The 487,587-nt window shown below is 42.0% G+C and overlaps 1 protein-coding gene and 1 pseudogene across 1 annotated transcript; one reads left to right on the top strand and one right to left on the bottom strand.

The window, feature by feature from the left end:
• Positions 1 to 711: 711 nt before the first annotated feature.
• On the top strand, positions 712 to 439,787 carry LOC106801185 (neurexin-3-like). Its single transcript, XM_087447773.1, has 8 exons — positions 712 to 1,431; positions 33,718 to 33,735; positions 50,556 to 50,585; positions 53,438 to 53,449; positions 369,159 to 369,460; positions 375,003 to 375,164; positions 434,716 to 435,154; positions 439,162 to 439,787. The coding sequence occupies exons 1-8, from the start codon at positions 720 to 722 to the stop codon at positions 439,785 to 439,787; spliced, it is 2,301 nt and encodes a 766-aa protein (XP_087303899.1). The 5' UTR covers positions 712 to 719.
• Positions 290,503 to 291,165, bottom strand: LOC106801222 (alpha-1,3-mannosyl-glycoprotein 4-beta-N-acetylglucosaminyltransferase B pseudogene; annotated as a pseudogene).
• Positions 439,788 to 487,587: the final 47,800 nt, after the last annotated feature.

Raw genomic sequence — 487,587 nt, 5'->3', positions numbered from 1 at the left:
TTCACCCCCACCCTTCCCGCAGGTCTTCTCTCTGGAGTCCCGGGAGGCAGGTTATGGGCAGGACTGCCTCTGGCTGGCACCATGAAGCCTGAGTCTGCTTCCACTCTGCCCCGGGCCCTGCTCTGCCTGAGCACTCAGCTTCCGGCTGCCCCCCTCCCCGCGGCCCCCTGTTGCTAGGAGGTAGACCTTCAGGACTGGTCCTTGGCCTGTTTCTACCTTTCACCTGGTTCACCTCACTGCTCATTGCTCCTCCATCACGGCATCCCTGAGCCCAGCCCTCTCCCCAGCCTCCCTGGCTGGGGCGTTTGGGGGTCCCTTGGGAGGAGCACATTGCTGAAGGCTCCCAGCGCCACGCACCCTCTCCTCTACGAATCAAGGCCTCCGGATCCTCATGGATAGCTGAGATCTTTTCTTGGAGAAAGACACTTTGCTCCTCACTCCAGGCCCTCACTTCCCCACCTGATCTTCCTCCTCTTCTGCTGCCCGGTCTTCTCCCTCTGCCTCTTGATTGAATTCTTCCTCGTGTGTCCACTGGGGCTGTCTTGTTCACTTTCCTCTTCCTCACCCTCTCGATATTTGTGTGTTTGCCTCCTTCCTCTCGTGTGCTCTCTGTGTCCCCACCTGTCTCCTCTTCCTCTCTCCCTTCCGCTGCAAAGGGGGATCGTCCCCTGAGGGCTGTTCCCTTCCTGTCTACTCCTCCGGGATCCGTCCCGGCAGCCATGATGAGCTACACCATGCACTCGGTTTTCTTCACCCTGAAGGTGAGCATCCTGCTGGGGTCTCTGCTGGGGCTCTGCCTGGGCCTGGAGTTCATGGGCCTCCCCAACCAGTGGGCCCGCTACCTCCGCTGGGATGCCAGCACACGCAGCGACCTCAGTTTCCAGTTCAAGACCAACGTCTCCACGGGGCTGCTCCTCTACCTGGATGATGGCGGCGTCTGCGACTTCCTCTGTCTCTCCCTGGTGGATGGCCGTGTGCAGCTCCGCTTTAGCATGGACTGTGCCGAGACCCACGTGCTGTCTAACAAACAGGTGAACGACAGCAGCTGGCACTTCCTCATGGTGAGCCGCGACCGCCTGCGTACGGTGCTGGTGCTTGATGGCGAGGGCCAGTCCGGGGAGCTGCAGCCCCAGCGGCCCTACATGGATGTGGTCAGTGATTTGTTCCTCGGCGGAGTCCCCACGGACATCCGACCTTCTGCCCTGACCCTCGACGGAGTACAGGCCATGCCTGGCTTCAAGGGATTAATCCTGGATCTCAAGTATGGCAACTCAGAGCCTCAGCTTCTGGGGAGCCAGGGCGTCCAGTTGGATGCTGAGGGACCCTGCGGTGAGGGTCCCTGCGAAAATGGTGGAATCTGCTTTCTCCTGGATGGCCACCCCACCTGTGACTGTTCTACCACTGGCTATGGTGGCAGGCTCTGCTCAGAAGGTAAGGCCCTCTTCCCTATCCCTCTATTGCTAGAGACCCACCTCCTGGGTTGGGTGAGGGCTAAGACCCCTGATAGAAACCAGCTCCATCATTGAAGTGTACCATTAGCTGCATGTTAGGTAACTGGGTTCCTTTCCCTTAGGAGGTGGTGGAAATCCTTTGCTTGCTCTCAATGGAAAATCCATCAGATCTCAGTAGGAAGAGAATCCTGCCTACTCAACCATGAGCTCCTTACTCAAATGTTTGGCTGTACTCAAAGGGCTAGGTGGAGTAGATGGCAGAATCTGCCCCGACTCACTGCCTTCTACCGTAGCACAGCTTAGCAGGATCAGCACAGGGCAAGAAATCAGATAGAAATGGGCAAAGTGGCTATCTCTGTCCCTCCTGATCCCTTGAGAATTGGACCTTTGGGGATAGATGGGAAACTCTCCATCACTACCTCTTTATAATCCCCAACATAAGGAATGCTTGTGCAAAGAAGCATGAGGGTGGATAGATTGTAGGTCCATGCTTGGCCCCTCTGTAAACCCAGCCCTGCAGCTGTTCCCCTCCTTCCACAGTCCCATGGTCTTCTGGGAGGCGTCTAAAGGGTGGACGAGGCATCTGGGAATGGGCCTTCTCATGTCCTTGTTCTAGCACTAGGATTTTTCATATGAAGTTCCTCTTTCCTGTCCTCTCCTCTCCATGCACTGAGAATGGTACAGGAAGGCACAGAGACTGACAGGAGCCTCGTCTAGCCAAGCCCCCGAGGGAGCAGGCAACACTCAGCATAGCCTTGGAGAACCTCCCAAGTTCAACTCCAACTTCCCAGGGAGAGGGAAGGAGGGACCCTAGGGCTTAGGCTGTCCTCACCTTATTCACCAAATTCTGACGGTTTGGGATTAGATCTGAAAGAAGTGGCCCAGACTATACTTTGAAAAATACTTAAAATCCAGATTCCTGGACTCCCGGGCTTCCTAAAGGCCTAGATTCAGTAGGAGGAACTATTGAAGTGACCAAGTGTGTGAGAACTGGCATTACGGGTATGTGTGCTGGGAGGTTGGGATGAGGATGAGGAAGAGGCAAGGAAGTTACATTCCCTCCTATCCTTTTTGAGGTAAGCCCTGGTTTCTTTTAGAGATGTTTGTGCTGCCATCCCATGCTGGTCTCTTCATGGAGGTGGTGGGAATGGTATGGGCACAATAGTGGTTCTCAGCCTTGGCTGCACATTAGGCTCCCCTGGGGGAATTAAAATACTATCAGACCACACCCCAGACCAATTCAATCAGAATCTCTGGGGGTGGGGTCCAAGCATCTGTATAGTTTAAAGCTCCCCAGGTGATTCCATTGTGCAGCCAAGATTGAGAACCAACAGGTAGAGGGAGGTCAGGTAGGTGGGGCCAGGTAAATGTCTTAGCACCGACTCCCAGGATCTCTTCATTCAGGTGAGGCCCCACTGCCTTGAGATTTGTAATTCCAAATAGTATCTGCAGGTGTTCCTCAAAATTTCCCAGAACAGCCCATCCCCTAAAGCAGGTTGTAGTTGACATAAAGGTTAGCTACTAGGAGCTGTTTAAAAAAAGTTTCTTTTAAATCAAAACAAAGTTTATTTCACAGGTGATACCTGCTGGAGACTAGGACACTTTGGGGTCTTGTTGGAGGCCTCCTTGCAAGTCACGTACGGGCTACTGGGTTGGGATGGCATCTCCCTTCCTGTAGGTGGGCTGCAGGAGAGCGCGATGCCAGACATGCATGTTGTCCTTTTCTGGTTTCTATTTTTCCCCACTGAACCCATTGGAAAAAGGGATGGGGAAGCAGGGCAGAGGCCACCCCAACCAACAAAGCCACTTTGGAAGTGTGGTTTGAAATGCCACTCACCAGCAGGTGCTTTCTGGAGCTGACTGCTGTTCCGATGCTTCTTGGCTTTGGAGAAAGTTCTGCCTGAAGACGCTGACATGATCGCTTGTTTTCTCATTTGCCCAAAGGATCTGTTCTGTTCTCAGACCTTGCATTGAAAGCTGGCATTCTTCCTTTCGAGGGACCAGGGTGTTTGCAAGTGTGTTGTTAACTTGCTGATTATTCCTGATTGCATTTTTTGTGTTTAAAAAGAACTCATTTCCTCTGGGCAGGTCTGGATCAGCACTTTTCGGCAGGAAGAATCTCTATACTGTATGTGTATACAATTTGTCTTTTCTCTCCCCTTTTTTTTTTTTTGGTTGTGTTTTGTGTGTGTGTTTCAGGTCGCCAGCAGAATTTCTTTGGAGCAGATTATAGATGGTCAATGTTTTTTAATAATTAAATGCAATATGTATATTTTAATAATAATTCTTTCTACAGGGTTCAAATCATCTCATGGTGATGGATTGATACCTCTATCTGTAGAAGGCAAACACACAGCGTAGCTCATTTATTCTCCTCATGAGTAAATAGAGTAAATAAGCTCTGTAGTAACAGTGACACCTGGTTGGATGGGAACAGAGCAGCGCAAAGGCTGAGGTGAGGGCGGATGTTCCGGGAGGTCTCAGAATTTACCATTGGTAACTTGGAGCCTATTGATCCTGGTAATTGTCATCATGTCTACTCAATCACAAAAATGCATCGCAGGCTTTTGGAAAATGTGTATTCTCTCCACACATAGTTAATTTTTAGAAAGTAAGCAGGAAAAACTCACCTGTAAAATAATAGGGGGGAAAACATCACAGCAGCTGCTAAGTGTCAAGCAGATCCACATAAAACAAGATAAACAGCTTAAACAAATGCCTACCCATTTTCCTAAAGATAATGTGGTGAAGTGGGTAGTGAGGAGGCATCCATTCCCTCCTCCCTCCCCTGCTTTAAATTGCACATGTAAACGAAGGGAATTATTCACAGCAGTTGGTCCTGTGTACCAGGCATCTGATTGTCCCAATTTGCAGGATGGGCCCTGTCACTTGGCTGTGTGAGGGCTTGCACATGGTGTGGAAGATCCATTTTGTACTTCATGCTTTAGCAGTTCAAGAGCAGGAAGAGCTGGGAAGGCTCCTGCAGCTTCAGATGGATGTGGTCAGGGTCTGTTAGAAGCACTCTCTACAGTCCATTAGCTTCTAGCATGCTGGTGGTGTTGATGTTTGCTTGGCTTGTCTGACTTCCCATGCTTTGGTGGCTCCAAAATGTCTCCATGCTGCACCCCAGGAAGAATGCACAGATGGGCCCATCTCTTATTTGCTTTGGGCTATTTTGATACCCCGGTGGGTATCATCTCTAGGTAAGACCCAGAAGACACCAGAGATAGTTGCTATGGGAGAGCTGGGCCTAGGGGTAAGAGTTATGTACGTAGCATCTTCTCTTTCATGGGGTGAAAGGCTAGTAGCTCTGGCTGCAGACTGAACTCCGCACAACCTACATGGGAGAACTTCATCTCAAGACTTCCAGCCCAATTAATGGTCACATTGAACATTCTGGCACATGATGGAGGGAGAAGAGGTCCCAGATTTTTACTTCTAGGTGTGGTGTTTATAAATAAAATGTTTTGGTGCTCAACTTCAGACTTGTTCATGTTGACATTTAATCTTGACTTTTCAATCATAGTCTTGGAGGACAGAAGAAGTGCAGATAATTCAAAATGATTTTACAGTTATGCATGTCTGGTTTGGAATATAGTCAAGCTACAGCACAGCATATCCACCTGGCTTTCTGTTAAGCCCAGTCTGTCCTGCTATGGGCAGCCTTAAGCTCACTGGGCAGTGAGGAGGTGTCCTGAGCTCCCTCTAGAGAGCAGTCCCCTCATGGGTCATTGAGAGTTTGTCATTACCTTGAAACGAGTTTAAACTTGATTGTTTATTTTTAAACCATTCTTAGTTATGAATGTGCATGTACTGAATATCTTAATAATCTTATGATCATATGGAAGAATTGATTGTCTCTCAAGGTGTATAAATTTCAGTACAGTCTCCCTGAAGAGTTCATTTAGGATGAAGTCAGCCTGTTTCAGGTGGGGTGGGGCCAGGGAAAGATGGAGAAGTCTTCATAGATTGATCTCTACTCCCAAATCTCATTACATGAGATCTCCTACCTATGTCACATATCATTTGTGTCCACGTTTTTAGGTTAATTTAGTGAAGAGGCATCAGGTCCTATTCAGTCGGCAAAAAAAAAAAAAAAGAAAGTTGGTCTGTTGTCTGCTATCTTTTCCTGCTGACTTGGGCAGGTACCCAGACTGGAAGCTGCTTGTCTTGAGTCTTAGGTCTTGGGATCCTACAGTGAAGTACAGTGTTGGGTGTTGGTGACAGAGGCCAGAGCTTGATTACAAGCACACTGTTGTGTGGTACCCACTAGCCTCCTGTTCCCCATCCCTCCTGCTGTCGGAAGCTGACATCCTACTCAGGTGGATTTGATTGATGGTTCAACACATCTGTGTGGCCTTGGGATGCCTTCCTGAAAGTGAATTTCAATTACTTTTCTTTTTATTGAGAATTCTGTGACTCTTCCCCCATATCTCAAAGCCAGAACTAGGATGGAACTAGGACTCCAAGAGGAGGTGCTTACTCCTGAGCATTTACCAAGGGCCAAAGACAAAGATGCTGTAGTTAATTACCAGTGATTCCCCGACTGGATCCTCCTGTTTTGGGCACGTGTGTAAAAGCACAATCAACTCCCATCCCCCTCCCCAATGTGCATCCTGCTGGAATTGTAACTGTGGCTTTGTTCCTGGTCTGGGTCAACCCCTGAATGGGGCTGCAAGGGAGTGATGAGTAATCTGAGAGTAAAGGCTAACTCCTTGCAGAATCCCTCTCCCTGGTATGGAGACCCTAGCACAGAAGCAAGGCCTTAAAACGTGCGCAGAGGAGGACCCCTGCTTCTGAGACTTGATTCCCCGCCAGGGTACCACCAACCCTGCTCTCCATCAGCCTAGCCAGCCAGCCAGCAGGGGCTGTCGCTAAACGGAGCCTGAATAGGGGTCTGATTGCTCCTTTTTCCTCCTCTCCTCCTGATTACCAAGTGAGATTTCCTGGGTATGCTGTATGCTAAATGGCAGAGCAGCCGCCTGCCACTTGCTCCAATTATCCCTCTTTTAACTGCCGAGGGAAGAGCAATTCTACCCCCCCCCCATAGCATCTCTGCCTCCTTTAAAGAAATAAGACCCTTCTTCCTTGTTCCCCATTCCGTGGAGTGGGAGCAGCCTTCTCCCTTCGCAGAGCCTGCATGCCAGCTGTAGGCTGCAAAGGGGGTGGGCCTTGAGTAATGCTTTGGTCCAAATTCAGCAGGGTTGGGGGTCGTGCAGGCATTTTGCCAGGAGCCTTGAGTGGCACGTGAACTTGCATTTGCATTTGGTAATGAGACACCACAGGCCCAGCGCTGGGGGCTAATTATCTTCAAGTCCCCTGTCTCCCTTTGCAGGCTGCCCCAGAAAGATGGTTTCCAGTTCCTGGGGCAACTGCCCGTCAGCTGGGTCCTCTCCCTCCTTCACGGGACAGAAGAGGTGGGGTGTGGGCTGAGCTTGGGGGATGGGACTATCGTGCCCTCCCTGACAACTCCTGTTGCCTTGCTGCCACGGGTCCCGCAGTGCGAGACCAGAGCAGGGAGGCCCCAGAGGTGGAACTAGAGTGAGAGAGGCTTTGGGGCAGGGCTCTGAAGGTCAAGTTCCCTTCCTTGGACAAAAATAATAATGATGTTGTTGTTGCTATTATTGAACACCACCATGTGCCTGACATCAGAAATGCTTGATATGCATTGTCTCGTCTACTCCTCACAACGCTCCTATGTGATTGATATCATTAACTAGCCCATTTTACAGACGAGGGAACTGAGAAGCGAGAAATTTGGAGCTTGAACAAGGTTTAGTGTAGTGGTTAAGAGCATGGCTTCTGGAGTGAAAAAGATGTGGACTTAAATCTGGGCGTGTCCACTTACAAGTTGTGTGTCTTTGGAGAAGGTTTTGGAAGCTTCAGGATCCTCATAAATTATAATAATAATTATAGCAGCAGCTAACCATCAGAGAGCACTCTCTCCATGCCTGCGCTGTATTAACTGCTTTGCATGTATCAGCTCTTATAACCCTCACAACCACTCTTGACACACTATTATGATTCTCATTTTGTAGATAAGGGAGCTGAGGGACAAGAGGTTGAATAACTTATCCAGGGTCACACAGCTGATAAGAGGCAAAGCTGGGTTTGTATCTAGGCAGTCTGGCTTAAAAGCCCACACTCATAACCACTGTGCTATCCTTCCTTGCAGCAAAGCAGGTATAAGAAATCATACGTTATGGAGTTGTTGAGAGCATGGAATGAGATGAAATGTGTAAAGTCATCAGTGTCATCTCTGGGAAAGGTCAAGTTCTGACTCTGGGCAGCTGGTTTCCTGGTGCACATAAGAAGGAACTGTGCGTCAATTTGGTTTCACAGAAGGTTGGAAATCTTCCCTTTGAGATACCCCCACCTCCGCCGTTTTCCTTCATCTGATTTGAGCGGTGGCAGAGATAAAAGGAGGGGTTTTCAGGAGGGTATAGAATCTAATTTCTTTGACATTTTGCCCCTGCCTAAGAGCATGGGGTCACTGACAATGGTTGCTTCCACTGGACCGTGTTTGGAGCTCTTTGTCTGCCAACTTATGGTGTTCTGGCCCCCGTAGCAACCCAATGAGGCAGGTAGGGCAGGCCTTACCATCCCACTGAGTAGGTGAGGAGACGGAGACCCAAGGTGCCATTGAACTTGTCATAGGGAGATGGTGTGAGGGCAAGCTTGGATGCTGCCCCTTTGGCGGGTGTCTCTGGGACCTGAGAGCCCAGGTTCCCAACATGGCATTTTATTTCCACTCCTGGGCTCCCTTCATTAACGCAAATGGCCTGTGTCTCCATCATGAAATGGAGCATTGCCTCCCTGGATGCCAGAGATAAGCAAAATGTCAAACTCCTGGTGCAGGAGGTTATCAGCTTGGCCAGTCCCAGGAGGCTTGCTCCTCCCAGTCAGAAAGAACATGAGAGAATGAAATGAATGAATCTGAGTGTTCAATTCCCACCCTCAAGACCCTCATTTGGCATGAAGTCCCTGGGGATGGGACCCATGGGACCCAAGGCAGATGGAGCACAGCTACACCACATGGAGCATCGCCGGACAGCGTGACCTCTTCAGACTTACCTTTGGTTTCCAGGTACCGGGAAGTGCTCAGCACCCCACCCAGGCTTGGCGGTAAAAGATGGGGCCCCTGGATTACTCTGTCCGACTCCTTCTTGCTCTCCTGCTGCCTTCTGACTCTCTGTGCAGATAACAAAACCAAACGCCCTTTCTCTGTGTTTATTCTTCTCTTTTCCTTTGTGTGTGTGAAGGAGGGGGATTATTACAGAGGTGGATTTACCACGAAACTAAACCTTTCATTTATCCTCATTTGCATGGGCTCCTTCCAAGGCCCCATAACTAATTTTGTATTTGTAATTTTTCCTCTTAAGAAATCCCCAATATCATCAGCTGCCAGCCGCACCTCTGTGGATCCATCTCTGTTAAGAAGACTTGTTGCTGTCTCGTGACAGCAATGTCACTCTGGGTGTATGAGTGATTCCCCGATGACATACGACCCTTCATCACAGATGCATTTTCCTTCACTTCATAACCAACAGGGCAGGAAGAGCCATGGAGAGGGAGAGTGGGAGGATGAAGGACATATGAGAATGTTGTTTGGGAAGGCATAGTGGAAGGGGGAGACACCTAGGATATCCAGTGGGTAAAGCGAGGAAATGTTTAGAAATGTTTGCTGTATATTTAGAGGAACAAGCTGATATTTAAACAGAGGGAGCACCCGGTCCCCCTCCTGAGATTTTCCCAGCTGAAGTTGGGATGTTCCGTTTGCCGCGGCTCACTGGGGGGCTGTGGTACAGGTGACAGGCTGTGGCTGACAGAGGAGAGGGACAAAGCGTGGCTCTGCAGGCCTGTCTCCGTGATCTATTTGAGAACTGACAGTGCCAGTGGGTTGTCATTACTGCTGTTGTTTTCCAGAAATCAATGTCTTTGGGTGACCTGTTTAAAAGCAATATGGGGCCCCCTTTAAAAGTGTCATCATCTGTATCTGCTCTCAAACCTCCACTGCTGGCCACAACGTTCCTAAATAACGCATTTTCCCAAGTTAAAAAAAATTTTTTTTTTAAATACCTAGGAACCGGAACCACAATTTTTAAAAACAAATTGATCTCGGGGCTGGCCTGGTGGCGTACCAGTGAAGTTTGCGTGCTCTGCTTTGGCGGCCTGGAGTTTGCAGGTTCGGATCCCGGGTGCACACCGATGCACCGCTTATCAAGCCATGCTGTGGTGGCGTCCCATATAAAGTAGAGGAAGATGGGCACGGATGTTAGCCCAGGGCCGATCTTCCTCAGCAAAAAGAGGAGAGTTGGCAACGGATGTTAGCTCAGGGCTAATCTTCCTCACAAAAAAACCCAAAACAACAGCAAAAAACAACAAAAAAACCAAATTGATCTCGTCACTATCCAGCCGAACTACCCAGCTTTACTCTGTGATGAAACTTACTTTGCATGTGGTCTAGAAACTGTGAGACCTTTCAGCTCTTTCAAGGGGAAAACGCTGTGCTTTGTAAGGTATGCAAGCCCCTAAAGAGGTGCAGTTATGAAGGAAAGGCAGGGACATGAGCTGTAGGCAATGGGAAGCTCCAGGTTTAAGATGTGAAAGTCATTTGGGATCCTTTCGGTTTTACCTATGCTCTTATTTAAGTACGGTATCTCTGCAGTGAAGAAAATGACTCTGGGGAGGTTTTCCTTCTAGTTTCTCCATGAGACTCCACCTCTCTCCTGACGTTTTTGCTTCTAACCTGCTGGTCTGGTTCTCCTGAAATGGTTCTGTTGGCTTGTGTCAAGTCCTTCGAGAACATAGTCTCAATAGTCCTGTGGTGGTTGGCAACGTTAGGGCTGGTGTCTCCACTCTAGCAGGCAGTGAGTTCCAGACAATACCATAACCCCTCCTCCAGGTATGATTGGAAATGTGTTGCCTGTAGCCCCTGGAGAGTAAAAAAAAGTGCAATGAGAGAGTGTACAGCTTATTTACTTAAGAAGTTGCTTTCAAATAAAAACAAGTACCCCACTTGCAAAAAGGGGCAAGCAAGGCTGAAATCACTTATCTGTGATCCAAACAGTGGGCAAGGGCTGGCGAGGCTGGGAGGTCGCCAGACACCCACCATCTCTTCCTTCCTCCTCACTCTCAGGCTTATTTTCTCTTCGGAAGGGGTTCTGTCTCCAGCGTGGTTAGCCTTGGATGGCTAAGGAAATGGGGAAGAGTGGATTTGAAGAGTATTAAGCCTCTCACCCATGAGATTCCTGAAAAACTATGCATCACACAGTATATTTGCTTGTTCTAGGTCAGGAAAGACAAGGCTGGAGTTTAGGCTGAGACAATGTGCTGTCAGGCCCTTCTTAATTTTAGGGAGATACACTGAAATTTGGGGGGACTGTGGTGCACAGGAGAACTCTCTTGTGAGGGTTGAAGTACAGATCCCATGACCCATGTAGAGGACAGTAAGACATTTATATTGTCTTCTAATCGTGGCTTTGCCCAGTGTAATGCACTGGAAACCAAGGCACATTGTGAAGAATCATGGGATAATAAGTTTGGAGGGGATTTTAAAGGTCATTGGGTCTAACTACTCGTTTCTCATCCTCTTCTCCACTGTATAAGACATTCCTTCTCTTTCCCCTCCCCAAAACGCTCTATTAAACTGCAATGATGAGGGCTCAGCACTTTTTAAGGCAGCCTAATATATTTCTGATCACTGCTATCAGGGAGCTAGTCCTATGTCAGGCCAAACTCGGCTTCCTGGCCACTTCTTCACTGGTCCTCATTCAAATTAAAGCAATCTGACCTTTGCAGTGAGCCTTGTGGGTGAGGGGGATGGGTGGGTTATAACATTTCTGGATGATGCTTTGCAGGAATTAACCCACGTGTCAAGGTAAAATTCATGAGAGATTCTCCAATATAGCACTAGCAGTATACGCACGGCTGAGTAATTTAGAATTAACTGCTTGTGATTAATCTTAAACAATGTGGGAGGGAGTGATGTGGGAGGAGATTCTGATGTAAGCAGGTGACTCATACTCCAGTCATTTTGTTCCTGGGGAGCTTACACTCTGAAAGATTCACGGTTAGCCCCATCTCTGGCTCTATTATCTGTGCTTCATTTCATCTCCCTGAAATGTCCATCTTCCTCCATACCCAGCTAGCTTTTCAGTATCTCGGAATTTCCAAGGAGCCCTCTGGAAATCTCTAATGGCTCAGCAATAAGATGAGAAGTTCTAGAATGCTATGGAGTAGAGGAAAATGGAATTGGATTGGACTTGCTTGACAAGGCCATCCTGGCAGCCAAGGTCAGACACCCCAACAGACATCAGGATTTTGCTAAAAAGCCTAACAGGAACCAGTATTGAGTAGCTGCTCCTGGAAACTCGCCTTGGAAGCAAATGCCCTATCCGAAATCTTTCCTACTCTACCAGGTTGCCCTGGGTATCCCGTGTTTTTGGCACTGTTGGGCAGAAGTCTCCTAGGAAGAGGGATTAGGCAGGGCTAGAAGATGTTGCTCCCACGTTGGCATAGACTGGAAACCTGCCAAGTAAGTTCCCTCCCGCACCCTAGAGAGCCTGGGGCTAGTCTTGGCTCTTGGCCACCTCCCCATTGACAGTCATTTTCCTGACACGGCAGCAAAGAAAGGAGAACTCATCTCATAATTTTGTGGTTTAAAATAGTTTACTTTTAAGGGCAAAGCCCACAGACATCATTTGGAGTCCAAGCATTGAAATGTACCCAGAGTCACCGACTTCCACTCTGTAGTCCCATTGTGCAGCCAGGCTCCCGGGACCCCATGCATGTGCTGGGAAATGGGCGTGACCATCTCACACAGTCACGTGGGAAGAAGATGGTTGGGTTTTAGTCGCTGTAGAAACTTTGCTGTTTTTTCATCCTGATATTGAGTTTTCAGCCTTGTGTTAATGCAGATTGGGGCTATTTTTTTTCCCCGTGTAGAATATATAACCAGTGGCTATGTTTTAATGTGTCTCTTGGCTCCCTTTGGCTTTCACATCCTTAATGCAAGTTGCAATAGCTCAGCTGGCTTTCCTGATTCCTATTGCAGGAGTGTATGTGAGGAGATGCTCGCTTTGAGAACTATAAGACATGAAACCAAGGTGGGACTCTGTTTCCCTTTGTTAATTACTGCACATACAGGCTTGGGTGCTAAATGCCTCATCTCTGATATCTAACAAAAAGCAGGTGCTCAATAAATGTTTATTGCTGTAATAAAGCACACTGTGTCTGTATGTGAGTGCATTCATGTTTTGTATGCATACACGGGTCTGTGTTCATGTATGTGTGTGCATGTGCTCACTAACGTGTGGTGGATGGATGCAGGTTCCAAGGAATGTGAGCACAATAATGTCTGCTTAATCATTTAATCAATGAAGTCAGATATGACTTGGACCACAGTGGCATGGGCCACCCCTGGAAGTGCCTTTTCTCTTTTAATGGGAAAAGTGGTGTCTTAACTGTGGGGAAGTTTTCATTGAATCTGTCAAGCCCATACACGTTCCACTTGGTTTGATCTAGTTGAGGATGGACTGGAAAGACTTTTTCTGTTGTTTACAAACCAATGGTTTCCTGTAACAATTATAGCCAGCAGCCAGCCTGGGACCATGAAAATGCTTGTGGAATGGCTGTTTGAGACAGGCATGTTGTTGTCACTGGAGATGGAGAGCCCGCATTAGCTTGTGTGGATTCCCTGGAGAAGACAAGGCTCGCTGGGAACAGGATTATTGTCCTCGGATATCGGAAGAGCTGCCATGTAGAGGAGGGAGTGGATACTGGGCAGGACACTTGAAGGGATCAGAGCTACAGACGAAGAATTCTGATGCTTAGAGCTGTTGGACCATGGAATACGTAGCTTTGCTGAGCCCTGTCACTGGAAGGGGCGCACCAGGTGCTGGAGTGGCACTTGTCACGAGTGTGCGCTGATGTGTATGTGCCTTCAAACCAAGGACTCCATGGTTCTGGGGATCTCAGCAGCCTTACTGCTGGTTTGGTCATGTACATCCTCTGCCTTTCGTGGGGGTGGGAAGATCAAATGTCCTTCAAAAGGGGACACACGCAAGGCCATTCTTTGGGGACATAGGAAGGAAACAATAAAACATATGGTTAACTTATACGCAAATTATTTATAAATATACATCTATTGGGAGAACATAGTAAAATTATTTTCTCTAATGGGGAGTTTGGTCAGAAGAGTTTGGAGGCCACTCAAGTCTACATTTATCTCTCTTTAATTATGGTAACTCTGGGCTTCCTGTTACAATTTCTCACCCCTGGGGCTTGTGGCTTTCAGGTGGAGGCTGATGCCAAAATTGTTCCTGATGCCAGTGGTCTCTGTGTTGAGTTCCTCTCCTCTGTCCTCACCCTGTGTGTGGTGGTCTTGGTTGACCTGGCCAGGTGGTTTTGGAGGGCCCCATGGGAAGGTGCTCTGGTCGCACCTCCCTCCTTTGGAGGCCTCACTGTTTGGAATTAGTATCTCAGGCTTCTTTCAGAATAAAAATCATGGTATTTGCTGGGGGAGCTTGGGATTATGTAAGAGAACAAAGTCTTTGAAGTATCTTCAAGCATTTGCAAAGCAGTCCTTGCTGTATAATCATCTATTTGTTGGCATAGGCCATCTGTTTATTGGAATAAGTTGATTCTTCTGACATTCACAGAGCGAGTGCTTGTCCTGTACCAATGTGGTCCCTGCCCTTGAGGAGCCTGTGATCTAGTTGGGAAGCCTCTCAGGCAAAGAGGTGTAATACACATTAGAGCTGTTAAAATATTAGGTAGAATGTTTGTAGAGTAGCTCAAAAGGGAGTGTTCCACCCTGCTTGGGCTGGGGGTCAGGTTGGAGGAAATTTCACAGTGGAAACTCTTGGGCCGGACTTGGAAGCTTTATTTGGTAGACTGGGAGGAAGGGGCATTCAGGGCAGCCCTCTGAAACAGCAGGATGCTGTTTCCAGTAGTTTTCAGTAGTTATTGTGGCTGGAAGGAAGGATTGAGGCCCATGGGGGTTAAGAAGAGAAGGAGTTAGGCAGGGTGGATCTTAAATGCTATGTAAGGATTTTGGACATTATTTTTTCCAGCAATTGGGAGCCATTGGAAGTTTTTCAGTTGAGTAGTGACTGTCAGATTTGAATTTTAGAAAGATGGCTCCAGGGGCAGTTTGCATGATGGATTCACTGGTGACTAGAAGGCTTAAAGCAGGGAAGCCAGGTAGAGGCTATTGTGTGATCTCTATGAGAGAAAGGGGAACAGTGACGGAAGAAGGGCTGACTGCAGAGATGTTAAGGAGAGAAACTTAGTAATTGGAAAGGCCATGACCTTTAGTGGTTTTGGACTCAGGCTGCCTGCTCTGACACGCACAGCTGTGCAAACTTGGGCAAAGGACTTAACTTCTCTGTGTTTCAATTTCATCATGTTAATAGTGCCCACCATTTAGGGCTGCTGTGAGGTTTAAATGAGACAGTGTATGTAGCGTGTTTAGAACGATGCTTGGCACATAGTAAGCATTCAGTGAATGTTAGCCGTTATTACTATTATTGATTATCCATTGAAAAGGGGAAGGAGGAGTTTTGATAACATGCTGTTCTGGTTGTAGGTATAACGGGGACAGGAAAGTCAGTGGGAGGACCAGATTTGGAGTGAAGGCGAGAGAGGGGTACTAATAAATTTTGATGTGTCCATATCCTGTGTCCTTTTCAGAACCTGTAGGACATCTGCTCCCAGAGGCAGATGGGCGCAAAGGTTGTGCTAGGAAGGAGAACAGGGCTGGGCACAGTTATCAGGGTTGTTTTTGTAGGGGGTGAGGGAAGGCTTGCCATGGATGAGGTTGTCCAGGCAAGGAGTGAGGTTGTCCAGGCAGATGAGAGGCAAAGAAGGCTAACCTCATTACTTTTGAGAACCTTACTATTTAGGATAGAAGAGGAAAAGGAATCCATGAGATAGTTTAAAGCAGATGACCAGAGATGTAGAAGGAAACTAGGAACAAAGAAAAATTCCTTAAAATTCTTCACTGGTCAATAAATGAAAGAGTACGCCTCCTTAACCTGGTTGAAGTTGGGGCATGCATTAGAAAGTAGTAAAATGCCATTGAAAAATTATGTAGTTTAGTTTCAAAAACTGTTCACATTGGTGTTTCTTCTACCTTCAATTTAGTGAGGTCTGACCATTTGAGAAAATTTCTACAAATTAGTATATCGATGATGAACTTAAGTCTTATATATCGATGATGAACCTGAGGGTTTTGGATGTTCTGCTCATGACGGAGTTTCTGGATCCTAGAACATCAGAATCCCATGGGAATCAAGGACCCAAAGATCTGAAAGAAACAAATGCAGAGAAATGAAGTGACTTGCCCAAGATCAGCAAGGTGGCGTTCTGATCTGTACTCTGCTTTTCTTTGAGACCATGTGAGTTAAACGTGAAGTGCCTTGGCTACGTTTTCCTTGGAGTTGGGCCTGGAACTCTCAGGGGTACCAGCACTGATGCTCAGCTCAAAGCCATACACCTTCTCCTGGGATTGGGGGAGAGATTCCTCTCACTCTGGTCCCTGTGAGCTGAAAGAGCAAGGTCCCCCACCCTGGGGACGCTGGAAGCCCCTGGCTCAGCAGCCAGTGATGTCAGTGCTGGTAATTAATTACTTGTGGTTTCTCTATTTCTGCCTAGGGGTGGGGTGCTTGGAAAGGCAGCCAAATACTTTCTTAAGTAAATTGAGGCTCAGTCCCGGTTGCTTGCTTGCTACCTTCCTCCTATCTCCAACTCTCCAGACCTGGGAGTGGGGGCTGTGTCCGTGCTCCGAATGCTTTGCTGTGCATCACAGTTTTCCAGGAATTTCAGGACACAGGAATTTTCTCCCAGCTGTGTTGTGTATTGCTGTTCAGCAATCTGAAGTTGCTTATCCAGCATAAGTCAGAATGGGGAGCCTAGGGAGGAGGGGGAACGTCTTTGAACATTTTTCTAAGCAGAAGAAATTGAGGTGTTAGGGGCCCAGCTGGCGTGTGATGGGAACCAAGAAATGGAGCCTACGTGAGCATGCATGCTCGTGGGAATTCTATTACTGAAACCTGATGATGTTATTCGAAAGGTACCTCTTTCCACCTCCTACAACAGCAAACACATACTGAGGGCCCACTGTGTGTCGGGAGAAGCACTGGGGGTAGAGAGTGAACAGACAGGCGTGCTTTCATGCTGCTCAGTTAACCAAGCAGTCATCAAGTGATGGATGCTTTGAAAAGCCATGCAGAGCATAACAGCTGTCTCTGTGGTCCAGGGGTCCCTCTTCACTCCTGGCAGAGAAAAGACTCTGAAGTTTAGGAGTGTGATTAAGACACTCCAAGGAATCACAGGAGGTCCAGGGCTTTTTCTGGACCCACTTCTCATGCTGGTTCTCCTAGCCTGAGTCTGCTGCTCACGGGTCACATGTGGAGCCAGTGGACTTAGGGCTGAGTTTAGCTTGGTGCCGGTTCGAGTCATGCTACTGAGTATGGCCTCAATGATGCTATTTTAAGTTTTTGGAAATCTTAAGATTTATCACCTGTGTATTTTGATTGGCTAAATTTAATAATGAGGATGATGATGAGCTAATTCTCATGCAGCACTTTCTACACATCAGGCACTGGGCTCAGTGCTTTCAAATGTGACTTCCTTTAATTCTCTCAACCACCCCTACCAGGGAGGTTCTCTTGTTTTCCTGATTTTATAGGTGAGGGAACCGGGGTTGAAGAGAGAAAGCAATCTATCTTCCTAAGAAACAAGCCTGTGAGATTGATCTGGAGTTTGAAATCTTGCTCACCTCACTCTGTCCCCTCTTCAGTCTAGCATGGAACAGTGGCTCCTGAGGCCATTGATGACCCCACCCTGTTGTCTGCTGGCCCGACTGGGTGTCTCTAGCATGCAGGGCCCCACTTGTCTTTTCTTCACTGACCTGTTCTCTGACCTTCTCCCTCTCCTTCACATGAGTGATTTTGCTCTGCTCTGCTCCTGATTCAGACACATGTTCTACAAAGAGAAACATTCAAGCTATCCTGCACCCCCCACTTATTGTTCTTAGTGTCTTATTCTATCCCCTGGGCCATAATTGAAATCACTCTGGAACCATGGACTGCTTGAGCTGGAATTCATATTTTCTCAATCTTTTTTAACCCATGACCCCCAAGTAGTTTTGTTGTTGGTGGTGGTCTGTTGCCAGCATAGTCCCACTATCCAATAGGCTTTTTGTCAAGCTTTGGTGGCAATCTTTTGCTTGTATTAAATTGTAAAATAAATATGGTTTCAATTTACATATCGGTTCCCCCAATACATATATTTCATTACCCCTCCGCCCTCTCGAGCATCACAGTCCAACCTCTTCCTTTTATGAAACTGTGACCTAGAGAGACAAGGTGACTTACAATAGGCCACTCAGCTAGCAAGAGGCTGGGGGACTAGGAGTGGAGCCCAGGGATTCTAACTCCCAGTCTAGCATCCATTCCCCTATATCATGCTGAGAAAAGATATGCAGCTTGAGAGAATGGATTGATTCAAAAGAACATTGATTGCCAAGCACAATCTGTGGTGGTCAAAACAGCTGTGATGCCTGTCTTCCTGGATCTTACAAATTAGAGGAAAATGTAGCTATGGAAAACATAGACCAATAAGTGTATAATTATAATAGTGATGAGTGCTACAGATGGAAAGAACAGGGTGAGGGGAGATCCAATGAGAAAAAGATTGGTCAGGGAGACCCCTCTGAGGAGGTGACATCTAAAGATGAGAAAGAGCAGGGAGAAAGCAATGGAGAGGGGGCTGCACATGTTCATTGTCACTTGCTTGGCCTAAGAACAAGATTGATTAGTCTAATATCCTTGGCAGGAACCTTGTCTTTTACTTCTATGTATTTGCTTGGAATATGGTTGATGGATGGATCCAATATGGATGGATGGATGGTGGATGGATGGATGGATGGATGGATGGATGGATGGATGGATGGATGGAGGAAGGACTGTCTGGGGATGGGGAAAGAGAAGCCATCAGTGTGATAGAATGAGGACAGCTGATCTTGTCTGGTAAGTGTGCATACACATGGACATCTCCATCCAGAGTTTACAATCCTAGAGGTGAGGATTTGGGAGTAGAATTTCTGTCTAAAGGAAGTTCTTTTGTGGAGAAAGTAAAGATGAAAGGCTGCTGGAACAAGAAAGCCACATTGAGTGTCATTTCTGCCAGCCTAAAGAGACTTGTTCCTCAAATAGTCACACTGCATGAGTCCCAACCACAGCCCAGAGATCAGCTTGAGCACTTCCAACTAGCTACCCTTTCTTCCCAGAGCTTACATTCTCGGTCCTGCCCTCCCAGTTCCTCCCACCTGCCACGTGTGTTTTCCTGGTACATGAAGAGGAAGAGGGGGTTGCCCTGATCAGTCCACGCTTTTCAGCTATTGTTACCAGGGCCATTTATATTCCAGAATGTCTTAAAGAAGTCTCAGCATGGAGGAGTAGGGGTACAATCTGAGGCCGGGAATCAGCTTGATCCTAAATGGCCTATGCTTCCTAGGTTTCAGGTGAACATTTATTGAACATTTACTATGCTACCTTTTATCTCCATTGTACGGATGAGGAGACTGAAGCACAGAGAGACTCTCCATCTACCCTCCACCTGGCAGAACAGCAGACACATTACAAAGGGGCTAGAATGAAGCTTTACCATTCTTCAAGAAAACAAAACAAAACAAAAAACATAATGTAGAAAGTTTACTGTAAAGTCACATTCAATTTTTTTATTTTTATTTTTTTGCTGAGGAAGATTTGCCCTGAGCTAACATCTGTGCCAATCTTCCTCTATTTTGTATGTAGGTCACCACCACAGCATGGCCGCCGACAAGTGGTGTAGGTCCACGCCTGGGAACTAAACCTGAGCCGCCAAAGTGGAGGGTGCCAAACTTAACCACTAGGCCATGGGGCGGCCCCCAATTTTTTTTTTTTTTTTAATTCTGAGATTATGCCCTTTTATTTTTCGAGTGTTAAAATGCCTTTTCTTTTTAAGAAAATAAGATAATACAAAGTGTCAGTTTTGAGTTTTTGTTCTTTCTTGTCAAAATAAAAATATGATTATCCTATATTAGTTTCCAAAATTGCTTTAAATATGTTATAGGTAAATAAGCGCTATTAGTCTGAGAACCATTGTTGCAGGCAATAGCTGGTTACCATGCTATCTTCTTCCTAAGAGTAAACTATTTGTATGATTTTATTCACTTTCTATTCTGATCTTTTATCAGAAAAAAAAATTGCAACTGGACAGGACCTCTGAGATCATATAATTTATTTTTCTTTAGCATTTATCAAATGCTTTGATTACACAGTTAGACCCTGAGACCTTTTAACTCTATGTTGGTATAATCAGGATTATACCAACACTGAAACATTTTTATCAAGGGAGTATTTTTTAGAATCAAATGATGTGGGGCTCTTATTATTCCTCAATCAATTTTCTCTTCAACATAGTTAAATCATTTCTGATTTTTCCAATTCATTTTTATTTTACTCAATTATTTTTAACAAGATCAATTCTGCTGCATGTGTCTTCTACAATGGAGATTTGATTCATCGATCGGTTATTTTTTTGTGTGCCTATCAAGTTTTTTGTGTCTGTATAGTTTCTACCATTGTGAACGTCCTTTTGTGGTCATTATTTCTACCACATTCAATTTTCTCACGTCAGATTTGCTGGTCTAAATTTTGTCAAGAATGTTTGATTCTTCCTTCAATTTTTCAGTCAATAACATATTTTACCATGTGCATTTTTAGCTGCTGTCGGTTCCATTCTGTGTTGATTTTTTTCTGACAGGTCTAATGTTTTTCCAGGTCAATTTTTGTACTTCAAAGAGCCATGTCTTCTTTCCACAACTAAATTCAGCCTCTTTCCTGATGTTTAAAAATTTTTTTTAGCAGGCAAGACATCCTGGAGGAGTCAAAATGTCAGGGTCAAAATGTCCTATGTCGATTATAGAGACCAGTGACCCAAAAGGATTGAGAGACCTACCCAAGCTCATACGTCAAGTTCATGGCAGAGTTCTGTTGGGTGATTTTAGAATATACAGCTCCTCCAGTTCAGTGAAGGGCAGAGTAAGAATGTAAAATTGGGACGACCTTGATGGTATGCTTTCTTCCTTCTACCCTCCACCTCCCAGTGCCTCTTTTGAACCTAACAGAATTTCCGCTGACCCCACCTCTCTAAGAAATGGCAGCTGGGGCCACAGTTTGAAGCTTCTCAGCTTCTCCCTGCTTCCTAACTAGGCTCTCCTTAAGCTGTGTGTGCACGAGGGTGGCGTGATTTACAAACAAGCAGGACTAAAAAGGCAAAATCCTCTCTCGTGGAGAATTAGGTCAGTGGCAGAGTTGGGGAGGGGAGGGAATCCAGGCCTTGCTCTCCCATCCTTCAGTTCACCCCCCTGGCCTGGGGCGATCAGGGCAGAAGCCCATGATGCTCTTGGGAACAGACATCTGGGGATGGGGGTGGGGCAGTGCCTATGAGCGTGTTCTTGTGCGGATGCCCGCGAACATCAAAGCGGTCTGTTTTCCAGCCATTCAGGACTCCCCCTTCTCTCAGTGTATTTGTCTGGATTACTCTAAGGGGATATTAGTGTTGTCTAATAACGGCCTCAGATTTATCAAGGGATTTGTGTGATTAATTCCCAAGCAAAGTACAGCAGATAGATTAGAGCTCAGCCTGGGTGGTGGGTCTACATCCCCCATTCTCTGCCCTCACTAATTGATTTTGAGTGAGGATCTCCTCTCTCCTCCTTGTTGTCCTGACAATCTAAGGCTCTAGCGTTTAGGCCCCCACCCTAGTGTAGCTGAAACAGTTTTCACCGCTACAATGCATGAGGGAGTGTCTGGGGAGACAGTGAAATCTCCAAGCTCACGCTCTTGCTCCTTTGTGAAAGCTGCAGAGATGTGGCCACTTGCCTTTCTCTCCCCATTGTCACTACCATACTCTTAGTGCTGGATAATTCTCCCAGACCTCCTGTCCATGCCCTGGTGCCCCTGCTGTGGCACAGTGGGAACAGCAGTGAACTGGGGTGCAGATGCCCTGAATTCTGGTTTCAGCCTCAACATTGTCCAGCTGGATGGACAGTGTCAATTGCCCTGTCTTGGGTCTGTTTCCCTCATCTGAGCCTCAAAGGATCCTGCGCAACTTCATGGCTCTGATCACAATTAGAATTAAATAATTAATTGTCTGGTTATTTGTGGCCCATCTCTCCAGCTAGACTTTATGCTCCAAGAGTGCCAGACCCGTGTCTGTCTTGTTCATCTGCCATCACCCCAGTGCCGAGCACAGTCCCTTGGACATGGATATGTGTAACAAATATGGGTTGATGGAATGAACCTGTAAAACAAAAGGGATGCATTTGCTTGACATCCTAGAACTCTTCCACTTCTAAATTCTCTGCGTCTCCTCTATTCTGTTCTCTCTGAAACAATCACATAAATAATCCCCCCATTTTAATGTTTTTACTATTTTTCAACTGTAGTGCCACAGAAATTATAAGATAAAAATGGTGATTAATAATAATTAGAACTCAAAAAGCATATTATCAATTTGTAAAACGTGAAGTTCCTTCTAGGGCTCCCCCTCTGCTTGCTTGATCGCTATGGTTCCTGGCAGTGGAATGCCTCCCTGCCAGGGTTTCTGAGTTCCCTCTGGAAGGGCCTGCAGAGTCCTGTTGAGCCCTTAAGAATGGGACTTGTACTAATTAATAGGCTACATGCCTGGTTCTCAGACTCAAAAAAGATTCTTTTATGTCCACAGCAGATACTGTACTAATTTCACATCACTACACACTCTGTTTCATAAAGGGAAGGAATCACCCTTGCTCGTTTTCTGAAAATGAAAGAAAGGGAGGGGTAAGGCAAAGTGGAAAAGCTGACAGGTGCTTAGTCGTGAGAAAGCCTGTTAGGGTGCTACTTGCTTTCTTCTGAGGTTCCCCCAGGTCACTAGAAACTCCTTTTCTCGGAGCAAAGACACTTGGGGAAGCATTCAGTTGAAAGTTCCCAGCTAACGTGAGCCACTATGTGACCCCTTCCTTCTCAAGCCCATGGCAGACACTGCTGATCAATCATGACCCTCTTTTCTTTCTAAGTCCATTTGCAGCCTCAGACTCTTTCTTAGCACATGACTCCAGGATGTTACCAATCAAAGAAAATGGAACTAATGTGCACTAAACATGGTGCCAGGCAGGTCATTAGGCATTTTATATGCATTTGCCTCTTGATTTTCTTGACAACCCTGAAATTGATGTAATGATCCCCAATGTAATTATCCGAGGTCACATAATAAATAGCAAATTTGGTATTTAAGCTCAAAGCTTATGGTCTTTCTGGTGCATACATGCCTTCTAGGGAGCCCAACCCTCAGGGGTATCAATCTGACCACCGGTCAGATATACTGACGTGTTCTTACGAGATTTCTTTCCACTTAGTTGTTGCTGTCCATCCTCTGGGGGCCACTTCAGGGTTTCTCCAGTAAAAGATTTGAAGCATTCTCTGTCAAGCCTGAATCCCCTATTAGTGCTAAGTGCCATAATGGATGGCCATATACAGCCACCCTATCATGTTAATGTACTCTCTTGGTTTATTAGATTTACTATTAACCGCATCCAGGGCCGTTTTTTTGGGTCTCCGGTGCCTAAATCAGTGTCTGGCATGTAGTAAGTGGTCAATAAATGTTAGCTATTTCAAAATGAACCAGGCACAAAGACTCACTGTGGGGACAAAAAGACTGAGGATAAAGGCATATGATAAATTGAAAGTCTTCCCAGCTTTTCTGAGAGCCTCAAAGCCAGGCTTTCTCGAACTGTGTTCTGTGAGATATTACTAGGTGTTTATGTAGAGAAAAGTATCTAATGTTCCAGAAACATGGGGAAAACTGCACACTCTCTCCCCTCTTGGACTTCACAATGTATCTTAGTGTAGGGAGGCTTTCTGAAGTCTTGCCATAGAGAGACAGGATTACGTTTGTTTAACTCACTGTTTTCTAAGTTTATTTGACCACAGATTTTTTTTTTGGTAAGAAACTCCTATACACATCTTGCCGGATGTTGTATTTTTTATGGAATTCAGTTTTGGATCTGTTGCCCCAACTTATAATCTTTTCTCTGAAATATGAGTCCTGAGATCCTGCCCAGTGGCCGATGTTGTGGACGCTCGAAAGCACTTAATGACCATCAATTCTTTCCATCAGTTTTCCACACCAATTTCTTGAAATTTGCCCCCATGTCCCATAGGGTGATAGAATTGGGTGGTTAGACCAGTGAGGGAAAAAATAATAGGGGATGGATGGATGGATGGTACTGTGGGAAGGAAAAGGGCTTTGGATTCAGAGAAATCTGAGTTTAAATCCCGGCCACTACTTGTGAGCTGAGTGGACTTGGGGATATTAACTTCCCTGAGCCTTGGTTTTCTTCTCTGTTAAGTGGGAATAACAACAGTATCTATGTCCGGATTAAATGAGGTCATATAGATATATAATGCTTCCCCAGGTGATTGACACACAGGAGGCCTTCAGTAAATAGCAGAGACTATAATGCACAATGATCCCTGCACTTGTCTTCTGGGTCATATATTTTTATTTCTTTTATAATATTATTGTGAATAGGGACCCCGCTTAATCTTTTTTTTTTGGTACTAGGATCTAGCATAGTGGCTAATAAGGAATTGCCACTTTATTATTATTTCTGGAGTGTTAGATGAATGACATAGCAGTTAATTGTGTACAAAGTATTTCCCCTTTTATTGTCTCATTTAAACCTCACTGCAACCTGGTCATGTAATTAGTGTCATTATTCCCACTAGTTATGGATGTGAAAACTGAGGCTCAGAGAGACTGGGTGAGTTGCCCAAGATCACACCGCTGGTACTAGTGTGGAAAGTCAGGGTTCAAAACCAGGGCTTCTGTAAGCAAAACGTGGCACATACATACCTTTAAGTGGAAGGAAATTCTGACACATGCTACAATATGGATGAACCTTGAGGACATTGTGCTAAGTGAAATAAGCCAGGCACAAAAGGACAAATAATGTATGATTCCACTCATATGAGGTTCTAGGGAAGTTCCTAGGTGGTTGCCAGGGGCTAGGGATAGGAAATTTGGGGAGTTATTGTTTAAATGGGTACACTTTCAGTTTTGTCAAATGAAAAGAGTTCTGGAGGGGCCGGCCTGGTGGCATAGCGGTTAAGTTCATGCGCTCCGCTTTGGTGGCCCGGGGTTTGCAAGTTCGGATCCCAGGCGCGGACCTACGCACTGCTTATCAAGTCACACTGTGGCAGTGTCCCACATATAAAGTAGAGGAAGATGGGCACGGATGTTAGCTCAGGGCTAATCTTCCTCACCAAAAAAAAAAAAAAAAAAGAGTTCTGGAGATGCATGGTTGCACAACAATATGAAGATACTTAATAAGACTGAACTGTACACTTAAAAATGATTAAGATAGTAAATTTTATGTCATGTGTATTTTACCACAATAGAAAATATTTAGGAAAACAAAATAAAAAACCAGGACTTCTGGTTCCAAACCCAGAGCTCTTTCCCACACTCCATAACAGCACCCCCTACAGAGGAGCTGCAGTGGGCCTCCCCTTCCAAGGCTCTTCTTGTACTGAATTGCACTATTTGCAGAACTCGCCTCCACTGAAACCCTGGGAAACCCACTTGCTTCTCCCAGACCTTTCTTCCAATTGGCATAAGTCTTGAGGAGTTAGTCTTTTCAGAGAGCAAGGAATTCTTGGAAAGAGGGCAGATCCTCTGTCTCAAGGAATTCACTCGAGTCAAGTAATGCAATAATTATGATTTGCCCTCGTTGATTACCGCTTCCTCTGTGCCAGACACCCTCTCAGTGCTTTTGCATGCATTAGCTCCTTAAAACCCTCGCATCAGTCCTACAAGATAAGTAGGTTTTCCCCATTTTACAGATTGGGAAGTTAGGGCTCAATGAGGTTAGTTAATGTGCCTGAGCTCATATACAGAGTGTCTGGAAGGGCCAGGATTTTTACTCAAGTCTTCCTGGCTCCAGAGCCTGCTTCTTCTGGGGTGCCTGTGCTCTCTGCTGGAGGCAGAGAAGTTGAAGATGTCTGCTCTGGGCTGTTTTCCAACATGAAGATTGACTTATTTCTTCCCCTCCTGTGATGCACTCCTCTCTATCCCAGCAGATGATGGGACATCCTCTCATTTGGGTCAGTTTCTCGTAGTATTTCCTGGTGTTTTCTGAGATGCAGGTGTGTACTCTTCTTCCTGGTTGGTCATGCCCATTTGGGGAGGACAGCATCCACTTCTTGACCTAGGAGGTTGGCATTTGGGCCATGTCCCCACGGCAGTGCCCATCTGCTATGAGAACTTTGCTAAAGCCCTCATCCTGTTGGATGGGAGCCTGTTGCAGGTGCAACCTCATGGCCTAAGGCTGGGAAGTATTATTTAGCTAGAGATGCCTTTTGTTTGCAAGGCTTAAACTGCTGGATGGAAACTCAACTTGGCACTTTCAGTTTACAAGGGATGTGTCAACACGCCAGCGGAGACATTAATAATAACAATTTCCATAAGTGTTTATTGAATGTTTACTCTGTGCCTGGTGTTGTGCTCAGCACTTTATATGGATCATCTCATTTGATCCTCCTGACAGTCATATAAATTAGGTACAGTCAGTTCTGCTATAATGCTTGTTTTGAAAATGCAAATTTGTTCCAATGTGATTGATATATTAGGGAACAATTTGAGCATAATAATTTTGCTTTTGATTATGCATGATTTTGTCCATGAGAAGCACTAGGTGAAGGCAGAAAGCTGCAGTCAGCTGAACCAGGCTTTGTAGGAATACACAAAGTGCACACGCTTCACACACGTGCCAGCGACTTCTGTTACCATGTATGCTCTGAGCCACACCATCCACACCTGGTGTCACAACTTTTCATCCAATTTCAGTTGACCTCTCACTAGTTCACAACTCACAAGCTTCCCACTTCTGGAAGCAAACTTCAGGTCTTTCTCAAGTGCTATACTTATTGTAGTATTTATGTATTTCTTAACCATTTAACACATGTGAAGTGGGTTCTTTCATTATGTGTCGTGGATGAAGTTTTGGAGTGCTGTGCCCCAACCCCGTTTTCCCTATCAGCCCTGTGGTTTTTCCTGGGCGATATTGCATAGTGGGGTGACTTTTAGGAATGAATGTGTTGGTGCTGCTGGCAGAACTGACTCTACTGCCATTATTCCCATGTAGCTGAAGAGGAAAGTGAAGCTAAGAAATTTGACAAAAATATTTTTAATAACAAGGAGCAAAGCCGGAATTCCAACCCCAGATTGCCTTACTCCCATGTCTGTGTTTAAAACCCCTAAAGCATTAAAAAAAAAAAATAATCCAAATTGCTGTCTGCACTGATCGCCGATTGTCTCTGTAACAAGTAGAGTGCCTCTTGCCCCATCTGTCAGTCAAGCTCTGGTTCCCCAAGCCAGACCACTACAAGTATGTGAGCGCCCTCAGGTATTTGGGCCCAGCAGTGACCTGGCCCACCGGAGCGCCGTCCCGGTTCCCTCCTGCTTTTCGTCCTGCTCCTCTCCCTCCTGCTGCCTTCCAGGCTGGCCCGCACCTGACCCAGCAGCTACCTCTCTGCTCCAGCTTGCAATCTGGAGTTATCAGCATCAAAGAACAAAAGCAAACAGCACTGGGGCTTGGGGGCTTGGTCTTCTACAAAGGCGGATAAATGGGCTCTGTGTCGGGGCTGAAGCTAACACCACCTGGCCTTTTGTGGAGAGACAACTCTTCCTGTGTTTGAAGAGCTCAGACACGAGAGCTGGAAAGAGCCCCAGAACGCAGGAAACCCAGCCTCTTCGCTGCTGGAAGTTTGCTTTACCTCGCAACTAAAAAAACAGTTTCTGTATTTGTTCCTGAAGGAGAGGGAAGAACCTTGTTCTCATTCTCCCCAGGGGCAGAAAGGATAGGCCGCTGGGAGATACAGTCTCTGCCGTTTTTTTTTCCTCCTAATGTTCTAGTCAGGTGAATCCTCAGTGGAAAGCCTGCGCTGTTATCTGTGGGGCTGCGGCAAGAACGTCCATGGAGGCCCGGGGGCAGCCTCCCTTCTCTCTTCCTCTAGCACCACGAAGGCCCTCGTGCACATTTGTGTGGACACCCCAGCCCCAGATCCTGCAAACAGCTTCCCCTTGGCCATTTCTTGACACTGGAGTACACACATTAGTGGTTGGTCTGCTTCTGGGAGAATGGACCCGGTGAAGGGGTCCATGTGGATCTGGGGCAATTTGGACAAGAGATTCCGAGTACAGAGTGTACTCTACAAGGGGGAATTGTCGGTGTTGCTGGTTCTGGGTGAGACATCCATTTGGCCCTGTGGACTCCTCAGTTCTTGGGGTGGGATATGGCTGCAGAAGGGTGAGAGCAGGCCCCTCTAAAGCAGATAGCCCAGGGCAGTGGCTCCAGTTGTCCAGGCCTATGGTCAGACTGCATTTGACCCCTTCCCTCGGCCCTCGGCTGTGACTTTTTCTCACTTCTGTGAGATGCCCAGTATTCTTATCCCTAATTTGTAGCTTGATGGGTTAGATGGTACCTGCCCTGGTTTATTCTTTTATTCAGAAATAGAGCTTGACCCTTATCTGATGTGCTACTCTGACTACGAGAGGTATTAATGATGATAGAGCATCCTCTCTGGGACTTAGTTTCCTTATCTGTAAAATGGGTTGAACACTGTTCCTGCCTGTTAGGGTTGTGGTGAAAATTAAATAAGAAGATGTATACAAAGCACTTGGCAGCAGTGCCTAGCACGCAGATTATGCTCCATACGTGTGAGCTCTATCAGGACTAGTATTGCTTTGTGCTAGGGACATATAGACATTATCTCATTTCATCTGAGTGTTCAACTCTTTGACATGTGATGCCAGACACTGTAATTGGCTCAGGAACAGACATGTATCCTAAGCCAAACCAATGAGAGCCTTCCCAGGAAATTTTGCTAGAATTACCAGGAAATAGAATGCTTTCTTTTCTCTAGAGCTGCCAGATTCTATCTTTGTTATCATATGGATATAGACTACCTGATTAGGAGGCCAATGCAGAAGAAAACAGGGTTTCTAATATAGTAAGAGGGTTAAGAGAGACCCAGAGTCCGATCCCAGCTCTGCCTCTCTGTCCATAGGCACCTGCCTTAACTTTTCTGAGCCTCAATTTTCTCAGGTGTAAATGGAGCTACTAATAGTATCTATCTCAGTGAATCGTATCAATTGAGATGATGTACTCACCGTTCAATACATATTGCTGATCACCTGTCGTAGGCCAGACCCTGCTCAAACACTGTGCATACAAGCAGTGAATGAAACAGACACTACTCTGGCTCTCATGGGGGGATTTAATGGGGGATAGAAACAATAACATAGATCCATCATATAATGTCAAATAGGGATTAGTGCCATGAAGAAAGGAAAAGCAGAATAAGTGGCAGAGGAGGGTCCTTGTTTTAGAGAAGGTGGTTAAAGTAGTCCTTTCTGCAGAAGTCGTATTTGAGCTGGTACCTGAAGTGAGGAACAGCCTTCCACGTGCCTGACAAAGACTGTGCAGGCAGAGGGAGAGCAAATGCACAGGTTCTAGGCAGGACCTGCTCAGTTAGTATTGGTTTCTTCTACTGTTGTGACAGGAGGGCTGAGGACTGGCCCGTATAACCTGGCACCTTCCCTCTCCCGTCCTCCTAGCTCTGGCACTCACACTAACCTCAGTGGATAGCAGGTCCTCGAGAAATACTTGGGGGGAAAAGTCCTGGTGAAAACAAATTCTGGCTTCGTCTGCAGCCACTTCTGTTAGGAACGCCATGCTCAAACCAGGGATGGGGGAGCAAACCAGAGGAGGAAGGATTTGAAAGCTGCCGCCACCCTTCACCCACTCTCTTCAGCATCACAACCAGGGAAGAAGTAAACTAGGGCATTCCCACCTCCACTCAGTACCCCATGGACACTTATTGTGTATTCAACAACAACTTTGGCTGCAAGTGCATACATTCAGCATGGTTATTTTAAAGTTCAAAGGAAACAATTTCCTGCAGTTTGGGGAGATCTGGTTCTTCTAACCATGGGGGAAAAGAAAGGACCCTCCATCTGCCGCTGTGCACTTGCAGAGGATAACCCAGCTTGGAGAACCCTCCCACCTCACCCTTCACTGGGACTAGATCTTCTCAAGCGGCAGGAGCCCAAGATTCCCCCACTTTCTACCTCCATACCCGTCCTCATGCCCCTGGAGGAGCTTTGGGGATCGTGGGGCGGGCTGCACACGCACAGCCAGCCTCCTGGAGGCGAGGCCCAGCCAAACCTTCCGGGACCCCACCTGGTGAACTCTGCCTTGGATCTGACCTATTTTCTAGGAGAGAAAATAGAATATAGATTTAAATGCAGTGGCGCTCTGGAAAACTACAGGCCCAGCAGTGTGAGAAAATAAAACAGCAGGAGGGAGCTGAGGAAGTGCTGGCATGGGTGAGGATGTCACCTCTCCGGGATCAATCGCATCTGGTTGTCAACTGCCCTTTCTTCTGCAATTTGCCTCCACTTTTTATCTATTAATAAAATTGACATATATATGCACATTTACATATGTATGTTTCCTCTGGCCAGTCCTGGGGCCCAGTGCTGCTCCCCCATACACAGCCTCCAGGCTGGACACCAGTAGCAACCACAGACAGAGTGAGCTCTGGGGATGATTGCCTTGGAAGTGGGGAGGCAGCAAGACGTGGAGTCAGAAACAACCGCAACCACATCCCAGGTCAGCCTTCCTTGTTGTGTGACCATGGGAAACGTTGAGGTTTTTTTTGATACCCTTGTCCTCTCATATATGAAGGTAATAAAATTACCAGCTAACATTGACTGAGGGCTTTCTATGTGCTAGGTACTGTTGTAAGCTCCTCACAGCAACGCTAGGAGGTAGGAACTATTATCACACCCATTTTACAGATAAGAAAACTGAAACACAGGAAGGTTAGGTAACTGGCACAAAGTCTACACAGTCTATTGATCCAGAGCCTGAATCCCCGACAATCTAGCCATGGATGCCCATGACCTGGCCTGAGTCATATGCCTACCCTTGGAGCTAAGGTGGGGGTGACGGTCACCTCTACCAAGCCACATGGATTAAGGTGGGAAAAGGGGTTCCCAAGAAGACAGCTGGGACTTGTTACAGAAAGAAGGGGGAAAGGGGGCCGGCCCGGTGGCTCAAGCGGTTGGGTGCGTGTGCTCCGCTGCGGCGGCCTGGGGTTCACCGGTTAGGATCCCGGGCGCGCACCGACGCACCACTTGTCAGGCCATGCTGTGGTGGCGTCCCATATAAAGTAGAGGAAGATGGGCATGGATGTTAGCCCAGGGCCAGTCTTCCTCAGCAAAAAAAGAGGAGGATTGGCAGATGTTAGCTTAGGGTTGATCTTCCTCACAAAAAAAAAAAAAAGAAAGAAGGGGGAAAGTGCAGCAGAGGGTGCTGTGAGGTTCTGATCCCACCCTCTGCCCATCCCCCTCCACCACCCCCTCCCACCTTTGCCATTTCGTTCTGTTGATCAGAACTGAATGCAGAGATTCAGGTCACTGGCTGCCTCTTGGGACAGGGACCAGGTGATACAGTGTCTCTCTACTCCTCAGGTTGTACATAATGCTCAGAATTGTCTCCAGGTTGGTGCCAGAGCTGGGGACTGAGCTTGGACCCTGACCCCTGGCTAAAGGGGATTTTTCTTGGTGGCCTGTTGTTCCTCTTTGGCAAGAAGAGATGCTGTATTTTTTTTATGCACAGAACTAGAATTGGGCCAAATGAAGGCTTCAGGAGGGAAAACACAAGAAATAAGAATGGAATTTGTTTTGACCTCTGCTTCTGCTCACCCAGAACCCTTTCAGTCTCCCTTGCCCCACCTCCCACTGAGGACTCCGGGGGTGGGGGAGGGAAGGGAAGATGACTGGGGGCGGGGATGGGGGGCGTTGGTGGGCTGGAGCAGAGGAGCAGACGTCTTCATTCACAAATAGAAGAGTTGAACCCAAATCACCAAAAAAACTCCATAGCTTAATTCCTGTGGTCTCTTGGCATTTACAGGGAGCCATCTGGTCAACATTTTTTGGTAATTCTGTCTGGGGTAATTCAAAATGATAACAATCAGCGCAACCAACATTTATGCAGTGTTTGCCTTGTACTGAGTTAAATGCTTTACAAGTATTTAATCTCATTTAATTTTCATAATGGTGCCAAGAGGGAGGCTCTGTTATCTTCCCATCTTATAGCTGAGGAGAACGACCCTTAGAGAGAAGTTCAGTGATTGACCCAAGACCATCAAGCAGGCTGGGATTTGAACCCAGACCTGTCTGTCTCCAGAATTTAGGCTTGTAACCACGAGGCCCAAATGGGCAACTTAGCATCAAAAGAACTTTGGGGTTCCAAGGTATCCTGTCTCCCTTGGGCCTTGGTGCCCTCAAAAAGTGTGTTTCTATGAACAATGGTGTTGACACTCCCACCGCTGAACTCCAACAGGTGTAAATAGTTTGATATCCTGTTTAATGAAGGGGTATTTTAAGGACCATTATTCTAGGCAATCCATCAATCACGGTTAATGGCCCAGCCTAGTTATTTATGCACCATGTTTTCCCTTCCCACCTCTTCTATTTTGCTTCTTTTCTCCCTCACTCCTGCCACTCCACCCCTAAATCTAACAACTCGCCAGAAAACCTGAAAGGGGGTGTGGCTGAGGAATGATTCAGAGCTGCCTAGAAGTCTCTTTGGGCAGATACATCTTCTAGGGAATACAGGGTGTGGCTGGAGAAATGCTCAGCTGTTGCTATGGGTATGCCCCTCTCAGACACTGGGGCACAGCCCTGTTCAGTTAGCACCTGGATTTTCCTGGGGCAAGAGCCCTAAGGAACTCACTGGACATGTACAAATCTGATTGCAGCAAATTAGAGGCACAGAGGATAACCTATCACCTACTCACAGGGTAGCTGGAAGGCTCTCACCCAGCTCTCGCTTGGCTTCAGGGTCTCACTTTAGACTGCAAACTGAATTCAGGTCCCATACACCCTTGAGGGACCTGAGTTTTGGTTGAATGAATGTTGAACTGGGTGGGATTCAAAAGATCTAGAGTCTTTCCTAGGCTCTGTCCCTGAACTAGCTGTGTAAATGTGGGCAAGTCTCTCAAACTCTTTCGTCCTCCATTGTAATGAAAAAGAATTAAACTAGATAATGTCTGTGGATATCCCAGACCCACCATTCGGTGATTCTAAGTGAGTCACCTAGGTTTGCCTGGATGGCCAGTTATTTCCTGAAGCAGCCCCCGTTCCTTCTCCTCAGCTGTGGTGTATCCTATCGGGTCAGGGGTAGGAGTTTTAACAAGGCTTTGGGCTGCTCTTGGGTAGACTTCTCCAGCATGATTCTAGTTTACATTTGAGGGTAGGAGGAGATTGGGTTCATGAAGATGATGAAAGTGAACTATTCTTCATTTTTTGAAAGTTCATTGGCTTAATTCAAATGTCAGCCGTCCCAGGCCCGCATGTTTATTTGTAGTTGTCAAAAGTGATTTCAAATGGCGATTCCTGTCCTTAATGATGGGGTAAACAGCAAGGAGAAAAATTAAGGGAGCAGACAATTTCAATTTGTATGGCAAATGATCTAGTCACACACAATCTCATGCACACACTGTGCTGTCTGTGATGAAGAATGGTCCCTGGGAATATTAGGGAGGGAGGGAATTATAAATGTTTTGTGATCTTCTGTCCTTCAGTCCTACATGGTGGATCATGCTGCAACTTGCTCTTAATTCTTATGCCTCTTTTTCTTTGTTCCTCAAGGGAGTGGTTTATTACTATTTTTTCTTTCTGCTGGGAAACCTTGCTTGACTTCATGTCCAGTGTTCTCTATCTGGAGGAAAGGAGGATTTGCTTGGGTGTCGGTCTGCAGAAATCAATCAGAATATTTTAACCAATATTCTTGCAGAATTCCAGTCTGCTTGGTTCTTTGGAGCCCTATCTGATTCCAGGATGATGTCTTTCCGGACAGATGTGAAGCTCACCTCTCTTGCTACATGCACAGTGGAAAGGGAGCTTGGCCCCTCGGCTTGCATGGGTGGTTTTGGGGTGAAGGTAGAACTGAGTGCTCAGAAGCTGAGCACCTTTGGGGTCTTGCATGAACTTGGTAGTCATGCAAGGGCGCATTGCATTGTGTGTGTGTGCTGCTAACGCTCTTCTTCGTTTTTCTCCCCCTCCTCTCTCCTTTTCCCTCCCTTTGAAAATGCTGCCACAGATGTCAGTCAAGGCCCAGGTGAGTCTTTGTGTTTGCACAGCTGCCATGGAAATTTCCCGTCTGCCAGATTGCGCATGTTTTGACTCTGAGTGAGACCTTTTCTAGGGACTCTAAACAGAAGAGAAATCTGAGTACATTGCATTTTCATTGATTTAGGGTTAGAAGAAATGCCTTGAATTGATGGATTGGTATTGGTTTTGAAGAACCATTTTAAAACCAAAGGAATGTGACTCCCATGCTTATACAATCACTTCCTTCTGATTAATATTTCTGGGTGAATCAAAGAAGTGGAAAATGAGCATTTAAAAAAATATTTTTAAAAGGTGTTCTTAAGACATGTATTCTCCAATTAATGAGCATTTTTGCCTCATCTTCCATAAATTAACTTATCTTCTATAGCTTCATGTGGTTGAAAATTGAAGATGTGACATACTTAGTATGGAAAATATGATGTGAATGAAAGAAGGTTTCTTTCTTTTTATTCGAAGAAATGGCCTTTCTTTTCCAATGAAATTAGCAATATTATTTTTTTTCTGGTTATGTAACTAATACATGCTCACTGTGAAAAAAAAAGAAAGCAAAAAGAAAAAGAAGAGGCATATTTTTTGTCAATGAACAAATGGAAGAACCGTCCTTATGATAATTATGCGTCTCTCTTTTAAGAGTGCATACTCATCCAGAGTCCTAATTTTAAGCACTGAATGTGTGTATAGACACATGTATATGTACACACACAAACACACACACATAGACTCATAGGAGAGGATACAACCAGTTGTAGATAAGAAGTGTCAGTGATTGAGAATGGTTTGGAGGCCGTTCTAAACTTGCTAGAACTTTGAGTTAAGAAGAACAATTAACCCTACCAAATGAGAAGGGAATATCATCTCTCTTAGGTGTTTTGACATATGTTTTCTTATTTAGATCTTATCACATTTAATTCTTATAGAATCAGTGCAAGACAGGTATTGTTCTATCCATTTTAATGTGAGGGAAATTTAGGGCCCAACATGTTAAGCAGTTTGCCCAAGGTCATAGGGGTCATCAGTGGTAGCCCTGGGATATGAACTAAGGACTTTTGGACTCCAAAGCCCATGCATGCTCCATTGGAACATACTGGGTCCCATCACTGAAAATTCTCTGCAATTGAAGAAGACTGTGTAAGTATTTCCTAGTGGGACTATTGTTTATTTTTGCATATAAGTAATGTGACATTTTCGTTATTAGCAACCCTCTTTCCAAAAATGAATTTATCCTTTATTGTTTTTGAGTATCTAAAATAATCAACCAGACTTAATAGGGTTTCTGATCACTGATCTATATGGGATATGACACAATATAAGAGAATCATAGTTATCCCTAGCTAATACACAGACCCTTCCCTACCTTTCAAAGGGTTTCCCCATCTCTGTTTTCTTCTGCCCACCCCCAATCTTTGAAAATTATTGGTGTTTGAACCAAAGCACGGGACAGCATTTCATAGGAAGATACCATGAAATTCATTCTTTCTATTTAGTAATATTTTAGTTCAATCAGTCACTCAACACATATTTATTAAGAATCTACTATGAACCAGGCACTGTTCTAGGTTCTAGGGATAAACAGTGAGCAAAACAGAAGACAATTCCTGTCCTCGTGGATCTTTTATTCTAGATTGGGACAGACAATGAACTAAAAAACCATATATACACACACACATATACACATATTATATATAACATGCTGTTTTATAGAGGGTGGTCAGGGAAGGCTTCTCTGCGAGGATGATGCCTTCTTCAAGGAGGTGAGGGAGTAAGGCCAACATCTCAAGCTTTGTTGATCTCAAGTTTTGAAGATTAATGAGCTGATCTCAACTCTTCCTCTTCCTGTTTCCAGGCAGAGATGTGACCCATGTCCCCACTTAGACTTGTGCCTGTCATGCATAGTGGCTCCCAGCTCAGGGAATAAGTGGGGGCTGAAATCCAGCCTGAGTTCCTCTTGCCAAGCCTGCACCCATGGGGCTGCCTCTGACCAGGGGGCACCTTTTTTTAATTCTCAAAAGCTGCCATATTGGTCCTGGGTGAAACAGTATGGTAGGGTGAAACGCAGTGGACCCATAGGCTCCCTCTGTCTCTTCAAAGGGGTGGAGGTCAGTGGGTGACCCTTCCCTAGATAACGGCAACTATCACTAGCCCAACACAGCACCATTCAGATTTCGTGGCCATTATCTCATTTTTCTCTTAATAACCCCCTGAAGTGTGTCGCCTGAGCCCCATTTTTCTGCTCAGGAAGTTGAGACCAGGAGGTTAAGTAATGTGCTGAGGTCACCCAGCCCTTGAGCAGCAGGGCCAAGAGGGGATTCCAGCCTAGGTCCACATCTTGGGCTTTTTGTTCTGCCCTTCAGGTGTCAAGAGCTGATTGCCAATGCTGTCACCCACTGACCCCTTGCTTTTTTATGGTTTCTGAGCCTGAAGCAAATCAGCAGTTCAGAACCTTCCCTTGTGGCCCTGGACGTGGCAGGAGGCAGCCTGAGCTGCCCAGCCCTGGCTGAGGTCAACGGGGCGGCCTCCCGTCTCTCTGAGCCCCTGGCCAGGCAATCTGGAGCCAGCAGCGCTGTGGCTCCGAAGCAAGAAGCCTTTAGTGGTTCTCTGATGTTTTTTTCCTTCCCCTCAGGAAGACAAATTGGGGATTTTATGAGCTAATGTAACTATTTACCCAGAGGCCGCTGGAAGACTATAAAGGGACGATTGATTAATTGATGAATTTTACATGTTGAGGAGATTGGTTAGAAGTAACCCTACTGTAAAATGCAGTCAGAGATGGGGACTGGCAGACAACATCTTTCCCAAGGCCCAGGAGTTGGGCAGGGGACTAGGAGATAGTGTCCTGGACACCCAGGAGAAAAGGGGCAGGCGATATTTCACTGGACTCTGTGTGGGAAAATCCATAGCCCCTGCTCCTAGTCTTTGGGAAGGAGGTTCAGAATAACAAAGTGGAAATGGGCATTTGTGGTGTGCTGACCTGAAGGAGGTGAGGGATGCTCCACTCAGATTTCACTCCTCCACTCCTCGCATCAACCCCTCCAGGCAGGTGTTACCATCCTCTCTACAGGTGAGGCGAAGGAGCCTCAGAGAGGTTCAGTGACTGCCACAGTTGCCAGCTGCTAGTACAAGACCAAGAACTCAGATCTGCTGCCCCCAAAGCTTGTGCTCTTTCTCTTCTAAACCCTGGCATTTCCAAGGCAGAGCTGTAGTCAGGGGTGCGTCTTAGCCATGTCTGCATTCCCAACTCTTCACGTGGTTCATGGCACATAGTAGGACCTCAAAAATATTTAGTGAGCGGAGAGTGTGGCCACCAGCACCAGGGGCATTGTGAGTCTGTAGGGTCCTGAGACATGTTGGAACTCAAAGGGTATGCTGTCCAAGGTGGGCAACTCTCTTACCTTTCAAAGGAGGAAACTGAGGCCCAGGGAGGGGGAGGGACATCTCCCAGGCCACATCACTCATTTGTAGCCTGGAAGGGACCCCTGTCAGGTGCTTATCCCACGCTTCTGGCCCATTGGGATTTGTCATTGGTCTCCCTGGGCTGCCTGTGGGGCAGGAGTGGGCAGTCCCAGCCCTGCCATACCATGCTGTGCTCTCAGCCCTCTCCTCACCTTCCTGTGTGTTCCAGAACCCTCTGCCATAGGGAAAGGAAGCTTTTGGGAGGTGAAGAAGAGGGCAGGGTAGAGCAAGGATCTAGGAGGGAGAGAACAGTGCTGGGGCCTGTGGCTGTGAGACCCCATCTTTCCCCTCCCGCAGGCTTCTTCCTCCAGCCAGGAGGGGCTGTTTACGGTGCTCCAGTGACGGCCTCTCTCCTCAGAAGGGATAATTTCTCCAGCTCTGCCTGCTGATTAGAGCTGGAATTTAAATGAATAACTGTGACCTTGTGGAAGTGCCCTAGTTATTCAGAGCCCCGATGAGGAAATAGGCTTCTGGCTTAGGTCTGTCAGAGCCCAGGCAGACGCGGGAGGAGGGGCTCCTATCTGCCTGGGCCCCGAGGGTCTGCCGTTGCCGGAAGCAAATGATGGCCTTTTCTGGAGCCTCTCTCACCTGCTCTTGATCTCTGCCCCTGGGTTTGAGTCCTCTCAGGGCAGTCCTGGGGGAGGGGACCTGCTTATCTGTCCTGGACCCTGCCCTGTCTCCAGGGAGCTGTTCAGTCCAGCCTGAGGGACACTGTCCTGAACCTAAAGTCAGGAGGCAGCGCCTGACCTGATTTGTGTTTGTGGACACACAGGGTTTGCCTTAGAAGCTTCCTGCTCAGAGGTGACCCACAGAACCACAGGATCGGCATCACCCAGCTGCTTGTTGGAAAAGCAGAATCTCAGGCCTCACCCCGGACCAGCTGATAAGAACCTGCTTTTCATCAAGACTTGCAGGTGTATGCGCATTAACGCATGAGACACACTGACCTAGAGTTCCCAGTCCCCCCTGCCCTTGGGGCCAACAGGGCTGTGTTTACTGAGGAAGATGAAGTTCACCTTGCTGAAGCCCTATTCCTCGTCTCTTCTGCTGGGCACAGCGTGAAATAGCAGCTCTCTGGGTTGCTAGGAGTAAAGAAAGAGAAAGAGATTAGGGAAGGGAAAGGAAATGGACATTTACTGACCACTTAGTCTGTGCTGGTCGCTGTTCAGGCACTTTCTATATAAAAGTTCACATGCCGAGAGGCATGGTAGCTTACGATAGAGCAGGGTTCTGCAAACTGGCTTTGTATGGCCTACAAGCTAAGAATGGATTTTCCCGTTTTAAATAGTTGAAAGCTGTCAAAAGAAGAATAATTTGTGATACAAAAATTTTATGAAATTTGGATTTCAGTGTTCATAAATAAAGTTTCATTGGAACACAGGCACGCTCGTTCATTTCTGTATTGTCTATGGCTGCTTTGCAAAGGCAGAGTGTTAGCTGTGACAGAGACTCCACAGCCTGCACAGCCTAAAAGATTTACCATCTGGCCCTTTACAGAAAAAGTTTGCACCCCTGGGTTAGAGCACAGACTTGGAGCCAGATGCCTGGGTCAACATCTTGGCTCTATCCCAGCAAGATGACCTGTTCAACTTACTTTACCTTTGTGGGTTCTACTTTCCTCATCTGTGAAATGGGGATAATAAGTACCTACCTCCTGGGGCTGCTGTGAAGATTAATGAGCTCATATGTGTCAAGTCTTTAGCACAGTGCCTGGCACAGGGTAAGCAATGTATAAATTAGCTATTATTATAAGTTATCTCGTTTGATCCTTTCCACATGTGTTTTCATTTTACAGATGAAGACACTTAGGTTCAGAGAGGTTTAAAAACAAAACAAAACATTCTTTTGCCTGTATCTTGGTCCCCCTAACTCTTCAGAGGCATGCTCTCAGTGCTGTGCTGTAGGCCCCTCTAAACACACCTGCTATTCTCTCCTTGTCACACATTGTCTCCCATTGGCCCTGATCTTTATGCTTTCAGTGAAGAGGTCCCTCAAACTTAGGTCCTGGCCACCACTGCTCTCAAGCAAGGCTCAGGAGTCCCGGTAAGAGGGGGAAAGGGGACCGCTATTTATAGAAGAACCATCGTGTGCCAGGCACCTACCACTGCACGGACAAAGAACCTTGGGCTCTGAGACGTTATATCCTTTGCCCAAGGTCAGAAGCAGGTACCGTAGGTATCAGGATTTAAATGAAGATCTGGGATTTCTGCTCTGTCATTCTACCTCCTTCTGGCTCTGCCACTTTCCCCAGGAGCTGTGTGGCCTGGGGTAAGTCATGTAACCCCTCTGAGCATCGGGCTTCTTTTCTTTAATGTGAAAGGTTTGAATCAGATGATCTCTCACACTTCTCCCATTCTGAGGATCTGTGATTAGGCCTTCTGACTGATATACCTTGGGGACTAGCAGTCATGAAAATCCCTTCTCCGTTACCAAAGACTGACAGCTCCTAACTCCAGTGGTACCTATAACATATTTTATCTTTTCTTTCGTATTCTTTTGGGCAATAGTCCCACTTGCTTTTCTCCCCTGTTTATTAGGAACAACATCTGACATTTATTGAGCTTGTATTTTGAGCCAAGCACTGAAATATGAAGTTTTTGCATGCATCATTTAATTCTTTTGACATCCCCAGGAGGTACATTCTGTTGTTAGACCCGTTTCACCCGTGACCAAACTGAGGCTCAAAGATGATAAGTCACCAATCCCACTTAGTAAAAAGTGGAGGAGCAGGATGCAAACCCTGGTATGTCTGGCCCTGGAGATGGCTCAGAGGGAGTTCCAAATGTACACTCCATGAAGGTCTACTCCTGTTCATTACTGCATCCTCTAGGTGTAGAACAGTGCCAATAGGTTGTGGGCACAGAATAAATAGTTGCTGAATGAATAAATAGTCCTCAGGACTCAGCTCTTAGTTTTACTCCAAACCCCTCTGAAAGTCTGCACCCTGAGACAGAAGATAATTGAACCAGTCTTTATTTAGTGCCCATCTTGGGCTCAGCTCAGGGGTGGATGCAGGCTGCAGGGAAATCCACCAGTGCTGTGCGTAATTGGATTGGAAGGGGGCCCTCGGCTGGGCTAACAGTGCTCAGTTTCCAGCCAATTGCCCGGCTGGGGCCTGGGAAGACCCCCTTGGCTCTCGTAGCTGTTCTTGATGAGTAAGTGTGAGTAAGGAGCTACTTCCCAGCCTGCCTCTAGCTTTGGCTAACTCAAGGAAGCAGATGACTGAGCCTTGGTGCCTTTTTCTAGAGCCTTTTAAAATCACCTCCTTTACTGTCTTGGCGAGGCAGACTCACTGGGTGTCGGTTATCGCCCCAGTTTGTTTCTCAGCTCTGGAGGGCAAGGTCAGAATTAGGCTGGAAAAATCATTAGAGAGATCTTGCAGTCTCAGTGGGACAGTACTGCCTCTACCTCTGACCCTGCCAAATGTGTGGGATGCATATTTGTTGCTCCAGTGATGAGGGGGCATTGGTGGCATTTAGGAGGAAGGGGCAATGAATGCTAAGTGTGCTATAACGTGTGGGAGAGTCTCATTCAAAGATTTGTATGGCTCAAAATGCCATTGGTGAGACCAAAGAGAAGCTATTCTAGACCAATTCCTTCCTTGTACAGGAGGAGAAACTGAGGCCAAGGAACTTCTGTGTAACTCAGTGAAGTCACGCAACTTGTTTATGGCAGCCTTGGAGACCCTCCCAGTCTGCCTAGGGAGGTCTGGAAAGGACCTGGGCTGACCTAGTCAGTTATCAGGGCTAGGCCTCATGAGGAGTAAGGAGATGGAATGCAACCAAGAGTTGAGGACAGTGGGTCCCCTTTGGGACAGCTGAGCTGACTGTGCCCATGGAGGGAGGCATCTGAGGACACCTGGGCAGGCAGTCTGCTAGTGCTGCCAGCTTACTAGAGAAATGGTATTGGCAAGAGATGCGGGAGGGGTGGAGAGAGGGCCAAGATATACCAGTCTCCTGAATAATGACAGCAATGACTACAAGCTTTCGAGCCTTTCCCGTGTGCCATGAACTGTGCTAAGTGCTTTCCATACATGGTTGCTCATGATTGTCATAGTGATCCTGGGAAGATACTTTAGAAATGGGAGGCAGATATTTCACAGGAAAGAGGCACAGGAGACGTAACTTGCTTAAAATCCCACAGTTAGTAGGAGGTAAAACCGGATTTGAACCCAGGCTTTGGATTATTTAGAGCCTTAGTTTGCAAACTCAAACTCTGATAAGCATCGAAATCACCTGGATAGCTAAGGAATGCTATCCAGGCTCATTAAATTAAGACATTTCCCCCAGGTGATACTGACATGACCTAAGTTTGAGAACCACTGTTTTAAAGGAAAGTGCTCTGGAAGGTAAAGGGACTTGAAAGCTTCAGTATTAACCACTACTTTATGCCCTACATACTTGGAGGGAGGGTGGGAGGATGCGACAAATGATCCTCCCTTGTCTGAGCTCCCGTGGCACCTTAGATCATGGGGCCAGTAGAGTCATCATCATAATACACTATACAGGTGTCCCCCACCCCCTATCCAAAAGTAGAGCGTTCCTCTGAAACTCTTCCTAAGCCGAAGTGGCCATAAAGCAAAGAACCAATTACCATTAATTTATATGGGAAAAAATTTTGAGCATTCCCAGACCCAGAAAATAACCTACCAAAATAAATCAAGATAAAGCACAAGACACTCAGACGTAGTTCAAAGCTATGGAGGCTTGATGCTGCTTGTAGTTCCTGGGGAAGGAGCGTGGTGGCGCCACTGTCACTACTCGGGATGCGCGCTGCCTCTATAACAGCTCACTGCAAAACAAACACTGAACACTATTTTCATTTTTTACTTTTTTTCGTAAAAGCGAAAATCATCCTCGGATTTCTTTCGGTTAGTGAAAACAGGTACTAATATAGGTCTTTCGTAAAAGCGAAGTGGCGTAAAGCGAACTTTCGGATAGCGGGGGAAACCTGTAGTCAGCTGTGTCTTGTCCCCCACATGCCCCTCGTTGGTTACCGTGGGCTCTTGAAAGACGGAGAGTGTCTTACTTTTTGAGAACAGAGACTTATCCGTGTTTGCATCCCCACTACCTGCCATATGGTATGTGCTCATACAACTTTGTTGTTAGAATCATTATTTCAAAGATGGAAAGGACACAAAATGTTGTCAAGCTTCTCTGTGCACCTAATTTTTGAGTCCTCTGTAAGAATTTATTCAGACTTGTCTTAAAGCCCTACAGTGATGAGCGACTCATTGCTCCATTCTAACAGCACAGAATGTCCACAAGCTCTCCCTTATTCTGAGTCCCTGTAAGCTTTCACCACCTGTATTGCTTCCAGCCCTTGGAGACACACAGAATAGGTCTAATTACACTCCTAGTGTTTGAAGACAAAGCTTTTGTCTTGAAGGATTTTCTTTTCTAAAGGCCAAAACATCTCCAGTTTCTTTGGGTATTCTCATAGAAGGGTTTCAAGTTCTTTCGTCCAGGTCATTGTTCTCTGAAAAAAGACATTTTTTTTGCATCCTTTCCAAAGAAGGATGCCTATACCACATACAGTATTATAGACATGTCCCAACCAGTTCATTATAGAGTGGTCCCATTGCTTCTCTTTTTCTGGACTCCGTACTTCTATTAATGGCAGCACCAAATACCTTAGCTTTGAAAAAAACAAACAAACAACTATAGTATTAAGTTAGTCACTGAAATTCTTTACTGTTTTGTGTGTACTGCTGCTAAGCCATTTCTCTCGCCTTCCTGCACTGTGCAATGGTTTATTTGACTTAGACTTGGAGCCATTCTTTGATTTTGTTCCATTCAGCCCTGGTTTTTTTTAAATACAGCACACCACAATCTAGTAGGGTACAGTTCCTTCATCTAGCACATCAGCTGCGCCCTCCAGCTTCATGTCATTCATGAATGAAGAGCTATTTTAGAGAAGTTCATGACAGTTGGAGAGCAAAGATTTCCTCTTCTTCAGGAAGTTTTTTCTAAAAGCTGTAATTGCTGATCTTTTACCCCTTAGAGTGACAAGCATGACTGCCCTCATCTCTCTCCCCTCCATGGTGTTCATGCACGAGGAAACCCCACCCCTCCTTCCCTTCTAAAGAGGTGGAACAGATTGGGAAGGTGCTGCAGACATTCGTCCCTCTTCCCTGTGGTTTATGCCATACAGAAGCTGTTGGTGATTCATGGGTGACATTGGAAGAAATACTTTCTGTTCAATCCAGCCACTAGGCTGTAAGAACAAAGTTGGTCTAGAGGCAAACAGTGAGTGGGCTGGTATAGTTACATCCTACAAAGGGCTTTGTGGTGAGGATGGAACATGGTGACCTTGATTCTAATATCTAACAAATTGGCTGCTCCTTTCAGCTTTAGTTCATCACAACATCCAGACAGCCAGCCATGAATGTTCTCAGCCAAGTCATTCATCAAAACGTTGAGCAGGCCTAGGCTCTGCTGTAAGCCACTGGTGAATCCCTGGTAGAACAAGGAAACTAAAGTTCATAATGAAGGTCAGGGAATTGCCCAGGGAAGGGCTGGTCTGAGGCACAATTGTGGGAGTAGGTGGAGGTTTTCTTTGGACCCCACCTCTCCCTATAAGCATTCTTCTCCTCAGTCCCACCCCGTCCCCTGTGCGCTCCCTCCTACCCACAGTGGCAGACTTCCTCAACCTGTGACTGCATGCCTCTGTCCTTCCTTTACTCCCACGTCCCTGTGCCACCCCTGTCTTTGAAGAAAGATCCTTAGCTTTGCTTCCTGATAATCTCATGCACAGGACAGTGTCAATGACTGAGCACCCTAAGTGTGTCTTACACTGAGATTTGCATTTTAATGAGGGAAATGGCTTAGTAACCCCAAGAAACGACCTGGGAAGGGAAAAGCTTCATGTTTTAGTAGAATCTGGGAATGGGGATTGAGGAGAGGGAGAAGGTGGCCATTTAAAATGGCTCCCCTGGTGCTCCTTATATCCTGCTGGACCAGGGTCATAAATGAAGTTGAATGAATATGCAGGCATTGTTTTCTGCTCCTGAATTCTCCAGGACATGTCTCCTACCTTCTCTACCAGCGCTGAATTAGACAGGGTAGCTAGCGTCATGGTTACCATCACAGCCTGGGGAGTCCATCTGCTGGCTTAGAATCCTCACTTCACCCCTTCCTAAGTAGTGTGACTTTGGTTCTAGGCCTTAGTTTCCTTACCTGTAAAATCAAAATTATAGCAATGCCTTTCCCATAGGCTTGTACTGAATGAGATGATACATAGCCATGCCTTGTCTATAGTAAACAGTCAACAAATATTAGCTACTGTTATAATTCTCTCTTTTTACCAAGTTGCCTAAATTCCTTCTCTAAGTGCTTAAAATGTTAAGATGTATATTTCTTCTTTCCCCTTCTCTGTTTTCCAAATTCCCCGTCACCCTACAGACATGGTCACTTGTGACTTCTCTCCTTGTCAGACCCCCAGCCCCCATCACCTTCACTATCTCCCTAGTTCCTCCAGAAATATCAGGTGAATGTTTCCATTTCCTCCTGATTTTATGTAATTACTCTTTAAAAACTCCTTGTGGCTTCATAAGAATTCACCGTTGGCACTTGGCACTTGCAGCAATTAGTGACATTTAATTTCTCTACTGCACTATGGAAAAGAGATGATATATGTGGATTTTACACTGGGATAAAAGTTACCCTGAAAGTGAATGAAAGAAAAGTCTTGGCAGAGAGAACTTGCTTTTTTTTCTTTCCTGAATCTTTTTTTTTTTTTTTTTTTCGTGAGTGACTTCCTTCCTCCCCTGAAATATTTTCCCCCATTACCCAGCCACAGGGAAGGAAGGAAGGATGGATTGAAAACCATCTGAGGTGGGTGGGATGTTGTAGGTTTGAAGGGGAGACAGTATTAGCTTAAATGATGGAGGCCTTCAACTTCTGGCCTGGTTCTTGAACATTGCATCTTCCTCTTGCCTGTTTCAGTAAATGGCTCCTATTCTCTCTATTAGTCATTCTCGTGACGGGCTTCATGGTGGCCACAGCCGCTTACAAATGACTTTGCTTTCATAGCCATTTCCATTCTCCGGAGCTGCAAAAGCAGCTATCTCCATGGGGATTTTCCCAAAGGGTGTAACATAGTTTAGAGGGCCATACATATATTTTGCATGTAATTTACATATGATTTTCAGTCTGTTCTAAGGCAATTTCAACTTTGTATGTCTTACCTACTGGCAATCTTTTTCTCCTCTTATTCTTGTATGTACCCTGAGAGCCTGTGCATCACAGACAGACAGGCACAAGAAGGGTAAACTAGAGCAGTAGAAAGAGTGAGAGGAGGGGTCAAAAATAGCAGACATCTTCTTGGGATCCAGAAGGGTCCCTGGATCCAGCTGGGGTATCACTTTGTCAGGGTGTGACATCTAGATAGGAGACCCTTCAGTTGCTTTCTAGTTTTTTGTAATTATTTTTAAAAAGGCATTGTGGCTGCATAAGAATTCTGTGTTGGCAATTCCCAATAGCCTGCCTATCAAAGGCTCATCCAAGCCCATCTCCTGTTCCCTACCCACCAGTAGGTGAGCTGGCTTTTGAGTCTTAGTTGAGGATCTATTCAAAGTCAGACCCCATGGTGAGATTGTTTTGGAAAGATCACCTGTGCTTCCCTGAGCCCCCTGTTCCAGCCCATGTCTTGTCGTTCAGCAGCCCTTGAACATCAGGTCCAGAATAAATACCCAACTCCAAACCCAGCCTGGTGCTAGTCCCAGGGCCAGCTGTGTGGCCTGGGGGGCTGCAGCTGCCCTTCTGTTTCTGAGGTTGATGAGAAGGACGATCTTCATTTTTCCCCCTTCCTCATCAACCACACCATAACACACACTCAGCATAGATTCCTTTTCCTTCCTTACTAATTATATCCTTCTCAGTTAAGATTTTTTGAGCATTATATTCTGTATCTATATTGGAAAGCCTTATAGTTCCTTTTTTTTTGAATGTAGAATTTTATTTTAATGTTGAATATGCTTGAAAAAAATGAACCCCCAAGATATCTTAATATCTCCCATCCCTCCCAAGTTAAGACTCAGTGTTCCAGCCCCTTTTTCTGTGAAGAGTCATTCACACACATGGGTACAGACCCTCTCTTCCATGAAAGGGAGGTAATCCACCCTCATATATGTCCTGACTTGCTTGCAGACATTAGACATACATTGTTAGACGCACCCTAGACATTTTTGCTTAGTGATTCTTCTGTTTCTTCAACTCAGCATGCCTTAAACAGGACTCATTATTGCCCTCACTCCAAATCCATCTCCTAACCCCATCCCACCTTCTTGTTTCTGACAATGCTTCACTCAGTCTCTCATCCGCTCCTCCCCTGAAACATCTCATCGGTCACCCAAAGCCTGTTGAATCCTCTTTTACCTTTTTCCTTCCCTCTGCCATGATACTAATTTAGGCCCTTTGCAGATGACTGATCTTTCTGCCTCTGTCTCTTTTTGCTTTAATCCATGCTGTTCGCACCATTGCCAAAGCAATCTTCTCCAGATCATTTTCCCTGGATCATTCTCCTGCCCATGAACCCTCAATGTCTCCCATCAGCTGCAAGATCAAGTCCATTTTCCTTACCCTTGAAACTCAAGGCCTTCATACAGTGGTTCTGTACTCTTATCCTTAAGATCACCTTTCACTTCTTCTTTATATGAGCTATTTACATGTGTTAGTTATTATTTGTACAGCATGTATTTCATACCTACCACATGCCTGGCAGTGTCCCGGGTGCTTCTGGAAAGTTGAACAGGAAAATCCTTACAAATGCACTTTGTGGTCTTGGGAGCTGGTAGTGTTACCTGGAATGTCTTCTACCTCTTTCAATCCTAAACCATCTTCCAAGGCCTATTTCAAATCTCACTTTCCTCCAGAAACCTTTTCTGTGCACCCAGAGCCCTCCTCACAGTCCTACAGTCCTTATGGTCTGAATTCATCGTTTGACACTTAGCAATTACCCATTCATTCATCCCTCATTCAATCACCAAACACATACTGGGCACTTCCTGTGAGTCAGGCACTGTGCTAGGTGTGGCCTCACGCATCAGTATATTTTTATAGCATAATAAAAATAACAGCAATAACCCTTATATAGCCCTTGCCATGTGCAGGCACAGTTTTACATATGTTCCTTTATTTAATCCTCAAAACAATTATGAATTCGGCATTATTATTATCCAAATTTTACAGATAGGGAAATCAAGGAACAGAGGTATTTAGCAATTTTATTGGGTCACAATCTAGAAAGTAACAAAAGTGGGATTCAAATCTGGCTCTGAAGTTCTTGATCTTAAGCCCTATACTTTACTGTCAGGTACCAGTGTATATATCATATGTATGTTTGTGTAAATATAAACACATACCACCTTCCCAGTTAGACTCTAAACTCCTAGAGGTCAGTGACCATCTACCATACTTGTTTGTATCTCCACTACCTTTTTCAGTCTTTGCATATGGTAGAGACTTGAATCATTTTCTTGATTGATTGTTGGTTCTTCCATTCACTTTTGAGGGTCCTGAGATTTTTAGCAGCAAGTAGGAATGTTTTGGGGTACAGCAGGGAGAAGCAGAATTTCAGAATAGACCGGGACACTGGAATTCTTGGTTTCCAGTTCTTAACTGCAAGCTTTGAGGATAGGTTTGTACAAGACAAGATACTGATGTAAAACTCTTGAAAGTGGAATAAAATGCCCTTCTCAAAAAGCAAAATAAAACTCAAACCATATTATGGTTACTTTCCTGTTACACTTATTTATGTCCATTTTGCTTCATCGCCTGCAAAACCAAAGTTTTGACATCAGGATCCCAGATCTGCCTTCTTGGCCTAGTATTTCTATTTAAGATTTTTATAAGCTGAAGAATACGAACATTTTATTTGAGTTGCAATACTGCAACTATGTACGTAGCTTAATAAAAACTGATAAGTACATATTTGAATTTTAAAAACACAGGTGGTGGGTTATTTGCATTTTAAAAGGATTCTTCCTTTTACAGAAGGATTCACTGCAGGGTTCCGTTAAATATCCAGTTCCTCTTAGTGCCTTTATCATACAATTTAATTTACCAAAATTTGATTTATATGCCCCTCTGAAAGGGTAGCTCTCAAGTTCTAGAGAACATGGAATCAGTTGGGCAACTTGTTTAAAGTTCAGATCTTTCCCCCAGCTCCTCCCCAAGATTCTGGTTAATTAGGTCTGGGGTGGGGCCCAGGATCTTCATTGTTAATAAGCATCCCCCCGGTGGTTGATGTAGGCTGTCAGTGAAATACACTTTGGAAACACTGCTTTAAAGAAACATGTAGCACATAGATGAGCCCACCTGTGGGGGCTTCTCCAGGGCTTTGAATACCCTCTGACTGCCAAGTGTCCCTCTTACTCTTCATTTGGCAAATTTTTGAAATATATGTTTGGGTCAAATAAAGATTATTCCACCTCTCTGGTACTCCTTCCAGCTGCCAAAAATCTTTAATCACAGGTGTAAAATGTTTCTCCTTTCATTTTTAAATTAAAAAAAATTTAAAATTTTTTCTCCCAGCTTTACTGAGATATAATTGACATATAACATTGTGCAAATTTAAGGTGTACAGTGTGTTGATTTCATACATTTATATATTGCAAAATGATTAGCACCATAGCATGAGCTAACACCTCCATCCTGTCATATAATTACCATTTCTTTTTCGTGACAACATTTAAGATCTACTCTCTTAGCAACTTTCAGCTATGTAATATAGTATTATTGTCCTCTCACTTTTAACTCCCTAGTTTACTCAGGTATCTCCTCGGATCTTCCTTATTCTCATTTCTTAATGCTGACAGCCCTCCTGTGAATAATTGCCTTCTGAATTCACATGCCTATTCTGTTCCTGTTCTCCCTTCCACTCCCCACCTGCCTGCCCCATACCCTCCCCCTTAGTGCTCTTGACCTGTAAGCTGAAGGCTATGGCTTGGTTCAGAAATATCAGGCATTTTAGGAATAGTTACTTCTGCCGAGGTTTCCCTTAGCCAAATCCAGGGGCCTCTGTTCTTTCTACCTCCTATCCCCTCCAAAAAAAGACCAAAAATTAATTTTTTTAAACAAAACAAATCATAGAATGACTTGCTTTGTCATGATTCTATTCCTCCATGAGTATTAATCCAAGGCCTTGAGAAATGAATGCAAGAAATGTGCATTTAAAATACAATTATGGTTTAATGAAATTCATTTAAAGAGTAGACTCCTTGACATTTATGGCACATGGATCTATGTATTTAATATATCATTGATCTTTTAAAAGAGAGTTGCTTGACCCATATTTTGCCTCTGATTACTTTCCTAAATCTCTAGTAATCTCTAAAAACATTTAGAGATTTCCATACTTTAGAGATTTTTCTCCTTTGTTAATCCCTTATATCCCTGAATTTCACTCCGGGTAAAGGTTCTCTGGAGTGATCTGGATTTTGTCAAATATCTCCAGTAATAATAAAAGCAATGGAAGGGCAAATAACAGGCACCATTGGTTACCAATTGGAAATCTTTTCTTTTAATAGATTTATCAGGGCTTATGCTTCCTTTGAAGTAATGAGCTCTTAATAGCATTGTTGGGCTTCCATAAGAACATACTCAGACATTATGTTATTTGTGTATTGGGACTTTGTGTACCTTCTTTAACCCATTCAATACTGGGCTAGGCCTCCCTGATCAAGGGCGAGGGACTTTCTAGGAAAAGATGGTGGTGGAGAAGCAATGGAGGGGAGGGCTGTGGTGCTCACTGGGCTAAGATGAGGGGAAATAGTTTCAGGTTGTCTAAACAACTCTTGCAAGTAGGAACTCATTTGGTGTGTTCAGTATGATTCAATTTTTATGGAAAAGAATACTGTATCTAGAAAAAAAGTTTGGATGGTAACTTCTGGATGGTGGGATTACAACTGATTTTTTTTTCTTTTCTGAATTTTCCAAAGTTTCTACAGTGACCATGTATTACTATTAAAAGTAATTTAAAAGAAAGAAACCTACTTTGCCTGGCATCTTGAGTCTCTTTCCCAAGGGACCTAATCTTTAATAGATTTATCTCAAATCCTACCAATTGCATAGAACAATGGTGAAAGGAAAATTCTCGTGATGAGGCCCATGGTAGTTCAGCAAACAAGACTGTCCTTACACTGGGGAGCCAGCCTCTCTGCCTGCAGCAGGAAGGCTGGCGTGTCAGTGCTCGGTGCATGCTCCTGAGTCTGTGTGTATGCCCCTGCCATTCCTCCTTCCACTCAAGTATTAAGAGAAGATTGCGTTGCATTTGAGATTTTAACTTTGTCTTCTTTCTTTTTTCCTTTCCTTTCCCCCCTCCTCCTCCCCTTTTCTCCTCCTTTCCTTCCTCAAGGCCTCTCCCACCTCATGATGAGTGAACAAGGTAGGTGCTTTCTGCTTGTGGTGCTGCAGCTGCCCGAATTGCTTGCCTTCGTGCCTCTGGCTGGTCGCTCAGAGCCTCATCATCACTGGCAGGCCGTTGCTGCCTGGCCCTCCTGCCGTGGGCCAGGCTGGCAGCAGGGCCGCCCTGCGGTGGGGGGCACCTTTCCCCATGCATCATGGTTTCCCACCCCCGCCATCCCCATGGCTTCTCCATCCTGCACCGCCATTTGTCATCTCGGGCGCTGGTCCTGCCAGGCTGCCTCAAGAGGGAAGCATGAAACAAGGCATGACGGCGGCGATAATGGGGGTGAATGAAGCTAATTTCAGAGCAACAGAGCGGTTAACTTCCTCCTGCTCCTCCCCAGGCCCCACGCTGGGGCCCCTGAGGTGGGGGAGAGGAGCTGCGGTCTCCCTGAGTTTCTCTGAGTAAAGGTTTGCTTTTTGTTTTCCTCCAGCCCACTGCCCATTGTAATGATTTTCAGCCCCTCATGGTCAAAGGAAGCCCTTGGGGGTTTAACTGTTTTCAGTTCTGTATAAAAGCGAAAACCACCTAAAGAACATGCTAATGTCCTCATGGCAGGATTCTAACTCATTATACACCCTGAAGAAAACTGCATATAAAGATCTGTAAATTCAGCATCTGCAACCTAAAATATTCAGATATGCAGGGAATGAACTGTGCAGGAAATTCAGCTCAGCTAAGCACAGGGTGGGCTGTGAATGAAGCCTTTTTCTCCTAAATAAAAATTTTCCACATTATCAGCCTAAATCAGGATTCGAGAACTAAGCCTACTTAAAATTGTCTTTTCCTTCACTGTTCAATTGCTACTATTGTGTTTCTTCTGAGCCTTGGGATGATTGCAGATTGGCCTACCTGCCTTGCCCTGACACCAAAAGACTGTACTTTAATTTCTCTTGTCTGTTTCTTTTCAAAATATACACGAGACTCAGTGCCTGTTTTGGAGGACCAAAGAAAAGGGGAAGGAGGGGGAACTTCCATGTTCTCTTGTTTTTCTTGATCTTTTGAGGAGGGTGGGGCAGCGTTGAAGGGCCACTCCCCCTTCCCTACTGCCTTATGTTGGATCCATCCGTGTTGCCATAAAAAGGAATATAGTCAGATCTAGGAGCCACTCAGGGCTGAGAGAAGTTTGTTTATGGTGTCCGGGTAGCTGCAGAGCTGGGCAGTTGAGGGTATCCTGACTTGATAAGGTAGGGTAAGGAGGAAGCACACTTTCCAATAGAAGTGTATCCTGAGCCAAGACCCATGATGTGGACTCTGGACATTTCAATGAAGACATGGTCCAGTGTTCATATCAAAGAACAGAGCTGGAGAGAGGAGGTCAGCTGAGTTCTCCAGGGTTAGATGGTGCTCTAGAAGAGGCTGGGATGAAGAATAATGAGGGAAGTTATCTGCCACCAGCAGGTAACTGTGAAGTGGATATGAGTAGGGGATGCACTAGATGTCGACCTGGTTTCCAGGTAGTTTGAGAGAGGTAAGCACATCTCCACGAAGTAGGAGGACCCGAGCTCTATGAATTGCTGGAATTTGATGGCCCAACTTTGATAACAAGTTACACCAGGAAAAGCAGGTCCTCAGAGTCCTGATAACAAGACTCCATCTCCATTCTTTCGCCTATGCCCCCAGCTGCCCTTAATGAATCCTCCCAGCTTTTATAGTGTGTGGAGATCTGAGTGCTTCATTTGGCTGATGTCATAGGATAGAGTCCAGGCAGATGGGCTAGGATGGGGGGGAATCCTTTAATCTTGATTTGGCTTATTTCAGACTCACTGATGCAGCACAGGTATTTTGGAGGGCTCAATCCCAACATGCTTTGGAGGCCTAAATCTCCAAGCATTTGGAGAACCTGTATTGTATACCTTACCCACTTTCCCATCCATTACTCAACTTCTCTTGGGCACCCAGCATTGATATGTACATGAGTAGAAAATTCAGACACACCCATGTCCATGTGCTCTGGGTATAAGTCAGATATCTTCTAGAAAAAGAGTCTTTAGGCAATGAAATAATGACAGGCACAGATATTGTGAATTCCTCTTTAGGGCGGTTTTCAAGAAAGGATGCAGAATTCTTCTGGGTGATCAGTGCCACCAAGGTTTTGAGTTGCAACTTGCAGTTTAATCTATTTTTAAGAAGGTCCTTTGCATTCTGCTTCCTCTCATTCTTTCCTATTTCCCACCCCCTTGTCCATTCTTGCCCTGGTGATGATTACCTAAAAAACCATCTCTACTTCCCACCAATTCTCCATGTTCCTTCAACATGAAAGAAAAAGACTCCTGTCTGGTTCACACTGAATCTCCAGAATTCGTTTTGATGTGTGGAAATACTTATGTATGTTGTGTGTGTACCACCTATACATGTATGTTACATTCTTGGCCCTCATGACTCATGTTAATGTTGGGAAAATACAAGAGAACTCAGCTTCTCTGAGACTTTCCCTAACCGATTTTAGATTGGTTAAGTGCATGCTATTTCACATACATGTTGCTGTGCTGTGCTTTTGCATGCAGATGTGGTTATGTTTCCAAGGATGGGACTGAGAAGAAACTAATGGGCAAAAGCTTAAATATGAAATTGATGGAAGCAGCCTTGCTGGTCACACTGTTTACGGCTTGTTTAAGCTTCACATGGTGCATTTGTTTTGTGCGGCCTTGTCAAGATGCTGTAGTGCTGTTGCTGTTACTGTTGTGGGTTTTTGTTATGTGTGTTACATTTCTTTGTGTGTCTATACTGTGCTGATGTTTTATTCTCCCTGTTCTCTCTCTCTCTTGCCGCCTCCATGGTGGACACCATGCTTCCTCTACTTAATTGGACCTTCCACTTCATTTCTGTAGGTAGAAGTAAAGGTAGAGGTCATTTTATTTTTATTGTTTTAACTATCAATCTGCCTTCTGAAATATTCATGTGTCCAAGGGGAATTGTTGATTCTGATGAATACAGTCTAGATTATAACTAAGTGCTTTGAACAACAACTAAAAATATGTAAATAAAAAGCCAGTGCTATGGTTTCCCTTCAATGCATTTCATGTTCAGTGGTTGGGGATTGTTCCTACTTGGCCTGCCTGCCTCTAAATCCAGGATGAGACTTATCCATTGTGGCGTGCTGTTTCTAGCAGGAACAGGGGTCTACGAAAGTGGTTATGCAGTGTGGGGAAGATATATTTTACTTAAATGCGGGGTATTCTTAGATCCCCTCCTAGTAAATGTATTGAGGGAACAGGGGAGACATGAAATGATGTACTATTGTTTGTATTACTTGGGAATAACTGAATTCAGGGATAATATCTATGAGGGAAGGATGATAGATGAGAAATGGGAGAGGATTGGTGAATTGCTTGAAATTTTATTTAATGTGAAATTTGGGGGATATTTATTTATTGCTCCTTTATCTTCTGGGTTATATTTCCTGTTGTTTTGGAGTGGAAATTTTCTGACTGAGGGTGATGGGCTAAGAATGATGGGACTACAGGTGTGGAAGAACATAGGAATGACAATGTGTTACATCGCAAGGAGAAAGTGGAGAAAGAGATAACACTAGATTTTAACTTACAAAGTCAACCTTTTGCCAGGTAGGCAGGGAAAATGGGAGGTGCAGAGCGGGTGGGCTTGCTCCAATGCTCTGACATGCCTTTCAGTGCTTCACACCTTTGGGTAGCACAGCTCGCTCATCCATTCCTAATCAAAGCTGTCAGAGACCAGTGCCCAGAGAACCAGGCTCGCCATCTCAAATTGGATTAACTGTTCAGGAGTGAAAAGAGAGGTTAATTGATAAATTATAAATATGTATCTGCATCTGGTTCTCCCCTTTTCCCTCCTAACTCTTCCAGCCCCTGTGAAGCTGTATGCTGCTCCTTCCTGCAGAGATTGGCAAACCACAGGAGTAGGAAATGTGAATTCTGGTGTGAGGATGTTGAAGAAAGAAGGGGTTGACAAGTTATTGAGAATGCTGATTTGATGACTAGTCTATGAACTGGCCATCTCTCATTTGAGTTTCCTGCTTTTCTGGATTTTAAAATGTTATGCATGGTTATGTTGGAAGCAGTTCGGTTCTTTCCACTTTGGGGATGCTTGATTGCCTATTCCTTTTGTGCTAATCACAGGTGGGTGGGTTCATTCTCCAAATTCTGTCGTGAGGGGCCCTTACCCAATTATGAGCTTGGTACCTTTTGAAAGGAAGTGGGAAAAGGGGAAGAGGAGGAGGAATAATGATGGAAAGGGTACATCTGGCTGCCCCCTCCACTTCTCTACTTACTCTATTCGACCAGAGGCTGCCGAGTGATCTCCTCATAGGCACTGTGTCACTTGTCCCTCCTCTTACCAGCTTCCGTGAGAATACATTAGAGTCAGTCTTCCTGTCTTCCTACTCCCCCCACCTTTTTCTTTCCCCAATGTCCTAAAACTTCCCGTAAGATAGATGTTTTTAGGTTTTGCATGTGGGTATCTTATTTTCTCTCTCTGGCCACTGCTGCTAACACTGATGGAGGGCTTTCTATTTGCCAGCAGCCATTCTGTCACAAGCTTTATACACCTTATCACACTTAATCCTCACAACTGTTTTATGAGGTGGGTGATGGCATTATCCTTGCTTTATGGATATGCAGAACAAGGCTCAGAGAGTTAAATAACTTAAGTCAGATGGCTACTAAGTGGAAATGAAAGCCAGAATCTGCCTTAACCACTACTCTGTACTGCCTTTCTTGGATCCAAGGATGACCTCCAGGTTCCTGGCACTGACCTGTCTCAAATTCCAGCCTGCCAGTTTGCATTCTCTATAACACATGTCCATATAAATGTCCCACCAGTACTGTCACCTCAGTATGTCCGGAGTCAACCTTCACACCATCTGGCCACAAACCAGCTTCCCTTTGTAACATCCCTATTTTTGTTAATGGTGTCCCTATCCTCCTCATTCTCTGGGCTTGAAACCCAGGAATTACTTTCTATCCTTCTTCCTGAACTTTTCTATTCCCAGGTAAACAGTTGAGAGAGCTTGTTGGGATTCTCCCCTGCATGTCTCTTGCATCTCTACTGTCAACACCCTAGTTCAGTTCCCAGTTAGCCCTTGTTAGATTATTGCCCTAGCCTAATTGGTCTCCCTGCCTCTATTCTTTTCTAGTCTGTCCCGTAATTGAGAAGTACTTAAGCTCTGCTGTCCACCAAATGGAGCGCAGGATTAGGTATCTCACTTTCAAAGCCGTCCCTAATATGACCCTGTTTACTTTAACCTTCTCCTCTGTTAATCGTAGAAGCAAAATTGCTGCCAAATGGGATAGCAGATAACGTTACTGGACCTTTCTTTATCTCCTAGCTTTACTTATTCTGTTTCTCTCCCCTATGACAGCTCCTCCCCATTGAAATCATACATTGATTTCTTTTCCTAGTTGATGCTATTCTTGAATGTTCCATTCAGAGATGAGCTCTCCTTCCATGTATCTCTCTAATATTTTATATTAAAAGTATTTGGGAATTGGGCCACTCCGCTCTATGAGATTGCAAGTATATTGAAGACAGACATATTTATTTGTTAATGTCCAGATGTGTCTAGCATAGTAGGTTGCATGTGGAAGGGGCTCAAAACCTCTAATCCTTCTTATCCTGCTGTCAGTCATCTTCCTAAAAGTGAAATTAAGCAAAATTAAAATTAAATCAGATTGTGTAGCTCGTCTGTTCAAAGGCTTTTGATGGATTCTGATCGTACAGTGTCAACAAGCCTTCTCAGCTTTATTTTCTACAATATTGCAGCCCACTCCCCACTGTCACCCCTGCCAACCCCCATGTCTCCTAAAGTCAACAACTCTCTCTGCTGGAGTCCACATTGTGGTTTTCTGCCTTCGGGCTTTTGCTCAAGCTCTACCCTCTTTCTTGAATGCCCTTATAACACCCTTCTCTCACTTTTCATCCTTTAAGGCCCAAGCCTCCTGGATCCGCCAGACATTGCACTTCTGCTATGAAGTGCCTATGCCAAACTGCCTTGAATCAGATTTACTCGTGTGTTTCAGTCACCTCTTTCCCTAAAGGACAGAGGCAGTGTTTTGGCCATTTCTGTCACCCACACTGCACTTAGCTCAGTATTTTGTCCAGCGTCATACATCAACCTGTGCCCCTTATCACCAAGCTCATTACTCCAACCAACCGAGCAAAGGAGCCCAATGGGTCATGGAGTGAGGCCAGATGTTCTGGCTCCAGTTCCCTCCTCATCTAGGCCTTCTCTTGGCCCTATGTGTGCGAGTGACAGTGGGAAATGGTCATAGATTACACCAGAATAAAAGTGGGAAAGGTCTTTGGATTTATTCTTAGGAGCTTGTCAGAGAAAAGAATGCCTCGAGTTTTGTCATTCTGTTAAAGCTGAGTGACGAAGCAGCAAACCCATAGTGGAAAGAATTGTGAAGTTAAATCTACAAAATTGAGCAGGATGTTTAGGGTATAATGATAACCAGCACATCCAGGAGGCCATTAGGCTGCATTGGACCAAAAGCTAACGTGACTTTACCCAGAAGTGGCTGACCAAAGGAGTTTTTCAGCAATCAGCCGTGGTCAGCTTTTTTTTTTTTTTGCTGAGGAAGATTCTCCCTGAGCTAACATCTGTTGCCAATCCTCCTCTTTTTGCTTGAGGAAGATTTGCTCTTAGCTAACATCTGTTGCAAATCTTCCTCTGTTTTGTATGTGGGCTGCCACCACAGCATGGCCACCAACCAGTGGTGTAGGTCTGTGCCCAGGAATTGAACCCGGGCTGCTGAAGCAGAGTGCGCTGAACTTAACCACTAGGCCACAGGGGCTGGCCTCTTGGTCAGCTTTTTTGACTTGATTTTGACAGCCTTTGTGTAAGTGTTTAGAGTGTTTTGACTCCCTTCCCTTTTTTCTTGTCATCTTGGGGATTGCCCATTCTGGGTTAGATTACCAAGTACTTTCCCTTGAAACTGAACTTGGAGTAGGTGTTGCAGACTCAGATGCCCCACGGGCATTTGATAGGTATCATCAAGGAGCAGATCTCATAGTAGGAAAAATCCTAGTGTAAGATCAACAATGGAGAGTGGTGGGGACTGTGGCAAACTGAAGAGCACAAATCTTGCCAAGGGTAGAGCCTCTACTCTGCTCTAGCTGATTGCTGCCATGCAAGAATGCATGCCCAGTGTCACCACATCCTCAAGATAAGCCAGAAATAGATTTTATAAAAATGTCAGCTCATGGCATCTTTCTCTGTATGTATGTATGCATACACACACACTCACACACACACAGATGCCAAATAATTCAGCCCATGAGCCACAGGTTTTTGACCTTGGCTTGAGAAAGGAGAAGTAAAATATTTCTTCAAGATTTCTTGCTGAATGTCAATAGTGGGAGGGAGTTGCTGGCAACATGCTTGATTAATTTTTTCTTTACCTATAGCAGTGGTCAGGGCACAAGGAATCCTTCCTACTCTTGGCATTACTGCTGGGGAGCCTGATCCGTGTGTTGGATGAAGTTGGTTTTGTAGAATGGGGTGGACATGTGCGGGAAGGGTATGGAGACTGCTGAGAATCACCAGGAAGAGAGGTAACTGACATCTTCAACAATTGCCAAGAACTGGTGCAATTTTTAAATAGTAAAGATGGCTGGGGGTTTAATTCCTTTTTCCTTTTGCTCTACAGAGCTCTTTATCTACTGGACTAGATAGTGTTGACCATCAGATTTACTTGAATCCATCAGAATTTAGAGACCGTTTCCAGTTTATTTATACATATTTTTCCCATGTAGATTTGATCACTGGCCTTCTAATGCTGAACTGATCAACATTGGCCAAACAGGAAAGACTAATCAAGCTACATGAACTTGAACACGATTTCACGTAGATTGTATTTTGTTGGTAATAACGTTAAGAAAGCTGATTTGAGGAGTTGAGCCCCCTCTTGTCCCTACTAGGTCTTGAAAGCCCTGCAAATAAGTTACTGCTTTGATAGCCAACTGTTTATGCAAATTAGTAAATGCAATGCCAGCTACTAATTATGAAAATAAACTCATCTGTGCTCTATAAATATCTAATTATAATAAAATAGGGGCAATATTACATTTCCATATCTTGCCTCATCTGTTTCTCATCCACCACTGATTTGTCCTCTTGACAATGAATAAAATCACTTTGTTTTTTAAAGAAGCCTGTTTCTCATGTTTTTTTCCTTCTAATGTTTTGAAAGTCTGTGGGGGGAAAATAGATTTATTTTAAACATAAAAAGTAAAATTGCCTGATTTTAACAACTCGGTGTTTTTGACAATGATGTCTTTAAAATGGCACTTTTAAAAATATGAAAAGTATCTTTTTTCCCTTTCCTTGTTTAGAAATTTTCATTGGATACTGAAGACATTTTTTTAGAACAGTTGTTTCTTGGAGCATTTAAAAAAATGTGTAAATGTGAACAGTAGATTGATTAGTAAAATGTACGATGGATCAATGGGATGTTTCAATTAAATTCCAATTGACAATATATAAAGGAAAATATTTCTCAGATTTCTAAGCAATTATTTCCTTCTTCTCACTTATCAGTTTGGATTTATTGATTATGCAAAGATTTTTGTATCTGTGTATATATATTGTGAACACTTTCTCCTCGAAGGTCAATAGTGATCTACTTGCATAGACTTTTGCTTATTAAGGCAAATTGGTTTATCTTAGAGGATGTATAATTTTCAACTGTAGATCTATATGTAAACACATATAAACCTGACTTTGATAACATCTACAGGTAAAGAGTGTTTTGAATTAGATTGTGTTATCTTTATGACATGTCTCATCTATAGAGAATTCAAAAGAGCAGTGTGATGGAAAGATATTTAATAAAAGAACAAGCAAAGTGCATTTCCTTATGTGCTTAGGCTTGTATACACCATGGTCTGTTTCTCAGGTGTGCAAGACAGTGTATGTGTATCTGAGTATGGGTACAATTTGTCCAAATACATATGAATAGGTTTATACTGGTTTAGTATGTTATCACATGTAGCTTCCATTTGCAGTGTCCTGAAAATAATACATTCCAGCGTGATATGCATCTGAATTTACCAGACTGCCTACTTTAACATTCAAAAAGCAATGTTTATTCAGCATTCAACAAATATTGACAGAGAGCCAACGAAGGGCCAGGCCAGGTGCTAGATGTTGAGTACACAGGGCTGACCACGGAAATATGGGCCCTGCTCTCTGACGTCTCGCCGACACTCAATAGGAATTTGAAAATGGCTTTCAAATGTAACAACCACCTCTCCTCCTATAGACTTAAATAAATCTGTATTCAACCTGTTAATGTATATACAGTTTTTAAATTAATTTTGTTTATTTGTCTTAAAGAGAAAGTGTCAGGTAATAATTCAGTTAGTCAAATCACCTACCTTTTAACTTCTCAGAATCAGAATAGAGAGTGTACTTAGTATGTGAACACGTAGGGAATTTTTCATTTATTTTTTATCTTTATTGAAGGATAGTATAAATATTGTAAAGTATATGAAATCCACACTCTTAAGTATATGGCTTAAATATTTTTAACCTATATACAGCTATGTAAATACTATCCAGATCGAGATATAGAATGTGCCCATCACCCCATAAGGTTCTGTTGTTCTACTTTCTGCCATTTATTTTTAATAAATACATTTATTCTCCCTACCCCCTCCAAAACTGTGTGTATGCATGTAGTAATCAGCAGGCAGGCTCTAGAGTACTTTAATTTTCATTAGGAAGGATTAACCTTGTGAGAGAAGGAGGCATTGTGGTTTTCACTGTGTGTAAATAGAGGCAAAAATGTTGCCTTCTGATGAGGTGTAGCTTTGCCCTGTTTTTGATGATGCTCAGGTTTCCCTCTGCACAAAGAGAATATCTAATTGATATCATTGGCTTTTTCTCTTTTTTCTTAAGGCATTTAGTGGCGAGTGGAACAGCAGAGGTAGAAAAGACCATATGCTTTGTAAAAAGCCAGACTAATAACACTTTTTGATGGATGCCTGATTTTAAAAGTGCCGCATCTTTCATTAAAATTTACATGTAAAGTAAGGGCAGGCGCAGTGACATGAAAGCTAATGCAACTTGCACATCTTGACATAATAACAATCAGAAGAAACTGGAGATCCCAGCTGGCAGCTTGGCCTCTGCCATCCTTTTAATAAGCTACTAACTGCTAATTATTTCACTCTTTTGGGCAAGTTAATTTACTGTTGACTCTTAAAGAGATACTGCTCTTTTTTCCCCCACGCCACACAAAACAGAGCCCTTTCACCCGGAGCTGAGACAAGTGCTTCCGTGCAGGTTGGAAGCTTTCCAGCCAGTTGTAACAGTAACGGCAAGTATTGGGGTGGAAGACGTTGCTTAATAAACAATATTTCCTTGGATTCTTTGAATAGAGAACATTTAAAAAAATTCATTTGGCTAAGGATCCATTGTGTGTGCATGCGTGTGTGTGTGTGTGTGTGTGTAAGAGCAATAGATCAAGCAGCCAATACAGGGAGAGGATCTGAAATTTGGAGCCTATTTAAGAGTGAAAGAACAGCTGCCTTTTAAATGGTTGCTAATTCTGACAGTTAATGCTGTTTTGTGAGTGTGTGATTTTCTGTGATGGCGGTTAGGAGGAATGATGGTGTGTAATAGCGCATTTCCTAAGCTTTATGGTAATGTAGCCGAGTGAAGACCAGGGAACTGGAAGAGGACCAGGTCCCACATGTTCTGGAGCCCTTTTAAATGAAAAGTCTGCAAAACATGCTTGCTTTTGCACTTTGACTTCCTTGGGATGATTTTATATTTTAGCACAGACTCAGATTATTTAATGAGTCGATGTGCAAGGGAGCTTGGATGCATCAGGAGCGAGTGTTTGGAACAGAACCTTGTTTGCAATGAGCTGTCTGAAAATCAAAATATTTACTTAAAGATAAGCTAATGACTGTGCCTTGCAAATGCCTGCAGATCCATTATTGAAATGAGAGTCAGTACTTTGGCTTGGTACCATCCAAAAATAAATTGCAAACCTCAAATACTATTGTGTTTGTGTGTGTGTGTGTGTGTGTGTGTGTGTCTTACACTTCTCCCAAAACAAAATAAATGTGTATCAAACAATAAACAAAGGTAGAAAAATCTCTCAACCCATTTCCTTGAAATATTTAGACTGAACTTAGTGTGTTACTATGATCAGTTGCTCTTTGTTGTTGCTGTTAAGAATTGCTAAATGGCTTAAAATATGCATTGAAAAACGACATTCTTCCATTATTGGTGATATCTCTGAACATGAACTTGATAATGTGAGTTTTGTAGTCCATTATCATAACTATAGTGACTTGGGTGTCATGCAGTTGATGGGAGGATTATGAAACTCAATCAAATACTAACCATGTGCTTATTGTTTAAGTCTAGAGGAACTGGAGATGTTTTAAACATTGTATTTTTCAAAAATTAATGCATCACCTGGTTTCAAGATAGCCCCAAGGAAAAATATAAGTGCATGTGAATTTGGGGAAATTTTGTCATCTTTGAGAACCTGATATTAGCATGTTCAGCCAGATCACCATCTTTCAAAAGAATTTTGAGAAATGCTAATAATGTTTCAGAAAAAAAAAGTACTAGGAAAAATAAGTTCTCAAAACAAAGGTTTAAAACAAAATTCAACAGTTTTTTTGACTGTGGGACTTCTCAGAGCCTTTGTTATGTGCAAATTGTGAATCTCTAAGAAAGAAAATGTAGTTTTCAAAGTTACCCGAATTTATTTGATGTGAAATCTTTTTTTGTGATTTACATTTTGGATGAGAATAGCTAGAATTAAAACTAGTTTTCAGTTGAAAAACTTTGGACAGGATAATTCTGAAGTCTTTTCCAAGTCTAGTAATATAAGTTGAAATGTCTCTAGAATTTGAAAGAGGGTTTTGGATTGGCTTCACTCAAGAATCCTTTTAACTACATTTTCTGTTTTGATTGGGAATAGTTTTTTGGATGGGTTAGTTTCAATAGGGAAATTACTGCTTCCTGGTAAAATGCATAACACAGATGTTAAAACAACTGCAGTTTTAAAGACATCAGTCTTGTTAAAACACTTCCAGTTTGTACTACCTAAGTACGCAAATGAATATCCATATAGTGTGTGTAAACAGCGTTTCTGATAATGGCCTGCTTAACTCTAGGAAGAGCTGATCTCAGCATAAGATGAGAAGATTACTAAGAACTTTATTTGTCTTACTTGCTTCGAAATTTGGAGCAGTTTAACAGTCACTGTGGTTATTTCTTCATGGTATATCTAAGGTCATTTATACTTTCTCTCTGAGAGTTTGGCTATCAATGGCTTTTTTTCCAGACAGTGAACATGTAGGTGGAAGAAATTCTTCCTGGTAAGAATTATTTGTACTTTGTTTAGAAATCATTGGCTCAGCTAAGGATTTTGTGGGCTCTCTCGTTGCAAGGCTGAGGACTTTGTCCTATTTATGTGCTGTCCGTTCAGTATGAAGTGGCTGCCATTCATCCATCTGTAGTAGACCATTTGCCTGGGGCTGTTAATCTGATCACAGAGATGTAGTTTGCTGAGCCAGCCACACTCTCCCTTATTTCCCCAAGTGACCAATAATAGCATTTCCAAATGTCTTGGCCAAAATTGTTATGGGTGAGATTCCCAGTTCCAAACTAATTGATCTAGGAGGCAATTGAGTCTGGAACACCAGACATGCAGGTGTGAATAATTCTAATGCAGGGTCAGCACTTGGTGTGAAAAGAGCACTGAGGTAAATGTTGGAGGACCTAGTTCAGGGTACTGGGGAAGAAACATGGTAAATTAGAGCACTGACATTAGTGTTTGACACTTACAAGTTATATAACTTTGGTTAAGCCTCATTATCCTAATAAGTAAAATGGGAACAATAATACTACCCACTTAACAGGGCTACTGGGAGCCATTGAGACATTGTATATAAAAGGCTTATATTAGAGCTTGGATCTAACATAAAAAAAATTTGGTTATCATAAACATTAACAATAAGCATTAGTAATCATCATAGTAAATACATCTTGTCAATATCACCATAGAGCTGGGAACTTCGAACAAATCAATCAATCTTTTTGCCCTTCCATGTCTTTATCTGTAAAATGCCTCCTTGGTAGATTTGTTCTGGGTAATAAATTGGTATCACGCAGGTGAAAGTGCTGTTCAAATTAAAATGGCACTGCACAATGTTAAGGAATTAGTAGTCCATGAGAATATAAGTTCCAAAATCAGGGGCAATATCTGTGTGGTTCCTCATGGTGTATCCGGTGCCTGCTGCATAGTGGAAACAACTCAGTAAACACTTGTTGAATGGGCACTGGGAGTCACTCAGATTTAACGCTTAGCAGAGTTCAGCACCATGGACAGACCCAAGCTTCCCTGTGATCCCATTATCCTTTCAGTAGAAGGTCTTTGGGCACCTCCATTGCAAGAGTGAACCACTGGCCTCTTCCTTTAGAGCCTCCCATAATAAAAAAGATAATTCTGATAAAGCCTGTTTGTTCTTTAGATCTTTGGTGGATGTGTTTGCTCTTTTTGTGTGCACAAAGAGCTATGGGATTTCCTTACATTACTTGAGGAAACTATATGAGCCATGAAGAGAACAGAAACATTTAGCTAAGAGTTACTTAAAAAAAAAATGCTGATTTGCCTCCCCAAATCTTAGGAGCATATAATTTCAGAGCTCAAAGGGAACTCCTTTAGAATTCCTTTAGTTCATCCCACTGTAATTTTGCGGATGACATAACATATGCTGAGAGAGCATAAGTACTGTGTTTGTCACTACAGTGATAATACATAGTGTTGTTGGGTTTGGCCCTCCTGACTCTAGATGCTATTTTCTTTCCCCTCCCACCAAGTTGCCTCTAAGATGCAACCAAGTTGTCATAGTCACCTCCACTGCATGAGTGGCATTTGTTATAGATCATCCACATGCTGCTGAGATCATTATTGATATGACATGTAAGAAAGATTCTGGAAATATGAGTGGGAGCATTCTAAACAAAGTTATCTCTCAAATTACTTGACTACCCTGAGAATGGTGCAACCCCAGCTTTTGAAGTTGTCAGTGAATTACTCTGACTTTTGTGATTTTATAATGCTTTGTACCGCTTATGAACTTGCCGTGTTGACCTCTTTGTCTTGGCTGGAGTAAGATGGTGATACCAGTTGACTTAAAAAAGCTTTTACACCCATTTTTATTTTCTTTTTACTGTCCCATGTTGATAGTTTATAACAGAGTGGATGCCTGTGAGGAAATTCACTTGGGACTAATTTTCAAACTGTTACTTAATTGTTTTTCCACTTCCTTTCTTCCTTTAAGAATAGTTCAGTAATTTTATTTACATTTTTTTAACTAACTGGGAAAATTTATTTTTCCACAAGTAAGAATGTATTTTATCTTTAAGCCAGTATCATTTGTTTGTTTTCTATTAAAAATAATTTTCTCCTTCAGGGTTTGCCGTGGGTCTGATGGGTTAAGTTAAGTGCCTTTCCATGAGGCAACTTTAGGGGATGTTGATCAGCACATGAAATCACTTCTTAAATTGTTGCAAAATTGCCTTCCTTCAGACTGTTTTGATCACAAGGGCTCTCAAGTGTCAAAGTCATTTGGAGAACTAGATAGATAAAATGCATGAGCACTAAGCTTTTTTTCCAGGGTAGAATAAATAAATGTGTTTTCCACTACATGCTCAGCTTTGATAGTGATTTGTTAAAAGGAAAAAAGAAAGGCAATGATATTAAATATTTACAGGAGTGATTTAGCTGTATTATCTTGTGCTTTGCATTTCTGTTTAATAGTGAAATCACCTACTGTTGAAATAAATGCCATTAAACCAATGGTAGTGTGAAGGTCACTGCCTAGGCAAGGTTAAAGTAATTTGTGGACAATAATGATTTTTGTCAACTTTCCAGATCCCTTCCTGTTTTTGCCGGCTTCCCTCCAAAAATAATAGGAAAAAAATACATTTGAGGATTCACAGGCTCAATTTCTCTCTTGCATTCTTTATGTCCTTTCTGGCCAACCCGGTAGCTGGAAGGCTTTTATGCATTTTTTGCTTCATGCATTTAGTGGACAGAGACAGGACTGTTCTCCCTAGAGATGAGCAGTTGCATTTCTGTTTACCGGCTCTTCTGTCGTTCTTTGCCTGACAGTTTGTTTTAGAGGTGAGGACCAGTGCCTCTTTGTTTTTTGGAAATTTTTTATCTTGTCTGAAATGATTCTTCAGTTTCTCTATCAGTTCTCCCTCTACCTAAAACAAAGATTTTTTTTTTTTTTACTTTATTTCCCATATCCCTTTAAAGAATCTCTGAATGATTGCATGGCATTATCCCCATTTTCACAGACAAGAAAACAGAAATCTAAGGTTACAAAATCAAAGACAGAACTAGTAGCAGAACCAAGATAATCTTAGTTTTGCCTGACCCCAAAGCCTAAGCTGATTCCACATCCCATACTATCACTTCAGTTCATTTTATTGAATCTCGGCTTTCTCTTCTGTAAAATGGGGATAATAATACACTATTATAATATATTCTTAATAAGGCATATAAATAATATTACATATAAAATTTTATAAATAATACATTATTTTACTTTTGGTAAAATTGAGAAGTAAATGGGCTAACAAATGTTAAGTTCATAACAAGATGTCTGGCTCCTGCTACAATTTTAATAAATAATATGTTCCCTTCACTCTGGACAGGAACAATAAAGTATAATTAAATTTAATAAGCATTGAGCACAAGGGATACACAAAATGAATAAAAATTAGTCAATGTTCTTAAGTAGCTCACAATATAATAGGAGGAAAACACCTATATAATGAATTCCAAAACCTACTCCTATTTTTTTCCTCTTGTCTTGGGCTTTTTCTGTATCAAATGCTATTTAAGACATGAGAGGCTTTTCTGGGGCAAGTAGTTTCCTGTGAGGTTGAGATATTATAATCATACTGCTGTGGCAGCTACTAGTGGCTTGCTTCCTAACTAGTCTGTGTTTACTTGATCTGAAGTCCAGACAGTGGGTTGGGAACAGGATAAAACAGAGAGGTACAGGGAAGTAGTGGTGTGTATGAGGGTAGGCTGACTGCTATAACAAACTGTTCCCAAGTCCCAGTGGCTTCATACTAACAAGAGTTTCTCACTCACACCACAGTTTGCAGTGAAGATTGGTGGGTGGTGAAGGAGGGACCTCTGCTCCACACAGTCATTCAGGCACCTTCCATCCTGTGGCTCTGCTGTTTTCTAGAACCTCGTCCTTCACTGCCTTCAACTGGCAGATGAAGAGAGAGAGAGAGAACAAGAGCTTGGAGGATATTTTTTAAAGGGTCAATCCTGGACGTAGTGTGTGCCACTTATTATTGGCCAGAACTCAATCATGTGATCCCATCTAATTGCAAAGGAGCTTGGGTAGTGTAATTTAGTTGTGTGCCCAGGAGGAAAGGGAAAGGGGTTTGGTGGATACAACGGCAGTCTCTGCCTCAATGGGTGAGTTGTGTTCTATTTTTGCATCATCTTGCGTTACGCCTGTGAATTTTCTTCAGCTGACCTTTGTTCAAACAAACAAAAATGCCTTCATGGTTTCTGTGAGATAGAGGATCTCTGCCTGTTTCTTTTTCTATAATATACATTTACATGTATTTCTTTCTAAATAAGACTATAGAGTTACAGTACTGTTTCTCAAAGTCGTAAGAGTAACCCAGGGAATTTGCGAAACTAAAGACTTTTAGTTCCCGCCTTAGAACCACAGAATCTCCAGGTCCAAGTGATTCTTATGATCAGGCAAGTTTGAAACACCCAGTGTTATATAGCAAATTCCAAGGAATAAAGCAAACCAAAAAGGAAATGTATGAGACTCTACTAAAAGTATTTTGCTGTATTTTATATAGTTTAAAACAAGTTTTGCATTTATCTTAGCATATAAATCTATTTGTTATACATGAATTTTTGTTGTAATTTTTGTTTTAAGGGACTTAATTTTGATCTTGCACCCAGAAACCAAAAGCTAGAAGTGTGGTTGCGATCTTAGCCTGAGTTGATGGAGTGGGGCCAATGCCTGATTCAGTAGGATTTTGTTTTATTCTGATCACTAGATAAGAACCTCTCAGCATCATTTTTCCCTCATCATCACCTAACAAGGGACATCCTTGATTAAAGGACTTCTTGTTGCATTAAGACAAAAAATAGTTGATGTTTGATAAGCCTGTTTATTATTCGTGCCTGACTTGTGAATAGTTAAATGATGGCAATCCATTTTAGTTTTTAGATTTGTATTATATTACTCTAGTGTATGTATAGGAAACATTAAAATCAAGACATTTTGAAATGTACCTCCTTCCTATAAAGCTGTGCTTTTATTTATCCCTCGTAGAGAGCAGTTGGCCGTGTTATACTTCTGGAATGGATGTCAGAGTGTGGATAATTCTGGGCTTGTGATTTTTTTTCTTTCTCCTATTTCATCTGCCTCTTTTGGTGTCTTTGTGTGCAAGTCTATGATTACTATTGAGTTTTTTCCTAAATGCCAGCAATTATATCACAGGTGGTGGGATTAGGAAAGAGCCGAGAGAATGGCACTGGGATTAGAATAAAGGCTCCGTCCACCCACTTTAAATATAGTGAAGGAGGGAGTGGAGACTTGGAGGGGGTAGGCAGAACTGGGGAGGGGGTGGATAATTTGCTTCTGATATTTAAATCTCTAGATGGAGTGAAGGAAGAAACTCCTGAAGAAAGAAAGAGGAATTGAAATCCTAAACTGGAGTGGGGTTATTGTTGCAGAAAGCTGAGGATGCAGAAAGGCAGGGCAGCCACTTTCCTGTTCCTCTGCGGCTTGTTTAACCAGCCTCTTCATCTGAGAGCTTTGTTTTTTTCTTTTTCAGTTTGACAATGTATTTTGGGGCAAGGAGGGAGCCAGGAGGGTCTAAAATACATGCCCAGGCCAAGAGCAATTTGGTGAGACATTCCCAGCTTAGAATGATTTATTTACCTGATATGTCAGTTAGGATCCTTTCAGCTGCAAATAACAGAACTTTCAGCTCAACTGCCTTAAACAACAAAGGGAATTTATGGGCTCAGTCCTTGAAAAGTCTAGTAACTCAAACAATATGACCAAGACCTAGTGTCTCACTTCATCCATTTTTTGGCTTCACTTTCTTGGTGTTGGCTTCATTCTTGGCAGGCTACCTCCCTTGTGATCCCGAGATGGCTGATGGCCATTCCCAGGGTGATTTGCTTTTTGGTTCTTATAAATGAAGAAGAGTAACTCCATTCCCCAGAAACTCAAGAAAAATCCTGGGGCTTCAAACTAATTGGACCAACTTAAGTCACATATTTATCTCTGAATGAATCATTGCAATCAGAGGGATGGGTTTCGCCGGTATCATCTTATGCCTGACATATGCTCAAATCCCAGAATTAAGAGCAAGAGTTGGATTTTCCTGTAGCACATGGGATTTGGGAGGAGGCTGGATATTTGACCCAAAATTTTCAGAATCAGGGAAGGGATATTGGGTAGCAGAAGCTAACTGCACCTGAGTAGAAGAATTTCAAAAATTTGAAGCCAAACCCAACTAAGTCCTTACTGAGGAATCAGGAAACTTTGGGTGTGTATCTTTCAACCTTACCATCTGGCTGTCAAGTGGTCCTATTTCATAAGGAGGGGATGTGAATGGGGGAGTGTGGGTACCAGCAGAGGCTCCATTTGCCAGCAGAGAGCTGGGAGGGGAAGGCCACTGTTATCCTGGTATCTGTGTAAACAAGGAGTCAGCATCTTGGGATCGCGGTTCATTGATGTGAAAACAGGCAGGGAAAATGTCCATGGGAATGGAGCGAATGCCAGGCCCAACTTGCTATAGGTGAAAACTGCTCTGATGGAGTCTTTTCCTCCTGCCTTGATCTCAGGCCTCTGCTTAGGTGACCTGACATGGATTGCTATTGATGGGTAGCTGAGTTAGGCAGCCCTCTAGTCTCAAGTGTGTTTTTAACAGAGTGACATTCAGTAAATATCTCTTTCTCAAATGCCTTGCCTCATTCATGGAGTCTTTCTCTCTAGCTGCTGCTTAATCAGCTGCTGCCCCTTAGCACACTGACCTAATTCTCAGCCACATATTTCGTCTAGGCTTTTGAGGTGGTACCTCCCCAGTGTCACTGCTGATGTTAGCTCCACCCTGATCTGTGGCCCCTAGTCTCATCACCTGCCTTCCACCCCAGTGCAGCAGGGTCCTTTGGCCAAAGGGGCAGACAGTGTGGCAGGGAGAACAGAATGAGTCTTAAGGGGCAGTAGCTGGAAGGATGTGGTTATTATGGCCTCAAAACCCAGCTCCATGAGTGCAAAGTCCCATCTTTAATGGGCTGCTGCCCCTTAGCAAGAAGGCTGCATTTGACCTTTCTCAAACCATTTTCTAGGCCAGCGCTTCTCACAATTTAATGTGCATATGCATCATCTGGACATCTTGTTAAACTGCAGGTTCTGATTGGGGAGGGTTGGGTGGAGCCTGAGATGATGCATTTCTCACAAGCTCCCCAGGGATGCCCAGGATGCTGCTGGTTTGCAGACCATACTTTGGAGGAGCAAGTCTTTAAGGCCGTCACCTTGAATGATCTTGCAAGGGAAGCCATCTGGTTCTTTAATAAGTCAGGATGCCAAGGAGAAGAGCAGCACTCCTTTGGAAGCAGATGGGGGAGCTGGGACTCAGATTCATAGGAATCATTTGTTACCTTCAGGCAACCAAATAGGTGCCTGGCGAAACTCAAGCCTTCTCATCCTCCTTGGATGGTAGAGGTGGGGTGATAATCTTTGCCTGTCTCCATGTCTGATGGGTACAAAAGTGCTGTTTCATCATTCCCACAAGGGGAGAAACAAGCAGGATAGTCTATAATTTTGTCTTCACCAGACTCTACTTCATGCTCCTAAAAAAGCCTGTTTCTGTAACAAATCACCACCGGGCTGCATTTCTCGGGGTCTACATGGCTCACAAACTCCCATTCTATGCTGATTGTAATTATCAACAGGTAAGAACCTCTTGTGTCCCAGCCCCAAGTCCCATCCCCTTGCCCAAATTCCCAAGAGCTTCTCCTTACATGCCAGTGGTTGCTGTGGGTCCAGGAGACCCACAGTGGTGATGACAGTACACATTCTTGCCATCATGGGGCTGAGGCCACAACCCGGCACTTGGGCCGTCCTCTGGGTATGACCTCAATCAAGTTTGTTCCACAAATGCAGTGTTGGTCTGGCCCTTCCCGTGTTCTGTTCAGCCTTATTTGATCTCACTCTCCCTGCTCCCTATTTCCTGTCTGTATAATCTCCCAGTAGGAATCAGATCTAAACAAAAACATAAAGGAGAAAATGCTTAAGAAATATAATCTGACGATATAACAAAGCAGGATATTTAACTGTCTGGTTGACTCCATTGTTTTGTTTGGACTAGAGGGAGGAAAAAAAAAAGGTTGGGACGGCTGCTGGAGGAACAAAAGTGAACTGGCGGCTCTTATTTCACAATTGGGTGCCTGTGTCTGTGTTGGCTAATGAATTTACAAGAAACTTGGCTCTGATTTCCAGCTGGCAGTTGCCTGGGTTCAGGTGTTTACCTGGTGTCTTCAGGGATGCTGCATAAACAGCTGTAGGTAGAGCTAGTTATTCACTCCACTCCAAGGAAGGTTAAAGTGTGGGTCTTGGGGCTTCCCTGGGGACTAATTCAGTAGCAGGAGAGTCAGAGAACACATACCATTTGGGAGCGGGAGCCCTCGCCAGGATTTCGGTTGTTATTATAGTTACAAATGGAAGTGTTTGAACTTAAATCTGAATTTACGCAACAAGAGAAACATGGATGGAAATGAATTGTTTATTCCATCACTGGGGGTCTAGAAGCGTGGAGTGGGCGTTAATCTCCTTCACCCAGGAGCCTCTGAGTGGGCTTGAGGTCCTCTGGGCGAGATCTGACCTTATCTGCTCCTGGCCAGACATCTCGGCTTTGACTAATTTGCCTCGAGAATAATTCAAATAAGACCGTTTACCTTGCTGTTCATAAGAAGATGTGAATATTTACCTAGCATGTGGTCAGAGGAAGTGAAAGTGCTTGTGTCTGTGATTTCTTTTAATCCCATAATTTCCCACTAGATCTGGAGGGAGAGGGAAAAGCAGGCAAGAACTGACTCACGCTGATGGTCTACTGGGTCTCAGGGACGTGGTGTGGATTTCCCGTGTAACAGGCTTAAGCTGAATGTGCACCAGCCATTGAGTCTGCACAGTAATCCAGTGAGGGAGCTTCTAGTGTTCCCATTTCACTGATGGGGAAGTTGAGGTTTAAAGAGATTTAACATCTCGCCTAAAGTCACCTTGCTCTGAATTATCCTTGCTGGGATTCAAGTTTGGGGTTCTATCACATCCCCATCTTGCACTCTTTCCATTGCCCCAAGGTAGCAGATACAATAAAAAAATTTAAAAACTTTCCCAAGGCTAGGAAGAGATAAGTAGATAGTTCAGGGGGTTGCAACCAACAATAAAGGCAGAACAAAATCCATTCCCCTTAAAGAACCACTCTGTCCCCTTTCACTCCCTCCTGTCTTGTCTGTTTCTGGGTTCATAAATATTTGTGTGTGTAACCTCTATTTCCCTCTCTTTCTCCTCCTGTCACCTGCTCTTTAGAGAACACAATGAGTTTTATTAAAAGTTTCCCTCAAGGCTCTCTGTTAGATTTAGCTTATTTTTCTTGCTAAAACATTTCTGAGACAGTTGCCTAAAGCAAGGCCTGGCAGGTCCAGGTGCTTTGTACATTTCTGTCTTAGCCATTAAGGCAGGTCTCTGGTTCCATGGTAGAGAGAGGGGAGGAGGGGCTGGGCGTGCGTCCTCCCTGCATAGCTGTGAAGTTTCAAGGTCCCTGCACCAATGTAGACAGAGGTACATGTTTGATGGTGCTTTGTGCCTTCATGGTTTCCATGGACTTCAAACCATCACTGGTTCCTCCTTCTAAATCCATTTGTTGAGTGTCTGTCATGTGCTGGGTGTGAGAGATTTGGAGATCATGTAACCCTTTAGGTAGGTGACAGGAGTTACCTACTACCTAAAGGGTTCCTGAGCACATGTGAGGGAGGAGTCTGAGGGCATATCTGGTGGAGACTTCTGGTATACACTTTCTACTTTTGACTGTTTACCTTCAATGAATTTAAAATCAAACTCCTGTTTCTTCCACACTTCTCATTCCTTTCTCCCACACTACCTCAATCCGTAGAGCAGCCTTGCTGTTTTTTCAGTTGGCTTCCGAATTTCACTTTAATGCAAACTGAAAACTTTATTGAGCCTTTATGGGTTATTAGGGGCTGAGTGTGTAGCATAAACAAGATAGGCCCGGCCCTTCTCAACGCTTACAATCCTTTAGGGAAGACGCCTGTCAAATGTGTAATTGTGAAAGCTGGGATGTTAGGAAAGAGCAGCACAAAGTTCACTAGGGAAGTGGAGAGGGGATTGCCCTCCCTGGCTATCTGGAGAGGAGTGATCATTTCTCCTAGATTCCAGCTCTGTCTGGACACACATCCCTCATATCCTCCCCCTTGCTCTGTGAAAATGCACCCTGGAGTCCATGGGCTTTAACAGCTGGATTGTGTTAAGTTGTGTAGCCTTATTAAATTTCTCTTTGTTCTCTGATTGTCTCTGTCATATTGCCTGCCTTGATATACTATCTTCTTTAGGACTGCAGACAAATAAATCTTTCCTAAACTCTGTACTCCATATGTCAGTCTCTGATGCCCCCCCCTTATAGGATATCCTTACAGGATAATATCCGAGCTCCTCAGCATGGCATTCAGTATGCTACAGTTTGGCCCAACCTCAGCTCCCATCCCATTTAATGAAACCCTTTGCCAGAACCAGGTCCCGCTAACACGTGATGCTCCATATCCCAGGTGCAATCTTATGTGCTCATCCTACTCCCTTGTCTTCGGTATCTTCTCCCCAGTTCTAGCTGTCTACTGAAGTTTGAGTCAAGTTACACTGCCTCTGGTACACTCTGCCTGACCATCTCAGCTCTTCAGAATGCCATAGTGCTTTCTAGTACTCACTGGCCACTCACCCTGAATGTCCCCTTCTAAAGTCTATATCTCTCCCTTCATGTCTCCCCAACAAGTCTGTCCACTCTTAGAGGTTAGGCACCTCACTTCTCTACTCCTTTTGATGTGACCACCATGATACCTCTACAGATAGATGCTTGATGGTTATAGGATGGTAGATTGGGTGTATCTGATTAACCAGTGTTGCCAGAGTTTCTCATAGTACCAGGCATAAATACATAACCAAAGCATGGGGGATAAACAGGAAAATAAATTGAGGAATTAAACATGAATTTAAAATCTTATGTGTCTTTCCAAATCTAAACTTACGAACATAAAGTAGTAGTTTTATTTTTGTGGAGGATGAGGTGGGGTGGTATTGTGAATACTGAACTTGAGAGTGGGAGTAAAAGAGAAGAATAAAATAGAAGGAGGTGAGTTGGAAAGGAATGAAGGGAGAGTCCAAATTGAAGAACCCTGCATGTGGACTGAGGATCCCTGGATTTAAGTCCTGACTCTGTTTCTGACTGTGTAGCTTGGATAAGTCACAGCACACTTGGAGCATCGTCTGTTGGGGGGGAATCAGGACCCTGCCTTGTCTGCCCCTGGTCTGTTGGCAGATCAAATGAAAGCAATTTGTAAACTGATTAAAGTACACTGTGAATGGAAAGGAGTGTTGTTGCTATAAACAGCATCATCATCATTTATTAACTGAGTCCTCCCAAAGCCACACTGTGGCAGGGGATAGATCGATGAATAGGTCTGTTGTGACAGGAGGCAAGAGACTAGACTGGAAGGAGCCTGTGGTCAGATCCTGCAGGCCCCGCAGTTGTTCTGCATCTGTGCGATGTTCTCGTGTTGGGGAAGGGCCTCCCCAGGTCTGGTGAAGATGAAGAAGGGTAAGTAAGGTGTGTGGGCCCTGACCTTGCCTGTGACAGGTACAAGTGGGAGGCCAGTCCTAGGATGCTAACAGGTCCCAGTTACCATGGTTACTGTGGATGGGTAGTGGGGTGTCAGTACGAGCATTGGAACTAGCGGAAGACCTGCATTGTGTCCCTGCTCTGTACTTGCCAGCCGTGAACTTTTCTAGAAATGTAGTATAAGCCTATCAAGTGCCAGAGACTGAGTGCTTTATGTCAATGATCTCACTTCATCCTTGCAGCAGCACGAGGGGCTGTGTACTACTGTTACTTTCCTACTACAGATGAGGGAACAGGTTCAGGGGTGTTAACAGTTAGCTCAAGGTAACCAACTAGTGAGAAACAGGAGCTGGGATTGAAACTCAGGCCTCTCTGCCAGTCCTGAGCTTGTAACCACTATGCTCTGCTGCCTTCAACCTCTCGGAACCTCAGTCTCCTCATCTGTACCATGAGGATAATGATATCTACTCTGCTCACCACATGGGGTGTGAAGATCTGGTGAGAGAATGAATATGGAAGGACTGTATGCACTACGAAGTGTATATGGTATGTCCAGATATACGCTGAGCACCACTCCATGCCCGGGATTGCTCTGGGTGCTGGGATACAGTGGGAGATAGGACAGCCAAGGCACCTGCTCACACTGAGTTACAGTCTAGTCATAATCTGTTAACAGAGGGAGCTGTCAGAAAGTGGAAAGGGAAGAAAAAAATGTGGCGATCTAAGAACAACTGTGTTTTCAGAAAGGAAGAAGTCATGTTAATGGGCAGCCATTGCCCTTTAAATTCACCTTCATTCCCAAGTATAAAAACAAAACCAAATTAAGAGATTAAGCAATGTGGGAAATTTGCAAAGACAGTTAAACCAAGAAAAGCAAAAAGAGTGCATTTATAAAAGAACAAATCATGTCAGGACATTTTGATCAGTACAAAAAAGAAAACCACAGTTCTAGGAAGTGAGAAGTATGCAGTGGATGTAATATATCTAGATTTTAGTAAAATCATTTGAAGGAGAAATGGCCTGAAATCTTGCCTGAGAAATTAATTCAAATTGGCCAGGGTGGAAGCGTTGCCACTCAGAGCGAGAACTGTCTGGAAGATGGGAGCGAAGGGTGTGATGACAAATGACCATAGCTCTCTGGGTGTGATGGGGTCAGGTGAGAAGACCCAATTTAGCCATCATCACTTAACGATCTGGAAGAACGACTAAGCTCCTGGTAATGATGTTCATACATGGTGCTAAATTGGGAGGTGTCACCGTGAGGGCTCGTGGAAGGAAGCTCGGAATAAGAGGACGACAGTCAAGGTCAGGAGGCTGTGGCCACATAGGCAGGAAGAATGGGGGAGGGTGCAGGCAAGGACAAAGGGAGAGAGTTTCCTTGAGGACAAATCGAAAACATTAAAAAAAAAATGTATATATCTAGTAGTATCAGGACAAGAATGAGAGACAGAGGTCCAAAGATTTCTTCTTCCATGATTTGAGCTGAAAATGAGGAGTGACCAGGAGGTATGTTTTGGGGAGCAGGATGGCACCTGAGCCATGGTGCGTATTTTAACAGCCATCGTCCTGTCAGATTGAGTCCCTTCCTCTCTCTTTAATGTGATGGTCTCAGAGGCAGAACTACTCTGACTTTCAGAGTGTCATTGACCTGCTTGACAGCAGGGGTTCTTGTAACACACTGTGCACATTTGTATCCTGGCTCTATCACTTAATCTGCAAAATGGGAAAGTAGTAGTACTTACTTAGAGGTTTTATGAGGATTAGATAAATGGAATGGGCTAGCACCATGCCTGGTAGGTAGTAAGTGCTTGATAAATATTACCTATTATTATCATTATTATTTTCATCATTATCATTATTACCCTGTGTGCATAGTCTACACCTGTGTGCAATATACCAACTTAAACAGATAATGGCCTTTCCGGTTCAAGTGGGGGGAGAGACATCCAGAGAACAGTTTGAAAACTACTGGCAGAGTGAAAAGAGCATAAGGTCAATGGATCCATTTCCCAAGCTCTGTTATAGGTGACCTTGAATGAGTCGCTTTACCTCTTTTCTCCTGTTTCCACATCTACAAACATCTGGTGGCGAACCTGATCATTTCTGAGGTCCTTTCTATCTCAAAAAGTTCATAAGTCTATACAAAAATACAAAGGGAGTTGGGCTTTGTATTATTTAAGTTGTCAGCTTTGGAGCATATCTCCTAGCACGTATCATTCTATAGACCTATTCTCTACCAGCAATTGCCACCCATGAGTAAGTTGACATACACTTTTCGCACTGGAAGTCTTGCATCCCAGGAATGCCCGTTAGCCCTGGGAAAACTAGGACAGTTGGTCAGCCTGCCTATGGGGTAACTGCCAGACTGTGGGAGTGTTGCATGGCAGTCCAAATACACATCAGCAAGAACTGTGTAGTTCTATTGAGCTCATGGGAACCATCCTTAGGAAGCCACCCAACATTTTCCATGGGGAGTTATCTTAGTCATCTTGGGCTGCTATCATAAAATGCCATAGGCTGGGTGGCTTAAACAATAGAAATTTATTTCTGACATTCTGGAGGCTAGGAAATCCAAGAGCAAAGTGCAGTTCGATTCAGCTCCTGGTGAGGACTCTCTTACTGGGTTGCAGATAGCTGCCTTCTTGCTGTGTCCTCACGTGGTGGAGAGAGAGATCATTTCTCTTGTCTCTTCTTATAGTGGCTCTACCCTCATGATCTAATTACCTCCCAAAGGCCCCACCTCCAAATACCCTCACGTTGGGAGTTAGGGCTTCAATATATGATTTTGGTGGGGGCGGGAGGTGTGGGGGGTAAAGACATAAACATTCAGTCCATAGCAGGAGTGGGCTGTTCAAACTTGTGTTGTCAGGGGAAGTGTGGCAATGGAGCTACCAAAGGGTTCTAGTGGCCACTTCTCATATCTGCGTTGACCCAGTTCCACTTAATGCTTTTATTCAGGGTTCTTCTTGGTGGCTTCTAGACTTGACGTATGTGCTGAAAGGAGAGTAGTAAGTCTTAGAAGGACACCACTTCACAGGCTCAATAAATGTGATGCTCCTCTGGGGAAATAGTGAACTGAAAAGAGGAGTCAGTCTTGTTTTCCAGAGCTCTATCTGGAATAACATGTTCACTTATGGATTCTTCAGGGACCAGAAAGGTGACAGATTGAAGGGTGCTGTGAGGGAGTCATCCAAATGATTGACAAGCTAGAGGAAGTAATTGATAAGAAGAAATAAAAGAACAAAAGACCATGCAGCAGGCGGGGTGCACGTGTGTGCATACAGGGCAAGAGAGGGTAACTAGGGCAGCCAGGAGGAGAGAGTGGGATGAGGCAAGGCATCTAAAGAGAAATGTGGATGGAGGCAAAACTGCTCTCAAGTCACACATTTAATTCAGCAGATATTTATTTAGCATCTACTTTGTGTCATGATCTGTTGTAGGTGTGGCGAGCACACAAAGATGATTATCATTGCATCTTTGTTCTAGTGGAGGAGACGGGCAGTATGTGTATTTGTGAAGAGCGTGGGTTTACTTACTAGCTGTGTTGTCTTGGGCAAGTTACAAAACCTTTCTGTACTTCAGTTTCCTTATCTGTAGAATGGGCATATATTGTGTGTTTGAAGAACATCAAGGATACCAGTAAGGCTGGAGTACCAAATGAGTGAGGGGAGGGAAGTAGGTGATGATACCAGAGAGGAAGCAGGGTCTACCAGTCAGGGTTCAACCGGGGAAGCAGAACCACTAGGAGATGGAGATGATGGATACATGGATTTGTTACAGGGATTTTGCCAGTTGCAGGTTCAATGCTGCTTCACACCATTCAGCTGGAACAGCAGATCAGCAACACTGGGTGCGGGCTGCAAAATGGCTACTGCTTTTCTTCCACCCCACAAATCTTCCAAGAATCTCCCTTGGGGCCCACCCCAAGTAGAAGCATACAAGAAAGGGAATTCTGGGAAACCTAGTTCAGCCTAGCAAAGCTGACACATTATAAAGCCACCACCTGAGAGGGGTGGGTGGAGGTCCTAGGAAATCCAGAAAAAAGTCCTCATGAGTCTTTCTTGACCATTTGCCCAATAGACAATGACTTTTCCGTTAAAGCTATTTCTCAGGCTGAGGTACTTTTGGTTTTCCAGCAGGTCCCCAAGTGCCCAGAAGGTAACTAATAGGGAGGAGATTTGATTCATGTTTCCTGGGGTGGAAGACTTTAGTTGCATCAACTATCATTAACCACAGCATCATATTCAGCTATTTGATGCAATAGAATTTGGTTGACATAATTATTCCATGTAATAGAAATAAAAATTAAACAAGAGCTGGCTCTGGGGAATAAAAACAAAAAGTTAATGCAAGTGTGGCGATAACTATCCAGCTAAATATGATCATTCATTTGTTTAGTCATTCGTTCCACAAATATTTGTGCTAAGCACAGGCACAATAATGGGCTAGGTATGGAGGTGATGCATAAATTTTGTAAGGGTTAATTGAACTTTCTCTGTCCTAAACACCAGGCATACAGAGATGGACTTTGATATCAAGAATTTTCCAGATATGTTATTATAATCCAATATAAGTAGAAGTATGCACAGGGATGGAGATGCCACCAGTGGGAAGTGTGTAAGTTTCTCTGGGCAAAGCAGAAAAGCTTTGAGGCAGCGTAATTTCTTACCTGTGTAGTAAGATGATGTCCTTATCTCAAATTGCTTATGGTCTAGTTGACAAGTTGACATGTATATGAGGCAAGGTGTTATCTTATAACTGCAAACCTGGGCTACAGAGAAAGGCAGCAGGCAATTGGGATGGGGATCAGGAGAAGATTCCACCACATGGCCCAGTCACAGCATTGACAACCAGGGCTCTTTTTATGTTCATCCCAGAAGGTGCGCAGCTTCTAGAAACTTGTCTTTTCACAGGAAATGTCTTACTCAGAAATACTATGTTTGGTTTAGGCCTATTCTCCTGCAATCTTTGCCTTTGTCTATAGTGTGTTAAAATAAGAGAACTTCTGATTCAGAGAAGTTATAAAAATAATATAGTAATTACAAAGTTCACTTTTGTGACTCACTTTGCTTTAGAGCCTGGCGCTCTATGGGGAGCCCTTCTCAGAGTTAAAATCCCGCTTGCTGTTGGTATTTTGAAAGTGTCAATGGATCCAAAATTTTGAGGTTGAATCATTTGGTGATGTAGAGTCTGGGGGAGGGGGTGGGTGACAGGATGGTGACAGCTTTCAATGTTTGCATATGTCTCTTTAAAAAAGTAGGAAATAAATTGGCCGATTTGTCATGATTTCATCATGTGTAATGCTTGATCACAGAGTACCTTGTTTTGGATTTGTATTTATTTTTCTCCCACCCGCTCCTGTTTAATTGCCCTCTCCAGAATGGAAGCTTCCACTGCCTTTTGGCTTCATTAACGGCTTTCATTTTCATTAAGGGCTTTGCGCTAATGGACTATTATAAAATGCACAGTTGTTTCTTGCAGTCACAGCCAAATGACTCTCATCCTACTGACAGTTTTGTGCATTAGGCCAAAAAGAAGGGAGGGGAAAGCCAGTGGGAAAGAGTGAGAAGTATCCAAACAGAAGATCTACCTTGATCATCCTTGAGGTTCTTGGGAAGTTGGGATCAGCACCTGGAATTCTATGTGTGTTTTCTATCTACTCTCTTTTAAAGGCCTCTTGGTTGGCAAAGCCAAGTGAAGGAAGAGAATAAAAAGCTCATTTTTCTCCTAATATTATAGAATTTGAGATTTGTTGGGAATAAGACTTGCAGAGGCCTCACAAGAAGGAACACTGATAGTAAGATTTCATCAACCTTGTTCCACGTATACACACATTGGTTGTTATTGTTGTTATGCACATCAAAAAGATTGATGCTCATTGGTGCTGTCCACCATATGCAATAGAAGGCCCAATTTTGATGAATGGTAGCAGAATTTGATTTCTTTATAAAGTAGGTTGATCTCTGTGCTCCTAGTATCACAGCTAAACAGACACTGTTTTGAAAATCTCAGAGCTTTAAGTAAATGTAGAGATAATTAATTTAACCTCCTCTCCCATTTTCATGAAGCTGAGAGATGTTAAGTAACTGTAAGTGTAATGGAGATGTTAGCTGGGGCCCCTCTGACCCTAGGAGGTTTGGTTAAGCTTGACAGGAGTCCCCAAAACATGGCCTCATGAGAAATAGACTCTCGATTCCCACCCCCATCCTCTTTCTTGTTCTCACTTTCTGATCCTTCCTTCTCCAAAATATCAAGAAAATTCTTCTTCTCATGTCACATGGAATGAGCCTCCCCCCAATTTTAGGTGGCCTTGTTAAACTCTTCTACACCAGCTCCTTTTCTAAACAAATTTAAATCTTTCTCAGACGTATTACGGTGAACAAAATTTTCTCCATCATATTACATTAGTCTCAGAGCTGGTCTAAAACTCAGGTGTTTAATTTTCAAATCTCTGCTCTTTCCACAGCATAATTTAGCTGCTTAAAATAAGATATTCTGTGCGAGTAAAGCCATCATCACGTAATGATATACAGTACTTGTGTTTTGTTTGAATTTGTCACATCTGTTGCACTTCACAGGTGGGAGCAGAGATCAGCCAACATTTTAATGGGCTGATACCTAGAATCAAAGCTAAAGTCTTTATATTAACTAATTATTAAAATCTTTTCAATAAGATATTTTTATTATGTACTTAATATAGATGTTAGTATTGTCTAATATCTTTGCAAATGGAATGATAACATACACAAATTTGCTAGCAAGTCTTCCTTCCTCACTTAGTATATACCCTTTTCCCCTTATTAAATAAGAGATATCAGTAAATTTCCTAACATTCCTCAGTTGTATGTTCTCATATATTTTAAACATTGGAGCCAGCATCTGTTTGCTTTTGTGTTTGAGCATGCAAATTCTGAAGGGTCAGGGCTCTGGCTCTTAGATTTTATGCAGGATATTTGGCTCGTCATGAGCCTATAATGTCAAATAATAACCACAAGGATTTACAAAGCCCAGTTTGAGAAAGGTCACCAAAATGTATAAGTTGACTTTGAGAGTGGATACTGTGGGCTTGAAATGAGGATGATTAAATCTTAAACCTTCACTAAAGTTTGGAAAGGCTGGCTGGATTTGAGTTTTAAAGGCCTAGGGATGATGAGCCGCCTTTTCCCAACTTGCCCTTAAATGTATTTCCCACTTCAACTACTGAGTACTGTCTTTAAAATTACTGTTCTTAAAGAAAAAGTTTGACCTCGTCAGTATTTTAAACATGTATAATGGGATGGAAGAAAGATACGTAAAATGAAAAGACAAATTTGAAAATGTTCCCAGATTCCAAGATGCAAAGCATCCTGGAAGCAGAGAGAGCAGGCTGCCTGTGGTACCCCTGATCTCAGCTACAAAAAAGGCAGAATGTTTACCAAATCCTTGAAAAAGCTTTATTCCCAGAAAGGACCAATTATAGTTGATTGCAATCCAGAAAATTATGCTTGAAGGCTACTTCCTGGAACAGGAAGTGCAGGGTTCCAGGGTGTATAGACTGAAGAGGTAGTGCTGTTCATTTCCAGAGAAATGACTGGAGAGTTGACGGCACCTGAAGGGCGGTGATTGGCGTGCTGGAGATGGGAGGGTAGGCGGAGGGTGAGCTGTGATCATATGATGAATCTGAACATGAGTGCTTAATTACTCCGTATTAAAATAACTGTATCTTTAGATCCAGAATTTCACTGTGCTGCCCATCCGTCAGTATACAGTACTACAGCCTTCTTTAAAACAAGAGCTACTTAGTTATTGCCAGCAAGGCCAATTAGAGGGAGAACCATGAGATAGCTGAGTGTTATCTATCTCTGGAATTTGATGTTGAGAGTGACCATGAACTTTGGAGCTAAGCCGACCTGAAGTCAGAACCCTGACTCTATCATCAGCTGTGTGACTGGGCAAGTCATTTAACCTCTCTGAGCCTCAGTTACCTCTTCTAAAATGGGGGTAATAATGGGAACCTCACCACAGTGTTTTAGAATTAGATTAGTTAGTGTATATAAAGCAGGTATCAGAAAACCTGGCACAAGTCAGGCCCTCAATAAACATTTTTTCCTTTATTTTCCTTCAATTCCTTGCCTCCTCCATTACTGTTTTCCTCTCCGCCTCTGGCGTCTAGCCTATGCCACATTCTCTCAGAACTGTGCTCTCAATTTGCTGTCACACAACCCCTTCCATGGGGCTGGCTGACAAAGGCTTTTAGTCTCATCTAACCCAAGCGTAATACCTACAACCTTTTAGTGGCAACTTTGGAGGACTGAAAACTAATTGTGACCTAAAAGAATGATCTCTAATGGTGAAATTTCTGGTTCTTGGCTTGCTGATATGAGAGTCAGTTTTGTCTGGGGCCAGTCCCTTCTTGGTATCACAAGTTATAAATTTCTGAACACTGCCCCCCTTTTCTTCACGTGGCCTTTGTGTGCCTACCTGTAAAGCCAAGCTGGCTTTGAAATGGCAAGCTCCCCAGGACTGCTTTAATCAGAATTAAGAATAACTTACAGTTATTGTGCCAGTGGCCTATGTGCCAATGAGATTGTGCTTGGCTTCACTAGTACATTTAGTGTGCTGGGCCTTTCCAGAGATTATGCTTCTTGATTTGGTCCCTGGATAAATTTGCAAGTGCTAATCTAGTTGTTGCTGGAGAGCATCCAACTCTAAGGCAAGACTATTTCTTCCTGGATTGTTAGGCATTAGATTGGCAGGGTCTTGGACTCTGATAAGTTCTGTAGGCCTGGAGGGAAGCCGGTAATCCAGCCAGGTGCAGGAGGAAGGAATTGTTGGGGATCATGTGGTAGGGGAGGCCTATGAGGTCAGTGCCTTGAGAGATTTGCACTGTGGCTTCCAAGTCCAAGTTCAATAGCAACTTATTGAGTGCCTACTGTGTGCACCATTCTAGGCATTGGGAATATGTCAGAGAATAAGACCAACAAAAACATTCCTGCCCATTGTGGGTCTTACATTCTAATGGGGGAGGAGAGTACAACAAAGAATAATCACAAATACGTTAGATAGATACATAGATAGATGGCTGATAGATAATGGGTTAGAAGGTGATATGTGCTATAGGAAAGAAAAATAGACAAGGGAAAGGTGGATTGGGAGTGTGGGCGAGGGATGGAACATAATTTTATGTAAGGTGGTTAGAGAGACCTCACTGAGAATGTGATATTTGAATGAAGACTATGTAGGGGTGAACATACAGCTCAGGAGTTGGGGTGGAGAGTGGCCATGGTAGGGAGAATAATTTGGCAAAGGCTCTGAGGTGAAAGCCCTCCTAACATGTTTAGGAACAGCTGGGAGGCCCGCATGCCTGAAGCAGAGTAAATAAGAGGGAGGGAAGTAGGAGATAACTCAGGAGGTAGAGGGGGCTCATATCTTATAGGCCTTGATCGCCATTCTGAGGACTTTGGCTTCTACTCTGAGAGAGATGGGGGAGTCAATGGAAGGTTTTGAGCAGAGAGTCTCACTTATATTTTAATAGGATCCTTTGGGCTGCTGTATGGAAAATCTGTAGGGGGTAGGGTGGAAACAAGTAGACCATTTAGGAGGCTCCCAGATGAGAGGTGAGGATGGTTTGACCCCGGGAGGTGAGAGTGGTCATATTCTGGGTTTATTTGGAAGGTAGAGCCAACGCGTTTGCTCTTGGACTGGATGTGGAGTGTGAGAAGAGAGGGATCGGTGACCATTCCAAGGAGATTGTCCTGAGGAACAGGAAGGAATGCATAGCCCTTGACCAAGATGGGAAGACTGGAGGAGGAGACAATTTAGGAGGAAAGAGCAGGAGCCTAGTAGAATCATGTTAAGTCTGAGATGCCCAAATTTAGATTTAACATCCAAGGGGAGATATCAAGGAGGCAGTTGGGTTTGAGGCCGCAATTCAGGGAAGACAGTTGGGCTGGAGACATAAATTTGAGAGTCATCAGCATACAGATGGCAGTTCAAGGCAGGAAACTTTCCAGAATCATTTCTTTTCAGTAAGATTTTTCTGCCTTTGCAGAACTCATATTCCCTCCTGGTAGATTTGAGTGTAGCCTCTAGCCATAGCTGATTTCTAATTTGTCTCCCTATCTGAGGTTTATACCTGGTTGGATTTGGGTGTCTTCAGAGTGGAGGGCCTGCTCCCCAAGGAGGATGGGAGATGATCCACTGGGATGTTAGGAAGAACATGCTAGAATTTCTATTTATCTTTGATCTTATCTTAAAATTTTTCTGTTTTGTGTGTGTTTATTTATGATATGCTTACTATGTGGTTATAATTTATAAAATAAGTTAACATTTATTGAGAATACATGTTTAAAAACTTCTAACTAACAAGGTGGTGGATTTAGGAAGTTTACAGACCACTGGAAGGAGAGAGGGAACGTTTGCTAATTCAGGGCTTCTAGGGGCACAGATAGGAATCTGGGAGTCCTGTTTCTTTGTCCCTGTTGGAGTGACATGGACACCCAGCTTGCCTATCATAGAAGAGATCCCTTTTTTAAGGGGATATTCAGATTTCACCAACACTTGTTGAAACACCTTCTAGGGCCAGAGAGAGCAATGGGCATTTTCACCAACATTATATCCTCAGAGCAACCTTGGGAGGTTGAACCAGAGAATCATTTCCCATGAAGGGAACAGAAAAGGGGAGGTGAGTTGATTGTTGGCAGAGGGTGGAAGGCTTCTCAGGATCCCCAGTGGCCCCAGATAACCCTTACTCAAATAAGCAAGGTTGGTTTCCTTCCAGGTTCCCACCTCAAGACCACTGTTTTCTAGACCACCATGGCCCCATGGAAATCCTGATTTGAAATGCTCAATTTCTTTGTCTTCAAATTCCTTTTGAGTTTCAGAAAACACTCTTCTAATCTCAAGTCTACACTTGAAATGATAAAAATAATTGGGCAATGCCAAGTGGTGGACAATAGCTCCCTTGGGAAGGAACAAGGCTGTTGCATTTTTTTTCTCCTTTTCTCTCTCTTTTAGGCTTTTATAGGAAAACCTCAAGGTTCACCCATTGTCTATGGTCCTTTGGCACTTTATCAGCTCTTTTACATCATTAGTTATCTTTTCATATGTTGATATCTTATTTATCAAGCTAGATTGTAAAAACTTTGAGGGTAAAAGCTCTGCCTAAACTACTTCAGGCCTCCTTTCTATCACTCTCACCTTTTAGAGCCTTGCACCTGGTGGGTGTTTAATAATGACTTATTGATTGATTACTGATATAGTTAGTTCAAAAGCCTCAACTCACCAATGAAGTAAAATGAGAGCATTAATTAAACAGTTTACATTAGCCAGGAGCCCAAAAGAAGGCAGCCATAGCCTACTTACCTCCTTTCCCACCCCTACCACCTTTAGTTTGCTAAGTATAAAGCGGAAGCATTGCATGAGGCTCTTGGGGTCTACAGGTCTCTGGATCGTGACAGAAATGATTTCAGAGACTGAAGCTTCTCTCCACAGAAAGCCCTATCTCCAGTTCCATGAAATGTAAATCTGGGAACCATTGGGGAAGGCACAGGCAATCAGGTGAGGCTAATGGGCCTAGAGAGAGTGTCGCTAAGGTAACCAGAACCCCAACTCTGAAGGTTTTGCCTGGGTTCACAAAAGCCTTCCAGCTTTCCATTTTAAAAAGGGACTCCACAAAGTAGACTCAGGAGAATGTGCTTTGGAGCTATGGTCTTCAAAATCCAGAGCTCCTCACAATCACTGGGGTAGCAAGTTAAATTCAGATTCCTGGGCCCCCTCTCCCAGAGTCTGGTTCAGCAGGTCTGGTGTGAGGGCCCAGATATCTGCATTTAATGCAGCACTTTTATTTATTTGTTTTATATAAATAAACAAAGTGTGGGTGGTTCTAGAGACCAAACGCTTTTACTTGGAGCTGTGGGCGAGGCTTGGGTCTGGGTTCTTTGAATTGGTCTGATTGTCCTTAATGTGTTAATTATCCCTTTGCCAGTAGCTGCCTTTTCTCATACATCCTTGGTCCTTAGTTGACTTTAAGCTGTGCCTGCTTTCCCAGGCCTAAGTTTGAGCTGGTATTTTAGAAGGCAGAACAGAGACTTAAATTTGTTCGTTTATTTAGTAAGTCTTTACTCAGCATCTGCTTTGCTCCAGGTGCTGTTCTAGGCACTTGGAGTAAACATGGGTGAGTAAGACCAAGACCCTGATCTTCTGAAGCTTCTGTTCTAGGAGGCTTCTGGGTCTATATTTATGGTCACAGAAGGAATCCTGTCTCTGAAGTTCTAAGACAGTTCCAGGCTTCAAGTTAGCAAGTGTAGGCTTGGCACTTGTGCAGAGTTCTTCCACTTCTCTATAGATGAGGAAGAAAGGAAGAGCCTGTTGAGATTGAGTGACTTATCTGAGGTGACTCTTAGTAATAGAGGTGCAACAGGTAGGGTGTCCTTCAGTTCCTGGCCATCCTAAACACTTTAATTAATGTTCTAAGGGGTAAATATCCACATACGACCACCCCAGGGCTCCCTCTTATCTGCCCTGCTGTGAGAACACTTTTTGGGGAGATAGCCAAGGGGACAGCATCCTATTGGATACAACGCATTGTACTAGGACAATGGCTTTCTGCCAGGGTTAAGGCAAGTCATTCAACCCTACGTGCCTCCATCTCCCCATGTACACATTTCAGTGGTATTTGGGTCATATATATGTTTATAGCCAAGTGCTGCTCCAATTTTCTAGAATTTCTAATTTCTGAGAATTTTCTGGAATTCAGTCCAAGCCCTGACTTTTGTTCATCTGGTGTCTGCCTCAGTGGTGTCTTGAGATGTGAAGTGCTAGCTTGCTGTAATTTTCACTTCTGGGGACAGGTATGAAATATGATGTCATTACAATGGCCATACATGGGAATGGAGAGCAAAGAATCAAATGGAAGAGGGAGATGGGGGGTTCCTTGATTGTACAGAGGGAAGTGCATGACCTCTGTCTTTGACCTTGAGCTCAGGGATACCACCCGTTTTCATACCCTCTAAATTCTGGTGTCCTAGAGCAAAGCACTGGTCACTCAACCTAGTTATGGATCTTGTTGGGTATAAGTACCAATGATACTTAGTGAAGATGTGATGGGGGTTATGAGAGAAAGGGAGGGCAATGGGGAGAGCAGGGGCAGAGGGAAGGCAAAGCAGCTGGGGATGATAAAGTAAATGCTGACCCAGGCTTAGGGACAGCTTCCTGCTTCCATCACTGGGAGGGAGCCAGGCAGTCTTTAATTGACTGGTGGCTGTGTGCCCACGCACAGGGCCTGCCTGGGGTTGCAAAGGCTGTTCAGCCCTGTGTCTTAGGTAGAGCACTAGAGATTTTCTCTAAAGACTCAAGGTCTAAACAAAATTTCTCTCTCTCAAGCATCCTAATTTATTCTATGCTCCTGGAGCCCTACAAAGACTACGGTGTGTAGTATTGACATTATTCTCCCAGGAGGTTGAATTCTTTATTTTTTAATTTCCTTTGGTCAGAGCGTCGAGAGTTAAATAGATGAATAAGGAATGTTTGGGGCAATGAAGTATGTAGGAAGATGGGCTCACAGTCAAAGTCTAAGATCCTGAGGGTCACTTCTGACCCAGCTTCGGCTCTCCTGGAGCTTGGTGACCTCAGAGTACCCAGTGGGAGGTGAATGGATGGGTGAGTACCTGGGGGGTGGGTAAATGGAGAGAGGGAGCCGGTATTGTATATTTCTCTCCTCCCCTTAGTGATTAGGTTGTTATTGCTAAGAGGGAGCCAGACCTTTCTGCCCCCAAAGAATAAATCATTCCCAGCAGAGTAAATGTCGTCTGCAGACATGTCTGTGACTCCCACCAGCTCTGCCCTTTAAGCTGCTTCTCTGTAACATTTCGCTTAAAGCTGCACCATCCAATACAGTAGTCACTAGCCAATACAGAAGTCAATAGCCACAGGGCTATTTATGAAAGAAAATTTAAATTTCAGTTCCCCAGTCTTACTAGTCATGTTTCAGGTGCTTATAGCCACATGCAGCTAGCGGCTAATGAAATGGACAGTGAGGAACTGTAGAACATTTCCATCATTGTAGACATTCCTATTTGACAGGGCTGCCTTGAAGTCCTTTGGGGACTAGAACCCCCTTCTTTGGGCCTTTGTTTGCAGGTGGGGAAATGGGGACCTTCCTTCTCAATGGACCCAGAAGTTGCCACACACCCGGGGCCACCTGATGGCCAGTGCAGGACTGGAAATGACAGACTTAGAGAGCACAGGGTGGCATGGAACTTGTTGGAGCTCCAAAAAGGGCTGAAATAAGCTACAGCGGAAGTGCAGGGACTAATCAACTCAGGGGTGAATTAGATTTAAAAAGAAATGGGAGGGGGCCGGCTCCGTGGCTTAGCGGTTAAGTGTGCACACTCCACCACTGGCGGCCCGGGTTCGGATCCCAGGCGCGCACCGTCGCACCGCTTCTTCGGCCATGCTGAGGCCGCGTCCCACATACAGCAACTAGAAGGATGCGCAGCTATGACATACAACTATCTACTGGGGCTTTTGGGGGGAAAAAAAGGAGGAGGATTGGCAATAGATGTTAGCTCAGAGCCAGTCTTCCTCAGCAAAAAGAGGAGGATTAGCATGGATGTTAGCTCAGGGCTGATCTTCCTCACAAAAACAAAAAAGAAATGGGAGCAGAATCCAGGCCTAGGAAAATACAGTCATTGAGACTTTTAGGTTAAAAATTTTAGGTTAATATCTTTGACTTCACAGTTAAACACTTGAAGGGCCCTTTGTGGTGGTTTTATTTCCCTTATTTTAGAGATGAAGAAATTCCATTTTTGAGAGGTTGAGGAATTTGTGCAAGGTGGTGAAAGTGTTAGGTGGAGCCTGGGACCTAGAGCTCCTGACTTTGTATTCTTTGCTTTTTGTGTTGGACCACACTGCCTCTCAAAGAAAGGAAAGAAGATGGCCTGATTGGCCATAACGAGTTGCTTTTCTCATCCAACAAGGACTCCTATCAGGGGAAATAGACTAATTGTCTGGTGGTCTTTGGTCCCACTGATTCTTGTGACACCCTAGTTGTAGAAGTTGAAGGGGATAGGGAAATATTATTTTTGAATCTTTACACATGCTAGGCACTGTGCCAATAAAATATATTGTCCCATGAGAGTCAGACATTGTTTTCCCTAAAATGGGATAGAGAAACCGAGGCTCAGAGAAATTTAGAATCTTGCCCAAAGTTTCAAAGCTATTAAGCAAATGGGATACAAATTTAGGCCCCTGCTATTCTGAGGCCTGGTCTTTGAACCATTCCACAGTGCCGTAACAAGCAGACCCAGTTAGTGGTATCAAGGAAGAGACCTGGGACCCTCGAGATGAGGTGCACATATGGCATTGCCTGTGTCTGAGGATGTGAGGTTGGGAAGAGTGTCAGCAGATCTTGAGTCACCCTTTCTTAGACAGAGGATTCTTCCAGCCATGTATGTGAGGAGAAAAAACGTAGCTTTGGGATGGGGCAGACAAATGGGGCTGCCAATTTCTTTGGCGTCGAGAAGGGATTGCCTCTTAAATTGTTAGCAGGGAGGAGTGCCCAGCTGATCCCTGCTCTGCACACATGTGGGTCCTTAAGATAAGTTGCCTGGATGCTGAGATTCTAGATAAAAGTAAATATCTTTATGAAGCCATGTTGGCTCCAGATATTAGTTCCAGGGATTTGCCTAATGAGGATGCTAAGGGGCAGGTTTTCTGGAGTTTCTGAAAAAGAGAAATGTAGATGGAAAGCAGTGAGATGAAGTGCCCACAAAGGGAAGTGGGAACAGAGATTTTAGACTCCTCCTTTTAACCCAGAATCTGCAGTAACTAAGAAGACAACAGATTGTATCCCGTCAACGGCTTAAATTTATGGAGACAGAGGATGAAGAGATGGAAGCAAAATATGCTGTTCATAGCTTAGAAGGCAGGTTTCCTCCAATGGATTGTACTGGTTCCTGAGAGAGAAGCATGCCTTGGAAATATTAGCTCATCAGCTTAGTTTGCAGCTGCAAGCCCAAAGGGGAACTGAGAAAACCAGCCACCAACTTGGCAGACAACAGAATTGCATCTTGCAAGATGGCGAGTGGAGGAAAGAAAGGCCATCTTGACCCAAATGGATGGGTCCACTCCTTCTTAGGCCTTTAGATTTGAAGATGGCTATTTCCTTTACCAGATACAGCCTTACAGGAAGGGACTATTGGGAGTAAAGCCAAGTGTCTAATTCAGGGCAGGTGAAGTGTATCAGTTATTTATTGCTGTGTAACAAAAAGATTGCTCTTAACAATGATTTGTTATTTCTTGTGATTTTTTCGGTTGACCCAACAGTTCTTCCCCAAGTACTGTTGCTGGGGTTACTTGTACGGCTGCATTCATCTGGCAGAGAGGCTGGACTAGAAGATCAAGAAGGTCTCTCTCACACATCTGATCTCATTTGTCCTCCATGAAGCTTCTTATCTTCTCTCTAGCAGGATATTCTGGACTTCCTTATAGAATGGTGGTTGGGTTCCAAGAGAATAAAAGTAGAAATTGTCAGGCTTCTTAAGGGCTAGGCCTGTAATTGTCATGGTATCATTTATGCCACTTCCTATTGGTCAAAGTAAGTCTCAAGTCCAGCCCAGATTCATGGGGAGGGGAAATAGACTGTATCTCTTGATGGGAAATGTGGCATGTACACGTAGGGATGGGACAAATGGTAGGCAAATTGCCATAGAAAGTGTGATACTGTGATATAAGAAATCACCATAAGAAATATATATTTGTCTTCATCCCCAGTTCCTGGCACTAGAGCTCTAAAACCCTTGGAATTTCCTGAAGAACATGGGTGAGAGGAGCATCTTTTGTTATTAGTAACAAGCCCCTTTCAACATATCTGAGTTTATGCTAATAAGATGACTTTGAAGGGCCACTAGATAGCTTCAGGGTGGGTGCTGCTTGCCAGAAGAATCAACCATGTGATTAGATGGTTGGAACTTTTAACCCCACTTCCCAACCTCCAAGAAGGAGAGAGGGGATGTAGATTGAGTTAATTACCAATAGCCAATGATTTAATCAATTATGCCTATGTGATGGAGCCTCCATAAAAACCGTAAATGACAAGGTTGGAGAGCTCCTGGGTTGGTAAACACATTAAGGTGCTGGGAGGGTGGTAGGCCCCTCTGTTCATACCTTGCCCTCTGCATCTCTTTCATTTGGCTACTCCTCAGTTGTATCCTTTGTAATAAACCAATAATAGTAAGTAGAGTGTTTTCCTGAGTCCTGTGAGCTGTTTTAGCAAATTATTGAAACCCCAATTTATAGGTTGCAATATTTAGCACATAAAAATATAGGATGCCCAGTTAAATTTGAATTTCAGATAAACAATGAGTCTTTTTTTATTATAAGTATATCCCACAGATAATTTGGTAAATATTTACACTAAAAAATATTCATTGTTTTTTAGAGATTCAAATTTAACTGGACAGTTTATATTTTGTCTCACAACCCTACCCTGTGGTAATAGTGGCTTTCCAAGGAAGACGTACTCATGGGGCATGGGTAGGGGCTACAGGAGTGAATTGGTGTCCAGAATCTGTAGTCTAAGGCATGGATTTTTTGAAAAGTCCCCTAGGTCAGTGCTTCTCCAACTTTAATGTACACACGAATCACCTGGGCATTTTGTTAAAAATGCAGATTCGATTTAGAAGGTTTGGGGTAGGACCTCTGCCTTTCTAACAAGCTCCCAGGGGATGTGCGTGCCCATCCATGGACTACACTTTGAATAGCAAGAAGCTTGGTCTGTAAAGGGCCAGATAGAAAATATTTTTGGCTTTGCAGATCACAGGTTTTCTGTTGCAACTACTCAACTCTGGTGTTGTATCAGGAAAGCAGCCATAGACAATATGTAAACACAGGAGCATGGCTGTGGTCCAATAAAACTTTATTTGGGGCTGGCTGGTGGCATAGAGGTTAAGTTTGCACATTCTGCTTTGGCTGCTGGGGGTTTGCAGACTGGATCCTGAGCATGGACCTACTCACTGCTCATCAAGCCATGCTGAGATGGCGTCCTACATAGAAGAGCTACAACTCTAATCTATGATATACTGCTGTGGACTAGGGCTTTGGGGAGAAAAAAGAAAAACAGGAAGATTGGCAATAGATGTTAGCTCAGGGCCAATCTTCCTCAAAAAATAAAAAAACAAAAAACAAAAAAAAGATGGTGGACAGGATTTGGCCTGCCCCCGGCTGTAATTTGCAGACCCTGGAGCATGATGATTCTGATGTGCTCCCTTCTCTAATAAGACTCCATGGTGCGAGGAAGGGAAGACTTGTATCCTTTGTACTTGAAGTTTATGATTTCGAGGGTTCAGAAACGATTGCCCTAAATCCCTCACCCTCCAGTACAAAACTTTCTACGATCATGATTATCAAGTCTTGAGCTAATATTTGGTTCTCTATTGAAGCACAAATTCTCTGAACTAGGAATCCTTTTAGGCTGATAAACAGTCTTTACATCCCTGAATAAGTGTATTTAGGGTTTCTCTGGAAGGGGAATAGGAGGAGAGGACCCTGGAACAGGAAAGTTGAGGCTATAACACATTTATACTTTTAGCTAGGGTAGGAGAGCTGGTCTTTACCTTGCTCTCCACCTTTAAAGTATGCTTGCCAATGTTGATAATTAAAATATTCATCTCATTAAAGAATATTCAAGTGTGTGAAAGAGAGGTAGCTTGATCAATCGTCCTGTTTGCCTGGGACAGAGAGATTTCCTGGGATGTGGGACTTTCAGTGCTAAAACCGGAACAGTCCCAGGCAAACCAGGATAGAGAGAGTGAGGGAGAAAGTCAATGAGCTCTCAGATGATCAATTCCCACCATAGTGATTTGGTGACAACACAACATATCTCCACTGAACTCAAAGGCTGTTAGAAGAGTCTCAAAGGAATATCCATTTTATTTTACTTGAACTTGAGATAGCTATAAGTGACACAAGCATAAAGCACTGCCTTGCACAGGTGGGGGAATGCTTGTTAGGGCCACATTTCATGGCACTCTACACAATTAGGCACTCAGTTGGCACTTGTGAGGGTGACAGTGGTTAGGATGGTGTTAGAAGTAACAATAATGAACAGCTAGCATTTATTAGGTGCTTAAAACATGTCAAGTAAATTATGTGTTTCATATTCAGTATCTTATTAAATGCTCTCACAGCAATCCTGTGAGCCAGGTACTATTATTTTCTCAGTTTTACAGATAATTAAATTGTGGTTTAGAGAGTTATGTTGACTTGTCCGAAGTCACATGGCCAATGTACTGAGGTTCAAACCCTCTAGAGCCCGGGTTCTTAATTATTCATGAGTCCACGGCACCAAAGCCTTTCCTGGTATTTTTTCTAGCTTTTAGAAGCCATTTCCTGGCTCTCTTCCCTAACTTAGTGGGACACGTGTCTTTGAAAGGATATTTTACTTCACTGGGTCTGTTTCCTTATATACTTAAAAAAAGGGCGACAGTTAATAACACTTAAGATTGTTTGTTTCTTTCTCCATTTCCTCCTTCCCCCCTTTTTTTTGCCACAGCCATGGCTGTTTCATTCTGCAGGGCAATTCTCTACCACCAAAGACAGTTTGGTGTAGTTCAGTGGTTCTCAAAATGTGGTCACTGGACCAGCAGCATCACCTGGGAACTGTTAGAACTGCAAATTTCCAGAGCCCCACCCTAGACCTACTGAATCAGAAATTCTGGGGGTGGGGTCCAACAATCGGTTGCTCAGTCAAGTTTGAGAACCATTGGTATAATGAAAAAACTTTGGGTCTCAAATCAGCAGAACCAAGTTGAATTTTGCTTCTGCTGTTTGGGTGATGCTCTCATCAACCCCCCACCGTGAACTTTCTGAGCCTTGGTTTTCTCTTCTCTAAGATGGGCTCATAATCCCACAGTTCTGTCTAGGGTGACGGCAAATTAAAGAAGGGTGGAAAAATGCATTTTCAACATTAAAGCATCATTGTCATTATTATCTATCCATGGGGCCCTCTTCCTCATAGCACATGCTCTCCCTTTCTGCTGAAATATAAACCCTGTAGAAGCTGATTTTGGGCTAAGAAAGGGTAAAGCAATATTTATGTAGCAGGTCACTATTTTCAGAGTACATTCAAATGATTTATTTAATTCTTACGCCAGTTCTGTGAGATAGACTCATAAGGAAGCTGAGGTTCGGGGTGTTAATGACTTGCCCAGGTTGCCACAGCAAGTTGGTGACAAAGCTCAGGCTTACATTCAGTCTCTTGATTCAAAATCCAGTGCTTCCCACCAGGTCGCTCTGGCTAAAACCAGCAGCAAAGGACAGGCAGCTGTCAGTGAGAAACCTCTTCCAGCCACCACTCCTCCACCGTGGCTGCTGCACAGTGCAAACACCTGGGAGATTTTAAAAGTCCCCAGACCAAGGACTCTGAATCTCTGGGTGGGCGACCCCAGCATCAATATATTGTAAAGCTCCCCAGGAGATTTGATTGCAAAGAAGCTTGAGCACACAGCTTTAAACTCCCTGGAAGTTCTATTAGGCGGGGATGCTTGACTCTAGCTGCTCATTCGAATCATCTGAGGAACACTGAAAAAACACCCGGGGCCAGCCCCATCCCAGATCACAGAGTTGGGATCTCTAGGGTTGGTGGTTACTGTTATTATTTAATTCCTCAGATAATTCCACTACATAGCCAGGGTTGAGAACCACAGCATTATACCATCTCTTTGGCTCCAAGCAGGCTTGCTCTCCATCATGGTGGGTCCCACCTGTCTCTCCTTCCAGCCTCATCACTGGGCAAAGAAGCACTTGTTAAAAACGTCGATACGTGCTGCGTAGTTTACTGCTTGTCCAGCTTGCGTTCTTTTCATTATTCACAACCAGCAGCAGCTGGTGGGCGAGGATAATCCTGGGAACCACACCCAACATTCCCACCTCGGGGGATATTGGAGTCTCTCGACCAACATGTGTCAAGTATACCAATCAGCATTTACCTCCAGCTACTGCATTTAGGATTCTCTCACATGGCAAAGTTCCTTAAATAGGGAGCCAAAGCCAGAGGAAGAGTTGCTGACTTTATTAAAATTCCTTTGGGCGCGTCTGCTGACTGACAGCACATGTTCCTTAATTTAACCGAGCAAGCATCCTCCCTTCCTCCTGCACATGCGGCACATACCTAGAAGCCAGGATAGCGGAAGCTGCTGCTTTGACTTGGCTGCTTTGATCTGAGGCCTTTGGGTGCTCTTGGGTAACCAAACCTTCTGAAATGGAGACTTGAGTCAGCCTGGCCTGTTCTGAAGTCCACTCTTCACTCGATGGTGGTGCAGGGATTGGGCCCTGCTTGTCATCTTGCCCGCTGCGTCCCTGCTAATACAGCGTTCACTGACGTCTGGCCCCTTGGACCTCCTGTGGGGTTGGAGCTGGGAATCTGAATCCTTAGCAAGCTCCCCAGGTGTTTCCTGTGCCTTCTGAAGCATGAGAGCCAGTGCACCAAGGACTTGGCATGGTTTAGAAAACCTGGATCCGCCAGTTCCCAGGAACAAACAAATGAGACCCTTGGATTGCAGAGCGCTGGGTTGGGAGGGAAGTCAAAAGAAAAGGGAATTGTGGCAGCCTCTAGGGAACATGATACGGGGGGCATGTGCATGTGTGTGCCTGTGGCCCAGCCTTAGGGGGCAGCTGTCGTATTTGCTGCTTAGGTATTCATAGCCAATTGCTTTCATCGTTCCTCACTTTATTAGCTTTCGCCGAGTAGTTCAGCTTTTACTAAGGGCACCCGGGTTTATGGCAGCAATATTTCTCACAGTGTCAGAGATAAAATATCAAGCTAATAACAGACTCCCTGCTAATGTAAATCGCACAAGGAAGGCAATCTCTTTCATTCGGGAGGGAGTCCTACCAGAGAAAGCTAAGTCTTAGGATTTTGAGAAAGCAGTCGGTGGGATTGGATACACTCTGCGCTTGCTAAGAAGATGAAATAAATGATTTGTGCTAAGTGGTAGCAGCTGCAGAAAAGAGCATTTTCCTACACCTGCCTCTTCCTAAGGGACTAGGGACTCCCTGGGGTTCAGGCAAAGGGCCAGAGGCTTAACAGTGGGATTTAGAGAGAGACTTCTCCACTCCTGCCTCTCCCTGGCCTTTTATTGCCACTTCTCAACCTTGATGGGTGAAGGAAACCAGTTGGTTTCCCCCACGTGTGATAAAGAGGAACCCATTAGGAGATGATGGGGGACCTGGGAGTTTTCTTGGCAATCTCGGAGATTTCCCTTCCCACTTCTCAGTTACATTCAGGCACCTGCTGGGCAAACCTACTGCCGCCACTTGTTGCAGGGAATTTTAACAAGACGGGAGGTGGGGGGGAGGTTACTGGGCGGGGGCGGTACTGAGGGGGGCGAGACTTGAAAGAACCTCGAGGAGCAAAGATGCTGCTTTTCTGTGCCATCAGATCCTTGGGGACAGGCCCTGAGTGTCGTGCTTATTCTGTAACTCTGCAGGGCCTGGCATGGGCTGTGAACACAGGAACTTCTGAGAAGGTGGGGTGTTTTCATATGGGAGAGCCGTTGAAGGCTGTGACTCCATCCTTCAGCAAGTCTGGGACCTTGAGAGGTGATGCTCAGGAGAGGAGAGGCCATTGGTGCTGGCTTAGTAACAAGGTTCTGAAACTGCTGACGCACACTGAGATCTGCAGCAGGGGCACTGGGGAAAAGGGACATCATCAGATGTGTCATTGCCCCAGTGCCAAGAAGGCCACAAAGGCCACTGGTTGGTCCCAGTGGCCAAGGTTGCAGCCTTGACCTCTGCTTTTGTCATCTTGGGGTCACCAGAACCAGATGCCCATCTGCCCAATACCAAACTATTGGACTAATTCTAATATCATTTTTATCTGCTCCTATAAGATGGGTCCCATCTTCATGACCTCCACCCCCACCTGGTTCTCTGGTCCCAGGCCTACCTTGAGAACTCACATGATAACTTGCTCTTTCCATTGGGGAAAAATTGGAGGGAAATTTCAGATTCTGTGTGGGTCGAAGTGAGCCTCAGAAATAATCGCATTCACTCCCTTAAACAGTTACAGTGGTCCTGTGGGATACGGAGCGCAGGTATCACGGCATCCATTTTCTAGGTGAGAAACAGGCTCAGAGAGGTTAAGTGGCTTACCCACGTTCACACGTAGAGTTCACAATACAGCTGGGATGAGATGAGGTCTTCTGACTTTTGCATCTGTGATCCATCCAATAGCCCACCTTACCCAGGAGAGCCTTGCACTCTTACTGCACTGTCTGTGCATGCTCAGATAACTCTACCAAAACCACCTAAGCCTACCAACCCCTGCCACGAGACACATGGTTGGGACACGGATAGCCCTGAGATTAAATGCCTGCCACCGAGTGGGCAGGAGGCAGGGGGATCCTCCAACTAGGACGCTAGCGTGGGAGAGGGTGGTATGCGGGCCAGGGCTTGTCCACTGGATGTGAGAAACACGTTTTTGTGTGCCGGGCAGGAAGGAGGACTTGGCTGACAGCTGGGGTGATGGATGGTGTTGGAGACTGCGTGGGGCGTGAGCAGTAATGTGATAGAGGGTGCACATTACCGGCAATTACAATTTGAATAAGTTATCAATGGAAGGAAGTAGAGGAGGAGAAAGCTGTTTTATTAACCCCCTGAAGTTACGTTCACAGCATTTTGAAAAAGTTTATGAATTGCTGTGAATTATGAGCTCGGTGACAAATGCCGATGCCAGGAGAATCCCTGATTGCAGCTTCTGTAGCAGGCGATGTTTTATGGGGACGATTTAAAACAACAGTCTTATGTATTTTAAAACATCAAAGGAAGAAGAAAAAGAAAGAACTCAGGGAGCCTAGTGAATTTACCTGCCTGTGAGAACTTGGCCATAAATCTTCCCTGTGATTTTTCAGTTTTATCTGTTTTTTCTCTTTTGATATTGTACATTTCTCCAGGCGCGCTGCCTGGGGCTGAGATGTGTCCTGTGTGTTATCCCAAGGAGTGTTTTACCAAGTCACTCCCTGGATGAGAACAGAGCTCCAAATGGAGACAAGATGATGTATAACTCCTTTCTAAGCTGTTGCCAAAATCTACCCGTGCCCATGCCCCTTCCCCCCAATATTTCTATATCCAGATAACAGAAGGTCAGGTGAGTATGAGCCACTCATTTCTTCTTTAGGACTCCAGCAGAGCTCTGCTGATTCTGTGTGTGGTGACTGTCTGTGTTTTGTCCCTACCACCAAACTGGAACTGCTGAGGCCGCAGTCCCTAGGCCTTGGGGACAGCATTCACCTTGGAATCAGGAGCCCCTGGCGGGATTTGAGACCTGCCGCGGGCTGGTTATGGACTTAGTCTATCAAAAGCCCGTGATTTCCTCATTGGTAAAACATGTAAAAATGTCAGACCTCCCTCTCTCCTACGCTCGGGTGGTAGGAGATGAGAGGAGATATCAGAGGAGGGTGGAGTAGCTGAGGGTTTTGTGGAGGGCGCAAGAGCGTGCTGGGATGCTAAGTGGTTTCCATATAGTATTTATCTCATAATTCTATGGGGTAGGTGTTATCCCCATTTTAGAGATGCGGGAACAGGGTCTGAGAAATTAAGTAAATCACTCTAGGAAAAACACATTGGAAATTATTTGAACCTTGGTGCCTTTGGCTCCAAAGCTCACGTTTTCCACCACACCAGGTCCTCTGTGTTTACAGAGCTGCTCAGTGTCAGCATCACCTGGAAACAGGTTAGAAATGCTGCTTCTTGGTGCATCGTAGACCTAGCATTCAGAGGCTGCAGTTAACTAGATTCCCGGGTGATTCCCATGCACATTTAGAAGTTGAGAAGCACTGTGGACGCAAAGCAATGGAGGGGCTTGTGTGCTCAGTGTATGGTGAGAGAAGAGTTTCTGATGAGTCGTGAAGGGAGGAGAGTAGATACTGGCCTAGGCTCTGGGAATCTGCATTGTCAGTATGCTTGGGTGAAGGAGCCTCCCCACCTTGCATCACGTAGTGGTCAGGGGAGTCCAGGGAGTGAGGGAGAAAAGGTTCTGGGCGAGGAATGGGGTGACACAACTTATTCTCTGGTCATGTGGTCAGTGCCCTGTTGTGGATGAAACATGGGACTTAGGCATAGAATCCTTGTTTGAATCTGACCCCTCTATGTATTGGCCAGGCTGACACTGGACAAGCATGCACCTCAGTTTCCTCTTTTATCAAATGTGATGGGAGTACCTCCTTCACGGGGTTGTGGTGAGGACTAATCAGGATGTGGAAAAGGTGAGCACAGCATCTAGGTTAACACACATTCTGTGAAGCCTACTGCCCGTTTCGCTAGGTGTGGCCTGGAAGTTTGCTCAGGGAACATGGGAGAAACTAAAGTCTTTTCCTCAATCTTTGTTTCCCCTATGCAGTTGTTGCTGATGGGGAAGGTGTTAGCTTGGAGTCGGGGGCTGAATGTCATAGTGTCATCCTTTAGCACATTGCTTCTCAAAATGTGGTCCCCAGACCACAGCATCTGCACCACCTGGGAACCTGCTGGAAATACAGAATCTCAGGCCCCCACCCTAGACCTGCTGAATCAGAAACTCTAGGGCGAGACCCACCATTCTATGTTTCCCAAGCTCTCTGGGTGGCTTGACAACCATCAGTTGAGGGGCTTGCAGATCAGACATCTGAAAAGTACCTGGTGGTGGTGGGATATTTACATGTACTTGACTCTGGAGCATGTCCTTTGTGGCAGACCCCAAGTGCTCCAGTGGGCACTAAGGCCATGTTACAATTAAATGACCACTTAGAGGCGGTCACTGTGCAGAGGGCACACAGGCAGCCAATTCATTAACCAAGAGCAACTTCTCGCAAATTAAAAAATGTTAATGATTAGTTTTGAAGCATTGAGAGCCTATCAGGGACCACATGCCTGGAATGAGCATTTACCATATGGTGCCTTTGGAGGCTAATATTGATTCTCATTATTTTAAACGATTACAAACATTGCAGGTGTTTTGTAATAATCTCCATTGTCTAATTAGAACATGCGTGAAACGAGCTCCTTCCGCCTGCTAACAAATATTGATTTGAACAGCAGAGCCCTGGTGCAGGGGAAGGATTGGGGCTGTCTGGCCAAGTTGCCTCCAGTGCCAGCCCCTTTCTCCAGAAATTATTAATCCTGGGGATACAGGGCATTTTGACAGGCAGGCATCCATGTGGGCCCTAACCTGATTTGGGGATGCTCCAGCCTTCAGTGTCTGCTCCCGTCAGGGCAGTAAGCTGGGAAATTTGCAATGAGCATCAGCACTTTTGTGGCCTTTTCTTCCTTTCTCTTCTTTCCCAATTTGTACCTCTTGTTCATTTTTAACAACTCCATATCTAAATGTTTTAAGGGAAATCTGCTGGTATTGGGCATTACTCATGTTAGGTTTCAGTTACATGCTATCTAGTTATAGGCTTCAGGTTGCTTTATCTCTTAATATTATCTCTCCTACAAATCTGGAAGCTTCTTGAAGACAAGGCTTATGTCCTGTCCTTACTCGTGTTCCCCATTAAGGCCTAGCAAGTTCATCATAAACACTCAACAAGGAGGGCTGGTATTGTTAGTGTTGTTCCTTGTCATTGTCGAATGAATGAATGAAGCAACTCTTAAGATACTTTGTGCTCAGTGGGTGTTTTATGTATTCATGCATATTTTAATTTATTAACCTGACAAAATTTACTGAGCACTAATTACGGCACAAGGGAAGGAGCTTTATGAGTCTGGTTCCTGCAGTCTCCCTGGGGAGAGGTGGTTAGAATGTGGTATGCTAACTGCTGAAATGGTTTGAACAGGGCTCTCTGGGAAGCTGGAGAAAGAGCCCCGAATGTAGGCAAGAGGTGATACCTGAGCCCAGTGTTGAAGGGCAAACTGTAATTAAGCAGAGAGATCAATGGGGGAGGCACTGTGCCACACAAAGGCATGTAGGAGTTGGGGCTCTGGGACAGGAGTGTGGCCAGAGCATAGGGAGTGCTTGTGACAAGGGGCAGGGACTGTGGCATTTAGGGCCAGATAAGGAAGCAGAGGCTGGGTTATGGAGGACTTTATCTACCATGCAAAAAGCTAGGATTTTATTCTGAAGGTGAAGGGTCTGTATTAAGAGAGTTAGATTTGCATTTTGTTTTATAATTTTTTAAGATTTGTGTTTCAGAAAAATTACGCTGGTAACACTATAGAAGTAGAAACTGGAGGCAGGGAGATCAGTAATGGCCTTTTGAGAAGAGATGAGATTCTGAGCTAAGGCAGGGAGAGGGAAGGAACAGAATGTAGATATATTTAGGGTGTGAGGGTTTACATTTATGTAAGAACATTATTTGCTTTTCTTTCCTTAGTTATGAACCAATTAAAATAGAAAAATCTGGAGAATAATATTATAAACAACTGTGTGCCCATTACCCTGAATGAACAAACTTACATTTTGTCATATTTGCTTCAGGTCTATTTTTTATCATAACAATAAAAAAAATTACAGATAAAGTTTCTCTGCTTAATTCCATCCACTACACCACTGCCAGAGGCAACCACTGTTAAGAATCTACTATGTATCCTTCTAGTCCAGGCTTTTCTATGTTAGTTTCATATTTATGTATTCATAAACACAATGTAGTATTTACGGAAATGGTTACCAGAGTTTTCTGCAAATTGTTTTACTTAGTGTTGATACATTTAGCTCTAGTTTATCCATTTTGTCTGATGTATATTGTTCTATCATGTGAATATGTTATATTTATCCATTCCCCTATTAGTGGACATTTAGAGTATTTACAGTCATTAGCTTTAGCAAACATTTCAGCTAGCATGAACACTTTGCACTCTTCTCCTATCAACATGTATGAAGGTCTTTCTAGGATACATAGTAGAAATGAGATTGCTGGTCTTAAGCAATACACATTTTCAAATTTAGCACATATTGCTAAAGACTCTCTGATGTGATCATATCAATTTAAACTCCTACCGACAGTGGATGGTCTGTTTCTTTAGGTCTTCTCCAACACTTGCTATTATGGGCCTTATACAGTTTTGCCACGCTGATGTGAGTGGTTTTTCTTTGCATTTCTTTGATTACCAGAGATATTGAGTAACTTTTCATATATGTGTTGGCCTGGAGGTTGCCTTTTCTGTGGGTTACTTGTTCACACCCTTTGCTCATCTTCTTTTATGATTTTTTTTATTGATTTCTTAGAGTTCTTTAGTAGTCTGGATACCAATCCTTTCTCGTATATACATATACATACATACATGCACATATGTATATAAAATATAAAATACATATATATGTATATATACAAATATATGTGTGTATATATATGTATAAATAATAACTTCTCCCATTTTATCTCTTGTTTTTTAACTTTTTTATGGTATCTTTTGTCAAAAAGAGGTTTTCAAAAATTGATATCAAATTTATTAATTTGACTCTCCATGAGTTGTATTTTTTTATGCCTTGTCTAAAAAATCTTTTCCTATTTCAGTGTTATAAAGTTAGTAGGCATTACCCTATCTTTTCTTCTAATAGTCTTAAAGTTTTGCTTCTGATCTTTGGGTCTCTAATACCACAGGAATTTTTTTTTTTTTGTGTGTGTGTAGTACAAGACACAGGGAATATAATTCTATTTATTTATTTTCTTCCTTTAAAAGCCAATTACCTCACAACATTTATTGAATATTCCATCCTTTACTCACAGACTTATAGTGCTCCCTTCATTGTATACCCAGATCCTTTATAGATTCTAGTCTCTTTGAGGGCTTTCTTTTCTGTCCATTGGTCTACATGTTTACCCCTGAGTAGACACTACAGTGTTTTAAAAATAACACCACTTTAACCCCTGCAACCCCATCCCCACCCAGCACCATCAGTTTTCTTCTCCTGGTGGTTCTAGAGACTACCATGACCAGTGAGACTAGGTCTCCTGGCTGGGCTCCTTAGGAGCGTTTACCATCTGTCAATAGGCTTTGTGTGAAAATCGGAGCACAAAAAGCCAAACCCTGGCTTTCCCACCACCTTAGAAATGCTCTGGAGATAAAAGAAGAGAGATTTGCATTTGGCCGAGAGAGTGAGTGAGGACATAATTGGAAAAAGTCTCAGATTTGGCAGGCCTCTGTGACACCTCAGACCTACATGAAGCAGAGAGCACACAGCAGGCAGCTAGTCTGGGGTCCCTGGAGAGTTTGCTGTCATCAAGAAGGCTCTAGGAAGCTAGGGAAGTCAGGCATCATCTTTCTCTAACTCAGAGAGAGAAGAAATTTTGGCCTCCTCAAACCTGCGTGTGACTACACACACCGTCTTGGTTTGCACTGACCAAAACTTCCTGGACTGGCTGCTCCTTCCTCTAAGAGGGCTGGGTATCACTGGCTGAAGTCGTGCCTTTTCCCCTGGCCACCTGTTGCTCTCAATACAGCCGACCAAGTGCTTGGGCCATTGGAAGGAGGATGTGATCTGGCTGGAAGTTTCTGACTCTTCCTCAAGGTCGTGACGAGGGAGGACAGACCCCACCCTCTGTCAAAAGTGTCAAACCCTAGATTTTTAGGACCTACTAGATGATCTCGTTCCTTACGTTTTTGTGTGTTTGTAGATGAGGAAACTGAGGTGGTGAGAGGTTCAGTGGCTCCTCTAGGTTAGTGCTAGGGAAAAGCGGGGAAAGCAAGAGAACCCAGTCTCTGCATCCCACTCAAGTTCACTTTTCACTCCGCTACTCTCTTTGACTGGAGGAAAAAAATATCTGTAAAACCCTTCTTATGTGTGTCCCTTCCCCGGGTGGTCTTGAGAGTGTGGAGAAGTCTATGCTGTAGGACTACGGGAGAGATTGTGTTTCCAGAGACATTTGTACCTGTAAATAGACAATTTCTATATCCCCAGAGATGGGCCCCAGGGGAGGTGTAGATTGATATTCAGAGGGGAATAAAATAAACCTGTGACAATCTTGAACTTCTGGTTTCTCATACAAAAAAGTATTTGGAGTCTATTGGGGGAGTTTATGGAGGTGAATTCACTTCACTCAATAGTTACATTCCTTAAAATGAGTATTTGTAAATCAGACCTTAAAAAATAAAGTCCTTTATTCCCATGGACCTGTGCTATTATTGGAAAAGTCTTCTAGCTTCATTTATAATTGATATTAACTTGTTAGTGATGGTTCACACTATAGCTTTAGGTTCTTTTACTTCAGCAGATGCCATGTACTGGTTATACCCATAAGGAAAATCTAGAAAACTTGTGTGAAGTGGGAAGCATCATTTGATAGAAGAATAATCATCTAACTTAATTGTGTCTATATCTTCAAAAGGGGGAAGGCTCTGTAGACTTCTGGAGTTTGGAAGAGAAACTAGCACAGCAACATATACATTGTATCGTCTCGTATCGTATCATATCCTGTTGGTCAAAGCAGCCACAGAACCCAGAGTAGAGGGCAGGGAACGTTGACTGCTTCTTGATGAGAGAAACATCAAAGACTATGTGGTTGCCACACTTGCTTTCCACCTCTTTCCATCTGAAACTCACTGTTGCCCCAGCCTCTCTAGTCCTCCAATCTATTGCAACCAAATCACCCATCTTTGAGAGAAGTCTTCCAGGCCTCTTTCTGACCCCACTCAGCTGTGTGCTCAGAACTCCATCAAGACAGTTGACTGATCACTGGGACCATTTTTATAGAAATTGTTGCTCAGCAGTTGCAGGCCTTTTGGACACATGAAGGGTTCTAGGAGCAGGTTTCCCTGTTTCTAGCACAGCTTACCTTTTGGCATCCAGTGTAAGAAAGAAGGATTTTTTTGTTTTGTTTGTTTTTTCAGTCTCACCGTGCCTCAAAGATGTGTTTACTGAACACTCTCTCTTTACTGCACGTGACTGTTGTGAGATAAATATTTAACGACCAGTAACAAGGTTTATGTGCTTTCTGAGGGAACAAGGACTAGAAAATCTCTAGAGAGTTTCAGGTTTTAATTGAGTGAGATGTCAGTGCAAAGATGACAAAGGTGGCGGCTACCGAGGGGCAGAGGGAATCCGCTCTCATGATGAGACATTACCGGTCAGCACACGAGTCCCAGGGGTGATGCCGAACAAGGTGACGAGACCAACCAGGAGACCTTACCTGGACCAGGGGAAGCAGTAAGAGGGCTGCAGCCCCCACTCCTGGAGGGCTCTTCTCCCCTATTGAAAAGTATCCACCAAACCAATATTGTCTCTTGTCTCCTAATTGACAATAGCCTGCTAATGGGTTTCCTCATGTCCCTAACTAAATTAATATTTTCAAAGTAAAATTTTGTGATGTTACCTCTACTTTTCTCCCCTGCTAATAGGTTCCAAAACTCTTAGGATAAAAACAAAACCACTCGCATGGCCACTAACAAGGTTTGCATGATCCGGCTCCTGCCTATCTCACTGCCCCCACCCCCCACCCCCCACCTCCCATCTCTCAGTATACTCCCCTTGCTTTCAGGCCTCTAACCACGTTGGCGTTTTCTCCAGGCCTCATATGAACCTACTTCCTTCATCCCCAGAGCCTTTGCATATGCTGTTCCCTTTGCCTGCAGTGCTTTTCCCTTTCTCCTTCTCTAAGATCCCACGAATTCATCGTTCATCACTCATCAATGCATGATTGGTGAGGAGGGATGAGCCCTTTGGAGAATCATACACTCCTAATAGGAAAGGGACTGGCAAGGTGATCTCCTCCAGCTGCTCCCAGCACTAGGCAACGCTGGAGCACCTTCATCCCCATGTGGCATTCAGATTTGCTCCCTTTGAGGTGGAAATTGGCCAAATCTAGTGGTAACCTTTCTCCTATAGGCAACCTTGGAAACAGGTGGTAGAAAATCTGAACTTAGTCCTGGAGAGTATGCTTGAGACAGGCGAGGAGAATTAGAAACTATGAATGCCAAGGCAAAGGACAATTGTTAACACAGGAGTTCTCTCTCACTTTGTCATGGGCTGAGTCAGCCCTCTCTCTTAAATGGTCTTAGCTTTCAAGCCTTAGAAAATCACTTAATCCTAACTCCCTTGGTATTACCTAGATTTGATTTATCCAGGGTCACCCAAGGAATTAATAACAGAGATGGGACTAGAATTCAAGCCTCTTGACAACCAGTCCAATTTTCCTGATAAGGAACGTGGGCAAGCCAGGAGTAGATGGAATAGTTCAACTCTTGGCCTCACCTTAAAAGTCCTCAAGGCACCAAATTTACATATTACTTTTCTCCATCTCAGAAAGGAGAAGCTAGGGACCCCTCCCAGGTTTTTAGTGACTTCCATTCCCCTTTAGTCCCTACCTCCCCCTCCAAATTCTCTGCTTTTGCATTCACCCAGTCTCCCTCCAAGTGGAAACTCATTCTTCGGGGTAATCAATGTCCCTCTCAGCCAGAACCCTGTTACCAGGGAAACCATTCCAGGCAGCTGACTTAGCCTCATTGAGATGCAGCTGCAGAGCCCAGGGCCCACATAGGGGCAACTGCTATCAGAGTGGGCAGTTTTTGGCAACTCTGGGGTGTATTGTACCAAGTGGGACATGGTAATTATGTATTTGTGGCCTTCATCATGTGCCAGTTTAATTGTCACGGATTCATTGTTGTTTTTTTTCCTAGACCACTCAGCAGAAGAGGGAAATTGATGCCATAGGGCAGGTTTCTTTCTGGAAGAGACACTCACTTGGGTAGAAAAATAAATCTGATGACTTAATGCCATTTGATTGGTCAGGAAGTTTCCCCTAAATGGTAGAGGTACAACCCCAACGTGGCTGCCAGTGGGCCCTCACCAAGGGCCTAGAACTGTGTCAATACGGATATCAGCAATACAAGATGAGTTGGGTTTGGCATGGTGGTATACAATTTCTCTTGAAGAGAGGGACCTTAAAGCTTCGTTTTCATATTGGCCCATCTCCAGCTGTGGGACTGCAGGTTTTTGAAGTTGGACTTCTTTTCTAAAATTACATCTTTGCCTTGTCCCTTAGTTATGACAGTCGGAAGTATGGCTTCTACTATTCTAACCATAGCCAACACTGAAGACTCCCAATGTGTACATGGGATAATTTAAGTGGGGTGATTTTAATCCTTTTATCAGAGAGAAATCTGTTTTTACCTAAAAGTTGGGCGTTAGATTTCTTAAGATAGCCAGCTCTTCAAGTCAGTCTCCAATATGGTGGATATGGTCAATTTACATGCATTTTTCTTGCTAGTTCATAACTATATGATAACAGTGGCAATAATAACAATCACTAATATGGATTGAGTGCTCATGATATGACAGACTGCTCGCCCCAGCTTTACCTACATCATTTCCTTTAATCCTCACTTCGAGCAAGTTGTGGTTATGCTGCCTACTACACCAGAAGGGCTGCAGAGAGGGCCTCTGCTCAGCTCTCAGGTTAGGTGAGATGAGGATGTTGAGAATATAAGACGGAAAATGTGAGTTCCAGTCCTGGCTCTGCTCTCACTGGCTTGTGGAACCTGCAGGCAATCACTTAAGCTCTTTGAACACTGGTTTCATTTTGAGGAAAGTGGGAGAGAAGTGAGTCATGTGTGTTTTGTGAAGCACTTGGTGGTGGTGGTAATGATGATGGTAGCTAAGCTAACATTTACTGAGTGTTTACCATGTATTAAGTACTGTTCTAAGCATCATACCTGGATTATCTCATTTAATCTTCACGGCACTTCTACGGTACTTTATTAGCTCCGTTTCTTTGGTGAGGAAACTGAGGAACAGAGAGGTCACACAGCTACTAAGTGGTGGAGCCAGTATTCTAACCCATGAAATCTACCTCCAAAGCATTCGCTGTCACTCTGATAGGGATAGGATCAGGATGAAAGACCTTAGTCCTTGCTGTTATCCTAAGTGAGCACCGCTGGAGGTCTTTGCAATTTGCCTCAGCCTGTACTGCTTGTCTAAAGACCACTATAAAGGAATTGTCTTCCCTAATGCATTTTGGGTCTTAGATTCCTATGGGAGGCCCACCTCTCCTCTCTTCACTACATCAGCTCTTCTCCTTAGGTGGCTGGGCTTGTGGCTAAGAACCCTTGGGTAGCTAAGCATCCGGCTGGGAGCTGCCCAGCTATGCTGCTTGGATGATCATCCTCATTTGATCCTGTCTCTTGGGATAAATCTCAAGCTTTGGATTTGGTAAGGTCAGATTCTCCTGCCTTAACTGAGCATTCCATCCAAAGCTCACCGTTGCTTGGAAGGACCTTGTGTCATGCATTATTCAGAAATGTGCATGAGTTCTGGACCAGTGCCCAGACCCTAGATGAAATTATCTGGTAGAGCCAAGAAAATTTAGTCAGGGGCCTTAAAGGAATTTAGCTTGTTCTCCATTGTTCAAGTCATCTCTTATTTTTGGTTTGAATGGTAATACATGTATTTATTATAGGGAGAGATTTGCATTCTTTTATACTAATAATTTGAGCCAGTTTATAGGAATGGGTAGGTTGAGAAATGTGATTCACTAGTGGGTAAGTAAGGCTATAGTTCATTTTGTAGGACCATTATATTTTTTCCCAGATAGAATATCTTTTTTAAAGAAAATGATTTCCAAAGCTGGTATTAAGTCAGATTCTGTGACAAGTAAGCAGTGGTTCTCAACCTTGGCTGCACATTGGAATCAATGGGGAGCTGTAAAAAATTCTGATGTGTGGTTCTCACCCCCAGAAGTTCTTGTTTTAATTGGTCTCAGGCATGGCCTGGGCACTGGAATTTTTAAAGGCTCCCCAGGTGATTCTAATGTGCAACCAGGCAGGGTTAGCTTCATGGGTAGGCAAACTCTGCAGTCACACAGGGCTCCATGCTTAGAGGGGCCCCACACTAGGTTTAATGCTCTGCTACTGCCGTCTTGGAATTCTTCATAATTTTTGAACAAGGGATTCCACATTTTCATTTTGCACTGAGTCCCATAAATCATGTAGCCAGTTCTGCAGCCAGGGTTGAGAGCCCCAGGACTAGAGTAACATCCTATACAAAAGAGAATTCCACATGCACCAGCTCATGGTCCTCCTAGGAGCAACATGTCAATCAAGCATAGCACTAGTACCCACGAGGGTTCAGACATGCGTGGTAAGTTGTATCTTATGGTACATTTTTTGTTTTCAAGAGACTTTGAAAAACTGTTCCTAAGATAGTTATTAACCTTGCTATCCAGTACTGGTTGAGAAGTACACAGTACTGCTAGACACAGTGTACTGCTAGACACAGTGTACTGCTAGACACAGTGCCAAGAGGCCTGGTGTGAGCCCATTTTTCTAGGAGGCCTCTCTTTCAATGGAGACTTTGGCAGGTGGACTCGCTGTAGTTGCTGTGCATCCTCTGCCTCCTCTAGATTCCTTTCCATCATCAATTTCCCCTTGTCTTTCTTGAATTTTTAATCTCTCCTTTTCTTCTGGCACTTTCTCTTCTCCTAAAAATAACTTTCCTCAAAGTACTACCCTCCACCATGAAGCTTTTCGGAAGAAGAGCTATCCCTCAAGGGCTCCACATCCTCATAACCATTCCTTAACTCTTCGTAGCTTAGCTTCTACCAGCTCGGCTGCCCGAAGGGACTTCTGCAAGGGAACTCTGCAAGTTCCCTCCTAATTGCTGAAATTGCTTTATCTTGGTTCCCATCCTGAACTTCTCTGGTGAACTAGATGTATCAAAAGCTGTTTCTACCTTGTTATAAATGCAAGTTCATGGGCCCTACCCCTACTACTGAATTAGAATCTCTAGGGAAAGGGGCCCAACATTTGTTTTAAAAATCTCTTCTGGTGATTTCTATGCATGCTGATGTTTGAAACCACTGCTTCATAGATATTTATTGAAGAAATGGCATCCTAGCATTTGTAAGACCATGTGCCACCTTTGGTTTCTAACTTCAGGTGTTTGCTTTATGTCAAAATTATCCAGTGCTGAAAGATGATTGAGATTAATGATTAAGAGCATGGGCTCTGGAGCCACTCTACCTAAGTTGGAATTTCAACTCTGACCCTTACTACCTGTGTGACCCTGGGTGCCTCCGTTTCTACATCTCTACAGTGGGATAATAATAGCACCCACCTCACAGAGTTGTGGTGAGATTAGGTGAGTTAATAAATGTAAGGCAGTTAGAACTGTGCCTACATATGGTAAGGATTCAACAAAAGTTAGCTTTTAGATCGTATATGTGTACTTTTTTGTATTTATATTTAAATTTTATTTCCTCCCGAAGCCAAGGTTAAGGTGATCAACAGAGGAACTCCAAATGGGATGGGTTTCTATCTTTGGCAGCCCTCCATGCGGTTAATTGCTCCTGGAGGTAATTACTGGGAAAATTATCCTATCCCTCTTAGTTTAAAGCCGTAGTCCTCAACCATTTTTTTCTTCTCAGGTGCCCCAATCCACCTGAGGTATGTCATGCTCCCATCAGCAATAATGATTTCGTGTGGCAGGGGTTCTCAGCTGGTGCTCCTCAGCCAGCTGGGATTCACTGATTTATTGTCATCTATGATCCTACTCCTAGTTTGGTAGTATTGAGTTAATTTTAATATGGTCAATAAGAAAGCATTCAAAAGCTGGAGAAGGAATAAGACTGTTGAAGTTGTAAAGAACTTGTTCTCAACCTTTCCTGAACATTAGAATCACTTGGGTATTAAAAAAAAAAAAGTACCAATAGTGCCTGAGTCCTACCCCAGATCAATTAAATGATCGTATCTGGGCATGAGGCCTGGCATTGGTGTATTTCAAAAGCTCCCTGGGTGAATCTAATGTGCTAGCAGAGTTGAGAATTATTGATGGAGATTAAGACACGGGACTCAGTATTGGGAGGTGGGGTAGGGACTAGTTTCTTGGGGAAAGGAATAAGCCCTCATGTCTGTTGACCTCCACAATTTACTTGGATCAAGTGGCTCAAATATATTGAAAGAGAACAGTCTACAAGGGGCCAAGAGGGAGATGGAGATGGACTAGATGATTTAATGGGTTATCTCCCCTGTAGTTAATTTCTCTAGATCTCTTGCACCGTATTGATTTTGTAAATCGCTATTGTCACATCTGCCCCTTCTGCTGTGGGAACTGGTGGGTCTTAAAAATTGAATTGGAGGGGTGTAGATTAATCAATATCAAGATTTATTGACTTGGGACATTTATATTAACTGTAGTGAAGTCAGGTTTAATTTGAACCTTTTCAATACTTGATTAAGTGGCATAGTTTGTATTACCTACTGGGTATTTTGCAAATATTATACTTCATGGATTTGGTACAGCTCTCACCTCCACATCCTGATGTGACTCCCCTTCTTTGTGAAGCTATTAGGATTTATATTATAATAGTGACCAAATCAAGATACTTTTTAAAGGCCAACTCACAATTGTAGGAAGGAACTCTAGTCTCTGCCTGCATATTACTTCTTTCAGGTTCTTCCCTTGAAACATATTTTTTTTTTCACTCTGGGGTTAAATTTTCAGCTACTTTATTTTCAGGAACAGGAACTAGAGATACACGTATTTTTAAAATTCTGTTCTTTATGAAACTTCTCCTGTTGCTTTTAAAAAGTCAACAACTACTTTGTTTAATTAAATAATTAATGCCTCTCCTTTTACCAAGAAGGATTTACTCTACCTTTTTCAAAGGGCATACATGAGAACACTTCAAACAAAACCTGTTCTTAAAGGGAATGTTTTTCATATCATTATGCATGAACGGGGCTTACCGTTAAGAAGGAAAGAATTTTGAGTTGTCTAGTCCTGGTTAGGAGGATGCACTGGCTCATCCACTTAACCTCTCTCTCGGTGCTCTTGTGAAAAAAAATTAAATGTGTCTGTAAAAATTATGGCCTTGTTCTGTGGGGTATAAGGTGGATCAAAGCTCGTGATTCTCCCCTGGGATCTGTACACATGACTTTGGACTTGATGCACAGCTTATAAGACCCTCCAGAATGATGAAAAAATGTTATATTCACTTGGGCAATTGTGGCAGTGGGCAACACTGTTGAGGGAGGCCTTCTGGCTGTTTCTCTAAGGACAGAGTTTAGTGAAACGTGAGCTATAGAGAGCCAGGTTGCTCGGGCATGGCTTGAGGACACAGCTGTTGCACAAGAAAAGTTAGATTGGTTCTACTGACTTGGACTGAGTGGATCCTCTTTCTTGGTAAAGAAGTGAGATCCTCTTGTCAAATCTTCCAGGCCTTCTGTCTTTCTCTTTGCTCTTATCCACTTCATTTAGGGTATCCCTGAGTGGGGAAGGTCATTCCTGCTGCTGGCTGCCAGCTGCCTACCCGCTGCCCCTCCTCCAGCCTGGCCAGGGTTTGTTGCTTTGTTTTCACTGCTCATCACCTGTGACTTCTTGGCAAGGTCTTGCAGGGCATGAGCATCCACTCTGCATGACCCACCACTAAGCACTTCTCTAACCTCTGGTGTTGATAAGTGCTTGCCAAGCCTAACTCTTAAGTACTTGGCAAATGTTAGCTACGCCTCATCTGTTTCCTTTTAAAGATGGGCTAAGCAAGAGCAAGAAGAGTGAATGATAATGATGGTGAAAAAGATAACTATTTATTGAGAACCTATTATACGCCAAGTTCTAGATTCTATCATGCGTAGCTGCTATCTTATTAAATATTCATAAACATGATACAAAGTAGGTATGATTGTTCCTACTTTACCTATGATTAAACTGAACCACATACAGGTTGGTTAAATTACCCAAAGCTAGTCAGTGTCAGAGCCTCAACTTGAACTCAGCCCTGACTTTAAAGCCCACTGCGATGCTCTGCCCAGATCCTGACTATTCAGCCCCTGGCTAGGTGCTCTCTGCCTGGTTGGAGACTCTGCTGTGTGTTCTGCACTTTGCATGCCCCGGGAGTCTTGCTCTTTCCTTTATCCACTGTGCGCTTATCTTGATTAAAGGAATAAAAATCTAAAATCTTTTAGGGCTTTTCTTGTCCTGTGTTGTCCTAAGTTGCTCTCAAGTTTTCCTGGAAGACAGCATCGGATAACAGGCTTATCGTTTTTGAGAACCTCCCTTCTCAAATTCTTGCCAAATTTCCCTCTGTGGAGCCCTCATACAGCCCACTCTAGCCAGGGCTATAAGGAGCCTCTTCCTTATAGCCTCTTTGGCTCTTTATAGCCTCTTTTTATACTCCTTTCACAGTCCCTGGGAAGTAGGGCAGGCATTACTGTGCCTGTCCCATAGATAAGGAGACTGAGACGCAAAGGGCCATGTTGACTTCATTGAAGAGACAGTCAGGAGGAACCTGGCTATTATAACTCATAGCCCGGGGGGCTTGTCACCATATCACGTTGCCTGTCAGTTACCTTCTTTAGCCATATTTATTTGAATGGCTAAGATAGGATTTTGTTTCTTTTACAATTTGTCTTAGGGCAAATCGAAAAGAGCTTAGTTAATATCTAGCAGTGTCACTAGGAAAAGAGACCAGGGCTTGTAGCTCATCTTAAGAGGGAGAATTCTGACCTTGGGGTAGGGTAGGGGGCTACAGTGGGAGAGAATTTAGGTGGACTGACACCAGTCTTAGTCTATGCATAGCTGGGAGGCAGATTATGGACTTCAAAAATTGAGAGCACTAGGATTTGGATCTCCAAGACACCTGACAGAACAGTGGCCTCTAAAGTAGAGTGTCCCTTGCAGGGTTCATAAGGGATAAAGTGTAATTTATTTTATAGTGAAAAAGGGAAATTTTAAGTTTAACATATTTCTAATATGTGGATTGAGGCAAGCATCCTCAAATGATCTGATGTCAGATGACTACATGTATTGCACAGTATTTACATATCCTGAAGGAAGGGCAGGTCTTCCGCACACATATCTTAAAGGAAGAGAAAGTTTGACGTTGGTACTTTTATGTTCATTTATCCTCAGTTAACTGGGACATATCACATTTAGTTGTGCCTTGTAAAGTGAATTTATGGATTGTGTGATCTAGTTTTTATGAAACCAACCTTCACAAAATAGACAAGTGGCTTATACAGACTCCTTTAAGGAGACCTTGGATTGAAAATAATACCAATATCATAAGTGAGCAACAATAAAATGGCAGAGCTGTCGCCTCTACTCCTAATTTAAGCTCTTTGTCAACCGTGTTATGATGTGAAAACAAGAAAAGTATAATCAGGATTGAAACAAAGTCAGCCACCAAAAAAATCATCAAGAAGACCATTTAAAATATAGATTTTTTTCTATTATTGTTAATGACAAACCTTTCCCTAAGCCCCAATGTGCCTTGAAGTGTTGCCTAGTAATGCAGTGGAATCATCATGATTAGCAAGAAATTTAAAAATATTTTTATTTCATCTGTATCTCATTCTTTTCAAATTTTATATTTTGATCTAGGTTTTATAATTTGTGTAATGTTATAGGTCTTGTACATAATTTATCGATTTATATATATACGTGTATATATATATAATACATATATACATATATATGTACACATATATATGTATATGATGCATGCTCAAACAATTTTTAACTGATATGGTTGTGTATTAGTCAGGGAAGAGTAACTGCTGTAACAAACAACTCCAAGATCTACTGGCTTGATAAAATAAGGGTTTATTTCTTGCTTATGTCTAGGCCCAATGTAGGTCAGCTGAGCAGAGCAAGGCTGTGCTCCATGCAGACGTTCAGAAACCCTGGCATCTTCCATCTACCGCCTCTGTCATGCATGCAGCTGGCAAATGAAAGAAGAGAGTATGGAAGATTAGGTTTTTACAGGTCAGGTTTGGAAGTGGCCACATTACTTCTACTCGTACTTCATTGGCTAGAACTCAGTCATAAGCCACTGCCAGCTGCAGGGGAAGCTAGGAAATGTTGTCTGGGTGAGTCCAGTAGGTAAAGGAAAACTGTTTGGAGAACAGTAGAACTAATAGCCAGTAGAACTATGATCATCTTGATCATAATAGAAGATTAAAAAAGTGTGGAGACTACTTTGCTCGCAGGAGTTGGACAACTGCAAAGATGGAATATAGTGGTCAGAATTTGATGTATTAGAGTTTATTCATCAATCCCACAAATGTTTATTGAGTGTCTGTTATGTGCCAGGCACTATTCTTAGCTCTGGAGACATAACAAACAGACAAAAATTTCTTCTGTCCAGAAGCTTGCATTTCAGAGGGTACCTTGAACAAGAGAGGCTCAAGCGAGTGCAGGAGCAATGAAATGCAGAGTGAAGAAGAGGGTAAGAGGTGATGTTTTAGCAAGTTGCTTTGATTTTTACCAAGTGGTGTAGAACCGTGGACTCAGACAGATCTGTCTTTATATCTCGGTCTTGATAGTCACCTACTTGCCACGTGTTCTTTAGCAAGTTACCTAACTTCTCAATCCTTAGTTTCTTCCTCTGTATATGAGGATAAGAGAGTGCCTAGTATGTAAGGATGTTCTGATAATTAAGAGAAGAAACATAAAGCCCTTAGCATAGTACCCTAACACAGAGTAAGCTCTTAAAAAATGGTAGCCATGATAATACCACCAATAAAATAATAACAACTTTCAGGAAGGGCGATACCACTACCCGTGCAGGTTACCTGGGCTAATGATTTGCCAGAACAAGTTAGCTTCAAGAGAACTATCTCTCATTCTGCTGCCCAGCTGGTTATCAGGTTGTTGTGCTTGGGTCCCAGAGTTTACTAACCTCTATGGGCTACATAAAACGAAACATTCTCGTTTAATGTTTTTTAATTAAAGTGCATATTTAACCAAAAATTATTTATTTAAAATTAATGCCTACCTGTTGTCAAAACTATTGGAAAGCATAAAGAAAAATGGTAATTACCCGTAATCCTACTATGCAGACACAACCACTTTTATCATGTTGGTGTATTTCCTTCTTGTCTTTTTCCTTCATGGGCTCAAGCTTAGGAAGACACAGAGTGAGGTCCTCCACTTGGCACCAGTTATTCAAGGTTAACAATTAAAGTTGTCTCTTGCCCCTCAATGGTCCTTTAGATAAGAGGTTCTCTGTAGCAGCAGTGACAGCTCTTCAGGTAACCCAATGGGCTCTTTGACATTGATTCTCATTTCTCATGCTCTCACTGTACAATTTCAGCTCCTTTATTTGATATTTGCTGGAAACTTCTGTTCCGTGAATACTAACCAACATTTTTCTTTATATTGCTGCTCTATACTTCTGGGCAGTTGTGGAACCAGGTGTACTTATAAAAAGATGCATATCTCAAAAGACAGAAGTGGTTTCTTAGCTTTTTCTTGCTTACTGTGTGGTAGTCTAAGACCTGCCTTGGCTCCTGGAAGTTACTAACTTCCATGGGCTACATAAAACCAATCAATCACTCTCCATCCTTTGAGGAATGAAGAGGCCCAGTACTTATGATGTTTTGGTAGTCACCTCATTCTCATCCTCCAGTAATACAGATTGTATGCCTACAATTCACAATCAACAGTTATTTATTTGGGTATCAACTACTCTGTGCTGACCCTGTGTGAGGTCCTTTCATGTATATGCCGTTATCTATTAAGAGAAACAGAGACCAAAGGATAGAGGACTTGGTTCAGTTGATACCAAATTTGCCTTAGGGAAAGGTTTTTGTGGAATAAGAAAGAAATGAGCTAGCAACCGTGCATTTGGAACTTCTTGGCCTTTTTCTGAATCTGGTCCTGATTTCATTTGGATTTTCCCTGTTTACTTTTGCCTCTCAAAGGCTTTCTTCCAAGGTCTAGATAATGCAAATTTATAATGTAAACAAAGCTGTGGGGGAAAGTTGGGGAAGTTATTGCAATACTAAAGACAAATATTTCCTTGATTCCTACCACTAAGTATGTTTACAACAAAAGTCAGGGAAATGACTTGAAAAGGTCTTGTAAGTACCTCTTGCTTATAAACAATTGATATGCTAGTTATAAACCTCTCCTATCTTTGCATTGAAGCTAGTACTCCAAAAATTTTACTAGGTAGCAAGTGCTTTGGAAGTTTTAGCTATGGGAAAGTAAGAAAATTACCGTTTAAAATGCCATTATTTGGTCCTTATCCCTTATCTCATTAAGGTTTCTTAAGGATTTTATAATTGGACATGCAAAATGAAACATGTTTTACACAGGGAAAGACTGAAGAGCACTCGCAAAACAATGTAGAAAACACCACCAGTTAGAAAGCTACAGAGCATGAGAAAGCTGAAGCCCAGCCCCAGTTTGTGACCAGAGGTGTCTGGAGTTAAAGCTGGTGCCCTGGTGGGACTGTGTTTCTGTGCCATTCACATGCTTCCTAAAATGGGATGTAAAAAAATTGGAGATGTAAAAATGCCATGAGTGTGGCCATCTGCTAAGAATTTAGACAATATTGAACTGTTATGAGTTCAAGCCCCTAAGAATAGATTTCTGAGGTTTTAGGAGGTCCTAAGAAAGGCTTGCCAGCCCTGATGGTCTAATGCTTAAGATCCAGTGCTTTCACCATGGAGGCCCAGCTTTGTTCCTGGTCAGGGAGCCACACCACCCATCTGTTGATTGTCATACTATGGCAGCTGCGTGTTGCTGTGATGCTGAAAGCTATGCCACTGGTATTTCAAATACCAGCAGGGTCACCCATGGTGGACAGGTTTCAGTGGAGCTTCCAGACTAGACAGTCTAGGAAGAAGGACCCAGCCACACACTTCCAAAAAATTGGCCATGAAAACCCTATGAATAGCAAGCGAGCATTGTCTGATATAGCACCAGAAGGTGAGAAGACGGCACAAAAAAGACCAGGCGGGGTTCCACTCTGCTGTACACAGGGTCACTTGGAGTTGGAATCGACTCCACGGCAAAAACAACAAAGACAGACTTATGAGACGGTCATGAGAGGTTACATCTTACCACTGGAGCTCCTAGTTGAGCTTGGCAACAACCCTCCTAGTAAACTATGGCAGGGTGCAGAGTGAACACAATTTGTCTGTGTTCTACAAATTACCCCTTACCTGGAATTACATGCTGATCTCCCAGGTTGGACCAGCACTACAGGGGAGTGGAAACACTCACTGAATTGGGAGTGAGAGGACCCTCGCTCCAGTCTGAGTTCTGCAGGTTCTGGGATCCTTGGATCAATCACTTAATCTTCTGTGCATCTAAATTTATCCACCTGTGAAATGGAATTGATAAAGTTCACTCTTCATCCCTACTTTATAGATGAAAACATTGAGGCTCAGGGAGGTTAAATCGTGTGTCCAACATCACACAGCTATTAAGTGGCAGAACTACCAGATGCAATAGTGCTTTGTAGATAAAGGAAAATGCTATTATTATATGTTTGAAAGCTGTCTTCAGAATCCCAGCTAGGCTAGACTTCTTATATGTGGCCTCCATTTCCCACTATTGGAGTTTTGATTCCCTTCGTCCCAGTGCCTGGTGTCTGATTGCTGTTCAATCCTTTTACTTTCCTTCATCCCACTCCCTTACCCGAGAGGTCTTACCGAGAGAGGTCTTGGATCTGCTCCTTTGGGCAGTTTTTGGTTTCTAATTATGTCAGTGAACTCATTCTATATGTTCCTTCAAAATGTGTCCTCGCCTGTTCTCTGCTTTTCTGATACTTTATTTAAATAAGTTAGTGTATGAATAGCCCATGGTGGGTCATTTGCATTTTAACAGGTGTTTATTGGCAATGGTTTTATCCAGAGTCCAGACAGAGCTGTGTGTGTTTGGGAAGCCAAGATTTTTTTTGGCTCCAGTCAAAGTTTATGAGCTGGTATAGCTTCTGGTAGAGATGATGGCCTCACTTTGCTGTAGGGTTTAGTTAAGTGTAATGGATGATGTTATGGGACTGGTTCAATGAAGAAAGATGTGTAAGCCAAAGCCAAAGACACTGAGGAAAAGGGTGAGGCTCAACAATCCCATTTAGCAAATTTTAAGCACTAGGTCGAGAGGGGTTCTGTGTACTCCTGAGCCTGGTTTAAAAAAAAGTTTACCCTGAATCTGCTCATGTTAAATATGTCACGGAGAAAAGCAAATTAGGGTATTTGGGGTCATCTTTTTTCCCCCTCGCCACTCATTTGCCACCAGTCCAGCCAATACTACTTTCTGAGGAGCTCTTGTAGCCATTCCCACCTCTCCATCCACAATGCCAAGGCTGAGATTATGCCGTTATCCTGCCCAGCTCTCCTGGTCTTCTGACCAATTTCCTTGACTTCAATCCCTCCTTGCTCCAGTCATTCCAGCGTGGTGATCTGGACTCCAAACCTAGCTTTCCCGTCTCAACTCTTGACATCCACCCAATGTAGCCCATGTTCCAGCCACAGAGAACTTACTGATTTTACTAGTACACTTTTTTGTGTACTGCACATAATGTTCCCTCTTCCTTTACCCTTCTGTTTTGCAGATACTTCCTCATACTTCCAGATGTTGCTCAAATGTTACCTCCTTGGAATACTTTCCCTGAAATAGTTAAGTGGCTTTTACAACTTTTATTCTATTTGTTATAGCGCTTATCACATTGTATTGTAATTATTTGCTTTACTTATCTTTACCCACCTCTTGACTCTAAGTTTTCCCTAATACCTATCACAATGCCTAATAAAAAAAAGCAGTGTCTTATGAATGAATGAATAAATGAGCAAACGAATGAGTGATGAACAAATCTCAATTTTACACCAGCCTCAAACTTTGAGCAACGTCAATTGCCATACTAACTTTCAAGTCTATAATCTCTATGTACAAGAAGAGGAAAGTAATGGGAAGAGTGAGAATCACTATTCTACCATGATTATTTATAGATGTCTAAGATTGGACTTAACTGTAAACTTTGGAAACAATGCTTACAAGCCTGAAGGTTAAGGTCTTGATGAATGAAGCACCTTCTACACTGTGTTGTAAACAATGGAAAGGGCATCAGTCAGTAAAAGAATTAATCCAGCAAACTACCTACTTCTGATGCCAGTGTGAATACAAAAAAGTAGATTACCCTGATTTTCAAAGAGTTTATACTCCATCTGGGAAGCAAGATTTACAAAAATGACTAATACTTATATAGTGCTTAGTATGTGTCAGGTACTGTTCTAAGCTATAATTATGTTAATGTATTTTATTCTCACTGAAACCGTAGAAAATAGGCACTGGTATTATCCCCTATTTTATAGGAGATGCAGGCATAGTGAGTGACTGGTCTCAAGTCATGGGTAGTGATGACTAGGCATTCTGGCTTCAGAGTCTGTCTCCTAATCAATACTGTGACATACATACAGTGACGTAATTATACTCTACAGAACTGTAGAGCAGTAGGAGAGAGCATGGTGTAGGGAAAGCTTATTTTCTATGGAGTCAGATAGTCCTGGATTTGATTTCTGGTTTTATCACTTGCAAGATATGGTGCTGGGCGTGTTATTAGAGTTCTTTGAGATCATCTAAAGATTAAGGATATGATAAAGTATGTTGAAAACATTGTGCACAGCTACTCATACACAGTAGGTGTTCAAATATTTCTAGTTTTTTTCAATAAACAGTTCTCCTTCCTCTTGAATAAAATTAGGTAAAATATGTGTGTTATGAAAAATAAACAACAGTGTGTCATAATGCAAAAGACATTAGAAGAGGCCAGTTGGAATGATTAGGGCAGGAAGCTTAGGTAGAATGATGAATCAGTTCTGGGTTAACGCACCAAAAGCTCTATCAAATATTCATGGCATCACCATGGCTCTGGGCTTCCTGAGAAGGAATTATCTAAACGTGTGTGCACTCTCAAGACCCGGATAACCTTGTCCTGTTTAAACCCTGAACTTGAATAGCTGAAGTATCTCGAGTATATTAAACATTAGAGGTCATGGATACCAAGTCAAAGGAAAAGGGAGACTTTCCCAGTGGAGATGTGTGTTCCGCTGTGGTCAGGGGGGGCAGTGGTTGTCCGTAGGTTGGGGGCAGGAGGGCTGAGGTGAGGCAGATGCTGTTGAGAATGTGGCAACCTTCGGCGGTTAGCAGTGAACCAGGGGCCACAGAGGAAGCTCATGAGCTACAGCAGCAGCCCGCAGAAACTATCTTTTGCTGGGCTCTTAATGTCTTCTTTTTGAGCTAATGAGCAGATATTCCACCTGTGTGGAGATAGCTTAATGCAAAACAGCTGTGTTTGAAATATATAAACACTTACCGGAAATCTGTAAACCAGGGACGCAGCCATGTGGTTGTGGATCCTTTCTGCGGTGCCTGTGAATTACAGCTGTTCGCGGAGACAGCACTTGTGTTATGTGTGTCTTCTGGATGGAACAGAGATAAAAAGTGCCCATTCTTCCTTCCATGTGGTGATTCAACAGCAAAGGAAGGACAGCTGGGTGTGTGTCGGGGGGGAGTGGGAGGAGGAAAGAGTTGTGTGATGGAAAGGCAAGGCAAAAGGGGATAGTTGGCGCCATCTGCAAATGAGAGGGAGCCCTCCTGAATTCCTGGCAGAGCCACAGAGATGGAATTGATAGGGAAGGTGGGAGACTCATCACCCACCTGTACTGTATTATCTCTGTGAGAAGAAAAGGACCTGCATGGTGTAGGCTTTTAGCTTGGATCTGAAGGACATTGCTAATTGGAACTGCCGGAATAATATTTGCTGTATTCTTTTTTCAAATTTTGGCTTTGCATTTGTGTTTTTATTCAGACAACTCACATTGTTGTGAGTTGTCGAGCTTTTGTGGTTTGTTTGAAAAATAGAGGCTGGACAGTTTGAACCCGTGTAAGCATGAAGATGGGGTGGTAAAAAATAGATCCCTAGTAGGTCCTAAGGCTTCCCACATGCTGATGCATGTTTACTTACAGTGGGCATTAGAGTTACAAAATAATACTGTAAATATTAGATATCGAGATCTTGGATTCTTTGATCACATTCCAGGTTCGAGAAACAACTTCTAAAGTGCTGTAGGTTGAGCCAGAAGTGTTTATGCACATGAGAGGACTTTGACTCCAAGGAAATCTTTAGTATGAGTTTTATTGTTGTTTACTGCTTAAAATAAGAAGCTTTATTAATCAATGGTTGTTAAAAGTCAGAGTTAGTGACAGCATATCAAATTATACCTAGAAGTTTGTGGTTCTTTAAACCTTGTCTATATTGTTCTTTTAAATATGTCATGTGACACAGTTCGTAATTCTTTTTAATGCTTTAAAAAAATCCATGTTGACTAAAAAACATAATTTCGGTAAAAATTGTGCTACAACCAGTATAATAAGATACTTGAGATATGTTCTATAATCATAGTCACCACCAATTAATAGTTGTCCAAATCGAAGTCATAGTATCTGTGAGGAAATAGCCTTAAACACACTAATCATTTAAAACTCAAAGCCATATTGGGAAAATATCTTTATTAATTATAAAATGTTTCCCATCCTGGTTTCTAAAGAGACCTTACTGTCCTTGAGTTGCAATTGTACCACACTGTTAAGTAAAAATCAATTATTTCATATTTCATACTAGCAGGGACTTAAACCTTTTGATAGATTTACCTCTCTTAAGTTCCCTGTAATTAACCTTCCTAAACTAAGCCACTACTTCAGTGATACTGTCTATGTTGTCTTCCAGAGCTGTAAAAAATTAAAGCCCAGCTCTGTCTTTCTTAAAATATGTTAGAATTGTGGGGTTGAAAGGGCCTTTGGAAATTACCCAGCCCAAATTCCCAGAGTTGGGATTCCTTTTACAACTGACCCTTAAGATGCTTATCTAGTTCAGCTTAACCAGCTTCAGTGATTGGGAACTCACTGTCTTGCACTGTTGACGAATTTCTAGTTATTAGAAAATTCTTCTTCACAGTGGGGGCAAATTTGTCTCTTTGCAAGTTTACTATAGAAGTGCCATTTGGAACAACATAGCACATATTTATCTACTCTCTCTCCAATAAACAAAACTTAAAATATTTGAAGAGACTGAGCATCCCACCTTTTAATATCTTCAATCTCAGATCCCTCAGTTTTTGAGCATTTTTATGATTATAAATGTTTCACCATCCTATCCCGAACACTTTCTAATTTATTAGTGTTCTTATTAAGATGTTTCAGGACATGATTCATCCATTCATTACATGCCTATTAAGCTGCTATTATGTGCCAGGAACTGGGGATACAATGGTGAATGAGACAGACAAGGTCTCCATCCTCAAAGGTGTGGGAAATAAACAAGTAAACAAATAAATATATAACGTGTTTTCAGGTAATGTTAAATGCTGTAAAGAAAAATACGGTAGAGTAAAGGATGGAAAGCATTGGCAATAGAGGAGGGCTATATTAGATAGGTAGGTATTTTAGATAGATAGCATAGTCAGAGAAGATCTCATTGAGTAAGTGGCATTTGACCTGAGACTTGAGTGCAATGCCGTGTATGTGCCGCAGTCGGGAGGAAGGAAGTTCCAGATTGGGGAACAGCAATTGCAAAGGCCCTGAGGTGGGAGTGATGTGACAGAAGTTACTAATGGATGGGTGTTCATAGCTTTTCCCCTTCCCATGTCTGACAAGGAACCCTTTAAAGTTAAATCTTCATGGTTCCATCTCAATGCAAGTTCTCCTTTCTGCCTGTTCAACTGCTCCCCTCCTCCTTGACACATAGTTGTGTGCATGTGCATACCCATTCACATACTCACACATTCTCCAAAAGATAATATCATCTCTGCTAGATCAGTTCTTGGAGTCTTGTGATATGGAATTGAAAGACCGAAGAGAGAGAGAGAGAAATAAGAGTGGCAGGAGGAAAATGGGTGTGCTTAGCCAGGGAGACATCATTGGAAGTTGTAAACTCAAATTCTTACAGAGGCTAAGGGTAACATAAATGAGTGATGGAGGTTGGGTGTAATGCAATGGAGAGTCATGGCTCCGATTGTGGCATACCCCATATAAACAGGTCAGCTCCTATTCAGCTAGAGAATATTGTTGGAATGCATAATGCAAACCCAGTATTGCCATATGTCCCAATTTTTCAAGAACAGTCACAGATCTGTTTTTCATATGAGATTTTCCAACTTTGAAAACACTGCCATAGAAACTTCCACTTCCAGGAAGACGATGTAGACATACTGGTTCCTATTCTATCCATTCAGTATAACTAAAAACCCTAGACAGTATATGTAAAATATAAGAAGACTCTGAAAGGTGGCGAGAAAAGGGCAAACCATCAAAGGATCTTGGGACCTAAGGAAATATACTATGGTGAGCTACCTTGATTTTTCTATTTGCCTCCTATATTCCAGACTTGGAGCTATAGAAGCTGAAAAGCTGGAAACACTGATGGGCACAGACAAAAAAGCTCCAAGAGAGCGTATTTTCTCTAGCCCTCAAATAGGAAAGAAGAAGCCTAGCAAGACAGAAAAATCTTAGAAATAACTGCTCGATTCCAACCAAATTGCACAGAAATATTTAAGACAATTACATAATAAACAGAGGAGGGTAAAGGAAGGGAATGTTTCTATACTTCACTTGAACTGGTAAAATAATGACACTAGTAGATTATGATAAATGATGTACGTATAACATGATACCTAGAGCAACCACTTAAAAAAGCTGTACGAAGAGATATACTCTAAAACGCTATAGGTAAATCAAAATGTAATTCTAAAAAATTGTTCAAGTAATCAACAGGAAGGCAGGAAAAAGAAAACAGAGAAAAGAAAAACAGAGAGAATGAACAATAAAATGATAGACTTAAGCCCTAGCATATCATTAATTACATTAAATGTAAATGAATGTTAAGTGGTCTAAATACACCAATTAAAGGACTGAGTCTAGCAGGATGGATTAAAAACAGGATCCAACTATATGCTATCTATAAGAAACTCACTTCCAATATAATAATACAGGCAAGATGAAAGTAAAACGATAGGAAAAGATATATCATGCCAACATTAATTGAAAGAAAGTAGGAGTGGTTATATTAATATCAGATGAACTAAACTTTAGAGCAAAGGCTATTCCCGAAGACAAACAGGGACATTATTTAATGATAAAAGAGTTAATGCACCAAGAAGATATACCAATCCTAAATGTGTATGCACCAAACTACAGAGCTGCAAAATATGTGAAGCAAAAACTGATAGAAATGAAAGGAGAAATACATAAATCCACAGTTATAGTTGAGACTTCACACTCTTCTCAACAAGTTGATAGACCAACTAAACAGGAAATCAGCAAGGATCTATGTATTAATCTGCTTGGGCTGCCGTGACCAAATGCCACAGACAGGGTGCCTTAACCAATAGAAACTTACTTTCCTACAGTTCTGGAGGCTGGAAGCCAAAGATCAGGGTGTGAGCAGATTTGGTTTCTCCTGAGGTCCCTCTCCTTGGCTTGCAGATGGCTGCCTTCCCATTGTGTCCTCACAGGGCCTTTTCTCTGTGTGTACGCACATGACTGGTGTCTCTTCCTCTTCTTATAAGGATACTGATCCTCTTGGATTAGGGCCCCACCCTTACGACCTCTCTTAATCATAATTACCTCTTTAAAGGCCTTGTTTCCAAATATAGTCACACTGAGAGTTATGGCTTCAACATAGACATTTAGGGCCCCACCCTAAGACGTGATGAGATCATCCTGGATTGTCAAGGTGGTTGTAAATCCAATGACAAGTATTTTTATAAGAGACATGCAGAGGAGAACACAGACACAGAGAAGGCAATGTGAAGATGGAGCAGAGATAGATGCAGCCACAAGCCCAGGAATGCCACTGGTGCCAGAAGCTGGAAAAGTCAAGGAAGGATTCTCCCCTAGAGCATCCAGAGGGAGTGCTAACCTGCTGCTACCTTGATTTCAGACTCCTCATCTCCGGAACTGTGAGAGAATAAATTTCTGTTGTTTTAAGCCACCAAGGTTGTGGTGATGTGTTATAGCAGCCACAGAAACTAATACACAATTTTGACGCAATTCCTATCAAAATCTCAGCAAGATTTTTTATAGATATAGACAAGATTATTGTAAAACTTATATGGAAAAGAAAAACAACTAGAATGGCCAAAATGATTTTGAAAAAGAAGAATAAAATGGGAGGAATGAACCTACTCAACTTTAAGACTTATTATGTAGATACAAGAATTAAGACTCTGTGGTGGTGTTGGAGGAATAGATCAATGCAACAGGATAGGGAACCCAGAAACAGAGCCACACAAATATGTCCAATTGATTATCAAAAAAAGTACAAAAACAATTCAATGGAGAAAAGATAGTCTTTTCTACAAATGGTGCTGGAGCAATTGGATGTCCAGAGGAAAATAAAAGTGAACCTTAACCTGTCTCACAATTAATACAAAAAATAGCTCAAAATGGATCATAAGAATAATGTAAAACATAAAACTTTTAGAAAAAAATAGGAAATTTTCTTTAGAATCTAGGACTAGGTAAAGAGGTTTTTTTTTTTTTTTTTTTTTTTTTCTGAGGAAGATTAGCCCTGAGCTAACATCCACTGCTAATCTTTCTCTTTTTGCTCTTTTTGTATGTGAGCCACCATCACAGCATAGCCACTGACAGACGAGTGGTGCAGGTCCATGCCTGGGAACTGAACCCAGGCCGCCAAAGTGGAGCGTGCTGAACTTAATCACTAGGCCACTGGGGCTGGCTCAAAGAGTTCTTAAACTTGATACCAAAAGCACAATCCTTAAAGGCAAAAAATTAATAAATTAAATTTTATGAAAATTAAAATATTATTGCTCTGTGTGAAATCCTGTTAAGAGGATGAAAACACAAGATATGGAGTGGGGAAAATATTTGCAAACCACATAACTGGCAAAGGATTAGTATCTAGAATATATAAAGGACTCTCAAAACTCAACAATAAAAAAACAAAAAATGCACAAACACAACGGGCAAAAGACGTAGAAAGGCATTTCCTTGGGATATACAAATAGCAAATAAACATATGAAGAGGTGTTTAACATCGTTAACTATTAGGGAAATGTAAATTTAAACCACAAGGAGATGTCACTATGCATCTAACAGAATAGCTAAATTGAAAAAAGAGTGACATATCAAATGCTGGCAAAGATGTGAATAAACCGGATCACTTATATATTACTGGTGGTAATGTGCAATGATACAGCCACTTTAGAAAACAGTTTGCTCGTTTCTTTAAAAAAAACTAAACATGCAATTACCATATGGTCCAGCAATTGCAGTCCTGGCCATTTACCCCAGCAAAATGAAGACATGTTTACACAAAAACCTGTGTAAGAATATTTATAGGAGATTTTATTGTAATAGCCAAAAACTGGGGATAACCCAGATGTCCTTCAATGAATGAATGATTAAACAAACCATGGTACATCCATACCATGGAATATTTTCCAGTAATAAAAAGGAACAAACTATTGATACGTGCAACAATCTGGATGTGTCTCCACCTAAAATGTTGCAAACTTTATGATTCCGTTTATATAACATTCTTTAAATGATAAAATTATAGAAATGGTGAACAGATTAGTAGTTTCCAACAGCCAGGGATAGGGGGAGGGAAGAGTGGATGTGGCTATGAAAGGATTCTTGTGGTGATGGAAATGTCCTGTATCTTGACTGTATCAATGTCAATATTTTGGTTATGATATTGTACTATAGGTTTTGCAAGATGTTACCATTGGGGGAAACTGGGTAAGGGATACTTGGAATCTCTCTGTTTTATGTCTTACAACATGCATGTAAGTGTATAATTAGCTCAAAATAAAAATTTAATAAAATGACTGCCAGCGAATCAGAACATGTGTTTAGTCCAGATATCACCTGTTCACTACTACTTTGCACCCCTTGATCTACATAACAAAAATACAGTGAGGGCAGAGAGAGGGGTGAAGAGAAATGTTGGGTAAGCTGAAGTGAGAGAGGAGATTTGTAGACTGATGGATAGAACAGCCATGGGGCATGTGAAAGTAGATAGAAAAAGAAGGATTTTTGTTAGTGATACATTTTGCTGTGCATTGGGGGACCTTTCTTGTTTTTGAGAACTTCAGGGAAAGAAATTAACCAATGTAGTTCTTTAACTGTGATATTGCAATGAGACTGAGCCATGTAAGATCTTGCTTTATAAGGGTTACAAGTCAGTGTTAGAAAATCTTGTGGTTACAGCTAATCCTGGGAGGAGCCTGAAGTATGTGTAAATAGATAGGAAAGTCAAGGAGAAATGGCCAAATGTACATATACTAAAAATGGTGGACATTGCTTGCCTTGCAGACCCTTGCTATCTATCTTCTATTGGCATGTAGTCATGGTTCTTGGTACCTTTTCCTAGTAAGGAGAAACATGGTTCTGAGGAGGCCCCCATGCCCCCTGCTTGTTTCCAGTTTGTACCTAGAATTCTAAGGTAACAGTGCTTAGGATACATTTGGAGGCATTGTCTCCTGGGGCCACTAAGGCTGGATGGAGAGATTTGATGAGATGCTGCAAGGTCTGGATGATTTTTCTGACCTAAGAGCACACTGCAGAAAGGGGATGGGTGACTCTATCTCCATCTGCTTATCATGGTCAATCTGGGTGTTCAAGTGCCATTTAAGCCACTGACTGCTGGTTCTGGGCAGAGGGTGAATGAGCTCAGGTGCATGGAATTGAAAGGTAATGGGGATGATTAATCAAATTTCTTCCAGTAAGGGCGCCATGTGCCAGACTCTGTCCTGGATAACCCTCCTACATGTGAATCAGGGGCCAGGCTCTGCCCTCAGGTGTCTGTAGTCTGAGAGTAGACATCTGTGCTTGGAGCCAACTGGGAGTGACTGGAGGCCACTTTTGGCCTGGTGTCTTTGCTTCATCAAGCTGCTCTGCCAAGGTTTGTTCACAGTCTCCTCTGGCCATGCTCATTCAGTTATGGAAAACAAGGTAAACATGAGTGTTGGGAAATGCAGTTAGTTGTTGGGGCAAGATGACCCCAGTGGTAAGCTTCCTGCTTCCATAACAGTGGAAAGCACCACGTGGTAACTAAAAGAGCCCCATGTGGTTTAAAACTTGTCTAGAGAAATACCTGGGAAATAAATCATTCTGTTGTTGGCGTATTTATTTATCTAATTATGTCTATCTATTTATCATATTTTATCTAATCTAATTTTAGATAAACAGGAATGAGTTGATCTTAGAAGACCTGAGTATTGAACTTTTGGGATTCCTTGATAAGATCTCTACTGTAGATGTAATAATCTCTTTTAGGGGACAGCTTTTAATCTACAGTATAAAATAAAATCCAGTAAGACATGAATTTAAATCTCTTCACTTTGAGGTCAGTAGTTTTTGAGTTCTGTTCCTGACTGTGCAACTAATGAATTAGTCACTCTCTGGAGATAATTTTCCTTAGCAGCAAAATAAGGATTATAATGTCTACCTGCCAGAGGCAGATTGGGTGGTGTGTAGTAGGTGGTGCACAGTAGGTGCTCAGCAAAAGTTAATCTTCACCTTTACCCAATTTCCCACATAGAAAAAATTTAACATCTTGACCTTATAAAATTCTCTGATAAGGAATCTCTCCCAGTGGGGGTACATTTTTTCCCCTAGGGTAATGCTTTGATCTACATGAGATCTACATTTAAAAAGCCAATTGGCTTAATAGAGAGGCCTTGTGGTACAGAGGAAAGAGAAGTGGATTAGCAGTAAGGAGCACCGGGTCTTAACATACATTGTAACAAAACATTGATTTATTGGAAGAGGACAGAATCACCGGGAACCTAGAGGAGCAGGCATTGAAAACAGGTAGGAACAAGGGGGCTTTAGGGGCCTAGGAAGCAGGAACAACCTGGCTGGGCCTCTGCCACTCAATATATTTGAGAGTCATTTGCTCTAGACTCAGAATTGGGTGAAGAGCATCCAAATTTGTTGAGCCTATATCATGCATCCATGCCTTGGCTGTTTGGAAAGGGATTACCCCCAGTTCTGCTTTCGTAGCATTGCCACAGACAGTAGAGATTTCCTCCAAGATGGAAAGGAGATGGAATGTTGGATAATCATCTCCCCCAAATGACAAATATCCACTATGCTCTGATATTAATTAGCTGTGTGACTGTGGAAAGTCATTTAACATTCCTGATGCTCAGTTTATTAATCTGTAACATGAAAGATCTGGACCATTCCAGCTGTTTTCAACTTTTATTTCTTAAACAGTTGATCAGTTTTATCAAATGCAATCTTATTTAGATACCCAAGATGTAAAACATGCAAAAGTAGACCTGCTCTGGTTGGAGGAAGAGGAGAGGTTGAAAGGAGAGAACTTTGTTCAACCTCCCCATTTCCCATCCTCTATCCCCCCAATCCCACCACCGCCCTCTCAAGCCTTGGAGGCTCCTGGGGTACTTTAAGGATCCTCCAGTGTTCCACAGAGCACAGTTTGAAAACCACTGGGTTCTGCAATTGCTCAGGTCTCTTTCAAATGTAACATTTGGTGACTCAATAACTCCAGGATTTAAAATGCTGCTGATTTTACCTGTGTTTGTCAGTACACACTTGGAGAGGTAGGTTAAGACTTTGGTTATCTTGGTTCAGCATTTAGCAAATTAGGCAGTTTGATTAAACTTGATTTTCTTTCATTTTCAAAAAATTTAAAGCAGGGAAATAAAGCATTGTGGAAGCCCCAACATTTTCTCTGTTTACTAGCCACTGTTTATTAGCCGATGGTTATCCCGTATGCAAACTGACCAGACAAATCTGCTAAAGAACTGAGGAGACATTTGGCTCAAGTCAAACAAGGACTTATCCCCTAAAAAACACCATACTTTACTTACACCTATAGTTTCACTCACACATAGAAAAAAAACAATGGAAGGAAAGGAAAGAAAGCAAAATGCTAATAGAGAATACTTTTGGGTAATGGGTTTATGGGCAATTTTTATTTTTTTTTTACTACTCTCTATTTTCTGAACTTTAAGCAACACACATATAACTTTCCTAATCAAAAAAAAGTTATTCAAAATGAACACATTTTCATCCAAAAGTAATTAAGTTAATTAAAAAGATTATTAAGTCAGCACAAAAATTGAAATTAATAGTGTTAAGAAGGAGCATTTTATTGACTTTAAACTCAATGAGCCAGCACAGTTATAAATTTAAGAATCCACATTTCCTGAACTTATAAAGGAGGCCCTCTTACCCCTTCATATGGTGAATGCGCCTTTTTCTTTCAGGGACAGAAGACCAGTGATTGGAAAATATTCTGTGTATGAGGTGGCTGGTGGCCATTCTTAGGGTCACCAACAAAGGAAAGGATTCACTTTTTTGGATACTAATGTCTGGCTCAGTGCCGATGTTTAGCTTGGTGGCAGATTCAACTTAGACATCTAAAAATCAATCTCCTTATTTCCTGGTACCATATCCTAGACTGTCTTGTAAGACCTAGAAGGTAGGACACTCTTTATCCCTTCCATTCACTGCATTCTTGGCGTAATGACACAAACAAGGAAGCACGTGATAAATGCTTTCAGATCCCACGGTCAAGGAAAAGCCTTCAGGACTATCTGTGACAATCATTAACACACATCTTGACCTTTAATTCCTGTGAAAATCAAGGAGGGGGAAGAACAACTCTCCTCTATAAGGAACTCTAAGATAATTAGGTTTAACTTCACCAGCAAAATAAAAAGAAAAAAAAACTCTCATTTTCACTATCTGACTCTCTCCTTAAAGAGAGATGGGAAGATAGTAAATGGACAGATAGATATGGGCAGACAGAAGTGGGTATAGTAGTCAGACAGATCTATATTCAGTTTATTATGTTTGATTTTCGGAGTTAATTGAGTATTTTGCCTTAAAGTTGCCTTTTTCTTCCTCTTCCTCTTTTTGCTGTAATTTAAAAGGAGATAGATAAAGGCAAAAAAAAAAAAAATCAATTTTAAAGTTTGCTTTCCAAAGTTGTTCCATGATCTAAGAGGTCTTCTTGGTGCTTCAAACCCAGCACCAAGTAGTCACATGCAACTGAGTTCATTGTGGCCCCTGAGACGAAGGTTCTTGTGACAGTAGGTAGAGGGAAGCATAGGAAGGTGGGAGAGTAGAGCATCTCACCTAGGGAACTAGAAGTCACTTTATAGTTTTCCATGGGCCTTAGTTTAACATCAGATCCCATGTTTCTGCCTAGCATAACAATGCCTTACATTTGTTTACAGAACACGTTTGTGCCTGTCTTATGTAATTTTCACTTTCCTTCGAGGTGGAAATGGTTATTCTCATTTTATGGATGAACACACTAAAGGCTAGAATATATAAGGAACTAATATCACAAAGCTACCAAGTGGCAGAGCCAGAACTTGAGTCCTGGACTTGGATTCTAAAAACACTGCTATGTGTGCTATACCCCTTTGCCATGATGACCAGATTATACCTTATCTCGTTTTTGAGATTCGCTGCCATGCTCACCCCCAGCTCTTGGTGCCAGTGCAGTGCTTTATGTATAATAAATGTCAATAAAATGGCATTTTCTTCTTTAAGTCCTTTCTAACTTAGTGCTGAGGGAAATTATGATTTACTTAAGTTTGGAGAATGTCTTTCATCTTCATCAAAAAAGATGTAAAAGATTATTTGATACTATTTGGGTTAGCTCCCATGAACTCCTTTTTAAGTTATGCTAGGAATGAGATTATGGGGGAGAAGATGATCTTGACTATCTTGTAGGAAAAACATTCAGCTAGAAGACCCCATGTGACCTTAAGTAAATGACCTGGCCTCTTGGAATCTCTTCTCCTTTCCCTAAAGGTATTGGTAATACCTGCCCTTCATTCCTCATAGGGTTGTTTGGAGTATCTCAAGTTGTGGAAGTGATTGACCCACTGTAAAGCTTTGGTTGCACGTGCAGTGTGATTGCTTACAGGGACTGGGGCTTCCAGCTGAGATGTGGCTGAAGTGGCTTCTCTCCTGGGAATGAAGGCAATCAGTCTATGAACAAGGAGTTCCTGGGCAATACTTTGACAAACTAGTATCTCTTTCCATCTTTCATCCACATCCATCCCTTCTCCCTACTCTCAGAACATCTCTGAACTGATAAGGACTCTGAAACAGTGATGTGGAGAGTGCTGGTGAGCTGCTGCCTACTTTCCTATGGTGTTAACATTTATAATATATTCCTATGTATTTTGTTGCTGATAGAAATTATTTGGCCTTTTGAGTAAAAAGCGGTCATGTCATGGATATCATAGCCAGAGCTGCATTCTTAGGTCACTTGATAGTTACATGATTTGGGTGGAGTAGAAGGTTCCTAGGACTTTTCTAACCTATGTCTGTGACATCCTTTCTCATCAAAACAGAGCTCACTCTAGTACCTTTCAAAGGAAAATGCTACTGATTTCTAATGATGCCTTATATGGATCAGTCCAGGGCCAGATACTCTCACATATGACCTCATTGAATAATTGATCAGGTGGGACAGATATTGCAATTGTTATTTTACAGGTGAAGAAACTGAAGTTCTGGGTAAATACTGTACCTGGTATCCCCTGGCTAGTAAGTGGTTGAGCCAAGATTTGAACTTTGGGTTTCTGACTCCCAGTGTAGGGCTCTTTTGACTATACTTAGGCTTATTGGATGTACACTAGCCACAATGAAACAGAGCCCACAGTGCTGTTGTGAATCACTGCACTGGTCACAAGTGAGAAACCAATTTGTAACCAACATTGTACCAATGATCCTGCAATTTGGGGGTGAGGGGGAAGAGAACAGAGAGTTCTGATAAGAGTATAGTAAATATAATCTATTAAAAATCAATTTAATAAAGATAACATTTCTTTTTTTTATTATAAAAAGTAATTTGTGCTCATATAGAACAGGGATGGCCACACTGAGACTTGTGGGCAAAATTTGGCCTACTGCCTGTTTTTATAAATAAATTTTTGTTGGAACACAGCCGTGCCCATTTGTTTCCATCTTGTTTCTGCTTTCTTTTTTTTTAATTGGGATGTAATTGACATAACATTATATTAGTGTTCAGGTGTATAATGTAGTGATTAAATATTTGTATATTGCAAAATGATCACCTCGATAAGTTCAGTTAACATCTGTCGTCATACATAGTTACGAATGTTTTTTCTCTTGTGATGAGAACTTTCAAGATCCACTCTGCTGCATTTGTTTCTAGCTGCTTTTGCTGTACATGGGCGGAGTTGAGTAGTTTTGGTAGAGACCACATGGCTCACAAAGCCTGAAATATTTACTGGCTGACCCTTTACAGGAAGACTTTGCTGACTTCTGATATAAAACTTAGAAAATGTAGAGGAGTATAAAAGAAGTGAAAATGGCCCCTAACCGCTCAACCCAGAAATAACTCCTGCTATGTTTTGCTGTCTTTATTTTTTAAATTTTTTTACCCCCAGTCATTAAATTTTTGGAAAATGTAATTTTAATGGTGGAATAACATATTTTAGTATTAATTTCCCGTACTTTAATTAGTCCGTTTTTTCATAGACATTCACCTTATTTCTATTTTTTTCTATTATAAATAATTCTATGATGTACATCTGGTTATGTAAATCTTTGGCCTTACTCCTAGGTCCTAGGAGTAAGATCATTGGCTTGAATGATATAAAAATGTTTAAGCTTCTTGATACATGTAGAATCAATTCCGTTCTTAATTCACCTGTAGAGCATGGGGCCAATGCTAGCCTCAGTAAGCCTTCATCAGTATTGAGGAATATGATATTATCTTTGAGATTCTTATTATTAGTGACTTGAACATTTTCCCCTTTTTATTTACTGTTGTATTAAATGTTTGTGTCATAGACCTATTGTTTTTCTATTGAAGATTTAAGTTTTTCCCTTATTATTTCGAGGGGATTTTTGTTGATTAATATTATTATAACTTGGTGTTATAAATACATACTTGTGGCAAACACATTTTCAATTTTACTTCTTAATTTTCTGATGTTCTTGAGGAGCAGAAACATTTGTTTTTTCTGTAGTAAAAACTGTTGATTTTTTTCCTTTTATGATTTCTCCAATTGCTTTTTCTGTGTTCAGAAAGACTTGCCCCATTCAGAGATGAGATAAATATTCATTTGCATTTTCTTATTTTTTTAATTTAACTTTTTAATTTTTATGAAATTTATTTTTGACATAGAGTACTAAACTGAATTACTTCTTTTTGTTTTTCAATTTGCAAACTTTCCTAACACGATTTATTAAGTAATTCATCTTATCCCTTACTGATTTGTGGATTCTTGTATTACACAAATTTTTGTATATACTAGGCTGTCTACTGTGCTCAGTAATCTTTCAGCGATGCTTGTACCAATTTTACACTATTTTAGTTGTTATAGCTTTACAGTACAGACTAATACTTGGTAGGGCAAATACTCCTTTATTATTCTTTATTTTTATGCATACTTTTAAAAAATGTAGGTGCTTTTGGGCTTTACCAATAAGCATCTAGAGCAGGAGTTATTAAACTATGGCCCACAATCCTAATGTGGCCCACCACCTGTTTTTATGAATAAAGTTTTATTGGAACACAACCACACTTATTTGTGTACATATTGTCTGTTGCATCCCTTGCACTACAACGGCAGAGTTGAGTAGTTTTGACAGAGATTTTATGAACCACAAAGCCTAAAATATATACTATCTGGCCCTTTACAGAAAGTTTGCTCACCTTGGTTTAGAAGATTTGGGGTAGGAATTCAAGTAGACGGGAAACCAAATGCCACAATGTTTAAATCCTACTTCTCAGGACATACCACAGGTTCCAAGTAGGACTCTGGCTATTTGCTCCAGCTTATTGCCTTTCTGCCTTTATTTCCTTGGTAAGGAGGAAGTTAAGATAGAGCTAACACTCTCTTATCTGCAGTTGGTCTTTCCCTTAGCTACATTGCTCTTTTGACAGCACGCGTTTCTTCCCAATCTGTCCTCTCTCTACAACTCTGAACACTTCTTTTGGGGGATATTAATATCCAATGTTAAGCTAAACCAAATAAACACTGCCATGTAAATTGATGGCTTGAAAGATCATTTCATAGCCAGTGAAGTGAGTATTTTAGATAATCCACTGCCTTGATGATCTCATCACTGTTCCTCTCCATTTGATCAGGCGTGCAGAAGTTGGCTCTGTGTCTGGATTAGCTGAGGGCTCAAGATAGGGGAGTCTGAGGCGCTTTGATTGGAGGAGCAAGAGATATGAGCTCATGAAAGGCAACAAGGGTCACTTAGAAGGTTAATTCTTCAAGTGTGTGGCCATATCTAAAAGATCCTGCATGACCCTTCTCTGTGGCAAGAGTGGGCCATGTGCTCATGGAGTGCTTGAGGGATACTAAAGTGGGACTTCTGTGGCTTTTAAAAAATTGAATAGTGATATCTCTACAAGGGCAGACCATACCCCACAGAGAATACACTAGCCTCTGTTTGGTTCTTTATTTTTATGATAGTTTTGAAACTCGGGCTTGTCTCAGTGGGAAGTGCTAGGCTTCTCTGTGTGGTCTGGAATGGACTTCTATGCACTCAGCAGTGTGTTAGGAAGGATTGTTGTAACTGGTCAGAGCTCCATGAAAGGCTGACAGGAACGCCTAAAAAGTTGTGTGTGTGTGCACATGCACGCACACACACACACAGAAGAGGAGAAAAAATTGAAAAGAAAAAGGAAGTTTTTTTAAAGGTCACATGTATTTTCTGGTACCATCTCAGAATGATGTCAGGAAAAAATGTATCGGTGCAGGTTCATGCAGAAATAACTATTTTCACAAGAACCAAGAAGTAAAAAAAGACTTTTTAAATATTATTTTTCATCTTCTTAGAATGGAAGGATGGAGTGTGGTTTCTCCAGCCTCAAGACATTTTCTTCCTTCAAAACTGTACAAGAACTGATTAAATAGGGTTGTGACAGCTCCTCTACTGGAGGGTAGAAATTGAGGAGATGGGGAGGTCAAGAGGAAGGGAAGCCTGAATGCAAACCAAAGGGAAAAGAGAGACCAAGGAGAAAGAGAAAAAGAAGGAAAGCGTTGCAGAGACCCACTAATGAGAAATGTGGTTTGATGATAATGTTTCAAGAGAAGTTTGGTCTTAGAGAAAGTCACTGGCTGAAAAATATGTTGAGATATGCAACAGAGCCTGGGTGTGGTTTACCTACCACCCAGGGCTCCACTGGGAGTGTTGACAGATGGTACATTTGGCATTGTTGACTATCTGCGCTCAATGATATACATGTACTCTTAACTCTGCCATTGACTGTTATTGTAATGCATGTGCACTCCTCAGAGATCAGAAACCCTGAGAGTTTGATAAGAGTTCATAGAGACTAACCTCCTACCCAGTGTAGAAAATCCATTTTTTGATATTTCTGACAGAATGGAATTATTGAATTCTTAGATCTTGAAAGAAGTTAAACCCTAGAGTAGTGCCTAAGAGTGTGGGCTTTAGGGTGAGAGGGTCTAGATTTGAATCTGTGCTACCCTATGTCCTGGCTGTGTCCTTGGGAAGTTTAGGTCAACCTTCTAGGCCTAAATGAACCTATAAAACGATGACAACAGCATCTACCATTTTGGAATGTGGTGAGAATTAAGTGAGATGATATAAATCCCTTAACATAGTGCTCCACACATGGTAAGTGCTTGGTAAATGTTATCTAGTATTAATTTATTATTATTTTCTTTTGTATTTTTTGGATTATCTATTATTATTACCTCTTGTAGTCTTTTCATTTTACAAACGACAATCAGTCTGGAGAAAGTAGTCACCTCCATTAGTGGATTGCGACAAGAAAGCCTTGAATCTAGAGAAGTCCAATACAAGTGTTTAATGCCGACAGCTCTTTGAAGTTGTGTGGGTATATTTTAGATACTATCTCCTTCTTCCAAAAGTGCATCATATAGGATAAAAGAATAATATTTTTCTAAATATGGTACCCCAGGCTTTGAACTAAAAAAGAAGGGGTGATTTACTTTTGGGAAGAATGACGCTAAATATTAAAGCAACTTTATTTACTGAAATAATAATTATAATTCCTAGAGTATTGTAATGTGGGTAAAAGGAGGGGAGATTCAATTAGCTTTGTCTTGACAATCTGAGGCCTGGGGGTGAGTTAGATGAGAGGAAGTTCTGCTTCTCAGAGCCCTAGATTTTTCATTAATCTACTGAAAAAGAGAAGACCATTCCTTGGTAACTATGCCTTGTAAATAGGGGCAATGCTCATTTTTCATCCAGAGAGTTCCAGGGAAAAAACTCAAGCAGTGAAATAATCAGAGAATATATGTGAACCTTTTTTTCCACATTAAAATTAAACTTTTAGTTTCAAGGTAATTGTATATTCACATGCAATTGTAAGAAATAATACGGAGAGATCTTGAATACCCTTTACAAAGTTTCCCCCTATGGTAACATCTTGCACAACTGTTGTACAATATCACAACCAGGATGCTGACTTTGCTAGAATCAAGATATAGAATATTTCCATCAGCACAAGGACTTTACATATTACCTTTTCATAGCCAAACCCACTTCCCTCACCCCTCACCTCCCCCTAAACCCTGGCAACTAATCTCTAATGGAGACCTAATCTGTTCTCCATGTGTATACTTTTGCCATTTCAAGAATGTTATATAAATGGAATAATGTATTATGCAATCTTTGGGATTAGCTTTATTCATTCAGCAAAATATATGCCACAGTTTGTTTAACCATTTACCTGTTGAAGGATGTCTGGATTGTTTCTAGATCTGGCTATTATGAAAAAAGCTGCTATAAATATTTGTGTACAGACTTTTGTGTGAACATACATTTTCATTTTGTTGGAGTAATACTCAGTTGTGCATTTACTAGGTAGTTGCATGTTTAGGTTTTTATGAAACAGCGGAAATATTTTCCAGAGTGGCTGCATGATTTACCTCCCCACTAGCAATGAATGTATGATCCGTTTTCTCCACATCCTTGCCAGCATGATGTTGTCACTCTTTTTTAGTTTAGCCACTCTGACAGGTGTGTAGTGACATCTCATTGTGCTTTTAATTTGCATTTTCCTAATCACTAATGATGTTGAACATCTTTTCATATGCTTGTTTGTCATCTGTATGTCCTCTTTGATGAAATATCTCTTCAAGTCTTTTGCCCATTTTCTAAATGGATTTTCTTTTTTAATCTTTCTCTTTTTTGAGATTTCTTTACATATTCTAGATGCTATTTGTTTGTTAGATACGTAGTTTGCAAATATTTTCTCTCACTCTGTAGCTTGTCTTTTCATCCTCTTTATGTGGTCTTTCACCAATCGAGTGTTTATAATTTTGATGAAGACCAATTTATGAAGTTTTCCTTTTATGAACTGTACTTTTGGTGACAAGTCTAGGAACTCTTTGCAAAGCCCTATATCCTGAAGATTTTCTCTTATGTTTTCTCTAAAATATTTTATCCTTTTACATTTTGCTTTTTACTTTTTTTACATTTTACTTTTAAGTCTGTGATCCATTCTGAGATAATTTTTGTATAATGTATGAGACTTAAGTTGAGGTTCAGTTTTTGCCTGAACATATGGATGTACAATTGTTCCAGCAGCATTTGTTGAAAAGGCTGTTTTTCCTCCACTGAATTGCTTTTGCACTTTTGTCAAAAATCAGTTGAGCGTATTTGTGTAGGTCTATTTATAGGTTCTCTATTCTGTTCCATTGGTCCGTGTTTATCCCTCCACCAATACCATATAGTCTTGATTACTGTAGCTATGTAAGTTTTGAAATTGGGTAGACTGATTTCTCCTAGTTCATTCTTCTTTTTCAATACACTTTTAGCTATTCTAGTTCCTTTTCCTTTCTGTATAAATTTAAAAATAGTCTTGGTTATATCTACAAAAAAAAATCTTGCTAGGATTTTGACATAAATCATATCAATTTGGGAGGATTGAAATCTTTACTATGTTAGGTTTTCCAATCCATGAACATAGTATATCTTTTAATTCATTAAGAACTTATTTGATTTTTTTCATCAGCATTGTATAGTTTTCAGCATACAAGTCCTGCTAGATTTATACCTAGGTAGTTAATTTTTTTGAGCAATTGTAAATGGTATTATCTTTGTAATTTTCATATCCACATGTTCATTGTTAGTATACAGAAATACCACAGAATTTTATACGTTCATCGTGTGTTCTGTGACTTTGCTGAACTCACAGATTAGTTCTAGATTTGTGTGTGAGTGTGTGTGTGTGAGGAGTATGTGTCTGTGTATGTGTGTGTAGATTCCTTGGGTTCTTCTGCATAGAAAATCATGTCATCTGCAAATAGGGAAAATTTTATTTCTTCTTTCAATTCTGTATGCTTTTTATTTTATTTTCTTGCCTTATTTCACTGGCAAGAATTTCCAACACCATGTTGAATAGGAATGGTGACACATCCTTCCTTGTTCCTGATCTTAAGGGAAAGCATTCAGTCATCCACTAATGTTAGCTGTAGGGTTTTGTAGATGTTCCCTGTCAAGATAAGGAAGTTTTCCTCTATTCCAATTTTTCTGAGAGTTGTTGTTGTTGTTTTTTAAATCATGAATGAGTGTTAAATTTTGTCAAAAGCTTTTTCTGCATTGGTTGATATGATCATGTGATTTTTCTTTGTTCACCTGGAAATATGGTGGATTACACTGATACATTTTTGAATATTGAACCAAACTTGTATCCTTGGAAGAAACCCCAGTTGGTCATGGTGTACAGTTCTTTGTATATGTTGGTAAATTGTATCTGCTAATATTTTGTTAAGGATTTTTGTGTCTATATTCATGAAGGATATTGACTTATAGTTTTATTTTTTTGTACTGTCTTTGTCTCATTTTGTATCACACTAGCTATATAAAATGAATTGGAGTGTCCCCTCCTCCTCTGTTTCAGGAAGGTATTCTATAGAATTAGTGTTAATTCTTTAAATATTTGGCAGAATTCTCTAGTGCAAGCATCTGGGCCTGGAGATTTCATTTTGGGGCATATTTTAATTATTGATTCAATTTTCTTAATAGTTAAGTGACTATTCAAATTATTTATTTCTATACTGGGTGATTGATGATATCTAGTGTTTTTTGAGGAATTGGTCCATTTCATTTAAATTGCCAAATTTCTGTATGTAGAATTGTTTCTAGTATTCCTTTATTATTCTTTTGATGTCTGCAGGGTCTCCAGTGATATCTTGTGTTTCATTCCTGATATTGAAAGTTTGTGTCTTCTCTCTTTTTCTCTGTTAGTCTTGGCAGGAAGTTTTTCCAATTTTATTGATCTTTTTAAGGAACTATCTCTGTTTCATTAATTTTCTACATTGTTTTTGTGTTTTCATTTTCATTAGTTGTTACTCTTCTCTTTGTTCTTTCTTCTTTCCTCTCCTTGCTTTGGATTTATTTTGCTTTTTATAGGTTCTTGAGATGTGAGCTTAGGTGATTAATTTGAGAGTTTTCCTCTTTTCTAGTATATGCAGTTAGGGCTGTAAATTTCCCTCTCAGCACTGCTTTAGCTCTGTCCCACAAATTTTGATATGTTATATTTTTATTTTCCTTCAGTTTAATGTATTATTTGATTTTCTTCAGATTTACTTTTTGATTTATGTATTATTTAGAAGTGTCCTGTTTAGTTTATGACTGTTCAGAGAAATCCTGTGTTTTTTTTCTTATTTCTTTCTAATTTGATTCAATTTTGGTTGGCAAATGCACTCTGTGTGATTTCAGTTCTTTTAATTTTGTTGAGGTTTGTTTTATGGCCCAGGATGTGGGCTATTTTGAATGTGGGCTTTCCATGGACACTTGAAGATAGTGTGTATTCGTCTGCTGTTGGGTGGAGTATTTTGTAAATGTCAATTAGATCCTGTTGGTTGATGCTGTCATTGATTTCTTCTGTATCCTTATGACTTTCTATTTACTTGTTCTATCAGTTGTTGAGAGAGGAGTGTGTAGTTTCCAACTATAAATGGATTGGTCTAGTTCTTCTTTTGGTTTTAAGTTTTTGCTTCACATATTTTGCAGCTCTGTTGTTTGATGCATTCAGACTTGGGATTATGTCTTCTTGATGGATTGATCCTTTTTCATTATGTAATAATCCTCTCTGTATATGGTAATATTTTTTCTCTGAAGTCTAACTTATTTGATATTAATAAAGCCACTCCTACTTTCTTTTGATTAATGTTTGCACGATGTGTGTTTTCCCATCCTTTTACTTTCATCCCGTCTATATCATTATATTGGAAGTGAGTTTCTTGTAGACAGCATTTAGTGGGGTCATGTTTTTAATCCATCCTGCCATTCTCTTTTAGTTCATATATTAGACCTTTTACATTTAATGTCATTATTTATAGGTTAGGCCTTACATTTACCATTTTATTGTTTTTCTTTCTGTTTTTTCTCTGTTTTTCATTTCTCTTTTTCCTGCCTTTCTGTTGGTTACTAGAACAATGTTTAGATTTAGTGTTTTGGTTTATCTATAGTGTTTGAAGTATATTTCCTTGTATGGCTTTTTTTTAGTGGTTGCTCTATGTATCTCACACACACACACACACATACAAACTCCTAGTCTACTAGTGTCATCATTTTAACAGTTCATGTGAAATGTAGAAACCTCATGTAAACCTCCCTTTATGTCACTTTGCTCTCCCTCTTTTATGATATAACATTAAATATTTTGTCTACATGCGTTTAGAACCACATCAGACAGTGTTATAGTTTTTACTTCAATTGTCAGGAATAATTTGGAAGAATCATGAGGAGACAAAAAGTCTACCTTATTTACCCATATTTTTGCCTACTGTGTTGTTCCTTCCTTTCTGATGTTTTAAGATTCTTCCTTTTATCATGTCCTTTGTTTAGAGAACTTCCATTAGCCTTTGTTTTAAGGTAGGTGAGCTGGCAACAAATTCTATCATTTTTTTTTTCATCTGAAAGTATCTTGATTTCCCCTAATTTCTGAAGGACACTTTCACTAAATAAAGATTCTAATTGGAGAGTTGTTTTCTTTCAGCCTTTAAAAAATGTTGTGCCACTTCCTTCTGGCTACTATGGTTTCTGATGAGAAATCCACTGTCATTTAAATTATTTTTCCATTATTGGTAAGGTGCTATTTTTCTATGGGTGTTTTCAAGATTTTTTTATTTGTTTTTAATTTTAGGAGTTTGACTTTGATGTGTTGTTTTAGTCAGCTTGGGCTGCCATAACAAAATACCATAGACTAGGTGGCTTAAACAACAGAAATTAATTTTGTCACAGTTCTGGAGACTAGAAGTCTGAGATCAAGGTGCCAGCATGACTGGGTTCTGGTGAGGGTCCCCTTCCTGCCTTGCAAGTGGTCACCTTCTTGCTATATCCTCACATGGCAGAGACAGAGAGAGACCTTTCTCTCTCCCTCTTCTTTTAAGGCCACTAATCCTATTGGATTAGGACCCCACCTATATGAGCTCACTTAACCTTAATTACCTCCTGAAAGACTATCTCCAAATACAGTCCCATTGTGGGGTTAGGCCTTCAACCTAGGAATTTTGAGGGACACAGTCTAGTCTATCACATATGTCATGGTGTGGATATTTTTGGATTTAATCTGCTTCTGGTTCACTCATCTTCTTTTATCTGTAGGTTGATATTTCTTACTGAATTTGGGAAGTTTTAAGTCGTTACTTCTTTACCTTCTTTTTCAGCCATGCCTCCTTTCTATTCTCCTTCTGGGACTTCAGTAAGATAAATGTTACATCTTTTGTTATAGTCCACTGGTCTCTGTGGCTCTTTTCCTTTTTTTCTATCTTGATTGTCCAAATTAGGTAATTTCTATTGTTCTATCTTCCAGTTCACTGATTTTTTTCCCTTTGTGTCCTCCATTCTGCTGTTGTGCCCATCCACTGAGCTTTTCATTTTGATTATTGTGTTTTTCAGTTCTAAAATGTCCATTTTGTTCTTATGTACACTGTCTGTTTATTTGCTGATATTTTTATTTCTTTGCTGAGACCCTTTATTTTTCATTTGTTTTAAGTGTGTTCATAATTGTTCATTGAAGCAATTTTATGATGGTCGTTTTAAAATCTTTGTCATAATTCTAACATCTGTCATCTCACTGTTGGTATCTACTGATGTCTCTTTTCATTCTGTTTGAGACTGTCTTGGTTCTTGCTATGACTTGTGATCTTGAATTGAAATCTGAACGTTTTGGTTAGTATGTTATGAGACTCTGGATCTTGTTTAAACTTCTGTTTTACCTGACACTGCTCTGTCAGGGAAAGGTGGGGGAGCCACCTTCTTACTGCCCAGTCCAGGTAGAAGTCTAGGTTACCACTCACCAATAATACCTGAGCATGAGGCTTGTTACTCCTGAGAAGGGTTTGGAGAACTGGCTCTCCACTAGGCCTCCACTCATGCCTCCCTGCCTGGAAGTGATAGGGATGCCTTCTTACTGCTCCTCAGGTGGCTTCTACTGATACTGTAATGGTAGTGGAGGAGTTGCCTCATTACTGATAGAGGGTGGTAAAAGACTTCCTCTGATACAAACTGAGAGGGGATGGAGATTTGTGCCTTGCTACTGCCAGGTGGGAATAAAAAAATCCAGGCTTCCCGTGTGGTCTCAATTGACACCATTACAACTGGGGGGTTTTGTTGCATGGCAGAGATAAAAGTCCTGGCTCCCACTTGGCCTTCTCTGACACCACACAGATGGGCAAGTTGGGATACCTATTATAGCCTGGCAAGGGTGGAGGTTTAGGTTCCCCACCAGGTCTTTGCTGGTCTGGGTGGAGATGGACCACACTTTTTTTCTATGGTGTTTGACTGGAGTACGGCAATTACTTTGTACAAGTTTTGTGGCTTCCTAGACCTTTCCTGGTTCTTTGGCTTGGTGTGGCTTTTTTCATTTGCACCCTATGGTGTTTGTATGTCCAATTTCTCCAGTATCTAGTCTGAGATACATGAGACAAGAAGAAAACTCAGGGAACTCACTGCTATGTCATTCTTTAGGTCCCAACATCCCTAGGTAGTCTGATTTCTCTCCACCTTTCAGAGTCTTTTTATGTTTGTCTTATATATAATGTCTAGTGTTTTTAGTTGTACTTAATAGAAGGAATAGGAACAGGTATGTCTACTCCATCTTCCCTGAAGCAGAAGTCTGTGCATTTGTTTTGAAAACATCAAAGCACTTGATAAATGTATGATAACTGATGGATCATTTGATGGTCAATTGTACGTTGACTTGAGGGACTCTAAATTTCTCAGGGAGCTATCCAAGGTACTGGACTCTTAACGTTCTCTGGCTCAGCAAATGAGAATTTTCCATTTCTTTTACTGCTTCTAATGGTCTTGAACCTTTCTTCTATTTTCACTTATTTTGGTACCAGCCTCCAACTACTCTGCCCTAACCTATCACACTCAACTTTTAACTGATGCCTTGTGAACCCATGCTTAACTAAGCCTTAATTACTGGTTATGCATTGGCTATTTTTAACAGTAATTTGTATTTGCTTTCAGTCTAGCCATGTGCTAGTCTGACTGGATCCTTGGAAAGTCCACGGCACTGGCATGGTCTTCAATTCCTTGTTTCAGTGTTACCTCTAGCCATTTAATTGCTCTGTTTGTGGAAGAGTAGAACAAGTCCTCTGGAAAAATGCAAAGCAGAAGAGAGGCCCTTCCCTCAAGATGCTAATAGTTTCAGAGGGAAACTAGAATTAATTATAACTAGGGGAAATTTTCTGGGATCTTTCATCTCTGCTGCATTCATTGTTATTTACTTTTAAGGTGTAAGGAATAGAAGATAAAATAAATAATTGGCTATTTTGAGTTTTGTTCTTTTCCTTTTCCCTCAATTTTGAGTATTTGCAGAGAAATAACTGCAAAGCATTTTACTTTATTCTACTAGGAATAGTGAAAGGGGATGATGCAACCACAGCAGAAAAAGACATTTTTTTCTCCTTTAAGAGAAAAATTTTCTCAGAAATATAAAAAATATAGCAGTCTCCTATTATGAGTTGACCTTGGAGCCAAGAAGTAATAGTTATTCTCTCCATCCATTCCATTTCTAATGCAATAGGTAAAAGGCAGAAAGATTAAGTCTGAAAATTTCAGTGACCTCTAAAGAAAGTTTGAGCTGTCTTCCTTTATCCGAGAGTATTTTTACTGGTTGTATTTTTAGGACTTAACATCCCACCCTGCCATAGGCAACAGTTTTCCCTTATTGAGTTTTATGGGAATCTTTTATAGAAATTTTACCTAGCTGTCAGTCTGTTAACTCTCAAGTATTTAGTTTGTTTCATGAGATTACCGACATTGGAAAAGGCATTACAAAAATACATGGACCTAAGAATACTTAAAGGGCTTGGATTCCAGTGAGGTAGTGAAGGGTCTTGAAAGCATTTCACCTACTCATTCCCTGGACCGTGCATGATATCTTAAAGGCATTATTTAATTAAACCTCAAGATTCCCTAAATTATGGATCTAGTGCGTAAATGTTGGTCTCTGTCTTCAAAGTGGAGATACTCTCTTCACTATAGCCTCTTTCAAATTTTTGTGATTAAAGGCAGACATTATATCCCTTTGCTTGCACAAATATCTGGTGTCTGGCAATGGACTACTTTCTAACTTATATGAAGCCAACTGGCCCACATGAGGATTAAATCTATACTTACACTTAACTTCTTGATCTAACTAGCTGAACTAATTAGCACAGTCCATAAGGTAATATCTGACAGAGGAACATATTCATTAGTTTATAAGTAGTTCGTTTTGGTAATTTTTAATGCCTTGACCAGATCAAACTAGTAAGTTGCAGAGCCTGGATTTGATCCCAGGTTTACTGGATTCCAAAGTCACACAACTTTAAAGAGTGAGTTATTGTACTCTTTAAAATGGTGTTTCAGTCTCACTGCACATAGTGAGTGATGAATCACTGATGAACTCTTCTGAACGATGAGGTTTATTATACACTGTACATTGCATGCTGTGCGCCACTGACCTGCTTAAGGCGTATGCATCTTCTTCTGAATATTGAGAAGATGGGGGAAATGGTACTTTTTATCTGTCCTGGGGATATTATGGGTATTAATAAGCTAACATCTACGAAGAAAAGGTCTACAAGCATACCTTTGTCATTTGATAACAAGAAAAGTCTGAATTAGTGAAAAATCAGGATAAGCGATTACTTATAATTTTAAAAAATCACATTCAAGAACATTCAGTCATGAAAACAATGATTTGTTAAGTGGATTTATGAGTATTTTTATTGAATATATAATAATTCTTAGGAAATTTATATTTACATGAATTATAAGCAAGTTGGTGCTGTGCAAGTGCTTAAAAGCAATTTGTTCTGTTAAGAAACTTAGTCATTCTTTCTGAGATCTTGAATCTATGATGACATTCCTTAACAAACCCTTTTACATAGCAGAAGAGTAATCTGAAGGTGAGTTACACATATATGGTCACAGATTTCAAATATGAACAATATAAATGATTTAGGGTTTACTCTGAATGCCAACTCAATGTGGTAGAACAGAGCGGTTCAAGTCACTTGTTCCAAAGTTAGATGGGTCTGGATTCCAATCCTGAATCCACCCTTAATCATGTGACCACGAGCAGGTTACTAGGCATCTCCAACACCAGATATCCCCGTTTCTAAAATAGGGAGAATCACACATATTTCATAAAACTGTTGAGATATTGAATGAGATAATGCATAAAAAGTGTGATGAACAGTATTTGTAACTGCTTTTATTATGATGATTATTGTTAACACTATTATTAAAAAGTAATAAAAAATTATGCTCATTCTCTATAAGAGGTTTGAGTAATAACTCAGGCTATATTTGTTAGAATCACAAGATGACAAATCCATATATGGCATCCTACCCTCTAATTTCTGCTTTTTGTCTAAGGTAGGAGCAAAGAAATGACAGACTCAGTCCAAAATATCCTTGGGTGGCTCAGCTAACCCCGGGATTAGGTTAGAGATTTTGGACTGCTGTGCCATAGGACTGAAACAAGGGGATTTTAAGACCCTTGCACTTATTCCAGAGTATTTCAAATGTGTGCTGCCTTCAAACTCTGAACCAGCCAATAGGAAGAAGGGGCCCCAGGGAACGGTTTGCTGTAGAAAGAATGCTGGCTTCTGCTCACTGCAATAGCAACTCAGCTTCATAATGTCCTCTCTAGTCATGCATTCTGATCAAAGCACTTATTTAAAGGCTGTGGCTAATGGGAGAGTAGATACCCCCGGTATTTCCCAGAACAGAGCTCGCATTCTGGGATTCTTGGGTCCATGTGACTTCCTGAGTCGGTGAATCACAGTGAGCAAGGAGGAAGGTTTGGCATGACACGATCTGCAGATTCAAGTAAATCCCCTGGGAGAGGATGAGGCTGCTGAGAGTCCCCTTTGCTGGCTGCAGTTCCCAATGTATGCACAAAACACCCCGTCCCAGGCCCCAGATGTGTGCAGGTTTCTAATTGCCAGTGCTGCACTAAGATTTGAAGGGTGAGAGAGTTGCAAAATCACGAGCACCGAGGGCGGTGTTAGGAAGGCAGCTTCCTGCACACTGTTGTAGGTGTTAGTGAGATTATCAATTGCTCCGGGAGAGACACAGGACTGGAGGGCTTAGGGATCGTGGGGGTCCCTCTCTTCACTGTTTCTGCTCCCTGAGGTTGTGCTTTACCAGAGATATGCATCCTGCACTTCCATTTCTGCAGTGAAATTAACTCCAGCTTGGCAGGTAAGTCTTTCAGGTCACCTTTAAAAAAAACGCTTTGTGAGCTATAGTGGGATGGGCTGGACCCCATTCTCTTACATCGGACATATTTTATTGGTGCAAAAGCGGTATTTGGAAGCTTAAAACTGGAGCAGAGGTTTGAAGCAGCCAGATGAACTACATGGCCGTGGGGGGAGAGATGGGGCGTAAACAAAAGGAGGGGAAGGGTCTCAGGCATCTTCTCCCTAATAAATCTCCCATTATTCTTGGAAATTTTTCCTCTAGGCTAGTGCCTAGCTCTGAACACTGGGTCTTTGACATGAGTTATAGCTGTGATCTTTCCTATTTTCCCTTTTTTTTTTTTTGGCTTTTTTAGTTACCACTGCACGGGGGCAGGCAGACAGAAGCAGAGTTGCACGTTGTCAATACAGGCTGCAGAAGTCAATAAGCAGGCAGATAGGGAGTGAAATTGGAGGAGGCAGCTATAGATTTCTTAGGTTATTTCTTGTGAGTTTTTCAGAACTCGTGTGATTCAGGCTTGTCAGATACTATTTTGAGCTGGGCTGAGACAAACACATTCCCCTGGTGCACCAGATGTTGTCTGCAGCCTCCCAATTTCCAGAGGCACCTGGGTTGGCTTTCTTGGGGGCCAAGGAATGTCCAGGCAAGGGATGGGAGTGAGGGAATAGGAAATTACAATGGGGAAAGTAAATGGTCTGCTGCTCTGGAGTTTGGTAGAAATCATACTATAACCCCGGAGATAATTATTAGGATGGCAGTGGTTGGTTTGAGGGAATGAGGTACTGTGCCTCATTCAATTCAGTGCGTGGATCAGAGTAGATACTCAATAAGTGCGTGTTGATTGACTATTGGTACCAAAACGTGTACTTTTTGGGTGAGCTCAGATTGATAGTCTGGGTTCTGCTTAGAATGGGAAGATGGAGTAATAGGAGAGGCTAATTCTGATTGGTGGGTAAATTATGAAAAGATGAGTTGTGTTGAATAGTAGAATATTATCCTCAAGTGGAATCATCGGCCAGGGACATACAAACGCAGAGCCTGCCCATCTATCTGTCTATCTCTCTATCCCCGCCTCTGCCTCTCTCGTTTATTAACCACCTTGTTCCAGAAGAATTTCAGGCAGCTTATGAGACAGACAATGCAAGTTAGCATCATTAGAGATAAAAATGACAAAAGATAAGCCTTCGTCCAAAGGTCCACCTTCTGTGGTTCTGCAGTGACGTGGCCTACAGATACCTGAAACGTAAGGGTAGCTGTAAATTTTAATTTAAGCATTTACTTCAACTTCTTCCACCAACCTCATGCCTGATACTGCAAACATGGAGGAATGCAGACAGATGCTCTAGGCCTGCTCTCCCGCAGTCCCAGGAGGTAAAACTAGCAACGGGCAGGTAAGAGCTGAGCAGGTGAATGAGTGATGCCTAGAGGGCTGGTTGACCATTTTACCCTGGGGAGGTGGTGAAGCAGATAACCGGGTGGTCCTTCTTGGTCCTTTAGGCTGGCCTGCTCTTTTATAGCCACAGGGTACTTCATTTACTTTTTCTTCCCCTCTTTGAAACTGAAACAGGAAGAGCGTGGTCTCCCTTCCCATCCTGCTTAATAAAATATTCTGTTATTTTCTCGACTACTAAAATATTCTATTATCGCTGATCACTTCCTCCTCGGCTCAGTGTGTTTGTCACTGGCCGCAGTTTACATAAACACGACACACACACACGTTGCCTGGAGCTCGAATTGCCTTTAGAGTGGGTGCTGGGGACGGGGAGGGGGATTCCGGGCATGCTGATGAATTTCTGCAACCGCTGGGGCTGGGAGCCTGGCTGGGAGCCAAGCGGATTGTGGACAGATGCTTTACGTGCTGAGTTGACTTGGCTCAGCTAATATTCCCAGGTTCTAACCTGGAGCTGGGAGAGGGACACGTTCATTCACTCAGCCCAAGCACAAATATTGACTTAACGTCTGCTACGTGTAGGGCATAGAGGTCTTGGCGTACTTGGGAGTCAACCACTGGGGTCCTTTACCCCCGAGAAGTCCTGCTACCCACATAGCAAGTGCAGTTCCATTGTCTCTTTTATTTCTCTTGGGAGGGAAGAGTTTTATCCCATTTCACGGATGAGGAAACTGAGTCTCATGTTTTAAGCACCTTGCTTAAGATTGCACAGCTAATGAGTAGATAAATCATGACTGAAATTCTGTTTACTTCGAAGTATAGTCTTGTTCCAACAACACTAAACATTGTAAGGAAAGATACATTCAGAAAAGACTCTTTCATAAGACATCTTAAGGGCTGGAATGTTTGCTTCCAGAAGGCTCATGGGCAAGTAGAAATTAAGGTGGGCCTTGAAGGATAAGCAGATGACAAAGAAGCCCAACTCAGACAGGCTTTAACAATATGAAGGGTTTATTGGTTCATGTAATTGAGAAGATCGAATAATGTCACCAAGGTCTGGATTTTTCTCAGTCTGTCTGTTCTTGTCTCCTGCTGTGTCAGGATCTGCCCATTGCCCTCTGTACCCTCCCACCCAGCAGCTGCAGGCCCTCCCCTCCTGGCAGTGGGGCCACTGTGGGAGTTTCAGGCCCCCACAGAGTCCCTGAGCTCACTCGTTCTCATTGCACCCAATTGTGACGGGAGGAAGACAGGAGATAACAGGCCATTCCGTACCCTGTCACCCAGAGTGCGTGGATAAAACTAGCAGAGAAGCAAATTCTGCAGAGGAAAATCAGGGTGGGAGAAGGGGGAATGGATGCTTGGCAGCCCACTAGCATCTCCTAGCAGAGGATTTAGAGAGGCAAGGGGAGCAGAAATACTCAAAGCATGAGCAGTGGTCGCACCTGGGGGTAGATGGGTCTGGATCAGGAGTCAAGATGCCAGCCCGGCAACTCTGCTTTTGCCAGCTTTGGCCACTTCTTACCAGAGCCTTCTGATCCCTGGGACCACAGCGCTGCAGCTTAATGGATCCCTCCTGGACTCCAGCAGGGCATCTTAGAGTAATGCGGCGGAAGTGAGTACAGCTAGTAGGATGGGATAATATTAGTGGAAATGAGTGGTGGTCCTTCCCCTGGTTGCACCCAAGATTCCCCATGTCTTCTCTGAGGCTACATAAACCCTGCACCCTAAATGACCCAATGATGTTGGCTCTAGCCCCCCCTCCAGTATAAGTGGAGTCTTAAAGGTCACCAGCCACTCAGGGATAAAGCAGGGTGCAAGGAGGTAGAGACAGGGTCTCAGTGATTGGAAGCCTGTTGAATGGTCCTAGGAGGGTACAACATTTGTTGTTTCACTAACCCTCCACTAACCAATGCCTGGGTTTGCTCAAGGGGCTTATACATCTGGGGCATATGAAGTCACGGGTAGGAAGCTTGGTGTTTGGCCCATCAAATCATAGAGCTCATGTGTCTTTCTTAGAGAAGCAGCATGGAGCCTTCTTTCATGAGAAAGAATACCATCCTAGGAGGAATCAGGAGACATGAGTTTGGTGTGGGCTCTGCACCTACTGTTTCTCATTTGACTTCTTTTTTTACAAGATACTTTAATTTCTGAGCCCCAATCTTATCTGTAAAATGGGGGTAAGAATTCCTTCCAGGTTTGTGAGGATCAAATAAGAAAAGAGGCAACAGCGTGCCTGACCGCTAGTAAGCCTCCAACAGAGTTTTTCTTCTCTTCCTTTCTCAGATAGAATTATTTTACATTCAAGCTTTGTTATTCTAGGAGAGAAACCCAGGGTTATGCTTTGGAGGGCCATTTCTGCCTGTGTTTGAGACAAATTGGATTTAGCAGGTGCAAAGGGCTGCAGAAGTGACTTGACGGCTGATAGAATTTCAGCCAGGTTTTGGAGGGGCGATGAAAGTCCTGAGTGTTGACTCTTTGAGCCCCACACTGCAGTCACCGTTCCAGCTTTCCTCTACCCGTGCTCTGTTCCTCTGTGGGTAATGCCACACGACACGCAGTTACGCTGGGAATTATCTTAGCATCCATGTCTTTGACTCTCTTTTTTCTGCTGCTCAGCCTCTCCGTGTTGCCTTTACACATCCCATCAATCAACAAAGTCCTATTGATTTTATAACCAAATCTCTTTTAAACCCACACTATCCTGTTCATCCCCAATGTTCCGATGCTGCCTCATCCCTCACTGGACACTTATAATTGCTGCTTTGCTGTGCCTGTCATAAAGAGGTACTCCACAAATGGTTGTTGAACAAACGAGGAATGAGATAAGGAGATAGGTCAAATTTAGTGAAACATTTAGGCCCCGAGTTCCCAAACCTCTCCTGTCTGTAAGATAGGCATGGGTTAGTATTTCTAGTAATATTTGTGAGAAAGAATTAGGACTTTTGGCTCCAATGTATCATGTGTCTAAAGTCACCTATTTCCATTTTATGGAAATGTTTAACAAGTGCATGTTGACCAAGGTGCTCATTTCCACAGGGAAGACCCTCCCCAAATCTTCCTACATGCTGAGGGACATGCTATACCCGTCCCTGCTTCTTTGAGGGTTAATTTCACCATCCTCAATTAGCTAGCCTCTGGGAAACCTGATCTAAGCCTGTGTAATGCTAGAAGTGCCCACTTAACAGCTTGGCAGGGAGGAGAGGCCATTTACTTACCCCATTGAATTACCTGTTTACACTTCTGATCTCGCAAGCATATGTCAGAACAAGAAGATAATGGAAGAAATTGTTAACACTGCATGGGACTAGTGAATCCACATGCATGAAAATGCTTTCTTTCTTTTGTGGTGAATCTCTTTCTCCATCAGAACTACCTTCCTCCCCTCATTTGCCTTGCAACATATTTTCTTTTACAGTATCTTTTCTCAAAGTTCTTTCCCTCTAAAAACAGAAACACCTAGCTGACAGCGCACAACTCTCCACTGATTTGATGGCAGCCTAGGGACTGAAGCACAAGTCTGTTCTCTAAGTGCCTCCAAGGAGCTGACTTTAGGATGCTGCAAGACAAGTATCTGCTCAGAAAATTCTCATGAGTGTGACAGTTCTCAAGGCAAGAAGGGGAGAGAATTCCTGTGGGTGTCCCCTCTGCATACTGGAGGAATGAAGACACATAGTAAGCCAAAGTCATAAGTCAGGTTGAGGATGGAGGTTTCTGGTAGAGTGGGATAGAGATTCCATCTCAGGTGGAGAGCTGTTCTTGAGACTTGAAAACAAGTCTCACCCAACTTGTTTATTTCTCGGCTATTAATAGAAGCTATCAAAGTGAGATGCGTGACTTGCCCAAGGATCTCATCCACAAAGCTATGCTTCAGGGCTTGAAACTCCCGTATTAGAGATCCATTCACAATGCCATGGGATGAAACATACATACATGAATCTCTTTACAGCACCCCTGCCAAGGGCCATTCAAGAGCTGGGCACTGGGCTGGTTGCTATAAATATAAAGAAAAGTAAGTCATATCATCTACTGCCCAGGACTGTACAATCTGAATGTTAATGTCCATCCTAAGAATAATGAGACCAGGCACTAACATAGATAGTGCTTACTCTATGCCAGGTACTGTTCTATGTGCTCTACATCCTTGAGTCGTTGTATCCTCACAATAACTCTGTGAGACTCTTATCCTTATTTTACAGGGGAGGAAACTGGGACACTGGGTCGTTAAGTGTCTTGCCTAAAGTCACAGAGCTAATGTGTACAAGACACCATGAAAGCAGAGAGAAAAGAACATCAGGGATTTTCACTCACCTGAACATCTCTACTCGTTGTAGACTCACCCTCTCCCTGAAAGGCCCTTTGCCCTTCCTTTGAATTGAACATCGTCCTCTCCCTCTTATCAAATTTAGCTATTCCTGTGAAGGGACAAAATCCCTAACAACTTGATAAGAATTTAGCATTCAAAAATTTGGCCCCTGAGATGGGAAAAGGCAGAGCCTGAGGAGGAAGAGGGCATTCAAGGTTATTTGGGCTTGCTTCTTGATTTTCCCAGAGCCAGTTCTGGTCAAGAGGATAAAAGGCATAGTCAACAAAATGGTACACAGATGGAGGGAGATTGTAGGAAAGTAGACCTTAGTCTCCACTATTTCCACTAGACATTGGGATCTTGAGACCTTTTTTACTTATGAAACTCTCTCAGGACTATTTGGATGGTAAGTGACTAGAAATCCAACTGGGAATTTTAGTGGAGTCCCTAAGGAGAAAGTCTAAGGGTTGTTCTTGATTGAAGTACAGGTTGATGCAGAATCTCATGTGATGTTACCAGGTTTCATGTTCTCATCTTTCTCGCCTCATGATCACAGGATTAATGCAGCAGCTCCAAACCTCACTCTGCTTACTTTCTGTCCAGGGGAGGAGGGGCGGGTGATGTAAGAGCTCCTTTCCTGAATAACCAGTAAAAGAATCTAGGGCTTTTCTTTTATTGACCCTACTAAGTTGCCTCCTTATTCCTGGAGCAGTCACTGTGCCCAGGAAAATAATTTATACTGATTAGCATAGGCCGGTTTGTATAAGGATGGAATGAGAGTGGGGAACCAGTAGGTCCCCCAGTAAATTCAGTTTTTCCTGGAGAAAGCTGATGACATCCTTTACTGCAAACTTCTCAAGTGATGACATATCACAGCTCCTTCGGACAGTATTTTCTTTCCAGGGCTGGTGGCATCCACAAGACCCACACCTCCTGATTCTCCTTCTTACCAATCAATATGTGTACTCGCTTCTCAGCAGTGTGCCCAGGTGGCTCAATGGCATGAAGAATAGGAAGGAATGACTAAATAGACTATAAGGCCTAAGCTGGCTTTTTCAACAGCTCTGTAGTTCCTTTACTCCTGAGTCAGGGTTCTTATTCAGAGCAGAGGAACCCAGAACATCTTCAGTCCTACAGATGGTGTTGGTTGGGTGTCAGCATATGGGGAGATATGTGGGTGGGAGCAGCTGATGTCAGGAGGGCTGAGTTGGAACATTGGATTCGAATCAAGAGAAAAGTCTTAAGGCTTCAGTTGATGAAAAGAAACCTCCTTAACGGAAAGATGTGAAATTCTGGCAGCCTGTCTGTAAGGATGATGAAAAAGAGGCCTAACTGTGAAATGATTAAAACTCCACTGGACAGTCTTGAGGGATACTATATGGGGGCTACCAGAATGGGAGTCAGAGCCTCCTGCCATAAGTACTTCTTGTCACTGATTTCCTTCCAAGGGAAGGGTAGCTGGGTAGAGAAAGATCACACTACTTACCTGTGTGACTTTGGATAATTCACTTAATCTTGTCCATTCTAGATTTCCTAATCTGTAAATGGGGATAATAGAAATATTTACTTCATCAAGAAATTATAAAAATTAAATGAAATAATGTTATGTAAAAACTAGCACAAGCTTGGCCCACAGTAGACAATTTAATCAATATCAGTTTCAGCTTTTTTCTCTCTGTCCGTAAGCTCTAGCCTAGATACTCAACAACTTGGAGATTTTTCTCTCAACTCCGCACATGACTTCATGACACTAAGCATGTCGATGATGAGTAGCTGAAATTAACTTGTCATTAATGCATTTTTGGGGGATTTAATATTTTTTGAGCAGTGGCACCGGACCACAGAATAATGGAGGTGTCTGGTTAAGTGGACCCTTCCCTTGCTGCAGCACAGTCACCGGATCAGAGCAACTTATGTTGGAATCCCTGCTCTGCCACTACTAGCCATATCATCTTGGGAAGTGAATTAAATCTTTAACCTCAGGATCTTGATCGGTAAAATGGGGATAATACTTGCCCACAAAGTTACTGTGAGGATTTGAGACCATTCATGTAAAGCGTGGCCCTGTTATGATTCTGTACTTTGTTAGCCCCACTGTGGGGTTCTACAATTTAAAACATCACTTCCGTGCATGGCAGTCCCTGGAAGGGCACAGGCCTGGAGCACTTCATCTGGTGTTGGGGGAGCCCCCTGTATTGGCCTTACATATATGTGTAAAATCGAAGTCCACCAGTTCTAGGATTCCCCTGTCCAAGCCTGGGGCCAGGGTGGCTGCCAGGTTGCTTTTTCTAAGGGACAACCCTGTTATCATGGTTCTGTGATTCACTTATAGAAGAGATAGCCACATTGGAAGAGAAGTTGGATTTCACACACCTCAAATGTCCTTTTCCAACTCTGAGATTCTGTGTGCCTATGATTTCACTTCCATTTGGGAAATAACCCTTATAATTGCTAGTGGTGTGGCCTTACGCAAGTTACTTAACTCCTCTATTCCTCAACTTTCTAATTTTAGAATGGGGCTAATTCTAATCCCCACATCCTAGGATGGAGTGAGATTTAAATGGAAAATGTATGTAATTGCTGAGCACAGTGTGGTAGGATATTAGAGCTGCTCGCACATATCCATTTCTCTTCTCATTGGGGACACAGTAGGGTGACACTTCCTGGCTCCCTTGGTGTTGGATGGGGCCATGTGACTAAGTCCAGCAAATGAGTTGTGGGCCAAAATGAGGTCTGTAACTTCTGGATCAGAGCATTCAATTGCTGATATGTGACTTTTGGCACAGTCATATTAACATTAGGGGTGGTGGCTGTTCACTATGCCTGACCGCCTTACCCCTGGCCAACAAATCAACATACAATGGATATGGAGTATGATGAAGAATAACTTTTGGTTTATTGAGGCACTGAGATTTTGGAGTTGTTTTTGCTGTTGCATGACCTAGCCTATGCTGATGGATACACACAGTCTTGGTCCCAAGATAAGAGCTAGTATTACTTGTGTACCTATGTGCCAGGCATGTTAGTTCCCACTTTATAACAATAGTCCAGAAAGATATACATTATTATCCTCATATTTAAATGGGGAAACTAAGGTCAGAAATGTTAAGTCACTTGCCCAAGGTCACCCAGCTCTTAAGTGGTGGAGCGAGGATTTAAACCCGCATTGTCTGACTTCAGACCTTGTGTTCTTAATCACTATTCTGCAGACTCCATAGAGCAAGCCTGTGGTTTCCTGGTATGATCAGCCTTCCCTTTCTCTGGAACTGCATGCCTTGGAGTTTCATTTGGAAGTGATTTCCTCTGTTGGCTGTTACTCTTCAGAGTGGTGGTGAGGTTGGGAAATCAGCAGAGTGGCCTGCTGTGGTTATCTGACTCTCAAGTTGTCACAAGAAGTCTCATCTTCTTTGCTTTGCTTGACCACTTTTTGGGTTTTAACCTATTATTTAAACCAAAATTTTTGATATGGGGACAAGAAACCTTATAGGAGTATGGAGGGCTTTTTTTTTTTTTTTCTACGTTTGCTTGAAGACATCAAAATGATTGTCTTGAGTCAGGCTTCTTAGAGGCAGAGCCTGAAATGGAGATTCCTGTGTATGTGACTTACTGAGGGAATGCTCTTGGGAGAAACCTGTAAGGACATGAGGGAGGGGAAGAAGCTGAGCAAGCATGTGGTTTAGCCAAAGCCTAGCCTCAGCCTGGTCCCATGTGATTTGTACCACAGAGCTTGTCCTGCCTTGAGGCAAGGAGACTGAGATTTTATTATCATGAATCTGTGGGCCTTGGTTGTAAGCTCCCAGGCATCTCCGGGGGTGGTTCCCATTGGCTAAAGACAATCCTCCAGAGAAGGATGCAGGTGTGAGCCAGTTAGCAGCCAACACCTGCAGCAGTTGGGGGATGGGTGCACCTGCCAGATAAGGGGATCAGGAAGATGCACCACTAGCATCTGCTACAGTGTTTGAGGTCAGTGGCTCATCCTTTTCAGATTTGTGCTTCTTCTGGGAGTGATGGGATCAAGCTAAGGGAAGGCAGCTAAGTGTGTAACACAGTTGTGGAATGTGACCTCGGTGAGGCCTCATTACATGCTTTTTGTTGACATCCAAGTGTTGTGTGTGTGTGACTCTGTGTGACTATATGAGGGCATAGAGCTCTGTCCTGACCTTTGGATCCGGAATTGATACATTTTGTCTGGTCACCTGGAAAATTTTCTCTTTACTTTCTATCTTTTTATTTATTTTTTTATTTTATTTTTTGGTGAGCAATATTAGCCCTGAGCTAACATCTGTTGCCAATCCTCCTCTTTTTGCTGAGGAAGACTGGCCCTGGGCTAACATCTGTGCTCATCTTCCTCTACTTTATATGTGGGACGCCTGCCACAGCATGGCTTGATGAACAGTGTAGGTCCAAGCCCGGGATTTGAACCTGAGAACCCCAGGCCGCCAAAGCGGAGCGTGCAAACTTAACCACTACGCCACCAGGCCAGCCCCAACTTTCTACCTTTTTAAATGGCAAGGTGGCTGCCAAAAATGTTTTGGCAATTCATGGGATGTTTTCCTTTCTAGTGAAATAGGCAGCTTCAAACTGGTAGGCCCAGAATCAGCAACTCAGCCTAATAATGTTAACACTAACACCAACACCAAGCAATTTATTAAGTGCCTACTATGCGCCAGGGCTTTAGTTGTATTACTATTTGATCTCATCTTCCCCATGACCCTGCAAGTTAGGAATCATAGGATCCATTTTATGGTCCAGAACAATAAATATCAGGAAAGGTCAGCAATTGTCCAAGGACACACTATTAAAACAGTTTGCATAAAAGTAGTAAAGAAAACAGATCACAGCATCAAAGAATGGAAGATTAGGAGAAAATGATGAAAAACCCTTTGATCACCAAAGAGTAGAAAATATATCATACTGTAGAATAGAGTAGTTCCACTCTTTTGATTAATATCAAAATCTTGCCATGTTGAGGGTAGGGGAGGAGAGCAAGGCAAGGCTCACGTGCTGGGGGCGGGATTTGGTTCCAGTGCTCTCTGACTCTGAAGTTGAGGCCTCTTACTTTGCCACGCTGTTTTAATAAACACATGACTTTAAAATGTCTACCCACTTAGTTCTGAACCATGAATTCCAGTATGGTTAAACACCCAGGCCTTGGGGACAGACAGAGTGGATACTGGCTCTATGACTTGGGGCAAGTTACTTAACCTCTCTAAGCCTCAGTTTTCCATTTGTCAAATGGGGATAATAATGGTTAGCTTGCATGACTCTCATGTGGATTAGATGACATCATGTATATAAAATGTTCATCATGCAAAAATCATGTGTTATTATAATATATCCATGAGGAGATTTTAGTCTAGTTGGGGAGAAAAGACAGTTCCAGTTCTCTATTGTTTAATAATAAACTACTACGAAATTTGGTGGTATAAAACAACAATGATTTGTTATTTCTCATGGTTTTATGGGTTGACTGGGTGAACCACCCGGTTATGTTTCAGGTCACTCATGTGATTGCATTTAGCTGAGAGCTTAGCTGAGCTCCAATGAGGGATGTCCAAGAAGGCTGTGGTCCTCCTTCACATGCCTTGTATCACTCAGTAATCTAGCCTGAGCTTCTTATATGGCGACTGGATTCCAAGAGCCCCAAAGAAGTGGAAGCATCCCTGCCTTTTTAAGGCTTAGGTCTAGAGTTGGCACACTGTCACTTCTATAGGTAAAGCAAGTCACATGGCCCTCAGATTCGAGGGGAGGGGAATCAGACTCCAAGCCTTCTGGGGTAGAGTGGCATGTGTGTACTGGAAGGGGAGGAATTATTGGCAGCTGTATTAGTCAGGGTTCTCCAGAGAGACAGAACCAATAGGATATATACAGATATATACTAAAACGAGATTTCTTGCTCCCGTGGTTGTGAAAGCCAAGTCCCACAATCTGCCATCTGCAAGCTGGAGAACCAGGAAAATTGGTCATATGATTCAGTCTGAGTCTGAAGTCCTGAGAATTGGGGGTGAGGTGGGGCTGATGGTGTAAGTCCCAACCTGAGTCTGAATGCCCTAGAACCAATGTTGGAGGACAGGAGAAGATGGATGTCTTAGCTGAAGCAGAGAGTGTGAATTCACCCTTTCACGTTCTTTTTGTGGTATTCAGGCCCTCAGTGGATTGAATGAGGTCCACTCACATTGGTGAGGGTGGTTCTCTTTGCTCAGTCTACTGAATCAAATGCTAATCTTTGCTGGAAACACCCTCATAGACACACTCAGAAATAATGTTTTACCAGCTCTCTGTGCATCCCTTAGCTCAGTAAAGTTGACACCTTAAATTAACCATCACAGCAGCCATATTTGGAGACTGTCTCTCATGGATACATTCATTCTAGACCTTATTGTTCTGACAGAGTACTTCATTTTGGCTACAGATATTTACCATGAATGCTGGTACTCTGTAGAGTGGGTTAGTGTTTTTAGAGATGACTTCACAGAGGACTTGGGGCTTCAACTGGACCCTGAATGAAGGATGGGATTGCTATGGAAGGAAAGAAGGGGGTCTATCTACTGTTTTGATTTTTCACCCACATGAACCAGGACAAACACTGTATGATTTGGGGAGGGAAGGAGGGGACCCTGATTTTAACTGTCACATTGATCTAGAGTTGTCAGGTGGGATAATTTAACCCTCAAATGAGGGTGATTTATCCTGTGTATTGTAATCGGATAGTCGTCTAAGTCGCTCCCCATGAGCTCTGGTAAATCACTTTTAGTACGTATTGAAAGTGACAATATTGTATTTTATCACCGAATTGCCGTCTTACAGTAATAACTAATGCATGTCATTGGCTTTGGCTCCAGTGCTGAATTACACTCACTTGGAGGCGCATAGATCCAGAGAGGAGCTGTCACTTCCATTTGCTTGTCCACGGCCAGAACCAAGAGGCTGGTGGGAAAACTGTGCTGTTGCAACCTTTGTGAATTATCCCATTCAGAGACACCCACAGTCTTGTAAAGTGTGAAACTTTTCTTCCATGGAGTTTGGGTCAGTATGAGCTAGGATGGGTCTAGTAATTCTATTAGGTGAATAATAAGTACTTTGGTGACTAAAGGCAAGGATCTTATTTAAACAGAGAAATAAGGATGGTCAGGAGTCAGGCTCAAATGATTTCTTACCTAGGTTCCCGCTACAGCCTTGTAATTGGTCTTACCACCAGCCACCTCAAAACCATGCTGCCCAGGAGCCCCCAGAGTGATTTTTGTGGGATGCAAAGACCACCATGCCAACCCCTTGCTTGAGACCATCATGTCCTACCATTGCCTGTGGGATCTTGTCCATGTTCCTTAGCTTAGCTTACAAGGCTTTCCATGGTCTGGCTTCTGCCCACCTGTCCCGCCTCATCTTGCTCCACTCCCCATCTTGAACTTTCTTCTCTATGCACACACACCATGCTCTGCTTCTCCACACCATTGTTCACGTCCTTTTCTTTGCTTGGAATGTGCGCTCTCTCTGCTGCCCCAAACTGAACCCCTTTGCCTAACCAACTCCCCGGTCAAAGATGCACCGCCAACATCCCCCCGGAAGCATTCACACATGCTCTCAGGCTGTGCTCATGATGTGCTGGGCGTCTCACTCCCTTCGTTGTTTCACTTGTCTCATTGCATTATCATTACTTATCTATGCCTCTAGTTCTACCACTAGACAAACTACAAGCTCCTTGAAGGTAGGAACTTGTTTTAATAATGTTGGTATCCCAACCAACCAGCACATGACTCATTGGCCCAGGGGAGATGCTCAATAAATGTTTGTGGAATTAATGGATTTGTGAAAATATCTCTTTGGATTGTCATAGAAACACATAAGCAGTAAAGACTTAGAGTTTTCACCCTGAATCTGAGTTTTGCTTTAGCTAAGGGGTTTCCTGTTTTGATGTTACCTATCTGGGTGGAATTAGTGTGAGTATTCACTGCAAAGGTGAAATTTATAAGGCTCTGGGACGAAAGCCTGGGCAAGGGCACAGAGATATATTAGTCTCGTAGGGCTTGGAGGTGTTTCTACATTTAGCGTTAGGTGAGAAATTAAGCAAGTCTTTACACCTATAAATTTGAGTTCTGCTGTTTTTCTGGATGCCTTCTTATGTTAGAAATAATGTTGGATGATCATTTCATTCATGGTGGTGAATTTGGGGATGCCAAATCTCACTGACGGTCCCAAACCATTTGCCTTCAGGTCCGTGTACCCCATCATGCCCTTAGAAAAAAGGAATCTACGAGTAAGTTCCAAGAGTAGTAGGAGAAGGGAGAATGCATTCCCACTTTTCTAGCCAAAGCACATAAGGTCCTTGGAGAGAAGTGAAAGATCTCTGAGCCCAGGAAGTGCATCTCCCCTTTCATACTGCAATCTGTAGGCAGATTGGGCAAGAAACTCAGTGCAGGCTTGGAGACAGATGTCAGTGTGTGTCTTACAAGGAAACAAGGCAAGTGCAGGAGGAACAAGGTGGTAGGGGTCTTCAAAAAGAAGCCTTCATCTACATCCTTTTATTCCAGGTGCACATCTTATGAAAGTCATTCTGGTAGTAATGATAATAGTACTATTACTACTACTACTAATGATTTATATATATTGAAAGTTTTCTATATGCTAGGCACCTTGCCAAGCTTTTTACTTGGCCTGCTTGATTTCAACTCACAACTTTATGTGGCAGATAAATTTCATTTCCATGTTACTGATGAGGCACAGAGAGACAAAGAAACTTGCCCAAGGTTGCACAGCTAATAAATGGAGGAGCTGGGATTTGAACCTAGGCAGTCTAACACAGCACTATGGTCTTAACTTTGGCACTATATTACTTTCCAAATAATAATGATAATAGTAACAACTGCAGCTAATGGTTATTGGGTGCTATCTCTGTGCTGGACACATTGGCAAGCTCTTCAGCACAACCTTTGGGGTGGGTTACTATTATTATCCTCATTTCAAAGATGGAGTAACTGAGACTCAGAGAGAGATTCAGTAACATGTCCAAGATCACACAGCTAGTTCACAGTGGAGTCTGGATTCATTCTCAGGCTCTCTATCTCCTGAGACTCCAGTCCCATTTTTTAGTTTGGTTCAGAAAGTGTCCTCTACCCCATCGATCTAGATTTCCCTTTCAGCAGCCAGTTCTTATCTCCTAGCTGAGGATAGGACACAAGGAGAATTTCTATCTTCTTCAGAGGCAAAGGCCATATGGCAATGAAGAGCATGGTGGATTCCTTTGAGGAGCGTGGGCTCCAAAAACTAGAGTAGTGTAAAGAACAATGAAGAGAGTTTATCAGAGGGGACAGTTCTAGAGATTGAGTGAATGGGAACCTGTTTCATTCCACTGTGTTTGAAGCCAGAACACCATGTCATGACACTGACCTACATTAGGGACTTTATATTGATGACCAAGGGAAACTGGCCCTCTGTAGGCTTTTAGCACCATTGTACTCAGGTTTTCATGTGTAAAGTCCTGACTACCATTGGTACCAAAACACAGTTTTTTAGGGTAGGAGGGGTACTTGTTGTGTTCAGAGCACTCAACTCATGCTTTTGGGCAGGGGAGATTAAAAAAAGAGATGAAATGGTGCCATTTGCCCTAAGCTGACCTGGAAGTCTAAGCAGAGAGATAAAGCAAATGAGTACGTAGACAACATTTTCATAGATTAGCTTGGTTAATTAGCGGATTTTCAAACTTTTTGAAATTATAAAACCTACACATATTTTTTAAAAACTATAGAACCTTCATGAAACAGGAAAATTCTCATAATCTTTATACAGGAAAGGTAACAGTGCAAGTTTATACCAGTTTGCAACTAGTGATTTGTGTGTTTATATGTGACTGTGACTTTTGAAATATTATAAATAAAGTTAAGAGGATATTATTGGGAGGGATGCAATAAAATTCATCTATCCTTTTCATCATTTCTTTATCTGGGTCACCACAAAACTAACGTGATCATTCTCCACCTCCAGGTAAAACACTTACACTGCTCACCTTGTGGTGACGTCATTTGTTGCACTTGGGACAGGTGCAACAAAACCTCATCTGCTTCAGGTGAGGATGGCAGAATAATATGTAGGCAAGGGAAGAGCTAGGAACTAGATTAAGAATGGATATTATCACCTAAAAGCTATGAATTTCAAGATCACACATAAGGTCCATGTCAATTTAAGGAACACCCCGTGGATCTGAAAAATGATAGTCGAAACATCCTGGACCGACTAGAGAAGCATTGAGAGCCTAAGTGCTGAGGAGCCCCAGGCCAAGGTTTCAGCTTTCATGTGATCTGGTGACCCTGACTTTGGTCCACGGCTGTGGGCAGAACCTCTAGGTCTTGGCTCAGGACCTTCCAAATGGGTTCTCGAAAGTGGATCCTGGTGATGGAGAGTGGGGGCATCAGGAGAATGCAAGTTTTGTCTTCGTGGGGCAAAGACTCACTGTGTGTGGCTGATGATGAGAGGTGGAAAGGGACCGCAGCATGGGAACCTAGCACTCCCACCTTTAGACATTTTCCTTAGGAAATGTGATCACATTTTAGATGCTAGAGAATTATTACTGTATCTTTCAAAATACTGACCAATTAAAAACATCCTGGGGGCAGCCCAGTAGTGTAGTGGTTAAGGTCACACGCTCCCCTTTGGTGGCCTGGGGTTCGCAGGTTCGGATCCTGGGTGCGGACCTATGCACTGCTCATTAAGCCATGCTGGAAGATGGGCACAGATGTTAGCTCAGGGCCAATCTTCCTCACCAAAAGCAAACAAACAAACAAAAATATCCTACTGGCTCAACAAGAAGGCCATGAATAGTTAAATTATGATGTCTAATATCAGGAACATTTTTCAGCCATTGAAAACCATGTTTTTGAGGAGTATTGGGTAACATGGATTTAGTTAGATAAATATAGATAGATATAGATATATTTAGGTATAAAACTGCAGAATATTTCTTTCCATAAAGCATGATCTTGGTTTTTAAAAGTATCTGTATCCTTGGGGCCGGCCCGGTGGCGCAGGCGGTTAGGTGCGCGCGCTCCGCTGCGGCGGCCCGGGGTTCGCTGGTTCGGATCCCGGGCGCGCACCGACGCACTGCTTGGCAAGCCATGCTGTGGCGGCGTCCCATATAAAGTGGAGGAAGATGGGCACAGATGTTAGCCCAGGGCCAGTCTTCCTCAGCAAAAAAAGAGGAGGATTGGCGGATGTTAGCACAGGGCTGATCTCCTCACAAAAAAAAAGTGTCTGTATCCATCCCTAGAAAAATTCTCTAAAGAAGCATACAATCTCCAGTGGCTGTCTCTGGATACCAGATGATTTTATTTTTTGTATTTGAACCTTTCCGGCCAAGTTTTTTCTACAATCATGTATTAACTTAACAACCATAAAACAGCAACAAACACCAGATGTTTCTATGGTGGCATGTTAATCCCATGCAGGATGCAATGGGGGCAGGACAGAGGACCTTGGTCCTGGATGCTCCATTTATTAGTTCCGTCATGGAGGGTAAGCCTTAGTTTCTGAATCCGGGGTAAACAAGAGGCCCTGCCTTCCTTATGGGTCATTGGAGGATGGGAGGTGTGACTCATGCTGTCCAAAAATGAAGGTCTGTAGCCAAAGCCATCGTTCTGCCTGTGCTCCTTCCTCTTCCCCTGGGTTACCTCTGGGCATCCTCCAGGGCTTGGTTCACCTGGTGCTTTCCCACGTAATCTTCCCTAGACTGGGGGTCCAGGTTTCCCTTTCAAATGTCCTTGTAGAACTTCAGATCTGTTACCATCACTGAAATTTTATTTCCATTCTTGGGGTTTTTAGATGAATGTGTGGTACCTCCTCTGAACTGGGTGTTTTGTCATTTTTGACTATCCTCTGTTAGTCTCTCACCAATGTTTGTTAAATGAATAAATAAACTCTTCAGTGCAAAGCTTTGAATCAGCTAATGGGAAGACAAGTGTAATATTTTTATTGTTTTATTTTTTTTGGTGAGAAAGATTGGCCCTGAGCTAACATCTGTGCCCATCTTCCTCTACTTTGCACGTTGGATGCTGCCACAGCATGGCTTGATGAGCGGTGTGTAGGTTCGCGCCTGGGATCTGAACCTGAGAACCCTGGGCCGCCGAAGAGGAGCACAAACTTAACCACTACACCACTGGACTGGTCCTACAAATCTAATATTTTGAGGTGGATTGGAGGCACGATAGTGTTAATCGAGAGATAACTTCCTAGCAGTCACTATGACTTTTTTTTTTTTTCTGGGAAAGAGTATGTGATTCAACACACCAGAGAGCTAACGTTCTGCATTCTAATATGGGCCAATAAATCAAGAAATCAATCAACACCTATTTATCCAGTGCCGACCATGTGCCCAGCACAGGGCTGGAGGCACTAAGACTTTTGGGAAGTAGCTTTGCCTCTTTTCTTCAGCTCATGAAATGGAGTTATTAAGACTTGAAGAACTCAGGAGGAGAGGAGGGCCAGGCGTAGGAGCAGGGGCGGGTAAACTGGTCAATGATTGTAATGACTGGAAAAGGGCTGTGAAAAGCCAATGGCATTTGAGTTCCAGCATTTTCACTGTGGGGTCCAACATCCTGAAACCCAGAGTTAATCTTCCCCGAGAAAGATGTGGATAGGAAAATGCCTCTGATAATTATTGCAAAGGTGTCATCTTTAAAACAAACAAGAAGCACAAGACAGCTACCCAAACTTGGAAGCGTGAGATAAAAAAGCAGACTATTCCCAAGTGGAATAATGGTGGAGTTAGTGGCTCTGAATTGTGTTGGTTTTGCAGGTTTCTGCCTTTTAGGGGTGGGGAAGTGGGGGAAGTTTGGTCTAGCTTAATTAGCCTTTCCCGCTAGAGGTGTGACATAATAGCTACCTCGAAATATTGCTCTCTAAAAATGCAAAAGGAGAATTCCTCCTCAGTCACATTTATATGGAAACCAAAGACAGGAAGAGAAGAAAGACACTGGCTTTTAGGGGAAAGAGTATGTGGGCTTCAGATACATTCAGACGCCAAAACCCACGCTCATTTTCAGCCTCTGGCCTAATCTTTTTTCTCCTCCTGGAATCTGTGATGGAAGTTCATATCTGGGGGCAGAACGAATCAGCCCACACTCATAGCCTACTAGGAGCCCCCCACCCCACACATTGTTTGGGAAGTTTGAGCAAAGTTGTCTTCAGAATGACAGGGCCTTATCAATGTAGAATTTGTAATAATATGGTCCTTGGGTGGGCTAGAGTTTGCCCACATAATGGAGGTAGGGAATTGGGAGAAGAGGACAAGATTGTTAATTAAGACTAAAGGCCTACAAACTGTTGGCCTGGTTACCAGCAGCCTGGTTACAGCTGATTCTTGTCTCCTGGTGTAAACATTTATAGGTTTGCCCAGACCTCTTGCTTGCTCCCTGCCTCCACATAGTCATTTTCTGTGCTAGACAGCAATAAGTCTGCATTTATTCTCAAATGTCTTTTAATGCCCATTTCATTAGAGCAGTCCAGTTAGGGCCTGTTAGCAAGGTTTTCGTGTATTATGGTTGGAGAAAAAGGAGTACTAGCAGTGAGAGGAAGATTTTCTGCTTAAGGAAATATTTTCCCCCTAGGGCATGCATACATGAACAAGCATACACAAAAACTTCAGGCTAGGGAGCAGAGCATCCTAAGTGAATTCCGGGAAAGGTGATTGATAGTCTAGGTTCAAGAGAGGAATGCATCCCATGGGGGCTCTTGAACAGAACTAAAGGCCCCTCTTCGGATGAGGGGATCCCGTGCTGTATTGTTGGGGATGGAGCTTTCTTCTCCTCCCGCATTTTGTCTCCTGCATTTTTGCTACCATCTAGTTGTTTTGCTACCATGTTGTCATTGTATCTGTCCTGCAGGGGACACTCTCAAGAAGTCTATCTAGATGTCTCCTTTCCTTGTCAGTCTTCATGTCTATCTGTTCTGAATTTGGGTTCAGTGCCTACCCTTGGACCCTGGCCTTTTCCCTGTACATGTCCAGTGTGAAAGCTCTTCAGCAATGGAGTCTGTGCTCCTCTTTTCATCCTCGTGGGCCCTCAGGGGAATCAGGGAGTGCCTGGACAGACCACCGGAACATAGTTCCTGTTGTCCTCCCACTGTGGCTTTTGATGGTTTCTTTCAGTAACCAGTTCAGTTTAATTATTTATGCAGGGACATTCATAGTGCGAGAGGAAATGTCCTGTAGGGCATTTATCAAGGAATCAGTGTTCATAATCTGAGATGTCCCCAGAGCAAAAACAGAGGATCGGGGCTGATGATTCAGGTGTTACCTTTGGGGAGAAGCAGGATGAGACATCTAGAGGTGGTGGGGTTTGAATCACTGCAGTTGACTCAATAGATGAGCCTAGCATCTGGGGGAGGCACAAACATAATGAGGTGTTCACTGCTATTATCATCATTATACAATGGGGAAACTGAGGCACAGAGAAATAAACTGCCTTGCTCAAAGTTTCTAAAATAGAAAGTAGAGTAGAGTCTAGATTTGGAAAGAGGCAGTCGAATGCCATAGCTGTGATCTTAACACTCCGGAATCCTGTCGTGTATAGGCTGGTCCCTTGGTTGTTCACTGTCCCTTGTCCCTGGCTTATCTGATCATCTCCAGCTTCCTAGAGCTGGATCTACTGATTGGCCTGAGCGGCAGACTCAGGAGTTTATCAGGAGTCTCATCGTGATGATTTGGTGGCACTGGAAGAAGGTGTCTTTAGCAAATAGACCCAGTATCTAATGTGCCTAGAATGAGCCAGCCTGCTTCTGCCGCTTCCTACATCTTTAACTTAGCCAAGCCACTTAATTTTTGAAAGTCTTGGTTGTCTCATTTGTAGGATAACAGTAGCTTCTACCTCGAACTGTGTTGTGGGGATTGAAGAGAAGAAGGAATAAACGGAAGGTACTTAGTAAACAGTTAAGAGTTTTAGAAATGTCTTTAAATTTTAGCCAAGGCCATTTGGACCCTTATAGTATGGCCCAGAAGTCCCAGTTACCCTGGGGCAATGTTTCCCAAACTCTAGTATCCACAGGGATGACCTGGGGGGAGGTGTTAAAAGTGCAGCTTCCCAGATTCCACCCCAAACGATTCAGGTTGGAGCAGGAGACGCTGATGCAAAGGTCCAGAGACCACCACTGAGAAACACTGGCTCAGAGGCCAGCAGAGCCCCATTCCACCCCCTGACTAGACCCTCCACATTCTTTCAGTCTCTTCTTACCCCGAGAGGCAAGTGTTAGAAACATTGTCATTAATGCCGTCTCCTAAAGCCTTTATGAGGTTAACAGTTAACAATTAATAATTTCATTGTTACAGACGCAGCCCTCAGAATAGTGTATTTTCTCCCCCTCCCCCATGTCCCAGCTTGGCTGCCTGCCCCTCCTCCTTCATCCAGCTTCTATTTGCAGTACAGTCCATTGCATTTTTGAGCTTTGGGGCTCCTGTCTGGCTCATTGTTCATTTAGCTGAGGAACTGCAGCACCTAATTAATAGGAAATTAGCTGTGAATGTAACATTTGGCCCGTCATCAAGGCCCAAGAAGTTATAAATATACACCATAGGAGTGGCCTGGGCACCTGATTCCCGGCAGCTCCAGAAGTGGTACTTCCTGTGCTGTTCCAGGAAGTGAAGTCATAGGTCAAGGGCAGCTGGGAGCCGGGGGGGTCACTTGCCCTGAGGGCCGAGGGGACCATCCTGGGAGCAGAAAGGCTCAATCCCCAAACATCACATTTACTTTCCTCAAGTTCAATGTCTCTTCAAAAGCCAGGCCCCAGAGGAAGCAGAAAGGAAATTGGAACAGGGGCAGGAGAGGAGTGGGAGGAGGGCTGTGGGGTCCCTTCTTTACAGGGTGTCTCAAGCATTGTTCCCCCAAAGATACTGCAGGTCTGCTGTTGTTCCAGACACTTCCATTTGGCTTCTTCCAGAGGCACGTGAGTTCCAGCTTCATGTAATCTCCTGGTAGTAGGGACTTTGTGTGTTGAAGGCCATGCCACCACCAGCTGCAGCCTGCAGATCATGGAACTGAGGCCCAGAAGGTTAAAAATCTTGTCTAACTAGCGAGGGGCAGAGCTGGGATTGGAAATACAAATTGCTAGCCCCCCAAGTCGGATGCTTTTTGCAGGACCTCAGAGCTGCCTAACTACTTCAGAGAGTCAGCCTGGGAGGAGAAAACTGTTTTTAAAAGTACCAATGAGGAAAGCATTGAGGGAAAAGGGAAGAGCATGAGGGTCAAGGGCAAGGTGAGGGCGTCTGGGGGTGTTGTAGGGAGGCGGAAGTGCCCCCATGGAGGAGGAAGTGTTACCCAGGGATCAGAACTGAAGCTGTTGTCTCTAGATCCCTCTTTTAGTTATCTCACTTTTCTTTTATTTTAACTTCCCCAGCAGGGAAATAGGAATTGAGCAACCTATCTTTTCCCTCCTGAGAGTTAAAAATCTGCTGATAAAAGGACCTGTTCAAATTCTGTCTGTTTATTACGAGCCAAACCTTGGGGGATGAGAGAAGGGAGATGCTGGGTTCCTTGGCAAAGCAGGCGGGGCCAGGAGGGAAAGCCGGTCTGACTACATCAGGGGACAGAAAGCCCAGAGTGTGTGCAAGATTTTGCCAGCTTTATTTAAGAGATCGATGAAGCCTCTTTAACACGGGCTGCTACCTGATAGTGATATAATGAATCCGGCATTTATGTGTCTCGGGAAGGAGGCTTCTGAAAGAGGAGAAACATATAAAAGAAATTGCATCTTTGGGTAGATCCCAGAAGGGGCTGCTCTGAAGGAGGGAAATAACTCACTGATGATGTCACAGAGCAGAAGGGAGACAGGAAGGCTGCATGTTGCTTAGGCTGAGGGAGGACAGAGTCTCCCCAGAAGGAAAGTGTGCCTCCAGCCTTGCTCAGAGAAGGGGGTTATAAATCAGAGCCCAGGACAAGAACACAGGTGTCACTTCTGCCCTAAAAGAAAGATAATACATCTTCCTTTTCCCACCTCTACCCACTAGCCAGGGGCATTTCTTTTTTTTTTTTTTTTTAATAATTTTATTTATTTATTTTTCCCCCAAAGCCCCAGTGGATAGTTGTATGTCATAGCTGCACATCCTTCTAGTTGCTGTATGTGGGACACGGCCCCAGCATGGCCGGAGAAGCGGTGTGTCGGTGCGCACCCGGGATCCGAACCCCGGGCCGCCAGTAGCGGAGCGCGCGCACTTAACCACTAAGCCACGGGGTCGGCCCGCCAGGGGCATTTCTTGACCCTCCACAGGAAGATATTGGTCCCTTCTGGTTTCTTGTCCTCTGGGAGATGTTACCAATTGTTTACCATCCCAGTAAGTGCTTTGGCACAAAATAGCTTTGGAGTCATTTTGCAAAGAGTTGAGTTCTAACATAATGTCCTCCACTTATGGGTTTGGACTGTTTCCTTATCTCTATATGCCCTCAGTTTCTTATTTTGTTAAAAATATGGAGTAATGTCTATTTCACTGGGTTTTTAAGAGCATGAAATGAGATAATAGTTAAAACAACTAATTTAGCATGTGACACACAGTTGAATCTTAAGAACGATTATTGCCATTATGGTAATGTAAATACAAAAGTCAAGAATAACATTTGGTACTTGATAGTCACTCAATAATCAGTTTCTTTTCTCTTTTTCAAGGTCATATCAGCAATAATAACATTAGGAAAAGATGTTTGATATTTTGTCTCCCTCATTAACTTTCACCCTCCCCCAACCAATCCTAAGCCACGACTGAGGCCAAAGTCAACCCCAACCCTATGCCCAGATCTATTTTCAATCCCTAATCCCAACCCCAACCCTATGCTAAACTGTTACCCCAACTCTGTTCCCAACCTTATTCCAACTGCATTAGTCAGGATTCTCCAGAGAAACAGAACCAATATAGAAAGACACTTGTTATAAGGAATTGGCTTGTGCAATTATGGAGGCTGGCAAGTCCCAAGATCTGCATGGTGAGTTGGCAAGCTAGGGGCCTAGGAAAGCTAATGGTGTAGTTACAATCTGAGTCTGAAGGCCTGAGATCCAGGAAAGCTGGTGGTGTGGTTGTAGTCTGAAGGTTGGCAGACTTGATAACCAGGAAAAGCTGACGTTTCAGTTAGAGTTTGAAGACAGGAAAAAAGCCAATGTTCTAGTTCAAAGGCCACCAGACAGGAAGGATTCTCTCTTACTGGGAGGAGGGTCAGCCTTTCTATTCTACTTAGGCCTTCAACTGATTGGATGAGACCCACCTACATTAGAGAGGGCAATTTGCTTTACATAGTCTATTGATATAAGTGTTAATCTCATCCAAAATCACCCTCACAGAAATACCCAGAATAATCTTTGACCAAATATCTGGATACCATATGACCCAGTCAAGCTGACACATAAAATTAACCATTGCACCAATCTTATCCCTAACCCTATTCCCAACCCTTCCCCCAGGCCAAACCCAACTCTACCCTAATAACTACTATTAAATATTGCTAGGCACTGTTAGTGCCTCAGTTTTCTTATTTGTAGTGGGGATACAAATCCTATACTAGCTGCCCAAACTTGCTAATCAGTGTGATGAATTCACACCATAAAGAAACTGAACTTGACAATGTATCTCTGGAATGTGGAATTGAGAAGGAAAAGAAATTGGAAAATAGATTTTCACTCAGATAGTAACCCAATATGATTAGTATCTGCCTTTGGCATGAGGAGCTGCTCAGACACACAGAGAGACTTCCATTTGTTGATGCTGACTCCTGCCCCATTCTCTTGGCTAACCCCTAGTTTAATAGGGTCTGTGTGAAGTTGGGATGGCCAGGGACAGAGGCATGGGTACAATGTTCTGGAGATGTCTGACTGCAAAGAATATAGGTTTGTAGACCAATGTGAGATGAAAAATATGTTGTCAGTATTTCCACTCACATAGGTTTCTGCCAGATTCTTCTCTCAGATTTATACCACATGATGAAAAAGGAAGCTTCCTGGTTTCTAGAAAGATTCCTATAGAATCAAAGAGTGTTAGAACTGAAAGGGATGATCATCTAGCCCAGTGGTTCTCAACTTTAAAAACACTGACACCTGGATCTCATCCTATACCAACTGATCCATCTTTGGGGATGAGCCCTGGACAGTGGTGTTTTTAGAAGTATGCTTCTAGCACTACCATTGCCAAGTGGTTCCACCAATCTAGCCCAAACCCCTCATTGTACAGATGGAAAAAGTGAGACTCAGAGAAGCTAAGTAACTTTCATAATATCAGTATCTAGGGGCAAAGCCAGCACCCAAAGTCCCATGACTCCTATTCCAGTGCTTTTGTCAGAACACCACATCATTGCTCATCTTGCTTCCTCAGATTTATAACCAAAGAACAATAGGACCATCTAGGACCCATCTTCGGACCCTCATGGCAAGTGGTACTCCAGTTCAGCCCATGTGCAACTCTTCTTGCCCCACCAGCATAAAGGCTTTCATTCCTCTGCACCCGATAGCTCTCATTCAGAGAGGTGGGTGTGCAGTGTGGTAGAAACAATTCTCTACTAACCCATTTGGAACAATAAAGAAATAAATCCTAATCCCCCAACCTTGACCAGACAGCCGAAGGTTGTGCTCACTTGGCACTGACCTTGTAAAGATGGATTGCAACTTTGGGGAGCCGATTTTGTTGTTGATGTTGGTTTTTTCCTTCTGGGCACTTAGAGTTCACGTTCATCAAGGAGAGTTCTGAGAATTGTAGGTCTAATGCTGTTAGCATCTGCTTCATCCCCCTGCCTTTGTGTTCAACTCTCTTCTTTTCTAATTTTTAACTTTGTTTTTTGTGAGGAAGATCAGCCCTGAGCTAACATCTGTGCTAATCCTCCTCTTTTTGCTGAGGAAGACTGGCTCTGAGCTAACATCTATTGCCAATCCTCCTCCGTTTTTTTTTTCCCCCAAAGCCCCAGTAGATAGTTGTTTGTCATAGTTGCACATCCTTCTAGTTGCTGTATGTGGGATGCGGCCTCAGCATGGCCGGAGAAGCAGTGCGTTGGTGTGTGCCCAGGATCCGAACCCGGGCTGCCAGTAGCAGAGCACGCGCACTTAACTGCTAAGCCACCAGGCCGGCCCCTCTTCTTTTCTAATTTTTAAAAGGTTTTTAGATTTTTAGTGCACTTATACTAAATGAATTGTTATTTTAAAATAGGTAGCTGAAATCTACCATAAGCCCTGGTTTGACATATTTAGAAAACATCGAAGCCTCTGAAACAGACCAGCAAGACAGCATGTGCATTTCTCCCCAGTAATGGTTCTTTATTACCCAGAGGGTGCAAAGGGGATTCTGCATTCATTTAGTCATTCATTCAGATAATGTTTATAGATTCCTCTAGGTCCAGGGAAATTGATTGGCACTAAGGGAAGATTAAGGTGAATCAGACTCAGCGCTTGACCTCAAGAAGCTTAAATCTAATGGGCAGGGAAGATGAGTACCCTCAAAAATTCATACTATAAGCAGTGTGATATTCCTTCAAAGAACTACAATAGGCGTTTAGGGTTTAGTCAAATTACTTCTAGTTGAGGGATGAGGGAGGTTCCATTGAGATGTGACACTTCAGCTGAGCCTTGGAAAATTGATGGAATTTACACAGAAATAGTGTAAATTGTGTAGTCAAGGGAACAGCATGAGCAAAGAGAGGCAAAGGAGAGGGAAAGGATGTATATGGGGGTATGTTTGTTTTTAATATGGTAGGCAAGGGAGAACCATCTGAAAAATTTTAAGTGTAGACCTCTTAAGAGTTGAAATGGGCTTTAGAGATTACCTGGTCTTCTTCTTTATTTTATACATTAGAAAATAATAATAATAGCAGCACTATTTGAGCTCACCCCCATTACATGCTTTCTATAGGAAGTTAGTGAGCTACATGTTCTACATGGATTTTCTCCTTTACATAGATTTACATTGTTTCCTCGCAGTATCTCTTGGAGATAAGTGTTATTATTATGCCCACTTTACAGATGAAGAAACTAAGGCTCAGAAGTCAGTAAGCCAGTAAGAGGCAGAGCTGGGATTTGAACCCAAGGCTATATTCTTTCCACTTCCAGGATTCTACTGTGGGTGTTCAGAGAGAGTGGTGGTGCCATTATGGGTGAGGAAGAGATGATGTGTTCATTTTGGATGTGTTGAGTTTGAGGCATTCATGAGACCTCCAGGAGGAGAGGTGAGTTTGGAGCTTGGGAAAAAAGTAACATGAAAGAAAAGGAATTTGTTTCTGGAAGTTGCATCCTAACGTTGGCATATTCAGAACACCAGTCAAGTTGACTCGCCCTGTGGAATTTCCAGATGGGAATTCTAGCAGCTCATCTGCAAGGCTGCTCCTTAGTGTGTGTACGGTTTGCCAGTCTTCAAAAGCTGCACTCAGGGTTTTCTTGTTTTTGACGTGTCTCAGATCTTCTCTCCTCCATGTGTGCTTGCAGTGCTGTCTCCATTTTTCTGAAGGGACTTTGCAACTTGCCATCCCATTACTGGCTGCCAAGATCTGCTCTGGGAGGTATCAAGCTGTTCAGCATTGGCTGGAACAAGCACTCCTGGCCCTGTGACCCCAATAGTGAAAAAAACCTTAGTGATGGTGGGAGCTGAAGATGGTGAGCATCTGCGTGGAGAAGGAAATTATTTCTTTCCAGCCAGTGGGAAGACCAGAGGGAAGCAGGGATCTTTGGTAGCCTGGGAAAGTTCTCGTACCTCAGGTTAAAGAAAGAAGTTCAGTGAAAGTCTTACTACCTCCAAGTCCCTTGTCATTTCCTGACTTCAACTAGCAGTGCTGTAATTGTTGGAACCAGGAATGTCTGACCAGTGGGGAAACTGAGGCAGGAAGAAGCGGAGAAGACTTAGTCAACGCTTTGCAGTCTATGGCTAGGAGCCCAGAATTCACATTATCCTGTAAGAAAAACCCTCAGGGAAGAGGTCAGAGGGCTGGAGTCTGAATTAGTCTTCTATTGTTACTGTAACAAATGACCACAATCTTAGTGGCTTAAAGCAACACCCACTGACTAACTCACAGTTCTGTAGGTCAGACATGCAGGCAGGTTTAGACAGGTCCTCTGCTTAGGGTCACACAAGGCTGAAATCAAGGTGTTGACAGGATGGACTCTTGTCTGCAAATTCTGGGAAGAACCTACTTCCAACCTCATGCCCACTGTTGGCCAAATTTAGTTCCTCGAACTTGTTGGATTGAAGTCCCCATTTCTTTGCTTGCTGTCAGCCTAGGGTCACTCTCGGCACCTAAAGGCTGTCCACCTTCCTTGTCCAGAGGCCTACTCCATCTTCAAGGCCAGCAATGGAGCATCAAATCCTACCTTTGCTTCAAACCTCTGATTTCCTCTTTGTTACCAGCTGGAGAAAACTCTGTTTTTAAAGGGCTCATGGGATTAGATTGGGCCTATCTGGGTAATTTCCTTTGGCCATATGCCATATGTACTGGTTTGCTATGGGTTGCCATAACAAAGTACCACAAACTGGGTGGCTTAAATGAAAAAATTTTATTATCTCACAGTTATGGAGGCTAGAAGTGTGAAATCAAGGCATTGGCAGGGTTGATTCCTTCGAGGGCTGTGAGGGAAGGAACTGTTCCAGACTCTCTCCTTGGCTTGTAGATGACTATCTTCATGTCCACATGGTGTTTTCCCTGTATATGTGCCTGTGTCCAAATTTCCCCTTTTATCAGGATACCAGTCATATTGGATTTGGGCCCACAGGGAAGACCTCATCATAATTAATTACATCGGCAGCAATCTTATTTACAAATAAGGTCACATTCTGAGGTACTGGGGGTTAGGACTTCAACATATGTATTTGGGGGGACACAGTTCAACCTACAGCACCATCTAACATAACATAGTCATGACAGTGATACCTCATCCTATTCACGGGTTCCTCCCACACTCAAAGGGGAGGGGATTAGACAAGGGTGAGGGTCATTCCTAGGATTTCCTTGTCGCCAAGTCCCTAAACAAAGGCAGCCACTCAGCAGTGAGGACAGCCATGATGATAAAAAGGATGCCACTGCTGGCCGTGGTGAGAGCAGCTTCAATGGAGTGGAGAGAGGGGAGGTCATATCAAGGAGGTGAGTGAACAGGAAGTGAAGAAAAGGCAGAGGCTGCTTCCCTGGAGAAGCTGCTGTGACCAAGAGGAGGCCAAACCGTGAGAAGAGAGGAAAACGGCGTTGAATAACAGTTTCATTCAAACGCAAGAGACCCGGGCTCGCTTGTTTGCTGTCTGGAAGTAACTGATAGAGGGACTTGCAGCTGGCTAAAGCCTCCAGCTGTTTCTGGTTGTCCACATAACCCCCCTTCTATGGAAACTCGACTTATTAGCCTGAGGGGATTTTGTGGAACTCCACATATTATTAAATGGCCTTTGCAAATAGACCTGTGTGCAGTCTGGCTGAGTTATAGTTACTTTGGAGACCCATGTTTGCTTACCTGTGGCCCTGTAAATCTCGGTGTTAATATCACAGGAATGCATTTCTATTTGGTCTCCACTTTCCTGATTCTTTAAAAATTTTACGTGATTTTCTTGGAAGGATAGGTTTGATAGAACTTAGTAATAGTACAAGCTGCCATTGCTTGAGGGTCTACCATATGACAGGCCTGTGAGAAGAGTGCTCGGACGTTATTCCTCATCCTCCTTCTACGAGGTGACTGTTGCCTCCATTTCACATGTGGAGAAACTGAGTCTCAGAAGGGCTTCGGGGTCATGGCCAAGGTTACAGAACTAGTAAATGGTGATGCTCTGTCTCCCACGTCACTTGGGTTTAGCCACTACATTCACGTCAAACCTTCTCTCTTCTAAAGTTTGGCAAGTTTCTTCTTTTTGAAAAAGTTCACTATTTCTCTAGAATGCACCTAGAGCAGCAAATGTTCTGTGAAAACAAAACTGTAGTGCTCACCTTTTATTCCCCTCCCACTCCCGGACACCTGGGCTTCCCAGCTCAGCTATTTAAGAAATTACGCTATGAAAAATTCTCATCTTCACCCAGAATAATTCATTGCTGAGCACAGAACAATACAGAGACATTTCAGCCTGTGTGACTTTTTCCAAAGGTCATGCACACTGGTGCCCAGGGCTTTGTGATGGACACGATGTCCAAGGCACCACATCACATTTGCTTCTCTTTCTGGATGCATTTCATCAGCAAAGGGTTTGCAAGGCTCCATCTGCTGACATACAGTCATCTGTCCCCCAAAATGGGGCCCTGTTCTCATTTCCAAGGAGAATTGTGCATCTTAGAAGGTATTTCAGAGGAACACAACAAGAGTAAGAACCTAGAGCAATCGGAATTCAGGGTGGTGGCGTGGAGAAACAGCAGGCACGGCCACCGGACTTTCCAGGCTTGAGAAGCAATGAATTGTTCCAGGGGTGGGGGTGCTTTGGGGAAAGCTATAGAGAGAAAATCAGGAGTTGACTGGGCTTTGGAGGAAGCACAGGAGTTTGTCAAGTGAGTGGGAGGTAGAAGGTGGGAGAGAAGGCATCTCAGGTATAGGCAAGAGACCAAGATTTAAATGTTAATGCTTGTTGTGTCAAGTGGCTCAAGTATAAATGATAATATTAATTGTGAAACCACAACCCTCATAATAACAAATGCAAGCACTAATATGTTACCTACTGTGTGCCAGGGTACATTAATTATATTCTAAGTACATTAATTGTATCAACTCATATATTCCTCAAAGCAGCCGTATGAGGTGGATACTATTATTATCCTTGTTTTACAGATGAGGCAACTGAGGCACAGGGAGGCAAGTTATCATTCCAAAGAACCCTCAGCTAACAGAGTCAGGATTTTATTCCAGCAGTCTACCTTTAGAGAAATGCTGTCCAGTAGAACTGTCTATAGTGATGGAAATGTTCTAAATCTGCACTTCCAGGATAGTAGCCACTAAGCATGTGGCTGTTGCGTTCTTGAAACGGAGCTAGTGTGACTGAGGAACTGAATTTTACATTTTATTTAATTTTGATTATTATATTTAAGTTTTAAATAGGTACAAGTGGCTAGTGACTGCTGTATTGGATAAGGCAGCTTGCTAGAGTCAGCTTAACCGCAACACTCTGCTGCTTCTCCAACAGGGGAGTATAGAGTTGATTCTGTAATGATGGTACTAGTACTAATAATCACCACAGGATAATCGCTGCCATTTATTTAGGTCTTACTACGGGCAGGGCCACATACTAAGTGCTTCCCCTAGGTTATGTCATGTAATCTCCATGACAACCTTGGGAGTGATGGCTATGAGCACAGATGCTGGATCCAAATTGCCTGCATTCAAAATGCAGCTCTGCCACTTGTTAGCCCTGTGACCTTAGGCAAGTTACTTATCCTCTCTGTGCCTCAGTTTCCTCATTTGGGAAATGGAGTAAATAATAGCATCTACTTCATATGTTTGTTATGATGAATGCAAGAGTTTATGCATTTAAAGTATGTAAGATGTGCCCGACATGTGATAAGCATTCAATACATGGTTGGTATTGTTGTTATTACCTTATACATTAGAAGAAGAAACCAAGGCCCAGAGAGTAAGCTTCGTGCTGAAAGGCACAGCTAACTGCCGAAGAGTTGGAATTCAACCCGCAGGTAGCCTGATTTCAAAATTCAGGTTTTAACAACTATGCTGTGGTTTCTGATCAGAGTTTCTAAAAGTGTGATTTGTGGACAACTGGTATTGAAATCCTCCAGGGTGCTTGTTAACATATATAGTGCAGGAGAGGAAGACATACCCTCCACCCACTCTGGGTCCTTTCTGGCTGGGCTACAAATTAAACTGACATGAGACTGAATAGCAGGAGAAAATCAAACAAAGCTTTATAACATGTATATATGGGAGAGACCCAGGAAAAACTGGCTAACTCAACAAATGGCGGAGGTTGTCGTCTTAAATAGCATATCCAGGTAAAGACAAAGAAGGATGTTGGGGGTGGGGGGAGTCAGGTATGAGAGATTACCAGAAAAGCACAGTAAAAAATAGTATGCAGATTTAAGTCCTCATCTTCCACATTGATAAGAGTTTCTAGAGATAAGGTCATCCCTCCTTCTTCCCAGTACAGAGAGGGAGATACCTTTACAAATGGAGATTTCCCTTATGAATGTAAATATCTCTTACAAAGGATAACATCTGCTTTTATTTGGTTTTCAGAGCTTTGATAAAAATGGGCTTAGCAAGGACCCTCCCAGTCTATCCATACCCAGAGTTATCTATAGTGATGAGCTGTCCTGGGGACAGTCCTTCTATCTTAAATTCTTTTAGGCAGTTAGTGGGGGGGAGGTCGAAGTTTTTTTCTGAGTCTTCTGAGCCTTTATTGTCTTCATCTTGAAATACTCCGCATACCACATCTTGGGGCGGCCTGCCCTGAACCCCATCAATAGTCTCCTGGACTCACTGAGAACTCTTGCTTTAGACTGTTTAGGGTGAAGCCCTGGGAATCTGTATTTTAACAAGTTCTCCAGGTGATTTTCAAGTACACTTTAACCAATGAGAAACCACTGAAAAATTTTAATGGGGATGGCAGTAGGAGACGACAGGTTTTGAGATGTAGAAAGTGTGTGAAGGTTGAAGTAATTCTGCAAACAGATCTGTTTTTAGAAAGATCTTTCTGGTGGTCAATGTTGAAGATGGACTTGATAAAAGAGAGCCCTGGGGAATGGGGGAGCGATGGGACCCACTAGGACAGTGGCATGGTGGTCAGGGAGAGAGGGAGGGAAAATACTCTTTGGATATTTTTCAGGTAAGATTGACAGGACATGGAGCTCACTAGAAATAGGGGAGCAGGAGAGTTAGTTGGGAGTCAAGGATGATCTTGAGGTTTCTGTTGACAGCATGAGGGTGGGTAGTGACATCGTTAACCAAGATGGAAAAGGCATTATTGGGAGAAAATTCTGGTACACTTGAGGACTTCTTAGGACATCTAGGTGGAGAGGTCCATTAAACAGCTGGAAATTTGGTTTTGAGTTCAAAAGAGGAACATATAGCAGAAATAAAGTTTGGGGTTCCATGAGCACTAGAGGTGGTGCTTGCTCCGTGCAGCGGGTGAGACTGTCCCAGACTGGTCATGAGGCTCACCAACTCAAATATCTACCAAGTTGGGGAGTTGACATACATGTGTGAAGTGGCCTGATGGAAGACAACAGGGGTTAAGCTGCTTTTGTTACAAGCAGTCTACCACCTGCCTAGTCACACAGCCTTTGAAAACACTCTTATCAGCCAAACAAAACGGCCCCAAGCCCTTATCCTTAGCACACCTTGGGTTGTGACCCTACTGAGGGCACTGGGGCACTTGGTGTATGCAGCAGACACAGAAAAGAAGGGCACCAAGGCGCATCCCCTGGGGGACAACGTTTAAGAGCCAGGATGAGGAATAATGAAAGAGGTGGAGAGGGGAAGTAGACAGAGGAGACAGGAAAACAGAGCAGAGCAGCATCCAGGGGCGAAGAGAAGAGAGGATTTCAGCAAGGGGGTTGTCAGCAACGCCACACGCCACCAAGAACTCAAGCTTAAGCCTAGAGAGAGGTCCTGGGACGGACTTGACAAGTTGGATGTGTTGGGTGCCTTTGGCCATCGGTAGCGTCATGGGGGCTGGAAGCCGGGAGAGTGCATGAAAGTTGCAAGGCAGACGCAAGGAATACAGATTACTTTCTTCAGACGGAAAAGGAAGAGGAAGGATGTTGGCTTGGGGGAAGACATGGTTGACAGAGAATTGTTTGTAGGTTGAGTGAGGCTTGAACATGTTTGTAGGAAGAGGGGACCCAGAGCCAATGGAATAGAAGGATCTGAAGACAGCAAAAAGATGAGATGATTTTTGGGTCAAAACCTCAGAGGAGGGAAGAGAGCATCATATCTTGGAAAAAATTGGGGTACTTCTTTCTTTGGGATAGGAGGAAAAAATAGAGAAAAGCTTAGAGATAGGAGCAAGAATTCATATCTGGAATTCTTGGAAGTGTAAATATAGGCTGTCTGTTCAAAATGAGGGCATTGGTGAGGAATAAGGGTGTACATGGCAGCATCTACGGCACTTTGAAGTCCTCTGACCAGGCATTGTTTAGCGCTCTTCGGGAATGACCTTTTTTAAGCCTAAGAGGTAAATGTAGTTGGCATGCCCATTTTATGACCTACAAAGAGAAGTTAATTGCCTGTGGTCACGCACTAAGTAGTGCAGCTTGGACTTGACCTCAGGAGGACTGAGCTCAGAGTCTGATCTCTTGACCACTAGACAGTGTGATAAAAAGGCAGCAACAGTGACGACCTGCATTCTCATAGTACTTCTTAAAAAAAACCTTCTCCCCATTTTACAGGTGTGGAAACTAAGGTAGAATTTGCCCAACTTGTCCCATGTCTAGGTAGGGTCAGGGCTCTGGCTACCATTGGAGTCTCTTGATTTCTGTTCTCTTCTCCTTCCCAGGGAGTGAACACCTACACCTAGTTCCTGAGTAAATTGTGTTGCATTTCTGAGCAATCTCGTTCCTTCTCTCTCTCCTTCTATTCTAACATCCCCCTTCACCCCTACTCCCACCTTAACCCCAGCCATGAAATGCCAGGAAGGTAGTCCCACACCTGCTCCCTCCTTCAGGCTGCAATCCTTGCCCTGGCCAGATGCCCCTGCCCTGCTCTAGCACGAAGGGCCCCATGCAGGCAGGCAGTGGTTGGAAGGCCACGTTTGTTTTGCTTTTATTGTTAAATAATATAAATCTCTTGGCTGCACCACCCGCCGGGACGTGAGTTGTGTGTCTTCCTGCACAGTCGCTAATGAGACAGTTAATCATTTGTGTATTCTGTATAAAGAGAGGTGGCAGCCGTATCTCTCAAACCAGACATGGGGCTCAGGACCCTCGGGGATGCTGCCCGCCCCTGGCACATAAGTCGTCCACAGTCCTGGCACAATCCCGCCCTGCAGATCCCCATACCTCCTTCCCCAAGGCCTTGGCCAGGATGCAGGCATCAGCTGATGATGATTATTATTACTGTTGTTGCAGCTATTATTTTTTTAAAATACTTCCTTCCCTGAGAAGCACACACATACACACACAAGTAATTTGCAAAGATGCTTTGTTGAGAGATAAGTAGGTTTCCTCTTGGGCACAGGGGTTTATCTTGCTTGTGCAGAGGTTCCTAGAGGTCGTGCAACTCACTAGATAAAGCTCTGGGATGCTCCCTGGGGAAGGCCGGAGTCAGCGTTCCGCTGTTTTCCTAGTTCCAGGGTTAAAGAGGTGAAATTAGCTATGTTCCTCCCACAGGCTCCCTGGGACTGAGGCCGCTTTTGTTAGAGCAGATCAGGCCTGTCCAGGTGCCTCAGGATGGGGGAGGAGAGAGCCAGGAGGAGGTGAGGAAGGGGTTAGGGTGGGGGGTGTGCTAGGGTGCATGCTGTCTGCACCTGGACTGCCCAGTCTCAATGATTGTCTTAGAGGGCTCCCATGTCATCTATCTGCATGCTGTTAGCATCCTCCTGCTAGTTTCTTGGTGTTTGGATAGATCCTATTGCCTGAAGCTTATAATTCAATTAACTGGGTCCAACTGTCTGTGTCCTGAGGCACAGGGAATGGGCTGGGATAGCTGTGTTTTCTGCTGTGCCATTGCATCATTGACAGTCTGTCTGTCTGTCTGTCTTCAGTCAGCTCCCATCCTTAAGGCTGTGCCTCTCTGCAGAACTGTTTGCGTCCCAGGTCGGGGCAGAATTACCCAGGGCAGGAATTAACGTTTTAGGAGTAGTTTGGACTGGCAGAACAGCTATTCTTTTAGACCACTGGAGCAGGGAGCAAGAGTGTGCGGGTCTTCGATGGAAACAGTGAAGCAAGTCGGAGGGGGCAGTGGAGTGGAATCAGCCCCTTACCACAGTCAATTTCTAGCTTTCTCTCTGCTTCACCCGGGGGCCCTGGGCGAGGTACTTCTACCTCTAGTCTCCTGCCTAGATCTAGTCTTCGTCATCGCATCCTTTCTCCTCCCTGTTTTCTTCCCCCAAATACCCCTTCTCACCCTCTGCATCTTTGCTCTTGCTGTTTCTTCCACCAGAATTCCCTTCCCTTTTCTTCTCTCACCACTCGTTACAAAAACCCATCCTTCAAGGCTCAGTTCAAATGTCACCCCCTCCAGGAAGCCTTCCCGTTGTCCTCCCCAGGCAGAATTAACCTTGCTTTCTGTGCTTCAGATTTATCAGATCTCACACCTCTCCCTTCTTTGGGTCAGGGCTAGCATCTCATTCTGTGTGTCGCACAATACAGTGTCACACAGTTCAGATGGTTTTGTGTTTGAATTTGTCCTGGTTTGGTTTTGTAGTAGGTTCAATGGTGACCCCCCCAACCCCAAAGATATGGTATGTCCTAATTTCTGGAACCTATGAATTTTACCTTATTGGGAAAAATGGTCATTATAGATGTAATTAAGTTAAGGATCTTGAGATGAAGGGATCGTCCTGGATTATTCAGGTGGGCCCTAAATCCAGTGACAAGTGTCTTTGTAAGAGATGCACAGGGAAGATATGACAGACAGAAGAGGAGACGGTGATGTGAAGATGGGGGCAGAGATTGCAGTAATGTGGTCACAAGCTAAGGGATTCAAGGAATTCCAGCCATCAGAAGCTGGAAGAGGCAAGGAAGGATTCTCCCCAAGAGCCTCCAGAGGGAGCGCCCCTGCCAACACCTTAATTTCAGACTTCTGGCCTCTAGAACTGTGAGAGAATAAATTGCTGTTATTTCAAGCTGCCCAGTTTGTGGTACTTTGTTACAGCTGGCCTAGGCATCTGATAGCGGGCTGATGGACCTCCTCCGAAAGGGAAGATGGGAGGATGAGGCAGGAAGAACACAAAAATATCAGGGTGAGGAATCTGGACCCTTCCTCCCAGACGGTTGTTTATGACCACCCTGGCTCCTTCTGCTTCTATTTCATACAATCCAAGCCCTGTTACTCCTGCTCCAGGCCTCGTGTGGTTCAGAACAGGGCCTTGCTGTAGTTGGAGCATCGATACTGAGCAAATAATCATAATTATAATACCAGTGAGAGCAACTGGCATTGTCTGGCCTCTACAGCTTACAGGGTACTTTGCTTCACCTCATTCCATTCTGTCTTTACAATAACACTGTGAGGTGGGTGCTGGGATCCCCATTTTCTTGTGAGGACGCGGACAGTGGGAGGCATAAAGGGACTTGGGTGTACCATATAACTGGTGTGGTCGAGCCAAGACTTCAAAACGCTTGCCTTCTGGCTCCAAATCCATTTCTTTTTAACTGTGTACATGATGTTCTTTGAATATAACACCCTGTGGGTCAAACCTGCTTTTTATTCTTTCCAACACAGGAATATCTTTTGCTTGAGGTAGGGATTCCTGCTTTTCTTTCTTTCCCACGGGGTGTGCTCCAACTCAGCGGGCTTCGGCAGGAGTGGAAAAGCTGAGAGGAAGTCCTGTTTATTCAAGGGTCTTTGTTTTAAAAGGGATCTCTGTGTGTGTTAATCCTCTGTTATTGTTTGGGTAGGCTACTGGGGAGATTGTGTGTGTGTGTGTGTGTGTTTGCACGCGTGCATGAGCACGTACTCTGCACTCTGCCAGCTGTTGTCCCCCTCTGGTGGTCACTGGCATAAATCCATTGCCTGATCATCTATAATCCTAATGAGAGGAAGATCTGTCACTAACCCAGGAGGGCCCAGGGAGGGTCAACACATTTAGCATGGCTTATGTTTGTGCATTCTCTCCTTAAGAGTCTAGTGGATGATCCTGCTCCCCAAATGGGGCACCTCTCTCCAAGGAAAATAAGAGTGTTGCACAAATGGAAACCTGTATTGGTTTGAGTGATTTCACCTTGCCAATCCACATCTGTCAAATGGAATAATAACAGATGCCCTCCTCCCAGGGGTGTTAGAAGGGTTATGTGAAATAATGTGCTACAATTGCCTGGTACCTAGTAGGTACTTAGTCATTGTTTATTTTCTCCCTCTTACCCACACATAATTAATTCTACTGTTGCAAGTGTTTCTATTGTAAATCATACTTTTATCCAGGGAACACTGAGTAGTTCTCTCACATTTTCTCTGGAAAATAGGAAGATGTCCTTTTTGCCAAGGGGAACTTAAAAGACTTGAAGAGAGGAAATGAATGTTCAGATTTCAGTCGAATCAGAGTCAGGGCTTAAACAGAAATCAGGATGCTCGTTTCCCCCTCCTTTAATGGAAAGAGAAGTAAACTAATGTTTATTGGGCTCCCTAAGATAAGCCAGGTCCTTTACTCAAATGTTTTATTTAATTCTCACAATACTCTGCTGAAGTTTGTAGGTATTCCCATTTTACAGATGAGGCAAGTGCAGACGTGGAGAATTCTACTTGCTATAGGTCACATAGCATAGAAACCACATTCCTACCTAGGCTGCTCAACTCCTGTGTCAATGCTCTTGTGCTCTACCACGCTGCTTCCCCAGGAGCCCAGGGAAAATACAGCTCATGAAAAGCCCATGTGTAAGGATTAATCAACAGGAGCATCGTTGTCATCCCCAGTTGCCAAAGAACATGATATGCAGTTCTGGCGAGCTGGTTTCCTCCCAGTCATTCAGCTCTGAGGGATGGAGGAGTTTGCACAGAACCCGACCAGTAATGTAATGCTGGACCCAAGAGGTTCCCCCTCTGTCCTGCTGTTTATGGACTTGATGCCCATTATCATTTTTAGGAGTGTTTGAGAAAGGCTACCCAAGATATTAATATAGTGCAGGTTATTTGAGTGAGTACAGATAGAGGAAAGTATACCAGTTCTCCTTGAATTAAAACCCAGAGCTGTGTCTTGCTAACCAATTAACTAATGCTTCAGGTCATCTTGGTAGGCTTTGCAGAGCAGTGGAGGGACTTGTGGGGAAATGGGTTTACAAAGGAGACAGAATTGTAAACGTATAAGATAGGACAACATTTGTAACATAACACATTTTCCTGCATGGTTGTTGGGAGACCTGTGTCCTAGTTCTTGATCCACTAGCTTTGCAACCTAGGGGAAGTCATCATCTCTCTGGGAGCTGAGTTTGTAAAATAAAAAGGTCAGACAAGATGATATCTAGGGTTCTTTTCAGATATAAACACATGTTGTTTTTTGAGTCTTAGTGCAGCCAGAGGGTCTGGGAAGTGAGAGGAGGGAGAAAGCCTGATCAGACTGAACAAGCAGAGTTTCAGCTGGGTGTGGAAGGAGCTTCCACATATATATATTTGTATATATGCAATGAGCCAAGAAATATTCCTGGATGGGGCTGAGCAGTGTGATTGGCATTAGGCTTGCCCCATCCCCATCCACACTGCCTTGGGCTCATCTTTATTAAAGCATTCACCAGGTTCTTGTGTCAATGAACAACACGTCCCTCCTTGATGGAGGAGACTATTTCTCGTGCTGATCAGAGAGTTACGGGTAGAAAGAATGAATGCATCGACCAAGCTCCTTTAGATTCCAGTTTCTCTAGAGACATTCTTCTGCATCAATTTTGTTTTTTGGACCTCTTCTCCTCAATGGGACAATAGATTCTAAAGCTCATATTAGGAAGGGTAGGTGAGGGTGAGTTGATGTTTGCAGTTATAGGTGAATATTGGAAGTTGTGCCTGTGGTTCTGGTCAAAAAGTCTGCTCACTTTTAGCCCCTTGCCCACTTAGCTGGTGAAGCTACCCTGCAAATGACGTGAGTGGGAGGCAAGGCCAGGAATGATGTTCATTGGCTCACAGCCTTGTCACAGGCCCTATTCCCATTGCCCTCCTGTGCCCTTCTGGGACCGTCATTAGAGGCATTGTCATTTTTTAACTCAGTACAAGTCCTATTCTCTCTAGATTTGTGAGCTGATTCTCATTTAGCTTACTCCCTCCCCTTCTCAAAATTTTATTTTTATCTTGATATCAAGTCAATGAGTTGGAGGTGGATTCTGGGGAAGGATGCTGAAGGGAGACCAAAGATACACATGCAAGATGCGGGGAGGAGGGGGCCTTATACAATAGCTCCATTGACCACCCACCGTGTGCTTATCATTGTGCTCTGGGCTCTATGTGCATCTTTGTAGCCTCCTGAACAACCCTATGAAGAAAGCATGATTCTCCAATTTTACATACACAGAGACCGAGGCTCAGGGCAGTTAAATAAGTGTCCAAGATCACACAGCTAGTGGGTGGCAGATGTGGGTAGAGCAGGACTGTGTGACTCCAGACTCAGTACATCTTTTCAATATAGCATCATTGTTTTCCCAAATACTTTCCTCACTGCCTCTCTATCTTATATGTGTTTCACACCTGCCACTAAAAGAATCACATGATGACAGCATTTAGGTGCCTAGCCCGGGCCCTGACACAAAGCAAGAACTCAGCAGACAGTAGTTGATGTTGCTGTTATTTTCACATTTGATAGCCTGGAGTTTTTCACAGTATTCTGGGATGTAAAAGGGGAAAACAAGGTTGGTTAGTTGGAGACAGTCAGCATTTGGATACTAGGATAAATATGACTGACCATTAACTCATTCCAGGCTTTACCTGGTAAAGAATGAGTAACCGCCCTGCTTAAAGGTTGCATTTGCCTCATCCTGGGTCAGGCTGGTGAAGATGTCCGTTCCAGCCTCTGACTTGTTTCTAAGTGATTGATTATTGCCGTCACTTCTAGGCACCCGTGCAATGTTCCTATGGTGCATGACATAGTTCAGTGTTCCAGAATTCAGTTTGTGAGCTTTACTTTGGAAACTAACATTGTATGCCATTAAAGAATGGCGTTGGGCCCGGTGCCTCTGTTCATGGTGCTGAACTCAGAGTTCCTGGGATACAGAAGCAGATGGTTCTACATGGTCCTTCTCATCTCCACAGCCTTGCTGAGAGACTGGACTACTGTGAAAAGAAGGCTGGCTTGGAAGTTAAGACATCTGGTTAAAGTTCCAATAACTTGCTGTGTGTCCCCAGGCGAACCACCTAACCTCTCTGTTTCAGCGTCCCCATAGGTAAAATTGGATCGCTTCATTCTGTCATTCCCATTTTAGAGTGCTGCTGATTTTGTGTGAGTAAATGAGATAACAGATGCTAAAGCGGGATGTGAATGCTCAGTATGATTATGCTGTTATTATTGCTGCTCAGTCTTTTAATCATACTTTTTGACTATATCATTTTAATTCGCTGAGGCACCCTGAGGCCTAATAACATGTAATGCAGTGAGCAGGAAATCAAATAAACAGATGAATGCACTGGGGAAAAAGAGAAATAACTTTCCTGTGTTGTTTGTAAACTCGTGCATGGCTGTATAGCTCAGAGTGTGTCTCTAAGAAGAAGAAAGGTGTGACCAGTGAGGAGTCAGCCCCTGTCTGGAAGGAGAGAAGACAAAGAAGATCACATCTGGTCACCTCCTCAGCCCCCCACTCTACCGTCACAGGACCTGAAGTCTCACCATCAGCCTGATATTTTAGCTTGTTATTCCTTACCTTCCACAGAATGGTTGTGATGTCCCTTTTTGAGTTAATCATACTTGCTACGGCCTGGGATTTGGAGATAGAATCCTGGGATCTAAGTTCTTCTTTCTCTTGCTATAGAGTCTTCATAAAGCAAGTAATTTAACCTCTTCTAGACTCAGTCTCTCCATCTGTAAAATGGGCTCAATAGTAATAACATCTACCTTATGGGATGATTGAGACGATAAAATTTTAAAGAGGTTTTATAAAATTATGTGAATATTCGTTGTCATTATTCTCTGATGTGCTCTGGTGGAAGAATTCCGTGAGCAGGTATTGCCTTTTCCCTGTTCCGAGCTTTGTGTTCTATTCCTCTCACCAGGTACACCTTCTCCTCCATCTCCTCCTGTTAAAATCTTCAAACATCAGGTCAAACATCACCTTCTCTGACCACCCCAACCATAAGTGACTTTTTTCCTTTTCAGAATTCCTAGGGAATCTATTGTCTTTACTATTCATCTGAGCCCATTACCCATTTGAATGAATGTATAGGATGGGTATTATCAGTGCCCATTTAAAAGTATTGCTGGGGAAGGTGACCCCGTATGTCATGAGTACATATATATGAATTAAGGGCATTGGCCAAATGGGGATAAAAGGGAAAAGCAGGAGAGAACAAGTTGAATAAGAAAATGGGAACTGCTAAAGACACATTTCATCACTGTAACAGTTTTTCCCGGCCTGGTCTTGGTCTTGGAGATGCTATGGAACCGGCATGTTAACTTGGAAAGATACCTTATGAGCTCTAACCAGCGACACGCATTAGAATTCACGGACACAGGAAATTGCGCAATATCCAGGCCCACCAGAAGGTGGCGCACTGTCACTAATTCAACCTTCTGGCAGCTTGGCTTCTGGGGATCCCCCAAATTGATGTGGGATTCTCATGGGTAGTTCTCCTCTGCATTTTATGTGGTTCAGTGCTGCCTCCTCCTTTTCCCCTCCTCTGTCTCCATCTACTCTGCTTCTTCACGATGTAAAAAGATGAAACCGACTCCAGTCTGCAGGCTGGAGAGTGCCTCCCATTGGACTTTCGCCCTCTGGAAGGTTCCGGCTGAGATGAGACAGAGGTACCTCAGCTTCCTCTTAACCCCTGCTAAGGTGCAGAACCAAACTCAAGTCACACCCTCTGCGTTTGGATCTCCCATCTGGATTCTTAATGGGTGAGCCGTCAGTGCCTTTTCAGACAAAGGAGGTGAAGGGAGGAGAATCAGTTTCTTTTGTTTTATTTAATTCCTTACCTCCTCTGCACCCACTCCATTATTCTAGATTTCTTATCTGAATTGCAGGAACAGCACCTCTTTTGTCCCTGGATCACCTCATCTCACTCCTATACCGTGTTTTATTCTTTTTATAGTACTATCACATTTATCATCTCTTTGTATTTTCACAAGATAGGTATCACAGGTATTTTTCTCCATTTTTTAATTATAATGATAGCTTTCATTTTTATAGTTCTTTACAGTTATCAACACCATTTTGCATTCACCTTTTAATTTGACCCTCACAACAGCTATGAGAGGTTTCGGAAGATGGTATTAATATCCCCATTGTACAGATAAAAATACTCATATACAGGGAGAGTAAGTGATTTTCCCAGAAAATATAAGAAGTATAAGAACCCATTCATCGAGCTCCTGATGTATTCTACCATAATGTTTCTTATTGGTTGATGCAAGGAAGGCCCCAAAAGGAGTATATGACGCACCCAAGGTCCTACAGTCAATAATGGTAGAAATGGGGCTGCAATGAGCATCTCCTGATTCTCGGTTTAGTGCTCTTTTTATCCCACCAGAGTCCTTCTCCATAATCCAACAAGCCATTGGCTATCTATCCAGCCAATCAATTTACCATCCAGCCTCTTAAAACTCTTGAGTGTGCATCAGTCAACATCTTGACAGAAGGTCTCAGCAGTGAATGCCTGAGGCATTCTGGAAAGCTCATCAGGAATAGTTTTTTTAGAGCTAAAAATGGATAAAAACGAAGACTGAAAAGGAATCCATCAAAATGTTAACAATGACTGTGTTTGAGCGATGGGATTGTGGGCAATTTATTTTCATTTCTTTGTGTTTCTGTATTTTCAGAATTTTTCTCAGTGAGTTTTTATTACTTTTATAATGGAAAAGAAACATTAAAAAATAGAAAAAAGAAAGGATTTTGGCACAAGTATTGCATGTGTTTTTGTGGTTGTGTGTGTGGTGGCTGTAATTGCATTGCGTTAGATTAGACTGAGGTTGGGTAAGGTGGGAACTAGTCTCTGATCTTCTAGGGGGGCCTCTCTGGTTCCCATTTCTCCCCTGAAGACCCAGCTGATGGTTTTGTCAGGCCTCGCTCAGACCTTGCTCCCTCCCTGTATCCCCGGTTGATTTCACAAAGCCATAGCACAGGACGGGTAGGCTGGGGCAGGTGGGACAGAGCCCCAGGAGGCGGTGGGGGGGGAACCAGTGCCTCCCCCTCTCTTGGCAGAGCTGTGGGCTCCTGGGCTTCTCACTCTGCCTGCTGTGGACTTATGTAACACATTCACAAGACTTCATTTTCCAGCAGATTGAAAGCAAAGCCACTGTTGATTTTCTCCAAAAAGATCTATTTGGAAGTGCAATTGCCTGGAATTACACGGTGGCGTGAGAGGCCAGACCTTGCTGTAAATAACCTTCCTCTCAGCCACACAGAGGCCCGGCTGGCAGTGGAGTCCATGCTTCAGAGGACAGTGCTTGATGTGCAGTGTGTGTGTGTGTGTGTGTGTGTGCACTCGCGTGTGTGTGAAAACAGGTGTGCACAGTCTTGGGGCTTTTGCTCACCTGTTGCCACTGCTTCTACCTCTGGAGCTTTGCATCTGAATGAGCAGTGAGGGCAGAGTGGGGGAAGGACTGGGGCTCTGCTTCTGGGCTCTCTCTCGTAAGCCGGTTTATCTGGCCTCTCTCTGGTTACATCTCCCACCCTGCCACTGAGGGAGGGGTCCTGGGGCTGTGTGAGGTTGAGTGCCTTGTGCATGCAGTGTGGGGTGGCACGGAGAACAAGCTTTAGAATTGGATACATCTGGGTTCTAGTCCCAGAAGTGCCGATTGCAGTTTATGGGATCTTAGCAAATGATTTATATCTCTCACCTTTCTTTATCCATTAAAAACAACAAATCAATGGGGCTGGCCTGGTGGTGCAAGCGGTTAAGTGTGTGCGCTCTGCTGCGGCAGCACGGGGTTCACCGGTTCGGATCCTGGCCGTGCACCAACGCACTGCTTGGCAAGCCATGCTGTGGCAGCGTCCCATATAAAGTGGAGGAGGATGGGCATGGATGTTAGCCCAGGGCCAGTCTTCCTCAGCAAAAAGAGGTGGATTGGCAGATGTTAGCTCAGGGCCGATCTTCCTCACAAAAAACAAACAAACAAAAAAAACCCCAACAAAACTGGCGGTGGGTGTGGGAGTTGAGGATATCTGCATTTCACTATTGTTGTGAGGGGTCAAGGGAGGAATCCTGGAGAAGTCACAGTGCACAGTGCCTGGCACTTGATCTGTGCCCTATAAGATCAGCTCCATTCCATGCCCTGCGTTGGCATCCATGGCAGGTTGAAATAAGAACAAAATCAATGGGCTCAGAACCAGGATGGCCCAAGCCCAAGTTGTGAAACGTGAAGTTGGGGATGTTTTACCTCTTCTTTCCGTACTCTCTTCCCCTATAGATCTATAGCTCACATACATGATTCTCCCAAAAAAAGACTGGAATAAACTGACTTACACTGTGGCAGATGGGACTTCATGCATGTCTTCTCCTCGTGGGCATTTGTATTTTGAGTCCTGCTGGGCAAGGAGAGGGTGATTCTTAAACCAAGATGGCAGCATTTTATGCACAGTAGCATCTTGGTGGCGGAGCTCTTTTTAGATTAGAAAGTCTTATCACTTAACTCTGGCTATTCTTAAGACCAGCCTTATCTTGCAGGCTTCAGAATGGGATTGCACTTAGCTAACCGGACATTTTTCTCTAAACTCATGTGGTATTGTCCTTTTCACATTTCTCCGTTAAGTGCGGGAAACAGTGAAATCTAGGAAACCATGGACCGCGTCCTCAGGAAAAGACCTCCAGACAACCCTGAGGAGGCCATCCAGGTACCCACCTACCCAACATTTATTGAAGTCCTATTCCACGATATAATAATAACAGCCAACATTTATTAAATATTTGGCCAAATTCTTGTGTGCATTATCTCATTTAATCCTCATTACTTCTGGTGATATAGTTTACTGTTATTATTATGCATAGTGGTTAAGAGAAAAGAAGCTGGAGCCAGATTACCTGGTTTAAATTTCTGTTCTCTAGTCACTAGTAGCGTGAACTCTGGCAAACTAATTCTCTTGCCTCAATCTCCTTATATTTAAAGTAAGAATATAACAATACTCCTTCATAGGACGGTTTGGAGCATTAAGTAATTCAATGCATGTGAAGTGTTGAGAAGAGTGCCTGGCTACTATTATCCCCATTTAGCCTCTGAGAACACTGAAGATGAGAGGAGGGGAAGAGATTTTCCCAAGGACACCTGGCTGGTGACAGATCCAGGGCAAGAATCCACGTCTTGTGACTCCCCGTCCAGTGCTTTTTCTTTGCTATGAGGAAAATGTGCAGGATCCTTTCTCTCCCCCACGTTATCATCTCCCGTGACAGCTGTCAGTCATAAGTAGCAGTGTTTCTGGATGGCTGAAAACGTCGGTGAGAACAGTTGAAGAGTTGAGAGGTGGTTTAATTAAACTCTAGTCCCTGAAAACATGTAAAAAAAGAGTTTCCTCACACATTGGGGTCAGTTTTTTGCCCACCCCAGGTGGGCAGGTGTGGCTTAAGCAGCAGTGAGTGGGCTAAATGAGTGGCCCTGGGGCCAACGCCCAGGCTAAGACCATATCAAGCACTGGCTGCCACCAGGCCAGGTCCAGAGAGGCTTTGCTACTGGCTGTGACTCCAAGAAAAGAATTAGCTCATGAGGTGAGCGTAGGTCAAACTCTGAGTTTCCATTAGGAAAAAAAATAACGGCTACTTCACCGAGTATGGTAACTAACCATTGATGGCATCAAGACAGAATGAGGAGTGGAAGTTATACTTTCTAAAGAGTTTTTCTCTTTTCTAGAGTGACATAGAACAAACCTTCACGAGGCCAAGTCCAATAAGGCCTCGTGTGTTTCAGATCAACAGGCTGGGTCAGATGGGGAGAAGGTCACCAAGGAGTCCTCTTCTGCCTTCCTCTGGTCTTGCCTGACAAAATGCCTACATTTCTACTCTTAGGGATTTATTCGTTTGGGCATTGCTAGTGGGTTTTTTTTTTTCCATGAGTATTCATTTAAGTTTCCAATATCCCCAAGAGGGCAATAAGTTACACTAAAACATGTAGTATCTTATTTGGAAGTCTATTCCTCCCTGTTCAGATGCAGCACATAGCTAGACAGCTAAAGCCAATTTAGAAATGGAATATAGGCAAGGTGCCTTGGGAGGAGAGAGGGCGGACGATCTTTGCTAATTCACCATTTTGCCTGGGCCAGCCTACTTTGTGCATTTTCCTTTAGCAAAGAGATGCTGGAAGAAGTTCTTGTTGAAGTTAAGTTAGAACAGAGAGCTGTGATTCAGCATAAGAAAGCATCCCGCTCAACCAAGGTAATTAAGCTTGTCCTCCCTTCTTTCCTTCTTCCAGCATAAGAAAGAGCCTCCTACTTGTTACGGGTTGAATTGTGTCCTCCCAGAAGATGCTGAAGTGCTAACCCCCTGTGCCTGTGAATGTGACCTTATTTGGCAATAGGGTCTTTGCAGATGATAGAGTTAAGATGAGGTCATTAGGGTGGGTCCTACTCTGGAATGACTAGTGTCCTTATAAAAAGGGGATGTTAGGATACAGAGACAGACATGCACACAGGGAGAACTCCATGTGAAGCTGAAGGCAGAGATAAATGTGATGTACCTACTAGCCATGGAATGCCAACGATTGCCAGCAAATCACTGGATGTTAGGAGAGAGAGATGGAACAGATTCTCCCTTACAGCCCTCAGAAGGAACAAACCCTGGTAACACCTTGATCTTGGGCTTCTAGCTTCCAGAACTGTGGGACAATAAATTTCTGTTGTATAAACTACCTAGTTTGTGGTACTTTGTTATGGCAGCCTTAGCACACTAATACATCACTGAACCAAGATAAGAGTTTGTCCTTTCTTCCTTCTGTAAATATTTAGTGATTACCTACTGTATGCCAGGCACAATGCCAAATACTGAAAACAAAATCTTAGACAAGATCTTTGCTTTTAAGGAGTTCATAGACTACCAGGGATGTAGGTAAGTAAATAGGCCATTCTCAGCAGTAGGATAAGTATTTAATGTCTATTCTTCCTTCTAGACCATTGGCTCTCAACCAGGGCCATACACTAGAATATCTTTGAGACTTTAAAAAAATACCTATGTCTAGGCCCCACTCCCAGACATTTTGATCTAATTGGCCTGGGATAGGAACACAAGGCATCAGTATTTTATAAATCTTCCTAAGTAATTCCAAAGAGTGCCATTGTTGAGAACCACTGTTTTAAAATATACCCATTATCAGGACCCCACTCCAGACTAATTAAATTGAAATGGTAATAGTATTTTTAAAAAGCTTCCCAAGTGATTCTAATGTGTAGCTAGGTTTGATAACCATTCTCTCCTGTGAGATAGAAATTGTGTCTGTCTTGTTTAATGTCATCTCCTCTCCACAGCGCCTAGCTCAGAGAAGGCAAGCAATAAACAATTGTTGAGTCAGGATCTATGATCAGGAAAGTTAAGGTGCCATGAGTACATAGATGATGAGTACTCAGTGCAGTTGTGGGGGAGCTGAGACCCAAAAGTCGATTTAGTCAGGCAAGGAGGGAAAAGAAGAATGTCTCTGGCAGAGCAAAGAGCATGTACATACAGTGAAGGAGGTGGACATGGCTCAGCATGGGTGGAGAGTCATCTGTGGGTAGTGAGAGGTAAGGCTGGAAAGGTAAGCAAGGGCTGGGTCATGAAGAGCCTTGTAAGCTGCGATGAGGAGTTTGGGTTCTGCCAGAGGCTTATTTCGGTTGCCTCGAAGGCATAGCCACGTGCTCTCAAGGCTGATTTATGATATCTTGGTGTTCACACAGGTCCAGGTGTGGGCTCAGAATCTTGCACTTTTTGAAGACAGATGCCCAGAGAGGGTGTGGTATCTTGGAACCCAATGGATGCAGGCCCAACTCATGAGAGGAGCATCATTAACCTCCCTGAGACCAAGTAATTTAACTGCATCACACTCCCTAACTGTGACCCGCCATCACTAAGATGTTCCCAATGCTCTTTCCACATTGTTCACGTCTTGGGTGGATACCGGGACAGCTTTCACATCCCTCTTTTCCCATCCTTCCCAAGGTTCATTTTAATTCCATTTTACCTGGATAAACATGGCAGCGGGGGGAGGGGAGCGAAGGCTAAGTGTGCTTTCCCCCAGATTGTCTCTGGCTCCCATAAGAGGGGCCTTTAGCAGGGTGGGTTGATAGCTGAGGGCGGGACCACACCTGGGGGCCTGGAGGTTTGTTCGTGGTGCATAGCATCCTTTGGGTGTTTGCTTGTCCGAGCCCGCTGTTGCCAGCAGTGCCCAATTTAGTACTCTCTGCAGATTTCATCAATATCCTGCCTGCTCCACTCTGAGTCCTTAATGAAGATGTTAAATAAAATTTGACGTTATTATTGCCATTTGTACAGCGCTTTATATCTACCAAGTGCCTTCAGAACATTTTTATTCTTTTCCAGCCAATAGCCCCACGAAGTCGCTGTCCCCATTCTACAGAGAAGGCCCTTGGGAGTTCATTGATTCGTTGAGAGCCATGCAGCCAACCACCTCCTGTCCCAAGGGGAGATTAGTCTCCCTCCTTTTGCCCAAAACCCAACTCATGGACTTGCACTAGCTCCTCAGGGGCCCGCCTGACCCCTCACGCCCTCCCTCCAAGTTCCAGGCTTCACTCTCTGAATATTGTTCCTCATCTCCTGTCTTATGGTTTTGTGTTTTTAGTTCAGGAAAGCCTTAGTCTTCTTTTAGTCAATTTGAATGAATTTGCAAGTACAATTTCTTGATGGGCGTCAAATGTCTAGCTGACCGTCTAAACACGCGGTGTTCTGCGGGGCCGCTGCTGTCTGTCCTGCCTCTTCTCGTAGGCCTGTCAGCAGTGCTGTGGATGTGTCTGGCATGATCTGTCCTTTGTAAACATTGCAGGGCAAACAGCACTGTTGTCTTTTGCATGTGACAAGCCCCCCACCCTCATACTGTAGGAGACTTCAAATCAGAGGCTCCCATGACAACATCTCTGTAAGAACTGGGAAAGAAAATAAACTTCATAAAGAAAGGCACAGAAAGCTGCTGAGGTTTGCTTCCCTGAGGCTTGTCAGAGCAGTTGAATAAGGCATATTAGTAGGTTTGTTTAGCTCTCTGTGCCTTGGTTTTCTCATATGTTAAATGGGGACATTAATGAAAATGTGAGTATGTAAAGAGTTTTCTGCTTTAATGACTCAAGCATTTGGGGAGGGTCTTTTTACAACACTGTTTTTGACTTCATACTTTTAAAATCTTACTAATTTTCTCTCTCTACTATACTATTCTATCTTCATGTTGCCTTCTCTGTTCATACTCCATTTCTATCTCATTCTATCTCACCTGGCTGACTTTCTCTTCCTTGCTTACCATCTCTCTCATTTTCATTCATTTTTTCCTTCTTCTGCTGCATTGAATGTCATCACCCTCTTGTTCTGCTCCTCAAGTCAGCACTGAGGGGTACAGAAAGGGTCAAAACAGAGTTTGGCAATACACTGCAGTGAGTGGAAAGACTGTTGAACTGAGAATTAGGACTGTTAAGGTGAGAAACTGAAGAGTCTAAGACCTTGCACGCTTATAAGCTACCAAGTTAGTCTGCCGGTTATATATATATATATATATATATATTTGCAATTATATACACGTGCGATTAATATATGTAGGTGTGTATATATCCATATATCATATATCTACACGCGTGTATACATATATACACGTGTGACAAATATATGTGTATATATTCATATGTATAGTATATATACACATGTGTATGTATTTGCATGTATATATGTGCATATATATGTATATACACACACAGTACTGTCAGTATATATACTGACTAAAGACACAAGATCTGGGTCAGAGACAAAAACATTGGTTACTTATGGCAAAAGCAGCAACCAGAGTAATCTTGTGCATCAGTTCTCTGAGTCCCAATCCCCACAGGGTGGTGAAGGCCAGATGGTACCTGTGTGGGATGTATCAAGGAGAGGACCCCCTTAAGTCAGGAAACTCTGATTTTATCTAGTGCTGCTAGTGATCTGCTCATCCTCCCCTCTGGAGAGAACTTTATCTTTACTCTGAATGTAAGCCAATCTTCTTGGAGAGAGGAAGGAGACCTTACTCTCCTGGAATGGCTCTGGGGAGGGAGATGTTCTCTATCTTTGTTTATTGGTCGGGAAACAGATCTGCCTTCTGACCTGGAGAGAGACACTATCTTTAGCTTCCAAGGATGTTTTACTACACAAACACCCTCGAAAAGATTGTCAGTGCCCTTTGCCCAGCCTATGCAGAAAGGTGAGATATTCATGGAGAATTGTCTCCTAAGGAAGACCCTTAGATATAAAATGAGGGACTTAGACAGTATTAGAGACATGGAAAATGTGGGATGTGTGTACCACCATTCTCTAAATCTATGCCCAAGACAGACATCACTATTCAATTGTGGTTTTCTGGTGCAAAACCCTGGGCATTCTCTACTGTGCTGATTAGTTCCAAATTACTCGAGCTATGTAAAATCGTATTCTTCATATTTCCTCCTTGTGTTCTATTTGTCTCCTCATGTGAATCTGTGTATGTATTTATCTCTCTCTATGTGGGGGGAGAACATGTCTTTTGAGGTAATTTTGAGGTTTGAGATTTTCATACGACGCAAGTTCCTAATCCTACCAAAGAGCATTCGCAGTTTAATCGTGAGAACGTTAGCTACTAATCTAGAGATGCTTCCCTTCCACAAAGGGATTATGAGAAGAACGGTTGTCCATTGTAATGTCTCTGTCTTACCATTGGCTATGAAGGGATTGATTCCCCAAATTCCACCTGTGTGCTGTGTTGGAACCCTCTGACTAAGCAAAAGACTCTCAAAGAAATATGTCACAGGGGAACATGTGCTTGGAGAAGGGAATCCTGCATCAGTATAGATGCAGTCTGAGACTTCTTCCAACTCTGAAATTGGGCCAATGATGCTCCCTGGATGTTTGGAAGATGTCCCTTTCCCCTTTAAGTCAATCTGGATTCTACTCCCAGCACGGGTATTCTCCCCTCTTCTTGTGTCCTGTGCTTCAACTTTTCCATTTATTCAGTGGGTAGATACAGAGGTGTGTGGCTAGTGTAGTGGAGTTTCTGCTGGAGGTCTGGTTATATCTTATTGTTGCTGAAATGAAAGGAATCACGAGGATAATGAGAAAAATATATGAACTTTGCACAGGGCATCAAAAGATGGGGGCTGCTGATTAGCTATTGTGACTTTGGACAAGTTACCTAACCTCTTTGTGCCTCGGGTATCCTTTCTTGAAAATGAAGAAGATAATGACTGCTTGGCTGTCTATCTCTTGGGGATATTGGCAGAGCAAATGAGTTTGTGTTCAGTGTATGAGGTGCTCAAAGGAAAGATGCTTGTTGAATGTAAAGTTTGCTTTCGCTGCACTAAATCTCATCACCCTTTTGTTCTGCTCCTCATCTCAGCCCATGGAAGGGCCTCTGCTGCTTCTGATGGGGTTGTCCCACAGGATTCTGCCTTTCCTCCCTAGCCCTTGCAGGATTACTTCCTGTAAGTGCCTGATGGAGGATTTGTGGTACAATGTAAGACATCTAGAGAGTGGGGGTGATGGTGAAAAGATCCAACACCCCCCTACATTGTTATTGGGTGATGGGGGTTGTGGGGTGTGGTGAGGTTGTGAATAGCAGAGGGGATTGTGCATTTTTTGACTCAGGGAGCTACTTTCTGGGCAGGTGGCACTGAGGGGTACAGAAAGGGTCAAAATAGGGCTGGCTATGCACACAGATCAAGTGTAATGAGAGGGCCGTGGACTGGATCTGAGATTCTGTTCCTCTTGGGTCACTAATTATTTGGTATGTGGCTAATGTACCAGGAAGATGCCTAGTGATCTGTGATGTTGGGAATTTTTTTTCTTTTTTCTTCCTGTGGACATCTGAAGATAATTCCAAAGTTTACCAGTGGACTAGCCAGCCAGCCAGCCTGCCTGCTCCTTTTCTTTCTAACTCCCTTCTTCCTTCCCTCCACAAATATTTATTTATACCTCATTTGTAACTGAAGATAAGCATCTCTGAAATCAGGCCTGTTGGCACGTGTCTAAACACTCTTTAACTGAGAGACAGATATTCACAGAAACATTTTTAAATGTCCACAAAGTAACACATCGATTGTCAAATTCTAATCACAAAGTTCAAATCGGGATTCTGATACTAATGTTTTAGAATGTTCTAATGTCGATCAGCATTTTTCCTGGTACAACCCTCATGAATTTTGTGTGTGTGCGTGTGTGTGTATAGCTATGGGACACGCTCTGTTACTTAACATTGCTAAGCTAGACACACAGGGAAAAGGTACTGGAGAATTATATATCATTATTATACGATTGTTTAGAAACACGATCAAGTAAAACTTGTATTGAAAGCTCTGGACGCTTTTCTAGAGCCATGTTGCCAATCTCAAGTCCACTCCAGACATAGGGGTTTTGCTCTGAGTGTCCTGGTGGCCACTTGGATATTCCTTTATTTCCTTCTCTTAGTGCAGAAAGGTGCTTCACATGAATGATTCTGCTGCCGTGGCCAATATACAACTCATTCCGCATGAATGTTCTCTCGCACGCTAACCTGGTTTGTGTTCAGGTAATTCTGGTAATGGGACATTTGCCTCTCCCCTAGGGGACCATTTCCAGCATCTCTCCATCCAACCAGTTAGTGAGATAACTGAGCCCTGATTTAAGGAGGGAAAGAAGTATTCGTAGAAGGGTGGGAAAAAGAGAACTATGGATATGACACACTGACCTGTTTTAAGAAGGCAGGGTATCTTCAAGGCTTTTGAATTTGTTTCCCCATCTGTCAGGGATAACTGTGAGCTGTGAGAACAGCTGAGACCCAAATCCTAAGATTATTTTTTCATCTCAGAAAATTTGATTAGCAAATCAGAATAATTGAAGCGTGCATTTCCAGATCAATTCCTAAATAAATTACATATGTGTGTGAAGGCAGACCTGATCTAAGATCAGCTTTTCTTCCATGGAGCAGGCAGTACTTTGGGGCTGGAGAGAACTGGTTTGCACTTAACAGCTGTGTGGTCTTTAAATTTCCTTCTAATAAAATGAGGAGAGTAATACTTTCCCCACAGCCTTGCATGAGAGATAAATGAGATAAAGCCCCAAGCATGGTCCTGTTGCATGGGGCTCAGCACATGGTCATTTGCTTTCCCTTTCTAGGAAGGAGGCTCTGCTCCCTGGTCCTCTGTTAAGCCACTGCTGAATTCCCACTGATGCCTTTGGATGCCTTGATGATTCATGGACACCCTCTGGGCTGGGTGTGATGCTGTCAGTTTCCAAAGCAGCCACTTGCCTTCCTTCCTCTTGCAGAGACCAGGCACATAGAGAGGCAGAGGGACAGATCTCCTGGAGTGGCTGTCACCAGGTGCCACATCATTTGTGTTTATAGGCTCATATCACTCTGAAAAGCAGATGGGGGGCTTGTCTACTTTTTAAAATTCAACACATTCAAGTTCAACATATGAGACAATAGTAGTAATCGTACTATAAACTGACACAAACTGCAATGAGAGAAGACCTCCTCTGTTTCCCCTGCCTGGGATTGCACATCAGGATGTGCTAATTAAAGCATCTGTCTCTCTCCAGCTCCCATTATCAGACATCTTAATTTATTTACTTATTAAAAAATAAAAGGAGAATTTGTGTTTTGTTGTTTTTCCCCTTTATTTTACCTTCATCATAATGCATTTAGTGATCTCTTGGCAAAATGAGTAAATAAAATGACTATAATGAGATATGGTTCTTATTTGGTATGGTGCTTTCCTCCCCCAGCATTGGCAGTTCTGCTAATGACAATGACCTTGTAATTTAAAACATATCCTAGGAGTGTCAGTTCTTGATTTTGAACTGCTTTGAATACACACTGGTTGACCAATGGCAATAATGAGGGTGAGAATTGGTGGCAGCTGATCCAAGTTTTCTCCCAGGTTAAAGAGCAAGATGCTTTTCCCAAGATTAGGCCTCATGGCCTCAGAATATATCATTTGTTATAGACCTTCTCCTTTCAGTAATAATCTGGAGTGAACACGTTGCTTCTGTTCCAAATGGCATCGGGAGTCCCAAACTTATCCATCCAGAATTTGGCGCTGATTTGATTCAATGCATTGTTCAATGCAGTGATAGTCATTCACTTACTAATTCATTCAACAAATGAGTAGAATGAATGAATTAAGGCTCTGAGAGATACAGCAATGAACTAGAAAGAGGCTGGAATGGGCCTCGATTGGGTGAGGGTCATTGGGGTCACTGGTCAGATTGGAGGGTTTGTTTGGAGAGAGGGTGGGGAATAAAGTTGGGTAGGTAAACTCCCCAAACTACAGGCATATGTTACCATCTACATATATATATTTCCCTCTTGGGACAAGGTCATCCTATTGAATAAAGGGCAGGAGGTAAAAAGGCCTTGGCTTTGAGTACACTTGACCTCGGGACCCTATATGACGGGGAACCAAATATCTTACTTTTCTTCCACCCTTGGAACAATACCTAATTGCCCCTGGAACTCTATCCCTAAGCTGGCTCTTACTATTCACCTTCTCCACCTGTTCTGCCCACTTCCCAACAACAGTTGGTTTGGAACATGATAAAAAAAAAAAAAAAAACCCTCACTTTTTTAACCTATCCCACTGAAGGGTCAACGTACGTCATTTCCATCATATCCCAGGGCCCCTTTAACATCTCTGGTGTAACTCTGTGGATGTTGTTTTGTAGTAATTTAAGAATAACCTAATGATGTTCTCTACCTCAGTGACAGAAATGGAGTTGGTTTGGTGCCTCAGACGTAGAAGCCGTTTTCCTGAGGCCTTGAAAATGTGTTCCTGTGGCCTACCTCACCCTTTTGTATGAATGATGGTCTAAAAATGGAATAATTTGGGGCTTCTCTTCTAGTGGATTCTCTGTCCTGTTATTTCTTTAAGCAACGACAAACACACACATGTCCAATGGTTATCACTTATGTCTGTCGCATGGTAGTTGCTCAATAAATTAACTTTTTTTTCCCTTTCTTCCAAGGTGGTGGGCACATAGTAGGTGCTCAAGGTACTCTGATGTATTAATTATATTAAAGGCACAGATGCATGCTAGATGCAGCACAGAAGAAAGGTGCCTCATTTCTGTCTCATGGATATGGGAGATGAGACAACAGGGATCACAGGATTGTCTTCCTTCCTGATAATCACTGTGGCCATGATGGGGGTTCTTCTGGAAGCAGCAGGTACTCAGTAAATTTTGGCTTAGAACCGTGGGACGTTTGCCTCCTCTAGCCAGCCTTTACATGTTATTTTGTATAGATCATTATGCAAAACAGAGGTATTCAAGGGGCAGGCGCCGTGACGTAGTGGTTGAGTTAGGCACCCTCCGCTTTGGTGGCCCGGGTTTGGTTCCCGGGTGTGGATCTACACAACTCATTGGTGGGCATGGTATGGTGGCAACCTACATACAAAATAGGGGAAGACTGGCATGGATGTTAGCTCAGGGCGAATCTTCCTCAATCAAAAAACAGAGATATTCAGTATTGCCCCTTTATAAGATATCCCTTGACCTTTATCTGTGGAGATTGACTGTTATTGTTATTTCCCATTCTTTTCATGATGTCTATTTATTCATGTATTTATTATTAATTTTTTTATTTAAGAAGGAGAATTTTTGATGAAGTACAACTTGTGACTGGGGAGTTGGGGGGGCAAGAATGATGGGATGACTGAAAGGAAATTAAGGGTGTCTTGTAATCTTAGAATCATGTAGGAAAGAATTCCTAAGTTGTTGATCTATACCTACTGAAGGGATTCTTCAAATTAGACAGTCTGCTTAATCTCTCTCTCTCTCTCAAAGTTGTTGTTAGTGCCACCGAGTTGATTCCCACTCCTAGCAACCCCGTGGACAGCAGAGTGGAACTGTGCCTGGTCTTTTTTGCTCCATCCTCTCATCTTCTGGTGCTGTGTCAGACAATGCTCCACTGCTATTCATAGGGTTTTAATGGCCAATGTTTTCATAAGTGGGTGACCAGGTCCTTCTTCCTAGTCTGTTTTAACCTGGAAGCTCCACTGAAACCTGTCCACCATGGGTGACCCTGTTGGTATTTGAAATACTGGTGGCATAGCTTTCAGCATCACAGCAACATGCAGCCATCCCAGTATGACAACCAGTGGTGTGGTTCCCTGATTGGAAAACGAACCTGGGCCAGGTGGTGAGAGCTCTGAATCTTAACCACTAGACCACAAGGGTTGGCTCTCCTGGAAGCCATAAGTTTAATTATATTTTTGTCCTTAATACTTTTAAAGTTAAAATTATATAAGCAAAAATAAATAAAAGCAAAATTTGTAAAAGCAATTTGTATACATTGTAAAAATATTTAAGTATTTACAGAAGCCCCAGAAAAGTAAAATTTTCTCTCCTGTGGCCGATTCTCTAATGGTAAAACTAAAATGTTTCTGCTCAACCACCAGGATTCTAATGGCCTTTCTTGATTTATGAAATGTGGAAAGTGTCTTTTGACTCCTTGCTATGAGGGATTTAGAACTACATCCCTAAATGCTGTTTTCCACTCATCACTCATTCTCCAGAATTCTGTCAGTCATACTATACTTATCCATTATCAGGGATAGAAACATATCTGCTCTCTAAATGTAATTATGTTTTCCATGCCTTGTAGTTGAATCTAAAAAGTTTGTTTGGATTAAGTACCTACTATTCATTTTTTCATTCATTCATTTGCTTATTCATTCAACAAATGCTAATTGAGTGCCTATTTGGTGCCAGGCATGGACCTGTGTGCCAAGTACGGGCGAGTGTTCACAGTATTGTGTGCAAGACAGTTGAATAAGTTTTGGACAGGAAGAGACACAAAATGCATACCTCAATTCTGTTTCTAAAAACTGATGTAAAAGAAAAATCAAATGAAAAGATTTACATACAAGGATGTCATCATAGTATTATTTAGGGAAAAAGGTAGCCTGGAAATTGTTTAGATGCCTAAAGATTGACAAACATTAAATAAAGTATGGAACCCATATGTGATGGAATTAGAACCATTAAAAATCAAATTTTTGAGAAATATTAAATGATATGATAAAATGTTGATGTAATAATTTAATAAAAAAGAAACAATATAAAACTGGATCTATAGCATTATCTCAGTTGAGTAATATTTTAAAAAGATGATAGATATGAGAAGAAAATATCACCAAGTGATGGTGATTTAAAGTTTCTTTTTTTAATATCTACTTCCTGGTATTGTCTAAGTTTTCTACAATGAGCAACCATTGTCTTCATACTGTAAGAAACCTACTCTATCATCTTCATGAAAATAAAAAGTAACCATAATCACTGCCCTCAAGGAGCAGATTCTCAATCTGTTGGAGGAGACATATTTAAACAAGTCATGATAATGTAAGATGGAAGAAAATCAGGTCTCCAGAGTTTGTATAGTGGTGATGGGATCTGGGCATCAGAAAAGATTCCACAGGTAACGTTAAGCTGGGCCATGAAGACCCATAAGTTTTCCAAAGGCGAAGGAGAGCATTCCTAGGCACGAAGGCGTGGAGTTGAAGGGTGAGAGGTGAGCTGCCTGAAGTTGCTGAAGGAGTGTGGACTGAAAGATGCAGAAAGGAACCAGGCCGACAAAGTGGTTTAATGGCTTGGAGGACCTTGGATGCTTTGCTGAGGAACTAGAATTTAATTTAAACGTAATAGGGAGCTGTGGAGAAGTTTTTAAAGAGAGAGGTGGACTTGACCCATAACATGAAGATGCAATCTTTGGACTCCAACAGACCTGGAATCAGAATCCCAGCTCTGCCAGTTTCTAGGGATATGTGCTTGGGCAAGTCACTTAACCTTTCTCATCATCCACTTTCTCACCCATTACTTGGGGGCAATGATATCATCTTTAGAGTGTGCACACGAGGATTAAACAACCTGATACAGAGTTTCTCAAACATCAATGATGAATAGATCTTTTTTAAAGGTAAAAAATGTTGGCAGCACCCCATCCGCCAATTTGTGTTAAATTATTTTTACGATAATGTTACTTGAATATTTACAAAAGTAAAATTTCTTATAAATTTCTTAAGTTTCATGCTCTGCTACAGGTGTAAAACCAAAGCAAGTTTATACATTACAAATAACAATACAAAAAAAAAATAAATTAAGCAATATTAGTTTCATGTGACCAGTTTGTGATTTATATGAAAATAAATCTCCATGAATGATGTGAACAGGTACTGTCTGCTACAGCCCATGTCACTCACAGTTCAGCCTTTCCCATGCTGTCTGCTGTGTATTCACTCAATTCTCTGCCTCACTTTTCCCTACTCTCACCCCCAGGGAATACTGTTTGTATAGTGCACAGTGGGCTATGGCCTTTGCTTAGTGTTATTACATCTTCTATGTATTGGGTCCACCTCTGTTCTTTCTACTGGCCCATCACTATTAATATCCTACTACTGGCACCAGAGCAGTTGTAGACCCGTATGAGTGTGAGTGCTGAAATTGCATAGTAGTCCTCAATTATGAGGTGATCATCTAGATGTTTTTTTAGATATTATCATCAGTGTGAAAATTTAGACCACACACACACACACACACCCACCCACCCAGACTGTTCTCACCCCTCCTGTGGCTCTATATCTCCTCTTTGTAAGAATATATGTGTACATATCTTCTAGAAGTCTTATTACTATTGTTAATGGTAGCTTTATTATGGCTAAAGGTTTTTATCAGGCAAACATATCAGTTGACTATTGTTGTGTAACAAACCATCCCAAAACTTAGTGGTTTAAAGCCACCAGCCATTTATTATCTCTCATGATCTTGGGTTGGCTGGACAGATCTGCTGACCTGCTCTAGAGGCACAATGGCTAACTCATGCATCTGCGGTCAGCTGCAGATAGACTAGTTGGTTTGCTGATCTTAGTTGGGCTCTCTTACAGCTTTGGTACCTTAGCTGAGTGGCTTCGCTTTGCTCAGTGTGGTCTCTCATCCTCTAGTAGGTTAGCCTAGGCTTGTTTTTAGAGTCGCCTGGACACCTTCTTATGGCAGTCACAGAGAAGCAAGGAAAAGAATGGACAAATCCAAGGCTTCTTGAGGCCTAGGCTTGGAGCTGGCACACCATTACTTCTTCTGCATTCTATTGATTGAAGCAAGTCACAAGGCCAACCCAGATTCATAGGTTGGGGAAATACACTCCTCAGCCTGTTTCTAGGTGAGAGGAACTGCAAACTCACACTTCTGAGGGTGTGGTTATAGGTAGGTGTGAAAAATTTGAGCCATTATTGCAATCAATCTGCCCCAGTAGATAAGAGGTTGGGGTATGGAGATCTATTAGGAGGTTATACTAACCTTCTTGGTGAGAGAAGGATACTGCCTTAGGAAGGAATGGATATGTAAGACGTTCTGCCAATTCTTTGGTGTGGGAATGAGGAAGAGGGTAGAGAGGATGACTTCAAGGATCCCTAGCCTGGGTGACGGAGAAGATTGTGAAGCTGCTAACTGAGATAGGACATTTAGCAGGAAAAGCAGGGTTCATACTGGGGGGCATAAGCATGGGAGAGGTCAAAGGTGGAGGGAGATAATAGGTTTAGAGTTTGACATGCTGGAGCTCTTCCCATAAGGAGAGTTCTCCTCCATCTGGTTGCACATTAAAATCATCTAAGCAGCTTTTAAAAAATACTGATAATTGAGTCTCATCTCAGACCAATTAAATTTAAATTTCTGGGAATGGGGCCTGGTATTATTTTTAAAAAATATTCCAAAGAAATTCTAATGTACCAAAGAAATTCTAATGTACAGCCAAAGTTGGAAACATTATCTATATCAATATTCTTCTGCCCATACATTAGAATCCTTGGAAACCTTATAACAAATACTGATGCCTGGGCCCTACTACCAGACAGTCTATTTAATTGGTCTGGGATAGGGACTAGGCAACTGTATTAAAAAAAAAAAAATCTTTCTGGGTAAATTTAATGTGTAGCTAGAGTTGAGAACCACTGACCTAGATAGTTAATTTTCACTGTGAATAATCAATGTTTTCAGGTTGCAAACCATGGCAGAGGGGCACTATGACAGAGTCTCTTTAAGCTCTGGGCGGGCTCAGAATTAGCATGAAATTGCTGGGTGCCAGCCAGGGCATGGGGACAGGAGCAGTTGGAGGATGAGACCAGAAACTTTGAGGACCTAACCTGGATCACCACCTGGCACTTGAAGCACAAGGGCATATCAGGGTTAATCCTGTTTCAAGGAGAGATGTTGGGAAACCTCCCTGAAAAGGTTTGGAATTTAAAATGTCATAATGCCACCTGACTCCCCTGTCCTCCACTTCAAATTTAGTTTTCTCTCTAGTAGCACCCAGATAAGGCAATTTCCATCATTTTCTTTGCAGAGGTGAATTCACAATGTCTTAGATCTCAGTATGTGAGTGTTTTCCTTGATTGCAGACCTAAAACTGCCTCTTCCTTGATTTCATCCCGTTAGTCTGAGATTTGACCTTGTCAAATCTTAGATAATTCCTGGACCTTCTTATTGTTAATGTCTTATAAATATTTGTAGACCAATTATCTGTCTATAGGCAGTCACTGAGTCAACAACAGAAGATTTGTTTTTTTTTTTTTTTCCCGTGTTCATAAATCATTCTTGGCAGAGCTTTAATCATTTGGGTTTTTGGCTGCCTCTCTGACTTTCCTCCAATTTATTTTTGGCCTCCATAAGCCTCATCTATTTTGGGGAAATATTTAATTGCGTAATATGAGTCGACTCCTACTAGGCATGCCATTGACAATGTCTCGGCTTCAGGGTTCCTTAAAGTGGGCATCAGGATCCCCTTGGAGTGGGGGAAGGCTCATGAAAAGGGCACATTTCTGAGTGCCGCCCCAAATCTCTGAGGATGAGGCTCAGGCATCTGCACTTTTCACATGTTTTTTGGGTGATTCTTGTACATGCAATGGCTATTACCATAGTTATTACCTCAATATTGTGCTTAGAGGAGAAGTCATACAAGTTGTTTGTTTGTTTTGGTGGGAGAGGCTTTGCTCCACAAACCTCATTTACAATCAAGACACAGACCCTTACTTAATGAGTTACCAAAAATGTTCTTCATTAGGAGTCACCATTTCACTTTAGTCTTGACTGTCAGTGAGATTGGTCAATACACATGGATTTTATTGTGTACAGCTCACACACCTAAGGTATAAGCAGAGGTAAGAGGAAAAAGAGAAGAGGAACAGTGAGCATAGGAGGTAAGTAGTGGGCCAGACGAGAAGAGAGAAATGATGGGGAGGAAATAAAGAAGAGGCATATATATAAGAATGGTCTAGCATTGGGGCCGGCCCGGTGGTGCAAGTGGTTAAGTGCACATGCTCCGCTGCGGCGGCCCGGGGTTCGCTGGTTCAGATCCCGGGCGCGCACCGATGCACTGCTTGTAGAGCCATGCTGTGGCGGCGTCCCATATGAAGTAGAGGAAGATGGGCACGGGTGTTAGCTCAGGGCCAATCTTCCTCAGCAAAAAGAGGAGGATTGGCATCAGATGTTAGCTCAGTGCTGATCTTCCTCACAAAAAAAAAAAAAAACAAAGAATGATCTAGTGTCATCTATGGCAGTGTCCATGTCATACTGTTCTACATTTTGAAGCACTTTACAGTATACCAAATGCTTCTACATGTGATCCTCACAACTGTCCTAGGGTGACTAGACTGGACAAGTATTAACATCCCCATTTCACAGATGGGAAAACTGAGACTCCTGGCAACAAGGTCAGATAGCTAGTAAGTGTCAGAAACAAGACTAGACCTAGAATTCAGGACTTAGTCCTGGAACAGGGATTTTTCTGTCAATCCTAGTCTATACTAGTCTAGGTCTATGTAACCTAGACTTACTATTCTGTTAGGATGAGGCCTTCACTCCTGGTGAGTGTCTCTTTGTGATGTGATGTAGGGTGGCTCTGTGGGGAGGTTCACGGCACTGGTGTAGGGAGCAGAGTGGAGTGGGGGTCCTTGAGGTCATTTGAAACCCACACAATGAAGATCAACAAGCTTGCTGAAGGAGCTCATGTCACATGTTATAAACAAAACAAAAGTGGTAAGTGCCACCTGAGTGTCTTCATTCTCCCCTTTCGTCACTTTCTTTCTTCCTCCTCTCATCTCCTGCACATTTAACACACACGCCAAGCAATGCATTTAGGGCTCTGGGATCTGAGAAAGCTCCAAGTCATGTAGCAACGACGGTCAGCATGATTATGTCTAATGAGGTCAACAAGGTAAGTTAATCCTGGGATCACCATCTCTACTCCAGCCCAGCAGAACTTTTCTTGGTCTAATCCGTTGTGGCTAAAGGCAGAGAGGTCCTGTTCATAGCCTGCTTCCCCGACCCTGAACCCCCACATCCCACCCCTGCCTCACTGCCACCTACACACATTTTTTCTCTTTCTTTCTTATGCAGTAGGCCCTTTTGAGTTGGTATTGATCCTACTGGGACTATAATAATAACTAACCTGGGTACCATACTTTAATGTTTACAAGCCTTTTCATCCTCGTTATTTCTCTTGATCATTACAACAGTGAGGTAGATAATTATACTATCCAGGCATGATTACAATAGCAGTGGTCTGGACCAGCCATTCCTCCCTAGACCAGCCATTCCTCCCCACAAAGTACTAAGGTAAATATATGCACAGAGCGGCTGAAACAATGTAAAGGAAACACTCTGTTGCTAGGTGGGGTTTCGGCCACCCAAACACTGAGCAGGATTCTGGTAAACTAGGCTGTACCACACAGAGAACCTGGGCAGACCTGAGCAGCCTAAAAGAAAAGCCAGACTACCTTTATGATTTTACCACTTTGGTGAGGGGAAAACCCAGTCCTCGATGCCTGCTGAGAAACCCCAGAGAAGAAGGAGTAGATACAAGAGATGGGGCCTAGGCCTTTCCAAGCTGGAATTCTGCAGCTCCTTAGGAAAAGACACACATCAGAAGAGAAAGCCCCAAAGAGCCATGGAGAGTGAGCTAGCAAGCCCCAGGCCTTACTTTACTTCCTAAGGCCTGGGAGGATGGACAAGACCCCTGAGTGATGGAAACCCCCAGTGTTAAGGCCCAGTGTACTAGTTTTTCCTCCTCTTTGGGTACTGCCTTTGGGATTTGGAGGTCTGTGGCGCCTGGAGGGAGGACATGATGGCCTTGGGGTTTATAGCCCAACCAATATTATTAGCGGCTGCATTTTTGCCATGAGGAAGTTGGGGGTCAGGGAAATTAAGTCACTTACTCAACCAAGGTCATCTGTTTAGTGAGTGGAGGAGCCAGGGTTTGAACTCTTGAATTTTGGGTATAAGCCCTAGTAATTTTTCCATTGTACTACCTGGCCTCTACCAACCACCATCTCATTCTTATGTGGAGAATCAGTTCTGGTCTCCCGGGCTTCCTCTGGCAGGAGCATTATCATTAGAACGTTAAAAAGAACCCTCCAAATATGTTTCTTCCACTTAATGTTTGTCCAGGAAAGACATCAATGTTGATGGGGTTGTCTGGCTCACGGTTTAGGAAGCCTCTGGTTATAAATGGAGATAGTTCTAGATGGGGCTTACATCACGTCTATTTCATCTCACTGTTCCTCCTTGAAAACTCAGATGATCCGAATGCACATGCTGTCCCCTAAAAGAGGGGTTGGGGTTTATTTTGGGAAAGAGGCCTATTTTAAGCTAAAGGACAGGGGCTCCCTGTTCTGCTGCTGTGCTGGCTTGATTCCACTCTGGACTCAGCAAAAATTGAATATTCTCTAAACAATAGGTGACTCAGCCTTTGCTAAATCTTAGGTGAAATGGATTTAGCAAGCGAAGAGAGCAAATGTCTTTTTTTTTTTTTTTTCATATTTCCTAGTCCTGTTTGATGATAATTCTCAGTGCTCAGAGCTTCTTTCATCCAAAGATCTGTAATTAATTAAGCTTCACAACTCCCCTGGCAGGTAGAGAAGTACAAGGATGTTCATTTAAAACCAATCCTGTTTGATACAGTAGGGCTATTCCTAAGGCTTTTTAAAAGAGAAACCTCTCTATTGTGAAACTTCTTTTTAATAGAGTAAATTGAGGAAGAAAGGGATGAAGGAATTTTGCCCGGGATGCTTGCTCAGCTAAGGCCACCGAGAGAGTCCTGAGTCTGGAGTTCTGATGCCATCTTGGGTTCAATTAGGTGTATAAGCTATTGCTGCATAGCAAATCACTGCAAAATGTAGTGGCTTTCGACAACAACAAAAATTCATTATCTCATACAGTGTCTGTGGATCAGGAATTCAGGAGTGGTTTAGCTGGGTGGTTTTGGCTCAGGGTTTCCATAAGGTAGCAGCTAAGACATCCACCAGGGCTACAGTCATCTGAAGGCTTGACTGGAGCTGGAGGGTCCACTTCTAAGATGGCTCACTTATACGGATGGTGAGTTGGTGCTGGCTATTGGCAGAAGACCTCAGTTTCACAGGATATGGGTTTCTTCAGATTGCTGCTTGAGTGTCCTCATGACATTGCAGCTACATGTCCATAGCAAGTGATCCAGGGGAGCCAAGGAAGAAGTGGCAGTGTCTTTTATTCCCTAGCTTTGGATGTCGAATTCTATCATTTCCTAATGCCGTATTGACTACACAGTTAGCTCTCTTCATTGTGAGAGGGGACCCCACAAGGACATGAATACCAGGAAGCAAGAATCACTGGGGGCCTGCTTGGATGCTGGCTAATATTAAGACATATTAAGCATGAGTTCATCTGTGATGTCATTGAAGTATCCTCTGAAAAGCCAGTTTAGAGGACTAAACATCATATATCTGATAGGAAAGAGTGAGAGATAGGGAATGGTGCAGTTAACTTTCTAGTTATTTGTAGATTTAGAATAAATAGCTGCCGTTATTCATATTCCTAGTTAAGTAATTAAGCCTATATTGAAGTATACATGACTATGATGAAGCTTTCATCTCTAGGAGCTGGATCTTTGTCCCAGAACTTATACTTGAATCACTGGTTCCCCACTGTTGGTCTATGAACCAGCATTGTATGAATTGCTAAAGAAGCAACTTAAGTGTTTGTTAAAATGTGGATACCAGGTTTCTACTCCTAGAGATTCTAAGTCAGTACGTTTTGGAATCACTGTGCTGGCTCTCCTTATCAGGCCTTAGTAGCCTCAGGTTATGAGTGAGAATCATGATTAATGGCAGTCAGATTTGTTTGCTTAATATCTACTCATGTTCTTTTTCTTGGCTTCAGAAAACCAACTCAAAATTGGGCAACCAGTTGCTAAGGACTGGAATTGATAGTTGCCAATGTTGTTTACTTGCCAGATTGTTAAAGGAGGCATAGATCATAGAAAGCTCCCATATCATAAGGGCTGCTAGAGAGGCAGATAGAGGGTGGGGTTACTGACCAATAGCAACAGTTTGAATGGCCATCACTATACTACTACATCAGCACAAGCAAGGACTGGTCTCATTACCATGTACAGAAATACTGTCCCATCCTGCATAAGTCTTAGTCCAATGGTTCTCAAAAGTTAGTATCCAGAAGAACCACTTGGGGAATGTGGAAAATGCAGTTCTTTAGGCCTGCTCCCAGGATTCTGCTTCAGTGGGTCTAGAATACCCCAGGTAGTTTCCATATATGTGGTCTGGGGACCATACTCTGAGATACCCTGTCCTAGGCATGACCTAACTTAACTGCAATATAGCGACCTCATATCTATTTAATCCCCAGCATCAAGAGTTCAATCTGTAGAGTGGCTGACAAATAAGGGGCTGTTTTATCAAGTTTGCTTGGATGACACTAGGTGAACTGCTGACAAACGTGAGGGGTACAGTGAGATCTGGGTAGGTGTGGAGGGGCATTTTCTTAGCATTATTTTTGTAGATGTTCACTTTCCTCCTGGATGATAAGCTGTTAGAGGTAAGATCTATATGCTGTTTAATTTTGCAGCTCCCGTAGAGGCTAGCGTAGTGGCCTTCTTGCAGCAGGCTTGCAATAGGTGTGTGATCACATGGGAGGAAGTTCGTTTGAGGTGGCCAGGAATTCTGGATGGGAATTAATCCATCTCACCCAGAACGTGTTGCATGTTGTGGTGACTGCTTTATGACTCCTGAAGTTGAGTGACTCTGGAGTATTGCCAAGTTCTCCCCTCACTTCCTTCTTCTCGCTTCCAAGTGTCTCAAGGTGGGTAGTGATAGTGAAACAGTCATGGCGTGAATGACTATCTCCAGGTTTGTGACTTTGGAGAGTGAAATTAGAATAAGAGCTGAAGAGTTGAATAGAGCACAAATTCCTGCTGATGAAGGACAGGGCAAACAAAGAATACTTCAGCCATATTGAACAACTCTACTTACATCAGCCAAGAACATCTGGGCATGCCAGGGTAGCAGAAACAGAGCCAACAACACGGTCAAGAAGAAGACACTCAATGACCGACAGCAAAGCAGCAAGTTGCTTGTGCATTGCTTAGAGAAGATGAAGGAGGGGAAAAATCATGACAAGACTATTGGCTTCATTCACAATAATTTATTGAGCTCCTACCATGTGCTAGGACCTGTTCTAGGTGCGAAGGATATTGAGGTAAACCAAATAGACAAAGAAGCTTACATTTTAGCAAAATAGATAGATAATGAACGAATAAATACGTAATACAAAGACACATAGTGCTCAGTGCCAGTAAGAAAAAGAAAGCAGGCAAAGGGAATAGATATTAAAGTTAGAGTAAATATCATTCAAAAGTAGGCTGCTTTAAGATAATAATGATAATGATAACAATAATAATAGTTATTATAATAATTATGAGAATAATTGTAACAAATTCAACTAATATTTATTGAGTACCTACTATGTACCACACGTATTTCTGGGCAATGGAGATACAATGGTAAGACAAGACAAATTTCCTGATTTCATGGTTCTTTTTTTTTAGGGCAGGAAAAAGACCATAAACAAAGACACAGAAGAGATATATGACATAGTGATACCCAGAGAATTATGATAAGGAGAACTGTTAAAGTGACTGAGAAAGCTAATTTAGTTTAGTTGAGGGAATTCCTCTCCAAGGAGGTAATATTTAAACTGAAATCTGAATAACAAGGAAGAGCCAGCTATGCAGAAAGCATCCTAGGCCAAGTTGGGAGGGCACCAGGGCAAAGGCCCTGGGCTCAGAAATCTGGGAATAGAGATAAGGCCAGCGTAGCTTTATAAACCTTGGGGAACTAGGAGCCTGGTTAGAGTAATTAAGGAGAGAAACAATCTTCTTTCATAGATATGACTTCGAGAGCCAATATAACTCCTAGAAAAATATTTTTCTTTCCAGTTGTATGTTGCCTAGTTCTTCCATCAGAGACAGGTGTAACATTTAAATTGATCAATTTGTAATATGAATTTCTTCCTGTAATTAGTTCTCCTTTCCCCAGCACCCCTGAGAAAATCCAAAATACAGGGCAAGCATTATTATAATAAAATTTTATTAAATAGTATAATTAACACAAATATTGTAGAGCAACGTGCCAGTTATTAAGTGTGTTGACTCAGGTAGTACCTGGGAATTCTTGCTTAATATTAGACTACAGATCTGTTTCTCTTCTGTAACGCCTTAGATACAATGTTTCTTTTCTTGGCTGGTATTTGAGATCTTGGGGTGTACTTTTTCTCTGGATAGCTTCCCAGCTACCTGAACTTTAGAGCAGCCAGGGAAGTGCCCTCAGCCCTCAGTTGTCTCCACTTCCTCTTCCTGGGTGCTGCCATCTCTTTAGCTCCTGTCCAAAGAATACTTTTTGTACCATGGTCTACTCTCCATCTAAGGTACATGCATCACTCAAATCCTCTTTTGTGTCTTTGGGGAGAGGAACGTTCCTTTTGTAGGTTTTCACCATTTTTATCTTTTCTCTATTGCTTTTCCTGTGCTGTCTAGAGAATCACTTCCCATACCATTGGGTTCTCTTTTCCCCAGTTAATCACATAATAGATTCTGTTCACTCATCCTCTACATTTCACACATCTCTAAAGTACCTTTCTATTTACACTGGTTACAGAAATATGTGTGATCAAGGGGATAGATTGTGTTTGCATAGAAATTTACTTATATGTTAAAAATGCAATGAAAATCTTTAATGTAAGTTTACTATATATTTGAAGGTAATGTATATTTATTCTCCAAAATACTCTTAGTAACTTTCACATTATGAATCACTAAACCTTATGCTTCTCCAAAGAGGGAGCACGATTTCTCAAAATAGAGTATTGTTTTTAGAATGAAAATTTAATATGTTTCATGACCAATTCAAATCAGCTTTGAAATTCTACACCATCTCAGCCTTGACCAGGTTTAAAATGCAAATGCTACCCGTAAGGAACAAATGTCTTTTCAATTATTAAAATTGAATTTCAAAATTTGTAATGGTTTCTATGATCAGAATGTTTAAACATATCTGAGAAACAGTTCTTCAATTCTAGTAATAATTAAAAAGGACAAAAGCAGAGACTGGAAGGTGATAATAAGAGCAAAGATTGAGTTATAAAAACTAAAATGTATTTAATTTTCGTAGAAGTTCCAAGGCGTTGCATTAGAAGCATTAGGGTTGGGTGACAGGCTCTCTCTCTTTCTCTCTCTCTCTCTCTCTCACACACACACACAGTTGAGCCAATATGCTTTCTGATCTGTAAGAATTAGGCTCAACTTAGTTACTGAAATTAGAGACAGGATGCTGATCTTAGTTTTGCTTTCTAACTTGGAGAAAGTATCTGAGAAGCCAGAATAATGGTTAAATGGTTTTGATGATCTATAAAATAGGTGTAATGATAGTCAAATGTTTATTGAATTTCTGCTCTGTGCTTTTTGCCCAGAACTCTGCTGTGGATGTGAGGGATATAAAAAAACTAGAAGATATGGTGTTTTTCCTTGGGAAGTTTACCAGTGAGTTAGAAAGAAAAGTGTGGTGTTCTATCACACAACTCAAAAACAGTGCACATCATTATACACTTAAGCACTAAGTAGTGCAGTGCATGATAATATAACTATAGGAATAACTATAGGAATCGACAGAAAGGAATGTTATTAATATTGTGAGGGGCTGACATGGAATGCTTCATGGAGGAGGAGGCGTTTAACTGGACCTGGAGGGAAATACAGGATTTGGCATCATTTTCTTTTTAGTGTAATGATAATAACTAATTTTTATTATAATAATGATTAGCTGTCTGTCAACTTACAGATTAGAGGATGAAAAAGCATGACAAACCCATAGGGTAACTGTTTTAAAAGTCTTTTTTAAAGAAATCAGAAGGGAGAAAGAAAAAGCCTTTCTAAGAGCCTAGGCTCAGGGGAAAGTGTAGGAGGTACAGAAGAGAATTAATGGGTAATGCTTATCATTTTGTACAAAGTAACCTTGACACAAATGGGGCAATTTAAAGGAGGTAAGTGACTCCCAGCCCACTCACCCAGGTTGATGGAGGAAATAATCATGGGGTTGATGGCAGATTGGAGAAAGAAGACCCAGGTAGCTTTTCTGCCTCCATTATGTGTGTTTCTCATCTAGAGGTAGGAAGCTCGTAGCTGAAGGAACGTTTTAGAAACTCAGCATTTTCTATTTTCAAATCATTTTAACTAAAGTAACTTGATCCAACAACAAATTAAATGCCCCTTTTTTTCCTTCCTCTCTCAAGCTCTATGCAGAGATCTGAACATTGTCATACTACTGACATCCAAGAGGGTGAAGTGATCAAAATCAGTTAGAGAAACCAAAATAATGGTAAATAATTTTTTGGTGACAAAGCAGTGTGTTACAATAGGTGAGTTAGGGGTGTGACTATCCCAGTGCTTCATGAGTGAGGAAAGTAGTATTGCTTTAAGTGAGTGGTTTTCAACCTTGGCTACACATTAGGATCACCTGGGGAGTTTTAAAAATTACTGATGCCCAGCCCCTCCCTCAACCCCAGAGATATAGTTGGTCTGGAAAGTGGTCTGGCACTGGATTTTCTAAAGCACTGCAGATCATTCTAATGTTCAGCAAAGTTGAGAACCCCGACTCTAAGTGCTAATTTAAATGAATTGCACCTAGACAGCTTGTTGAACCACAGACTGCTGGATTCCACCTCCAGAGTTTCTGATTCATTAGATCTAGGATGGGACCCAAGAATTTGTATTTCTAAATGTCCTCAGGTGATGCTGATGCTGCTGGTCTGAGGACCACACTTTGAGAAATACTGATTCAAGCCAGTCCAGGTTATACTAAACATTTCCTAAAGTTTGGCCCTTGAACTTGCCTGTTAAAATGTAGATTCTGAGTGCCTCCCTCAACCCACTGAATTATAATGCCTGAGAATCTGCAATTTTAAATGAGATTTCCAGGTTTTTATTTTGGACTCTATCACTTGTGAACTAATGTGCAGCTTAATAATTTTGTTTCTTTTGTATCTTGCTCCAAATATTATTTTTACATAAATTGTATGTGAGATCATATGAGGATTTTTATAATTATTTTATGCTATTTTTTATGGGAAAAACTCTATAGCCTGGATTGTATTAAATACTCTGAGGTATTAACAGATAAAACCTGCAGGAAAAGGCTTTATTATGGCGTTTATGGTATTATAACAGACCCATCTGTTCATGCAGTAGGAGCAATTCTAGCTGTATGTGAGACGTTTCACAAGTAACTTTTAAAAGCATGCTTTGCAAGTTCAACATAATTAGGTAATTGCACTCAACACAGGTAGTATAAAGATTGGGAAAGCATATCTCAAATTTTAGAGGCTATTAAAATGACCAAGGCTCCTTGTTAAAAGTTAGACTCCCAAGTCACAGCTCCAGATAGTCTTAATCCTGGGTAGCACTGAGGAATTTCTATTTAACAAAACTAAGTGATTCTGATACAGTAGGTCCAGGAAACTCATTTTAAGAAATAGTGGGTTAGGGACTATGAAGGAGAAAAATTGTTTTCGTAGTTGACCTGTGTGGCTAATAAAGAATTTGCTATATATTGACTATTTTTTTCTCTTTATGTAAGTTAGTGTCCTAAGAGCTAGGTATAAGTGTCAACTAAAATGTTAATGCTCAGGATATAATTTTTAGGTGTGTAATATTATTCCCCCTCCTGTCTCTTTCACTCTGATTTAGACATTGTGTAGCTTTGCTTTTTTATCTGTTTCCTATACTATTCTTCCTTTTATAGAGAAAATGGAGGAGACACATGGTTAAAATGAGGACCAGTCAAGTTTGCATTTAGCTGGATTTTCTTCACCTTTATCTCCTCGTCTGTGCCAGCTTATTTTTCTTCCTTTATTTTCCTTATAGTTCTCTGTTCTCTTGTCCATCCCTCCCCACACCAGTCCATGTTCCATCTTCACTTTGGGCTGTTTTTCCTTTGTGACCTCTCTTTCTGGCCATTTCAGTAGGCAGGAAGGGAAAGAAGGTCACCGGAGACCTTGTCAATCTGCGGTTCTCTCCCCAGGAGTGGGTGTTAGTGGCAGACTAGTAAGCCAGAAGAAGAAAAACCTACACAAGTCTTCCATGACATCTTGGTTTATGAGTGCAGGGTTAATAGAGCCAAATAACCCAAAACTCAGGGTTCGTAGATGAAAGGGAGACAGGCCTGGGAGAAAACTATACAACAATCAACATTTTGTTATTGAGTAATAGTCTCTGTGCAGGGAAACCCTGTGCAAAATGAATCTTACCTGATTTACAATATGGCTGGCCATTCTTACCAAGTTAACTTGCAGCTGTTTTTGCTCACAGTGGATACGATGGGATTATTTCTTTTTCTTTCATGTTTCAGACTTCCTTCATCCCCACCTGCTAAAATATTAGCTTTCACTAGAGAATTATCTCCCAGTCAGAAGGAAGGAAAGACCTAGTAGAGGAGGAACTTGTATGGATTCTGGTGATGATTGAGGTGTGGCAGCAAGGTCTTTTGTGGTTGGCTCATCTGTTGTCATGGAAACCCACCACAGTGGTAAAGCCCAGGCAAAGTCTGAGGGTGCTGACCATCAAAATAGATGATTTTAATGTGTTCTGAATTGCACAGACAGGAGGAGAAGTGATATGTATTCTTTACACGTTTTTTCTTCCACTGGGTTGCCCTCAACCTGTAAAAGAGGTTTAGAGCTTAGTTAGTTAAAGCTCCTCTCTCTATCTTTGTATTTTTTGCTCTCCCTCTTGAGGCCAGTGCTAAAGTGGAATTGCCAAATCTGAACTGGGACAAAAAGCAGAGGGTGGACACAAACAGATTCCATATAAATCCCTACTGGGAGGTGGGGAAGAGAGACTCCCAAAGACTAAGATAGCTATTTTGTTAAAATGTACCCTTGTGCACACACACATGCACGCACACACCCACAGAGAAGAGAGAGAGCCAAGAGATATCATAGAGAATGAACTAGAGTGATCAGGCTCTAAGGTGGATAAAGGGAAGAGTGAGGAAAAAGGCTAGAGAAGGGACAATTTGAGGGAGAGAAAATAGTCACACGGAGAAAGTAACCTTAGAGATGTCTGTCTTAGCCAGAAGAATACTGGAAACTTTTCTGCGGAGAAAAATTGTAGGAATGTTCTGTTCAGGTTGCTGCCACCAACAGAAGGGGGATTTCCTCCTAGAGCCTTCAGAGACATCTGATATTTTGCTCGTCCCGCCTCTAAACTCATGACTCTTATATTACAGTATTCTTTTAGGAAATATTTGTTTCTTGAGCTTCCCTTTTTTTTTTTTTAAGGTATCTCCCCCACCCATTTTTTCCCTAGAGCCTGAATCGCTTGAGTAAGATATATTATCTATGTAAACAAGATGATAAAGTGATTTCTTGTATCAAGGATTCAATCAAAGGTTAAGTTAAGCTCCATGAAATGGAGAAACTACATATTGTAAAATCCTAATAGAAGTTACGATTTTAAAAAGTTTTGAGTTTTGACCAAAGAGCTTATTCCATCTTCTGCAAATCCAAAACTTTGGATGCATTTATATCAGTGAACTACTGTTTCTTTTCCCAAACTCCAAAGTTCAAATAGCTGGTTTACTCTTGTTGATTGGTATTGTTTCCATTTTATAGATCAGGAAACCGAGGCTATTCACAGTTATTGTATATGCTTTGTCTAACTGTTATTTGTATACTTGCTTGTCATTCCTCTGATCTGCCTCATTGAGGCAGAAAATGAACCTTGCTAATTCTTGGCTCTCCTATATGCACCAGACTATGCCTATGTCATAATAGAGGCTTGATAAATATTGTCAAACTAGATTGTATGTTTGGTTTGAGTCCACCAAAGGAGACAATGAAATAACTGGGGCTGGACCTTCCCCTCTCTCCCAAGCTTCTTGAATTGCAATCAGGACATAGCACAGTGTAAGCCCTCAATAAATACCTGTCAATGGGTTGACTGATTCAACACTCTATTATATTCTTTAGTGCTTGTCCCACGTGCTCCAATGGTGACTTTAGACCTTACTGATCTGATTGGTCATATTTTTAGACTTGATCTTTCTCTTTTGACAAAAAGAATAGACAATACGACTACAAGCATAGTGACCTTCTGGATTTGTTCCTGTGAATAACCTTGAGATAGTGTGAATGAAGCTTCTTAACTTTTTAAAGGGACAAGTGTGAGAGTGACAGGCTTGATAATCAGTCAGCATGGCCTTTTCACTCCTTTTAATGTCACTTCTCATGCTTTGCATTGGTCCCTAATCAGTCTAGACTGTTATTCTGATTTAGATGTTACCTTACTCTCCTTTTCTAGGTCATTTGGGTCTTTGTCTCTCTTTGATTACCTACCTCTCTGCCTCCGTCTCTAGCTTCTTAGACCCCTTCTCATCTCCCCATACGTTTATTTATTTTTTTAAGTTCTTAATGTGCTAAGTCTTATTTTCCAGTCCCTGTTACAAAGGACATTTCCCATGACCCTAAAGAAGACTGAGCTCCCTAAGAGACAGTGAATTAGTAATCATAAAAATGGCCATGTCCAGACTTTGGCTTAAGCAAAAGAACCTGAACGTATCTAGAACCCCTTCTATGATGTGACTATGTCTAAACCTTTAGCAGGAAAGTTACATTTACAGTTAACCTGCTGCTTAACTTGTTGGGAATGAATTAGTGACTCTCTTAAATTCCTCTCTATTCCATGTTTCTAGAAGTTGGTTCCATGTCATAGCCAAGGTTTTCTTATTGCCTTCAGCATGGAGACTTAGCGCTTTGGAAAGGATTGGCTAGAGCTTTCTGCCAACTGCACGTCATTGGTGAAGCCAAGAGAGAATCCAACAAGTCAACTAATAATAACCTTTGCTATTTAAACTATGTTCTCTATTTTCCCAAACTTGGCTCTAGTTATACTTTTTAAAAAATTCTACCAAGGTATTCAATTCACAATGGGAAACTCAAGGCCCAGAGAAGTATGGATTGCCAAGGACGTAAACTAAATTATGGCAGTTTTAGCTCATGACTTCTGTTAGCTAAATTGCCAAGCGGATTTTCCAGTGCAAGCCTCCTTTTGAGAAAAGGCCAAGTCACTCTTTAATATGAACCAAGCATGCTCTTTGACAACCCCCACCCCCTAAAAAAACCATCATGAAAGTAGATTTCTGTTTGGATTCGCTAGGCAGAATTATTAACGCAGGTAGAACGCCAGGAATGCAGAGTGTTAATACAACTGCTGAATAATACACTAGTGCCACAGAGTTTAATAATAGATAATAATAAATAATACAGTTGGGGAATTATGTAATTCAGTTATAGAGTAAATGACAGGGGAAATGCACACCATTCGTAGAAGAGAGTTTCTGATGGGAACACTTAGGTGTTCAATTTAACTCGCCTCTTCAGCCTTTTAGTCTACCCTTTTGAGAGTTTTGGCAGAACATTCAGAAATGTGCCAAGTTGGGGCTTTGAGTTTGTGCGGTTAAGCTGCAAGTTTCAGTGGCTGAGCCGGAAAGTATGAGTTGTGCTCCTGAGGCTCTTATCAGCTAATCCTCTTAATGTATTTATTACTTCCCTCCATGTCATGACTGGATATCTTCCTTTAGCAATGGGAGATGTATCCAAGGTTGGCCATTCTCTCCCATCACCACTGTTTGTAAATCACCTCATGGAAGGGGGTGGTATGGGAACATTGAGCTTGAAGGTGGGAAGAGGCTGGGAGTGGGGGTGTGGGTTGAGAGTAGTGACAGGAGGTGAAAGGTGTAGTCACAGCCATGGTTCAGCGAGCACACCAATGAGCCGGTGTGTGCTTCTCTTTCTTCATCTGCACTAGAGAAAGCCAGCTGCTGATCACTATTAAACCTGTATTCTTTCCCTAGGAGAATGGGATATTTCCCCTCTCACTCTTTCAAAAGAAGATAAAAAGCAGGGGGTGGGGAATTAATTAACGTCAGTAAATGAAGCATGGGGTGCTTGTCTGGATATGATAATGACTGTGAATTAGTGCAGAAGAAATGGAATGGTATAGAAAATGAACTGTACTGGCACAGTGCTTTGGGATGAACTCAGTCACCCCTGTAATGCATTAACTCTTCCCTTGCCTCATCATTTGTCCTGTCTCTCCATTACTCTGGGCCAACCCTCCCCCACCACAGAGTCTCAGGGCTACAGTATTATAGCCTGAGGTTCCCAAAGGGAGCCCAGCCTCCAGGAGAGACAGGGCCAGCTGGTGATGGCATACTTTTAGAATGTATATAAAAGAACTCCATGTCTACTTATTAGATTAATGAAACCACACCAAGAAGAAGCAATTGCTGAGTGTTTTCTGGTTAGGGAGACTGCAAAATGATTCAAGAAGACAGTAGGCCAGCTGGAGGAAAGAAAAGGGAGTAGTTGCTCAAAATAAGTTGTTCCCTCTCCGCCATAGCCAAGGTTTACTAATCAATTACTGTCAATAACTGATCTCCACCCCTCTATACTTTTTCACATGTGCCTCGGGCTATATGTCTTTTGAAATGTCTTCAGATAAATCCAACAAACATACATTGACTGGATACTGCCTGTGTATAAGGCTCTGTGGGGTGGACAGAGATGAATAAGGCATATTCCACATTCAAGGAGTTTTCTCCTCAAGGTCCTGGCATGGTGCTTGATATGTAGTAAACACTCAACAAATTGTTGCTATCATTAGTTTTATTCCATTGAATTTAATCCATATTGAATTTTCCTTTGGGGACAGAAAGTTTCAGAGGTTCAGAGAGCCCTTGGTCACTTTCTTTACTTTCTGTTTCTTTTTCTCTTTCTCTGCTTTAAACTTCTTGGCGCACTGGTAAAATGAAGAAATGCAAAAACATAATTACAATAACCTTTAAATGTTAACATTTAAGAAATTATTTGCTGTTAACGCAAAAACCCAATGTAGTATAGTCACAAAATATGAATCACTGAATTTAGAAATGGTATTAATTCATAAGACACTTTAGGCAGGTGGCCCAGGAATGGAACTCCAGTTTAGAATTGTTTGTTGACATTTTACATCTTTTTGTATCCTCATTAGTGGTGGGTCTATATGCAGACTCATTTGGAAGTGATACTAAAAGACTGAATTTTATCACATACGGTATTTTTTTAAATATACTACAGAACAACAAAAAGAGAGTGTTAGAGGAAACCACAGTGATAATAATGGGTGAAGCTGAGTGATAGGCTTATGGTGATTCTTACTACTTTTGTGAATGCTTGAACATTGCTGTAATAAAACCAATTTTAAAGGATAAATGTTGAGGGGTCCTTTGGACAAGTCTGGGTGAATGTCCTCGCTGAGCCTCCCTTGTCCCTATTCCTTCAAGTCCAAGTCAAGAGGTGGATGGTGAAGGCTGCGTATTCCTGGAATGGCTCAATGTACTTCTTATGGGCATTGTGTTAACAAGAGATGCCTCCTGTTGGGAGACCTTGGGAGGTCTGTGAACCATTTCTTAAGAGGCCAACTTGTAGCCTGAACAGGTGTACACAATGCCCCATTCAGTCTTTGCTTTTGCTTTTTGTTTGATCTGTTGATGTAGGAGGCAAATGTAGAGATACTTCCACCTGGGAACAATGGTTCTCCCAGAGCAAAGCAGAGTCCATTTACGTGAGTAGATTTGTTAAGCCTCTTGATGGCCTCCCTCTGCCCTCTGGCCATGGTAGAAGAGATGCTCCCGAGAGTCTGGACTTGTCTGGTGGGAGGATAGCCTTAAGGAAAGAAAGAAAATAGGATCACAAATGAGATCGCCATATCTGTTTTTTTTCCTTTTCCTCTCTAGCTTACTAAAGATAGCTACACCACATAAACTCTATGTGCATCTATGCCTGTGAGCTTTTGTGGTCTTGTCTATTAGAGGGTGATGTCAGGGGCTATAATCATCTGCATTAATGATTTATCTGGGTATAAGTAGGCTCATAAAAGTGGGTGAGGCTTTGGTTATAGTCAAGAGAAGAGCCATTCATGGGCCATTCGGATTCTGTTTCATTTTACCACTGAATAGAAGGCCTTCTGCATGCAAACCTAGTGAAGGAATTCACAATTTGGCTGGGACCCACTAGAGTCTATATGCTGACTAGTTTCTACAGATGCCTAAGAGCAAATTGAAGTCTATAGGTCCCCATAGGTTGAATTTTGATAATCTTCCTTTTCCAGTCACTTCCATGGTCTGGCTGACCTTCTGAATGTATCCACTATTGCCTGGCTTTAGACTTATGATGTAAACTTTTTTTTTTCTTACTAAACTTCTAAAATTTTTGTTGTTGGCTTCTCAAATAAATTCTTTATTCAGGAGGAATCTGGTTGATATTTTTGGAGCATGATTAAATCAGTTCCAATTCCACTCTGAAGAATTCCTTTTGCTACACAAGTGTTGTGTCGTGCCAACTCTTGGGCAGGCCAGGGCAGCTTCCTGGGTGTTCAGAACACTGGCTGCCTTGGGGTTATAGCTTCGTCTCTGGACCATGCTAATGGAATAAAGATGCCAAGAGGCTGCTTGTCCTAGTAGATGTTTTTGTCCTTTTGGCCTACAAAAGATTTATTCTTAAACCTAAAGAATAATAACTTGATAGTCACGAGGTAATTTTTGTCCAAATTCCAAAATACAAGAGAATACAGGCAAATACCTGTATTTACTTCACAAATACCCTATTTACTTCACAAGGTGTATTAGTGTGCTAGGGCTGCCGTAACAAAATACCACAGACTGGGTGGCTTAAACAACAGAAATTCATTTTCTTGCACTTCTGGAGGCTAGAAGTCCAAGATCGAGTTGTCCGTAGGTTTGGTTTCTTCTGAGGCCTCTGTTCTTGGCTTGCAGATGGCTACCTTCTTGCGGTGTCCTCACATGGCCTTTCCTCTGTGTGCATCCCTTTTGTCTCTTTGTGCATTCAGATTTCCTCTTCTATTAAGGACACCAGTCATATTGGATTAGAGCCTATCCTAATGGCCTCATTTTAACCGAATCACCTCTTTCAAGGCCATTTCTGCAAATGCAGCTGCATTATGAATTGCTGGGGGTTAGGGCTTCAACATATGAATTTTGGAGGGATACAATTCACAGGGTGACACAGGGTGAGACATATCTTTAAAGAAAAAAAACAACAATTGATCCCCATGGCCTAAAACTCTGCTCTGCATTCTGGAGACTCCTTCAGAAGGGTGTACTGCATTTGGGTGTACTTATAACATCTTAGAAACAGGAAATTAATTTAGAGAACTGCTTTTACAATAACAGTCAAAAAGGTGAGCAAAAAGAGTTATGGATCTATAAACTTTTGTCTTATTCTGGTGTTTTAGAGGGCAGCATCAGTAGCATTATCAACAAACTGTGGAGGCAGAAGGGGAGTTGGGAGTAGGATGAGAAAGAGTCAGAAGTTGAGGGAAAACTGTCCTGTCAGTTTGAGGAAGGGAGGGAAGACAAGAGAAGAAAGAAAGGTGAGAGAGACAGTGAGAGAAAGACAGAGAAAAGGAAATTAAGATAGAACAGGGAGGAAGATGGAGAAGGAGGAGGGAGGGAAGGAGAAGGAAAAAAGAGTGATGGAGGGAAAGATAGAGGATAGAAATTAGCGTAGCATGCACTTACCATGGGTTGAAAAAGTGAGTTCATGCATTTCCTTCTCCTAGAAGACCCAGCTCCTTCCTGAGGGTGAAGCGAGTACATCAGATAAATGCAAAGAGGAGCAGAAGCTGAACGGTGGCCCTGGAAAGGAAGGGCTTAGGCACTGAGGTTTGGTGTGGATAGCTGAGGACCATCCAACATTAATGAGCACAAATGTGTGCGCAGGCTGAAAATGTCTCTCCAGGGACTGTGATGACTCAAGCTTCGTTGGTGCCATTGGAAACCACGAATGAGAAAATAACTGACTTGCTCTCTCAGGCAATCTGCTTTATGGACCTGAAGCTCTTAGTTGCTGCCAGGCCATCCATCTCCCCTGTGCCTCTATGAGATATTCTTGAAACTGAACCTGACGCTGTCCTCTTTGCCACAGTGCTTGGCATTGGCCTTTACTTTTTCCCGTATTCTGAGATGGGGACAACCTGGTTAATGTGAGTGTGCCCTGTGGATGTGCAGTTTAGGGACAACAATGGAAAAGTATATCGTGCACACCTAGGGACACGCACGCAGAGGATATTTTTGCTCATTGCTCTCTGTGGGCACTACCACCTTCTTGAAGGCCTTCACCCTTTTGGTTTTATGATTTCCAGGCCTCCTCCTTGAACCTTAGAGTTTAGCCTCAGGCTAAGCTGCAGCAGAGGCTTCATCTCTTCTCGGAAAGAACCCTTCCCACGGTAAACAAATTACATTGACAGACAAATGCAGGATTAGGTGAGGAGATTTGTGAGACAACGGGATTTGGGGAGCTCAAGCCAGCAAACGTCAGGATTAGGCTGAGAGGGAAGGATTCAGGTGGGGTGGGAGGCTACAGAGAAATCTGCAGCACTACGAGGCCGTGTCTGAGATGAGGCAGGGAGGTGAGATGAGGGAGAGCAGTTTCTAAGATGCCACACGGGCTCTCCGTTTGACGCTGCCGGGGATGTCTACGCTTTCAGATAAGGCTATTTGGCTTTAGACAAGACATCTGGCTTAACGGAGCCTCAATTTCACCTTCTGCCCCTTGAGCAGCCTCCTCACCCTACTTACTTCACAGGTTTGAAAACAAAATCATGTGGGAAAAATATTCTGAAAGCACCAAAGAGCCATAAAACATATTATTATTACTCTTTTTATGTTGCTCTACCAATGTATGAATCTTTCCTACAGCAGCTGTGCTGTGTGCTTGTTTCTATGCCCCCATGTCCTGCCCGGTTGAATATCTCTAGTGGTGGGGAGCTTACCATTGCCTTTAAGGCAGGTCATCTTTTTTTACATTTATTTATAATTTTTAGAAAAAAATTTGTGTTGAACCCAAATCTGCCTAATAATAATAATAATAATAAGCTAACACTCATGTAGTGCTCACTCTGCACCACACCCCTTCTAGGTACTTTACATATATTAATATTTGTTACATTTATTCCTCTTAGCAACCCTGTAAGGCGGGTACTGCTGTTATTCCAATTTTACATATGACAAAACGGAGGCACAGAGAAGTTAGGTGACTTATCCTAGGTCACATGGCTATAATTTTTACCCACTGGTCCTTGTTTTTCTATCCATAGTCGACCCATAGTATTGGAAGACCACTATTTTGGCTTTTCTCAGTCTTCTCTTTGCCAGACTACCCTTCACTCTCCCTTGCTGTCTTCTGTACATGCCTCTTCTTAAAGTGTTGTTCCCAAGGAAGGACCTGTTCTCCAAGAGTGCTTTGAGCTATCCAGAGAAGAGCTGCATAAAAGCTGGGTCTCCTTGAGCCTGCTGCTGTTGGTTTGCTAGGAGATTTGGGGAGGGGGTAAGATAAGGAAGAAAGGATGTTTTCAAGCTGGGCGCCACTGGAAAGTGGTCGGATGGCATGTGCTGGTCCATTGGCCCCAGCTGCCACATGATGGGGATTGGGATCAGCTGTGACCTAATTATGAGTCTCGTAAACTGGCATTGTGTCCTTCATTTTCCAGCTCATTGACCACCCAGAGGGGGAGGGAAAATGGATGAGATTCTGGTCAGTCCTTCCTGCCGCTACCATGTGGCCAAGGTCACAGGCCAGTGATGTCCAGAGGTAGTTAAGGGGGTAGGCTCTTTGTTGTCCTCTCTGAATGAAGCTGGTAGAGAATAAAGCAGAGCAAAAGGAAGATCAGCAGACATTCAAGCCTCACAAAAGCTCCTTGAATTGGAATGTCTTCTCATGTCCATTATATAGAGACAGGAATTCCTGATTTGGTATTCTGTGATTGTCAAGATAGCAAATTAATATGGCCTATGCTCATACAACTACATAGATGTAAATATACATACATGAAACTATCAATATCTGGTATTTATCATGTATTTGATGATTCTTTGGGAACAAAGACTGAGTTGGAAATGTGCTAAGTATACAGTTTTATACTGCCAGAGAGCCCTAACTACTCAGCCCAAATGAAACACATACACCCTACATCACATAAGTGTGTGCTATTCAAACTGCTTTCTCCTCTCGAAAGATAGCATCCATGAATCACTCAGTGAAGTCGATAGAATTCTCAGTTGGGAATGTGTCTGATAAAGTTTCCTCCTTTGTCGCCTTTAAAAAAAATTAGTAATTCTCTCTCAAATCCTATCATGGGAGCCCTAGCCCTAATAGGATGTTGCAGAAAGAATGTGGGCTTTGGGACCACACAGGTGCTGGATTCAAATTCTGCCTCTGCCCCTTACTATTTGGGCAATGTTGACCCTGGGCAAGTTACTTACCTCTCCAAGTCTCTGTTTCTCTATTGGTCAAAATTGGAAATAAATAATAAGAACCCTGCAAGACCGTTTTATATTTAGGATTAAAGGCGATAGTATACATTGCATACATTATAGAAGGTCTATCACATAGTAAAAGCTTAAGAAAAGAGAAATTCCTTCCCCCTTCCACTTATCCAAGGTGTAGAGTATGAGATGGGTGGGTGGCTGTGCAGTGGGAAGATTTCTTAGTGCAAAGATCCCCAGATTTTTGATACTAGGAACCAAATTAGGAATGCTAAGATTTTGTTAAATATTTTAAAAACAACTGCCATCTATTAACATCATTTCATAAAAGACAAGACGTTAACATCCCTGAAGCAAAGAACTCAGCCTACCTCAAAGGGGTGTGTGAAAATTAAATAAGATTATGCATATAAAGTACTTAATATAGTTCTTGGCATTTAGTAAACACAAAAAGTGCTAGGTATTGTGTTTAGGTGTGTTAGTTTTAGTATTGGTGTAGTATAAATATTATTAAAACAAGTGGAAATTCCCTAACACAACGTTTTTACATACAAATATACCATTTCTACCCCCCACCCTCAATATGCGGCTACTTACAGACATACCCCAACTCCATCCAGGAGGTGCTAGACATAAATGCCCACAGGGGCTGGGTGGATAATGTCATTGAGTAATGTAGATGGTGTGTAAGAAAACTCTGGCGTGGTGTCAGTCTATCTTCTGTCCTCCACTGTTGATTTAGACATGGATTGAAGGTCTCAATAATCATAACATGCAACATTTATAATGATGAAGAAGAATATCATCTTGTTATATATCCAAGAGTATGTTTGTATGTAGGTATAACTTAACCAAGTATAAAAATTAGTTTAGAAAACCTGTATGGATTGACTCATCTTAATTATTACATTTCTACCCTCTAGTTCTGTCTTTATGTATATCCGTGGCCAGTTCTGGTTCTGCACAAAGTCTTTAAAGGGAAGGACCCTCTCAGATGGTGCTTACAGAACCAAAGGATACTTAGAGAGTGACAGGGAACTGCTTCAAATAGTTGGCCTTCATAAATTTACCAATGTTCTAGGGATGCTGTGCATTTTATGTCCCACTCCATCTCCCAGCCACTCCAAGCTTTTACAGACTATCTTCTGACCACCTGATTAGTAATTAGTCAGGAGAAATTCCACATGCATCTCATCTTTGGATGACCCTCTTTGGAGGAAAGCTGTGGCTCTCCCTCCTGCTGGCAGGAATGGAGTCAGCCTTATGTAGGGAGAACATCTTGGAAGGGCAGACAGTTGACGCTTAGAGGTGAAACGACTCAGTTTTGTAGTAAAATGGATTTTTTAAAAATTTCAACACCCCCAACCCCAGTACATTCCAAATTGTGGCAAAATAAATGCAAACAAAAAATTAGAACCCAAATCAAACCAGAGTAATCTGAAAACAAAACCTACTTAAGATCGAGATTTATTATCCCAGAATTTAAAGATAGTGCCCATGTGGATTGAAATAAAAATGCTGAAATGACTTCTCAGCCTGTGGAATTGTCCTTTTCTAAATGGAAGATGCCTACAAATGAAGTAGAAGGATAATGCTTTTTTCTTTTGCTCGTTCTCCGAGGAGGTGGATCTCAGTGTTTCTGTCCCTTAGTCCTGGCTATTTTGAAGAGACTGCTGCCAGGAGAGTCACTTAGCACATGTGTGGAAACCTAGTTTCCATCTATAGTAGAGATCCTTTCCAGTGACCTATGCTTTTTGAGATATCATTGACATCAATGGTTAAAACCAACCTTCACGTTGCTGTTGCTATGAGAAAGACATTATGCTTAGGTAGCCAGGTAGTAGTCCAACACTGGTTTTTGGGAGGTGGTTTTCAACCATTCTTTAATTCAGTTGGAAGCAAGGTCAGAAGAAATGTTCAACTCCTAATCACTTAGAGACCTATATCCAGCCTGTTTGGCTGCGTGGGTAAAGGGAGTGAGACCACATTGACTTGGAAGAAGCCTTCCAGAGATTTTTTAAAATTTATTTCTCTTCTTCAAACTTAATGATAAGGGAGTAGGCAAAAGTTAAAGTCACCAGACTTGGGGTTTCAGAGATGGATGGTTTAACTGTAACCTTAGGTAAGGGTTGGAGTGGGGGAAGAAGGCCATAGAATCGGTGTCTGTAGCCCCTGAAAGAATATTTGCAGCCCCACAAGCGGACTCCTTGACTATTTAGGTATACTTCTCTTCTCTATCTAGAGCCAACCCAATAAAATAGATGGTTCCTGCCCTGAGATGCAGATAGAGATATCTCCGGGCTACCATGTGTATTTATTATTAAGTGCATGAATAAATCACCACCCAGATAAAGCAACTGAATTGCTATTAAAAATTAACATAGATTTTTTGTTTTCTGTCATCCCCATCATTTTCCCTTTAATGAAATAACAGTCTGGAATACTACCTAATAGTCTGAGGTACTTCTGAGGGCGAGGTGTATTTTATCAATTCTTTAACTTAATCAGACTAGCCTCTTTGCATGGGGTTCCAGCTCTTTCAAATAAGTTGCTCCTTAGTAAAAGAAGAATAGATTGATCCATAGAATATGGAAGCATTTGCCTAGCAGGCTTCTTTTCAAAAGCTCAGATACCCTTTCTGAGGAGCCTGGCATTCCCTGAAAAACACATTTCTTGCTCTTTTTTCTGTGGCCTCCTCTTTATTTTGTCAAAAATTGTGTGTATTTGTGTATGTATATGCGTGTGTGTGTTAGGGGAAAGTTGAACGTTAGTATACACTTGAGATGTCATTATAGTTTCTCCTGTCAATTTTCATTCCAATTCTACTGGAATGAGCAAAATTGACAACCTCTAGATACCCACAAGGAGCCTTTAGAGCTGACTCTGGAGTGAAGTACATAATGGTTGCTAATTTTACTTATGAGGAAGATAACTAAAAGATTTAAATGCTGAATTAAAGGATGATCTCTTGCTCTCCAAAGCCAGGTACATAGATCCCAATGTATTTATACGTCAATATAACTCAATAGCAACATTGAGTTGTTTATACCATGTGTGTCCGAGCAGGAAAAGCAGAAGAGAGGTAGCATTGATTGAACACCTACTGTGTGTCAGGGTTTCTACCTGTTATCTTAGTTAATTTCAATGAGCAAGAAAACAGTGTTTCCACCAAACTGCAACAAAAACTACAAATCTTAGAGTTTCTTTAGTGACACCGGTGAGTCTTCTCAGAGAATAATTGAAAGAGCTCTTGATTTCTCACATCAGAGACTAGGAACAAGCCCTTAATGGGAGATCTGCTGTTTGGGGGTCACTTTGATGCTCTCTGGGGGAAAAGGCAACCAGCGAATGCTTTGAGGTTCCCACAACTTACCCCTCACCCCTCTGAGGGTGACTGTTTACCCAATCCCTGACTGGCATTATTGCTGTGGGCCCCTTGTTGCCCACCCCATCAGCCTGGGCAGACTCTTTTCCCAAAGAACCTTGTATGATTACAAGTCAGCCATCACTAGTAATTAGACCATCCACTGCATCTACCCATCCTAATACTTTCCTCACTTCTGCCTCAGCACTGTGTTTTACTCCCGTTTACTGATACCACAGTCTAACAAGAGTAGCACATCGATTACAGGAGTTGTGAAGGCTTGAGCCCTCAAAGCTCAAGCAAATGGAGGGACAAGAAACTGATACAATTTCCACTAATGACCTGGATTGAGTCTCCAGGCATTGCCTAGGTATTTAAATTTTATTATGAATTTTTTTTTTATGTTATGGGGCAGAATGCCAGAATACCAGCTATTGTAGCCTCTTCAACATTATACATTATTATCTAGAGGGAAAACTACCTCCTCAGATGATAGTTGAAATAGGAAAAAAAAAAAAAAGTCAGCCTCCAAAATTTCCTCAGGTTTTGATTAATACAATTGTAGATTTTTAAAATATTTGTTTCAATTTGGGATTTTTCCCCATGTGTTTTGGAGTTTTGAGGTGAAATATTTTCTTCTGAATTTGGGGGACCACTTCTCTAAGAATGGAGAATTCAAGTAGGTGATTTTCTTTTCTTTCCTTGAAAATCTAAACTGCATTCATTTATTCAACAAATATTTATTGAGTCTCTGCTATGTGCCAGACACTGTTTTAGGGGCCTAAAATATACCAATGAACAAAAAGAGAAAAACTATATTTTTGTATGTGTGTAGAGCTTACATTTGGGTAGAGGGAGGGAGAGGCAATAAAAAATAAACATTACAAGTAATTTACTTTTATAATACATTATATGGTGATAAGCACTATGGAAAAAGACAAAGCATATCAGGTTAAGTGGATGGGAATGCTGGATAGATGGAGAAGGAGGCACAAAGATGAGGGAGTTAGCCGTGTAGATATTTGGGGAAGACAAGGCCAACGCATCTGAGGTGGAGTGAAGAAGGGACAGAGTTAACTACTGGGAGCCAGAGCATATAGGGCCTTTTTGGCCATTGAAGGGACTTGAGCTTTTACTGTGAGTTGACATGGAGAGCCATTACAGAGTCTTGAGTGAATGACTAACATGAGGTGACTTGGGTTTTAAGATGCTTGCTTTGGCTTCTGTGTTCTTAATGTACCCCAAACAGTTTTCATGCCCCATGATTCCAGTTTTCTATGTGCTATTATGTCATTATTTACTGCAAAGCAGATCTCACTGACTGTGGCACTGAGTGAGTGTCTGTTCATTCTTGATGAGGTGTTGTAGCATCTAGATCCACCTACTGTTCACTCTGAAGTTCCTTATGCCAAGTTTTCTTGGTAAAATGCAAGAGTGTACGGTGCCTAGGAAAAGGACAGTGGAAAAAGACAGTAGAAAAGGTAATACATTTTCCCCCTGACCATGAGGTTTGATTACCTTTGTCATTATTTCCAGCCAATACAGCCACAGACATAATTAGTGGTTATACAATTATGCAAGCACATTGTCTGAGGCCTCATTACCCCTTAACTCATAAATCTGCCTTGCCATCTTTCCATGACCCTCTTAAAGAATGCACCTACCCACCACCTACATAATGAAAGAAGCCACAAGCCCCAGCCTTGGAGGAATTGTATTGATTTGTAAGAAGAGAGAAGCTATCGCTTGCTGTTTTCACGAACCTGGAAATAGACACTGGATTTTATCTGCCACTCTGTTTCCTTTTGTGGATCTACATAGTAAATCCATTTATCTGTCCATTCATCCATTCATCCATCTGCCCATTCATCCATCTGCCCATCCATCCATCCATCCATCCATCCATCCATCCATCCATCCATCCATCCATCCATCCAATCATTCCTTCATCCAACCATCTGTCCACCCATCTGTCTATCTGTCCATCCATCCATCTGTCCAATTTCTATTTATTAAGTGACAATTTTGTGCCAGACACCCTACTGGGGAGTCAGTATATTTCACGGTTAGATGCATGGACTATAGCCTCAAACTACCTGGAATTGAATACTGCCCATTACTTTAGCTATAGAACCTTGGGGTAAGTTATATTATTTGAGCCTCAGTTTCCTCATTTATAGCGTGAGAACAATAATCAAACATGTATCATAGAGTTGTTATTAGGATCACAAAGTTAATTGATCCAAAGCCCTTTCCTTTTGTTCTAGAGGAAGAGTTTTAGCAGCTCAAGTTTACATTCAATATTTCTCCTTTCCCTTTTTCATCAGTTCTTTCCTTACCAGTTCATCCAGCAACCTATCAAGGACCCAGCACATGTGAAGTGTGAAGGAGAGAGTTGGGATTTTTGTGAGAACTGGGAGCTGTGGATGCATCCCTAACACCTAGTCCAGTGCTTGGCACATGCACGGTACCCAGTATACATTTCATGGAATGAAGGCAAGTCCCTGCCCTTGAGAGTGTTCAGTGTGTCTGCAGAAGGCCAGCGCCAGATGGGAGTGTCACTGGGGCTGCCAGCCAAAGACAGAAAGCAGAGTAGGAACAATTGAGCACAGGCAGAGAGACATGATCCTCCAGCTGCTTCTGCCGGCCTGGAAGTTTAAAGCAATTTCTTCCTGTGTCTGGCTCTTTTGTTCTGTGGTTTGATTTCTGTCTTTGTGTCAATGACTTGTCTGACGTTTCTGGGACTCTGTCCTGATACACAGTCCAGGCAGGTGGGGATCCCAGTGGGGAACTATGTATGTCTCTGTGTATTTTCCAGAAAGAGTTTAACCTTGGACAAGCAGGCGCATTTTTTGACTTTAGGGTATGTTTGATATATCTCTATGTCATTCCTCCACAGACTTGGTTGGGGTAAGGTAATAAGTGTTTGGCTTACAGAACTTGTAGCTTTGAAGATACAGTGGTGGTGCTTACATTTCCACTTGCTCTGACCCATCTTAGTGCAAAGGTATGGGAAAACCTCTAGAAAAATGTCACATTTAAGGGGATAATCACAGTGGTGACTTAAGTGCATTTCAGAAGCATGTGTAAATTAAATGTGGGGAACTCTGGAGCCAGACTGCCTGGGTTCAAATCATGGCTCTATCTTTTACTGGTCATGTAACCATGGGCAAAGTTATTAGCTTCTCTGCCTTAGTTTTATTGCTGTAAAATGGTTATAATAATTATAACCTACCTCACTGGATAGTTGAGAGGATTAAATGAAATAATATTTTTAAAGTACTTAAGTTCCAGTCTCATAATAAGTATTCAATAAATGTTTGCTATTATTTCTTTTCCTCCTCCTTCTCCGCCCTCCTCTTTTTCTTCTTCTTTTAGTAGTACTACTAGTACTATTTAGAATCATGGTATTATGAAGATTCAATTAGATAACGTTCTTGAAGGTAGATAATTGCCTAACACAGTGCCTGGCACAGATAAGTGCTCAACAAATGCTAGTTTTCTTTCATATGGGCCTCTAAGGTTCATCCTTAAAGTCTCAGAGACTTTCTCATCATTTTTCCCAAACCTAATGCAATATATTCAAATTTCTGGTGCAAAGAAGAATCTCAATTCAACTGAAAAACTGCTTCCCACTGCTCCCTGGGATAGAACACAGAAGAGGTACTTGTTCATAACTCTTTATGACTTTGTGTTAAATGAAAATTATAACTGTGTGAATTAGTTATCTTTTGCTGTTTCACACATTACCACAAACTTAGCAGCCTAAAACATCACACATTTATTATCTCACCATTTCTAAGAGTCAGGAACCTGGGTACAGCTCGACTGGGTCCTCTGCTTAGGGTCTCTCACAGGTTGCAATAAAGGTTTCAGCCAGGGCTAGGGTCTCATCTGAAGGCTTGACTGGAGAAGGATCTGCTTCCAAGCTCACACAGTCGTTGGTACAATTTTATTTCTGGAGTGTTGTTGAATTAGAGGTCTCAGTTCCTAGCTGGCTGTTAGCCAGAGGCTGTTGTCAGTTCCTTGCCATATGGGCCTCCCCACCATGGCAGTTTGCTTCATCAAAACTAGCAAGAGAGAGAGAAGAGTCTGCTAACAAGATGCAAGTTGAATCTTGGGTAATCACAGAAGTGCCATCCCATCACCTTTGCCATATTCTACTAGTTAGAAGTCACTAGTTCTGCCCGCACTCAAAAGGAGGAGATTATACAATGGTGTAAATACCAAGAGATGGGGACCATTGGGGACCATCTTAGTTTGTCTGCCATAGCATGCCTGACCTCTTAGTTGTCTTTCAGATGCTTTATTTTGCTTAACTTTAGTTAGTTAGTTTGTTTTTACCTCAGTCCACAGAATCCAGTTTATCAGAGCAGGTCTAAGTAGTATAGCCATGCTTCAATTTTCCTGCAGAGTTCTGGAAACTTTAAGTTTTTCAGAAACTTATAGTTTTGCTTTACTTTTTTTTCTCTCCTGTAAATAGAAACCCATCTTTCCATTAATGAACACTGTAATTCCAGGGATGCTTTGTCTTCCTTCTGATTGATTGTCAGTGGGCAGTAGATCCTAACAAAGGGAACAGTTTTAAGGTTCTTTTTCTTCTCAGCCTCTCTGTTAAGTGGTTAATGATCTGGAAGCAAGTACCTGGGGGTGCTAGGGGAGCTCCTATTTAAAGCAACACTTTGTAAAGAGAAGCTGCCTTCCACAGTGATAAAGTGAGGATGGTTAGCCCCTACTTTATCTGTTTAGTAAATCTGGATATTTGGATCTCCAGGGTTTTTTCCCCACCAATGGGCAAGCTGAGAGGAAAGTAGGATAGTATTCCATGAGATCTGGCTGGGAAAGGCTTTCTCTACCTCCTCTTAGGATTCAAAGGGAAGACAGCTACAGAGGAACATGGTTGCAGGTTGATAGAGATGCCAGGAAAAGCTCCCTTATAATTGCTTCCATTCACATGATTCTAGTCAGTGCTATTTAGACTGAAATGAGGAGTCATTCACTCATTTTATCTATTCAGCAAATATTTTTTGAGCATTTTCTATGATCCAGCTACTGTGCTAGGTGGTGGGGTTATAATAAGATATATTCTAAGTTTTCAAAGACTTATTTGCTCAAATATTATCCTCCAAATCTTTATTCTGTTTCTCATTACCATTAATGGGAGTGTGTAGCTCTATTTTTTCATTCTTTTTGGAGGCTAGAGGATGCAGGCAAATGCAGATGATCAAGCCTCTTTTATTGCCCCACTCCCAGTTTATTCTCTCTCCCTTTCTTTTACTTACCACATGGTCCTTCTACAAAGGCAGGATATATTTTCTATGGTTGCATAACAAATTATCCCAGAACTTACTTAGCAGCTGAAAACAACATGTGTTATTTCACAGTTTCTGTGGGTTAGGAACCCAGGCATGCCTTCGCTGGGTCCTCTGCTCAGGGTCTCTCCCACAAGACTGTAATCAAGGTGTTGACCAGGGCTGCAGTCATCTCTAGGGTTGACTGGGGAAAGTTCTGCTTCTAAGCTCACTCATGTGGTTGTTGGCAAGATTCAGTCCCTTGCACGTTGGTGGACTGAGGGCCTCAGTTCTTCATTGGCTGTTGGCCAGGGGCTTCCCTCATTGCCTTACTATATGGACCTCTCTCTAGGGCAGCTCATAATAGGGCACCTTGCTTTATCTGAGAGAACAGGTGAAAAAAGCCACAGAGTGTGAACAAGACAGAAACTACAGTCTTTTGTAACCTAAACTGGCAAGTCATATCCCATGACTTTCATTGTATTCTATTCATTAAAAGCTATTCACTAGATCTAAAAAAGTGGAGAGAATGACACTCTGGCATGCATACTAGGAGGCAGGGATCATTGGGAGCCATTTTAGAAGTTGTCTACCATGGGCAAGGGGATTTTTCAATTCTAGAAGGTAGTTGATATGAAGAAGCTTAAGACATGATAAATTACCCATGAGCTACCCCTTTTCCATTCATAATTGTCAGTCCTTTTCTTATTTTCTGTGGTCTCAGCACAGACAGAGACGGACAGAGAGACAGACAGACATGTGGTTGAGGGTGAGATGCCAAAGTAAGAATATTGTTTTTTACAAAGAATTATCCAATACTAAATCTGGAAAGGGCATTAGAGGGCCTTATGCAAATGAAGAAACTGGCAGAGAGATCTTTTGTGTAGTCCCCCCAGGATCCATCATACCTGCCAAAACAAGACTGAACATTGGATCTCCAAGGAGATCCACAAAGGCCCAGAGGCATTTTCCCAAAGATGATCTCCTTCTTCCCGTCCCTGTCAGAGCCTCACGGGAGATCATATGACCAGGATTTCCCATCTACTTCCCCCAGCACAGGAACACCTGCCATGTTGAAAGCCTTACTCAGGAGCCTTGTCATCTGCCTGCTACCTTTCTAGCAATGCCTTTGTAACATAGGTTGACTGTGCTTTATGCCTAGAAAAGAAATCATGTTTAGGATAAATGTCAGTTTATGTAATTAACATATCTGCTACACTTGGGTCAATAAATTTTATCAGTCATCTCCAGGGCAGATTGCCTTCCAGGAGCCACTAGGTCTGGGGCTATAGGCTGAGCATGCTGGGTAATAAGGCTGCGGGTCTGCTTACCCAACACAGTCCAATAGTCTATGAATATTCTTTTCCGTATTTGAATAGCAATAGCTGAAAAATGCATAAGAGCTTGATGAATGAATTTTACATTTATTATTTACACTTTTTTTTTTTTTGAGCAGCAGCCTGCCTGTCAAAAATGTCAGCTTTTGCTTTCTGTTTATAATCTAAATGGACCGAGTTGTGCCTCATCTACTCTAATATGACATTAGCTACTTAGGGCAATTGCAAGAAATGGTACCCAAGGGTTAAACTCCCTTGTCTTTCCATTTGTTTTGAGATGCTGTTGGAAATCTTGAACTACTCAAACAGAGAGGAGAAGACAGAGGGTGAATGACTACAGGATGGTTGGGGAAGAATGGAGCATCGGTGGTTGGGTCCTCCCAAGAACTCTCTTCCATGGTCTGACACAATGAGACTCTGTCCAGTGTGAATTTTTGTAATTTCCAAACTCTATATGTATTTGTGAAGGAGCTCTGTTTTCACATCAGACGATATCTAAGGTTAAATAATGTACCAAAGGAGCTGTAGTTACTTGGAAAGGGAATAGTGTCATTTTATTTTCTATTTATTGTCTGACAGAAATGTGAGGATGGGTAAATGTGTATTGGTGACTTAATAGAGCTTACCTGGCTCTGTTTATTTAGTTAATGGCAAGTCTTGGTATATTAAAATAGTACCTGCAGGCAAAACATTAAATTGAATGTTTGCTCCCCTTTAGGTTATTTTTTAAAAGCTAGTCTTAGAAATGATAAAATAAAACAAGGCTTGGTTGATAACAAGATGATGGGATTTGTGGCCAGATGCAAATCAAGGAGACCAGGAAGAACAGGCCAGGAAAGCAGCAGATAACAGGTGAGTATCCCAGAAGCCCGCAGATCCTTACAGGCAATAGGCAGAGGCCCTTCATCCTTACAGGAGAAGACAGATGCCTGCCCTCAGGGACGTCTGGCAGGGGTCTAAGACATGGACTGGGAATTCAGTCTTTGGAGAGGACCAGCGTGGGGCAGGTCTAAAGCAACAACTTGTGGTCTGGGCAAGCCAGGGAAGGATGATAAGATTTGAGGTACAAGGGCTTGGTCAGGTCAGGACCACAATCAGAGCAGGATCAGGATTAAGGCTATGGGTCTTGAACTTCTTTTCTTCTCCCTGACCAGAGACAAGCCTTGTCCCAGGTCTTGAGACAGGGCTAAGCCCAAGGTGGGGTTTATGCGACACCAAACAAAGGGAGGAGGTCATTCTAGAGTCACCATATGTCCTGGTTTCTCTAGGACAGGCCCACTTTATATCTGCTATTCCAGTGTAATAATTAATAATGCTCCCCTTTCACTTAAAAGCGAATGGTTTGGATGACAAATTACACAGTGACCCTAACAATTTCCCAAAATGTGTTCCACAGAAAATCTATTTTGCAGAATGTTACCCAGAAGCCACAAAAGCAGAGTTCTCTGGTCAGGTAAATATGGAAAACCTGGAATTAACTGGAGTTAAATAGGATTCTTGACTGCAGGGCTTCTCACTGCCTTTATATGCTAGTATGTAGTATGAATCTCCAGGAAGGGATAGGGTTCTTAATTTCCCACTCTGAGTTGACTATTGGTACACTTTGGTACCCCTGAGACTACCATTCTATGGGACTCACTTTGGGGAACTCCAGTTAACTGAATATGAAGTCATAGAGGGAGGCGGATCATCATTCGTCACGTACTAGGGTGCTCAGCGAAGTCAGCAGCCATTGGTTAAATAAATAACTACTTGAGAGAGTAAGTGCAGACTCTGCCAAAGTCTTCCAATTTGCTGATTATTGACTGGCATTAGCAGTGTTATATGTGTTATATGTGACTAGTTGGAGTAACAATCTGAAGAATGACTAGTTCTCAAGCTCTGTGGCAAAACCACTTACTAGTTAAGACATGGAAAGGAAGAGAATTTTCTCTGTTTAGTCTTTCATTGTTTGGTGTCTTTAAAGGAGAGGTTAACAAGGAGATAATGGGTCAGCCGTTGCATGCGTGTTTGTATCTCTGTGTGTGGGGAGGGGGTCTTAGGAAATATGTATTTTTAACCAGCATTCCAGGTAATTCTGATATGGGTGGCCCTGAAACCATGTGTTGAGAATCATTTCCTAGGAGTTCTGCTGAGGGACCCTTTTGGTGATAAAACACCACAGTGATCCTTCCTTTAATTATGGGAGTCCTCTGATAGGGTGGCCAGTGTCCTGATATTTGCTGAGTTCCCACTATGTGCCACATGCTATGCTATGTGCTTTCTACATGCATGTACTTAACATTCACTATGCTAAATAATCCTTAGTAATAAGCTTGAAATTTAGCATTATTGTCCCCATTTTACAGAGGATGTTCAAAGATGGACCTTTAGGTGGGCCTCATCTACTCATATTAGCCTGTTCCTTTCAGGCCACAAGAAAAGGTCTTGGCTCTTACACCCATGCCTCAACAACTTCCTAGGGCGTGGACACACGAGACAAGACTCCATTCTGAGTCTTCGCCCTGAGGCTGTACAGAACTCTTGGCGACTTAACAAGTGTAAGACTATTCCATTACAACCAGGATCATATGCTGACACATTCTATCTGCCTGGTAGAATGGGTCAATATCAAACCAGCTAATCCGGGGAGAACGATGAAGCATTGATCTCCTAGGCCTTGTCAGGTGCACAGACTGAAGTCAGCCCACATAGGAACATTTTCTGGAGAGGAGGTGGAGGAGGGAATAGAGCAGGAAAAGGAGAGAAAGATTTGCTTTGTTTTTGTCATGGAGATATAAATCTAGACGAGTAGCATGAGCAGCTTCTTGTTCTTAGCTGGGCCAAAGAAGGCTTTTTCCTTTCAATGTCATTTAAAGACCAGGCTCCCTGCGATTGCAGCAAGGATTTCAAACTCAAACGTCTAGGGAAGCTTGGAACGCGCAGAGAATGTGGACTGCCTGCTGGGTGGGGTCTGTGGTGACCGGAAGAGGACACGCCCCTTCCAAAGGGGACTGCCCTTTTTAGGATCACTGAATGAACTGCCTAGGGGAAATATGGTCATCGTTTTGCTGGAAATTTCAATTTCCTAAGAAATGTTGAAAATCTATATTTTTATTTGAGTTTTTCTGATTTTTTTGATGTTGCATTTAATTTAAATGTTTAAAGCATTCTATTGGCCAAATAAAACATATAGCCTTCCAATCAGTGACCCCTGTTTTACTGCTCCATGAGGGAGAACCTATGTTACTCAAATCAGAGAACCCTTTTTGCTGGGTGTCTACAGTATTTTAGGCATTTTATAAGCCACCTCATAAAGTTCTCAAAACAACCTTGTGTTTAGAAATCATCATGTCCATCTTATAGATGAAAGTGAGGCTCAGAGGAGTTAAATGACTTCTCCAAGTTCACATGGCCTACAAGTGGCTAATGCAGGTCTGAATTCAGGTTGGTTTGACTAGAAAGAGCTGCAGATATTGTGATGCTGTGCATGCTTTCCTCTGGGAGGGAAGAGTGTTTCTCGGGGTTATTACATCACTATTGGTGGTCACTGTTTGGTGTCTATGGCCATGCCACTGTTCTCCTAAGGTTAGCCCCACTGGTATATGATGCAGATGCTGGACTGGCTCCCTTTTGATTAGCATGAACTACGACTTAGTATTGATCACCAACATTTCTGGAGTTGTCAAGCTTAGATTTATTCCATTTTGTAAAATCACCCTTTTATATCTTTGAAGTCTATATGTATAGTCTTACATTATCTTGATTCCACATTACCTAGATATTTCATGTGTGAAATTAAGCTTCCTGAATTGTAACCAAAATGTGGCTATTAGCCTCTAATTGGAGGTGTGTGTGTGGTGGTGAAGTCTATCCACTGATATGCCGGTTACCTTTAAAAGTTAAAGAGTACAGCTTTCAGACAGAGGTCAAACTAAAGTGACCATCAATTCTGTATAGAAGAAGTAAGGAACAGAGAAGGACTACTAAAACACTGAGGAAAAAAAAAAAAAAAAAAGTTAAAAAATGGCAGTAAGTACATACTTATCAATAGCTACTTTAAACGTCAATGGACTAAATGCTCCAATTAAAAGGCATAGGGTGGCTGACTGGATAAAAAAACAAGACCCATATATATGCTGCATACAAGAGACACACTTCAGACCTAAAGACACTCACAAACTGAAAGTGAAGGGATGGAAAAAGATACTCCATGCAAATGGCAATGAAAAGAAAGCTGGGGTAGCAGTACTCATATCAGACAAAATAGACTTTAAAACAAAAACTGTAAAAAGAGACAAAGAAGGGCATTACATAATGATCAAGGGAACAATCCAACAAGAGGATATAACACTTGTAAATATCTACGCACTCCAATGTAGGTGCACCTAAATATATAAAGCAATTATTAACAGACATAAAAACAGAAATAGACAGTAACACAATAATAGTAGGGGACTTTAACACTCCACTTACACCAACGGATAGATCATCCAAACAGAAGATCAATAAGGAAACATTGGCCTTAAACGACACACTAGAACAGATGGACCTAGTAGATATATACAGAGCATTCCATCCAAAAACCGAAGAATACACGTTCTTTTCAAATGCACATGGAACGTTCTCCAGGATTGATCACATATTAGGCCACAAAACAAGTCTCCATAAATTTAAGAAGATTGAAATAATACCAAGCATCTTTTCTGACCACAAAGGTATGAAACTAGAAATCAACTATAGGAAGAAAACCAGAAAAGCCACAAATACATGGAGATTAAACAAAATGCTACTGAACAACGACTGGGTTAATGAAGAAATCAAAGAAGAAATCAAAAAACACCTGGAGACAAATGAAAATGAAAATACGACATGCCAGAATTTATGGGATACAGCAAAAGCAGTTCTAAGAGGGAAGTTTATAGCAATACAGGCCTATCTCAACAAACAAGAAAAATCTCAAATAAACAATCTAACAATGCACCTAAAGGAACTGGAAAAAGAAGAACAAACAAAGCCCAAAATCAGTAGGAGAAGGGAAATAATAAAAATCAGAGCAGAAATAAATGAAATAGAGACCAAAAAACAATAGAAAAAAATTAATAAAACCAAGAGCTGGTTCTTTGAAAAGATCAACAAAATAGACAAACCTTTAGCTAGACTCACCAAGAAAAAAAGAGAGAAGGCACAAATAAGTAAAATCAGAAATGAAAGAGGAGAGGTTACAACAGACACCTCAGAAATACAAAAGATTATAAGAGAATACTATGAAAAACTATATGCCAACCAATTCGACAATCTGGAAGAAATGGATAAATTCTTAGAATCATACAACCTTCCAAAACTGGATCAAGAAGAAGTAGAGAATTTGAATAGACCAATCACCAGTAAGGAGATCGAAACAGTAATCAAAAACCTCCCCAAAAATAAAAGTCCAGGACCAGACGGCTTCCCTGGTGAATTCTACCAAACATTCAAAGAAGACTTAATACCTATCCTTCTCAAACTCTTCCAAAAACTGAGGAGGGGAAGCTCCTAACTCATTCTACGAAGCTGACATTACCCTGATACCAAAACCAGACAAGGACAACACAAAAAAGAAAATTACAGGCCAATATCACTGATGAACATCGATGCGAAAATCCTCAACAAAATACTAGCAAATCGCATACAACAATACGTTGAAAAGATTATACACCATGATCAAGTGGGATTTATTCCAGGTATGCAGGGATGGTTTAACATTCGCAAATCAATCAACGTAATACACCACATTAATAAAATGAAGAACAAAAATCACATGATCATCTCAATAGACGCAGAGAAAGCATTTGACAAGATCCAGCATCCATTTATGATAAAAACTCTGAATAAAATGGGTATAGAAGGAAAGTACCTCAACATAATAAAGACCATATATGAGAAACCCACAGCTAATATCATCCTCAATGGTGAAAAACTGAAAGCTATCCCTCTAAGAACAGGAACCAGACAAGGATGCCCACTGTCACCACTCCTATTTAACATAGTATTGGAAGTCCTAGCCAGAGCAATCAGGCAAGAGAAAGAAATAAAAGGGATCCAAATTGGAAAGGAAGAAGTGAAACTGTCACTATTTGCAGATGACATGATTTTATATATAGAAAACCCTAAAGAATCCACCAGAAAACTTTTAGAAGTAATAAACGAATATGGTAAAGTTGCAGGATACAAAATCAACATACAAAAATCAGTTGCATTTCTGTACACTAACAACGAAGTAGCAGAAAGAGAAATTAAGAATACCATCCCATTTACAATTGCAACAAAAAGAATAAAATACCTAGGAATAAACTTAACCAAAGAGGTGAAAGATCTGTACACCGAAAACTATAAAACATTTCTGAAAGAAATTGAAGAAGACACAAAGAAATGGAAAGATATTCCGTGCTCTTGGATTGGAAGAATTAACATAGTTAAGATGTCCATACTTCCTAAAGCCATCTATAGATTCAATGCAATCCCTATCCAAGTTCCAACAACATTTTTCACAGAAATAGAACAAAGAATCCTAAAATTTATATGGAACAACAAAAGACCCCAAATAGCTAAAGGAATCCTGAGAAAAAAGAACAAAGCTGGAGGTATCACACTCCCTGATTTCAAAATATACTACAAAGCTATAGTAACCAAAACAGCATGGTACTGGCACAAAAACAGACACACAGATCAATGGAATAGAATCGAAAGCCCAGAAATAAACCCACACATCTATGGACAGCTAATCTTTGACAAAGGAGCCAAGAACATACAATGGGGAAAAGAAAGTCTCTTCAACAAATGGTGTTGGGAAAACTGGATAGCCATATGCAAAAAAATGAAAGTAGACTCTTACCTTACACCATACACAAAAATTAACTCCAAATGGATTAAAGACTTGAACGTAAGACCTGAAACTGTGAAAGTTCTAGAAGAAAACATAGGCAGTACGCTCTTCGACATCAGTCTTAGCAACATCTTTTCAAACACCACATCTGACCGGGCAAGAGAAATAATAGAAAAAATAAACAAATGGGACTACATCAAACTAAAAAGCTTCTGCACAGCAAAGGAAACCATCAACAAAACAAAAAGACAACCTAACAATTGGGAGAAGATATTTGCAAACCATACATCTGATAAGGGCTTAATCTCCAAAATATATAAAGAACTCATGCATCTCAACAACAAAAAAACTACCAACCCAATTAAAAAATGGGCAAAAGACCTGAACAGACATTTCTCCAAAGAAGATATACAGATGGCCAACAGACACATGAAAAGATGTTCAAAATCACTAACTATCAGGGAAATGCAAATCAAAACTACAATGAGATATCACCTCACGCCCGTCAGAATGGCTATAATTAACAAGACAGGAAACAACATGTGTTGGAGAGGTTGTGGAGAGAAGGGAACTCTCATACACTGCTGGTGGGAGTGCAAACTGGTGCAGCCACTATGGAAAACAGTATGGAGATTCCTCAAAAATCAATGATAGAACTACCATATGATCCAGCTATTCCACTGTTGGGTATTTATCCAAAGAACTTGAAAACACCAATTTGCAAAGGTACATGCACCCCTGTGTTCATTGCAGCCTTATTCACGATAGCCAAGACTTGGAAGCAACCTAAGTGCCCATCAAGGGACGAATGGATAAAGAAGATGTGGTATATATACACAATGGAATACTACTCAGCCATAAGAAACGATGAAATCCAGCCATTTGTGACAACATGGATGGACATTGAGGGCATGATGCAAAGTGAAATAAGTCAGAGGGAGAAGGTCAAATACCGTATGATTTCCTTCATTAAGTAGTAGATAATAACAACAATAAACAAACACATAGGGACAGAGATTGGATTGGTGGTTACCAGAGGAAGGGGGAGGAGGAGGGTGAAAGGGATAATTGGGTACATGTGTGTGGTGATGGGTTGTAATTAGTATTTTGGTGGTGAACATGATGTAATCTATGCAGAAATAGAAGTACAATGATGTACACCTGAAATTTTTACAATGTTATAAACCAATGTTACTGCAATAAACAAAAAATTAAAAAAAAAAAAAAAAAAAAAATGTGGCCGGTTTTAACCAGCTGCCCTAAAGGTATCAAAAGGCACTTTAAAAGTTTTCTTTTCCACCACCACAGTGAATTCTTTAAGCAAATTGATTTTGAGCTTGCACAGCAGTGTGGATATACTTAATGATGCTGAAATGTACACACAAAATGGTAAATTTTACGTTTTGTATATTTTCCACAATTAAAAAAATATTTTAAGCATCTAATCAACAATTAAGGTTGTCAGTCTGATCTGTAGAGCATGGGCAGTATTTGCATGCAGTACCATAAATGTATGGGTAGGGAATACTGCTCTATAACACTCAAGTGCAAGAAATATAATATTATTTTATTTTTCCTAAATCAAATTAAATCTGGCTCTGAGCTCTCATCTATTGGAAAGATGCGTGAGAAAAATCAATTGTATTATGTTTGAGGGAACGCATTTCCTAGGATTCTTCAAAAATTTGGGTGGGACTTTCATGAGATCAGGAAAACAGGGGTAGAGGGGAATCCTTCCCATGGGGCCCCTTTGTAATTATTTCTGTTTGCCACATGATACAACTTTCTAGTTTGGTCCTTCGCTGTCTGTCAAGCTCATAGCTTTGCTGGTCGCAAAGAGACTCCTCATAATGGCCTTCTCTACTGACCACTAACTTGGCCAGAGAGAGACTTTCTTCTCCCTCCAGGCTACAGTGTTGGTTTCCAGTGTTGGTTCCATAGGAGCCTGCAGCAATCTCTTCCATCTTGGGCATTGTTTCAAAGGGGACATGCAACTCTGTTATTCACAGAAACTCACCAATTCCTTATCCCTTTTCTAACCTCAGAAAAACTCATCCCCTCTGGTTGGGCTCTTCTGTTTCCTTAAACTCCAGCACTCAATTAGCCCAGGCTCCCAGACCAACTTTTATATGAAGGAAGTTGAATTCTGAGTGCCTGATCACTTTGACTTTTCTGCCCCGAGACACAGAAGTTGTTAGTGATCTTGAAAGTAAAGGATCTGAAAGTGAGAAAACGATGGCCTAGGATCTTCTTGATTGATAGAGGGGAGATAAAAATGCTTCTCCATCTTCTGAATGTCCAAGGCAGCTAGAACAAGAAAGGATTGTTCCAATAGTTTTGTTTTGCTTTTGTTTTTGCTATGCAAGCATTAGTATTAGTAACATAATAGTTGCAAGTGTGGCGTTAAAGACAGAGAGCTTGGGTTTGAATCTTTGTTCTGCCACTCACTGGCTATGTGACCATGGGCAAATTATTTAAGTTCCCCATGCCTCAATTTCTCCATCTATAAAAGAGAAATAACAGTAATATTTTTATTATGAACTTATTCTGAAAAAAAATAAGTTAATATGTGTGAAGTACATAAAACAGTGAGCCTGGCATGTAGAAAGTGCTCAATATCAGGAAGCTATAATAATAATTACTCTTACTTAACATCACCAAGATTGGTCATTCAGGTTTTAATCCTCTGAAACTCTATGCTTAGCTCTAATTTCAAGGGGTCCGAGGAAGCATAGAAATCCTCTCTACTTAAGTTGGTATTGGTTCTGAGATGCTTCCAAAGAGTCTTTTGTAAGGAGTCCCTCTTGGGATATTGAACATATCCACATATCTCAGAGGTGTGCTATAAATTTTATCATTTTATGAAACTCTGATCATTTTGCTTTCAGAATTCTAGCTGGACCACAGAAAGAAAATTACTCAAGTGTGTAAAATAATCAAACAATTTGGAAATTCAAACATGACTTGCAGGTTGAGCCAAGCCCTGTTCCTTATTAACTCTGGGTATTTGTTTTCTTTGTTTGATTCCTGGCCCTAAGTGTTCATCTCACTTCTTTCCAGGGTTTCTGTAAGTCTTGCAGACTAAATTTCATGTAAAATTCTTGAGATTCTTACCTAGGAGAGGTTGCAATAGGCCAAGTGCTGTAAGTACCAGTGTCCCATTGTTAGCATTGATTTTTTACTTTAATAATAACTTCTACCCTGATTTGACAGCTGGTAAGCAGCAAATCTTTGCCTCTCCCTATGGTCATGTGTGGTTGGTTGCTTTAGAGCAAATTTTATTTCTTGCATGGCTTAAGGTTTCATAAATTATAGAAATGTTTTCTTTCTGGCTTGAATAGAGCAGTAAAGCATGTCCCTGACTTGTCACTGCCTCCACACCCCAGTATCTTCTCATTCCAAGTGTCTCCTACTCTGATGTCACTGAGAAGATGTTTATTGCCTTGCTCACCCGAGAGCTAAGAAAAACATCTAACTACAGGGCCAATGTTTACTCATGTGCTTCCCAGGATTCAGTATATGGATATATGGGGCAAGTTTTAAGCCATAGGCTCATAACTTTTTTGTCATGATTCAATGGTATGTCTTGATCAGTTTCCTCATCTGTCATCTCTTAGAAAGCATGTAAAAAATTCATCACAGATATCTGCTTGTATTAGCTAGATTAATGCTAGCTGATTAGCAGATGAACCTTAAAATCTCAGTGGCTTAACAAAATAGATGTTAATTTCCCACTTGTATGTAAAGCCTAGCTGTGGGTGGGGAGTGAGGCTCTGCTCTACAAAAGTAGGGAACCAAGCTGGTGGAGGCTCTGCCATCTTCAACAAGTAGCTTCCAAGGTAGCCCTCAGCATAGGCATCTATCCACAGATGGAGAGAGAGAGGGAGAAAGAGATTTTTTTGCAACAATATCATAGTCAGCAAGTAAAATGGAGCTTCAGATGGAATTGTGGTTAACCACGGTAGAAGAGGAGTTAAAAAGGTGAAATGGACAGCTTCCCTTTTAGCCATTTATCCTTCATTACTTAGAATCATGGAGTGTTAGATTTGGAAAGGATCTATAAATCCACTTGCTTATTTTCCCAGGAGATCTAGTTCCAGAACCCAGGATTTCCAGCTCCTAGGTGAATTGATGAACTTCTTCCATAGGGGAGAAGTTCTGCTACTCCCGTGAGAGCAGCCCCAGCATCAGTCACTCTGCTGGGTTTAAACCCTAGCTCCACGACTTGGGAGTTGAACAAGCTATATTATCTACAAAGGTTTAATTTTAACAGCCTCTTCATTGGGTAGTTGTACTAAATGCACAATGTCTGACACATGCATGCCATGTGTCTGATATTGCATATGAAACAAATATTATCTATCATTATTCATACTTTTTAAAAATGGTCACAGTAATTCTCTCCCTGAATCTGGGCCCTAGGTTTATCCCCTCTCACACTGATTCTGGGCTTGGCCAGATGACTTGCTTTGGCCAATGGGACAGTAGCAAATGTGATGCAAGAAAAGACTTGAAAAATGTCTGGAAGCTTGTCATGTCTTGCTTGCCTTGGGGACCCCTGCACCTTCCACCATGTGAATTAGCCTGGGATACCCTGATGGATGATGAGGGATACATGGCCAAGTCTCATTCCCATCACCTCAGATAACATTGAGCCAATTCCCAGACATGTAAGTGAGGCCACCCTAGACTATCCAGCCCCAGGCAAGCCAGCCCAGATCAGAACCACCCAGCCTACCCACAGAATTGTGAGAAATAATAAATGTTTGTTATGTTAAGCCATTAAGCTTGGGGGTGGTCCAGCAAAAGCTAACTGATATAGAAGGAATCACACCTGAGAGGTTTATATGGGACAGATCTGGAAGTGGTACCCATCATTTCCCTAAATCTGTCACATGGCCCGACCTAACTGCAAGGGAGACTGGAAAATGAAAGGAAGCCAGAAAGAAAAGGAATCAGGCTCAAAGAGCAGCTGGCTAATATCTGCCATAGTGATTTACCTTTACTTTGTAAAAAGAACCCTTAGGTAGTAACCAGAGTGTAACAACTTCCTAGGCAAGTTCCTTGGGCCAGGTCACTAGACAGTCACTTTCAGTTTATTTGTTTGGCAGGAGGAGATGGGGAAAAGGAACTTGGAGAGATGTGCAGCCTTTCTGGGAGGTAGCCTGGTAAATCACTTCCCGCCAAGGTTCTCCTGCAACCCTGAGAGAGAAAAAAGGAGCTTGCAGGCAAAAACCACAAAGTAAAAAGGGTTTTAAGCTGTGATCTCTGAGAATAAGAGATTTTTATTTCTTTTTACTGCGAAGGAAGTCAGGGCATTCATCTCTGAGCGTGTTATTGATACATTTTTGCCTTCTGCCCTGTAAGGTCTGAGCAGTTCTGCCCCCGTGTTCAGAGAAGTAAGGGTGAGCTGGCCCTATTCTATCTGCTCCGGTGTGTCTTGTCCCAGACCATTGGTTAGTAAAACCTTCTTCCTTTTCATCTCCTTCCCACATTTGGATCTCTGGGTTTGGGAACAGAAATCTCAGAGACTCTGGATCTGACAAGGAAGGCAGCCTGGTGGTGCAGAAAGCACCCTGCTTTGGAATCAGACTGTCCAGGTTCCAATTCTGCCTCTGCCACATTAATTAGCTCTGTGTGATCTTGTACAGCTTTTCCAAGCCTTAATTGTGAGAGTCAAAATGATATTTATAAGGAGCGTGGCACTCAGTAGGTACTTATTAAATGTTAGCTATTATTATTATTGTCATCATCTGATTTTCCTTTCCTTCTTTCCTTTGATCTTGCCCATTAGTCTAAGGAAAAAGATCACAAATTGGGAAGAGGGTGGAAAAAGAAGGGTGGATAAGGGGCAGGAGATAGTGAAAAATTGTACTTATTTCACAATTCAAATCCTATCCCATATTTGCTTGGTAAATTATAGTTTTCAAAGGACTTTATCTAGACAATCTTATTTAGTATGACAGTTCTATGAGATTCAAGGAACATACAGTCTACTTGAACAGATAAAAAATAAATGCGTGAGGTGTTAAGTAATGACTGAGTCACTGAGATTGCAGTAACTCTTTAAACTCACTATCCAATGTGCAAAAAAAGATTTAAAGTATTTTGGAATCAAATTTGTTGGATCAAAGTGCTTTATTGTGGTCTTCACCATCAGCTAATGGGCTAAGGGACCAAACCCCATCCCAACTATCTTGTATTTGGGATTATCGATATAAAAACTGATTTAAGGTCCTCGTAATCCATGTACTCCCATTCCCTGACATGCATTAGTGTCCCCAGTCCTATTGCCAGTGGGTTAACTGTCAATCACCTTTCCCCATCTCTCCATATCTAGTTTATTTCCATAAGCTTGGCTTCTACAATGTTACTTACTGATCTTCCTTAAGGCATGTTCTGTTCTGGGTCAGTTTTGTTTCAATCTGTGGCCAAGTTCTCGCTCAGATCTAGGAATGTGGCACTTATCTGCATCTTTGCTTTAAACAGAGCATGATTTCTCAGCATTATACCTGAGTTTCTGCTGCTATCCTTGATATTCTTTTATGATTTGCAAGGCTATAGGGAACCAGAGGATGGCTTTAATAACCTAGTGTCCAGGGTCTCCAGGAGTTCAAGGTCTCTTTAGCAAACAGTTCCAAGGCATCAATGAAAGAGATATCACAGATAGTACATCATTAACTACTATTTCAATTATTATTGCTATAGGGGACTAGAGAAAGGAAAAGTCACTTTGGGTCAGGGGACAAGGAAGACTTTGTGGAAGATATGAAATTTGAGCTAGGTTATATTGATAACTTAGAGGTGGAAGATGCCGTAACCAAAAGAGTAGTGGTATAAATGCTCAAAGAGTTTTGGGTGGAATGATCAAGTTTAGCAGATAGAATAGGAATGTAGACCCTTTGCTCTAGGAACTAATTTTGAGAGGAAGTTGGATATAATTTTGCCTGGAATGGTTTCTGCATGCCAGTTCATTCATTCATCCAACAGATAGTTATTGAGTACCTTCTATATTCCAGGCACTGTTCTAGGTCCCAGGGATGAATAGCACTGAACAGGACGGGAAAGGTTGTTTCCTTCATGCTGATTATATGGAGACAAACAGTTAAAAATAAGAAGATACATACATATGGTAATATCACATAGTTGTAGTGCTATGGAAAATTAAAGCAAGGGAATGTGATAGAGTGTGATTGGAAGGAGTAAACACCATTTTAGAGAGGGAAGCCAGTGGCCACTTGGAGTAGGTGATATTTAAACTGAGATTTGAATAAGGAGCGAGACCCAGTTGTGTGAAAGATCTGGGAGACGGGTATTCCTGGCAGAGGATACAGCTAGTGCAAAGGCTCTGAGGTGGGAATGAGCTTGGTAGGGTCAAGGAAAAGCACATGGGCTAATGAGGTTGGTGCACAAAGGAAATGGGATGGGAGATCAGATTATTCTGCAGACCACTTGGAAAATATGCCCAGATGAGGTCCAAGCCACAGTAGTTATTAACAACTTTCCAGGTGATTCTAATGGGTAGCCAAGGTTGAGAAGCACTGCATTAGAAAAAGAGCCAAAAGAAGAAGGGTTTTTTTTTTTTTTTTTTTTTACTCAGGCAGAGGATGCTGCAGGATGTGATGGAGAAGGAGCAATGTGAAGAGTGTAATCCTGCAGGAATATACTGGGGCTAGAAGGGAGATTATTCTTGACCTGGTGGTCAATGGAGTCCAGAGTGGCCTATTCCAAGAGTGAGGTCCCTATCTTCTTTAGTTGGTCTCCTTTGCCAGTTTGCTGAAATTGCTTGTGCCAACTATGGCAGGAGTCAAAGAGTTAAGGTTTGGCTTATTTATTTCCTGTGGATCACAGAGATCCAGTCCTCAGAGCTGGGGAATAAGGCAGCTGATCCTGAGTGGGAAAAACTTCCCCAGATAAAAACAGTTTGAATAACGACATCCTATAACATAGATATACATGCAACAATTTTTTTCTATAAAAACTAGATGTTGCCTTAAACGGTCTGTATAAAAAAGAGAGATTTCACTAATAGGAGGGTAAGAGTTGAGCACAGATCCTATAGAGGAAAAAGATTACCTTCAGGCACAGATGGGGTGTGAGATGGATGGAGAACTGCCATCGAAGCTGAAAGAGGATGAGAGTCATATGAGAGAGTTCAAAAGAGGAGACTTTCGAGATTTGAGACAATTTGAGGGGAAAAGAAAAAGATAGTGTGTAATTAAAAGGAATAGAACAAGAAAAGATATATGATACAGATGGAGACCTCATCTCTTTAAAGTACTAAATAAGAACATAGCATAAGGCACATAGTCAAGAACTAGGGCTCTAAAGTGGATGAATTGGATGAATTCCTTGAACTCTTTAAGCCTCAGTTTCCTCATTTGTAAAATGGGAATAATAGAACCTAAGTCATCAGTTACTGTGAGGATTAATGTGAAAATGCATGTAAAAGGTTTGACACAGTGCCTGGCACTTGGTAAGGACCCACTACATGGTAGCTCTCATCATAGTGTTCATCACCATTGTCAAAATTGCCATTATAATTAACATTGCCTCAATCACAAAACCCATGTCATGTTCACTAACAGCCGAAGGGTTCTAGGTAAAAGTGAGAAGGCCAGTAGGGAGCTAAGTTAATAATGTCAAGAAATCAAAGCAATAGTGCCCAGGTATTCAAAGAATATCAAGATTTGACTAAATTCACAGCCAAGTAACATTTATCCAGTGTCTACCATTTGTCAATCACTCGCTTCCCTCTAAAATACTTTATCCCCTTTAATTCTGTGGAATAGAGAAGGAATGGGGCTGGGCAGAGCTGCAGGGGAGATTGGCTGTGAAGGATATAGATGATAAATGTTGGGCAGGGTGATCTCTGAGAAGAGTTCTAAGTCATCTATGGCTTAGATTGCTAATCTGGAAGTAGATGTAAAAGTTAGATTGCCAGTCTTGGAGCCTAGGAAATCTGAGATGGTTTGCAAGATAATGATGGCACTGATAGATAGTGATGGATTGCAGGGGGCTTTCAACCTTTTGCTTGGGTGTCAACGTGAAGTACCAAGGTCAACATCCACAGTTGCAATGTGGACTTCTGGATCTCTGTCCCTGGAGAGAGAGTTGATCTGAGCTAGTGTGGAAGATTTGGGGAGGACCTCTGTAAAAAGTAACAATGAAAACCAAACAAGCAGTTGAGTTCTCTGGATGGGTAAAGTGGAATATTGGAGAGAACTGAGTTGAAACTTAAAAACTAACTATAGTCAGAGAATTGTGAAGAAAGTGGTTAGCAAAGGAGAATAAAAAAATCTTATCATTCATATTATATAACAATATATAATGTTAGTATGATAATATTAATAATATAATAATATATTAATATAATATAATAATACTGACTGGGAATTAGGAGACCTGTGTGCTAAACTGTGTTATATGGAAGCAATTGGATTTATCTAGGCCCCAGTTTCTTCGGTCTGAAAAATAAGGGCATTAGATTTGGTGATGGCTAATCCATCTTTTTGTTTAAAATACTATTATTCTGTGGAGTACAGAGAAGCTTATGTTTTGGGCTCAGTGGCACAAGCTTAAGGCAGCAACCGAGAAAGTATTTTGCCTTCCCAGGTTTTCAGGCCATCTCCAGCTTTGTTTTATTTGAATATAATTTAGGGTTTCTTTCTCATGGGGTGAATGGAAATAGACATTGTAGAAGTTTATAAATCAATGTGTGTTTATTGGGGTGCAGCTAATGGCTTCATAAATAGAAGTGACAAGGATTATTAGATTATTTAATATGTTGATTTAGGTGATGTTGGGTTATGAGTGGTAGTGACCAGGCTCCTACTAGGACATCACATTCATAGGTTCTGTCCTAACTCTGCTTTTGCCTAGTACATATGGGTGACTAGAATTTGGTAAGAGAGAGCTGTCTGCTAAGCCACTCCCACTGTTGTTAGAGCACAGGCACAGTGATGGATTTTTGAGCATGCCTGTTTTCCCTGTCATCATATTTCTCACGGAAACAGACTTCCTGTGCTCATTATCAAAAAACTCATATGTTATCTCCAATTCACATTTTGTTCACCTCTTTCTCTTCATTGCATTAGTCAAGTTCAGAAACTATGCTGTCAGCTGCCAGACAGGCTGCTCTTTCTCTTTAGAGATAGGTGAAAACCATTTAGTAATTCATTATCAAAGCTTACAGCCCTAGAGGTGTTTTGGCCTTCAATTCAATTATTCCAAAAAAGCAAGCAACAAAGAAAAGTGCCCGGGACAATTAGATGGGCTATCCAGTTGTCAAAAATAAATTTTCACCTCTGCAAATGCAGGTTCGTATTCTGTTCTTATGTCATCAGAGGGAAACACGAGATGTCCACTGTCGGTTTACACTGTCAAAAAAGCTTGTCCAAAATCTGTAAAATTGTCACTCCTCCTGTATTCTCACTGCAGAAACCAGAGATCTAACATTCTGTGCTTAAACTTTCTGACTAGACAAATGGACCTTTTGGGATAATACATATGTCTTAGATGAATATCTGAGCTGGAGTTGCAAATAGAGTAACCTACTTTTGTTAGGTTATTAGAACCTAGATAGTATGGAAGATTAATCTACGGAGTGTGGAAAAGATCTAAAGCATGGTGTCTGCTTGTGAGGTCTTTACAAGTTACTTGGGGAGTTAAGGCTTACATACCCAGAGCCGTATTTTTAGTGGTTATTGGCAGTTTTAAAGTTATTGTAAAATAGTACACCAAGTACCCAAATGTGATGCCCATGATAAAGGATGTGGGAGGTCAGAAACGAGGCTGCGTTTTGGAGGAAATGGTAGCTTAAGCCGTAGAGTCTCATCCACCTAGAACAATGGCAGGGACATGCTTTGTTACTTGAATTCTTCTCCAGGTGGCGCTCTAACCCAGTGTGGAGTTCCAGGAGCTGAGCTGGTTAGGGAACGTGCTGAATTTCAAGTTTGCTTCATGTGTGAAGTCAAAGAGAAACAAGCGAGGGTCCCAAAGCAAAGGTGGCTTGAGAACCAGTGAGAGTCTCTGTGAACTGTCAGAACCTAAGGAGGCCCAGGAGAAAGAGGAGGACTGGGTTTGATTTAGGCGGTAAGTGGGGATAGACATGATAGCTCGTTTGGTAGTTCTCCTTGATGTATATGGGAGCAAGCTCTACCAGAAGCAAAATTTCAACCAGAAGCCAGACTTTTTGATCTTAGGTCTTTGTCTCTTCCTCTGCTAGAAAGTGGTGAGGTCACAGTCCCTGCCCTGATTGGTTCACTGGTAGATACATCCTGAGGTAGGTGGGGCTAATTCTTGAATTTTCTAATGCTAAAGCTCACCTCAGAAAGGAAAACAATCTGTTTTGGAGGTGTTATGGGAGATAAGACAGGCCTGTGATGGGTTGTCCCATTTGATCACTGTGAATTTTCTCTGTGATGTCTTCTGCTCCACCAGGAGCCTAGTCGTGGGAAAAAGAACCATAACCAGTAACTGTCAGTCTTCTCCAAGGAGTCAGACAGTCAGCTTCCCTCTAGCCTACACAGAGATTGGCTCTAGTACATAACATACTGCTACGTGTGAGGGAATGGTTCAGTAATTTACCTATAGATCAGAGTAAATAAAGAATAAAATCTTTAGTACGTAAAAACCTTACAAAGAAGTTAAAACTTATGGTAGCAAAGGATCTAGGAGGATTGGGTAATGTTGGATTCATTTATGAAATATATGCCTGTGCTATAGACCATTTTGGCAAATCAAGGGATCTCTTGTATCCATCAACCAGACTCAGGGAAACTTGGGCTCCGATAACCATGACTGTAATGATAGAATTCTCCAAACCCACTAGTCCACTCCAGTCATCATGGTGTCTTCACAAGAAAATGGTCCCTTTTATTCCATCCCATGGCTACTTCCATTCCCTGTATGTTTATTTAGGAAGCATTTTGTTGAAGGAGTTCCTCATTAGGTGTAATTTAAGACCATTTATTCATTAATTAATTTAGTCAGTACACATTAGTTGAGCATATACAATGTGCTTGCCACTGGGAAAACAAAATAATAAGCCACTATTCTTATCCTTGAAGTCATCTCATTCTATTTGTAGAAGTAAAAAACAATTGTAATAGAGATTAAGAAATTTCATCAAATCGCATGAAAATTGCTAAAGGAGATAGCGACTAACTGTTTAGGTTGATTGGAAGGATTCACAGAGAAGGTAGCATTTGTTCACGGCCTCAAAGGATGAGTAGGAGTTTCCTGGGTGAATCAGGGGAAGAAGGGGAATGTATATCAAAGGAGCCGCAGGCATGAAGACATAGAAGACATGGCACAAGTTCAAATCTGGATTTCACCACCTACAAGCCGGGTAAAGTCATTCAGTTTATTTTGAAGCCTCAATATGCTTATTTGTAAAATATAGATAAGTTATTTCCTGCCTACTCATGAAGTTACGTTGAAACTCAAATATCCTCATGTTTTTGAAATTAGTTTGAAAATGATGAGGTTGGGAATGATTACCGGAGAGGTTGGATGGTTGTCCAACTTGCGCCATTCATGAGGAGAGGAGACAGTACACTGCCCATTACCACAGTGAAGATTAGGGGCTATGAGAACCATAGGGGATAGAGGAGACCCAGACATTAAAATGATGGTGCCAAGAAGTTAATCTGTTTCCATTTTTTAATAGCTCTGCATGGAAGCTGTCAGTGGGGCTCTCTCCCCAGCCAGATTTATTGCTTCTGAATGACATTGTTTTACTTTGCCATTTTGGAGGCTAAACAAGGCTGGAGGGAACAAGAGTCTCATTTTCCTATCAGTGGAAAATGCATATCAATCAATGTAATTGAAGTCCAAATGGAATAATTTATGGGAGACCCATTGCATGCTCCCTTGTGCACTCTGTCTCTCTCTCTCTCCCCCCCACCCCCCTCCTATTCTTTCCACCATTTCTTTCTGCCCTTTTCTGGTATTCAGTCTTGTCCACATGAAAGGCTTAGGCGAATTAGAAAATGATTGCTCTCACTCTCTTTGGCCCATCTCTCTTGATGTTTGGGTTAATTTGGCATCTGATCCTCTCCAAAGGACACATCTTTCCAAAAAAGTCTTCTATCACATTTAATGGGGGCCATTTAGATATTAAACATCAGAAGTAAATAATGAGGAAGACTTCCTTTTGTTGAAAGTCATATACACAGAGAGTTAATTAACCAATGCTATGCAGGAGAAGTGCTCTACCTGAAGCCCAGGGCTGATTTTTACAATGACCACTTAGCAATCAAGGATGGGAAATGAGCACCATTTTACAGGATCTTGTATTAATTATTTTGGGGGGACGGCTGTAAGTTTTGGGGTGGAGCTAAGCACTGCCAGATTATTCTTGGGGAGATGGATCATATACTTTTATAAAACTTATAAAAGCTTTAATTACAGTGTGTGGTTTGCAATGAGATACCACAATGATATAACCAGATAAAAGGCTCTCTCGGTAGAGCTTCTGTGTATACCCTGATTTAAAAAAAAGGATAGAATATACATTTTTGGAGGATATACAAGAGGAAACTTGGAGACCAGTAGAAGAGTGAAAATTACTGAATTGTTGATTTTTATTGTTTGAAGAATTATTATTACAGAGGATAGTGACCCACTGCTCTTTACTCTCACTGATAAATGAGCAGGTAGGAATAGATAAGAGATGAAAAGACATGATTTAAGTTGAACTTCAATAAAATATCCTTATTGTTTATTTCCTGTAGCATAGGTTTTTCAAGGTAGGATATTTCTTATCTGGCTGGTATGATTTAGGTATCAGCTTATCACAAGAAAAAAGCTGTAATGATGAAGGGAGAGTATGTTCAAGGCAGAGGATTAATATTTATTAAGCATCCACTATGAGTGAGGTACTGTACTTTTTTATATACACTATCTCATTTAACTAACATTCTTATAAATTAGGTTATTTCTACATTTATTTTACAAATGAGAAAACTGAAAATAAAAGAGGCTAAGTAACTTGATCAGTGTTACATAGCCATAACATATCAGAGTGAAGATTTACATCTGTGTGTGTCTGACTCTAAATTCCACACTCTTCGTATTTGACTATGATGCTTGATAAATAATTGTTGACAAACTCATCTTTATTCAATGTAGAGGGCTAGACCCATTGATTTCTCTTAGCCTTTTCCGTGAATCTATTATTGGAAATAGTTGACTCTAATGAGAATAATTCCTGGTATTATGACAGTAGTAGGCATCTTTGTGTTGCCTGACTAGCATCTTTTCCCTTTCTTTGGGCAATAGAATTTGTTTTCCCTATGGGTAATTAAAAACCACACTTTTCTGATGGAGGTGGGTACTCCTTCTACTCCAGCTCACCTCCAGTGGTAAGGTTGGTCACATAATCTACGCCTGATCAATCAGAATAGCCTATTCTTCTCTCTACAGCTATTGATTTTTCATGTTTCCTAAGCTGATTTTACCTTTCTGCTAGAGTCATCAGGGAAGATGCTCTCTGTCCACTGGGGTTGTTAAGCATGTAGGATGCAAGGCTGAGATTACCATTAAGAACCATTTCCATTAATTTGAAAGAAAAGAGCTTGTCTGAGATACAGAAGAAGAAAAAGAAAGTAAAGTCCTATTGATATTCTTTAAGATCCTGGATCCAGCCACATCTGAACCCCAATTTTTTTTATTCTTTAAAGGGATGTGAATCTATACTGTTTTTCTTTTATCTAGGTTTATGTCATTTGCCACCAAATTAATTTTTAAATACAGTCATGCACCACATAATGGCATTTTGGTCAATGACATACCACGTATATGATGGTGGTCCCATAAGATTAGTACCATACAGCCTAGTAGGTAGTAGGCTATACCTCTAGGTTTGTGTAAGTACACTCTATAATGTTCGCATAACAATTAAATCGTCTAACGATACATTTCTCAGAACGCATCCCTGTTGTTAAGTAACAAAGTAACTTGTCGTTAAGTAAGATGACCAGACATAAAAATCTGGCTATGTGAGCCAGCCCTGCTCAGTGCTTTCACTGCTTCCGTGGCCTGGGCTCATTTCCTGGTCCCGGAACCACACCATCCACCTGTCAGTTGCCATGGTGTGGCTGCTGCTCACATAGAATAACTGGAGGGACTTACAACTAGGATATATAACCATGCACTGGGGCTTTGGGGAGAAAAAAAAATGAGGAAGATTGGCAACAGATGTTAGCTCAGGGAAAATCTTTCCCTGCAAAAAAACAAAAACAAAAACAAAACTATGTTATTTTTTGTGAATGGCTAATAAATCATATATCTTTCATCAATGAGACAGCACTAATCACATCCCATAATCCCATAAGTGAACACAAATCATATCTAAACTTTGTGAAGACTTTGGCACCCACCCTTGGTTCCCAGATTATCTCTGGTCTGCTCTGGGGGATCAACTGGTTGGACAACAAATACCTTTAGTGCCTCAGGCTCTGTGCAATGCCTGGGGGAATGCCTAAATTTGTCTTGATTGAGCCATCTCTCTTCCCTGTGAGTTCCCAGAGGTTGCTGTAAACTGAAGGAATACTGCCAAATGAGAATGAGGTACTGCTTTATGATCAATTGTATGTGTGTCCATAACTCTCAACAGCTTTCCAATAAACTTGGTTGCAGCATAGGGCTTTGGCCCAAACCTAAGCAAACTCTCACTACCCTCTAATTCAAATCTTAACTCTAGGCAGTGGTAAGACCACAGGGCCTAGGAATGGTTAGTAAGAAATATAAGAGAGGATGATCAGTAGATTAGACTTTAATCAAGAGTCTAAATGTGGGTCGGCTTTCTGCACAGCCAGGAAACAGTGGAGAAAGCCCCACCCAAATGAATGAGCTGTCAATTTCAGTGCTTCCTTCCAGGAGAAAACATGGCCCAATTAATGTCCTGGATTCTGTCCAGGGAATCAGATTGGGAAAAAGGAGTGAATCATCCACAGATTTTGGTACTTTATCATCATCATCATCATCATCATCATCATCATCGTAATGTGTGTTAGCAATACAGATCATGCATGACTTCGGACACAAAGATGTACTGCAAACACAGTGCTTGAGAAGTGGTCAGCACTATGGAAACCACTGCACTATTCTCAGAAATCTTCATGTGTGTTACTTCTTTGTCTGTATTGAATGTGTTTATATTTCCACCTATATGTGGGCCTGCTCTTCTGGGATATACCAGAATAGGAAAAAGTCTCTCTATTGTGTTATAGCAATCTACTGAAGAAAAGCACTATATGTGTGTATTTTGCAAGAAGTCACACTATAGTGTGCGTATGTCTATTAACAGAATCATTGAACCAGAGCCCAGGTCCCAGAGATCGTCTTTCTAACCCAGTAATTCTCAAGACTAACTGCACGACAGATGCCTGGAGAGCTTAGTAAAAAGGGGTCTCAGGCTCCAGTCAAGACCTACTGAATCAGAATCTCTTCTGGTAGAGGGGTAGGGTGTAGGAATATTAATTTATAACAACTTCCTCAGGTGATTCTTGTACTGGTCCACAGACTAGCCCTCGGGGAGCCCTTTATCTTTTACCTTCAAGTTAAAAAACATCACTGAAATCTCATGAGCCAGATAAGAATCTAACCTATATTCAAAGATGCTTAGAAAAATATATCTGCAACTTCTCTTAGCAACAAATTCTTTTGTCCAATAAACTCCATTTTCAAAAAATCTAATATTTCATGTAAATCCCTGGCATTGCAGAATAAGTCTATTGCCAGTCCCTTGCTTGTTGTTATTGTTGATGTTGTTTTGAGGCCCATGTGGAGAGCAGGTTAGGTTGCAGATATGCTTTCGTAGCTTTTTTCTTGGTTCCTTATTCTATTTTTCATTTGACTCCTGATTCCAAAGTGTCCATGCTTGGGATGTTTTACTGATTCTGTTTCTCTCAGTAACATCCATTACTTGAACTTCATCTGAACCTAGGTAAATGTTGACCTAGGTTGAAAAGAGCACCAAAATGAATCAGATCATTGTATTAATTTGCAGGGGGGAGGGGGAGGAGAAGAGGATCATGAAAGAGGAGAGAGAGAGGGTCTAGGAGCCTGAATGGGAGCTTGTCTGAAAAGGAAATGATGATTCTGTTAAGTGTCTTCCCCCCATCCCCCTTTTGCATTCTCCTGGTAGCTAATTCCCTTGGCATAATCGTCTTAACTGCATGTGTTCTATCAGTATTTTATCTGATCTACTTCTCTGAGAATACTTTCTATGGTTTGCTAGCTTCCTCCTATTTTTGAGAACCTTTAGATATTACATGGGAAAATCAACCCTGTTTCTCCATTTACATATAAATTTGGGTTCTTGGCATGCTTAGAAAATGAGAAGCGCCCTTTGCTCAGGCTGACGTTGTATGAAAAGTCTGGGAAAAATGTTTCCAGCTTTCAAAATTTGCTAGGGAGAGACCTAAATAGGCTTTGTCCCTCGTTTCCAAGCTGGATCCTAGTTTGTGCACTGTTGGTATGGGTCAGGGGACTGCTGAGCTGAATCAGAGGATGTAGGAAAAGGGAACCATGAAAATAAGCATTGGGCCACATGCGTAGGTCCTGAGAACATTGGTCAGTAGCTGTTAAAGATCTTTAATAAGCTTGACTGTCACTTTTGTTTATGTCATCAAGGAAATTAGAGCATGATGAACCACATCCTTCACTTACTGTAGATAAAGTCAGGGATTCTCTTCCTATAGACCCAGCCCTATCCATGTTCTGCCTTCCAAGGAGAATGATCTCAGGCTAAAAAGGCATGACCACTTGCCCCAGTACTTCAGTCCCTCCACTTAATATGATACCATAATTACTTCATCCAGTTGGTTGGGAATTCAAATCCTTCTAAATTAAAATACTCCTGAGAGGGGTCTAACCTTAATCCCTTTATCAGCTTACTCTGTAATTATCAATTAATACTTTAGGAGAGATTAGTTTGCAACCAATGGAAACCAAGGTAGTGGGGGTATGGTGAGGTCTCTTGGTTTCCATACTCATTAGCAGAGTGACCTTGATTTTAAAATTTCTCTAGGTCCTTCCTTCTTCATTTTTTAAGTAAAGGGACTTGGTGATAGGATCTTGGACTTCTCTTCCAGTTCTGGCTTAGTGACAGAGTTCCAAATGCATTCCTGGATTGCTGACTGAAAAAGGGTTAATAAAAGACTTCCTTCCTTCATGGCTTTCTTCATTGTGTTCCTGGAACTCAGGCCACACGTTTGTGGGTCTAGTGAAACAAAGAGTGTGGCCAGAGTGAAAGCCATGGGAAGCTGAGACTGCCACAGAATTGCTTAGTTGCAAACCCTGAACAGCTGCAGTCCAGGGATGAGTTTGCAGGGGAGGAGTATCTTATAGGATGTCACAGTTCAACAGCAGAAAAATAGGCTGATACAATCAGAAAGCATGCCAGGCCATTGTGGACATCTGCCGTGCAGAATGACATCAAGTGGCTGTCTGAACACGGTCTGCAATCCCTCTCTTGACTTTGAAGAGACCCCTGGGCCTCACATTTCAAATCTGCACAGATAACACTCTAGCCAGCAGGCCTGGCTTTCTTGTGTCAACATGATGCAAATGATTCTGTGGATATGGGGTTTGGAGTCACGAGAACTGGCTTCCAGTGTGATATCTGACCAAAAAAAGAAGAAAATTATTATTAACTTTGAGCTTTCCTATATCCTAAACACCGGGCTAAGTGTTTTACATAATTTAGCTCATTGAGGTTGTGACCTTGGGACATTTCCGCCTTCTTTGATAATAATAACTAACATTTATTGAATGCTTACTATGCACCAGGCACTGGGGTGAGTACTTTTTGGCATTAGTATCTTATTTAATCCTTCCAATAATCCTAAAAAGTAGGTAGGGATTATGATTATTTCTGTTTTACAGATGGGGAAACTCAATTGGACAAAGTGGGATTAAGCAGCATTGAATGGAATTTGTAGAAGGAAGGGGCTCCATGTTTCTTGTTCTCCCTGAATAGCCAAGTCGGGTGACTGCTTTTCCTGATGTAACCCAGAATTACCCCAAAGAAGCTTTCTGTTTTTAGTTCTGGCTGTATGAAGCCATTTCATCTCAGTGAAGGCCAAATGGAAGACTATTTGTGCATACTTGTGTGGGTGGATGTAGTGAGGTGGTCATGAGAAATAGAATCCAAGGGATCTTCTAGGACTGGGCAGAAACTGTTTAAGAGTACATGTGAATTCTAGAGTTTACTTATGAGGAGGTTCTATTGACTAACCTCCTAAGTCACCAAGAATAATGTCAATACACTCAGCCCATCCCTTTACTTCTTCCTACACCTTCTTTTCCACATTGTCTTCCAGAGTCCTGCCTTATTGAACTTTCTAAGCTCGTTTTCATGATCTGAAAATGGCATTAATCACACCTTTAATTGGCTAGTGTGGGGTAAATAGGAGAATTAAATAAGAAAGCAGACATTAAAATTTTTTGTCAGCAATGAACGACTATAGATGTTAGACCTAATAGTGACCATGTTGATTGCTGATTTATTATTTGTCACTGACTACAAGACTACATCTCTCTCATTTGGAAGAAATGCCTTTCGATATTTATTCTCTTCTTTAAAAAGATCGTCCTTTGCCAATTTTCTTCCTTCTCTGTGAAATAAAATTATATCAAGGAGAATTGAAAATTAAAAAAAAAATCTGTGCAGTAATTGGTAGGGGAAAGATAATGACAAGAAAAGCAGACAACTGTCTGCTGTTTAGCATATCTGTGAGTGTGTTCATTTAATTAGAACCACACTGTATAAATATTAAACTCAATTCACTTTCTTTTATAGCTCCTTTGCTTTTCAAAGTATTCCCAGTTACAGATTATCTTTTTAGAATTCTTCTGTGAGTTTCAGGGAGTTAATGGCAGAAAGACAACACAAATTTAAATGAACTGAGAGAGCTTTTCTTCTTATCATACTTCGTGTCTCTCTGTTATTTTGCTTTGCCTTGCTGCTGGCCCAGAGGCAAAAAAGAGCACTTGATTTTCTTGCCTTCCTAGATGGAGATGATGCAACAACTTCCTTTCAGTGGAATACATATTTTGTGTTGTTTTTCCAGGAAGGATTGTATTGTATTATATCTCCACATTCCCAATGATCTTGAACAATTGCCCCACTTTTCCAGGTCACTAGCCAGGATGTGGTATGCAGTCTGGGTGGTTGTTTCATTTGATCCTCCCCACACCTCCATGAAGGTGGCATAACATTATCCCCATTTTCATGATAAGAATAGAGTCAGTAAGTCAGAGAGCCTGGCATGTTTGAACCTAAGTATACTTTCTAGTGTTAGAAATGGTAGGCTTAGTTCCTAGATTGAACTTTTTTTTTTTTTTTGTGAGGAAGATCAGCCCTGAGCTAACATCCATGCTAATCCTCCTCTTTTTGCTGAGGAAGACCGGCTCTGAGCTAACATTTATTGCCAATCCTCCTCTTTTTTCCCCCATAACCCCAGTAGATAGTTGTATGTCATAGTTGCACATCCTTCTAGTTGCCATATGTGGGACACGGCCCCAGCATGGCCGGAGAAGTGGTGCGCCGGTGCGCGCCCAGGATCCGAACCCGGGCTGCCAGTAGCGGAGCACGCGCACTTAACCGCTAAGCCACGGGGCCGGCCCTAGATTGAACTTTTAATAGATGCAGAATAAAGGTAGTGAAACACTTGCCCATGGAATGAATTTAAAGTGAATTCATGAGAATCATAGAATCGCACAGGCAGAAGGGACCTCTCTTATAGGACCTGTCTTTTAGGATGAGGTGAGTAAGGTAGGGTCCTACAAGTTCAGAGTCAGAGCCTGTCTTTATTTAAAATTTTGATATTTTGTTCATCATGGGTTTTTGCATCCATTTTTATTTTTTAAATTATTGCACTAAAATATTATTCATTTTGATTCCTGAGTTTTTTTTTTTTTTTGGTGCCCCCTTAAAGTTTGTACCTAAGACGAGTGAGTCCCTTGCCTTACCTTAGTCCCAGCCCTGTAGAACAGGTACAATGCTAGGCAGTCTATGAGTCATATCCCTTCATTTTTCACATGAAGAAACCGAGGCCAAAACCCACAAAACTGGCACTAATAACCCACAGCTCTTGACTCACAATTCAGTGCTCTTCCTGGAGTGTCAAGTGGAGCTAAAATAACGTGACAGCTGAGCATCAGGAGGATGTGACCTCATAATAAAGATTGACTAAATGTACCAGGGCAAAAAATATAGAGTCTTTGAACTGCACTGTCTGTTTAGCAGTGAATCTTCCTCTCACTCAGCAAGTAGAAATAGCTGCAAGGTGAAGAGGGTGGAATTTAGATTAGGCAGAAAACTACTTGACAGTGTGGGAAGTGAGGTGGTGCATTGGCTTCTAGAAAATGGCATGAAATAAGAGTGGCCAATGCAAATGCCTTGGGTGGGGTGTAAGTAAGTGGTAGAGACTGCAGCCAACTGGGGAGAAAGACTGTGAGCAGAAACCAAGTTCAGTAATTCTGTCGATCACTAGAGAAGCAAGGTCTTTTTTCTTTCTTTCTGCATCTTAGACACCCCTTCAATTTCAGGTCAAAATTATTTTCTTGAAACAACTTGAACCCTAGCTTGGCAGCATCCTCTTCTCCCTCTCTACTGATAGTCTGTGATCCTGCTTCTTCTTTGTTTTATCTTTCCAGCTCTAATCAGCAGAGACTGCTTCCCAGTTCCCAATCCTTTCCTCGGTTATCTGATCCTGCAGCCCTGGGTCCTGGATTACAACATTTTTCTAACCCTTTGAGTTGGCTCTCTTCTGGAAAACATGGGCTCTTTCACAATTACTGTGTAGTGTCCCCATTATGGCATTTCCAGCCTCCCATGCTGGGCCATCCCATCCTCCATAAAAAATCACCTTGAACATTGTCTTTTCTTGGATGACTTTATGTAGGACAACATACATCTAGACTGGGTGAGAGACTCACACAGGCAGGGACTTTGCTTTGCTCTGCACTGAATACTCAGCATCTAGCATAGTTCTCTGCTGCACCAGTAGGAGGTCAATAATACTCATTGAGTGAATAAATAATGACACAAGTGTAATTTAATTCACTCCAAATTGGGTATCTCCTAAAATTCACATAGGAATTTTTAACATGGCCAAAATGCAGCACATTTCATAGCAAAACCACAGTTTGGGTATCAGGGAGATGAAAGAAATAAAAAAGCTGTGGCATTTTGCATGTGCCTGATAAACAACCACGTGTTCCAGCTGCCAGGGCTGTGGACCCTGTCTTTTTAAACAGGCCCTGTGTTTGCTAGCGTGCCCTGTGCTCATTTGGAGGTTTCCAGCACCATAGATAGAGGTGTCGAGTTTCCTTTTGTTTGTAACTCACTGAGCAGGATGAAGACATACTCAGGGTCTGGGACAGGGCTCTCAGCCACCTGGTGGAAATTACCCCCTTTTAGCAGAAGAAAATTCACTTAGAGCCTTTTTATTTCCCTTTTCCCTTGGCAGAACTGCATTTTCAGCTTAGGCTTCTGCAGGTTGGTTTTCAGGTGCCTGGAGGATGGGGAGGGGTTGCCATGGAAATTGATATCTTCTGAGTTTGACGCTCCAGGGGAACCACCAGTGGTGGGTGTCCCTGCTGATGGCTGAGGTGTCTCTTGTGCCAGGCATGGCCCTCATCCAAGTAACCAAGTGTATGTAAGAAATAGGCCCAGCTGTTCAAGGAGCGCTGGTTTTAGGATCTAACCAGAGGTCATCTTATTGCCAGAGCAAGAATTATGAAAATTAGTAAACTTTGCCAAGATTTAACTGGTGGAATATAATACACACATTTGTGAGGATAAATTCTTCCCAGACTTTGAAGTTTCACTGTATTTGATTGTAAAACCCAAAGCCCAATTGACTAACTCTCGGTTCCTGTTATATCCAGTGGAACACCCTCCCCACCCCTGCCTTTCCTAAGGACACCTTTGGTCTTCTCATTAGCTCTATTCAAATAAGAATTTTACTAAGACACATCAAAATGGTTTTATATGAATTTTTTGGGGGGTCTCTCATTCTGGACCCTCTGAGTAGCCTTATTTTCTAAATTTGATGGCTTTCCTCCATTTTCTTGTAGCACCTTTAATTTTTGCGACCTGTCGCTTCCTTTTTTGCCCCATTTCTGGCCATCAAACATAATTTGAGCTGGCCCTCTTCTCGTGGTAATAGGTGTCCTGAGCCCCTTTGGTGAGGAAGCTCAGGACAGGAGCTGAAGGAGATTAGCCAAAAGTCAGAGCTGCCTGCCCTTTGGCCTGAGTTTAGGAGCAGATCCAGGTGGCTAGTTCTGAATGTGTCCCAGCTTCAAAAAGTGAGAGAGAGAGGTTTTCTTCCTACACTTACTTTACGGCATCTCCTTCTCAGTGTCCAATTGCTATAATCATAAAGTCAGAGCTATCCCAGGCTGGGTATTTGCACACCACAATGAGAATCACTGAAACTAAGACTGCCTGATGGCAGGGTAGGAGCAGAAATTTTACCTGAACCACAAATTTCCTCATAACGTTGGCTTGAGAGAGGATCAGGATTTACCCAGGGGCGTATATTTTTGTTTGTTTTCATGAAAGGGCTCATGATAGAGCTCAGATACTTTCTGCTACCCATCTGCACAGATCCAGACTGAATCAGAATCCCATTTCCTTTAATGCTGTGCTGGTGCCTCGTGGTGGCCTTTTAGAGTCTGACATGGTATTTTGGACCCTCCATCAAATTAGGGGGAGCTCCACGATGTGGTAGATAAAGGCCAGAGGCACACAGACATCCTCTCTAACATTCTTACCGTCTTTCTATCCTTAGGAAAACTGTAGACAATTTGGGACTTAATTTGTTTTATGCTCCTTTTTAAGAAGGTGAATCTTTGGGGGGAAAGTTTTGTGATTGTGGGAATGGCCTCTCTTATATTGGCTGAAGGTGCTAAAATGAAGGGCTCTCCCTCTTTTCCTTGGGGGTGGCCTAAAGACATGTTATTATATATTAGCAACCTCAGCAACCCTAGGATACTAGTTGTCCTCCCCTGCTCCTAGTTAACTATAATAGCAAGCATTGGTCATGCCTGGGCTCAGAAGATGGCCAGAGTAGCCATAGCAGAAGGCATGGGGTACCATGAGACTAAGGAGAGCTCATGAGCATGGAAATGCTTTGTATTTTGTATTAATAATCATTCTCAAATGGGCTTTTACATACATCCAGTCTCTTTACATCTTCATTATAACCCTGTGAAACGGGAAGGGTTATCTTCAACCTCAGCAGGGCTCTCAGCATTTTCATTCAACATTTCTACTTTGTGGTGTCTCTCCAGCCCACCTCCTTCAACGATGGTTCAACATATCACCACGCTCCTATTTTCCTTATTCAACCCTCAGTTTCCACGGAAAAACCTTACTTCTAAGTCATGGAGATACTTGATGGTATTTTGTGGTATTTCTAAATCATTCACATGTGCTTTTTTCAGGCTTAGAGGTTCTTTCTCTGGATCAAGACCAGTCCCTTCTCTCCCACCTTCTAAGACCTTTCTCTATAACACCCCACTGCCCCACCCGCCGGATGATTTCAGCTCCTCCTTCTTCGCTGGGTTTCATCTTGTCAGCTTAGAGTCGCCTTTCTCATGCTCCCCCTACCAAATATCCCTTCCTTGACCTCATATCCCTTTAGCCCCCGTCTTGTTTCTTTCCGCTTTCTTCTTGTTTCTTTCTTTTTGATCCAAACCACTGTTCATTACCGAACTGACTGAAATCTGAACTCTCTTTCTTCAGATCCAATGAATCTTCCTTAGGCCAACGATTTATCTTCTCACCAAACTTGCTATTCCTGCAATATTTGCCATTTCTGAATGTTGGCACCACTGTCTTCTGGCTAGCTAATCCGGAAACTTGACCCTACCCCTTTTCACGTCTTCTATAAAGCTCTATTTAGTATTTCTTCCTTAATAGCTCTCAATTCCATCCTTTTCTCTCTACTCCTACCACCACCTATGTTCAGGTCTATGTAGTTTCTTACTATCCCACTTCATCAGCCTCCTAACTGACACCTTCCTCCAGTCCTCTTCTATTCAGGTCCATCCTCCTATATCGCGAGGGTATATCCTCCCACATTTACTGTGTAATATGCAAAGCTGACCTGATGAAAATCCTTGTTACCTCCCTACTGCCTATGGGATAATCCTCAGTTTTCTTTACAAGGCCCTCCACAGTATGGTTACCAATTTTCCAGACTTTTGTTCCCACTAACCCTCACCTTACTTTTTGCCCTCCAGCAACACCCAGTTGTTGGTAGTTCCCTGTGTTTAATATGTTGTTTCTCAGATTTATGGTTTTCTTGAGATTTCCCCTCTGCCAATATTGGCCTTTCCTTATTTTCTTAGTTAATTCGTATTCATCCTTTAAGAGTCAGCTCAGGCATCATCTCTCCAGCAAGCCCTCCCTAATGTTTCTCCCACTCTTTGCATCCCTTACCACACTGGCTTAGTTACCCTCCTTTCTGTTGGTATAAAATACCATGCATATGTCTACTATTGCACTCACTGTATTGAATTATGATTATTTGTTCCTGTATTTGCTTTCCTCAATATGTCTCCATACTCTCTCAGTACATCATTTGCATCTATAGCACTGACAGAGTTCTTGACACATAGGAGGTGCTAAATAGATGTAAGTTTAATACATTTATGCCAAATTTAGAGCAAGTTTGAAAAAATCCAGCCTTTTCCCATGGAGGAAGGGGGAATTCGGCGGGGGCAATGGGTTGAAATATTTTGAAAATAGTTTTTGTAGCCTATTTGCCCCTATTATGGAAATACTGATTTAAACCAAATGACTCCTAGTCTTTAGTTGTTCTCTACCACTGGGAGATAATGAAGCAACACGGAGTTGACCTCTTCTCATTTGAATAACAGGGAATCTGTTATGGAGACTTTTAAACCTATGATGGTGTTTTCTATCAAAACTGAGATAAATAAAAAGATATGTTCACTGACAGTAACAACTACAGATAAATGCTGTCAGCTGAAAGAAAATGTCAATCACAGATGTGAGTGGATCTGTGAAGGCCACAGTGAGTTTTATACAAATATAAACTTGATAAAATATGATTTTAGAGAATGTCATAATCATGTTCAGAGAGTGGAGTAAGAGTGAAATGTGATTTCAGTGGTTGCACAGTCCCTAAAGTGTACTCTGTCTATAAGGGAATAAGGAGCAAAGGTGATACAGAGGTGCTAGCCAGATGCAGTCATCCTCATTTCTTTAACCTTTATTTCTAGATCATGTTTTGTTGAATTATTGTCAAGGCATCCCTCTGAGCCCTTTTATGTTCTCTCTTTCTCTTTAATATGTAACCTGCTAAACCAGATTTTGGTGTAGAATTCTGACATGATCACTATACCACATTCCTATTCTGCATTCCTGGGATTATATTTTTCCTTTATAAACGATAGTATTTCTGTATTCCACTAGGACCCCTAGATTCTCCTCTTTTCTCTGATATTCACCAGAAACAGGTGCTCGCCAACCTATCTTTTGCAGTATTTTTTTTGTAGTAGGCAATTGCATGTACTTCTAGTGATAATGTTTGTTTGTACATTAGCAATAGTTTCACTTTAAAAATTAATTTTTCTTCCCCTTCCCCATAAGTGTATGTACAAAATGAATACAAACAAGGGCAGACCTGATTGTTCCTTTGTTATAAGACCATCTAATCATAATAAAACTCATTTAATAATTGTGTATAATGAGCAAATTAGAACAATAACGCAAGGCAATGAGAGCCAATTCCTCGAAATGTTTATCCTTTAATTGAAAAAAAAAAACAAACTTCTCCTTTTCCCCTCAAGTAGAGTGAGACTAACTGCTGGACTGTCCTGCTTCTGCCAAATATGAAGGTATCTGATGTTCTGCTTCTCTAGTGTTTACTGGGCGAAATCCTGGAGGGAGAGTGGGAAGGGGAAGGGAAAAGATCTGTTGAATTTGGGGCTTAGTTTTCCTCTGGATTATATGGCAAACTGATTTCGGCAGACACTCAGCAGCAGGCGCCCATCCATTCACACCTGTGTTATTCTTAGGATTATGCGGCAAAATAGTTTAATGATCAAAAGCTGGAGCTTTGGTGTTAGAAAGGCCTGATTTCTGGTCCCAGCTTTGTCGCTTCACTGATTTGTGATTTTAGGAAGTTACTTAAGTTTTCCAAGATTCAGTTATTCCAACTGTACAAAGGGGATCAATGACAGCACCCACACCATGTGGGTGTGGGTGAAGTTGAATGCGCTAATGCTGACTTCAGCGGCTGGCACAGACTTGGGGGCGCAGTAAATAATCTCAATGAGAAAAAGATGGGCAGGAAGTGACTAAGACCAAGGGATAATATGGTGTAGTTGAAATAGGATGGGTTTAGACATTCGAGTCCTGTATCCATTTCTTACTAGTTGTATCAAGTTGGATAAGGCAACTTGAACTTTGAGGACCATCATTTTCCAAATCTATATATTTTTAAAAAAGGGATATTAATGCTCATTTATAGGGCAGTTATGAGGATTAAATAAGACAATGTATGTGTAAGTGCCTACTTGCCTGGTGCCACATCTTGCTTTTGGTAGGAGCTAACTAAATGCTGATGGTGGAGGCATGCTACTGATGTTGCCTAGAGCTCAGCTATGATTAATACCATTCCCAAATGACTTTTATGATGTGAATCCATGTGTCCTCTTCTGCTCAGTGTTCCCATCTGACTCATGATTCCTAATTCTTAGAGCAAAGTCTGATGCCTGAGAGTATTTCATGGTACAGCAGTTGCTGTCAGAGCTCCTCCCATGTCCCCTTATCCTTACCTCTTCAGTGCACACCAGCCCACTTCTATCAGTATGTGCATTTCTCTGCCTGGGGGCTTTTTCTTACCACTGGACCCCACTTTGTGTCCTGTGCTATAGGCCAGAAGTGCAGAAGAATTAATGGCCCCCTTCCCTAGCATTCCTCAACCCCTGACTGGTGGTGTTTCTCACTGGCTCCTGGACTTTCCTCACTAATTTAAGTTCCATTTTTCCTTAGTAGCTGGCTTGATAATGCACCCTGTACTGACTGCTGTCCCATCCTTAAGTCACACCCCCACATCATCTTACAAATAAATTACCTGCACTTCAGTCTTGATCTCAAGGTTTGCTTCTGAAGTAACCCAAACCAACACACGGCTATCCCAATAAGCCGACACAGTGATGCTTATGGAGAATTATTATACGTAGATCTTGAGACCAGGATTATTACTATAGGGAGCTGGTTACAACAGAACTAGTTCCATCCGGTCTGAGGCTTAATGTGTAGTTTGGAATAAAGATGACTGGGGCCTATTGAATCTTTTCTAAAATGATACCCTGCTGAATACCTGTCAATGTGCTTGGGTTGGCAGAGCTATGAGAATCTTATTTGACCTTCTTTATCGGAAGGACATTGTGGGTTTGGGATAGGAGTGGGTGAAAGAGGATCATCATATTCATTACAGGGCTAAACCTGGGGATTGAGGTTGTTTTGGGAGGTCTGGCTTCATATGAGATTTTGAGGGCACTCCAACCCCAAAGGCAGCCAGACTTTATAATGTCCCTCCAATTAGGGATTCTCTTAAACTGGTTATCCTGATTTAAGGTGATCTGTATGCCTATGATTAGCTGAGAAGAAGGTCAGCCCTGAGGAGGGTGGACACAATATGGCAGATGTCCATTTTCTATAATTTCTCTATTATAGAATGGATTATATATGGATGATGCAGTGGGGACCTGAGGTCATGAATGGGCTTCACAGGGTCCATGAACCTCCCGATATTTTACACAAAATAGTGTAGTTACGTGCATTTTTTCTGGGGAAGAGGTTGTGAGCTTTTGGATTCCAATAGGGGTCCTCAACATAGTAAGAACCACTTCAGCTTGATGCCTAATTTTAGTGCTAAGGATGATTAGAGGGAATGTTTTTGAGCCCTGATCATATCAATTGTATTAATGGTGCTCCTTGGGGTTGCAGATAGGCTCGGACCTGGAAGTTTGGGACCCAGAACTCCACAGTCGCCTCATGGGGCATTAACTGTCTTACATATCCAGGTTTGCTCATATGCCCTGCAGCTTCCTGCAGGCTTCCCACAGGCTGGTGGCAGAGAAGCCCCAAGAGAGATACATGATGCAGCTGAGGCAAAGTGCTGTCGAGATATACCTGAACACAGCTGTTTGCAGGAGCAATCGCTGGAGTGAAAAGGTGAGCAGAGAGGATACGAGGCAGGGCACAGGAGGGGTCTAGTGTACCTTCTGCGTGCTGCCATCTCCCCTCACTGAGACCATGCTCATCTTAACGTCATTGGCACACATGGATCATAAGGATGAGGAAATGTTATAGAAAGCTGAACCTGATAATTGGGAAAAGTACATCCCCACAGGCTATTTTATTTGATTCTCAAGTAGTCATCTGGGTTATATAGGGTGTATAATGGAATTCCTGTTTTTACAAACAAGTAAGTTACTGCTCACAGAGGCTAACTGTGAAAATTGACTAGGGTCTTACAGTTAATACATCTTGGAACCTATTTCTTCTTTCTTCAAAGTTCTCTATGACATCATTCTGCTCTCTGGCAACACATCATCAAAAAAGAAAACCAGTTCAGAGAAAGATATGCTGATGGCCATCTTATTTGGAGGCAAATAAGACCTGCCAAATTGTAACAATAAGGAACTTTTGCTTGCAACTGGTTTGATCGACAGCATGGGTAGAGGTGGCACTGGAGGGATGACCAGGAAGAGGTCACACAAGAGACTGCAGGGCGGACATAGGTGTTGGGTTCCCAAGTTGGCAGTGAAGTATGCTTTTGCTATTGTACTCGCTCAGGCTGCATTGGAACTCTGCTGATTTTAAAACTCATTTCCCTTCGTTTCTCGTTTAGTGATAGTTTTAGATGTTAATTTGTTGTCATTGCCACTGATGTAATTTAACCCTGGTGATACTGATGAACTGGTTCTTCTTTTGTAAAATTTAGAAGGAAGGTGGAGAGTCCAGGAGAACGAGGAGGGACAGGAGCAAGAGGCTGCATGGCTAATTGGTACCCTGTGCTCTGGAGTCAAAGTGAAGTCTGTGAAGGGAGGCGGTCTTGAGGGCAAGACTGAGCCAATGAGATACTCCTGCCTGCATCAGTTGAGGCCCCTTGGTTGCAAGCAACAGAAGCCATTGCAACAAGGAATATACTGGGAGGCTAGAGACTAAATGGAAATAACTTCAACTATTTTCTTCCTTCATTTCACCCCCTCTGTTCCTCTCTCTCTTTTTCTTCCAAATCTTATTTCTTAATTTACCTTATGCATAACCACACACACATACAGATAATTTTACATAAACATATAAATGTGATGATTTAATTAATGCTTTTCTAAAGGCATTCTTTTCTTTCCAGTTTTGCATACTTTCCCCTCTACTACTTTTTGCCTATATTGGTCCCCTAACTCCACTCCAAGAGGGTTTATGTGAACAACCTATTATATAAATATCCTGCCATGTTTTTCTCTACACATATAATTTATACATGTAAACATACATACATGTTTTCAGGTCAGTGTTTTGTAAAGTGGGATATTATATGCTTATTTTGCATCTTGATTGCCTTTCTAGAAAAAATTTATTGTGAAATATAGAATAAATACAGAAGAGTTTAAAAAATATATTTGTATGGTTTAGAGAATGGTAAAGCAAACATTCGCGGTGTATCTACCCCCAAGAGTAAGAAATGAGAAATCACCTGTGCCTGAGAATGTGCCTGTGTGCCCCTCTGCCATCTCTTCTCCCTCATTCCCTCGAGCACATCCCTCTCCAGAATCAGTCCTGGGCTTCCTTTTATACATTTTGTTTTTCTTGCTCAACTTTACCTCATGGAAATCTCTCACTAGCAAAAGGCAGAGCTCTAATTGACTCTTTTTAGGGGGTGCATAATATTCCATTGTGAGGATGTATTATATATGTGGCATTCACATGCTGATTATAATTTTATTTCCAACTTTTTATTCTACCATGCGCAATGTTGCAATAACCATCCTTGTGCATTTGCACTGGTGCTTTTCTCTCTATGGTGTAGTCTAGGAGTGGGGCTGATGAATAGAAGGGGACGTGTATTTTAAATATGAATAGATGCCATCATATTGCTTTCCAAAACATGGTAACACTTCACAGGTGTTACCTCAAGCTGTGTATGAGAGCACCCTTCACACGCATCCCTGATAGTAATAGGGGCTATTGCTCTTTCTAATTGTGCCAGTCTGAGGAGTGTCAAGCGATATCTGCTTGTTATTCTCAGACCATCAGTGAATCTGAGCGTTTCTGCATTTGTTTGTTGGCCATTTAGCTGAGCACTTCTGCAAATGAACTATTCATGACTTGCTCATTTCTTCAATGGAGATGTTTGTCTTTTTCTTGTCTTTCCAAAGTCTATTACTTGTCTATTTTGTTTAGGGTATATTTTGCCATCAAATGTGTTACCTTTTTATATAGTTAAATATCTATTCTTTTATTATATAGCTTCTGGGTCTCTAGTCTTCGTAGAGAATGTTTCCTGCATCTGCATTTCTGAAGAGTGTGTTTAGTTTTTTAATTATTTCTTTTTAAAATTTTGGTTTTACTTTTTACATTTAAATATTAATCCACCTGGAAATTTATTTTTGTTTAGTGTAAGGTGGAAGTCCAGTAATTTTCTTCCTAACGATAATTATAATAATAACAGCTAATACTTACAGAGAGCTTACTATGTGCTAGGCACTGTTACATAGGCACTTTACATGTATTAGCTAATTTAACCCCTGTTCCTCATAACTCTAAGACATAGATTTTTTTTACTATACCCATTTTATAGATAAGGAAAATGAGGCACAGAGAGGTTGAACAACTAGTCCAAAAGTCACACAGCAGGTAAGATGGTGAAACTGGGCTTTAAACCCAGGGAAGCCGTCACTGAAGCCCACACTCTTACCATATTGCTTCTTGCTTGGATAGCTAGCGGCCCAGGACTATTTATTAAATAATCCATCCTTTTCCTATTGAATTACATTGCTTGTTTTGTCATTTATTAAATTCTCATCTATACCAGAGTCTATTTCTAGTTTGTCTATTCTGCTCCCTGATCTATTCATCTTTTTCTATAATAATTCCTTATTGATTTCATTATAGTAGCTTTATGTCTGACATCTCTATAGTCCAGTCCTCCCTCCTTGCTCTTCTTTTTTCATTCATTTATTGACTATTTTCAGGAATTAATTCTTCCATATACAATTTATGTTCATTTTATTCAATTAAAATATCTGATGAGATTCTAATTGAAATTATATTAAATTAATGTATTAATTTTGGAACAACTGGCATGTTCATGTTAAGTATTCCCATTTAAAACATAGTATGCTTTTCTTCTCATTCAGATATTATTTTATATTTTCAGTAAGATTTTTTACTTTCCTTTCATTGCTCTCTGCATTTTTTAGTTAAATTTATTCATAAATATTTTAAAGTTTTTATTGATGTAAATAAAATATTTTTCTCATTTCTATTTTTTCGTGGTTATTACTGGGGTAGAGAAAAGGTATTGATTTTGTATATTTATTTTATATGCAATCAATATGAAGAAAAGTATCAACATAATCTTTTTTATTAACTAATTAAAAATAAAAAACGCTCATATCAATACAGGCTGAAACAGGATTTGATAAATTTCAGCAGCCATTCTCAAAAAAATCTAGGTAAAATGGAAATAAAAGATGATTGCTTAGATACATAAAGATTATTTGCTAAAAACAGCAAATCTGACCTGGAAATCATTTCAATTAAAATCAAAAAGTATTCAGGGATGCCCGTGTTACCAATAGTAAACACTGCATTTGCTAGAACCTCCACGGTAATAAAACAAGAAAATAAAATAACTGGTATTAACATCAGAAGAGTTAAAAATATCTCTTTTTTGATGCTATGATTGCATGTCAAGAAATTAAAGCAACTCTAGTTAAAAACATGCTGACTGAGTAAGATAATTTGGTAAGTCTGATGGCTATAAGCTAAGTATATAATATCAAGGGCTTTCTCTATTCTATCAATAATTAACTGGTTTTAGTTCTCAAGATTCAAATTCCAGAGAGGGAGCATCTACTTGCCCCAGCTTGGGTCGTCTCCCACCCCTTGGAAGGTAAAAGCCCCTTAGGACAGCTCCTGTAGAGTCTCCTCAGTGGAATAAGGGTGATTCCTCAAGGGGAAAGATTTGAGGGTCAGATTTTTTTTTTTTTTTTTGTGAGCTGTAAGGGATTTTATTTTTTCATTCAGAGAAGACAGATCCACCCTAACCAGTTCCCTCCTCTTACCAAGAGGATGCTCTGTCTTCTTCACCGTTTCAACTCTGCACAGCATCCAGGACCATGTCTGGCATCTAGTCAGTTAGGTCTTTGTTCATCCAAACAAAACTATTTGGAGTGTTCACCTTTATGCCTTTGCTGTTGTTATGCCTTTGCTGTTGTTATTCCCTTTCTCCAGAATGCCCTTCTTCCTCCTCTCTTTGTTCACTTGCTAACTCTTATTTTTTAAGCTTCATCTCACCTCCTCTGGGAAGCCTTTCCTGAGCCCACATTCCCAGTCTATATTACAAGTCCCCCTCAAAATTTCCACAACAGCCTGTGTGCGTCAAGCTTACCACATTGATTCAGATAATTATCTATCCATGTGTCTGCTGCCTCCATTGGACTGTCAGTGCCTCATCAGTGTGCTCGGCTTCTAGAGCAGTGGATGGTACACATGCGACCCCAGTGAGTATTTTCTGCATAAATGAATAAATATGTGAATGAACTAAGCGATGCTTTATTGGCAGTGATGTTGGTGGTATCTTTTCATAATCTGCTATCTAATTTTACCTTTTCTCTTTTAATTCCATTAAGCTCCCAGCCCTTGTCTCTGAATGAGGATGCTGTGTGAATGCTGAGTGAACTTTTCAACTGGAATACAATAGTTCATTGCATCCTGGGCCTTCTCCTTTTCTTTCATCTGTTCATTCTGATCTTGTCTGAACATCAGGTTGCTCCCACTGCCTCTACCTTATCACCCTCACTCCCCCTGTTGGACAATTTAGTAAAATAAGAAACTCTAGGAATCCTACAACTTACTAAAGAGGACTCCTAAAGGAGAAGACAGAGTTAGTCCTGCAAGCTTCTACCTCCATGACCGTCTCCTTCTCTTGGTTTCTCCTTGACAGTTCCTTCTGCCCCCGTGGCACAATTTAAGTGTTAGTGCCCAAAAGGAGACTACCTACTAAAGTCACTCACACTCGACTATTAGGAAAGTTCAAATGACTACTCTTTTGACAGTAACTGTGTTTTAAAATAAAATCAGGAGGATAGTTAAAAAATAATCTCATGCCAGAATTTCAGGCTAAAGCATCGGTTGGGAAGATATTTTTGGGTGAGCAGACTGTTATCAGCAATGTTCAACTTGCTCTGTAGAAGGCACTGGGAGCTCTGTCTGGGATGTCTTGGGACAGCCTTACATGGCATGCGGATTAGACTGGAGGTAGCACAGGACATCTGGATTCAGAGATTTGAGGGATAAGTCCAAGCTCCACTCCTGTACCAACTGTGTGACCTTAAGTTCATGTGACCTCTCTGAGCCTGTGTCCTCATCTGTAAAATGAGGACAGCAATATGTATGTTATCTATACTGTCACGCTGTTATAAGAAACAAATGAGACAAGAGATGTAAAGCCTTTAGGAGTCAAGGTAGTACAACGGTGGAGCATCAGGGTTGCATGGTCTGATTGGTTGAGTTCAAACTCTGGGCCTGACACTAACTAAGTATCAATGACCTTGTGCAAGTTTTTAACCTCCGTGTGCCTCAATTTCTCTATCCATATAATAAGGGTCATATAGATTTTCTCATAGGGTGGTTAAAGATGACATGAAATAATTTATACGTGAGCACATACATGCATGGCACATAGCCCTCAGCTAACAGGACTCTCATATCATCAAGTTACAGAGCAACAGACGCAGATGTAGGGCCCCATGTCATCAGAGAAGGGCCAGTGTGAGCCTCTTTTGGCTTTCGCTGAAAGATCAAGACTTGCTTTATTCCTGTTTATGAATGGACCTATGGAATTAAAACCCAGTTCCAGTTTACTCCCCCCCTTATGTCTACGTATGCTTGCTCTCTTTTGCCCGCTTTCCAATCCAAATACAGAACTTGGTCTTCTGACTGATGTCCACACTCACCCTCCCTCTTCTATCTTCCCTTTATCTGACCTCCTCTTCCTGTCACTGTCCTTCTATCTTCCTCCCCTCTTTTCTCCTATCTGTCCTTTCCCCTTCTATCCGCCCCCACCCCCATCTTCCCCTCTCTACCCTCCTCCATTCCTGGAGCTCCCTCTTCCCCATTTTCTGTTAGTGGGCTCATCAAAGCATCTTTTTGTTTTAACAGAGGCAAGTGTCCCCTCAGAAAAAAAAAAAAACACACCAGCTTCTCCTCGTTATAGAATATTAGGGCTGGAAGTGCCCTCAGAGATCAAGTAGCTCAGAGGTTCTCAGACATGGCGAGTTAGTTATGATACCCTGGGCAGCATCTGAAAAGCCAGGCCCTTTCCCCAGTGCTTCTGGATCAGAAGGTCAGCATTGGGACTTAGAGTGACATTTTTGTGGAGGGTTCTAGAATACACTGATGTTAATTCAGAAAGACTTGGATTTCAGTCCTAATTCCACCACTTACTAACAGAATTGTCTTGGCTGAGCTATTAAAACTTCCAGAGCCTCAGTAATACCTGTTAGATATGGAAAATAATATCTTCCTCAAATAACAAGCAGCAACCAGCGGACTGGTCAGCACACAGTAGGCGTTAACCATTGATTCTTTTCTCCCTTCCTGTGGTAAACAGTACCGAGTCCTGATTCCCTCTCTAAACACCCAGGATGACGACTGAGGACAAGGCACCTAAACATCACTGTGCCTGGTAGCTCGTCTGAGAGAGGGAGAGGGGCCAGGCAGCATCATCACCCCCACTCAGAACCCCCCACCAGCTGCCTCTGTACAGGGTCACACCAGCATGAAGCCAGGAAATAAAGATAAACAACATTTATCGTGAATTCACTTTCTCAGGACTATTTCAATTAATCTCTGCAACAACCCTATGAAGTAAATACTATGATTATTTTTAACCACACAGACTGGTAAAACGTAGGCAGACCTTTTTTTTCCCCTACTCTTCGCAAGTCTGGATCATTTACCCCATCCCTTGTCTGTGTTTTCAGATCCCAAATAAGTATTCAGGGGCTTGGATTCATTTCTACCGTAATGTATTAAGCACCTAATACGGACGAGCTAGCAGTCAGTGTGAGGAGCCCCGAGAACGAAGAATGGGAAGTTGTGACTGTCTGGGGTTCATTTCCACCTGCTCTTTGAAACAGCCTTGCTGCTGTCCCTGCTGATTTTGAACCCCACTCTTTTCGGGGGTCCCCAGATTGGGTTTGCCTCCATACCTTAGCTCCAGAAGATGTGTTCCTCCCCTGCTGTGGGCCCTAGCCCCATCCCCACCTCCCCTCTCAGAGTTGTAGGAAAGGTCTCTCTCTGCAAGAATCCAGGGAGGTTATTCTTCCAGGGGAGGGCTGACAATGGTGCTTATTCTTTGAGGAGGAGGAACACTTGTGATTTCATGGTAACAAAGTTCCAATTTTGGTTAAGTCCTGGGAGTCCAGCTGCTTTGTCACAAGTTCTATATTTCTACCCCTCCCTGCCCCTCAGCCAGTTTATCTAAGTCTTGCTCTTTTTCTTTCGTTATCGCCCATTTAATTTTATCTTTAAACTCATGGTCCAGATAACCCCCTAAGTTAGCTGTGCCCACAGCAAATGGCTTATTAACTCTCTCCCAGGCTAAGGTTGGGGGGTGGGGAGAGGAATAAATGCAGCCTACTTGGGATTTATCAGGGATGGAAAGAGAAGGGAAAAGACACACATACCATTTTAAAAAAGAACCAGAGAGGCAGGGAGAGAAGAGTGTGTCGAGGGAGAGGAAGGGTGTACATGGATGGGAACAGATTGCCCAAAAGGCAGGTGGGTGGCAGAGAGTAAAAATAACCAGGGAGTGACCAAGCCTTCATTTTCTTTGAAACACTAACATTTTAGGAAGATATTGAAACTGCTAATTTTCTTGGCATGTTGACACCTCCTCCTAATTAATGAAGAGCTTATTAGGAGAACGACCAAGCTGCTCACAGACAAAGAAAGAAGGGAGACTACGTTGAACTCAGCTTGGCAGTCATGACTGAGCAAGGTGCCGCGGGGTGTGCGGTTACTCGTGGGCGGGCTGGAGCAGGAGCTTTCTGCTGGGCTCCCTTCCTCCTGGCTCCACGTGCTTGCTGCTGCCCTCCCTGGTCCACAGCCTAGAGGCATGGCCCGAAACAGGCTGCTTCTGGCCCAGACAGGCTAGAGGGGGCTCTATGCAGGAGAGAGGCCCCAGAATCTGGCCTTCAAAGGAAAAGAAAAAAGTAAAATTCTCATGACATCTACACACTTTGTCACACAAAAGCTTCTACACAGTCTTCCAAGTTGGCTACACCTGGGAGCAGCAGTTATGGCTGCTGGTCTGTGATTCCAGGTCCCAAGCGTCACCTTTCATTGCTAAACTTTCTCACCTGCAGGATGCTCAGAGCACCAGGAACTTGAACAGAGGGGAGTTGGATGCTGATGTGTTAGCCTTTGTGGGCTAGTTTTCTGAGAGCAGCAGGAGGGGTGGTTCAGGGGAGTGTCTTCCACCATTTTTCAGACTTGACTAACTCTATTTTCTGGGGGAGAAGGTCTACTTGATACGTCTCTGGATCCCACCTTTCAGTCATCTGCCAAAACCATCCATTTGTCCTTCCAAATCCCTTATGCAGCCCATTATATATGCAGTGTAGAGCAGTCAAGAGCACTGGCTCTGTAGACTGATGGGGGCTCACCCCTCAACTCCGCCACTCGCCAGCTTGAGTTGTCTTGGGCAATCACCTGCTGTCTCTGCGTCTCCATTTCCTCATCTGTAAAATGGCATTCACTTCAAAGGACAGTTGTGAGGGTTAGTGAGATAATAGATATAAAGAGATGACTACTGTGCCTGGCACATACTAAGCACAAAATAAATAGTACTATAAGGATCAACTTTCAAAAAGCTTTAATTTATAATTTTATGGCAATGTCCTTAAACATTGGGCAGGGCAGAGTGTTTCAGATCGTCCTTTAATAAATGGGAAAATCGAGTCATGTAATGGATTGGTGACTTTCCCAAGGTTTACAACAAAGAAGGGATAGAATTGGCTCCAGAAGCCAGGTCTTCTGGTTCTCATTCGTTTATTTGTTTTCTTGTTTGTCATGCAAACGTGCTCTTACTATCTCTTAGCATCCTTCATCCTGTCTCCACTACTAGTGCAATGGGGTGCAGAGGAGAGTGGGGAATGCCACACAGCTGTCCCACTGCAAAGTGGTTCAGAGGACAGAACCCTTGACCTGGGTAGTCACCATGCCTTGTGATCTTGGACAAATCACTTTATCTGGCTGAACTTTAAATCCCCCACCTTTAAATGGAACACAGTTATTACCCTTCAGATGTACATCTTAGGTATACATTATGTAGCTAAAATAGAAACTCAAAATGAAATATCAGTAAGGGCCGATGATGGAATAATGTTGATCCTAGAGAAAGAGAAGAGTATTCTTCCTAACACTGTGTAAGGAAAACAAATAACTTCTGTCTTATAAGAGGAAAGCAGAAGAGGTTGTTACGTCTTTAATTATTCTTTTGTTGTTTCAGATTTGGAGGTTGTCTTTTTAACAAAATGAATAATGCAATCAGCTGTTATGGAAAGATGTTAAATTTTGATGATGTTGAAATGTGAGACTAGGATCCCGTATGTGAGGAGCTCTAATTTCCCTTTCCAAAGGGAAGGTTCCCATGTGTGTATACCCTCATGCACCAGCCCTGCTCCTATTGGCTGGAAACTCTCCTCTAGCCCAGACTGCTTCTGGATAGGTGGGTATAGACCATTTTTCAAGGAGAATGCAAAGGAAGTGATCGTTTCCATTGGTCTCCTTATTTTTCAGCCTGCCCAGGCTTCCTGGCAGTACTAATCCATACATCTATTCTGCCATGCACACCAAGAGGCTGGTTAAATCGGAAATTATTCTTTAATTTGTTAAATAATAATAGCATAGATGGCATTTCCATTTTAATCCAGAGCTCTCGAGACTCCAAAATCCTTCAAAACTCAACTAAATCTCAAAAGGTGTAATATCAGGCATTGCATTTTACTGACTAAAGGAAATATATGTGTGAGGGTTGAGTTTCCTGGCACTTCTTAAACTGGATGCTATCAACCTTGGCGCTGGGACATGTTGAGGTTTCATGATCAGTTGTGAGATATATCACATGTAATATGTTACTAAATAATAATTCATATACTGAAGTTTTGCCAGCTTTACTAGAAATTTAAATTAGATCAGATTCAGGGGCATTGCTAAAACAGCATCACTTCTACCCACCTGCGTTCTGACATGCTCCCTGGAGATTCTTTGCCATGGGAGGGTGCTTTGCAGATGAATATCATTCATCATGTTGCTTGCACTAGAAAAAAAGGAATATATCAGCTTTAAGCTCCTCTGTGTTAACAAATGCCTGATCTTCGTTTTCAAATACCCTCCAGGAGTAGAATTGTGGTCATTGGGTTTCTTGCTAGCACATGATGGCAAGAAAAAACATCTAGGAGATCTCCCATTTTAATACTCTCCCCCCAACATTTAATTTCATAAGGAAGGGACAGTATAATTTAGTGGAAAGAGCATAGGATTTGAACCAAAGTGACTCTGACATTTAACAGGCTGTGTGGCCTCAAATAAGTCACTGAACCTCTCTGAGCTTTAGTGTTCTGGTTTGTAAAATGGGGCTAATGATAGCGCCTACGTTGTTTCAAGGATGAGAACTAAGGTGCATGTAGGTCCAGGCACCACGCGGCCTTCAGTTATTATGACAGCTATAGGATTACTGCTGCTGTTGTGCTTTCACACGTCCCTTCAGTGCCTTGTAAAAAGAATATATTTCATCTGTGTGAGAACACAGGCTCAGCATCTAACTGTTCACAGGAGACACCTCTGCCTCCCTCACAGCTGGTAGTTAAAGCATCAAAGAGTATCTACACTCCAGGTACTTGTGAGATGATTCAGTCAAAATCTACTGCCATCCAGCACCTGCCAGGGGCTTGCCTCTGGCATCTGATATTTATTTTTTCGTTTATTGAACACATGCTCGTACAGCTCACGTAGAGCTTACCATGTGCCCAGCACTGTTCTAAGTGCCCTAAGAATACCGATGTAATCCTCACAACTCTATGATGTAGGTACTATCACCCTCATTTTACAGATGAGAAAACTGAGGCACGGAGAGGTTAAGTTCTCCAAGATCACAGAGCTAGTAAGTGGCAGAGCAGGATTTGAACTTAAGTGGTTTGACTCCCGAGCTTGGGAACTTGACTACTATACCATGTGAGAAAGACTGTCTAACAGTCGTGTTCATGAGCTATGCTTCCAGAGTCAAAAGGTTCTTTCCCTGGGCTTAGTGAGATTATGAGAAAGCAAGAGACCCAAACATATGACTTCAGCACCCCCTTCCTCTTTCCTACCAATATCCAGCCCTCAGTGCACGAGTCACCTGTTTAGAGGGACATTCTGTGTCTTTGCCAAACTTGCTGCAAGTCTTATGTTCCACGTTTATCTGATAGTCCTAATGTGAAAACCCAAGGGATAACGCATATAAACAGAGTGTGTTTCTGTAGAGGTTCTCGTCAGTTTTACTTGCCGTGAAATGAAAAGTACGAAGCCCATACAGTTCCCTTTCCACTTCCATTTCTGTGGTTCTTCGGCCAACTTCTGTGCCCAGGTGCAGTCACCAGCTCTGTCCAGGTACCTGCTGATATTTACTTTCTCTCCTTCCTTTAGAGGACATCTGCTCTGTTTTTATCCCTGATTGTTCTGTTTTTCTTATTGATTAATCATATATAATTCCTCTGAATCTCTTGGATGTAGGGAGGGTATAAACTATAAGCCAATAAGAAGCTTATGGTGATTTTCTTACCAGGTAAAATGTTTCAAGGTGTATGGACGAAAGTAGAAGGGAGATGAAAAAACAATGATAAATTATATTATCTATTATGAATAGCTCTCATTTACTCATTGCTTGCTTTGCAGCAGGCACTGTGCTAAGCGCTTTGCATATATTATCTCTTTTAATCCTTGCGGACACGGTTAATAAGCGATAGGGTTCTAATTCAAAACCAAGTCTTTCTGACATCAATTCCTGTCCTCTTAAGCCACTACACCACACTGTATATGAATTCAGTTCAGACACAAATCTTACATTTTGCCCACATCAAGCAAATGTTTTTTCTCCTTTTGACCTCAGGTAAAGAGAGTTGAATATAAGCCTTTCAGTCTGTAACACAGCATCACCAGCAGCGCAAGGCCCTCCTGGTTTTATTTTTCGCCTTCATCCCTAATCATACTTCCTGTTCTCCTTCTCCAGGGACACCCATTACCATAGTTTATATATCTTTAAATAAGTATATACCCTTGTAAGAGAGGTAATATGATTTTATTGTTATGCATTTAAAATTTATATTAATGGCAGTGTGCTATATCACCTGATGTGTTTCTTATCTCTTGATTTTTTTTTCATTCAATACTATGTTTTTAAGATCTTTTCATGTTGCTCTGTTGACATTTAGTTTCTTCTTTGTAACTGCTGCACAGCATTCCACTGTATGCATACACCATGTCTTCCCTATCTATTACTCTGGTGCTGGAACTCTGCTCCAACTCTGCTTTCACTGGCAGGATGGTTCATGGTGCTGAGTGAGAAGTTCTTGGGGATATATTCCCAGGAGTGGTGTTGCTGGGTTATAGGGCATTTGCATGCTCAATTACACCGAAGACTTCGAGATTGCTTTCCAGAAGGGCTGTACCAGTTTAAACTCCCACCAGCCACGGACAAGAAAAAGTTCCAAAGTGCCGCAACCTTGACAATACTTGGCATTATCCACCATTTTTTTTCTTCTTTTTTCTTCATTAACCCTTTATTACTAGTCACACTCTACAGAAGTATATGTGGACTTAGGTGAAAAAAATCAAACGTACCCAAAAATAAAAAACACAGCACGCAAAGTAGTATATGCATTCCAGCATTTGCGCCGGCGACAGCAGGCGCCCAGGAAAAAGCTCTTCTAAAACGACCTGGCTCTTGGTGGCTGGTATACAATCGCGTCTGGGCAGGACGGCGTGGGGGGGGCCTGCCTCTTCCCACCGCCTGCAGGCGGGGGCAGCACCGCCTCCTCTTCTGGGGCCTCCAGGCCAGCGGCCACCCCAGGCCACCGAGAACGGCGCCAGGCAGAACCTTTCAGGCTGGGGCGGCGCGCCTGGCCCTCCGGGGGTAGCAGGCACAACATCCCAGTTCTCAGGGTCTTCAGGGTCAGCCAAAAGTCACCCTCAGAAGCCCTCGGCTTAGTCGGCCTTTTCCAGGAAGATGTCACTCAGAGTGACCCACACCGCGGGTCTGTCTGGATGGAGAGTGCAGTGCTTCCAGGGGCTAAGGCAGGTCCGCCTCGCCCCTGCCACACCCTGGAGAAGGAACTGATCTGGAGGTGGCCGTCAAGGCTCCGAGGGGACCGGAGGTGGCTGAGCGGCCCTCTTGCAGGGCCTCCTGGTCCGACTGGGGCTTATCAGAGGGCAGCACCTCCACAGAGGTGTCGAGGAGCGTCTCCTCGGGGTGCTCAGTGTGCGCGCTGCGGAAGAACCGCTCCAGATGCCCCTGGAAGAAGAGGCAGCAGATGAAGGCCCCTGTAGCAGGAGGCCCAGAAGAAAGCCTCATGCAGAGAGGCCTTCTCCAGGGGCAAGTGCTGGTACATCTTCAGGCTCGTGCTCACCGCCGCCTGCGGGGTCACGTGCTCCTTCCGCGGCGCCGGCTTCCCCCAGGCCTTGTCCTTCAGTGTCTGGGTCCTGCCCGACGGCGAGGAGCGCCCACGCGCTGGAGGAGGGGCGGCTGGAAGCACATCTGCAGGTTGGCCTTCTGCCGCTCCCAGCGCTGCGCGTGCTTCTCAAGGTCGCAGATCTTCACCGCAGAGTATGGTCCAGGGGCCAGTGCACGGGCTTGTCCCGGTAGAACATTTTCCATCTTTGTAATCATTGCCATGTGACATATATGCAATAGTATCGCATAAGTAAAAGCCCTCAACAAAGTTTGGAAGACTTGAGCATGCCAATGAGGCAGCTTGGGGTAGTTTAGGTGAGATGGGGATTGGATGATACAGGAGCCAGGAGCCACAGCATTTCCGCTGAGCCCTCCCTAGTGATTGGTTTGTGTGTTTCTTATAACATCTCACACCGCTTTGCTTTGTGCAGTAGTTTTTTGTGTACTTGTCTCCAGTGAGCACGCAATGGGCTGTAAACTATGTTTCTTCCTCCCTGTACATGTACTGCAAAGCTTTGTTTGCAGCAAGCCCCTCAGTAAGTGTTTTCTAGAATGAAAGGTACTGCCTGCCACTAAGAGGCCATTGGCTGGGAAAGGGTGGGTTAGAGCTAGGAGCAGAAAGCCACAGGTTTCTATTCCAATGGGGTGATTCAGTCTGTCCTTCCTTTTCTGGACTATTCCTCCACCCCACTCCCTGACCCCCTCGACCCCCACCCCTCACTTTAACCAGAGGTACCTGCTTACATTACAATAGATGAACTATATGAAACTGCTCTGGTAAAAGCAGACTTTTGAATATACAGGATTATTTTCCCTAAATTGACATCTGAAAATTATGCCGCACTATTGACTCATTGTCCTCTCTGGTAACCTCCTGGCTGGGCTTGGGATGGAAGTTCCTACAGACAGCAAACACTTTTCTCTCAGCCAGGGACTCAGGCCCCAACCTTGATGGGCAGCGTGGATGATGTGTTTCATAATGCATGAGTGTTTATTTAACAAACAGCCACCCTTTCCAATTAAACCATTGCTGAAGATAGGGACAGCGTAACCTTTCCCTCACGGCTGGGTACTCACTGGCTTTTCCAAGATGCTGACCCCTCACTAGCCCACCAGCCTCTAGGGCAGTACGTGCTGTGGGAGCTATTAAGAGTGGGCTGGGTCAGTGTGGCCACCTCTGTTGCATCGTTCAGCAGCCGAAGTTCAGGCTCTGGTGTAGAGTTTGACTTCCCCACCCTGAGTTTCTCTTTATACCGAAGCTCTTAGAATGGAGGCAAGTCTGGAGACTTTTATATTGGAATGTTGGAGGAAAAGAGAGTTCCAGGTAAACTCCTGGAGGAAGCTCCCTATAACTTCTGGCTTCAAGGAGTAACTAGTGATTCTTGCAAATCTCATCTCATCACTTCCTGAATTACTCTGAAAAATAGTTGCATTTAGGTTTCAGGACTTCATTTATAGAGCTGAGTCCCTAAAAGAGTAAACACATTTCAGAGTTATGCTTTCTCAGGATGCTTTTTCTCATGATGATGATTATATTAGTCAGCATAGACTTGGTTATGCTGCAGTAACAAATTAAGCCCCAAATATTGGTATCTTAAAACAACACATTTGTTTCTCATTCATATTACAGGTTGAAAACTGGTAGCCATGAGGCCCTGTTTATCATAGACATTTAGGGCCTTAGACTGAGAGAAGCTCCACCATTTTATGATGTGACCATCTCCTCACAAGTCTTTAGCAGAGGAAGAGAACAAGGAATATGTGCACTGGCTCTTGATGCTTTCATCTCTTTCATTGGACAAAGCAAGTCACATGAGCATACTTAATTTCAAAGTGCTGGAGAGTATAATTCTCCTGTCTTCCCAGAGAGAAAGGAGGACTGGAAATAATATAGAATGTTATTAATGTTTACCATGGTGATAATGGACATGGGAAAATGGTGACAGCTTTGATAGATGCCAGAGAAGAGAACCATAGACTTACAATGTCACACTCTACATTTTGGAGGACTAGAGGTTCATGCCATAGGGCACACAGAGGGAGAGAAGTGAGGAGCTAAGATGGGATTTTGTCCACACATCTCCTTCGGGTAGAGCAGCCTTGCTTTTACAGCATATACTTCTAAAATAACGATTTCCAACCCTACACTACCATGATCAGTCTTGTCATTGGCCCTTCTTAAATTCAGCACTTAGCCATGAACATACTCTTCCATATGTGGTTTCATAAGTGTAGAGGCTAGAAGACCTGTTGGTTTTCCTTGCTTTGGATTATTTTGGCAATTAACATTTCACTAATTTATCTGACAATCATATTATACCTTTGGCTCATTATAAGCTTCATATGAGTTTCTCTAACCCAAGGATGGAAGTAAGTTTAAAAAGAAAAAAATAGTAGTAGGTTGTGGTAGATTTTAATTTTCAGAGATGTCCACAATAATATTTCCTATCCCATACGCTCTTCTGTGATGTGTCCTGGATACTCTCTCATCAAGATCAAGAGATAGAATCTCTCTTTCCACCCTCTTGACTCTGGACAGGCTGTGTGATGGCTTTGACAAATAGCATATGGTGGTTTAATGCTGAGGCATTTCTGGGAGTAGCTGTTAACTGGCATGGCAGCTTCTTCTTTTTGACTTGGAAGCTAGTTAAGAAGTGTGATTGCCAAGAGCTCACCAGGTTGTGAGAAGCCCAAGTTTGGTGGAGAGGCCTTGGAGGATGAGATGCAACATGGAGAAAGAGAGAGGCCAAGGAGACACCAGGTATGTGAGTGAAGAAGCCATGTTGGATGTCCTGCCCAGTTGAGGCTTCACCTCACACCAGCTCCAGCTGCAAGTGACTGCAGCCATGTGAGAGACCCCAAGAGTAAACCACCCAGCTGAGCCCAGACAACTCGCAGAACCGTGAGAAATAGTACATTGTTTTGAGCTACTACATTTTGGGCTAGTTTGTTTTGATGCAATAAATAACTAGAATATATTTTGGTACCAGAGGCAAGCTCTTAGGATTCTTAAAAGTCATTTTGTCTGAAGAGATTAGAAGATATAACCTTATGATTCTAAGAAGTCATTTTCTAGTTGAGAGGTTCTATAAAGCATCACTTGACTCTTTCTTAGGTGTTAAAAAATGTGTTAGGTTGTACTTTTGATCTGAGTGTAACCCTAAGGCTAAATTTTATAGGAAGGGTCCTGAATTTGATCTATGCCATGAGCCTATTTCTTATTTTGAGAAACGTTTGCTGGTTGGAAAGCTGGAGATGAAAAGAACTTCTATTTTGAAACACTTTAAGGCCTGACTCCTCTATATTACCTCTAAATTCTGTTTGAAAATTAAACAATTTCTTCCTTAACTCATCTCTATTTGTACCTTATCATAAAGAGACAAAAGAAACTAGTTAGTGCTTTGATAATCTGCCTGAAAATTTCCTTAGCCAGTTCCACCAGTTCATTGTATATTTTCGATTTTCATGTTACTGCAGGTGACAGTTTTGCTAAACTTCCTGCCACTTCATAACATTTGTCATCTTTTCTCCAGTCTCCAATGACAGTTTCCTCACTTTCTTTCCAGCCTCCACTAACATACTTCTGGAGGCTCTTCAGTCTCTGTTTTCTGGCTGGTCCCAAGACCAATGCTATATGTTTTAGGTTTTTGATTTGACAGCACCGCGCTTCTTAAATGAGTTTCTGTTCTGATTGTTTATTATGGCAAAATAAACTGCTCCAAAACTTAGTGGATTAAAGCAACAGGCTTTTTGTTATATATCACAATGCTGTGTGTTGACTGTGAATAGTTGAGTGTTTTTCTACTCTATGTGATATCAACCAGGGCTGCAATCATCTAGTGTCTCCATGAGCTGTGATATCAAAGGCATCGCATCCACACACATGGCTAGCAGTTGATGAGAGGAGTCAGCTGGAGAGAACCTCCATTGACTTCTCCACGTGACCTGGGCTTCTCATAGCATGGTGGCTGGGTCCCAAGAAGAGGTATCATAAGAACAAACACTCTCAGAAGGCCAGATAGAAACTACAAGACTTCTTATGACCTAGCTTCAGGAGTCACTCAGTGTCACTTCCACCATATTCTGTTGATCAAAAGCAAGTCACAGAGCCAACCCACATTCAAGGTGAGGAGACTACACATGCAAAGGCATAAATTCTAGGAATCGTAGTTCATTGGAGGCCCATCTTTGGAGACCAGCGACTTAGGTGGATAGAGACATGATGGAAATAGCTTTGATGAAAACGTGGTTAAGATGAGTTACACTAGGTCTGATTGTTGGTTGGCAAGTTTTCCCTACTCTGGAGCTTAGGTGAAGAGAATAGTGGTGAATTAGCCCTTGTCTAGATCCATCCTCTGAGAAGTAACAATATCCCATTAGCAATGGATGAGGCTTGCTGGCCATAAAGCACAGATAACCTTTAGTCTCTTACCATGTTTATTCCACAGTGGCATAAAGCAGTTTTTTAATGAGACCTGTTGAGATGTACTGACAGATCATTTCCTTTCCTTTCGTGTCTGGCTTATCCACTTCCATGTAAATGCCTTATCAAGAAATAAGACCTAGGATTTTTGGATGGGTATATAAGAGCAAAAGAGAGCTAGAATGATATCATTCTTTTTTACCTGCCTCTCAGCATTCTTAATGCCAGCAGGGTGGGGTTCTAAAGGCGGAGCAGGGATGGCTTTGAACCATTTGGCAGAGGATCTGGGGAGTGAGGCCACAGGGAAGCAGGGAGAGGGAGGCCAAGCTGGAGGATGTTTCCATTCTGTGACAGTGGCTTCTGCCTTTGAGGCAGCAACAGTAATATTTCATGTCTTCCGTGGTGTCTCCTACCTTTAAATGTCAGTCTCTGCAGCAGACTTATCTCGTGTAGCACATTTCAATTAGGTATTCCAAATCACACTCTTTTCTTCCAGGACAAATATGCCAGGGGTGATATTTACTGTTACAGCAGCATTTTAAATACTTAGGGGGAAAAAAGGCCTAGTGAATAGCAGTTTCTCCCTCATAACAATAAAACACAGTAATAATGGAGAGAGGAGGTGAATTCTGGGTTTGATGCCAGTAACTGGCTGATTTAAGGAACATCTTTTGTCTCTGCCCTCTTTTGTCCCCCTACTCCCATTCCTGCCTCAGTGTGAAGGTTATAAAGCTTGGCTCTGTAAGAGCAGCCTCCCACATCATCTTCCTTGGAGGTTCACGAATGCCTCCTAGAATGGCTTCTATCTAGAGACAACTGGGCTCCTACTTCACCCACTACCTGTTGCTTCTTTTGTTTTGAGGAATGTTTGCATGAAATCAGGATCACTATTTCTCTAGTAATTTACCAGGCATCAATGAGCCTCACCTATGGGGCATTTTCAGCTCTCAATAGAACACCGTCAACCCCACCTCCAGGAGGCAGATGGTTGAGAACCTTAAGTATTACATGTTTCCTGCTGCTTGGGATCAAGTCTCAATTCCTCGGCCTGATATTGCATTTCTCAGCTCACTTCTTACTGGTCCTTGTACCCACTTGTTCACTGGGCTGATGTCTTCATTGTCTCCCTAGTAGATTTTGCACATTCCTCCATCCAAACCTTGTGCAGGCCTCGCACAGGGCTTGGCACATGGTGGTGGTGGTGGTGGAATCTTAGTCATTATTCTCCCCCGTAATGAGAATCCTTCCACCAGATCTCCTTTCCATATTTCTGATTCCTGCCCATACTTAAGAGATCAGATTTGGTCTCACTTCCTCCGTTAAGCCTTCTCTGATCTCCTTAGCGCTCAGTGCTGACCCCCTTTCTAAATTTTTAAGGTGCTCATTATCATCACTACTCATTTGGCACTTGGCAAGCACTATCTTATGCTATTTTGAGTGTCCACATGTTGTCTACCCAACTAGACTGTAAGTGCCTTATAGGCAGGGATAACTGCCCTGTGCTTATTTCATATCCCTTCAGACTCCAAGGTAGTTCCTTGAACATAGACGGTGCTCAGTTAATATTCATTGATTAAGTGGATAGATCAAGGAGTCAATGAAAGCCAGGATCCCAAGAAGCCTGCCTTTTGGTGCCATTCTACTCAGTTTGAAAATCATAAACTTCCCTAAAACAAGGCCTTTCCCCTACAAACAGAGCTCCGCTACTTGGATTTCTCAGAAGTGAAGGCTCTTGGCCCAGCCTGATCCCTGAAACTGATGGTTCAGGTGAAGAGCTTTCCAGAATGAAGAGAATTCTGAAAGTGTCTGAAGTTTCCCACGTCCAGTGCCTTGACAATCAAGGTGTCGCGATTATTAGATCAAGGGGATTAGAATATCAAATTCAAGTCCACAGTGGTCTGGAGTAGAGTCTCACAGAAGTTTCAGTTTTGTCTCTGCCATTTACTAGTCAATGTCTCTGTGCCTCAATTTCCCCATCTACAAAGTAGATTTAATAACACTGTCTACCTTATAGGGTTGCTATGAGATACCAATGTGATAATAAATGTATGAATATTTAGGATGTTATAAAACACTATCTGAATGTCAAGAATCAGCCAGGCAGCATCTTGTAACCATCAGCTCATGTTCACTGGGGGCTCACTCTGTACATAGCTGCGCACGAGGCATAGACGGAGCCTTCCCTGCATAATAGTAGACCAGCTGAGGAACTGGGTATTCAGTATGGCCTGAACTCTGATCCACAGGTAGATGAAAGCTGGGAAAAGGATTATAGCCCAGCAATCACATCTGAAAGCTTAGCTGCAACAATTACCCTAAGTGTGTGGCAAAAATTTGACCCTGGGCATGCCTTGAACACTTTGGATCCCAACAGATTCTGTCCCTTAAACATTTCAGAACACTCTGATTTTGCTCCCTCCACTCACTGAAAGTTCTGCCTCTATGAAGACTTTTTGGTTTCCTAGTTGATTGGTTGTATCCAGCTTCCTGATCACACTTGTCCCTCCAAAGTTATCCTGGGAGACTGTGCTAAGTGTGCTTCCCCCAAAAGGACACTGTAAAATCCTGATGCCCCTGACTGATGTCACACTGCTGCTGGCTTTGGCAGCAGCCCAGCAAGGACAATGAGTTTAGGCCCAGGATGTCCACCTTCCTCAGCCCTGTTTTCATGTAAATGTTGCTGCTGGTGAAAGGAAGAGGATGCAGAAATATCTGCTGTGGAAGCAGAACTCCCTCTGACTAAGATGTTGCCGGGCCTTTTTTCTTCAAGTTTTCCATGTGGCATCAGCAGCTGAGTAAGGGAAAGCTAAGAGGTTTAAGTGTGCTGGTGCTCACTGGGCCGGATTAATAACCCAGAGCCTTCCAAACTGGCCGTTCAGGGTGAGATAGACTAGCCAGGGAACATTGGGTTGTGGGGCACCCTGGCTGGAAAACCAGACTCTACCAGAAGTGTGAGCTGACAGCAGTGATGAAGTGGCAATCTCTCCGTGCTTCCTCCCTGCCCCCACCTTCCTCCCTCTCCACCTCCCTTTCCTCCCATTTTACCATGCGCTTCTGAGATGGCTGCACAGCAGTCCCTCCAGCCTCTGACAGCTGCTGCCCTCTGCTGGGGAGAAAGCATCATGCGGGAGGTTTCTGAGCTCTGGGAGGTGCTATAACAGGAAATCAGCCTTCATGCAGACTAAGTCCAGGCTGTGGCCAGTGTGTGATTTGGCTTGGGGGAGGACAGAAAGATTCAGAGATCTCCTTGCACCAAAATATTTCCTGAGTGGTCTCAGCTGGGCACAGGTCTTTGGAATCCAACCCTTAGGGATTCATTGCTTAGAAGCTTCGAGTTCCCTGTTTATGAGGAGTGTTCCTGGGGGTGTGACTCCTGGCTCCTCCTTACCTGGGACAGACGTTGTGATATTGAGGTTCTCCACCATGGACGACCCTTAAACATTGTTGGTGACTCCGGTTACTGGATTAGCCAGTCACAATCCTTTCTTGAGGGAAGACAATAGAGGGAAGTTGAGTCTTGAGGGGACTGTAGAAGAATGGGCCTAGAAATAGTTTCTCAACTCAAAAGGAGCCATCATAGAGTGGAGGTTCTGAGTCATCAGGAGGAAGAAGAAGAACAGGAAGAACCAGATGGGAGTGGGGAATGTGGGCCAGTATGGGGGAAGAAGAGTACATAAGAAGGTAGGTGATAAACTGACCCTTATTACTTCTCAGCTTTTCTCAGAGCTGGCTATGCTGGTCGACTGTGCCCAGTTGGCTTTGGAAGGTAGAGGGACAGGAGGATCCCTGTCTCCAGCGTAACTACAGAGTGATCCTGGTGCATCTCTGGATCTTCAGCCTAGAGTATAGCCCAGCCAGACAGGAGCTATGACCTCACTGACCACACAGTAATTCTACTTGAGGGATTTATTTTCCTCCATGAGCTCCTGCCAAGACTCTTGTTTGGAGCTAATGGGGCTCCCCCAGCCAGCGAGTGTCTCCTAGTGATGTGCGTAAACAGTGCCAGGCAGGAAATAGATTTCCTATTCTTAATGGGCTTGTTAAACCTCTTATTGAGTGGTGTTTAAATGGCTTTAGTATGAATAATAATAATAGTAAGCAAGCATTAGTAGGAGTAATAGTGGAAAAATGATGGTGTCGGCTCTGGGAAATGGGAATGGGAAAAATGCCCCTTCCCGTTTTAATCCTGCCAGCTTGGAGGTCCTTTTGCCAACAGCACCCAGGGATGGGTGGTGAGTGACACTGGGACCAATAATTGGGGAAGATGGCAGACTTCGTCTTTGTTATCTGCAGCTTTCCAATTCTGAGCCCTTTTCCACTTTTAGTCTTTCCTCCTTCCTCATCCCTTCCTTTCAGAGTTCTCAAGCTCTCATCCTAATAGAGAAGATAGAACTACAAACTTATTTCTCTCTCTTAATATTAACTCAGGTTGAAAGCCATGGACAAAGGTTCTAAGGTTAAATTAAGGTATCAGGTAGAGGAGATTTTAGGAAGGTAGTAGATCCTGGAAGAAGCTCATTTAGAAGTGGGTCTCATGTTCTCATCTCTGGTTTACAGCTGGGACTGGAGATATGAAGTGTATCCCAGACTTTAGTAATTTATGTATCAGGTTCACTGTTTTTATCATACCTTCCTACAACTGTGTTGGTTTTCTTTATACTGATTCTCTTGTTGGACTTTAGATCTGGCATCTTCTTAAGCAGTATGTCTGTGATATCATGGGTTCAATGTGTGAGCCAGGTTTTTTACCCAATACATATTAAAATGAATACCTAAGAGCTAAATTTTTTAAAAAGTTTATCCATGTGGCAAATGTGTCATACCCTCGAGGGAAATGTACCACACTTCTGGAAACACTGCTATAAAGTAGTGGCTCTCAAACTTTAGTGGGCATGAGAAACACCAGCAAAGCTTGTTAAACCGTAGATTGCTGGGCCCCTCCTTCAGAGATTCTGATTCAGCAGGTCTGTGGTGAAACCTATGACTTGCAGTTGAACAGTTTCTCAGGAAATGCTGGTATCCAGGGACCATGCTTTCAGTAGCGCTGGACTAAAGGGCAAGAGCCCATTCTCCATTATCACGTATGTAGGTTTCCTCATCTGAAAATGGGGATAGTACCTGTTTCAGAGGAGTTGTCTTGGTTCATAGACTTGGTGGCTTAAACAACAAATTTTTATTCCTCATAGTTGTGGAGGCTGGGAAGTCCAAGATCAAGGCACTGGCAAATCAGGTGTCTTCACATGACCAAGAGAAATATCATTTCTGTTCTTATGAGGGCACTAATCCCATTCATGAGGGCTCACTCTCATGACCTAATTACTTTCCAAAGGCCCCACTTCCTACTACCCTCACTTTGGAGGTTGGGGTTTCAACATATGAATTTGGGAGGATACAAACGTTCAGTCCATAACAGTGTTTATCAACATTAAATGAGTTACCTACGGTATGTAGAACACCTGGCATGTAGTGGATACTGTGTAAGGTGGAAGGATTTTTCTTGGAGCTGTTCTACCTGTTTGGAGTTTTTAAAGTGGTAGGGCTTTTTAAGAGCTTGGCTTGAAGCTCAGATAGGAAATGCAGGGAATTCTGTCAGGTTAATTCTGGTTCTAAATTTAAGCCCATTATGCAACTCTGGGTGGCTAGGCAGTTCTCCAGCAGCACCTGGCTAGTATTCTATCTTACAGAACCCTGGCAAAAAGAGACAGTGGGGTCTTCATTGCTCTCTATCTGGTCAAGTGCTGTGTTGAAGGCTAAGGAAAGAGGTGAGTGTGAGTGGATCCTTCCTGTGCTTACCATGTTCTGAGAGACAGACAGGCTGTCAAAGAGTGACATAATTTGATTAAGTGATTGTATGTGTGATTTCTCAAAGCTGCCCAGTAGTTGAGCCCCCATTCTGTGTTTGGAGAGTTAACCAGTGTGAGTCTGAAAGGGAGACAGAATCCTTATTCTATTACTGAAGCCCAAAAGCCTAGTTTCATTTTCTCCAGGCTCAGAGGACCATATGAGCCAGCCTCAGTGGATGGGAGGAAGAATTCACTCTGGTGATGGCAGGAGTGGGGACAGCATCTGGGGCCCAGTGGTGGCAATGCTAGCAGCAGGGGACCCCATCAGGCTGTTGCTGGGACATCATTCTTGCTGTTGTGGCGACCCCCTGGCATTTCTGTTCATCTTCCGTGTGTGGTTCTCAAGATCTTTCATCAAATCCTTTTCTACTTCGCTCAGGAAATGATGCGGAGCCAAAGATGGTTTTTAGAGCAGTAAAGTGACATATCACAAACTATTTTAAAGATAACGGTCCACTATCTGGAGCACGGATTAGAGGACGAGTGACTCAAGGCAGGGAGACTAATGCAGAGGCAGTTACCTGAAGAAGTGAGGGTGGGGATGAGAGGAGAGAGGAAGAAATATTTAGGAGATAAAATTGACCAAGTCTGATGACTGGAGGCCTGATGTTGTCTTTGAACTTAGAAGACAAAAATGAATTTTTGGTTTGATGTGCATCTTTAATTCCCTTTTGGGGATAAACATCCATTTTATGGGCAAGGTAGATACCCCCAAATGGGTGGGGAAACAAGATAAAAGTGTTTGAAGTACAGCTTGGCTATGGTCTCCATGTCAAGTCTTTTCATCTCAACAAACATAGAGCATTTACTAGATGTTAGACATTGATAGTTATTTAAGAATACCATTTCTTTTGATTCTGGTGTTGAAAGTGGGTAGAGGTGTAGAGGGAAAAATCCCACTTGATCTTACACAAACACACACAATTACACAACACAACTTAACGTGCATGTTGGTCTTGAGATTCCTCAAGGGCTGAAATGAACCATGTGATAAGTCTGTACTAGAACAGGGTATATACTGCAGATTTTTGGCTGCTTTTATAGACCTCTCTCTTCTTTCCTCTTACCTACAAATAACCCACGGAGTTATCACCTCCCCAACCCTGTGAGTTGAAGGGCTCACAATTCAATGTTCCTTATGCTGAATGAATATATATGTTGCCAAAATTATGCACTTGCTCCTTGCGGTGTGTTTATTGGGAAGCTGCTACCACTGTCTTCTCTGCTCTTTGGAAAAGGCTATGGATAGATCCAAGGCGCCAGCTATTTACATATCTCTCTCTTGCCTGCTCTTTCAAGGCTCTTTGTTCGAGTGTCAGTACTGCTTTGTAAAACATGAACAGAGTTGGGGGAAAAAGTAATTGCAGTTCACATCTGGTGTTTCTACTGACATGATGCTGAGCTGCCTGACTGCACTTCTTTCCTGTTGCTTCTCTCATCCTGTCTTTTCGGTTCCAGGCTCACTCTCCCCGCCTCCCACCTCCCCCCTCTTGCTTGCTCTTCTGTGTGTCACAGAGCCACACACATGAAAGGTAGCTGGCCTTCTCATTGACACTAGGTAGCCGGGTCAAGACAGCCTGTCCGCCTTTCATGTGTCACGATGCCAGGGCCCTGGTTGGCCACACAGGGAAATTTCTGGTGTGTTCACTTCCCAGAGGCCGTGATGGGCTGCCCTCTGAACTTAGACCTGAAACCAAACCTTCTCTTGGATCAGACCAATCCAGAAGCTTTACATGGTTATTTCCGATTGTGAAGACTTCTCATTTCCCTAGAGGGCATGTTTTCTATTTGAGTGCTATCCTAATTTCTCTGTCTACATTTAATGATGTAATATATCAGGGCTTGGTTGCAGGCACATTTATACCCATAACCTAAGATCATTAGTAGATACCTTTTCCTATGGTTACAATTCTACTGTAAATGGTGGAGGGTGGTCTAGAGTCAGAATCATCTAACTTTTGAGTTTTAAAATAGTATTTTAGAATTAATCATGGTGATCTACATGGTATTGTCAACTAAGGATTATTTAAAAAAAAAACTTGTATCAACCGTTACTGCTACTATATCATAAAAGAAAGGGACATTTTAACTCCAAAATGTAGGAAAGACGTTCTATAAGTAAAAAGGACAGTTCTTTACATTAAATAAACGTAGGTTTATTTTAAAAATCTGATGTCTTTTGGAGAAAAAGAATGCCGTTTCCTAAAATACTGAAAATGGTGCCATGTGTCTTCCCAGCCCTTGGGGCAGGCAGGGGCGCAGCAAGGGAATGTCTTTTTCTACGTGTCCTCTATAATTTCTGGCACAGGTGCCCAGTGGCCCAGCTGGTTTCATCTCCCTTCCTGAGAGCTCCTAAATTCCTTCAACCTTAGGTGCCTAGTGACTATTTGCCATGAATTATCTTATGCAGTTTGCCATTATTTTATGTTTATTCATTGAACACAAATTTATTGATTTGAACCTTCACACACACACACACACACACACACACTCTTTATTTCTTAAATATACAGAACAATTTTCATTTTCTTTTTGATTTCCTTATTGGTAAAAAAATCATGATTTGTCTTTTTTATGATAGCTATGATTATAATCAATGTGATCATTGATAACATGTTTTTTACTAAATAATAAAGACTCACGGTTTTATTACTATAATTAATGTTATGGATGACATGCCATTTTGATAAGAAAACGCTAGGGAAGAAGGTTTGGTAGATATATAGTAAGTTCAGTTTTGAGCATAGAAAGTTTGCAATTATAGCAGAACTTCCCGATGGCATCACATCCAGAGTTTTCTTTTCTCCCAACTATGTTTTACATTTTTTCCATCAGACACTATGCTTTTTCTTCTTTGTTCCTCCCTCGTCCAGTGATGAGCACATAGTAGATTATGAATAAATACTTGTTGATTGCTTTAGGAACTATGTGGATGAAGTTGATGAAAAGTTCTAGGAAACATGGCAGTTGAGAATTGGTGATCAATGAGTGATTATGGGACAGTAATATAACAGACACATCACAGGGGCGGGGGATTGTAATTGAGGGTTTTCAAGAGTGAACGTGAAATGGGAGATGAAAAATGAGGACCTGAATGATGCAACTTTTTTATTTTTTATTTATTTATTTTTTTTGTGAGGAGATCAGCCTTGTGCTAACATTTGCCAATCCTCCTCCTTTTTTGCTAAGGAAGACTGGCCCTGGGCTAACATCCATGCCCATCTTCCTTTACTTTATATGGGACGCCGCGACAGCACGGCTTGCCAAGCAGCGCGTTGGTGGCGTGCCCAGGATCCGAACCGGCGAACCCCGGGCTGCTACAGCGGAGTGCGCGCACTTAACCACTTGTGCCACCAGGCTGGCCCTGATGCAGCTTTTTACAAAGTCCATTTTGTAGGACTAATAACTTGGGATTCAGAAAATCATTGCATGGTTTAAATGGGATAAAATTTTTGACTAGAACACTTCACCTCTGGGGATTCCAAGAAGTCCACTCTTGCAAAGTAGTTCATTTATTCATTCATTCAACAAATATTCATTGAACACCTACTATGTACTAGGATTATTCTAGGTGCTGGGAATATAGCAGTGGATAAAACAAAAATTCCTGCCCTCAGAGAGTTTACATTCTAATGGAGAGTGATAAGCAATCAACAAAATAAATAAATATACATATTTTAGGTGATGATGAGTGCTCCGAAGAAAAATGAAACAAAATGTAGAGATAGGGCGGGTTGGGGCAGTGATGGTGATTTCAAGCTTAAATAGCATAAAGGACAGGACTAGGATAGACAGGCAGCCCTGGTGCAGTGTAGTTTTCCAGGGACCAAAGCAAGATGTTCAGGAAGCGAGAGGCCTCAAATTCTCCGAGAGCAATCTGACTTTGCATCCCAATTAACAGTGACAGCCTACTGCTTTAAAATAGGAAATAAAGTGGCAGGAAAGCAAACGCTTGATAGTTGACCTGACATTCACTGTTGCAAGATTGGGAACGTACAATAAATGTCACTGATGGAGCGATATTCATGAAGTAAAAATGTCAGTTTTCAATTTGGCATGAGGATGGTTTGACATGTATTAGTCGTGCACAGAATATTATCATAATTAATGCATTAATAATGCAGCTGTCCTTTTTCTCCCCATCCCAAATTAAAAAGGAAGAGATGGAGAGTCAGTTGAAAGAGCAGCTCTCACCTTGATCAGACCTTTCCTGCCAGTGTGTGTCTCCTCCTTTGCCCGGCCATCTCTGTGGCATTGGTTCTGATTGGTATCAGTCCAGATTTATCCATCTCAGTTCTTCCCCCATGTTTCCATGAACAACCCCACAGCCTTGTCTGCTGAGGGCTTTCTTCTTAATTTTTAACAGTACTTTAAAAAATCTTTCTAAAGATACACATATTTACTGTAGAAATGGCACATAAACAAAATCAAGAATATAAAAATCTCCCATAAGCACACCACCCAGAGAAAACAACTACTAATGTTTTGGTGTTTATGCTTCAGTCTTTTTTTTAAATTATACATATTTACAAATATGAGATCATTCTATATATAGTGTGATGATCAATTTAATACATAGTAAATATTTTTTCATCTTAGTAAATGCTTTTCAACAATATCCAATGGCTGAGTGGTACAGATGTAGCTTGATATAATTAAACCTCTCTTATTGTCATGTAAGTTGTTTATTTTTGATATAGCATATATATAGTTGTCATAAGCATACACGTAGCCCAATCTTTGTGCATATCTATGATGACTTATTTTGGACAAATTCTTAGATGTGGAGCTGATGGGAGTATTAGTTATCTGTTGCCACAATTATGCTACAAAACAAACAAAACCTCTTTGGCATAAACAATAAGCATTATTGTTCACGTGACTGGGGTCAGCTGGGCATCCGCTAGCTGGCTCAGCTGATCTTGGCTGGACTTGCTTTCCTGCCTGGGCATTGCTTGGCTTGGCTCTCAGCTGATCCAGGCTAGCTGGGGCTGGGGTGACTGGGGGAACTTGGCCTTGCTTCACTGTTTCTTGTTCTCCCACAGGCTGGCCCAAGCATGTTCTCATGTCATTGGCAGAGACACAGCAAGCTCATTCTTCCACGTGCTTTTCAAGTCCCTGCTTGTGTCACATTTACTAACATCACGAACCAAGTCATATGACTGAGCCCAGTGTCAAAGTTCAGGGCATTCTGCCCTATTTGGTTGGAGGATACCTGGCAAAATCATGGATTCAAGAAGGGTAAAAAATTAGGGCCAAATTTGCAATTTCTCCTAGTGGGTCAAAAAGTATCCTTCTTTATTTTTAAGACTCATGATAAATGTTTCAAAATTGCTCTTGAGAAAGCCTGAACCAATGCCACTAATGGTGTAAGAGACTTGGCAGTTTTCCAGTTCTCTTTACTCTTGCTGGTTCTGGGAGTGATTTATGATTTTCCATATTCGCTGTTTTGATTGGCCTCTCTACCTGTTCCCCTGGGCTGCACGTTTTCTCTTTGTGGTGATTCTTTCCCTGCAGAGTGCCTCCAAAGCTGCCCTAGTCTCTGGTCTGCTTACCCCTTCATCTGGTTCCTTCTGCCCACTTTACCTTGCACCTGTGCTGACCAACTCTCAGCTATCTGGAATATTCAGTGATCCATAAAAGCCCTTTCCCCAACCATACTAAGTCGGCAGGCATTTACTACATGTCTTTTAACTCCGCCTCCTACAATAATGGTAGGGCAATTGTTAGTCCTCATTATTCCCAGAATCTCTCCTTAGAGCTAGAAAAGAGCTAAGAATTCCATCTTGTTTTTCGTAATATATTGTTCCAAGGATATAGTTATTAAAATGGGTATGTGTATGGATGAAAACATGGATATACATAAAAATTTGCCTGGAGAAAAGGCTGGAAGGAATTAACCACTGTTCATATTTTAGTATATCTCTGTGTAGAGGAATTATGGGTGAATTAAAAAAAAACAACTTTAACATTACATACAAAAACTGTCAGACAGAGAAGTTAACTGATTTGCCTCCTATCCTACAGATAAATAATCACAGAACTATGACTGCAGCCCAGTTCTGCTCATTTCTGATTTAATGCTCCTGGGAGACAATACCACAATACGACCTCTGGAGCCCAGCTGTCTTGTGTTTGATTGTTTGTTTCCAAGCAGCGTTGCTGGTTTGGTTTGGTTTGGTTTTGCAAGAGTGCTTTGCTTTTTGTGGGTTCGTAGGAAATTAAGAATATTTCTAAAGATGATTGAGTCATCTAAGCAGCTATGTGAATGTAGTGTGCATATACATATAAAGTCTGGGTGCATAAATTATCATGGTTTCAAAATTTGACAAATGATTAAGGTCAATGGTGAATTTTATCTGTTAAATCACATTAAGGCTCCCAAGTGGGTGCATCCTAAATTCTGGGCACATAATTTATCATAGGTATCATGTGGATTCTATGTAATTATATTAATTATTTAGTATATACAAAGGTAAGCTCTGCAGATTTAGAATAGAATCAGATAAGCTTTTTAGGGACCTCTAAATTGGTGACCCAGTGATTAAGATTCGGCGCTCTCACCACCATGACCCGGGATTGTTTCCTAGTCAGGGGACAACACCACTTCTGTCGGTTGTCCTACCGTGTTACTGTGATGCTGAAAGCTATGCCACCGCTATTTCAAATACCAGCAGGGTCACCCATGGTGGACAGGTTTCAACGGAACTTCCCGACTAAGACAGACTAGAAAGAAGGACCTGGCCCCTCACTTCCAAAAAACTGGCCATGAAAACCCTATGAATAGCAGCAGAGCATTGCCTGATATAGCACTGGAGGGTGAGAGGATGGTGCAAAAAGACCAGGCGGGGTTCCGCTCTGCTGTACACAGGGTTGCTGGGAGTCAGAATCAACTTGATGGCACTAATAAAAAAACTGGTTAGATTGCTTACATTTCTTGCTCTGAGCCAAATAAGGGTGGGTCACTATGACTGAGTGTTCTTCCGTGGAGCTCTCCTGCACCAGAGCGAGTCTGAAAACCTGGGGATTGGTTAGGAGACCAGGGCATGGGCCTCTGTCCATGGAAACGATGGGTTGTTCTGCTTGGAATTGAGTCTTTGATTTGTTTCCTGCTTGCCTTCTGTCTTGTTTCCTTTTCATCCGAGCACTGTTTCTGGGATATCCAAAAAGGGAAAGAAAATGTTAGCTATTCCTCTGGAGAGTAAGGAATGGCTCAAATATTATCATGGTGATGAGGAACAAGAAACACACTTTGAAGAGCCCTTGACCGGGAGAACAACAAAGAGATGTTGGTGTCTTAGGCATATTGTTCTGAGCCAAAGTCAGATGTTAAATTGAAGCACTTGGGGCCTGGAAACGTGTTGCCCTTGCTATGTTTGTGCCTTTTACCCTCTTAGGGCTTTCTGTAAGGATTCCTGGATCACAGAGGAAATAGACACTCAGAAATGGACACACCCAGTGGGAACAAAGAGACTGGGACCTGGGGCTGCTTCTCTAAGCAATAAGAGGAGGGATCTAAGCCCCTAAAAAAGAAGCATCTATAGATTCTCTTTCCTAGTGCTTCCACGGTGTTTGTTTTTCTTTGTGCCAGTTGGCATGCAGAGAAAGACTGTCCTGGAGCCGAGTGTTTGCAAGTGCAGGGGGAACTGCCAGATAGTTCAAGAATTCAGACAGAGACTTTCAGCTGGTCAGCAAGGGTCTAGGTAATCTGAGCCTACATGGACTCCAGCAACATGTGCTTGTCTATAGTAGGATTCAAACATAATACGGTTGTCACTATTAGCCCACAATCCCACATGTACCTGGACACCTGCTCTCTTGGCATGCACATATGCACCAGGGCCCCATCTACTAGAATGACTTACTCAAGAGTACCTTGGAACTGCCCTAAGATAGTTGTTGGCTGCTTCTTGACGACAAAGTGCTCAGTTAGAGCCAGGTTAAACAAGCATGTCTCTGGAACCGAATAAATAGATTTCTATTTAGTCTAAAACTGGTTCAGTTAATATCTCCCTTAGGGTGAAGTACAGCCTTATCCACTTCACTTCTAGCTAAGAAAATCACTAGCCCCATCTCCAACCCTATGTCGCAACTCAGATTTAACTGCCAGTGATTGTTTAAGACCACAGTGAGATCCTCATGGCTGTGGATTAAGACACTTGGGGAGGTGGTGGTGGGAGGTTAAGTGAAAAAGGAACCGATAGAGTCTAAGGGCAAGGAGATGAGCTGGAGGCACATGGCAGTATGAGGAGAAAACCAGCAGTAGGGCATCTCTTCACCCTGCTCCAGGTCAGCCTGGTGGCCCCACAGTGTCAAGGACAGGATCTGTGCTCCTTTATCTCAGTTCTCTGGAAGAGCGTGCTGATGAGACAGAGGTAGGAGTATGAAAGCTCAACTATATTGTTTAGTTTTGTTAAGTCTCACAGCCACAGTTTGTACCTTAACCTGCAGCTCTGGTTGGAAAATAGCTAGCATGGGGCACGAGAAGGAGTTGTGAGTGACCGCAGCGCACATTCATCAAAAAGTTCTTTCAAGTCATCCCAGCTTCTTACTTAACCTCTCTATGTCTCTCTCCTGAAAAATTATGATAACAATAGAATAATAGCATTTATCTCATAGGCTTGTTGGGAGGATTAAATGAGTTAATACTAAGAAAATACTGAAAACCATGCCTGGCATATGGTAAGTGATCTTTGAATGCTAATTGTTGTTGCCTTTATATTTATTAACTGCCATACCCATGTTGGACTGGCAGCTGCATCTTGTATGAGAGTCTCTCATATTCCCTGTCATTTCTGGGTAGCTCTTGTCCCATAGAAGAAACAAGGGAGCTGTTGGTGCCCCTGGAGCCCATGATGAGTGTTGGGAGGTAGGGACACCTTAGCAACTGCTGAAATGCACCCACGCCAGCTTGCCCACCCTGTCTGCTGTTATCAGCCTGAATTCAGGGCCCGCCAATCTCTTTAAGCACCAGTTTTCATGACTAACTTCAACTTACCCCTCTCCTTGGTGCTCAGCACTCACCCTCAGTTGACACTGTGCTCATTTGTAGTTGTGGACTCATTCCTCCTCTCTGGAACACTCTTTAGTTGGCTCCTAAAGGACATTCTCATTCTATTTCCAGCTCAGTTGTGAGCTTCTTGCAGTGGAAGAACTACCTCTGATGTCCTTCTCCCTTTCTCCCTCACCATGTCATCTCTCACATGGGATCCTATTCCCAATTTTATGCAGGTCAGGATTTATTCACCCTTGGGCTCCCCTTAGCACCCAGCACAGACCCATCAGAGGTGTGACTATGGGAAATGTTTGTGGAAATGAATCTCAAACAGTGCCCTCTTGTCTGGGTCCTTCCTTGAATCCCACCCACCATATACGTGGCTCACACTGGTGGGTTTGATCACTGGGCAGAAGAAAGTACAAGCCCTGCCTTGGGGCCAGGCCAGGGCTGAAGGTCCCAAAGATGCTGTTTCATTCATCTTGGGTTGGAGTTACGTGTCCAATCCAATATTGGAATGCTTACATCCTTAATCCTTGAAAAGGGAGAAAGTTCTGTTTATCTTCAATGTCTTACCATGACATCCCTGTCACATACTCCTCTACAAACACACAATAATTACCAACATTTATAAAACATATACTATGCCAGGTGCTCTAGTAAAGTCTGTAAAGTGTCTCATATAAGCTTTTCATTTGATCCTGCAAATTAGGTATTTCACTCCATTTTTACAGTTAAAGAAATTGAAGCTTAGAGAGTTACTTGACCAAGATCACAAACTTACTATGTGACATAAACTATTGATATAATACTAACTTAGTTTAACTGGACCGGCTCTTAACTTCTCCTCTACAGGTTTATAAAAATACTCTTCTATCTACATTCAGACATCTTTTGATTATTTTTCCTGCTTAAGCATATATTTCCTTCTCTGGAGATAAGGACATTTTATTGACATTTATTCCTCTGCTCTCTGATATTGCAGTGATTTCATTGTGCTCACATATACTCTGCGAATGTATAGTTGGCTAGGTTCTGCACCCCGCATGATAGCTTACTGGAAGCCTTGTTCCTCTAGAGCAGGAGGAACTGAAGAGAAACAGCAGGATGCAACTTCAAAGGTGCACCCACCTGTTACAATTCATACTTTGCTCACACCTGAGCTCGGCCCAGCCTAGGACCAACCCTGGTAGGGCTTAAAAGTTCTCAGCATTAGCATCTCCTCATTAAGGTCTGTTTGTACCTTTCTTTGATACAATATCTGTTCTCTATAAGGTGCTTATTAATTTCCACAGCATCCTACTTGATGTTGTTATGCCCATTATCTGTAAGGCTGGAATATAGAAAACAGGTGTCCCCCTTGCAGTGACAGACAGTACAGGGCATTTGTGGAAGAGCCCATGACTGCTCACATCTATTGGGCTTGAGATAGACAGTTCAGGATTTTGGAGATCTGGAATTTAGGGAGCCTGGGAGGTCTCAAGCAGCCTCCAGTCAGCTAGCACTGCATTCTTAAAAGCACATCTGCAGTTTATGGTGTGCTCTCCTCCCCATCATGGCCCTCTCCTCATTACTGCTTAGGTCACTACCCTGAGAGAGAAGCAGCTTTGCTGATTCTTTATCTTATCCATCAGGCAGCATCTTTTTTAAAATGTTTATTATCAAGAGAATCATCCATACATGTGATATAATACATGATATAGGAAGCTCTATACAAAAGTTTGTTAAAAAATAAATAAAAATAAATGCAATGCAAAGAGGGTCTCATTTACCCCAGATGCTCAATTCTGTTCCATAGTGGTAACAACCATCATCAATTTCATGTAGTTCCTTCTAGAAAGTTTCCAGGTAAACACAGACATGTGCATACGTGTATACCACTCCGTTTTTCCTTCACACGGGATTGGCTGGTAATGTTGCTGAGATCCCACTGCTGACCCTCCTGCAAGGCACCCTGTGGTTTTGATCAAGGCCTCTGGGATACCAGCATGCACACAGAGAAAGCATTTTCCCTTCCTGCCACCTCTGAGGCCTACCCAGGCTGTCAAAAAGACCCGTCAAAGCTGGTGAGATCAATTCCCACAGAGGCCCAGAGCCATGGTGTTCTGGGCAAGATGACAAACCAGAATATAGAGTTAAGAAAGACTTACTCTTCCTGAAGTTCACCGAAGTTTTAATAGAGTTGGGACATAGGGGAAGAGAAAACTATGGATGATTATTTTTTCTTTTTACATTTCCTAAATTTTTAATAATGATTATATATTTATAATGAAAAATTTATTTATAATGAAAAAATCCCAATGCATTAAAAAAAAGTATTACCAGTTCCCACTGAAGTGGTCTTAAAGTCTCAACTTATTAAATCATCTAATAAAGTTTCTACTGGTTACAAACAGATACAAAATCCCTTTGTAAGAAATCCCAGGGGACAGCTCCCATTGTTTTGTTGTAATAGAATCGGGTCCTGATGAGCACAGTGCTAGGAACCACAGTCTGCAGAAACTAGAAATGAAATAGAATTGGTTCTGGGAATCTCTGCAGTGAATTAGCATAGTGCCTTGAAAACTCTCCTGGGCTGTGATGCAGGTGGTGGTGAACAGGATCTCCTAGGGTGCTTTTGAAGCTGCACATGACGGCCGTTCTCTTTGTCTCGTTTGTTGACAATCACTGCTGTAGGGCAGTGGTTCCCACGCTGTGGGCTTTTGGGTCCTCTGGGGCTGGGGGGTTACTGCAGGTGGACTGTGCACCCTTCCAAACATAGCGCATTGTCTGCCCCAGATAAAACAGTTACCATTTATTGAACATCCGCTTTATGCCAGGCACTGTTCTAAGAACTTTCTTGCATTTACTCATTCAATTCAGTAACCCAGTGAAGCTGATAGCATTTTAATCCCCTTATAGATGAGGAGACTGAGACACAGAGGAGTCTTTCTACTGTTAGGAGGTGAGGTCATGGTTAAAATCCACACCATCTGGCTCCAGAGCCACCCTCCTAATCACTAACCCACTATACTTCGCAGAGAAGTAGACGATGTTTCATGTATGTGGGCTGTTGGTCTATGTGTTGTGTGTAATGTTTTTTCTCAGTTGTTTGTAGATGCTATTGGGCTTGATCAAACAAAAATTCTTGTAAAAATTATACTGAGTTTACGTTAGCTTTTTGTCATCAGTATTTTCTCTGTCAGTAGATCTAAAATGCAACTTCTCTCCTGTAATGATCCTCCAAATCTTTAGATGTTCTAAAAAGACTATGGTCCAAAAGGCTGAAAATCACTGCACTAAAGGAAGGAGATGAGACTCCAACACACAGCGCCCCTGATTCTTTCTCGATCACCTCCTCTCTGGCTCTGCTCATCTCTCTTGTTCTGAACCAGCATCAATGGCATGTACTCGCATTCTTTGTGATGTGGACAGACACTGGTGAAATAACTTGATAAGCGCTGCTTTGGGAGTCATCTGGTAAGATACATAAATAATTTCATAACACAGCCGCCTTCTGCCTGGAGGCACTCACTGGAGGAAATTTAGGCATTTCATATTCTGTATGAGAGGCCAAGCAGACCTTCAATCAGAAGGGCCATGTTCTAGCGTCAACTCATCTATGATCTGTGCTACTTTCAGCAGGTCGTTCTGCTCTAGACCTCAACTTCTTCATCAGTGAAATGCCTTGTCTGTTTGGGAGAGTGGTTGCAGAATTAAGTGAGATGACAATTCTTTGTTTTTATTTTTAGTATTTTTTTTTCAAAGAATGTTGACTGCCCGCTCCATAACAGGCACAATTTTAGGTTCAGGGATTCCAGCAGTGAGCAAAACAGACAAAGTCCCAGTCCTCATGGGGCTGACATTCTGTGTGATGAAAAGAAAATAAATATATTATCAGGTGGTGATGAGTGCTATGGAGAAAAATAAGACAGAGTAAAGAGAATAGGGAGAGGGGCAATTGATTAATTTATGCAGAAGTTCAGGAAAGGCCTCAATGTTGAAGCTGTACCTGAGTTCATTCCCGAGGCTGTCAGAGAGTGAGCCAGAAGGATGTTGGGGGAGATGGTGTCAGTCAGAGGAAACAGCCAGTGCAAAGGCCCTGAGGTGGGAATGTGCTTAGTGAGTTGGAGGCACGGGAAGAGGCCTGTGTGGCTGAGACAGAGAGGAAGGCTGAGAGTGGAGATGAGGTCAGAGCTCTAAAGGGGCCAGATTACACAGGGTCTGGGAGTGAGATGGAGCCATGGAAGGATTTAAGCAGAGAGTGATATGCTCCGATTTATACTATAAAAAGCTAATCACTCTTGCTGCATGTGGAAAATAGGCGTTTAAGGGACAAGGGAGGGAAGCTGGTTAGGAAACTTGTCACAATCCAGGTGAGTGATGATAGTGGCTTGGACCTTGGTGTTAGTGGAGGAAGAGGTGGGAGAGGAGGTCTCATTCTGGGTATATTTTGCAGATAAGCCTGACAGGATTTGTTGAGAGAGGGGGTAAGGTTGACACCAAGCACGTTGTCAAGGTTTTTGGCCTGAGCACCTGGCATGATGAGTTGTCATTTACTGTGAAGGGAAAAACTGAGAGAGAAGCAGGTTTTGGGGGAGGGTTGAAATTAGGGCTTCAGCTTTGGACTCGTTGAGTTTCGGTGTCTATGAGATACTCAAGTGGACACATGGAATAGGCAGTTGTGTGTGTGAGATATGAGTTTAGGGAGCAGTCTGGGTTGGAGTTACGAATTTGGGAATCCTTAGCATATCCCTGTTATTTAGAGGCCTGCGACTGGATGGGGATGCAGAGATTTGAGTGTAGGTGGTGAAGAGGTCAAAGGGCTGATCCCAGGTGTGGGTGGGGGGACCTATTGTTTAGAGCAGGGGTTGGCAGACAGCAGCTGGATGGTTGTCTCTTTTTGTAAGTGGATTTTTGTTGAAATACAGCCATTCGCATTCTTTTATCTATTGTCTGTGGTTGATTTCAAGCTACAACTGTAGAATTGAGTAGTTGTGACAAAGACTTACAGCCTGCCAAACCAACAAAATTTACTCTCTGGCTTTTTATAGATAACATTTGTCAGCCTGAGTTAGAGATCAGGGAGATGAGGGGGGTCCAGCAAAGGAGACTGAGAAGGAATAGCCAGAGAGGAGGGAGGGACTCGAGAGTTACGCACCATAGGCCAGGTAGTGTAAGAGTTTCAGTCAACAGCATTAGAATGTGTGACACTGGGCAAGTTAGTTCACCTGTGAGGACAATAGTAGTGCAGGATTGTTGTGAGCATGAAATGAGATGATACAGGTAAAACGTAGCTGTGCCCTGGCATACAGCAAGTGCTCAGTAAATGTTCTTACAGCACCCACCTCTGCTTGCTTAGCCTGCGGTCCTCAGCCTAGGCTCTGTACTAGAGACAAGATTCAGGGTGTTTGATGACTGCCTTCCCTTGCCTTGAGTAAGCCCTATGACGCATGCTCAGGACCCTTAGGAAGCAGGAGGAAGGTGAGCCAGGGTCTCCTGCCCTGACCGTGTAACACCCTGTCCCCCAAGGGGACCTTGCCTCGAGCATCTGCTTTTACCTTCTATCTTTGACAAACAGTCTTTACTGAAAGCTTTTGAACAAATGACAAATCCATCTTTATGAGATTACCAATGTCAACACATTCCGTGTATCAGGATTTGATAGGCTCCTACGGGGCTGTGCCTGTGACAACATTGGCTGGCACTGCTCGCCTGGGGAATTATACAACATACGTCTAATGCTGGAGAAGGGTCTTGATATCCCACCGAGGCCCGGGGCATTTTCTCCCAGAAAGAGCTTTGGATGAGAAGCTTGAGGTGTGAGTGAGACCCATTGGGGCTCCTCTAAAGATCCTGGCTCCAAGGCATGGGTAGGGAAAGAAATACCTTGCATCCATGTGCTGGTTTGGCATTCTGCACATCAGCTTCAGCCCTGGTCCCCTCTGGGTACAGAGTCACGGGAGCACACAGGACTGCTTGTCGTTTGGGGAAGGTCATGAAAGAGAATTTGGCCTTTCCCACTTACTTGTTCTTGCATCTGTTTTTGGTCGCCTATTACTGCTGCTTTCCCTAAAGCAGTGGTTCTCAAAGTGTAATCTGTGGACCAGCAGCATCAGCATCACCTGGAGACTTGCTAGGGGCGGCACCCCAACCCATGAAATCTGCAGCTTTTGATGTGTCACCTCGGGGGAGTTAGTTAACCTCTCTGAGATGCAGTCTCCCTCAACAAGATCTCCAACAATGATCTTGTAAAGATCAAATGAGATGAGCAATCCACTGGGTTTAACAAATCCTCCAGGTGATTCTGATTATGCTAAAATTTGAGAACCACGCCTCGAAAGATTCTTCTAAAAGATCCCCATTTTTGGACAATGAGATGTTCCTGCCAAGAGACTTTTTCATATTTTATCCCTTTATGCATCTCAAGCTATTTTTAATCTCAGCTAATCTGCCAATCATCTTTCCAAAATGAAGGCTTTCTCGTTTTCTTAAAAATTTTATAGGATATCAATCATAGTTGAGCCTTTTCTTAAAGACTCAGGGCATAATCGTGCAAATAATTACCGCTGTTTTGGGTGTGGTGCTTCTGGCATCACACGTCTATATTTTTGTATTCTTTACCAACTTAAAACATTTTTTTTAGTTGTTTGTTGCTTTCTTCTTCATTGTCTGGATGTCAGCTGTTATTACCATAAATATACTAGTATGAGCCCCATCACTTTCTAATATTTTATTTTTAAATGGATTTTGTACAGGGACTGAAACAACCAAGATGGTTAATAGGGTATGTAAAGCAAGAGTAAATAAGTAAAAAATAAGAGTAAATAACTAAATGAGGAGCTGAAGGAATATTTTTTTAAGTATAAGCTTCTGGACCGGAATTTTGTAGCATAAGATTTGGATTCTTGTGTGCCTTACTGTTCTCTTCTGATCATGTTCTCAACAGTTGATGTTTTGAATAACTGAAAAATTGTACAAAACTCATCACTCAGTACTTCTCCCGAAGGTTTCCCCCATCATGTTACGCTTCTCTGTCTTTTGCGTATCTTTTTTTTGTTATTGACGTATATGGGTATTTTCCCCAAAGATACAATTCAAAACATATCATCCATTCACATGTAAATTACAGCTCTTTGGAATAAAAGGTAATCACTATATGTGAGGTGCCCCCTCCTTCACTCCCCTTTTTCAGGTTGTTCTGTTTCCCCCAGGTTCTCCGTGGGGGAGAGCAGACAGGCTGAGATGTGAAAAACCCTGGGTTCTAGGCTGGTTCTGCCACTAAGTGACTGTGTGGAATTAGGCAAATCACTTAGCTTCTTTGGGCTTTAAGCTGCAACATTATATATGCAGATGGCAACGCCTGCTCCTCCTTCCTCGCAGCAGTATAGCAAGAATCCAGATAAATAGTGCAGTGGAAATGCAACACAATATGCACCTGGGAAGCACCACTGTTAAGGTGCATCCAAAGCTTTTGGTTTCATGTAGGCCTAGGGCTTGCTTCTTCAGTATCCTCTCCCCCCATATCCAGCTGCCTTGGCTCAGAGACTGTGGGACTGTGCTCTATTTTTTGTCATGCTTTAGAGTGTGCCCAATCAACACAGACATAAAATAAAGCCATAAAGAGAAATCTGATATTCACCATAGAAAATGTTGGAGGGAAAAACAGAAACACTCAATGACAACTCTACAAACAACACTTATTATGGCTGTGGAAGGCACAATAATGTGTGTAATGCTCTGTTTTGGCTGTTCTCATTTCTTAGGAATCTGGTGCATTCTGAGATGTGGGGTATGCCAAGTATTTGGACAACTTGCCTGCTTGGCACTTGCAGGTTCCTGGAAGGGACTGGAGTTTCCAGATGTGGGCCTGCCAGCCAGGATGCTCAGTTAGGCAGGGGCATACATTCCACTGGTTAAGGCCATTCTGGACTTCGGTGGTGAGGTGAACAGATCCAGGAGGCCCCAAGTAGCCCACAAGAATCCCATCACCACTGAGATCCAAAGGGACATCCATTCTCCTAAGCAGGCTGCTCCTTTCGGTTGAGTCTACTTGTGTGCCTTCCTCTCCCCAAGAGAGGATGCTGACAGCTACCACTCCTGAATGATAAGTAAGAAGACTTCCATGCACTTCTGCCCTCCTGCAGGAAGCTTCTGGAAGGGCTAACCCAGTTCATTTCACCTCTTTTCTGCCAATCTTAACCCTGTCTAGTCTTTAAAACCAAATTTAAGTCTTATCTTCCCCATGAAATCACCAAAGACTTCAGTCTTCATGGCCCCTCTCACCTCTGGCCTCTGCTAGCACTTATTGCCTGAGATTCTCATTGGCCACTATCATCTGTTGCCTTGTTAGGTAAATTTATTAGTTATGTGTCTTATCTTGTTTCCTCTGCCAACTGTCAGCATCTTGAGGGAAGTGCAAGGTCTTATAAATATCTGTTCTGCTCTGGGCCAGGATATACCTGGGGCAGTAGCATGTCCTCCCCATCTGGGCTGAGGAACTGTGTCTTGGGGTTGGGCTGAACTGGACTCTGCAGGAGGTTGCTCCAGGGCAGCCAAAGGCAGCAGAAGCAAGAGGAAGAACTGAGTAGCCTTAAAGCTTGACAACTGGTGCTGAGCTTCTCGTCCAAGGGAGGAAGGGAGGTCAAAGCCAGGGACACAATCCTTAGAGGTCAAAGGATCAAGGGTCAGCCAAGTGGCTCAGGACTAGGGCTGTGAAGGGTCCCCTGCCAGGGTTAGGAGGCCTCTTTATTGCTGCATGGTGCTCTCTGTGGTGTGGAAACAGGCCATTTCTTTTGAAGGATTCATGCAGATTATATGTTTACATCGTGGTATGTTCCCAAGGGTGGGGCCTACGGAAATGTAATCTCGCTTCTGGTCCCTGTCCACAAAGAGACCACGGTGTCCTCCTCTCTTCACCTATGAAATGCAGGAGTTGGACTCAATCCTTTCTTTCTCCATGGTCCTAACAAATGAGTTGAGGGAAATGGGAGCAGACCAGTCTCTTATGTAATGACCGGATGTTCCACAGAGTACCTTTTTAAAGCATTTTGGACATAGAAACATTTCCTTTCTCAAGCAGTGGAAGCTTGGGACCAAAAGGTAGACCGTTTCTAACGGGAAGTTTGATATTTTCTTCATTGGGAGTGAAGATCCTATGCATTTAAGAAAAGAAAGGAAAGCTTACATGGGTTTGGGGATGGAGGATGGGCCTATTTCTTCTAAGGATAGTGAATTGCAATGGATTTAAAAAAGGAGCTGGAGCAAAATAGTGGATAGTGACTGTCATCAGAGAAGTAAATGCTATTTATACGAGAAAAAAAGGTGAGGGGACAGCAATGTGTACAGACCTCTGGCTTTAATGAGCTGATGCCTTAGTGATATTGGTACTCAGGAGATTGCTTATCAGTAGGAAGAGGTTTATGTTCAGAGGTAGTGAGCTGTGTCCCCGTAAAAGCATTCCAAAGACCAATTCAGAGCAGGAGGGCCAGTGGGAGTAGACTGGTCAGTTGCCATGGTGAACAGAGACTCCCTGCTGAGAAGTTGCCCCCATCTGTGCACAGGGACAGTGCCAGTGTAGGTGATGCTTCTCAAACTCGAATGTGCATGCCAATCACCTGGGGATCTTGTGGAACTGTAAATTCTGACTCAGTGGGTTTGGGTGGGCCCAAGACTGTGTTTCTAACCAGCTTCCAGGTGCTGTTGATGCTTCTGGCCTGTGGACTATGTTTTGAGTAGTAAGGGCATAGTGGGCATTGGAGGAAGAAGCAGTAGACCTGAGTTCTAGCCCTCCGTGTGACTCTGGACAATTCACTGACTCTCTGAGACCCACTGTTTCTTCAACAGTAGCAAAAAAGGGAAGTGGACTAGACCCCCTCCAGTTCTATGATGCAGTGTGTCTGTTACAGCCACAGAGAGAAGTTAGACCTACCTCTACCTTGTTCCTCCTTAGGGTACCCTACTAGCCCTGGAGGCTGTGCCCAGGGCTCTTGCAACATGAGGATTTGCTTGGTTCATTCCCTCTGCGTGGGTTGATCAGCCTCTGCCCAGTGCCTTTAAGAGTGGGTACCAGACTTGATTATGTTAAAGGAAAGAAAAGAGAAGAAGAGACAACAATTCAGTGACCCCTGCCCCATCTCCATTCCTCTAAGGGTTCAGAAGTGGCTTTCCCCCTCCCTTTATAACATGTTTAGATTCACACTCTGACTTCTAAAATTTTCCTGTCCTTTCTGTCTAGGAAGCTGGCTCACGGGACCACCCTAAAAGAATGGCTAGGCCTCAGACCTAGGAATCCAATTCTCTGAGATGAGATGTCCAGTTTGTTCATTGCTACAATAGCTGCCAGGCCTCCTACAGTTATGTAATAGGTTTCTTTTTTTAACCAGGTCTTGAAAATGTGTGCATTATCCTTTAGGTAATAAATGAAATAAAAAAGGCTGAAAATAAATCAGCTTTGCAAAGTGGGGCTGAAGCTTTTCTAACCTCACCATTTTTTTCTTTTTGGTTTTCGTTGCTTTTTAAGGATTTGATGGCAAGTGATTTCCTTTTAACCCTTTTAAAGGGCCCAGCTCATCTTTCACTGTTGGCTATTGAGACTTTGGCCTGATGCAAAAGAGGCTGCCAGACAGTTACTCTGAGAATGGGGAGTGATTCAAGAATACACTGTCATGTGTCCTCTGACATGAGGCAGCTTCTACTCCCCAAGGCTCGTTGCCAGCTCTGTTTCCTCCTCAAAGAAGCATTTTCAACAGTCATGGTGGTTGTACTAAGGAAAACTGTCTTCCTACCCAGATGTATCAACCGAGGGCTGGAAGGTGAGAGAATGCCTCACCTGTCTAAGCATGACACCCGGATCAGCTTCCTTTTGACCCTGTTAGGCCATTACCTCTTTGCCTCCATAAAATTTCATTAGCACTTTAAATATAGCAGATCGGCTTAGGAGTTATGCAGTCAGCTCTGTGTGCAACAGGCCCTGTTCTACTGTAACTACTGCACTGTTTTTCTGATGAATGTGTTTATGATATTCCCCTTCCGGGCATGGCATGTGACAACTGGGGACTAGATAACTGGACAAGATGATATTCAAACACGGAATCCCTCTACCCCGGGAGGGGCTGACAGAGCCACAACAGTTAATCTAGAGTAGGACTCGTGTGAACAGCTGCTGGAGATGCTCTCTGGGCTTTGCAAAGTGAAAAGGGAAACCGCGTGGGCGGCAGAGGTCTGACGTCAGCAGGAAAGCGACCCCTGCCCCTTATTTGTGCACAGAGACTTTGCATGGAGGTTATCTCGAATCATCTGATTTCACTCTCATTAGTATTTCTCCTTCGTATTTCCTGACCACGCTTTCCCCCTCGGTACAGGGAAAGCTATTAACAATACATGCATGTGGCACATCTGTGGAGTCATTATGGCTGCTGGATAGCTGTGTTTGTGTAAAATATTGAGCACCCTGTGAAGATTTCTAATGGTTTGACTCCCTGTCCCTCCATTCCCGCCCCACCCCCGACCTTTTCTCTATTTAAAGATATATTAACATCTCTGGTTCTATCTGGAGGAGAAACCTCTGGAGTAAGACCGCATGAAGATAAAATGCCCTTCTCTGCAAGTCTCCCACTAGAGTGAGCATGGAGGCCTTCTAAGAAGCCAGGGGCTGCCTAGGGCATGGGATAGGACAGCTCCACGACAAGGCTGCGGGCCCCAATCTCTCTTGACCTCTGTCCCCACTGTGAGTCAGTTCTCCCAAGCATGGGCTGAGTAGACTTATGGCCACTCGGTTATCCAGTTCTTAGGATACCTTGCTAACGCCTTTCACAAGATTCCAGTGGGATTTTGTCCTCCAGTTTAACTACTTGGGCATGTCTTTGTCGTAAGGGACACTCTGATTTGCTAAAATAGCAATCTCTGCTCTTCTTTTTTGTCAGTGGAGATGCCAGTGGCTGTAACTTGGTCCTGGATGCGAGTGAGCCAGGGCTTGAGGCAGGAGGTGGGGAAATAGTCATCCTCCCTCAGTGTGGAGCTGGCAGGGGCCCTGTTTAAAGGGGTTTTATAGACCACTGATCTCACCAGTGCTTGGAGAGTATTTTAGAGTTTAGCTTCTTCTAAGCTTGCTAAACTCTCTCATCGCCCCTGTTCAACCATCTTGCCGCACCCTGCGCCCCAACTGAGAGGGGCCCAGGCATGCAGGATATTGCATTCCTGTGATGCTAACATTGGGTGCATGATATTGGAGGGCCTGGAGGGAAGATGCTGCTGGTGACTGTGGCTCTGATGGCCTTCTCTCTCCTCCCACCACCTCCCCCACGCCACCCCACCCCGAGCAGGCCCTGGGTGCACAACGTGCAGCATGCTCCAGGAGCAGAGTGACATGAGGCAATGTCTGTGGCAAAGGGGAAAATGTGTGCTGAGCCTTGGGAGGTGCCGATTGGCTGGCAATGAGGTAATGCAATGCAGTCTAAATATGGAAGCAGCAGTACCAGAGTCCAGGGCGTGCCTCCTCGGCAAGCTGAATCGCCTGGCAGCCATCTGAAGGACAAGGTCTCTGAGGGGTTCTGCAGGCCTTGTGTGGCCAGCTGGCTCACAGGGCAGGGTCTGTGTGGTAGAGAGCAGATGGCAGGATCTGTGTTGTTATTACTGTTCCCTACCCCTAAACGCACTGCAGTTCTGATCTCTGCTCTTAAATGGGGATCTCTTAGAGGAAAGAGCAAAGGAGCTTGAAAGTGAGAGTCTGGACCTCAGGGCTACCTGCCCAGGTAATGATGAGTGGCAGTCAGTACTACCACTAAGGACCAGTATGGTTTCCAGGATAACCAATGGTATAACTCCTTCAATGATGCGGACCTCCCCGGGGTCCTTCCTAAGTACAACTCTGGGTTCATAATTGGGCCGGGAGTCCACACCTAATCTCTCCATTCCAGCCCACTTCCTATACTTAGTGTCAGTGGAGACTTTAGCCATGAAGAATTGAGGACACTGTGGGCTATGCTTTCTTCTCTTTACTAAGACACCTCTTCAAAGACAGAGCTGGCCTCTCAGAAAAAGTCTTCTGAGGTTTAGCAGAAGCATAACTGGTGCTCAATAAATACTTCAGGTCAAATAAATAAATAGTAATTGAGTACCTACTGTCTACTGGTGTCAGGGACCATGGGAGTTATAAAGACATGGGATGCAAGTTATCTCATCCAAGTTATCTCCTTTAGGACATCATTTAATCATTTATTCAACCAATATTCTGGATGATTTACGACAGGCCTGACGCCGTTCTAAGTGTTTAGGCTATGATGGTGGACAAAACAAAGTCCTTGGTCTCATGAAACTAACATTTTAAAGGGAGATACAGACAAAAACAAAAACAAGAGAGCTAAGATGAAAATGAGGGAGGATAATGAGATGGAAGATTGATTGGAGATTGAGGCTACTTTTGTTTGGTGGTCAGGTCACCTTTATAAAGAGGTGACATTTAAGTCAAGAGCTCAATGAAGCAAAGGCGATAGCCATGAGAAGTTTAGGGGGAAATTGTTCTAAGCAGAGGGAACTGCAGGGGCAAAGTCCTGAGTCAGGACCAGCTCAGAGTTTCCAGGAACGGAAACTAAGGAAGTGGTATGTGATAAGGATAATGAAAAGGGCAGTGGCCAGATCTTGTAGGCCACAGAAAGTCATTAGAATGTCAAACTTTAGAGCAGATCATCGAATTGAATATACAAAGATAAACGTTCTAGCAGTTAATGACAACTTCTGCTCTGTCACCCAAGGAGAAGCAGAGCTTGTATTCATAGTGAAGTCACTCCTTCTGCCCCAGTCACACAGTAATTCTGTTGGGATGCTGAGTGGCAGTGCCTTATAGGCAGGTAGACTGACAGGGCAGCTGGAGCAAACTCTCCCTGAAAAGTGATCATCCTCAGTTATCTACCATTAGTCCAAAGCCTTTCTTTCCTCCAAAATAATACTGGCTATATGTTGTTGGATGTTTATTACTTTGACCCAGACCCCATGCTCAACCTTTACATACATCATCTCATTTAATCATCTTAAAAGCCAGGGAAGGTGGGTGGTACAATTCACCTTTGACAAATGAGGAAACTGAGGTTCCAAGGGATAAGATAACTCTCCCAAGATGGCTCATCTAGGAAGAGATAGAAATGAGCTTCAAACTCATAAGAGAGATGAACTTTGGGCAATCTAGGTTGAGGATGAATAGCTCAGGAAACACCTCCTAGAGTAGGAATAAGGGTGGGGTAAGAAGGAGAGAGAGATATTGAGAGAGAGGCTATATATCATGATAGCATGGATTACATTAAGAGCAATTTTGCACCCCAAGGGAATAATTGACAATATGGGGACATTTTTGCTTGTCACACTGGGAAGTGAGTAGGGAGTGCTACTGATATCTAGTGGGTAGAGACCAGAGACGTTGCTAAACATCCTATGGTACACAGGACAGCCCCACAACAAAGAGTTTCTGGTCCCAGAGGTCAATAGTGCCGAGGCCGAGAAACTCTGGGTTAGAGTCTTACAGTGCAATCTGCTCTTTGCTTCCTTCCTCTGAATTATATCTCTGCCCTGGGGGTTACTGCCACACTGTACCTCCAGATAACAAACCAAAATCAAAATGGAAATTTGAGATCCCATCAGGATAGTGCTTTTTCCCAGCTCTCGTTGCCATTTAGGCTGTTGTTAATGAGGGGAGATGAAGAACTCCATCTCAGAGGCCAGTGGCCTGGGTGCAGTAGAGGTGTTAGCTAACTCTCTGCTCTGTGGTTTCCCCTCTGTAAGATGGAGGTGACTGTACCTCCTCCAGCCACCTTTCAGGTTTGTTGTGAGAATTCCGTGAGATAATAGATGTGAAAGCATTTTCATAAAAGTCCTATGTAAATGTGTTATGACTAATCCTTATACCACTAATAAAACTAAACCATCATTATTCTGCCCCTGACAACACCAATTTGCAGAACCATTACCGTTCTGTACATTATAGTCTTAAAGAGCCATAGAGAGCGCTGTAAGGGACCTCAAGAGGTCACTCAGAAGAAAACAGCCATGATGCACCTGGGAATTATTAAAGTGAGGTGGGGAGACATTTGGTTTCTTATTCAGTAACTCAAATGTCCTTTGTTCACTTCCTTGCATCGTCATTACGTTTAGAAGTAATATAACTTCATTAATGAAGTTGCTACCCTCCTCCCACACCTGCCAGGGATCTGAGGGTGCAGCCTAAACAGAATAATTAATTAATGGAAACAGGGAGAAAATAGCTCAGGTAATGGCCACTGAAGACCAAATAGCAAGGAGGGAGCTGCAAAAATTTCCACTGTTGTTTGACACTGGACAACACAGAGGAGGCTGGGCAAGTCCCAGGGTTCCAGATCAACAAACAGAATATGTTGGGGCTACTCTTGTACTTTTTTCCCACCCTGAAAGGTAGAAAAGATACTGAGGGCCATATCTTGACCACCATCTGATACAGGCCAGCACATTGCTAAAGAAGATTTTGTGGGGAATGAGGTAGTCTTGGATTCTGTAATATATGCAGGATCTGTGTTCTACAAAGGGCTGAGAAAAAGGTTAGCTTTGTGATCTGACTTCAGAAATATGTAGATGAGCCCCCTGCATGAAATGTCTCTCCAAACTCTTCACTGGTGTCTGAAATTCCTTTAAGAGAAAATAAATCTTTTCCTTTCTGTCATTAAAGATAAGATCCTATTTCTTCCAGGGAGAGAGAAGTAGCATTGTCTTAAATTTATCCTAAAGCACTATCACGTGATTACAAAAACTGAAAAAATCCTTTCCCTAACTCCACAGTTTGAGTATGGGGTCTAAATATAGGCTGCCTTGCTTTGCCTGATTTATTGGCTACAACCACAAACCTTCCCCAGATGTCACTGGTTAACATCTTTCTCATGACCCCAAAGCCCTTTGCAATTTCTTTTTGGGCATCTGAATCTGGTTGCACAGCACATGATGAAACCCCTGTTTTCTCTTTTTCTTTTTTTACAGTTTCTACCTACATCCCCATCTTGTGTCCCACAAAGAGCCCCATGCCTCCATGGGGTAGAGGAAAGAATACCCCAGGGACCTAGGAGACCTCAGGACTGGACCTGGCTCTGCCATTAAATTGTTTGACCTTGGACAAGCCATGAAAACTCTCTGGGCTTAAGTTCCTTTGCCTGTGAAGGAGGCAGATTGAACTAGATATCTTGAAGAGCCTTTCAAACTATAAGATTATGGATTGGGGATGACTTTTCTTCTTTCCATTTTGTTCAGAGAAGCCTCTCCTTTATCGCTACCACCCTCAACCCAGCTCAGTATTTTCTCATCAATCTAAGTCCTTCCAAGAGAATATAGGGGTGGCCATGTTTTAGGGAGAAGCAAGGGGCTGCCGTGCTCAAGGGGATGTAGGGGGTGGCCATGGTTCAGGGGAAGTCAAGGGTGTTTATGATCCAAGGGTGTCCATGTCCGTGGTCAAGGGGATGCAACAATGTCCATGAGCCAAGAGGGTGTAAATGGCGGCTGGGGTTGATCTCTCTTGGCAGGTTGTTGCCATCCTGGAAAGACATGGGTGGTGGGTTACTGATGCTGGCTTCAGTGGAATTAGAAGCACGAGGACTTTAAAACTCACCCTTGAAGTGGCAGATCTCAAAAGGTCACTGGCTCACAGCTGTGGGCCAACTTGAATAGACAGGTTGACAAGATAAAGCAGAGCCTGGACAACCTTACAAAGTAGCAGACCCTGAATTCCCCATTTTCATGGATAATTACCATAGCCTTCAATTTTAGGAACATGGCAGTGTATCTGTGTACAATTGACTCCTCTTTCGGGTGATGGAACCAGAGCCCGCAGAGTGCATGTGACTCTGTTGCCCTCTAGTGGCCAGAAAGGAGCAGAATGCTCATCCACTCCCACACAGTTAGACTTCTTGGTGGCATAGCTGAGACTCCCTGGAACACAGAGCATTAAGGGGGCTCGGGGACTCCTTTCAGCACAACTCCTGACCTGAGATGATACAGAGGGTGCATCATCCCTCTTATTTCTTGGTCAGATCTGCAGCGCAGAGAGGTCTTGTTTTGCTCAGCGTCATATAGTACCCAGCTGCAGAGATGCAATACGTCTACTTGTTCTGAGGTCAGGTGTTTGTGTTTTGGGGTAGCTAAGGCACCTGGAATCTGCTGTCACAGTTACACATTTGCTGTGTCACTTCTGCCTCGGTTAGATGTTGTCTCTAACAAACAGATATCGTTATGTGGTTTTTCCAATTAACACTTCCCAAGGGGCGCTGGTTAATATGGATGAAGCCTTTTAACATTTGGCTTTGAAGAGAGGGTTATATGCAGTTGTAGCAGAAGGAACCAACATCTTAGTAATTGGCTAAGGTTTGCAGAGGAGCAAGGCAGTCTGGGGGCATTTGCATCGCTGGGACTCAGGGTCTTTGCAGAATGTATTATCGTGGTTCAGACTTCAAATGATTTTTCAGGTAAAATTGGTGGTGAGTCTAGGTAGAGATTATTCTAAGAAGGCTAGAACCCTAGACTCTAGTTGCAAAAAAGAGATGGGTTGCTGAACGTCACAGGGGCATTGTTGATCTTGGGCTTAGGCGAGGAGTTCTCCTAGGGTTTCCTTACTCTGACTTTTGCCCTTTGTGGCAGGCAATTAAACAAGAGCATGAACTGATGGACAGGCTGAAGAGTGTAGATGAGTAGGGATGAGTAGATGTGCAGCATGACCTCTACTGCCAGGAGTGAGTCCAAAAGTCTAAGGCAGGGACATGGCCAATTTGGTATGCCAGCTCACCTATCTTATGGGCAGGTATGACCAATTCACCCAGCAAAACTCCTCGCCTTCTACTTCCCCTTCCAAAGGCGTAAGTCATGGAAAGGAAATGGGAGGAAATGAGACATTTCATAGTGTTGGAGGGGGCTTCTTTGAAAACAGTGGCTTTCCATCTCTGAACGTTTGAGAAGTACCTTATGCTGGTAAAGCTATTGAGGGTTTAAGTGATCCCCTTTTATGGCATATTGCACTTCTTCCTTTGAAAATGAGGAGCTTGAATTACCTTTCTTACTTCATAATAGAAATTTAATCTCATTTCTCAGTCCCTACTCTCCCCAGTATATAGTTAACATGTAATAATCTGGTGCCTTCTAGTGACAGTTCACCTAAAAGTAAGCATTTTACCGATGATTCTACAACACCAAAGCCCATACTTCTTGCCTGCACACTTCTTGCCTCAAAAGCTCCAGAATCACCATCGATTCCTCTTTTACTCTGTACCTCTGCAGCCCCCATCCCTACCCCTAACACCAGCAACCTCCGTTTCAGTCATTCACTCCATCCTGCTGACTTTTATTCTTATAGGCTGACATTGTGTTTTAATCCGATCACTCAATTTTCACTCTACGCAAAAATCTCTTTAGCTTTGGGAAGCCCTCGTGAGCTAATATGCCAGGGATACCTGTGGTGCTTCTGGGACAGGGTTAAGTGGATAGGAAAGATAAGAAACAGCAGCAGAAGGGAATCGGGTTGCATAAGGAGAGGCTTGCTGGGTGATGGTGGGGAAGATGGAGTGCTACTGGCTGTAGTTATGGGCTGGGCCAGGCAGTGGATGGCATGAGGTGACTTAAGAAATTTCTGGAAGCTTCACTGCACTGCAAGTCATGCCATTCTTTCCCAGCTCACAGATGGCTGAAGTACCACCATAAACTAGATTCAGTCATGTGTACTTTAGGGATAAGAAATGGGATGCCACATAGGAAGAGGGGTGTACAGAGGTCCTGAAGAACAAATTCCCTTATTACCCAGTTTTTTCTTACATCGACACTGGTCTTGAGTGCTTGACAGTGGAGCCACTAGTGTTTGACTTACTTCCTCTTGCCCAGCTTTCTCGTTCCCAATCTGGTGGTTACACAGCAGCACAAATAGGGGGAGATGGCTGCGACTTATGGCAGAGCAGGTGGCTCCGACTGGCTGGTGCTAAAAATGCCCCAACTCCTAGCTATTTCTCTTTCACTCCTAAGAACCTGCCCTATTACATATACTCTAAGTCAGAAATGTACTTGTCCTTTTGAGACTGCCTCCCCCTCCTCCAAGTAATGCTGGTCTCCATGTTCATACCTGATCACAGAGGTGAGAAGCCTTAGAACCACATCCCCTTACAGGTGGATATACTTTCTTTACCTTTGGCAGCTGAGACATCTGATTGCCCTCTTCCTTCATTCACCTGTAGCACTTGACTTCCTTTGGTTGCTTATGAAGTGCTTGTGCTCCTGAAGGTTCTGTCTTTGGCCCCCTTTTTCTTCTCCTAACATCCTCTTTCTGGACAATCTCAACCATCACCTTAATGTTCAAGCCTCAAATTCAAATTGCCAGCCTGAATCACTCTCCTGGGCTCCAGACCTGTATTTCCAGCATCCTAATAGACATCACTTATTTGTCCCACAAGTACCTCAAATAATACATCTAATTCTGAATTCATTCTCTCCTCCACAAAAGTTACTTCTTTATTTCTCATTAGAAGAGTAGAAATGACTGGAGAGAAAGGAAGACTTCCATTTACTCCATCACTTGGCGATTGCCTGCACTTCTTCCTTTTACTTATCCCTCGGGCCCCTCTACCTTTTACCTCTAATTTGTCACCAGGTCTTGCAATTCTATTTCTCAAATATCTTTCCAGGCTGACTTTTCATCTCTTTGTCTACTATACTAGGCCTAGTTCAGGGTCTCATCAACTTTCTTTGGCGTCTGACATTTGCCTCTATGTGTCTAGGAACTGGATAATGTTAATCTCGAAGAAAATCTGGATATAGTTTTTAAACCAAATTTTATTTTAATGGAATATACATTCTTATGGAAAGTCTTCACACACGCCATTACAGTAACATTGATGGGTGGAAGAAAGGCCAGCAAACACCTTTTAGTGGACTCCTAGGTTAAAAGAAATCCATCTGTGAGACGACCCTACTTCCTGAAGTTCTCACACAGTGCCCAGAGCCATTGGTTTTGGTCATATGGCAACTTTGTGAGTAAAATGTAGAGCTTCTTTATGACAATCAATTTCCTATTATGGCTAGCTAGTGAGCGTAGTCCTTCATGAAAGTTTCTCATCTTTCTATAGCCTAAAGAGTATTGATACTTTGAAAGGAGACTCCTTGGCACCCTCATCTTCTTCCATCTTGGTCCATTCTACCAATTGGTATAGATATAGCTAGAAAAGAGTTTATTTTATTCATTCTCCTTCCCATCTAGGTTCCTAACATGCTCAGTTATATTCTTCCCTCTTTGAGTTTTTCCTTGAAGATTAAGATCCTATCTCAGAAAGTCTGGTCATTCAGAAGGTTGGGAAAATGTTAACAGTTACTTTGGAGTTACTTTTCCTACCTCGGGATGTCATCCTTAGAAGGACACAGGTTTAAGATTTGTTGTTCTGCGTGAATCACAATGAAGTCACCTGGGACGTGCTGCAACGTGTAGCCCATGAGGAGTCTCAATGTCTTCTGCCATCCTCCTTTCAAACACTCGCAGTGATTAATTCTATAGAAATCACTTCTGGTGCTATCACCTTCAGAAAAAAATTTTCTTTCTGAATATATATAGTATATAGAGGCTTCTCCCTGGAAGAAAGTTTGGTTTGCTTTTCATATTAGCTATTTTTTTAATTCCTAGGAAATCTACCTCTAAAAGCAAGCAAAATATACTTCTCCCAAGTGACCTGTGCCTTGGATTTTAGAGCCTGACTCATTGTTTAATCACTTCTGTTCTCCTTTCTTCTTGGCCTTCTATCCAGGTCACCTGGGTTCCTTCATCATTACTGATGGTTGCAGGGGTGACCAGCAGGAGTGACACACAGAAGAAAGTGAACTGAGTAATTGTTTTAATTCTTCATGTCTGTATATCACTCTGGGTCAGTGTAGCTTTAGTTGAATGAGAAGTGAACTGAGGAGCAACCATAGAGTCTCCAGATGACTTGAAGACATTTCCAGTCTCGGGGAGATCTGGTCTGGGAGCAACGAGCCCATTTCTAGGGGGTTTAGACCCAAACAGAGTCAAATCCCTCCTCTGATTTCTCATGACCCTGAACCCCTGGTAAAGGTTAGGAGTGATGATTGGCATTCTAAACCAGCCTGGTGTCTTTAGAGTCCTTGATTAAAGAGAACTTGGGGTAAGTCATGTCTCATAAACCCACTTTGGTCCGGCATCAGAGAAACACATTCAGAGTGACCTTAGCTGGAGAAGGAGTGAAATGACAGCGTCCCTTCATCCATGGCCTTTAGTCTGGGAGTTAGGGTCAGGGGGCATAAGGAGTCTGCAGGCCTGTTCTGTACTCAGCATGGGGTAACAAGGCAGCAGATTGGCACCCCAGTGTCTCCCAATTCCAAACTTTGTTTGCAGTTTTTTGTTTATTTTTTGAGAGGTGTAGTGAAAAGTAGAATTAAAAAAAAAAATAACAACTTCCAAACAAAATTGTTAGAAGCAGCATGCGCCCTGCCAAGGCCGGAAATTCCTTCATACCCTTTGCCTTTCTCCAGGATGCCCAAAGGTTTTCTCCATTGCTCTCTGTTGTTCTCCCTTCACCTCTGTTTGTTTTCATGGCATTAAAGGGCCTGCCTGCTTCCTTCACAAGGACCCTCATATTCATCATGTAATGAGTTTTTTTCAGTCTTGAGGTTTGCAATCAAGAGCCCTTTAACTGAAATCCTGGGCTGCCTGCAGCAGCTGTGGGAATTCCCAGCCAACTGCCTTGTCCTCTGAAGAATAAATTCCCTTTGACAGTGCCACTTGTGAAAAAACAGAGCAAGGGTAGAGGATCTTACAGATAATTCAAGAAGAGAGAGGAGTTATTGGCAGGTGGTAGGGGAGGGCAGAAGATGGATTAATATTTTTTTCTTTATCTCTTGGCATGTTAAACTTAATTATATTCCTTGAGAGACCTCTAAACAGTCATAATTAGGAATTATGATAATAGCCACTGTTGCCTTACACGTGTTCATTTTACTGCTTGCCTCTTTGTGACTGTGGGCTGTGATTAATACCAATCAACATCACTAGGACAAGACCTCTCCCTGCCTGCTGGGACCTTTTTGACTTTAAATGGCCAGCCTCAAGGGTCAGAGGTACCTAGACTAACTGCATGAGCTAAAAAGAGTGACCTTCCTAGACTAAGCGGAGTCATAGTAAATGAAGTAATATCAATCACAGCTGTGAAAGTAAGAATTTGGTTCCCATATTTTCTACTTGTTCTTTTTCTGTCTTTGTCATTTTTTTTTGGTGAACTTGCAAACACCATTCATTTGTTTATTTTGTGCAGAGAGGAAGGAGGGCCACAGGGATATCCCCACATGCTTATGATGTGATTGTACAGGGGAATAACCCCAAGAAGAGTGTGAAAAGGGAACCCTCTAATCAAAGGCCTCAACTGAGTACCAACCACTATAATAGAAAATTCAGTTTTAAGGCAAAATCTCCTCCAATGTTTCTGAGATCTATTCTCCTTTTTATTGTGAAGGGAGAAAAGTGACAATTAACTTATTTCTAACAAAGCTCCTTGTGAGCCTTGAAAAGGATTTTAGATATCGTCTTATGCCATTTATCTTATTGGAGAGGAATCTGAGTCTAGAGGAGTTAAGGCATTAATTGGACAAAGAGGCACAGCCCCTCAGTTGAGACTTGCAATTGGTGGTCTCCATAAGGGAGTATCAAAAGAAACCTCTGTACCCTCTAGGCTGTTCAGCCTCAGACACTTGGAAGAACCCTTTTAGTAACCCAGTTTTGAATAACAATAGAGATCCGTGTTCAAAGTCAGCCCTCTTTTTAGTAACATCCTTACAACATTGGTGTCATGACAGACCAGAGACTTGAATACTGGGTCCTACCTCTCCAGACAGTCTCAAAGGATATTCAAGACCAGATTCAGATAATACATGGTGGTGAGCTTAGGAGATTCACATTCAAAGATTTCTCTCAGAGCATTTTCCTGGAGGCATGGCTCCAAAGAGACATAGCATAAGTCAAAGGATTTTTATTTTCTTTCCACTGCCTCCCCACCTGCCTCCTCACAGGTTGATTCAGATTGTCTTTGTTACTTTTGAGTTTTAAGCCATCGTCTTCCATCAGGGTCAAGAGGAATCTGCTGTATTTTGATGAGATGAGTCACCTTTGATGTAACAGTTCTCACTCTCCAAGAACAAGGTGTCATTAGTATCTTGACATATAATTGTATAAGTTAAAGCACTTCCTTGGAGCGCAGAGGGAAAAGCTGAACTCTAACACGCAGATTCTGCTGGAAGTAAATGACTGTGCCCTATAAAAAGAAGAGAAAGAAATTCTATTTGAGCAATGCCGTTGGAATGTTAAAAGAAATCCAGAGGGGAAAAAATCCAAGTGAATAATATATATTGGGTCTCTGGCCCCTAATTTGACATTCAGGTCAGATCAAAACTAACCCTGTGAGATCTTGGAGTTTAATGTCATATAAAAATGCTCCTGGGCAAGGAGCTTTATTACATATGATCATGAAAAATATGGGAGACGCCATTTCTGGGTATTTTTCTATCAAATCTTTACTCATTTTACACCCTTTACAAACACGAGCCAAAAGTGCTATATTTAAACATCTACATTTGTTGGGATTTCTTTAAAAAAATAAAACAAACAGAAAAATCACATTTCACACGTTAAGTGGTGTAATAGTAAACCATATTTAACAAGTTGGGAAAGGCTTCAGTTTTCATCGATGTACAAAATGTCTACATGTAAATATTGGAACCACTTTCCAATGAAGGGTGCTGCAATCAGCTTTTTAAAAAAATAATAAAATAATCACACAGGTCAACGCATGGAGTTTTCATTGACTGTAGGTGTGTGAGTGTATATGCATGTGCGTCTGCATGTTTTGAATTCTTTAGGATCAGTGGAATGACAAATTGTGAAGGAAGATAGATGATGGATATTTTAAGCAGCACAAAAATGTGAGGAGGAGGTGGAGAATGAAAAGGAGAGAGAGAAAAAAGATCAAGCAGGAAGAGGGACACAGGTATAAGACTGGAAGAAAAGATGAATTTCTTTAAACTAGAAAAATCAAAGGGATGTGTTTTCTCCTTATGGCAATAACCACTTTTTTCTGGAGCTTTACACATTAACACCTAAAAAATAGATTTGCTCTATAAATACAAGCTGTCTTCAATGCATATCTCTGGAATTATTTTCCCCTATGATTCCTTTGTGGTCTTATGACAAGGCCATGTCCTCATCCAGCATTTTTAGCTAGGAGATACCAACTTTAAGTTTTCTTTGATCATGCATTTTCCTTTGCCTGGAAATTCTTCCCATCTTTTCCCCTAGCCAACTTTTACTCATTCATCTAGGCTAGGTGAGTTGTTTCACCATCCAGAAAACCTTCCCTGCCTATCTTTGCCCCCTTCCTTAGTTTTGCTGAATTTGCCTGCTCTGTACTCTGAGAGCACATTTTATTTAAACGAACACTTACTCTCTCTCCCACTAGGCTGGGAATTTCTTCAGGGTACAGCCATGTCTTATTTCAGTCTATAGTCCTGGAGCCTAAAGTGGTGTCCTAGCTACTCAATAAATATTATTTGAGCTCAAATGTACTACTAGTTTAACGTTCCAATCCTCAATGAAGGCTTTCTTTCAGGGGAGACAGTCAACTTGGGGGCATTTCTTGTTTAGCACTGACACTGTATTTACAAACATCATACACTCTCTGTTGCAAAGCCAAAATATGTCATTTTTCACAAACGGAGTAAGCCTTATTGGGGAATAAAAAAATACAGTGATTGTTTTCAACTGATGTGTATACCTAAGCGTCTAAACAGAAATTGTGGTTCCTTATTTATTGAGGGGGAAGCATTTTCCCTAACCTTCTATGGTTTTAAGTAGTCTTCATCATTTTCCTGCTCCTCATCCTCCTAGGGTGAATTCCCTGAGATTCTGGTTGGCATGCCTAGAATTTTTACGATCATAGCTGCATTGTCTGTTGGATCTCAGGCTGACATAAGCTTTTGTGAGGAGCCTCTGCTAGGTTTTAGCAGTGTGGAGGGAGGGCTCCATCTCAACCCCAGGAAAGCGCTTCTTTGCCTACACCTTGGAGTACCCAGTGATATCTCTATTAATGTAAAGCATTCACTCCAGTGACATAATTACAAGAAGATCAATAGTTTGAGGATTCAGAGGTGAATCCTGCATATGGATTCCTTTCCTGCTAAGCTTCCACAGGGAGCACCCCATCCTCTTTGCCTGCCTCTTTTGAGCTAGCTCCTCTATTAATTCCAAGGGACCAAGGTCTATGAACACAGGCAGGACAACTGTCTCTTTAGGCAAACCTGGGCTCTGGACCACTGTCCTGAGACAATGATCTTGCTCATTCTATAATCATTGGTCCAGCCATGAGGAATCTGGACATCTCCCTAACCCCTCTTTAGGTCAGTTCTATTACTGTGCACCTGCTCTGTGTCTGGCATGTGCTAGAGGCTGAGGATACAAGTGTGTAGAAGGCAGAGTATTTGCTTAGTGACCTTATCATGGAGAGCTTTCCAATCAGATTTATTCCTCTCAAATTTCTTATTTCAGTGAACCTGGATAATTCCATTCTGATAAATAATGGTAGAACCAGGCATGATATGTTGCTCTTCTCCAATTAAAGCCATGGTTTATGTTGAGGTTTCTGTGAATGTGTGTGTTTCTTTAAGGAAATGACAGTCTATGCTTCTTACTCAAGTACTCAAATATTCACAGAACCCCTCTGCCACTACGGGACATTTTTGGCTTAGGACTTTTAAGGTGCTGGAGTAAAAGAGCTGGCTTTTAAACAATCCTAAGTACTCTTCTGGGCACCATGAAGCAAGGGGTGGGGGTTGTGGTGTGGCTCTTAGGGGAAGCTTGAGAAATTGGTTAGTGTGTAAGGGATGTGGGAAAATTCTCTTTTTAAGCCTTTGGATTGAAAAAAATAGAGACAAGAGGGAAATGCCCTTTGCTAAGAGAAAAATCTTGAGGCGTAGAGAGAGCCAGAGACATGAAACAGAAGTTGGACCGTGAGGATGTTGGTGGAGATGGTAGTAGTTCTAATCTGTGTATGTCTGCGATAGCAGTCACCTGCTGTCCGCTGACATCAGAGGTCACAATGGAGTCCTTGGTGTCGGTCTGAAATGTCACAACTGTCATCCAGCTGTGTTCTGGACACTCTAACCTAGAATTCACCTTCAGCCAAGGAGAGATGTGCTACCATTGTTCTCATCCAAAGCCGCTCTGTAGAACCAATATATCCCAGATGTCACTGTGTATTAAAACATTTCTCTTTTTTTAAATTCAATTTATTTAAACTAAAGAAAAAAAATAAAAACAGTTGACCCATTTCTCCCACCCTCCATCCCCTACCTCTGGCAAAACTCTTTACTGTTTTTAAATAAATTGACCCACTCATTTATGTATGCATATATTTATGTGCTTACTTACGTACGTACTGCACTGAATCCTCACTAGTTGGGGCATGGTGATTGACAGGAAAGCACTGTTTTAGGAAGTCTGGTGCATGGTGTAGTGTGGGCAAGGAAACTCTTTTTATTGATCCCTTTGTCACTCGATCAGTTGTATTTAATGTGAGGGATAGATGTGTGTACAGGTTTAGAAATAACCTTATTTCTTTGTCAAATGAGATGGGTAATGCATTCGCTAATTATTTATTGACAATGCACAATGTGCCAGGATGCAGAGGCAAGTGACTCAGACAATGTCCCTGCCCTCAAAGAAGATTACAGTGTGATATGATATTTACTACCACAGAGGTCCCCGTAGGTCGAGGACACTCGGAGAAAGGACATCTGACTTAGGTGTGGAGATCACAGAGACTGCCTAGAGGAGATGAGGTTTGAACTGTTTTGTGAAGTATGAGCAGGGCACACATAGACAAGAGGGAGAGAGAGAGGCATTCCAGGAAAAAGACTTGGCATATGGAGGCATGTAGCCATCTGCAATATTTGGGAAGCTATGGGTGGGTGTGTACTACAGGCATTAAGGCTACTTTGGGGGAAGTGAATGTGGATGATGCTTCAGGGGACAGCATGGGCCAGATCACAGAGGAAGTGAGATCTGAAGGCTTCAAATGTCTCACTTAGGAGAGGAGATTCATCCTGAAACTGATGGCTGGAGACTTTGATTGACTTAAGGGAAGAGAAAGACATGATCATGTCTTCATGTGGAAAGAAAGATCACTCTGGTAGTAATTTGGAGGAGGAAGTGGTTAAGGACCAGCTGGAGGTGGGGAGGTGTCAGGAGATAATGTCAGTGAGAAGGGATGAGATGGGGCCTGTGAAAGTAAACTCTAAGTCAGGATTCTAATGAAAGATGTTATTAATTAAACTTACTGTTAATGAGGATGGTGCGGTAAGCCAGGCCCCAAGAAAAGCAGTCAGACTAAAGTATGGGGTCAAAAAGGAAATGAGTAGGATATCCTGAAACTAGGCTCTGGAATGTTCCTATATTTTAAAGGAAGACAGTACAACTTAGTGGTTAATCACTTGAACTTTAGGGTCTGACAGATTTGTATTTGATTCCTGGCCTGGCATCTTACTAGTCGTAGGACCTTGGCATGTTATTGACCCTCAGTTTTCTCATCTGTTGAATGAGGTAATAATAATATATGACTCAAAGGTTCTTGTGAGAATTCAATAAGAAAGTATATGTTAGGGCCGGCCCCGTGGCTTGGTGGTTGAGTGTGCGTGCTCCGCTGCTGGTGGCCCGGGTTCGGATCCTGGGTGTGCACCGACGCACCACTTCTGTGGCCATGCTGGGGCCGCGTCCCACATACAGCAACTGGAGGCATGTGCAACTATGGCATACAGCTGTCTGCTGGGGCTTTGGGGAAAAAGAAATAAAATTATTAAAAAAAAAACAAAGTAAGTATATGTTAAACACTTTTTAGCACCTAGTTAAGTGCTTCTTATTTTTGTAATTTGTAATTAAAATCCAGAAAAGGGCATTTATAGTGGAAAAAGCATGGCACAGATGTCAATAGGGCTTAAGCTGATGGGAAATTAACCTGTGGTCTCCTCTGACACCTAGTACACATTTTTTAGGGCTCTTGGGAAACATTTGTCTCATAAGCAAATTCATACATTATACCAGTGAAACTGGGGACCCCTGGAAAAGTGAATTCACAGCCCTCTTTACCTCCCACAGTGTAACAGGACAAGGGGGGGGGGGGGAATGGAAAGAGAGAGACAAAGGGCGAGAGAGAGGGAGGGATTACCTTATGGAAGGGAGAGTTACATTTGGGAAGGTGAAGAGATTGGTCAGGCTTCTCAGCTTTCTAAGTCTCATTTTAAAATGATGTTAGACTAAGTCCACTTGCAAACTGGCAGCCCATGTAACTAGCATACAGATATAAATATTTTTTAGAAGTTGAGCCAACATTTAAAAATTGGGATTTTACCCAAAAATAGAGATTTTTGGATTCTGTTGAAAAACCAGAAAATCTGGCCAACCAGGCTCCTACTCCTCCACAGGCAGAAGGACTGCCACCCCTCTTGGGTGAAGAATCTTCACCAGTTTTCTCAAGGCCCATCACTCCGGGGTCTGTGCTAGTCACTCACGCCAGCCCCACTTCCCTTATATGTAACCTGACTCGTTGGTTTCTAAAGGCCTATTCAAATTAAAAAAACCTATAATTCTGTGAAAAAATAAATATTTTCTAGAAAAAAATATATAGATTGGGCAGAGCCCTGGTATGGATGTCCTTTGTGAAACTGATTTTTCTATTCTGAATGTTGGACATTCAGAGATCCCAAACTGTTCCCTCAGGTTGGCCCTAGCATGGAGGTGAGGCAGTAGGTGGTGGGGAGAAGTGGACGGAGTAGAAAGAAGGAATCGGTGACTATTTAGAGCCCAGATCCACTAAGCTCCTACAGAATTTGAGTTGAGAGGCAACACGAAGGAGAATCTGCTGCGCGGGGCCACTGGAATATAGATTGTGTTTCCGAAATGGCTGATTTATCAGGTGCAAGCAGAGCGTGACGAAACAGCTCCGCGCCATCCTTTTTTCTGTCACATTCCCCTGCCCCTGCCCCTGGCCTTCCTCTGGCTCCCCACCCTGACACCCCAACCCCTCGCAGCATTTGCTTCCCCCTCCACCTGACTCCCCTTGCTTTCCTGGCAGGTTCACCCAGAAACAACCGGGTCTCCATGGCAACGTGAAGACAGCTGAAAAATGGCAGCTAAATGCAGCTGCCCCTCATTTAATATCGACTCTGGCACTGACAGAACAGATAATGGGCAATAACACACCATTATGTTTGGGAAAATGAAATGCTTCAGCAGAAGGCTGTCGTGCTGGGGGGATTTATTTGTTACTGTACCAGCGCCGATTTCTCTTTACTTCCTTTCTTTTTATTCCTTCTTTTCCATGGCAGAGTTTTTCTCGCTCTCTTCCTCCTTTCTTTCCCATGCCTTCCTTCTATAGCTTCTCTTTTTTTACTGCTTCCTTCCATTTTTCCTTTCCTCTTTTCTTCTCTCCCTGAATCACATATGGGTATATATGAAAGCATACGTGTGTAATAATAGCAATTATTTGCATAATGACTTACAAGTTACAAAGCATTTGCAAATACATTTTCTTTTCTCATTTGGATGATGACACAACTGTGTGAGATGAGTAGGGCTTGGGTGCTGATATTTATTTTACAGATTTTAAAAAGGGCTCAGAGAAGTTGAAAAATTTGCCCAAGATCCAGTAAGTATGAGAACCTTCATTTCAACCCAGATTTCCTGGCCCTTAAACAGGATTCTTTCCTCTCTACTACATGGAGACTTCAGAGTCACTGATTCCTGCTCACTTCTTCACGGCTCTGTTTCATACTGAATAATCTTCAGCCTGGAACAAGTCCCCTAGGCTTTGGACCTTCTTCACAAGGAAGGTCTTTAGCTCTTTACTTATATTAATAGCCTCTTGCAGATTCTGCCTGCCAACTGGCCTTGGGTTGTTGATAAGATTGGATTATTTTTGTTTTTAATTTTTTGAAGCCAATACATCTTTATCTGCTCATTACCTCCCATTGTATCATTATGTAATCATGTAATCTTGGCACACAGAAGGGACACGGTGTACTCTTTGACTTGAAAGTGGGCGCATTTTGGTGAACACTAGCTTTCTCTTTTGCCAAAAAGACCACATGTTACATTGAGAACCAAGGGGCATCGCTGATGGACTTGGAGCCTTCCTCTAAGCTGTTGCTGTTGTTGATGATTTCTTCTTTTTAGATCTTCTTGATTGGATCTCCACAGAACTCCCATCCTCTCTTGAAATATTGCTTAGTGGACTCTCTAAAGTCTAGAGAGATCTGGGTTCAAGTTCCTGACTTCATTTAGTCTTGGGTGTTACAAATGGAGCAAGAATGGATGTTCCAGTTATGTTTCCATTTCTGGTAATGGCTGATGAGGAAAGAACTGAAAGCATTAAATCTATAGGATATCTAGAGGAAGTACAGTATGAGTAATAAATACAGTGGCTTTTTAATCGGAAGAAAGAATGATTTGTGCTGATAAGGAGAGCAATGCTTGTATTTCAAAGCAGGGGTTTTCCACCTGAGATCTCTGAATTCCTTGAAAATGTGTGCAAAATTTTGTATGGACAAGGAAATACAGTATAGTGGTTCACCCACCGGCTTTGGCTTTACCAACCAGAGTTTTTGCTCTGCCACTTGCCAGATATGTCCCTTTGGAAAAGTGACCCTCTCAAGGTTTTAGATTTTTGAACTGGTCTGTTACCAATTCAAACAAGAATTATATTCTATATTGTTCCTCTTCTGTCTATGATGTTTTCTTTTTTTGGAATTCCTGCACATTGAAATTCTTTCTGTAGGTTCTCTTCTCTGGTGGTCATACTCATTTTTAGCTGTGGAAACTCAAATAGGCCTCTGGCAAAATGCTCTCTTGCTGGTGAGGAAGCTAAGGAAATCAGGTTGCTAAAATTATGGACAGTCTCTGATCGTTGCTGCTTGCTTTCAGTCCCTGTGTGGTTGTTTCCTGTGGATGGTTCTTCAGAGGGAAGTGAACCTTCGTGTCGTATCATGCAGTCATGGGATGCTAGAACTGGCAGGAACCAGAGATTATTCCACTTTTGCAGTCTATCAATCCAAATCCTTGCTGCATGAAAAGCAACTCCTTGGCCGAAGGGCTGCTGTGCTAACTAACTCTCTTGCTTTCTTGTCTCTCTGCCCCCCTCTAATTTGCTTGATTGCTTTAAGTTCTTAAGTGGGTTTACTGCCATCCTTTATCTAAGAGTGGTTTATAATATAAAAATAGAAAACATGTTTATTCAGTATTTATACTATTTTAGTAGTTATATTTTATTCTTTAAAAAGCAAAAGTGTCTGGTTCATGAGACGAGCGCTTTGAGGATTGAGAAATATTTTTAAATGTTTTATCATTTTGATAAATTTTAAAATTAGATTTTTAGCATTTAGAAGACTATTCAGAAATTGTCCCATTATCTGGTTTTTGTTCATTATTCAAGGAAATGTAAGAATAATAAGCTCTTTATCTAGCTGTTGGAATTTTGGAACTTCCAAGACAATTGTGAATCTAAAGTTAGCCAGAGATAAGGGGGCATAACCTTTAAACTAGAGGAAAAAATTGTCTCATAGCCCATGAACTTTCTTCCGTAGGAAAGGAATGGGGTCAGCCAGAGGACTTAGGGCTTAGTTTTAATATCAGGAAGAAGAGCCAAGAGCTGGGCTAGAGACAGAAAGTAGAATTGGTAGAGGATGTTGGAAGTGGTCAAACGTACTGTGAGGGGGGGCCACAGAAGGAAATCCTAACACAATAGCTCAGGAGACAGAATCTCCTGGGCATAAGCAACAGTCTCAAGAGAACTCAAGAGAATCAAGTGTAATCTTAAACTAGAAAAGCACACTCAGAAATCATGGAGCACTCAAGGAAAGGATTTTCAGGGATTAATATGTCTTAGTAGTTTTATTAAAGCACCAGTGAAATAACTGATGTTCATCAAGATCATAAAATCCTAGACTCTTCGGGTTGGATGCATCTAAGAGATCGTCTAGCTTAGGGCTACTCAAAGTGCTTCCTGCAGATCAGCACTGTCCAAGAACTGTTTGTTATTCATATGTGAGGATATAAATATTGAAACTGAGGGTAACCATTTAAACACTTTGATAGCAATTCCGTTTTGGAGACTGGTCTCACTGAACAGCGTATAAACCAATTCAGTGTTTTTAAATTCACTTTAGTGAATCACACGTGGCGTGAACAGCTTGTTCTGTACTGTAGCGCCATGTATTGGCTTGATGGATTGGAAATTTAAAAAACAAAACAAAATGGGTTCTTCACCACAAAGACTTTGCTAAGCCTTGATCTAGTTAAAGAGCCTCATTTTATAGATGAGAAAATGGGTTATTTATCCAAGGAAATCTAGAAAGATAGTGGCATAACCAGAATGATATTGTACCAACAAAAATTTTTTTTTAATTATGCAAGTTTTGCCCAACATACTCTGCTCTAAGACAGGGACAACATGCAATACATTTTAGAAATATTTCCTTAAAAATATTAAACATTTGAAATCTTTGGGCTCTTAAAAGTTGAATCATTCCTCCAACGACTTCACGTTCAAATCAGATTTTGCTGTATATACACACACAACTGTATTGCCCCACAGAAAACATATTTTGCGCTTTAAGTTTGTTGATCTCTTGTGGCATTATTTTGCTTCTGGGAATTCTGAAAGAATATAGGGTCATGCTAGATGGCAATTTTCTGGGTCAATTTTGCCCAGGCACTCTCTAATAGTGAATTAGGTAATGAGAGAACTCTCGTGGTCCCTTATGATGCAATTTAGGGCACTGTTGTGGTAATAGACTAGATGGGGGCTCAGCAGCTGGCGGGACTCCAGGGGCCTCGAGGCATGACTAAGCCTCCTGCAGTGCCCAGTTCCTTCCATTGAATGGTGTGAGGCCAGGTGGAGCAGAACCCAGATATGCATCCCCTTCCATTAGGTTCACGGCCAGATAAAACTTGACAAATATATGGACACTCCTCCCACTGCCCTGCTTAGGTTAGACTGATTATATTTTATGGGTTGAGGTTTTGAACCAACTGGAAGTGGATGGTATCATGGTGGTCACAATACCACAATAATAGTGGTATCTCACTCCCACAACATTACACTTTAATCCCATTGAGTCCTCATCATAATCCTGTAGAGTTGGCAAGGCAACCACTACTAGATCCTTTGTCATAAGTAAGAAGAATACAGGGCTCAAAGAGATGAACAGATTTTATCCCCAAAATAAAACTCAAGTCCACCCACATGTCTATCTCCATTGTCATTGTCCAGTTCTACGCCACTGTCTTTCATCACCTGGATGATTATAGAAGCCTAGCAACAGTGTCCCTGCTTCACTCTTAGCCCCTACAATTGATTATTTACATAACAGCCAGAGTGCTCATTTTAAAGTATAAATCATACCATGTCACTGTAAGGTTAAAACCCTTTCATGGTTCCCATATTTTTTAGAATAAAGTCCAACCTCCATGACAAGGTTTTCAAAGCCCAGCCTGATCTAGCACCTGACCACCTCTGCAACATCATCTTACACTGCTCTTCCCTACTCCTCATCCATTGGCCCCATTAACCTTCAGACTCATCAGGCTCTTTCTGCCCTTGCCAATCTCTGTTTCTCCATCCTTCCAGTGGCTAACTTGGCTCTTTCTCCATTCTCCCAATGGTTAACTTATGCTCATTTTCCGGCTTTAGTTTTAATTCTGCTTCCTCAAGAGGACACCCGTAATCCTTCAGTCTAAATTAGCCCCTCCCCCTTTCTCTTTTCTCTCATACCACCATGGTCTTGACTTCACAGAGCTAAAAAGGATTCACAGTTATGTCTACCTGTGGGCCCCTTTGTTTGAGGGCTGTCTCCCTCACTAGATGGCAAGATTGATGAGGACAACATCCATGGCAACTTTGTTTTCCAGCGAATATTCAGCCCATAGCTTCACCACCTGCCTCAGAGCTGAACTGCTATAAATATTTGTTAAATAAAAAATGAGAGGATGATAGGTCCAAGAAGGCACAGATGGACAAGGGTAGTATGAGACAATGCCACTCTGCCTCTGAAATAATTCCCAATTCCCTTTGGTTTTGTTCTTACTTAAGACACAACTGAAGGTTCCTGGAAGAGCATGTAGCCTGGCACATAGTGGGAGTTAATACATGTCTGAATAAATGAGTTAATGTGTAATGAAAGAATTAATGACATTTACACATCATTACAAATTCTGCTGCCGGGATCTCTGTGTGTTGATGGTGTTAGACCATATGGTGTTATGTCATTGTCCCCAAGTTGCACTATTGTCCTCCCTGCTTTCAGTGGGCTAGATTTGCCCCACCCCTGCCATCCACCCACCCACTGCTGCACTTGAGCCCAAATAGCCTCTGACCTATCATTTTCCCTTTCTCTTGCCACTGCTGAAGTCTGTTCTGAGCGAGGAAGCAGTTTGGTGGAAAAACAAAAGCCTTGATATTTTTTTTTCCTGAAGAATACCATCAGGACGAAGGCTATGATTAATACACATAATTGAAGCAAATGGCAGCTAACTGCAGAAAACCATCTCCCAGCTGTTGGAGGAAGGAAATTGCTGACAGCCGGTCCCCATTGAGTGGCTACCAAAAGCGAGGAGCTAATAGGAGCAGGAGAGAATACACATTACCATCCTGCATCACTCCAGGGCTGTGGTTTGGGCCAGAGATGCCTCGAGAGCTCTGTCTCATGTGTGAGCTTCATCATAAAATTGTAGTGTCATCAGTTTTTAGGGCTGGGGCTTAGAGCTGGGCTTTCTATGTCTGCAGCTGGCTCAGCAGTAGGCTCTGCCCTACAGAACGGGCTTTTAGAATCCTTATGTCCCAGACAGCATTACTGCAAGCCCCAGGCTAAATTTCTTAAGGAGAAAAGAAGCTTCTTGGCCTGTTTCAGATTTCTTCTTCTATCCTTTCCTTGTTCATCCGTGCTATGCCAATGGGATGGGGATCCTGTTGGGGAGGAAGAAGATCTGACTTCTTGCTCTGAGTCTGCTTTGTGATCCTGAGCAGACCCTTCACCTTCATGGGCCTTAGTCTGCTCAGTCCATGATACAAGATATCAGACCAGAAGATCACTCTCCTCTCAATTCTAAGAGTCTGTGTTAGAAAAAAATATATAAAGTATACATACAAATTATAAATATATATAATGTTACATCTAATTATATCTATCTATCTAGATATGTATCTCCTACCCGCCTTCTTCTCAGTGCACTGTTTTACAGTGAGCACCCAAAAAGTTACAGGACCCTTGTGTCAGTGTTAACATGTGTCTGGCTAAACTAGCACCTAGTTCAGATGCAGGACCTGATCAACACATAGATCAGAAGACAAGAAACCTGAAGCTCAGCGCCCTCAATGCAACCTCTAGGCTGCCATGCAAGAGCTACATGTAGACTTTTGCTTTGACTTTGGTAAAAACTAAACATCTCAGGAACCAGACAAGTGAGGAGCAAAGCCTTGGGCTAAGGTGTGCTGTGGCATTTGATGAAGCTCTTTGCTCTGGGTCTTCAGCAGGGAGGATTTTGCCTCGTGACACATATTCACCCAGCACACCTACGTCATTATTACTAAGATGACGAGTGAGGACTCAGGCCTGAATGTGCCAGGAAGTCAGCTGAAGGACAGTGTCAGCTCACCGGCTTTGGAATTAAATGCACCATGGTCACCGTTCCTGTGGAAAACCATGTGCTCTGTGAATGCTGACTCTGGAAATGCACACTGAACATCAGGGCCTAGAAAATAGCTGGGAGAGAATGTTCTCCCAGAAGAACTAACCTTAGTGAGCTTCCTCCATGTGCTCTGTACTGTTTCATCATCTCATTTTATCCTCAAATAATCCAAGAGGTAATGCTCTCTTCTTTATATGAATAAGAAAACTGAGGATCTGGGAAATAGACTGCTTTTACTCAAGGTTACCTTGTTAGTTGTGGGTATCAGTAGTAACATTTTTCAGTGCTTTGGTACCAAAAAAGAAAAAGCAATTTCTTTTTCCAAATAGAAGAGAACGTCTGTAGGGATTAAATGAGGAAAATAGCATTATTAGAACTTCAGGAATTTTGCTTCTCTCACAGCCCTCTGATTATTCCTGTGACTTTGTGTATGATTCCCTAGTGCAAGGGTTGTGTTCTATCAGTCAGTTTTGAAACCTTACACAATTGACCTTCAAACCCGTTACTTTTGCAACCAAGATCGTCTCCTTGAGGAATTCCATCAGGGAGGGAGGAGCATTATCCAGAAGCCAGAAGTCTTCACCTCCTGCTTGCATTTTCTGCAGATCTCCTTCTCTATCTCAATTGAGAGTCACAAGATGTTAGGGTGATCAAAAGCCATTGAACATCAGGGAAAGTTTGAGGAGCCCTGCCACAGTGTCACTGTAACCTTTTCATACAGAAGACCCTGCTTCTAAAATTATATTTTGAATTTTCCGTTTGTTATCGCTGCTGTGGACTGAATGTTTGGGTCCCCCACCCCTGAATTCATAAGTTGAAGCCCTAATCCCCAAGGTGATGGAATTTGGAGGTGGGGCCTTTGCGAGGGGTTAGATTTAGATAGGATCATGAAAGTGGAGCCCCCATGGTGGGATTAGTACCTTTATAAGAAGAGGAAGGGAGACTAGAGTGCTCTCTCTTTCTCCATCATGTGAGGATACAGCAAGAAGGCTGCCATCTGCAAACCAGGAAGAGGGCCCTCACCGAATATTCTGCTGGCACCTTGATCTTGGACTTCTCAGCTTCCAGAACTGTGAGAAATAAATGTCTGTTGTTTAAGCCACCCAGTCTATGGTATTTTATTACAGCAGTCCAAGTTAACTAAGACACTTGCCTTGTAGGTGAAACAGGGCTAGGAGCTATCTTGTGGGTGTGAGTTACTTGTTTTCAGTCCTTTGGGAATCAATTAGGAAGTTGGTATACTGATGGTAGGGCCTGAAGAAAGGAGAAAAACACCAAGTGCATTTGAACAATTCCAACTTTGAGACACTTTTTATCATTTCAGACAATGCAGATAGAATGTTTACTGAGGTGTGGCCCTGGCCTCTTACGTAATATTTGGATAGCACAGTCCTTAGCTGCATGCAGATAATGTGTTAAGTGGCTAGGAAAATAACCTGCTTGAAGTGCTTCTGATTTATTCCGTCTCCCTCTCATGTCTTTGTTCACAGTAAACACATCAATATAGAGCAGCTAGCAAATGAACACTTCTTTATCAGGGGTACATGTGGGTTCTGGTGGATGCTACTGCATCTCAGAACAGCAGATATGGCAGAAGGGGGAATCACTGGAAAAGCAGGCAGGCCCTCTCCCAGAGGGGGTGGTGATGGTGCTTATTGGTGTCCGGGAATCAGAATATGGAGGAAGATGAAAGGACTGTCTTAGTTTATGGTGTTGGAAATTACATTGAAAGCCAAGTAAAATGATGATGACAACGATGATGATGATGTTGATGATGATGATGATGATGATGATGATGATGATGATGATGATGTCAAGTGCTTACTATATGCTAGGCTTTGCTCTAAATGCTTTATGTGTATTATTTCATTTAAACCTCACTACAACCCCAGGTGAGACCTACTGTTACTATGTTATTACACTCATTTTATAGGTGAGGAAACTGAGGCTTAGAGAGTTTAAATAACTTCCTAAGTTCACATCGGTTAACCCTTAGAGTCAGGATAAGAGCTTTCCTTAACTCCCCAGGAGATACCAAACAAGTTAAGAGTCTCCATCAGTTTGGGAGGGATTGTGATTCTGGAAGTTCCAATCTTTCTCTCAATTTCAGAAGGACCTGCCAATATTTTTAAGGAATATTTAGTTCCTTTGAGTTTTAAGCTCTTAGGGTAAGGAAGAACGTGGGCTTGGGTGAAGATCGAATCTGAGTCATGTTCAGTCTAGTTCCACACCTAGAAAGGTAGAGAACTAGCAATGTTTAGAGCATGGGGAGATATTTTTTGGAGTCCTATTTGCTCTTACGTGGTCCCCCAGTTATATGAAACACCTAGAGAAATTTCTTTCTGTTTTCCAGATGAGAAGCATGAAGAAATAAGACACTTAGCATTTTCCTCTCTCAATAAAATCCCTTCAGTGTTGGCTTCACTAATTATATATTTTCTTAATTTAATCATGTTAAGCTAAAATTTACCTTTGCATAGTGTGGGTTGAGGGGAGGATTTATAAAACAAAAAGAGAAAATGGTTGCACTGTTCTGTGGGGTCATGTCAGCAAATTAGTACCAATCTCTGCTACTTCAGGACAATTATTTGTATTCAAATAACAAATGCACTAATTACAAAAGAATATCCATTTTTAAATCTCTTGCAAGATTCTCACACACGTATAGCAGAGTTCTTTCTTCCCTTATATCTTTGTAGATAATAAATCAGCATTTCTCTCGAAAAGCAGTTGTTAATTTTTTTATTCAGTCATACCGATCTTTCTTCCAATTAGGAGGAATTAGTGAGATTTTATTCTATTAAATTGTATGTAAGCACTGTTGTCCTTGCTTGAATAATTAGCTTTCACTTCAATGCCCTCTGTTTTGGTTGATGCGTTTCCTCACTTGCATCTCTTATTTCATATAGCTTTTAAAAAGCTGCTACTTTCAAGCAAGATGGACTGATGTCTCTGAAATGAATTTGGACACTTGTGACAATGGGGTTGGCACCAGAAAAGTAGTGGACTCTTGCAGATTTAGGTAGAGGATGTATACTTAGCCTATTGATTGTAAAACATTGGTTCTCTGAGATAAGACTTTTCTGGTTGGCAATAAAAGAAATTATTTCTGTAATTTTAAGTTAAGGAGTGGAATGAGATGGAGCTGGGTCAATGCCCTAGGGTCCTGCTGGATGAGTGATTACTTGGAAATTTTGGCCTCCCTATAGATCCCAGTTGAACAACCTTTCAAATAGCATCCACTGCCCTCAATTCTCACCCAAGATAAAACCCAGGCATGACTTAGGACAATAGTAAACATGTTTTGAAATGGCAATGGCAGAATTATTGAAAGGATACCTTGGTATATCTCATACCACGTTCTGCAGACCTTTTGTGTGATGGTTTCTGGAGTTGAAGCACTTTATTATGTAAAATGCAGCCAGTGTGTCATGTGAGCTTGCAGAATCCTTTCGCTATAGCCAGAAGACGTGCATTTGGGGCCTGGGAATCCCTCAGAGGATTTTCTCTCTTCCTTTTGGTCCCACAAAGCAATCTTGAGCTTTGGAAAGAAATCCTAGGAAAACTGAACAATCTTCCATTGACTTCCACATTCTCTTGTAGCTTATAACCAACGCTGCTTCTTAAAGTGGCCTCTTACAGTGATACAAAGAGGGCACCCTTGTGAGTGCAGAGTGATTTGGCCATCGAGTGGGGGAGGCACTTGGGGTTAGCAAGTGCTTCTCCTCCAGCAAGGCCGTGAAGTGGCAAGATTTGTGGGAGAAATGTTCTGAACCTTATATTTCTTGACCTGTCCATGTTTTCAGTTTGTAAACTTTGCAAGGCAGGAGCTTTGTCTTAGAAATTGTTGTGATTTTGCATTAAGCTCCTTTGAAGTAACTGATATGGCTTATTTTGTTTTAAGATTTAAAGTGTAATTTTTCTTAGGCTGCTAACAGTAAGCTTGACCATTTGTTAATTACTTACTAATGATCCCAACACATTGCTAAAGGTTTCCTATATATTATGTCGTTTAATCTCCACAACAAGCCTAGGACTTACAAATTATTATCTTTTCTGATTTGCAGATGAATAAACTGAGGCTTAAAGAGGTTATGTAATTTGCTGAAAAATCAGATGACTTCTAAGGAAAGGTGGGATTCCGTCTAACTCCAAAGCTTGAGCAATGTTTCAGCCCTGCCTTTCTTTATATATTCTGTATATTAACTCAATGTTTTCCTTATTCCTGGGCTACAGAACTCAGATTTCATGAGAATTTATGGTTCTGTTCTCTAGAATTCTTCACTAGCCTGATTACTAACCCTTCCCACTTTCTAATAGGGAGGAAGAGATGTTTTAAAAATGGGCAGCTGTTTACTTAGGCCTTTGGCTGCATCTAAAGTGTGAAAAATTCTTTTTGCACACCAACATCTGATGACCGTCAAACTGTCAGTTGACTTGTTTGCAGACACATTTTAGCCCCCTCACTCATTTCTGCAGAGAGCACAAAGGACTGGTTGTAGTAGATCCCATGTTCTATACTAGCACACATGCCCCTTGCCATGCAACTGGGGAAATAAGGACGTGACAGGAAGGAGGTCCGTGGTGATAGGGCTGGACGCCCAATGGACACCTAATGAATCCTTGATTATTGTGCCCTCTCCTTGGCTTTCAGCCCAATGTAGATTTCCTCTGGGCCGTGGTTGAGAGCTCACACCTGCAGATTTGTTTGTTTTAGGTATGTAGCTGAGTAGAGTGCTTTGTCCACCTCAGATGGAGGCAGGGCAAGCATTGTGCAGAGTCAGAATGGGCAGTTGCTAGGAGATGTGATTTGAAGGACTCCTTGGAGTCCCCCCAGCCAAAAAAAAATAGTCCTTCTGATGCCTGAAATTTCACAATTATGGCTAGATTCCATTGGATTTAGCAATGTTCCCTCCTTCAAAAAATGTGAATTCTTCTCGCATGAGGAGGTGGCTATTATGTCCCTAACATAATAATATGATCTTTGGTGGCCCAGAAGGGTATTAATCTAAGTTAGATGCTGACTAGCATTATGCTTTGTCAAGGGAGGTTAGGCTCGTGTTCTTGTTTTTTGTTTCTTTTTATAAATTTAACTTGTAATTGATAGAAGACCAGGGATGCTAATATCGCATGCCAAAGGAAGGTCACTGGCAACCTTCTTGCACTCTCCAGGGAGGCAAACGCCTTTTGAACTTGGCCTGGGTTGCCTGCATCTGGGACAGAGAAGGCCCTACACACAGAAACTGAAAGAGGGCCTTTCTTACCTCCAGACTGTCTGTACACACGTTAATTTCTCCATGGGAAGTGAAGAAGAAGTGATGCTTGACAACCAGCCACAGCTTTGAAAATTCCCTAGGCCTGAATCCCTGGGAGGCTGAAGTAGGCTTTGAAGCTTCAGATGAGGCATCAAGTCATCGATCTTGCTCCACGTGTGCATGAGGTTACTCAGTGAGGTAGTACATGGCAGTGGTAAAGAGTGAAGGCTTTCGGATTAGCCAAACCTGGTTGTGAGCCCTAATGCTGCCTCTTACCAGCTGAGCCACCATGAGCAGATTACAAAGCCTCAACCCTCACATCTGTAGAACAGAGACTATAACAGCGCTCACCTCTCAGAGTTGTGATAGTTCCATGAGATAGTCCAAGCAAGAAGGTGAGCATGGTGCTTGGCATGTGGCCAGGCTTCCAGAACTGGTTGCTGCCATTATTATTAAACCATGCAGCCCTATGGCCAGTGAAAAGCAACATATAATGGAACAAACTACTTGGAGAAACTGAGCCAGGGAACCATTTAGAACCCCGGGAGAAGGAACTTGACCTCCAGCAACACTCAACTCTTCTCAGATTCACCTCCCTTTATATATATCTTGTTAGATGATAAATTCTAACCATAGTCTATAGCTCTCCTTCACCTCTCCAACCATGGAGGGACTCGAGCCCCAGCTGTGTCTGAAAAAGCACTGTATCTGCGTAGTTTGCGTCATATCCAACATGGACAGGGAAATGAAATGTGTCTTTCACAAATCTGCAGAAACAATCATCATGGGTGCTTCCTAAACTGTCCAGAGTTAAAGGGATGAATCATTATTTTTCCCCTTCAAAAAACATCAAAACTTAAAATAGAATTCTCTTTTGTCTTTAGACTTGTATGTTTGTTTACAATTTGATTGCAAAATATTGAGAGTGCTCTGACCTCTCTGTGGATGGATGTAGGTATGTATCTCCCCAAATATGGTCTACGTTGATGTCAGATAAACACATGCCCGTGTATTTCAGATGAGATGAGAAAGGGATGCAGTTTGCCCAGAAGGGATGACACAAGGAATGTGTTTATGGGGTCTTCAGAAGTCTGTCCCTGCCTACAGAGGGCCTTGAGGGGTAGGTATGAGGCCGTGGCCACATGGTCAGCTCACCTGTGTTATTGAGATGAGGAGCTTCTCTTTGAGAGATCACCTGAGGTTGAGAGCATCCATGCCACTTGAAATGCCGTCAGGGCTCACGGAGAGTGGAGAGGCATTTTACATATCACAAGCTATTGCATGCCGTAGTTTCTCCTTCTTTTCTTGTCCTCTTTAGTTTCCCTCACCAGCATGGTTCTCAGATTTATTAACAGCCTTTTCGTGCCTTCTGCGGCCATCAGGAAGAGAAAGAAAGAGGACTGGGAGAATCCAATCTTCTTGTGCTTTTCCGTCTTCCTGTCTTGGTTTGACTTTTGTTTCCTCTTCTTTTTGTAAAATTTCTGTGTTGCTGCTCTGCTTTAGGCTAGAGTTTCTTTTCCCCTCCTTGCTCCTCCTTTACTGCTTTTGATTGTTTTGGTCTTTTGTTTTTCCCTCGACTTGAGCACAGTGGGAAAGGTCAGCTGTCAGAGGAGGGGCTGTACACTGTTGACAAGGCCTTCAGGAGATTGTGCTAGAGTCATTAAGCAGCATTCCCTCCCTGAAGCCATAGAGTCTCCATTGCAGCAGGGGGAAGAGAAAAAGAAGTTCAAGTGTAGAACACCAACCCACATCCAGTGAGTGGCTCAGCCTTGCGAGCACTGAGCAGCACGCTACTTACCCAGAGCACTTCTCCGGGGCAGATGCTGCCTGGTGCCAGCTCTGGTGACTCTGGGACATTGACGTAAATGTGCATCTGAATGAGACACACATGCAAGAGGCCGTGGAGAAAGGACTCAACTGGGAATTAAGCATCCAGCCTGTTGGAGATCAAACTTCTGAAATTGTCCTTTTAGTTATCGGGTTCATGTATCTACCCCATAGTTATTTTGCAACTAACTCATACAAAAATCAGAAAGCCTGGGTTCCAATCTTGGCTATATTGCTAATGCCTTTGGACAAACACTGAACTATGCTAGGCTTGTAAAAAGATGTAGAAAATGTGGTTTTAAAAGTTTCTTCCGGGGCCAGCCTGGTGGCATAGCCGTTAAGTGCACATGTTCTGCTGCGGCGGCCCGGGGTTCACAGGTTCGGATCCCAGGTGCGCACCGATGCACTACTTATCAAGCCATGCTGTGGCGGTGTCCCATATAAAGTAGGGGAAGATGGGCAGGGATGTTAGCCCAGGGCCAATCTTCCTCAGAAAAAAAGAGGAGGATTGGCATCTGATGTTAGCTCAGGGCAGATCTTACTCACAAGAAAAAAAAAAATTAAAAAAAAAAAGTTTCTTCCATCGCTAATAGCTAGATTTCACCTTACCAACTGTATCTGCCAAGTAGAAGAGACGAGCATATCCTTCCTCTGACATAGATGTGAAACCTAATTAATTCCTTTTTCTCTAAGGGCCTTGAGGTAAACCCAAAGTCCGAGTTATTGGAACTCATCCATATAGCCTGTCCATCAGGAAATTTGTGATGGAATACTACAGAGCTTTTAAAGAAATGGTGGACCTCTTCTGGAAAGGAAGAAAAGAGCATAAATTATATGGATAATAATATCATCAAGTTGCATAATTCTTTATGTGTTTTCAAAGCCCATTCGCACTTCAGAATGACCTGGTTTAAGAATACTCTCTACCTTAGCCTACCTTAGAAATGTGACATACTAAAATCTGATGGGACTCTTTTGTTTTTACTATCGACCTACTACATGACAAGTGCTTTCATCATATGTTTGCTGACTAGATGAATGAATGATCGAATGAATGAGTGAGTAACTTAAAGGCTTCAAATAGCACATAGTCAGTCAACTATGTTTATTTGGCTCTTGCTGGTGCCAAGCACAGTAATGGCTGGATATACTGAGGAGTTTTGGTAGGTAATGTCGGCCATGAAGGGTGTGTAATCAGGTTATAGTGGTAGTCCTACTGTCTTGCCGTAGAAAAGGGAACCAAAAGGATAATGACTAGAGCATAGCCAGCTTGACAGAGTCATTGGAAGAGGGTTGCTGTCCAGAATAGCAACCATAGAGACCCAGAAGATCACACAGTGGGTCACTTAGCTCCTGATCTCAGGACAGTGCCTTTTGTACAAAACCCAACTCTTACTGCAGTAGGAGGAGCAATGAGATTGAAGTTAGATCCAAGTGAAGCTTCATTCTAAATTCCCTCATTGTCGATTACTGTTGCTTTAATTGGATAGCCTGGAACCCTTGAATCTGAGCTTCCACCTTTGGAAACCACAGATAATAATACTTACATACTTTGTTGTGAAGATTATGTGCAATAATATCTGCATAATGCTAAAGCCCCTGATGCAGAATAAGCTTCAGAGAAGGTAGCTGGCATCAGCACCATCATCATCACCAATACCCCCATCTCAGGGACTGTGGGCATTTCCTGATACGTAAAACAGTGATAATAATGCCTAGTCCCTAAGGTCATTGTAGGATTGACAAGACAATATTTGTAAAGGGCCTCTTGTTGTGCCAGGCACATAGTCGTGGAACAGTAAGTACTGGCTCCTTTCCTTCTCTCTTTCACGATGTCTTCTTACTTTTCTGCTTCAGTTGAGGGCAGCACGGCCCTATCGCTCTTTTGTAAGGTTGCCCAGTGTCACTGAGGGGTGCTCAGAAGGCCCCGGCAGGTGGGTGGTCTTAGCTGGTTGAGGTGTGGGCGGTGAGGTGGGGAAGGAAGAATGAGCAGCACTCAGGGATGAAAGACAGACCTTTCTCTGCCAAACCAGAGGCTGCAATTCTGAATCTTTTGTAAAGTTTCTGCCTGTCCCTGAAGTTAGCCTAGGAATCCCCGAGGGAACACTGCAGTTTGCATAAATCATTCCATACAACCTAATTAGTTACTTATAGTACAGAAGACACTTATAATCCACAATTCAAACAACTGGAAAGCAAAAGCTGTTTATTCGTGGTGGTGTACAATGATAGTTGATGATGAGCTAGATGGCTCTGAGGTACCAGGGAAACTCAAAGAGCCTTCTGAATCCTCAAAGGGAGTCCAAGTTATTCTTGGGATGACTTTAGTTTAAAGTTCATAAAAAGCAATATACCGTAGCAAAATATGTATTACTTATATCGTTAATGTGCTCATTCGTTCCTCAAAAACCAGAGTGACAAGTTTGAAATGATTAGAAACGCACAGCTAACAAAAGCATCCAGCTAATTCAAGCCCTTTTCTTTGCCAATGATTCTAGGTAATTGAGAGTTTTGATCTGCTTTATCTTTTTACCTTCTGACATGTGACCCATGTAGAGTGACCAATGATCCTGTTTTCCAGGGATTATTCCATTTTAGCATGGGAAGTCCCAGGTCCTGGGAAACTTCTCAGTCCCAGGCAAATTGGGATGGTTGGTTACTCTATTTGAAGCATCTATAAACCCCTTTTCAGAAAGAGCACCATGTCTTGGCTAACACTTGACTGACAACACATAAAGAAAAGATTCTCTGGTTTAATGGTTCTTCAAACTTTTGGATTTTCTTGACAAGTAAAATTTTTATAGAAAAAGGAAGGAGCAAAATACAGTTGACTACTTTTTATTTTTCCAAATAATGACATTAACAAATTTCATCTATCACCACCATCATTTCACAAAAGACAGGAAATTCCAAAACCAAAAAAGTAGAAAGGCGTAGAATGAAAGTTCCATGCTTCCAGGGCCCAGCACCGTGTCTGGCATAGAGTAGGTCCTACATAAATATTTGTTGCATGAATAGATATTGCATAAATTTAGCTTTTATTAAAAAACGTACTACACTGTCATTATTTTCCTGATTGTACCATGGATTGGTGAAAACTTTATCCGAGACCATTGTTTGGGAACCAGAGGTTGAATCCAAGTCTGTAGACTGTAGGATTTTTGGATGGTAATTTTTCATTGTAAATTATAAAAATGGCATTCTGATGTCTACCTCAGTCACAGGTTCATTGTAGTTGGTGTAGTCAATCTCTCATAATATGATCACTTTGGGAGAGAGATAAGACTAAGTTTCTGGGCCTTTAAATCAGAGAATGAGATTTAATCAACTTCCTCGTAGACTTCCACTGTCACCATATCGAGATGCATCTTTGCTGATGTCTGCATGGGGATTTCACCACGTCTGGCAAGAATAAGCCATAAGTCCTCCTTGTTTTCTTAAGTCTCCGATCGTGTTTCTGTGTGCCCTAAGTCTCCTTACTTTTCTTTGTTCTAATTCACTCATCTACAGAGAGTGGTCAGAACACTTGACCAACTAATGATATGTACAAGTATCACAACTTCTCTAAGTCTGAGGTCTCCTATACAACATCTTCATACAATGCTTGGGATAGCCAAATCACTCATTGTTTTATCATGACCCATGGATAAAAAATTGACACTGATAAATCTTGCCTAGTATTTATGGAGAGGGTTTTTGTTTATGGACATCATAGGAACTGTAAATATCCATCATAAATGGCTGTACAAGCTACAAAACTAAACCAATTTGAGTCTCTATTTCAGAGAGTCATATAATCCCAGTTTTGTGTGCTCTTTTTAATCACAAGACTGCTAATTTTTTTTTTTCCCTCTGCCAGCCCTGAGCATATTTCTGGTGTCATAACCTGGAGTCCAGCTGTTTGGCCCTGGAGCTTTAGTGAGCTTGCTGGGGTGATGCAGCATCTGGAAATGGTTTGTGAATCATTCTGACTTAGAAAGAGGGTTGCCGTTTTAGATTCAATGCATCAAAAGTGGATTTTCTTATTTATGCTTTCATAATTGTGTTTTTTAAAGCATTTACATATTTCCAGTGTTGCAAATGTACAGCATTCCCACAATTTTCCCTATCATTCTTATGATCTATATTCATATCCCAAAGTATGTGGTTAATATATCTAAATGTTTGCTGAAAATCTAGCCTTGCTGAGCAGATAGAGGTTTCAGTGAAAGCTGCAGAAAGGTGCTTTACAAAATTAGATAATATACATGAAAGTGGTTTGAAAAATGAGACATTATGCAAATGTGTGTGTTTTTTTTTTTAAAGAAATGAATAGCTCATCTCCTACAGGAATACTATTGACAGAGGTCTTTACAAAAGATACTCAACCGTCAAAGGGAGGCAGCATAATCTAATGGAAAGTATGTAGAATTTGGAGGCTGACCTTGATTAGTATTTTAGATCTGTTTCTTGCTGTGGTATTGTACAACTATTTCACCCCTTGTGAACCTCAATTTTATCATCTGTAAAGTGGGGTAGTAAAACATTATTTCACAGGGCCTTTGTGAGAGTTAAATAAGAAACATACCAACTATCTCAATAAAGAAGCTACTCTTTCAGATGACATATGAACACACAGATATGTTATTTCTATTAATCATACATTGGTTCTAGTGGTAAGTGTTTTGAACTCTTATAACTTTAAATCACCAAAACAGATTTCTATTAATTCTTGTCAAACACTATGTATATAGTGTTTGCTTTATTGGGACCTTCTGTATATAAAAGCCTGGAGCATAACACAGGTTTAATACATGTTAATTTCCTGTCTTTTTTACACTATAGCAAAAAAAAAATCTTGTACCTCTAAAAAAGACTCTGCTAATAGTCTGAGATGAAGAAATGATGAAAATGAAATAAACACTTTATTTTAGTTTTCTGTGTGCTATTTATACTATAATTGAATTTTCAATCACTGAAGATTTTCTTCTGTATTTAGGCTTCTGAAATCAGGTCACTGATGTTTAAGTCTGCCTCCATTTTAGAGAACTTTCCCTCCCCACCCCTTTCCACATACCCCATCCTTATCCACCCTTAGGTTCAGAGTCTTTCATTTAATTACTTGAGACTCTGGCCATTATCAGTCCCTTCTTGAGGGCCCTGGAATGGGGTGGTTTACTTTTTATCATTGTCAGCCCCCATCTCCTCATTGCCGTGTTTATTTCCTTGGGAGGAAAAAGAAATGCACACCTAGAGATAAAAGAAGCCCAGCCCAGGTTTCTAGGATTCGTCCCTCTGCATTGGTGAAGTTCCCCACTTTGTGTCTCTGAACGGGTTTTAATCACCTGGGCTCAAGTGCTCAGCACTGAGAGCTTTAAGAGTACTGCAGAAATGGTAGATTAGCTGCATTTAACAGAATAGAAAGTTTTCATTGTGTCATAAAAAGCCTTATTGATCTTGTCCAGGCATTGACTCCAGGGCTTTTTAACAAGCCACTCTGTCTAGACTTGCAGGCTAGAGCCCACAGTGCTAACAAAGGAGGACCTGGGCTGCCTGCTGCAGGGGGAGGCAGAGGGGATGGGCGCAGAGTCAGGTTTCTCAGTGGGGATTTTCTTAAAGAACTAGGATGATTTTATTCTGCTATGGAAAAAAAAAGGATGGGAAGGCTTGTGCAGATTTACCTGAGACATACCCCAGCCTCTAGCGTTTTCCGACTCTCAGCATTGCTGTGGAACTATGACATGGTGACAAATCGAGGTGTCTTCGCTATCCCTCAGCTTCCAGCAACATTTCCTCCCTTAGCCCTTAGGAAGCCAGGCTGAAATCTGTGATGCCAGGCACTGAGCAATGTGTCTCCAGAAGGACTGGGGAAGGCAACGAGGCAGGGGGGGAGAACTGGTGACTTTAGAGTCACTCTGATCAATTCCACTGCATTTCAACTCAATTCAGTCTGTATTTAACACATTCTGGGGTACATGGGAGACTTTGAAAACGTATGAAAAATTGCTGCTCACAACATATGGTTGAGGAGTTGATGTCTACATATAAAATAACCAAAGAACCATTCAAGATTTATTTGGTGAGTAGGTGTTTTATCAGCATCATAAGCAGTGATTTAACTTTTTAAAAAAAGTATGACATATTTCAAACATAAAAAAGGTATAGACTCTATAGCAGAGGAAATTATAAACTTTGGTTTAGCTGTTGCCCAGATTGAACAAATCTTAACTTTTTGCCATTTTTGCTTTATATCCTTTTATAAAGACTTAGTTTTGTTTGAACACCTCCCTGGTTCCATTTCTTCTCTCCCTCTCCAGAAGTAAACGCTACCTGAATTGATGGGTAGATTGCCTCTATATGTTATTCTATTCTTGTTATATATGAATAGAGCTGTAATATATAATGATTAGTGATCAGTGTGTGTGTGTGTTTATAAATTAGTAGAGCTAAAGTTTATTGGCCATCCACAGTTTATATTTATTTTTCTCTTTATATTCTGGGCTGAATGAAGGAAATACTACATAAAAATCTTTAACACCTTATACTTCCCTGTTGATCACCCAAACGAAGCTTGGCAGTCTCTAGATCTCCTTTCTTCTTTTAGGACCAGGAACCATTTGAGCTCCTGAAATACCTGTAGGAAGTTTCATATAACAACAAATCGTCTTGTTTTTTCCTGGATACTTAAAGTGGGAGACTTTCACCAACAAGATAATTTACATATAGACCTACTGAGCCAGGAGATAGATAAGATCATCTTCCAAGGTTTCTTTTGATGCTATGGTGATGATTTGTTATGGAGGATTCTTTACTTGTTTTCATCTTGGACAAAAGAGAGATTTTATAGAAATAAATATTTTAAAAGTCCATATGGGTTTAAAAATCCATATTTATTGCTTCTAAATGTCTAAATATCTGTATGAGTTTTCCCAAATTATGTGAACCTTTCATGACTTTTATATTCCTTTCTAAACAGTATGTGTGGATACAGTGAGTATCTAATTTAGGTAGCAATTAGGGTCAGTGTGTGTGCCACTAAAAAAAATCGTTTCAGAGGATCTACTTCTTCCTGCTCTAAAATCACTGTGGACATTTTTCACTGTTATTAATTTTGTTTGTATTAAAATTACAGTTCTCCATCTTCTCCTTTCCAGCTCTGTGTCCCTAGTAATTTTTTTTGTCTTCATGAAGTCTGTAGAATATAGTCTCACAATGAGGCATTTGCTTCTCCCAGATAATTGCTTTGGTTAGTGTGTAAGTTTGATAAAGGAAGCAGGTTGAGAAAAAACAAACATGCAGATTGTTCTTTTTTGGACTGGGCTGAGGGTAAAAGGATAAGTAGGTTTGTGGCTGTGTATATTTCTGTAATTTTTTTTTATTCAAAAACTCAATCTAAAACTTATCTCCAGGAAGGCAACCCTGGTTAAATTTTTCACCATTCTAATCACCCATATCCTCGGTGTGACTTCAAGAAATGTCTTAGTAAACACTGTGGCATAGAGCTGGCTTTAAAATTATTGACATAATTGATATATTTACTTGTCGTTGATCTCATATAGTTCCAGATGTGTCTATTATCTTCCCAGAGTAAAAGCAAGCCAAGGGCTGGCTCTGTATCCTTATTTGATACCCTTACTTTGGTGACTATTTCAACATTTGTAGGGCTGTGAGGTAACATCAATATCATTCCCCTCTGACTTCTGAGTCAATTGAGGAACAGACACAAGAGTCAAATTGGTGGTCAGGTCAAGGACCCAAATGTTAGTTCTATTGCTGTTGGAGCTGGGTTAGAGAATGTGGCTTTGATCTACAGTCAAGTTGGGCTGCCTTGTAATTTTCCCCTGAGTTAAACTCAGCCACTCAGCCGTAGACAGAAGAGCTAGAAAACCACAGGCCTTCTGCAGGAGCGGAGTCTACTCTGGTAGGTTTACTGCATGGGAGAACCTAGAGGGGAACTCAATCCTTATAAGAAGGGCAGATCTGAAGGAGCGAGAAAGACAGGTCACATGGGTATAGTGACCACCAGTTAAGAAATGTGGATCTATGGGTGTCAGACCCTTACTATATGACCAAGCAAAGGAATCACTTCTCCTTTCATTGGAGGAAGTGAATGAGTAAAGGAGAGAAGGTCGAACCGTTACTCCAAAAATATTTTCACAGCCAGTGGGGGGGGTAATTTTCTCATGGAGTCATGGGGACAGGGAAACGGACTCCCCTCTACAAGGTAGAGTGCACTTTTTGTGTTCAATGCTTGTTTGATTGATTGACCCACAATTAAAATGAAAAACCACTAGTAAATGAAGCATAATTACAGTTTAACTCATATGGATCTGGTGGTTAAGGGGAAATAAAATGTACAGCATATTACATAAATTATTATAAGTGGGCAGGCAGGCATATGCAGCGCAATTGCCTCAGGCTATGGTTTCTTAGCAATATTCATTCTACCTTGAAAATGTTTCCTGGATCCCTCTTCACCTCTCTAGCCATCTGTCCACCTGCTGAACCCCCGATACAATGCAAGTATAATTGTGCCACTTACAAGCTGAAGTTTTCCTCTACATGTTCTCCATCACCCAAGAATATGGCAGATCAGACCCCAGCCTGCTTCTGGAGCCTGCATACATGCCCATACTTCAGCCACATCAAACTTCTCACCGACTCCTGAACACCCTGTGCTTTTCCAATGACCACTGCAGTGAATATGCTGTTTCTTTTAACTAGAATTTCATCCTTCTCTTTGTATGGTGAACTCTTACTCATATGTCAAGACACAACTTAAGTTTGACCTCCTGTATGGAGCCTTCCCTAACACCCAGGGTTGGTTATTCCTTCTTCTGTGTGCCTATATCACTTATTAAACATTTACTATGCTGAATTGTGATTACTTGTTTACGTGTGCGTTCTCAACAACAACAATGACAACTAGTATGTCTATGGCTGGGAATTGGGCCATAAGCTTTATCTGACTCATACTTCACAGCAACTCTATGAAATATGTACTGCGGTTATTCCCATTTTGTAGATTAGGAAATTAAGAGTTAGACAAGTTAAATAATAACCTAAGGTTCCGTAAACTTATGTAAGTTTCTGACTGTCAAACCCAGGTCTGTCCAATTCTAAGCCTTTATCATTACACTCTATGTCATCAAGTCCACAGTCCCACTCTGAGCTGTAGGAGGGGGCCCTGTTTAATATGTGTCCACATCAGGGTCTGGCACTTAGTAGGCATTCATGATTTTTTAGCATTAGAGTTTCTCTTTGTCAGTAAAACGTCAGCTAATTATTCCTATTTCACAGGGTTGCCTTGTGGCTTATGTGCATTCAGCACTGGGCACATCACCTAGTGCATAGTAGGCACCTGCAAATACTTATTCCTGAAATGAATGAACAGAAACTTTAAGTTTTATTGTAATGCAATTGAGACCAATGCAGTCTTCAGGAAGCCATCAGCTTTCTAGTGATTTCAGTGAAGTGTGGTTTTCCAGGCCATTCTTTTGTGGACTGAGGCAGCTTCCCTCCCTCACCAGGATCCTGGCTGTTTATTTTCCAAGTGACAACTTGATTTACTGTTTTCCTTCTCATCACTTTCAAGAAGCATCTGCAGGCTAGTGAGTGACCTAGGCAGCCTGGAAAAGTCCATTTATTTCTCTGCCGCATCTTTCCGACAGAGAGTCTGAGGATAAGGGTTGGAAATGGCCTCAGGAGGTCAAATTTCCTCTGTGTTTTCTTTTGTAGTGCAGGATTGCTCATAGCGACACAATTTGCTGTCTGCTAGTACACTCTGCTTTTAAAATACCTGTATGATGGGATGTGGCAGGTAAAGGATTCATTGTTTGTCCTTGGGGGATGGCTCTGCAGTTTGATCTATCCTATGCAGTTTGGCCCTAAAATACATTGTAAGGGAAATGGAACAGGAAGAACCAAGAGTACAGTCACTTGTGCAATCTTTTGCCTTTCTTACTCAATCCATTTGTGCCTCGCCTAATTCTAGCAGGAGATGTCATTAAGTGATATGCAATAGAATTCACACTAGTAAAAGCATATCTGCTTTTTCCTCATTTTTGCTAATATGATCATCTCATAGCCCACTGGCTAACTTGGGTGTCTGCTCATAGCTCATAAGAGACCCTTAGAGGTGGGAGTTCTTGTTCTGGAAGTTGGATTCTTAGCAGGTTGCATGGAAAGGAAACAGAATGGTGCAAGAACAAGCTCACATTTGCCTTAACTTGTTCCTTTGCCTGCAAACTACCCCAAATGCTGTTTTAGTTCAAGGCAACTTTCAGAATTGAGTGGATATGCAGCCCCCCTAAGAATGAGCAGAACAATTGTGGAATTGTGGACGTCTCTAAAAGTTTATTTCTGCTTTGTGTACCCCGTCTTGGACTCAGTGCTTCTTTTGTCATCATTAGGACTTCTTTGCCTGGGAAACAGAGGCCAGAAGAATTGGGTGATATGTCAGTTCACAGCTTGAGTACCCATAACCTCTCATTGTGGCTGCACCCATGGCAGAGGGGCAATGCCGTCCCTGTTGAGTTTGTAGATCTGAGGAAAGGAGTCAGTAGGCCAGCCCCAGGACCACAGGCCGTCTCATGTCTGGCAGGGAGGGCAGTAGTAGCCCATGTGTTTTTGTGCCTCATTAGCTCCAGGGTGGGCCAGGCCAGGATGGTCAGCCAGGATTATCTTTGCATTGGTGCAGACCAAAGTACCACGAGACCAATTCAAGGACAAAGGATTCAAAGATGAGAACGGTTTTGCCCATGTCTCTGAGATGCATCCTCAGGAAGCTGGCTCCACTCCCTTTCTGGAGCAGAGCAGGTGTCCTGCTCAGGGCCAGTGGCTATAGCCACTCCTGAGGTGCTAGCACTTTAGTAGGCTCTTCCAAGTAGTGTCTAAAAATTTCATTTCTAAGGCTCTCTGATGGAGGTGAAGAGTGTGAGCTGCTCAGTTCTACTTTTTCTAACCTGCTACTGGAGAATTTCTCGGTAAAGCCAGCCCCACTCCCTGATCCTCTGCCTGGGCTCATGCTGCCCGAGAGGGCTCTTACGCATCGTCGTCAGGGGTTTCCTCTTTCGACACACTGACCTTCATGCAGCTGCAGGACCTCAGATATAGGGTGCTAGGCACCTGTTCCCCCGAGAATTTGAGTTCCTGACAAGGTAGTGATGAGATGCAGTAGCAAAAGCAACAGAATGAGAATAGGGGACTGAGGTTTTGGAACTGGACTAAATGCTTCCTAGGGCCTTGGATAACCCATCTAAACTCTATGTGTCTCCACTTCCTTGCATTGACATAATTATAGCAAAGTGACTCAGTGTTGAGAGAATACAAATAATGATTAAGAAAGCATTTGGAAATATATGACATTTAAAAACTGTGAACATCTGCTTGCAAATGGCCCTAGGATCCTTCTCTACCATTCTTGACATGTTCTTACTTGAGCCTTTTGTGTCTAAAACTGTGTCCTTGCCCCTAAATTTTTACCTCTGGCCTTTGGTGTCCCATGGCTGCATTTGGATCTTAATTATCCAAACTTTGGATTCCTCTCGTGGTTTCTGGTTTGCTAGTATCTCTGCCTCTCAGTCCCTTAGGTTGTCTCTTCTAGGGAACTTTTGCTTCCATTCTTGCCCAGTGAAATGCAAACCTCACTCAGGAACTATATCAAAATCCAGGGTGAACCAGTCTCAGGAACCCCCTGGAAAAGAAGTTCAAGTGTGTACTTATCTCGTAACTGAGCTGCCTGCCTTTAGTTCTCCCTTCCAGCTCACTCTCAATCCAACATAAGTTGGGTTGCATAATATTTTTAAAAGATTATGCTATCTTTCAAAAAATAAAATTGCACCCTCCATCCTCTCAGTAAAATTATGCAATGCTTCCTCATAACCTTCAGAGTAATTTCCAAATTTCTTGATCTCAAAGCCTAGTCTGGGTTCTCAAGACACCAAACTATCGGGAACCACAGGCCTCATTAAACAGTGACATGCTTTTCTCCACACTTCTTAGATTGCATAGTAAAAAAAACATTACACTGAATATTTTAATATGTTTTGGAATTTCTCAGAGAAATAGAATTATTATTATATAAATCACTAGTTGGTGTTTTTTAATGGGAAAAGAGTGGAAAACAGAATTGAATAAATGCTTGTTAATGCTATGTATATATCAGTACTTGGATTAACAAGCCATTTGAAAGATCAGTACTTTACGAATCTTATACAAACTGATTTAAAATCTTGGGTTATACATATCTAGATTGCATCTAGTGTTTAATCAATTGGACACTTACAAATAATGGGTAAACGATTTGTTGTCACACGGAGTTGAGCTCTGCTTTCCATGCAGTGAGGATAACATTTTTATTTTAACACTTATGCAATTGATTGTAAACTTTGGGGTGATATAATTTAAATGGATCTAAACAGTCCATTAGCCATGTCAGTGCCTACCCTCTTGCCAAGCTGTAGCTTTATGCTAAGCTGTTGTGTACTATATTACATAATCCCCTGCATTCATTTTCTCTACCTATTTAGCTTGAATACATACAAAGTGACTGCATTGTCTCTTCAACCTCCTTCTCAGTGTAAACACCAAGTATAGAAAACAGGTTTGGGGCAGTATTACATTTTTCTAATGGAGAGTTTGGAGAATTGAATGGGCTTAGAAATGTGTGTTTGTCACTATTTGGCTTTGCACCTTTTAGTTACGTTCACAGTCAACCTAGAATGGTTTTCAAGGTGATAAGAGAGTGCTCGAGCCTTAGCTACTGGAAGGAAATTAAGACAGATTGAGATCTTAGGAGGAAAATGTCAGTTGTGAGAGTATACAAAGGAGCAATTTCTTCAAGGTCCTTACTCTTTTTCCTTCCAAGAGCCTTATTTGCCCTTTTAAAGACTGGGTCATGCACTGCCAATGCCTCTCCTCCCCATAACAGTAAGGAGAAAAGTATCTCATGAATTAAAAATGATATAATTTTGCTTATCTAGACTATGATTTAGAGAAGAGCTTTCAGTTGCCTGTTGTTTGTTGACATGTGGAGGTGATAGCCAGCAGTTGGGGTGATGTTGTCTTGGTAGCCTCTTCTGGCCCAGGAAAGAGGTAAACTGGGAAAACTCATCATTGGATGGAGAGATGGAGAGGGTTGTGAACTGTTGCAGCACTTTTCATTAGATACTTTCAAAGGAAGGCACTGGGCTACATAAAATCTTCCTTGGTGTATTTGCATGGATATTAGCATAAATATGCATTAGATTTACATAAACTTTTTTTTTCTCACATTGGTTTTATTTCTTGTTTATTTATTGTGATATTCTCTTCTCTGTCTTGATGTTATTTCTTTCTATGGTCTTCTACATAAAACAAATTCTTTTGTTTTAAATACACTCAGATTCTAGGGGGAGGGAAGGGAAACATTTCTTTTGGTGAGCAAGTGTGATTTACATAGGGTAGGGGGAATAGGTTTCTAGCTCAATTCATCCCAGGTTTGGGACGGTTTGTAAGTCAACGCTTGGCTCCATGGAATCATTTGTGGCCTTTGAGAAGCAGAGTAGGAGCATGTGGTCTATCCAGAGTGATGGGCAAAAGGAAAGATAACTGATATTTAGAGGAAAGTACAGGGCATTAAGGAGTCCAGAGGAGACAAACTAACTGTGGTCCTGGCAACTCAGTTACTCCTAGTTATAAGTTTTTTCCTTAATAAAATAAAGGCATTAAATCAGGCAATCTCTAAAATTTCTTATAGCTCTAAAATTTATTGTTTTGACAAACTCCTTGCTCTAATTATATGAAAAATATTAAGCACCACATAGCACATTAAATAATATCCTGGTGCCTTGCTATTCTGTGTCAAGCCTTCCCCCTTTGAAGGGTACTCGATGATTAATTTAAGCTTCTCTTGAGAGGCATTCCTTTCCTTGCTCATTTATCTCAGTTCAGTGGGCACACAGGTGTAACTTACATGTTTATAGAAGACACCCATTAATATGTCCTGTATGGAGCCAAGGACAGGTGTAGTAGTTGGCTCTGCACACATTTGCCTCTGTAGGAAAAGAGCTTCGTAGTGAAAACTGCATTTGATTTGCCATCTTCTACTCTAGATCTGAGTCACCTTCAGGTATACTGAACAAGGGCTCATTGAGTTGCATTTTAACAAAGCCATTTCTTCAGAAATGAGAGGAGAGATCATGACAGTAGACAGGGCACTAGGGTTTGGATGGATCTATTTCAAACACGCAGTGTCAAATTTCTGCTCCATGATTTTATTTTTAGCAAAATGCGTCAGGCGTGCATTATGTGCTGAGTAGTACTTTCTACTTATATACGTGTAAGCGACACCGTGGTCATTTATGGGTGGACAGGTCTCTTTTGCTTATAACAATGTGTGTGCAAACAGAAATATGCAGGTAGACACATATCATTGAGACCCTCTGGAACATACAGGACAAACTTAATCTCGTCTTTAGCTCTGAAGTATGAAGTTGAGGTTCATGTTTTAATGATGTCTTGATGCTACGATTAACTTAGTATGTAGTGGGTGGTCATTTCTCCATATTATAAGAGTGACTTCTTTACAGCCCTTACCTCATGATGAGAAAATATTTATTTTATTTTACTCAAGTGACTTACCAAGAGCTGTAATGGTTGATAAGGATCTGAGTTGAGGTGAAATTGGCTTTGGTTAATAAGGTGAAGTGTAGTTCTGGAAGGGAAAATAGAATTCCCTCTTTTTGTAGCCCCCAGTCCTTAAAGGGAAACTGCATATCTAAACTTGTGTTGTTGTGCATTTCTTCTCACTAATGAGGTGTTTTGATAGCTTTTGAGCAGCCCTGATATGAAGTAGGCCACTCTAAGTGAGGCTGCCTGGAGGGAGGAAAAATGGAAGTCCACATGCTGTGTGTTGAAATTATAAATTAAATCAACAAAAGATTAAATAAAATATATTCCATTCTCTTACTTTGACAAATATACCTTTGTAACTACCTGATAAGCCAGGTTCAAATTTAGAATTTTTGGATTCTTCTGAGTCCTGCCTCGGGAAATGGTAGCACAGGGAGAACCAGCCCCTCTGGCCTGTGACCTATTCCCCTTCTCTTCCCACCTCTGGCTCCATCCTGTATCACAAGAGGTCTGGTATAAATGCACTTGGATGCCCCAGCCCACATGGCCAAGCTCTGTCCAAACCCCCATGGCTAGCCCTCAGACGTCAAGGTATGCACACTGGCAGCATGGTTTGCCTTCAGAAAGAATGGATCTAGGGAAGAGGCCTGCACAAGCCCTGGAAACAGACTTGGAGCTCTTTGGGTAGGGAATTACAGGATCCGGGCATCCAGAATATAGTCTTGAAAGAGAATATGGGCTCAAGTGGAATGCCATTTTGGCTCTATGGATCCCTAGTCCTGTGGGAAGAGATGTTTCATAGGATGATCCGACCACAGCCATCTAAAACAGGAGACCCTTAGAGCTGAGGTCCCTTTGAGTTTGAGGGAGGTATTGCTATCTTGTCAAAGCATCATACCAAAATTCATTCTGTTCTCTTTTCCTCAGTTGCTTGATCACCCTCTCAGGTCCAGCCTCCTATTTAATAACCCAGTCACGTTCCATTGGGCTCAGGACTGTACCATGGAAACCAAAGTCAGCTGGGTTATTGATGGATGGAAATCAGAGCCAAATCTCTCAGGGCAATTGATTTTTAGCTATTGCTCAATAAAAGGTACCTAGAGCTAAAGAACCTTTGTTGGAACAGTTAATTATCCATGCTAAACCAGCTCTTCTACAAGCATTTAAAAAACATCATTGAAGCAAAGGCAGTGTAAGCTTCACTTTATCATTTTGCACGAAATTTCCCTTGAAGTTTTTCCTTGGTAAAATTTGAAGGAAAGGCTGCCAGCTCTCCTGCACTATGGTGTTGGTCTTCTACCCTTGTGTGAACACACAGCTTCTCTGCAGTTAGCTTCTCTGCTAGTTTCCCTGGTTCTTAGATATAAGTCTTGTAGAAGAGTTGGAGGGAGTATTGTGCTGGTGTCAGCCCACTGGCAGGGGCAATGCCCCTGGGGCATGTTCTCTTTGGTATTTGCATAGATCTGACTCATACCAGTCAAGTGTTGACTGCTTTCCTCTTTCCTTTTCCTACAGCTCGAGAGGAGAATGTGGCTACTTTCCGAGGCTCAGAGTACCTGTGTTACGACCTGTCTCAGAACCCAATCCAGAGCAGCAGTGATGAAATCACCCTCTCCTTTAAGACCTGGCAGCGGAACGGGCTCATCCTGCACACGGGCAAGTCAGCTGACTATGTCAACCTGGCTCTGAAGGATGGTGCGGTCTCCTTGGTCATTAACCTGGGGTCCGGGGCCTTTGAGGCCATTGTGGAGCCAGTGAATGGAAAATTCAATGACAACGCCTGGCACGATGTCAAAGTGACACGCAACCTCCGGCAGGTAATGGCTGAGGGCAGAGAGTGCCTGGACCTTCATCCTAGGTAGCGGGGGAGCAAGTTAGTGAAGGAGGTGATGGGTGAGGTGGAGACCAGTAAAGATACGGGTGTGGATTTGTCATAGTCTAACTTTCTCCCAGTCTTTGCAATTTCACAAGGAAAATTATTAAAGTATGTTTCTCCTCATACTTCAATTCTCCATTTGTGCTTGTTATTTAAGAAAAAACATTCAGTTGTATAGATAATAAAAGTTATAAGTACTCTCATTCCTTTTATTCTGCTTTCCTTTTTATCATTTTTTTTATTTACATTTGAATCTTGTATTATTGTTAAATTCAATTAGGGACAGCATTTTGTTTCTGCAGCTTGGTAGATTTTCCTTGTTCTTTGAATATATGTTTTTCTTTTTAATTAAGTTAGCCATTGCCAGGATGGCATAATTTTCATTCCTTCCAGAAAGAGTCTTTCTTTTCTTCTTCCTTTTAATTTACTACCCTCCCCCACTTTTATTTTGTCAGTTGTTATGTTAACCTCTAGCCTTGGAATGAATTAGCTGGAATCTTTCTGAATTCCTCTGTTTCTCTGTTCCTTGGTGCGGTGGTCTTACTTTATTGCCCCGTCTCTCCCTCCGAGACTCTTCAGTTGACTCAGAGGCCTGGCAAGCGGAAGGACCCAAATAAAAAAGTCAAGTTTGGAGCAGCTTTTCCTGGTTCTGTCCGTGCTTGAGAACTCCCATCGCTTGCCGATTCTAAGCAGGCAACTCCGTCAGGTGACAACACTCTCAGAAAGCCTTAGCCAAGTGAAGTTGTTTTCAGTTTCATAACTAATAAAAATAACAATAATACCTCACCAGCCCACATCAAAAAAGACAAGCAATTCCAATAAAAGACAAGGTCTGTGCTGAGATTGCCTTTTCCAGGTTGCCGTTTTCCCTTGGTTTTTCTACTTGTGAATTTGTCATTAAACCCAGTTGGACAGCATTCATCCTTATTAACCAGAAAACATTATGCAAATTTCCAGAAGGTGCTAATTAAATTTTCTTCTGCAATATGATTGATTTAATGCCTTTGAATGTAAATATGAAAGCATAAGAACCGATAAGTGTTTGCATACGTTTTCTGTTTGATGAAAGTGTAACTTCTTAATAATGCTAAATATATGGAGAAGTCTTGTGCACATTGGAAATGCAATATTTGAAACACCCATTTCCACACTCAAGTACGTGGAGGAAGCCACCTGATGGGAGATTCTATTCTATCTGTGATGAAGCTGCTAAATAACACAAGACTTAAGAATCCCCAATCATCTTAATACACACGGATTGGACATTTTTGAATCACTTTTTGTTTTTCCTCCAAGGCCCAAGAACCCCACTATTGCTGATGTCTTCTTTCATTGTTCCCCATCCATACTTACTCAGAAGAGACCTTCTCAACTGTCAAGAGATACCAAATCAAATTTCCATTTGCTAGTATATAAGGGCTTGAGATGTTTGAGTTGCGGAGACTAGACCCAAAAGTGAAATATGACCTTTTGCCAGTTTTGATTGGCAGGTACACAAGAACACCCTCTAGGCTTGAGGCAGTGGAGGGGAGAATTTTCATGTACTGGTGAGCAGAATCAGTGTGTGGTTCTCACCAACCAATCTGTTTCTCTAACTCTCTCCCACCCCACGAACTTCTGTGCCATTCTAGAGTGATTCCAATTAACCGGAGAAAGGCTTACTTTTATTTCTACTAAAAACAGTTTTTGAAAATAGAATTGGGCTCCAATTCAGTCCTTTAAACTGAAATGGGGGTAAATCAAACTGTAATTCAAATATTGGTTGTGCTGTTTTAGTCAGAGCAAGCAGAGGCAAGCGATCCTGGAGGGTTTCTCTTCCAAGTTCTAAGACCCAAGTCCTCTCTGTGCCCTCGGACAGGCTATTTAACCTTTCTGCACCACAGTTTCCATTTGTGAGATGGTGATTACAATCCTCCCCAGCCATGTGTGGTGGCTAAATATGCAAAGCACCTTATGTCCCAGAAGGATTATGAGCTCATCCATGGCCTGGGTGCTAGACTTGCTGTGACATGCACACGATTTACAGGCTGAGTATTCCGTCATGAAGGTCACTGCGTCTGTCCATCACCAAGGGTGCAGCTAAGTAGACCTCTTAGTTCTAGACAACGCTACAGAGGCCCTAGGGTACTGGGGCATTTCTCGGCAGAGGGAGTATGAATCTTCTAGAGAAAGTGCACCTAAAATTGGACTTCCTTGAAAGCCTGACTGAATTTTGCATCCAAATATAATTTATTGAAAGAGAGGGAAATCTCAGAAAAGCAGAGTTGATTTTGCAGATGCAATCCTTTCAGCACTGAATCATCTAAAATTATTATTTTACCCATTAAAAATACATTGATAACATCTTTTTGAGTTTCCTAGGATACATTGGAAGGTGTGGGAAGCCCCTGTCTATTTCAATTTAAACTGTAAATCACTTCATAAATATTTGATAAGTTTATGGCAGTCTCATCTACTTTTTTGGTAAGATTGAAAGGCTTGTGTGACAAAAATTCATCTGAGGAAAGCTTACTTGGAGTTTCCTGGAGTATTCATTACCAAATGGAGAAGAACTTCCCCCATTTCCTCCTTCTTGGTTGTCTACTCGTGGTTCTGCCTTTGAACCAAGTCAGGGCCAAGGCCAGGTACTACACTGGGGGTTCTGATTAAAGGAAGGAATGTGGACTTTTTGTTTCAGAATATTACTGGGATTAGGGACCAAGGTAGTGAGGTATTTGTGTGGGGTTTTTTTGCCTTTCGTTTTTTTTGACCTTGCCTGAGTCCAAGGTCATGGCGGTCATGTTGTAGGGCTTCTCTAATCATTTTTAACCTGCCAGTCCTCTCTGCTTTCCATACAAGACATTGCTTAAAAGCTTGAAAAGCATTCTTAAAGAGAAATGGGGGGAGAGCCATTCTAACAGGAAGCATTCTGGCAAAGTAAACAAAATAATGACTTCATTGGGTAATAAAGAAGACTCCAACTATTTTGATGCATTCCAATGACAGTTACTCTAGATGTGATCTGTAAATGTTTTAAGTTCTTTTCGTTCTAGGAGAAACTCATGTTTGTCCATGCGTGTAGTCAGAGCCAGATGTGAAAAAAAAAAATCCCCAACCTATCTATATTTCAGCTCTATCTATTTATCTACATATGGAATGATAAACTTTGGGGTTTTTTTTTTTTTTTTAGGGCAGGTTGAATGTGTATCTGCTGGAGGGTGGGGAGGGAAAGGGGCGGTGTTCATTCAGAAGAGCCTTTGGAAAGTAAGTATGATGCTAATTCTAGTGGGGTGAGGTCTGCTCTGAGTGTATTTGGAAGAAGCGGGGAGTTAAAATGACAAGGTGGACACAGCAGCTCCTTTCCTGGCTGAGCCCCGAGTGCCAAAGTTTTCCATAGAGTCCTGGTCTCATCGTCTTCCCCCACTCTCTTTTTCTGTGTCGGGTGCATTTTTTTTGAAAAACTAACACAAGATCATTCATGCAATGTGTCATTTTACTAACTGACTAATGTACTAACACCCTAACGACTCATCTTTGTTTTTAGTTTTTTTAATTAACAATCGTTCTGTTCACAATTTTTAATTTCCTTTCTTCCCCCTTTTCCGCAAAGCACTCAGGCATCGGACACGCTATGGTAAACAAACTACATTGTCTGGTAGATATCATTCTTATTGTCTCTTTTTTTGGGTTTGCCGTGTGTTGCCCTCCTTCCCCTCCCCAAACTCCCTTTTATCCTCTTTAGACTTGTTTCCTCTTCTTTTAAAATTTTTTGTTGAATTAAATGCAAGCCTTTCTTTTTCTTTAAAAAAAAAAAAAAAAAAAAAGGAAGGGGATGCACCTGTCCTGGAAATAATATTTGAACGAGTTTGGTTGGGACGGTTTCCTTTTCTCCAGTTTGTAATTTTTTTTCCAAAACATATATTATTAAAGAAAGATTCTCTGTTTAGCTAAATTTGTTTTGTTTTGTTTTCTTGTTTTGCAACTTCCAAGTTACAGACTAGGGACGACAGGATATCTATCGAGGATTTTCTTCTCTCCGTGACTTCCTATCCCTCACTCTTCTTCCTTTCTTTTCCCTCCTCCCCACTCCTAATCCCTTTTTTCTTTCCCTTTTGAGTGGCCACGGCTGCCACAGGTGATCTGGGGAGGAAAGTACTCTACTTCCTAGATTCTTCCTTTCCTTTCTATCACCTTTCTCCCCACCGTGGCCAAAGGGAGCTCCGCCAATTGTGTTCTCCATACAAACTCTGCATGGCATGTTCCTGTCTCGTGGATTTCCCCATTGGCATCGGAATTTGTTCCCTCATTTTCCTCCTCATTACTAACAACTTGCCAATCATCAACCCAATTCCACTTTCTTCTCTCTCTCTTTTTTTTTTGTATCCACTCTTCTTCATTGTCCTCTCATCCTTCATATATTTGGGGGTTGGGTTTGGACTTTTTCTTTTCTTTTTTTTAGTGAGGGAGGTGGCAGGCAGGGGAAAGACGACCCTTTAGTGTTGAGTGGGTTTTTTGTTTTACTTCCATCTTGTTTTTCAGTTTGTTCAGTGCATGTAAGTGTGAAGTGGATTTTGATTCTTTCTCTTGGTTCCATTTCCGTTGGTCCTCACCCTTTCCCACTGCCTTACCTTTTTCTTCTGCCTTCTCTCTTGGCTCCAGATAATTTTTGCATGGGTGTGTCTGGGTATGGTGTGTGCACGCTTTGAGGCCCCATCTTTTCTCACTGCCTTCTGCTCTTTTCATGGATGTTTGGTGTATGGGTGCTATTTCCTCCCTGTGGGCATTATTATTATTTTGGTTATTATGCCTCATCATTCCTTTCTTTTTGTTAGCATTGCCTTTTTGGTTTGGGTCATTTCTTCTCTCGGTGGTGGTGATGGCAGTGAAGGGAGGGCAGGGGTTGGTGTCCCGGGGTAGTCCATAGCATGTATCATCCATGACACATCAAAATCAAGACCATTCTCCTTCCCTCCCTGAATGCATGTTTTGTCAGTGTGGTGTGAGTCCAAAAAGAAACAAACAAAAAAGAAAAGAAAAAGAAAAGAAAAAAGGAAAAAACCACCAGCAACCAAAGACCAACCCCTAACAAACCCCGTCATCAATGTCTCCTTTGCTGTTTTTCACTACCACCATAAATAACAATCATGACAAAAAATAAATGATCATTTTACCAATGAACTGAGACAAGAGATGTTGTCTGAGGATAGTTCCATTTTCTAGCCTGACTGAATAAAGAGTGCGATGGGTAGAGCAAGTTGCTCAGTTTGGCAAGTCCAACAAACTCTCCCAGGAGTCTGCAGGGGAATGCTGGAGGCTTGGACCACAGGAAAGGCAGACCAGAAAATGGAACTTGGCTGCACATACCAAAATAAAACCAAATTAGAAAGAATACCTCACCAAAATCATAATGAAAGTGACACCACAGGTAGGGGAAGCCACTGGATTTTGATAGGACTGTAAGGTCATTGTTGGGATTTTTTTTTGTCCCTGTGTCCCGCCACCAGGTGACAATCTCTGTGGATGGCATCCTTACTACGACGGGCTACACTCAGGAGGACTACACCATGCTGGGCTCAGATGACTTCTTCTACGTGGGAGGAAGCCCAAGTACCGCTGACTTGCCAGGCTCACCCGTCAGCAACAACTTCATGGGCTGCCTTAAAGAGGTAAAGTTCGCACACTCCATTTAATACACCGACTGTCTAAGAACAAATGAAATTTCCAGTTCCATGACTGGATTTGTCCTCTGATCTATTCTATGAGGCCGCAGGTTGTAGCAGAAAAGACTTTGGACTTGGAAGTAGAATCCCAGGTTTTAGTCCCAGCTTAAACTGGTTGCATGGGCTTGGGTTTGCCATTTAAGTGCTCTGTGGTTCTGTTTCCTCATCTAACTAACGGGGAACCTTATCCCATAGGTAGCTGCACTTTATAAATTAAAGGAAATAACACAGATGAAAGGACTTTGAAATCACAAGGAATTAGTCACGTGTAAAGTTGGATTTTGTACTTTTGACTTGGCAAGTGGGGAAGCTCTAGCTAAAAGTGGCTCAATTCATGGTTCTGTGTCTTGTCTAAAACATAACATATATATTATTTTACCTTTGCCATGCTTGGTGTTCCCAAAGGTCTCATTATTTGAGATGAAGGAAAATTCTTAGAATGTAACATTAAGGCCCAGAAGACTGGTTTTTCCTTTCTTTTTTTTCTCCTGAAAGCTAGCAACTGTGAGAAAGCAGTGGGGCTTTGCCATTACTCATTTATTACTATTGTAGCTGATGTGCTGAGACCTCTGTCTGAGAGCAAAGGAGCTTCACTCAAGTGTAAGTTTAATCTCTAAGGTCAATCATTGAGGCAAAAAGAATCAGACTTGATTTGGTAGAATTCTTTAGAACACTGTGTCATCAGAGTGGTATACTGCACATTTTTGTTTAATCTAAGCTAAGCTTGATTGCCTACGATATCTATATCATTTCCCTGGGGAAATTCCCTGAGAAGCTAACAGTATTCTTTCTTGTAGATAAAGATCTCATGTGACATGTTTATGAGCCTCCTCTCAAAGCACATGTTTTATTCTTATTATAGTTATGTAAAATTTGTTGAACATCCGTTATATGTAAGATGGCATTGTACATGCATTCATTCACACCATGCAACTGTGAGCCATGTCAAGATGGGATTTGCGTCTGTTGTACCTGACATCTAGTAGGTACATAATAAATATTTATTGAATGGACAAATTTATCACATAATCATTGGGTACCTTTTTTGTGCTGTAACTAAACTCTTGGCTCTTTACAAGCTATAGTCTCCATGCTCGAAGACTTTATAATTTAGGAACGGAGATGAGATCTCTAAGTGAACAATTACACCTCAGGACACAACATGTTCAGTGCCACAGATTAAATGCTCTAATTGAGTAGAGGAAACAGATAGATTTAAAGTGGGAGTCAGCTTTGGAGAAGAATTGATATTTGAGCTGGGCCTTGCTGCAATAAACTATGTGTGAATTGAGAGGAAGGGATAGGAAGGAGACATGACAAAAGAGGGAAAAATCCAATTACAGCTTTGTATTGTTCTTGGTCTGAAGGACAAATTACAGAAGAAAACCCAAAGAATGTTTTCCTTTCTCTGCTGGACATTGCCCGGGCTTCTGGTGGCTACAGGGACTCCATTGGTCATTCTTTACGGAATTGCGGTAGGCATAGAGCACCTCTTCCCTGGGATTTACTCCCATTTGGATAAAATAAAGGTATATACTACTCAGTGTCTAATGAACCCTGAAAGACTCTTAAACACTGTTAAATCACCCTGTATTGGAATTGCACTCTCATCAGAAATAGATAGGAACATTCTGTTACCACGTGTGGCTCAGGCATAAATGAGGCATTGATTGCTGTGGAAAGCTCATCCATTTTTGCAGTGAAACAGCCCTGAGCATGCAGTTTCTCCGGAATATCATCTGGGGGTGGCCTGTAGGACCAGTCTGCCTGTGTACACAGTTATATTGAATCATCTCTCAATTATGTATTTTGAGTCAAAGAAGCAACTCCCCAACCTATCAATGGGGAAGGATGCCCCTGAATATTTTGAAACAAGCCTCATAAAAACATGAAGATCTCTCTAATGACTTTATCCATGCAGAGCCTAAAATAAATAAAATCTACACACACGTGCACATGCACACACGCAGACAGCTTTAAAAGTCAGTGAAAAGTGGCACTTAATAGCTTAAAAATTAAAGGCTGTTCTGAAAAACAGTGTCAATAACAGAAATAACAGTAACTTAGCCAGCAGCATAAATTTGCATTTAAATCCAGATCAAGTTAGAGAAAAGAAAGTCCAAAACACTGGGGGAAATGTTAGGCAAAATTACAACTTTATTAACTTTTGCCCTCATCTCTCCTTTACATATGTAGTATTATAGTCTCTCTAAGGGACATGGTAGGCTTTCTCATTTGTCTGAGTGTTTTACACAGATAACTTTGAGTCTAATGTAGTCCTGGCACATTCTTTCTTTCCTTTTAATCATTACAGTTCACTTTTCTGTGGGCAGGTCTGGGAAATTCTTCTCTAGTTCTTGGTATTTCTCTTTGACAATTGAGTAAACAGCAAAAGCTTCCAGCTGTGTTGAGATTTCACTCCTTGATAAACCCCATTTACCCACTTTAACTATTTACCCTTAGAATAGTCTCCAGTTATTTTCCAATTTCTTCTTCCCTTCTATATCTCTTTCTTCCGTCTTCTCTTGCCATTTGTGGCTCTAAGTCGCCTTAAGCTGAACTGGGTGCTTTTGTGTGTTATTTTCTTCAAAATGGGGACATAGTAAAGGGACTATGGAGTTTCTGTTCCAGATCATTGAAACTTTGTGTGTGGCACAAAATAGGTTTTATCTTTGGAACTACAGTTACTTCGCACCTGAAAGTTAAGTTCTGGCTCCACTGTTGAGCCAACGCAATTGTGGATTTCACCTGTGTGCACACCTCCTGACTTGATACTATTGTAAAAGCCCAACAAAAAGTGTCCAAGTTGCATCAGACTATTGGGGTTCTCCAAAGGCCCTAGTTATCAATACAAGATTTGTGTCCACGTAAACATCACAAAGTCAGCATCTTATTCCTCATCATGTTTTCAGGTTTTCATGTGTCTGTCTTATTTTTGTTCTTATTGTGTCTCCAGCTCATAGAATGGGTTTTGGCGCCTAGTGGGATCTCAATAAATATTTGCTGAGTGAGATCACATGTTTGTAAATTAATAAATAGCTTTTAGATAAATGCTCTTAGGCATTATTGACCATGTGACTTTCTTGGACTCAGTAAAGAACATCTTGACATGGCAATAGTTGAAGCTTTTAGGAACCCCCCAGCTATCTGATATGAGAGAAGTATTACATAAAAAGGCTCAGCAAGGCTAAGAGAAATGGGTTGGAACCTGCTCTGGGAAGAATGGGATTGAAAAGGCTTTGAGGGAGGTGTCCTAGTGTAATGAAAAGAATACTGGGTTTAAAATCAGAAAACCTGGCTGGGAATACCAGCTTTATGACTGGCTATATGGCCTAGAATAAGCCATGGATCTTGTTTGGGTCTCAGTTTCCTAACCCATAACATAGATATAACAGGTCTCTGTTGTGTTCTTCATAAAGGGAAATGAAATAATGTACATGAAAGTGAAACCATACAGAAATATACAATGCTGTTTTGCTATAATAATTATTATTAAGGATTATGTAATGCATCTTATAAACAGTTTATGCATATAAACATAAGGATAAATGAATATGCATTAGCTCGTGCATATCTCTATACTTCCCATATAAGCAAATCACTGTCTAGAGGGAAAGAAACGACTTTATTCTGAGGTTTGCCCTACTTAAATTCTCTCATCTTTGCTGAAGTAGGGATAACTTGTCCCACCTACCCTCAGTCATTACCTAGTTTGTTGCCTTCAGACATTTGTTTATTTGGCAACTGTCAATCATCCTTTGTTAAAATGTGAGCTTCATAAGGACAAAGGCCTCATCTGTTCAGGTGTTTCTCCAGCACCTAGATGAGTCCCTGGCATAAAATAATGCACTCAATATGTATGTCTCGAATAAATAAATAAATGAATGAGCTAACTTCATGGAGCTCTCATATCTGGTGGAATTTAGATCAACAGATATATACTGAAAACCTACAGTATGCCAAGGACTGTGCTAAGATACAAAGATGGATCAGACACAGTTCCTGCCTTAGAGGACCTCACAGTTAGTGGGGGAGACAGACACAGAAATATAATTTCAATAAAACGCAGTTAATGCACAAAAAGAGGCATTCAACAGGTGCAATGGGGCTGCTGAGGAGAAGGACTTAACATATCCTGGGGTTCAGGAAAACTCTGTGGAGGAGATAATACCTAGGGTGAGGCTTGAAGATGAATAGATGCGAACAGGGAAGAATGAAGGGAGAGGTGCTCCAGGACGATGGGGCAGCAAGAACAAAGGCATGGAGACAGGGCACGTCATGGTGTCTGGGTGGGGAATTTACGGTTTGCTAATTTCAAGGCACAAAATATAAGATTAGGAGTTTTGAAAATGCGGCTGCAAAGTTAGGTGGGGACCAGATCATAGAGAGATTTATTTCACGCTACACCCGTGGACTTTAGGTAATGGGGAGCCATTGAAAGAACTTAAGTAGTAGAATGACATGGTCAGGTTGGCGTCTTGTTCATCAGGTTTTAAATTCCTTGAGAACTGAAGTTAGTCCATCTACTCTTTCCACTTGGTGTACATTTTTGTCTCGGGAAGTTGAAGAGCAGGGTCAGGAAGGCCTGGTCCATTGGTTTAAGCACTGGGCCAGGAGAGTGCCTCTCTGAACCTTAAAATTTCTGTAGAAAAGCACTTCCTTCTGACTCCCATTTCAGTTCCCAGCGATTCTCTCTGTCAGGACATACATTTCTCCTTTCCTCTGTCCTCGGTGTTACTGAACTATTATTGTTGGATGAAACACAAGGTAGTAGAAGAAAGCCAAGTCAAGACTGAGTTGCGTGAATAATGTCTCTGTCACCAGCGCCAGAGAACATACTCAAGCCCATAGCAATATCCTCCTATGTGTTGGGGTCTTCCATGTTGTTTGATCTGGTTCTTTCTACACCGTCCCCTTTTCTCCTCAATCTGTTACTTCTCCCCTGGTATGTTGGTTCTCCATTTGGCTCTCCGTTTGCCCATGGAGAAGCTCAAAAGAAAAGCTGCTGAGACTTCCAGGACGCATTGTTCTATCTCACCTCCCTTTTCTCATGGCATCTCTAACGGGGAGGAAGGAAAAGCAGGAGAACTGGGGAGTGGAACACATATTTAAAGGAAAAAGGATTGGGTAGAAGCTCGTTGTGCACATTACATTCCACATCCCTTTGTGATTATTAGCCATTTAAAACCGAATGGGATTTTGCAGCCAGAGATAGTCTCTGAACAGATGATTAATGGTTTAATCTGCAATAACTTTACATTTTATAGAACCCTGATAGGAGTCCACATCTGGTGAGCCAAGCTATTTAAGGCTGTGTTAATTCTGTTAATTGCTATACGTTTATTTGAATTGCTGGCACCTGCGGGCTTTGGGATAATGTGTTTGTTGTTGCCTTTTTTTTTTAATATACTCATTTTATTTTGCCCCGTCTCACTGTCTTTTGCGGCTGTCTCTTATGCTATCACACTTTGTCTTCTGGTTTTTCTTTGTCTTGTCCTCTTGCTTCTTCACTTACGATACTTTTTTTCTTTTCTTCCTGTTTTCATTTTCCCTACCCTTTTACTTCCCAAGCTCTTGTTTTGGTATACTTCTTGATTTTTCAGGTGGTAATAAATGCTGTGTACATAATCAGGTAAACTTAGGCCATGGCTTTGGGCCTAAACATTCCCTTTTTCCCAGCATTGAACATACTGTGTGGTCCCAGAGTAAGCAAAGATCAAGTGAAGGTTTCAGAGTCAGCATGAAAGATGAGAAGAGGGTTGGCTTTAGCAGCACAAGTTCAGGGTTTGAATCTGCCTAGACTTATTCATTACCAGCTGCAAGACATATAGCAAGTCACTTCACTGCTCTTAGTCTCAGTTTTTTTCATCAGATAATAATACTGACTTCAAACATTTTTATGTTGGGAGCAGATGGGATAAAAAAATGGAGGTGCTTTATAAACGATAAAGCTTTATCGTTTATAAAGGACCATGCAAATGGTGATGTTATTATTTATGAAACCAAATTGGTCATATCTGGTCAAGGAGCCACTTATTGCTCCTTGCTGTTTCTACAGTTAAAAAACTGCAGAAGTTAGGGGAGTCCAGTGTAGTTTAATAAAAAGAACAACTGGATTGGAACCTGGCCACCAGATCCAGTTCTGATGCCAATTAGAAAACCTTACGACCTCTTTGGACGTCCATGTCTTGATCTGTAAAATGAGGAAAGTGGTCATTCCCAAACCAAGTGCACACTACTGTTGATGACTTCTAGTGTAGAAATACAAGTTATTGCTTATCAAATTTTGGATAGGAAGGTAGGATATATTTCCCTACTCTTTGGAAGATATGCAGGAACCCACTCTGTAGGCTTGGAGGAAAAATGCCTTGACAGAATGGAAGAACCAATACAAAAAGGAGACCAAGAGGGACAAGAATCCAACAAGATAGAAAGAAGTGGAGACATGGATCAGAGGCTGGGAAATGGAAGAATGTGGCAGAAGAAGAAAAGGAAGAAGAGAAACTACCTCTCAGGAGCTGGCTATGGGGTTGATCATAAGAAATTGCCATTTTTGTGGGTAAAAGAGAAAGGTCAACTATTGTCAATATCATGCGATTCAATTTAAGAATGAAATTTTTGTAAAGAGGATAAACTGGATCTTCTGGAAAAGAACTTACCTTCTGGATTATAAGGAACTGAAATGGGCGGGAGAGAGAATGGCACTCTGTGTCACAGAGGAAGAGGAAACAAAACCCTGAGCGCTGGGGTTGTGTGATGAATATGAAGTTCATTTCACAGAGGGAACAAGATGCGAGCATGTAGCCCAGGATGGCTCTAAGAAAGTGGTATGTTCCGAATAGTATCAGGAGGGCTGAATCCTCCAGGATTTTAGTATTGCAGTGTTATGACAAGCAGAAAGAGGTTCTTCACTTAATGCTGGAATAAATATAGTAAGTAATGTTTTGCTGCTTATAGTTGATGAGTTGTTGATGGAGAAGTAGATATGGTGAACATTTTTTTTTTTTTAGAGATCTAATATCCCTTTCCTCTTCTTTTGATGAATTTTTCTTGATTTTTATTTCCCTTCATTTTCAGTCCAGTGACTCGGTGGCACTGACTCTACTCCTGGCTCCCTTGGTGAGCATGTGAACTCTAAGTCAATCAGGGACTTCCATTCCCTTGGCCATGGTTACTTTGTTCATAGGTGGGCACCTAACCCAATGAGGATCAGTGACATACAGGCTCAGAACTGTTGTTTATGTGTCATAAGGAGGCAATTCTCCTTCCTGTGGGCTAGAACTGAGAATGGTATAAAACTGAGCTTCTGGCCACTATTTTGACACCACATAGAGACCAAAAATGAAGCCAGAATGGAGAAAAGCAGAGCCAAAGATGGGGAGAAACTAGGTACTGGGCACATTTTTAAGGCTCTGGATCAAACTTTCTTCAAACTAGACTACCCCTGGATTTCCAGCCATGACTGAATAAATTTCTTCTTTTGACTAAACCAGCATGAGCTGGATTTTCTGTCATTTGCAGCAGAGAACCTTAAGTGATGTGAAAGAATTCCTTATGCTCCTATTTTACCCCTGTCTTCTCTGACAAGAAAATAGGTCTTCGGACAGGAAAAAATAGACAAAGATAGGAAATTGAATACCAGAGCCTGTTAGAAAGCACCCAATTGCACTCCATTAATTCAAATTTTTTGACTTGGGTGAATAATATGCCAGGATACAGAAAGGATTTGCAAATAAGATTTTTGAAATCCAGTTGGTGGTTTTTGAGAAATGGTAGAGAGGGTTGCTGAGAAATGGTAAAGACTAAAGATGGAAAAAGTATAGATAATTCAAGCTATGGACTTATGAGCTTCGCTGAAGTCTGGGAAAGATTCTGGAGTGCATTATTTGTATAAGTTTTGAGCCCACAGAAGAGAAAAGAGTGATCAACAGAACCACAATCATTCAGTAACAACAAGCCATATCACATCAACCAAATTCACATATCCATTCAATATTGTTACTATAATTATAATTCAGGAAAGTACCATGGACCTAGCATAGTTAAATATCAGCAAGATATTTGGCAGTACATTTTGTGATATCCTCATCAACAGGAGGGGGAAAAAGGGATTGGATGTCAGAGCTATTCAGTGAAGAAGTAACTGTTTAAACATACCAATGGATCCTGATGAATGAATCTATTTTGATGTATATGGAAATTTCAAGTGGATGTCACAATGCTTCATCTTACTCAACATCTGTATTAGAGAGGTGGGGGAAGGTAAGAGAGCATGTTCATCAACTTTGTGAAGGGCAGGGAGCTTGGAATGAGATAAAATATGTGCCTACATGATCTGAGGCTGAATTAATAGAGGTATGATGTATAAAGCAAAGGAGATGACAGTTCTATAGTGTAATTTATTGACTAAGAGAGCAGACTCTGGAGCTAGAGTTCTTGGCTGCAAAGCCCAGCTCTACTCACACTAGCTATGTGATGCTAGGCAAGTTACTTAACCCTCTCTGTACCTCATTTTGCTTATTTATTAAATGGGGAGTATAATTATACCTACTTCATGGGATTGTTGTGCATGTTACCTGAGATAATAAATGTAAAACCCTTAGACCAATGCTTGGTATATAGAAAATACTTGGTAAATTGTATTCATCATCATCATCAATATCATCATATCACTATGTGATAATGTGATTACTGGGGGTGTTTCTATTCAATTCTGGTTGATAAGCTTTCAAAAGGTTAGCTGACTGATAGATTAGAACATGTTTAGAGCTGAACTATGAAAAAGATGAAGGGACTCAGGATGCTGACATAATAAGAATTGGTTGACGGATCCAAGGACATTTAACGTGAGGAAGAAAAGATGCCTGAGCCCAAGGGTTGAGAGTTGTCTTCACACATGAAGGACTGTCCTGTGAAAGTGGGATTAAACGTGCTTCATATATCCTCAGGAAGAGGAACTAAGGCAAATGAGTGGAAGCTGGGTACTTAATATAAGGAAGGCATTTCAATGAGAGCTGTCCATAGCTGCCTTCAAAGTAATACATTCTCTGTCACTCAAGGCATCCAAGCAGAGTCTGGGCAATCACCTTGCTGAGGTTGTCGAGAGGATTATAGCATCAAATGAGTAGACAGTCTTGATTTTCTCGTTTCCTTCCAAACATAAGATCTTGTAGCTATCCAATGAATGAGCCTTCTGAAAAGAAAGAATGAAACTCAATGATTAGACCAGGTTCATTGAAGACTTTCCTGATTAATCTCCAAATCAGTTGACTCTACATGTCCCACTGAGACTCATAGGTTGCCCTTGTGGTAGGATTCTAGGTCCCCAGCCACTACCATCATCTATTCGTCACTTATAATTATTTCCCTTTCCTCAGACCTTCACTGGCACCATCTCCAAAACCGTTATAACCACAGCAATTGTAATCATAATAGCAACAATAAAGGCTAGCAAATATTGAGCACTTAACAATACGAATGCATGCAAAGCATGTGTCTACATGGCTAAGTGCTTTGCACGTATTCCCTAATTTAATTCTCACAACAAATTTATGAGGTGGATTGTCTTATCATTACTAATTTGAATTTAAAGATAGTATCCTGCCCAGCATCACACAGTTAACAGGAGTTGGAGTTGAGATGTAAATACTGCCGACATCTTGACTCCTGTTCCCCTCTCCATCAACCCAGTCAAAAGACTTGATGGAGAAGAAAAGGTAATAAGCTCTTCAGGAAAAGGTTGGTGATTCTGTGGTTAAACCCACTCTGTGGAATGGTCTCTCACTACCATTTAGAGGCTCCACTTCGTAGGAGGGGTCATTTAATCAAGCAAAAATGTCCTGCTGGGAGACTGGATACCATTACCTATTTCTTTCACCTTGCCATTGATTGTTCTGAGAGGAAGGCAGTTTTTGCTTGATTTTCCACTTTGACTGAGCAAATTGATATTGCTCAACCTGTTAATGGAAGAATGATTTTCGTTATGGGACCTGAGTAGGAAGTAGCTCCTCTTGGTATGCCAAGCAGTGGAATACCTTTGTCTTGAGATGTGCAGCGTGTCTTTACTTTTCTTCTAGCCCAATATCCCCTGTGAAGTTGGAATTATTTGCCTCCAATGCCCTCAGAAAGCCAGAATGAGGAGCAGCTACTTTTTAGGCTTATTATGAATTTTCAGTCTGATTCTGGGAGTCTCTCATTTAGCTTGCAATTTTTTTTTTCTTTTCAGGATAAATTCAGTGGAACTCATTGCTTTCTAAAAATGTCACTTATTTACAGTAAATGTAATCTACCACAACATTCCCACTGAGACAAAATCTCTTGTGTCTTCAAATGCCTCAAAGGAGACAAAAAAAACTAGTCCTTGTACACATATACCTACAGGGATGAAGTAATCATTGAGCTAATTAATTAGCTAATGTTTTTTAAAATTGCTTTGCAAATGCAGAAGTGACTGTTCCATTAGTGTTATGGTGCTATTGCAACCTTGTCTTCTGTCCCCCATGTGGACAGAGTGCCACAACTAGTTTCTGCATAGATTTCAAGAGAGACGGAGGGACATATTTTTCACTTCACAGATCAGTAAAGATGTGGCATAGGGCAGGGACATTGCACACCAATTATCAACCAATAAAATTCTCCTCCTTCCCTCTCCCTCAGTCTCGCCCTCACCAGCCAGTATTAGCAGATGGTCTATCTCATACTTCATGGAGAAAATAGAAACTATTTAGCTTAGGCTTGCTAAACTTCCTCCTTCCACTTTTAGGTTTACCTTCAAAGATACTTATTGATACTTTTTTTTCTCCTGACTTACAGGATGAGCTCTCTTCCTCCTTTCTGGGTGTAACTATTATTCTCTTTTGCCTCTTTTGAGACGTAGCCCCTTTAGGGAGACCTTCTCTTTTCAGTTATCTTAGATCTTCTCTTTACCTCTTTTCTATTTCTTCAGTTAGACACATGCTTGAGATCATTTCCTTGATCTTGTCTCCTGCTGAATTTACACCTTAGCTCATTCTTTGCTTTCAATGAAAAGCTTCTTGGGGGAGTTGTATAAACTTCCCGTCCTGTCTACCTCATTGGTTACTCCATACACTCTACAGTTGCATGACAAACTCTGAGGGGGCATACCATCCTCAGCGCTTTAGTAGAATTGTTTTCCTGTTTTACTTTGCTTAAGTTAGGAGCACTTTATTATATGCTCTCGCAGCCCTCAGTTTTTAACTCCATTACATTATAATTGCAATTAGAGTCCTTACCACATTGTGTTTTAATGATGTGTGTTCATATGTTTCGCCAATAGATGAGCTGCTAGAAGGCAGGGACTAGGATTTCTATAGATTGAATACTTCCTTTAGACTTAAACACAGGTCCTGGCACATGGATATATGGAAAATATTCTTTAATATATTAATAAATATTTGTGAATCAGTAATAGAATTATTGCTCTAAATTTCTGCTTATATCCATTTTCTCCATAGCACATCACTTATTCACGTATTCATGAGTGCAGTAAATATTCATGAAGTGTCTACTCTAAGATCTGTTCTAAGTGTTAGAGTATGTGGTGACTGAGACCATATATAAGCACCCTGAATCTATGTAATTCACATTATAGTTGAAGGAGACCAATAGTAACTGCATAAACAACTAAGATACTTTAAAATAATGATAAGTGGCATGAAGGAAGTAAAAGTGAATAATGGAATAGAGAGTGACAGGGAAGTTGGGTCTGACTGAGTGGTCATGGAAGGACTCTCTGAGGAGGTGATAATTAAGCTGGGACCTAAGACGAAAGAAAGAGTCAGCCACGCAAAGATCTGGGAGAGGGCATTCCACTCAGAGGAAGCAGCAAGGATGAAAGGGACTCCAAACAAGGGAAAGCTTGGCATGTTCAAGAAATGGCAAGGACACCGTTATGGCTGTGGCTCAGTGAGAGAGGAAGCGAGAGGAACAAATGTCTGTGATTATACATCCTGCTTTTCCAAAAAGGCCCAAGCTAAGCAATATCAATGTATCATGCTTATCTCCACCTCAGGGTCTGTGTTGGCCTGTTTATCTCCTATCTAGATTGACTTTCTCTCTCTCTTTATCCTAGAGGACAAGGTGTCCCTCCATGTTTATAAGCTCACCTGTTCACCTGGGCTCAGCATCTCCCCCTCTCCTGTCAACTCCTAGAGTCTACTCTTTAGTTACCCTCACTCTCTCTTGCATCTTTGATCCTGCCTCTCTATTTGTTTCTTCTTTGCAGGCTACAAACATGTTCTAGTCCACTTTATCCTTACATAAAATACTTCCCTTCACCTGTACTTTCTTAAACTCACGAAGAGAAAGAATGTTTCTTTCCCAGAGATGGTAGGAAAGGAGGCAAAACACAAAATGGTTTTGAGGTTTGAGAAAGGAATAATGAGAAAACTCACGTAGGATGACCTATGTCTTGTCTAGAAGAGAGATAGGACAATGTGCTAATTGTGTGAAGAATGGAGTCATGGTTATATATAATCCAGTAGGTTTCTGGCAGCTGGCACTACTGTCGTCACCCATTCACTCAAGTTGGAAACCTCAGAGTGAGCTTTGATCTTTCCTTCTCCCTCCTCTTCCTCTTTGTCCTCATCTAGTCAGTCACAAAATCCTATTGACAATTCCTTTGTTATATTTCTCATTCATTTCTCTCCTTTCTGGACCCTCTCCCTCTGTCCCGCATCTTGCCTGTTGTGGTATCATAATGAGTCTTCCCACCTCCATTCTCTCTGCCCTTCTCAATATTCTGCATTCTGCCCCACCTTGCTTTTTGTGCTATTCTTCAGAAGTATCCAGTGCCCACAAAAGCGTGTCTTCTTCAGCCTCCCACTCATGGCCTTCTGTAGTTTGGCTTCAACTTTGTCACCACTTCTTCATACTTTCTCTCTATATTTAACCAGAGTGGCTATTTCATCTTATTCTAAATATATGTTTTGAGTTCTTGCCTCTGAAATGTCTTTATTTGGGCCTCCTAGCCAAGGATTTCACCGTTTCTCTCTGCTGTCTGACTCTTACCCATTCTTCCAGGACTCATCTCATGGTTACCTGCTTGACTGATCACCCCAGTCAACGGTGGCCTTTTTCACTTTTGAATTCCAAGCACATTTATATGGTGTAGTGTGCGTGAGCTCAGACTTTGGAGGCAGACTTCCAGGTTTAAAGTTTCATTCTGCAACTTACTATCTATATGCCCTTGGGCAAGTTAGTTAGCTTCCCTGCAACTCAATTTCTTTCTCTATAAGATGGGTCTCTTAATAGTACTTACCTCATAGAATTTTTATGAGGATCAAATGAGATGATGCAATACCAGCACATGGTAAATGCTCAATAAATATTAGCTATTATTGTCATTTATATGGTCCTTTAAATCCCCTGCATTTGTTTGTTAGCTTTTCTGGCAACCATATCATCTCTTTGAGGCAGGGAGAGGTTTTTTGTAGTTTCAGCAATGCTGTAAATACCACAAGCTTATTAAAGAGAGTGGAAAATAATTTGTATCCCTTGAATCAATTTCTTGATCAACTATAAGGAAGTTGCTGTTTCTCCATGCTATCGATTGACCCCAAATGAAATGATCTCATCTGCAAAATGAAAATAATTTCTTCTTTATAGACAGTAAAAAAAATCTTATTTGTGGGTAAATGAAATGTGTGTGCTTATATGAAATGTGAATGAAGTGATTTCATATTTTTTAATTTCTTGTTAATCAAATGGAGTTATGATGGAGTTTATCTTCCTTAGCATACTTTTCTTCATAGATATTATTAATGTAACAGTTCTGATAGATGTTTAAAATGATAAAGGAAACAAAACTTAGTTATAATAGCCGGTATTAGCTTGATGATTACTAATGTCTCTTTCAAGTCGAAGAGTCTTATAAATTTTAAATTGCTTTGAAATGTCTTACAGTCCCCCAATTACCTTTAAATGACTGATTTAATAAGCTTCTCTTATGTTCCAGGCGTGATGTTTAGAATACAAAGTGAACTGGGCACAGTTCCTTCCCTAGAAGATCTTATAGGTCAGGGGTTGGCAACTTTTTCTGTAAAGGATCAGGTTAGTGGTTCTCAACTGGGGACAGTTTTGACCCCAGGGAATGTTTGGCAATGTATGGAGACATTTTTGGTTGTTAAAACTGGAGTGAGGGGGTGGATGGGGTAGAGGAAAGGGGTAGTGAAGTGATGGGGTAGGAGTGCTACTGGCATTTAATGGGTAGAGGCCAAGGCTGTTGCTATACATCCTACAATGCGTAAGACAGCCCCTTTACGATAAAGAATTATCCAGCTCCAAATCTCAGTAGTGCCGAGGTTGAGAAACTCTGGACCAGATAGTAAATAGTAAATATAGAGTAAAGATATGGTTTTTGGGGCCAAAGGTTCTCTATCACAACTACCAAACTCTGCTTTTGTATCATGAAAGCAGCTGTAGGTAATATGTAAACCAATGGGTGTGTCTGTGTTCCAATAAAACTGTATTTACATAAGCAGGAAGTATGTTGGATTTGGCCCCAGGGCTATAGTTTGCTGACCCCTGCTCTTGTTGAAATGGCAAACAAAACCAGATAATTACAATAGATTAAGCTATATGATCAACGTTTTCACACATTTACAGTGAAGCCCAAAATATGGGCACTTAGCCTGATCTGAGATATTAGAGATGGTTTCTTAAAGGAGAAAGAACACGAACAGCATCTTTTTTTAAGAGGGAGAAGTTAGGCAAAAGGAGCAATTCCAGGGAAAGCGAGTAGCATCAGCAAAGACATAAAAATGTAAAATAGCATGGTGAGCATGGGAAACTGATACTAAGGACAAAGGAAGTAGAAGTGGTGGTGATAGAGGCGGTGGTAATAGTAATAGCAGCTAACATTTAGTGAGTGCTTACTGTATGCCATCTAAGTATTTCACATGTGCTAACTCATTTCATAGAAACAGAGCTTGGTGTGGTCTGGGTGACGCGAGATAAGGTTGGAGATGTGTGTGTATGCACCTAAACTAGGACTTTGTTCTACAATTGGGTAAAACTAGGAATGAGAAGAGCAGCGAGGAAGTAGTTAGTAAGCCTTATCAACTTGATTCCACATTGGCGGTAAGGGCAGAGAGCGGTCCTAAGTGTCTGGCTTGAGTGACATTAATGGAATATAAAGAGACTGGCGGAGAGGCAGGTTTAATGGGGAAAATGCTAAGCTTTGTTTTGAATGTGTTGTGTTGGAGATGTTGGTGTTATCTGGAGCTCAGGGTCAAGTTCAGATAGCTGGAGCTGTGTAACTGTAACTAGAATATAAGGAATATAGTTAAATTAATTAGAATTGATGAAATCAGATAAGAAAGCATATCAAATGGAAGAAGAATGGATTTGAAAAAATGAGTCCTGAGAGTCACTAGTTTTTAAGAGAAGAGTAGATTTAAAAGGAAAAGTTAGAGAGGGAGAAGGAGAGTCAGAGAAGGTGGTGTCATGGAAGCCAAACAAGTAGAGAGTTTCTGGTTGGGTGGAGTAGTCAGCAGGGCTCAGTGCCAACTCAGAGGGGACCAGTAATTTGAGAACTGAAGTGCTATTGTAATTCAGAATGTGGAGGTCATGGGTAATTTTGTTTTGCTTTTGAATCAGAGAGACTTTATAATTTTGAAATTTAGAGACAAAAAAGCCAGTAGAAGTAGAGAAGCTAAATATCTAACAAACATAAATGTTGAAACAACATCCTGGGGGATAATTCCAAACTTGTCTTATGTATTCATCAAATAAAGTACATGCAAGAAATATTACTAAGAAATATTTTGTAGGCTTATTTTGAGTTGCTGTAAGTTTTTTAAAAATGCGTTTCTTGGGCCGGCCCAGTGGCATAGTGGTTAAGTTCGCATGCTCCGCTTTGGCAGCCTGGGGTTCCCAGGTTTGGATCCCGGGCTTGGACCTATGCACCGTTCATCAAGCCATGCTGTGGCAGATGTCCCACATATAAAATAGAGGAAGATGGGCACAGATGTTAGCTCAGGGCCAATCTCCTACAGCAAAAAAAAAAAAAAAAAAAAGAAAAAAAAGGAGGATTGACAACAGATGTTAGCTCAGGGCTAATCTTTTTCACTAAAAAAAAATGCATTTCTTTATGTAATCTTTCAGTAATTCATATTGTGCATTTATATTCTCCTTCCTCCTAATTGATTAGCTCTATCATTAGTTTACTCAAGTTGTGGAGTTGAGGGGCTCAACGTCTCTTTGTTATAATAAAATTTAAAAGCCACCATTGTAGAACAGTAAAATTTGTGGATATTTTTATGTGATTAGGAAATGGGAGAGAAACCTCATAGGTTTGAAACTTTAAGACACTAAAGAATATCTAGAAGACAAAGTTAGTTGTGTTAAGTTCAATTTAGGTCATTCATTGAATGCCATGCATTTTTATTAACAGTGATATGACAGGTTTTTTGCTCTCAAACAGCTTGCTATCTTATCTATTTTGTATGTTTATTGCACAAAGGATTTACAGCAACTATGAATATAGTTGATGAGAAAAAAGATTTACATACACAAAGCAATTGAAGAATCTAATCATGAAGAAATGTAACAAAATGCTATCATCACATGGCAGAATCAGTGGTACCAGCAATGTGTATTAAAGACTTTCAGGAATGGAGAGTCTAGCATGTACTGGAATATTGGGAGCATCTCCATCTGCCAGCTCTGCCTATATGGTGTTCTTCTCTAGAGAGAATTCAGCTAAATTACTTTTAACAGAAAAACAGATGCAAATGGTGAGGAACCAAGGGATGATCCAAGGCATCAGAATACTGTTTGCTCCTTGAGGACAGATGGTGTCTTATTTATCTTTGTATCCTTCCTGGCCAAGGTACCAGGGCTACCATTTATTAATGGTACACAGTCAATGCTGAATTGATTACACTTGACAATTGGATTAGTGCAGCTGAGGCAGGTTGGACCACGTGCTTTGCGGTTGCTCTCCAAACAGTGCACTAATGACAGAGCATCAAGGTCCAAGAGAAAGTGAGTTGTGAGAACTCCACCTATGGAGGACTGGGAGGGCAAATATCCTCATAAGAGAAGAGAAGATTAGTTGTTGATGCACTATCAATGGGAATTGGCCACAGCCACTGGGCTCCTCCCTCCGTTATAGCAGTACTGACTCATGAAACATACTTCCCCTGTGAATGAATGACCCAACTCTGGCTTAAGATGGACAAACAAGCAAAAAAGAAGTAGTGAAAGCTTCCACCATAGCAGTTTTTTAGGCAAGAATTTAAGGTTTTTTAAGATAAAGCTTATATGAAAAAAATAAAGTGAAATCCACAACACTGATTCTCACCTCTAAGGGTTTATCACGCTGGTGGTTTCATGAAAATAGCACTGAGAATGACTGCTCTGTGACTTTTGCTAGTTTTTAGTCCCTATAGGCAAAAAAGCATTTCTGAAAGAGATTTGAAAATTGTGGATTCTGATAACACGGCTAGTTGTCAAGTTTTTCTCTAATGAATAGCTTATCAGTAAATATGCTCAGTGGTTAATTACCACATTAGGGCTTATTGGCATAAAGTGCTGTAGAATGCACATTATCCTTATGCAAATTTGGATTTACTGCAGGTTAAATCCTGTGACCTGAAATCTAAGTCACCTGTCATAAATTAACAGACATATGTACTAGCCCTGCTGGGATTGGCAGTGACAAAGGACCCCAGGAGTAGGGTGAATGAATCAAGCCTGGGTGGGTGGGACTGACTCTTTGGAATGCTTCACAAAGGCTGCTAGAGCTAATTGTACTGCAGAGGCTGTTTAGTGTTTTTGTTTTGCTTTGATTTTGTTTCACCTTACAGGGAAGCCAGGCTGTCCAAGCAATGGTTCTAGCCACTGTTGATGCCAAGGGGTGTCATCTACCAGGTGGCATGGGGCATTTGGAGGTTTTAGGATTCAGGTAGAACTGTATTTTGGTTCCAAGAGACCTGTCAAGTTAGGGATGTGGATGCTAAGATAAAGATTCAGATTCTCAGATGTCTTCGTCAGCGTCAGCTCAGGCTGCTATAAAAAATACCACAGACTGGATGGCTTAAACAACAGACACTTATTTCTCATAGTTCTGGAGGCTGGGAAATCCAAGATCAAGGTACTTGCAGATTTGATCTCTGGTGAGGACCCTCTTCCTGGTTTGTAGATGACTGTCTTCTTGCCGTGACCGCACATGGTGGAGAGAATGATCGTCTTTGTTGTGTCTCTTCTTATAAGGGCACTAATCCCGTCATGAGGGCTCCACCATCAAGACCTAAATACCTTCCAAAGGCCCCACCTCCTAATACCATCACACTGGGGATGAAGGCTTCAACATATGAATTTTAGGGGAGCACAAACATTCAGTTCATAGCACCAGTGGAGGCATGGGACTCAAAAAGGGAAGGCCAATCTAAGCAGACTAGGGTTCATAGTTGTTTTAGGTATTTCAAAGTGTATGGAACACAGGTAGCATCCTCAAGAGAAGGCAAGCCTATAGTAGGCCTATGTGACAGAGCAGAAATGAGTGTCACACAGTGGCCACGTGGGATAGCTCAGGAATGCTCCCGGGGTTTGCAGACCTAATCCCACACTCTTACCAGAAACTGGGGTAGTGGTGAACTGGGCCTCCTTTCCCTGTCAGGACTGACTCAGGAATGAAGGGGCCTTAGGGCATCTGGGTCTGTCAGATTATACTCTGTAGACTTGAGGTTAAAGCAAGGCAGGAGCTGATCTGACATACTCAAAGCCTCATTCAAATCTATTTGCTTATAAAAGGAGGTTGGTGTTTGGTGTTTAGGGACTTCTAATACATTTGTAGGCACCAATTGATTTTTCTGCAAAGAATAGGGGAACTTTCTGAAGCCCTGGAGCCCTGGCTAATGTACCCTACTCCTAGCACATTGAAATCTATAATTAAGAATGAGAGACTCTCAGCGTCTCAAGGATAGGAAAATCATTACTTCAGTTGTCTCTTCAAATGAATCATTAGTGCTCATATAGGAAAATAGAGTCTTTCATGCCTAGGGCATGTGTCCAGGTAATTTTGATGGGGATCAACATTTCTTCAACTGTGAGTGTTTATGTGGCTGGGGCAAAATACGTTGTGGTTTCCATGTTGATCCATTAGCAGTGAGTGTGGTGGGTGAAAGTTCTTTAATTGTTCCCCAGGGTAAAAAACAGCCTGGTATTTATAGACTATCAGAGGAAAGGGGGTTGGGAGACAGGTGACTTGTCAGCTTTACACCAGTGACTTCTCTGTCTTCCAGGTCACATTCAAATGTTTTACTTGAATCAGGAAAAAAGTAGTCCTTTCTGTCCCATCCTAAATTCAGTGTCTTGGTTGGAAGTATCCATAGAAAGCATCCTTCATTCTTCATAATTTCTTGTTACAAAAGAGGAGCAAGGCTTTCTCTATTTAAGGACATCACAAACTGTTTTAGATGTAAGATGTAGTCCAAGAATTACCAAGGCAAAGAAGGAACATGGAGGTAGCTGTGTGTTCTCCACGCAGCAAGCGTTCGGTGTAAGATGGTGGGCAATTAGAGTGGCAGCCACTCAACAAAGCACCACAAGGAGGCACAAGGAGGTGGTACTATGGGCAGAGGAAGCCCTTAATCGTTGTATAGAATGTATCAGACTAAATGCAGCTTTGAAGCTCTCTCTACTCTCATTGTCCTGTGAACTGACTTAAGGCCTAGATGAGAGGCAGAATTGAGAGGGCTTCTTTTGCTTGAACTTCACCTTCTTGACCACTTAGCCTTCTAAGCATTGGAGGCAGGAGAGATCTTCCAAGTGAGAATCAGCCCAGGGTCATCTTATAGCAAGAAAAGTGTGGGAGAGAATAAATAAAGAGACAAGAGGAATCTAAAGTTATCATACAAAGAAAGACCCAAGAGATGGTTCCCCTGAGAGCCCATTATATCGAAATGAGTCAAAGGAAGAAAGACCCAAGAAGAAAGCCATGTGCAGAGATCCAGGAGAGTTAGTGGTCTAGTTTACTTCCATTTATTAAATCTTTGTCTCTCTAAAAGCTTTCAGCCCTTCTAGGGTAGCTCCATTGGATCGTTGATGAGTTAATTTCACCCTAGAGGATAGGGTGAGAGCAGAAGCTTTGAGCTACCGCTAGGGAAATTATAGGAACAAATAAGGTATATTATTATGCCAGCTCAGATGGATTGGTAGTGGTAGAGTTGCAAAGGATCCTGGTGTCACAGGAAACAGCTATGCTTGTGTTGCTCTGTTGCTTTATAGTTCATGTCTTAAAATTTTACTGTATGTGTTTATGTCTTTTCTATACATATACACACATATACACTATAATATGAGTGCTTAAAATTTATATAAATGGTATCTTACTGTACATATCTTTGTACAACTTTTTTATTCAACACAACATTTTTAAGATTTATCTATATTGATTCATGTAGATTTCATTCATTCATGTTAACTGCTATTTAGCGTCCCATTGTAGGAATATACTTTGTTTCACTTATTCTTGCCCCTTCTAGTGTGGCTGGACATTTATGTTGTTCCTACTTTTCAATATTACAGTTAAGGCTATAGTGAACACCTCTGTATGCATTTTATTTACATCTGTGCCAGATTTTATCCAGGACATGTACCTAGAGGTGCAATTGCCTGCTGGGTCATTAGCTGGGTGTACCTTTAACTTTACCAGATATTGCCAAATTGCTTTCCAAAGCGGTGTACAATTTACACTCCCACCAGCAGTATGTAAATGTTCCTGTTTCCTTGAATCCTTGACAATATTTCGCATTGCCAGTAAATCAGGTAACATAATATAAACCAACTTAATAGAGTATAAACTAGATTTACCCTGTAAAATATATGCCTACAACCCTCTCTCATTTCAAGTTCCTTGTTCCTACTGAGAATCTAGAGACCTCAAAGCTGTAAAAATTACATGTTTCCTACCTCATTTTCTCCTTATTCTGCTAAGCCCCAGTGAGAGGCCTCCCATTCAGGTGTCGTTTTGGAACTGATCTCTTCTTTATTAGCAGCAACTTGCTGTTTTTTCACTTAAAACTGTTGTAGTTCTTCCAGTCCTTACAGAATTTATCACACCAACTCCAATATCTCACAGGTACCATCTTTCAAAAACATCAGAATGTATGAGAAGATCACAGTCTGAATACCCAAAATTAAGAAGATAAAGCAAAATACAACCAAATCCCCAAAGCAGATATGATTACTGAGCAACTGAAAATGAAGGCACCAAAACTGTTATAAAAGGATATTTTCGTAGAAAAAACTGTTCCCCAAATATATTAATTCTCTACCCACTTCAGGCTTTCTCCTTCTTGGGTGTTGATGGGTAGATAGGAAATCCTTGTGTTCTTCCTGGAGTTTAAAATGTGTGATTAGCATTTGAATCTCTTTAATCAATGGCTCTCACCAATACCTCTCATGGAAAGTCATATAAAGTTTTGTCTTATATAGCCTTTGTGGACCATTTCGTTAACCTGATCTATCATTACTATTAGTGCAGACCCTTTCACATATAAGCTTTTTCTTACATTTTCTACAATAGTTAAAACAAAATGTTTATTTTGGTTGTTATATGATAAAGAAGCAAAACAAAACTTGACATATAGCTTAGTCTGAAGACCCAGCTGTGCCCAAGACAAAATCCCTGCCTTTAATTAACCAATTTCAATTTTATGAATTAATTTCAATAGCATGCCAGCATACAGAAAACTACTAAATTTTCCAGGATAAGTACATTGGGATTTTTCCACCAAGGATGGTGTTGGTTTTGCTTCTTCTCTTTGTGAGTGATAAGTGAAGTTTGATGCTACAGTTAAACTTATAGACAACCTAAAGAAGTAGTTTGACAAGGATGGAAACGTTGAGATCATAGAATTATTGGGCTTGAATACATTTCTGAGCATTCATTGATTAATTTATCAAATAACTGTGTATTAAGTACTTCTATATGTCAGGTACTTCTATATGTCAGGTGCTGAGTGTTGGAGATAAAATGATGATTAGATAGACGATACCCCACTCTTTGTTGAGATCTGAGGTCTAGTTTCTATTATCTTTTGAATCAATGTGGTTTTTAAGGACATGAGATTCTATAGTCAAATGGAAGGATCACTATATCTCTACGGCTTTTATGTTTATCTTGAAAAGTAACATTAAGAATCTAAGATAAGATTACTTATGCTTGTATTCTTCTATTAGGTTCTAAATATTTTGACTGCAATAAGAATTTTTATTATAAAGGTGTCTTGTATTTGATGTTGAAAAAGAGGAAGATGGAGATAGAGACACAGAAACACGCAGAAAGAAATCATAGCATAAAGGGAGCATTTTTAGTATGCAAGTACAAATTCAATTAATCTTTAAATAGTGTTAAAAACTGAAAAAAACATTTATCCCTTGGTGATATTTTCATTGTATCTTTCTCCAGTTTAATTCAATTCAGTTTAGCCAATGTGTATTAAATATCTATTATGTATTAAGCACTGTGCTAGCCACAGGGATACAAAATTAATATAAAATGCTTCCTTCCTTCAAGGGGCCCACAGAGCAGTGAGAAACATTGGTAAACCGGCTGAAAATAATTGTAGTAATTATGCTGAAGGAAAAAAGGTTCTATACTAGAAAAGTGTTTAAAATACTATGTGAGATTTCTGGCTATGATGATTGAGCTTGTATCAGAGTGACTCTGGTACAAGAACAACTAGAAAAGCCAGACAGAGAATAAAAGGGATCAGTCTGAAGGCATCAGAGATCTACCAAGGCTGTGAGGACTTGAAGGGCCAAGATCTTGAGAAAAGAGAAGGGAAGCACAGAGAAGTGAGACCAAAACTCAGCAAATATCTTCCCCTCAAGACATTTTCCAAGAGGCCAAGCAGAAAGTGGTGTCAAAGAAGCTGAGAACATGAGGAGAACTTTCAGTAGTCTCATGGATCTGGGGAGAAAAAAATGAGTCCGGATCTATCCAAGGAGGAGAGGCCTTGACAAATAGTGTAGGTGTTCATTTGTGACTCTTGAAGGGGTATATCCTAGGAATAAGAAGAGCTAACACAAATAGACCAATTCCCACCAAGACTGAAACATGGCTTTGAATCAGATCAGTTTCAGATTGGATTAAGATGATCTACCACTGTTCTAACTGCCTGCCAGAAGCAAAAATATTTTCTTCCTAGAGAAGATACAATTAGCTGGAGTCTCAAATGGTATTTTCAGGTTTTTATACACAGGGTCTAGCAGTTGGTTAAATATTACCAAGTATACCAGGAGATAAAACCAAGTACCAAAAACTAAGAGAAAATACTGACACTAGAAATAAACCCATAGGAGAGCCATATGTTAAAGTTATCAAAAACAAACTTTAAAATAACTATAATAAATATCCTCAAGAAAACAGAGGACAGGATGGAAAATTTTGGCTGAGGGGTAGGGTCTGTGTAAAAGTATGAAATAGAAGTTCTAGAATGGAAAATACAATATCTAAAATTAATAACCCAGTAGATATTTAAGAGCATAAGACAGCTGAAGAGGAGATTGTTATCTAGAAGATACATCTGTAGGATATACAGAGTGGGGAGAAAATAAAGATGAAAAATTCAGAAAAGAGAAGAAAAGACATGTGCAACACAATGAAAGATCTAATATTCATTAAATTGGAATCAGATGACTAGAGAGAAAGGATAGAGAAGAAACAATAGTTGAAGATATGTTTGCTGAAAATTATCCCAAGTGGAAAAAAGACATCAAGTCCCCAACTAAGCATTGCCTAGAAGTGCCAGCATTGCCTACAAGTACAAGCAGGATAAATACAAAAGTATATCTTAGTAAAACTACTAAAAACAAAACACAGAAAGAAACTCTGAAAAGCAACCAGAGAAAAAGATGCATTACCTTCACAGAAGCAACAATAAGATTTAAAGTTGACTTCTCAAGAGAAATGATGGAAACCAGAAGACAATGCAATAACATCTTCAAAATGGTAAAAGAAAAGAAAATAATTTCTTCCTCTGATAGAATTCTATAATCAGTGAAAAACTTCTTTTAAAAATGGAAAATATGTTTGCAGACAAAAAAAAAAAAAAAAAAAAAGAATTTATTCCTGACGTATTTACCCTAAAAGAAATACTAAAGGAAGTTCTTTAGGCAGAAGGAAGATGATCCTAGATGGAAGTACCGAAGTGCCAGAAGGAATGAACATCACTAGAAAGTGTGAGTAATTATTGATAGTAACACAATGATAATAGAGAGAGAGACTGGAAGAGGCTGTGCTGCCAGCTTTGAAGATGGAGAGAGGGGCCACAAGCTAAGTAATGCAAGCAGCCACTAGAAGCTGGAAAAAGGAAGGAAACAGAATCTCCCCTAGAACCTCCAAAAGGAACTCAGCTCTGCCAACAGCATGACTTTAGCCCAGTGAGGCCCCTTTTGGACTTCTGACCTCCAGAATGGTCAGATAATAAATTTGTGTTGTTTTAAGCCAAAAAAAAATATAATATATGATAGAGTTTCAAATATATGTTGAATTTTTAAAAATGACAAAAATAGTAGAAAAGTCAGGAAGAGGGTAAATGGAGTTAAAGGGTTCTAAGGACCTTGAGTTGCAATGAAAAGTGGTAAAAGTAGGCTTTATAAGGAAAATTGTCAGAAGAAGAAATGGAAAAATTATCAATGAAGTTGAATTTGTAAATAAAAGTTCCTTTCAAAGAGAATTCCTGGCCGTATGGATTCAATAGCTGAATTCTTCCAAACACTTGAAGAAAACAGAGATGTTGGCATTAAACTGGACAAACAGTTTATATTTATATTAAATATTGATTTATATTAAAGGTGATTCTGCATATCAGAGGGGGAAAATATAGTTCTTTCAATATATGATATGGTTCTTGATCAATGGATATCTTTATGGAAAAAGTGAATATTGACTTCTGCCTCATTCCATATACATGAACCAATTCCAGGTGAATTGTTAATCTAAATGCAGAAGGCAAAACCGTAGAGAATCTAGAAGAAAATAGATATGACTATCTTCGTGGGCAAATATTCTCAAACAGGGCACAAAAAGCAGTAAGTATAAAGGAGATGATTGAGAAACTGAAACTATATCATAATTAAGAACATCAAAGGACACCATCAATGGAATAAGAAGTAAGTTCCAGAATGGGAGAAGATATTTGCAGTACCTATAAGCCACAGCAACCTCTGATCCAGAATATATAAAGAACTCTTACAAGTCAATTAGAAAAAAAATTCAGTGTTATTTTTTTAATTGGGCAAAAGCCTTAAACTTCACAAGTGAATATATCCAAATGGCTAGTGAACATGTGAAAAGTGCTCAGCTACATTAGTCATAAGGTAGGTGTAAATTAAAACAAAATGTGTGGAATACTACTCAGCCATAAGAAACGATGAAATCCAGCCATTTGTGACAACATGGCTGGACATTGAGGGTATTATGCAAAGTGAAGTAAGTTAGAGGGAGAATGTCAAATACCATATGATTTCCCTCATTAAGTAGTAGATAATAGCAACAACAAACAAACACATAGAGACAGAGAGTGGATTGGTGGTTACCAGAGGGGAAGGGGGGAGGGAGGAGGGCCAAAGGGATAATTCGGCACATGTGTGTGGTGATGGGTTGTAATTAGTATTTGGGTGGTGAACCTGATGTAATCTATGCAGAAATAGAAGTATAATGATGTACACCTGAAATTTATACAATGTTATAAACCAATGTTACTACAATAAACAAAAAAAAATTAAAAAAAAAAAAACAACAAAATGTGGCACCACATACTCACCAGCATGGCTACATCAAAAAGATGGACGAAATCAAGTGTTGGAGAGGATAAGAATCCACTGAAATTCTCAAACACTAGGGTTGGTGCAAGAATTTTGTGAAAATTGATGTATGTATTTTAGAAAATATCCTTTTTTTATGGTATTGAGGTAACATTGGTTTATAACAGTATATAAATTTCAGGTGTACATCATATTTTGACCTTCTGTATAGACTACACAGTACTCACCATCAAAAGTCTAGTTGCTGTTCATCACCAGACAAATGTCCCCCTTTATCCTTTTCACCCTCCCCCCACCCCTTTCCCCCTCTGAAAACCACCAATCTGTTCTCTGTATCAATGTGTTTGTTGTTATTGTTGTTGTTTTATCTTCCACGTGACTGAAATCATATGGTATTTGTCTTTCTCCGTCTGACTTATTTTGCTTAGCATAATACCCTCAAGGTCCAGCCATGTTTTCACAAATGGCAAGAGTCCATCTTTTTTATGGCTGATTAGTATTCCATTGTAAATATACCACATCTTCTTTATCCATCCATCCATCAATGGGCACTTAGGTTGTTACCAAGTCTTTTCTATTGTGAATAATGCTGCAGTGAATGTAGGGGTGCGTATATCTTTTGAATAAGTGTTTTTGTGTTCTTTGGATAAGTACCCAGAAGTAGAATAGCTAGATCATATGATAGTTCTATTTTTAATTTTTTTAGGACTCTCCATACTGTATTTGTGGAAAGTATTCTGACAATATCTACTACAGCTGATCATATGCATACCCTATAATCCAGCAAATCCACTCGTAGCTGTATGCCAACAGAAGTACATACATATGCACATTATAATATGTATACAAAAATGTTGATAAACACAGTATTTAAAATAGTTCCAGACAGGAAGCAAACAAAATGGCCATGAATAATAGAATAAATAAATTGTGTTGTATCCACAAAATGGAATGTTATACAACAATAAAAATGAATCAACTATATACAATGACATAGAAAAATCTCACAAACATAATATTAAGTAAAACAAGCCAGACACAGAAGAATATATATATTATAATTTTCCTCTTATATAAAGTTTAAAACAGGCTAAACTAATCTGTAGTGTTAGAAGTCAATTATCTTTGAAGAAGAATCAGGAGAGTGGCGCAAGAGGGAGGCTTCTGGGATGCTGGTATTGTTTTATTTCTTGGTCTGGATGGTGAGTACATAAGAGTACATGATCACTCTGAAAATTACTTGAGCTGTTGACTTTTGGTTTGTGCACTTTTCTGAAGGTATGTTTTAATTTAATAAAAAGTTAAAGGATAGAACAGAAGGATAGGGAAAGAATATTCCATTAAAGGAGCAGCCTTAGCCAAATGTACAGAAGTGGGAGGATTCATGTTATTTTCAATTAACAGGTACTTGAGTGTGTCTAGAACATGGGGCATATATGGGGAGAAGGGTAGGAGGTACAGGTTGGATCCTGTTTGTATAGTGTCATAAACTGATTGCAGAACATAAAGAGAAGACAAGTTCTTGAGTAGAAACTGTAACATGAAATTTTGGGTTGGGTTGCACTTGAAATACCACGGATAAAGACTGGTTTTGTCAGTAATTCTAAGTTTGGAATTCGATTCCCTTTTTCCTGCAAACCCCTCCCTCCCAGGCTTATGCACGAAGGTAGAGTCTTCCATCTCATTTGAATTATTTCCTTGATTTACAGTAACCCAAAGTAGAGTGGTTTGGTTTGATCAACTTGTGCAAACTTCTTTTTTTGCAGTTCTTGCCTGTTGTTGTCTCTCTCCTTTATGGATGTCATTAAGTGACTTTCCCAGGTTTAAGAGGGCCTACACTGAGGACCTTAGTGCCTGAGATGGCTGGTCCATCTCGTGAACCAGCTTGTCCATAATCTGAGGAAATGCACCCTAAACTGATATTCTAGTATTTTAAGTGGGCTATGGGTTGGCAGGAAGAGACCATAACCACACACTCCATTTAATTTCTGAGTTAGTTATTCAGGGATAAATGTATCAGAAACATGGTGACCACATAGGGCAGGAACAGATGTAATGTTTCCCAGTACAGCTTCACTTGGCACCCAGAGTCCTTCATAGAAGTGAGCAGCTGTGAGAGACACTGTACATTTGGGATTGAGTCCTTCCAAATCTTTCTGGAAAGCTCAGTTCTTATTATGACCCTGCCGTATGTGATCGCGGCTTATGTCACATTCTGAAAGAATTGACACTGATTATCTGTACATGTCCATTTAAAGAAATGTTTTCAAATACTGGAATCTCCTGCCTCTTGACCCAAATGTAGCATAGCAAAACCACGCCCTCATCAGGAGGGGGGATCGGCATCCATGTGCACATGTCCTGAATAAGTGGCTTTGCTTCCAGCTTTGCAGTGTTCTAGAAGTCTCTTTTCATACAGATGCAAATATCATAAGAGAAAAAAAAATAGAGATTAGCAGGAATGGGAATTGGGGTTTTTCTAAGTCTTTACAGCAAGACCCTCCCTATATTTTCAGTTTTCAAAATCAGTGAGATACTTTAGGCCAGTGGTATGTAAATTGCTCTGTGGAGACCTCAGGTTCCTTGATAACAGCAGAGGAGGAAACAGAAGAGTGTTTTTTCTTCTTTAGGACCTAGATCATCCCCAGGTAGTGAAATTTCAGTGAGGAATGCATTTGGACTATTTATTAACTAAGTAAAATTTTGAGCCTAAAGGAAAGTGAGTAGACTTCCCAAAGCAGCTGACTGATTTCCAGAAAATGTTTTTGGAAAAGTGGGTCTCCTGCTTCATTTCCCAGCCCCTCCATCTGTGTCTTGTCAGTGACGGAGATGAGAAGCCACTCGAGGTATAAGATGTGTAGGAGATCAGGACAACTCTTTCTGTCAATCCATGATTGATACCCTTTGCTGGTTCATTCCAGTGCTAGGAATTGGGTGGGATTTGCCCAACCCAATCTGAAACTGGTTTTCTATGCTCTCTGGATTCTGTTTCAATGGTTTCTTCATTCACTGCCCCATCCAGTTCTTCTCCAGAGTCATGGATGAATCTGAGCCTGTCGGCGTCACGAAGTGTCAGCAGTGGGGATGGTCTGTGCAGAGGCAGGAAGACAGACAGGTGCTCACACTGAGGGAAACAGGCAAGGACCCAAAAGAGCTGAGTGTGACAGCTCAACTGTCATTGGGCTGCTTGAGCCTGGGCCCTCAGAAGCCTCAGAAGAACACACTGAACTATCTGTATTCCAACATAGAGCCCCAGCTTCACAACGCAGAATACAGAAGGGTAGACTAAGTGAAAATAAGTAAATACGGATACATAGGTATTGACAGGTGGTGCGGATTCAGGCAGGTGGAGCAAGGCTCTGCAGATTGCACTGGATCAGTGACAGGGAGTGTATTCTAAGAGAGAGGAGGGCATCTATGTGCGGTTAAGGTAGTTGGGGGTCAAGCTGTAGAGAGTCTTAGATGTCAGGAAAAGCAGTGTCTTTAGACTGACAAAAGTTTAGTTTCCAAGTATCCTTTCAGAATTCTTTATTGATCAACAGAACATTTTGTCATGATTGGCTTCATGATTTGACATACTAAAATTTTCAAATTTGGTATTTATTTTATATTAGTGACGTCTTAGATTAATGATTCCCTGGTGGAATTTAGAGAGACACCTTAATCACACCAGCGATACACTTTCTAAGGATGGTTTACTTGGAGAACTCCCAAAGATGGATAATGCCATCCACTGAATAAAGATTCTCATTTTTCTACTTGGGGATCTTGTTCTTTTCCTAAACCTTTGTCTCTCAGCGTTGAAAATGGACTGCATCTTATTTGGGAGGCCTCTTTTCCTTGGTTGCATTAACCGTACTGATTCTGGAGTTGGAAGACCCTGGAAGGAAGCCCGGATCTAACAGCCAGGATCCATAGATCTTGGGCATGTGTTACAAGCAGGTGTGTGTGGAGTAACGGAGGTCTCTAGAGGAGTGGCACAGAAGAGTCACAATTTATGTGGCGATTACATTCTAAAATTGGCATATGCGGTTAAAAAAATGCTTACAGTCAACTTTACCCTTGACAAGGCTTTTAAACAGCTCCCAAAAGTCCAGGACCCTTGAAAGCTCCAAAATCAAGAGTTAGCATCATTGATTTCTCTTTGCATTTCTGCTGAGGCACCTCTTTCCAGGGAATATGAAGCCCAGGACTACTTGGAATAAGGCAAAGGGTTAGGTGGTAAATAGACAATTCTCTCACTCCCTCTCATTTCCCCCCCAGTGTGGACAGCTGAATTTGTGTAAGTTATACTTAAATATGATGCCACTCTACTGTACTGTTTATTTTACTAATAAGTAAATTGAATTGTATTATGCTTTAAGTATTTCAGATTCATTGATTCACTTTTTTGCACATGATTTGTGCAGGCAAAGGTGAAAAGGCAGTTAAGACATGTCTTTTTTATTGAAGAGCTGTAACTCTGGTCAGGGAAACAGACAAGTAAACAAATGGTTATCATGCAATTTGAGAAGTGCTTGAATGAGGCAGTGTCTCAGTGCTGCGGGATCACAGAGAAGGGCCAGTAAAGCAGTCTGGGGGTCAGGAAAGGCTCTACTGTGGGACGCACTGGCCCAAGCCACCATTTTTTCTCACTAGGCTTCTGCAACAACCTTCTAAATACCCTCCCTGCTTCTGTTTTTGCCCCTTGTTCTCCCCCTTCCCTGAATCTGTAGCTCCCTAGCAGCCAGAATAGTCCTCTTAAAACATAAGAGGAACATGCACACTCCTCTACTCAAAACCCTCCAGTGGCTTTCCATCTTGCTCAGAAGCAGAACTCAAGTTCTTAGGAGGCCTATAAGACCTTGTAGGATCTGGGCCCTGCCACCTCTCTGCCCTCATCTCCAGCATGTCTCTCCTTGTTCCCCGATTCAGGCACACCAGCCTCCTTGATGTTCTTTGAACATGTCATTCACATGACTGCTCAGGACTTTTGTACTTGCTGTCTGTCTGCCTGGATTTCTCTTTCCCCAAATATCTTCATGGCTTGTTCCCCAATGTTTTCAAGTCCCTTCCGAAATGTGACTATATTTTATAGGCCTTCCCTGGCTATCCTGTATAAATAGTAACAAGCCTCCACCCCATCCTAGCACTCCTGCTTCCTTTTAGCTTACTTATCATCATCTGACATACTTTAATTCACTTATGTATTTGCCCCACCCACTTAGATTTTAAGGTGTATGAGGGTAAGACTGTTTTGTCCACTTTTTAACAGTGCCTGGTACATAGTATTCACTCAGTAAATGTTGAATTAATAATTTATTTTTCTTCTCTTGAATGGCTTACACATATATTTTGCCTAATGAGTGGATGGATAAATGAAGGATGAATATATATTCTCTTGGTACCAGCAGAAGCTATTATTTCCAAATGGACTATTTCTCTGGAATGACTTTACAGTTCTTTATTGGGACAAAAGACTTAATCAGGACTTGTCAGGAACTCTTGGGTTCTGCCAAGATAACATCTCACTTACAAATGGACATGGCCATTAATCACCTGCAATGATAGTGGAGCACAACATTAGAAAAGAAAGGGTTTGGGGTTGGGGAGAGGGAGTAAGAGAGGATTGGGATGGCCGCAAAGAGACTCCTCATGTTGAGGAACCTGGCTGGCTGTTAGATTAAAAATATGTGTATATATATGTTTGTGTGTGTGTACACATGCTTTTGTGTATATAGTAAGTGTATAGATGTACTTTTATATATGTAAGTATAAACATACGTGATCTAAAAAATCAAAACCAAAGATCCCAAAGTCCAAAGATTTGAACATCTCAAAGGACTCTGAAGGCTTAGCAGAACACTTGGGGATGCTTGGGGAACTGGAAATGCGGGGAAGACTTGCAGAATTCCCCTAGATCACATCTAGCTCACTAGACATTACTTTCTGGTGAGGCTGGGCATACAGCGTGAACAATAAAAACAACAAAAGTCCCTGCTTTCATAGAGCTTACATTCTGGTAGGTAGAAAAGTGAGTAAGGAAATAAATCTAAAGTATATGTGGTGATATAAATACTAGGAGGAGAAGAAACAAAATAAAGCATGATGAGAGTGTAGGAGATAATGGAGTGCCATTTTAGAGAGTTGAGTTGGCAGGGAGCTGAGGCTTGCTTGACAGGAAGTCAAAGGACCAGCAAATGCAAAGACCTGAGAAGTAAGTGCTTGTTGAATTCAAAGGGTATTAAAAAAAGAACGAATTAAGTGAGACACGTTATGAAGAGCCTTTAAGCCATGGTAAGGAGTTTGGATTTAATTCTGATTACAATAAAAAGCCACTGGGCACTTTTTAGCAGGGGAGTGACTGATCTGAATTTAGGAAAATCCCTCTGACTGGTCTATGGAGGATGGACATAATGCACTGGTAGAGTCAGAAGATAGGTAGGTAGGTATTACTGCCCTCCAGGCAAGAAAATATAGCAATGGGAGTTAGAATAGTAGCAGTGGAGATGGTAAGAAGTGGATAGCTGTGGGATATACTTTGGAGGTAGAGTCAAAAGGACTTATTGATGAATTGGATGTTGTGTGTGAGAGGTGAGGAATTGATTTCTTTATCACTCAAGGTAGGCTAGGTTGCGTTACAACAACAAACTGCTCCAAAATATTAGAGGCTTAAAACGAAAGAGGTTTATTTCTTATTAACACATCATGTCCTTTGTGTGTTGGCTGGTAGATTTGATATTTTATAATTGTCTTCCCTCTGGGACATGGGATGACAGGGTAGCCACTAAGTGAAACATTGGTGACTGACGTTGAAAAGGGAAAAGAGAAATTTACAGGGTTTCATACTGGGAACAATTAAATGTTTGGTCTGGAAATGACACATATCACTTCTGCTCAAAACTAATTGGCCAAAATTAGTCACGCAGCTCCACCTACCACAGGGTGGCCAAGAAATACAATTCTATCTTGTGCCAGGAAGGCAAATGGTCAGAACCACTCAGACAGCTGCACTAATGACTCCATGATATCTTCTAGGTTTGGATAACTGTTAATAACATTATCTAAGTGGAGATGCTTGAGAGGAGTGTGCTTGGGGAAGGTGAAATCAGCATTTATGTTTTAGCCATGTTCAGTTTAAAAGCTTGTTAGAGAGGGGTCGAGTCAAGATGGCAGCGGAAGCAGACTCTGAGCTCACCTCCTCCCGCGGACACAGCCAATTTACAAGTACTCGTGGAAAAATTACCCCTGAGACAGAACTGAAAACTGCATAAGTGGAACTCCTGCGACAACGGACAATCCTAACTGAGGTAGAAGAGGCAGAGACTCCCTTCGGGAGAGGAAAAACGCCGCCTTCACAAGCCGCCAGCTTCATGGCTGCCGGGAGCAGCTCACAGGTATGCAGCCTCGCTGGAGGCGCGGGGCCCTGAGCTGGGAGCACCCCTGCTGTGGGCATTTTGTGGACCCAGCACAATCGATACGAGTGGCATAATATCTGACTTTGCTGCTACTAAAACACTGGGGAGCACCCCCAGAAAACCCGGTTCACAAAGAAACTAAAACCGGCTCTTAAAGGGCCCGCGCGCAAACTCACCCGTTTCAGAAAGCATCCTAAAATCACCAGAAAGAAAGGTGCACAGTGCTGTGGTGACAAGAGACTCACCTAATAGGCCCTGAGTGCATCTCGGTGAGGGGTGAGACCTCACCAGGGACTGGGACATTGGCGGCGGCCATTGTTGTGGCCTGGTGTGGGCGTGCTGACACAGACGCCATTGGAGTTCTCCCTGAGGCCTGCTAGCCCAGGGTCTGCCCCACCCGCTAGAGCACCGATTTAATCCAGCTCAGCCAGGGCAGGCAGCCCACCCTAGAGACTGGCCCCACCCAACAACAAGCTCTCAGGCAACTTGTGGGCCTGCATAGATTGGTGACTGGATTCTCTGCAGCCTAGCAACTGAGCCGACATCAGTGGGGCAGGTTGTGCACACGGAGCGGCAGGTTGTGCACACGGAGTGGGTGGAGAGTGCGGGGCGGTGGTGGAGTGTGTGGGGCTCCCGCCGTGGAGAGACTGGGTCCGCTTTGGGAGGTCGGGGCGCGCACACGAGGCAGGACTGTTGTTGACTGTGTGTGTGGACCTGTGGGCGGCAGGGCTTGTCAGCTGCAGAAGACTTGTGCTTCTCAAAGACCAACATAGGGGGTTTGCCCCACCTACCAAAGCCTGAAACAATTAGGTGCTCCTTTGCCTGAGGCCAGCCCCACCCAGCTGCAATCCTCAGAGAGCTGACAAGAGACCTAATAGGCGAGAGGCTTACAGCAATTTTAAGGCCCTGAGCCTAACAACCTGCCACGCTGGGGGCCTACTCACTTAAAAGAAATACTGCAACACAAACGTGGTATTAGAACTTGCAGCCAACAGTGCTGGGGCTCCCCACACCTGATAAAGAGACTGAAGGGCCCACAACAACTACAAGCAGCTGAGCATTACAACAGCTGGCCAGGAGCATAACTCAGCCTCCCTGGGTGCCTACAGGGAGAGCAAACAGGCCACAACAGAAGGACACGCATAGTCCGCATAGGGGTCACCCCTGGAACATTGAGAACTGAGGGAAGCACACTGGAAGCCTCCTAAGGCATCACTTACATAAGGTCACCTATCCAAGAGCAGGAGACATAGCTGACCTACCTAATACGTAGACACAAGCACAGGGAAAGAGGCAAAATGAGGAGGCAAAAGAATACATTCCAAGTAAGGGAACAGGACAAAACCCCAGAAAAGGAACTAAGTGAAACAGAAATGAGCAACCTACCCGACAGAGAGTTCAAACTAAGAGTGTTAAGGATGCTCACTGATCTGGGGAGAAGAATAGATGAACTCAGTGAGAATGTCAACAAAGAAATGGAAGATATAAAAAAGAACCAATCAGAAATGAAGAATACAATACTGGAAATGAAAAATTCATTAGAGGGACTCAAAAGCAGAGTAGAGGATACAGAAGAACGGATCTGTGAGCTGGATGAAAGACTAGAAGAAATTACCCAAGGTGAACAGGTAAAAGAGAAAAGAATTAAAAAGAGTGAGGACAGTCTAAGGGACCTCTGGGACAACATCAAGCGCACTAACATCCGTGTTATAGGTGTCCCAGAAGGAGCAGAGCGAGACAAGAGGGCAGAGAATCTATTTCAAGAAATAATAGATGAAAACTTCCCTAACCTAAGGAAGGAAACAGACATCCAGGTACAGGAAGCACTGAGAGCCCCAAACAAGATAAAGCCAAAGAGACCCACACGGGGACACATCATAATCAAAATGTCCAGAATTAAAGATAAAGAGAGAATCCTAAAAGCCGCAAGAGAATGTCAAGTTACATACAAAGGAAACCCCATAAGGCTATCAGCTGACTTCTCAGCAGAAACCTTACAGGCTAGAAGAGAATGGCACGATATATTTAAAGTGCTAAAAGGAAAAAACTTACCACCAAGAATACTCTACCCAGGAAGGTTATCATTCAAAATGGAAGGAGAGATCAAAAATTTCCCAGACAAGCAAAAATTAAAGGAGTTTGTCACCAAGAAACCAGTGCTACAAGAAATGTTAAAGGGACCTATTTAAGGGGAAAAGAGAAGACCACAAATAGGAAAAATTATCTATTTCCATGATAAGAACGTAATGGATACAAATGCACAAAAAAGAGGTTAGATATGATATCAAAAACATAAAAGGAGGGACGAGGGGAGTTAAAGAGTACAGCTTTCAGACAGAGGCCAAACTAAAGTGACCATCAATTCTGTATAGAAGAAGAAAGGAACAGAGAAGGACTACTAAAACACTGAGAAAAAAACAAAGTTAAAAAATGGCAGTAAGTACATGCTTATCAATTGCTACTTTAAACGTCAATGGACTAAATGCTCCAATTAAAAGGCATAGGGTGGCTGATTGGATAAAAAAACAAGACCCATATATATGCTACATACAAGAGACACACTTCAGACCTAAAGACACTCACAAACTGAAAGTGAAGGGATGGAAAAAGATACTCCACGCAAATGGCAATGAAAAGAAAGCTGGGGTAGCAGTACTCATATCAGACAAAATAGACTTTAAAACAAAAACTGTGAAAAGAGACAAAGAAGGGCATTACATAATGATCAAGGGCACAATCCAACAAGAGGATATAACACTTGTAAATATCTACGCACCCAATGTAGGTGCACCTAAATATATAAAGCAATTATTAACAGACATAAAAACAGAAATAGACAGTAACACAATAATAGTAGGGGACTTTAACACTCCACTTACACCAACGGATAGATCATCCAAACAGAAGATCAATAAGGAAACATTGGCCTTAAATGACACATTAGAACAGATGGACCTAGTAGATATATACAGAGCATTCCATCCAAAAACCGAAGAATACACATTCTTTTCAAATGCACATGGAACATTCTCCAGGATTGATCACATATTAGGCCACAAAACAAGTCTCCATAAATTTAGGAAGATTGAAATAATACCAAGCATCTTTTCTGACCACAATGGTATGAAACTAGAAATGAACTATAGGAAGAAAATCAGAAAAGCCACAAATACGTGGAGATTAAACAAAATGCTACTGAACAATGACTGGGTTAACAAAGAAATCAAAGGAGAAATCAAAAAATACCTGGAGACAAATGAAAATGAAAATACGACATGCCAGAATTTATGGGATACAGCAAAAGCGGTTCTAAGAGGGAAGTTTATAGCAATACAGGCCTATCTCAAGAAACAAGAAAAATCTCAAATAAAAAATCTAACAATGCACCTAACGGAACTGTAAAAAGAAGAACAAACCAAGCCCAAAATCAGTAGAAGAAGGGAAATAATAAAAATCAGAGCTGAAATAAATGAAATAGAGACCAAAAAAAAAATAGAAAAAATTACTAAAACCAAGAGCTGGTTCTTTGAAAAGATCACCAAAATTGACAAACCTTTAGCTAGACTCACCAAGAAAAAAGAGAGAAGGCACAAATAAGTAAAATCAGAAATGAAAGAGGAGAGGTTACAACAGACACCTCAGAAATACAAAAGATTATAAGAGAATACTATGAAAAGCTATATGCCAACCAATTCGACAATCTGGAAGAAATGGATAAATTCTTAGAATCATACAACCTTCCAAAACTGGATCAAGAAGAAGTAGAGAATTTGAATAGACCAATCACCAGTAAGGAGATCGAAACAGTAATCACAAACCTCCCCAAAAATAAAAGTCCAGGACCAGACGGCTTCCCTGGTGAATTCTACCAAACATTCAAAGAAGACTTAATACCTATCCTTCTCAAACTCTTCCAAAAATTGAGGAGGGGGAAGCTCCTAACTCATTCTATGAAGCTGACATTACCCTGATACCAAAACCAGACAAGGACAACACAAAAAAGAAAATTACAGGCCAATATCACTGATGAACATCGATGCGAAAATCCTCAACAAAATACTAGCAAATCGCATACAACAATACGTTAAAAGATTATACACCATGATCAAGTGGGATTTATTCCAGGGATGCAGGGATGGTTTAACATTTGCAAATCAATCAACGTAATACACCACATTAATAAAATGAAGAATAAAAATCACATGATCATCTCAATAGATGCAGAGAAAGCATTTGACAAGATCCAGCATCCATTTATGATAAAAACTCTGAATAAAATGGGTATAGAAGGAAAGTACCTCAACATAATAAAGACCATATATGAGAAACCCACAGCTAATATTATCCTCAATGGTGAAAAACTGAAAGCTATCCCTCTAAGAACAGGAACCAGACAAGGATGCCCACTGTCACCACTCCTATTTAACATAATACTGGAAGTCCAGCCAGAGCAATCAGGCAAGAGAAAGAAATAAAAGGGATCCAAATTGGGAAGGAAGAAGTGAAATTGTCACTATTTGCAGATGACATGATTTTATATATAGAAAACCCTAAAGAATCCCCCAGAAAACTTTTGGAAGTAATAAACGAATATGGTAAAGTTGCAGGATACAAAATCAACATACAAAAATCAGTTGCATTTCTGTACACTAACAACGAAGTAGCAGAAAGAGAAATTAAGAATACCATCCCATTTACAATTGCAACAAAAAGAATAAAATACCTAGGAATAAACTTAACCAAAGAGGTGAAAGATCTGTACACTGAAAACTATAAAACATTTCTGAAAGAAATTGAAGAAGACACAAACAAATGGAAAGATATTCTGTGCTCTTGGATTGGAAGAATTAACATAGTTAAGATGTCCGTACTTCCTACAGCCATCTATAGATTCAATGCAATCCCTATCAAACTTCCAACAACATTTTTCACAGAAATAGAACAAATAATCCTAAAATTTATATGGAACAACAAAAGACCCCGAATAGCTAAAGGAATCCTGAGAAAAAAGAACAAAGCTGGAGGTATCACACTCCCTGATTTCAAAATATACTACAAAGCTATAGTAACCAAAACAGCATGGTACTGGCACAAAAACAGACACACAGATCAATGGAATAGAATCGAAAGCCCAGAAATAAACCCACACATCTATGGACAGCTAATCTTTGACAAAGGAGCCAAGAACATACAATGGGGAAAAGAAAGTCTCTTCAACAAATGGTGTTGGGAAAACTGGATAGCCACATGCAAAAAAATGAAAGTAGACCCTTACCTTACACCATACACAAAAGTTAACTCCAAATGGATTAAAGACTTGAATGTAAGACCTGAAACTGTGAAACTTCTAGAAGAAAACATAGGCAGTATGCTCTTCGACATCGGTCTTAGCAACATCTTTTCAAACACCATGTCTGACTGGGCAAGAGAAACAATAGAAAAAATAAACAAATGGGACTACATCAAACTAAAAAGCTTCTGCACAGCAAAGGAAACCATCAACAAAATGAAAAGACAACCTAACAATTGGGAGAAGATATTTGCAAACCATACATCTGATAAGGGCTTAATCTCCAAAATATACAAAGAACTCATGCATCTCAACAACAAAAAAAACTACCAACCCAATTAAAAAATGGGCAAAAGACCTGAACAGACATTTCTCCAAAGAAGATATACAGATGGCCAACAGACACATGAAAAGATGTTCAAAATCACTAACTATCAGGGAAATGCAAATCAAAACTACAATGAGATATCACCTCACGCCCGTCAGAATGGCTATAATTAACAAGACAGGAAACAACATGTGTTGGAGAGGATGTGGAGAGAAGGGAGCTCTCATACACTGCTGGTGGGAGTGCAAACTGGTGCAGCCACTATGGAAAACAGTATGGAGATTCCTCAAAAAATCAAGGATAGAACTACCATATGATCCAGCTATTCCACTGTTGGGTATTTACCCAAAGAACTTGAAAACACCAATTTGTGAAGGTACATGCACCCCTGTGTTCATTGCAGCGTTATACACAATAGCCAAGACTTGGAAGCAACCTAAGTGCCCATCAAGGGACGAATGGATAAAGAAGATGTGGTATATATACACAATGGAATACTACTCAGCCATAAGAAACGATGAAATCCAGCCATTTGTGACAACGTGGATGGACATTGAGGGTATAATGCAAAGTGAAATAAGTCAGAGGGAGAAGGTCAAATACCGTATGATTTCCTTCATTAAGTAGTAGATAATAGCAACAATAAACAAACACATAGGGAGAGAGATTGGATTGGTGGTTACCAGAGGGGAAGGGGGGAGGAAGGAGGGTGAAAGGGATAATTCAGTACATGTGTGTGGTGACGGGTTGTAATTAGTATTTTGGTGGTGAACATGATGTAATCTATGCAGAAATAGAAGTATAATGACGTACACCTGAAATTTTTACAATGTCATAAACCAATGTTACTGCAATAAACAAAAAATTAAAAAAAAAATAAAAGCTTGTTAAGTGGAGATGTCAAAAGACAGTTGGAAATATGACTCTGATCATCAGAGGAAATCTATGGCTAGAGATATAAATTTGAGCATCAACAAAATATATATGATATTTAAAGTAATGGGACACATAGAATGTAGTTGGATTAAAGAAGAGGGCCAAAGACAGAACTCTGGGGCTCTCAACTAGTATAGGTCTTCTAGAGGAGAAGCCAACAAAGGAAACTGAGAGAGATATTGTAATGGTAGACAGAGAAACAAGAGAGTGTGGAATCTTAAAAGACCTTGAGAAGTAAATCTTGCAAGTAGAAGAGAGTGCTGAGAGGTCAAAGGAAATGAGAGTTAATTATCGGTTCTGGTAAGTGATTGATCACTCCAGGGGTGTAGTGTGGGCAAGAGACTAATTTGAAGTGGATTGAGGAGAGAAAGGTAAGAGTGGAATTGATGAAAGTAGGTATAGAAAACTTTTGGAAGAGTTTTTCTGTAATCAGAGCAGTAAAATGAGGTCAGTAATGAGGAGGAACGTGGCATCCAGAAGTTAGGAGGTCAGGTCAAAAAATTAAAAATAGAACTACCATATGATCCAGCAATTCCGTTTCTGGGTAGTGATTTGAAGAAAGCGAAAACACTAATTTAAAAAGATATATGCACCCCCATGTTCACTGCAGCATTATTTACAATAGCAAAGATATGGAAACAACCTAAGTGTCCATTGATGGATGAATGGATAAAGAACTTGTGGTATATATATACACAATGGAATATTATTTAGCCATAAAAAAGAATGAAATCTTGCCTTTTGCAATAACATAGATGGACCTCGAGGATATTATGCTAAGTGAAATAAGTCAGGCAGGGAAAACAAATACCATATGATCTCTCTTACATGTAGAATCTTAAAATAAATAAGTAAATAACACAACAAGCTCATAGATACAGAGAACCGATTGGTGATAGCCAGAGGCCAGAGATGGGGTGGATGAAATGCGTGAACTGTTTTTGTTTTAGTTTAAATAAATGGAATTACAAAAAGAAAATTGGAGGTCAGGAGGGGGAGTAGGTGGTCAAAATGATGATTTTGTCTGTTGAAATATTTTGACCTAAGAGAAAGGAATTCAAATGGAAAATATTCAAGTATTAGTTGGAGATATGAGTCTGAACATAGAGAAAAATCAGAGCTGGCATAAATATTTAGTAGCCCTCTGTGTAGAGAAAAGAGTTGGGAGTGGGGATGTAGATGAGTTCTGATAGGAAAAAAGAGTGAAGATCAAGGTTGAGCCTTAGGGAAGAACACATTAATAAAATCAGGAGAAGAAAGAGTAGCTAGTTAAGAAATGGGAGAAAATAGGTTGAGTAGATTATATGTCATAGAAATCAAAGGAAGAGAGTTTCAACATCTTTTCAAGAGGTTTTTCTTCAAGTTCTGCGTTCTCCTAAATATGTAGTTCACATTCTGTACTTTCAGGCCACATTTGCAGTAGACTATACTGTAGTTGATTAAATATATAGCCTAAGAACTTGGGAACACTTAGGATAATGGTTTTTTATCTCAAATAAATGGGAGTGATGCTCTTCACTTTTCTATTCTTTTGGCTATTGTTTCCTCGCATTGTTTTGAAATTTCTCTAAAGCTGACTTAAAGATATTGTCAGTGCCATATCATCACTGTATTTTTCTCCTCCTCCTCCTCTTTCCTCCTCTTCATCATCAATCTCACCATCATCCTTAACAAAATAATCATTATCACCATTAGACCTCATTAGATTAATTATTTTGATATTTTAATAGTTTGGTTGGATCTCTTGAGGGGCATGCATTTTAGTATAGCAGGACATATTGACAGCACTTTTGATTATATGTTGAGTACTTACTGAGTGCTTACTTCAAAGATGGACAAGATTCATGCCCTAAGTTCTTTCAGTTCAATTTCCTCGGAAAGATTACAGAGAATCAGGAGGAAAAAGAAGTGCTCAGAGAGAATACAAGTGATTCAGACTACAAATATATGGTGTCACTAGAATAATTTGGCGGAAGTTTCTTCTCTATTCAGGTTAGCTATGAGAAGCATATGTAGATGAATAGTCCTGGAATGTAGATGCAGGGTAAAGTGGTGACTATATATCTTAATATTAAATGGAATAAAAGTGGAGTGTCTCCTACTTGAAGCTAGGAATAATGTGGTCTTATGACACCCCTTCTCTGGAGTATAATTTGGCTCATTTTTAATTCTAGTGATCTGTTGATCTCTTGGTCCCTCCCCTTCTTTCTTCTTTCACTATCCCCCTTCCTCCCTCTCTCCCTCCTTTCTTCCTCTCCAGCACTTCTCACTCCTCTTACTGAATTCCTTCTATCAGTGACTTGATGTCTACTTAGTTAACCAAGCCAGAGACTTGGAAGTCATTATTGTTTCCCCTTCTTTTCTTAAACGTTCTTCCAAGACCCACTTATTCCCAAGGCCTGTTGACCTGACTCATCTCTCTCTTCCACATTGCCACTGTCTTCGTTCAATTGTTCCTTCTTTTCTGGATCATCATGTTGTGGACCACTGACCAAGTATAGGACAGCAGCGTGAAGGATAGATTGAAGCAGAGACATAGGAGTTGGAATTAGGATGAGTTAGGAAGCTGTATTGTACTAGTCCATGTGAGACTTAATCCCGACTCCATCTCTCCAGGGCAGAATTGACCATTCTGCATGGAGAATCCACTACATATTCCTCTTCTAACATCACTACGTATATATGTTTACATGTATAACACCTCTACTAAAAGGTAAGCTCCTTAAGGTCAGGAACCATGTCATTCATTATAGAGCCTAACATTTAATAAGCTCTTTATCTTTGTTTTACTGGATGATTAAATAAATGGAGGCCTAAATAGGACCAGTGGCAGCAGGAATGAAGTAGAGAAAATGAATGTGAAAGACTTGTTGGGCATGGAATCAAATGAACTTGGTAGCAAATTGATACTAGGGGCAATGAGGAGGGAAAGATCAGATATAGCTACAAAAATTTGAACTTGGGTGACCATTGACAGAAATAAGGAAGTCAAGAGGAGGAATTGATGAGTTTGCTTTTAGGCAGGTTGATTTTTAAGTACTGTAGAGAATTTTAATTTTAAATAGATGAATTGTTCTGGTGGACAATTCAGATTTGGGGCCTGGGGCTTTGGAAAGTGTTTAGGTCTAGAGATGAAGATATCTGAGTGGGTGAAATTACCAAGTGAGGTTGAGTAGGGAAAAGGGGAAAGAGAACCTTCATCACACGCTTGGGGAAAGCCTCTTTTTAAGGAATTTAGAAAAGATGCTGATGACAGAGGTTGAATATGAGTCATCAAAGAGTTATTTGGAAAGCGTACAGTCAGGAAACCCTGGAAAAGAGAATTTTGAGAAGAGAGTGATAGAAAAAAATGTAGCTATTTTACGGATACAGTCATGTGTCGCTTAATGACAGGGATATGTTCTGAGAAATGTGTCATTAGGCGATTTTGTCACTGTGTGAACATCATAGAGTGTACTTACACAAACCTAGATGGTGTAGCCTACTACACACCTAGGCTATATGCTACTAATCTTACGGGACCACCATCATATATGGAGCCCGTTGTTGACTGAAACATCATTATGCAGTGCATGACTGTGTTGAGTGTTCTGATGACTGAGGCCTATTTAAATTTAATTATTAGGACATTAGTAATCTTATTTTAGAATTATTTACTCATGAGTTAAATATGTTTTACTTAGAAAGCAACTAAGTTAAAACACGGTTGAATGCTGCAGGACAAGGTATAAATATTCTCTCCTCTTTGATCTGTGGTTAAACAAAATTCCCTTTATTGGTTTTTTTTGGAAGTATATCCTCTAGCCACACAGACAAATGGAATCCAGTGATAAAAGCCATAGAGATAAAAATCTAAGTGTCTCGATTTATCCCATTGCCAGTTTCCACTTTCTCTGCTCATTATTAAGTGTTAAGCAATAGATTTAGGGTTTCTGATAGAATTCAAGATGATGCCTTGCCTCTTTGCCCTAGATCTAGGGACACTCTAGTCTCTCTTGATTTTTACCTTTTTCTGTGCATTCATAGTTTGAATAAGAGTAAGAGAGCCCCAGATAGATCCTGACAATCTTTCAGGTGCAACAGGCTGTGGTGTCAGTATTTTATTCAGGGCAGCCCATGAGGAGGCCAGGGAGGAGAATGCCTTTAGTCACATCTCTCCTCAATCCTTGGATTGTGGTAAATACAGAAGACACTTGCTGGTCAAAATTATGTCAGGCAAGAAAATATTTTCTACCTCTGTGATGAAAGAAAACCTAGACAAGGGCATGGCCAGTAAATGGCCTATTAGAAATGGGGAAAATAGTGACTGTGTGGGTCAGGGCTATGACAGTTCCAGGAAAGGACCTTGGAAAACTCTGGACCATAAATTAAATTACATACTATTTGCTTTGTTTGCAGGTAGAAACCCTTTACTATACTTTTTTAGTGTCAACACCTCCTTAGGAAGCATATAATGAAAGTATATCTGATAGTATATACTTCCATGCCGGTCCCAAAATAAACTCTAAAGATCAAGGAGCCAGAGGTAAGAGTGGGTAGGTTTTTCCAAAGGCTTGGCTTCTCCTCAGGACATCAGTTAGATCTTGGTAATAGGAAGGTCCCCCAATCACCATGTATTCCCTAGGCTCCTTGCCTATTTTCTTGTCCCCTTGATCACTTCAGTTTGGCCTGATTAGATGGTGCCAAAATTTCCAGCTGCTGGTTTGGATTCCAAGGAAAGTTGGTAAATGGAATGACTACTGATTCAAATATGCAGCAATATACAAGTCTTTGTTGCGGTTTTGTTTGTGATCATAGGATTCCCTAGATGGGGATGATTTCCTGAGAAATCATAATAGCATCGTGTTTGAATAAAGGTTGTTTCTAAACTGTTTTGTCCAAAGTAATTGGAATACATAGGCCAACCATATAGCCTAATGGCTTTGAGTATACATTTGGGAGTCAGATGGACTTGAGTTCAAGTCCTAGCTCTGCCACTTGAAAGCCTTGTGAGCCTGGGCAAGTCATGTGACTTCTCCTAGTCTCAGTTTTCTCATCTGTGAAATTAGATAATGATGCTACCTTATGGAATTGTGATAATTATAGGAAATTCTAAATATAAAGCATTTATCACAGTTCTTGGCACTTAGTATCTATTCTTCATTATCAGTATTAGATGGAGAACTGAACACGTCAGTAGACCTGGGCAGTACAGCATTCCTAGAGCCTCCAAGAAGTCATCAAGCTTTGTCTCTTTAAAAGTCATCCTATCGGGGCCAGCCCAGTGGTGTAGTGGTTAAGTTCATCCACTCTGCTTTGGCAGCCTGGGGTTTGCAGGTTTGGATCCCGGGCGTGGACCTATGCACCACTTCTCAAGCCATGCTGCGGCAGGCATCCCACATATAAAGTAGAGGAAGATGGGCATGGATGTTAGCCCAGGGCCAATCTTCCTCAGCAAGAGGAGGATTGGCAACAGATGTTAGTTAGCTCAGGGCTAATCTTCTTCACCAAAAACAAAAAACAAAAAACAAAAAAAACGTCATCTTATAAGCTTTATCTCTGAAATTTTTCTATCATCTCCCCCTCCTTTTCCATTTTCACCATCACTGCTCAAGACTTGGGCATTACTTTCTCTTATTTGGATTTTTTTGTAATACCCTATACACAGTTGCCATATTGTCTTTCATGAATTTTGTTTCTGATTATGTTTTTCCTCTGCTCAAATACTTGCTCTGGATCCTCATATTTAAGACTGTGATTTGGCACAAACCTATTAGCTTAATCATCTATTTTTCATTTTCTTTATGCATTTCCCTCCCTGACACACATTTCCTCCCCAAGCCAATAATAATTCTTTTCATTGTACTTTTCATACTTTTGGTCTTATATATCATATTGCTGTAGATTTTTGAGTTGTTCTACTTTTTCTCTTATGTTCTTTTAATTCGTTTCCTATGTGGCCACCAGATTAATATTTATACAATGACAACTTGACCTCATCACTCTTCTGCCTGAGTGATCCTCCAGTGCCTTTAGGATCAAGTTGAAACTTCTCAGCTGATGTAGGAAGTCCTCTGGGATCTTATCCGGTCTCCTTCTCCACCATGAATCCCTCTATATGTAATTCAGCCACACTGATCACTCTCCAATTTATGAATATGCCAAAGTTTCTCACCCTTGTCTGTCCTTGCCCATGCTATTTCTCTTACCTTCCTCTATCTCCTGGCTAATGCCACTCATTTATCAAGTCTCACCTTAGTACTCTATCCTTTGGAAAGCATTTTCTGATTGCCCCTTCCCCCTGCCTATAGGTTGAATTAGGAGCTCATCCCTGCTTTCATGATAATTCAGAATACATTTTAAAGAACCTTTGTCATGCAAGTTGCTTACTTTTCTGTCTCCCCTTCTAACAGAGGACTTCTTTGCTGTATCTTTTTCATCTTTGTATTTTCACACAGCATGACACTGAATAAATAGATAATGAGTGTGTAAATAACTGAATAAATGTGTTTATGTATGTTTCCTTTAATAGAGTAAATTCTTTGAGGGAAGAGTCAGTGTTTCTTCTTCCTTGTATCCCGCACATTTCCTAGCATGGTCTTTTGTATGTAGTAGCTCAATAAATGCTTTGTGACTGAATGACAATATACATGTCTGTCTTCCCCAGAAGATTCTAAGTTTTTCAGGTAAGAGATTGTATGGTAAAATTAGGTAACTTCTAGCACAATGAATTATACATAATTCATGCTTTAATTCTTGTATTTAATTTTTACTTTGATTTGAACTCCAGTTATGGTGGGTTATGAGAGTCAGGCAGCTTCTCTATATTATATAAACTAGATAAAGCTATGGCATTAAAAACCTGGTAGCTAAGTGTAGCTGGTAATTTAAACTTCAGAGACTGAATGAGCACTCAAAAGCAGGAGTGGATTACCAGTATTGATACGCCTGGAGAATTTTCCATTCTTATTTGATTCTTCCTCTCTAAATCTGAGAAGTCCACTTACGGCAAACCTCAAAGTAGGCAGACCTTGCCCTGGGGTTTTACTGCAAATCAAACTCTAACAAGGGCTGGGGAATGAGCAGAGGAAGAGAATATTAATTTTATGTGGCTGCTGTAACAAATGACCACAAACTGGGTGGATTAAAACAGCAGAAATTTATTCTCTCCCAGTTCTGGAGGTCAGAAGTCTGAAATCAGTCTCACCAGGCTGAAATCAAGGCATAGGCGGGGCTGTGCTCCCTCTGGAGACTCTAGGGGAGAATCTATTCCTTGCCTCTTCCAGTTTCTGTAGCCAGGGACATTCCTTGACTTGTGGCTGCATCCTTCCAATCTCTCCTCCCCCTTCACATTGCCTTCTTCTCTGTGTGTGTGTCTAAGTTCCCTCTGACTCCCTCTTATACAGATGCAGGTGATTGCATTTAGAGCCCACCTGGGTGATACAGCATACTCTCACCTCAAGACCCCTAACCACATTTGCAAAGACCCCTTTCCAATAAGGTAATATTTACAGGTTCCAGGGATTAGGACCTGATGTCTTTGGGAAATATTATTCAAACTCCTATAGAAACAGATGTCTTTCCCTTTGCAGACTCAACGTGCTTAGTCTTCTAGGAACTTGATTTGCTTACAGGCATACCTCATGAGTAAACAGCTTTCAAACTGATGCCCCATTTAAAAGAAGCCAGGAGCTGCTGTCAGGAAGGGGCTAATTTAGGTCAGTTTCATGCCACTAGGCAGGCGTCTATGGTAACATTCCCAGATCTCATTATGAAAATAAACAATATTTATTGAGGAGTTGATTAAGTAACTACAAGTGCTGGTTGGAGTTCTTGGCAGGTCAGCAGTGGCAGCCAATTCCTATGATCTGGCTCTGTTTTGGGTGGATCATGGTCCGGTTCTGGGGGAACAGGTGTGCTCAGCTGGCCTGGCACTCACTCTTCTGTGTCCAGCAGTAGCTTTTCCATCTGTTTCATCAGGAGGGTCACAAAGGATCTAGGTGGTCACTGGGAGAGGAATTGAGGTGGTATCAAGAGAGAGGAAGAGGTCTGGAGTGGGCCACCCCTGCAAGGTCAGAGCAGGAACTTCCCCAATTTTTGAATTAGGGAAGAATTTCAGTAGTTGAGCTTGGGATGCAGACACTTCCTGGCTCCTCTGTATCTCCGTTGCATCTCTGTCATGTAGCCTAAGGAACAGCATGGACCCCAGGAGAGATCTTCTGCAAGGCCTTGACAGGTGCTCGTGAACACACTTCCCTCAGTGTGCCTGCCTGACTGTAACCTGACAGCCTAGCCACAGGCAGGATAGACCACCATTTCTAGTGACTCTTTTATAGTTCAACCAGCTGGGAAGCTGGATTAAAGGAGGGATCTTAAAGAAACCTCGATTTCTTTGCTGTTGTATAGAGGCAGGATAGTAATAGTTATTGAGTGAACAGTCTCTCAAGCCACACTTACCTGCATTTCATTCTGGCTTCACTACATAACAGCAGTGTGACTTTATGCAGATATTAAAATTTAAATGCTTTAAAAGGAAGATAATAGTAACCAACACTTACCATGTGCCAGGAGCTATTCTAAGCACTTTACGTATACGTAATCTTCTAATCCTCACAACCACCCTATGAGGTAAGTGTACTATTATTCTCTCACTTCAAAGAAGAGGAAACTGAGGTACAGAGAGGTTAAGTAACCTGTCTGTGTTACACAGTAACAGGCATCAAAGCAAGGATTTGAATCCAGATAGTTTGACTTCAGTAAATTGCCTCTTAATCGTGGTTTATGCTGCCTCTCCTGCCTCGGGTTGTTGTGAGGATCAAATAGGGTGGCCATCCACTCCACATGGTCTTGGAAGTTCTGGGTTACATCTGTTCTCCTGGTGAATTATTAATAGTACCCTCTTTTACTCTCAAAGGTAGTGTCATATCTTGGTTTAGATAATTATCACTTGAGGATTAAATAATTGTATGCCACATACTAAGAATAATGCCTGGCCCATAGGAGGCCCTCCGCTAATGTTAGCTCCTGCTACTTTTCTATTTCTACTACCATCAGCACCACCACAGCCACCCACAATCATCCCAAATCTGGGAGGCTTAGAGCTAGAGGGTTAACTCAGGTTCTGCAAATGCACATCATGGAAGCCACCATTCCCATTCGCACACCCATCTCAGACATTGCTCATTGGTCACAGCACAGCAATCTTTCCGACTTCGTGTCCTAGCCACTCTTAATTGATCAAAATTGGCATGTGAAATTAAAATTATTTTCCATACCTAGTTTCATTGAATCTAAGAATCCAGGAGCCCACTGTATAGAGAATCTGAATTTAAACTGAGCTTGTGGGTTTCTCCATTTATATTGAAACTTACTTCATTCCTAAAAGTGATAATGAATTTTGGACCTCTTGAAGCATCATTTATCCCTTTCCTCCAATATTCCTCACTGCCAGTTCTCTATCATTTCTCCCTCTAAAAGAATTCTAATTCATCATAATTTCCTATCCTCTGCCTATAATTTAATATCTTATGATAAAAGACCATTGAAATCCTATAGAAATGGACATAATATAAATATGGAGAAGGAGTGAGTCATTATAGGAATTATAGTTGACACTTAAGACCCAAGACTTAGAAAAGCTATCTTTAAATGTGATTTGTGTAACTGGTAGTGAAATTCACTTCAGGTTGGTTTTGCAAAGCATAAGGGACATCTAGTGGTTACCCAGGTCTCTCCAGATTCTCTAAAGGTAATGTAAAGTCATAGGTGTAAGTATTGGGGCTAAATACCATCACCTGGAAAGGTAGTCCCAAGAACGAAGAGGGGCTCCTTTGTTGCATGACTATTTTGAAGTTGACAAAAGATAAAGAAACATGTTCAGAAAAAAATCAATTTGAGTTCTTGCATTTCTAGATATATTATTGTTAGCTTGAACCCAACTCTTATTTGCTGTCTTTTGCACCAGGTTGGAAATGATTCTGTTATCAGCTACCTGCCAGCCTGGCATATTCTTCCTATCACTTCCCCCACCTCTTCTGCTGATTGCAGAGGGACTCTTTGGACCACTTTGAAAAGCCATCTGATTAGAGCCTTCATTAGGCTAGAAGCAGAGCTGCTTAGCAGGCCAGGCAAGAAGTAGTTTGCAATTGCTTCTGACAGGCAGATCTCCTTCTTTGGAAGTTGCTTGGCCATCAGAAAGCCATACAGCTCTGGTCCATGAGTACTTTGTATAAATGAATGGGCTTCACTTTATAAGAGGATAAACTACAAAGCCCCTGTGTGAACTTGCCTTCTTAGCCCCAGAGTGTCCTCCCAGAACTTACCTATTGGTCAGCATCTCTTAGTAGAATTTGTCGCTATCCATGGTTCTGAACTCACTGCTTCTGTCTTCTGTGCTGCCTAGAATACTTGCTTTTCTCATATGCTACTATTATTTCTAGCCAACTATGTTAGACTTCTTGAAGGTTCTGTTTCATTGAATCTTTTTATAGTATTTTCCCCTGTTCTTCTTCCTTTGTGCCTTTCATATAATTTCTTTCTCCAAAAGCTATTTGGCATTCCTACTGTAATCTATCTTCTTTCAGGGTAGTTGGTGGCAGCCATAAGTTGCTAGCTACTGCCAACAGCTTCATTAATGGGGATGCATTCTTGCTTTTTTGACTCTGGGTACAGAGGATAAAGGCTCTGAGGTACTGTTTCAAAAGCTCCATGTGTTTTCTATGGCCGTCCAAGCTACAATGTCATGAAGAGGTGGACAGCAGTCCCTTAACATACTCCAGAGTGGGAGGCAGTGTTGGTGCTGAGCTTTGTCAGCCAATCTCTTAGAGTACCTTGCTAGAATTTGTGATAGTTTTTTGCTTTTTCTTCTATTAGTGTTCTGCCAAGACACACAAACTAAGGACAGTTGCTACTCTGGGGTACAGAACTGTTCATACTGATAGCCTTAACATACAAACACATTTGCTAAGCATACACCTAGGGAAAACTCAACTAAATATTCAGTGGTTTCATCAAATTCTTTTTAACTGTAATACTTTAGCTTTCTACCTTCTCATCTCATCACTTATTGTCAAGCAGAATGAATGCAGAGGCTTCTTTCTGCATTATAGTTCTCATTGACTTAGAGGAATCAGGAAGTAGTATTTGTGGTCTTCCTTGCCCTTCTTCCTCCCCATTCTTCCACATCCTCCTACAAACATGTACTGACTTTGTGTCAGGTACTGGGATAAGCACTAGGAGACACAGAGAAGAAAGGCACAATTTCCGCCACTTGAGAAGCTATAATTGCATGAGATAGTCAATTATAGCACAACATGATAAATTCTATGACAGCAGTTAGAACATGGAGCCATGGGATCAGAGAGGAGGAAGTCAGCTCTGGGTGGGAGTGGCATGAGCAAGAATGTTGTAAAAGGATTCCCAAAGGGAGTTATACCTGAACTATTCCTCAAGTGTTGAACAGTAGTTATCGAGATAGATAATTCAGGTAAAGCTTATCCTTGAGATGGTTTATTGGAAGAACGCAGAACTTTGGCAAGGCTGGTGATGATGAGGTGGGGACTAGATCAGGAAGAGTCTTTTATGTAATGTTTAAAAGTCTGTCTTTGATTCTGAAGTTGATAGAGAACCATTGAAGGGTTTTAGGCCTAGAATGACATGTTATCCCCAGGGAAAACAGTGAGAGGATTAGAGTCACTTCTAGTCCTCAGAATAAAAATAACAGTAGATTCATAGTGATTCAGGAAGGCACCTTTTAAATGTTGTCACCTTTCTAATGAAGGTGTAATGTTGTCAGTTTCTAATGAAACTGCTAAAGGTTTCCTTTCTACTCTAATGGTTCCCTTTTTTTCCTAATTGCATAATGTCCATATTTTTAGAGCTTTTCATAATCAGGTACCACCTACTCATCTGATCTTAGTTTCTCTGCTTTGTGACATGTAACATTCTAGTCAGGTTGGTGCCCTCATCAAATATTCTAAGACAGAATGAAATGTAGGAGCTCACTGGGTAGGTCTGTTTAGTACTTATGTAAATGCAAGAAGCTAGAGTGTATATTTATTGAGTCTCTGCTGTGTGCCAGGTACTGTGCTAACCACTGGGGATGCATTAGTTACCACAACAGAAACATACAGCTTCAGTGTTTATGAAGCTTGCAGTCTAGAGGACCATAACAGTGCCATTCCTGGAAAGCAAAGGGAAGAGAAATACAATCTGAGTCAAGTTTCTGATCACAGGCCCTTGCATATTCATTAATTGGAGTGAAAATATATCTCACTCCAATTCTGATATAAAACATATCCCCCCTTTAAGCATCCTCCAACATTTCCTAAGCATGTTGGTGACAGGTATTATACCTCATGTTCCTTTGTATCCTCCGGGGCCTAGAGCTAAAGGTATAGTGGTTATTTAACACATTTACATGGATTTAGTTGTATCCTAAATACACTACAAACTTGATTGACTGAAAATTTTTTCTATGGGATACATGAACATCCTGATCAGCCTTTTAACTGAATAAAAGTCCTAAGAGGGCCGGCCCCGTGGCTTAGTGGTTAAGTGCACGCGCTCCGCTACTGGTGGCCCGGGTTCGGATCCGGGGGCACACTGACACACCGCTTCTCTGGCCATGCTGAGGCCGCGTCCCACATACAGCAACTAGAAGGATGTGCAACTATGACATACAACTATATACTGGGGCTTTGGGAGAAAAAATGGAGGAGAATTGGCAATAGATGTTAGCGCAGAGCCGGTCTTCCTCAGCAAAAAGAGGAGGATTAGCATGGATGTTAGCTCACTGTGATTGTGCCAAGGGTTGGAAATCTTTTTCAACTTCTTAGTGTCTTCATCTGTAGTTGAACATAAACTTATCTAATCATTTCCTTTCACAAAGAATCCATCAGGCAAATAAATGTCTAAGTCTTGAGTGCAGATGGTAATGACTTGCATTATTGGCAAGGCTCTTGGGCTGCACCCATGGCCATTTGATTCATGAGGGCAGAGTAACTGACTGGTCCACAGCTCTCTCTCTCTCTCTCTCTCTCTCTCTCTCTCTCTCTCCGTGTGTGTGTGTGTGTGTGTGTGTGTGTGTGTGTGTCTCTCTCTCTCTGGCTGTACTGCATACATGCCCAGATGGCTTGATGCTTTCTTCAAAATGAGGAAGAGACTGAGGACTTTACTGGTTCAACATCAGTTTGCGTGAGTTTTTCCTGTGGTTTTCTTATTATTCCAGCTTGTCCCGTTTATCTCTTACTGACGACTCTCTTACAAATGGGACCATAGATCAGAGATTATAAACTGGTGGTCTCTGGTGAGATCCAGCTTACAGATATGTTTTGTTTGAACCACGGTGTGTTGGATCACAGAACATTTTAAAAATTTAATTAACTGCCAACATTCTACTACTAGTTTTGACTTTATCTGGAGTCTTTTTGACCTTCATTTTGAGGTCTAGAACTTAGATGTTTTTTGGTTCCTGGTTGGCAAGTCTGAAACTCCGTTCCCATTTTTTGTTTCTGGTGCTTAGTTTTTATCCTTGGCAGATCCTGACCACAGCTAACAGAATATAAAGCATTAAAATGGTGGTATCCATGGTATGTAGCTGTTGGGACTTGGAGCCTCAGGTTGGATGTCAGCTGTAGCTCAGCAAGCAGAGCTTGTTTACTGACCCCTGTTAGCAAGACCAGAGATGCAGATGTGGCCCTGCCACGACAAATATTAGGTTCTTCTGACTTTGGAAGCTAAGAGGACCATCTGCTGTCACATTTGTGCTTGGACTTCGCTGTTGGAGTTTGGTCAGTGGTATGCTCTGATAGAAAATGTTGTTAATGATAATGAGTCCTAAATCTGTGCATGTGTTTGATGTGTGTGTGTGTGTGTGAGAGAGAGAGAGAGAGAGAGAGAGAGAGAGAAACAAACAAGGAATGACCACCATTAGGCATTTACATATATTATAAATGCCACCTTAGGCAATTATATATAAAAATTTTTAATTTTTATTTCTACTTCGGAGTTTGTTGAATCCAGAGTCTGTCACGAGTTCCAGCCCTATCTCTTGAGCTGACAGTTGGCTTAGAACTTATCCTCAGAGAGAATCTTTCCTTCCCAATGATTCCATGCCAGGCTATCCTATCTATTGATTTAGTTCCAGCTTTTCACAGAAAATAACAAAATTAATAGTGATAACTACCATTTATTGAGTGCTTATGAAGCACCAGGAAATGTGTCAAGTACTTCTCTCTATGATAATATTTCCTTATTTATTTCTTACAACCCTGTGAAGTGAGACTTGTTATCTGCATTTTACAGTTGTAGAACCTGAGGCTGAGACCAGTTAACTATTTCATCCAAGGTCACATAGCTGGCAAGGGTGGAGCATAACTCAAACCCCGGTTAGTAAGACTGTGAGGTCCGTGATCTTAACCACTGCCCTGTACTGCCACTTGAGTCCAACATCCAATTTAATGAAGATATGAGCATTTGTTAAGCACCTGTACAGCTAGGTGTTATTTCAGGTTTTAAAAGATGTAATGCCTATTTTTTCTGATAAACTGGTTTGAGATCTACTGAAAAGACAAGATCTGTGCTTATTCAAAGAAAACAAGGTTGAGTGTTTTGAGTGACAAATGAGTGGAGCAGACAGTTCACAGGAGGGAGAATCACAGCAGACCAGAGTCACCAGTTGCCTGAAGGACAGAGGGGAAGAGGGGTAGAGAAAGTAGGATGTGTGATTCTGTGGCAACCCCAGAAGCAAGATTCTTTCCCAATGCTTCTTATTTATGCTTTTACCCAGAGTAGGAATGGTACACGATAATAAGATTAGTCCAAAAGTTTATCTAGAAGCTGCACCATCCTGAAAGCTGAAGAGAAAAAGCTCATTTCATTATTATCTATTGTCAAAGGATTAAATTTGGGTGGGGGATAAATGTATCTTTGTCTTTGTCTTGTCTGTAAACTGCTCCACACGTAGGTATAAATTTGAAAGGCTTTATTGGGATTTGTAGTCAACGCTGTTCCACATCAAGGCACCCTGACAGTGGCTTCCCACTGTTCTGTTTTGTCTAGCTTAGACGCTTCACTTCAGAGAATGTCCCTCAGTGTCCTGACCTTCAAACGTCCTCCACTGACCTGGATCGGAGCAATGGCGCTCAGTCACCAAGTGATGGACCTATAACTGACGATCTTACAAGCTGACCTAGTGGTTTTTATTGAAATTGTCCTATAGGTAGACCCACAGAGGATTAAAGATGCTTTAAAAATGAGGGACAAGAAAGGCCAGGTGGTAAATCTCCTTTTCTTCCACAGGAGAAACAGTACCAAGAGGCCATCTGGACACTTTAGGACACATGCCCACACTCCCCCATTCCATCTAGTTTCCTTGCTCGAGTGCATATGGATGTGGCATTTATAACAGAATAGATGGAAACATGTTCTCAGGAAGCTGAAAACAGAGTGGTCTGGGATAAGATGGAAGAGGGGGAAAAGAAATGCTTCTGTGAGCTGGGACTGTCTCTACCCCTTAGATTCATTCTTGTGCACGTGCCATATACCTCAAGCGCCAGGAAAGAGCATCATGAAAAGTGCATCATGTAGATGAAAATAGTCTCTCCTTTTTGCAGCCATGGCAAGTGGTTTGGGCAATAGGGCAGACAGCTTCGTCACTGGCAGGCAATATAAGGATTCTAAGTTTATCAAATGGCGGGGATCAGCAAGGACCAGAGTAGACAGCGGTGGCCTGGAATGGGTTTGGATATAGATTTTGGTGAAGAGGAACCATTTAAAGAGGTTGGAGAGGAGAGGAAAGCACTATAGCCTGGGAAACCTGGTGAGCAAAGATGCAGAAGCCCTAACACCTGAGTTCATACAGAGGCCTCTAAGGTGACTCCTGAGTGGGGAGGATTAGGAATTCATTAGAGGGGGACACACCAGGTGTGAAGGGCTTCACACATCAGGGTGGAGCTGGGTGTGGTTTTTGTGCTTGACTGAGGGGTTTCTGCTCTATGGGTAGACAGGGACTACAAGACAGCCTAGAAACTGCCACCCTGGGATCATGGTCTTGTGCCAGTGCAGAGAGATCTGGGTTCAAGTCCTGGTCATGCTCTTAAAGGGCTTTGTGATCTCAGGTATACCTATCCCCTTTGAGCCTCATTGCTGTAAAATGGCGCTGATGCCACCTATTTCATTTGCTTAATGTGGATGATATACAATAATTTTTTTACAGTGTCTGGCACATAGGAGCCTCTCAATAGGTGGTAACTATTTTTATTATATGGCTCCTGCTCTCATAGCTTGCTTTATTCCTGGTATTGTTTCTGTGTGCCTCTGTGTCAAAGATTATATTCTGAGAGAGTCTGTCTTAACTCTGAGACTCTGTCTTCAACTATTTTACTGTCTGGCCTCCTAAACATGAGCTGCAAGTCCAAATAGCAGTCTTTACAAGCCCATTGGTGGGGAAGTAAGACCAGCTTGTCACTCTTTGTGACTCTGCCTGTCTGCCTCCCAGGCTGTGTGACATCTTCCCCCATGGAGAGCTGTTTCCACTTTGTCTTTAATTGCTTCTCATTGGGGTGACTTGTCAGCCAAGGCTGCTTTCTGTCACTTGATGCCACATCTCTTCCTAGTTCAGTCATCAGGCAGGGACTTTCATTTAGTTGAAAATCTGATTTTGCAGATAACACTGTACCAGACACTAATTTGCCTTGTAAGGGGGTCCAGCAGGGTTTCTTGCCTCCACGCCCTACCCAAGTGCTGGTACACTTCTACATGGCTGTGACCATCATCCTGCACTGGGCAGGTACGTGGGTGGGGAAGACAAGGATTCCAAGCAATAGAGTTCTCAATTGAGTATCACTGGGCTACAAGACCCCTGCCCCTCTGGCCCTTTAGGAGATCCTCAGCAGAACCTTAGTTCAGGCCCCTGTCATTTTCCAGCAGAACCCCAAAACTGCTGGAGACAAAGGTTTGATTTCTTTCTAGGTTTGTGTACCAGCTTAGGATTTTCTATGTTCTACCATGCTTAACATCCCACTTCATCTTGATAACAGCCTAGGGAAACATAGGGCAGTTCCTAGAATAGGTATTGAGGCTCCTGCCTTTGGAAACGAGTGAAATGAGACTCAGATAGGTTACCCAACTGTCAGTGAGAAAGGTGTGGAAACTCCATATAAATAGACAAGTAATTTCAGGGCCGTGGAGCAGATAGAGAGCTCACCTTCAAAGAGCTTTTGAAAGAAGTCTGGTTATCTTTCTCCAGCCAATTTCTGGCCCTGATTCTCCTGTCTGTCTCTCCAGAAATCTGCATTCTAGTATTCACCTTCTGTCCCCGTCTCGGCTATGTACCCTTCTCACAGAAGAGTTCCTCTTCACAGGACCCCGCATCCCTTTTTCTTTTTTCCTTCTGCTCCTGCAAGGATGCCTGAGCTCTCTTTCCATTTGTTGTTCCATGGAGCCAAGCTTCTGTCTGTCCTTTTGGGATGAGCCATTGTTATACATTAATAATTAACCTTTACAAGGAGCTCTAGTAGTAGACATTTAACCCAAATACAGAGAAAGCCAGAGTTTGGTTATGACAGAGAGATCTCACATGCTGGGGCATAATAGTGGGAGTTAGGAGAAGCTGCCAGTCATTAAACTTTTATTGTTTCTTTTCTGGTTCATTCACTGAGTGATTGCCTAAGGATCTTGCAGTATTTCCCCTTTGCACACGGTCAGTCCAGTAGAGCTAAGATGAGAAATTCAGCTTTTGAATTGGGAAGTTGGACGTGCATGACTTTCCACATAATAGTAAAGATGAGCTTCATGGATGCTGCTAGTGGGACCTAGTTCCAAGAGAGTGTCTATGGTGGTAAAGCACATGGACTCTGGAGCCCGAGCCTCTGGGTTCAAGTATCGCTCTGCCACTTATTAGTGTGCCTGTGGGTTGGTTCCTTAACTACTCTCTGCGTCTGTTTCTGCATCTGTAAAATGGAGGAATGATGGTAAGTATCTCAAATGGGCATTATCAGGATCTAATAGATGGTAGGCTTTAAATCCTTAGCATAGTACCTGGTAGTAGGTGCTCAGTAAATATTAGTGTCATTATTCTTTTCAGTGCCATTGACTATGGTTAAGCCTGTGGTCAAGGTCATACAGCAGGTGAATCATTTTCAATTCTTTTTCATTAGTTATATATTAAAAGGCAAACAGCTCTGCTGGATTCTCTCCTAGTGATGGGGGAGAGAAGGGAAACAGATCTACAGCTGGATGTTAGGGATTAAATGATATGTCCTGGAATGACCCATCCAATTAACTTTTTATCACTGAGATGGATTGTAAGACTTATTTTAGTACTTAAGACTTGTTATTTTACTGAAAATGGAGATGACAATACAACCTTCTGTGGGCTATAGAAAGGATGAAATGAGATTAACAACTACACCACCCACCCCAAAATAGCTGAGATTTTTATGTCTTTACTATGTGCCATTTCTAAGTGCTCTACATGTGTTAACTCATTTCACTCTTATGAAATAGTTTACTCCTATGTTCCCATTTTCAGAGGAGAAACCAGACCAAGATAAGTTAAATAACTTTGCCAAGGTCACACAGCTTATAAGTAATGGATGTGGGATTTGAACCTAAATCTGTATCCTGACTTAGAATTTGAATAAGGTAATGTAAAAGACATAGCAAAGTGGTTTGCATAATCAATACTCAATGTCAGCCCTTTCCCTTCCATTTTTTTTTCTGTTTATTCTATAGATGTGACATTGCCTAGAGATCAGAGGACTGAGACCCATCCCAGGGCACTGCATCAAAATTCAGTTCTAATGATAACAAAACCTTTTTGAAATTTTAATTTTGGGAAATAAGATTAATCCCTGTTTTTTGAGTATTACACCAGGTTTAGAAAGTCATAATAGATTTTGTTGTGTTTTAGGGTGTTTCATTCTCCCACTATATGCATATAGAGGGCACACACAATGTGCAACAAAACACTGATCTCCTACCCCATGAACTCTTAACACTCCATCATTTTCTTTAAGTAACACATCCACACATTAAAAAAAAAATCAAATAATGTAACAGGATATACGGTGAAAAGTAAGTATCCCTTTCACTCCTAAGTATTAGTCCCACAAATCCACTCCCCAGTCACAATTTTATAGTTTCTTATATTTTCTTCCAAAGACATTTTATGCGTATACGAGCATATATGCATATAACACACCCCCAGACAAACATGCTTTACACAATGCTAACATAATGCACACTCTGTCCTGTTCTTTGCTAATTTCACTTACAAATCTTACTTGGAGAGCATCCACATCAAAAGCGGGAGCATGACCTCGTTTTTAAGGGCTGCATAATAGTCCATCATAAAGATGTGCCATGTGATATTGATGGTCACTTAGGTTGTTTCTAGTCTTTTCCTAACTAAAGACACTTCAGTAAATATCTTTGTATGTAAGTATTTGCATCTGTGTAACTCAATCTCTCTTGATTTCTACTTGCAAGCTTATATTGTATAACTTTCTGACAACACAAAAAATTGGCCAGAAGGAGACAAACAAAAGAATATAATGAAATTATGGAAGCTTATTCAGGGCTTGTGTGCAGCCCAGAGGTCTCTTCAGATGCTTTTTCAAATGCTGTATCTCATGTTTCTTATATAGTTTCAGATTATTGTGTCCTGAAGCCTCTTTCTGGGTCATTTTCCTGGTTGCCCAGTGAGCGATGGATGGTTACTGTTTGCGAGATTGATTCATATGGTACTTGTTTGGTTTTTGACAGGTTGTTTATAAGAATAATGACATCCGTCTGGAGCTGTCTCGCCTGGCCCGGATTGGGGACACCAAGATGAAAATATATGGCGAAGTTGTATTCAAGTGTGAGAATGTGGCCACACTGGACCCAATCAACTTTGAGACCCCCGAGGCTTATATCAGCTTGCCCAAGTGGAACACCAAACGCATGGGCTCCATCTCGTTTGACTTCCGCACCACCGAGCCCAACGGCCTGATCCTCTTCACTCACGGCAAGCCCCAAGAGAGGAAGGATGCTCGGAGCCAGAAGAACACCAAGGTGGACTTCTTTGCCGTGGAACTCCTCGATGGCAACCTGTACCTGCTGCTTGACATGGGCTCGGGCACCATCAAAGTGAAAGCCACTCAGAAGAAAGCCAACGATGGGGAATGGTACCACGTGGACATTCAGCGAGATGGCAGATCAGGTAGGAAGAGGAAGGGTGTGTGACTGAGAAGAGAAGAAAGCTGCTGCTTCTCCATTTGTTTCCTGGCTTTACATTTTTTAATTTTAATCTTTGCACTTGCATGCTTGTTGATTCTTTTGCTGTTCTCTTTAATGGTTGTAGTAAGATTATGCTTCTGAACAAGACACCTGTCTCATTGACTGCTCACATTCTCCTCCTCATCGCCCCTGTCACTCACTGCACAATCGTCTCTGTGATAGCTCCGAGACCCTGGAGCTAAGGATGGTTTTACAAGTAGCATTTCCACTGCTACCAAAGCGACTGTCATGTTACTGGTGTGATGGGTTTTTTCTCCTCTTTTCTTCTTATTCTCCCTTCTCTCATCACCATGGAAACCAATTGTGACATCACAGATGCCGCAGTATGTGATTACTCTCTAGGATAAGCTTCACTGTGAAAGAGTTTATGCAACAATACACCCTTCAATAATTGGCAAGTGTCATGTTTCAGGGAAAAATTATGACAAGAAAGGGAAAGGCAAATTGATTTTTCCTGAAGTCATGTTCAATTTAAAGCCTTCCTTTGGTGTGAAAGCCTATATTTCACTCTTTGCTCCGACCTCACTAACTCTCCCATCCTCTTCATAACCTTTTACATTTGGTTTAAATGGCTTTGTTTGTTTCTGCAGCCGCAGATCAAACAAGCTAGCCCCAGGCAGTACATAGCCGCTCTGGAATAGTAACAAAGAGAGAGGGAGGAAAAAAAAAAGCACAAATAGAGAGTCTGGAGCTTTTGAATGCCTGAACAGTCTGCCTAGCTTTCTATGGACCATGTGGCAATGAAGGTCACATTCTGTGCCTTCAGAAAGGGCATTTCACCCAGCGTGGTAATTAGAGCATTTGAATCTCACACTTATTTTTTGATTCTTCATTGAGGTAGTATTATACTCAAGAAAGATCTTGGCTATATTTGCCATATTTTTAAGGATTCTCTCTCCTGGTAAACACACAAAAAGGTCTTCCATTTGGACATTTTCTTTCTGGGTGCATTTGGCCAATAATAAAAAGCAGTAGGTTTCCCCAAAAGGCTATAGCCAGGAATGGCTGAGCTTTGTGGGGATGGATTTTCTATATAATTCCAGAGCTAGAGGGATGATGGAGATGAGCAATGTTGCCCTTAGGAGGAGCTGGAATGGTTCTGTGCAGAGGACAGATGGGTGGCAGATTGCAGCCCTGAATGGTTTAGTGCCCAGCAGGATGCTTTATTGATTGCCTGAAATCTGATCGGAACCAGGAGGTTTCAAATTAAATGTGGTTGTTGAGCAAGAATGAACAGTTAGAGCTTTTTTAACAGAAAAGTATACAAAACTTAATTTCTCTAGAGGTTGAATCTTTCTCTTTCTCTTTCTAAGTTTATCCATAACATGACAGCAGAGGCAGAGCCAGAAAGCTGTCCCAGAATTATAAAGGAAACACTCCTGTTGGTTTTTAAGACCATGAGTTTTGGGTCTCTGGAGTTCAGTCATGGTTGATGGGGTTTCATGATTGACTAACCTAGACCCTGACACAGCTTAAAGGTTACCTATCTGTGTCACAGGCAGGCTAGAACACGCAAAATTGCCGTATGTCTACTTCTGTTTATTCCCAACACTGATTGCTTTCTCAAGTAGGGCAATTATTTTGTTTTGTTAGAACCACCAGTGGACCCATCTTCAACAAATATGTTTGGATTTCAGAAGCGTTGAATTTCATACCTGGCAGCTATAGCATTGGCCAATACTTTGAAACACTGATAAATTTGATCAAAGCCTATAAAAATTTACTGAGTAAACTAATAAGTGTCCCATGAAAGCAGCATAATGTAAAATTTTAATATGATCTATTAAACTTCATTTCTTCATGAAAGTATTTTCTCATATGTTGTTTTTAGTTATAAATCTCTACTTAAATGAGTAGTTATCAGAACATCAGCGAATTCAAGTGTGATGCCTCCTTGCCTGCTCATCCTGAAGAATAACATGACTGAGAGGTGATCCCGAGAAACATTTATGATCACTCCCCAGTGGGGGACTGGTTCTTAAAACTTGATAAATGCATTGAAAACAGTTGTGGTCACACACGTAGAGGACAGATTTTCCTCAGGGTGTATTTAAGGCTCCAAAATTTAAATAGGTTCTGGGACTGTCCTTATTTGGGAATAGATGTTCTTCCCCTTTAGCTGGTGATCAGATTAGCTCCGTGGACATGTGGAGGGTAAAAAAAGCAAACTGTGCAAGAGAGAAGAACCAGACTCAAACCTCAGCTTCCTCATTTGTCAAACAGTGGAAATATTAACCCCTGCCTCACGAGATTGTTTTGAGGATCAAGTAGAGAAAAGCACATCAAGTACTTAAAGTGGTGGCCAGGACATTATTATTGTTGTGTAGGTTTTTAAAAGATTAAAAAGCAAAAAGGTAAAGCAGATTTCTTCAGGAAAAACTTCTAGGAGCCAGTAGGGGGAAGCATGCTGTTGGCTTAACCCTCCCAGTGGGCTCCTTAATGCCCTTTCTTGTTCCCCTGTGTTGACTTTGTAATTTAGAGTGCACTTCACATTCTTGATCTCCTTTGATCTTCTCAGCCCTTTGGGCTATCCTCTTCATAGCTGAGGGAATTGAGCCCTAGACAGAAGTGAAGGTGGGCTGATGGATGTCATGACCCAGTTATCTTGGTACCAATAAAGCACTTTAAGAATTCTAAATGATTTTTAAAATTTACGGCATAATGTTTAGATATTACCTTGATTTTGCAGTTTAGGAAACTGAGCTGTAAGATGGTTCAGGGACTGGCCTAGGATCTGAAGGCCATTTAGGATTAGAATCCCTGTTCCTAAGTGCCCAGGTCAGGCTCTAGGGTTACATCTTGTACAGTCTCATTTGATGGGGTCCATCATCCTGCTCCTGCCCGTGCCTGGTCTATCTCTCTGATGTTACTCCTGCTCACTCCCTCTTGCCTCCTCCACTGTAGCCACACTCCTGCCTACCCCAGGGCCTTTGTAGTTACCATTCCTTCCACCTGGCATCTTCTTCCACCCGGACTTTGCGTGGTTGGACCCTTCTCAACATTCTGGTTTCAGCTTGCCTGTCACCTGCTTAGAGAGGCCTTCACTGACTATACAATTTAAAGTAAAACCTATGGGCTGATACCAGGTACCCATTTTACTCTCTTCCTAGTACCTACCATTACCTAATTTCTCTTGTTTATTGCCTGATTTGTTTATTTTCTGTCCCTCTGCTCTGGAACATCAGCTGCATGGGAGCAGGGGCATGCCTGTCAAGTTCATCTCTGTGCCTGGAACTATACCAGAGACACAACAGGTGTTCAATACATATTTGTTAAGTGGAAAAATAAGGAATCATCTTTCAGTTAAAATTTATCAAAGGCAATGCCCAAAATATTCACTGGCAGGACTAGTGCATGGAGGGTTCCATCCTTTTGGGGATGGCGAGCCAGTGATGAAGACTCAGGCGAGCACTTAGAGTAAGAAGCCCTTTACATGTATGAACTCAGTTAATCATCACACCAACATGTGAGGTGGGGACAATTATTTTCCCATTTTACAGCTGAGGAAATTAAGGCCCAGGAAGGTGAAGTCATTTCCTCAAGGTTATTCAGCTAGTACATGGTACAGCTGGGATTTAAACACAGGCAGGAGCTGTGCTGCTCTCAACCTGTATGGTATGTGACCTCTCAGCCAACACTTTATGAAGAGAAAAGATATCATACTAGATACCAGGTCTCTGAGATTGTCCTGAATCCTCCTATGGGCCGGGCTGTCTTAGCTGGCAGAGATGGGAACCAAATGGCCTACCTCGTCCTTTCTACTGACTCACAGCATTTCACTCCCTTGCTTGCATCGTTCTCTCCTGGCCAGACAACACTAGTCTCAGAACTCACCTGCTTGGCTCCTGTCATTTGGTTCATCAATGGGCAACCTCACCTGCAATGCCAAGAGGGCTGTTAGCTCACTCTATTTTGGTCCTCCCATCCCAGGTACCATATCAGTGAACAGCAGGCGCACGCCGTTCACCGCGAGTGGGGAGAGCGAGATCCTGGACCTGGAGGGAGACATGTACCTGGGTGGGCTGCCGGAGAACCGTGCTGGCCTCATCCTCCCCACCGAGCTCTGGACCGCCATGCTCAACTACGGCTATGTGGGCTGCATCCGCGACCTGTTCATCGACGGGCGCAGCAAGAACATCCGGCAGCTGGCGGAGATGCAGAACGCTGCGGGCGTCAAGTCCTCCTGTTCACGGATGAGCGCTAAGCAGTGTGACAGCTACCCCTGCAAGAACAATGCTGTGTGCAAGGATGGCTGGAACCGCTTCATCTGTGACTGCACTGGCACCGGCTACTGGGGAAGAACCTGCGAAAGGGGTGAGTCGGCCCTCGTGGGTGGCATGCTGGGTCTAGTGGGGGTGACTACTGCAGCTGTGTCCCTGAATAGACCCACCTGTGCTTTCTTTGCTACCACAGGTGCCACCTTTGAACCGACCTGTGCTTTCTTTCTTCTAGAGAAGAGTTTTCTTGGGGTCACTGCTTTCCAGATCATGCCCTTTCTAGTTCTGGATACTTGGATTTGTTTGACTAGCGTTGGGTTACAGAAAGGGAAACTTTAGAGAAATATTACCATGATCATGATATTTTTTTGAGTAAGTATTAGACATCTTCTATTTATAGAGGGCAGATACTTCTCTCTTGGGATTCTGGATGGGCTAACCAACTGGCTGTTTGATTTGTTCATTTAATTCATGCTTTTTGATGCTTTCTATATACTAGCTCTTAGATTAGGCTTTAGAAATAACACTATTGAACAAGATAGATGCAGCCCTGTTCTCATGGAGCATGCCACCTAGTAGAATATTTAGCCATTAAATAATAATTACAAACATGGTGAGTATTATAAGAGGCAGTGTGATGTATTGGTTAAGAACATGAACTCTGGGGCTAGACTGCATGAGAAATCCGGCCCTCATGAAGTGATGTGAACCTTATCAAGATAATCAGTATCTTTGAGACTTGATTTCCTCATCTGTAAAATGAGGATAATCAGGTACCTACCTTACAAGATATTGGTGATGATGAAGTGAGTCATTAGGTTCCCGGACTACGGTAAACATTTAATAAATGTTAGTAACTGTTATAGTCATAGTTATTGTCATCAACATCATTAAAGGGAAAGTATGGAGAGGTTTGAGAGGTCTTTGCAAAGGGACCTAACATTCTGTAGGAGTTCATAGAAAGCTTCTGCGAGGAAGAAATAGGCAAGTTGAGACTTGAAATATGAATAGAAGTTAGCTTGGCAAAGAGGTGGGAAGAAGGTGTGTGTCCAAGACAGGAGGGACAGCATGTGCCAGGGGACTGAGGTAAGAGACCACGGCACAGTGGAGGAACTGAATAAAGTCCAGAATGGACTGGAGTGTGGAGTGATGTGGGGGAAGAGTATGAGGGGTGGCTGAAGAGGTGGGGAACAAACAGTGCAGGCTGACAGTTAGAACGGGCCAGAATGCTGGGGAGAGCCCCTTTCCATTCACTACTTTAGCATTTTACATTTGCACTGAATTTACAGGTTGGGTAAAGGGCAGAGACAAGGGTAAGCAAAGAGACAGCATCAAGACAAAGAAATTCTGGTCTATAAGCCATATCCAGATTGCAGCTTGGTTTATTTTTTTCTATGCCAAGCACACAGAATCAAGCTGGCTGTCAACGGGTTGTCAGCCTGTTTTATATGAAAGCATAATTTACATAGATGAGATTTTGTTGAGGGCATAGCTCTAGGGCTATGAGGATACTGTATGTGCAATAGGTAGTTCCTGCTCTCAGGAAGCTTATCATTTATTTGCTCGAGGATTGAGACATCTATACGAGAAGTAGTAATAAAATGATACAAGGCAGCACTGTTGGTGGACCAGACTAGGAAGACATGGAGATTCATAGAAGAGAAGACTTTCCTGAGGAGGGACCTGCAGGGTCTCATCCCTAAAGACTACCAGTGGTCAGAATTGTCCAAGTATCAGAAGTCTGGTGATGAGGAGGGATCCTGGACCAGGCCTGGAACAGAGGCTGGATGACAGTCCAAGATATTTTCAAGGAGTGGTTTTTGTGAGGTCAACTGTATTACTAGTTAAGGTGTGTTTCAAGAGAATTGCAAACTTTCATTGTATTTGGACCAAAAACAGAACACAGGACACTGGGGTAAAGGAGGAAGAGAGCATTTCTCAGAGCTTATGGAATTTAAATTCAGATGCACTCAATTTCCAAAGCTACAACAACCAGAACACAAGCTTAGATGAGGAGGCAGCCATTTGGAGCAGAAGTGGGCCACATGGGGCTGGTCAGTCTGTCAAGCTCTTAGACTCTTTCCAAATCTCTGTGAAGGGTAGACTACCCTGGTGCTTGTTTGGGGAGATAGAAACGTCATTCAATCTCCGCGATGCATGAGACATTTGTGGTGTAAGCCAGGGTATTGCGAATCTTCCACCGCCTACGAAGGTAGTGTAAGAAACGGAGGTCACTTCAGACTTCTCACTTTTCCTTCTTGGGTCTCTTCCCAACTCAAGGGCCTGTGGTTGCTGAAGACAGGCAGCAGTGACCATAGACAGCTGTGCAAGGTATCTCTGAGCTCACCTAGTCCAAGGGCAAATCAATAGGAGTTGGTCCAAGATTTGCCAAATACGGTGAAAGTCACTGCACCTTTTACATTGTCACATCTGACCAGTCATTCAAAGGCAGCTGATTGGGGATATATGAGGGACAATTATTCCTGGTACAGTGCAGCCAAGAGGCATCCATTCTGGCCAAATGAGAAGGAGCCTAGCAAATTTAAGACATTTGATCTATACATCGCTCAAATCCCAGACAGTTCAACTGATTGTTTTGTTCCCCCACTAATTGTTTTTTGGGCCTGTATTGTTCCTGACACCATGTTCAGAATGAATCAGTGAAGTGTAAAAATGATAGGACTCCATTCTGCTAGCGAAGAAAATAGAGCTCTCCAATGACATTGTTTTTCTTTATTGAAACCGATTCCTCAGTGGAGACACTTTCGATTATTTTTTATACATGCAGCAGACATTTAATGAAACCCTAGTATGTTCCAGGCACTGTGTTAGATACTGGAAATGCAAAAAAACAGACACAGCCCCCCTGATTTTGATCAAGGGATATATAGTCTTTCCAGGGAAATAAAGGGAGATATGGGAAATGTACTAACGTGGGGCAAATGTTATGCTGGATGTCTGTAGAGGAACACTAGGGCAAACAGATGGGAGAGGCCATGTCTATATCAGGGAGTGATGGTCAGGAAAAGGGGACCTGAGGTTCCTTGGATTTTCTTGTCTCCTATTTCTAACAAAATTATGGCCTCTGTCTTCCCCTGACCCTCAGTACCCACTCTAGGTGCTTCTGAAGAATGGTGAAGGAAAAGTGTTTGTTAACATTCTTTATAAAGGAGCATGATCCTTTTTGGCTCAGGAAATGCTGCTCTATCCACAACAACACCATCAACCTCGTCACTCACCATTCTCTCTCTAATTTTTTCTAGAAGCATTAACCTTAAACCTAGAATTGATCATTTGTACTAAATGTGAGGAGTCTAAGACAATTCCTAAGGCAGTGTGTCCTATTTAGCCTAAACTGTGTCCTATAGTTGGGCTTCGTAGTGGGGTCAGTTCCTTGGTATTCCTGGCCCCACAAAAGGAACAGTAGTGAAAGAAGCACTTGTTTATATAAAATGGAGAAAGTATAAGTGGGATGCTGAAAACTAGCATTCAGAGAAAAAGCAGAGCTGGGGATGGCCCAGGTCAGATACTAGATCAAAATAGCCCAAGAATTCAAGCAAAGTGAACAAGCAGATCAGTCTAAGGGACAAATCCCAGATCAAAGTTCCCAGCCAAACACAGAGAATAAGGTAAGAGAACTAGAAAATATACGAGTATATGAGACTAAGGTTAATTTGCATGAGTATCTTCCTCTTAAAGTAAAAATGGATGACTCTTGCTTGTACTCTCACAAGAGTGCTAGTCTACTGCCTGAAAAGATGAGCAACTCTAAATCTTGACATATGACAACTGGCTTGATGTTGTATTTAGATGTTTTCAGCGTGATCTGATACTATTCTAAGAAGATATAGTTATATCTAGCCATCCCAATTGTTCAGCTGTAGCTAATTTGGTTTGTTATTCATAATGATGTGAGAGACACCTCCATGACCTAACAAGCAAAGACTTGTTTTAGCTACTTAATGCTAATCAGTTCGGTTGAAATGCTTTAATCTGCTGGAAGACCACCTGCCATTCTGTGAAGTCGTATGGTACAGAGGAAACATTTTAGCTTGTCTATCTTAAAAAGGTATGATCAGTTGACCTAGGACAACATAGGCATCTTCCCCTTGCCAGTGTAGCCAAACTGTTTAATTCAACTGGTGGGAGCCAAGTGTCAATAGGCAAGGCTATGGATTTGATTAATTTGTGGACCATCAAGCTTCAATTTGAGGCCACTGCAGACTCTATCCTCTTCTATTCGAGATGACTTTTTCTGAATGTATGCTGCAATTTATTTATCAATAAAGAAAATAGGATTCAGCACAAGTCCATCCTTATGACAAGAAAAATAACCTACGATACAGCACTTAGAGTCAGGATGGCCTGGTGGTTAATGGCATGAATTTTCAAGTCAGATGGACCTTGGTTCCTGTATTGGCTCTGTCACTTACTAGCTAGGTGATGTACAACAGATTTCTCTCTTAATTCTTAGAAGTCTCAGTGTTCCTCATCTGTAAAATGGGAACACTGATACTTTCTAGGTAAGGTTCTCTTGCTTGCAAGCTACAGAATCAACTATGGCTAACAGAGTCAAAGTAGAGGATTTACTGCATGATTACCTAGAGAGATATCAATCAAATGAAGATCTCACTAACTACTTCTTAAAAAGGGAAGCAGAGCAGGTCTGGGGACCCCAAGGCACTGTGATTGAAGTGATTCATCTCTCCTGACGTCTAGGTTCTGGATTTTTCCATTAGGAGTTTACATTTTCCAAAAAGAGAACCTGATTGGCCTACTTTGGTTCATCTGTCTATCCCTTCACCGGTCAGCTCTGTCCAGGTGAGCAGTCACTTAGAATAGATATGAAGGATCACTGATATATATTTATATGTAATCCTACTGAACCATTTTCTTAATGTTCTTTCATGGTTAAGCTCAGGGTACCCTGACTCATAAGTCCAAGTCCTGTTATAGATGCCCAGCCATGTGTCACTACTTCTGTCTGATAAAAGAAAATATTTCCTGGATCATAGAAATTGGATGCCTTTGAGAGTATTAATTTGTAGAATCAAGAAAGCTGAGGGAGGAGGTAAATCTACTCTTCTCACTGGTCCCTGGGATTCCATTCATCTGACATAAACACAAGCTGAAAACCAAGAATGCACATATTTTGAGTTCTCTCAAACGACTCTTATTCCAACAGGAAAAGAATAGTGGGCCGGCCCCGTGGCTTAGTGGTTAAGTGCGTGCGCTCCGCTGCTGGCGGCCCGGGTTCGGATCCCGGGTGCGCACCGACGCATCGCTTCTCCGGCCATGCTGAGGCCGCGTCCCACATACAGCAACTAGAAGGATGTGCAACTATGACATACAACTATCTACTGGGGCTTTGGGGGAAAAAATAAATAAATAAAATTATAAAAAAAAAAAAAAAAAAAAAAAAAAAAAAAAGAATAGAGGCAGCAGCTGCTCCCCCTTCCAGCTCAGGGACTTCCCTTTTGGCCAACCCCTCTGATTGCTGCTGTGTGCTTCTGGAGCAGCAGCAGCACGTTCTGCCTGGGAAGGGTGAGATAGTGCCTTTAGATAAGGCTGGACTGTGTCATTTGGATGCCACATGGAAATCATGACATCAGTAAAGAATAGACTTGGCAGACATTGCTGCTGTTACCTGAACCTAATCCTTGTTTTAATAGGTGAGGGATTGGAAGCCCTGAGAAGTTAACATCGCTTTAATTGGAATACCTGTAGAATGGTTAAAATTCATGATTCCTGATTCTAATCCATTGCACTTTCCATTACATTAAGCAGCCTTTCCTTCTTGTAAATATGAAAGAGGTTAGATTGTAAGGTAATTGAGGGAAAATCAGTGCATTAAATGTCTTTGTTTCCCCACAGTCTCTAGCACTGTGCTGTACACACACTACGTGGTTATCAAATGTTGGAGGGCCCAGTCCTCTGTCCTGGGTCTCCTCTTGGTCTGCACACTCCCCTTGGTGCCCTCATCCATTGCCACGGTGTCAAAGGTCATCTATGTGTCAGTGACTCCCAAATCAGGATCTCTAGCCTAGAACTCTCTTTGGATCCCAGATTTCTATATCCAGTTGTCTACTTGACATCTCCATCTGGATATCTGGTAGTTATCTTAATCATAACATTGAAAAACAGACATCTTGAGTTCCTCCTCCCTGCCTTAGACCTTTTTTACTTTTATATTTTCCCATCTCAGTAAATGGGGTTACCATTGTCCTTGGCATGTTCCTTGATTTTTCTCCTATCTCATTCAGTCTATCTCAGCGAGCTCCTGTCGACTCCTCATCTAAACCCATCCTGCATCTTTCTACTTCTCTCTCTCCACCACCAACTCCTAGGTCAACCTACACTGATCTTTTCTTTGGACAACTAGATAGCATATCATATGATTATAAAAAGCTCAAATTCCTTTTGTGCCTACCTTAGAGTATTAAAGTTAGATGATGAAAATGTCTACATACCCAACAGATTCCTACCTTACGTAGCTTTAGTTTCAGTGGATTTTGATCCCCCAAAGTATAGGAAATGAAGCTATAACGATTCCTTGGAATTAACTTCAACATTCACATAGAGATTCCATGAATAGCTATCTAGCTCTTCTCTGTACTAGGCTTGGTGAGCTAATTTGTGTGGATACAAATTTGTAGAAGACATGATTTCAGTTCTCCATGAGCTTACAGTCTAGTGGAGGGGATAGAGAAGTCATCTGCAAATTGTAATGCAATTTACCAAGGGCAGTAATTCAGGGAATAATCATAGGAAAGAAAGAGATAACAATTAGAAAGCAAAATATGTCCAAAATTATATACCATTTTACAACTGGTTCTGGATCCACTGGGTTCTGCTCAGACTGACACACTGGTGTGGGAACCAAAGTAACCCTGGCTTCCAAGGTGAAATATAATAATGCTCGTTACTTTCACCGGTTCCAGTGCCATTGAGGATCTGCCCCCATTGCCTAGGGATATCTAGGCCCTTTATTTAGATATGTGACCTTGAGATTCTTACTTGGATCCTCTGGCCTCTCTGTTCTGCAAAAGTAAAATGAGGCAATTGGGTTTCATGCTCCCTCAGGGCCCTTCCAATTGTAAAACTCTGTGATTCTCAAATGTCATCAGCTTGGCGATGTCTTCCCTTCTCCCGAGTAGAGGGGTAAAGGTGAGTGAAGGGCAGGAGAGGAATGTGAGTCCTTGTTCTCTGCAGTCTGCAGAACTGTCTGCATTAGGAGGCTGGGTTTAATTATATCAGCACTGCAATGCCTATCACCTCTCTGATTCATTCATCTAAGAAAAATGAATACCTTGATGTCCTGGGAATACTTCAGGCCCATGCTATATAAGTTTTAATTGATGGATTAATGAAAGGAACCTTGGATTTCTTAAAAGCATTAAAAGACTCTCTCCTTTTTAGTCCATTGTTTGCCCCCTTTTGATGGGTAATGACATATATCAGAGAAAGGAGCTTCCCAAGAAATATACAGTTCATCAACATCAGCCAATGTGTCCCTGTTTTTTCTTATTCATTGATGCTTAAGTCATACAGATGTATCTCTGGTCATGACCAGAGCAGTGCTCAGATTCACTCTTCGTTTTTCTCTTCCTGTTTTCCAAGTTTCTCTTTCCATTGGCCCAGGAGTGTATGATCCCAAGAAATTGTCTGTTGGTCCATGAACCCTTCCTAAGTGTTATTCTATCAGGGCAGGGTCCGAGATACCCCTGATCACAGCTGCTCCTGTTACTCCAAAGAAGAGAGTTAGGGAAGGAGATTCTAGTCATTCTGGAGTCTTGGATCTCCAAGGATCTCAGAAGGACAGGTTGGGGACTTTGGAGATCTTTGAAAATCTACAACTAGGCCTGCATTTAGCCTGAGAATGTGAGGGTCAGCACTTTGGGACAGCATGTGACAGCTGCTTAGAATTGTGTCACACCTGCTGTTGGCTGTGGTTCTGTCAAATACAGGGACATGGCGGCTATTTATATTGCTGCTCTGTACCTTTGTTACTGCCTTCCCTAAAAGCTGCTTAACTGCTAGCAGACATCTGCCCATTATGGATGCAATAAATGGAGATGCTGTTAAATTATGAGAAACAAGTGCTTCCAAACGCAACACAAGGGGATTGTCATAGCCTTTTTTAGCATCTCTGGCTTCATGTGTCTTTTCACAGATAGATGAATCCTTCCTTGCTCCAGCCTGGATTAAGAGGAAAGGAAAGTTAAGAGACCTACAATTTTTTGAGAGAAATCATGTGACTACTCTATGTTAGGTTCTTAATATACAATGGGCCATTTAACTTTCATATCTTCTCTGCAGGCTGCATATTATTATCCTCATTTTCTAGATGAAGAAATTAAGGGCCCAATTCATTCATTCCAAAGCTTCTATTGAGTACTGTGTGCCAGGGGCTGTGTTGAGCCCTTGGGATACGAAAGCATGATTGTGATGCTCCTCATAAACATATCAATATATTCTGAGGAAGGTGGGACATAAATGCAGGGAGAAATATCATGGACAGCACCACAGACTGGGTGACACTAGAGCTGAGGCTTGGTGGAGTAGCAGGAATCTCCCCATAAGACCAGGCAGGAATCTCCAAGTGAGGCAAAAGGAATAGATATGCAAAGGTGACTTTGGTAAACAGTTTTCTTTGTGTGTGGAATCCAAGACTTAGGGAGCGAGGAGAAGGAATTTGAGGGGATGTTTTAGAAGGTGTGGCTGAAGGGGTTGAGGGGCCAATTGTGAAGCACCTTGTTTGCTCTCCCAACAAGTGGACCTTATCTTATAGGAGGCATGCCATTTTTAGCAAAGGAATAACAAGGTCAGATTACTCTGGCAGAGGATGGATGGGGTGTGGGAGACAGTGGGCCAACAGACCAGTGTGCATTAGTTCAGTTTGCATTTGTATTAATTCAGGAATGAGAAGTAAGAAATCTAACTGAGGTAGGGAGAATGGAGGTCGAGTAGTGAGTACACATCCAAATAAATATTTAAGAATTTACTAACCAGTTGTACACAGCTAAAGAGTGGCCAAGACTGGATTAGAACAAGGGTTTGGCCATAGAAGCCCATTGTTTCTTCCCTGTACTGCTCAGCCATCTCGAATCAGTTTGAAGATTCTTGGGAGAAGTGGGGAGGAGTGAGGCAACAATTAAGGGGGTATAGCTAGGCATCACCTACACATGCTGGTCGCCCTCTGAACATATGTGACTTACCATCTCTCTGTTCCTCAGTTTCTATTTTTACCACTGAGAATATCAGCAGTGGCTGCTTGGTTGGCTTGTTAGGAGCCTCTGTTACAGAGTCAAAGTATATAACGTGCTCACATAGATAATAAGCCAACATTCCCCTTTCTGAATCTAGAATTCAGCAATTCAAGAACAAAAAACTTCTCTGGCTACTGTTTTTATTCCATTTTTTTTCTTGTGTTGTGGAAATAACCTAGACATGATTTCTGTGTTTAAGCATCTGATTTAGGCTAGAACTTAAAAGTGGGAAGGAAGGTTGTGCCAGAAGAGAACATACCAAAGCACTCTTTTTTCCATATTTCACATGGTTTGTATTTGGAATTAAGACATGACTCTGGTGTAATCCCAGATTTTGAAGAATTATGTTAAAATGATCTATTGTTACTGCGATGATCTCAACCAAGCTTTGCATATATTTGGTGCGAAAATGAATTGTAGTTTCTCTTGCTCTTGGAAAAGTGGCCATATTTGAGATTAAGCTAAAAGATTCTTTCCTTAAAGATAGGAAAATCATATTTTTCATTTCTCCATATTCTGGTCTCTCATGAGGACTTTATAGCAATGACACCCAATATTGAGGATTGTGAAGGTGTGTGCATGGATAGTGTGTGTATAGTTTCCCTCTAGTTTCTGAGATGTTTGTCTATTTTATCATGGGTTCTATTTACATCCAATCTGGGATTATTAATGGGAAGAAACAACAGACATGTAAGTCATGAATAGAAGGCCCACCTCAAAACCTAAAACTGGACTGACTGAAAGAAAACCAGACAGAGTATAAAGGGTTGTAGAATTATTTATCTTGCCAGAGGCTCAGATATTATCTAGCACGATCACCCCCCCGTCCAATTTTAGATGAGAAAACTGAGGCCTCCAGGTAGGAAATGAGTTGCCCTAAGAAGAGAATATTTAACCTCTCGTTTTGGTTCCCCTATAGTTGGATTTTTCCAAGAAATTTGCATGAGCAGTATCTGTGCACATTTTGTAAGAATATATATCTATGTCCCTTGGCCTACTAAGCGGTAGAATCATGGCATTGTAGCAAAGGCATTGGCGAATCTGCAGGAATTTATTCTTGTTGATAAATTTTATTCGAAATGTTGACAATTGATTTAGAGAGAGGAAATATGAAGGGAAAAGATATGTACACATTTCTCCTCTCTTTCTCTTTCATCACCCATTCCCTCTTACCCCGTGAATGATAAATAAACCCAGCCCAACAGAGAGAATTTTGGAAACCTGGGTATGAACGGCTCTTGAAAGGTCCCCTTCTGTGGGCTCTTGGACAGCTATTTCTCCAGCAAGGAGATGCAATGTTTCTTGGAGAAGATCATTTCATGCTTCTTAGCATGTTTAACCTTTAAAGCAAGGCATTCTCATCAAAATGACAAACCCCAACAGAGCCTTCTGAGAGGCCAGTAAATCAGAAACCTTATAAAATCTGTGGAATTAGCACACTCCCCCTCTTTATTCCCCGGGGAAAGAAAGCCTTGTGCCTTTCAGATTTCAATCTTCTCTGCAGGCCCCTTGTCAGGAGCTTCCTGCTGTGGCCCAGTGGTATTTAAATATTGTTTTCATGTGGTCTCCCAGGGCCACATACTGACACCAGCTAAGGCCAGCACATTCTTGATCTCCATCAGAGACATTGTAAAAGAAAGATAACTGCTCTGATGTTTGCTTGGTTGAATTCTTCCCACCCCTAAAGTCTTCCTTTCCGGGTCTGAAGATAGTGGCTGGCTCTTAATGTCACCACGTGTGGTGGCAGGCTGTTGTTCACAGGGACCTTGTCTCCAGCCGCCTATCTCGGCTTCCCTTGCCCATTTCTCAATCTGTAATGAAACTTTTTCACAAGCAACCCTGCTTCTCCTGTGGAAATCCACAAAGGCAAGTCTATATTGAGAGCAGAAGTGGAAGGAGAAAAGATTGATGAGTTCAAGTCCTATTAGTTGTACAGGTGGTAAAAGCATTCACTGGAGATTGGCGGGTGGTGGGGGAGGTGACTCTTTTATCAGGATTTACAGACTCATATTTACAGTTGGAAAGGACATATGAGGTTTTTGAGTCTAACCTAATATCTGATGCATAAACACCCTTGACAAAATCCCTGAAATGTTGTGTGGACTCTATGGGAACATTTACTCTGTTCCCATACGCTGTGCTAAATGCTTAGCAGTCGGTACCTTATTTAATCTTTGCAATAACTGTGTAGGATAGGTGCTATTTTCATTATCTATTTATATCTAAGTAATTGGGGTCAAGGAGCGGTTAAATAACTTCCCTTGGGTCACCTACTTCTTCTGGGCCTTCCAATCCCACACCCATCTTTTGTGATCAATATACTCTACTGCTCCCAGTGAGAAGGACGCTCACCTCTTCAATAAGTAGCCATTTCATTTTTGGATAGCACTAAATATTTAAAAAAATCTCCCTTTTACCATGAACCAAAGTCTCTATTCTTCTAATATCTTTCTTTTGATCTTTGTTGAAGCTTTGGGAATTACACGTGATTTATTCACTCAATTAACATTTTTTACTCAGTACTCACTATGCCATAGACACCTGGTTTGTAGAGAACTGATCAAACCTAAACTCTCTTCTACTGCGGACCTTCAGTTATTTAAAGAGGACTGCCATTTTTCCACTGCAATGTTGTCAATCATTCTCAGGATAAACATCATTACTTTCTTCAACCAGTCCTCACCTGTTGTGGTTTTGAGTTCCTTCAGAAGCCAGTAGTCCTTGAAGGGAATGGAGGCAAGTAAGGAGGGGCTGGTGCATTCGCTGAATGGAAGGATGGCTTGCAGTACCAGAGACCTTTGTGAAGCGGGCTGTGCCCCTTCAAGCAGCAGGCATATGTTGTTAATCCAATAACTCATATGATTATTGGACATTGTAACATCATATGGACTATGGGTTTGTGTGGCTAGTGGAATTCACTTGTATATTTATGGGAGGTAAATACTTTGGCTGGTTTTTTATGCTTAAAAAATGGCATGGGCCCACAATAGGCAGCATCACATTTACTGCCTAGTCTTACTTCTCAAAATAGTCCTAGACTGTGTGTGGTTAAATCACGTATTTCAAAAGCAAGGCTAAATTTATCTTTGGCCATAGGAACATCTCAGAGTATCACTCAACAAGGAAACCGTGGTTTTGTCAAGTGTCAGCTGATACAGAATCATTGAATGCTGGAGCTGATCAGAGCCTTGAAAGTCGTCTATTCTGGTGCTCATAATTTACAAAGACAGAACTGAGGTTTAGAAGAGTGGTTACATAAGTTGTCCAAAGTCACACAGGTAGCCATGATGGGACTTGTAACTCAGTATTTTGAATCCTGGATCAGAGCTCTCTATCCTAGAGCAATGTCAGGAGGTGCTCTAACTTTGTGCCTTCAGAGTGGTCTTCCTGCATAGCTGACAGCGGGGATGCTTGGGCAGTGCAACTCAGAACCTTTCTGCACAAGCTTAGTGGATCCTTGTGATTTTTTTACGTGTAATAGTCCCTTTATTTATTGCAAATAGACTAGGCAATTAATTCACAGTTAGCAACTTATGGCCTGGAAAATCTCATTACCCAAACCTTACGTTATCAACACTTCTGTTTACAAAGAGATGCTTAAAGAAGTAGTCTGAATATCTAGATTCCTGATCATCTCCAAGAAAGGGGGAACCACTGAAAGGCAATTTTGGAGGGAGTGTAGGGTTGTGCCAAGGTTATCAAAGCCGCTGAAATTCACACATAAGGGGGTATAAAAAGGGAATTCACATTTATTGAGTCCCTACTATGTGCCAGGTATAATTTGGTGCTTAAGATGCAGGAAACTTGGAGTCAGACAGAACTGAGTATGAATCCTAATTTCATCGCTGATTATTGTGCGATCTTGGGTGTGCTTTTAAACTCTCTGAGCCTCAGTTTTCTGATCTAAAATAAGCCTTTTTGGGGTTGTTGTGAGGCTTAAATAAGATGATTATGTAAAAATCTTAGCACAACACCCATAACTTTATAAGTGTTCAATACATGGAGGAGTAGTATTATTATTCTCTCGTTTAGGTTTTAGAACAAGTTTATAAAGTTTGTAATATCATTCACATTTTTTAGATAGTTAAACCAAGGCTCAGAAAGATTAAATAACTTTTAATTAGTGACAAAGTTAGTGAATATTGGAGGCAGGATTTTTTAACCCCAGTCTATCAGATTTGCTATTATACTCTGCCATTCCCTAAAATGAGAGGCCTTGGAGGTGGGATCAGGGACTTTGGGAGGGCGTAAGCTGTGGAAAGTGGAGGGGCTCTTTTTTATCTTATAACCCTATGCATTCTGTGCCTCAGGACTTTCAGGGGGTGAACTTGGGCAGTAAGCAGAAATGGAAGCTCTCCATTTGGAGTAAGTTCAGGATTTAGAAAAGCAATCAGCATCTTCTACATCCTCTTGCTCACATTCTTGGTTCCTAAGTAAAGGAACTCTAAGGTTCCATGGGGCTGGTCCAAAAAAGCATGAAATTGGTACAGCCTGGGACCGGGAAGACAAACTTTGCCTCATCACAGTTTAGCCAGTGCCACCATGTACCTGGATAAACTCACTGCCTCCATCCATACCTGCTTGTACACACGCACATGCACATGCACACACACACACACATTCTCCAGCCATAAAACTAGACCTCTCTAAATTTTGTTTTGCTTATCTGTCTCTTGCACTAGACTTTGAGCCAACAAACGTGTACCAAGTATCCCAGTGCCAAGGATGGAAAAGGAATTCAGTCTTTGTGCAGGAAAAAAATGAAAAGATGAATGAAAGCCTAAATGTATGGGCCTAGCTCTGAGATTACCATACTGAAGTTAGAATTCTGGTTTATTGTCTGACAAATTCAGAGGAACTTGGTGTCTGAACGTCCCTCCTCTCTACCTCCTGACACACACACAGGTTAGCATTTTCTGGTGGTTAGAGTTGGGGATATGCCTAGAGAAGAATCACCCAGAAGTTCTCTTAGGCTGGGATCTAGCCTCTTAGTCCTTTAGCAACTATTCCCATAACCCAGAATTAGTTGTAGAGAGTCAAGATTCAGTGTTGCTTAAAGTGATCAGATGGGCAAGCATGGAAAAGATGAAGCCCAAAGAGAAGGAGAAGCAGGCTTATGCATCCAGGGCAGGCACTTCTACCACTTGAAGTAGAAGGGGCTGACCGTGCCGCTCTCCATGGGGAGAGGAGACCCCAGTGGGTGATACCTGTTTGCTCCCTCCCACTTTCTTTTCCTTTGCCCCTCCCCTGTCCCCTTACCTTTTTCCCTCTTTCCTTTTCTTTATATCCTCTCTTCTTTCTTATTTCTTCTTCATCAACCCCACACAGTCCTTTCTTCCCTTCTCTGTCCATCTTTTAGGCTTAATACAACAATAATGTCTACCTTTTACCTCCCAGAGGGATGCAATTGACCCTTGTTAATTCAGAATGATTGGCCTACGGGCTGCCATCAAATGTAAGCTGGTGCCTAGGGCTACCTCAGTAAGTGGCAGCTTGTAGAAGGGAAGGACAGGCCTTCAAGGCCTCTGCAAGCACATTGTCTAGCCTGGAAGCCATCTCTTTTTGACTATAATAAATGAGAAAGGGTCTTGGCAAGAGGGAACAATGACTCTGTAAAACCAGGTGGCTGAAATATAAGTGGGGAATGCAGAGCAGTGCACTGGGATATCATTCCTTACCTGAGGAAATGACTTGGCTACTGCAAAAGAGGCCCTCTCTGCCTAATGTGGGGTTCCCCTACCCCCTCCCTGGCTTTCTGTAAATGGAGATTGATGGCGGTGTGTGATAGTGAAGGAATATGTCCTCAGGATGAAGCTAACAGAATTATTTCTTTGTAAATTTTCTTTTCCCCTCTCTTTCTCTCTCTCAACCATCCTCTCTCTCACTTATTCCTCTTCTTTCACCTTCCTTCTCTTCTTGTCTGCAGTCCCTTTAAAACACTTTTCATTTCTTTCCTATGTGAAGAACAGGTTTGACCCATCCCATTTCTTTTCACTGCAGAATGGTGCTCCTGGGGGCTTTGATGGAGCAATTGATATAATGAATCTTGACTTTGGTAGGACTGTTACTCTGTCTTCATAAAATGCTACTCAATAAACCAATCTCTAGATTATAGCTCTGTTAGAAGTGTTTACCACTGTTGGGAAGAAGCCTCATAAAGAATTGTCATTAATGGGTCATTGCCAATGTTCTAGGTCATGGATCTCCATTTTTTAAAATAAACATTAATTTTTATGATTACACAAGCAATGTAGGGGATGGGAAAATTCGCCCTTCCCCTCTTATGGGGTTCTTATGGCTGCTCAAATAATTAAAATGACGTAAGGCAGGTTAACAGAAGAAAATCAAAGTTTAATACGTGTGCACGGGGAATTGACATAAGCATTAAAAATTTTGAAGACAGTCAGGCAAAATGAGGTATATATGTCATTCCGGACTAAGGAGAACGTGGCAGGAGTCTGGCCCTTCAAAGGAAAAGAAAGAAATTTACAGGAAGGTGAAAAGAGTTAATGTTCGGTCAACAAATACTTGTAGGGCCCTCTAGAGACAGTGGGACACAGAGAGGACTTTGATCAAATAGGCCTTGCTAGGTTCCTGCCTGTCTACCACACCTAGTTCATATTATGCTATATATGGTGATAGCTCCTTCCTGGAACAGGCCTTCTATCTTAAATTCTTTTAGGCAGTTAGGGGGAAGGTCAAAATTTCTTCATGAGTCTTTTGTTCTTAAAAATAATCAGTCCAAAATAATCCAGTGAAAGAGGCACATTTTGAGGTGGCAAATTCTGCTCCCCTACAACAATATATGGTCATTGTAGAATATTTGGAATATATGGAAATTTATTAATTCAACTTTTTATTTAGCCAATATTAATTGAGCACCTATTTCATGGCAGACAAACAAAAAGCTAAAATTGAGCAGAGTGATACCGACCAGAAATGGTAATTGTTAACATACTGGTATGCTTTCTTCTATTTCTTCGGACAATATAGGTATAAAAAAAAATTTTGATATCATTTTAAAAGTAATTTTCTATCCTGACTTTTTCCGTTAGAATTATCTTATAAAGCCAGTTATATCAGTTTCATAATTATACTGTAATTTCAATTTAGCATTATATCATAACTTTTGTCTCAAATCATAAAGAAAATCATCAAAAATATTATTTTTAATAACTTCTCAGTAGCTATATTTGCCAGCTATTGCCTCAATAATGTTGTTTACAAGCCACTCCAAAACTTTGTGGCTTATAACAAGCAACGTTTAAATTTTATATGTACTCACAGACCTGTGGATGGGTTGGGTGCCTATGCTCCAAGCTGTGAAATGGTTGGACATAGCTGCAGGTTTTTGGAATTAGAGTAGGGTCTTCTCCGTGGTCTCTACATTCTCCTTGAACCAGAAGCTACCTAGGGAATATTCTTCTCTTGGCAAATGGCAAAGAGGGAACATGGCAGCATCTAGTGCCTCCTGAGACTTAGCCTGCATCTCAAACATTGTCACTTCTGTCCACATCCCCTTGGTCAAAGCAAGTCATGTGGCCAAGCCCATCATGGGGTGGGTTAATACACTACACCCACTCTAATGGAAGTACTGCAAAGTGACGGGCAAAGGATATGGTATATAATTCAAAAACAGGGAAGATGTGAAGAATTGTGAACAAGGGTTCAGTTTACTGTAGTAGATTATATGATTTTTTTGTTATCACTAATAACCAGAGGTTGATCAAAGAAGACTAGTTATTGATCCTTTCTGTTAGCCTATAATGTGGCCCCATATTGGTTTGATAGATATCATGAGACCCTTTTCCAAACATGCAGGCTTTAGAGGACATTGGACTCTTTTTCACTAATCCCATTTTCTCTTCTATCTCTGCTTTGTGGTTCTAATATATCTTCCTATTGACACTTCAACTCATTGCATCTCTTGGAATTTGATATCTTGCTTCACAGATTGTCTCCTAAACCAGATAAGAAATTAGCTCTGATTTTAATACAGAGAATGCTTATGATCATTATTGCAGAAGAGCTAAAAGAAATGAAGCCTAAGAACTAGGAGTGTCACTTCCAGAAGATCATCAGCTTTAGAACCTAGAGTTGAGGCTGAAAGATTTGATACTTGGTTTGAAGGTTGTTTTACAAAACATAGATATGGATAAGGTACTCAGACACTTGGACTCTCTAGGAGTAGTAAGGAATGACTGAATCCAGTTTTTCTTTTTTTAAATTCAGAATTACTGAACTCCACTCTTGTAATCTGTACTGATTTACTCTTTAAGTCTGGAATTCTTTTCCTGTTTGAGGTCTTATCAGGTCTCTGAGAAATGTGTACTGCTTAGGGTTCTGCTATTCAGGCTATTATTTTTGGTATTTCCCTGTTCTTAACACTTAGGGTCCTGGTTCTCTACTGATGGACGTCTTAATTTTGTTTGTTTTGTATCTGTTCCTCTGCTTTTAGTTGGTATTTATTTTTAGAAATATATACTCTATTTCCCACATTAGATAGTATGCTTTAGAAAGACCAGGACCATGCCTTCTCCACTGCCCAGTGCCTGGCATATAGAATGTGCTCAATACACATTTGTTGATGGTGATAGGTATGGGGCACAGGGACCCTCCATCTTTTCATCCACAGACTTGACAAATCTTTTTTTCGGTTATATATTCTCCCTCACACGCAGATTGCCTTGCTCTAGGCTTATATTTCCTGCTTACAGCCAAAAATTTCCTGCAGGAAAACTAGTTTATGTATTTATTTCAAATGTAATTTTCTAAGGAAGGAGAATGGTTATCCAAGCAGAGTTTGCCAATGTCAAGGCATTAGTCGGTGCTAGAAGAGCCAATTTAGAGTGGTCAGAAGTAACAAAGAGGCTAATTAAACTGATGAGGTTTAATAACTCGTATTCTCTCCAAAGAGAAACTTTTCCTGGCCACAGCTTTATAAGGAGCTTGTTGCCCTAAGTCAACTGTATTGCATTAGGACACTGTGAGTGTAAAGGAAAGGAGACATTGTTTTAGGGGATGGTGGAGGGGATATTGTGTGAGAGTAAGGCTAATGTTATAGGGTGTTAGCAGAAAACCATCTCTTACCACTGTGGTTTACTACCATTCAGCAAATATTGATTGAGACCCTATCCTGTGATAGCCACTATGATAAGAACAAAGGGTATAAAAAGTAAAGGATGCGTCCAGTCTTCAGGGAGCTCAAGGTCACCCTAGTGAATAACAGGTGACTGCTTCCAGGAAGATGGATTGGACATGAAGCCCATTCAACCCAGATCTTGTTCTTACTGCCGCATGAATGACCTTGTTTAAGATACAGGATTGATTGGAGGTAGAAGAGGAGAGGGGAGGAGAATAAACCTATACCTCAGTCAGAATAGAACTCCAATTTCTCTGCTCCCAGAAATAATGAGCATGGTAAGTCTTTTCTCTAAAGAGGCAGAGATACTTCTGCTAAGATTGGATCTCAGGGTATTAGTGTGAAAATCCAGGTTTAAAAGAGAGTCATGGAACACACATCTGTGTCTGTAAAGATCAATGAACACACACACACACACACTCACACACACACACACACAATCTTTCCAGCTTACTGGTCCATTTATCTGCCTTCCTTGACTAATAAAATAATCACAGTTTCAGATGCAAGATAAAAATAAAGTCATTTTATTTATTTATTTATTTTGTGTGAGGAAGATCGGCCCTGAGCTAACATCTGCCAATCCTCCTCTTTTTTTGCTGAGGAAGACTGGCCCTGGGCTAGCATCCATGCCCATCTTCCTCCACTTTATATGGGATGCCACCGCAGCATGGCTTGACAAGTGGTGCGTCGGTGTGCGCCTGGGATCCGGGCTGGTGAACCCCGGGCTGCTGCCGTGGAGCGCACACACTTAACTGCTTGCGCCACCAGGCCGGCCCCCAAATAAAGTCATTTTAACATGATGACTATAGTTAATGCTACTGTATGGTACATTTGAAAGTTGTTAAGAGAGTAGATCCTAAGAGTTCTCATCTCAAGGAAAAAAATTTTTTTCTTTTTTTTGGTATCTATATGAAATGATGGCTGTTAACTAAACTTGTGCTAATCATTTCACAATATGTGTAAGTCAAGTCATTATGCTATACACCTTAAACTTATATAGTGCTGTCTGTCAATTATATCTCCAAAAAAGTGGGAAAAAAAATAAAGTCATTCATCCAAAGACTTAACGTTTCAAAGATGTGTCATATCATATAGAAGACAGCTCTTGCATATTATGCTATTCTTCACAGTGTCATTTCAAATGATATTCATTCAAATATTATTTAGTACCCACAATATGCCAGGCACTGTGCTAGCCCTTGAGGGCTACAATGGCAGGCAAAAATTGACCCATCCTTGGCCTCATAGAGCTTACAGTCTAGTGACAGGAGAAAGACATGAAATAATCACCAACTAAACATGCAATTTCAAACTTTGTTAAACATGACAAGTATGGAGAGCTGGGTCTAGTTGTGGGATCAGGGAAAAATTTCCTGAAGGAATGATGCTTGAGCTGATATTTGAAGAATAAGCAAGAGGTAACCAGACAAGGATGGATATAGTCTTCCAGGCAGAAGGTTGTTGCAATGCCCAGGGGATGAAAAGGAGTATGGCAAATGTTGTTCAAGGAACAGAAGATAGATTGGTGGGGTTGGAGAACAGAGAGGGAGGGTGGAGGGGGAGGCAGGGATGTGGTCACACAGTCCCCTGCTTGTAGAGTGTGGTACTGATTTAGAATTTATCGTAAAGGCAATGGCAAATTATTGAACAGCTATAAGCAGAGAAGTAACATGACCATGATTTATTTTTTAAAGATCACTTTGTCTATAGGATGGAGGGTAGGTTGGAGGGGGATAAAAGTTGATGCTAAAATACTCGTTCTCCAGGAAAGAGTTGATAGTGGACTAAATTTGGACTAGGGCAGTGACTATGGATGTGAAAGAAGGTGGGTGAATTTGAGATATATTTAGAAGGCCCTATATTAATATCATTTGAAATGTCAAAGAAAAACAAATCAGGGCTTAGTTAGGAGAGACTTTTATTCAAAAGGATTATTGCAAGAAAGGGGAAGGGACTATTGCAATGGGGAGAATGCTGTGACAATAAGGCCTGAGAGCATTGCAAAATCAAACAAAACAGAAAAAAGGACTTTCTTTTTCTGGGGCAAAGGGAGAGGCAAGCAGAGATAAGCAGAATCTTTGGAGGGTGCTGGATGAGCAGGGGGAAATAACAACGGGGATCTGACAGGAAAAAGGTCTCTCTGTGGTCAGCTGGTTCCCAGGAGAAACTGATAAGAGGTAGAGGGGTGGGAGGTTACATTCCACTTTTCTGTTTGCATGCTCAGGCTTGAGGGCAAGCAAAATTCAAGTTCAGAGACTGTAGGAATGACTAAAGTTTGGTCAAGACAAAGCAGAGGGTAAAAAATGTCAGTAGCAAAGCATTGGTTAGAGAGTACAATTCACCATGACTTAAAAGATGACTACACAAGGGCAAACAGGAGAGGCAGCAGCTTCTCAGCGGATCAGTGAATCCTTGCACTCCTCTGTCTAGGGGATAGTCAATGTCTTCATTTTACATTAGGGTTTGGCAAAGTTTTCTCATACCTTTGAGTTCATTTACCCTCATAACACCTGGAGGGGTCTGTTAGAGTTGGAAGAGTTGGATTAGCAGTCAGTTTTCCTGTCTCCTTCTCTTACGGAAGAGGAAGCCGTGGTCTAGAGAGGGAAATTGACTTATCCAAGACATCACAGCTAGATGGTAGGAAAACTGTGACCTAAGCCAGGACTTCCAACATCCAATCTGGGAATGATTCAACTTTATATGGCTGCTTCCCATCTGGGAATTTTCAAGACATTTCGATGTCGCATTGCAGATTCCTCCCAGGGAGCAAATTGAAGTGCTTCCCACTCTCCCTGTGTGTTGTACAGCTACACACACAGATATTGACTATACACATGCACATCACAACTATCTTATTCTGAAGGCTGCCAGACATCGAGTTGAAATTTAATCTAATCACTTCCTTGAGTTTTCGGTTCCCATCATTCTGCTCAATCTTATGCGTAGCTTGGCCTTCCTGGTGTTCAGGATGTAGTTGAAAGACAACATGTGGTGGTGGATAGACTGTGGGCTTTGGGGCAGGCAGAACTTGGTTGGAAACCTATGTTTGCTGTTCACTCTCTGTGTTGCCTAGGTCAAGTTGTTTATGTTCTCTGAGCCTTATTTCTCTCATTTGCAACGCTGGGCAATTATAATTGCCTCACTTGATTGTTGCAGGTATTAGATGGGGATATAGTAATGTTAGCCACCATTTTATTGAGCACGTACTATGTGTTAGGCATTGTGAAAGAGCTTTACCGACATTATCTCTTTTTTTTTTCATTCACTTATTAAGCACCTACTATGTTCTGAGCATTCTTCTAGGTACTAGGGACACAGAGAGAAAAAACTGGCAAAGCTTATGGCCCCCGTGGAGTTTACAATCTAGTGGGGAGAAATACAAAATAAATAGATTACGTTAAAAATTTGTATATAGCTTGTCAGATAAGTGTTCTGGAGAAAAGTAAAAGAGAGAAAGGAGATGGAGAAGTGCCAGGGTGTTGCTCTGTGGGGTGTAGCAAGGAGATTGGTTGGTGTGCCCACTGAGATTACAGGCACAGTTAAGCTAATTTGCTTTTTGGATAATTAGCAGTTGGTAGATTTCCCTTCCTTTCCTTGCCCCTCCCTCCTTCTCTTTATCCCTTAATGCGGCGAGAGCATCTGTGATATTGACCATGTTAGTGGCTGGGGATGTAAAGATGAGTGTTTCCTTTATCTACTTATCTACCTACTTTCTGCCCACTTAATCCCCAATTTAACCCAAAAAGATTAAGACACATAAAAACAAAGACGAAGTGATCCCATCTTTTAATTCCTCTGCTCGGGCTGTGCAGATCTGCTGGAGTGATTTAGGATCTGGAAGCTGAACTGTCCCATTGGCACCCAGGGGTCCAGGACAGTTCCCAAGTGCACTGTAAGAAATGATGATGGAATTGGCACTATGGCACCTTAGCCTGTACCCCTGGGGTGAGCCCTAAAAATCTACTCCGCCCATCTTGGGCCTCCAGTCAGGGCTCCCCCAGCCTGTGCTCTTTGTGGGTGGTGAGTGCCCTCATTCAAGCTGTAGGCAGGCCCTTGAGGCGTGGAGCTGCAGCTGTACCCCAGGAGACTTTTTCTCCCAACACTCACCCACCCTGTCCCCCAGGAGAGGGGAGGAAAGAATTTACCAGGAAGCAGCAGAAAAAGGGCATAGGGATGGGAACATTTTCAAATTAATTTCAGAAATCCAGTCTTAGCTATAAACGACAACTATAGGTTTAATCATTGAAACTCTCTGTCCATTCAAGAGCAGCATGTGTCCCCTGAGGAAAAGGGACATTATCAAGCAGTTAAGCCATTAGAGGCTGCTTAGGCACTGGTAGGCAGTCTGCAGGGAAAGGGGAGGGTGGATCCCTCTGTGGCAGTGACCTGAGTGTGGCTGGTACCTCTACCTAATACCCTCCCCTTAACCCCCCAGTCCCTGAGGTTTGCTCTGGTATGTCTGTCACTGAGGGGTTGGGAGGTACACCTTACAAGGGAAGCTAATGGGACCAAGAAAAGTCATGCCTCAGCATTAGCTTGAAGAAGCTAATGAACTTCTTGATTTTTAAGGTTTGGGTTTTGGGAGGGAATTGTCTTTTTTCCATCTGTCGCCACCACCAATGTCACAATAACAGCGGCAAGAGCAAATGCATCCACCATGCACCCCAGCAACTCCAATAGCTAAAGCTTATGGAGCACCTTCTAATTCCCCCAACAGTCATGCCTTACTCAGTCAGTATTTATTGGACATCTTTTATGTGCCATACCTTGAATGTTAAGCACTGGAAATAAAGCTAGAGTTAAGGCAGTCCTTCCCCTTAGGGAGCTTGTAGTCTATAAGAAAAGATTAAATGGAGCATCTGATGAACCCAAATCTGATCCCCAAAGATGTCAGCTCACCAGCTCACCTGTTAGAGGAAGATACTCACCTCGGCATCCTTCCCTGATTCCCAGTCTAGGTGGGGGCTGTCAGCTAACATTAAAGCTCCACTCCTTCTCCTTCTGGTTTACCTCTCAGACCCTACCCTTACGGAAGTAGTGTCTCTCCTTAGCTTCCATCTGGGTGTTGCTGCCCATCACTTCAGAGGGACGAGAAGCACCTAATAAGAACCTTGTGGTCATCAGTCATGAGACCTTCTTCTGTTCTATTTGGTGCCCTGGCCTATTGGAGAGAAGAGCTCATGGAGAGGGAGGCTGGAAAGACAAAGGCCAAAGAAATACTTCTTGCCTTGTTTTTTATGGTTCCCTTGTGGTTTTCTCCTTCTTTGTCTTTTGTTTTATCCATTTTATGATTTTATTTTTCATTTTAATACTATGGGTGGGCTTTTAAACCAGACCCAGAAGCAAACAGGCATCACATCAGGACAATAATAAGAAGGCAGGTGGAGGAAGAAGCTGTGAGTAAAGCAAAGTACTGGTGGAACCAGCATTGACTGTGCTGTGCTCTGAGCTAATGGGCTCACAGAAGAAATGAGAACGCTGCAGCCATCAAGTGAAAGCCATGTTGACTGTGAGTACAGATTAGAATTAAAAGACAGGCAGTGGCAATGGCACCACGAAGTGCTTGTTATGCTTTCCCCATCCCTCTCCTAGAGCCTGCCTGCAAACACCAAGCCTCCAGTCTCCTCCCCAGATCCCATGCTCAGTCAGAAATTTTCCATCTCAAATTCTCACTTCTCCCATTCAGGTCTGAATTAACACAGCAGGTGTTGCTTTTTTTCATCATTTTCCTTCTGCCATGACACTTCTTTCTTTCCTATATCAATTAGGAATGCCTCCAGCTAAAAGTAGTAGAAAAATCGAAGAATAGTAGTTTAGACAAATAGCGATGCTTTTTTCTTACATATCAAGAAGTTTCAAGCTAGGCAGTCCAGTGCTGCTACCGCAGTCCAACAATGCCATTAAGGAATACATTTTTTTTCAGTCCATCTTCCATAACATGTTGACTTCCATGCTCAGATTTGTTGTCTCTTGGTTGTAATGTGACTCTGGCACATCCAGGCATCATGCTGTCATTCCAGGCTGGAGGAAAAGGGAAGGACAAAGAACTTTCTCTGAATGAGGCTTTAATAGTCCTCTACAGAAAACTTCTTATATCTTATGAGCCCACCTCCTTATCCTAAGACCAATAATTGGAGGAGGGAATGCAATGACTCTGCCTGGCTTGGACCAATCATACTTCATCATCTGTGGGTGAGGTAGGGACCTACTTTCTCTGAGAACAAGGGCTCTCCACCCTTACCTTAACAAAGCAGGATTCTGTTGTCAGGGAAGAACGGAAGCAATAGCTGTTGGGTAAGTAACGGACATTGTCCGCCACCCTTCTTCTTGGAGATCCTTCTTTTGCCTAGCTTTGGTGCCCTGGAGTCTCTTAATTTGAGGGTGGATGTGGGGAGAAGTGTCTGTTTATGCAAATATTTTTGATGTCCAAAAGAAGCCCATGTGCAGTTTCTGACACTCCACTGCACTTTCAAATTCTCAGGGCCCTGCCCCAGTCTCTGGATTAGAATTCTATTTTTGGAAGGTTTTCCAGGCTTGCTTTTCCAAAAGAAACCATGTGGTGTTGTGGCTGTGTTTGAATGGGCCATTGCTCACTGGTTAAACTGACTCCACTAGCCTCATTGAACATCACTTGATGTCTCAGGGCTTAAGAACCCAGACAGTTCTTCATTCTTTTCTCCTAATAGGTAGTGATAAAGCATTTTTCTGCTGGTCTCTTTTGTTCCACTACAGCACTCCTCAACCCACTATCTTTTCATGCTCTGTCAACTAGCGGTAAAATTTTTCTAAAAGGTACCCAAGTTCAGTTCACCACCAAGGCAAATGTCCTCACTTTTAACATATAGTAGAGCTCTTTAATTTGCAAGAGATTTTTACATATATTAGTCGTTAATCCTACACTACTGCCCTCTGCATCTCTGTGTCCTCCACATGAAGACCTTGTGAGAAACTTCTCTTAGCACCTGGTGTTCTCCTCATGGTTAATGATGACCAAAGAATAACCCAGCTTCTCTGCACATTGGCTTCCAGAAACCCAGATCCAACTGTACACCTCAATCTCATAAGCTCTTATGCTCTACTTATCTGTGATAATTTTCTTCCTTGAGACTATACTTTGCATTTTAATTTGTATTTTCCCTGGGTATAACACATTTTCTTTTGGTTAGCTCTAAATTTTAATTTTATATGTTGGTCGAGTCTACATACTTAAAAGAAAATAACTCTGTTCAGTGGGCTTTGTTGTCCTTTTTTTTCATATAAGGATGCTAGGGGAAATGAGAGATTAAGTTTGAGGTAGTAAAGATGTTTCCTGCCAGGTACCCACTCTGGCTGATTGGCAAATTTCAGCCTAGGGTGCTGTGAGGAGAAGCATTGCGAGTCTATGTCCCTCACCGGGATAGAGGCTGCCCTTGTCAACTGGCAATGACTACTGTGGGTTTCACGGCAGGAGGAAGAGAATGCAATGCTTTCCTCTACGAAATCAAAGAATCCTCATTTCCCATTCATACTGAAGAATTCTAGTGCAGAATTCCTCTCTGTTCCTCTAGCCCTCTCTCCTCTAACAGTAAGTAGGAAGGTATGATGGAAGCAAAGAAGGGAACGAACCTTCAGCTCAATGGAATGGCCTCAACATTTTATTTGGTTTGGAAGCCAGAGAAGCAGAGGGTGAAAAGCTGACCAACAGGGGCCGGCCCCGTGGCGTAGCGGTTAAATGTGCGCACTCCGCTGCCAGCTGCCCGGGTTCGGATCCCGGGTGCGCACCAATGCACCGCTTCTCAGGCCGTGCTGTGGCAGCATCCCATATAAAGTGGAGGAAGACAGACACAGATGTTAGCCTAGGGCCAGTCTTCCTCAGCAAAAAGAGGAGGATTGGCATGGATGTTAGCTCAGGGCTGATCTTCCTCACCAAAAAAAAAAAAAAAAAAAATACTGACCAACATTGCAAGAGAGTTATATAAGTGTCTTGGAACCCTTACATTGATCTCTACAGAAACACAGGTTGCCCCTGGATGTGGTGCAGCCTCATTTCAACAAATCAGGTTGTCAAATTAGGCACTAAATAATAATAATGAGGAAATTCAATTAAATACTATTTCAGAGCTGGAGAAGGTAATGACTATAAATAAGAAAGGGAATAAGCCATATCACCTGCTACACACAGATTGTTTAAATAGCTTGTTTTGCTTAAACGTTAGTTAAGTAACATTAAATTTAAGGGTGTTTCCATTAGCGAAAGGTATGTCGTGTGTGATATAGAGTGATTATTGCAAATTTGACCAGCTTTTCTGTCTGGAGTAAGAGAAAATATGATCAGGGCATGGCTGACAGGTTGATCACAAATTCCTAATGTCTATCAACAGTGGAATTATGACTTTATAATGAAAGCCTGCCTTTAACTATATAATACTACTCATTCTGCTTTACAGGTAATGAAAGTTTACAGGCAAATGAAATTTTAAGCTTCTCTTTATAATAATTTATCACAGGAGCTGCTTGCACATAGACTTTGAGTATAAAAATCCTCTTCTTGTAGCTATAACTTCTTCATTTTCTATTTCATGCAAATAAACAGTTTCGTTAAATAAACGTAAGGAACCACCATTAACCAATTCATTAGTTAAAGTCTAATAGTCATTTTATTATGAATCATAATCACTTCCATATTTAAATTGAGCTTTATTTAGTTCATTGCCTCCATTATTGCCTGAGAGAGGAGGAGAAATCTTACATCATCAGGCTTATGCAGGAGAGTGTAATTTTAAGATCATGGGCTTCGAAGTCAAAAAGGTTTGGATATAAATGCCAGCTTTCTCATTAACCAGCCTAGCCACCTTTCTCAAATGATTGTAGCCTCTTAAAACCTCAGTTTCTTTTTCTGAAAAATAGGTTATCTATTCTGTCTACAGCTGTCACTGACACGGGGAAGATGATCTTCTCATGGCCTTTCTGCTCTGTCTGGTGTTCACCTTCTAGAATTTTTCATGAATTGGGCTAAATAGTGTTGAGACCTTAAATGCTGGTGTTTGTTTAATCAGCATTCCATCAATAGTCTGTTACTCTTTGCTATCCATGCATCTTCCTAGGTGGTATCCTCCACTTGCATGGAATCAACTTTTGTCTATCTGGCTGACTCCAAATTTTATTCCTATAGTCAGAATTTCCTATGAGCCTCAGACACACATATCTGACTGCTTACCTGACATTTCTAACTAGATATAGCACAGTCAACTCAAAAGAGAATTCTCATCACTTATCAAGGCATCAATGCTAGATATCTGGGAACCATCCTTAGCCAAATATAGTTTAGGAAGACTAAAGCACAAAGTATGTGTGGGAGGAGAGACAGGAGACCAAGGAGAGAAAGAGGACAAGAGAAAGACTCTGAGCACCTTGTCTGCCAAGCAGAAGATGTTCGTCTTTATTCTGAAGGCAGTGGAGGGGTCTTTCAATGGAAGGCTCCTTAGCGAGTGTTTAACATACTCAGATTTCTAAGTTTTGTTACGATTGCTCTGAGAACAATAGGGGGTGTGATTTGAAGAGAACTTTACTGAATTCAGGCAAAGAAGAAAGAAAGCTAATGCAGTAATCTGAGCATTAGAAGAGAACACTCCATTCTGAACAAAGAAATCCTGGTTGCTTTAGATACAACACCTCAGAGTTGGAAGGACCCTCTACATACGGGGCTAAAATTTTCCTTTACAGACAAAGTAACAGTTACCCCCAAAGTTTCTCAGTTTGCTCAAGGTTACTCAGCTGGCAGATGGCAAACACCTGATTCAGATCCTACGGTCCTGAGATACAGTTTTGTGGGTTTGTCTTGGAGAAAAAGAGAATTTCAATTATCTGTGCTGCATACATTTTTCTGTGGCAACTTCCTTGAAAGGGAACAAATCTTGAAGGGCTTTATTTTGGCGACATTATTTTCTCCATTTTACAGATGTGAGTTTAAAGCTTGAGGAGGTGTGACTTTTCTAATGTCACACAGTTAACTAGTGGCAAAGCTGTTATTTAACAAACTCAAATCTCTTAATTTCAACTCCCATACATTTTCCATGACACCACACTGAGGTAAGTCCTTTTTCTAGGACAGTTTCTGCTCTTGTACGCTGCTACAACCATACAGAGCCCTGTAGTTTACATGGAAGGTACACACAGAAATATTGAGGCTTTGTGTAGGAAAGACCAACTGAGGATGCAGGATATCCAGAGGATGCTTTATCATGATGACTTTTTCATGGTTTCAGCCCAGCCAGCAACCTTGCAAAGTCAGACCCTGATTCTGATCAGCAATCTTGGTCAGCACATCAAGAGTGACTTCACCTCCCAGGCATGGACCCCCATTAGTCAAGCTCCAAGAGACTGATGTATAAAACCATAATGTCAGTTTACTAAAGCACAGTAAGAAATAAAATCTCAGACAGACCTAAGCTCTCCTGTCAGCGTGACTTGCACTTTATTTGTGCTTTTTCTTTCTGTAGAGAAGCTAAATTATAATCAGAAAGTTGCTTGATGAGCTTGGAAACAGAAAAAAGGAGTTTAGGTCATCTTGAGCAGTTTTCCTAAGTGGAAATAGCTTGTTGCTGCTGTCCACTCTTTCTACACCTTGTCAATATGTTACCGAATACAAACACAGGTTCATTTACCCACTGCACAGGAGGACCAGTAACTGGAACACCAGGCTTGTGGCAAGGAAAGAGGTTTATTATTGAAAGCCAGCCAAGTGAGGAAATGGGAGTTAAAACTCAGATTCACCTCCTCAAAGGGAAAAAGGTAGGGCTTTTTATCTGGGGTTTTAGGCAGGGGAGGGGGAGCATGTGGCCTTGGGAGCTAAAGTACCCAGAGTTCTCTACACAGGGGCAACTATCTTTCATATTTCTTCATGGGTCGCATGTGCAAATTCAGGGGGGTTCTATGTGTTGCATGTGAGTTTTTAGTCTGAAACATCTAAAGTTTACAATCAGTCGTTTTAGCTTCTCAATGCTCCTGTGAGATGCTTAGTCAGGCCGGGGGCGAGGGGAAAGGGGACTTTCAGTAAACTACTTTCTTATCAGCGGTCTTCCTGCTGTTCTGCAAAGCAAACCCAGAAACTTCGGTTACTTTGTTTCCCACGTTAACCTTGTAGGTGCAAGGCATGGTTTCACCCTAATCCAGGGAAATTTTAACTCCTTCATCTTCAGTTTCAAATAGCACAAGAACCCTAGATCTGCTGGTCAGGATGCTGTCTCCTTCAGAGAGAGAAAGCTCATCAAAATCTGCTTTGCTGACTCCCCCTTAACCCCCTCCATCTTCCATTGTTGACCAACTTCCTTTCTGATTGACGTATTATTTCTTTAGATATATTAATACCCTCCACAATATTACCATAGTTTATTAGAGGGAACCATTCTATTTCTTTGATCTACTTTGTCTATCTTTGCACTGAGCCTTTGTGTGTTAATTTGTAGTTTTTTTTTTTTCACAAGATAGTCTTATTTCCATCATATCTACGTTTATCAGGAGCCCTCTGGTTTTGCCTCCTTGTTCCGTAGACTATACAGGGCATGGTGCCAGGCACAGTGTTTTCTTTATCCTATATGCTGAAAGGATCAGTTTTTCCATCTTTATTCTAGATGTTTAATCTCATCCAGACTGACAGGGGCACTTGGTAGCTCCTTTTTGCATCTCAACAATTGATTCTCTTTTGTTTAGATTCAAACATATTTATTTTCCAAGAATGTGTATGTTAGAGTGAAAATAGGAAGAGTTATTGAGTCAGTCGGAACTGGGTTCACATCATATTCCAAGCTTTCCTTAACCTTTCTGAACCTCAGTTTCTTCCTTGTAAAGTGAGGATTACTGTAATTACCTCATGGGGATTATAAGGCTTAAGTAAGATTAAATGCACTAATTTATTAAATATATGTAGTAAGAACTCAATCAATGTTAGTTTATTCTCTCTTAAACTAGGATACTGATTTGTGGAAGGGGGATTAAATGCATTATGGAAAAGGAAAGGTATTGATAGGCTCTGAATCTGACAGCTCAAACCATGCATGTTAGAGAAAATGAAAGGATACTCAAGGCTCATTAGATTAAAAGGCTGCTAATGTCCTCTAAGCTGTAAGCAGATTTTTGCCCACATTTATGAAGGCTGGTTTCTAATCGGGTCAGAAATGACATAGGTTGGTGACATTGTCTCTGTGCCACAGGATTCTCAGGAGACTCCGTCATATCATGTTGGGTTGCTCTAAGTGAGAACACACAGAGACCTTTATAAATCTCACAAAGGCATGCTCTTTGCCTGGAGCGTGTAACTCTGTTGTTGACCTTTAGTAGGATATGTTCTTACAATGGAGCTACTCTGGGGACAAAACCTCACGACTTTGTTAAGCCTAGGAAGACAATACCGTTTGTTGACTTTACGAACCCACTCTGGGTGTCTTGATTTGTCAAAATTGGAGTCCTTGAACACAGAGGAAATTCATAACACCCTAAGCAATTATACTCAGTGATGTTATCCAAAAGAGAACTGACAGAGTCCTTTCCATTTAAGGAAAGTGGGACATGTGAACTAAATACAACTGTCTACAGGAGTGATGCCCGAACACCTATGGGTGTGCTTACTTTCACTTGGGCAGGGTGCTTGCACAAGCCGATCACATTTGCTCCTCATACCTTCATCATATTCAGTAGCTTACTTAGGAAGGGGCTTGGGGGGTGGGGGTGGGGACATTTTCCAAGAGTAATGCCTTTCAACACGTTTTCCAAGTAATGTGTTGGCACGATTACTGTTAAGACTAGGATGAAAAGCTAATGGAATAAGCCAGACCTTGACATACACATAAAGGTAGGCAAATCCTGACCCCGTTCCACCTCATGATCCCTGGATGTTAAAATCTGGTTATGCCTCTGCTCGTAAAGAGTAGGTAGGTGGCCAGGGCATGTGGACAGTCGCATTTAGAGAAGAGGAAGGCCAAGTACCAGAGATGTTAAGTGAGTTGCCAATATCCTAAAACTCATAAATGGCAAAGCCAGGACTAGGGGTTAAGAGTCAGTGTTCAACACTCCACCACGTTCCTCTCTGGCCAGTGTTGTGGGTGAACTTGAGACCAATAGACTCAAGGTCAAATGCTTATGTGAATGTCGGTCAGTTTCTTAACCTCCCTAAGCCTCAGTTTTCTCATCTTTGATATGGGTATCATAAATCTACTTCTTATGTAGATGAAATGAAATAACATATGCAAGTATGGTATTTAATAATTGCTAGTTATTTTGCCGTTCCCATTTTCTCACCAAGGAAACCAAAATGCAATGAGCTTGAGTGATCTGCTGAGGCCATGTGACTGATGTATGATAAGAGAGAGGAACAAGTACTCAACCAGACTTTTCTGATGCCAATTTTATGTACTTTGGTGGTATCTGCAGAGCCCAGTAGAAGAGTTTCTATTACTTTTTTCCTGGAGAAGTTGATTTTCTTTTTCCTAATTCCTCCTTATTCAAACTCAGAGCCCTCTACTTCTGTCCTTCCAGTCTCTGAACTTGCAGGTTGTTTTCTGACAAGTTTTGTAGGATATGGCATCACATCCAGGCTTAATTGTACTTTTGGGAGCTCCTTTACTTTCTGTGTGATAACCATCATCTTAGCTGCAACTTCTTAGAAATCTCTGAAACTCATCCTTCTCACATTGTCTGTCTCTCTTAACTTGCAGATTGCTTCCCCTCCTACTCAAAGACTGTTTCTGCCTCCTTTAGTTTCCTTCCTTATCCATTCCTGTCACTTTGCCACATGCCTTGGCTTAAAGCTTTTGGCCATTTGACTTGGAGTCAGTCACTTTTCTAGTATAAGTGTACTTGTTTAAGTACTTTCGTTTTCATTTTCCCAGTAAAACAGCCCCTGGGTACTGGTGAAATAATTAGATAAAGCACATACTCTGGGGGAGACATGAGTGAGGGGTATAATGCATCTTATCTTTTCCTCTCGCTTTTTCCAATTTAATTCCATATAACAAATATTTATTGAGTACCTATTCTGTGCTGGGTACTGTGCCTGGCTCAGGGGGTAAATAACTGAATAAAATAGAGCTTTTCTTTACAGAGCTTGCAAGTATGACAGTGTTACCGTAGGGGGATACAGGGGTAAGGGCAGATCTACCTGGGTATAAAGTGAGGAATGAAGGCTGGGTGGGAGTTAGCCATGGGAAGGAGCTAGAGTAAGAGGGGAGCATTCAGAGCAAAGAGAATAATATAGTCAATGACCCAAAGCCAAGAAAGGGCATAGTGCATTTGGAAAACAGAAAAAGTATGACCTGAGGGTAGAGATCAAAGGAGGGAGACAGACATGGGATGAGGTAGGAAAGGTGGGTAAGGATCTGAGGAGCGAGTTAGGGATTTCATCCTAAAGATAATGAGAAAGTATTGAGAGGTTTAAATGAGGGGTTGACGTGATACGAGATTTCTTTTTAAATGATCATCCTGATTACGGTGTCCAGACAGGACAAGAGAGAGGCAGGAAGCACAGCAACAGAAGAGACAGAGTTAAGAGGCTAACTTAGTCTCAGGTAGTGGTAGCAGAGATAAAAATAAGTGAACAGATGGGAAAGATTTGGGTTTAGAGATGGTGGAACCTGCTGATGATTCAGCTATAGGAGGTGAGAGAGAAAGAGGAGGCAAGCCCCCATCTGTTTTCTGAGAGAGTTAGTCTGATCAACCGAATTGAGCTAAAATGTGAAAATACAAATGCTGTGGCTGGAGCAACTGTAACTAGTAATTAACAGTAGCCCTTGGCGTCTTCCTCTGAAACAGTGAACATGCTGGGAATATCAGACGCAGTAGAACCAAACCTCAGAAACAGGTGGACAGAGCTTCCGCAAATCACAGCTTCTAACTCTGCTCACATAAAAGGCAGTGTGCGAGGCGTAGCCACCCAACACAGACAGGCCTTGGATGTTCTTTTCTCACAAAACACCAAATGAGGGAGTCGGGCCACATTTTGTTGATTTCTCTTAGAAACTTAGAGACGGGGAAAAAAATAATTTCCTGAGGAAGTGCACCAATTAAATTGTCAAATGGGCTGAGCAGCGACTTCTTCCTGGCTCTACCATGGGTCTCCTGATTGATGGACGTGGTCCCTGTGGTAAAGAGATGACTCTAGAAATGCACAGAAACTATTGATTCCAAGGTGACAAATGAGAAACAAATCCAATCTAATCAGCTAATCAGAACACATCACTTTGCCCCAAACAGTGCCCATAGATTGCCTTGCATTATTATTAAGAAAAGCTTTTATGCTCAGTTCACCTTCAGTGCCCTTCATCCAAGGTCTCAGATTTCTCCTAATTTCATTTTCAGTGGTTTCTTGATATGTTAAAACCAATCAACCCCCTTGGCTGATTGTTTAGACACCTTGTTAGTTTCACTTGCCGGTGTGGGGTGTAGTCTCTTGTGGTTCAAGTGGTAGAAGGAAGAGGTACTGTTTTAATAGCAGATTTCAATTCTGAAGCTGATGGCTTGGGAAAATCAGAGCCATGATTTTATTATATTTATTTATTTACAATCCCAGTGTGCCTCTTTCTTAAACCTAGTGGGAATGCAGAGATGGCTAGGGAGAGGTTGCCTGAGTAGGAAGGTGGCAGAAGCATCCACGCGCCTTCTCTCTAGAGTTCTATCTTTCTTGCTTTCCTTTCTCTTCTCTTCCAATTTCTGTTCCTTCAGGCCAGGAGCTGGTTCAGGAACTGCCAACACCACCCCTGCATGGCACTAGCTCCTGCACGTTCATTTTCCAGTAAGTGTTGCGAAGGTGCTGTTTCTAGGATTCTCTGTCCTGTCCCATCAAGAATCCCCTGTAGGTACGAGCCCCTCACGTAATCTTCTCTGGTCTAAGATTACTGAATTACTGATCTTTAGCTGCTTCGGCCTCTGAAAGCCCTGCCTGGTCTTTGGTAGTTGTTTGAGAACACCACCTTTGTAAATGGATGAAAGGATTCCTTGTCTGGAATGTCACGGAAGGCTTCAGGAATACAGTTCCTGTTAATGCCACCCCCTCTACCTGGCCCTCACTCATCAGTCGCTCTGAAGAACATTTACAGGTCAATGTTTCAGGTTGGATTGCTCTTTGGTGAAGGCGGGTTTTACCATCTATTATTCTAAGCTTTCCTCCCTGCTTGCCCCTCTGTGTGGTCTCAAGAGCAGATAGCATCATGCCCTGGATCTTGTCTGCATTTTTCAATCTCTGCCAGCCAACAGAGTCTCCACGTGTTGTGACATGGCCTATTTTTTAGGTGGCCCACAAACTTTCTTTCCTGCAGAATGACACCTTTTTCCCCAAAAATTTGCAGAGCAGATAAAGCTGATGTCTGTATCATGTGTGTGGTCCCTGAATGAGCAAAAAGTTCCTTAGGCTGAGAAGGATCAATCTCAGGAACCTCAAACTTAGAAGAGGTCTCAAATGTAGGCGTATAGGTGACCTGCTATGCTTAATATCTGGTGTGATCCTGGAACAAAGGCAGCCAAACTGGGAGGTTGGAGTGAGGTGTGGTGTGTCTTTTTTATATTTTTTAAGGGTGATATGCTGACCTGATACGTTGTTAAAACTACAACGATAAGGTAATTGAGGAATTAAAACAAGGTATTAAAACAAGGTCTTGAGATACTCAGAGAAGTTAGACAAAGAAGAACAAAATTCTCACTCGCTCAGTGTCCTCTCCTCAGCCCCCACCAAGAAAGAGCTCAGGGTCCCATCCCCAGACTCATCATCTCTGCTCTTAGAACTCGGCCAGGCGTGCTGGGCTTAGTCATTAGGGCATTTGTGTAGGCAAAATCCCAGAGCAACTTTTCCAGTTACCTCACTGTATTTTCATGTCTCTTTGCTTTGGCAAAGGCTGAAGGCTTTAGAAACTTGGGTTGCTTCCTCTCCTCTCTGAGGGCTGGGATTCCCAGAGTTCAAGTAACCTCCTGACCCTTCCTCCAATTTCTCTTTGATAGGTCATTACTCAAGAACCCCAGAGGAGCAGTTTTCCAGAATCCTACCATGACAGTTTTACAATATTGAAAATATATTAAACTGACATTAAGAGTGACAGGCCTAATTCCTACCAAGGTGGGGGAGGTAGTTTCGTCATGCAGCTTAGCATGAGGAGAAACAGAGCCATTAGGCTCTCTGAAGCCTCTTAACAGAAATCCTTGGCTTTGGCTATAGTACAAGCTATGCTCAGGCCTTTTTGTTTTTTTAATATGTTCTTTACAATTTCACAGTTAATGTCTGTGATATGGTCTCTGTGACCCAGAAGAAGCTGCAAACAGGGATTCCGAAGATGCTTGAGTCAATCTGAAGAGTGTAAGGAGGCAAAGGGAACTCAGCTGTCCTGCACAGCACCCCTGGTGTTCTGACGAAAGGGAGAAGAGCGTATTTTTCAGATGGGGATAAATTCTTTCTATAGCTAATTAGTTATAAAGTTGTGCCCAGTGTGGTGATGCACATGTGGGGAGAAACTAGCTCAGGGGAGGCGTCCAGCTGCTGCTTCTCTCCTTTTTCTCTCTCCGTGTCCCTCCAGGCGCCTCCTTCCTCCTCACCCTCTTATTTCACGTAGACTGTGTCTCCTGTCACTCTGTTTTTACAACCAGTGCTAATCTAAAATCACAGTTATTAGACCACATTAAGCTCCTGAAAGTGGGTGAAGAGGCTATGAGTGTCTCATTAAGTCCTGGACACATGTGGTCCTGCAACCCCCCTCTAATCAAGGAATCTCCACTCTTCCTCCATTGCTGGCTGCTTCCTGGGAAGTGTGCGCCTGCCCTGGAGGCGATGGAAGTGGGGGTGAGGGAGGAGAGTGCTGTGGAAGCTTCTCCATGGATGAAGATCTAGCCCAACAGTGTGGCCCTCTGGAGCCACAGCACCACCTGGGAACTTGTTAGAGATGCAGAATCTGGGGCCCACCTAAGACTTACTCAATTGCATTTTGTAGTTTAACAAGACTTCCAGGTGATTCATACACACATTAAAGTTTGAGGAGCACTGGGCCAGGAAATAGACAGATGGGTGTTATGGACTGAGTGTCTATATCCTGCGCCAAAACTCATCCTAACCTCCAATGTGATGGTAGTAGGAAGTGGGGCCTTTGGGAGGTGATTAGGTCTTGAGGGTGGAGCTCTCGTGAATGGGATTAGTGGCTTTATAAAAGAGACCCTAGAGAGTTCCCTTGCCCCGTCTTCCCTGTGAGGACACAGCAAAACGACAGCCATCTCTGAACCAGGAAGCAGGCCCTCCCCAGACACTGAATCTTTTGGCACCATGGAATTCCCAGACTCCAGACCTGTGAGAAATAAATGTTTGTTATTTAAGCCACCAAATCTACGGTATTTTTGTAATAGCAGCTTAAATGGGCTAAAATAATAGGTAAATCTCAGGACCGAAACTGGGAGAATCCCAGATATTAGGAAAATCATGAGCTACTCTACAGAAAGAATTCATCTCTGTGAAAACTGAAAGCACCAATGGCAAATGATGAGGGAATATTTGTGACATGCCTTAGGAATTGTGTGTGTTTGTGTGTGTGCGTGCACACATATGTTTTGGCTTTCTAAAAGAGTGTTTTGGGGAGTGAAAGGAGAGTAATAATAATGTCATTGGGCAATATTTATTTAGAACCCCTATATGCCAAGCATTGAAGGTAAAGTGGAGTACAAGGCAAACCTGGTACCCTTCTTAAGGAATTTGCAGGGAAGGTAGGTAGTGAATAAATATCCCTGTACAGGGCTCTATCGAGATTCTTAAGTATTGGGTCATCTCTTAGAAAAAGAGATGTTAAGCTGAGACTTGAAGTATGAACAAGCGTAGGTATAGGAAAAGTGTACCAGGCAGAGGAAACAGTGTGGACAGAGGCCATCGACCAGAAGAGCCCTAACCTCAGGGCCAATTCAGATTGGCTAGAATGTGGGGCACAGCAGAAAGGTGTGTGAGATGAGGCTGGAGGCGGGGGGGCAAGGTTAGTTCATGCAGAGGGTTGTAAGCCTGGTCATTTAGAGCTTTATTCTAAGGAGGTTGGGAAGTTGTTGAGGGGTTTTTAATAGAGAATTTTGAGCAGGGGGTCAACAGTCCTGACTGTCATCCACAGGCTGGCTGCATTGAGTCAGCATTCAAGGAGGCAGCGCCCGCCCAGGCTGGAGGGAGTGGTATGCCCACTGTGCTGCCTTCAGGGAGACAGTGTTCTGATGACTCTACCATTAGATACAGTGACCCAGACATCATTTTGGAAACAGCGTGCTGACACATCCCTCTCCCCTTAAATGACCGGAAACTGAAGAGGAACTGGTGACTTCAGTTGTGGTGATGGTGGTAAATCAAACTACCTCCAAATCTGATTGATAATAACAACACTGAAGTGTACTCATTCCCACTCAACAAATACATCACAAGTCCCAGATACTCTTCTAGGTACTGGGGATACAACAGTGAGCAAAATAGAAAAGAAAAAATGTCTGTATCTTTGGAGCTTGCATTCAGGGTTAGGGGAGGGAGCTTACATAGATTTCCTCCCTCAGGTTCTAGACACTGAAACTGCTTGGGTTGTTGGCTATTTAAAGATTCTACTCTCTTCCTTTGTGGTTTAAGCTGTTGTCACCTTTACAGTAAGATATGTTACCTGAAAGGGTTTTTAAGAAGGTGAAATCTATTTTCTCCTGCCCCTGTGGATATAGCAATTTTTTTTCGATGCTCTCAGTGAATAATGATGATAATGGCAGCAAACATATGAGCATTTACTCTGTGCTAGACATAAGTCTAAGCACTGTACATGATTAATTCAGTTGATCCTTACAAAACTTATTGGAAGGGAATTATCATCAGCATTTTACAAATGAGGAAACTGAAGCTTGGAGCAGTGTGTAACGTACCCAGGCTGTCATTGTCAGAGCTGAGATCTAAGTAATAGAAATTGGGCACTGACGGCGTGACCTTCTGGAAAGGTACTTTGCATAGTGATCCATTTGCTAGAGGAAGTCAGAAAAACTTTTCAGAGAATGAGTGATCTAGTTATGTCACTGTATTGCTTACCAACTTTCCTTGGCTGCCCAAGGCTCATAGAACAAGATGTGACAATGGTGGGCCTTCAAGGCCCTGCACCAGCTGGCCCCTGCTTCTCTCTTCAGCCCCAGTCCTGGGCACTCTCTCCATCTCTCCCCCCACCAGGGCCACACACATCTTCTTTCAGTTCCTAGTTCTCCCCCCCCCCCCCGCCCCGTTCCTTCTCCTGCACCCCAGGGGCTTTGTACATACTGTTCCCCATGCCTGGAATTTTCTTCATTCTTTTTGTTTATTTTCTCCAACACAAATTCAGATCTCAGTTCAAAGGTCATTTGCTTTGGGAAGCTGTCCCTAACTTCCCAAACTAGATCAAATGCCCCTGTTATAGGTTCCATGTTAATCCCATGTGCCTCTCCATTGAAACACTTGGGAAAATCATAATTTTATGCTTATTACTACAGTGGTTCTCAAAAATGTGATCTCCACACCAGCATCACCTGGGGAACTTGTTAGAAGTGCAAATTCTTCCACCCCCTCGGGACCTACTGAACCAGAAACTCCGGGGATGGGGCCTAGCAATCTGTGTTTTACTAAGTGTCCAGGTGATTCCAATGCACGAGTTCTAGAACCACTGTCTCAGTGTCCTTTAATTGATGCCTTTCTCCCCTCATAGGCTGTTGATTCCATCAGGGCAGATACTGAGTCGTTCTTGTTTTTCCTCACTTTATATCCTTACTTCCTATCTGGCACATATTAGATATTCAATTAATAGTGGTTTGGTGGATGAAAGAACGAACTCATTTGATTTTTGTACCAACTTTTAAAAAAAGTATTATTTCAGTTTTACAGATAAAAAACTGAGACTTTAGGAGTTCCAGTGACTGCTAGGAATGTCCTGTGAACTTGTAGCTTTTCCCTTTGGAAGAAATATCAATGATGTGACAGCTCTAGGAGCAAAATTTCTTTGTGGGTAGATTCCATTGATGTTTAATGGAGAGAGTTGGGGAAGGTGACAGTGTGCTACCAACCTGAAATAAACCTGCTTTGCTTCCTTCCTTACTCGAGTATTTATTGAGTGTGCTACATGCTCTTTGGGTTACCAAAATGAGTATTGTCCTCAAAGAGCTTATATCATCTATGTGTCTACCTGTCTACTGTGTGTGTGCGCGCATTCTGTATGTATGCACGTTGTTATAACAAAATGCTAGGCGGACGGTGACGTACTCAAGAAAATAATAACCAGATGAGGACAAAATACTTCCAATTGAAAAATATAGATTGCTTTATGTATTTGCGTGATGTTTTTGAACATGAAAATTATGAGAGATATTACTTACAAGGCTGTCTGTAACACCTGAAATAATATTAAGGTCATTCTGTTTCCCATTGAATTGTTTGCCCAAAGCCATTTAGGGCTACCCTGGACAATGTTTATGCATTTTGTGTGGGAAGTATAATATCCAAGGGAAACTATTTCTACGTTTTTTAACACTTCAAAATGGTTCCTCATAGAATGAAAGTTTGGTTGTATTTGCTTGTTTAAATCACTTATTCTATTTCTCCCCCACTCCCACTTTTAAAAATTGCCTTTGTTTAAAAAAAAAACAAAAAACAGCTGTACTTAACAGCTGGTTTGGAATAATGGCATTGAGGAACTGGGGAATTTGCACGATTAACAGCTATATATAGATATCAGCTCCAGGATGAGAATGTTTAACGGTGTGCTGCCAACTCTGGTCCATGCAATAGACTGATTAAAATCTTATTTACATTTCTTCCGAGTTCTTACAACTCCGATTTTTCTTCTTTAATTTTTCATTTGGTACGTTATCCGATTTGGTGGAAGGGAAAGATGATCTGTTTGAATGGTTAACGGACTGTTTTCTTTTCTCAGCTGATGTCTGTTATATTTTGTATTTACTCTGAATTTGAAAACTAGCTCACAGTGTCAGCAGTTGTTACTCCCTTTTTGAACATGCTCTCGCTCCACCATTATTTTTTGAAAATATACCTGAATTTTAAGACTGATGGTCCAGATTTTCATAATGATGATTAAAATGGAATTTTGTGTGGCTAAGTCTGTCAACAAATGTTATGTACCTCCAATGTGCTGGGCAAAGCTAGGCGCTAGGAAAGGCGTAGTGTCTGTCTTCAAAATACTCAAACTCTAAGTTTCACAAAGAAGGCACAAAGGATGATTGTTAAATGATGTGATAAACTCAATGGAATTCTAAATGCAATGTGGTATCCTGGGTTGGATCTTGGAACAGAAGGAGGACATTAGTGGAAAACTGATGAAATCCAGCTAAAGTCAGAAGTTTAGTTAATGATCATGGGCCAGTGTTAATATTTCAGTTTTGACAAATGCACCATGGTTATGAAAGATGTTAATGTTAAGGCAAAACTGGATGAAGGGCAGAGGAGAACTGTCTGTACTAGATCTGCAACTTTTCTGTAAATCTAAAATTATTCCAAAAGAAAATGTTTATTTTTAAATAAAAATACTAGAATTTTAGTAAAAACTTAGTTGAAAACTCCTATGATATTTGTGGGAAATAATTGTGCTCAGGAAAGCACCCCATTCTTGCCTCTCTCCCCCCAGTCTTAGAAGATGTGTGAGGAATTGACCAACCATTGAAGAATGAACTTGTTTCTTGTGGATCTGGGCTATGCAAAACCATCATGGCCTTGTGAAGCAGCACTAGGCTGGAGTTGAGTGAACTTGACACCTGTCCACTGCTTTATAATTGTGTAATCTCAGGTCAGTTAATCCAGCTGAGCCTTGGGTTTTTCATCTGTATAATGAATATATTGTTTTGCTTCTGCAAATAATAGGACTACTCTGAGCAACAAATTTAAAATGAAGTAGTGCTGTAAAAGGGCTGTCATCATTGTGCTCTGGAAATGTGGGAAAGGGACTCAAAAACCATCCAGCCATGGTACACGTGGCTAATGACAGCTGACGGTGGCACTTCCCAGACTTGAGCCTTGAACAACCCCCAGACTGCCTCTTTATTGAAGATACAGAAACAAGGCCTTCTTTGGAAAAAATGACCAAATGTGTGCTGTATCCTCTTCTGGTGGATGGTCCAAGCATTGCAGCCTTTTCTTGGCCTTCGTTGTGCCTGTAAAGGGCAGTTGCAGACGGCTCTCTTACGTATTTCAGCAGTTCTGCTCTCTACGTTCCACCTTGGGGCAGCTCCATCCTGTTTCTTTCTTACGGTGCCTCAAATCGTCTCATAACAGCACTGTACTGTTCAATGTGTCGTTTTCTGAGAATGCTCCAATACTTACCCCTTATGCCTCCGGGGTTTACTTTGTCACTGCATCCCTTTCTGCTTTATTTCAGCATACTTAGCGTAAAGCCTATAGCGGTGGGATGCAAAACCTTAGCTTAGCCGAATTGTGGCCTGAGCAGCGTCCCTCGCAAAGAGGAATAGACATGGATTTTCCCCTTGAGGAAAAACCCATCTAATATTCACTCTGTCTTCTTTTATTTTGCTGTCTGTGTACCAGCAAAGCGGCAATGCTGGCTCAGGAAAGAGGGACCTTTCAGCAATTCATTCACCCCCCTGTCTTTGACTTTCCTCAGCTGGATGTAGGAAAAAATATGTTCCTACTCCGGCTTCACCTATACTGCAGATGCATGTTGAGGACCCCACTCCTCCAGAGCACGTGTTAGACACTTGAGGGTCAGAGGGTTGCTGCCCACAAGAGAGTTGCTGCCTGGGGAGGCAGAAGCAATGTATTAAAAATTTTCATGCTCTAAGGCATTATGTAATCAGTGCCCACTTGGTGGTATTACCAGGTGATGATAATAGCTAATAATAACAATAAAAATGAAAACACATTAAGTTCTTACTATGTGCCAGCTTCTAACTAGGTGCCTTATATGCAGTATCTCATTTGGTATTCCAAACAATACTGAAAGGTATTACTCTTAAAAATATTTTTATAAATGAGGAAACTGGGCTTCAGAGAAGTAAAATAACTTACGCAATATAACCATAAGGTTATGGGAAGAAGAGGAGAAAATAATTTTGGTTACACAAATATATAGCTGAGCACTGGCACACTATTTTTCCTGATTCATGTCACAGATCACTCATCAATCTTTACATATAATTTTTTTTTCCCCGCTGGAGACACTGGAATTGGCCTCACATTGCTACTTATCCCTGACTCTAGGCAGTCATTATTTATGGTGTAGGTGTAGGGCCTGGATAAGCAGAGTTAATTATGACATAACTTAATTGCTGATTGTTTACTGCCTGCCAGCTCTTGCCCATGGCTGTGTTAATTCATTTAAAACCCACAGCACTTCTAGGAGATACATACGATTAGCATCCCCATTTTACAGAGGAGCTGAAGCACAGAAAGTTTAAGCAGCGTGTGCAGGGTCACACAGCCCATTCAAAGCAAGGCCAGGATGCTAACCCACATAGTGTGGCTCTAGAGCCGGCACTCTTAGTCAATGCACCCTCCTGTTTTAAGAGAGCAGAGATGTCTATTCACTGGTGTATCTTAAGTGTCTAGCACATAGTAGGTGCTTAATATATAATGAACGAAGGAATGCCTTCTTCCTCTGGTCAAATAAAGGAGGAAATGTGTTCCAGATAGGGGAAATAGCAAAAGCAATGACACAGAGGAGGAAATGTCAATGATATGTTAGTGATAAATGGATTTCTATACAGTGAAGAAATTGAACGTACATTTGGCAAGGCAGATTGGGACCAGCCTAAGGAGTTGGGAGTTCGTTTGGTTTGCTCGTGCTATCAAAGTCATCACTCTGTCCCTGTCTAGTTTTGCATAAACCATCTCTGCTATATTTTACAGTCCCATATGGTGAAGATTATGTGTAATTACTTAATGGTAGATTGCAGTCAAATAAAATAAACTGTCCCTGAGTTTTTCTGGTAAGCCCTTTGAGTAGTGGGTCAAGGGAAAACAAATGAAGTGGACAGGGTTAGAATTTTCTGAGGGGGAAGTCAGCATGAGGAGGTAGGAGCTATTGTTGCTTGGAAAAAAGTAAGTGAAATATCTGGTTCTAACAAGGTCTTGGTTATTGACATCTGTTTCCTTTGCTTTTCAAAGTACTAATTACCAATAAGAGCAGTTTAGATAACTGTAGTAGCATATTTGGAATTTCCTGAGTGACGTGTGTTTCATATAAATTGAAGGTACTTCAATGCATTTCATTATGTTATCACTCCAGAATGCCAAATCTAGAACTGAGGAAAGGAAATTAATCATCAGAAACAATCCTTATTGAGAATTCAGCTGTAGGAAAAGACAAAAATGGATCAGAATCCCTCACCATCATTTTGCTCCCCTCAACCGTTTACAATGTGTATTTCTTCTTAAGACCTGGATATCCTGAGAAAAATCCTCGGTCTCAGAAAATAGAATTAATCCAGGTAGTATTTGGACTCTTACTGATAATAAATTCAAAAGACATGATTCCTGGGTTACCAATAGGCTGAGAGTGTGCAAGTCAAAACCCATTAAAAGCCAGGGGGAATTGTCCGTGAAATAAGGCGGCTTTGTGAATGCGTGGGTGGCTCTGCTTTCCAGGGGGATTGTGCAGTAAATCAATCGCTCCCTGAAGATATTTGGCTTGTTTAACTCAATGACATTTTCACTCATAATGCTTTTATTTCTCATCTCAGGCAGAGGAGACAGTATCAGCTCTGAACAAAACTAGGGTTGGACTTTTTCTGTATTGTGTTCCTCCATCTATAAACTCTTCTCGGGGTGATTAAACTGGGAATAAAACCTAGCAGTTTGAAACAAAATAATCATTTTGTTAATGAAAGAGTGTGTGGCTGATGGTAAAATACACATCGGGGCCTCATTTGAAGAATTAACCAGGATTAAGGAAGAGCTGCTTTTCATGGGAACTTCTCTCAGGAATATCTTTATAGAAATATGTGGGAAATGAGTGCTGATGGGCACTTTTTGGACACATTTGATATAAACCCTGGGAGAGAGATGAAATAACAAGGATATGATGGTATGTAGAGCTTATTCAGATATTTTTGTGTACATTAGCTCATTGGAATCCTCATAACCGTTCACATCAAGTGGGGTGTTATGATCCTCATTTTACAGATAGGGAAATTGAAGTTCGGATGGATTAGATGACTAGCCTCGGGTCCTGCAGAGAGAAAGTAGGAGCAGGGATTCAAACTCAGATCTGTCTTACTCCAAAGACCATTTTCTTAATCACTGAACTATTGATGAATAGTGATTCCCAAAGATCTGTTTATTTCCTATAAATGCATCACTGTCCATGTTGGACCGAGCCTGTCTTCTCAAGAAGTTGTGATGGGTTGATGGCTCCTAATCTCTCTTCTAGCATGTAACACACCTCCCTGAGACTGCCACCTCATGAAAAATGCACTACTCGTTCATTCTTGTTCTTGCATTCTGTAAAGTCGAAAAACATTCGTTTTTACACCTAACATGAGGGACAGAGTTGGGTGAGAGAATGGACAAGCATAGATTCAAATAGCAGCTTTTCTTTTTACCAGCTGTGACTCTGCCTCTGAGAAAGGTACCTAATTTCTTTAAACCTCAGTTTTCTCACCAGTAAAATGGAACTTATGCTAGTACTGACTACATATTTTTGTAAGGATGAGTGCAGTAATGTCTGTCAGCCCCTAGCCCGTTGGAGGGGTCAATAAATGGGTGCTGGATGAGAAGAGATGGGTAAGACACAGTCTCCATCATGAAGAAACTCATAGTCCAAGGGATGGGGGAGCAGACAAATAATCAATGTCAATCCAGTTTTCTCAGCTGAAAAATGGTGGTAACGATACTATTTCTCTCTTAAGATTGTTGTGAGGATTAAATGGGATAATGCGTAGAGAGCACTTAGAATAGTGCCTGGCACATGGTAAGTGCTCAATAAATTTTCGCTATAATAATAGTAATTATTAAGTGCTCAAACATAGGCTTGCCCTGGTGTTATGGTTGCTCAGAAGAGAGAAGGTCAATCATCAGGCTAAGTCAGAGAAGGCTGCATAAAAACAGTAGCATCTGAGCTGGGTCTTGATGCATGTGGAAGAGGCTTCCATGCTGCCCAACATTCTGCTCCCTGATGGATGATTTCATAAATAAGCTTTAGGGCAGTGGAGTGAATGTTGGCGACAGCAGGAGTGCTAGCATGTGTTGGCATAAGGGTGGAATTTATGAAAACAAAAATATCCAGCAAAGTGCGGATTAAAGGCAACACTGTCCTGTTTGTTGCTGATCCATTGCATTAATAACACCCTTTATTAGGAGACTCAGCACATGTTTGGGAGCAAAATTCTTTGGGGCTTAATTATAAAGAAAGAAAGGTATAATGGAACCAACACAGACCTCCATTCAAATCCTGTTTTACCACTAACTAGCTGGGTGGTCTTAGGGTAGTTCACTGCCTTTCTGAGTTTTCATTTCCCAAATCTGCAAAGGAAGTAATAATTACATCCATTGAAGTATTGTTCTAAACATTTGAGATGGTACACATAAAGTGTGTGATGTTTTGGTAGATTCTCAGAAAAAGAAAAATACTATTTATATATTTATGATTATAAATAGAACTATAATTTATATTTACATATAAATATATCGTTATAGACATATAATATATATTATATGTATAATGTAATTATAATTCTATTTATAATTATAGCTAAGTGCCTAGCACAGTGCTAAGGGCTCTAGAGGAAATATCTCCTTTAATCTTCTCAATAAATACATGAGTACATATAGATATTATCCTTCTTTTGCAGAAAAGAAAATTCAAGCTTAGAAAGTGTATGGCTGTCACAATGGCATGGTGACATAATGGATGGAAAGATGCCAACAGGCCCAATTGGAGGATGTAAAGTTTCTTTAATGACAAAGCATACAGAAGCCTACTGAGATGGTGTAGTAGATAGCTTTTAAGGCAGCATGCTCCTGGAGAGAGATGCAGCTTCTCAGGTCTCCCAGTGTCTCCCATGGGGCATGCAGCTATGGATGACACCACCTACCTGGATTCTATTGGGTGCAAGAGGCTCTTTTTTTATTCTCAAAGGGGGTTTATCTCCTGGCATTCCTCCTTCCTCCTCTCACTGTTCTGGCAGTTCTGACCATCTATTGGCTTGCCTGCCCACCAGTTGCAAATAATAAGTACAAAGGAACCCCAGCCCATTCCTGGTAGTTGATGGTGACACTGGATGTCAATTCCCCAGGAGCATTCCCTGTGGGAATTGGCTTATGTCTGTCTAAAGTTCCCTACTTCAGAGTGCTCAGTAACTTGCCCAAGATCACAAAACTGGTACGTGGAAAAATTAGAACTTGCAGGTGACCTGTGTGACTCCTGAGTGCTCCTAATGACCATGCCATATGCGGTTAAAATTTGGATTGTGCATATAATTTGCAAATAGGTTAAGAGCAGAGAGAGGAAAGCAAAACATCACCTTCCGAAGCAACAGAAGTTAGATATTCTGTAAGAAAGTTGTGTATTGCTTGATGCTGGTAGAAGTAAGGATCAAAGGAGTTAAAGAAGAGAGATGACCAAGGGCTGGAATGACTGGAGGAGAAAGTACATTCCAGGCGTGCCAACAACTCCTTCCAGGAGGCTTCCTTGTGTTCCAGCTGAAATACAACCACCATCTCTCACTTTCCTCTCAACATTAAGCTGCCCATCTTTCACAGTCCAAAACAACATGTGGGAAACATATTTTTTAACAACTTTTCACTTTTTCTTCATTTTTTTAATCCTTTTTTTGTTTTGTTTTTTTGGTTTAGCTGTGTATGATTGATTCCCTCTGGCTCCATAAAGAATAACAATTGCTAAGCCTAAGGTATGTTGTAAGAATGTGAAGAATTTTTCTCTCACTTTGCCAAAGTGACTACTGGCTTGAGGGAAAGTTTGGAATGAGTGGTGAGAAGCAACTTAACAGAGAAGAAGTAAGAGGTCATTTTCTGAACATAGAAAATTATGAGAAAACACTCAGCATTGAGGTAATACAAAAAAAGAGGCAGGAATTAGATCAGGCTTCCAAGAATTTTTACAAGGAGCATACCATTAGACATCGCTCAGCTAGCCACCTTCCAAGGTCCCCTGACCAGTCCATTTGGCCTTAAGGTGGTGCTGAGGGGTTGATACCTGGGAGGCACATGTGTAATCCATTCATGATGCCCCAACTGGGAATTAGACAGGGTTTGTTTTGCTACTGAAGGGAGTGGGTAGAAGAATCACTCGACCTTCATCTGGGCAGACAACTAGAGAGAGGGAGCTAAATTTATGCTATGGTCACCTCAGTTGGAGAAGAAAGTGTGGCAAACTGTACCTTTTCCTGAACTGCTCTCCCCCTTTTGTTCGCCTGGCATACTTTTTCTTTTTTTGGTGAGGAAGATTGGCCATGAGCTAACATCTGTGCCCATCTTCCTCTATTTTGTATGTGAGCCGCTGCCACAGCATGGCTTGATGAGCGGTACATAGGTCCGCACCCGAGATCTGGACCTGTGAACCTCAGGCCACTGAAGCAGAGTGCACAAAATTAACCACTATGCCACTGGGATGGTCCCCTGCCTGGCATACTTTTAATCATCATGGAAGACTGCTCCTATTGGGAACTACCTTCCTCAGGCATACTTCATGGCTTCCACATTTGTACTTGAATGGACTCCATATGTTACAAGGATTCCTTGACAAGTCTATTTCCCCTACTAGAGTCAATGTGACATTGTGTA

Source organism: Ceratotherium simum, chromosome 24 (assembly GCF_057802395.1).
Source record: "Ceratotherium simum simum isolate JZ-2026a chromosome 24, ASM5780239v1, whole genome shotgun sequence".
NCBI classification, from domain to species: Eukaryota; Metazoa; Chordata; class Mammalia; order Perissodactyla; family Rhinocerotidae; genus Ceratotherium; species Ceratotherium simum.
This window is presented reverse-complemented; position numbering and strand designations above follow the sequence as displayed.

Coding starts and splice junctions, on each gene's coding strand:
- LOC106801185 (XM_087447773.1), top strand. CDS start 720: ATGATGAGCTACACCATGCACTCGGTTTTCTTCACCCTGAAGGTGAGC. Junction 369,461..375,002: donor TGACACGCAACCTCCGGCAG/GTAATGGCTGAG, acceptor TCCCGCCACCAG/GTGACAATCTCTGTGGATGG. Junction 375,165..434,715: donor TCATGGGCTGCCTTAAAGAG/GTAAAGTTCGCA, acceptor GGTTTTTGACAG/GTTGTTTATAAGAATAATGA.